Source organism: Phocoena sinus, chromosome 6, assembly GCF_008692025.1.
Source record: "Phocoena sinus isolate mPhoSin1 chromosome 6, mPhoSin1.pri, whole genome shotgun sequence".
Lineage (NCBI taxonomy): Eukaryota > Metazoa > Chordata > Mammalia > Artiodactyla > Phocoenidae > Phocoena > Phocoena sinus.
The window spans coordinates 100,355,130-100,816,605 of record NC_045768.1 but is presented as its reverse complement, the minus strand read 5'-3'; the positions used below and the strand labels follow the sequence as shown (position 1 = coordinate 100,816,605).

Here is a 461,476-nt window from a genome sequence, read left to right as displayed (position 1 = left end):
GGAGTGTGCTGTGTCCCAATTGGGAGCTCCTATGGCTAATTTACAAACATCGGGGAAAAGGTCTGGCCACCAGGTCAAGGAGCAGCAGTATGGCTAACAGACCATATTACATTTCCAGTTTGGGAAATTACCTGCCAGGTTAAATGCTGGGGCAGGTGAGGACTAAAATTACTCACAGTCAGTAGGGGTAACAAAGTTAAAGTTATAAATCTGATGATCGCAGAAGCTTGAGCTTGAGCGGGTTGCTGGTCTTTTGGGCTCGCCATTCCGATGTTGCAGATGCTGGTGCGGCCTTCACGTGTGAAGCGTGGATCCACGCAGCGATGCCATCTACTTTTATAGCCGTGGGGGTGGTGAGCAGGACGATGTATGGTTCTTTCCACCGAGGCTCTAGAGTCTGGGTTCGGTGCCGACGGACGTACACGGAATCTCCGACTTGGAAGGGATGAGCCTCTGCTGGTGTTCCTGGTCGGTAAGCCTCTGCCAGCTGGGACCACACCTCCTTTTGGACCAACTGGAGTCCCAACAGCCTAGCATATAAGTCAGTGTTATTATGGCAGTCAGGACTTAATTTCTCCCTTAGCGTAAAAAGAGGAGGTGGGGCCCCGTATAGTATTTCAAATGGAGTAAGATAATAGCGGGAGGGGGTATTTCTAGCCCGGAACAGGGCTAAGGGAAGGAACACCGTCCAATCTGTACCGCCAGTCTCTATGGACAATTTAGTTAGGGTCTCTTTTAGAGTTTTATTTATTCTCTCTACCTATCCTGAACTCTGGGGTCTATAGGCACAATGTAATTTCCAATCAGTCCCCAGGTATTTGGCCACACCCTGACTTACCTGGGCGACGAAGGCGGGACCATTATCTGATCCTATTACCTTTGGTGCCCCGAACCGGGGGAAAATTTTTTCTAAGATCTTTTTGGCCACCACAGTAGCTGTCTCCTTTTTCGTCGGGAAAGCTTCTACCCATCCTGAGAAGGTATCTATAAAAACTAGAAGATACCTGTTACCGTACCTTCCAGGGCGTATTTCAGTGAAGTCGACCTCCCAATAGGCTCCTGGGCGGTCTCCTCTGAGCCTTTTTCCGACCTCAAGTTTTCCTTTATGGGAGTTTACCTGTTGGCATGGAATGCACTCTCGTGCAATCTGCTCAGCTAATTTAGTTAGTCCAGGGGTATCATAACCTGTCTTGTGTAGTAGGGACACCATCTTTTTGGTTCCCAAGTGTGTCCATCTGTGAATCTGTTGTAGCATGGATTTTGCTTGTTGAGGAGATAATGTTTCTTTAGTTATGGCTGGGTAATTGTTCCCCTATCATTTGGTTTCCCAGGACTCTCATCTGATAGTTCTAGTATGATTTCCTGTAGAGCCACTTCTCGTGCCACCCTATCTACCAATTTGTTGCCTCTTGTCACCGGGGTATTGTCCTTCTGGTGTCCGGGGCAATGAATGATGCTGACTTTAGTGGGGAGCATGAGGGCAGCTAGCAGTGCCACTATTTCTTCTTTGTTTTTAATTTCTTTGCCCGCCGAGGTGAGCAACCCTCTTTGTTGGTAAATGGCCCCATGGACATGGGCGGTAGCAAATGCGTATCTACTGTCCGTATAGATGTTTACCTTTTTGTTTTCTGCTAGTTCCAATGCTCTAGTCATGGCGATTAGTTCAGCCCGTTGGGCCGATGTCCCTTGCGGTAATGCGGCTGCCCAGATGACCTCTTTCCCGTCTACCACGGCAGCTCCCGCCCGACGCTTACCTTCCTCTAGGAAACTGCTTCCGTCAGTAAACCAGGTAACGTCGGCGTTGGGGAGGGGCTGATCCATCAAGTCTGGTCTGCTACCGTGTGCTGCAGCCAGTACTTCCTGACAATCATGGATGACGGTAGTGCTTTCCAGGTCAGGGTCGGGTAGCAAGGTGGCCGGGTTGAGTCCTGTGGCTGAGGTAAACTTAATACGATCTGAGTTAACAGCAGGGCTTGGTAATGAGTCATCCTGGCATTTGTTAGCCATCTGTCGGGTGGCTGGCGAATTACACTTTCTAATGCATGGGGGGCTGTTATCGTTAGGTTCTGCCCCAAAGTCAGTTTGTCAGCATCTTTGACCAAAGCGGCCACCGCGGCGATTATTTTTAAACAGGCGGGCCATCCTGCTGCCACAGGATCCAATTTCTTTGATAGGTACGCAACCGGGCGATTCCAGGGGCCCAGTTTCTGAGTTAGTACTCCCTTTGCAATACCTTTATTCTCGGCCACGTACAGATGAAAAGGCTTAGTGATCCTTCCCCCGTTCCTTTTTTTAGGGCATTCTCTTGCCCAATGACCTTTTTCTTTACAGTAGGCACATTGGTCCTTGTCTAATGGCCGCCTTCTATCCGTTGTTCGCCCTTCCTGTCTATTTCCTGTCTCTACTGTTTCCTCCTCTGACTACAGTGGCCAGTATCTTACTCAAATGTCTTTCTTGCCTCTTATCTCATCTTACCTCACGAGCCTCTTGTTCCTTCTGCTTTCTTTCTTCTCTTTCTTCTTCTGTCTCCCTCTTATTATATACCTTATCTGCCTCTTTTACTAAGTCCTGAAGGGAGAAACCTTGTAGGCCATCCAGCCTTCGTAACTTCTTTCTAATATCAGGGGCCGCCTGGTCAATAAAGGCCATTGCTATGGTGGCCTTATGTTCCTCAGAGGTTGGATCATAAGGAGTGAATCGTCTAAAAGCCTCCATTAAGCGTTCTAGGAACACGGTTGGCGATTCCTGGGGCCCCTGAGTTACCTCTCTTACCTTAGCCAAATTCGTGGGGCGCCTGGCCGCTCCATGGAGACCCGCCACCAGAGCCTGGCGATACATTTTCAGGTGCTCCTTACCTTCCGGGGTATTAAAGTCCCAACTCGGCCTGACGAGTGGAAAACCCGGCATCAATCTCGTTAGGCAACTGGGTAGGTTGTCCATTGGCGGCTAACACATTCTTTTTAGCCTCCAGGAGAACCCGTTGCCTCTCCTCAGTTGTGAGGAGAGTCTGGAGGAGCTGTTGACAATCATCCCAGGTGGGTTGGTGGGAGAAGACAAGAGACTCTATTAAAGCAGTAAGAGCCTGTGGGTTTTTAGAGAAAGTAGGGTTATGCATCTTCCAATTATAAAGATCTGCAGAGGAAAAGGGCCAGTATTGAAGGGGTCTATTCCCGTGGTTATCGGGGGGGCCATATTCTCTAAGGGGTAAAGCAGTAGAATCTGGGGAAACAGCCCTCTGGCTTCTGGTGCCCGCCGAGGGACCCCCCCTTTCCGCCATAACAGGTGGCCCTACTGGTGCGGAGGGTTGTGAAGCTGGGGGTCCTAGGGGCGACATGGGATTTAGGGCCGGAGGATAAGGAGGTGGGGAATCTAGAAGAAGCAAATCAGACTGCAGGTCAGGATATATCGCCTTTGGCGGGTCCGGGGCAGCAGATGACTTTTCCGTGTCTGGGGTTTTCTTCAGGGCCAATATCTCCGATTGTGCTGGAGCGCATGCAGACGTGCCTGTTGAGGAAACAAAGGGCCGGACCCACGGAGGCGGGGAGAGAACTAGATCTTCCCAGACCAAGATATATGGTATCTGGTCTGGGTGTCCGTGGGGTCCTGTGTTAAAGACCCTAGACTTGACTAGCCCAACCTTATCTAACAAAAAAGATCCTTCGGGTGGCCACCCTGTCTGAAATGTAGGCCACTCAGAGGTACACAGCGTTTGCCATTTTCCTTTCCTTACTTCTACCGAAAGGTTGTGGGCCCTAGCCCTAACTTCGGTCCAGTGGCTTAGGGTAAGAGAAAGAGGAGTCGTCATAGTTTGTCCCGTTGTCGTCCGTCAAAAGAAAGATAATAGTATAGAAAAACAATAAAATTTCAAAAGACACACATTGATATTGCCGCCGCGAACTTAAACCCGAAACCAACTCAAATTCAGATGGCAGCTTATATAACCTGCCAGAACCAGCCGCCGCGAACTTAAACCCGAAACCAACTCAAATTCAGATGGCAGCTTATATAACCTGCCAGAACCAGATGAAGGGGAGACAAAATTTGTTTCTCCTTCCAGATGGACCACCAGGGCGTCCCCCGGGGCCCGTGGACACCAGCTTTCGGCACGTCTGCCTAGCCAGGAGTCCAATACAGATTCCACAGCAAGTCGGTTCGCACGGCTTTTTCCTAATGGCGGCTGGCAACAAACAAACGACAAACAAACAGACAATTGGGCTCGAGCCTACCTGATACCTCCGACTCCCGATGTTCTTGTGACCCGGGGGCGAGTGGGGATCCCGGACGAGCCCCCAAATGTTAGACCCCAAACGGTCTACGAGGGATTCCAACTCGCCCAAGAACCGCCAAGAGTCGAGAGCCGCTGCAACACGCAAGAGGTTTATTAGGAGCCGATGCACCGGGGTTCCCTGAACCTCACGCAGGAGGCCGATGGGGAACCCCTAAAAGCGGAATCACATACTTTTTATAGGTTTATTTACTCATAGGGCGGGTATATTTTCACAATGATTGGGTAAATGTGGTGACTTTTGAATTCATTGGCTTAGGAACTTTTGTCCCACCTTCTGGCCGTTATAGTTGTCTGTTCATTGTGGCGGTTAGGGCGTATACCTGTTACGGGCAACTGGAAAATTACCCGCTGTCTGGCAAGTCCCCGTCAACTGAAAAACTCCAAGAATTGGTTTCGATAGGGAGAAGGAGTGGCGCACGATAGGGAGAAGAATTGGTTTACGGGAACAAGTGAGGGGGTGGAAAGTCCCTAAAGGCCCCACAATACTGCTTTGAATTCTTTTGGATACAAACCCAGAAGTGGGACTGCTGGATCACATGGTAGTTATATTTTTAATTTAAAAAAAATTTATTATTTATTATTTTTGGCTGTGTTGGGTCTTCGTTTCTGTGCGAGGGCTTCCTCTAGTTGCGGCGAGCGGGGGCCACTCTCTTCATCGCGGTGTGCGGGCCCTTTCATTGTCGTGGCCTCTCGTTGCGGAGCACAGGCTCCAGGCGCGCAGGCTCAGTAGTTGTCGCTCACGCGCCTAGTTGCTCTTCCCAGACCAGGGCTCGAACCCGTGTCCCCTGCATTGGCAGGCAGATTCTCAACCACTATACCGCCAGGGAAGCCTCTATTTTTAATTTTTTGAGGAAACCTCATATTGTTTTTTGTAAGGGTTGTCCCATTTTGCAGTCTCACCAACAATGAGAAAGAGAGTCACCGTCAAGAACTTGGTAAATATCCATCTTATAAAAATGTTTATGCTTTTAGCACAGCTCTAGATAATCACAATTATGTATAATAATAATATTTGGGGTTATATATGGTGTCATGTAAATCATATTGCCTTTGGCTTCTTCTTTCAACATTCTTACTTTAAGAAAAATGGATATATCAGATGCTCTTTAATTTTTTAAGTATTTATAATTTTGCATTGTATGAATACATTAAAAATGATTTATCAGTTCCCTTGTTGGTGAACTTTTATAAATTATAATGTGACAGGGTAATCAGTTCCAGAGGAAAAGTTTTTCCTTTCAGAACTTTGAGTATTTATTCCATCGAATATGGCTTTTTTTTTTTTACTGTTTTTTTCAGATTATGCCATCAGTACACCCTTTCATGGTGGGCGATCAGTTTCCTTGCTAATTGTTTTTTTTTTAAGATCTCTTTTGTCTTTTGTGTTCTCCAGTTTCTTGAGGTGTGATTAGTTTCAGGTTAAAAAAATTTATCCTCCATGTGATCCATTTTGCTTCATTAACGGATAACACATTCTTCATCTCATCTAGAACATAATATTATCTTTTTCAAATGTTACTTCTACTCATCCTCTCCTGCCTCTACTTCTAGAACCCTGGATATATGTATATTAGACATCTTACATATTTCTCTATGTCTCATAAGCTTGGACGGCTATAACAAAATGCCATAGACCTGGTGGCTTGAAAAACAGACGGTAATTTCTTAACAGTTTCTGAAGGTTGGAAGGCCAAGATCAAGGTGCCATATTCAGTTCCTGGTGAGAGCTCTCTTCCTACTTTTCAGATGGTTGTCTTGCTGTGTCCTCACGTGGCAGAGGGAAAGACGGATCTCTCTTGTGTCTTTTCTTCTAAGGGCACTAAACCCATTATGAAAGCTCCATTCCCATGACCTAATTACCTCCCAAAGGCCCTATCCCCAAATACATTGAAGGTTAGGGCTTCAACATAAGAATTGGTGGGGGGGATACACGTCCATAGCATTCTGCCCCTGGTACCCAAAATTCGTGTCTTTATTGTATGCAAAACACATTCATTCTATCCAAACAGCCTCAAAAGCCTTAACTCATCCCAACATCAACTGTAAAATCTAAAGTCCAAAGTCTGATCTAAACACCATCTAAATCACATATGGGGGAGACTGGAGGTATTATTCATCCAGAGGCAAAATTTCTCTGTAGTTGTAAATCTGTGACCCAAACAAGTTAAGTGTTTCCAAATACGATGGTGGGACTGGCATATAATAGACATCCCTACTCCGAAAGGAAGAAATAGGAAAGAGGAAAGTCGTGACAGTTTCCAAGCAAGTCCAAAGCCTAGCAAGGCCGATCCCATTAGATCTTAAGGTACGAGAAAAATCCTCTTTGGTTTGAGGCTTTGCTCTCCAGGCCCACTGGGGTGGCAACATCATCCCCACAGCTCGGTGGGGCAGCCCCACTCCTTCAGCTTGGTGGGGTGCCACCCACACTGCAGCTCTCTGTAGGGCCTCCGCCTACACCATGACTCTCTGTGAGGGTGACAATCTCACACTTTGAAACTGAGGCCCCCTGGGCCTGTGGTGGGATTGACAGACCGATGACCTCGGAATCACCTTTGGGGTCCTTCCTCCCTTTTCTTCAAGAGGAGTACACAGGGCTTCCCTGGTGGCGCAGCGGTTGAGAGTCCGCCTGCCGATGCAGGGGATGCGGGTTCGTGGCCCAGTCCGGGAAGATCCCACGTGCCACGGAGCGGCTGGGCCCGTGAGCCATGGCCGCTGAGCCTGCGCGTCCAGAGCCTGTGCTCCGCAACGGGAGAGGCCACAACAGTGCGAGGCCCGCGTACCGCCAAAAAATAAAATGAGGAGTACACCATTCACAGCCGAATTGCTCTAGTCTCCCATTCTGTAGAATCCAAGAATTCTGACAGCCTTCCCTCATTCTGCCTGGCTGTCTCTGTCCCCTTTAGTTCAAACTGGCAGTGTCCCTGCTGGTTTAATCCTTCTCTATTCCTGGCCTCTTCTGAGAGGACAAATTCAATTAATAGCACACCTGCTACACCCTTCGAATTTTCTTCAGAACAACTTTCTCACTTTCAAATATGGATAGGCTGAGAAGTTTCCAAATCTCTAAGTTCTGATTTCAACATACGTTAGTATGTTGAATTTCATCATGCACTATAAAATATTCAATTTCAATGGTCAAGATTTACTAACATAAATCATTTTTACTGTTGAAGACAGAACATTCTTAACCGGAACTGGCACTGGTAATACAAGTGTATGATAGTGAATACAAGCCTAAGTAGTACAGTTTGGTGCCACTCCTTGATTTGGGTTAAGGTGCCAGCACTTCTGCCACCTTTGCTTTTGCACCATCAGTACCTATGTCAACACAATTGTTCCAGAGTAAATCATGAGATTAAAAAAGTTTCACCAACAGTTTGAACATTACAGCATCATGTTTGTGATCAAGCATGAAGATGGTCAACATTGTCTAGTGCTAGTACTAGACAAATTCAAGGAAAACAGCAAACCCAGTCATTTTTTGTTTCCTTTCCCATTTGAAAGCTGCAAGCAACATTTTTGGCCCTTTAAAGGACTCCTATGTCTCTGTTTAAAATATTCCATTCCTCTCTCTCTTTTTAAAAATTCATTCATTTTATTATTTGTTTTTAGGTGCGTTGGGTCCTTCGTTGCTGTGTGCAGGCTTTCTCTAGTTGCGGTGAGCAGGCTTCTCATTGCGGTGGCTTCTCTTGTTGCAGAGCACGGGCTCCAGGCACGCGGGCGTCAGTAGTCGTGGCACACGGGCTCAGTAGTCGTAGTTCATGGCTCTAGAGTGCAGGCTCAGTAATTGTGGAGCACGGGCTTAGTTGCTCGGTGGCATGTGGGATCTTCCCAGACCAGAGATCAAACCCATGTCCCCTGCATTGGCAGGCGGATTCCCAACCACTGTGCCACCAGGGAAGTCCCCAATTCCTCTCTCTTTAAACGTAAAGTGATTGGACTTAAAGCAGTGCTTAAAGTTACCGGTACTATAATCCTTGTTCAAAATTGCTATGTGGCACAAGCCATAATGCAGTGAATTGTTGACACCTCCAAATCCCAGGGAGGCCCCTGAGTGCTCTCTCAGGAGGAAATTGAGGTCAGGTGTATCTGATGGCCTGTGTGCTCTCTGTGCTCCTGGTGATGTGTGGGGGGCTCTCAGGTGAGTGCAGTGGGTAGGACTCATGGGCTCTTAGTCTTGGCTGGGAGAGACAGCCACTATCGGGTTTATTTTTCCACACTTGCCTCCTTTTGTGTTGCCTTTCTCCCAGTTGCATTTAGCCTGATTAGAGGGAAGGAGGAGATGTCGGTAGCTGGGCAGGTGGTTCTCCAGGAGCAAATGTCAGGGAACGCTGTGTGGGCAAGATCCCTAGGCCCTGTCCTGGCAATCTTGCTGTGCACTGAGCAGTCCAGATGAATCGGGTCCTTGACCAGAAGTCCATGGAACTTTTGGCAATCTGTGCAAAATTTGGGATCTGAGAATGGGCTCAGAAATTTCAGCAAGAATTTGGAGGTATCTTACCCTCGGGCTTTTAATAGCCCCTGGTTTTGAATGGCATGAAGCACCAGAGAGCCTTTGATCACATTCTATACAGCTGTCCTGTGTATGGCCCTCCAGCAGCAAACCTCCTCTGCTGTGACCTCAGGGCAGGCCCCATCCCCCTGCCACACCAGAGGCTCCTGCCCTGTGAAACATGAGGGTGTAATGCAGGCTGATTGTCAGTGCTTGGCTCCTGGCTTGCCTAACTCAAAGTATGGAGCATCTGTTCACCTTGTGCTGGTACCCTTCCCAGAATCAATGGGCTCACAGCTCAGACATTTATGCTGAGTCTAGGGGCAGCTGTGCCCTGAGAAGCCATGGCTTGTCACTTGGCCCAGGGAGCACCTCCTCAACGGACCACACTTTTCATATGGGCCTCCTGCTCTCGTGCCCTCTTGTTTTGCTCTGAGGCAGGTGGTTGTGATGGCCAGTACTGTGGGGTCTTGTGACCTCAGAGCAGACACTGGAGCTGACTGACCCCACAGAAGTGGACAAGGATGTGGCCTTGGGCGATGGGTCCCTTCTTGGGGTTCTGCCTCTCCTCCCTGACACCTGACCCTTGCTCTCAAAAGCTCACCTTGCTGTTGTAGTTGCCTCACCAGGGGGCAGTGACGGGCTTTGCCCTGCTAACCTATACCCTCGGGGTAGGTGGCCACACACCAGGTAGCCTGGCTTGTCACACACTGGGGAAATCCTACACTGGGGAAGTCAGGATTGTGCCTTGCTGGGCTTGGAACCCAGGTAGAAAGGTAGATGGTGTGGGTCTGAGGGACTGATGCCCCAGCCCCAGGACAGGTGACTTCTCCTGGGAGAGGTTGCCCACGGCCCCCTTTGGCCCCTCACCCCTGCAGAGGTGCTGATAGACGCCCCCTGCAGGCCACAGCCTCTGTGCATAGGATCTGCCCAGTATCACATGAGAAGCCGGGCCCCAGGAGCCTCGCTCTCTCTGAGAGCAGCTGGTCATCCCACACTGAGGGCGTATTCTCGGACAGAGGGCACATAGCTGACCTGCAACTGACATATGGACTCTTCCCTGGGCTTTACCCCTGAATTTACCTCCATTCTTGTCTCCTGTCTCACGGCCCCTGCTTTCCCCCAGACACCCAGAGATCTCCAGGCTTGGGTGGAGTATGGCATGTTGTCAAGCTCAGTGGTGTCCACCTCACCAGCCCACTGGAATCAAGCCCCAGGAAGCCTCCAAGAGAGCAAGACCAAGGACTTTAAGAAGACTAGGGTTAATGTTAAGGAGCATAGATTGTAAGATGAGGAATTTCACTAGTGTTTTTCAATCCGTAAGAAGAATGAAATAGAAATTTCAGAATTGAAACTTGCACAGACATCAAGAAATAATAGTTTACAGCCCTCATGAAATAATAGTTTAACAAGTGACACATTCACAGCATCAGAGAAAGGACCACGATCCACAGGGTGTGCAAAGGAGATGCCTGATCCCAGGAGCAGCAGCGAGGTAGGTGCTGGGCAACATTTTGTACGTAATATTCACCAAAGGGAACCTCGGCCAGTGATACCAGGGAAAGGCTATCATGGTGAAGGTGCACTCATCTCCAACGCCCTCACTTGAAATCAAAGTATTGGCTGAAGAAACAGACTTGACAGAGACTTTGGCCACCTGGCCTGGGTTCTCCCTCCAAAATGTCATGTTTCTCCAAGAACAGGGCACAATTTTCCAAAAGGAAAATTGAAAGGAGTCACAGTTTTCCGAATCATAGACTGCATATCTTAACGGTACAGCTATTACAAATTTGCACCTTTCTTTCAAGGGGATTGTTAAGTGGTGGGTAGGAAGAGATGTGTTCCCGGGCCCTCTGGCTTGCAGGTGACCCTCTTATCAGACAGGGCAATTCTGCCAATAATTCATCACTGCCCTTCATTCCTCAGGTGGTAGGGATACAAAGGGATTAAAAGGGGTGTGGGCAGAGGACAGCCCTCACTGACAGCACAGAGACATCACCTACTGTCTCAACTCCTCGGCCCATAGAGCCACCAAGGATGCCAGCTTTTTCTTTCACAGCAGCTGTTGATAGCACACCATCATCCAAGGTGTTCTTGAGCACCAACTTTGCACTACTCAGTATCATTATGGAGAAATCAAGGAAGGTCCATGGAAATACCTAAGGGTCTTCTTTTAGGGCAAACGAGCTTATTCTGCAATATGTGCTTCTTAGTTACTAGGGGTTCGAATGTCCTTCCTTTTATGAAACGATGTTGATAATGTTTGAAAATAAAAGGTTGGCAACCCCATGAGAAACTCTGCTTTACCTGAGTGGGGTTGGGGAGCAAGAGGGAGTAATGAAAATTATGGTTGTTGAAGTAGTGAGAGGACAGGGCTAACTTGTTCAAGACTGCCTCCCTGCAGGAGGAAGGCCAGACTTCCTCAAGACTTCATGGACACATAAAGCACCAGAGCCCAAAGTTTGGGTCCCTCTCCTGGACCCTGGATCCCTACTGGATCCCTGTGTGCTGGCCCAGAAAAGAGTGTGCAGTGGGGACCCACAAACGCCCCACTATTCCTGTGTCTGTGAACTTCCCCTGATAAACATGGCTCCAGCAGCCAGGGTTACATATTTTTTGGGAATTCACTTATGGTTACAGGTGCAAAAGTCTGAGAACTACTATGTAAAATTAATACTTCAAAACTTCACTTCAGTGATATTTGGAGGACCTCTATAAAGTAACTAAACAAACATAATGGCATTTTATTCCACTGTGTCCAAAGTCGAAGCTTTAAATTGTATAAAAAGGAGAGTGAGACGTACAGAGCCTCCAAACGTCTGGAAATTAAGATGCACACTTCTAAATAATCCCTGTTTTCACAAACAACAAATGCTGGAGAGCGTGTGGAGAAAGGGAACCCTCTTGCACTGTTGGTGGGAATGTGAATTGGTACAGCCACTATGGAGAACAGTATGGAGGTTCCTTAAAAAACTAAACATAGAATTACCGTACGACCCAGAAATCCCACTCCCGGGCACCAATATGTCTGCCATAATCGAGTTGTCTTCTGATGCTTGCTCTGTCCTTCAAACTGCTTTTTTATGTGTGTGTCTTTTTTTATGGCTTGCAGCTTTACGTCGGAAGCTGGACGTGGTGGACCGAGTGAAAGAAACTGAAGTAAATAGGCCTTGAGTGTGAGATTTTATATTTATCTGGCTGGCAGTTACTCTTCTTACTATTTGGCATAGCTATAGGTGTCAGAGGATAAAAGTTTTTCTCATACCCTCGTTTTGTCCCCCCTATTGTCTTTGGACTTCCCTAGAGACTTCTTAAATAAGGTCTAAGGTATGCGTTTCCTTTAGTTGTAATCCCCTCTTATATAGGAGCTCTATTAGAGGTGGTGGTGAGGTTTGTGGTGGGTAGGATATATTCTGTAGTCTATAATTAGGTCTCTGTGAGCCTGTGTCCATGGACCCCAGACCTTCACAAATGATTCTCTGTACCACTCCCTCCATGAGTTGAGACAGGAACGGTTGAGGGCGATGGAGTTGGGGATTACCCTTTTTCCACAGTCACTTAGGCTATTAAAACAACGCTATAGATTACGTTCTGTTTAAATCGTTTCTCTTGAGGCAGGCTTTTGTTAAGTAGAATAGAATGCTCAGAGCATATTTCAAATGGTTACATTCACCCTCCCCCCAACCCCTCCCCCCCCCCCCCCCCCCCCCCCCCCCCCCCCCCCCCCCCCCCCGACTAGAAGCAGGAAGGGATTTTCTCTGATCTGTGCTTTGAGAACCTAATAAGGCTGCTGAAGGAAAAATCATGAAAGTGTGGGGCCTCCCTGCAACTGGACTCCCCTGGAGTTTTAACTCTCAAGCTCATTTACGTCAAGCCTCCAGCACTTCATCAATGAAAATGTAAGTTCTCCTGCACCACTACTGACTCTGGCATCTAGCTTCCACTCCTGGGCTTCACTCAAGTAAGCTGTGACTCTGTGTGTCTGCCTGTTTCACTAATTTTCAAGGCAGTGGTTTGCCCTGTGACCTCAATTCCCTGAGGAGTCTAAGAAAAGTTGTTGACTTTTCAGTGTGTTCAAGTTTCCTTGTTTTGAGGATGGGAGTGATGACTTCCAAGCTCCTTATATCCCAGACCAGAAACTGGAACCCTCTAGTTGATTTTTGTTAGTTTCTTCTCACCTCTGTAGCTTGTCAGTGCTTGACTTTGGCAGTGAGTACCAGTAGCCCATGCCAGTGCACCATTTGGGAGGTCGGGAGTCCCTGATGACAGACCTTTCAAGTCCCTCTCTCTGCCAGTGACTTCAGTGATCCTCCAGGCCCTACTCCCAGGCTCCCTGGCTCCTCCTGTCCTCTGCTCAGCCCTTTCCCTCCACCTCTGCCTTAGTCTCCCTATTCAGAAGTGGGTCTCTGGGGCTTGCTCTGGGGGCAGGTCAGAGTAAGCCCTTTCCCACGTATCTGAGGAGAGGTCAGAGAGAGTAACAGGCAAAGGGCACACAGCCTGCAGGAGTAGGAAGAACAAAGATGTTCAAGTTCTCTCAAGAGAGATCAAGTTCTGAATTCTTGTTCCTACTACTTCCCACCTATGTCATCTCTGAAAAGCTACTTAACCCTACTAGGTTCAGTTTATCTTTGAAAAGCAGCCTAACCAGGATAACACTGAGACCTAGGTTGGTTTCAGTTCATGGGGAAACTGGCTAGGCTGGAGCTGAAATTAGGTCCATCTGTTGTGTGGATGGGCCCATCTGTGTTGGGATCCCTTGGTTAGAGGTGTGAGAACATCCAGGAGGGGCAGAGAATCACCTAACTCCAGCAATACGGTGTATGAAGGCGAGGACCCCAGGGCCCAGCCAGCCTGAGGTTGCTGTGCTTGGGAGGAAAATAGGAGCTTAGACCAGTGGGAGTGGCTACCAGTCCAGCTGAACTGCCTGAGCTCCCCTGATCCTGTGGAGAGTCACTGACAGCCAGGGGCCTGAGCAACCTTGCCCGAGACCCCATAGCCGAGTTGCCACCAAGGGAGGGAATATTTGTCTTCCCCCGTCCAGAGAACGCTGGGCTTTTAAGGGCTGATGCTGGTGGACACAGAGCTAGGTGTGGTGGTACCTCAGTGGTAGAGCTCCAGCCAGAGGGATGGCCAGAGGCAGGGAGTGAGGCAATGCCTAGACAGGTGTGGATGCTGGGAAGACACTTTCTGAGGCCTCCCAAGATCATCTTGGGAAGGGAGTTCCTGTGCAGGGTCCTGGCTCCAGCCAGTGGCATCCCAGTGTTTATGTGCCTACGAGTCCCTCTGTGCTCACCTGCAGTGAGGGTTCAGGATATTTGGGCAATGCCAGGTTTGGAAAGAACTTGCACTGAACCCTTTGAGTGGCATCTAGTCCATATTGGATATGTGCTAAATGGGAAATTTACCACATTATCATGGGTTCTGCAGGCTGGGGCGGGTGCATTGTGAGGCCTCCTGGGATCCCGCTGGCTGCACAAGGACTCTGTGTCAGGCATATTCATAGGAAGGATGACTAGAGCATTGCTTCAAGGCTTATTGCCAGGCCACTAAGTCCTCAGTCAGGTGGCTGAAGCCAGGTCCTGGGGTTAGTGCCAGACCACTGGCATGCAGAGCTCTGTCCTGGGGTCTGCTGCAGGGCCCAGGAATTCCAGAGCTGGTGTCATATCACTGGTGCAGGGGAGCTAGCTCCTGACACAGTTGGGTATGGGGTCTGGGGTGTCCTGAAGCTTGTGTTGGCCTGCTAGTGGGCAGGACTGGGTCCCAGCTGTTCCCAGGACAGACAGGGTCTTGCCTGCTGTGTACCGTCTGCAGGATTGTGGTTTTCTTGCATTTGGTGTCTGTCCCCTGGCGGGTGAGGCTATCCAGAGGCTAGTGAAGGCTTCCTGGAGGGCAGGGCCCCTGCCTGCCCACTGGTGGGTGGAGCTGGGTCTTGGCCCTCTGGTGGGCAGTGTCATGTCTGGAGGCACGCCTACAGGTGTCTGTGGGCTCAGGAAGTCTTTAGGCAGCTTGTCTGCTGATGGCTGGGGCTGTGTCCCAGCTCAGTTAGCTGTTTGGCCTGAAGGATCCCAGCACTGGTGCCTACAGGCTGTTGGGTGGGGCTGGCCACCCCCACCCAACTCATTAGCTCTTGGGGCTCATGAGCTAGAGGGAGGATCCCACAATGATGCCTATCAGCACCAGTGTCCAGCAGTAGGAGGAGCTTCTAAGTACAGCTGCTACCAGCGTCCATGTCCCCAGGGTGAGCTGCACCCATGCCCTGCCTCTCTGGGACGTGCTCTAAGACAAGCAAGTAGGTCTGGCCCAGGCTCCTATCAAATTACTACTTTTGCCCTAGGTCGCAGTGCATTTTATGAGATTTTATGTGTGCCCTTAAAGAGTGAAGTCTCTATTTCCCCCCAGTCCTTTGGGACACCCAAAATTAATGGCCCTGCATGCCTTGAAAGCCAAATGCTCTGGGTGCTCATCTTGCTGGTGCAGGTCCCCTGGGCTGAAGAGCCAGATGTGGGGCTCAGAACTCTCCTGGGGAAGAACCTCTGCAACAGAATTCTCCAGTTGTGGGTTGCCCACCCAGGAGTATGGGACATGATTACACTGTGAGTCTGCCCCCTCCAACCCATCTCATTGTGGTTCCTTCTTTTTGTCTTAGTTGCAGAAGATCTATTCTGGTAGGTTCCGATCTTTTCATCAACGGTTGTTTGCAAATAGTTGTCATTTTGGGTGCCTGTGAGAGAACACGAGCTCAGGGTCTTTCTTCTCTGCTATCTTGGTCAATCTCTATATTGCAATCTTGTTTTGAGAATAAAGGCTTGCAAGCTGGCTTCCCTTTGTGATTCTTCCTCTCCTCCATTTGCCCCTCCCAGCGCTTGGTGGGAGGTTTCCTCACTTGACTGCTCTGTCTAAATAAGGAAGACGCATGGCAGCACCCTCAGCGGAGGGATGGTAGACCACTTTCTCTTACTTTTTTTTTTTTTTTTTTTAAACATCTTTATTGGGGTATAATTGCTTTACAATGGTGTGTTAGTTTCTGATTCACAACAAAGTGAATCAGCTATACATATACATATGTTCCCATATGTCTTCCCTCTTGCGTCTCCCTCCCTCCCACTCTCCCCTTCCCACCCTTCCAGGCTGTCACAAAGCACCGAGCTAATATCCCTGTGCCTTGCGGCTGCTTCCCCCCAGCTATCTACCTTACTACGTTTGTTAGTGTGTATATGTCCATGACTCTCTCTCGCCCTGTCAAAACTCACCCTTCCCCCTCCCATATCCTTAAGTCCGTTCTCCAGTAGGTCTGCGTCTTTATTCCTATCTTACCCCTAGGTTCTTCATGACATTTTTTTCCCTTAAATTCCATATATATGTGTTAGCATACGGTATTTGTCTTTTCTTTCTGACTTACTTCACTCTGTATGACAGATTCTAGGTCTATCCATCTCATTACAAATAGCTCAATTTCATTTCTTTTTAAGGCTGAGTAATATTCCATTGTGTATATGTGCCACATCTTCTTTATCCATTCATCCGATGATGGGCGCTTAGGTTGTTTCCATGTCCTGGCTATTGTAAATAGAGCTGCAATGAACATTTTGGTACATGACTCTCTTTGAATTTTGGTTTTCTCAGGGTATATGCCAAGTAGTGGGATTGCTGGGTCATATGGTAATTCTATTTGTAGTTTTTTAAGGAACCTCCATACTGTTCTCCACAGTGGCTGAACCAATTCACATTCCCACCAGCAGTGCAAGAGTGTCCCCTTTTCTCCACACCCTCTCCAGCATTTATTGTTTCTTGATTTTTTGATGATGGCCATTCTGATGGTGTGAGATGATATCTCATTGTAGTTTTGATTTGCATTTCTCTAATGATTAATGATGTTGAGCATTCTTTCATGTGTTTGTTGGCATTCTGTATATCTTCTTTGGAGAAATGTCTATTTAGGTCTTCTGCCCATTTTTGGATGGGGTTGTTTGTATTTTTGTTATTGAGCTGCATGAGCTGCTTGTAAATTTTGGAGATTAATCCTTTGTCAGTTGCTTCATTTGCAAATGTTTTCTCCCATTCTGAGGGTTGTCTTTTGGTCTTGGTTATGGTTTCCTTTGCTGTGCAAAAGCTTTGAAGTTTCATTAGGTCCCATTTGTTTATTTTTGTTTTTATTTCCATTACTCTAGGAGGTGGGTCAGAAAGGATCTTGCTGTGATTTATGTCATAGAGTGTTCTTCCTATGTTTTCTTCTAAGAGTTTGATAGTTTCTGGCCTTACATTTAGGTCTTTAATCCATTTTGAGCTTATTTTTGTGTATGGTGTTAGGGAGTGATCTAATCTCATACTTTTACATGTACCTGTCCAGTTTTCCCAGCACCATTTATTGAAGAGGCTGTCCTTTCTCCACTGTACATTCCTGCCTCCTTTATCAAAGATAAGGTGTCCATATGTGCGTGGGTTTATCTCTGGGCTTTCTATCCTGTTCCACTGATCTATCTTTCTGTTTTTGTGCCAGTACCATACTGTCTTGATTACTGTTGCTTTGTAATATAGTCTGAAGTCAGGGAGCCTTATTCCTCCAGCTCCTTTTTTCGTTCTAAAGATTGCTTTGGCTATTCGGGGTCTTTTGTGTTTCCATACAAATTGCAAAATTTTTTGTTCTAGTTCTGTGAAAAATGCCAGTGGTAGTTTGATAGGGATTGCATTGAATCTGTAGATTGCTTTGGGTAGTAGAGTCATTTTCACAATGTTGATTCTTCCCATCCAAGAACATGGTATATCTCTCCATCTATTTGTATCATCTTTAATTTCTTTCATCAGTGTCTTATAATTTTCTGCATACAGGTCTTTCGTATCCTTAGGTAGGTTTATTCCTAGATATTTTATCTTTTTGTTGCAATGGTAAATGGGAGTGTTTTCTTGATTTCACTTTCAGATTTTTCATCATTAGTATATAGGAATGCCAGAGATTTCTGTGCATTAATTTTGTATCCTGCTACTTTACCAAATTCATTGATTAGCTCTAGTAGTTTTCTGGTAGCATCTTTAGGATTCTCTATGTATAGTATCATGTCATCTGCAAACAGTGACAGCTTTACTTCTTCTTTTCCAATTTGGATTCCTTTTATTTCCTTTTCTTCTCTGATTGCTGTGGCTAAAACTTCCAAAACTATGTTGAATAAGAGTGGTGAGAGTGGGCAACCTTGTCTTGTTCCTGATTTTAGTGGAAATGCTTTCAGTTTTTCACCATTGAGGATGATGTTTGCTGTGGGCTTGTCATATATGGCTTTTATTATGTTTAGGAAAGTTCCCTCTATGCCTACTTTCTGGAGGGTTTTTATCATAAATGGGTGTTGAATTTTGTCGAAAGCTTTCTCTGCATCTATTGAGATGATCATATGGTTTTTCTCCTTCAATTTGTTAATATAGTTTATCACATTGATAGATTTGCGTATATTGAAGAATCCTTGCATTCCTGGAATAAACCCCACTTGATCATGGTGTATGACCCTTTTAATGTGCTGTTGGATTCTGTTTGCTAGTATTTTGTTGAGGATTTTTGCATCTATGTTCATCAGTGATATTGGCCTGTAGTTTTCTTTCTTTGTGACATCCTTGTCTGGTTTTGGTATCAAGGTGATGGTGGCTTCGTAGAAGGAATTTGGGAGTGTTCCTCCCTCTGCTATATTTTGGAAGAGTTTGAGAAGGATAGGTGTTAGCTCTTCTCTAAACGTTTGATAGAATTCACCTGTGAAGCCATCTGGTCCTGGGCTTTTGTTTGTTGGAAGGTTTTTAATCACAGTTTCAATTTCAGTGCTTGTGATTGGTCTGTTAATATTTTCTATTTCTTCCTGATTCAGTCTTGGCAGGTTGTGCATTTCTAAAAATTTGTCCATTTCTTCCAGATTGTCCATTTTATTGGCATAGAGTTGCTTGTAGTAATCTCTCATGATTTTTTTATTTCTGCAGTGTCAGTTGTTACTTCTCCTTTTTCATTTCTAATTCTATTGATTTGAGTCTTCTCCCTTTTTTTCTTGATGAGTCTGGCTAGTGGTTTATCTATTTTGTTTATCTTCTCAAAGAACCAGCTTTTAGTTTTATTGATCTTTGCTATTGTTTCCTTCATTTCTTTTTCATTTATTTCTGATCTGATTTTTATGATTTCTTTCCTTCTGCTAGCTTTGGGGTTTTTTTGTTCTTCTTTCTCTAATTGCTTGAGGTGCAAGGTTAGGTTGTTTATTCGAGATGTTTCCTGCTTCTTAAGGTGGGCTTGTATTGCTATAAACTTCCCCCTTAGAACTGCTTTTGCTGCATCCCATAGGTTTTGGGTCGTTGTGTCTCCATTGTCATTTGTTTCTAGGTATTTTTTTATTTCCTCTTTGATTTCTTCAGTGATCACTTCATTATTAAGTAGTGTATTGTTTAGCCTCCATGTGTTTGTATTTTTTACAGATCTTTTCCTGTAATTGATATCTAGTCTCATGGCGTTGTGGTCGGAAAAGATACTTGATACAATTTCAGTTTTCTTAAATTTACCAAGGCTTGATTTGTGACCCAAGATATGATCTATCCTGGAGAATGTTCCATGAGCACTTGAGAAAAATGTGTATTCTGTTGTTTTTGGATGGAGTGTCCTATAAATATCAATTAAGTCCATCTTGTTTAATGTATCATTTAAAGCTTGTGTTTCCTTATTTATTTTCATTTTGGATGATCTGTCCATGGGTGAAAGTGGGGTGTTAAAGTCCCCTACTATGAATGTGTTACTGTTGATCTCCCCTTTTATGGTTGTTAGTATTTGCCTTATGTATTGAGGTGCTCCTATGTTGGGTGCATAAATATTTACAATTGTTATATCTTCTTCTTGGATCGATCCCTTGATCATTATGTAGTGTCCTTCTTCGTCCCTTTTAATAGTCCTTATTTTAAAGTCTATTTTGTCTGATATGAGAATTGCTACTCCAGCTTTCTTTTGGTTTCCATTTGCATGGAATATCTTTTTCCATCCCCTTACTTTCAGTCTGTATGTGTCTCTAGGTCTGAAGTGGGTCTCTTGTAGACAGCATATAGAAGGGTCTTGTTTTTGTATCCATTCAGCCAATCTGTGTCTTTTGGTGGGAGCATTTAGTCCATTTACATTTAAGGTAATTATTGATATGTATGTTCCTATTTCCATTTTATATATTGTTTTGGGTTCGCTACTATAGGTCATTTCCTTCTCTTGTGTTTCGTGTCTAGAGAAGTTCCTTTAGCATTTGTTGTAAAGCTGGTTTGGTGGTGCTGAACTCTCTCAGCTTTTGCTTGTCTGTAAAGGTTTTAATTTCTCCATCAAATGTGAATGAGATCCTTGCTGGGTAGAGTAGTCTTGGTTTCAGGCTATTCTCCTTCATCACTTTCAGTATGTCCTGCCACTCCCTTCTGGCTTGTAGGGTTTCTGCTGAGAGGTCCGCTGTTAACCTTATGGGGATTCCCTTGTGTGTTATTTGTTGTTTTTCCCTTGCTGCTTTTAATATGCTTTCTTTGTATTTAATTTTTGACAGTTTGATTAATATGTGTCTTGGCGTGTTTCTCCTTGTATTTATCCTGTATGGGACCCTCTGTGCTTCCTGGACTTGATTAACTATTTCCTTTCCCATATTAGGGAAGTTTTCAACTATAATCTCTTCAAATATTTTCTCAGTCCCTTTCTTTCTTTCTTCTTCTTCTGGAACCCCTATAATTCGAATGTTGGTGCGTTTCATGTTGTCCCAGAGGTCTCTGAGACTGTCCTCAGTTCTTTTCATTCTTTTTTCTTTATTCTGCTCTGCAGTAGTTATTTCCACTACTTTATCTTCCAGGTCACTTATCCGTTCTTCTGCCTCAGTTATTCTGCTATTGATCCTATCTAGAGTGATTTTAATTTCATTTATTGCATTGTTCATCGTTGCTTGTTTCATCTTTAGTTCTTGTAGGTCCTTGTTAACTGTTTCTTGCATTTTGTCCATTCTACTTCCAAGATTTCGGATCATCCTTACTATCATTATTCTGAATTCTTTTTCAGGTAGATTGCCTATTTCCTCTTCATTTGTTAGGTCTGGTGGGTTTTTATCTTGCTCCTTCATCTGCTGTGTGTTTTTCTGTCTTCTCATTTTGCTTATCTTACTGTGTTTGGGGTCTCCTTTTTGCAGGCTGCAGGTTCGTAGTTCCCGTTGTTTTTGATGTCTGTCTCCAGTGGCTAAGGTTGTTTCAGTGGGTTGTGTAGGCTTCCTGGTGGAGGGGACTAGTGCCTGTGTTGTGCTGGATGAGGCTGGATCTTGTCTCTCTAGTGGGCAGGTTCACGTCTGGTGGTGTGTTTTGGGGTGTCTGTGGCCTTATTATGATTTTAGGCAGCCTCTCTGCTAATGGGTGGGGTTGTGTTCCTGTTTTGCTAGTTGTTTGGCATAGGTTGTCCAGCACTGTGGCTTGCTGGTCGTTGAGTGAAGCTGGGTGCTGGTGTTAAGATGGAGGTCTCTGGGAGATTTCCGCTGTTTAATATTATGTGGAGCTGGGAGGTCTCTTGTTGACCAGTGACCTGAAGTTGGCTCTCCTACCTCAGAGGCAGAGCCCTGACTCCTGGCTGGAGCACCAAGAGCCTTTCATCCACACGGCTCAGAATAAAAGGGAGAAAAAGTAGAGAGAATTAGTAGAAGTATGAGGAAAGAAAGAAGGAAAGGAGGAAAGGAAGGAAGGAAGAAAGAAGCAAAGAAGGAAAGAAAGGGAGGGAGGGAGGGAGGGAGGAAGGAAGGAAGGAGGGAAAGAAGGAAAAAAGACAGAAAGAAATGATACAGTAAAAATAAAATAAAGTATAATATAGTTATTGAATTAAAAAATATTTAGAAAAAAAAAAAGGGACGGATAGAACCTTAGGACAAATGTTGGAAGCAAAGCTATACAGAGAAAATCTTACACAGAAGCATACACATACACCTTCACAAAAAGAGGTAAAGGGGGAAAAATCATAAATCCTGCTCCCTGAGACCACCTCCTCAATTTGGGGTGATTCGTTGTCTAAAGGAGGGAGGGAAGGAAGGAAAGAAAGAAAGAACGAAGGTAAAGTATAATAAAGTTATTACAATTAAACTTAATTATTAAGAAAAAGAATTTTTAAAAAAAAGTCATGGACGGATAGAGCCCTAGGACAAATGGTGGAAGCTAGAGTATACAGACTAGATGTCACACAGGAGCATACACGTACACCTTCACAAAAAGAGGAAAAGGGAAAAAAATCATAGATTTCGCTCCTAAATTCCACCTCTTCAATTTGGGATCATTCCTTGTCTATTCAGGTATTCCACAGATGCAGGGTATATCAAGTTGATTGTGGAGCTTTAATCCGCTGCTTCTGTGGCTGCTGGGAGAGATTTCCCTTTCTCTTCTTTGTTTTCACAGCTCACAGGAGCTCAGCTTTGGATTTGGCCCTGCCTCTGCGTGTAGGTCGCTGGAGGGCGTCTGTTTTTTCGCTCAGCCAGGACGGGGTTAAAGGAGCCGCTGATTCGGGGCCTCCGGCTCACTCAGGCCGGGGGTTGGGGGATGGGGGTAGGAGGGGCACTACGTGCGGGGCGGGCCTGCAGCTGCAGAGGCAGCGTGACGTTGCGGCAGAGGCCGGCGTGACGTTGCACCAGCCTGAGACCCGCCGTGCGTACTCCCGGGGAAGTTGTCCCTGGATCCCGGGAACTTGGCAGTGGCGGGCTGCACAGGCTCCGCGGAAGAGGGGTGTGGAGAGTGACCTGTGCTCGCACACAGGCCCCTTGGTGGCGGCAGCAGCAGCCTTAGCGTCTCCCGCCCGTCTCTGGGGTCCGCGGTTTTAGCCGCGGCTCGCGCCCGTCTCTGGGGTTTGCGCTTTCAGCCGCGGCTTGCGCCCGTCTCGGGGGCTCGCGCCCTCAGCCGCGGCTCGCGCCCGTCTCTGGGGTTTGCGCTTTCAGCCGCGGCTCGCGCCCGTCTCGGGGGCTCGCGCCCTCAGCCGCGGCTCGCGCCCGTCTCTGGGGTTCGCGCTTTTAGCTGCGGCTCGCGCCCGTCTCTGGAGTTCCTTTAAGCAGCGCTCTTAGACCCCTCTCCTCGCGCACCAGGAGACAAAGAGGGAAGAAAAAGTCTCTTGCCTCTTCGGCCGGTGCAGGCTTTTCCCCGAACTCCCTCCCGGCTAGTCGTGGTGCACTAACCCCTTCAGGCTATGTTCAAGCCGCCAACCCCAGTCCTCTCCCTGAGCTCCGTCCAAAACCAAAACCTTAGCCTCAGCTCGCAGCCCCGCCCGCCCCGGTGGGTGAGCAGCAAGCCTCTCGGGTTGGTGAGTGCTGGTCGGCACCGATCTTCTGTGCAGGAATCTCCCCGCTTTGCCCTCCGCACCCGTCGCTGTGCACTACTCCGCGGTCCCGAAACTCCCCCCTCTGCCTCCCGCAGTCTCCGCCCGCGGAGGGGCTTCCTAGTGTGTGGAAACTTTTCCTCCTTCACAGCTCCCTCCCACTGGTGCAGGTGCCGTCCTTATTCTTTTGTCTCTGTTTTTTCTTTTGCCCTACCCAGTTACGTGGGGAGTTTCTTGCCTTTTGGGAGGTCTGAGGTCTTCTGCCAGCCTTCAGTAGGAGTTCTGTAGGAGTTGTTCCACGTGTGGATGTATTTCTGGTGTATCCGTGGGGAGGAAGGCGATCTCCGCGTCTTACTCTTCCGCCATCTTCAAGGTCCCCCCCTCTTACTTTTAAAAATATTTTGTAACCACTTCAGCCCTCCTTCCGCCCCACCTATCTCTGTAGTATTCCAGTCGTGGCAAGATAATGTTATGGAAGTAGTAATTCTCAAGTTTTTGGTCTTTTCCATCTCAGAACTTTGTGTATCCAAGAGTGGTATGGCTGGGCCCAAACTAGAATTGGCTGAGTATTTAGACATGTTCAGGGCATGGTGTTCTAGTGGAGTTTGGTAGGGGTCCTACCTCGGTGGCCTTGGTGCTGCAGCCCTTTCCCTGTTCCTTCTAGAGCTCACACTTTGCTGCCCCTCCCTTCCCTGGAAGTCAGGCGTTTCCTGCCTTTGCTGTTCCATCTGTGGACACTGCATTCATCTTCAGAGGAGAAATAAATGAATTATTGCCAATCACGTTTCACCTCACTTGTTCCTTTCTTGGAGGACTTCCTTAAGTGCCCACCTAAAGTATTAGCCTTGTCAGTGTTTGTCATGTTTATTTATTTAAGGTAAGCTGAATGAGAGCATGAAGTTGTCTTTTTTGTTTTATATCCAGTCCAAATAGCACCTGACCCACGATAGGCACTTAATAAGTGTTTCATTAGTGGTTGGGTATCTTTTCATGCTCCTCTCCATTGGAAGTTCCCACCTTAGAAGAGTTTGTTGGAAATATCAAACAATACAAGAAAGGCCATTAGGTACAAAATATTCATGTGTTTATGAATTCATGACCAAATTAAATATGCAATTTTATATAAAAAGAGGCGTGTGTGTGTTTTCTCCCCCATCCTACTGTTCTCTGGAGCAGTGCTGAGTGACCCGGGTGCAGGGGTGTGTGTTCTTGCTGTGTGACCCGCTCCATCTTTCTCCCTTTTATGCCTCGGGCTCAAGCTCGCCCTGCATGGGTGTGTCTCCTGCTCTGACTCTGGATTTCCGGGCTCCAGGTTCCTGGGGGACTGGAATCCAGCCCCTCCTCCCTGCCCTTCCCCTGCGGGAGGGACCCCAGCCTGGCCCGGCTTCCCCACAGCCTCCGCAGGTGATGTCTCTGGGCCACACCTGGGCCTGTTGGGCTCCCTTGAGGTGCAGACCGGCTCTGACAGAGTTGGTGGGAAGGGGGGGTGGGGCCCTGCTTGCTGGGGTCATTCTGTGACCCCTCACCTGGGGCCTCCTGCAGCTCCTGGGCCACCTTCCCTTTCTGTCCCCGCTGGCCTTTCTGCATCCTCATCAGTGGGCCCCGTGGCTCAGCCCTGCAACCTCATGGAGCCCCAATTCCCTTGCCATTGGACTTCAGGCCCTGGCTCTCCCACCCACCTAGAGTTCCCGGGAGGCCCCCCGGCCCCTCCTCTGTCCCCCCCGCACAGTGAAGGTGCTGGGGCAGAGCTGCACCCCCCACCTTGGAGGCTCCCCTTCTGCCCCGCCCACTGCTCCTCAGGCTCGCCCCGAGCTCAGCGGCAAGGAGCTAACCGGCCACTAGAGGGCAGCACACGTCTGCTTTCCCAGCCCGCCACCTGGAGAAGGACTTGGAGGGGAGGCAGCCATGGCCTCCAAGTCTGGGGCTCCGACAACACGGGGCACAGTCACTCTAGACCCCCTTGACCTGCCACCTCCTGCTCCTTCTCCTGACGAGGACTTAATTTCAAATCCCTAGGTCTTGGCACCAAAAAATTGATGCAGAGTTTCCATTGTTTCTGGGTTTGCTCTATCCCAGACCTAAAGCCAGCCTCTTGGTGGTGGAGCCCACCCAGGGCCCTGGGACTGAAAACCAGTTCCTCTTCCTAAAGCATCTTTCTTAGACGAGGTGACTCCTGAGCTCTGAGGCCAGGAGCTCAGTCTCTCTGGCTCCACCTTCATCAGAGGGGCTCCACCTTCATCAGAGGGGCTCCGTCTTCTAAATCTACAAAGGGTGTGGGGAGTGAAATACGAATCAGGATTAGAAAATGTGGAGAGGGTCAGTTGCGACCCAGCTTTTCCCCAAAGCTACTGTCTTAATCCTCCAGTCTCCTCCCTCCTCTTCTCTGGACTGACCTTGGTTTCGCTCCTGTTCAATTCCCCCATTTTTTCTCCTTCCCTTTTATCACCAGCCAGCACTGAGTGAGGCCATGTGCTATGATCCTTCATTACAGGGTCTCCTATTCTCCATGTCAGTGCCTTTCTCCTGACCTTTGACCCCTACCACACCCCATCCCTCCACCACATTCATATGTTATGGAGTTACCTGATGAAGGTGAGGATAGCCCGATTCTCATGATGGGCGAACGCACGGCTCCAACGCCACAGAGATTCCTGGGCCCACCCTCCCCACCCCCGAAACCTCATCCCCAGCATGCTGAGGGTATGCAACGTGCTGCCCAGGGTCAACCAGCAGGGCCGGAGTGTCCTTGGTCACAGCCGGCGACACTGCTTTCCTGAAAAGCACTGGAGTCAATTCTACCGTCTCAACCATTGCCTCATCCACATGGGGAACCCTGTTTGGCTTTATAGAAATGTAAGCCATACAGGGACTTTTTCTGTCTTTCTTCCTTTGAGGGGATAGAGGCGACAATGTTTTTGTTGGTGGTGATTCTGTTCATTGTTGTTTGGGGTTTTTTGCTAAATTTACCCCACGAGAAGCCGTGCTAACCAGAGGCAGGGGGAGGAGCCCAAAGGAGCATGGGATTGCTGTACCCAGGCCCCCATCACTCCCTTCCTTCTCTCCCCCTGTTCCAGCTGTTTCCTTTCGTTTCCATCTCCAAATCTGAGCGGTGAAGGAGGGGGGAGAAAGAAGTTTCTCATTGCACCAAGAGGCGCTGCTTCTAGGCCTGCAGCTCTGAGCAACCTCTGCCACCCTTCTCAGGCCTGGATGCCCACAGCCCTGGAGGGATGCTGGCAGAGGGCCAGCCTTCCACTTGCGGCCTCTGGCAGCCGCACCCCAGGGGTGGAAACCTTGAGTTGGGTTCTGAAGGCTTAATTTCTACCCTGACTTCTCCAGTGAGGATTTGAGTAGGTTCCACGTGCAAATGCCCACAAAACATTTGCAACCCTCTAAGTCCACTGATGCAAACAGCCGATCAACAGAGGTAGGACCCTGCCTGCTCACGGCCTCTCACAAGGAGGAGGCTGCCTCCGCAGACCAAGACACATGGCCTCATGGCTGGGAGAGTTTCCCTTTGATTCTAGGGCTCTCCAACCCAGAGACCAGAGGCCACAGCCCTCAGCCCTTTCCCCGCTCCCCACCTCCCAGGAGCCGTCTCCTGCCCTGCTGAGGAATCGGGACCTCTCCCCGGGCGCCTGTTCCGACCCACGAGGCCTGGCTCCCTCCTCTCTCTGCTGAGCTATGCTGGCTGGTGAGAGCAGCTCCTCCCCGTAGGGTCCCGGTTATGTGAGTCCTTTGTCCCTGGAAGGTGGAGGGGGCGATGCAGAAGAGCAGAGGGGCAAGAACAAGTGGGGGCAACAGCAGCGGGGTCAGAAGAGGGTGGCAGCATCTCAGACCACAGCCGAGGAGGAAGATGGGGAGGACGAGGAGGTGGCTGAAGAGGCCGGCGAGGAAGGGCTGTTCCAGAACAGCCAGCGCCGCTTGGGCTGCCGTCTCAGGTGGAGATAGTCCTCCTTCTGACGCTCCTTCCGGGCCCGCTGGTAGTGGTCTTCCTCCTTCAGGTACCAGACAGGCGGCCACCGGTGCTTCTCAAAATACTCCTGGTTTTCTGGAGCAGAACGCAGTAGGGCTTGACGAGGAGGATGTCAGGAGAAGGGGTAAGAGGGACTCCCACCCCTGCCCTGCTGCCATGGGACCCACAGATGGCCTTCGGTCCTGCAAGGACCACATCCCTTCACAGAGCCCCCCTAAAGAGAGTCAGGTGCCCAGGGAGTGGGGCTGACGGTACGTGCCGGGGAAAGGCATTCCCACTTGTGTTATTCTTCAAAGACAGAGGGAAGATCTACGCAGGGCTTTAGTGTGTGCTGAGAATAAAGCAGGCTGAGGCAAAGGATGAGGGAGAAAGGGCAAGCAAAGCCGTCGGCAAGAAGATGCTCGGCTTGGCTGGGGCGACAGCAGAGGTGGCTGGCAGGGCTGAGGTTTCCAAGGCAAGTGGGGATGCGGGTGTTGCAGGAGGTCAGACGGGAGGGCAGGCTGGACTGAGGGGTTTGGACCTATTCTGGAAGGCCGGGGGAGCACCACGGGAGTTTGGAACCGGGGCAGTGATGCGATTGGAGCTGTGCTTTAGAAAGAAAATGCTAGAAGGGTGAAGAGGAGAGAATGGGGGTGGGAGAACTGGCAGCATAGAGCGAGAGGCTGCCAGCGGGGAGGGGGTCACAGCAGAGCGGAGGGCGCCCAGCGAAGACCTCAAGGCGGAGCGGCAGGAACTCGGGGAGGCCGGCGACACCTCTCCCTGGAGCCCATGTGCTTCCTGTGGGCCCCAGGACCTGAGACGTCAATTAAGCAGAGGCCAAGCTGCAGGGATCCCAGAGGATACCCAGACCTGTGCTGCCCAGGCTGTGACTTGTGCCCATTCCTAGGTTATGAAATTAATGTCATGGGTCATAAGTAGCATTAAAAACAACTGAGATATTTTTCTGTATGTGTCCTGGGTCACAAGGTAAAATGTACTGCTTACTGTGGAGTCTGATCCAAAAAGGTCTGAAAAATACCAACTCTAGTCTGACTGTACTTAGGAGGAACAGAAGCCCAGAGGGGCAAAGTGAGTTGCCCAAGGTCCCCGAGGGAGCCCTGCCCTCCACGCCGGCACTTTTCCCGGGCCCCCCCTCTGCCCGGCTGGATGCACCTCTGCAGGCTGCTCCCCACCCACAAGGTCAAGTTAGGCCCAAGGGTCTTTGGCAGTCTCCGGGTGCCCTGGGGTCAGGTCAGAGATTTGGACCCAAGCAGACGGAGGAGCACAGGTGCAGCCGGGGGTGCTCACCTGGGGACATGGCCTTCATGTCTCGTGGGAACTTGCGACACACGTTGTTGTAGTTGGTGCAGATGTGGTGGAGACACCAGTCAGCCAACTGATACGCGCAGTGGAACTGGGAACAGACGGGAGCGCATCTGTGCTGGGACCCCAGGGGCGGGGTCTGCACACAGACATCTACAGTTGCCTTCAGAGCCAAAGCTTTGGCACAGGTGGGCAAAGGCCCTGAAGTCATAAAGACTCGAGAGGCACCTCGAGAGGCAAGGCCACACAAGACCATAAGGGAATGACGCTGGATTTGCTCCTCGGCACTGTCACGACCACCACCTCACCTCCAACCTGTCCTCCTACCCACCACCTCCCAGCCCCTCCCCATTCGCTGCCAAATGGGCAGGCAGAGCCCAAAGCTGAGAATGTTGGAGAGATTCCTTCCCCTGCCACCCTACCTGAGCCAGTTCCAGGAACACAAGGACGTCCCCATCGATGTCTACCATCATCTGAGTTGCTTCCATCAGCCCGGTCACTGTGTATTGCTCTGTGACACACACACAGCCAGGAATGGGCTGAAGAACCACAGGAGTGGACAGGCACTTGCTTATTCCCCCTGGCAGGGGCCCATTGCAGGGCAAAGGGGTGAGTCCCAACAGGCCAGGAAATGCCACAGGAGATATAAGTCTGCTGCTACCAGTGAGGAAACTGGGATTAGTGCAAGACTTTCCAGGTGGAGTGGAGGTGGGAAGTGAAGGAGATCAGAATCACCTAAAAGGATTTTTCAAGCTACGTATGTTGCACCAAGTAGTTACATAGGTGGGGTGAAAGCCCCCACCCCCAGAGCAGCCACTGAAACTGATGGGAGAGGGTATTAAACCTCAGGTTTGCTGAGAACAATGAATCAGAACTAAGGATTAAACCAAGTTGTTCGTATTGATTTAAATTTTGTAACAAATTGTGTACTGACCTTGCATTTCATGTTAAAACGTTTCTATGGAAGAAGTAAACACTCTTAGTCCTGAATTTTAACTGTATCACTATAAACTCATAAAGTATTTTATCTTTAAAAACATATTTCCCAGCTCAGTCCATGGAAAAGACCTAGAAACAAGAGCCATCCCAATAGCAAAAGCATCTCTAATGTACAGATTGCAGCCTTGAAATCCCATTCCCAGCTACAAGAAACCAGGACTTCTTAGAGAAATGGCTGATTCCAGGTCTGGGGCAGGAAATGTACAAGAGGAACCTGGAACATCTTGTCATTCCTGATAATCAGAAAGCTCAGAGACTCTGCAGCCAACTTGAAGAGACTCCTACAGGCTAAGGGAGCAGTAGGGTATTTGAGCTTCCATAAAGCTAACTGCAGTTATTTGAAACCAACTGAGTATGTTCAAATCTGAGAGTTCATAAGCATACTTAATAATAAGAAACTAATTGTCACTCTCAAAGGATGATAGGGAAACAAATGTATCTTGAAAACTGGTAAATAAAAGAATCAAGCATTCACCTGCCTGCTTTACATGAACTATACCACTGGGTAAATGAACAGTAGGTGAGGGCAAGTTTCTCTCTTTTTAGAAGTATTCCAACAGATAAAGAAAAAAATGACTGAACTGGAATATTACCATTTCACAACACCTAATAAATTAATGGATCCAGGCAATGACATTCAATGGTTGCTAACGTCACGAAAAGAGAGAAAAGCAGACAATCTATGCTTCTTGATGAAAAAGAGAAACAATGTATGAAGTAGTCTTACCAAAAGAAAACTGAACTTGAATCCGATCTAGCCTCTAGATCCAATGGCCAGTTTACAGGAAAGATGGTGTACTATAGAAACGCAAGCAGTAAAAAAAATCTAGATTTCCTAGATCAGTGGGGTTTTTCCAACAAATTGCAAGGGAAAGTTTTTTTCATGGACAAGGTACTTATAGATTAAAAAAGAAAAAACTTAAAGGATATATAAAAAATAAAATCATGCTATAGTGTTGAAGGATATGCACATTTGGATGATAAAACTACGAGGAAGTGTAAGGAAGTGAGGCCATAAAAAAGAATAATAGGCAGAGTGGTTCCTCCTGGGGACGGGGGAAGGGCCCGTGGTTGGGAAGGACAGGTGAAGGGCTTCCGGTATGGCCGGCAAGGGTCCCTTTGCTTTGTAATACTTCATTAAGCTGACCATACGTTATGTGTATTTGTGTTATATTTAACATTAAAAAAAATTTAAGCTTGGGACTTCCCTGGTGGTGCAGTGGTTAAGACTCCACGCTTCCAATGCAGGGGGCCCGGGTTCGATCCCTGGTCAGGAAACTAGATCCCACACGCATGCTGCAGCTAAGAATTCACATGCCACTGCTAAGCCACAACTAAGGAGCCGGCAAGCCACAACTAAGGTGCCCACGTGCCATGACTAAGGAGCCCACCTGTCACAACTAAGACCCAGTGCAACCAAATAAATAAATAAATGTTAAAAAAAATTTTAAGCTTGAATTAATAACTTCATAGGAAGCATATATCACTAAACACAAAGCACCACTTATTACACCATACTTGGCATTTTCCACTGATCCTTGACAAGGTACATACACAACACATTTTTTAAATGTGTTTCTCGGCACGTATGGAGCATTTCACTGGAAAAGTCATTCAGTGTTATTTTCTATAAGCCTTTCCACGCAGCAGTGATTAACATTTTTCATCGCTACCTTGTGAAAATTACCCAAGTGTGCTTAACCAGTGGGGTCTATTTGACTTGTATCTGATCGCCTGCCATGATGAAACAAACTTAAACACCTTTAGATGTTTTTTTTCAAGTGGGTCATTTCTTTGTAGGTAGCCTTTCAAATGTTGAATCCCTCGGTCTAAGAGTTTGGACAGTTTTCTGTGCTCTGGGAAGGCCACAGCACTTTTTCATGGATGACCATGGATGACATATTGTTGCAGCTCTGACCTTTATTATTTATTTATGTATTTATTTATTTACAGACCACACTGTATGGCATGCAGGATCTTAGTTCCCCAACCAGGGATCGAACCCGTGCCCCCCTGCAGTGGAAGTGCAGAGTCCTAACCAACCACTGGTCCGCCAGGGAATTCTGCAGTTGTAAGCTTTAGAAGCCTCTCTCTCGCTCCCTGCCCTGAAGCCCTTGGTGTCCCCTGGACTCCCTCTGCAGAGGGAGTTGAGCTCCTGAATGTTAAGGCTCAGCTCTTCACATTTGGTTCTGATCAATGATTCCTCCCTTCTTCCTGGGACCAAGTCCCACCTTCCAATTCATTTCTCATCATGGGATCACTGCTTCCCTCATAGCTCAGTCCCAGCCTTGATCATCTGGCCCAGGGCCCCAGCAGCTCTCACACCGGGTCCTTCCCTGAACCTCAACTCAGTATCTGAGGCCCTGCTCTCTGCCCCCTAACCCGCCCAGGAATACTAACCTCGACATCAACACCAGTACAGGTAGCAACGCCGACACCAACGCAATGCAAATGTCGACTCCAACATCAGCAGACCCCAGACACCCCTCACCGGGATGGCGCCATCTCTCCTCCAGCCCTTGGACCCCGAGCTCCTGCACCTTGGTCTCCCTCCTGCCTCAGTCCCTGCTCCAACCCATCTCTGAGGTTGGTCCATCCTGAAAGCTGAGCTCAAGCTCTCAGGATCTACAAGGAATCAAGGAATTAGGAGCGGCAGGTCAATGTTTGCTGTCTATTTCTAGAGAAGAAAGGGAAAGTGAAGGTGGAAGAGAAGAAGGAGGAAGCGGGAAAGGAGATGAAGGAGAAGGAAAAGAAAGGAAGGAGGAAGGGAGAGATGAGGAACGTGTTCTTTTCTTTTTGACTTCTTAAGCTTGCTATGAGTGCAGCCAAGCTAATAAGAAACACCAGGCCCTGGCGGTCGCTGGAGCCCACTGTGCTGGCCAAGATGCCCTCTGGAGAGAGCCTATAAGGTGATCCCACCGAGCGCCCCCCTCACATGTTTCTTTACATCCATGTCCTCACCCAAACCCCAGTACGCACCGACGTATTTCACTTTATGTAAACGTATTCCCTGGGTGCTCGTGGCCTGTCCCCTAGGAGGAGACAGGTGAGAGAAGAAATCATGACTCCTGGGGGTCCCCGACTCCTCCTCCCGGGAGGCCCCGGAGCTTAGTTACCTGTGAGGGCGACCAAGTGTGGCAGGCAGAGGCGGTTGGCCAGGATGATGAGCTTCATGTCGTCCAGGTCGGGGCTGGAGGTGAACATGCCGGTGTACAGGTATTCCAGCACGGCCCTCATGCAGCTCTTGCTCGTGTAAGGAAACACCACCTGCGGGTGGGAAGGAATAGAGCAGGCTGCGGTGAGGTCCAGCTTTAGGGAAAGAGTAACTCAGTTCCGAGGAACTCAGAAGACTCTGGCCCACCTAACTGGGCTACTCCAAACAGGCAGCCACCCCTTCGTGGCCCCTGGACCTGCTCAGAAACCCCCTTCCCTAAAGGCTGGTCTCCCACAGCAACAGCCTGTGCTGAGCCCAGCTGCTGAGCACCTATGAGCAGGGCTCCAACAGCTTTTTTTTTTTTTTTTTTTTTTGCGGTACGCGGGCCTCTCACTGCTGTGGCCTCTCCCGTTGCGGAGCAGAGGCTCCGGATGCGCAGGCTCGGCAGCCATGGCTCACGGGCCCAGCCGCTCCGCGGCACGTGGGATCTTCCCGGACCGGGGCACGAACCTGTGTCCCCTGCATCGGCAGGCAGACTCTCAACCACTGCGCCACCAGGGAAGCCCTCCAACAGCTTTTAAAAGGACCTGGACTCTTGCTAGCATCCTTCCGGCTTGGAGGGTGTGTGAAGGAGTCCTTCTGGTTCCCTGCACCAGCCTCTCCCAGCCCTTCAGGGAGCGGTGCAAGTGGGATGCGAATTAGCAAAGCAGACATCAGCTGGTGTCTCCGGGCTGCTTGGAGCCGCTGCTCTGGGCCTCTGGGATCTCTTCAGAGCAGAACCAACACAAAAACTGCTTTCTCATCAGACGCCAGCCTGTCCAGGCTACGCTGGGGATCCGCTGGAGCTTTACAGCTGCTCCTGTGGTAGTGGTGGGCCCCGCGGCTTTGGAGGGTCCCCAGCCTCACACTTTTGCACATCCCAACCCAACTCACGCTTCAAGGAGCACAGACGACTCAAATCTGAACCCGTCCACTTCGCCTACCGGAAGGACGTCCTTCCCAGAAATTTTAGGAAATCCCTACTCTGTATCATAGGACGCTCTGCTGCACTGTTCTTCGTCTAGCTTTTCATTCAAGTGTTTGCTGAGCACTGACTAAGGGACCAGCGCTGACGAGGGTACTCAGCAGAAGTAAAAGACCTAGTCCCTACGCTCAAGAGAAACCACAAACCAGCTGGGGAAACGGGGTGTGGACCCTCAGAACTTGAAGCCACTGCACAAAGAAGGGCCTTGTTAATTGCAAGGCTGAGTGATGGACAGTCAGTGTTGCAGGACTTCAGAGAAGATGGAGAACGGGGCCATGGCCCGGGCTGCTCGGCTTGGCTGGGAGAATGGAAAGGCGAGAACAGACTCGAGACAACAGACTTAAGAGGCTATTTCTAAGGACACACTGATAGGCCCCTTCCAACTCTGTGTTTCCAGTCTAGGTGCCCAAGAAAGCAGCGGTATCAGTGAGAACAGGGGGTTGGAGTGGCCCTGATTAAGGGAAGGGTGATGGCATGAAGTGTTTCTTTCTAGTTTCTGTATTCTGACGCTTTGCAGTTTGGGGCCTTGCTGACCCTAGAGGGACTTCCCAGAGATAATGAAGGCCTCACCTGAGATCATGCCTTTCACATGCAAACCGAACAATCCAGAGCCCACACCCCCAGTTGTCGCCTTCATCTGCTCTCACACTCCAGGCCACTCTCCCCCTGCCCTAAGTACCCCAGGGCCAGGTACCAGATGACTCAGGACAGCCCCTATGCCCCAGAGCCTGATGAAATTATTCAAACTAGCCAACCCTAAGCCTGTTTACCGGGCTTCACCTCTTCCTTCCCAGGGAAGAGACAATAAAGGCTCCTGCCCACAGTCCCCCTTACTCCCTCTGCCACATGACCCAACCTGGTGCTTCCCTGCATGTCCCCAGATGCTGTGTGTGCCCCTCCCGTTGAGATCTGTGAGTATAACAATCTATCTTTTTAATGGCAGTTTTTTCCTGATCTGTTGGCTTCACCATACCTCAATTATAATAAAACCTACATTTAAAAGCAGTGATGGATTCAGTTTGGGACAGACTGAATATTTTTCTAGTTACTTCACGTGCGTCCGGGAGAAAGCAAGGTACAATGTATACAGCCAAGGAATCAGAAGTCTTGAGTTCAAGTCCTACCCTCTCCTTTCTACTTACAGAGCTTTGCATGAGTTCGCTTAACTTCTCAGGTCCTCACTTTCCTTACACGTAAAGTGGAAGGCTACGCTATAAGAGTCTCGTGTGAGACGATATAAGACAACGAATCGAAAGTGTCTTCTCAACTGTAGACTTAAGATGTTACCGTATTTCCCTAGCCTGGTATACTGGAAAGTCCTTGGCTGTGGGAACCATCTCATAAACTTCTCTCGGGCCCATCACTCAGTGACGTGCACACAGTCAAGGCTGAGGAAAGTACCATTAAGTGACAGATGCCTCAGATGGGAAGGGAGTAAGTCCCTCTCTTTCCCAACCATTCCCATCCTAGCCTTACCTCCCTGGTGGAACTCTCCACAAACGGCCCCCCAAACATGGCAGCCATCCAGTCACAGCTGGAGATCAACAGGGGCTTGTGGGCGCTGATGGTGCCATCATCCAGGATGAAGGTCACATCTGTCCGGGTGGAGAAGAGGCATCACGTGAGCACGTGGGGAAAGAACGTGGGACAACCAACCCCAAGGGTCAACAGTGCGCCCAGACAACCTGCTTCCTTCCGAGCCACAGGCTGTGAAGCACGACGTGACCACACTCTCAGGCTGGGGACGCTGGGCTTCAGGGGCAGAGCCACTGTATCTCCAGGACATCAGCAGCTGAGATGACTTAGAAAGCTACTTGGACCTCAGAAGGCTCCTGGAGGGAACTCCCCCGCCTTCTGGACATCAGCTCCTAAGCACGTCCCATACCTGAGAAGGTGCCTTTTGCCAAGCACTCCTTAACCCGGTTGGTCCGGCGGACGTGGAAGGCCTTGGTGATCTCCTGGTTCATGAAGGCCTCATTGTTGAGGATGTTGGCCACCATCATGCGCAGATCGAAGACCTCAAGCAGCTCAGCAATGTGGGCGATGTGCATAAGGTCCCGCTCATTCTCGTCCAGCTCCCCTGTGTACAGGTACTTGAGAACAGCCCGGAAGGGCCCCGGCTGGATGGAGCTGTCCATTTTCACCACCACCATCAGCCGGGATTTATAAGTCAGTGGATCCTCTGCCATCTCCTCCTGGATGCTCACAAAAGCTCGGCTCCAGGAAGATAGCACTCGACCCCTCCCAGGCAGGTACCCTGTCCCATTGCCCCGTAAGATCCCATCGCTAGTTGAAGCCCGGAGCCCAGCGGGCCCGGAGCCCCCACTCTCCTCCACGCTCTCGCACACGTCAAAGCTGGCTGCCCGAAGCAGGAAGTCCCGGCCGTGGTGGTGGTGGTGATGGTGGTGGTGTTGATCAGGGTGACCCCGGTGGTCCTCCGGGCAGGGGCCCCCTGACCCTGAGGGGCCCCCCAGATCCCCCTCACTCAGGTCCATGAGGAACAGGTCGTAGAACTTGGAGGAGGAAGTGGAGAGGTAGATCTTGTGGGCAAAGATGCGCACACGCTCCTGCAGCACCAGGATGACGTCCGCGCACAGCGGGTCCTCCAGGAGGTGGGCGGGGCACTCCTCGCTGCTGGAGGGGGGGTCGGGCACCACAATGATGGGGGGAGGCGGCTTGGGGGGCAGGAAGGGCGCCTGCAGCAGAGGCCGCTGCACATTGCGGAGGTGGGACTTCCAGAACTGCAGGTGCCGGCGGGAGATGAGCGCTGCACGGATGGCGTTGTCAAAGACGTCCTTGATGCCGAACTGGGCCACCACGCTGGTCTCGTAGTAGGGGATGCCCAGCTCCTTGGCCACCTCCCGACCCTTCTCCGGGGGAAGGATCTCATTGGGCTTGATGGGCCTGGCAGGTTCAAGAAGGGAAGCCAAATTCATGTTGGTGGTAGAGAGTGGAGGGCGGGGAGAGGTAGCTCTCCAGAGCCTGTCTGTTCTTCACCAGGCTGGAGGGTCTCTGCTCAGGATCTGTGTCCTAAGACCCATTCCTGCCCTGCTCATTTCCACTCCCCTTCTCCTCTGTCTCGCTAAATCCTACTAGACCTTCAAGGCTCACTTCCGATCGCCTCTTCTTCCAGGAAGCCCTCCATATCTATGCCAGGCCCTGGTGATCTCCCCAGCTCAAAACAGTGGTAGCGATAACCACCTGTCTGGCAATTAATATGCAACATTCCACGTTGGTTTTTAACATGTTCACCTATCAAGTTCACCTCCCAGCAAGATTATAAGCTCCTTTCACGCAAAAACTCCCTCTCCTTCTCTCTTCATGATGCGTGGCCCAGTATGGCCCACTCAGTGTAACAGATGGATAGCTGGATGGATAGATGGATGGATGGATGGATGGATGAATGAAAGAATGAGAACTCTTGTTGTCTCCCTACATGAGCTCGCTTCAGATGGAGGGAGAGATGTGAGGCTTAGTGGATTCCCTCAGGACTGAGCAGGAAGCCTGGAGACACGCCCCGCACCCCATCTGCCGCCTTCCCCTCCCTAGGCACCAGCACCCCCTACCTAGCCAAGGGTCTCCTGGCCCTATTGACAGCCTCCAGGTCGGCGTAGCGCAGGTCCAGCTGGCAGCCCACCAAGATGACAGGTGCTCGGGGGCAGAAGTGTTTGATTTCTGGGTACCACATGGTCTTGACATGGTGGAGGGAGTTGGGGTTGGCAATGGAGAAGCACAGAACCACCACATCGGATCTGGCGGTGGGAGAGTGAGGTTACAGGCAAAGAAAGCTAGTGGTAGGTTACCTGCCCCTGGAACGAGGGAGAACACACATACCCACCTGCACCCCCCTACACTACAGTCCCACGTCTGTCATATGGATCTGCTCACACGATCTTACCCAAAACATATAATAACAGAACCTCTAGTTTATGCACCCCTAACTTAGCATTTTAGAGCTTCCAAAGACTCTCGTTTTGACCTCATAGCTCTCTTGTGAGTTAGGAATGACCACTTTTTACCATCTCATCTGCGAAAACTCATCTCAGAACAGCGCTCCTAATTGCTCAGAGTCCCAGAGCCACTGCTTAACAGGGTAGGACTCAAACCAGGCGTCCTGGTGGCAAGCCACCCAGGCTGCCGCCCCCTCACGGGTCTGCCCGCGCTGCTTTCTCCACTCCTTCCTGCCAGGCTCAGTGTCACAGAGGCGCTTCGTACCTCGGGGAAAGCAGGGAAAAGCCATCCACTTGGCTCCCCGCAGGCAGCCGGGGGCCTTCCCTACCTCCCATAAGCAAAGCGACGGTCTTTGTGGTGATCTCCAAAGGTGTCCCAGAGGCGGAGGGACACGCTGACATCGTCCACCACGTCTCGGGAACGTTCCAGCACCTGTGGGGGCAGGGAGGGGGGCAGGAATCTAGGGCAACGGTTCTTGGAGGCCCTGCATGCCTGCTCACTCCTGAGGGTCCTGCAACGTGGGGGCTGGAGGGACAGCCAGTGCCTCCCAACGTGTGCCTTAAAACACCTTCAACCAGGTGCCATCTCTGCAGACTCACTAACAAGAGCTGGCCAGGAGGTGAGAGACTCTCAGAGGGCAGACCGTTAATGGCAGTGGACGGGATCTCGCAGGGAGCCTGCCCTTGTTCCCAACTGTACCTGCCAACTGGACACTTCCAAGCCTCTGATCTTTTGGTATCATTAGCCGGCAGCTTCTTCCCTACCGCCAGCTCTCATCTCTCCAAAGCACCACCCTTTCCCCCTTCAGGGCTCCCCATTATTGGGGGCTATGATTACCCAAGATGCTACGCCCCAGGCACCAGCTCAGCCGTGCAAAACACAAAGGGCCAAGGACCCCTCCCCTGGAGGGGGGCACTCCTCTCAGGCCTCCCTCCCAGGGCTCCTTGCTCTTCAGCTGCCTCCACCCGACCCCTAAGGGGCTTCCATGAGCTAGGCACAGGCCCCGTTTGGAGTGATCCCTGGGGAAGAAGCCCAGATGCGCGGCACCGGACGCCCAGCCTTACCTCCTGACACACCCGGTACTGGTCGATGGCCCAAACTGTGGGCACGTGGGTGGCTAGCAGCTGGTACTGGGTGAGGGTGGCATTGCAGGCCCGGGCACAGATGAGCCTGGTCTTGCCCACAGCGTTGTCCCCCACTACCACGCACTTGATGGTCTCTACGTTTGGCCTTTCATAATCCATGTCAGAATCCATTAATTGGGACCTGAGGGAGAGGAGAGAAGCGGTGAAGACAGCTATGCATGCCAGCCCCTGGAGGGCCGGGGCCAGCTGCTCTCCTTAGCCAGGGCTGCCCCCTCTCCAAGCATCTGAGCGGAGAGGAGGAGGAAGGAGCGGGCGGCTTTCTGGCCAAGAGCTCTGCAGGGGCCGAGGAGACGGGAGCCCCTTCAGGCTGAGAGGCGCAGCTCCACCAGGTGAACCTCTGGTCTCCCTCCTGTTGCCGCCATCCTCCGGTGGGGCTTCGGGATGGGGGGGATGCCTGAGAGAGATGCCAAGGCGGACTCTGCCCAGGGCCAGTCCCCACCCTCCCGGGAAGAGAAGTGTCTGCCTAGGAAGCTCAGTCATCATCCGCTCTCCTTCTCCAGCCGGCAGGGCTGTGGCAGCAGAACAACAAACCGCTGAGAGAAGCGGAGTCACGGCCGGGTCCCCACCCCTTCCCAGCATGCCCGAGGGCAGGGCCGCTTTAAAATTTAATGGACTTGTCAAAGCTGGGCAGCAGCTCTCCTGGCCTCCACCTTTGTCCCTCTCCCTCTCTGGTTGTGGATTTCCAAGCCCCAGCCTGCCCATGGCTATCCTTCAACCCCGGCCCCCTTTATGGAGATGCCGGAGTTCTTCAGCCCAGGCTCTTTGGGCTGACGGGGGGCTTCTGCATGCACCTGAGCAGTCCACAGGCCTCCCCTCTCCTCCTCTGGGTCTGTCCCGCTGCCTACGTGGCTCACTCAGCAGCAGGCCCCGTTTTGAGATGGCAGTGGGGGTAACTACGGGCCTGGGATGATACACCCCACGGCTAAGAGACCAATGGGCCTTCCCATCCCCTACCCAGGCCTACCCTCCAAGCATCCTGCATCCAGTTTCAGGGGAAGTGAGATACGCTCCTTTCCACACTTCTCCTTCCCGGGGAGGAGGATTCTCAGGCTGGAAGCCCCCAGACACTGGCAACCCTGGAAGGATGCTCGCTAACTTGACTGCATGGGTAATGGGGAAGCAGAGGGTCAGAAACTCGGGCCTGAATTTCTGGGCAAATATTTGCCTTAGTTTCCTTCTGTGTTGGGTAGAGAGCAAGTGTCTTGCCCACCCACAGAGAGGGATTGCTCAGATTAACAAACAGAAGTCCCTTCTGTAGTCGAAATGTCACGTCAGTGTTTAAAAAGCTGTCACTAGGAGGGGGCCCTCGGCTTGAAGGGGCTCTTGCTGGCAGCCTCCCAGTTGGCATCCACCTCCTGGAAGAGTGGAAGAGAGAGGGTAGGGGTAGATGCGGGCGTTATTCAGAAGCGTGGTTTTGCCAGGGTCATTGGGCTGCCCCTGCTCGCATTCCCTGTGCACCTGAAGTCAGCTGGGGGTTGGAGCAATTTGGAGGAATCCTTCCTAGGCCAAGGAAGGCTGAGCTCAGAGGAGTCCTGGAGGCTGCCCAGGCACCCTCACTGCTGAGCCATCCAGCCCAGGAGTCAGGCCACCATGCTGGGCTGTAACTGGATGCCAGCAGGCAGGAATGCAGACCTGAAATATCCAAGTAACGATGGCAACTGGGATTTGCTCGAGTAGATGCATCTCAGCCACCTAAGCAAAAAGTACAGCAAGGACTTTTCAATGAGACAAGCGCCTCCCCCTTGGAATTTTACAGGATCTAAACAACAAGGGGTCTCCGTGCAGGTTCCCCCCCACCCCCCGCCAGTCTCCAGCGCAACTGTCTGCCTCATTCCTTCTCCTTCCTCTGCCCCTGCTCGCCCTCCCCAGCAAGCAACCACCATTCTACCGAACACCTTGCCTCCCCGCTGCTCTCTCTCCTGAACTGAGGACCGGGAACCCCATGTTGACAGCTCCTGGTCTCAAGTCAGGTAGCGGGGAGGATGTGTTGGCGCTAGGAGGAATCTTCCGGGTTGTGGTTTCTGTTTTATCGACGGAAGAACAAAACAGATAGAATCCCAAATACAAATACATGCAGCTGTAGGAGAAAAAGAAAAACCTACTAGCCCACAGAACTTCTTTCTCAAATTCAGATTCCAGCAGCATGGAGGTGTGTAGGCAGAAGGGGGGATGAGGAGGTACTGAGCAGGTACATCGGTTCTTACATCCAGGAGCAGCTGGATGGCGAGGAGGACGTCAGAACACCAGCAGAGCAGTTCAGTGCTGGTCTGAGATCATCGAGTCTATGACTCAAACACTCAGGCACACCTTATGCACCTCTATGGTTAAGTAGGGGACAGCTAAGCAACAAGCAGGAGAGCGACACTGTGCTGTGAGTTTAGCCAGCAGACCTGCTGGGTGCAGCTCCAGCTGAGCAGCCCCTCCCCATTCGTTCCCCAGCTGCCCCTGACGCCTTCCCCTGCATGTCCTTTGACCTCCTCCTGATTTTTATCATTCTCACCCACTCCACCCCTGTGCCGGCTGCCTGACTGGCAAACTTCATTGTCAGATCTGGGAAAGGGCAAATCACTTCACTTGTCTGGGCCGCAATCTGCCCTTCCGGAAAATGGGTATGAGGGCTCCCGGAGAAAGTCTCCTGAATCTTGGTAAATCCATGCCAGGAGAGCCTGGGCCGAAAGGAGGTATTTGCCTTCTTATGTAATGTGGTATTATATAATGCTGGATTACATATCTATATGTGTAATTATATCTCTCTTTAAGATACACACTGGCCCAATTAAGCCAGCAGAACTCTTAGTCTAATCAGGCCTGTCTTTAAAAGGACCTGTACTGGAGATATGGTGCCATTGCCAACAGTAATGTAATTTTTGCTCAAGAATATTGCTACTTTACTGTATCACTGCTTATGTACAACGGCACAACCCACTCAGTAAGCTTCTCAACTTCCCCTTTCCTTCTAGCACTCTCTCCTTCAATGACTCTAGACTTTTCTGCACAATTGCCTCATCCCCATTCCTTCTGAGCCTCCTGGCCAACCTCCGTACGCTACGGCTTCCTCGCCACCCTGCCCTGGCTATCACGACCCCAGGCCACTCCTCTCCCTCAATGATTCCAGCGTCACGTAGGTGCTCCCTTCCCACCCCAACCCACAATCCCTGTTCCCTTCTCCAAAAACGGCCTCCTGCCCACTGCTCTCCCAGCTCTTTGAACTCAGGACAGGCCAAAATGAAAGGTGTGCTCAGATTAGCTGCAACACTCACGGGCTCCCCGTCCCACACCCACACACCTACACACACTCTTTGCAGAGCCCAGAAAAGCCCCTCTTTCCCTCCCACAGCTGATAGGAGGCTTGTTCATCTGTAGCTGCCCTAGTCTGGTTGTCAAGGAAACAACAGAATCTCCCTGGGAGCCTGCTTTGTCTCCTAGCAACCAATATCCCACATCCTGCATCTTACACAAAATACAAAATTTCTTGAAAATGAAGGTAAAAATCAAGGAGGATGTATACGATCAGGAAGAGAAAAGCAGAGAGGGTGGCCTTCCAATTAAAAGAGGCCGCTGACATTGTAACATGGGGGAAGGCAAAGAGATGAATTCCTCCACAGGCCCGATGGGCAGCGGGGCCCAAAGGGATCCTGAATGGTCATATTAACAAAAAATACAAGCCTAAACACAGAATAAGCCTCTTCAAACATCAACAAACAGCCCTAAGGATTTCTCCCAGTAGTTTGCCAGAACTCAGACGCACAGACTGCAATGGAGTGTGTTGAAAGAAACATCTCCAGAACAGCGAGCAAAATACATTCCATTGGTTTTTAACGGAAACATTTCCACCACCCTGGACCTTTTTTCCTGCACGCTGCTCTACACACACATACAAAATAAAAATTTTTTTACATTTTAAATGGGGAAGGGGGAAGGCCACGACACGCCACGGCAATCAAGTCATCTTCCCTTCCCTAGATAAACCAAGAAAATGTTAGTCCCCCGCCCGCTAAGACCCCAGCAGCCGAAGCTATAGCCCAGGCAAGAGCGGAAGCCCAAGGGAAGTCAGGAGGGGCGCAGACAGGGCCCGGGAGGACGCAGAGCGGGGAAGCGGCGCGTTTCCAGAGGCTGCTTGCAACCCAGCCATAACAGAAATTAATCATTTACTTACACCGCTACATGTGACGGGGTAATTTCTAGTGTAAGGAACACATCTCTTCCTGCTAAGCACGCTCATTTTAGTGAAATGGCTGGGGTCACTCCGCGCGTGCAAGTTAGGACGATGCCGGCGCCGTCGCGCTGCTGCCGCTCAGGTTCCGTACCCGGTTCGCGTTAGATCAAAAACTCTGACAGAGAAGCCCGAGCCGGACGGCGGGCAGGGAGCGGCCACGCGCACGGCACTGCAGCCATTGCCTCTTCCGGATCAGCATCTCCCCGCGCCCCCGGCGCCCCGTGTCATGGAGGCGCGCCGGAGCCGGGCAGCTGGCCGGCCGCTCCGACCTCCGCGACTGGGCCGCGCCGCCGCCAACGGTCCTCTGGCTGCGGAGGCTGGAGGCGGCGAGCAGGAGTGGGCTAGAGTGGCGAGGCCGCCACTGCTACGCGCCCGGGCCCGCTCCGAAGGCGCGGCCACGAAGACGCCTAGCGCCGCAGTCCCAGAGATCGCTCGCGACCTCCTTTTTTCATTCACAAAAAAGGGAAAGGGAAAAAAAAAAAGAAAGCAAGAAGGCAGGAAAAAAAGGTGCGGCAAAATCGTACCCAGGACGCCAGCCGTGACAGGTGCCGCCCATCTCGGCGCTCCGTTGGTGGAAAGGGGGCGGTGGGCGGGGAATGGGCGGAGAAATAAGGGGATTGGGCGTCTCGGAGGCCCCGCCCCTGCCCCGCCTCGCGACGCCGCTTGTTCCTTCTACTCTCCCCCCCACCTCCCCCGACTCTGGGAGGGGAGCGGCGTAGGGGGTCTCGGCTCGCCACCCGTGCTGGGGCAGCGTCCCTCTACCTGGCGAGGATCAAAACCGCACTGGACTCCCACGGGGTTCCCCCCTTTCCTCCGGGAGGCTGAGAAAGAACTCCTAGAGCATCCTAGTCCGCCCTGAAAGGGGTGCGAGTTAGGGAAGGGGAACTCGACATTTTTGCCTTGACCCTTACTTAGCCCCAGGCATCCACGGCTTCCCATCGGAAGAGGAAGACAGCGTTTCCTCTGCCGGCAGGGGCGTTCTTCTGGCATTTGAGGACCTTCCTCCCTCCATCATCACCCCTGCAGCTACAGCCTATGTCTCCAATTTCCATGCCCCTTAATGAGTTTCTGGGTGGGGCCCTGTACCATCTGCACCTGTTTCCCATCTAAGCCTTTTTACCGCCCCCCCCCCCCCCCCCCCCGCGTCCCTCTTCTCCAGCAGGCTCCGCTTCCATCCCACATTCATCCTGTTGCCACCTGGCGTTCACCAGTATCTTCTGCCCTCTGAAAGAAATGCCACGAAGACACTAGCCCTGGAGACATTACCTAAGGCACCTTTGGGCTCTCTGTCTCAAAATTCTGTAAAATAGATTACAAGGGATGACATCTGTAACGTGAGTGGTCCTCAAAGGAAGTTTCCATGTTCAAGACTAGTTTGATTATGAGGATCTTGACTGCTAGTAATTACAGTAGTCAGCTCAGTCTGGTTTTATCCATCTTGTCGATTACCTCTGGACAATTTTTAAAGCCCAGATTGACGTGCCTCCCCCTTAACCCCCTCCATCACACCTCCAACTTGCGCTCTGAGAATGCAAATCCACTTTAATACTAGTTTCTGCAACATATAATTGCCAAAAAATAAAGCCAAATAAAAAATGAATTTTGTATTGTCTGAAGCATGCTTCCCATCTATGAATGCATGTAATTGGAAGTTGCCCACCAAGGTGTTCATGCTTTCCGGCCTGGTCCACATTCAGTAAGTGCGTGATTGGTGAGGGATGCTTCCCCCACCTCCTTCTGAATCTACCTAGAGCTGGAAAAGAGATTAAGCATGATCGAGGGTGCTACTAGTTAGGATCCCCTCTTCATAAAACAGAGTAATGGTTTGAACACAAGCTTAGGAAAGAAACTCAACTGTGTACAGGTGTGCTCCTCCCACAGGTTTGGTGTTGAAGAGCCTCACCCCATCCTCTGTGCCAAGAGCACAGCATGAGATCTCTGCATGGGCACCACTGGGGGACCAGGGTGTCTGACATCCTGATCCCTCCACCCACTCCAGCGCGCCAGCCTGTTGGCTTCATGTTTCACACATGCCAGCAACAGGCAGAGCCCCAGTGCAGCACAGAGCAGGAAAAGAGAACTGACCTCTCCCCAAAGTCATGGGGCAACTATGCAGCTATGCGCCCTTTCTCTTTTTGGAGAAAGAGGCACCAGATCCCAGCTTTTTCTCCTCATCAGGGCAACTGAAGATTCTCAACTCGAGAGGCAGATCACTACCAAGACCCAGCCCTCAGCCTCTGCCCCAACTGTGGCCAATGCCAGGCCTTCTTCCCACCCAACCCTGGCCCTCAATTCACGCCTCCCAGCTACTCAAGACAGCCTCAAGATCTTGGCTCCCAGGCCAAGGATCTGGCTACCATGTTTGCTTCATCTTTGCCAGCCCTCCAATGGAAAACAGGGCCATTCCCTGAGGCTGGGTCCCTCGCCAGCAACCAAGGAGTTGTCAGTGGCCCGCTCTGAGCCCTCTGTCCCAGGCCCCAGCTCCCAGCCCTCAGCAGCCTCTCATAGCGCAGGCGGCCTGCCCCCCTCCCCCTCACCTTGCACCCGACCCACCCCAGCCCTGGGGCGTCCATTTTCCTCCCTTCAGATTACAGTCATTCCTTGGTATCTGCTAGGGATTGGTTTCAGGAACCCTCCGGGAATAACAAAATCCTCAAATGCTCAAGTCCCTTATATAAAATGGCAAAATACAATGAACATAGTTGGTGTTTCCTATTCTCAGGTTTCCATGCGGATGCAGAAACCTGTGAATACGAAGCACCAACTGTATACATATTTATTGGAAAAAAATCTGCCTGTAAGTGGACCCGCGCGGTGGAAACCCTTGTTGTTCAAGGGTCAACTGTATGTCTCAAGTCAGGCCTGGGTGGGAAGTTTTTCTAGAAAGGCTCCTGGCCTTTCCTCTCTGCCTCCTGCTTTCTTCTGTTACACGCACACCACACACACACACACACACACACACACACACACACACACCAGCCCTCTCTTCCCAGTTTCTGCAGCTTGGAACCATTCTGTGTTTCTTTGGAGCACTTCAGGATGGACTGTTGACTCCCCCATATCACTGGCTGGCTGGGTGTCCGCACTGCCTTTCTGCTGGTAGCCCAGGCAAGGACCTTCCTCGCCAGGCTTACTTGCCCTGAGGGGACAGTACCTGGCTGCAGCCTGAGGGGTTCTTTCCCTTCTAGTTTCCTGCCTCCCCAAAAATCTCTTCCCTTACCACAGTCCTCTTGTGACTCCTCCTGCCCAATGACATAAACCCCTTGAACTTGTCCCCCAAAGTCACCCCCTCCATCTATCCCCATAACCACCCTCCTCCAGGACATCAAGCGCTACCGTTTTCCTGAAGCCCGTGGGCAGGAAGGAGGCTGGTCTGGGGAGAGAACTCTCCATCGGGTTCTCAGGAATGCACCCATGCAGCAGGCTCTCAGCCAGTGCCACCAAGCCCTCCTCTCCCGGTGGCTCTGAAGGTCCCTCCCTGGTACCAGCCCAAGCTATGCAGACCCCTCCCACTGTGCCTTCCTCCAACCTGCATGCTCCATTTGCTTCCCAAGCAGCTTCAGCCCTTCAACTATTTGTGGGCTGCTAGCCTGTCTTCTCTTCGCCCCTCTCCTGGAACACTCGAGCCTCTGTGAAGCCCACCCCACAGGCCTTCTGACGTGGGCTGACCCTATCTCCAGCAGTGCATAGAGTCAGAGGCTTCTCAAGATGCAGAGCCCCTGCAGGGTGAAGGAGCCGAATCTGGAAGCCTGGAGTCTCTCAGCCTCCTTGCCCAGGGCTCGTGGGGAATTTCAGGTCTCTGCGAGGAGACAGGGATCTTCTGGGCCTTTGCTCAAGTGACTCCCTCAGCCTGAACACCCTTCCTCTTTCCACCCCCTTCACTTGGATAATGCTTACTCATCCTTCAAATCTCAGCCTAGATGTCACTTCCTCCAGGAAGTCTTCCATGAGTATCCCCTGCAAAGTCTAGGTTCCCTGCCCTTCCTCTACACTCCCCTAAGAATATCAGTCACCCTGCTGTATCATTGGGTCTCTCTGTCCCTCACAGTACTGAGGACGCTTTAAGGAAGGGATTATGCTTATTCAAAAGAGTACCATTCGTGCTGGTCTAGCGCCTGGCAACAGACACTCAAGAGGGCCTCAATAAATCCTGGACGCGTGGATGAATGTTTGGGGTACAGAACTTGATGGGGAAGGAGTTGACATCACACAGTGGCTACTCACATGCTGTCCAGAGAGGGCTTCCACAGGTTGTACTGGCCTTTTCTTCGGGCTGCCATTGCTCTGTGCTCCCTCCAGGCTCCCGGTTGGGCTGGATGGAAGGGAAGGGGGCGGGGCAGGGGAAGAGAGTGGGAGAAGGAATGAGCACACTGTGAGTAATGCAAAGAGGCACCACCAGGTCGATCGGCCCAAACAGAGGGTCCTACTCAAGGTAAGAGCATGGCTTCTGCTGTCCAGGCCCGATGGGCTGAGACACTCAGCCCCGGGGCCAAGAGAGAGGCCATCAAAGGGAGACAAGGGGCTCCTTGAGGGGCAAGAACTGGGGTCATGGGCCAGCCCATGCTGCAGGTGTCTGCACATTCTGAACTGGTTTGGTAATTTGGAAAGATCGGTCCACCGTCCATCAGGAGGCCTGGATTCCGTCCTCACGCAACTGTGTGACGTTGGACAATTCCCAGACCTCTCTGGGCCTCAGCTTTCTTATGTACAAGGGTTGGGTCAGGTGACCTTTGAGGTTCATTCCAGCACTGACATCTGATACGAGTTCCTAACATGGAAGGCCTATGTCTAATTGGCTCCCCTTTTCACTGGAGCAGCTCCCGACCCAAATTGGGACTCTAAAATGTCAGCTGATGGCTGCCAAGGCTGAGCACAGAAGGAAGCATTTTGGGCTGGAGGGTGGAGGGATTAGACACGTGGTAAGAGGCAGAGAGAGAACCTCATTCGGCCATCGTCCCCACTTTCAGCTTCCTTAAGTGGTCAGTCACAATTTGGGGACCAATTCAGCCACAGAAAATTTTAGAACTTCTGGAGAAATAGGGAATGATGAAGAAAGGGCTTGGAGAGGCCAGCCATAGACCTCTGGAAACAGATGGCACTGCGTCATTTCAGGGTAATGGAAGGGTATCTCTGTGACAACCCCCTAGGGGCAGGGTGGTGACAAGACAGAAGGAAGCCAAGGAAAGAGGAGTCCCCCCCAAGCCCAGTGAGGGCAGAGATGCGGACCACAGCAGCCCCAAGAGCCCAGAGTGAAGGAAACCAAAATAGAGGAGGAGCCGATCTCAGTTCTAGTAGCCGCTCCATCAGGAACTGGCTCTGTGACTTTGGTCAAGGAACTTCATCTCTCTGGTCTCCCACTGAGGATAACAGTACTCCTTGCCAGAAGTCAGAGGGTGGCTAGATGATTTTCTCATCTTCCCGGGCTGAGATCAGAGATTGTGTGGTCCCTTAAACTCTTCCTCCACTTCCGCCTTCTCTCCATCACAGACCTACGCTGGAACGGAGGACCAGTGCCATGTGTTCCTGGGCACCCCAGCGCTGCCTATGGAAAGCAGACAGCACAAAGGGCATTGGGGCGAGGATCGGGGGCGGGGGGGGGGCTGGAATTCTGACAGTCTGACCTACCAGGGTTGGAAAATTTCAGGCCCACCTTGGCCCAGCGCCTGGGGGGTAGCGGGGATCGGGGGGGCGGTCCTGAGAAAATGAACAAACCAGGTGAGTCAGTGAATTCTGCTTGAGATCCTCCAAGCCCAGCTCATCCTTGCAGCCTTCCTACAGCCACATTGTGGGGCTGCTGGCAGGGCTGCTTCCAGCAGGAACTGAAGAATCCATTCCCATTCAGGTCTGGCCAGGCTACTGCCAGCCCTTGCTAGCAGAGTTCTGAGCATGTAGACCCCTCTGCCCACCCACCCAAGCCCCTCTACCCTGGCTCTGCACAGCTGGCTGAGGCCTCCATGAAACAGATATTACAGCTTTGAAACAGCGCTTCGTTCAGTAGAGAAATTGGAGCACTTGTTGGCTTATGTCTTTAAAGAGCTGCAAGTACCATCACCACGAATGCCATGGGGGAAAGACGTGATCCACTCCGAGTCTCCCGGGATGTTCATTTCTCAGGACAGTGCACCGGAAGCCACTGCGAGGCCAGCTGGAAGCAGAAAGAAGCTAGATGGTGTTTCTTCTGCCCCGCTTTCTAGGCAGGAAAATGACAAGAGGGGGAAAAAATGTGTCCCCTAGCCAGTGCATCTGGGCCCAGGATCCTGAACTTCAGGCAGGCTGCAGAACTTCTGAGAGAGGGCAGGCCCATTCCCGGAGCCCGCAGAGCTGCAAGTGAGAAGCTCTGAGGAGGCCGATCACCCCAAAATAGACTTATTTTTTTTCACAACATTTTCATGAGGCATTGGCATCACTTGCAGCATGAAAAAAAAATAGCCTGAACTGTTAACAAATAAAATTATAAAAAGCCCCAACTGTTCCCCACAGGTTTCCATGTGGCTGCAGTGTTCGAGAGGGGGCAGGGAGGGGTCTAGGAGAGAGGGGCAGGGGAGGTGTGTGTCCAGGAGCCCCCAACCTCCTCTCTTCTGACCCGATTTTCTCCCTCGATAGCTGGTTGTGCTAGAGCTCACAGAGATAATAATTAGTGTCAGGGATGGGAAAGTTTTCTGTTGTCCCTCAGAAGTGGTCCACTGTGAGCATGTATTACTGTTTCCTGCTTCCAGATAAAGGAATGGAGCATCTTAAAAACGTAATCGCATGGCAATGAGGCTGGGTTAAATTTGGCTGCCCTACTCAGAGGACAGGGTTTGTTTAGTAAACACTTACAGGGCTCAGTGTTCCTGTCAAGGTCAGCTTAGCCTGAACAGACACCCCCTTGGGCATTGCTGCGTGTCAGTAGTCAGACCTGAGTTTGGGGTTGGAGCTGCTCTTGACCAGGTTAAAGGATTGTGCGGGGCTATCCAGGAAAGGACCTGGTCCTCCTCTGCACCCTGAGTTCCCTGAAGACCCACCCTGTACCCTTTGCCCTGGCCCTGGCGTCTTCCTTGTGCTTGGATTCCAACAACACAAGAAAGAGAACGGTGTGAAAGGCACTGGAGGTCAAAGCTGGATTCCCATGCCCTTGGGGTTCTCAGTAAAATCGGGTGTTGACCTGGAAGATCAACTCTGACCCTGCCTTTTTGTAACCAGAGACAGAGAATTCCCCAGCTCCCTGGAGCTCTGTCCCCACAAAGTCTGGGATCTGTCAAGGACCCACTCCATCCACATTTACAGACCACTTCTTTTCTGCTTCTCTCCCCTTCTCTCTCCTTCCCCCTCTTCTTTGTCTCCCCATCTGCTCCCCTCCCTCCCCACACCTCTTGGCAGAGATTTCTATAAGAATACACACACATGGCTCTGGCTTGGTCAAAGAGGAGGAGGGCAACTGGCCAGTGGACCACCAGGTATTACTGGACATTATTAAAATGCCATACGGGCATTATTCAACCCTGCACGGTCCTCTAGGGTGGGCGGCCAGGGAATGCTGACCAGAAGTTTCCTGAGGTGGTGACAGAGGTGAGGGACCAACCAGGCAATTGCATTGTCTCTGGGCTTCTCTGGACCCAAAAGCCCTCTCTTAGGCTCCAACCAGTCAGGGTTAGCAGCCAGCTACCCCGGGAAGTTGCAGCCCCTCCCAATATCATGGTTGAGAAGGGGCTCAATGGCTAAGAAGGGGGAAGGTGGGTGTGGAGAGTCCAATGTGACTTGTCCCAGCCAGAGCATTGCTCTGCAGGGCAGGGTCATTCCCGCGTACTGGACCCCCAGGGCAAGACATGGAGCGAGCTGGGGAGAAGGGTGGCAGACCAGGGCACAGTGGGGCTGACAGGAGGGCACAGAGGGTAAAGGACCGTGGTGCTCAGAGTTGGAGGCTTCCCAGAGAACAGGTCAGCCCATTACAGCCTGTGACACAGGCCCCTGGGCAGAGTGGCAGGGATGGTGGTTGCTGCTGTGTGGCCACTTGGAACCACAGTCCAGGCACTTCAGAGGCCACTGAACACGTGCCTCAGCTTTGGTAGTCTGGGGCTTACCACTTTCTCTGGCACGTTCAGCCCTGGTCACCCTACCTTTCTGCCAACCCATCCCTCTTCTTCCTCTGAGGGGAGGCCCACAGAAAGCTCTTGGGGAGCTGGAGCTCTGGGTAGAATCCTAGCCCCGAAAGAAGACCCTGCACCGCCATCTCCACGCTCTGACAGGGAACCCCTGGGGAGGCAGGGTGGCTTCAGCGGACCTCACTTACATCCTCCCCATCCGCCATTTGATACACACAGCACCGAGGGCTGGGGAGCCCTGGTGCTGGGGGGCATCAGTCAGAGCCCAGACCGCACTCTGCCTCTGCAGGGCCCGGGTGGTGGCCGTTTGGCAGGCAGAGGCCACGTGGGTCACCAACGGCCCTGCCAGGCTGAAGGCACAGGACCTGCCGTGCAACCCAAGTCCCATCACGTATCCTGGGTGTCTGGAAAAAAATGAGACCTGTTTGCTCATTCGTTCATGTAGCCTTTCTTTCATGCATGTTATAAGTGCCTATTAGGGCCAGACCCTGCTGGAGGTTGTGAGAATTATAAAATGATAGTGATGCCGTCCAGGGATTTAAGTTTAATTATAATGCTAATAATAATTTTTATTAATTAATTTATTTTTCAAATTTTATTTATTTATTTACTGGCTGCACCACGTGGCATGTGGGATCTTAGTTCCCCGATCAGGGATTGAACCTGTGTCCCCTGCAGTGGAAGCTCAGAGTCTTAACCACTGGACCACCAGGGAAATCCCAATAATAATTTATTGAGAGTTTATTACATGCCCACTATTGGGCTACAGGTACTACTTTATTTAAACTTCAAAACCATCCTGTAAGGAGGTACTATTAGTATCTCCACTGGGGAGATAAGGAAATTGAAGCTTCAGGAAGGGATGTGACTTGTTAGGGCAGTGCAGAGCGAGGATTCCAGTCTGGCAGCTGGCTCGGAGCCTCTGAGAGGAGACCGTACAGCCCCTGAGCCCCTTCCAACCTCATGCCCTGATTTTAGAGCATTAACATGTTCTTAATTCATTTAAAAATAACCCTCTTCCTCTTACAGATGAGAAAACTGAGGCCCAGAGCAGAAAACGGCCTGGGAAAGTCACCCAGGGAGTTTGTGGCCCCGCCAGGCTATTAGCCCCTGTACCATGCTTTAATCTCTGGGCTTCAGTTTCCTCCTGCGGGAGATCAGACAAGGTTGTTAGGTGATGTTCCCCCAGTTTTGAAATTCTGACTGTGTGATGTTATGATATTTTTAGGGAAACAGAAAGCACAGAAGCAGGAATGGACCAGCTGAAACTTGCCTCAAAGTCCCCCTCCAGCCCACACTTACCCCAGCTTGCCCCACAGGGAGTCAAGAATGTGGAAATGTTTTCGTGCCTCAAGGCATGGGTTTTTAACTCAGCTGATGGGATGTGTGTGTGCGTGTGTGTATATAATGTATATATATTAAATATAATCTCCGGCAGTGGAACTGACAGGTCTTAACAGCTAGAAATGAGGAAATATGCCCTAGTGTCCTAGAGATCTGATGACAAAGAGAAGACCTAAAATTACTGGACCTTAGAGCTTGGGGCAAAGGTTAACTGTAAACATGATAAGCTGGATCCTTAAATGGTGACCTCACATGGCCCCTCTCAGCCAAGCTGTGCTCACCTCCACTTTTGCCAAGGCCCATGGCCGCCCACCTGTGAGCTCCACACACCCTGGAGTCCCAAGAAGCCTTGGTCTCAGCCTGGTTCCCAAAACAAAAGGACTCCCTCACTCTGCTGCTCAAAGCTTTGCAAGGAAGTAACAACAGGCTGGCCTGGCATCTTGGCTGCCCTGGAAGGAATTCCTAGAGCAAGCCTGAGATTTCTTGGCCAGGTGTGACTAGAAAAAAAAGAACGAAATTGGGTGAGCCGGGAGTATGAGAGGGTGAAAAGTTGGGTTAGGGATGCGCTCAGTTTCTTTTTGGAGAAATGGATCCCACTACCTGAAAAATCAGGGAGCTCCCAGAGTGGGGAGGGGGTCATTAAGGGGCCACAAGGGCCTGGGGGGTAGGACTGAAGGAAAGGCCAGGCTCAGGGTAACTGGCAGAGTGGAGGCATCCCTGGTATGGGCAGCGGCTCTTCAGACTGCAGAAGGGCAGAAGATAGAGTAAGCCTGAGGGCCAGGGTGGCCCCAGAATCACAGGCTGTTACTGGGCTCCATCCTGGCCAGTGGCCGCTTTGATAGGTCAGGATGAAACAGGTTATTGCGGGAGCTTTCTTCCCCCACCTCCCCTTCCCTCCTGGCTAGGTTCACAGGGAGAAAGTGGGATCCAGGCCAGGTGCTTGCGCAGGGCACCTGTGGACACTCCTCCCGCCCCGCCCCCGCCCCCCCCCCCCCCCCCACCGCCCCGCTTCCTGCCCTGAGTCTGGCTGCCTCTGGTTGCTGGGCCACCGTCAGGGGGCTGCTGCACCTTGATGGGGAAGACACCTGATTCCTAACCGACCTGGCCCTCTTGCTGCCTTCACGCCTCCCTCCTTCCGAGAGATCACATTCTGAGAACCCCGCGTTGTACTGCGTGCTAGGAGTAACCAGGTGAGGACAGGTGAGCACAGGTGGGGACATGTGGGGCAGCCAGGGCTCGCTGCAGCTCCTGTCTTTTCCCCAGGCACAGAGAAAGGGCCCAGGGTGGTCTCGGGACAGGTGGGACATGAGTGATGGACTTACCTGCCGTCTCTCCTCTGGGGCCCGGCTGGCCTGTCACCATTCCCTGTCCGGAGGCAGTGTCCTGGGCCAGGTCAGTGGGAGGGAATGCATGAAGAAACAACCACAGGGATTTTTAGGGGCTGGGATCCAAAGACCAGCCTATGGGGAGCCAGGTGAAGGGCATGGTTACTGTATCCAGGGGTGGAACCAGCAGGCAGGCCTCCTGGTCAGTTCCTGCCCCACCCAGGGCTGTGCAGAGCTCAGAGATAAGCTACCTGTGTAGGAGTCCTATAACCCATCTTTGGGCAGGTGAGTATTCCTGCTGCCTCGCCCAGCCCCTGACCCCCAGGGCCCTGCTTTGCTCTGCCCTCAGGCTCTCATTGTGACTTCTGTCCTGGTCTCGCTTCCTCCCCAGTGACTCAAATTGCTTTGGAATTTCACCCACCAGCTTTTTTCTGACGCACATCCTGGGAGCCTGGCTTGGAGCCAAGGAACAACGCTGTTGCTCCAACCCCACCAGTGATTAATTTTGGCTCCCTGAGCTAAAGGCTATATAGAGTTGTGGTAAAGGAAGCCAGGCTGGAGAAGCAAGGGCGGGGACGCAGGGGGGGACCCGGGGTTTGGGGTGGGGCTGGACAGGAAGGCTTTCTTCCTGCTTCTGCTCACCTGCACGCAGGTGGAAAACAAACAGCAGAAAAGCTATTGGCTTGTCGTGATTAGACATACCTGGCTGACCAGCCAGGGAACTCAAGAAGATGCAGCAAGGAAGTTCAAAAACCTAGGCCGGCCTCTGTGCTTCTTGGATTTCTGGGTCTCGGTTTACCCTGTTGTGAGTCTTAAAGATTTGACAGCCCCTAATTTTAAATGCTAAGAACAACAGCTTGGTTACTTCTTTGATGAACCATCCATATCACTCCCAAAGGCTTGAACTCCGTTACCTCCCCATTTTGAATATTATGTAAGGGACTGCCCGTGGGTGGGATTGTGGAGAAGAAAAGGGAGTGTTGTCATGACAGTGCCCTGGGCTGGGAATTGAAGAGCTGGATTCATTTCCAGGTCAGCCATCACCCCGTTAAGTATCTCATCGGGGGAAAAGGGAGAGGATGCCCACGGTCCTGACAGTACTCACCTCCTGGGGTCTCTGATGTATGCCGCAGTGGCTGCTTGGCTTAGTGTGTCTCCCTCACCTCCCCCTCCTCCAGAAGGCAATTGCTTTTCCCATCCCCTCACCAGACTGCCCCTGACCTCTGATCTCCCCCAGCTTCCCAGGACTCACAGTCCCACCCTGTCCCTACCAGCAGCTCTGTTGAGAAAGAAAGGATTCTGTGGTCTGGCCCCCAAAATGAATTCAGGTCAAGAGGGTTGGCCTGTCCAGTGAAGGTGATGCCCAGAGGTCTGGCCAGTACGCTGTTCTCTGGTAGGGTAGGTCTCATGTGCAGGGGGCCCTAGGGAAGCGTGCTGTCAGCCTTCATCCCACCTCCTCCCTCTTAGCTACCCTCGAGGGGCCATGATCATTTGGGAAGATGCTGAGAAGTAAAGAGTGGGGATAAGGGAATGGGTCTGTGCCTCCATACCCATACCAATGATTATAATCAGGAAATATTTTCAAGTTAAATCACCTTTCATAAGGCAACAATATATCGTGACCAGATAGGTTTAAGAGTTTGGAATCCCGAGTCAAGACTGAGTTCATATCAAAGGAGTTCCACTTACAGGCTTTGGACATGCTGCATGTTTCCTTCTGTAGTTGTTACCTTTCTAAGTGATATGATATATGATATATTAAAGTGTTACACATATCCAAGCTATACAACACAAGGACCCAAACAACTGTGAACCCCTTACTCAATTTAAAAAGTATAACACAACCAATACACGGCATGGTTGAAGCTGCAAATGTGTAATTCCCCTTTACCACTGCCCGCCTCTCCAACAGAGGGACCCCTGATCTCCATTTCGTCTTTGTCATTTCCTTGATGACTTAAAAGTGTTTATGTCATATTGTGTGGGCATCCCTAAATAATATACTGTTTAGGTTTGCTTGTTTCAAAGTTTTGAGAAGTGTTGTTGTACTGTATGTACACCATCTTGTTGGACTTGTGTTTTTCTCAGCCTTATGTTACTAAGATACAGCCACACTGATGTGTGCAGCTGGGTTCCATCATTTTCACTGCAGTGTCATTTCCAGGGCTATAGCGTATTATTCTGCTGTCCAGTTTTTTGCTATTATGAAAACCGCTTCTTTGAATCTTCTTGAACTTGTTTTCAGGTGCACACATTCAAGCATTTCTCACCGGTAGATATGTAGAACTGGGATTGCTGGGTTACAGTGTACGCGCACGCTGAACTTGACAAGATCACAGCAAAGTGTTTTCCTAAGTGGCTGTAACACCAGCAGTGTAGGAGAGGTCTAGTTGCTCACATTCTCATCACCACTTGCCTTTTCAGACCTCAGCTTTGCCTCTTCTCTGTTGGATGCATGATGGTATCTCTGTGTTTCTCTGATTACTTACAAGGCTGAGTGGTTAGCTTCATATGTTTTGGTACATTTGTGTTTCTTCTTCTATGAGGTGCCCATTCATGTCCTTTGCCCATTCTTTGGACACCATCACGTTGTTATCATGAGTGATTTGTATGAGTTATTTATATATTCTGGAACTAATATTTTTTAGTAATATAAACATTATATATCATAAAACATTATATATTTTAATATAGAAAAAATATTTCTAACTTTTTCAGCTGTGTGTGTGACAAATGTTTTCTCCAGGGATATGTCTTGTGCTATGACTCTCTCTCTTCTTTTAAAATTAATTAATTTATTTTTGGCTGCGCTGGGTCTTTGTTGCTGCGCGCGGGCTTTCTCTAGTTGCGGCGAGCGGGGTCTACTCTTCGTTGCGGTGCGTGGGCTTCTCATTGCAGTGGCTTCTCTCGTTGCAGAGCACAGGCTCTAGGCACGCGGGCTTCAGTAGTTCTGGCTCGCAGGCTCTAGAGCGCAGGCTCAGTAGTTGTGGTGCAATGGCTTAGCTGCTCCGCGGCATGTGGCATCTTCCCGGACCAGGGCTCGAACCCGTTTCCCCTGCATTGGCAGGCGGATTCTTAACCACTGCGCCACCAGGGAAACCCTATGTCTCCCTTTATGGTGGCTTTTGATAAACATGCATTCTTAATTACATTGCAGTTGAAATGATCAAGTTTTATTTCCTGGCTAGTGTATGTTATGTCTTGATTAAGAAACCCTTTTCCTATCCTAAGGTAATAAATATAGTTTTCTGTATTTTTTTCTCAAACACATTAAGCTTCCTTTCCTGTTAAGATCTCTATCTGAGTTCATTTTTATCAATTAGGTTTTCTGCTTGTTTTCATTAAGAAAAAAATGAGCGTTTTATTTCTAAAATATTTCTCTGGTTCTATAATTAACAAGTGCTCATTAATAAATATTAATAATTGCAGAAAATGTGGAAAATATGGAAAATTAAAAGCCACTAAAATTTTCACTACCAATAGATATAGCTGTAAAAAATACATAGTATAACTCCAGGTATATGACATTACATTCCTTTTTATATCTTATTTTTTCTGATTATACAGGCTCATTTAGAAAGTAGAGAATAAAGGAAAATAGTGTGTATTTATGCTACCTTGAAAGTATTCAATGTGCCTCTCAACATTCCAGCTGGTTATTCAGAAGCAGAGTTCTCCACTGCTGAGAAAATTCCAGATCATGGTCATTACCCCCACCAGTGCAAAGACTTTCTAGCCTTTCCTTGGTCAGCAAGAGACTCATGTGCACCCCATGGAATAAGCATATTGTGAGGGGGACCCTCAGCAACCCAACATAATTTGAAACGGACCCAAGCAAATCCCACAAAAACAAATTGGATTATTGACTACTCTATGGAACCATCCAAAGTACATGAAATCAGTTATTTATTTATTTACATACTTATTCATTTATTTTTTAAATGCGGTACGCGGGCCTCTCACTGTTGTGGCCTCTCCCGTTGCGGAGCACAGGCTCCGGACGCGCAGGCCCAGCGGCCATGGCTCACGGGCCCAGCCGCTCCGCGGCATGTGGGATCTTCCCGGACCGGGGCACGAACCCGCGTCCCCTGCATCGGCAGGCGGACTCCCAGCCACTGCGCCACCAGGGAAGCCCCTTACTTATTTTTAATCTGTAATTTTTTTAAACATCTTTATTGGAGTATAATTGCTTTACAATGTGGTGTTAGTTTCTGCTGTATAACAGAAATCAGTTATTTAAATGATAACTAAGTCCTACCTCTACCAAAAACATTTTTTTTCCCTTAAGGTAGAAAATAAAAATAAAGGTAGAAAATAAAAAAATAAGGTAGAAAATAAAAACCAAATACTTTCCCCCCACATTTTACTCACGCTTTGCTATGGCCAAACTGTGAACCTCAGACTTTCAGCCCTTTTTTGGCGAAACTCTTTGAGCTCTATTTCACTGGATTGATGTAAAAGTAGGGTCCATATCGGTGCAAACATGCTACATGTCACCTTTATTCCCACTTAGGCATGTGGCCGGCAGAGCTAATCAACCAGATACCCACTATGAGGCTGGAAGCTACCTCACAATCCCCAAGTAAGACTGTCTGTATCAATGAGCTGGACTTGGCCCAAAAATCTGAAGTCTGGTTTGCTAGGTAGTTCCACCTTGCTACACTAGAAAGGCTTGAGAATGAGAGAGCAGAAAGAGGAAGCAGCAGACAGCTGGGAGGACAGCCGAGCCCTCCCTGGCAGGTGGAAAGGCCAGGGCACTGGGGGAGGAGTTCCGAACAGACATTGCCATCTCGCCTAGACACTGTCCTGGGCCTGCGTGATGGAAACAGTGGTGATGGCCTCAGGCCAGTAGCCTCTGAGTTTTCCTGCACGTGGGCTGGGTGGAACGGTGAGAGGACAGAGCTGGGAGCAGTGCAAGGCTTCTCTCTTCTAGTTCTGCTGCAGAAATGCCTGGGCAGGTCTCGATGCTTTAGCCTCTCCAGTGACAGACATCACCGTTTATAGATTGGGGCCTTTGAGATCCCGGCGGGGAGGCCAGGGGTTGGGGGCGTGGGGGGCGGGGTGCCAGCTGCACTGGAGTGTGAAGTGGTCCGGCTAGTGGGCTGAGTGGTGCTGCGGCAGCTAGAGCTCAGCTGACTGGGCTTGGGGCCAAGCCTGGGCCCTACACTCCCCTGCAGAAGCCAGCACTGCGCCGTAAGAACAGTCCAGCTGGAGTGGGCCCACTGCTCATTCTGCACCCCCTGGAGAGCAGGTGGGGTTGCTCCAGGGGCAGGAAGGAGGAGGAAGGGGCTGCAGACGGTACAGATGGTACCTCACTTCTGTCCCCTTTCACCCTTGACATCCCCTCCACACACCCCCACCCCGCTCCCACCCCAACGCGGCAGGAAGAACCTGTACCAGCTGGAGCTGTGAATTCCTGGCAGGGATGTGGCGGCCTGTTCACGCGAATCTGGTTGGCAGAAGGCTCTGCTCTCGAAACCAGCCTACTTGGAACCATCTCGAGGGGGCTGCCCTAGTGAGGAGAGCACCTCACGGCTCCAATGAAGCAAAGAAGAGTGAGGCTGGGGGAAGGGTGGCCACCACAGCTCGGGAGGCTGCCACGGCTGGGAACGAGCTGGGGGCAACTCCACCAGACTTGCCCCAAGCTCCCTATCTTTCTGTCAGTGACATAATTCAGCATAGGTCTGAAAATCATTGTCACCGCAAGCAGAGTTACAGAGCCGTTTCACTTTTACCCGCGGTTGAATCAACTCCAGCCGACATAATCATTTATGGAACTGGTTACTTACGGCAGACACTTTGCCAAGCACTGACAACTTGCTTTTGTGATAGAAAATGAGACTGTAAGGAAAAAATATATTCTGACAAGCAGACCTTTTGTATATACTGCAGTAGAATTCTGGAAAATACATTTATAAATCTCAGAGGAAAATCAGTAGGTGGTTTAGAACTGGAAAAATTGTGACCAAATTCTTTTGCTTTCATCTCGACAAACATAATGGATCACACTTGAAAGGAGCAGCTTAGAGCGATGCAGTGTTTTCTTTTGATCGGCTACGACTAAAAAAGAAAGTTAAATATAGGAAATTTGAGCAAATTAAAAAACATTGTTTTGGGGTCAGAGCTATGGAGTGAACTGAACTTAATGCAATCAAGTTGAAACACAAATTTGTAATTTGGAATTGCTAAAGTATTTGGGACATCACACAAAGCTGTTAGAAAATTCGCTTCCGTGGAATTTGGAGCACTAATTTTAAATATCCACAGAGTTTGTTTTTTAAAAAAACTTGGTGTTGGATTTTAGTCCAGACTTTCACTTTGAAGATGGCTAGGATAACAATCAAAATTGTCCTGATTAAATGAACTGACCCTTCTGTTTTTCAAAATGATTAAGGAATTTGACGATTAAATGAATTCTTATTTCTCTTCACACTGGTAAGATAAATACACATTTTTCAGTCTGTCCTCATAAATATTCTAGTGTACCAATCTAAAGGATTTTAATTTATTAGTAAATTCTTTTAGCAAATAAAAATAGGTAAAGAGCATACAAATATAATTCATTTCAAAAGGAAATAAATATGGAAGCAAACCTTTTTTTCCAAGGCTTATCCTCAGTTAGTTTTAAAAATTGAAAATTAGATCAATTTTAATTTATCAAATCAGTAAGGATTTTTTTAAAATGATAATACTCAACTCCATTTGCTTGGTGAAAGCATAAATTAGTAAAACAGTCCTGGAAAATAATCAGATGATACGTGTGAGGACCCACTCAAAGTCCAGGAGTTGGTATAAAGATTATTTTAAGCTGAAGGACATTTAAGATGCAACAGATGCAGAAAGAAGCCTCTTAGAGCTTCCCTTATCTGACTAAAAGCAGAAATTTCTAGGAACTAAGTCTGCCATAAATTACTTCTTCAGGGTGGACCTATTCCTCAAATAGATCAAATAAAACTTACCCCACATCCCTTTTCTGGGGAATTTGTATGAACCTGAAGGAAACAGAAATACATCTAATGAAATAAAATCTAGACTTTAAGGCAGGACGAGAAAAATTAAACATAAAATTCTCTTTCTGCGTCTGTTTGGGCCTCCTCCTTCCTCGATACGCCCTGTGCATCTGCTTTACACGTTAACCAGAGCTCCTCAAAGATGGGAGTGCCTGCTCAACCCTAATGATCTTTTTTGTTTTCTTTCTTCTGATGCTATCAATGTAACTTCTTAAAATGTAACTTTCCCAGCCCCGAAGCGGGTCATGATGACTTGCTGCTCGCTCGCCTTGTGCTTTGTACATGTTTACCTGGACTATGTATCCTTGGCCGCCTTTATGTAAAATACCAGTATATCATTTTGATGTATGATCCTTTGTCTCAAAAATGTATACGACTGTACCTTCGACTTCCAACAGGCAGAACAGTTCTTAGAGCTTTCTGAGAATCTGCTTCCTGGGTTCTAATCCTCAGTTTGGCTCTAATAAAATTCCCTTTTTATTCTTCTTGATAGTTAATTGAATTTTCATTGACACGCCTCATACCTGTATAGACAATATCATCACAAACTTCATCTCTTGTTTGTTCTGAAAATCCATTTATCTTACCCAAAGAAACCTATTTATTCTTCCCACAGAAGCATTTTACTCCCCCCAACCCTTTCCCCTACTAAGTAAGGTACATAAGCCTTTAACTCTAACCATTTAATGAGCCAGCTACTTCATTTGTTGGCTGTCATGTGTACCCAAATAAACATTTTCCCCCGTTAATCTGTCTTGTTGATTTAATTCACAGGCCTCAGTTACTAAACTTAAGAAGGTAGAGGAAAAGCTATATTTTTCCTCTCCTACATATACACTAAGTGAAAAGAATTCATATACTTCGATCCAAGAAAATTCTAAGCACAAAAGAAGTGAGGAAAAGATGTACATATAGGATGTTCACAATACTAGAAATGGGGAAAAAATGAAGAAAAAAATAAACTATCTTAGTCCATTCAGGCTGCTATAACAGATCATAAACTGGATGGCTTTTAAACAACAGAAAAATATTTCTCACAGTTCTGGAGGCTGGGACATCAAGGTGCTGGCATATTCAGTACCTGGTGACAGCCCATATCCTGGTTTATAGACAGCTGTCTTCTCCTTGTGTCCTCATGTGGTGAAAGGGGGAAAGGAGAGCTCTGGGGTCTCTTTTATAAGGCCACTAATCCCATTCATGGGGCCTTTACCCTCATGACCTAGTCACTGCCCAAAGGCCCCAACTTCACATACCATCACACTGGGGATTAGGTTTCAACATGAATTTGGGGGGAAGACAAACATTCAGTCTATTGCACTAAGTGCCCTACAATAGTGGAAGGTTTAAATAAATGATGCTGTATCCATAAGATGGAATGTGTGTAGCATGCTCTCTCTCTCTCTCTCTCACATGCGCGCACACACACACACACACACACACACACACACACACACACACAAGATACATGATTGTTTATCAGTATGATCTCAGTTAAGAGAAACTCATGCATGAGAAAAAGGATTGAAAGAAATATCACAAAATGTAAACTGTTTTTTTCTAGATGTTCAAATGAAGGGTCTTAAAATTTTCTTTCTGTACATTTTGATACCTTCCAGATTTTTAAAGTAAGTCTGTAATATCTTCTGATGGGGGATGGGGGGGAAGAGAAGCACAAAAGGTAATTATTTACCAAAATAGTAAACAAATTAACTTGCAAGGAAGAAAGGAAGGAAAGAAAGAAGGAAGGAAATGTTTTGCCAGGTCTTTTCTTTCACTTATAAAATGTCACTAAAGCAATAAGTTTGGGTGGATTATTTTCTTAAGGTACAATCAGTATTTTAATTGTTTTATTGCCTCCCATAGGTCAGTGATAAAAGAAAATGTAATGTAACTCAAGTTGAAACATAAAGTTTCAACTTGGTATGTTAAATAACTTGGTATAAAAGACTCATAAAGATATAAACATGTATTTATATACCATGACAATATACAAAAGATATAAGAAGTTAGGCAGTGAATTGCTTATTATAAATAGCTTTTAAACTTGCTTTTCAAAGATAAGAAAACATACAAGAAGTTAAGGAAAAGATATTTTCCATGACTTCAACATCAGATTGGCAATTCTTTTCAGTTCTTCTACCTCCATGTTATACATTTTTATATATTTTTTGTTTTTAATTTATCAATCATGAAAAATTTTACATTTTCTTATCTTTCTTCTAGCCTCATGTTGTAAGGTGTCCTTTATGTTTATAAACTTTTTAATTATAAATATTTGAAAACATACAGAAAAATTGGGGGAAAAAAGTGCAATGAATACTCATATTCTCATTACCTAGACTTAACAATTGTTAATAGTTTTCCTCTGTGCTTCTTCTTTTTTTTGGCTAAAACTTTTCAAAATAACTTGTAGGTGTCTTAACAAAAGTTTCCTAATATCATCTACTACCCAGTTGATATTCGTGTTTCCCAAATTGTCCCCAATATCTTTTTTTAAAATTTATTTATTTTATTATTTTATTTTTTGGCTGTGTTGGGTCTTCGTTGCTGTGCGTGGACTTTTCTCTAGTTGCGGTGAGCGTGGGCTACTCTTGTGTGGTGGCTTCTCTTTATGTAGAGCACGGGCTCTAGGCACGCAGGCTTCAGTAGTTGTGGCACACTGGCTCAGTAGTTGTGGCTCGCGGGCTCCAGAGCGCAGGCTCAGTTGTTGTGGCACACGGGCTTAGTTGCTCCACGGCATGTGGGATCTTCCCGGACCAGGGTTCGAACCCGTGTCCCCTGCATTGGCAGGCGGATTCTTAACCACTGCACCACCAGGGAAGCCCTACTCCCCAATATCTTTTATAGTTATTTTCTTACTCAGACCTTTTGAACAGTTGCCTAATATTACCATCACTAGATGAAATTAACCAATTCTTCTAAAGTTGACCTGCAATTATCAAGGAGCTTCTTTTTTTGCAAATTTGTTCTTTAAATGAGTGTTTATTGAGCACCTACCATGTTCCAGCAAAGTGCTGAGTGCTGGAATGACTGGGTGAAAGTCATTTTCCTGCCTTTGTGTAGCATATGGTCAGTGGACAAGGAGGCTTTTTTTCACCGGAACATTTCTAAACTAGTAGAAAGGGGGGATACTGAGTCAAATAGTGGGAGCTTGCATCTGGATATGTATATTGTTATTCCCTTCCCCCCACAAAATGTGTTCTACCCATCATGCTGTATCAACAGAAACAATGCTTTTGACATTTACCAACTGAAAATGACAATATCCCCTCTTTTGGAATTTCTCCCTTTTTAAAAAAATTGTTTTCCTTTTTGGTATTTCCCTGAGCAGAAAATGACATGGACTTTTCTTTATTCCTTGATGATCAAAGCAGATTATTCTTCCCAAGTCCCTCCTGGCTCTGCTTCCACCGTCCTTTCCTTTGATCCTTTGGTCCCAGTGTTCCCACCTCCAGAGCATTGCTGCCCCCAGGGCAGAGATGGCCTTTCACCTCTTGCTGGCTGCCTGCGACCGGCTAGGTTGTCTGCAGCCTGGCCTGCAGTGTCTCAATCTCATCCTGCAGAAAGTGTTTTACAGCTTCCATACCCCCCCACCCCAGGAGTCCCCTCAGGGTGAGGGGCAGCCAGGACTTGTTACACTGCAGGGAGTGGGAAGGACAGGAAACAAGGGAAGCAAAGGGGCCACCAAACTGGAAGGATCTCCTTAAGCTGGTTCCATCTTTTTCTGCTAACCCACTCTTCACCATACTCTCAAGAGCATCCCACATAGTACAGCGTGATGGCTGTACTTTGCTTTGCCCTGCTCTGCTCCTTCTCAGGGCTGTGTCCCTGCCTAGAATGCACTACCCATCCCCTCTTCCAACCAGCCCTCAAAGCCACTCCTCAAGGCCGAACTCAAGTTTTTAAAATCAGCTCTCACTTCTGCTCTTCGCTCACACTCAGCTCTCTCCATCCCTCTCACTCCTCAGTAACTCGCGCATCAACTCTCCCAGGGGAGCCCCCTCCCACTTCCCCAGGTGCTTCCAGCCAGCTCTGAGTCAGGTGTGAAGGCCAAACCCAATGTCTTGAGGGGAGCCCTCCACTAACTCGATTACAAGGGGTTGGAGCAGAAACCCTGCTGTCTGCTTCACACTACAAAGCCAGGACTCCTTTCCAGCAGTTTTGAGGGGATGCAACATTAGCATCTCCCAGCTGGCTGGACGTGCCCCCGTCAGGTCAGTGTCCATTGTGTCCTTCTAAGGTAGAAGCAGCGTGCAGCACGTGGCAAGGTGGACCAGGCAGCATCCCAGGGGCGGGGCTGATTTGGATGTGGGGGAGGCGTGAGGTTTTGCTTTGAGATTTTTGATTGTGACGTCTCAGTGGGACAATTGTTTGGAGATATTGGCTTGACTCCCAGGAGGCAGGAAGCACAGAGCTGTAGGTTTGGGGGTCAGCAGCTTGGGGCCCAGTTTTAGACCCTGGAATCAGACCTCTACTCCCAGGGAGACAATGAGAAGGGGCTCAAGGGAGAAAACGGTGATCCAAGAAATACCCCCATTGAAAAGGGGCAAATGGGGTGCTTAGTGGGTGAATCACTTCTCTTGTCATTTTGTCCATGGGCCCTCAAAGTGGTGGGAACTCTGAGTAATACTTGTTTGTGCTCAGTACCTGGGCCAGTGGCTCCCAGCAACCCTTTCTCTCCCCCTGCTGGTCATGTGATTTAATCATTAACTCAGGAAAGAGAATTCCCCATGGAGGCACTTGATGGCCAATGAAAACTCTACTAACTGCATTTCACAGGCCCAGGCTGGGACTCATCCTGGCCCGGCCTGGTAGATTCTAGGCCTGTAGGGAACCTAAATTCCTCCCTGACCAGTGCTGAGGTGACTCAGGTATTCTCTGTCAGCAGGGCCTCAGGGGGAGGCAAATCAGAATTGTGAAGTGGGATGGCGGCTTGGGCCTGCACTAGTTACAGGTAGGCTGTCCGAGTCTACAGCCTTCTGTAGCTTGCTGCCCTGGGGAGGCCCATGAGCCACTTGAGTCTCAGCTCCCAAACTATGGGCATCAGCTTGTCTGCTTCCCTCACCCGTGACACTAAAAAAGCACAAAGAGCAAGCAGGCCACCCTGCACCCCGCGACTTGCCTCTGCCTTGTGACTGTGCTTAATATAGGTCAAATGGAAACAGCTCCCAAAATAGACCTTCTCTGAGAAGCAGCTGCACTTGTGAAATGCTCCACAGAAAGGGAAAGGTGTGGGTGACAGGGGAGCTAGTTCTCCGCAGGTCTTATGTAACCTGGGCTTGAAAATTGGGGCCAAATATCTATGGAGAAAAAGCAGTCTGCCCCTGCCCCTGCCTCCCCTCCCTCCCACGCCCTCAGGCCCAGAAAGCAGCCCAGCTGTACATCCGCAAACTCGACAGGGGCTCTCCTGGACGGCAAGGTCACCCCGCAAAGCATCACTCTGGGAAGCTTGTCACGCATACCAAAGCGATCACAAGACTCCCACCAGGGGTGGGGAGGTGACTCCCCTGGGTGAGCTGGTGCAAGATGTGGGTCTCATCTGGCCCAAGCGGAGAGGTTTGGGAGGGACAGAGAGAGGTGGGGGGCTGCAGGGGCTGAGGAGAGCAGGACAAGAGTACTAGCCCAAGGGGGCACGTGCTGTCATAGGCTTGGAGCCAGAGGAAGTGCCCCTCGTCCTGCAGACGCAGCCTCTTCCCCTTTGTCTCCAGGAGCTGCCAGTGGACCCAGCTCACCCCATCAGGGCCTCTTCTTTTGCCATTTGGCCTCAGCCAGGAGGAGGGGTCTCTATGAGTAGAGAGCTCTCTAATTGTCTCCCCCATTGTTCATTTCCCCACTCACTCTGATGGCTTAGTGAGGGCTGCCTGTGACAGCAGGCAGGGAGAGGGTCAAGACTTCCTGAAGAAGTGACTTGAGAAGAGACAGGGGAACCACTAGGTGGCATCTCGGGGGGCTCCAAGGCGCTCCGGTCCTTTATGGCTCAGCAAGGAAAGAATTCAGAGAGAGGCAAAGTGATAGATAAGAAGTGATTTATTAATGGGAGGGAGACGCAAGAGGGAGGAGATATGGGGATATATGTATACATATAGCTGATTCACTTTGTTACACAGCAGAAACGAACACACCATTGTAAAGCAGTTGTACTCCAATAAAGACGTTTATTAAAAAAACCCAAAATAACCAAATTGGGCCACATGTTATAAGGTATTAGGTTCACCTACTGTGCTAAGTTGCAAAAAGAGAACTTATAAAAACAACAAATTCAACAAATTGTACCTTTAGTCCAAAAAAAAAAGTGATGTATTAGAATAGGATGCTCGTGAGGCTTACAAATGGGTGGGCGAGAGGGTGCCGTGCCCCGAGAACTTAGTGGGCTAGAGTTTTATAATCAGAGGAAAAGTGGGGAGGGGGAAAAGACCACCTTCCTCCTCATTCTTGAGTAGACGTCATGCTTCCATCATCAGCTCCTCCTCCAGATTGGGCAGGGGAGTTTTCTTGTCCCTACATGGTCAAGCCACGACTGTCATGGCACTGTGGAAAAATTATTTTAGGTTTCAGTACAATGAGGGTCTTTCACTTTGAGATGTCACCTTTCCATAAATTATTGTTTTTTAATGCGCGCAGAGAGCATGTCCTAGGGGTCATTAACTTACTGAGCTCACTGGGCAGGATGTGAATCTCACGCCACCATTGTTTTATTGTTTGGGGGCATATCTCATGCTTCTGCTGCATGGGTTTTGTTGCTAAGCAAGCCTGCTTGGTTCTGTGGTTAGGTGAACCTGCTTTCTTGAGTGATAATTAACTTACTGGAGTCTCCCATCCTTTTTCTTTGCTTACAATTCCCTAATGGGATTAACTATTTAATTACCTACTTTGTCCCTTTACTGTCCCTATCAATAAGAAATTGAAAAGGGGCTACCCAGGCAGGGGAAAGACGTGAGGAGTGTCAAGGTACAAATAAAATATGTGCAAAGGCCCAGAGGCAAGAGGAGAGCCTATCTCCATGAGAAACCACAACTACTGCAGAGTCACAGGAAGGCAAATTCAGAAACGCATGAGGGGGCACTTCCCTGGTGGTCCAATGGTTAAGACTCTGCACTTCCACTGCAGGGGCCTCAGGTTCGATCCCTGGTCAGGGAGCTAAGATCCTGCAAGTTGCACAGCGAGGCCAAAAGAAAAACAAAAACAAAAACCCCAGAAACACACAAAGGGAGACAAGGCTAATGGGGAAACAGAGGCCACACTGTGAAGGGCCCTGGGAGGAAGCTTGGACTTCGTCCTGACAGAATAGGGGACCGTGAAAGCAGGGGTTCTCTAACGTGGGAGCAAATTAGGAAAGTGGCTTGTTGGGTCTTGCCTCAGATCTACAAAATCAGGAACTCAGAGCTGGAGGTCTGCGATCTGTGGTTTAACAAGCCCTCCACACGATTCTGAGTCATGCTGAAGTTTGAGAACAGCGGAGCAAAAGCTGTGCAAGTTGATTTGTGCAAGTGGAGACAATGAGGAGAGGTTGCTCTTTCAGGAAGTTTGGCTGTGAAGAAAGGAGAGCAATGGATGAGGGTTAGTGGGGCTTAGAGAGTGTCTTAAGTCAGTTCCCTGGAAAACAGATGATGAGATGGAGGTCTGCAGGCAGGAAGTTTCTTGGGGAGTACTCCAGAGGGTGGGGGCTGAGTGAGGGAGCAGAGGGAGTGTTGAACTGTGATGCAGCGATCCAGGTATTGGCAGAGCCCTCCGGGAGCTGTGGAGCTAGGATGGCCCTTCCTAGATGTCCCAGAATCAAGTTAAGGGGGCTTGGCATTTTACCTCATGTATTAATCATGTCATTTTATTTTCTGTATTTTCTGTTGTTTTGACATCTGGAGCCTTGCTGATTCTGGAGAGACTGCCCCTCCCGGGACTAGCTAATTCTAGAGATAGAAAATGACTCCTCTGTGCGCATGACGTTCCTATGCAAATCAGACAATCCAGGGTCCATACCCCACAACCATCTCCTTTATCAAGATCTTACACCTGGGCCTCTATCCACCTGCCCTAATCATCTCAGGATCAGACACCAGAGCCATCCATATACCCTAGAGCCCATGAAAGTATCCAAACTGACCAATCCTAAACCTGTGTACATGTACATTGTCTCACCTTACCTTCCTCATGGAAACCATAATAAAGGTTCTCACATTTCCCCCTATTTTCCCCTCTCTCCCTCTGCCTCCTGACCAACTCTGGTGCTTCCCCATGTGGCCCTGCATGGTGTGCCATGTCTCCTGTTTCTAGGGATCTATGAGTATAAACCTATTCCTTCATGACAGTCATCTCCATGCCTGCATGTCTTACTATACCTGCTGAAAACAAATCCCAAGTACCCTTAAAATGCCCCAGCACCTACCAGCCATAGGCTGTGGCCTGCCCTGGAGAATGGGTGTCACCTTGGGCAAGGCAGCTCCCTGTGGCAATTCCCGGAGGGGCCTTGAGCTGCAAGCTGTCAGCAGCCAACACTCCTGGCAGCTGGAAGAATGAATGTCTCTGTGCAGAAAGGGGCATCCGGATTATGTATCACAGCATCCACTACAGAGGGATCTTTTAAAGATGGAAGAGGGGCTTCCCTGGTGGTACAATGGTTGAGAATCTACCTGCCAATGCAGGGAACATGGTTTAGATCCCTGGTCCGGGAAGATCCCTCATGCCACAGAGAAACTAAGCCCGTGCACCACAACTACTGAGCCTGCACTCTAGAGCCCACGTGCAACTACTGAGCCCGTGTGCTGCAGCTACTGAAACCTGCGTGCCTAGAGCCTGTGCTCTGCAACAGGAGAGGCCACCGCAATGAGAAGCCCACGCACCGCGATGAAGAGTAACCCCCACTCGCCGCAACTAGAGAGAGCCCGCGTGCAGCAATGAAGACCCAACACAGCCAAAAATAAATAAATAAAAATAAATAAATTTATAAAAACAAAAAAGATGGAATAGGCATAAGTATACTTAAGTGCTGGTAGGAAGAATCAAGTTGAAGGAGAGGGATTAAAGATACAGGAAAGGAACAACTGACGGGCTGAGTGAGGAGGAAGGGGGGAGGATTAAAATATAGTAAGAGGGATAAGTCTTTGACCTAGGGAGGGACACCTTTCCCATTATGTTGGGAGGAAAGTAGAGGAATTCAGGTAGTCCTTGTCTCATAGCTTCTGTTTTTGTTTTTTGGGGTTTTGTTTGCTTGTTTTCCTGTAAAATCAGTCTATGGGACTGATGAGTTTCATGAGGTTGAGAAACAGTTTTAGTGGGAGTGAAACAGGGGGGAAGGGGGCAGGGCACAACCTTTAAAACAATGACATGGCCCAAGGATACAACATAAAGTGATTAGAACCAAATAAGTACAAGATGGCGGACAAGTCAGACAAGCCGACTTCCACTAGATCTTGAGCCTCAGTATAGCTCATTGTAACACATCAGCATGCTAAATGACACACCCACAGGCTCCATGATGGTTCCAAGACTGACCCTAAAGGTCAAAGAGTGGGCAATGGCTCAATTTTTGGAAATCTCCCCCCCTTCCCAAAATAGCTGGAATATTCCTCCTACTGATTAGCCTATGAAATTGCCCACCCTTATAAAAACTGACAACCTGAAACCCTGGTGCCTTTCTCACCTTCTGAGATGGCCCACACTCTGTCTGTGGAGTGTTTCTAAATAAATCCACTTCTTACCTATCACTTTGTCTCTCACTGAATTCTTTCTGTGACAAGACATCAAGAACCTGAGCTTCATTAAGTCCTGAGACCAGGTGTGTGATCTCAGTTAAAAGACCTTGGGTTCAAGTCCCGATCTGGGTTGCACAGTTTCAGGAGGAGGTCAATGAATGAGAGAGCTGGAAGGATGGGGCTGAAAAGGAATGTGAGATTTCAGATAGCAGAAGTGGAGCAGTGTGCCCTGGGGAGAGGGTGGCAAAGACACAATGGATGCAAAGCTCTTAGGAGGTGAGGTAGTAAGGAACTAAGAAGCCATCATGTTGCATCACTCAGACTTGGGATGCTGAACTGACTTAGAGGATGTTAAGACCTGAGTAGAGAAGACAGTCAGCTGGGTTTCAGAGTCTTTGGGGAATGAAGAATTGTGATTAGGAGGTCAGCACATGGCCTCCATAGGGAAGCAGAGAGGGCAGTATGTCTTGGAAGCTGGAACAGAACCCTTAGAAGTCAGTCGTGATGCCCTGCAGAGCACTGACTTTCCCAACTCCTCCTGCATGTCTGTACTCTACTTATTTAAGCCATACTTTTGTCTGTCTTGCCTTGTTACTGAGCTGTTTCGCCTGCTCACTGCTCGAAAGCCAATACTCGAAAGACAAGTGTTGGTTGGAAAGGAGAGGTTGTTTTATTCAGGAGGTGGCAACCTGGGGAGAAGGTGGACTTGTGTCCAAAAACCAACTCCTGGGAATTCCTTGGCGGTCCAGCCATTAGGACTCCACGCTTCTACTGCAGGGGGCATGGGTTAGATCCCTGGTGAGGGAACTAAGATCCTGCAAGCACAGCCCAAACAAACAACTCCTAAGATTCTGCTCAACCATGCAAGTTTTTAAAGGGAGAATCATTTGGGGAGGGGATAAAAGTCTTCATTATCTTCCACTTTGTGCAGACTTTCTCTGATTGGTTCAAGGTGAGGTGACAGGGCAGTGTTCAGGAATCTTGGGCTCAGCCTGAAGTTACCATCCTCTACCTGCGTGGGGGCCTTAGTTCCTGCAAAAGACTTAACGGTATTGTTATGTATATTCCTTGAGGAGGAACCAGGACCCTGCTTTATCTCTGCACTATTGTTCCTTGAGTGCTTCTTTTTTGTTTCTGCATTCCTTCGTTTCCCTGATTAGCAACTGCTTGAAGCTGCCCTTTGGTACCTAGGGAAGGTCTCAGAGGTGAATGAAGCCAATTTTCTGCAAACAGGAAACAGGGAAGGTGAAAAAGAAATGTTAAAAAAAAAAAGAAACAGGGAATGTGGAAAGGATTTGTACCTGGGAGAGCCCCACAGGGTCCTGCTCAGTTTCATTTACATGACTATTACTGCAGGTTGTGAGGTCTGTTAGATAAGAATTGTGTTTCTCCTTTAAAGGGAATTTTAGAGAAAAGGATCTTGTGGAATCATAATGTGATTTTACACATTTGAATAAAATCTTCAGATGTACATATTAGGGCTGAGAATGTCAACCCCCATGAAGGACAGTGTGACCATTTAGGAAGATTCTTCTTATCTCTTCTCTCTCTTCTCTCCAACATATACCTATCTATTCTCCTCTCTCCCAAACTACTTACTGAATATCTTCTGGATTTATCACAGCAAAACATATGTTCACTTTATAACATTTTGAAGGAAAGAAAAATTAAGATGCAAACACAAAAAACTACAACACTTGGGCTTCCCTAGTGGCACAGTGGTTAAGAATCCGCCTGCCAGTGCAGAGGACATGGGTTCGAGCCCTGGTCCAGGAAGATCCCACATGCTGCAGAGCAACTAAGCCCATGCGCCACAACTACTGAGGCTGCGCTCTAGAGCCCATGAGCCACAACTACTGAGCCCAAGTGCCACAACTATTGCAGCCCGCATGCCTAGAGCCCATGCTCTGCAACAAGAGAAGCCACCACAGTGAGAAGCCTGCGCACAGCAACGAAGAGTAGCCCCCACTCGCCACAGCTAGAGAAAGCCCGCTCACCGCAACAAAGACCCAACACAGCCAAAATAAATAAAATAAAATAAAATTTAAAAACTACAACACTTGCCCCTAGCAATAACCACTTTTTAACTCTATAAACATACACATTCATAACCCAAAAGCAACCCCTGTAAATATTTTAACTTTTTTTTTTCCCATCCAAGCTTTTTACTTCGTCTTAAAGCCATAACTAACCTGAGAACATGGTATATCTCTCCATCTGTTTGTGTCATATTTGATGTCTTTAATCAGCGTTTTATACTTTTCTGAAGACAGGTCTTTTACCTCCTTAGGTAGGCTTATTTCTAAGTACTTTATTCTTTTTGTTGCAATGGTAAATGGTATTGTTTCCTTAATTTCTCTTTCTGATCTTTTGTTGTTAGTGTATAGGAATGCAAGACAGTTCTGTGCATTAATTTTGTATCCTGCAGCTTTACCAAATTCATTAATTAGCTCTAGTAGTTTTCTGGTGGCATCTTTAGGATTTCCTACGTATAGTATCATGTCATCTGCAAACAGTGACAGTTTTACTTCTTCTGTTCCAATTTGGATTCCTTTCATTTCTTTTTCTTCTCTGATTGCCATGGCTGGGACTTCCGAAACTATGTTGAATAATAGTGGTGAGAGTGGACATCCTTGTCTTGTTCCTGATCTTAGAGGAAATGCTTTCAGATTTTCACCATTGAGAATGATGTTTGCTGTGGGTTTGTCGTATATGGACTTTATTATGTTAAGGTAGGTTCTCTCCATACCCACTTTCTGGAGGGTTTTTATCATAAATGGTGTTGAATTTTGTCGAAAGCTTTTTCTGCACCTATTGAGATGCTCACATGGTTTTTATTCTTCAGTTTGTTAATATGGTGTGTCACACTGATTGATTTGCGTATATTGAAGAATCCTTGCATCCCTGGGATAAATCCCACTTGGTGATGGTGTATGATCCTTTTAATGTGTTGTTGGATTTCGTTTGCTAGTATTTTGTTGAGGATTTTTGCATCTATATTCATCAGTGATATTGGTCTGTAATTTTCTTTTTTTGTAGTATCTTTGTCTGGTTTTGGTATCAGGGTGATGGTGGCCTCATAGAATGAGTTTGGGAGTGTTCTTTCCTCTGCAATTTTTGGAAGAGTTTGAGAAGGATGGGTGTTAGCTCTTCTCTAAATGTTTGATAGAATTCACCTGTGAAGCCATCTGGTCCTGGCCTTTTGTTTGTTGGAAGATTTTTTTAAAATAAATTCATTTATGTATTTATTTTATTTTTGGCTGCATTGGGTCTTCATTGCTGCATGCGGGCTTTCTTTAGTTGGGTCAAGTGCGGGCTACTCTCCATTGACGTGCACGGGCTTCTCATGGCGGTGGCTTCTCTTGTTGCGGAGCACGGGCTCTAGGCACACGGGCTTCAGTAGTTGTGGCACGCAGGTTCAGCAGTTGTGTCTCACGGGCCATAGAGCGCAGGCTCAGTAGTTGTGGCACATGGGCTTAGTTGCTCCACAGCATGTGGGAATCTTCCCAGACCAGGGCTCAAACCCGTGTCCCCTCATTGGCAGGCAAGTTCTTAACTACTGCGCCACCAGGGAAGCCCTGTTGGAAGATTTTAAATCACATTTTCAATTTCATTACTTGTGATTGGTCTGTTCATATTTTCTATTTCTTCCTGGTTCAGCCTCGGAAGGTTATACCTTTCTAAGAATTTGTCCATTGCTTCCAAGTTGTCCATTTTATTGGCATAGAGTTGCTTGTAGTAGTCTCTTAGGATGCTCTGTATTTCTGCGGTGTCCGTTGTAACTTCTCCTTTTTCTTTTCTAATTTTGTTGATTTGAGTCCTCTCCCTGTTTTTCTTGATGAATCTGGCTAATGGTTTATCAATTTGGTTTATCTTCTCAAAGAACCCGCTTTTAGTTTTATTGATCTTTGCTATTGTTTTCTTTGTTTCCATTTCATTTATTTCTGCTCTAATCTTTATGATTTCTTTCCTTCTGCTAACTTTGGGTTTCATTTGTTCTTCTTTCTCTAGTTCCTTTAGGTGTAACGTTAGACTGTTTATTTGAGATATTTGAGGTAGGCTTGTATTGCTATAAACTTCCCCCTTAGAACTGCTTTTGCTGCGTCCCACAGGTTTTGGATCATCGTGTTTTTGTTGTAATTTGTCTCTAGGTATTTTGTGGTTTCCTCTTTGATTTCTTTGGTGATCTCTTGGTTATCTAGTAACATATTATTTAGCTTCCATGTGTTTGTGTCTTTTACAGGCTTTTTCCTTGTAATTGATTTCTAATCTCATAGAGTTGTGGTCAGAAAAGATGCTTTGATACGATTTCAATTTTCTTAAATTTACTGAGGCTTGATTTGTGACCCAAGATGTGATCTATCCTAGAGAATGTTCCATGCGCACTTGAGAAGAAAGTGTAATCTGCTGTTTTTGGATGGAATGTCTTATAAATATCAAGGAAATCTATCTGGTCTATTGTGTCACTTAAAGCTTGTGTTTCCTTATTAATTTTCTTTTGGATGATCTGTCCATTGGTGTAAGTGAGGTGTTAACGTCCCCCACTATTATTGGGTTACTGTCGATTTCTCCTTTCATGGTTGTTAGCACTTGCCTTATGTATTGGGGTGCTCCTACGTTGGGTGCATAAACATTTATAATTGTTATATCTTCTTCTTGGATTGATCCTTTGATCATTATGTAGTGCCTTCCTTATCTCTTGTAACAGTCTTTATTTTAAAGTCTATTTTATCTGATATGAGTATTGCTACTCCAGCTTTCTTTTTATTTCCATTTGCATGGAATATCTTTTTCCATTCCTTCACTTTCAGTCTGTATGTGTCCCTAGGTCTGAAGTGGGTCTCTTGTAGACAACATATATATAGGTCTTGTTTTTGTATCCATTCAGCGAGCCTGTGTCTTTTGGTTAGAGCATTTAATACATTCCCATTTAAGGTAATTATCGATATGTATGTTCCTATCACCATTTTCCTAATTGTTATGGGTTTATTTTTGTAGGTCCTTTTCTTCTCTTGTGTTTCCCACTTAGAGAAGTTCCTTTAGCATTTGTAGAGCTGGTTTGGTGGTGCTGAATTCTCTTAGCTTTTGCCTGTCTGCAAAGCTTTTGAATTCTCCGTCAAATCTGAATGAGATCCTTGCTTGGTAGAGTAATCTTGGTTGTAGGTTCTTCCCTTTCATTGCTTTAAATATATCATGCCACTCCCTCTGGCTTGTAGAGTTTCTGCTGAGAAATCAGCTGTTAATCTTATGGCAGTTCCCTTGTATGGTATTTGTCATATCTCCCTTGTTGCTTTCAATAATTTTTCTTTGTCTTTAATTTTTGTCAATTTGATTACTGTGTATCTTGGCGTGTTTCTCCTTGGGTTTATCCTGGCTGGGACTCTGCGCTTCCTGGACTTCGGTGGCTATTTCCTTTCCCATGTTAGGGAAGTTTTCGACTATAATCTCTTCAAACATTTTCTTGGGTCCTTTCTCTCTCTCTTCTCCTTCTGGGACCCCTATAATGCGAATGTTGTTGCATTTAATGTTGTCCCAGAGGTCTCTTAAGCTGTCTTCATTTCTTTTCATTGTTTTTTCTTTATTCTGTTCCATGGCAGTGAATTCCACCCTTCCGTCTTCCAGGTCACTTATCTGTTCTTCTGCCTCAGTTATTCTGCTATTGATTCCTTCAAGTGTATTTTTCATTTCAGTCATTGTATTGTTCATCTCTGTTTGTTTGTTCTTTAATTCTTCTAGGTCTTTTTTAAACATTTCTTGCATCTTCTCGATCTTTGCCGCCATTCTTTTTCCAAGGTCCTGGATCATCTTCACTATCATTATTCTGCATTCTTTTTCTCAAAGGTTGCCTATCTCCACTTCATTTAGTTGTTTTTCTGGGGTTTTATCTTGTTCCTTCATCTGGTACAAAGTCCTCTGCCTTTTCATTTTGTCTATCTTTCTGTGAATGTGGTTTTCCTTCCACAGGCTGCAGAATTGTAGTTCATCTTTCTTCTCGAAAATTTCTATTTTAATATTTCATTTTTTAATCCACCTGAAATTTGTTCTGGGTAAATTGTGGTGTTAAAATCCAGTTTTATTTTTACATATGGAAATTCAGTTATCCTGTTAGCACTTGTTGGAGAGTCTGCTCTTTCTCCATTGACTTCAAATGTCACTTCTGTCATGTAAGGAAGTTTGAATAAGCAAATAATGTTACTGAATGTCTGCCATGGAAAACTGCTTAGAGCACACTCTTGTAGGTTTTCTGAGATTCTGCCCCTTTCATGACTTGAGCTATTTTAAAACTCCATAAACTGTAGATAATGATGTAGATAACTAAAGGCAATGCTGAATAATTCTTGTCTATAAACATGTAAGTAAATTCTGTGTGATGGAGGCTCATTTGATTTCCCTTGCCCATTGCATGTTCATTTCAATATTCCTGATCAATCAATGTGTCTATTCTTCGGCTTGCCCTTGAACTGGTTATAAGGCCTTAACAATTCCCTCATTAATAATGATTTAGATAGAATTTTTAACATATGTTTGTATCTGTGTGGGAGTGATGATTTTCCCTTTTTTGAAAATTATCCTTTAGCAGTCATATATCTAGGACATCTAGCTTTAAGAAAACCCAAAGATAAACGATTGTTAGGTAGCAATTATTCACTTATATAAGCTCTTCCCACATGAGCAGTTACAATAGGATCCAATTCACAAGTGTTTAGACTCTTTCTTTAGGGGCACAGACCTGAGTACAGAGGCATGTTTTTTGCTTATAACAGTGTTCTGGGTGGCCAAGGGGAAAAAAACCAACCAGGATACATATTCTGATATGTCTCATCAGTATTATAAGGAAACTTTCCAACATTGAGATGGTGGTAGAATCAACACTGAGCATCTGGAATGAAGGTGCCTGACTCAACAAGGCAGAAGATATGAGCTTTCTAGAAGTTTCCATCCACCCATGCATTCCTCAACAAATATTCACTGAGTGCCCACAAGTGCTGGGCTCAGTGCTACATGCAATGAATCAAGAAGTAAAAAAAGTCTCTTCAGTCTGGTTGAAATGTATTTCCTAACTCCAAAGGTGGAACTCACCCCTCGGTCCCTACAAAGAAAGATGTGATGGGATCAGATATGAAGAAGTAAGAGGATATGAGAGATGTGACTTGGATCTGAGTACGTCAAAGAGCAAGTTGTAGTGCTGCCTCCTGTCCCAGCCCCAGGAGGGGCTGTACTGAGAACTTCCATCTCTCCCGCTGCAGGCAGGGGCACATGGTCCCAGCTGGTAGAGTAGGGCTGGTGTCCTTCTTGCCACCCTGTGCTCTCGAGGCCATCATCTGTGAGGGCTCCAGGGGATGTGGCCAACTGGCAGTCCTACCAAGGAAAACCTACTTCCAGGGCCCCTGTGGGAAGCCGTGGTGTCAACTGTTTACAGTCTAAGGACCACAGGCTCTACTAATTTAGGAAAAAATCTGGCGACCAAAGAAAGTCTCATTACTGAGTGGCATTTCCCTGGGGAACCCAAGCCCCTCAAAAGGTAGTTTTCCCAAGACCCCTGCCAATGCAAAGACATAGTAGCTCAAGGAATACGAACCCTACTTGAGAAGGCAGACATGTACAGATGAAAGTCAAACAGACATGTCAGCTTAAGTGATGTAGGTCTGGAGGAGCACTCAAGGAAAACTTGCAGCAGGAAACAGCCATGAGGTGGGCATTAAAGAGAGGTCAGATTTGAGAAGAGGGTAAAGGAGGACATTCCCAGGGCAGAAGAGAGTCACCAGAACAGGTGGGGAGTAAGCCAGAGGAGTCCCGGAGGCAGGCGGTGGTGGGGAACCTGATTGTTGGAGGATGTTATTTCTCACACACGAGCGTAGGGCCTGGAGTGAGTCTTCCCCTCCTGAGAAGGGGAGGTTGGAGTTGGCCCCCTGGAGCAGAGCTCCTTTCTTGGCCAACCAGGATATCCCCCGAAAGCCCCTCATTTCAGAAGCCTGTCCCTCTCACATGTGTCAAAAAATACACAGGCTGTGTGTGTGGATGGGCTGGGCCCCCAGCCAGCCTTTCAGGAAGGTGCCTTTCCTCCCATCAGACTGCTTTCCTCTCCTACAGGATAGACCAGGGAGGCCCCTGGAAGCCTGGTGGGGACGTTGAAAGTGGAACACAAAGTTTGGCAGAGGGATGAAGTCAGTGAAATCAAACACGGCCTTACTCACATGCTGTCTGGGGTCATCTGACAAACAGACAGAAACACCAAATCCCAGTTCTCAGGGTTGGAAAGGGTGGGTTAAGAGCATGTTGAGGGAAAGAGCAGAGGCCTAGAGTCAGCATGGCTGGCTTCAAATCCAGCCCACCATTTACCAGCTGTGTACCCTGGGCAAGGTTCTCATGCTATCTGTGCCTCAGTTTCCTTGTCTGAAAAATGGGGCTATCACTCCATACCTCATGAAGTCCCTGTGAGGATAAAAGGGGATAACACACAGAGAAAATGTAGAACAGCTGGCAAAGGCTCAGCAGAGGTAAGTTAATATTAATCCAGTGTGTTTTTGAATATTTGCAATCAGAATCATTTTTCTAAAGATATATATATTTTTTCAATATATTATCCAACTATATTATGTGTCAAATATATACTTACAATTTCCAGGAGAAAGGAGCATACCATACCACCTGGGGAAGCACCAAGGTTGACCGGGAAGCAGAACGCATAAGGGGAATGCATGGTCCAGAGCCTTTATCGTGCTTTCCATAGGAAGGAAGGGGTGAGGCAGGTTAAACAGCTGAACAAGCTTAGACTAGGTCGTTGGAATAACGTTGGCAGACTCTGTGGATGAGGTGGTCTCTTGTGGTCTGGTACCTGGCCCTGGGGTGATTTAGGGCAGGGAAAATACTAGCTTGGTGGGTGAGAGTTGGATAAAGGAGGTGGTTGGGGGTATAGATTGGAGGTTGGTCAGTTTGTATGTGAAAGATGTGCTTCAACGCGAGTTATTCACTCTCTCTAGGAATCAGCTAACTCTGGGAGGGGCATCCCTCCCCAAGACCCCCAAGCTGTCAAACCATCACAAAATGCCTAAAACAAAACACGTGATTAACATCTTCCTCTTTAACCTAGTCATGTTTCTATGGCCGAACTCAGCACACTGTTGTCAATTTTGTTGTTGCTGTTTGTTTTGATGTTTATTAACCTCCTTGCTCAGCTGTGAGTTCATGAAGATCAGGGTCTGAATCTTGTGCATCTTTGTACCTTCGGCATCTGTCAAGTGCCTGCCACCAGTCCATACAGCGATTCTTTGACCTGGCTGGTCACTAGAATCCCATGAGTAGCATCGATAAAAATATCGATGCCTACGCCTTACCCTCAGAGAGTCAAACTTAATTCATCTGGGGTGTATAAGTTTCCACTGACTCCTTGAATTTCCTGGGAGGAGTTTTCCAGAAAGAAACCCTGGCTGTGGACCCAGATGTGGTCATTTAAAACACAGCGGGAAACCCAGGTCCTTCAAGCCAGGGAATTGCCTGGATGTAGTTGCCCATTACAGGAGCGTTCACTGCCCATTTTGGTAGAACATTACCTGCCAGACACTGAGTTGGCAGGCCTGGCAGACTGTGGCCTTGAACCAGTGTTGTTGTTCTGCGGTTCCAGGCTGCACTCACTGTGGAAGGGGCCCTTGCTCCACCCCAAGCAAGGGTCCCAATCCCACCTCTCTGCTGTCCGTGTCCCTGAGCCTTTGGCTCTAAGCAGTCAGATGCTGTTTGTCTCTCTCAGGTACTGTGGTCTCTATGGTTTCCTTCCATCCCTCTGCACCTTTCTCTTTGTGTATCCCTAGTGCATCCCTAGTGCCTCTTCTGCCAGCTTTACAGTGTATCTTGAAAGGTAAGAGAATCATCTCTGTGATTTCCACTGTTTTCTGTAGAGTCCTTGGAAGGAGGAATGCCAGAAAGCCCACCCAGTCTTCTTTTCCTATTCTCTCCCACCCTACATATTAGCTCCTCCCTGGAACTCCTTGGAACTTTCTCCAACTGCCTCCCCAACGACCAACCACTGCCTCCTCTGCTGGCTACTCCAGGAGCCTTCCCTATACTCCCAATCCCTGAACACCGCCAGACCCTGATCGCCCTAAGGGCCCATACTCTAGGGCATCCTGGAGGGAGCTTGCTCCCCACCTTCTCCAGCCCAGAAACCTGCCAGGATTGCTCGCTTCCCTGCAGCCATCACCACCCAACAGCTCCCGCACTGCTCTGAGTAGGTGACAGTGCTCTTCTCCCCTATGTGGGGTATGAGGTGTGAGGTAGGGACTTTCCATAAGGACCTTCTAGAGCGACAGAGAGACAGAGAGAAGGGAGAGGCCTCAAGGATGAGAACTGTGGCCTGGAGAACTTAAGGGAATGCATGTTTAGGGTGGTATTTCTGTATGATTTGAAGCTGTTATTCAAGGAGTTTCTATGCTTGTCTCTGAGCATCCAACATTTATCTAACTCCTAGAAAGGACTCTTTGGTACATTTCTCACTCCCGGAGTTCTGGACTGGGAACTAGCATTACTAATGGGATTAGCATTACTGATTTAGTTCATTCAGGCCTTACTGAGGAAGTAAGTAACAGACTCAGAAAGTTTCCTTCCTTTGTGGGGTCCTGATTTCCTCTTCCATGGGAAGAAGGATCCCCATTTCCTCCCATCTTTAAACGTGGGAAGAATTGGAGATTGGAACTATTTGCGAAAGGAGGGGGCCAGGTAAATACGCAGCTCTGGTGGGCTCTAAGCTCACTTCTCACCTCCATGAGGAGAAACAAAATTTTCAACCTTCCAAGGGTACCATGGCAGCAAATGAACCTGAAAGATGCCACCATTTCATAGCACATCTGGGACCTTCCATTCTGTGGATGAAGTGATTCATTAATATGTACTCTATATGGCTAAAGAAATGAGCTTATTAGGTCAATGGTTAGTTGCTGAGACCAGCAGCCTGGGGCTCTTGGAAAGGAGAACTTGTGTCCCTGGAATGAAGTGGCCCAGGCCCCTAGCTTCCAGCCAGAGGTCTAGCAGGCCCTTGGATAAGAGGAGTGGTTGGGGCAGAGCCAGGGCTGGGTTTTTCTCACGGACACTCCATTAGTCCCCTCACTCTTGGGAAATGTAACTGCTAGAAAATACAGCTCTGGAGCTCTCCCTGCCACTGCCCCCAGGCCCTGCCCACTGTCACCACCAACAACTCCTATATCTTCAGCTTGATAAGTTAAAGATCGCTAATACAAAATGTGATGGAAGGAAAAGCAAGCATTCTTAAAATAACAAGAAAAAGATATACATTTTGATACTTTTGTTTGTTTGTTCTACCTGCCTTGGGTCTTTGTTGCTGAGCACAGGATTTTCTCTAGTTGCAGCGAGCAGGGGCTACTCTTCATTGCAGTGTGCAGGCTTCTCATTGGGTGGCTTCTCTTGTTGCAGAGCAGGGGCTCTAGGCGCGCGGGCTTCAGCAGTTGTGGCACTCGGGCTCAGTAGTTGTGGCTCGTGGGCTCTAGAGCACAGACTCAGTAGTGGTGGCGCACGGGCTTAGTTGCTCCGCGGCGTGTGGGATCTTCCCTGAGCAGGGCTCGAATCCATGTCTCCTGCATTGGCAGGCAGATTCTTAACCACTGCACCACCAGAGAAGCCCACATTTTGATACTTTTACGTTCCAAGACAATTTCCAAATTGGTCATCTGAAGTGAAAGGCGCATGAAAAGCAACAGATAGTATCTGATAGCTAAAAGATGGTCCAAGTGCATTTTGAGAGACTGTGGGGTTCTTTCCTGTTCTCCTAATATGAAGGACAGCAAAAGGTCAGAATAGTCTGTTTACAACGTATTGTTTTTAACTGTGTGTGCTTGTTTATTTCCAGCATCTACTATGTGCAAAGTACTGTGGGGAATGCAGAGATAATTGGGGCCCTCACAGGATGAAATATATGCACAGAGAACTAGAGTAGAAGGAAGATAGTGATGACTGCTATCAAGAAAGGAACAGGGGGGCTTCCCTGGTGGCGCAGTGGTTGGGAGTCCGCCTGCCGATGCAGGGGACACGGGTTCGTGCCCCGGTCTGGGAGGATCCCACATGCCGCGGAGCGGCTGGGCCCGTGAGCCATGGCCGCTGAGCCTGCGCGTCCGGAGCCTGTCCTCCGCAACGGGAGAGGCCACAACAGTGAGAGGCCCGCGTAACGCATAAAAAGAAAAAAAAAAAAAAAAAAAAGAGAGAAACTGCCCTGGTGCACAAGTGAGACCCAGATTAATAGAGGTGGAGGTGGGGCCTTCAGGAAGTCTATATCCACCCCGCCCTCCCTTATTCTCTTCCTTCTTTAAGTGGTAATTGAGCATCTGCTGTTTCCCAGGCACCGTGCTAGGTGCTAGACACAGCAATTCACAGGATACATATGGTCCCTCCCCCGTAAAATAGCAGACCAACACACGTAAATGGCAAATAAAAATGGTCTGATAGTACCATCATGGTGGAAGTATTGCAGACACTGGATGTAGATATGAGAGGATACCCAAGAAGTTTCCCCGAAGGAAGCAATGTTTAAATAACACCTGAAGGGTGAGCAAAAGTTAGCCATATGGATCACGGGGCAGGAGAGAATGGCACTCCTTGCAAAGAGAATAGCTTCTGCAAAGGCCTTAGGGTGGGGAGAGCATAGCTGACTGGGAGGATGGACAGCAGTCTACACAGGCTGATTACGTTGTCCATACAGTGAGGAAAATGGATTAGGTCAGTGTTTCAAAAGTGGGCTCTATAGAACACTAGGTCCTTGGATTTGTGTTTATGTGCACAGGCATGTGTGTGCACACACTTGTGTTAAAATATACGTAACAAACAATTTACCATTTTAACCATTTGAAGTGTACAATTCAGTGGCATTAATTAAATTTACAATGTTGTGCAACCATCACCACTATGTATTTCTAAAACATTTATTACAGAAAAGAAAATTTGTAACCATTAAGCAATAACTCCCCATTCTCATAGCCCCTGGAAATTATCATTTTGCTATGAATTTGATAACTCCAGGTACTTAGTATCGGTGGAATCCCACGGTATTTGTCTTTTTTGTCACTGGCTTATTCCACTTGGCAAAATGTCTTCAGGGTTCAACCATACTGTATCATATGTCAGAGTCTCCTTCCTTTTATGGCTGAATAATATTTCATTATATGTATACACCACATTTTGTTTATCTATTAACCTGTTGATTGATGCATGGGTCGTTTTCACTTTTTGACTGCAATGAACACTGGCATACAAGTATCTGTTTCAGTCCCTGCTTTAAATTCCTGTGTGTATATGTCCAGGAGTAGAATTGCTGAATCATAAGGTAGTTCTATGTTTAGCTTTTTAAGGAACGACTAAACTGTTTTCCACAGTGACTACACCATTTCCCATTCCTACCAGCAATGTGCAAGGGTTCCAATTTCTTCACATGCTCTCTAACACTTGTTATTTTCTCTGTGTGTTCGTGTATCTGTGTCTGTATGTGTTTAGCATACACATATGGGTATGAAGTGGTATCTCATTGTGGTTTTGATTTGCATTTCGCTAATGACTAGAGATGTTGAGCATTTTCTCATGTGTTTATTGGCCATTTGTATATCTTCTTTGGAGAAATATCTAATCAGGTATTTTGCACAGTTTTTAATTGTTTATTTTGCTGTTTTTGAGTTGTAGGAGTTCTTTCTGTATTCTGGTATTAAGCCTTATCAGACCTATGATTTGCAAATATTTTCTCTCATTCTGCAGTTGTCTTTTCACTGTCTTGATAGAATTCTTTGATGCTAGAAGTTTTTAATTTTGATGAAGTCCAATGTACTTATTTTTTACTATGTTGTCTGTGTTTTCGGTGCCATATCCAAGAAATTATTGACAAATCCAATATTATAAAGCTTTCCCCTATGTTTTCTTCTAACAGTTTCATAGTGTTAGCTCTTACATTTAGGTCTTCAATCCTTTTTGAGTTAATGTGTGTGTCTAGTGGATGGTAAGGGTTCAACATCATTCTTTTGCATGTGGCTATCCAGTTGTTTCAGCACCATTTACTGAAAAGACTGTCCTTTCCCCATGGTCTTGGCACCCTTGTGGAAAATCATCTCACCACATATGCAAGGGTTTATTCCTGGGCTCTCTGTTCTATTCCACTGGTCTATATATCTGTCTTTATGCCAGTTCCACTTTGTTTTGATTACCCCAGTTTTGTACTAACATTTGAAATCAGGAGCTGTGAATCCTCCAACTTTATTCTTCTTTTCAGTATCATTTTGGTTATTCAGGGTCCCTTGGGATTCCATATGCATTTTAGGATGGATTTTTCTATTTCTGTGAAAAATGTCATTGGTATTTTGATAGGGATTGCACTGAATCTACAGATCACTTTGGATAGTATGGACATCCTAACAACATTAAAGCTTCCAATCCATGAACACAGAATTTATTTCCATTAATTTGTGTCTTCTTTAATTTCTTTCAGTAACATTTTGTAATTTTCAGTGTACAAGTCTTTCTCCTCCTTGGTTAGGTTAATTCCTCAGTATTTCATCTTTCTGATGGTATTCTAAATGGATTTTTTTTCCTAATTTCTGTTTTGATTGTTTAATGTATAGAAATGAAACTGATTTTTGTGTGTTGAGCTCATATCCTGCAACTTTGCCGAATTCACTCTGAATCATTAGAGTTTTCTACATATAAAATTATGTCATCTGACCATAGAGATGATTTTCCTTCTTCCTTTTCAATTTTCCTTTTATTTCTTTTTTTTTCATTTAATTGTTCTGGCTAGAACTTCCAAGAGTATGTTGAATAGTAGTGGTAAAAGTGAGCATCCTTATCGTCATGGTCTGAAATGTGTTTTCCAAAAATTCATATATCAAAGCCCTAACCACATTCAGTACCTCAGAATGTGACTATATTTTGAGATAGATCCTTTAAAGAAGCGATTAAGATAAAATAAGACCATTAGGATAGGCCCTAATCCAATATGACTAACATCCTGTAAGAAGAGGAAATTTGAACACACAAAGCAACACAAGGGTTGCACACACACCGAGAAAAAACCATGTGAAGACACAGTGGGAAAGATAAATATTTGCAAGCCAAGAGGTCTCAGGAGAAACCACCTTTGCTGACGCCTTGATCTTAAACTTCCAACCCCCAGAACTATAACAAAATAAATTTCTATTTTTTAAGCGACCCAGTCTGTGATATTTTGCTATGGCATCTCTGGCAAGATAATACATTTGTTTTTGTTTGTTTAATATTTATATCTTTTTTTGGCTGCGTTGGATCTTTGTTGCTGCACGTGGGCTTTCTCTAGCTGTGGCGAGCAGGGGCTACTCTTCGTTGCAGTGTGTGGGCTTCTCATCGCGGTGGCTTCTCTTGTTGCGGAGCACAGGATCTAGGCAAGCAGGCTTCAGTAGTTGTGGCACACGGGCTCAGTAGTTGTGGCTCACGGCTTAGTTGCTCCGCGGCACGTGGGATCTTCCCGGATCAGGGCTCAAACCTGTGTCCCCTGCATTGGCAGGCAGATTCTTAACCACTGCGCCACCGGGGAAGCCCAATATATTTGTTTTGTTCCTGATCTTCAGGGAAAATTTTTCAGTCTTTCACCATTGAGTATGATGTTAGCTATGGGTATTTCATATATGGCCTTTATCATATTGAATGAGGATGTTTCCTTCTCTTCCTAGTTTGTTGAGTGTTTTTATCAAAAAAAGGTGTTGAATTTTATCAAATCCTTTTTCTGCATCAATTGAGATAATCATGTAGCTTTTCCCTTTATTCTGTTAATGTGATATTAACAGAATAAACACAATTACAGTGACTGATTGTGGTAGTACATTGATTGATGTTTGTATGTTGAACCATTCCTGCATTCCAGAAATCTCACTTGTTTATGTTGTATAATGCTTTTAATATGCTTCTGAATGCAATTTGCTAGGATTTTTACATCAGTATTCATAAAGAATATTGGTCCATAGTTCTCCTTTCTTAAAGTGTCTTTGGTTTTGGTATCAGGATAATGCTGGCCTCATAGAATGACTTAGGAAGTGCTCCCTCCACCTTAATTTTTTGGAAGAGTTTGTAGTGACATGTTTTTATTTCCTTCTCATTTCCTTTCGTGTATATCCTATAGATATATTTTGTGGTTACCATGGGAATTATATATAATGTCCTAAAGTTATAACAATCTAATTTGAATGAATACCAAATTAACTTCAATCACATACAAAAACTCTACTCCTGGGTAACTATACCCCCCACTTTGTGTTATTGATGTCACTAATTACATCTTTATATGTCTGTTCACTAACATATATCTATAATTACTTTTGTGTATTTGTCTTTTAAATCCTATACTTTTAAAAAGTGGAATTACAAAGAAAAATTGTAATAATACTGGCTTTTATGTTTGCCCATGTATTTACCCCTACTTGAGATCTTTATATCTTCGTCTTCTGTCTATTGTCCTTTCATTGCAACCTGAAGGACTCTTGTTAACCACTTCTTGCAGGGAAACTCTAGAGGTAATGGATTTCCTCAGTTTTTGTTTATCTAAGAATGTCTTAATTTCTCTCTCATTTTAAAGGACAGTTTTGCTGGATATAGAAATCTCAGTTGACAGTTTTTTCTTTAAATATATCATCCCAATGCCTTCTGGCCTCCAAGGTTTCTGCTGAGAAATCAGTTGATAATCTTATTGAGGATCGCTTGCGCATGACAAGTCCCTTCTCTTTTGCCGCTTTCAAAATCCTATTTTTGTCTTTCAACAGTTTGGTTATGCGTCTTAGTATGGATCTCTCTTAGTTTATCCTGCTTGAAGTTTTTTGAGCTTCTTGTATTTGTAGATTCATGGACTTCATTGAATTTAGGAAGTTTTTGGCCATTATTTCTTCAAACAATCTCTCTGGCCCTTCTCTCTCTTTCTCCTGGGACTCTCATCATGCATACATTGGTCTGTTTGATAGTGTCCCACAGTTCTTATGCTCTGTTTACATTTCTTCATTCTTTTTTCTTCCTGCTATTCAGACTCAATAATTTCTATTTTCCTATTTTCAAATTCACTGATTTTTTTCTCTCTGCTCAAAAATGCTACCAAACCCCACTAGTAAATTGATCATTTCAGTTATTTTTCAGCTCCAGAATTTGTTTTGTTCCAGTTTATAGTTTTTTATATTTTTGCTGATATTTTGATTTTGTTCATATATTATTGTCCTGATTTTCTGTAATTCTTTGTCCATATTTTCCTTTAGCTCTTTGAGTGTATTTAAGACAGTTATTTTAAACTCTCTGTCTAATATGTCTGATGTATGACCTTCCTCAGCAACAGTTTGTGTCAACCTACTTTATTCCTTTGAATGGGCTTTGTTTTCCTGTACCTTGTGATTTCTTTTGTTGTTGTTGTTGAAAACCGGGCATTTAAATGAAACAAGCACCTCTCCCAGTCTTTTAAGAGTGCCTATGTGCCAGAGAAGTCCTCACTGATTAGCTGGGTATGCTCTAGGTCTAGGGATCAGCCCAAGATGAAAACTTAAGGTCTTCTCAGGTCTTTTCTGAGCATGTGTCTTGCCTGGACCTGCATGTGGCTTTTTCAATTCCCCCACATATACAGCTGTTTTTGAATGTCTTAATTTCCCCAAGAGTCTCATCCTAGCTTCTGCTTGGGGCCTTAGATTGCCTTTTATGTGTACTCACCCATAATCTCTTGCCCCAGGTGTCTGTGGATCTGTAGTTTCCCTGCAGCTTTTGTGAACAATGCCCACTCCTCATCCCCTCTGAGATCTGAGTTAGGCAAAACAGAAACTAGTCCTTCAGACAATTCCTTGATAGGTTAGAATACTGCAATAAGGTCTGCTCTGCTCCCTCTGATTTGAGGGAGAAAACTTGTAACTGGGTTGCAGTCTCCTCCAAAGCAAGACTGAACTATGCCAAAGAGGGGGTGGGGCAAAGGCAAGTGAACACGTCATGAAATTTTCTACTACTTTGAAAGTAGCTTTTTCTTTTCTTTCTTTCTTTTTTTTTTTTTCCAAACTACTAATTTATCCCCCTCCATCCCCTTCGGTAACCATAAGTTTGTTTTCTATGTCTGTGAGTCTATTTCTGTTTTATAAATAAATTCATTTGTATCATTTTTTTAGATTCCACATATAGGTGATATCATATGATATTTGTCTTTATCTGGCTTACTTCACTTAGTATGTTAATCTCTAGGTCCATCCATGTTGCTGTAAATGGCATTATTTCATTCTTTTTTATGGCTAAGTAATATTCCATTGTGTATATATACCACATCTTCTTTATCCATTCATCTGTTGATGGACACTTAGGTTGCTTCCACATCTTGGCAATTGTCAATAGTGCTGCAATGAACATTGGGGTGCATGTATATTTTCAAATTATGTTTTTCTCCAGATATATGCTCAGGAGTGGGATTGTGGGATCATATGGTAGCTCTATTTTTAGTTTTTTAAGGAACCTCCATACTATTCTCCATAGTGGCTGTACCAATTTACATTCCTACCAAGAGTGTAGGAGGGTTCCTTTTTCTACACACCCTCCCTAGCATTTATTATTTGTAGATATTTTGATGATGGCCATTTGACCAGTGTGAGGTAATACCTCATTGTAGTTTTGATTTGCATTCCTCTAATAATTAGCAATGTTGAGCACCTTTTCATATGTTTTGTGTCCAACTGTATGTCTTCATTGGAGAAATGTCTGTTTAGATCTTCTGCCCATTTTTTGATTGGGTTGTTTGCTTCTTTTGATATTGAACTGTATGAGCTGTTTGTATATTTTGGAGATTAATCCCCTGTCGGTCGCATCATTTGCAAATATTTTCTCTCTTTCTGTAGATTATCTCTTTGCTTTGTTTATGGTTTCCTTTGTTGTGCAAAAGCTTTTAATTTTAATTAAGCCCCATTAAAAAATTTTTGTTTTTATTTCCATTACTCTAGGAGACAGATCCAAAAAGATATTGCTGTGATTTATGTCAGAGTGTTTTGCCTATGCTTTCCTCTAGGAGTTTTACAGTATCTGGTTTTATTTTTAGGTCTTTAATCCATTTTGAGTTTATTTTTGTGTATGGTGTTAGAGAATTCTAATTTCATTCTTTTACGTATAGCTGTCCAGTTTTCCCAGCACCACTTATTGAAGAGACTGTCTTTTCTCCATTATATATTCTTGCCTCCTTTGTTGTAGATTAATTGACCATAGGTGCATGGGTTTACTTCTGGGCTTTCTATCCTGTTCCACTGACCTATATTTCTGTTTTTGTGCCAGCACCATACTGTTTTGATGACTGTAGCTTTGTAATATAGTCTGAGGTCAGGGAGCCTGATTCCTCCAGCCCCGTTTTTCTTTCTCAAGATTGCTTTGGCTATTCAGGGTATTTGGTGTTTCCATACAAATTTAAAAGTTTTTTTATTCCAGTTCTGTGAAAAATGCCATTGGTAATTTGATAGGAATTGCACTGAATCTGTAGATTGCTTGGAGTAGTATAGTCATTTTCACAATATTGATTCTTCCAATCTAGGAACATGGTATATCTCTCCATCTGTTTATATCATCTTTAATTTCTTTCATTAGTGTCTTATAGTTTCTGCATACAAGTCTTTTGTCTCCCTAGGTAGGTTTATTCCTAGGTATTTTATTCTTTTTGTTGCAGTTGTAAGTAAATGGGAGTGTTTCCTTAATTTCTCCTTCAGATTTTTCATCATTAGTGTATAGGAATGCAAGAGATTTCTGTGCATTAATTTTGTATCCTGCAACTTTACCAAATTCATTGATTAGCTCTAGTGGTTTTCTGGTAGCATCTTTAGGATTCTCTCCATATAGTATCATGTCATCTGCACATAGTGACAGCTTTACTTCCTAGTCCATCATTTTGCATATGTTACCTGGATTGTTTTTATTTAGTTAGGTTTTTGTTTGTTTGTTTGTTTTGGCTGCTCCAGGTCTTAGTTGTGGCATGCAGGATCTTCGTTGAGACATGCAGAATCTTTAGTTGCAGCATGCAGACTTCTTCGTTGTGGCCTTCATACTTCTTAGTTGCAGCATGCATGCAGGATCTAGTTTCCGGACCAGAGATCAAACCCAGGCCCCCTGCATTGCAAGTGTGGAGTCTTATCCACTGGACCACCAGGAAAGTCCCTGAATTTTTCTTTTTAAACATTTATTTATTTACTATTTTATTTTTGGTTGCGTTGGGTCTTAGTTGTGGTACGCGGGATCTTGATTGAGGCATGTAGGATCGTTCTTTGTGGCACGCGGGCTTCTCTCTAGTTGCGGCGTGCAGGTTTTCTCTTCTCTAGTTGTGGCACGCAGGCTCCAGGGCATGTGGGCTCTGTAGTTGTGGCACACAGGGTGAGAGCACGTGGACTCTGTAGTTTGTGACACGTGGGCTCTCTCACTGAGGTGCGTGAGCTCAGTAGTTTAGGCATGTGGGCTTAGTTGCCCCACGGCATGTGGGACCTTAGTTCCCTGACCAGGGATCGAACCCACATCCCCTGCATTGTAAGGCGGATTCTTTACCACTGGACCCCCAGGGAAGTCCCCCTTGGATTGTTTTTTAAACAGCTTTATTGAGACATGTTACACATACTACACAATTCACCAAATTGTATGTATGTATAAGTTAAATGTGTATAATTTAATGGTTTTTAAAGTGTATAATTCAACAGTTTTTAGTGTATTTACAGATGTGTGCAACCATCACCACAGTCCACTTTAGAACACTTTCATCACCTCCAAAAGACACTTCATACCTTTTAGCTATCACCCCTATCTTCCCCATTAACCCACCCACCCACCCCCAGATTTAAGCTAATCAACTTTCTCTCCCTATATATTTCCCTACTCTGGATATTTCATATAAATGGAGCTATGCAACATGTAGTCTTTTGTGACTGGCTTCTTTCACTTAGCACAGTGTTTTTCCTCATCCCTTTGCACCAGGCTCTGTAGAAGGTGTAAGGTACCAAGAAGATAAGTGGGAGTGGGGAGCAGCAAGGGTGCACAGTGGAGCAGGTAGACCCTTGGACTGGTCCAAAATTGGAGTTACACTCAACAGCCACAACGTGAGGGTAAGGAGGTAGCAATATAGATGTTGGCAAGTGAATAGTAGAAATGAACGTTCCCAGGGCCCAGGCACCAACATAGATAAGGAGAAAGGAGAGTGGTTAAAAGATTGAAGTTTGGAATGAGATGGAAGACTAGATGCAGTGGGAGTAACAAAATGAGTGACTAGGAAGGAGAAGAGCTTGTCATCAGAATGGCTGCTTGAATTTAAGATTTTCGGCATGGAACGGTTTCAGTGATGACAGCGTCTAAGAAGTCGCCATGGGAAGAGAGTCTGGAGGTGTTGGAAGAGGTGACCCATAGATATAGATGTCACCCAGGGTCGATAGCAAGACTTGGAGCAGGAAACAAAGTCCCCATGCCAAGTAGCAATGTCTTCAGTGAACAAAGAGTGGTAGGAAGGCAGATGACACTGATTAGAAGTATTTCAGATGGAATAAGCCCCATGAAGTTTAGATTTTGACAAGAAGGCTGAGAGATCATGATCTAGAAGCACCAAAGGGGAGTGGGGGTGCTCATTGACCTTACCTCCCAAACCTGAGATACATGGAGAAGCAGCTTCTCAAGGGGACAGGGAGGCTCTGGTTATGGCAGGAGGTGGAGGTAAAGGGGTTTCAATGGGGAAAGCAAAGTCGTTTTGGCAAACGGTGTTGGAACAACTGGATAGCTACATGCAAAAGAATGAATTGGAACTTTACCTAACACCAGATGCAAAAAATAAGTCAATGGATCAACGATGTAAATGTAAGAGCCAAGACTGTAAAACTCCTAGAAGAAAACATAGGAGTTAAGTTTCATAACACTGGCTTTGGCAACGATTTGTTGCATATGACCCCAAAAGCATAGAGAACAAAAGAAAAAATAGATAAATTGGACTTCATCAAGTTTAAAAACTTTGTGTATCAAAGTACACTATAAAGAAAAGAAAAAGACAACCCACAGAATGGGAGAAAATATTTACAAATCAAATATCCAATGAGGGTCCACAGTTCTGACACCAGTTCTAATGTGTGAGTTGTTCCCCCACACCAAGCAATTCTCTGACACCATCTGGGTATCCTACAGTTCAACTCAATTCTGACGCTACTTACCTGAAGATAGCATCAGCTCTCACAGGTTAAAGGCTCAGTTCTACAAGACTTCGCCCCAACTTCTGGTGCCAATCAAAATCCAGGTTGTCACCTGAGCTTCTGACCTACAGGGTATAGGTTAGAGGTTCCAACGACCCCTTCTTGGGTTTAATTAATTTGCTAGGGCGGCTCACAAAACTCAGAGAAACATTTTACTTACTAGATTACAAGTTTACCACAAAAGGATATAACTCAGGAACAGCCTCAGATACAAGAGATGTGTAGTGTGAGGTATGCAGGAAGGGGCGTGGAGGTTCCATGCTCTCCGAGTGTGCCACTTTCCCCAAATCTCCACAAGTTTACCAACCTAGAAGCTCTCTGAATCCCATCCTTTTCGGTTTTCATGGAAGTTTCATAATATAGATATGATCGATTAAATTATTGGCCACTGGTGATTGATTCAATCTCCAGCCCCTCTCTCCTCCGTGGAGGTGAGGGGGTGGGAGGAACTGAAAGTTCTAACCCTCCAATCACGTGTTTGGTTCCCCTGGCAACCAGCTTAGGTGCTTTCCAAAAGTCGCCTCATTAACATAAACTCAGGGGCGGTTAAAAGGTGTTTGCTATAAATATCAAAACACTTTTATCAGTGTCTAACATCCAGAATATATAAAGAACCCATATTACACAATAAGAAGACAATCAATTTTTTAAATGGGCAAAGGATTTGAATGGACATTTCTCTAAAGAAGATATACAAATAGCCAAAAGTTCATGAAAAGATGTTCCACATCATTAATCATTATTAAAATGCAAATCAAAATGACATAAAATACCACTTCATGCTCACTAGGCTAGCTATAATTAAAAAAGAAACAATAAGCACTACTGAGGATGTGGAGAAATTAGAACCCTCACTGCTGGTAGGAATGTAAAATGTAACCAACACTTTGGAAAACAGACTGGCAGTTCCTCAAACTGTTAAACATGGAATTATCATATGACCCAACAATTCTACTCCTAGGCATAACCCAAGAGAATTGAAAATATAGGTTCACAAGCAAAACAAAGCAAAATGTACACAAACGTTTTTAAAGGCATCACTAGTAGTAGCCAAAAAGTGGAAACAACCCAAATGTCTATCAACTGAGTGGATAAATAAAATGTGGTATATCCATACAGTGGAAGATTATTCAGCCATAAAAAGAAATGAAGTACTGATACATGATACAACATGATGGACCTTAAAAACACTATGCTAAAGTGAAAGAAGCCAGTCACAAAAGAACACATATAGTATAATTCCATCTATATGAAATGTCCAGAATAAGCACATCTACAAAGATAGAAAGATTTAGTGGTTCCCAGGCTCTGGGGGAGGAAGGAATGGGCAGCAACTGCTAATGAGTTATTTGGGCTCCTTTGGGGTGATGAAAATGTTCTGGAATTAGTGTTGATGGTTGCACATCCTTTAGTAATTTTTATACTAAAACCCACTGAATTGTACACGTTAAAGGAGTGAATTTTATGGTATGTGAATTATATTTTAATTTTTTAAAAATGAGGATTGAAAGAAAAGAATGAGGGGGAATTTGGTCCCTGCAGTACAGCGATTCCTGAAGGCATAAATGGAAAGGTTGAGGAGAGAGGGAAAGCATGAGAGTCTGCGTCTGGGTAGAGAAAGGAGGTGACACTTGGGCAGTGATGGGGGGGGTGGTGTCAGGCACAGGAGGCCTGGAGGGATGGGAGGGGGGTAGAGTGTTCCAGGAGCACTGGTCCAGTAGATCCAGGTGTCTGGAAGGACCAGGACATCTCAGGAAGCCAACCGATTTGGCCTTATTGATGGTGTTGGGAGGTGGTCTCAGCCCAGGTGCCTGAAGGAAGAGAAGGCAGCTTCAGGGATGGGCACCGAGGGGTCAGGAGATGGTGCCTCTAGAGTGAAGCAATTGAGCAAAACAGGCTGGTGATGGAAATAGGGAGCTGTGCTCCCCAGGCTTGAATGTGGCTCTCCAATCTTGGACTCTGAGTTCAAAGCCAAGTCCTGTAACTCCCCAAGGAAAGGATCAGATTCAAAAACACCAAGACCGCTGCATTCTGTCAGATCTCTCCGTACAAAAACAAGCCAAAGAAAGTCAGATAAATAAGCAAAAGGGATCCAGGGCCCGAGGCCAACCTGAGTGGTTAGCTTCCTTCTGATATTTATAGAGTTAGGAGCTATCAAGTGAAATAAGGACGATCAGAAGCAGAAGTGGCAAGTTTGTCAGGCATTCAAACAAGAATTTATTTAGCATCTAGGCCCACCAGGGAAAGCTAGACACAGACTAGTACTGCGTCTGAGAAGCTTGTAGGCTGGGGGATGGGGAGACTATAAGCAAATCACTAAGTAAATAACTACAAAACTATTTTACAAACATATAAGAACAATAAGAAAAGGAGTAAATTGCTCTGATTCTGCATAACGGGAATCTAACGGAGTCTCGGTGTCAGAGCAAGTTTCTCTGAAGAAATGACCCTCCGGGATGCCCCAGGATGGACTGGGAAGTGAGGGCGGAGCATAGGAAGGCCCTGGGGCAGGAAATAGTTTGAGCACAGGCGGAGAGTAGAGAGACGTGGCTAGAGAGGCAGGAAGAGCCAGATCTTGCAGGGCATTGTGGGACACCTGGAGGATTCGGGGCTTTATTCCAAGAACAAAGGGCATAGAGGGGGAGTAAGTGGAGGCACAGTGGAGCTACAAGAGGGGGCAGTAGAGCAAAATGGTTAAGGAGCATGGAGTCAGCCAGTGAGGGTTCAAATCCCAGGTCGGCCAGTTACTACCCATGTGACCCAGGTCAGCTAACCTCTCTGTGCCTCAGTCTTCCCCTCTGTAAAATGGGATCATAATAGTACCTACCTCAGAAAATCATCTTCATGAGGATTCAGTACTAACAGCCTGGTGCTCACTGAGTAGGGAGGAATTGCTGACGTGAGTGGGCTCCACAGGAACAAGCCTGCACCGTGGACTGGCCCCCACCCCCCAACAGCCATTCGTCACTGGGGCTAAGAGCTGTTGGCACCCACGAAAGCCCTGGCATCTCTAGTGGCTGCCACTTTGAAGACAGGAGTCTCTTGGCCTTGGATGACCATTCTGGCACCGTCATCCTCTGGCTCCGGCTGTCCTGTGAACTCCATGAGGACAGGGACCATGGTCAGCCCATGCCCAGGGACCAGCACAGGGCTCAGCACATAGGAGGTGCTCCTACCTGCTGGTGAGATGGATTGTGTGGGAATGAATGAAGGGATGGATGGATCTGTGGAAGAATATTTACGCTATCCTTTAATGATTGAGCATTCTCTATGTGCCAGGCACCTTACTAAGTGCCTTACATAATTCATTTCATTTTATTTTCACAACCGTCTTGTGGGGAGGCTGCTAGGAGACACTCTCCAGTAGGGGAGATCTTGGGAAGGATCTATGGGGGAGCCCTAGTCATACTTCAGGGAGTCTGATTATTGAGAAATGTGTTTCATTTGTAACCTCAAGGAAAGGCTTTTTGCTGGAAGTTGGGATCCTGGAAGCAGGAATTCAAGCGGAAAGCAAACTCAGCTGAAAACAGTTTCTATAAAGATCGATCTGCGTAGGCTGCAGAGCTACGATCTCATCTTCCTTAGCCAAGCACAAGGGCAACGGGATCACTTGTTTTTGAAGGATGAATGTGGTGTGTTCTAGAGAGGCGTGGGGCCCTCCAGCCCTGTGGAGGAGCTCAGAGCAGAACCCAGGAGTCCTCAGTCCCCCCCAATCCATCCCCCCAAGGTGGGAGAACTGTCTTTGATCTCCCCCCATCGCGCCCACTCCCACCGGCTCTGGATCCAGTCAGAGCTCCACACACTCCTGCCTCCTGCTGGCCTGTTCCCTAGGGAACGCAGGCCGCCCTGCGGTCCCAGCCAACTGGTTCGGGGTGCACCCCCTCCTCCCAGCACGGCGCTGTGCACGCGGTCCCCTTCCCGAGCAGCCCTGCTGGCCTTCTTCTCCAGGGACTATTATTTTGGGAGAGTGCTGAGTTCAGCACCGTGGCAAGCTGTAGCGGGACGCGCCCTTCTGTCCTCAGCTGGCCCTGCGGAGCTGGCCCGGGGCCCAGCGGCCCTACCCCTCGTGCAGCAGCCCTTCCTACACAGGGTCACCGCGTCCAACCACGGCCACCGTCCGACAGTCCCAAGGTTGTCAAGACAGGTGGCAGAGGAGCTGTGGGCGGGAGAAGCAGAGCTGTGCAAGGGGCACAGCCCAGTCTCACTCCTGCTCCTAGAAAACCCAGCAAGTTGGGGCCCTCATCAGCACCCCCAGAAGCCGAAGCCGGGGGTCACCAGCCTCCCAGGGTTTGCCTTAAAGCCAAAGGAGCGGGCTGGCCCTCAGCCAACTGACCGCGCACGGGGCAACTTGGGTGTGTGTATGTGTGTGTGTGCAGGACGAGGGCCTCGCAGGAGGTTTGTATAAACCCTCCTGCTCTGCAGCCTGCTCTGTGCCCTGGCAGCAGGACACTGTGACGGCACGGCCCTGCTCTCATGGAGGCGGGGCCTCGGCCACGACTGTCAGTTGAGTCCAGCTGGGAGGAGGCCCAGGGCCGCCCAAGGTACTTGTGTCTGGTGGCGGATTAGCTGCCGGAGCCCAGGCTGCGCCCACCTTTCTCCCTGCTGAGCAGAGGGCTCTGTCCCACCAGGTGGGTCCCCGGGGTTGGGGGCTGCAGGGTGGGAAGGGCGCCCCCTGCAGAGGGCCAGCAGCACTACGGGCTCCTTCCATTCCAGGTGCCCAAGAGCTGGACCATGAGGCTGGCCGTGGCAGCCCTGCTCCTGGGCCTTACGATGGTGGCCACCGGAGACGAGGGGGACAAGGACCCGTGCGTGTACGAGGCCCTGACTGACAACGACGCTGTCCTCTGCAAGTAAGGCTGGGAGGCCCCCCTACCCCAGAGGGCAGAGGGAGGAGGGCTCCGGGAACCGAGGGCCACTGCCTCACAAGGCGGCCTCTGTGGACAGGCAGAGCATGAGTCAGCCCTGGGGCCACCTGGCTGGAGGACAACACCCAGGGAAGGACTCTGAGACAGGCCCGGGCCGTCCGTCCAGCGGCCCGGACCGCCGGGCCCCGGGCCAGCTCCGGAGGGCCGTCCGTCCAGGATCGGGAGGGCACACGGACCTGGCCGGCTCCCCTTGGGGCCTCCACACCGGAGGGGCCCTGTGGAGCTGGCCTCACCCTCCCGGCTGGGAGCCCAAGAGAGACCATCCCTGCCTACAGCCTTGAAGGCTCCTTCCCCCCAAAAAAGTGGCATTTTAAAGAAAAGTGGCATTTGACACACGGTGTGTGATGGTACCCTCCCTGTGAGAGGTAGTTGTTTGCTTTTCTCTAACAAGGCCCCAGGAATGTCAGGACAGGCAGGAGTGTGGCCACTGGACGTCGTTCAAAGAAGAGGCTGGGCGTGGGAGGCTGGCTGTGTCCCTTCCAACGGTGCAAGCTTCTCCCCCTCTGCGTCAGAGGTCAGCTCTCTCCTCACCCACTGTGGGTCAGAAAAGCCAGTCTTCATTGTCCTGGAGTCATGGGCCATCCTGAGGGCTGCCCAGGCCACGTTGCTGCCAACACCCTCTGCCAGCCTGGTGGCCGAGGACACTGGCATCCCACTGAGGTCATCAGAGGTCAGAGCGGGTCAAGGACTCTCACTTCTTACTCTGTCTCCTTGAGTACATTTGAATTCTTACAGACATGACTTTTAGAAAGAAAACCTTTTTAAGTTTATCTAACTTAAAAAGTTAGATAGGGCTTCCCTGGTGGCACAGTGGTTGAGAGTCCGCCTGCCGATGCAGGGGACACGGGTTCATGCCCCGGTCCAGGAAGATCCCACATGCCGCGGAGCGGCTGGGCCCGTGAGCCCTGGCCGCTGAGCCTGCACGTCCGGAGCCTGTGCTCCGCAACGGGAGAGGCCACAGCAGTGAGAGGCCTGCGTACCACAAAAAAAACCCAAAACGTTAGATAGTTGAATTTCCCCCCCCACAAAAAATAGACACTGATTTTGTTCCTATCAATACATTTTTTAACTCTGGTGAAACAGTCCTGGGTGCAGTTTTGTGTGGGGCAGGAGGGAACGGCTGCCCCTGCTATGTGGGCACCAATGCTCTGGGTGCTCTGCTGAGTGGGATCTTCCCAGGGGCGGACAGGCCTTTCCCTCTGGCAGGCAAGTCAAACCCCGCAAGCTGGGGATGACAGCAGGCCCAGGGCAAGGCCAGGCCGGGCTATGATCACAGCCCCATACAGGGCGCCTCTGTATGTTCACTGTGGAACACGTAGAACGTGATCACATGTGTACGCTCACTGGAGGAGACCAGCTTGCACCCCAGCTGCCCCAGGCTCGGCCCTGCAGACATCCACACACTCGCACCCTGGTGGCCTGTGTACTGTGGCACATGCGGGAGCTCTGGGGCACCTGCTACATGCCAGGAGTTCTGCTGGTGATTTTAAATCTTTGACTTATTTCATTGTTAACATAACCCACCAAGTAGGTGTTATCGTCTCCATTTTGAAGATGAGGAATCCCCAGAGATTAAATAACTTGCCCACAGTTCTCACACACCTGACAAGTGGCAGAGCTAGGATTCAACCCCCCTCATCTGGCTACACTCATGCTCTTTCCCCACCCACCTTTAGCTGCTGACCTTCATCCAGGGCCCAGATCATCTCAAGTAAAGGGGAGCTCTCTATCAGTCTATCTGGGCTGCTCTAACACAGTGCCACAGACTGGGTGGCTTATAAAGAACAGAAAATTATTTCCCAGCACTCTGGAGGTTGAGAAGTCCAAGATCGAGTTACCAGCAGATTCTGTGTCTGGTGAGAACCTGCTTCCTGACTCATAGATGGCCATCTTCTTGCTGTTTCCCACAGAGTGGAAGGGGTGAGAGAGCTCTCTGGAGACTCTTTTGTAAGGGTGCTAATCCCATTCATGAGGGTTCCACCCTCATGACCTAAGCACCTCCCAATGGCCCCACTTCCTAATTCCATCTCACTGGGGGCTGGGATTTCAACATAACGATTTTTCAGTCCATTGCAGGAGTCATTCTCAGGACTTCTTAGAAGACACCAGCAGATCCCCAGTTTGAGAAACATGGACTTACAGCACTAAGCCTGCATGCTAGGACGATGGCTTTTGATTGTAAATCATCATTGCACAAGGGAAGCTTTTGTTTGTAAAAGATCACCACTGAATGAGAACACATCAAGGACATATCAGACCCCAGAGGAGAGATCAGTATGCTGGAGCCCCCTCCCCAAGAGCCCTGCTCAACTCAGGCTTCTGACTCCACCAAGAGACTGCCCCCAGAAAAGCACCTCCTCTCACGGGTATTGTTAGAGTCTAATAGGGAATTCTTGAAGTTAGGACTCAATACCTAAAGATATTAATCTATAAGGGAGGAATTTTTTGTGCTGTGACAAGCAGTGGGGAAACATTGTTAAGAGAAGAGTTCTCCCAGAATAATACCTTACCCACTCCTGAGAAAGCCAGACTAGACTGACAAAAACTCGGAGAGTCAGAACCCCAGGCTCGGTCTCAGAAGTGAAAGAACCATAGTCGTCCAACCCGGACCCAATGGGTGAATCTACTCAACACCCCTCTCCCTGCTGCCTCCGCACTGGTGGCCTCAGTGGACTCTCCCAGGGACCAGGACCTGCCTCCCAAAGCCCTCTCTTCTGTGCTGAAAAGCTTCCCCCTCAGAGGGAACACCTTTATGTCAAGGCGGGGCTGCCTTTCTTTCCACCCCATTCTTCCTAGTTTTGCCCCCAGGCGCTGCATAGAACAAATCTACTCTCTGTCCCTCTGGAGGGTCCTTCAGCTGTTCGGACACAGATGTCACGCCCCCCCCCCCCCCCCCCGCCCCGCCTTCACCCGCTGCTCTTTCTTCTCTGGGCATCCACCTCCCATCCTTCAGTTCCTCCTTAGGGGCTTTGTTCTGGGCCCCCGCTTTGGAGAAGAGTCAGTTGGAGACAGACCCACACTGAGAACCATGCAGCAGAGGGTGGGGTGCCCCCCGAGCCCCCAGGCGCCTCTGTGAAGGCTGCCTTCCCTCCATGGGCCTTTTGGTCTCCCTCGCTTTGGGGCAGGTGGGATTCAGAGCTTTTTTCATACCTGATCTGGTTCTTACAATGCTGAAGGGACTTCTGTGACCATCCAGTCCCAGGGAAGTGCAGACAAGACTATGCAGCCCTTCTCTGTTGCCTACAGCACAATACCCCAAACCTAGCAGCAGCACACATTTATCGCCTCGGTTTCTCTGCGCGTGGCCCAGCTGGGCACCTCTGGCCCGGGCTCTCAGGAGGCTGCAGTCCAGCTGTTGGCTGGGGCTACAGTCTCATCTGAAGGATGTGATTTGCAGGCAACATGTGGGCTTCCATCCCTGGGCAGGCAGCGCTCCGTGGGTATGACGGGGACCTGGGGGGGGGGGACAGACCTCACTCCTGGTCCCCTGGCATGTGCCCTATTGAAGGCACTCTCTGGGGCTTTAGGCCCACTCGCCAAATGTCAACTCGGTGATTTTGCTTAACTGTTTTAACACTTGCAGCAGTTCTACTGGGATCAAAAGAGGAGACACTTTTGTTCCCTGGGGAAGGCCCCCTCTGGTCCTCAGTTTCCCTCCTCCCCACCCCTTGCCTCTCCCAGTTCCGGGCTGTGGGCTGAATCTCCATCTCTCTGCCAGTAGAGGGTCCCCTCTCTCAGCCTCGGATCTCCATAGCTGCAGTGGCAGGGAACTGTGGCAGAAACAACCCAAAAAGTCCTTAAAATGCTGCCGTGATGAGAAATGAAAATCCATCCTCTAAAACTTCTTTAGAAGCTATTAAAACGATGCCATTGGAAAGGCGCTACTGTAAACTTGCAAGGAGTTAAACTGGCTTCAGTGAATAGTCCCGCTTCAAGGGGCCTGAGTCCTGGCCTTGGGGGTGCCGGTCTGAGGAAGCATCCTGAGTCTGCAGACCTGGGCTACCTCTGCCCAAGGCAGGACCTCAGGATCCACTGGAAGGGATGGGGTGGTGGGAGGGGGAGTGTGGGACTCTCCAGAGGGAAGTGATCCCTGTACTTCTCCCGGGTCCTGACCTCGGGAGCTCCCCTCCAGATCTACTCCCCCAGTGACATTCTCAGGGGTCCCCTTCAGGCATCACCCCCAGCAGGAAACGTGGCCAGCTCCGGGTGACCACCGTGGAGCTGGTCTGCCATGCTGGGCTTTTGGAAAGGCTGAGTGAATCATCTTAACCAAATGACCCCAGGCCTTGGTGATAAAACGTGACAGTAGGATAGGGAAGAAGGGCAAGCAAAAAAAAAAACACAAAAAGTTGACACAGAGATGTTTTTCCTGTATCTGTTTGAAAGCCTGGCTTCCATCCCTGAGTTTCAAATACAAGTGAGCCCTTAAGTCTAACCCTGGTGAAGGTGTGGGATCAGCCTGCACGGCAAGCCCAGTTCTCAGGGCACTTGTGCAGTTCAGAGCTTCCCAGGGAGAAAGTAGATAAATGGATGCACACCACAGACTTAGTGACTAGATGTTTTACCCCATGAGAGATATTTGCATTTTGAAAGCACAGTGAATGGCAGATTGAGAGCCTAGGGTAGGGGCAATGCATCACCCAAAGAAGTGGGTTATTTAATTACTGGTGGGATTTGCAGGTATGGAGAGGGTCTTGATTATTTAGGGACCAGAGAAGTCTGTGCCCATGAAGAAGCCTGTGCTAACTTGCTAAACCTTTCTTTATGTAATAAGAACATTCCAGAAAAGCAATGTGAATATATTGTTCTTACACACCCAGTCCTACTTTAAAGACACTGACCAGGTTTGCCTCTGGATGTATATATTTTTTGAGAAGTAAACACTGACAGTGATGAATACTTTCTGACCCCTGATAACCTGCCAGGCTCTGTTGTAAACACGAATCGCCATTTTACTCCTCTTAGCGACCCTACAAATAGGTATTATTAGTGTCCCCATTTTACAGGTAGAGAAGCTGAGGCACAAGTGGTCAAGTAACTCTTAGGCTACAGAGGTCAGACTGAAGCCTTACGCACCCAGGGCTCCCCTAAGATCCTGACATGGGCCAACCACCTCCCTCTCTCCATAGGGGCCTTAAGGTTTTCTACCCAGAGTTGGGGAACCTCGGCTGCATGGTTGTTCCGGAATGCAACAACTACAGACAGAAGATCACCTACTGGACCGAGCCGATCGTCAAGTTCCCTGGGGCCTTGGACGTGAGTGAGCCAGCCTGGCTGGATGCGAGGGTCATGGGTCTCGAGTTCCCTCTGGGTTTGCTCATCTGGGTGACGTGAAGCCACGTGCAGAGCCAGCTGGGTTGGCTTTGGTGGTACCAGATGGCCGTTGCCATAAGCACGGGCCTTCTTTAGAGCAGCCCCGCCACCTTGGAGGAGGTTGAGGTGGGTAGGAGGGCTGCGGGCGGGAGCTTTGGTGGGGCTCAGGGGCCGCTCCGCCGGGGCCTCTCCCTCTCCTGGGCCCCCGAGCCTGGCTCCTCAGTCAACGTGGCGACCAGCCAGGGTGTGCTTTGGAGTCGGCAGAGAGAAGGAGGAGAGGGGGGCTTGTGGGGAGCTGCTTCTCAGGGTGCAGAGTGGCTGGGCTTTCAGAGTGATCTGGATGGGGAGGGACCTGGCTCTTAACGGGCAGCGCCTCTCACGTAGGTTAAACAAGCAGAGGTCAGTGCCCTTGACTCTCGGGCATTGCAATATGACAGTCGCTCAGAAGTTTGCCCCGAGGTGTAGGAAATAAAAAATAGAAACATTTTAAGAATTGTAAATAACTCTTCCTTTTGCTGGGAGATGATTGGCACCATCTTGTTCTGGAAGCTTCCCTTGGCTTGGGGATGCGATAAACCTGGGGAAGGGCGCTGGGGAGTGGGAAACGGGGCTGCAGCTGCTGGGAAAGCTGCTCCAGTGTCCTGGTCAATGTCTCTTTCTTCCTTGACTCTAGGCTGAGCCCCCAAAGTGTCAGGGGTGGAGGGTGACCCTCGCTTTGTCTGCGTGTTTTAGTCAGAGGTGCCAGTGTCAACCTAGGCACAAGGACTGTGATGTGTCCAGGACTCGGGCCACGAAGGCGTGGAGACAGAAGGGTCATGGTCTGGATGTGACCACATGGGCACTGCGGTCAGCTTTCTGGTCCCCTGTGTTCACCGTGGCAGGGAGAGTCCACAGAGGGCTCCTCCCTTCTGTTGGCCCAGCCTGGGGGCTGTCAACACAGGTATACCTAGATAACAGGCTCTAGGGTGGGGAGCTGCACAGACTACTAGGAAGCAGAGGGGAAGATTTTTCTTTCTTCTTTTTTTTTTTTTTCTCTGGCAGCACCTCAGGGCTTGCAGGATCTTGTTTCTCCGACCAGGGATCAACCCCGGGGCCCCAGCAGTGAGAGTGCTGAGTCCTAACCTCTGGACTGCCAGGGAATGCCCGAGATTTTTCTTTCTTTAACTGCCTTTCACTATCAGGGAACAAATAAGTGGCGATATGTCTCAATTTATGAGGCTGAGAACATGAAGAACATGAATAGCCTTTGACAGGCTATTGTGTTTGTCACCGTGACAAACATCCTTTCCTCTGGGAGGCTAAAAGCAAGCAAGTCATGAAGAGGCCTTCTGGGTGTCCTCTCCCTCAATCCTCCCAAGCCTGGCACACATGCACACGCATGCACATGCACGCGCACACACGCACACGTCAGCCCTCCCCACCGGAAACCCTTGGGCTGGGTCACACCCCTGGACAGGCAGGACAAGCAGAGGAAACGTAAGCCTCGGTGATTGTAACTCAGGACAGGAGCAGGGCAGGAGCCTAATCCTCTAGGGAAGAGTATAACGCTGTCCCATGGGACAAGACTCTCGCCTTCACCCTTAATTCACTTGTTCTTAAGGAGTGAAGAGTTTGGACCAAATACTTTCACGGTCCAATGACTGTCCCAAGAGGGAGTCTAAGCCGAGATCCATCCCATGTGATATTGCTACAGATGTCCACTAGATGGCAGTGTAGACTTTCCTGAGTACCTGGTGCCCTTAAGAGAGATGTTTAAAGCCAGTTTGGGAAGCTTTTGCATTTGATCCGGTCTAGTTGGTACTGATTGTCCTGGGGTATGGACACAAAACGCAGAGAAGATAGCACCCCCTCCAGATACTGAAATCTCCTATCCTGTCTCAGCTCAGAGGTGGGGCAGGGGAGAAAACCTGGAGATTTATGAAGGATGCAGAGCTGAGGTTAAGAAATCCAAGGAGGGCAGAGATTTCACAAAGGACGTCTTGGTCAGAGCGGTGGAAAGAAAGAAAAAGTCGTATTCTACTGCTATAGAACTAAAGTTTATGGAAATTTGCCCTTTGAGAAGGCAGGTTCAGCTAGAGTATCAAAAGCTTCCATTTATCGTGTGGTACTTACTTTATGTTGGAGACTATTCATGTGTCGTTTCATTTTATGTGCTCATCAAGTTAAGTATTTCTTTAGTCAAGACTGTTAGTAGCAAGTGACAAAAATCAACTCAAACTGGCTTGTGCCAAAAAAGAGGGAAGGTATTACTGGTTCACAAACTGAAAACTCCAGGGAATACTTCAGGCATGGCTGGATCCAGGTGCTCAAACAATGTCACCAGGAATCTATCTGTCCCTTTTCTCTACTTTTTTTCTGTGCTCGTTTTTTATGTAAATAGACTCTTTCCTTGTGGTGCCAAAGATGACCTCATCATCTTCAGAGTTATGTTTTACTAGTTTATTAACCCACTGGCAATAGATTGACCCCATCCAACCATTAAAGGTCCCAAGACTTGTCCTGTTTGGATTACATGACCATCCCTGACCCAAACAGTGATGCTGGGCAGCCCCACTTAGTCTACAAGGGCTGAGAGCAGAAGAGGATGGTTCCCCCAAAGGAGAATCAAGGTGCAGTTTATCAGAAGGGGGAAAAGATGTTGGGTAGGAAAAACAAGAGAAGGTGCAGGGCCCCTCAAAAGTGGGGGCGGGGGAGCCTGAGTCCTTAGTAACAGAGAAGAAAATGAAGGCATTTCCTCTGGGACAGGGCTTGATGGAAAAAGCAAGAGGTTGGTGACTGGCTATGTGGGGACAGTGCCTTGCTTCAAAGGGGATTAAAACAATGCCACCAAAGCAGCAGCTGCCAGTGGACATGCCCAGGGAGCCCCCCCACCGAGCAAGCCCCGAAGCCCTGGAAGGAGGGGCCCAGAGGTCAGGGGACAGCGTCTCTGTGCCCAGCAGGGGTCTTCCTGCCTGCACACCATTGCTCAGGCCACTTCCCCAGACTTGGACCCTGTACTCTGGGACACCCTGCCCCTACCAAGATGCTTCCTCCTCCAAGAAGCCTTCCCTGACTGCCTCCCTCTGGGTCCCACCCCCATCTCAGTCAGGTCTCTTCTTTCTCCAAGCGTTTTTCCCCGACTCTCCAAACCCAGTGTTTACTTGCCTCTGTCTCGTGTTGCTTATTCATATCTCCCATAGCGTCAACCAGTTTATAAGCTCTAGGAAAGCAAGACCATGTGTTGTATTTCTTTGAACCACCCACAGTCCCTACCAGCATCGCAGACCCCGTGTTGGCTGACTGGGTGGCCAGGTGGCCGAATGAATGAATGAAGGAGTGCACGAACGGCAGGTGGACGGACGCCTCCTGGAGGGGGAGCTCTGAGGTGTGTGAGCCCAGTGGTTTGCACCTTAAGCTGCTGGGTGTCCTGGCGCCTCTGCAGAACGCCGGGTCAGCACTAGTCTCTCCTCCGCCAGGGTGGATGGGGTCTGGGGTGGGTAGGAGGAAGCAGAGAGAGAAGAGGAAGTCAGGTGGACTCCCAAGAAGGCAAAATAGTGCAGGAAAATGTGGATGGTCCTGGTGCCGACAGCCGCTGAGGGCTGAGAGAGGTGCTGAGGTAAGAGGAAGCTCTTCTCCCCTGGTGCTGTGACAAACATTAAGAGGCAAACATCTCAAAACGCATCCCTTCTCAAGCCAGTGAAGACTGAAAGGCCCTCGAGAAGCTTCTTAACTGGGGCTTATTCTTCACCTTGAATTTAACCCGCTGGAATCCTTTTGAAGGGAAGAAATTGCTGTTACGTGGGGAACGTGCATTGCATTAGAAGGAAGGAACGCAGACCACAGCTGTCCTTCCTGCGGTCCCTCGGCTTTCCAGTCAGACTCGGCTCAGCCCTATTCTCCTCCCCAGAAAGCTGGTGACCCTGAGTGTCCTCCTCCCGGGCTGGGCAGGCACGTCCCCATGTCACCCTGGGCCTGCAGCATCTCTGTGGCTGCCTTTTGGGGACCACCTCCCTGCCCTTGGCAGCCCAAGGTAGAGACACAAGGCTGGGCACAAATCTTATAGAGCCCTGGAAATCTGGAGACGTCCACGTGTGGTAGAGTCACAGACGCTCCTCCATGAAAGAGACCTCGGAGCTCCCCGGCCCACCTCCCATCCTTCTTTTTACGCACAGAGAGAAAAATGGGAGCTGCTGCTGTCATGAAATAGTTAGCAGAGGCAGGACACAGGGTGCCGACACGCAGGGTAGTTCTGGTCAGAGCAGCCCCTGATGGGTGAGGCAGGCCCACCCGGCTCGTTCAGGAAAAGATGCCGAGAGGGAGCGTGCACACGCGCTGGGGCAGCTAAGTGCACTTGCTCCTGGGACAGCCACCGACACGCAATATGGTGCTGGGGATGTGAAATGATTCACTAACAAATGCTGATGGAACACACAGGCACCCTCTTAGTGCTGGAGATTCAAAGATAAAGGGCACCGTCACGGAGCTCCCAAGTCTAAGGTGGGGAGACAGACAGGTGGACAGATAGCAGGGACGCGGTGTCAGTGCTTCAGGACAGGAACCTCAGGGGTACCACGAGGGCCAGGAGCGGCCTCCAGGAGGGGGTGACCCCAAGCTGACCTGTGCTCGTGACTAGGCAGGGGATAGACAGGGGAGCAGGGCTGTCCAGGTGTGGGATGAGGCTCCAGAGAGGGCAGGACCACGCTCTGAGGGGCCACAGATGCTGGTTCGTGGGCCCTGGCGTGGAGTCTGAATTTTATTGTGAAGCCAGACTGGGGAAGGGGCGTCACCGTTCAATTTTTAGACTGGTGGATGTGATCAGATTAGCAATTCAGGAAGGTCACTTGGGTAGGTCACTGAGGTGCCGGTGGGAGGATGGAAGAAAGGTGAGGCTGGAGTCAGGGAGAGCACCTGCTGAAACAAGGGCGATGGCATGGACCGGGGCCTGAGCTTGAGGGTGTAAAGGAGGTCGAATCCATGGAGCTTGGTGACTGTGGAGGAACGGGGATTGCAGGGAAGGAGAGAGTTGGGATGACCCTTGGGTTTCTGCGGCAGGCAGGTGGGTGGCTAAGGGTTAAGCTGAGCATGTAATTCATCCACTGAAACGACGTTTCTGAGAGTGAACGGGGAGGTACTGTTAATAATCGGGACGAAGGGTGTGATTGGGAACTCTCCCTCATACTGGTGCTGTCCCCAAGCAAGGGACACAGGAGAAGGCCTGGATCTACAGGGACCACGGGCAGCGGCAGCAGCTTTGCATCTCTGAATCTGAGGCCCCTACGTGCACCCAGTACGCGGATCAACAGCCTGATGCTGGGAAGAAAAGGCAGGGCTGGAGGCCTAGCTTTGGCATCCAGGGGTTGGGGGTGGGGGGTGGATTCTTCAAGGTAGCCAGGCTCCTTGGGGAGAAGATACGGAGAGGCCAGAATCGGCCAGCCCACAGAGGTCGGGTCAGAGAGGCAAGGGAGAGGCTGCTGCAGGGCCGGGCTGGGGAAGAGCCGTCGGATTTGCCAAATTCCCTGGCGCTGCTCTCGAGCGAGGGGGAGAGGAGTTTCAGGACAGTGAGCCTGGGAAAAAGGTAAAGTCAGGACACGATAAGGAGTTTACTGGCGGGGGTTCACCAACGTGCTAGTGAGGCTTTAGGGAAGAACTGACGAGGTGTAACTGTAACCCAGTGCCTGGCAGTGGACAGGAGCATAATAAATGGTACAGGTTGTCATATGATAAGAGGCTGCTTTGTAGTCTGAAGGGCAAAAGACACAGAAGAAGGGTTTGGGCTTCTGGAGGCTCTGGAAGGAGCCAGTGCGGTGGTACCAGAGACGGGGGCTGACAGGTGGAGCCAGGCCAGGAAGGCAGGTGAGGAGAGCACCCCGCACCCAGGCAAGGACGCATACGTGGAAGAGAGCCCGCTCCCATGTCATTTTAACCTTCCTCCTCGGTCAAAGGCTGCTAAAATCACCCAGCTGTGTCCCACCCCAGCCCAGGCCAGTCCACCATCTGTTATGGGGGCACCTCCAGCCACAACAGGACCAGGTAGGAGAGGAGTGACGCTTATCACCACCTCTAGCCTTTGCAGACAGATTTTGAGGCCGTAGAGAAACTTCCCATCCAGGATTTCACACAGTCCTCCTAGCAACGTTGGGAGCTAGGCAAAGTAGGGATTATCCCCACAACTACAGGACGGGGGATGCTGCCCAAGGTCAAGGTCACGCTCACCCAAGCTGGGGAGTGGAAGAACCAGCCCTAGATGGCAGGTTTCCTGCCTTCCAGTTTCGCTGCTCTTTCACCTTCGAAATGTTGCCTCTCCAATTTACCCCAGCTCCTGGAGAATTGGCCCCGATGTCCAGACTCGGGGTGTCATGCATGTATCCGTTCCCTGGTGCAGATCCTGTCCCTCTACCGGACACTGTCACAGGAGCCAGGGACACACACAAAAACAAATCCCCACCCTGCCCACAAAGGGCCTCTCGTAATGGTGAGAACGCGAGTCGCTGTCATTGTTAAGAGGATGACGGGAGAAGCACTTGTGTGGCTAATGTTTTGCTCCCAGGTGCCTTCGTGAGGGAGCTTCCTGGCCTTGATGTTCAGTTCCAGTCCTCTGTATCCCCCGCCACCTTTCCTGTCGTTATACCCTCTGCTCCAGGGTTTACAGAACCTCTGGTCAGACCTTTCAATAAAGCCACCTGTTCCCAGTCTACAGGGATGTTCCTCAGAGCACAGGCAAAAAGGGCGTTTGTTCAGTAATTGTTCGGTGATGTCGGCTGAGAGCTTCCAGTCAAGTGCTGGGGAAATGGGTTCCAGATGTTTTTCAGATCAAATAATGTTTCTTTGAAAAAACTTTGTGGGCTCTTCCACCGAGGGGGCAGATGGGGCCTGAAAGGCAAGTCCAGTAGGTTTGCATCCTGGTTTAAAGAAAAAAGGTCATTCAGCCAGTGTGTGTTTTGGAGGGGTGGAGCGGGGGTTGCCGTATGATTGGGGTCTGTCCCCGGCGGTCTGCTGGGAACGTGAGCAGAGGCTTCTTGGATTTTAAGTAGCTGCCCGGCCTCTATCGGAGCCGTTTAGAGGGACAAACACTTGAACTTTGAATACTGCAGCGACTCCTTATTTTTTTTTTTTTAACAATTTTATTGATTGATTGATTGGCTGTGTTAGGTCTTCGTTGCGGTGTGCGGGCTTCTCATTGTGGTGGCTTCTCTTGTTGCGGAGCACGGGCTCTAGAGCACGCAGGCTTCAGTAGATACCGCGCGTGAGCTCAGTAGTTGTGGCTCGTGGGCTCTAGGGCGCAGGCTCAGTAGTTGTGGCTCATGGGCCCAGCCACTCCACGGCATACGGGATCTTCCCGGACCAGGGCACGAACCCGTGTCCCCTGCATTGGCAGGTGGATTCTTAACCACTGCGCCACCAGGGAAGCCCTGCAGCGACTTTTTGCCTCCTTTGGCTGGAGTTCTGGGAAAGCCTGTGAGGAATTTTAAATGAGTAATAATGTCCTTTATTGTTTGTTAACACTTGAGGACTTGGGGGTGAGGGGGGAGAGGAGGAGGTGGGGAGGGCCTCTGCTGGCAGAGCAGCTGCTGGGACAAGGTACCCACTGCAGTCTGAGCCCTCCTGGGGGCAAGGGCTGGGGTAGGGGCTGGGGGCCGGCGGGGCAGTTGTCATGCCTTCTGGACTTTGAGGGTCTCTCTCCATCACCAGGGAACTCCTGACGCCCCGCCAGCACGCAGCTTTTTTTAGAGCCCATCTGGCCGCTAACCATGACCACATGGGACTGGCAGAGTGAGCGTGGTTGTCTCTGCTTTACAGATGCAGAAACAACAGCTCAAGGGAAATTATATGTCTGTTTCATTTTTAATACTTTATTTTTTAGAGCAGTTTTAGGTTCACAGCAAAAGTGAGTGGAAATTACAGAGACTTCCCCCAGAAAGCCTCGCCTACTATCAACATCCCCCGTCAGAGTGGTACCTTTGTTACAACTGATGAACCTACGCTGATACATCATGATCACCCAACGTCCATAGTTTACATTAGGGTTCATTCTTGGTATTGGACATTCTATGGGTTGGACAAATGTATAACAACAAGTATCCACCATTACAGCATCATATAGAGTGTTTTCACTGCCCTAAAAATCCCCCACGCTCTGCCTTTTCATCCCACCCTCTTCCCTAACCCCTGGTAACCGCTGACCTTTTTATTGTCTGCCTATTCCAGAATGTCATATAGTTGGAATCACACAGTATGTAGGCTTTTGGGATTAATAGCCTAGGCTACCACCTGGGGCTCCAGTTCTAGCACCTTCTTCACCGTGCAAGGTTTGGTAACGCTGTCTATCTTTCCCCAAGCCAGTGGCCAGTTGTCCTGTGGCTTAGCTTCCCTCCTGGGAATTCTGCTTTTCTTAACTGGATGCTTAGGAGCGGACAGAACCCACCTACGCCTGCCCGTGGTGTCAATTTCAGCGTTCTCACCACTTGTTTTCTTGTCCGTCTCTCCAGCTACAAGGTAAACTCCCTGCGGGCAGAGACCTTTGTATGCTTGAGAGACAGGCAAGAAAATACAGGCAACTCCCTGGGCATGAGATTCATGCTCCGATGTGGAGCTAAGTGCAGGGTGCTGGGGGCAGGGTTGTCTCTCAGTAACAAGAATGTGTTACAATTTTCAAAGCCCCTTCCCTGTCCTGAAGGTCCTTATCTCTGATCAGTCCTGAGAGGTGGGCCAGGCAGGGGTCTCTGCCCACGGTGGGGAGCCCGAGGCCTCATCTGAGTATCATCACAACCTTGTGGACATCGGTTTGCTCTCACACACAGAGATGTTAAGTGATGAGACCAGAGCCCGGATGCTCTGGCCCCTGTACCGTGCTCTTTCCCGTGCCCCCTCCATCCCGATGGTCCCGAGTATACAGTCCGTCTTGACATTTACTGACCGTCTTCCACGCAGCCAGACTGTGTGCTGAGTGCTTTATGGACATTATCACACTAAAACCTTACAACTACCAGCACAGTGGGGATAATTACCTTCATTTTACAGGTCAGGAAACTGAGGCCCAGAAAGATTCCATAGCTCATGAGCAGCAGTCAGGATTTTAACCCAGGTCTGTGTGGGTTCCAAAGCTCGTACCCTGACCGTACCACAGCACCGCCACCTAAGTTGTAGAGGGCAACCTGCAGTGCACCCCAAATGGCCTGAGCTGTTTCCCGACTGCCAACAGGCTCCAGGTCCAGGAAGAAACCAGTTCCTAAACCAACACAGGGAAGAAGTGGGTTGCGGAGTTCCTCTTGTTCATCAGCCCTCATGGGCTGATGGAGACCCAGCAATGTCAAGTGACTTAGCAAAGGGACAGGTTGGGGGGTGGGGGCGTGCAGAAGTGTGAACAAATCAGGGCCCATTTCCTCCCCACCTGCAGGTCTGTACCACTAATCCAAGGTAGAGTCAGGAGAATCCATCGGACGTTCTAATTGCTGGCCACGTCGGGAATGCAGAGATCCTTGACGCGCCCTTAGAGGCAGGCGACGCCCGGAGGGCCAGGAGGGAGCAGGGCCAGGCCCGGCTGGTAGGCGTGGCTCTCCAGGCCCAGCTGGTTGGAAGGCGATGGCCTCCTCTACCTCCTGGAGCTGCAATTGCAAGAGCCGACACCAGGGGGAGATAGGCAACCGTCATCCTGCCCCGTCGGGGTGAGCGGGCTGGGTGGCCAGGGTCTCGGACACAGGAAGGCAATGGCCAGGGCTGTGGGACGGTGAAGACCTGCCTGGTAATGGAGAAACAGAGGGTCCCTGACTTGGGTTGAGTGTGCACGTCTCTGCACCCCTTGCTCACCTCTCCTTTGCCAGCTGGCTGTGGAAATGCCCTTCTATTCAAATACAAATATGCCTGGACTGGAATTCCTTACACTAGGGGCCATGAACTTGAAATGCCCTTAGGGGCCAGGCCCCTACTGAGGTGGGTGAAACAGCTGCTTAGAAGGCAAGGAGGAGGGCACAGGCAGACCTGCACGCAGAGAATGCCCCTCACATCCCACCTGGTAGTAAAAAGTTGTTTTAAATCGTGTTGGTGGCCCTCTGTTCATCCCGTTTTGCTGGCCTGCAGACTTGACCCGCGGAGTAGGAAGAGTCTGGCGGGACTGGAAGCTGCTGGGTGTGGGAGCTGACTCCCTGGTTCACAGATGCCCGGAGCCCCGAGGGCTGGTATGAGAAGCATCCAGGGCTCTGGCTTTGCACAGACCTTGTCTTACATCCTAGTTGATTGCTCATAACGCCGTGACCTTGAGCAAGTTACTTCTTCTCTCTGAGATTCCTTTTCCTCACCTTAAAATGGGTGTAAGATCCATTTCTGGTAATATGAGCGATCCGTCATCAATCCTAAGCTTCCCTATTTATTTATTTATTTATTTTTGGCTGCGTTGGGTCTTCGTTGCTGCGCACTGGCTTTCTCTAGTTGCGGCAAGCAGGGGCTACTCTTCGTTGTGGTGCTCTAGGCACACGGGCTTCAGTAGTTGTGGCTCGCGGGCTGTAGAGCACAGGCTCAGTAGTTGTGGCGCACGGGCTTAGTTGCTCTGTGGCATGTGGGATCTTCCTGGACCGGGGCTCGAACCCGTGTCCCCTGCATTGGCAGGCGGATTCTTCACCACTGTGCCACCAGGGAAGTCCCAATCCTAAACTTTCTTGGCCCATCAGCAGCATTTGGTCTGGCTGGTCTCCTCCTCCTCGTGGTTTCTGGAACCCACACACTCCAGATCTGCCTTCTCCATTTCTAGTTCTTCACTTCTCGGTCCCCTCTGCTGGGTTCTCCTCCCGCCAGCCTCTCCATGCAGGATACCCCAGGCCTCAGGGTTTGGTTTTCTTGTCATCTTTATCTACACTTTCCCCCTCTGTGGTCTCATCCAGTGTCATGACTGTAAAATGTCATCTGTATGTATGCTGTCCTACTCACATGGCCACTGGGGTGACTGATGGACATGCTCACAGGCAACACGTCCAACCCCAGTGCCCAGTCTCTACCCTCCCACAAACCCACACCATCTGCCGTCTTCCCCATCTCGGCGAAGCGCTGCCCCAGCCTCCCAGCTGTGTCGGCCAGACATCCTGGCGTCATCAGTGACTGCTTCTTCTCTCCCACCATACATCCAACCCACCAGGGAACGCTCTTGTCTTCACTTTCAGAATCTATCCGGTCGCCGACCACTTCTCTCCTCCACCGTTAACACCCTGGCCAGAGCCACCTCCTTCTACCTGGATTATTGCAACAGCCTCGTAACTGGTCTCCAACCCACCACACCTGCCCCAAATGCCCAGCGTACCCTCAACAGAGCAACCAGAGCGAGCCTTTACATCTCCAGTTCAGATCAGTTCACTCCTCTGCTCAAAATCCTTCCATTTCTCCTTAGGTCACCAGAGTGAGAGCCAAAGAGCTCACAGTGGCTTACAAGACCCCATATGACCTGGCCCATTGTCACCCCTCTGACCTCGATCCTGTCATTTTTGCTTTGCTCACTGGCTCCAGGCCTCCTGGCATCCCATCTGCCCCTTTTTTTTAAAATGAATTTATTTTTTTAATTTATTTAATTTTGGCTGCGTTGGGTCTTCATCGCTGCGCACAGGCTTTCTCTAGTTGCAGCGAGCGGGTGCTACTCTTCATTGCTGTGCTCAGGCTTCTCTTGTTGTGAAGCACGGGCTCTCGGTGCATGGGCTTCAGTAGTTGTGGCACACGGGCTCAGTAGTTGTGGCTTGCGGGCTTAGTTGCTCAGCGGCATGTGGGATCTTCCCGGACCAGGACTCAAACCTGTGCCCCCTGCCTTGGCAGGCGGATTCTTAACCACTGCGCCACCAGGAAAGCCCTTCCTTCTTGACCACAGCAGCTATGCTTGAGGGCCTCTGCATGGTGGTTCCCTCTGCTGGAGTCTGTCCTCCCCTCACATAGTCATGGGGCACATCCTCACCTCCTTCCAGCTCTGCTTAAATGTCATCTTCTCAAGGAGGCCTCCCCAACCCCGGCCCCGGCACCCCGAGCCTCCTTATCCCTCTCTACTTCTTTCCATCGTATTTATCACCTTCTAAGCTACACACAGTTTCCTTAGTTATTATGTTTATGTGTTTGTTTTGCCTATTCCTGCCTCCACCCCACAGCTGGATATAAGCTCCATGAGGGCAAGAATCTTTGGTTTATTTGCTGATGTATCCCAAGCACTAGAACAGTCTCTACCACATAGTAGACACTTAATAAATACTTGTTGAATGAAGATTATTGAATGATGATTACGAGAGAACACGTATGTAAAGGCTGTCGGTGCCAACGCAGGAAGCATTCAGTAAAGGATGATGGTGATGGTGGTGGTGGTAGTTATAATAATCTTCTCCAACGCCCAGGTGACTAGTGCATCCTGCAACGTGAAAGCTGAGGCAGGGCAGTGACTGGAAGACATGGGATACAAGGCAGAGGGTTGTGAGGTTTTTTAGGGGTTTAAGGAGAGATAACAGAGAGCAGGAGATGGGAGGGAAATATTTTATCCCTCGTTGGAAAGGAATAGACCACCATGGCTGGACACAGCGGTATGCAGAGACTAGACCCTAGTAAACCTGTGGAATGAATGAATAAATGCCTTGCCTTGTCGGCACATGCAGAGATGACTTCAGTAACTGGGCAAACAGCCTTGGCAAAAAGTTTTGGGCGCTGAATTGAAATAGGGACAATGGAAGGAAGGCAGTTATCTCCTGAGGCTGGACAGAGGGGGCGCTGTCTGCAGCAGCATCTTCCCAGATGGCGTCCGAAGTTAACCACCCTCTGCTTGGGATCACAGCATCCTGCCTGGTACTCACTGACTCTTGGGGCCCTTTGGGTGATTGGACTGAAGAGAAGGTCCACATCTCTGGGGAGCTGAAGTCCCAGGTTCCCTCTCCCCCACCCCCACCCCCACCCCCTGTACCTCTTCTTCATGCAAACCTGGTATTTGGTGAAATGCAATGCCAGCAAGACTGCCTTCAGTTCTTGCAAGTAGAGTGATGGTTAATTTCAGGTTTGGAATCTACTCCCTTGATTTCTAACGTGCTAAGGATGAAGCTGCTCGCCAGCTCTCCATGCATCTGGCACCCCCCCCCATCCTCCACCTCCCCATCTCAGATGGGAAACAAAGCCACGTGAGGTGTACCTTTTTCAGTGTGTAGTCGTGGAACAGCTATTTCCTCCTCCCTGTTCATTTCTTCCATTCACTAGCAAAAACCAAGACTCCATGGAAAGGTGCCTGCAAGGCTGAGATCTCCTGAAAGGCAGGAGCAGCAGGTCAATTCCTGCATCTCCCTGGCAACCATCTCTAACCTGGCCCTGCAGACTCCAGCCTCAGGACCATTAGACAAGAAAATGCGGAACCGCACCTGTGTAAGAAATCCAGGCGTTTTAGAGCAGTCAGTGTGAAATCAAAACCACAGAGCCATAAAATGGCTAGAAAAGCAACATACAGTTAAATATGTATCGGATTTCAGGTTAGAGAAGGTCTGCCTGGGCATAAAAATCTAAAGATAACGTCATAAAGGAAAAGAAGGATGGATGTGAGTTACAACAATATTTGAAACTTCTGCACTTTAAAAAATGCCATAAACAAAATAAAAATCCAACGACAAACTGAGAGAACATATGTGCCATAAATATGGTAAAGGATTACTATCTTTATGCATAAAGAGCTCTTATAAATCAATAAGAAGAAGATGAACACCGCATAGGAAAAGGAGGCAAAGGATGTTAATGGGTGATTATAGACAGAAGAAAGTTCATTAAAAATGTGAGAGGAGGGCTTCCCTGGTGGCGCAGTGGTTGAGAGTCCGCCTGCCGATGCAGGAGACGCGGGTTCGTGCCCCGGTCCGGGAGCATCCCACGTGCCACTGAGCGGCTGGGCCCGTTAGCCATGGCCGCTGAGCCCGCGCGTCTGGAGCCTGTGCTCCGCAACGGGAGAGGCCACAACAGTGAGAGGCCCGCGTACCGCAAAAAAAAAAAGTAATAGTAATAATTTTTTTTTAAAGTGAGGGGAAAGCTTAATTCCGTTTATAATTCAAAGAAATGTAATTTTTTAAAATGGTATAGACTTTATTTAAAACTTACCAAATTTGAACTTTGGATTTTTTTTTTTTTAAGGAGAGTATACATTACAGGAAGAAGTCCAACTTGCCCCAACATTTCTGGAGGGGATTTAATAATGCATATTAGAATTATTTACATCTTCATTGCGTTTGAACGATAATTTTAGTTCTATGAATTTATCCTAATCTGATTAATGAGACACACACAAATTGATGTAAAAGGATGTTCATTGTAGTGTTATTGAAAATAGTGAAAGAAAAAAGGAAAATCATCTAAAAAGCTCAACAATAGATTGGTTAAATAGAATATGTTCTATCCATATGAAAAAATACCATGTAGCTATTAAAAATCATGTTCTCAGGGAATATTTAAGGCTATTGGAAAGTCTTTCAATATGTTTTTAAGTGAAAGAAACCAAATGATAAAACAGTAATTTCACTATAGTCCCAATTTTCAAAAATTATATCTTTTTATGCATGCATGCAAAAAAAAAAAAAGAAAAAAAACTAGACGAATGAAGAATACATCAAAATGTTAACATTGGAGTGCTCCGAGTGGTGGGATTAAGGGTAATTTTTATTTTCTCCTTTACACTTGTCTGTAATTTCCGTATGTTCTCCAGTGAATGTGTATTACTGTAATGATAACGGAAACAGTGCTATTTGGGGAGAGGAAAGAAGTGAACGCTAAGAGGAAAAGGCTTCAGCTACCCAAATGGTCTGAGTGCTGGTTGCTGTGGAAACTGTAACTTTCAATTGCCCAACTTTTTGTGAATTACTTCCCTGCTCTGCAGGGTTAGTGCTAGGGCTGGATTCAGTGTTATCAGGGCAGGCGTGGGCATGCGTCCGGGGGGTGGGGTGGGGTGGGGTGGTAAAACTGAGGGGCGCTGCCTCAGGCAAAGGCCCACAGGAGGACCCGCGGGTTCATTCTGGCTCCTCTCCCCTTCCACGTATGGAGGGATCTTGTGTCCCCCGGGGGATGCCTGGGCACAAGCTGCCCCATGCACAGATCAGCTAGGGAACCAAGAAGAAGCCCACTGCTTCTCTGAAAGGGTTCCCCCAGTGCCTTGTGGAGTACTGATGGCTCTAATTAATCAGCCTTTCACCACTCCCAGCCTGGCACTTAAGGATGGGGTCCCAGCAGTGGCGTGGGGAGGTGGGGCAAACAGCTGATACAGCTGCGTCTCAGAGACAGTTCGCTGAAGTGAGGCATCTAAGCAAAATCCCAGCTCCAGTTTGAGCCTCGACCCTGTGCCGTCTTGCCTGCCTTCTCTTTACCCCCTGGAGAGCAATCCCTGCTCTGAAGGGGAGCCGGGGATGAAGCACTAGCCCCAGGGCCTTTCAGGAAGCTGCCCGGGGGGGCTGGGTACCCCGAGTGCAAAGGCACTTTCAGATGCCTATTCTCGGAACACGAATGTCTCGCTGCCATTTGTGAATCCTGCTCCGAGCTCTAGGGTGTGGAGAACTGGTTGATTTATAGATCGAGGCAGCCACAAGTTGGAATTTTAAAAAGCAATGTGTCCTTTGAGCAGGAGCCCGGGCTGGGGGCTTTGCAGGCTGTCGCTTTGTCCCAGGGACCAGATGGAACTTGTTTTTCTGTTCACTTGGGGGTTTAACCCTTCGTGCACTCCCTCCCGTACAGCCCCACTCAGGAGTCGCTGCCTTTGGGGCAAGGAGTCAGCTATGAGACAGAATCCACGCATCTGAGCCTCCAAGACATTTATTGGATATGCCCTCATCTTTTCAATCCCCTGCCTTGGCCGGATTATTTTGTTTTATTTAGCACAGTGACATGTGCCAGGCGCTGTTCTAAGCGCTTTAGAAATACTAACCCATTTACTTTTCACAATCATTATTATCCCAGTCTTACAGATGAGTAAACTGAGGCACAGATAGGTTAAGCAACTTGCCCAAGGTCACACAGCTGGTGAGTGACGAAGCTGGGATTTGAAGCCCAGCTGTCTGGTTCCCAAATTTGTGTGTTTCAGCACAAAATCATGGCTGCCTCTCAGATAGCGGGCAAATGGACTCTGCTCTTAACAGTTCGGAGTTCCTGGGGTGATTCTTCCCACTTAAGCTATGAGAATGTAAGGCACCATCAGCGTGAGATGAAATCCAAGTCCCAGGCGTTTGTGCCTGAGATATCACTGCCATCCTGGGTCTGTCTCACCTGATGCTCCTTCAGGCTCGTCACCTGATTCTCCCTATTGATGAGGTCCGTGCGGCGTAAAGAGAGAGGTCCAGTGTTCAATGCCCTCCTCCACTCCACCCGCAGCCTGTGTGAACCCAGTGGGATCCAGGGTCCCTGAGTTTGGAACTTCTGTTCTGCTGGAAAAACTTTGTGTCGTATATAGTTTTCCTCCAGCAGGGGTCCTGGGGTCTGCCTTTGGTCAAGTTCTCTTGCCTATTTATGGAGCAAAACCCACAGGGCTCTGCGAACATTTGTAAAATATTGGAACCCCAGGCAGGCAGACGGAACTGTTCCTTACCCTAGGGAAGTCAACACGGTTCTTTGTCCCTTCTGTACAGGGAAAGGTGTTGGACAGAGACCGGGGCTGTGACAGCGGTGGTCAGAATTGGGTGTCCACGGCACCCAGGCTGCACAGGGAGAGGCTGCAGCCTGGGGAGAGGGTAAGAAGGCATCAGGTGGGGCTTGTTACCTCCTCACCGAGGTCACGAGTGCCCGCGGGAACACTGTGTATCATGCCAGGGGACCCGGAGAACTTGGAGTGGTTTACTCAGGAAATGACGTGGGACTTGGAGTCATTTGAAAAAAATGGCACTGCAATGATACCATGCTGGAAGTGAGCTGTTCTTTCTAAGCTCACCTTCTGGATAATTGAACCTTGCCCGTTGACATACTCCAACTTCTTATTTTAATCGTTTTGTATGGCAGTCTCTCTAAAATAGATTACATACAACCCTGCCTTCTTAAACAATCTAACGAATAGAGCTTAACCTCGGTTAAATGATTCCATGTCATCCTTGTAAACATCTGTCACAGCCGGTGCCCTTGCTTCCTATGGCCGCTTCTTCAGTGTGGTAGCAGGAGTTGCTGAGTCATGTTGTAGCAGGGCTTCCGGGGACTTCTAGCGGCTAAGGCCACGCCCCTGTGGGCAGGTCCAGCCTGGCCCTGGGCGGAGGTAGCCCTGATGATAAGTCCTCTAAGACAGGGAATCAGAACCCTGGAGGCTGCCTCAGGGGCCCCCGGTGTTTTCTACCACTGTGCTTCTGACACCAAATGCGGGGTTTTAAACACACGGACAGCTAGCTCTCCGTCTCTCCAACATGGAGCCCTACAGTTCAACTCAGTTCTCAGCAAACTACCCAGACTTAGTATCGGACTCCACAGGTTAAGGGCTCAGTCCCACAAGACCATCCCCTACTTCAGACGTTCATCACGAGTATTGGTGCCAAGGGTACCCACACTTCTCTCCGACTCGGCTAAAGAATTACGGTCCCCACTACACATTCCCTTTCAAGTTCAATAATTTGCTAGGAGAGCTCACAGAACTCAGGAAAGCAGTTTTCCTACTATTACCAATTTATTATAAAGGATACAACTCAAGGAACAGCCCAATGGAAGAGATTCATAGAGCAAGGCATGGGGGCAGGGGTTACAGGGGGCATCCGTGGCCTCCTCCGGAGCAGCGCCCTCCCAGCACCTTAAAGTGCTCACCAACTCAGGAGTTCTCCAAATCCCATCACTTAGGGTTTTCATGGAGGTTTCATTACAAAGGCATGATTGATTAAGTCGTTGGACATTGGTGATTGACTCAATCTCCACCTCTCCCCTCCTTGGAGGTCTGGGGTTGGGGCTGAAAGTTCTAACCCTCTAATCATGCCTTTGGTCTTTCTGGGACCAGTCCCCATCCTGAAGTTATCTAGCATCTTCCCCCCCCTTCCCCCCCCAAACCAGTCACCTCATTAACACACAAAAGACATTCTTAATCACTCTGGAGATTCCAAGGGTCTTAGGAGCTCTGTGCCAGGAACCAAGGATAAAGACCAAATATATGTTTCCTATTATGGTACAGTTGTGTTTGACAGTGTAGGGAGTGGATGGGTGGTATTGCAGATGACTTTATATGAAGTTAGGCAAGACCAAGAGGGGACTCATCCCTCTCCAGGGGTCGCAAGCTGCTGATAAACATGACACACTCCCTCCAAGGGCACAGGCAACACCAAGAGGGCACAGAGAGTCAGTTAACTTCACAGCTGAAGGCCCTGAACCTAGGACTATGCTGGCACCTGGCAGGTGCCTGATCGATAGTTACTGATTGCATAATTGACAAGCAAATGGCTATTTTGCACCAGTCACCTGGTTTCACGTTAATGTCTTCATCAGCTTCCCTTTTGCTGTCCCTGAGTCTTCAGTGAATCTGTGATGCATTGCTCTTTTCACAGTGGTACTGAGAACAGAAGCTTCAGTTCTGTGTCTGCGCTCTGCCCTCACTGTAGAGGTGGAACGTGCCCAGAACAGGGGCTCAGAAAGAAGAACAAGAATCTTGAGGAACAGGAGTCTGAGATGCTTGTGGTCCAGCTGCCCTACCCAACACAGAGTTTCTTTTTTCTGGAGACAGTTCTGCCTTAGGAATATAGGTTTTTATTTTCATAAGGAAGGTAGACTTTTTTTTTTTTTTTTTTCTGGTAAGCAGGCCTCTCACTGTTGTGGCCTCTCCCGTTGCGGAGCACAGGCTCAGCGGCCATGGCTCACGGGTGCAGCCACTCCGCGGCATGTGGGATCTTCCCGGACCGGGGCACGAACCCGTGTCCCCTGCATCGGCAGGCGGACTCTCAACCACTGCGCCACCAGGGAAGCCCCAGACTTTTTTTTTTAGATCACTCACAAGTGATAGCTGTGGAGATCAAAGAAATTTGTAAGGTTATTTGTTTCTACACAAAACCACCCAACACTGCTAAAATTACTTTTAAAATTTATTTTCCTCCTGTCATCTGTTATTTCTTGCTCCTGTCAAAGATGATTGGTATCCTTATGTCCCTTCTGATCTGCAGCAGGATGGGAAAACTGATAACCAAACAGGTTAGAATTATTTCTGAACCAAGAGTAAACAGGCTCAAAGTGAGAATGTGAGTCAAGTGCCTGAGTTTTCGCCTACAAGCCCCGTGACATATATGAGATGCTTCTGGGTGTATTTTTTCGGAGCCGGGGGTGGGGGGAGGTGTTCAGGAAAGCAGCACAGGGGGGTCAGAGCATGAGCTCGAGGTCTAGAAAGACAGATGTGAGTTCAGATTCCAGTTCTGTATCCAACTACCTTCACTAGTTTCTCAACTTCTTAGCCTTACTTCCCTCATCTGTGAAAGCGGATGATAATATCTACTTTGAGAGGATTAAAGAGGAAAATGGTCAAAGGAACCAATTTGAGTGCAGAGAACTTTCCCACAGTAGGCGCTCGGCCTTCCCTTTCTGATGTTCTGCCGTGTTCTGGACACTTGGGGTTGTGGGAGAGGTGACTTCCCGAGAAGTTGTTTTTATTGTCTGTCACATTTAAAGAGCCTATTATACATTGTGTGTTCCTCATCCTTGTCTCATAACGGTCCCCTGGGCCTGGCACAACCTGTACCATGATCCCCAATTTGCAGATGAGAAAGCTGAAGCCGAGAGAAGTTAAGGATTTTGCCCAAGGTCACACGGGCAGGGGGGGATGGAGCCCCCACCAGAAGCCCGCTCTCCTGGCCTTCTGCTTTCTCTGTGCCTCACCCCTCCTGTTGTCACAGGTTCCCCCTCCACGTTCTTGACTTCCTCACGTGCAACGTTGGCTAATAAAACCTTCCTGGCCTTCCCTGCTGTCTCTCGGGGTCCAAGATGGTTTAGCTGTTGTCCCAGGCCCCAGGTGCTTCAAAAGATGTGGTGCCCATGAAAGCTCTTTGAAAAAAGTAAAAGCGGTACACATGTGAATTCTGCCATTTTTCTGCTATCTTTTAATCCCTTTCTAATGACATTGGGTAGGTGAAATGCCTGACAGCCCTCTTCCCTCCATCCCCTCTATCCCTTCCCCCAACCCCAGGGGACAAACAACCAGGAGTCAGAGCAGCTTTTCCAAGAGGACTGACGCTCCATAGAATCCACAGTCCCGGGGGCTGAGCATCAGGCCATACACAGCAGGGCACACCCAGAAAACCTTCCCGAGGAGGAAGCTAACAAGCACTTTTTTTTTTTTTTTTAACCACCTGTAAAAGCAAGTCTTCCTCATGCCTGGGCTTTTCAGAATTAATGGTTTTGAAGGCTCAGCCATCTCCTGTGAGCACTTCAGGCCCCTCAGACCAGGACATGAGCTGAGTGAGCCCTGCTCTGTCATCCCAGGGCCGAGACTCCCCAGGAAGGGGCTGGCTCTTGCCCAAAGGGGACGGGTTGGGCTGGGGACAGGTAAGGGTGGGGGATTGATGGCCAAATGCCCAGCAGCCGGTGGCTCTGTAGGTCTGCGTCCAGCTTGCTGAGGGCAGCTTTTCCCTCCAGAGAGCAGGGCGTGATAAGAGCTAACTGGTCAGGTGCAGTCCTAAGTTCTTCAAGTACCATCATCCTTTAATCTTCCCAGCAATGCTGTGAGGTGGGTGCTATTATCATCCCCATCTTCCAGATGAGGATACAGGTGTGTAGCTGGCCCCAGGTGCTGAGCTTCAGGGCTGGTCTTCAAGCCCACAGGTGATCTGGCCCCAGAGGCTATGTATTAACCACCACAATTCACTGATTGTCTAGGACAGTGGACTGTAATTCCAAGCCACATTCCCTCCAGGGGAAACATCCACTGGAGGGACTAGCAAAGTGAGACTTGGGTTCAGTTTCCCTGCCTCATCTAGTTTCCATGGTGAGGCCTGTCCCTCTCTGTCTTCCTCAGCTCCTCCACTCTGGAGGGTAAGGGAGCCTCCTCAGGGCTCAGCCCCTCAAAATTCACCCCTTTATTACCAGCAGGGCTCTCCAGCCTGCCCTGCCGTCCATCCTGGCTGCTGTATTTCAATCACAGATTTTCTCTTACAAGCAGTGTCTCATCTACCCCAGACCCTTGAGAAAGACTTAGTAACTCCAGAGGAGACAGAAAAGAGGCAAAGAGGACCTAACAGACATCCCAGGGGCCCACTCTTGCCTCCTCCTGGGAAGGCAGAGCATGAGGGAAACATCTGATTCTCTTGGGTAAGAACATCAATTTTTGTCTTTCAAAACTTACCCTAAACCACAGGTTATAGCACTTTGGTTGAGGTTCTTCATATTAGATTGAGCTGTTTGATGACTGGGAGGATACGTACCATTTTCTGAGATGGTGTCTTAGTCAGCTCAGGCTGCCATGACAAAATACCATAGACTGGGTGACCTGAACAACAGAAGTATATTCCCACAGTTCTGCAGGTTGGGAAGTCCAAGATCAAGGTGCTAGCCAGTTCAGTCTCTGGTGAGACTTTTCTTGTCTTTTCTTGTAGACAGCTGCTTTTTCTCTGTGTCCTCACATGGAGAAGAAGGAGAGAAGAGAGAGCAAGTTCTCTGGAGTCTCTTCTCATAAGGGCACAAATCCCATCATGAGGGGCCCACCCTCACGACCTCATCTAAACGTAATCACCTCCCAAAGGCCCTACTTCCAAATACCATCACATTGGGAATCAAGGGCTTCAACATATGGATTTGGGGTGGCCACAAACATTCAGTCCACAGCAAATTGGAAAGACTAAGGGAAGAGCATGTTTAGGGGATGGGTGCAAAACTCGGGCCATCTGATCTGAACATGCTGAGTTTGAGGCGTTATCAGACATCCGGGGAGAGATGTTGAGCGAGTTTTTATACAGAAGAGTTTGATGTTCAAAAGAGAGGTCCAGGGCTTCCCTGGTGGCGCAGTGGTTGAGAGTCCGCCTGCCGATGCAGGGGACACGGGTTCGTGGCCCGGTCCGGGAAGATCCCACATGCCGCGGAGCGGCTGGGCCCGTGAGCCTTGGCCGCTGAGCCTGCACGTCCGGAGCCTGTGCTCCGCAACAGGAGAGGCCACAACAGTGAGAGGCCCGCGTACTGCAAAAAAAAAAAAAAAAGGTCCAGGCTGGAGATAGAACTGGAGTTGAAACTTACGTCTCCAAACCACAGTTTTCTCAATTATAAAATGGGATGATGAGTAATACCCATCTCATAGGGTTTTTGTAAGGTTTGACGTAGAAAAACAAAATGCCTTGTGATGTTTCTATGCATGCTAAAACCAGAGAGCTAATTCTCGGAAGTTAAACGGCAGAGATGAGCCTGGCGAAAATTACGACATAGTTTGTCTTTGGTACCTCGGTCCTCCACGAATCGTGCCCTTCCCCTCATCTTTTTTCCCCCTTAGACATGTCAGCATCCTCTTTCTTCTCCAACCCACCCCCATCTATGTCTGTTCTTCTCAAACACATCACATCACAGTGTGGTGACTGATAGCAGCTTAAAATGTTATCTGCCTCAAGGGATTTTGCATGCTAAAAGGCTGAACCGGTCTTAAATTTAAAGAAGAAAGAGAAAGAAAAGGAGAAGGGTGGGGAGGGCTGTATTTTCTCAATTAGCGGAAAAATGTAGTCTTTACTCAGTATTAATTTTTTCCCCATACTTTTTATAGTCTTTCTTAAATCTTTTCCCTTCCCTATTAATGTCTACATTAAGCCTTTATAATATATGTATTTTTTAGTATATGTAGTATGCTTGATACTTGATTTAGCTATATATTTGTTTATACCTATCCGTGTATAAAGATTATCTATCTATCTATTGATCTATCATGTGTATATGGAGAGAGAGAAACAGAGAACCATCATATGCTATGCATCAATATAAGTTGAGAACTACTGAGCTAAAGAAAAGAGACACTAATGGTGGGGTTTTAGGCATCATATATCAGGCGGTGAGATGGATTGAGGCTTCTGACACCTCTGAAATTCTGTCCTGCCATAAACTGTCACTTCCTAAGTTCAGTGTAATTCTGGTTCTACCAATGAGCAAATTAGATTGGGAGAGTCTTAATCATTGCTGACCCTCAGCTTGAACAAGCAGAGAGAAGCCAAGGACAGGTAGACAAAATGAGAAATGAAATAGGTGATGTGGTTTTCTAGATATCCAGAACTGGAAAAATCTTACTGGACTAAATGTCAGGAAAGTTAATGTAGAAATGCATCTGATTCGGCCCCAAGAAACCCATGGAGAGAGGGGTGGAAGGAAACTGATCATTTGGATGATGAAGGGAGATCAGAAGAGACTCAACTTGGATGGAGGGTACTTGAACCCCAGTAATATCCCTGCTGAACATTGCAACCATCAGGTGTAAATAAGCCATTGGGGTGAGAATTCACAGGTAAGGAGAGGCAAAACTCCAAAAACAAGTACAGAATTCCTGGTTACTAATGGATGTTAGCCCTGACCCATGCATTGCTCTAGCTCAGACCTTCATTATACCACACTCAGGTTATGACTCAGCTCCCTGTCTCTTCTCCCAGATTAATACATCTTCCTCTGGGCTCCCACATTACTCTACATCCTAAGAGCATTTATCTCACTCCACATCAGGATGTGGTGTTTTGGAATCATGTCTCTTCTCCCCAACTACGTCACTAGCAACTTCCAGGGAGCTGTCTCACATCACACATCAGCCCTGCCCCAGGACCAAGGAAGCACCGGGTAGGCAGTAATTGGGAGCTCAGGCAAGCAGGATGGCATGAAGCAATCTGCCCATGGGAAGCAGGGTCCATGCCACTAGGCTGGGCTCGGGGCTAGGTCTCATCCCCTACGAGACAATCTTGCAAAAAGGCAGAACCTTCATCAAGGAAAACTAGATAGGTTACTGAAATGGACCTTAGGATGATCTTATCAGCAAATTGGACATAGCAGATGAAAGAATCAGTGAACTTGAAATAGATCAATAGAAATTATCTAAACACACATAAAGAGAGAAAAGAAGAGGCAGAGCAGAGCGTCCAAGAATTGTGGGACAATAGAAAATGCTCTAACGTACATGTAGTTGGGGTCCCAGAAGAAGAAAGGAACAGAACAGGGCAGAAGAAATATTTGAAGAGAGAATGGCCAATACATATTTTAAGTAATGAAAGGCAACAAACCGTAGATTCAAGAAGCTCACACAACTGTAATCAAGATTAAACAAACAAACAAAATACCAAACACCTAGACGTATCACGATCAAACTGCTAAACACCAAAGATAAAGAGAAATTCTCAAAATTCTGAAGACAGCCAAAGAAAAAAATAAGGCTGGCATTCCCCTCACCAAAGTATTTCTAAATACTCATGAAGGAAAGATGTTCTCAGGCGACAGAGTTAGGGAGTACACGAGGGGGGCAAATGTGTTAACCTATGCCAACATTTCTGTAGTTCTCTACGTATTTAGATTCTTTCCTTTATATTATGTCAAGGAACTCCTGTCACCTCAATCTCATTTAGTGTAGGATACCACTGAGTTCAGATGTCATCATATAACCCACTGAGCAAACAGAACCACCCCCGGATGATAGAGCTAACTTTGGATCTAGAATCCATATTGATCAATCTGGCCCAGTCTAAGATTATCTTCTTTTCTCTCTGATCTAGTATCTTTCCCACGTATATTTCTCAGATTTCTGGCAATAAATAGAAGAAAACAAATGACAATTATTTTTGTGCGGAAGTCTGCTGTTTCGGGATCAGACTTTGTACCTCTCCATGGGACATGCTGAAATCTGACTCTAGAATAGGTTGTGAGCAATGAGGGTTGTCAGTGTGAGCATCAAGAACAGGTATTCTGTCGCAAGGCAAGATCAGCCTTATCAGACAGAGAGAAGGGGTAGCTTCTGCTGGAAGGGGAGGTGCAGTGGGGTCTGAGGTTCAGCCATCTGAATCATGCATCCCACTTCAGAAGGTCCCAACCTTTCCCAGTCAGTGCTCTCTCCCATAAGAGACCTGAACTGAACTTAGGCTGTAATTCGGCAACCTGCAGGGTCAGTTTCCATTTCTGATCCCTATTTTGTTGGTCCTGAAGCTGCAGGCTACTTGAAGATAACCCACATCTCACTGATGTAGCACTCTGGGTTGTTGTTTTTTTCCCCCCCAAAGGTTCTTTCAGGTTAGTCATAAGTGTTCCCTGCTCTTCTGATTGTGCCTTGAGTCAAGAATTTAATCCCCAAGTTTGTTATTTTTTTCTTTAATCTCTCTACTTCAGGCAGAAGAAGCCATCTTACGCCACTGTCTTTATATTCATTAATGCCAACATAATCAACTAACATGCAACTCTGCCAAACTCTTATCTTTAACAGACATTTTATTCTAAGCAACCACATTTGACAATTAAGAATCTTTCACTACTGTAGATATCATGGGCTACCAGTGTCACATTTTACATTGGTAATCTCTTCCCCCATCTTCATCTCTGATTTTAAGCAATTTGCTATCATGTACTTTGGTGTCATTTATGTCATGTTGCTTTTGCTCGGAGTTTCTTTTACTGAGCTTCTTGGATCTGTGGGTTTATAGTTTGCATCAAATTTAGAAATTTTTCAACTATTATTTCTCCTAATATTTTTTTCTGCCTCCCTCCTGCTTTCAGGAACTCCAATTACATCTGTATTTCGCTACTTGAAGATGCCCCAGGGCTAACTGATGTGCCATTCTGGATTTTTTCCCCCAGCCTTTTTTAGTCTCTGTTTTTCATTTTGGATAGTTTCTATTGCTGTGTCTTTAAGCTCACTAATATGTTATTCAGTGTGGCTAAGCCTCTGTTAATTCCATTGAGTATATTTTTCATCTCAGACGTTGTACTTTTTTTTTAGCCCTTCCAAATCAATTTGGAGTTTAAAAAAAATATGTTCCATCAATTTGGAGTTTTAAAAAATATGTTCCATCTCTCTTGGGATATTTAAGCATCCCTACCTTCTTGAACGTATGGAATATAGTTATAATAATTTTTCATGTTTACTACTTCTATCTGTGTCATATCTGGGTCTGCTTCTATTGTTTGATTTTTGTCCTTGTTTTGCTTCTTTGCATGCCTGGTAATTTTTTTTTTAGGTGCTAGACATTGTAAATTTTTACTTTGTTGGGTATGAAATATTTTTTATATTCTTGTAATTATTCTTGAGTGTTGTTCTGGGGTGTAGCTGGGTTCACTGAAAATAGACTGATCCTTTTGAGGCTTGCTTTTAAGCTTTGTTAGTGGGGGACCAGAGCAGCCTTTTTCTAGGATTAATTTTGCTCTACTGCTGTGTATTCTACTACCCCATGAATTGTAAGGCTTCTTTTTTTTTTTTTTTTTTTTTTAATCTGGCTGGTGGGAATGCAAACTGTTCTTAGCCCTGTGTGAGCCCTGAAGATGTTCTTTTGGGAGTTCTTTGCTTGGACGTACATAGTTTCCTCACATCAGTACTCCACTGAAGACTCAAGGAGGACTCTCTGCAACTTCCAGAAATCTCTGCACAGCTCTCTCTCTCTCTGTGTCCTGTGAATTCTGGGCACCTTGACCTCCTTGGACCCCCAGCCCTATCTCTTCGATGCAGAATGACTGTCAGACTCCACCTGGGTTCCCCTTCCCTGCACTGCAGCCTGGAAACTCTGTTCAGGCCGTAAGCGGGGGTAATCGTAAGATTCTCCTCATTTGTTTTCCCTGTCTCACTGATCACTGTCCTGCACTGCCTGCTGTTCAAAGCCCGAAAACCACTGTTGCGCATATTTTGTTCCATTTTTTAGTTGTCTCAGGTGGTAGGGTAAATCTGGTTCCTGTTACGCCATCTTGGCTGGAAGCAGAAGACTTTTACCTGTCTTCAGACTAGACCAGACAGATGACCAACCCCAAATATGAGGGTCTACTGCCTGCAACCTCTTCTAGTTCCAAAACACTACATCAGTCAGTGCTGAGTTGTGGAAAACTGAAACCACACTCTAGCTATTTTAAGCAGGGAAGTACTTACTACAGGAAATTGGGTGCTTACAAAATTTTTAGATGGGCTGAGGAGTGGGCTCTAGTTTCAGCCTCCAAGAATGACTCCCCCAGGAATAAAACCACCGAGCTGGCCTACCAGGGGAGCTGCTTTTTCTGCCCCAGTGAGGAAGCTGGGGAATCAGGACGCTGTCTCTGGAACTGCTGACTTCAAAACACCACAGCCACTGCATCCAGGGGTCAGGGGGCTGTCTCCAGCTCCGAAGAGACGTTTAGCTCCCGTGAAGTCAGTGACTGGGCTTGAGAACAGTGAGTGTGGAGGTCTCTGTTGCTGCATCTCTCCCCTCATGAAGCTGCCATCCAAGACTGGAATTTTGCTGCAGAGAAACCCAAAAGTCTTCACAACTGCATCAGTCCAGGAAGTGGGAGACAGCCTCTGCCTCACCTTGTTGTGTGGGTGTATCTCATTGGTGGAATCAAATTTGCATCCAGAACCCCAACTGCAAGGGAGTCTGGGAAATGTAGTTTTTAACTTCCAGCCTCTGCAGTTCAGGATGGTCCACTTGCAGGAGGTTGCAGAGGGTGCCAAGTGACAATCACTGTGTAGTAAAGAAGAGCCTGATTCAGGAAGAGGATGAATGTGGGAAGTTAAACTGAAATGCACAGAACTATGATTTATCAGGACAAGGCTGGATTCTTTTTCCACCTTGTGTCCTTTAATAGTCTCCTTGCGTGGAGTTTATAATCTGGTACATCCTCCCTGTGATGATGAGAAAATCTCCTGTCTAGAGAGAGTGGGACTTTTGTTGACTGTGAAGAGACGTTCCAGAGATGCAGGAGGGCAGTGGGCCCTGTGCCTCCACCATGGGGTGGTCCCTAGGTCTTCAGCTGGTGACAGCACAAGCAGGGACCACCATGTACAGCCACATCCATCAGCCAAAGGAGTTAAGGAGACACTTTTATTGATAATTTCTTATCTCATCTCCAAGCAGTGACATTGGGAGTCAGCGACCTGATATAGGCACCAGGCTTGACTGAAAGGGACTGCAGAGGAAGAAAAGCAAATCTTGAGGGCAGGAGGCACACACCTCAGGTATTTTATTGCCGGGATGCTCCATTGTACAGAGCAGAGCCCTTATCCTGGGACTCATCAATAGTCTGGAGACCCTGGCTAGGTTTTGGGGAAGCCACAAACCCCCTAAATTATTTGCAAATTTACTTCTGCAAAGTGTTTTTTGGATTCCATATGTTTTAAAAATTCTCTTTAGGGTTCTATGATTTTAAATAGTTAAGAATCCCCTGAGGTGTGGGGATTTCTCTTCCGAGAATAAATTCTTTATTTCTCTTTCCTTTTTTATAGCCTTTTGCAAAGCCAACTGTCCCAGTGGTTTTTGAAATTATCTTTTTATTAATGGCACAAAGCTATATCATCATGCCCATTTTCAAGCTATGACAACGGAAGCCCAAGAAATTTGAGTTTGTTCTCATTCTAAGTTAAATTGGCAATTGAACCATCACTTAGCCTGAAATCTTCTGGGTCCCTCAGCCCTCACTTAACCCACAGAATCACGCTACCTGCCAACATACAGTCTCTAATTTGATCACCCACTGCCTGTCAAGACCAGTTTTAGAAGCAGAACGCAGGCTTCCCGCCCTGTGTTTTGTTTACCGTAGTCAGGGGAAACAAAAGGGTCACCTTTATATGCCAAGGACGTACAAAGGAAGGGAAGACTAGAATGAGTTATCTGAGTCAAGGAAGCCTTCTTGGGAGAGATGAGCCTTTAAACCACTTGATGTTTACTTGGTACCATCATATAGAAGAAGAAAGGGCAGAATATTCAAGATGAAGCTATGGAGCAAAGCTCAGGGGCTGAAGAGACAGAAGGAAAGTAACATTTCCTAAGTACCTACTGTATACCTTAATTTCATTTAATCACAATCCTAGGAGAAAGCTGAGATATTATTATCTCTAGTTCACTCATCAGGAAACTGAGGCTCAGAGAGGTAAGTAGCTTGTCCAGATTAATACATTTGTGAATCATGATAAAAATCAATCAAAACACCTGCCTGAAATGAAGGGGAAAAAAACCCCACAAAACTTCAGAAATTTAATCCAGAAAACGTAGGCCTGTTTCCATGTACTTATTTTATTCTTGTTAATGTTCCTGCCACTCTTTGGCAAAATGTAACCTCCTAAACTTTGGAACTTGAGATTGATATTTCGTTGCTATGGTCACAGCGATAGTAAAAATAATATGAAAAACATCTACATTAAAACATAACCTAGGACCCTTACCTTATACCATATACAAAAATTAATTCAAAATGGATCAAAACCTAAAACTAAGAGCCAAAGCTACAAAACTCTTAGAATAAAACAGGGGAAAGCTGGATTTAGGCAATGATTTCTCGCATATGACACCAATAGCACAGGCAACAAAAGAAAAAATAGATAAATTTGACTATATCAAAATGTTTCAATTGTCAAAGGATATAACCAACAGAGTAAAAAGGCAACTACAGAATGAGCAAATATTTGTAAATCATATATCTGATGAGGGATTAATATCCAGAACATATAAAGAACTCTTACAACTCAACAACACCAAAAAGAGTCCAATTTAAAAAATGAAAAAATGACTTGAATAGACATTTTCCCGAAGATACACAAATGGCCAGTAAGCACATGAAAAGATGCTCAACATCACTAATCATTAGGTAAATGCAAACGAAAACCGTGATGAGATGCCACCACATACCTGTTAGGATGGCTACTGTTTTTATAAAGGAAAAGCAAGGAAAATAACAAATGTCGGCAAGGACGTGAAGAAATTGAAAGCTGTGCACTGTCGGTGGGAATGTAAAATGATGCAGCTACTATAGAAAACAGTATGGAGGTTCCTCAAAATATTAAAAATAAAATTGCTGTATGATCCAGCAATTCTACTTTTGGTTAAATGTCCAAAACAATTGAAAGCAGGATATTGAAGAGGTATTTGTACACCCATGTGAGCAGTATAATTCAAAGTAGCCAAAAGGTAGAAATGACCCAAGTGTCCACTGACAGCTGAATAGATAAACAAAATGTGGTATTATCCATAAAATGGAATATTATTCAGTCTTAAAAAGGAAGGAAATTCTGACACATGAGACAACGTGGATGAACTTTGAGGACATAACGCTAAGGGACATGAACCAGTCACAGAATGACATATACTGTAGGATTCCACTTGTTTGAGGTCCCTAGAGTAGTGAAATTCGTAGAGACAGAAAGCAGAATGGTGGTTGCCAGGGGCTGGGTGATGGGAGAACAGGGAGTTGTTTCATGGACATGGAATTTCAGTTTTGCAAAATGAATTTCAGTTTTGCAATATGAAAAGCGTTCTGGAGATTGGTTGCATGACACCCAACCGCACAGCGCTGCTGAACTGTAGACTTCAAAATAGTTAAGATGGCAAATTTTATGTTACGTGTATTTCACCACAGTGTTTAAAATATATCACCAATACATGGCATTTAGAAATAATTCAGAAGATACATTACTTGGGAAATTATTTTTAACTACTTTAGCACTAAATAGGCTGATTTTTAACCTAATTAAGTGTGATTCTTAGTGCCTCTACTTTCTTGGTTTCTGAAGATATGAAAGAGGCTGTAATGTATGGCAGAAAGGTGGTGGAAAGACCCAGTTATAATCCCATCCTTGCCCCTGCTCAGCTGTGCGAGGCCGTCTCACCGATCTGGACTTCATTAAGGGCCTTAGTTGTCTCCCAGAGACTGCTCTCTAAATGACTCTAATGTTTTTCTCCATAACCCTGAAGTCTACATAAATTACATCCCATGGTACGCTAGAGGTAATACCATGCCTTAACCACGTTGCCATCCCCACACCCAGACTCCTCATTCCCCAAATAGCTGTGCTCTCTGGGCAGCAAATGACTCATGCCAGACCAAGAGACCATCTGAGTATTTCATGCATTTGCCACTTGGGTTTCATTGGCAGGTGAGGATGTGGGAGAAATCAGGTGAGGTTATCAGGGAAAGCAGGAGGAACCAGGCTCCAACCCTCTCAACCCAGCCTTCTGCGCTGGCTTCTCTCTACTGCAGGAGCTGACATGAGCCACTTACACTTTGTTTGTCTCGGTTGCCTCATAAGTACTCATTCATTCATTAGGCAAGTGCATTCTGAAGAAATACAAAAGGGAACTGGCCCTTTTTGAACGTCTGGCTGTGTCGAGCTCTTTATAGATGTTATCCCATTTAATAAGACGGGTAGAATTTGAGGAAGAACTTTATTCCCGGGACACCAGTGAGGAAGCTGAGGCTCAAGGAGGAAAAGTAATTTGCCGAAGATGAACCATGCTTGTCAGTAAGTGGTGGAATCGGAATTCAACCCGTTATCTACTTCCAAACTCCACGCGGTCCACCACACTGCACTGCTTCCTGTCATCTGCCAGGCTGTCTCCAAACATGAGTGGTGTCTAGGCACTCAGTGTCCAGTGGATGACGCACCGTGAGGTGGCGAGTAGAACCGCAGAGGTGTGCCCACTGTGTTCCAAAGCACAGAGGAGGGGAGCAGGGAGTTGGAAAGATAGAGCTAATGATACCTTTCCCATGTGAGGATTGGGGAATGGACCAGATTACTTCTTGGGGTCTTTTCCAGCTCCAAGATTTGTAACTCTATGCCTTGAAGATGCCTGAGGTCTAGAGAATTGCTACCCCAAGTGTGACCCATGAAATTAGCGGCATCAGCATCCCCTGGCAGCTTGTTAGAAATGCACAGTCTCGGGCCTCATCCAGCCCGACCAAATCGGAATCTACATCTTAGCAAAATTCCCAGACAAATTTCCCAGCGCTCGTTGCTACAGCTTCTCTGCTGGATGTTCTCTGGCCTTCCACCTTTCAGCCCCTGGATGTTCTACAGCACAGTCATTGCCGGGTTACCAGGCCAGGAGGCTGCCTCTTCTCCATCGCCATCTTCTCCCAGGGCCTTCTGTCTCCCTGCCTGTTGAGGCTGGTGAGTGCGGGCTCACATCTCCCCACTCCTCCCCAGGAGTGTGAAGTCTTCCAGGTAACATCTGGTGGTGCTCAGCTGCTTGCTCAGAGACCTCAATATTGCTTGGCTCAACCAAAAATAAATTGGAAGAGAAAATGGAACATTGCATCAATTTGGAGCAAGTTTATAAATTCTGCAGCTAAGCAATACCAATAGAAAATGATAGATCGCTGCAGAGCAGGACGTCCCTGCAGTGATGTATGGTCACATTAGCTGAAATACCGTATTACATGATTCTGCTTTATTACCAGTGTTGGTGGCAGACAGAAAAACAGATTACACTTGAGTTCAAATCGATAGGAACTTTATTTACTGGCCTTGTAAAAACATATTTCTGCACTTTATAAAAACATACGGTAGATGCTATTGATAGAGCTTGTCTGCTTGTTAAAAAGCAATTTGCCCAAAACGAGGCTTTTAAGCTGTAATTTACGGCATTACCATTTTTTTCAGGGTTCTGTTCGCCTGGCTGTGCTTTGATGACTTCCTTAGACTCCTCTTGCCTTTAATTTTCTCTCCACTTATCATCTCCCTAAACTCCAAGCTCCCCAGGGCCTCAGAGCAGGAAGGAGAAAGGAGCAGAGTCTTCTCTCAGTGGAGGCTGGGGTGTGTCCCCAAAGCCCACCCTCCTATCCTCAGCCCCCTTCTGTTGTTCTAGTTTTTGAGGGGGCTCCTGTGGGTTCAGATGGCCCGGCCTCCCCCTCCTGCTGTATCTCACTCCCATGGACCCTCCTTTCTCTCCTTCCGCCCTCTGAGAAAGGCACGTCTCTCTCCCAAGCCTTGATTTCAGTCATTCTGTGTGGTAGGAATATTACTTCCATGTTATAGCTGTGCAAACTCAGGCTCAAAGAGCTCAAACCCAGATCTTCTGACTCCAAGTCAAATCAAGTCTTTTTCTTTCTTTCTTTTTTTTTTGGCCGCACAGTGCGGCATGCGGGATCTTAGTTCCCCAACCAGGGATCAAACCCGTGCCCCCTGCAGTGGAAGCACGGAGCCCTAACCATTGGACTACCAGGGAATTCCCAAGTCAAGTCTTTTTTTTTTTTTTGCGGTACGCAGGCCTCTCACTGTTGTGGCCTCTCTCGTTGCGAAGCACAGGCTCCGGACGCGCAGGCTCAGTGGCCATGGCTCACGGGCCCAGCCGCTCCGCGGCACGTGGGATCTTCCCGGACCGGGGCATGAACCCGCGTCCCCTGCATCGGCAGGCAGACTCTCAACCACTGCGCCACCAGGGAAGCCCAATCAAGTCATTTTTGAGGCTGGAAGATGTGTGTGGCAGTAAGCAGGTGCTATGGGGATGTGGAAGAAGGCTAATGCATGAGCTGGGTTATCCAAGAGACTGTGATCCAGTTGGGGAGACAAAACAAAGCTACAGGCAGACCTCGGAGTTATTGGGTTTGGTTCCGGACCACCACAATAGAGCAAATATAGCAATCAAGCGAGTCACTCAAACTTTTTGGCTTCCCAGCGCATATAAGTTACATTTACTGTAATCTATTAAGTGTGCGATAGCATTATGTCTAAAAAAAATGTACATACCTTAATTTAAAAACACTTTATTGCTAAAACATGCTAACCACCATTGAGTGATATTGTAATCTTTTTGCCAGCGGAGGGTTTGAAGTATTTCAGTATTATCGAAATGTGATAGAGACACAAAGTGAGCAAAAGCTGTTGGACTGTGGCACCAACAGACTTGTTCGATGCAGGGTTGCCACAAATCTTCGATTTGTAATAAGCACCATTAACTGCAAAGTGCAACAAAGCAAAGCACAGTAAAATGAGATACGCCTGTACCTTCCGATACACGACGGGAGGCACTTATCAGTAGTTGAATTGAATAGTGACCGAGCTCGTGGGAGTTCGAGAAAGAGCGGCACAGGCAGGCAGAAGTCAGGGAAGCTTCCTGGAGGAGTGAGGACTTGAGCTCAGCCCTGAGGGATGGCCAGGGTTGGCCTCGCTCAGCCAGGGGAGGGGAGAGATGAGAGGGCTCCCTGCGGCGGGATGATCAAGGTGAAGGAATGTACGTCAGCAAAGCGGAGCCCAGCACGTTCCTGAAGGGAGAAGAGTAGCCCTGGCTGTGTGCCCGAGAGAAGTGAGACATTAGCCTGAGTGCATGGCAGCCCCTGACTCCCAGGAGAGAGCTGAGAGTAGATGGGGACAGCGAAACGGCGTTGTAGGTTCCCGGGTGCAGGACTAGCCCAGAAATAATGGCTTAGGGAGATTTATGCAACAGCGATGTGAGACCATGGTTGAAAATATGGAGACTCAGAGAACATGCCTGCAGCTGTGCCAATGGCCCTGCTCAAGCCGGCATAGCCCTGCTCAGAAGGGCACCAGCTGGGCTGGGTGGAGGTGGGCAGACCCGGGTGGGTGGCCGTCTCAGTGACAGGTCCCAGCCTTGGAGCCAGGGGCCTGAGACTGATGGTTCTTCCATAGCTCTTTTTTTTTTTTTTTTTTTTTTGCGGTACGCGGGCCTCTCACTGCTATGGCCTCTCCCGTTGAGGAGCACAGGCTCCGGACGCGCAGGCCCAGCAGCCATGGCTCACGGGCCCAGCCGCTCCGCGGCATGTGGGATCTTCCCGGACCGGGGCACGAACCCGCGTCCCCTGCATCGGCAGGCGGACTCTCAACCACCGCGCCACCAGGGAAGCCCCATAGCTCATTTTTTAAGAAGTATCAGTTGAAGATGTATTGCATGGGAGAGACAATTAAATGTAAAGAAGTAGAAAGCAATTAAACTTAGAGCACTAACTCCCTTTTCATTGTTGTCATCGTCATTATTATTAAATGTTTTGAGTCAGCCGGTGTATACAGGTCACTGTAAAAAGTGATTCTCGCACTCAGCTCTCCAACTCTGAAGCGACCACTGTCACCCATCTTTGTGTGTGTGTGTACCCTCCAGAGATACTTTACAGGCTGCTGACCTCTCCCCACCCCCTGCATCTTGGCCTTGACCTGAGACCCCGGACTTCACAAGTGCTGAATGCTTTGTACATGATTCCATTTAACCCTTACAATTCCATGAAGTGGGTATGGTTTCCAGCTGCATTTTAAAGATGAGAAAGTCTAGGCTCAGGAAATTTAAGAAAGCCTCAAGGTCCCCCAGCTACAAAGGATGATCAGAGGCCATGAAATTGAGAGCCAGATTCACATAGCTGTGGGCTGCATTAAGTGGTCTCCTGATAAGCAGCCTGGACGTAGGAGTTGTCTTTCGCCTGTTCCAGAAATGTGGCAACTTGCAGACAGAGAAGGGAGAAATGTAGCCAGATCACTGACTAGGAAACCCTTGACGATTCCTCACATCCAGGCAGTCAAGTGCCGTGTTGAAGCCCTCTGTGGGTGGCTGCCTCTGATCACGTCTATCTGTAAAGTGCAGCAGTAGACAGTGTAGCACTGAACAGAGGGTTGATTTGCACCAGAGGCAGGATTTGTCTAGTAAGGGTCTTATTACTGAAGAAATGGTTGATGAGTGAGTGAGTGAATGAATCGACAAATAAATGTAACTTCCCTCCTTAATCTACAATTCCATGTTGATTATGCTTAAAGATCACACAAGAGAGGTGAGCCTGACTCCTCAGAAGGGGTGGATGGATAAATCAGCTCTTTACCTAGTATGTGACTAGGAAACAGTAAAGCAGATTCTGGGAGTGACCCAAAAGCTGGCACAAAAGGCGATTCCCAAACGCAGGTGTTCCCACACTCTCGCACCCTGGCAGTGTGCCTGGGACACGGGACTGGCGTCCCCAGGACGGTCCTGGGGAACACCACTGAGGAGTATTCATTTGGATGTGTGGGTCCTGACTTCATTCAGAAAATCACTGGCGACCTTTGCCAGAGCAGCTTCAATAGCGGCAATACTACAGAAGCCAGAAAGCAGAGATAATTAGTGCCTATGGACTGTCCTTCTATGTCCTTCTCATCTCCTTTGCTTGAACAAAAAGGGAAGTGTCAGCATCCTGGAAGAACAGAGAGGGATCACAGTTGTGTCCTGACCTGGGGCTGGGGAGGTGGACGAACAGGGCCTGGCAGCTGGCATCGCTGAGCTTGGCACTCATCTCGTGGAAGAGATCAGTGCCAGCCTGGTTTTTGTGTTTGGTCTCAGATGAAAAGGGAGGGGGCTGGAGTCATCCAGACCTCAGTTCGATTTCTGGTTCAGCCCTGTACTATCTGTGTGACCCTGAACAAGTCATCCAAACTCACTAAGCCTCAGTTTCCTAATCTATAAAAAAGAGAAATCGCCTCACAGGATTGCTGGGAAGATTCAATGATTTGTATAAAGCACTCAGCATTGATAAGCTCTCAATAAATAGGGCTATTTTACTGACTAGCATCAAGCGAGGATGGTGCACGTTTTCTAGGACGAGGCGGTATCCGTTTTCACTGTTACGTCCATCTCTGCTCGCATTGCCCAATGCACCACCACGTGCAGAGATGTCACATTCCATTCTCACTTCCAAGAAGTGTACACTTCATCCGGGAGCGTGCAGCGAACTCTGCGCAGATGTAACCTGGTAATTATCTAACAGTAAATAAAAGCCCCTGTGACTCAGGACAAAGATAGCACTGCAGGGTGGGTGGGGCTTTCTGGAAGAGGTGAGCCTGGGTAAGACTTGCAAGAGCACAGAGAAAAGGGGAATGGGACGAGCCAGGACACAGAGGCAAAAATTCTCACTGGAGGACTCAGCAAGAGTAAGGAGAGGACCTTGGGAGAATATGATGATGGTATGGAATTGAACCGGTCACGTGAAGGCTGGGGATAAGTGAGAAGCGTGTTCAGAGGAGAAAAAAGGAAGGGGAACGTCCAAGTCAAGGGGACGGATGTCGGTCCTCCGAATGAACACCCCGCCTTCTCCCTTCCCCACCTCCTGGGGTCCTCAACAGTTGTGAACTGAGTGGATCTCATCAATTGGCCCTTCCGTGATTAACCTCCCTCCTAGATCCTGAGTCATAGTTTGCACTTACTTCCACCTATTAGCCAGTGCGCTCCCCCATCCCACTGGAATCTGAGAACACACGTCCTGACATTATAATAGGCTCCTCAGAGGAGGAAATGCCATCATCCGTGTTGGTGACAGCGGCTCCCAGTCCTGCCAGGTAGCTTTAGCAACGTCCTAGTCTTCCTTGTCTTGTTAATTAGGAGAGCCTATCTCACAGATTTGGGCAATGAATCTCAGCTAGCAGCTCTTCAGCCTTCATAACTACTTCTAACTAGGTGGTGGGACCAGGTGCATTTCGTATTCCGCCTAAAGAGGCCTTTGGGTTTGAGGTCTGTGTGTGACCCCTCTCCGCAGCGTGGGGGCAAGAGGAACTGCCCACGATGGGGAAACAGAGGGACATTCTCTGCAGCCTGTTCAACTGCCTCCAAACTTGCCCACTCTTCAGCCCCGGAGCCAAGATCGGTCTACTCGGTCCCCTTCCCTTCAAGGATGTGTGTCTAGGTGTCAGGGAGCCTTTGCACTTCAGCATAAATGCTTGTGAACACCCAAGCTGAGAACTGGTGAAATCAGCTGATGATGGAGTTTTCCCCCTCTTTTTATATTCCCCGTAAATAGTATACAGTAATCAAAGTTTAAGCCACCCGAGACGAAACAATTGCTTAACAATCATACAAGACAAAAATGATCCAACAAATGACAATGAGGCCCCGTGATATACAGAACAGATGCATTCAATGTACCATATTATAATGTGCTGATACAAGATTGACAGCACGATAATAGGAGTGAGCAGCAATTCAGCCTATAATTCCAAACCAAATGTGAGGCTGTCCACGGAACTCAAATCCTAGCAGGCTGCGAAATTAGAGGTAACACCGCGCAAGGTTCAAGACAACTCATTAGCAGGTTGGCAGAGTGTTTCAGGAGCAAATTTGTCTGTCGAAGGAACTAATTTTGTGCCATCTTCAGCTCAACTTTTTTTTTTTAAAGTGTTGCAGATACCATATTCCCTGGAGAGGAATGCAGGGGTGGGAGTCGGAGATCTGGTCGTAGCCCTTGGGGCACAGTGAGGTCGCGGTTGTCAGCTCTTGAGCGGCCAGTGTTGGGTGTAATCTGGATGTGTTGAGGGGTGTTCCGTGGAGCTGACAGCGGTGATGGTGACAAACACTGTTTAGATTAGTCTCAACGTGAAAGAGTGAAGGGATGCCTTGCTGGCTCTTGGGGGGCTGTTCCCACATCAGAAAGGGTTTGGATCAAGGATGTCATTAAGGATATGCTAAGGATCCTTCCAGGTCCCGAATCTCTAAACTTCTATATAAGTGTCATAATACCTGCTTTGTGCAAGTACCTCTACTCTTTGAAGGATGCCCAGGGTTTGTTTGAAGCAGGTGTGGTAAGACACACAGACACAGAAGTGACTGCCATAAGGGAAGAAGTTTTTATACTGACAGGTCCCTAGAAACTAGAGGCAGACCATGCAGGGGGACCCCATGGGGAAGCACCAGGGTCTCTCAGGGAGTGAGGGAGTGAGGGGAACTACAGGCAAAAGCCTTTATTGTAGTTTCCATGGGTAGGAAATAGGTGAAGTAGGGCAAGTAGGCTTAGGATTGGCTAGTTTGAATGACTTTATGGGCTCTGGGGTATAAGGGCTGTCCCCAGTTGATTGGTGCCTGACCCTGGGGTGATTAGGGAGGCGGATGGTGGCCCAGACAGTGAGAACCTGATGAAGGACTGGGGACATAAAGACTCTGGTTGGGGCTTCCCTGGTGGCGCAGTGGTTGAGAGTCCGCCTGCCGATGCAGGGGACACGGGTTCGTGCCCCGGTCCGGGAAGATCCCACATGCCGCGGAGCGGCTGGGCCCGTGAGCCATGGCCGCTGAGCCTGCGCGTCCGGAGCCTGTGCTCCTCAACGGGAGAGGCCACAGCAGTGAGAGGCCCGCTTACTGCAAAAAAAAAAAAAAAAACAAGACTCTGGATGGTCTGCTTAGCATATGAAAGGCATGCTCTGCTTATAAGAATTAGCTAGCCCTGGGAGGGGCAGTATCCACACCCCACCCCTGGCATCAGTGAGACCCCAAGACATCAAAGCATCAGAATACAGAATAAAAAGACATGATGGATGAACACACGTTCATAGCCACACACCATCAGCTGCCTTCTCTTTCCTGCCAGGCTGGGGCCTCCCCCATCCCTTGCCCCAGACCCCTAATGAAAACAGGGCATGGTGACATCACCATCTGCACGTGACAAAAAGCAGGTTGTGTCGGTATGTTACCCAACACCACCCCAGTCCGGGATCTGTGGGGTCAGGAAGGGAAGACTCCCACCCCCCTTTGACCAATGGAGCCATTGCCAAGCTCCTCCCCGTCTCTCCTCCCTCGGTGGGGGCGGGGATGCTGCCTGGGTGTGGACAGCACCAGCCACGTGACTGGGGCTGTCTTAGAGCGTGATTCAGAAATCCTACACGTCTCAATTCCACCAATAACGGGCTGCGTGGCCATGGCAAGTCTGCTTCACGTTTCTGGGTTTCAGTTTCCTTCCCTAAAGAGAAATAGGACCAATTCCAGTTCTAAATGCTTTGTTTCCCTGAAAAATTGGGGGAAAGGATGGGGAGAGGCAGCAGAAAAGCTAAGGAGATGGGTAGGGGTGTCTAATCCTCACGTAAAACCAGTGATGTGCGCAAGGACAGAGAAGCCCCCCACGCCCCCCAGCCCTCCTCCTTCATACATCCTATGGAGCTGACACTCTCCCAAGTGATGGTGACGATGATGACCATTAGAGTAACAGGAATTCAGCCCCTTCGGGGTGGCCGGGCTTTTACATTCACTACCTTATTTAATTCTTACAACAGCCCGAGGATGGAGCAGCCCCACTCAGCACCATTGTTCGGCTGGGGAAACTGAGGCTTAGAGAGGTTAAGTCAGTTGCTGGCTGTCACACAAGCAGGAAGTGAAGAGCCAGGTCTCAAGCCCAGAGACTCACTCCTAATCATTGCACTCTGCTGCCCCCTCTGCCGTGGGCAGGTTGGTCCAAAAAGGATTCAGTGGAGTGTATCCCAAGAAGCAATAGATATTCATTCCAGGAGGGAGAATGAACCCCCAAGGAAAGGCATTGCCCATGGGGAGAACTCTGTTTGGAACTTAAGGGGTTTCACTTTTTCTTTCACCAGCTATTTTGTGTCTTTTAGATGCCTGGCATGGCCCTAGGCACTGAGGATGCACAACCGTGAATGAGACAGGCCAGGCCCCTGACTCAGGGAGCTCTCAGCCTGGTGGAGGGAAGGGGGCAGACAAGAGGAAGTGAACGGGTAAATACAGTAGCCGTTAGAGGGTACCAGCCTGACAGGCTCCGGCCCTCCCTGTGTCAAGGCCTGCAGGATGGAAAGCTCCAGACACCAGAGAAGGCGCAAGGCCGCCGTCAGAGGGCAGAGGGTGACCGCTGCCGTCAGTGACCAGGTCAGCCTCCCTCAGGACTCAGGGAGCCAGCAATCGAGACCAAACAGGAGGAGCGCAGCCCAGCTGCCGGCCTAGCCGTACCCTCCCCCTCCGCTCCCTTCTCAGGCCCAAGTGTGGGAGCAGCTCTTCCGATTGGCGGCTAGACTTAAGCGCGTGCAGAAGTCAGAACAATATTTTCAGCTGCGGGAACAACAACAAAAATGATGTTTAGCAGCCCCTTTCATGCAAATGCATCGTGCCCATCTGAGTGAGGTAGAATTTCACCAAATTTTACGATGAAGTAAACATCCCAGAAAGTATTTGTTTTCTTCTCTGGGGGAGGATGAAGAGATTTTGGTAATGAAAACTCCCATGGATCACTGCTTAGATCTCAGAGATAATTGCACTACTGCTGCACATGTGTGTTGAATCGTGCAGTTTTGTTTTCACGGGGGTGTGTACCCCAAGGCCTGGAATCACACCTCCCCCGGCGTGTCCCCTGTCCTCTCCCACCAGCGTGGGGCGGCGTGAGGACTCTTGGGGGGCAGTCCTGGAGCCCCGAATTAGCTGCGTGGGATTGTGTATGGCGCTTAACCTCTCAGGACGTCATGTTTGTCTTCTGTCAGCTGAAGAGTAGGACCTCAATTATCTCAAGCTTCTTTCCACCTCTCCTGATTCTTCCTGGAGTTGACATTCCCCTCGAGAGCTGATCATGTTACCGAGTCCGAGCTCGTACTGCTCGCTGCATGGCAGGCCACTCAAGCAAGAGACGAGTTTTGGGGGGCAAAGGAACAGGGGCTTTATTTGGAAAGCCAGCAGACCAAGAAGATGGTGGAGTAGTGTCCCAAGGAACCATCTTATCCTTGTTAGAACTGAGGCTTCTTTTATACTAGAAGAGGAGAGGGTGTAGTCGGTTGATGCAAACTTCTTGGTGCCGGAATCCTTTGTTCTTGCAGCTATGTGGGTAGGTCCGGTCACCGTGTTCCTGTAAACCTCCAATAAGACAAATTGTTATTCTCTGTTCTGCAACTTTTTATCTCTATATGAATGGAAAAGTGTTACACCTTTAAAGGTCAGAGCCTTGAGAATGGGCGATCCTGCATATTTCAGGCTGTAGGCAACATTCTTGTAGCAAAAGCAGAAGAATCCAAAGGTTACAGTAAAAGACACAGATCCAGTATGGAGTCAGATTAGCTCTTCCTTATTACAATCATCTCTCCACATTGAGTTTTAATCTCATCTCTGCTACTGATTCACATGTCTGTGACACACTTATTGAGTGCCATGTGTGTGCCAGGCCCAGTGCTAGCCTTGGAAGCACAAGGATGCCTGAGGTCCACCCTGCCTCTGAGGGGCTCACAGTCTGGTGGGCTGGATGGCCCGGAAGAGGACACATCACAAGAAAATATGCTGTGTGCCTTTCCAGAGATTTGCACTCTCGTTGTGTGGCCGGCCTGCCCTGAGGTACCATCAGCTGTAGTGAGACCTCGTTGGAGCATTAGCTGTAGTAAAGCATTTCCCCTGGGGCAGGGCCTGAACTCTCCTTCTTCCCAAGAAATCAAGTACACAGAGGAGATACAGTGGATGGGCCCAGAGCCACACTCAGGAACAAGAACCATAATTTGTAGCTCTTGCCCTCACCTGTGGTTCTCTGATAAGAAATCAGATCAGCACCATTCTAAATGCTCCCTTATAGCCCCTGGGATCGGCCCTTGGTGGCTCGACTGTGACGACTACAGTTGAAGAGCGAGAAACCTTTGGAAGGGAGGGATGTTCTTCCCTCAGCGTCCAGCATGGCCCGGTTTGCTACTGTATTCCAGAAGCTCCGAGCCTCCTCTGATGAAGCCAGGGATGCAGCCCTGTTCGTTCTTGCACTCTGCTCAGGGCTGACCAGGAGTGAGGAGCCCCTGTACATGTCCCGGAAGCAGAAGGAAGGAGACCCTTTTCCCGGCTGGCTCCTGCTCCAGGAGCGCCACCAGGCTCTCCCGTGTACTTTGCGATCAGAACTGAGCAACCAGATGACTCAGAGCCTCCGCCGCCAGAGGCGGCAGCAGCAGCGAGCTCACTAATTTGGCGCGACAGGTAAACTGACAAGCAGAGAAGTGCAAAAGCTCCACCCAGAGACGGGAGGCTTCCGCAGTACCCCCGGTTCTGCCATGTCTCAGAGCCCTCTCCCTGAACATCTGCAGTTTGCATATGGCTTTGACCTGCCGTATAGGCTTGAAGTAGAGGCCCCCAAATCCCCTCTTACTACTGTATTCTCCAACCTTCCATGCCAGGGACTTAGCCCCTTCCTTCCTCGCCATCCTCACCCCATCTCTGCCTCACCCTCCCTAGGAGTTGCTGTGCAGTCAGCCTCCTATACCTGTGATGGATTCGCTGGCAAACGCCCAGCCCACAGTAGTGCAGTAGCCCTGGAGACCCCAAGAGGTCTTTCCCCAGCCAAGTCTCGTTTGGAGGGGAGTGTGGGAGGAGGTGGGGACAGTGGGAGGCCCTTTGACTGTACTCTGTTCTTCCCTGCCTCCCAGTTACTACCGAGCTTGTGACAGAGCCTCTGCACGTGCACCATGGATGGATGGATGGATGGATGGATAAATGTCCCCTCCGTAGTGGGATGGGGAAACTGTCCTCTCCCCCTGTATCTTTCTGCCTCTCCCCAGCTCCATGTGTTCCCCACAGCAGGTGTCTCTGAGGCAGTGTTTATGCAAGCGGCTCGTGTTCTGCAGAGTTACAAGAGCTGTTGTCAATTTGAGGAAAGCCCCCAGCTGCCCACGTGTGCGTTGGTCGTCCCTGACAAGTTCGTAACAGGACTGGAAGCAGGGTGGGTGGGCTTCCTGGACTTGAACCACTGGACTGGGGGCCTCCCTGCTGCCGCCCGCTGTGTGTCTGTCTGAAGCCTGTCGGGGCCTCGGGCTTCCCAGCTTGGTGTCCGGAGCCTGTGTCCCTCTCCCGTAGTAAGTGCGTCCTGGCTCTGGCTGGCCGCTCACGGGAGCACAGTACCTGGGGTGGGTTGGGTTACTTAAGTGAGGGCAGAGAAACCTGACTCTTGAAGGCATGACGGTCCCCAGGACGACCAACCCTCCAGCAGGCCCAGATGAGCTCTGCATCATCCCTCCGTGTTTAATTCCAAGTCAGGAAAAGCAGCTCTTCGATGATATGCTCATTATACACCAATAGTCCCTTTCTTCCCAAGTCGTCCCTGACCTGATCCATATGTCCACGGATAGGAAGGGAGTGAAAAGGGTTTTTGAGCCACCAAAACAGTTGAAATGGCTCAGAAACCTTATCCCTGAGGCTGAGGGGCTCAGTTTAAGGATTCCCACCCAGCACAGAGGTATCACAAAGACTTGTCACTTCTCGGCTGTTTTCTAATAGGAGAACCCGGTTTGCAGAGCAAAAAGTCCGAAACATCATGTTCATTTGATACGTGTAAAAGCAGAAAAAAACCCTTGAAAACCAAACCACCATGAAAAAGCTTCATGTTTCTGAAGGGCTTCTCTGTTCCAGACACATGCTACCAAATTTACACTTAGATCCTCACAAGGACTGTATAAAGGAGATACTCTTATTCATATTAACCCCATTTTAAAGATAGGAGAGGTTAAGTAACTGACCCAAGGTCACACAGTGGCTGAAGAGAGGATCATGGAAACTCGAAACTCGGAGACATTTTTTCCTACCCTTCACGTCACAGAAATTTGCTTACCTAGTTTGGTCAGCAAGAAAATGTATTGGCTTTGCCCTGGGGAAGCTGATGTCCCACCTGAGAAGTAGCTGAGGAAACAATTCCTAGCTCATTCATTAACTTCTACTTTACATACTTCAAGTACTGCTTATTTACACAACCCAGGTACTGTAAACACACACTCACCAGTGAAGCAGGGCTGTGGCGTGCCCCTGGGCTGTGAGCTGAGGTCCAGACGGATGTGTCACCACTGCACGGAAAACTTCCTCACTGGATAGTGACCTCCTTCCTGAGTTTCTGCGTTTTCAAGCGCTTCCAAGCAATCTCATACAAATCCTTTCCTGTAATGGGGTCTAAAGAGACCAATCCCCAGACGCCTAAGAAGGAGCTGGATGCCGTCTCTTCTGGGTAATGCATTCATTCCATCCTTCCACAAACCCTGGCTGAACTTCACCACGGACACGATGTACCTACCGGTGATGCAGAGAGTCCTAAGACGCCACCTCTGTCCTGGAGGAACTTGGCAGAAAGAGTCAGCAGACACATTACTGTAGTACGTATGGGATGCATAGGAGCTGCGTGATAATAAAAGAAGTGGCTGCACATTTGAGCTGACTCTTGAAAGCTGAGAAGACCAAGTCTAGAAAGGTCAGAAGGAGTGTTCCAGGTGGAGGGAAGAGTAAATGCAATGACAAGAAGATCTGGAAAGCCTGGGAGGTGTTTCGAAGCATAGCATGAGACTTAGCCCGTCTCAGGACAATGTGAATGGAGAGGAGCTGGCAAGGAAGTGGGGGGCCGGACCTGTGAGGCCCTTGAGGGCTGAACCCGGCCCCTGATTGCTGCCAGCTTCAGCCCTCTCAGACAGCAGAGGAGCAAGTCGCTGGGGTTCCAAGAACCGTGTTACGGGCAAGAAAGTTATGGGCAAGAAAGTGCAGAAGTTTGTAAACAATTAAACAAACAAAACCAAAGCCAGTCATCTCCTATTTGAGATTTTTAGTAAAATAATGTCCTATATGGTTTCCTGACGAGGGAAAGAAAGGGATGGAGTTAGCCTTCGTGGGCACAGAATTATGCATAATAGCCAGTGCCCTCTCTCAGGGCTTGAGAGAGCTTGAGAGTCACTTTGCACACGAGTCTCCCTGGTGCAAAGGCTGCGCGCACAGCTGGCTCCGAGGGATACATTCATTATTCCTCTAACAAGGTTGACTCACAAGGCGCAGAAGGGAAGCGATTTCAAGGTTGTGGGTATATAGCCTGAATGGGGAAGCAGGGTAGCAGCCCTAGACCCCCACCTAGAACGCCAAATGAGGAGGAAGACCGCCCAAACCTCCATTTCTTAAAGCCCCGATGAACAGCTGAAAATCACTTGCCCTGGAAAAAAAATAATAAATTCCCCATCATCATTTCAATGGCTCCTCGCACAAACACCAAAGAATCAGAAAAGCTGGTGCCTCGTGCGCTCCCAGAACCTGAGAAATGGTATCTTTCAGTTATCAGATTTTATTTCTTTGCAGCGTTACATTTTATACATATTTATTCATGTAGAACAGAAGCGCAGCGTTATTGAGGCTGGCGTGGGAGCGGAAGGAAAAGCTGTTATACATAAGAATGCACCGCATTTACATCGTCGCACTTTGCGACAATTGAACTATAGGCAAAGTTTTTTTTAACACTAAGAAGAAAACTCTGGCTCGCATTTAATTTGCTGATTTTTTTTTTTTTTTTCGTTCTTCCTCCTGCATTGTCCTATGCCACAGCAAGGTGAAATGGGGAGGGGTCGAGATCCTCGAAGATACAGAGGGTTGGGGGCTAGCAAGAGGTAGCTTTCACGGGGAGGGGTCAGGGATCCAGGGCATGTTTATAACTATTTCTTTTTTTTAACAGATGCAGTTAAGTGAACTGCAAATCTTCCAATTTAATAACTCATTCTCCCTGCATGGAGACGGAGGTATTATAATGTTGGATATCGCTCTTTGGGCTTTTGAGTGTCAGTGATGAATCCCCCATCTTCTAATGAAACACGTTTTCATAGTAATTGAAATAATAATTTTTTTTTTTGCCTCTTCATTTTCCCAGGGACTTATAAAGGGGCTTTTGACTTCTTTGCCTTCCCCTGTTCCGAGCTTATTTTCTTTTAATTGAAATTCCTTCAGCCCCTGAGATGCACAGGGTCCGTCTTTCTGGGATCTGTGTTCTGATGGCCTTTATGCTTCCCCCACAGTCACAGCCACAGGATGGGCTCCAATTCCAGCGAGTTAGGGGGCCTGAGACCTGGAATTCTGGGCTGGGTTTGGCCTTTCACCTCCATTTTCACCTGGGTTTGGCTTTTCACCTTAGCAAGCTGAGCATCCCCAGGGAGGGAAAAGCATGGTAACTGGGCAGTCGTGGGGACCCCAGAGAGGAGCAGGGAAGGGCCCCAACCTGACAAATCCTGAAGCTCACATATTAGGCCAACCCCTAAGTCTCCCCTAATACCCCCAAGGTCAACATCTGGGACTGCCCCTCCCCATTCTGCATGCACCTCTCAGGCTGCACGTGACCTCATCCCTGAGAATTAAAATAAATATCAGTGTGTTAAGAACTGTACCGCTTCCTCAAGAATAAAATTTGGGAGGGGGCAATGATGATGTTGCACTGAGTATAATATATTTAATCTGCAAGTTACTTTGAATGCTATACTGGGGGCTTCCCTGGTGGCACAGTGGTTGAGAGTCCGCCTGCCGATGCAGGGGACGCGGGTTCGTGCCCCGTTCTGGGAAGATCCCACATGCCGCGGAGCGGCTGGGCCCGTGAGCCATGGCCGCTGAGCCTGCGCGTCCAGAGCCTGTGCTCCGCAACGGGAGAGGCCACCACAGTGAGAGGCCCGTGTACTGCCAAAAAAAAAAAAAAAAGCTATACTGGTAAACTTAACTGGAATGGACAAATGTAACGTTGTCCCCTAAGACTTCTTTTCCTCTCATCCTTTCCTCCATGGCTGACACTGAAGAGAAAGAAATGCTTTGAACAATCGAGGTACAGCCTCTCTGGTAACTGTACCAGCTTCGGAAGATTTTCCTGGCCCTTTCTCTTCATACCCACCCAGGGAAAGATGATTTTGGTGGAACCTTGCTCGGTTGCAGCTGTAATTTAACTTTGCCTATAGGAATTCTCCCCTGTCTGTGTCTAGTCTTTCCTGATCTAGCAGAAAAGAACTTGGAAGTCAGGAATCAGGATTTGGAACCAGTCCTGGCCAGGAACTCAAAGTAGCCATTGAGTAAAAAAGGTCAGGGAGACTGATGGCCTTTGGAGGCAAATTCTTCCTTCATAGTCATGGAAATAATATGGTTTTGCCCCTTTGTTTTCCGAGGTACCTTATAAAAATAGGCTTTTGACTTCTTTCCCTTCCCCCATCCTATCGGAAAACTCACACGTGGTACCCTGCCATGTCCCAGGTAGCAGACTTCACCTGCTCCGTGCAAGTATATGGGCTGCAGCCAGCATACTCAGTACCTTTGTCCAAATTGCAGAAAGGAGTCCTGTCTTTGGGTCTGATCATCCCTAGGCCAGGAGGCATGGTTTGGCAAAGGGAGCAGGGGCTGAATGTTAACCCCTAGTTTAACCCTCCTCTTACCTGGGGGCCTCTGTGCAATGCATGCATTGCTTAACCCTGCTGGCAGTAGATGGTAGCTTTTGAGTTCGAAGAACCAGGTTCAAATCCCGACTCCACCATTTTCTAGCTATGTTACCTTGGGCAAGTAGCTTGATTTCATATGTAATAGTACCTGTATCGTAAGAATGCTATAAGAACTAATTGAGATAATACTTTGAATCTCTCAGTGCTAAATCTCCGGTGACTATTATTTTCCTGAGAAGCTTTTTTGGTTCTTTAGTACCCGTGAGAATCAGGAGTGAAAATAACATTTTTGTTTGTTTGTTTTTACAACAGGAAGGGGTGACAAAATGTTGGCCCAAGCCTGGATGTGAATTGCCCTTAGGACAGAAGTGCTGGACTAAGAGATCTGATCAGCTAAATACAGGAGGGGGCAAGAGAGGAGAGAAAACCAGTGGCTTGTTTGACCTTGGCTTCTCGACAGAGGCAGGACTTCTGCTCCTATTTCTGGGGTCACCTACCCCAGCTGTCCTTGCTTCTCCATGAGCATTTCAGTGGATTAAAGGGCCCTGCTTCCCCCAGGACTTTGGGCCTGGGGATGTGGGCAGCAACAGGAAGTCTCTTTCATGTCCCTGCCCTCGTTGCCTAGTTGAGTAGGAAGCAGACAAGTCCAGGGCATCTGTAGATCTAGCCTCTTCCTGGATGTCCCCCCAACACCCACACCTACGGCCATTCTTTCTTTTTTTTTTTTGCAGTACGCGGGCCTCTCACTGTTGCGGCCTCTCCCGTTGCGGAGCACAGGCTCCGGACGCGCAGGCTCAGCGGCCATGGCTCACGGGCCCAGCTGCTCCGCGGCATGTGGGATCTTCCCGGACCGGGGCACGAACCCGTGTCCCCTGCATTGGCAGGCAGATCTCAACCACTGCGCCACCAGGGAAGCCCCTAAGGCCATTCTTGATGCTGAGATTTTTGAGATGAGTGAGGGTTGTTCCAGAACAAAGCCCCTTCTCTGGCAAAGGCCAAGGGATTCTTTGGCAAGGTGAGAAGAAGCCTGCAGATCTACTGCTTGCAAAGACCTGTGGCCCACTCAATCTATTTTATTTTTTTCAGTAGACTTCATTTTTTAGAGTAATTTTAGGTTCAAGCAAAATTGAGTGGAAAGTGGAGAAAGTTACCATACACCCCATCTCCACACATGCGTTGCCTCCCCCCACATCAACATCCTGGACAAGAATGTTACATTTATTATAGTCAGTGAACCTACATGGAGATGTGGTTACCACCCAAAAAGCCCATAGTTCACATTAGGGTTCACCCTTGGTGTTGTACATTCTATGGGTCTGGACAAATGGATAATGACATATATCCATCATTACAGCATCATACAGAAGAGTTTCACTGCCCTAAAAATCCCCTGTGTTCCACTCATCTCTCCCTCCCTCCAGCCCCTGGAAACCACTCATTATTTTAGCTATCTCCATAGTTTTGCCTTTTCCAGAATGTCCCATTGGAATCATACAGTCTGTAGCCTTTTCGGATTGGCTTATTTCACTTAGTAATATACATTTATCTTTATCTATGATTAATATTCATGTCTTTTCATGGCTTCAGAGCTCATTTCTTTTCAGCACTGAATAATATCCCATTATCTGGATGTATCGCAATTTATCCATTTATCTGCTGAAGGATATCTTGGTTGTTTCCAAGTTTGGACAGTTATAAATACGGTTGCTATAGATATCTGTGTGCAGGTTTTTGTGCGGACATAAGGTTTCAACTCATTTGAGTAAATACCAAGGAGCACGACTGTTGGATTTTACCATAAGGGTATGTTTAATTTTATAAGAAACGGACACACTGTCTTCCAGAGTGGTTGTATCATTTTGCATTCCTACCGGCAACAAATGAGAGTTCCTGTTGCTCCACATCCTCTCCAGCATTTGATGACGCCAGTTTTCTAGACTGTGCCCATTCTAATAGGTATGTGGTAGCATCTCATCATTGTTTTAATTTTCAAATCCATAAGGATATGATGTGGCCTATTTTCCTATGCTTATTTGCCATGTGTATATCTTATTTGGTGAGGTGTCTGTTCAGGTCCGTTGCCCATTTTTGAATTAGGTTGTTTGTTTTCTTATGGTTGAGTTTTAACAGTTCTTTGTAGATTTTGGATACCAGTCCTTTAACGACGATGACTTTTGCAAAGATTTTCTCTCAGTCTGTGACTTGTCTTCCCATTCTCTTGACCCCATTCAATTCTGTTCCCTCTTCCTGCGTGTCCTGCAGACCCACAGCTTCTTATCTCCCTGTAAGAGCTGCCAAGCAGCCAGACCAGCTGTGGTACGTACATAAGCATATCATATAGCTTTCTAGAAGTAAGTACAATGTGAAAAAAAAAAAGAACAAGGGAGATTGGAGGTGTTTGCATGGGGGAGGTTTGCCATCTAAATAGGGTGGCAGGGTGGGCTCCACTGAGAAAGGGACATTTAAGTAAAGAAGATGCAAGAGGGCAGAGAGATCAGGCAGAGAGGCCAGCCAGTACAAAGGCCATGAGGCAGGAGTGCGCCTGATGTGTCTGAGGAATTCCAAGGATGTGGCGGAAGTGGAGTCGAGGAGCAATCAGAAGAGAAGTTTCTCATGGATTTGATGTGCGGGTGAGAGGAAGGAGAATCACAGATGACACCAAGATTTTTGACCTGAGCCATTGGAAGGACGTCATTAACTGAGACGGGGAAGAGCAAATTCCCAGGAGGTGGGGCGTGGGGACATAGATCAGGAATTCTGTTTCGGACATGCTGAGTTTGTGCTATTAGACATCTTGGTGGAGACATCTGGTAGGCTGTTGGATAGATGGGCTTGGAGTTCAGAAGAGTTTGTGTATAAGACTCTGGGCTGAGAGCTGTAACAGAAAGAATAAAACCCAGTTCCTCCACCCCTACCTTTGTCCAGGAATCACTGGGCACTCGGAGGGAGTGCGGGAGGGCAACGCATAAAACAGGCGCACCCCCCCCCCTTGAGGCTTGAAGGCAGGTGAACAAAATCCAAGCTACCCAAAATTACACTGAAGACAAATCAGATGAAAGACAGCCCCCAAACCTCTTGACTGCTCACTTCTAGGAAGTCGGCAAGAAGCGGAAACCAGGGTGGTGTTTTACCTTGCCTTGTACCAGCAACACAGACATGTCGATTTTTTTTGAAGATTATCACAAGGGCCCCTCCTGGCCCATTTGCCTTCCCATTCACCTACAAGGCACATAAAGGCAGAGAAGGAAGGCTGAGAGGGAGCCCAACAGCTGCAGGGGCAGTCGCTTCAGCTCTCCTGCTCCCTCGGCTCTGCCCCCAGCCAGATCAACCCCGGATCAGGCCAGGCCGGGCTGGGTCCTGCCGTCTGTGGCCCATGCATGCACAGAGCTAGCTGTTTAAAGGGAAGAGAACTGGGACTGTGGGTTCAACCCCACATTAGATCCATATTAGGCCAAATCCCTCATATCAGTAACCCAGGTCCCAGGGTTAACATGCCAGCTGTGGTCCTCACCCTGAAATAGTCAATCGCCCAAAGCAAGAGCTGTGTTTTCACATTAAACATCCCGGAGTCTCTCCTGCTCAAGTGGCAGATGGTGAATTTCATGCAATGACGTGAGCAAAGGCCCCTCTATTTCCAGCCTGGAACTCGGAATCTGCAGAGGAGCTGCATCTCTGCATCCTGTATGCTGAATGCTGCAGCTCTTGCTTGGAGGAGGGCCGGGGGGTCAGAATGTGTCTGAGAGGGCTGGGGCCAGGAGGGGGAAAGCAGTGAACTGGCCTTTGTCCCAGGTTCTCCAGCAGAGAAAGGGGAACCAGGGCACTTTGGGCAGCCTGGGCTGATGTGGAGGACAAGACCTGCCATCCACCACCCGAAAATCTAGTGCTTTATTTAATAAGCTGAGGCTGATATTAGAACTGGTGTGCCCAGGGACCTCAGAGGGATGGGCAGCATGGAGCAAGCGGGGAGGAGGTTACTGATGGAATGTCTTTGCGGGCTTGGATCTGAGTGAGAGTAAAACTGAGTTACGAAAGAGGGCCAGATTAATGAAAATGTGCATCGTTAACAACCCATCCTCAATGACTTCCGCCGAGCTCTTTGGCACCTTCTGACCCAAATACGTTGACCGAGTCTAACGTCCTACACCCAGCCTTCTCACCTCCGAAGACAGAAAAAGATATAGAACACAATATATAGAACACAGTAATAACCTTCAGGAATCTCAGCCAACTCCTGGACCGCTCTCTTAGATCCCCGAGGGAATTAACCCCTCAGGGAAGGTTTTAGGATAATATTAAGGGTTCGGAATTCTTTATTTGAGGGATTTGACAAGAAATTCAATTGAGGCCTCTCCTCCCACACTCTGGCCCCTCTTCACTCCTATCACACAGACAGACTTCCTTGCAGTTTCTTCAGCCAGCCTGTCCTCCTGCCATGCCTTTGAACCTCTGGGGTACATGGTCCTCTCCCCTGGGGTGCCCTTCCTAGGCTTCCCACTGGGCAAATGCAAACATCACCATCTTTTGGAAATTTTGCATTCAAGCTGTACTTTAGTACCATTTATTGCTTTTCTTTTCTTATAAAATTCATATTCAGTGCAGAAAATATGGAGCTTATTAAAAAAATGAAGAAAACAAAAATCACCCATCATTTTGACATATATTCTTCTGGTCTTTTTTTTTTTTTTCCCTGAGTGTTTATATATATTCTAACTGGGAGCGTCCTGTACATTCTGTTTTGTGATCTGCTTTTTTCCCCCTCACTTAAGGGTAGATAGTTAAGCAAAAAAAAAAAGGGGGGGCAGTTTAGTATAGTGGTTATGTGTGGGTGGGCTCTGGAGTCAGAATGTCTGGGTTCAAATCCTGGCTGCACAGCTACAGTCCTGAGACCTGAGCAAGTTACTGACTCTGTTTCCGTGTTTAGAACAGTGTGGTTTACACTGAATTTTAATCTATAATTTTGTTTTCTTGATTTTTCACTCAACTGTGAGTTCCTTGAGGTCAGAGAGTGACTCTCGTTGGTCTTTCTGTCTCCAGCATCTTGCTCCCACATAATAAGCATCCCCAGAATGTTAAATGCATGAAAGACCCCAAAGAAGAAGGCCTATGGGCTTCCCCGGTGGCGCGGTGGTTGAGAGTCCGCCTGCCGATGCAGGGGACGCGGGTTCGTGCCCCGATCCGGGAAGATCCCACATGCCGCGGAGCGCCTGGGCCCGTGAGCCATGGCCGCTGGGCCTGCGCGTCCTGAGCCGGTGCTCTGCAACGGGAGAGGCCACAACAGGGAGAGGCCCGCGTACCGTAAAAAATAAATAAATAAATAAAAAGAAGGCCTAGAACTAGGAGTCAGATGAAAGTTCCTGAAATAGAGAACCAAGCATTTGCGAGCTCGGCCTTGCAAATGCTCGGCCTTACCTCTCTTAGCTAAAGCTGGACAATACATTGTTTTCTGAGGCTCCTGCTTCATCATTTGTCAAATGGAGACGCCAGGGTGATTGTGAGACAAGCAGGACAACTTGGTGGACCTGCTCTGCAAACTGCAGAACTTTGCAAGTGAAGTTGTGAGCTCCTAATTTCACACGGCTCCTCTCCGGCTCTGAATGGGGACTGGGCACGGACCGATGTCCTCAGTTCTCGGTAAAGAAACAGCGAGCGGGGCGGGGTGGGGGGCAAACTGTGCGCGCTGCGGCTCAGGGCTTCTCGCCTCCCGAAGTCGGTCAGCGCGCGGGACCCCGGGCGCATCTCGGGGCACTGGCTCTGAGTCGGAGGAGTGGGTGTTGGGGCACCGGAACCAGGAGAGCCAGGGCTGCGCTGGCCACTGTGCAGGGTGCCCCGAATCCCGGCCCGGGTCCGAACCCGCCAGGCCCCTCTGGGTGCCGCCACCGTCGCTCGGGGCCCCCGTTGCTAGCCGCCCCCTCCTTTCCCCAGGACCCGTCCTTCCGACCACCAGATCCGGTTGGGGGGCGGAATCCTATTCCCCCTTCTCCGGGATCCGGGCGGGGAGGGGAGGGTGGTGGTGGCTAGAACTGAGTCTTCCTTTGCCTCCTACTCTCCGGCAGAATCCGATTCTTTTCTGAGCAGGATGGGGCGGGGGCGGGGGGCCGCGTGCGCGCCGGGCGGAGGGAATTCCTTCCCCGGCGGGCGCCGCAGCGCCTGCCCTTTTTTTAGCTCTTCCCCGGGGCTCCTTCTCGGCGCGACCGGGGGGTGGCGGCGCGCTCCGCCTCGCGGTGGGTGGACCGTCGCCCCCCACCCCCAATCCGCCCGCCCCGCACCCCTGCAGGCGCCAGGGCAGCGCGAGTGGAAATCGGACAGCGACGCGAGGGTCCCGCCGCCGCCGCGCCCGTGGGTGGGCAGCAGGGAGACTTGCTGGAGGAAGACCCGGGGTGATTCCCATCCACCCGCAGCTCTCCCAGGGCTGCCCTGAGCAAGGAGTTGTTTCGTCATTTTGAAAAGACACCTTCCCCCCGCCCCCTAGGCTGTTTCAGAAATGGCATTGAGTCAGACCTGAGTCACAGGAGATCGTGGGCCCCTCTCTCCCCTCCCTGGCGATTCTTTCTCGTCCAGCCCGTAGCCCCGCTCTCTACCCCACCCCACCCCCTCTACACCCCCGTCTGCGATGCGGCCCCAGACGCCGCGGCCCCGCCCGCTTCCTCCTCCTCCTCTTCCCCCTCCCCCTCCCCTCCCCTCCCCTCCTCCCCCTCCCCCTCCTCCTCCTCTGGGATACCTGCCCACCCGCCCCGTCACCCCGCCCCCTCCCGGTTACTGCAAAGGCAGCTCATCTGGGGACAGCAATCGCGTCCTCAGACTGTGAAAAGGCCACAGTCTGCCCCCTGCCTCCGGGCACGGCAGGCCACCTGCCCCTGACCTGCCCACGCAGGCGGCGCTGCTGGGGGTCAGGCTGAGCGGGTGCTCGGCGGTGGCCACAGTGTCTCCCGCGGTAGTTTACGGTAGCGCTGACCGCCCTCTAGGACTGGGTCAGCTTCTTCCACCTCTGGCTACCTGTGTTCTCACCCCTTCCAGCCTTTCCTGAGCTTCTGCCGGGAAGGGGCTACACAAGTCTATTTTTAGTTCTAACAAGCTGCCTGCCGGAGCAGCTTTCCATCTGCAGCTCTCAGAGCCCTTTACAAATGCTAATGAATGGAAGCTGCTGCTTCCAGAGTAACTTAGATTCCTCTTCCCCCCCCTTCCCCACCCCCACGCTTTCCTAGTGGGGAAACCGAGGCACGGAGTTAGGGTATGGAGGTGTGATCAAGCCGGGGTCAGAACCCCAAGTTTCCTACGGCCTGTTGGTGGTTCTGCCTTGGCCAGTCCCTTCTTTTACTTCACGCTCAGTGCCAGGTCCTGGATTAAGTTCAGGGGTCAGACAGTCCTTGACCTCAGTGAGCTGAGGTCGGGGGGAGAGGGGAGCGTAGAAGCCAATCATTAGAGTACAAATAGGTGGCCCCAGAGAGCTGTTTCTGCAGAGAGCGTTGTAGGAGCTCAGAAGTCTCATCCAGCGTGGCCGCCGGGGAGGAAGGGGGTTAGGGCAGTTAGTGGCTTATTTCATAATCAGGTGAGGCTTCCTGGAGGAGATGACCACCTGAGCTTAGTCTATAATTGAGAATTGGAGTTGATGGAGCAAAAAGGCAGGGGGCATTCTGGGAACAAAACACAGGGTGGAGAAAGAAACAGTTCAGAGTTGCTGGTGGTGGAAATGTTCCATGTGTCAGGCTGGGGAGGATCTTGGTGCAAGAAGGGAAAGGACCCGGTCAGATTGGAGAGTTTTTTTGTTTGTTCCGTTTGTTTGTTTTGTTTTGTTTGGGTCTTTGTTGCTGAGCAGGCTTTCTCTAGTTGTGGCAAGCAGGGACTACTCTTCGCTGCGGGGCGCAGGCTTCTATTGCGGTGGCTTCTCTTGCTGCGGAGCACGGGCTCTAGGCACGCGGGCTTCAGTAGTTGCAGCACACGGGCTCAGTAGTTGCAGCACGTGGGCCTTAGAGCACACGGGCTTCAGTAGTTTTGGTGCTCGGGCTTAGTTGCTACGGGGCATGTGGGATCTTCGCGGACCAGGGATCGAACCCGCGTCCCCTGTATTGGCAGGTGGATTGTTAACCACTGCGCCACCAGGGAAGTCCCAGATTAGAGTTTTAAATACAGCATTCTGGTGGCTGGGAGGAGGGCGAGCTTGACGGGATAAGAGTGGAAGCCAGGAGACCAATTAGAGGTGATGAAGACCTGGACCAGGTGCCGTGGAGAAGACAGGGTGCATTTGAGACATGTTTGACAATTACCTAACTGGAAATCCAGAGTGACACAATCTTTCTTCCTTCCTTCCTTCCTTCCTTCCTTCCTTCCTTCCTTCCTTCCTTCCTTCCTTCCTTCCTCTCTCTCTCTCTCTCTCTCTCTCTCTCTCTCTCTCTTTCTTTCTTTTCTTTCTCTCTCCCCCTCTGGCCCACTGTTAGGTTGGCAGGGCAAACATCTCCCTGGGAATTCAACGAGGTATCACCACCCAGGTGGCACCCTTCTCTTTTGAACTGGATGTCTGGAACCCCTGGAGGGCAGTACCTACCCTCTATCTCTGCCATGGCAACTAGCAGCACTGCAGACAGTCTCCCTTTCAATGCTGGTTCAATGAATGGTGCTTTGATCAGATAAGGGTAAACAAAAGGGGTGGGAAATTCTTCAACTGAAGGTAGGAAATATGCATGCAAGACCCTAACCACTGTTTATCAGAGTTAAAGCCCTGCGCTCACTTCCACAGAAAGCCAGCCCTTCCTCTAGGGCTTTCACCATGAATCAGAAAACACTGCCAACTGCTATGAATGCAGCTTCAGAAGCTGTAGGAAGTCTCCTTACCCGTTTCAGGGCCCTGCTTTGCAACCAGAAAATCATGGAGCACCTGAAATGCATTCCCGTTGGAGCAGACTGTGCAGAAGATGGGAGTATGTGTTGGCCCTGGGGATACACAGACAGGAGGGTGACACGGAGGGACTCACCCACATCAGCAGTTTTGTACATTGTGGTGGCAGGAATTCAAGGCAATAGGCCTTTGCTCATTTAATTCTCCATGTTGCCTGTGTTGTGCTGGAGATTCCTACTGCTGCCTTTCACAGCAAATAGCTTCCTTTGGTCTGTTGTGGCAATAAAGGTCTGCAACCTAGTTAAGAGCATGGGCCTTGGTCTAGGCTCAAATTCCATATCCTCTGCTCCTACGAGCTGTGTGCCCTTCGAGAAAGTTAAGTGACTCAACCTTTTGAAACCTCCTTTTCTCATCTGTAGATTGGGTGTATGTTAGAGATATTGTGAAGTCTGAAAGAGTTGATGCCTGTTTAAGCACTTAGAACAGTGTCTGGAACACGGTAAGCCCTCGGTAAATGTTAATTGTTATTAATATTACCAGAGTCCTCTGTCCTCTATTTGGTATGGCCATACTTCCAGCTCCTTTTACCAGCTGCTCAACCCATGCTGCTGTTCTGGAATCCCGTGAAGTCTTCCCTCCATCCCTTCATTCATTTTAAGTCCCTGGATACTTAACTATTGACACTGTGATTCCTGAATCACTCTTCTGGGGGCAAGAAAATAGACTTCATTTAGAAAAAAAGATCCATTTTTGATTGAAGATGAGATACTCTTGCAAAGACTGACTGAGGTATAGAATCATAGAATATGGAGCCGGAAGAGGTTTTGGAAGTACTAATTCAAGCTCACATTTTTCAGAGACGCAGCAAGATGGAGTTACTTGTGTAATCAGCGGCAGATGGACGGTGGGAACCCTGGCCTTCTGCTCCCAGTGCCTCCCGACCATCACTGCCGGCTTCCCTGGGCTCTTCTCTCGCCTGCACCTTCAGGCCATCTGAGTCCTCTTGGTCTTTGCTCTTCCCTCACTCATCTCTGCCTCTGGTCGAGCCTTCTCTTGTCTAGTCCAAAACCACACTAGTGGTCTGTCCCTGTATCAGTCAGGATTCAACTAGAGAAACAGAACCAGTAGGAAATATATAGCAGGGGGTTTATTGCAAGAAATTGGCTTATGTGATTGTGGAGACAGCTAAGCAAGTCCCATGCGTGGCATAGGCCGTCAGGAAGAGCAGGCAGGGAACTTGGGCAGGAATTGAGGCTGCAGTTCACAGGTGGAATTTCTTCTGGGAAAATTTAACTGATTGAATCAGGCCCACTCAGGTTATCTCTGATAATCTCCTTTACTTAAAGTCAACTGAGCAGAAGCAAGAAGAACTACAATCCTGCAGCCTGTGGAACAAAAACCACGTTCACAGAAAGACAACATGAAAAGGCAGAGGGCTATGTACAAGATGAAGGAACAAGATAAAACCCCAGAAAAACAACTAAATAGATTGGAGATAGGCAACCTTCCAGAAAAAGAATTCAGAATAACGATAGTGAAGATGATCCAGGACCTCAGAAATAGAATGGAGGCAAAGATCAAGAAGATGCAAGAAATGTTTAACAAAGAACTAGAAGAATTAAAGAACAAACAAACAGAGATGAACAATACAATGGCTGAAATGAAAAATACACTAGAAGGAATCAATTGCAGAATAACTGAGGCAGAAGAACAGATAAATGACCTGGAAGACAGAAGGGTGGAATTCACTGCCATGGAACAGAATAAAGAAAAAAGAATGAAAAGAAACGAAGACAGCCTAAGACACCTCTGGGACAACATTAAATGCAACAACATTCGCATTATAGGGGTCCCAGAAGGAGAAGAGAGAGAGAAAGGACCCAAGAACATATTTGAAGAGATTATTGATGAAAACTTCCCTAACATGGGAAAGGAAATAGCCACCCAAGTCCAGGAAGCACAGAGAGTCCCATACAGGATAAACCCAAGGAGAAACACGCCGAGACACATAGTAATCAAATTGGCAAAAATTAAAGACAAAGAAAAATTATTGAAAGCAGCAAGGGAAAAATGACAAATAACATACAAGGGAACTCCCATAAGGTTAACAGCTGATTTCTCAGCAGAAACTCTACGAGTCAGAAGTGAGTGGCATGATATACTTAAAGTGATGAAAGGGAAGAACCTACAACCAAGATTACTCGACCCAGCAAGGATCTCTTTCACATTTGATGGAGAAATCAAAAGCTGTACAGACAAGCAAAAGCTAAGAGAATTCAGCACCACCAAACCAGCTTTACAACAAATGTTAAAGGACCTTCTCTAACTGGGAAACACGAGAAGAAAAGGACCTACAAAAACAAACTCAAAACAATTAAGAAAATGGTAACAGGAACGTACATATCGATAATTACCTTAAATGTGAATGGATTCAATGCTCCAACCAAAACACAAAACACTTGTTGAATGGATACAAAACAAGATCCATATATATGCTGTCTAAAAGAGACCCACTTCAGACCTAGGGACACATACAGACTGAAAGTGAGGGGATGGAAAAAGATATTCCATGCAAATGGAAATCAAAAGAAAGCTGGAGTAGCAATACTCATATCAGATAAAATAGACTTTAAAATAAAGAATGTTACAAGAGGCAAGGAAGGACACGACATAATGATCAAGGGATCAATCCAAGAAGAAGATATAACAATTATAAATATATATGCACCCAACACAGGGCACCTCAATACATAAGGCAACTGCTAACAGCTCGAAAAGAGGAAATCGACAGTAACACAGTAATAGTGGGGGACTGTAACACCTCACTTACGCCAATGGACAGGTCATCCAAAATGAAAATAAATAAGGAAACAGAAGCTTTAAATGACACAATAGACCAGATAGATTTCATTGATATTTATAGGACATTCCATCCAGAAACAGCAGATTACACTTTCTTCTCAAGTGTGCATGGAACATTCTCCAGGATAGATCACATCTTGGGTCACAAATCAAGCCTCAGTAAATTTAAGAAGATTGAAATCATATCAAGCATCTTTTCTGACCACAACGCTATGAGATTAGAAATCATTACAGGGAAAAAAACGTAAAAAACACAAACACATGGAGGCTAAACACTACGTTACTAAATAACCAAGAGATCACTGAAGAAATCAAGGAGGAAATAAAAAAATACTTAGAAACAAATGACAATGAGAACACGACGATCCAAAACCAATGGGATGCAGCAAAAGCAGTTCTAAGAGGGAAGTTTATAGCTACACAAGCCTACCTCAAGAAACAAGAAAAATCTCAAATAACAGTCTAACGTTACACCTAAAGGAACTAGAGAAAGAAAAACAAACAAAACACAAAGTGAGCAGATGGAAAGAAATCCTGAAGACCAGAGCAGAAGTAAATGAAATAGAAACAAAGAAAACAATAGCAAAGATCAATAAAACTAAAAGCTGGTTCTCTGAGAAGATTAACAAAATTGATAAACCATTAGCCAGACTCATCAAGAAAAAGAGGGAGAGGACTCAAATCAACAAAGTTCGAAACAAAAAAGGAGAAGTTACAACAGACACTGCAGAAATACAAAGCATCCTAAGAGACTACTACATGCAATTCTATGCCAAAAAAATGGACAACCTAGAAGAAATGGACAAATTCTTAGAAAGGTGTAACCTTCCAAGACTGGACCAGGAAGAAATAGAAAATATGAACAGACCGATCACAAGTAATGAAATTGAAACTGCGACTAAAAATCTTCCAACAAACAAAAGTCCAGGACCAGATGGCTTCACAGGTGAATTCTATCAAACATTTAGAGAAGAGCTAACACCCATCCTCCTCAAACTCTTCTGAAAAACTGCAGAGGAAAGAACACTCCCAAACTCATTCTCTGAGGCCGCCATCACCCTGATACCAAAACCAGACAAAGATACTACAAAAAAAGAAAATTACAGACCAATACCACTGATGACTATAGATGCAGAACTCCTCAACAAAATACTAGCAAACAGAATCCAACAGCACATTAAAAGGATCATACACCATGATCCAGTGGGATTTTTCCCAGGGATGCAAGGATTCTTTAATATACACAAATCAATCAGTGTGATACACCATATTAACAAATGGAAGAATAAAAACCATATGATGATCTCAATAGATGCAGAAAAAGCTTTTGACAAAATTCAACACCGATTTATGATAAAAACTCTCCAGAAAGTGGGCATAGAGGGAACCTACCTCAACATAATAAAGGCCATATATGACGAACCCACAGCAAACATCATTCTCAATGGTGAAAATCTTAAAATGTGTATGGAGACAGAAAAGACCCCGAATAGCCAAAGCAGTCTTGAGGGAAAAAAACGGAGGTGGAGGAATCAGACTCCCTGACTTCACATTATACTACAAAGCTACAGTAATCAAAACAATAGGGTACTGGCACAAAAACAGAAACATAGACCAATGGAACAGGATAGAAAGCCCAGAGGTAAACCCACGCACCTATGGTCAACTAATCTATGACAAAGGAGGCAAGGATATACAGTAGAGAAAAGACAGTCTCCTCAATAAGTGGTGCTGGGAAAACTGGAGAGCTACATGTAAAAGAATGAAATTAGAACACTCCCTAACACCGTACACAAAATTAAACTCAAACTGGATTAGAGACATAAATGTAAGACCAGACACTATAAAACTCTTAGAGGAAAACATAAGAAGAGCACTCTTTGACATAAATCATAGCAAGATCTTTTTTATCCACCTTCTAGAGCAATGGAAATAAAAACAAAAATAAACAAATGGGACCTAATGAAACTTCAAAGCTTTTGCACAGCAAAGGAAACCATAAACAAGACAAAAAGACAACCCTCAGAATGGGAGAAAATATTTGCAAATGAATCATCGGACAAAGGATTAATCTCCAAAATATATAAACAGCTCATGCAGCCCAATAGTAAAAAAAACCAAACAACCCAATCCAAAAATGGGCAGAAGACCTAAATAGACATTTCTCCATAGAAGACATACAGATGGCCAAGAAGCACCTGAAAAGCTGCTCAACATCACTAATTATTAGAGAAATGCAAATCAAAACTGCAATGAGGTATCACCTCACACCAGTTAAAATGGGCATCATCAGAAAATCTACAAACAGCAAATGCTGGAGAGGGTGTGGAGAAAAGGGAACCCTCTTGCACTGTTGGTGGGAATGTAAGTTGATACAGCCACTATGGAGAACAGTATGGAGGTTCCTTAAGGAACTAAAAATAGTATTAACATATGACCCAGCAATCCCACTACTGGGCATATACCCTGAGAAAGCCATAATTCAAAAAGACACACGCACCCCAATGTTCATTGCAGCACTATTTACGATAGCCAGGTCATTGAAGCAACCTAAATGCCCATCGACAGACGAATGGACAAAGAAGATGTGGTACATATATACAATGGAACATTACTCAGCCATAAAAAGATGAAATTGGGTCTTTTGTAGAGTCATGGATGCATCTAGAGACTGTCATACAGAGTGAAGTCAGAAAGAGAAAAACAAATATCGTATATTAATGCATATATGTGGAACCTAGAAAATGGTACAGATGAACCGGTTTGCAGAGCAGAAATTGAGACACAGAAGTAGAGAACAAACATATGGACACCAAGGGGGAAAGCGGTGGGAGGTGTGGGTGGTGGTGTGATGAATTGGGTGACTGGGATTGACATGTATACACTGATGTGTATAAAACGGATGACTAATAAGAAAATGAATAAATAAATAAAGAGATTACCTGAGACCAGATTAGAGGAATGCAGGCCCTGCACAATAAAATAATTAAATAAATAAAATAAAGCCAACTGCTTATGGACATTAATCACAACTACAAAATACCTTCACAGCAACACCAATGTTTGACTGAATAACTGAATTCTGTAGCCTCGCCAAGTTGACACATAAAACTGACCACCACAGTCCCCTAGTGACCTTGCCATTTCTACTCCTTCTAGTCTGTCTAATATACTGCTGTTATATTCATCTTCCCAAAGCTCTGCCTTGCCCTCCTTTTTGAAGTTTTCCATGGTGGTCCACAGGTTACAAGAGAAAACCCAGCTTGCCAACTGTATCTCCCACTTAAACCTGTTTTAGTCAAACCTGTCTACTTGTCCTCTGAACAATAACCATCCCTTCCCTCGCCCAGTTGCTTCCCAACTGCCCAAGCCCCACCCCTCCCTTTAAGGCCACTCTGTTTGGTTCCTGCCCCAAAGCTCCCCTACCACCACTCATCATGCCCTTCATCACCACTGCAGCCCTTCCATCCATCCCTCCAGTTCCAGAGGCATCCGTTCTCTGCACCCCTCACTTGCTGCTTAGCTAAACAAGCAGGAGAGATTAATTCAGGATGCAGAATTGGTAGGGAGACGGGGAGAGGACCACTGCTCCTCCCTCCCCCCCAGACCAGCCAGTATGCTGTTCAAACCTAACACATTGCTCCTAAGATCTTATTGCTAAAGTGAAAGATGGGGTCCAGGTTATTATAAATGGCAACTGAAACAAATTTCTCTCCATTTCTTTTTGTTTCCCCTGTCCACCACCTCCACCCCACACCTTCCTGTCAAGAGAAGTTCTTAGTTCTTGATATCTCTTTATAATCAAGTTGACATCCGTTGGATTTAAGGAAATTCAGAATGCAAGACTCCGGACCAGCCAAAACAGAAAATAGGTCCGTGACATGAGAGAGCACCCCGTTTAATGTTTTAAGAGGTTCTTCAGTGGATTCTGCTAACTGTAATCTACATCAAATCTCTCTCTTTCTTTTTTTAATTGAAATACAGTTGACTTACAATGTTGTGTTAGTTTCAGGTGTACAGCAAACTGATTCAGTTATACATAGTACACATATATCTTTTTATCAGATTCTTTTCCCTTATAGGTTATTAGAAAATATTGAGTATAGTTCCCTGTGCTATATGGTAGGTCCTTGTTGGTTATCTGTTTTATATATAGTAGTGTCCAAACTGCTGATTTAGCTCTCCTTCCCACCTTTCCCCTTTGGGAAAGCTTGTTTTCTATGTCTGTTGGTCTATTTCTTTTCTGTAAATAAGTTCATTTGTATCTTTTTTTCTTTTTAGATTCCACATATAGTGATATCACATGATATTTGTCTTCGTCTGGTTTACTTCACTTAGTATGGTAGTCTCTAGGTCCATCCATGTTACTGCAAATGGCATTATTTCATTCTTTTTTATGGATGAGTAATATTCCATTGTATATATGTACCTCATCTTTATTTATCCATCCATCAGCCAGTCAATGGACACTTAGGTTGCTTCCATGTCTTGGCTGTTGTAAACGGTGCTGCAATGGACATTGGGGTGCATGTGTCTTTTCTAATTATAGCTTTCTCTGGATATATGCCCAGGAGTGGGATTGCTGGATCATATGGTAGCTCTATTTTTAGATTTTTAAGGGACCTCTATACTGTTCTTCATAGCGGCTCCACCATTTTACATTCCCACCAATAGTGTAGGAAGGTTCCTTTTTCTCCACACCCTCTCCAGCATTTATTATTTGTAGACTTTTTGATGATGACCATTCTGACCGGTGTGAGGTGATACCTCATCAAATCTTGCCAAAGCAAGATGTTCATACCAGCACAGTGTAGTGTGAAGAATTTGCCTGGCGTCTTCCCTGGTGGCTCAGTGGTTAAGAATCCTACTGCCAATGCAGGGGACACGGGTTCGATCCCTGGTCCGGGAAGATCCCACATGCCATGGAGCAACTAAGCCCGCGAGCCACAACTACTGAGCCCGCATGCCACAACTACTGAAACCCACGCTCCACAGCAAGAGAAGCCACCTCAATGAGAAGTCCACACACCGCAACAAAGAGTAGCCCCCACTTGCCGCAAGTCTGAAAGCCCATGCGCAGCAACAAAGACCCAACGCAGCCATAAATAAATAAATAAAGTTATTTTAAAAAAAAAAGGAATTTGCCTGCCTGGGTGTATAGGCAAAATTCCGGCAAATCTAATAATTTCCTTTGTAGATATAGGGTAAAGTATTTAGCCTCTCTGCGCCTCAGTTTCATCATTTGTACAATGGGCATAATAAAAGATATTTACTTATCCTATATAAAACCCACCTCTTGGGTTTATGGTGAGGATTCAGTTAGTCTGTGGAAAGCACTTAGAAAGCCCGACATGTCGAAAGAACTCTGTACATCTTAGCTACCGCTTTTATTAGCAAATGGGCAAATGGAGTCTCCACGTCTCTCTCTGCACATGCCGATATCAGCAGGCTAAGTTACTTTTATAAAGTGCCCAATCTCAACCCGTGGCCCTGCACCAGCATCAGGTAACAGACGTGGCAATGAGGTTGCACTGCCTTCTAGCTCATTGTGTCAGTCACTTAGAAGTCAAGAAGCCCTGCCCTCCAAGGGGTGCAAATTTAACTCTATTTGAACAAGTGTTTATTGGTCGTCTCCCGTGTTCAATATATTGCGCTGGGCCCTGGAGATGCTGAGATAAGATGTGGTCAGGTCCTCAGGAATTTACAAGGGAGATGACTAACGTGGAAACCGTCAAGAAGACCTCGAGGCAGCATGGCGTGTCAGGAACATGGACGGTCAGTGCTGTCACGGAGTCATTCCTGAGCAGCGTGTCAGGAGCTGAGCTTGAGGGAGGACGAGTGGGAGACTGCGGGTACTCATCTTCGCATCCCTGCCTTGCACAGTGCCTGCTACATAAACGATGCTCAGAAGATCTTTGTGAATGACTGGCTATAACCGAGAGTCTTGAGAAAAGCTTCATGAAGCAGGTACCTTGGGTTTTAAGCTTTGAAGACAGAGTCAGATTTTGAACAGGCAAAAGAGATGGGAATGGATGAACAAAATGTAGTATATACGTACCATGGAATATTATTCAGCCTTTCAAAGGAAAGACATTCTGACCCATGCTACAACATGGATGCAACTTGAGAACACCGTACCAGTCACAAAAAGACAAACACCGTAGGATTCCACTTATATAAGGTACCTAGAGTAGTCAAATTCATAGAGACAGAAAATAGAATGGTGGTTGTCAGCGGCTGAGGGGAATGGGAGTTGTTTCATGGGAAAAGAGTTTCATTTTTGCGAGACAAGTTTTGGGGCTGGGTTGCTTGTCTGTGTGAAGGTACTTATCACTGACGAACTGTCCACTTAAGAACGGTTAAGATGGCAAATTGTATATTATGAGTGTTCTAGCATGACTGATAAAAAGGAAAGCCAGGAAGACACCTGTAAGAACCAAGGTGTTAGGAAAGGTAGAGGCAGAAAGTGCAGGACGTGTTCAAGGGAGTACGATTGGCAGGAGATGAGGTCAGCTGGAGGCCAAATGTGCCTCAAATACCATGTCAAGGGGTATGGAGGTTAAAATTTTGACTTTGCTTTCATATGCCGCTGAGGTGAGTCTTCTAATATTCTCTTCAACCTTGACTACTATAGGATCATCCTGGGTACTCTGTGGGCCAGTGTACCAAGCCGTTATCCCAGTTCTACACCAACCCCACCTCTTCTGCTAAGCAGACCCCAAGGCCCACCTCACCTGGGCCAGAGGGGGCCCATGGCACCGGCGCCTCTGGGCAGTTCTTCTGCTGACTTTGGTTTGAACTGACCCTCGCAGGAGTGTTTAAGTTCCAGATGCCCTGATGGAAACTCAACGAGATCCCAGTCTGATTAGCCTGACTTCTTTCCAATTGAATATTCATAAGCTGCAAGCACCACTCTTGGCAAATCGCTAGCTCTGCATCAGAAGCCACTTGGATTTTCCCACCCCTGACTTCCTCCTGAGGTGCAGGCTCCGCGGGGGGGCGGGCGGGGGCGGGGAGTGGGATGGCCACGTGATCGGGTTACCTGGAGGCGCTGCCTTACTTTGCGTTATAGGCTGGGCTCTTTTAGGTCTAAGACAAAAGGCTTCCTTGTTGAAAGTAGAAATGAGTTGGTCTAGGACATTTTGGAGTTCAGTTTGTTGTAATGTTTGTGTTTGGGTGTCAAGGACACACGGGGCAATGCTGACTTCTAGATGGAGCTGTGACCCAGATGGCTTAAGACAGACCTCTCAATGTAGCTCTGTTTCTTATTTAACATAAGATTTTTAAGCTTGTTATCATCTCTAAGTCTCAGTTTCTTCATCTCAAAAATGAATGTAATAATCCCTTTCCTGCTTTCTAAGGCTATCCGGAAGATGAATGGATGACGTACTTTGAAATCTGAATGACAGGATGAACACATAATACTATGCATTCTCCAAGAGTGCTGGGACTAAACCTTTGCCAGTGAGGGGGTCTTGTGCATGCCTCTTATCCCTGTATTTACCAAATGGAAACAGAAGAAAATTCTTGTTCTGCGGTTGACAATAAGCCTTAACCTGAGTGGTCATTCATTGAAAGACAGGCTAATTCCCTTCTTGGGCCACAGTGCTAAAAACAGTTCAACTCCTTAGATGCCCTGGCTATTTTGCTGCTCACCAGCTGAGAAAGGAACTTAGTAAGAAGAAATGCAGGAATCTGGATGATTCCTTTCACCATTTCCTTACCCACACCATCCTGCTTTGACCAGCCGTGTCTGTCGGTTCACCTGAAGCTACAGCTTCTCCCTGGGACCCAGAGAGGAACCCTCCTTAGTTATAATAGCGGCAAGAGCAAAGAATGTCATAGGCCACCCTGGTCACCTCAAAGAATTCTACCACATGGGCCCCACGCTCTACAAAATAGTGGAGAAGATGCTTAGGGTAACAACTAAGAGCTTTCCCTGTCCTTGGTCCATTAAACATGGACTCTGCACCAGGCCATGGACAACCCCTATTTCAGGTAATTCTCATGGATAGCTCTCCTCCTGCACCCTCTCCATCAGGTCGTGTCCATCTCCATGGCTCACTGCTCCCTGACTCAACACACTGTCTTAAACATGTACAAAATGAGAGACTGAGAAAGCAGTGCATTAGGAATATTCAGTATTTGAGGTCAGTTACTGGCTTCTCAGTTTCATAACCCACTTCCACCTCCCTCTTTGATTCTAGACTCTGAATCCCACTAGAATCAACTCTAGAAGCTCCCCAACCTAGAGTTCAGATGAAAGATCCATCCCATCAGTCCTGGGTTCAAGGGCCCCACCAACCAGACCAGCCCCTGGCCCACCATCTCGGCTTCTAACTCAGCTTCTGCTATTTACTTGCTGTGAATCTTGCTCATTGCATGGAGGCCAAAATTCACCAAGCGTCAGCCTTTTACCCTTGGTGGTCCTTCAAAAACTTGGCTCTGGCCATAAGTGTTTCTGGGATGAGTGAGAGGCAAGAGGCAAAGAGAAGGGTATAGCTTTGGTATACGGTGGGAGCCCCGTGCGGTATGGAGGTTTCATCTATAAATTGGGAAGTCTTACTGAGAGCATTAGGGCATTAAACCAAAATGTGAGAGAGAGAGTGTGTGTGTGTGTGTGTGTGTGCACATACACCACTCAGTGTGCTTTATAAGTAGCCCAAATATTTACTATAAAATTTTGGACTAGCCACATTTTTAAGAAAGAAAGGAATGGAGGGAGGGAGGGAGGGAGGGAGGAAGGAAGAAAGAAAGAAAAAGGGAGGGAAATGCTCTTACTCTGGCACTAAAAGATGATTAGTAATGATATCTTGGTATAAATTCCTCCACATTTTTATATCTATAAATTGTATCTTACTTTATATACTGGTTTATAATTTTAATTTGTTCCACATAAGAGTGCATCTTTACATGTCATCAAACACTCACCTATCAATGTTAATGGCTGAATGACATTCCATGGGATTGTGACTTTACCAGACTTCATTTCACCAATTCTTCTTTTTGGGCATTGGGCTGTTTTGTGGGAATTTTTTTCCTTTCACTACCATAAATAATTTGGCATCAGGAAAACTCAGACCTAAATTTTTTACTGTATATAATTTTTATTTATTTATTTATTTATGACTGTGTTGGGTCTTCGCTGCTGCACGTGGGCTTTCTCTAGTTGTGGCCAGCGGGGGCTACTCTTCGTTGCGGTGCGCGGGCTTCTCATTGCGGTGGCTTCTCTTATTGTGGAACATGGGCTCTAGGCACGCGGGCTTCAGTGGTTATGGCACGTGGGCTCAGTAGTTGTGGCTCGCGGGCTCTCGAGTGCAGGCTCGGTACTTGTGGCTCATGGGCTTTGTTGCTCCGCGGCATGTGGGATCTTCCGGGACCAGGGCTCAAACCCGTGTCCCCTGCATTGGCAGGTGGATTCTCAACCACTATGCCACCAGGGAGATCCTTTCACTATATTTTTAATTCCTTAGGATAAAATCCTACAGGAGTAGTTAATAGGTTAAAGGGTAGTATTCTTCAAGGTTTTTGATATTCGTTGCCAAATTGACCCCAAGAAAGTTAACCAATTTCTACTCCCATACCTTCAACACTTTAACAACACTGGGTATCATAATTTGTTAAAATAATTACCAGACTGGTAGGTGAAAAACAGTATCTCCCTCTTTGATTGTGGAGTAAGTTGGATTTTTTGGATGTGCTTTTTGGTCATTTGTATTTATTTTGTGATTTTTCTGTCCACTGTTGCCCATTTTTCTATTGAGAGTTTTCTCTTATTGGTTGGTCAGAGCTTTTTAATACATTAAGGACATCATCCCCTTTGTCATACATGCTGCAAATATTTCCTTGGTCTTTTGTTTGCTTTTTACTCTACGGTGTTTTGTTTTCTCTTTTGATGAAGAGGGATTGTACGTTTTTGCATAGTCTAATCCATCACTGTTTTTCCTCTATGATTTCTATTTTCATGTTATTATTGGGAAGCCTTCCCACTCATTAGAGCATTCTTTCTCATTGATTTAACTCTGAATCCTTGGGACATAATACTTCAATCTATTTTATCTCCGGAATCCTGACCTTCAGGGATGTATTTTCTCCAAGACTCACAGGAGACTCACAGGGTGAAAGGGGGGAATATGGAAAATGTAAATCTGAACACAGACCTCACATCTGATAGAGTCTCCGAGGGCTGGGAAGGGACCTTATGGCTGTTCTAGTCTCCCGGTGACAATCTGACAAGTCCAGACTCTGCTTCAACATCCCTAGTTATGTCACCTGTGTATTTAACTTCTTGTCCAAATCTTTAGAAAAGGTCCCCGGGTTCAGAAGAATGTCAACATCCTTCCAAACGTCCCTCTCCCAGGAGCTTTCAGTGACACCAAACCAGGCGGCCTGTGCTCTGACACGTCCACCCTGCACAGGGCCAGAGGTCACCCCAGACAAGTGGGAGAGAGAATGGAGGGGTTGACCCATCACTGTGAGTATGGCGATGCTCCGTATCAGCTACGGAAACACTGACCACAAGGCTATGTGTGTGCTGTTCACATCTGGGTTGTGACACCCCTGCCGGCGTTTGAAAATGCCTTTCTTCCCTGTGTGTGTGTGTGCGTGTGTGTGTGTGTATGCACTCACTCGCGCACACAAGCTTGCGGACACACTTTCTAACTTCACTCTTCTACTGGTTAATCCTAAATGGGAAAAACTGTCTCTGTAATTTTGAAGAGGGGGATGGGGCAGTGGAGCAAATACAACCTTCAGTAGAAAAAGTAAGAAAAAGATGTTCACTGAGCATGTGCAGAGTCATTTTTCTTCTACATGCTTTATTAAATAATTATATGACATAATTACACGTTATAACGTCTTTACACATATTTATGGTAATTACGTCAATGCACATTTGATGTTCTGTAATTACAGTAAATGTACAACAATCCTGACAAATTGCTTGATCAAGAATTCAAATTCCCTACGTGAAGACCTGGGCGAAAAGACATTAACCCTTCTGCTTCCTGATTGCCCCAGGGCCTGGCTTTTCGTCTGCCTTTTCCTGACACTTTTGGGGTTATTTTTGTCCCTGGGTGTCCCCAAGGCACAGTTACATTGATTTCCACCAGGAATGTTCCTGAGATGGGTCCCTACAGCAACACCACTTATTTTTATCATAGTTTCCCCTACAACGCTGCTGTGTATGCTGTTCATGTAGGAGGAGTGTGTGCCGGGCCCTAATGGGGCCCCAGAGGCTGGTAGGTCATGAACGGGTATTGGTGAGCTCTCAGTGAAGAGAACTGTCCAGGGAGATGTGGGGAAATCCAGAGAAAGTTGCAGGTCAAGCTCCATCTCCTGTGGAACTGGAGCCTCATGGATGGCGTCAGCAGTGAGAATGAATACTGTGCCCTTACCTACGGGCAACTGTTAATTTCCAAGCCACTTTGTCATTCAGTAAACTCCTAATGGACCATGTTTAATTCTCTGGCACCTGGAATCATGCACTGGGACTTTTCCTATCGAGGCTCTGATACTACCGTCTACGTACAGCATTGCATGCATTAATTGTGCCAAATGGATAATTTTCTTCTCTTATATGAATATTTTTCATTGTCCAGTCATCCCTTGACTCTGGTGTTGCAGGTTTTGTGGTTCTTGCAAACTAGGACCCATGGCCAGTTTATCAAATACAGTCAGAGATTGGTGTATTGTCCCAGCCGAGGTGCTTCTCCCGTGATCTATTCATCTGTCTGTCCCAATCCCTCCTAAAGTCTGGAGGAAGTGTTTCTTTCCCTCTGCCCTGACAAAAATCATCCAGATAAGAGCCACCTGTGGATTCAAGCCATCATCCATTTAGCCCAGAGAAGGAGTGCTGGGCCCCTAGGAGGCAGTAGAAGAAACCAAGTGCAGGATTTGGACTCCAAATCCCCAAAGAGACATAACAATGGTTCACTATACTGGGTTTCCTCCGGTGGAAGAAATCTACTATGGGGCAAGTTGTAGACATGAAAGTATACCCAGGGCTAGCGGTGGGCGACCCTCTCTCTGCAGAGATGGGTACTTGCCTACCTACTTCAGGGACTGTGAGCTAATAGATGTTAGGGAGTTTGAAAAGTTAAAAACTTAATAAAAATCAGGAATTTGCAGTAAACTCTCTCCTGTGCCCAGCATTGGCCTCCCTTCGTGTGGAAACAGGAATAACCCTCCCTGTTTGCATCTGCCAATTTCATCCCATCTCTGTGACCCATAAAAACTATTTATCCCTATAACAGGTGGTCTTGAAGGGAAATTTCACTTGATCCCTACAGGTGCAAAAAAGAAATGTTACACTGGTTCAGGCCAGTGTGGGATAGGACTAAAATGAGGGCTGACTAATGACGCCTGTAAGTAGCCAACTTATTGACTAATATAACTCTTAGTCATGAAGTCGTCATAGTCCATACATACTGAAATCAAAGCAATTACAGATTTAAATGAAGCTGGAGTCCTTAGTGCGGAAAGTGCTTTAGCACAAGATGGGGGCTCAAGGTGAGCAATCCGTTACTCCCCCAGTAATGAAAGCGCCTGGCAGCCTGCAGGCTTCTGGGGATGGTAATTGCTGGGGGCTTAGGTGGGCATCTCACCACTCTAATGAGGCCCTATTCCTTTTTTGAGGCCTCACTCCGCTTTTCACATAGCGCCTCGACTGCCCAGGAACGCAGCACGTCTTAGCCTTCTGCATTTTTCAAAAACGTCACCATCATCTTTTTTTTTTTTTTTTTTGCGGTACGCAGGCCTCTCACTGTTGCAGCCTCTCCCGTTGCGGAGCACAGGCTCCGGACGCGCAGGCTCAGCGGCCATGGCTCACGGGCCCAGCTGCTCCGCGGCATGTGGGATCTTCCCGGACCGGGGCACGAACCCGTGTCCCCTGCATCAGCAGGCGGACTCTCAACCACTGCGCCACCAGGGAAGCCCCACCATCATCTTTTAGTCTATCTTTCTTTCCTCCTTCCTTCCTTCCTTCCTTCCTTTCATTGTTAATCATTTAGGATCTGGTAAATTTAGACCAGTGTCTCATCCATGTAATGAAACACGTGAGCGAGTGAAACGGAAACATGTAGCATTTTCTTTCTTTTTTTTCCTTTTAGTGAGGACTTTGCATGGCCAGGAACCATAATTCAGATTTTCTTCACACTCACAAAAGATTCTGCTGGAACCAAGTCTGTGTTGGGAAACAGATTTTTCTAGGCTCTTTCTGGTTGGCCATTGTGGTTGATGTGTTTCTAACTGCTGTTCATTTACCAACTACTAGAAAGGGTGGGCTCAGAGGGAAAGTGGACCAAGGTTTGCTCCTTTTTTTCTCCTTTAATAAATTTATTTATTTAGGGCTGCGTTGGGTCTTCGTTGCTGCACGCAGGCTTTCTCTAGTTGTGGTGAGCGGGGGCTACTCTTTGTTGCGGTGCATGGGTTTCTCATTGCGGTGGCCTCTCTTGTCGCAGAGCATGGGCTCTAGGCACACGGGCTCAGTAGTTGTGGCTCGCGTGCTCTAGAGCACAGGCTCAGTAGTTGTGGCGCACGGGCTTAGTTGCTCCGCGGCATGTGGGATCTTCCCGGACCAGGGCTCGAACCCGTGTCCCCTGCACTGGCAGGCGTATTCTTAACCACTGCGCCGCCAGGGAAGTCCCAAGGTTTGCTCCTTTATACATAGATTCAGAAAAGAAATCAGGAGGTTTGTGCTCTTTTGAAGGTCTTTGAAGGTGTGCAGGAGGGGACCCCACAGATGCGTTCGTGTAGTCAGGGCAAGGCCATTTCACAAAAGCAATTTCTTGCCTCAGAACAACAGGTAGAGGGAAAAGGGAGAAAGAAAGAAGCTCAGCTCTCCTACTTTCTAAGGGTTGATGCTTTGGAGGTGGAGGGCGGGAGTTTGAAATTAAGTATTCAGAAGAGAAATCAGCGAGAGGCAGCATCCCCAGCAAAAGACGTCCATTAAGTCTCAGTGATGGGGCTGCTGATAAAGTCTGTTTCAGCCTCCACCCCCCTCCCCTCCCTCACCTCATCCCCAGCAGCAGGTTTGGGAGTTCAATAACTCCTCCAGAGGGATGGTGCTCTATTCTCTCCAGGTCTGTATAAACCTCTGCTGCTGAGCTACCAACCGCGGTCCCTGGGGATTGAAAATTAATTTCTTTCCCTGCCCCACGCGGCTGATCCCAGCTGGCCCGTGGCTCAGCTAGGAGCTGGGGTCAGATGTGCGAGACCACCAGGTGCTTGGGGTAAATGATCAGGGCCTTGGGCCGAGAAGGCGTCTAACAATACGGAAATGGCATTTTCTGCTTAACTCAATTGCCGCTTGCCGGGCTGTCTCTCTGCACCAAGATTCAATTATCAGGGCGGACGCATGTTCCCCCTTCCCCCCCAGTCCTCGCCTGTGCTTCCTGGAGAGCTGTGTCTTGTCCTCTTTATCTGCAGCTATGGGTGATGGGATTCCATAGCTGCAGGCTGTCAGCTTCAGAGCTGACTCTGATGTGCACTGGGTGGCACCACGGAAGAGTACTGGAGTGTTCTAGCTGTGTGGCCTTGGGCAAGTCACTTAACCTTCCTGAGCCTCGGTTTCCTCCTCTGTACAACAATAAAGTTATACCAGATGATCTCTGGTCTCAGAGTCTAGTTCTAAAATCCCAAGGTGTCTATCTTAGGACATTTCACTGAAGGTCCCAAAGTACTTCCTTGACCAGGAGTGTCTTCAGTCTCAAAAATTAATTCAGAAGAAACTAGAATACAAAGCCATGAATAAAGGGCATTGCGGGACCCAGTAACAGGTGCAGCTGGAACTCAAGCCAGGTATTCGGGCTTCTAGCCCAGGGTCTTCTGCATCCCCTTCCTCAGGCAGCCCAGCGATCTCCGTGGAGTCCTGCATGTCAGGACTTACTAGAGGCTCCTTGCAGAACAGAACCTGGATGGGAAGGAGGAAGTAGAGACTATCACCCAGGGCACGATTCGCTTGGCACTGTCTCCTGGAGGCTGCCTTCCCAGGTCCCCAGCCTCTCGCTCTTCAGCTTGTGAAGCTTTTGATGGAAACCCGATCCAAGTGTTGCTGATTCAACGGTGTTTGCCCAAGAACTGTTGGATGCCCAAGATGCCTTCTGAGTCTGTTTTCTTTTTCCAACAAACCCGTTTCTTTTCCTGGAAGTGGGACATGGCATGAAGCCGGTGGAATCTGAACCCCAGTCTATTCCAACTCCTTTCTAAACTTGGATCCCATTGCAATGAGAGGATCTGGGAGCCCAGCAGAGAGGCCCCTTTCTCCTACCCCTCCCCAAGGGTCCTGGAGGCAGTGGCTCTCAGTAAGCACTGAATGCACACAGCAACCTTCCTGCCTATGAGCTAGGCACCACTCCGTACATGTTGTTCACGTCATCTTCAAACCACATTGGGAGGAGGGTGTTAGTGCCTCCGTTATACAAGTGGCAGACGCTACCTTCAGACCTAGGCCCATAGCCCATGCTCTTTCTAACATCTCACACACAGACACACACACACACAGGCATACACACACACACTTGCTGTGAAGATGTATGTGCTCATTTTTACACCAAGGAGAACCCCTCCTAGGTGGCACAGCTTTGAATCACTTTGTTGAAAAGTCCCGGGCCAGATCATAGCTGCTGCCTCATCATTGCTTATCTTCCTGGCTGTTTGAATACAACTTTCTTCTCTCGCTTCACAGATCTCCCAGCAGCCTGGCTCGCTCCAGGGAGGAGCCCTGGCTTTGTTCCTTTCCCAGTTCTTGCTCCAGTCCCTTCCCACTGCTGGCCAGTCCCCTCGTCCGTTAGTCTAATTTGAAACACTTAGCCAATAGGCTCTAGCGCCATCCCTCCCGCCCTGTAGAGTTGCCATCATTTTCTGTAGCTCCCATCCACCCTGACTCTAAACCAGGGGAGGCTTTGGAGGAAGAGCAGTGACCCCAGCTTTATCAATCACTGGCCCATGTCCTTGTGCCCACCGCTTATCCCTCCCAAGCCACAGATCTCTCTGTCTTCCAAGGGGGATAATAATACCTCTTCTCTCAAGGGTTTCTGGGGAATCCAGTGAGTCAGTATGCGTGGAGGGACTTGGTGAACAGCAAAGCACCAGGTCAGACCAAGTCCGTCTGCATCCGTTCCCCCCACCTTCTCTCCTTTCCATCCAGCCTTTATCAAAGGGTCACCCGTGCCACCTCCTTCTCAGAGTACACCCGGGTCCTCTCTCCCAGCCCCGCCCGCAGGCTGGGTGCATTCCACAACAACAGAAGACAGACTAAAGCCACAGACACGTGGACGTCCGGGGTTGGCTTCATGTGAAAGAAATCAGAAGCACTGGATTTTGACATCTTTTTTAAAAAAACTTTTTTTTTTTTTTTTGCATAAAAAGTAGATGTGAAGAGTGAAGAGTTGTAGTAACACCCCAGGCCAAGTCGCGCATTCAAGACAGCATGGCAGGTGACACGAGGGATGTCAGAGAGCGTGACAGCAGCAACAGGAATGTGAATAGCATAATGCCACACATCAGTGTCTCCGGCGGAGCCGGTGTGACTTGGCAGAGGGCACGGAAATACCATCTAGGTCAGAAGATGCCGGGAAGAGCCAGTGCATGAGCCTGAGCCCAGCAACACTCCGAGCTGCACACCTTTCACCCCATCTCACTGCCCTTTAACTGACCTCCCCCGCCCATGCGTTGGGATTCCCACCTTCATATCCACCCTGTGAAGCGCCTTCAGGGCTAGGACCATGTCTTCAAGGCCTTTGGTCTCCACCAGGCCCAAAACATGTCTGCGGGTAGGAGGCACAAAGCACCTCAACTAATCAATAGCCATAATCTTTGTTTACTCAGCGCCTCAGCTTCTCCGCTTGTGAAATGGGAGAATAATTCCAACCCTCTTCTAAAGCAAAAATGTAGTGTCCGTGGAGCATGTTGAAGCCGTCTATTAGGCCTGCCCTGCACTCCTCCTCATTTCTGATGATGATCTTACCCGCCCACTCCTGCCTGCAGTCACTGATGGGAATTCAGATGCTTGCTGCGGGCTTCCCTGGTGGTGCAGTGGTTGAGAGTCCGCCCGCCGATGCAGGGGACACGGGTTCGTGCCCCGGTCCGGGAAGATCCCACATGCCGCGGAGCGGCTGGGCCCGTGAGCCATGGCCGCTGAGCCTGCGCGTCCGGAGCCTGTGCTCCGCAACGGGAGAGGCCACAACAGTGAGAGGACCGCGTACCGCAAAAAAAAAAAAAAAGATTCTTGCTGCTTTCTAGATCTCTGCCCGTAGACTGTGTTAGGACAAAGGGAGTAGTGTATTTCTGACTCTGTGGAGTGACACTGGCTAAAGCTTCTGCAAAGAGACCAGAGATGAGGCAGGGCACTTTTGTCTTTAAAGGGAAATGATTCCACTTCCTCAGCCATCCTACCTTTCTGCCAAACCTCTTCTTGCTTGGTGACCCTCATTTTTTCTTGCCTAAAAACACAGCTGATGAAAGGAAATTTCTCTTTCCTCCCCACCTGCCATTGCTGCTACTCAAAATCCACTGTCTCCACCTTTGGGACCCCATCTCCTCCCTTCCACTTGTCTATTTTTCTCTGGCTACCAGGCGTTCGAGATCGATCTGTTCTCACGGCTCCAAGTGGAATTTGACTCTTTGCATGGAAACAGTCAGGAGAGCTGACAGCGCTGTCAGACAGTGAGCACAGCTCCTGACATCCGAGCATGGGAGTGAGTGCATGTACACACACACACACACACACACACACACACACACACACACACACACACACACGCTTCCCCACAGGATTCCCTCTCCAGCCCCCTCTGGCTGGTCCCACCTGCTTATCCTCCCCTGGTGCAGCCCACTCCACCAACATGGGGCCCGAATCCACTCCAGGCTAGCAGACAGCCCTCCTGCACCTTCCCCCTCCTCAGAAATCCAGGCCGGGGGGCCGGGAGAGCTGCACTCCAGGATAATGAGTTGAGAACTTCCAGCCCCTCGTCTCTCTCTGGCTGGTGACTGACACAAATGGAATTCATCTTTAATCATCTGTTAACTCACTGTCTATTAGAGCTCTTTAATAGCACCATAGATATTCTTAATGAAGCATGATTTAAGGTATTTACAGCACATGGACCGACAGACATCACTCACGGTGTGCAGGTAATGAGGCATAAAACGGCTTTTGAATTCCCCCCAAACGAAAAAGCGACAGAGAGAGAGAGAGAGAAAAAAAGAGCTTTAGCACTGGGGCAAAGAAGAAAAAATTAAAAGCCTTCTGTTGTAAAGCTTGTTTTAAAATGTTTAGGCATTTACAGTCATTTTAGCTCTTTTGAGGTGTTTGGCTCGCACAGTTTAGCAGTTACCCCCTCCGAGAGTTGCAGGCTCGGGTCCCGTCGGTCACCTCAGCCTCAGGCCTCTCTCCTGGCACATTTCAGGGGTCTGGGTGTGGTGCTCCAGGCTATGAGTTTTCCTCCATATGGAATGTAGGCCTTCATCTGGTTTGCCTGCCCTTAAGCCAGTGTTCCCTGACGGTGTTCCAGGCTATCACCCTATTGGAAGGAACAGTGGTAATATGGGTGGTGGCCATTCCCACAGGGAAGGGGACAGGGGCTGGGGGCACCGTCCCACGTAGTGGACAGGCTGCATGGGGCTGGTGCCTCTGCTCTTGCACTTACTTAAAAGTCTGGCCCGAGACTTTAGAAATAAAAGCAAAAATAAACAAATGGGACCTAATCAAACTTACACACAGCAAACTTACACAAACTTACACACACTTACACAAACTTACACACAGCAAAGGAAACCATAAACAAAACAAAAAGACAACCTATGGACCGGGAGAAAAGATTTGCAAACAATGCAACCGACAAGGGCTTAATTTCCAAAATATACAAACAGCTCATACAACTCAACAACAACAACAAAAACCCAATAAAAAAATGGGCAGAAGACCTAAGTAGACATTTCTCCAAAGAAGACATACAGATGGCCAATAGGCACGTGAGAAAGTGCTCAACATTGCTAATTATTAGAAAAATGCAAATCAAAACCACAATGAGGTACCACTTCACACCAGTCAAAATAACCATTATTAAAAACTATACAAATCATAAATGCTGGAGAGGGTGTGAGGAAAAGGGAACCCTCCTACACTGTTGGTGGGAATGTAAACTGGTGCAGCCACTATGGAAAACAGTATGGAGGTTCCTTTAAAAACTAAAAATAGAGCCACCATATGCCCAGCAATCCTGGGCATATATCCAGAGAAAACTCTAATTTGAAAAGATACATGTACCCCAGTGTGCATTGTAGCACTATTTGCAATAGCCAAGACATGGAAGCAACATAAATGTCCATCGACAGATGAATGGAGAAAGAAGAGGTGGTGTATATATACAATGGAATACTACTCAGCCATAAAAAAGAATGAAATAATGCTATTTGCAGCAACATGGATGGACCTAGAGATTATCATACTAAGTGAAGTAAGTCAGAAAGGAAAGGCAAACACTGTATGATATCACTTATATGTGGAACCTATAATATGATACAAATGAACTTATTTACAAAACAGAAAGACTCACAGACATAGAAAACAAATTTATGGTTACCAAAGGGGAAATGGGGGATAAATTAGGAGTTTGGGATTAGCAGATACAAACTACTATATATAAAATAGATAAAACAACAAGGTCCTACTGTATAGCCTAGGGAACTATATTCAATATTCTGTAATAAACCATAATGGAAAAGACGATGAAAAAGAATATATCTACATCTATATGTAACTGTGTCACTCTGCTGTACACCTGAAACTAGCACAGCATTGTAAATCAACTCTACTTCAATTTAAAGAACGAGTCAGGCCTGAGAGGAGCAGAGGACCTAGCCTATCACATCCAACCGTTCCTTTCACTGATGAAGGGACCCAGAATTATCCAGCTAGTTAGCGACCAAACCGGAACGAAAAACGAGGTCTCGTCTCCCTCGGGGATGGATGCTCCTCCCAGCACACAGCCACTGTGTGGCTGCCCCTGCAGACCTCATGAAACAGTAAGACAACGAGGATTTAAAGGGACCAGATAGATGGGGTGGGGCGGGGGACGTTTTCCCAAGGATGTGCCTTAAAGACAGAAATCTCCAAAGCAAAAGAGACCCCTTCAAGAATGGGTGTGTCCGGGTGTGACGGCATAGAAACTGCAAGCTCTGGCTTCCGGCTCTGAGCATCGCTTCCATACTGTGGGCCTTTGAACACGCTTCCCAGCCTCCCCCTTCCTTTCTCTCTGCCTCAGAGGGATGGGCCCAGCCCACCTTCCCTACAATCAAGGTACGAGGTAAAGAAAATACGTGACCTGGGGGATGGAGGTGAACATCACTCACAGGGATAGAAGCCATGTTACTTGCGTCTTGAGGCCCAGGTCACGAGATTCCCCTCTTCGTTTTGCCTCTGCTACTTTCTGTCGTCTCCCGCATGCGCAGTCTGTGTGCTTGGCCTGAGCCCGAGGCAAGGGCTGAGCTGGCACTACGTGTCCACGTCCTGTGCATCACGTCCCCTTGCTGCAGCTGACCGGTGGTGACCACTCGGGTTGCGGTAGATGCAGGCAGGGGACGGGTGCCCCCAGGCCCAGCGTGCTCCCCTCTCACGAGGAAGCAGAGTTGGGATGCTCTGGAATCAGAGCCACGCCTCCCATCTGGCTTTGGTGGGTGTAGAACAAGCCTCCCCGCCCCTCTAGCCTTCTCTCTAGGAAAGCAAGCTGTGAGAATCCCTGTGCGGGCTTCAGTTACCGCTGGCTCGGCAGCTAGTGGAGAAGGTGGGCCTGCGGTGGGGTGAGCACAGGACAGGATTTCCCAGGATGGGGTGGCGAGGATGCCCATGTTGGCTTGACTAAAGTTACCAGCTTCTCCTCCCGCGGAACCAATCTGCCTCCGTGCCTGCTGCCTCCTCCCGTGCCTCTGAGGAGCCGGTGAGCATGGGAGGGAGCCAGACACCTTGATCTGCATGTACGTGCAGGGGGGTGACAATCTGAGGACGTGGAGAAGAGAAAGGGGTGCCCAGTGCCCACCCAAGGGCAGGGTCCACTTAGGAGAAGGGCACTGAGCTCAGTTCAAAGGGCGTCCGTCCAGCATGTCTACCCCCCTGTCCCAGCCTCTGTGATCTGAGCAGGAAGCCTGTGCGCCAACACCATCATTCATTCCTTTTTTTCTTTTTAATATATTTATTTATTTTTGGCTGCGCTGGGTCTTGGTTGCTGCGCGCGGGCTTTCTCTAGTTGCGGGGAGCGGGGCTACTCTTCATTGCGGTGCGCGGGCTTCTCATCACGGTGGCTTCTCTTGCTGTGGAGCATGGGCTCTAGGCACAGGGGCTTCAGTGGTTGTGGCTCGTGGGCTCAGTAGTTGTGGCTCACGGGCTCTAGGCACACAGGCTTCAGTAGTTGTGGCTCGTGGGTTTAGTTGCTCCGAGGCATGTGGGATCTTCCCGGACCAGGGCTCGATCCCGTGTCCCCTACATTAGCTGGTGGATTCTTAACCACTGCGCCACCAGGGAAGTCCCACCACCATTCATTCTGTGTGGATTCGTGCACTCATTCCATGCCTGGCCAGACATGGTGCCAGGTCCTGAGGGTAACTGAGCTGCTTGCCCAGAGGAGCTCATAGTCTGGTCAGAAGACAGAGCCCTAAAGGAATGATGTTTCGTGATGGGTTGGGGGTGGTGGGAGCAGTAAGAGGTGCCTTCTGGGACGGGAGAGCAGAATGAGTCTGGCTGGAGTAACCATGATGTTTAGGACAGATTCTCACCCTTAAGGATGGCAAAGCGTTACCCCCATAGGCCACACAGTTGGATACAGAACAGAGCAGCCTTCTAATACATACAGACTCGCGGGATGGCAGCATGGGAGGAGGCCCTCCAGCTTCCCCCCATGCGATGGTGAGCTTACCCTTCTGCCCTACCCTACACCCACTCCCAAGCAGCCCGTTCCACATCTGCTCTGCACTGACTCTAGAAATTCCTCCTTGGGGCCACATTGAAATCTGTGCCTCTCTCCCTTCCACCTGCTTCTACCCTTCAAGTAAAAGAAGGCTCACGTGCGGGATTCGTGAAGACCAGACAGGGAGTAGAAGGCTGGTGGGCCCCAGGTGGTCCCGGGAACAGAATTCCCTCTGTGCTGCTGACCTCACCCCCGGTCATTCTGAGCCCTGCTGAGTCTCGGCCACATATGACTTTGATTCGCCATGACCCTGACTTCTACTGCCCGCTGCTAACGCACCCTGGTTCAGAGTACTGCAGAGGGTAGAATAGGATTGGCTCAGCCCAGCTTTTCTTGTGCCAGAGCATGCACTGGCTGGTTTATGGATTGCCTGCCCCAGGTCGCGTGTCTACTGTGGTCCAGTCAACTAAGGACCAAGGCTTGAGACCAGAGAAGGAATCAGGGTCAGGGTTCAGATACACTGGCCTCCCGCTGAAGGCAAGGGCAGCAGCCCTGCAAGGGGGTTAGGAGCACACCTCCAAAACCCCTCGGCTAGAAAGGACTTCTCTCTCTCTGAACACCCAGAGCCAGGATTATCCCGATCAGAGCTCATTTCCTAAACAGAACAGCAAAGAGGGAGCAGAATACATTCCCTGAAACAGGAGAAAAAAGCCTGCACAACTTCATTGGGATATTTGAAATTTTCTAACCAGGCAAAGCCTTGCGATTGGGGATTTCCTTGTGGCACGGCCTCATAACTTACAGTAACTTCCTTTCTCTCAGATGAAAAATGCCAGCTGATAGCTGCATAAGTGTCTGTGGGGAATTTCTGGGACCTCGTCTTGGTTTTTCTTCTGTAATTATTTCTGGGACAATGTGAGCACTAAAATTAATGATTTCCGTAGTATTTTTTTTTTTTTTTCTTTCCCAACCGTTCCAGCAAGGACTCTCTGCCAAGAACCGGCCCCTTTGTGCTTTCTAAGGAGGATCTGAGGCAACTTGCTCTGAAGATGGAGAAGCCGAGGGTCCCAGGAGTGAAGCGATTGTTAGAAATGTCACTTCAGTGTAGGGATAGGAGAGATGAGAGGCATGGAGAGGCACAGCCTGGCCTAGACACTCCTCTGTCTTATTGCTTTTTTCTTCCATAGTTTCAGCCTCACCCTTGACTCAGAATCCAGGCTCTTCTAGCTTCCCAGAGAACTCAGGAGTGGCCCTTGTCATAAGTGCGAGTCATTACTTAAGAATGTTTCCGAAAAATACAAATGTCTGGGAGGAAAGGAGAGTGCTGCCGTTCAATCCCAAAACACCTACTTGAGACCAGGCCTCAGGCCTTTTTTTTCCACTTTTCTAGATGATTCTGCTAAGGGATTGGCCATACAACAGGTCTTTGAGCAACATGAGACATGCCCCAGGCTCCCCTGGGCCTGATCGCTCCTGTTTTAGTCCCTGCCATTAAGAAATGCTTTTAGCGAAGCATGTGTGTGACACTTAGATGGAGCAACTAGTTGCCTAGGAAACTGTCCATTTTACACGTGTTCCACTTCCTGGTATCGTTTGGATCCAGCTGCCTCGATTGGCCTTCTTCCTTGACCTTCCTTTGACATCACCCCCCCACACACACATTGTTAGGCCGGCTGAATAGCTCCTAACAAGGACCAACGACATAGTTTCCGGGGCCCAGTGCAAAATGGAAACGCAGGACCCCTGGTTGAAAATTATTGAGAATTTCAAGATGGCAACAGCGCGTTAAACCATGCATGGCCCTTCTCAGTGCTGCATGGGTCACAGGCCCAGGGAGCTGGCCCTGCTCCTAATAGCAGTAAGAAGCGACCTGAACACGCTTCCTTTGGCTCTATAGGATTACTGGGATCCTGGCCTCGTGACAGAGCCACGCCCCTTCCACTTCATCATAATCGCTTTCCAAAGCACCACACACTCAACCCCCAGATTTTTAAGGCTCCCCGTGTTGACCCCTGAAAGGCAGGGCTCACATAATTGTAGGAACCAGGAATGACTTCTTGTAAACCATATTCAGTCTATTCAGAAGATAAGCGTAATATTTCTTACCTCCTTCAGCCCAGAAAGAACATCAGAATTGGCACCCTGGGTTGAAACGAACCGTACTCTGTCCAGCTGTGCATGCCGCCTCTGGCCACTGCACCCAGAGACTCTGAATGCTCCTCTCTGCCGTCAGGACTTAAGGATCTCCTCCTTAAGACACAATCTACCCAAGAAGCCATTGTGAATCGATAGCCCACAGGTTTCTCCAAACCTTTTAAAGAGCAATTTGTATTTTCAACCTGTCTCACCTCTTGGGTAACGAAGTAGATGAGTTTACCCCCCAGTGTGTAAGTTACCAGTTTCTTTTCTTTGTCAAGAGCTCTTGACAAAGAATTGCTTTCCATTTCAGGTGTCAAGAGTTCCCCCTAGGTCCGCCTTCAAGGATTTGGTGACCAAGAGTGTGTTTGGACATTTGTAGAGTCTTAGTCATTTGAAGCACTTCGCTCATTTTTTTAAATTAATTTTTATTAGAGTATAGTTGCTTTACCCCATTTAGGTCACCACAGAGCACTGAGTAGAGCTCCCTGTGCTACACAGTAGGTTCTCATTAGTTATCTATCTTATACATAGCATCATTAGTGTATATATGTCAGTCCCAATCTCCCAGTTCATCCCACCCACCCTTCCCACCTTGGTGTCCAAACGTTTGTTCTCTACGTCTGTGTCTCTATTTCTTGCAAATAAGATAATCTGTACCATTTTTCTAGATTCCACATATATGCGTTAATATATGATATTTGTTTTTCTCTTTTTGACTTATTTCACTCTGTATTTGTAGAGACATGGATGGACTTTGCTATTTCTTATCTTCTTCTCCTGCCCACTGCTGGCCCCTCTGGCTCCCGTTCCTTATATTGGACCATTCTAGTGGCCCCTTTCTGCAGCACTCAAAACTGAGGACAGCGCCCCCACATGGGCATAAGATGGTTCTACGCAAATGCACACACTAATTCATACAGATTTCCTTCTAGTTAAGACCGACCTTTGTTGTCCTTCTGGGTCACAGCGGTCTTTAGGGAACAGTCCGTAGCAACTATGATATCCTTTCCTGAGCTGTCCTCCCAGAAATACCCAGGATTTTTTCTGCCCAGGCCCTGGCCTGGCCTGGACTTGCCTGGGAACTCATCTGCCTGTATCTCTGCTCTCACGCAGCCTCCCAGGGTCAGCCTGGATTTGTCCCCATCTGGTGGTGTTTCCACCTGCCCAAGGATTTCCCGACCATCTGATTGCCTGGAGGTTTCGTTGCACACTTCCTCTCCCATACAATTCATATAAAGGTGTAGAATGTAGAATAAGAGGCCTAGAATTGAGCCCCCAAAGAATTTAATTTAGAAGTGAACGGAGAAGGAGATCATTTGTTGCTTTGTTTGTTGCTGTCTCTAAGCTGTTCCCTATCAATGACAAAATATTTAGCACCAAAGGTTTTTAATTTTGAAAGTACCTTGGGCTTCCCTGATGGCGCAGTGGTTAAGAATCTGCCTGCCAATGCCGGGGACACGGGTTCGAGCCCTGGTCCCGGAAGATTCCATGTGCCGTGGAGCAACTAAGCCCGTGCGCCACAACTACTGAGCCTGTGCTCTAGAGCCCGCAAGCCACAACTACTAAGCCCGAGTGCCACAACTACTGAAGCCCGCATGCCTAGAGCCCATGCACTGCAACAAGAGAAGCCACTGCAATGAGAAGCCCGTGCATCGTAAGGAAGAGTAGCCCCTGCTCGCTGCAACTAGAGAAAAGCCTGCGCACAGCAGCAAAGACCCAACGCAGCCAAAAAAATAAAAATTAATTAATTAATTTTAAAAAAAGTAACCTTGTCAAAAGCTTTTGAAAGACCAAATACAATTTTCCTTCCCACTAATTTATGTACCCCCTCAAAGAACTATAACAGACTAAGGAGGCATGATTGCACTCTACAGAAATCCTACTTCTTCCCTCTCAAAGGGCAGCAGAACAGACAGTTTAAGAGCCCCGGCTTTGGAATCATACAGAACTGGGTTTGATTTTCGCCTTTGCCACTTACTAATAATGTGCTCTCGGGCAAGTTACTCAAGTTCCCTATGCCTCAGTTTTCTCATCTTTAAACAGGAATTATAGAACTGACCTCGTATGCTGGCTGTGGAGTTAAATGAGGCAAGGGATCTGGAATGGTTGGCATATAATAGGGCTTCAATTAACGGTAACTATTATTTGTTTGATAATCTTTTATTACTGATTGCATCCATTTGTACATCCAGGGTTTACTTTTTATGGAAAGGCATTTACTTGGTGGTAAACTCCTTAGCTGTTGGCACCATTAGTTATATATGTTGTTCATGTATTCTGCCTGCTCATTACTGTACATTTCATGTATGTAGAGGACAGTAAGAGCCAGCCGTCAGTCCCTGGCCTGGAGGAGCTCATAAGATGATGGTGGAAACAAACACACCAAAAACTAATATAGTGTAGCTAGTTTTTAACACAGATAGTCTCTCAAGGAACTGATTCACATTCTTTCCAATCAAGTCTTTGGCCAAAGGAGGAGATGTGGATTTTTACAAGATAACGCTGAAAATTTGTCCATAAGAAGAAATAGCTTAAAATTCTTCCCTTTCAGATTTCTTAATATTCTCTTGTATTAAAAAAAACTATGTTCTTTTGGGACAACCTCCCCCCCCCACCCAGCCTATCAGGTCCCATTTCATCTACACCCGTGTATTTTGAAAAATCTTAAAGGCCTGCCAATCTCTGTGGTTCACTAGACCTAGTTTTAAAGTAGATCTACAACATCCTGGTCACTTCTGAGGGTAATCTGAGGTGGCAAAGAAAGGTAAAATCTATTCAATACCTGAAAAATATTTTATACTATCATCATCGTCACATGACGGTCCCTCTGAATCTCCACTCGAGCCTTTCCAGAATTTTTTTAAAAATCATTTTGTGGGTTTGGAGTATAGAGTCCACAAAAAAAAAAATTTTTTTTTTCCCCAACAAATGTCTTATTCGCAGCTGACCGGTCACATGTCCTGGGTTTCTTTCTAATGAAAACACTTCTTAGAATTTTAAGGAGACTTAGCGATCCCATGGCTATACTCCCTTAATCCATTTCCTTCTTTCTCCATCCAATTCACTCTTAAAAATCTCAGCGGTGCCTTCTCCTTGGCCATTCCAAGGGGGGCGGTGGTTGGGCAAGGGGGTCAGAGCACCATTTTCAGTTTCACAGGATGAGATGTGACACTCAGGGTTGGGCCCTCATGTGGACGAGCTAGGTAGTGGGAAGGAAGGCACCAGAACAAAGACCCATTGCATCGTGGTCCTCATAGACATGCTTGCTTAGCACCCCGGGAAAGAACGAAAACCCCACACACAACCTGGCAAACCAGAGTGCTTCAAATCCACAAATATTTGGTTTGTGCTTTTAATAGTTATTATATTTCACACACCACGTCTTAATTGTCCTTTGTAGTTTAACCCTCCATCAGAAGAATTCTTGACGTTTTGCAGTAACCCGTTCATTCTCCTGATAGCCCTTCAGGGAAGGAGGTCATGGAGATGATCCCCTCCCATTTGGTATGTGGAGAAACTGAGGCCCAGACAGAACAAGCCATGTAGCTCAAAAGCTCCACCTCCCCACCAGCGCTTCCACTCCAGCCTTTCCTCCAGGCCTTGATACCATCGAGCCCCCGTGCACAGGACACGCTGCACCATCAAAACGCCCCTGGCTCTAGATTCCTAGGGACCTCACCCCTTCCCAGCATCCCCTCGTTGGGTCGCCCGACCAAGGGGCCACTACCTCAACTGGGGCCAAATCCCTGGTGACCAACAGCACGTCCCAAAGGCTAAGCCACCAGCCCAGCCACTCACCCCCATCTGGCTGGGCTCTGTCACCCCGAACAAGTGTGAAAACGCCACCTTTGCAGGCCGGAATCCGCAAGAAATTGGAAACCTGCTGTTAGTTCCATTCCCACTCTCTTTTCATGTTTGCTGTTATTTTTTAACACTTTTTTTTTTTCTCATAAAAGCACTATCCTCTTCCCCAGAGCTTGCCTGTAGCAAAGGCATGGTCTGTACAACTGCAATTATTTCAGAGAACAGATGGAGAGAGGAGCAGAAAGTCTGTTAATAGTAATAGAAATGCTACATGTTAACCTGGACAGCACACGATGACAGTCCCATGACTACCCGTTCTGTTCCCACCAGCTGGGCCACCAAAGTAGGAATGAGATATTCACAAACACAGCCATCAGCCACGTAGCCACCTAAAGTTAGAACTCGAATTCCTTCACACCAGGGGCCTTGGCGACGGTGGCAGCCCAGGCCGAGAGCAGAGGAGGCCAAGCCCCAGCTCAGCACCAGGCCAAGCAGAACTGCCCCAACTCTGCTTCAAAGGCCCAGGCTTCCCGGGTCAGCCGAGGCCCAGGCCCAGGCCCAGCTTTCAGGCAAACGCTGAACTCTCCAACACTACCCAGGAGCCAAACTCACCAGCACTTTACTTGGGTCTCTTGGGAGGAAGCATTAAGTCTGAGTTGATCTTGACTTCCTGGGAGGCAGTGGGTAAGAGAGGGGCCTGGTTCCCCCAGGCCGAGGCCAGAAAGACAAAGGCAAAGCTCCAGAGCAAGCCACGCAGTGTCAGGGTCAGCAATACAAAGGGCTTGTCCATCTCTGGAAGCAGAAATCTCTTCCCTCTTCTAGAATGCAGAAAATAAACCAATGTCTTATCCTGACGGAGGAAATGGGTCACTTTACTTCAACAAATATTTCTTAAGCACCTACTGTGTGCAAGAAGACATACCAGGCACTTCAGGAACAACAAAGAAATCAGAGTCCCTACCTTCAAGAAAATCATATTCTTGTAAGAGAGACCAAGTGACTTCTGCCCACGTAAAACCAGATACACAGCAGACAGCGAGAAGTATTCCAGCAAAGGCACAAACAAAATACGCTATCAGGATTCAAATAGTAAGGACATCTGATCTGGTCTGAGGGGCTCGGGAGAAGTCTTCATAGAGAAGACGGGTAGTATTTAAGGTGTGTCTTGAGGAATGGGAAGGATTTTTCGATGGGCAGAGAGACCAGTACAAACAAAGCCACAAAAGTAGGGAAGCAGAATCACACTGGAGACCAGAAACGTGCCCAGTTTGCATGCCCCTATCAGGCCGCGGTGGGATCGGCTGGGCAGGCTGAGTGAGAGCAAGCTATCAAAGGCCTCTGCCAGGTTAGGAAGTTTGTACAATATGAAAGTCCTAAGTCCATGGGGAGCTGTTCCTCAGACAGTTGTGTGCTGGCCAGAGCCAACTCTGTCCACCTCTTTCCAACCCCTCATTCTGTGGCCTCACGTTGGCAGCTTGGATGGGCCACAGTGTGAATATCTACCCTGGAAATGGGCAAGTGCCGCACGCCAGGGCTTGTTTTTCTTTGGCTATTTGTTTGTTTGTTTTCCAGAGAACTGGTCTACCAAGTCCACACTGGATTTCTCTAATACGAGCCAGCCGCACATGAGTAGGAAGGGAGATAGAGAGGGAAGAAGGCCAGTTAAGAAACTGTTGAAATAGTTGAGGCAAGAGCTAGTTCAGACCTCACCCCAGGGTGTCAGAGAGTAGGAGGAAAAGTGAGCATGGGTTCTAGCGAGACCCTACGCTTGGAAATCAAAAAGAAGGGGGCACGGTCCGAGAGGGAAGAGTCGAAAGCTGATTCGTATGTTTCACTTGGTGGCTAACAAAATGGCAGAGCCATTCGCTGAAACAGGAGGAACTGGGGAGCAGGGTGGACGTGAATGTAGCTTTGGAGGTGGGGATAGCCCTCCGATAACTAATTCGATTAAAGAAACGAGCTGCACGCAGTATGTTGCTTACGAGCGCTCCTTTTCCTTTCCCTTCCTTCAGTTCCCTCCTCTCCCTCCCTCCTCTCCCTCCCATGCAGTACGGATAATATCCCAATTCATCACTCAACAGACAGTGATCTCTGCTGCCTGCTTAGCTGCGTGTGAGGCTTTGAAATTCATTAAATAAGTCCCTTAGCTTTATGAAGACAGAAAAGTGGCAGTCGACCAGAGTGGGGGCTTTGGGGAGTGGGTAGAGTACAGTGAATTCGCCAGGATTTGAACTCACCACTCGGCTCACCCGCATCCCCCCCCCCCCCCCCCGGCACACAGCCAGAATCCCAAGAGCCTCCCTTCCCCCAGCCATCTTGAGTGGGCAGATGCTGTGGAGGGACCGCCGTCCGCAGAGGACTGGGCAGCGCAGTGGCAGAAGGCACTTGATTCAGAGATGCCAGAACACGTTGCCAACAAGTACACCTTTGTGGTATGTGTGTTTTAAGTTACACAAGCGTCCAGAGACTTAGGCGTGGAGGAATCTGCAACACGCAAACAAATACCATATTCTTGTAAGAGTCAACGTCACGTCTGTCCCTCTTCCTCCAGACCTATGCCTGCCCTCTGTGCAGGGAGAAGAGGGTGGAATTGGGAGACAAGGGACATGGTTTTAAGTCCCAGAGAAGCCGTTCCGTTGCTTACAATGGCTGGCATTTATCGATCGCTTAACGTGTGCCAACCACTACTCTGAGCCATTTGACTCGCTTAATGCGAGTAACAATCTAAGAGAAAAGAACTCTGATTATTACGATCTCTCTTTTAGAGATGATAAACCTGAAGCCCAGAGAGTTTAGGCAACTTGCCCAAGGCCACACAGCAACTGAGTGGAATTCACATCACTAAAGCATTTTGCCTCAGACGGATCCACTTAATCCTTCTGAGCTTCAATTTTTCCATCTGTAGACTCAGAATGATAATCTCTATTTAGTAGATGTTCCCTGCAGTGGCCCCTTGTTCCCAGTAATGTGACTCTGGCCACAGCAAATTATGGCCTTAACAGACTTGGACCCATATCACCCGCAACCTCCAACCTGCACCCTCCACGTTTGGCCGTTGTAAATCATTCTTTCTTCTTCTCATCGACTACCGCCTTCTCTGTAAAGACTGACCTCCTCACCCCCATTCTGCACAGAAGTGTTTGGTCCCTGTCCTATGTTCCCATAGCCCTTTGTGTAAGTCTTTATCCCAGCGTGTCACAGTGTGCTGTAGTTGTTTACATGTCTGTCTCCCTTGTTATTTTGTGAACCATACAAGGGCATCTTTGTATAGACAGAGTGTGGGATGCAGCTCCAGGTAGCTGAACCAGTTGAAGAGACAGGGCTCTTTAGCCTGAACAAAAGGTCATTGTGAAGCTGTGATTGCCTTCAAATGTCTGAAGGGGGGCCATGTACAAGAAGGACAGGACTTGTTCTATGCAAGAAAGAAGAGGAACAGCTGTGAGTTTTAAGGGTAGTTTTGGGCTCCATGAGATGTAGCCCTTTCTAATATTTGAATGAGTCGCCTCCCCAGGGAGTGAGGGACACCCATCGCTGGGAGCGCCATGGAGACACTGGATGGTTGCTGGCTAGGTTTGCTTAGGGAAACTCGGTCCCTGCTTCCTCCAGCGTTCCAGGGTTCTGTAATCTGTCCCACTCCCAGATGAACTTAGTCCCTCTGGGAACACAAAAAGAGCGAGTGTTAGAGGGAAGCAATGTGCTGTCTCCGCATGCACTAGCGTCCCTGGCCAGACTTAGAGATGCGGACAGCCCAGCCTCTCTGCCTCCAGACAGCTGGTGACAGGCCGTTTGGAGGATGTCTTCTGGCCGTCAAGGTAACTGTTACTCCAGGGACCATTGGGAACAAACACTGAGGGCATTTGTTCACATAACGAAACCTGACCCACGGACATCGCTTCACAGTCTTAAAAATACTTTCACACTTTTAACTCATTTTATTTTTAGAGTAACCCTGTTGTGTGAGACGCATATTACTGCCATTTTGCAGATCAGTAAACTGCACCTTGGTGAGAGTAAATGACTTACCTCCAAACACACAGCCTATACAAGCAACAGCAGGGGCTCAAGTCCTAGATCTCTATCATTTACTTGAGTAATCTTTTCACAACATCAGGATGCCTTTCTGAAGATCAGCCTCTGACACTCACTTGCCAAAACCAGCACAGACAACTGATGTGTGTGTCAGGTAGGAATGTGTTTGGCTGCAAGGAAGAAAAATCTCTACCCTAGGAACAAAAAGGGATTATTTGTTTCAGGCAACAAGAAGTCTAGGGGCTGGCAATCGCAGGCAGATTCAGCAGCTCAAGGACCCAAGTTCTTGCCATCTCTCTGCCTCACCATCTTGAGCACACGGGCCTTCAACCTCATGCTTATCCCCTCTTGGTCACAGAATGGCTGCTACACATCCAACATCACATCTACATTCCAGGCAGAATGAAGGGGAACAGGGAAAGGGACAAAAGGCAACAAGGGTTTTCTCTGAGTAAGCCTTTGTCTTTTTTTCAGGAAGAGATCCCTTCCCGGGGACTTTCTCCTATCTCTTCTTGGCCAGAACATGGCCTCCCCTTAGTGCACGAGAGGCTGGGAAATCCAGTATTGTAGCTCCCCAGCCTCTAAAGTAGAGGAGAACAAGGAAGAAGGATAGCTGATCCACAGTGACTACACAACACCTCTGCCCAAATGTGTGAAAGCAAGGCATGAGCCCCAGCTCCCAGGTTGACATGCCTCTGTCCACCCAGCCCAGGAACTGTCTTTGTCGACAGCTGAAATGTGAGTCAGTCGTCAGGGATGAAAGGCTTTAGGCTCAAGGGGCAACACCCGGACTGCATCCTGGTGAGACTATCAGTCCTGGTGAGGAACAGCTGTTACACTCAACCTCCCCCAGGAAGAAGGCTCTTAACTAGATTTCCCATACAGAACTTTGTGGGGGAGGTTCAAACACAACCAACCCACTATAGGCTAAATTTGTACTCCAACCAACCTCATAATGAATAGTGGGAGAGGATGGTGACTTGTATTTGTGACTTCAGTTTCTCGATTCAGTGCTCAAGCCCCTTAATCTCCAGGGTCCCAGGCACGAGGGACCCCGGCCCAGATCGGGGGAAACCTGTCTTCTTTATGTAGAGGGCACATGATCTCCCCTGAGAGTACATTAAACAGGAGGAAAGAAACCTGGGTTTTAGTCAGTTGGCAGATTCAGTCAAGGACTTGGGGGAACCAGATTTTAGGATTGTGGTTCTCACCCCTAACTCTACACTTGTGTCACCTGGGAAACTTCCATGTCGACACTAAAGCTGGCTCCCCTCTCCAGACCCCTTAGGTCAAAGGCCCAGCCTTGGTAGCTTTGAAAAGCTCCCTTGGTGATTCTAGTATTCAGGCAGGGGTGAGAACTACTGCTTTGGAGAGGATGGCTCTCCACTCAACTTGACCGTGAAACTTAACCATATCAGGTCAGCCCAGTCCTTCATTCTGGGACAAGTGAGTGCTGTAGGCAACAAAAGACAGACATAATCATATTAGAACATGAGGGAAATGCAATGCTAGATACTCCCCAGGTTCCTGTAGTCTTCAAATGGTCTTGATGGATATCTGAGTCAGAAGGAGTCAAGGGCCCCGTTCTAAAACGTACCTGGGATTCATTTTAATTGCATGTGATAAGACACGCAGATGGAAATGATGATCACGAAAGAAGACGTTTATACTCACAGATCCCTAAAGACAGGAATCACAGCACACCACACGGGGCCACACGGGGAAGCACCAGGGTCTGTCAGAAGGCAGAAGGGGTGAGGAGAAAGCATGGGCGAGAATCCTTACTGTGATTTTTGTGGGAAAAAATAAAACATTGGCGAAGGAGGATAAGCAGGGTAGACAGGCTTGGGGTTGGCTAGTTTAAATAGTTCTGGTGGTCTCTGGAACACAGGAGCTGCCCCTGGTTGTCTGGAACCTGACCCCTGGGTGAGTAGGCCAGGAGGATAGTGGCTCAGCCCAATAAAAGAGATGGCGTAGGCTCCGGATTGGTAGGTTTGCACTTGAAGAGCACGGTCTCGGGTACGTGTTTGCTATCTCTGGGAACTGGTAGCCTCTCCAGAGACAGCAAGACCCCAGATGTCAAAGCATCAGAAAATAAAAGGTGTGATTAATATAGACCACATCTTCTCAGCACTTCTAGGACTCAGAACTGTCTACTGAAGTCCCATCATATTCTGTCCAAAGAATACTTTCACTCCTCCTCTCTGGGAAAGGCAGGCACACACAGAATGCTCAAAAGCAAGGTGGAGAGAGGGGGCCTCGGAGACCCCAGAGCACCCCTGCACGTCAGAAAGGCCCCTCTGCCCAGGCATCTCTGCATTACAGAGGGTGTGCCATGCTGACCCAACCCGCACGTGAGTCAGCCTAACAGCCCTCACTGGACATCACTGTGCCCACGCAGATCCGCCCCTCACCCCACCACCTGAGGAATTCTCTCTCTATAACCCGTCTCTAACCATGTCATCCCTACACCCCCATTCATGAACCTCCCTGACATATACAACATTGCCCATCTTCGTCGTCAACCTCGCTGGCCTCCTCCGCTGCCCCTCCAGTTCTCTGTCCCTTGGCCTTGGGAACTCTGAGGTCCAGACACAGAACAACTTGCTCCCTTTTGTGTCTCCATAGCTTTGTACACGCTGTTTCCTTTGCCTGGCATGGCCTTCCCTCCTGGGCAACCTTCCATTCATCAGGGCCCAGCTCAGAGGCAGCATCCTCTGTGAGGCTTTATTCAGCCACCCCCGGCAGAGTTAATCACCTCCTCAGGTTTGCTTCTGCAGCCTGGTTAGAGCCCAAAAGGTGCTTGGATTCTTTGCATATATGATAAGGGCTCAGTCAATTCTTGTGGAATGAATGAATGAATGAATGAACACGTGAACAACACCTGGGTCAGCTGCAATAATTGTTTTATTTACTCAGTCAAAAATATTTATCAAGTGTGTTCTCTGTGCCAGACACTGTAATCTGTGGGCGTATAGTGGGGAGCCAAAACAGACACAATCCCCGCTTTCAAGGAGGTCTTAATCTTGTGGGGGACACAGACGTTAATCAAAACTTACGCCAACCCACGTATAAATTGACTCTAAACTGAGATACGTATCTGAGGGAAGGAAATGTGAGCATGTTTAAGAAAGGAACTTAACCTAGAACAGGGGTGAGGGAACACTCCTCTGGAGGAGTCACCCTGAACTGAGTTCTGAGGTATGAATAAGAGTTCACCAGATTCAAGGGGGTTGGGCAGGAGTGGGGAAACTTATGCAAAGGCCGTGGGGTAGAAGGGAGCAGGGCAAACCTTAGAAACAGAAAGGCCCCTGAGAGTGGAGTAGAGGGCAAGGGCCATGTGTACAAGATGACAAGGTGAGGTGGGAAGGGACCAGATTATTCAAGGCCTTGTAAGACACACTAAGTACCCATGGAAAGCCAGGGAAGGATTTTAAGCAGCAGGATAACACAATCTCACCTGGGTTTTGAAAAAATTTTCTGGATCAGGGTGGAAAATTGATCAGGGAGTAAAAACAGATACGAGGAAGCTTGTTAGGAGGCTGTTACAGGAGACAAGACAAACAGTGGGGAGAAGGAGAGGTTAGGTGTAGATGCAGTTAGGGCTTGCAGGCTTTGAGGCAGACCTTGAAGAACTTGTCATACGATGGCTTCAGTTTCCTCTGCGAAGTTATCGCTGAAAAATTTACCTGCCAAGAGAGAGGGTTAGGGGGAGTGGAGGGGGGTTGGAGGTTTAAGGATACTGGGAAAGGTTTGAAATCTTGGAAAAACCATTACCAAGGGTGGCAGATCAAGTTGATGCCAGAAATACAGAGCAGTATTGAGGGCCCATAATGAAACTGGCGACCAAGATATATGGGGCCAATCTTCCCCGGGATATGACTTTCTCTTCGTGGGCTCACTGCTCACGTCATACACAGAAGTAGAGGAAAGTTGGGTTTACTCAGCTTTGGGGTCTTTTGAAGGAAATATGTTTAAATGATAGAGGGACAAGGGAGTTTACATTTTGACGATTTGAGACACAAGCAAAGACAGGAGAGAGCTGATGGGCTGGGAGAAGGGACATTTACCAATGGTCTGGAGGTCTCCTTGTGGTCAAAGATTAGTCGAGGTAGACAGAGTTGAAGAAGCAAGCTGAACAGAAGGGAGGTTGTGGCCAGAAATAGTGACATGGGGAGGTGGAGCAGTTGGAGGGGATGACAAGTTTCAAGGTGTGACTGTGGGAGTCGAGAGTTGAGATAAAGAAAGAGAAGCTTGCCTGAGATGCAAAGGTGCAGGTACGCGGGAGGCCACGGTGCTGGATGGGTGATCCACGTGTTCGCCGGAGTCCCCAGGGTGACGGCAGGACCTAGGGAAGAAAATATGGCTGTGATCAGGTGCCAGTGTCTTCGATGAATGAGCAGGAACCATCATGAGGTCATAGGTGACAGCAGCCAGGACGGAAGGAAGGGGTATGGTTGAGTGGCTTGAGCCACAGAGAGGATGTGGCAGCAGGGAGCTAGGGCATCTCTTGGGGTTTAAGGGCCATGAGAGAACACACATCAGCACTCGAGGCAGCTAAGGGGAAGGGACTCTTCAGGGGAGAGCCAGGCAAAGACAAGGAAGTAGACAGAGCAATTTATGGAGAGACAGAGGATGGAAGGGATGTGGCTTGTTATTTAGTGGTTTTCCAGAGAGCAGAGTAGAAGGGTTTGGAAATGGAAGTGGAGGAGGAATAGAGAACTGGCTCAGAGGAAAAGATAGAAGAGCATTTTGGCATGATGGTGTGGTGGAGGAGATGGCGGGGCGGGGGGCGGGGTGGTCTTTGACTGAGAAGATCTGGATGGGAGGCAGGGAGATTGGGGCTCAACGATTTCTCTGAAGGAGGCCAGTGGATCAGTGGACCAAGGGTCTGGGGGAGTTAGTGTCAGTGGTGCTCTCTGCTCACCTGGGTTGGTGGCTGTTCCTGAGGTTGACATTTCCCTACTGGAATAATCAGTGTCATGGTGAGATACAGTAAGAAGACAGCCCCATGTACAGATGATGGATGAGGGCAGAAGCCAGCGGTTCAAGGATGAGGCAAATCCAGCTCTGACCACCTTCTCTCCTTCCTTTCCACTCTCCCCACTGCTCACCTTTTCCCTAACTCCCAGTTGGGATACAACTATTAAAATTCCTTCTAGAATGGGGCTTCCCTGGTGGCGCAGTTGTTGAGAGTCCGCCTGCCGATGCAGGGGACGCGGGTTCGTGCCCCAGTCCGGGAAGATCCCACATGTCGTGGAGTGGCTGGGCCCGTGAGCCATGGCCGCTGAGCCTGCGCATCCGGAGCCTGTGCTCTGCAACGGGAGAGGCCACAAGAGTGAGAGGCCCGCGTACAGCAAAGAAAAATAAAAAATTCCTTCTAGAATAATAAGAAGATAAATTTTAAAGGGGCAAAATATTTATACAGACATTTCACCAAAGAAGATATGCAAATAGTCAATAAAGACATGAAAAGGTACTCAACATCACTAGTCATTAGGGAAATGTAAATGAAAAACTCAGTGAGTTTTTAATTTATATTTCATGCTTTGCACCTGCTAGAATGGCTACAATCAGACAGACAGATGATAACAAGTGCTGGTGAGGAGATGGAGAAATTGGGACCTTCATACACTGCTGGTGGGATTGCAAAATGGTGCAACCATTTTGGAAAACAGTTTGGCAGTTTTTAAAAGTATTAAACATAAATTTACCATATGTCCTAACGATTCCACTCTAGGTGTTTTCCCAAGAGAATTGAAAACAAATATTCACACAAAGACCTGTAGCAAGTGTCCATATCAGCATGATCCACAGTAGCCAAAAAGTAGAAACAACCCAAATGTCCATCACGTGGATGAACAAAAGCCATCCCAATGGCATACTATTTGACAATTAAAAGGGATGACATGCTGATGCATGCTACCTGGCTGAACCTCAAAAACGTTGTGCTGGGTGAAAGAAGCCAGGCACAGAAGACCTCATATTCTATGATTCCACTTATGTGAAATGTTCAGGGAAGGCAAAAAGGAGATTATAGAGACAGGAAGTAGATTAATGGTTGGCCGAAGCTGGGGGAGGGAACAGGAAGTGATTGCAAATGGCACAAGGATTGTTTTAGAGGTGACGAAAATGTTGTAAATTTAGATTATGGTGATGGCTACGCAACGCTGTTAATTTACTAAAAATTGTTGGAACGTATGCTTTAAAGGGGTGAAGTTTGTGGTATGGAAATTATACTTCAATATGGCTGTTTAAAAAACTTCACATGGACAAGCCCAGATCTAATTCTCCTTCTATGTTGCCGTCATTATGGCAAGGTACTGTGATCTGTTGACGTGGCTTCCCATACCTCGCTCATGCCCTGAGCTGCAGAGCCCAGGGCCCTGGTCCAGTACTTGCCCTGCACCTAACTGACCCGCAAAGGTGCAATGAGGATTCCACGAGCTCTCCCTACCAAAAAGGGCAAAGCCATCCTTCTTTACCTCTCAGCCAGCTAGAGAGAGACTAGAGACTAACTAAGATAATACTATATGATTACTACACATTTCACTTGATTTTATAATTTGTTTATTTTTAGCAGGTAATGTATTCACATGGCTCAAAAATCAAAATGAAAGAACAGGCACGTAGGAGAGATTTCCATCCCACCTCTGTCCCATCCACCCATAGCACCACCACCACCCACATCTTTTTTTTTTTTTTAAGTATCTCTCCAGAGTTTGTTTATGCAAATACAAACCAATGTGAAGACATAGCTTATTTTTTCTTTCATATGTAAAAGTAAGGTGCTAGATATATTGTTCTGCACCTTGCATTTTTCACTCATTTACCTTGGAGAGCTTTTCAGATCAGATCTGAGAGATCTTCATTTTTTTCACAGCTATAAAGTATTCCATTGTGAGTATGTATCAATGCTTATTAACCAATCCCCAACTGATGGACATTTGAGTTATTTCCAACTTTTGCTATCATAAACATGGCTGAAATGAATACCTTATACACAAGTCATTTCGTAAATATGCAGGTATCTTTAGGGGAAGAAATTACAGAAGTGGGATTGCTGAGTCAAAGGATAAATCGGCCCCATTATTGCATTCCCACAGCAATGTATGAAGCTTCCCCACCGCCTTGCCAGCAGAGCGTACTGTCAAGGTCTGGCATTTGCAGAATGCTTGATGAGGGCGTTGATTCTGTCCTGCTTTCTTCAAGCAGGATTACTTTCTTCTTTTTAATTTAAAATTTTATTTTTTTTGCGGTAGGAACATGAGATCTACCCTCTGAACAGATTTTAAAGTGTACAATACAATATCATTAGCTACAGGCACAAGGTTGTACAGCGGATCTCTAGGACTTATTCATCTTTTGTGATTCATGCTTTGTCCCTATTTAACAGAAACTCCCCATTTCCCCCTTCCCTCTGCCCCTGGCAACCACCGTTCTGCTCTCTGCTTCTGTGAGTTTGACTATTTTAGATGTCTCATATAAATTGAATCAGACAGTATTTGTCCTCCTGTTACTGGCTTATTTCACTTAGCATAATGTCCTCATGGTTCATTCATGTTGTTACAAATGACAGGATTTCCCTCTTTTTCGTGGCTGAATAATATTCCACTGTGTGTATAAACTACCCGGTCTTTATCCCTTCATACCTTGATGGACATTCAGGTTTGTTTCCACAGCCTGACTCTTGTGAATAATGCTGCACTGAACATGGGAGTGTGGATATCTCTTGGAGAACTTCCATGAAGTTCCCAAAATATCTATTAAGGATTTTGATTGGAATTGTGTTAAATCAACTAATTAATTAAAGGATTACTGACATATTTGCAAATGGTGGCTTTGACGTGTAAGAGCATAATATGTCTTTCTCCATCTCTTCAAGTTTTCTTTTTATGTACATCAGTAATGCTTTGGTTTCTTGGTGTAAGTCTTGGATTTTTCATCAAGTTTATGCCTAGATATTTTATATTTTTATTACAATGGTAAATGGGATTTTAAAAGTATATTTTCTGACTACTATTTGTCCGTAGGAAAGTACTGATTTTGTGTGCATTTCATAACAACTCACTTTATTGAATATTAGTCTAGTTGCTTCCAGCTGATTCTTTTGGTTTCTCATGTAGGCAATTATGTCATTTGGAAAACAATTAATTAAAAAACAGAAAGAGCATAGATGGTTTTTTTTTCTTCTTTTATAGTATTTACACTTTGTTTTTATTTTCTTGCTGCTTTGGCTGAAGCCAATTCTTGGTTGTATCAGGCAGTTTTTCTCTCTGGGAGTCTACTGGGATCACACACACTCGTGTGTGCACACACAAACACACACACACACACACATACACACGGGCTCCTTAGGATATGATCCTACTTTCCCCCTAATATTTTCATCTCTTTATCCTTCTCTTCTGAGTTCTTGGAGATTTCCTTGGGCTTTATCTTCAAATTCTCTGAGTTAATTTCCTATAGCGTTTAATATGTGGTTTGGGATTTTAACGTTCAGCAAACAGTAGTTTTATCTCTGAACTACTCATCTCTGGAAAGTAGCCAGTTCTCCCCCAATTGTCACAGTCAGTACGGCTTTAGGGTCCTCTTCCCTGATGGCTCTGTTATACTGAGGCCATCCCCACTCCTTCCTTGAACCCTTTTTCGTCTTGGTGTCCGTGACACTCTGCTCCCTGGTTCTCCTCCTAACTCTCTTCCCCTCAGTCTCTCCTCTCCCCACCACTCTTAGTTCCTGAGTTCAAAGGAACTAAGTTCCTTTTCAAAGTTCCACCCTAGCTGTTCTGTTCTCACTCCATAAGTTCTCCCCAACAATCTTATCCATCCCCATGCCCGCTACCCACATGCCAAGTCTTGAGAGAGCTCCAGGCTTCATAGCTCCATTTAGGGTACATCTCTGCCTACATGTTTCAACACCAAACTCACTGTCTCCCAGACTTTCTACTCATAATAGTCATAGTGCCATCATCCACCTAATTGCCCAAGATAGAATCTCATAGACCTCCCAGACCCCTCTCCCTCTCTCACCTGCCCTATTCAGTCACCTTCAAGCCCTCGTGATATCTCTTCAGAGTATCCCAATTTTCTTCTTTTCTTATTTTTACTCTGCTTTTAGTCTTTTACTCATCCTCACCATGTGCCTTCCCAAAGCACGCATTTCATCATGTCAGTTGTCTGTTCCAACAATTTCAGTGAGTCCTGTTGCAAAACAAATTCTCAACAACTTAGGACATGTGAGGTTTTCTATTATCTGGTCCCAGTAAACTTTCAGCTCTGTCACCCACCATTCCCTTATAGATGCACTCTGTCCCAGCACACCAAGTTTCTTGCCCTTCCCCAACCCCTCATGCCTTTGCCCAGACCCTTCCCTTTGCCAAGGGAGTCCTTTTCCTGACCCCTTACCAGCTCATCCTTCAAGATCAAGCTCAGATGACAACTCGGTGAAGCCTTCCTGGACTCCTGAGGTGGAGAGATTTAGGCTCCCTCCTCCATGCTCCCTTACTGCTTGATAAATGCTCCGCTACCCATGCCCTTCACATACTGTACTCCAGTTATGTCTGTGTCTCTCTCTCCCTCCAGAGCAAGAGGAATCCCAGGACCCTCCTTATTTATCTACTCACTTCTTACACTCTCACTCCCTTCTCTTCCATCATACTCGCCAGTCTGTCCATATTCAAGCTAAACCCAACGATGACTTATTCCCCATCTGCACTTGAACCGTCAAAAAGTGCATAACTGTGGAATGTAATATTACCCAGTAACCTTACTACATACCTCTGGTATACTCAATTTCTCACCTCCCCAAATGACTATTCCACACCTTGTCTGTCCCCAAACTTCCTATAATCCCTCTTCCCCTGATGACCTTGCCTCTAACTCATTGAGAAAATAGAAGTAATCGGAATCCAATTTCCTCATTCCTCACCACGTCTTCCAGCACCCTTGCATCTGAACCTGTATCCTCCGCCCCTGCCAAAGGCCAGGCCCTCCACTTTCGCTCTGGATCCTGTCTCCTCCCACCTTCCCAGAGTCTTGGCTCTTACAACGAACCCCTTTCTTCTCTCTGACATCTATACCTCCCTCCATACTGGATCACTTCCATCGGCTTGCAGACATTCTTGACTGCCATCCATCTCTTTAAAAATTTAAAAAGAAATAAATCTCTAGACTCTTCCTTCCCATCTAGTAACAGCCACTCTGCGTCTCAGCTGTCCTTCACACTATAATTCCTCTTTTATCTTCTTTTTTTTTTTTTTTTTTTGCGGTACGCGGGCCTCTCACTGTTGTGGCTTCTCCCGTCGCGGAGCACAGGCTCCGGACGTGCAGGCTCAGCGGCCATGGCTCACGGGCCCAGCCGCTCCGCGGCATGTGGGATCTTCCCGGACCGGGGCACGAACCCGTGTCCCCTGCATTGGCAGGCGGACTCTCACTGCGCCACCAGGGAAGCCCTATCATCTTTAATAACTATTTTCAGTTCCTCGCATCCCATCTCCTTGCCACCTATTCCAATCAAACATCAGTCCTTACTACTCCACTGACACTGGCCTTGCCAGGAAAACAAGGGATCTCCATGTTGTCAGATCACATTGTCACATCTGTGTCCTCATCTTGCTCCGCCTTTCAGCAGCATTCGACACAGCTGACCACTTCCTCCTCCTGGACACACTTTCTGTCTCGGCTTTCATGATACCTACGCTTCAGGTGGCTCCCCTGCCTCCCTGGCTACAGTCTCCTTTGCTAGATCCACCTCTCCTCTCCTCCTCTCCTCCTTAGCATGTTCTAGAGTTCACTCACGAGACCTCTTTTCTTCCCCATGTCTAATCTCTCCATGAATCATCTCATTATTCTATGGATTTAGGGGCCATCTTTGGTCCTTGGGAGTCAGTGACTCCAAATATAAATCCAGTCCTGATCTCTCCTCCAAACTCTTGACTCTGATACTTGCTTGTCTTTAAGAGGTGTTTCAAATGTAACATGTCCAAAATAGAACTCTCAACATCCCCCTTCAAACATTCTCCTTTCCAAGTCTTCTCCATGACATTAAATGGCACCATTCACCCAGTTGTTCTAGCCAAAACCCCGAGTCATCCTCGATTTCTCTTTCCCTACACCCTCCTCCCTGCCCTACAGTCCAGTCCATCAGCAAATCCCACTGATGCTCTCTAAAAATACTTCCCTGATCCATCTACTGGCTTTTCTATCTCCATTGCTACCATTCTAGGCCAAAATGCCATCATCCTGCCCTTTATCACTGCAATAGCCTCCTCTCTTGCCTCCTGCCGACCATTCACTCTCCACCCAGCCACCATGACAACTATTTAACAATGTAAATCAGAGCATATCACTCTCCTGGCTTAAAAACAAAAGCAAACAAACAAACAAAAAACCCTCCAGTAGTTCTGCATTGCACTTATAATAAAACCCCCTCCTCACCCAGGTCTGCAAAGCCTTCTGTGGCCGGGTCCCCACTCATCTCTCTAACCCTGCCCTGTCCCCTCCCCTTGCTTGCCTCTAGCCACATGGCATTCTTTCTGCTCCTCAAACCCTCACTCGTTCCCACCTGAAGGCCTTTGTAGCAGTTGTTTCCCCTTCTTGGGACACTTACTTCCTCCAACCCCATCCTATTTTATTTTAATCATAGAACTAATCCCAAGTTGGCACTTCCTTGGGTTTTGTTGTTGTTTGGGTTTTTTTGAATTTTATTTTATTTATTTTTTTATACAGCAGGTTCTTACTAGTCATCAATTTTATACACATCAGTGTATACATGTCAATCCCAATCGCCCAATTCATCACACCATCACCGCCTCCCCGCAGCTTTCCCCCAGTGGTGTCCATAGGTTTGTTCTCTACATCTGTGTCTCAACTTCTGCCCTGCAAACCGGTTCATCTGTACCATTTTTCTAGGTTCCACATACATGCGTTAATATACGATATTTGTTCTTCTCCTTCTGACTTACTTCACTCTGTATGACAGTCTCTAGGTCCATCCATGTCTCTACAAATGACCCAATTTCATTCTTTTTTATGGCTGAGTAATATTCCATTGTATATATGTACCACATCTTTATCCATTTATCTGTTGATGGACATTTAGGTTGCTTCCATGACCTGGCTATTGTAAATAGTGCTGCAATGAACATTGGGGTGCGTGTGTCTTTTTGAATTATGGTTTTCTCAGGGTATATGTCCAGTAGTGGGATTGCTGGATCATATGGTAATTCTATTTTTAGCTTTTTAACAAACCTCCATACTGTTCTCCACAGTGACTGTATCAATTTACACTCCCACCAACAGTGCAGGAGGGATCCTTTTTCTCCACACCCGCTCCAGCATTCGTTGTTTGTAGATTTGCTGCTGATGCCCATTCTAACTGGTGTGAGGTGATACCTCATTGTAGTTTTGATTTGCATTTCTCCAATAATTAGTGATGTTGAGCAGCTTTTCAGGTGCTTCTTTGCCATCTGTACGTCTTCTTTGGAGAAATGTGTATCTATGTCTTCAACCCATTTTTGGATTGGGGTGTTTGTTTTTTTAATATTGAGCTGCATGAGCTGTTATATATTTTGGAGATTAATCCTTTGTCCATTGATTCATTTGCAAATATATTCTCCCATTCTGAGGATTGTCTTTTCGTCTTGTTTATGGTTTCCTATGCTGTGCAAAAGCTCTGAAGTTTCATTAGGTCCCATTTGTTTACTTTTGTTTTTATTTCCATTACTCTAGGAGGGGGATCAAAAAAGATCTTGCTGTGATTTATGTCAAAGAGTGTTCTTCCTATGTTTTCCTCTAAGAGTTTTATAGTGTCCGGTCTTACATTTAGGTCTCGAATCCATTTTGAGTTTATTTTTGTGTACAGTGTTAGGGAGTGTTCTAATTTCATTCTTTTACATGTAGCTCTCCAGTTTTCCCAGCACCACTTATTGAGGAGACTGTCTTTTCTCTACTGTATATCCTTGCCTCCTTTGTCATAGATTAGTTGACCATAGGTGCGTGGGTTTATCTCTGGGCTTTCTATCTTGTTCCATTGATCTATGTTTCTGTTTTTGTGCCAGTACCCTATTGTTTTGATTACTGTAGCTTTGTAGTATAGTGTGAAGTCAGGGAGTCTGATTCCTCCAGCTCCATTTTTTTCCCTCAAGACTGCTTTGGCTATTCGGGGTCTTTTGTGTCTCCATACACATTTTAAGATTTTTTTGTTCTAGTTCCGTAAAAAATGCCATTGGTAATTTGATAGGAATTGCATTGAAACTGTAGATTGCTTTGGGTAGTATAGTCATTTTCACAATATTGATTCTTCCAATCCAAGAACATGGTATATCTCTCCATCTGTTGGTATCATCTTTAATTTCTTTCATCAGTGTCTTACAGTTTTCTGCATACAGGTCTTTTTTCTCCCTAGGTAGGTTTATTCCTAGGTATTTTATTCTTTTTGTTGCAATGGTAAATGGGAGTGTTTCCTTAATTTCTCTTTCAGATTTGTCATCATTAGTGTATAGGAATGCAAGAGCTTTCTGTGCATTAATTTTGTATCCTGCAACTTTACCAGATTCATTGATTAGCTCTAGTAGTTTTCTGGTGGCATCTTTAGGATTCTTCATGTATAGTATCATGTCATCTGCAAACAGTGACAATTTTACTTCTTCTTTTCCAAATTGTATTCCTTTTATTTCTTTTTCTTCTCTGATTGCCATGGCTAGGACTTCCAAAACTATGTTGAATAATAGTGGTGAGAGTGGACATCCTTGCCTTGTTCCTGATCTTAGAGGAAATGCTTTCAGTTTTTCACCATTGAGAATGATGTTTGCTGTGGGTTTGTCGTATATGGACTTTATTATGCTGAGGTAGGTTCCCTCTGTACCCACTTTCTGGAGAGTTTTTATCATAAATGGGTGTTGAATTTTGTCAAAAGCTTTTTCTGCATCTATTGAGATGAGCATATGGTTTTTATTCTTCAATTTGTTAATATGGTGTATCACATTGATTGATTTGCATATATTGAAGAATCCTTGTATCCCTGGGATAAATCCCTCTTGATCATGGTGTACGATCCCTTTAATGTGTTGTTGGATTCTGTTTGCTAGTACTTTGTTGAGGATTTTTGCATCTATATTCATCAGTGATATTGGTCTGTAATTTTCTTTTTTTGTAGTATCTTTGTCTGGTTTTGGTATCAGGGTGATGGTGGCCTCATAGAATGAGTTTGGGAGTGTTCCTTCCTCTGCAATTTTTGGGAAGAGTTTGAGAATGATGGGTGTTAGCTCTTCTCTAAATGTTTGATAGAATTCACCTGTGAAGCCATCTGGTCCTGTTCCAACAAACTTTTGTTTGTTGGAAGATTTTTAGTCACAGTTTTAATTTCATTACTTGTGATTGGTCTGTTCATATTTTCTATTTCTTCCTGGTCCAGTCTTGGAAGGTTATACCTTTCTAAGAATTTGTCCATTTCTTCCAGGTTGTCCATTTTATTGGCATAGAGTTGCTTCTATTAGTCTCTAAGGATGCTTTGTATTTCTGTGGTGTCTGTTGTAACTTCTCCTTTTTCATTTCTAATTTTATTGATTTGAGTCCTCTCCCTCTTTCTTGATGAGTCTGGCTAATGGTTTATCAATTTTGTTTATCTTTTCAAAGAACCAACTTTTAGTTTTATTCATCCTTGCTATTGTTTTCTTTGTTTCTATTTCATTTATTTCTGCTCTGATCTTCATGATTTCTTTCCTTCTGCTCACTTTGTGTTTTGATTGTTCTTCTTTCTCTAGTTCCTGTAGGTGTAGGGTTAGACTGGTTAGTTGAGATTTTACTTGTTTTTTGAGGTAGGCTTGTATAGCTATAAACTTCCCTCTCAGAACTGCTTTTGCTGCATACCATAGGTTTTGGATCGTTGGGTTTTCATTGTCATTTGACTCTAGGTATTTTTTAATTTCCTCTTTGATTTCTTCAGTGATCTCTTGGTTATTTAGTAACGTAGTGTTTAGCCTCCATGTGTTTGTGTTTTTTACGTTTTTTTCCCTGTAATTCATTTCTAATCTCATAACACTGTGGTCAGAAAAGATGCTTGATATGATTTCAATTTTCTTAAATTTACTGAGGCTTGATTTGTGGCCCAAGATGTGATCTATCCTGGAGAATGTTCCATGCACACTTGAGAAGAAAGTGTAATCTGCTGTTTTTGGATGAAATGTCCTATAAATATCAATGAAATCTATCTGGTCTATTGTGTCATTTAAAGCTTCTGTTTCCTTATTTATTTTCATTTTGGATGATCTGTGCATTGGTGTAAGTGAGGTGTTACAGTCCCCCACTATTACTGTGTTACTGTCGATTTCCTCTTTTCGAGCTGTTAGCAGTTGCCTTATGTATTGAGGTGCCCTGTGTTGGGTGCATATATATTTATAATTGTTATATCTTCTTCTTGGATTGATCCCTTGATCATTATGTCGTGTCCTTCCTTGCCTCTTGTAACATTCTTTATTTTAAAGTCTATTTTATCTGATATGAGTATTGCTACTCCAGCTTTCTTTTGATTTCCATTTGCATGGAATATCTTTTTCCATCCCCTCACTTTCAGTCTGTATGTGTCCCTAGGTCTGAATTGGGTCTCTTGTAGACAGCATATAGATGAGTCTTGTTTTTGTATCCATTCAGCAAGCCTGTGTCTTTTGGTTGGAGCATTGAATCCATTCACGTTTAAGGTAATTAGCAATATGTATGTTCCTATGACATTTTTCTTAATTGTTTTGGGTTTGTTTTGTAGGTCTTTTTCTTCTCTTGTGTTTCCCACTTAAAGAAGTTCCTTTAGCATTTGTTGTAGCACTGGTGTGGTGGTGCTGAATTCTCTTAGCTTTTGCTTGTTTGTACAGCTTTTGATTTCTCCATCAAATGTGAAAGAGATCCTTGCTGGGTCGAGTAATCTTGGTTGCAGGTTCTTCCCTTTCATCACTTTAAGTATATCATGCCACTCCCTTCTGGCTTGTAGAGTTTCTGCTGAGAAATCAGCTTTTAACCTTATGGGAGTTCCATTGTATGTTATTTGTCATCTTTCCCTTGCTGCTTTTAATAATTTTTCTTTGCCTTTAATTTTTGCCAATTTGATTACTATGTGTCTCGGTGTGTTTCTCCTTGGGTTTATCCTGTATGGGACTCTCTGTGCTTCCTGGACTTGGGTGGCTATTTCCTTTCCCATGTTAGGGAAGTTTTCGACTATAATCTCTTCAAATATTTTCTCGGGTCCTTTCTCTCTCTCTTCTCCTTCCGGGACCCCTATAATGCGAATGTTGTTGCATTTAATGTTGTCCCAGAGGTGTCTTAGGCTGTCTTCGTTTCTTTTCATTCTTTTTTCTTTATTCTGTTCCGTGGCAGTGAATTCCACCCTTCTGTCTTCCAGGTCACTTATCCGTTCTTCTGCCTCACTTATTCTGCTATTGATTCCTTCTAGTGTAAGTTTTCATTTCAGTTATTGTATTGTTCATCTCTGTTTCTTTGTTCTTTAATTCTTCTAGGTCTTTGTTAAACATTTCTTGCATCTTCTCGATCTTTGCCTCCATTCTTTTTCCGAGGTCCTGGATCATCTTCACACTCATTATTCTGAATTTTTTTCCTGGAAGGTTGCCTATCTCCACTTCATTTAGTTGTTTTTCTGTGGTTTTACCTTGTTCCTTCATCTGGTATATAGCCCTCTGCCTTTTCATCTTGTCTATCTTTCTGTGAATGTGGTTTTTGTTCCACAGGCTGCAGGATTGTAGCTCTTCTTGCTTATGCTCTTTTTTTTTCTTTCTTTTTAATCTGTGTCTCTTACCTAGAGTAAAATCTTCCTGAAAGTATGGGCCACACCTGCTTGTTCTCTGTTGGATTCCCAGCACCTAGAACAGTTTCTGGCACATAATAGGTGTTGAGTAAATGCTTATTGAAGAGATGAATGAATTGAGCATTCCTTGCAATCGGTACAGTTCCTGACACTGAGTAAGCTCTCCTGTATTTGCTGAGTTAATGGACAAGTCACTCCAACTACACTGTGAGCTTCCTGAGAGCAGAAGCCCTGTTTTAGGTTTCTTTGTTTCCTCCACAGCTCCTGGCATGATGTTACAGACTTCTAGGTGCCAAGTAAATTTGCTTGTTTGATTTATTCTTCTTTATAAAGGGAAAGCCAAGCTATTAAGCTGCCTACTTGATAGACTTCATTTCTCTGAGAATAAGCGTGTGACACAAGAGGAATGTCATGAGAACAGAGATGAATCGAGTAGGAAGCTTTAGGTGTTGGTCAGCCACTCTCAGCTGGAATTGAGGTAAAAGGAGAGTCTGCACCTTGTAGATTTCCTTTCCAAATTCTAGCCACGATGCTACACTTCTTTCTGGTAATGTGTTACAGGGTGCAACCTACATCCTGGTGATGGTGGATCCAGATGCCCCCAGCAGGTCTTCTCCCAAAGCTCGATTCTGGAGACACTGGCTGGTGACAGATATCAAGGTAAGCCGGCCGGAAGGCACTTTCTGATTCACTGGCGATTGGGGCTGGAGGATTATCATTCTGCACAGTTCTCAGCTCTCATTCAGGAGGGCTGGGGACTCTGATGAGCAAGGACTTCCGTGTCAGGTTTCCCCCAGCTCCCAGCTGTCACAGCCTCGCCCATGTTTTCTAATAATTTCAGAAAATGACCCAGGATCAGTGATACACAGGATCAGGATATCCTTATCTCAGGATAAGCGGGAAGAAAGCCCCCATTTGTAGCGTTTGCTGATTTCTGTAGTGTAAAGAAAGACTCCCACCATGGCCAATTTCAAGTTAACGATTTAATGAGTGAATGACAAATTTTCTGAAAATGTAGCAATTGGCTCAAGCACACCACTGCCAGGGGCCTGGATTTTGGGGGCACCAGGTGATTCTGTGTAGTCCAGGTGGCAGGGGTCTCTTGCAGCATCTCCTGCTGATGGGCCAAGGGGCACGGAGGAGGCATGGTGATCTCTTTTTCTTTGTACAGAAACAAGTGGCCTCCCCTCATTTTTGTCCTTTTGTCGTCAACCATAATGACGAAGGAGTCCGGCTCAGCATTTCCAGAGTAGGTCTGAGGGACGCAAATTTGGTGGCTTGTTAATGGGCATTAGGTGAAAAAACAAAAAGGCTCCATTGCCAGGCAAGTTTCAGGGACTCTGGGTTAAAATGTATGAATCCCATTCCTCACTGAAGGGCCTTTTAGAGCTTTTAGTATCCTAGTATGCATTATATAACATGCATTTATTTTCCAGTCTCACTTGACTGTTGGATCTTTTGTTCACAAGCATGTGGCAGTGCACTTTGGGAAAATCCATGCTAGCCTCAGGCATCCACGCACTTTGTGCCTAGAAAGCCTGCCGATGGCCTCTGCGTCACATGTGCAAAGGCGCCAACCCTGTAAGACAGTGGGAACCCAGACCTAGAAAGACTAGTTTTGGATCCAGGCTGGGCTGGTTCCCACCTCAATGATCTCCATCATGTCATGGAGTCTCTCTCGGTGTTTTGTCTTTATCTGTAAGGTGGGAACCGTGTTACCTCTGCTATGTGGTTGTCGTGATCATCCAGTTAGAGTGTCCTAAGAGCACTCTGTAAAACACAGCACATACCACAACTATAAGGACTTTGTGTTTTTCCTTCTAGAGCTACGGGGCAGAAGAAGGGGTACTGGTCTGAACTAGCTATTGACTCTCCTGGCAAGTCTGGGCTCTCACAACCACTGGAGTGGGGACGTGGTGGTGTGTGGCGGGTTACCCTGGCAAACAACCCCCTCCCAGTGACCATAAGCCCTTCATAGGATGCTCAGGGGAGCAGCCCGTTTTCAGGGATAACCCTGGCTACGGCCTAAGAAGGGGCTCCCTCCAGGGAGACTTGCGGCAGCAGCTTCTGGGACAGAGGCCGAGCCGGGCTGTTGAGGGAAAGTAGGGTCATTGCTCCATCACCCTTCCCTGGCCAAGCGCCCCTCTCGGCCTCATGGACAGCCTTGGAAACACCGTAAACATGCGAAAGGGAAGAGCTGGGGGAGAGACCTGACTTAGTGGAGGGAGGGGAGCTGAGAGCACAAAAGGGAAAGATACTGGATCCTGCCCCAAATTAGAGCACAGGCACAAGGTGGCCACAAGGGGGTGAAACTCTCAAGAAAAGAATACTGCTCTGGTCATCATATTTACAGTCTGCCCCCCTGCACAGGGCTGCCTGTAGGAAGGTTCTACTGGGCAATTCTGAGTCCTAATTTCAGAAACTGGAATGAAATGGAATGTGGATGGAATCATTTCAGAGTAGAAGGGGCCTTGGAGCCATGAGGCTTCCTCTCTTCCAAGCCTGAAGTCTCCCCTCCCCCAATACAGGCCAGGACAGTTCTCTCGCACAAGCCTTGTGGTGCCAACATGGGTTTAGCCCCAGCAGCCCAGCTTAGAAGCAGAGCAGGTGGCAGCTGGCAGCTGGCCGGCGAGACCACTAAGCCACAGAGCTTACCAGGGCCACCTGCCCGGGTGCAGCCCTCAGCTTTCCCGCTCAGGCTGGAGGAAGCTTGGGTTTCCGCCGTGTTTTCACCCACTTGCCCTGATGCAAGGGTCCAGCAGGAAGCAGCAGCTCTCCCCAACTATGCCCACTCGGCCTGCCCGCTGGCCCCCGCATTCTGCCAGCTGCACAGCCAGTAGAAAAACCAGGCCAGTGTAGGTCTCAGGCTGTGGACCACGGCCAAAGGAAGAGAGGGCTCTAACCAAACTCAGAAGCACCTCCTGTGTGTTGGTGATAGCTGTCAGTCCCCAACGTTAGAGCACGTTCGTATCTGCTGGCGAGCTTGTTAAAATGCAGATTCCTGGGCACCACTTGGGTCAGTCCGGAGAGAACAGGGCATCCGCATTCAACAGGCATCCAGGAGGGGTTTAGCAGCTGGAAGGAAGACAGCAGATTCAGAATGCCTGGGTAGCTGTTAATGTCACCTATCTGTGAAGCAGTTTGCACAATTTCCTTTTAATCCTTGCAATCACTTTGTGAACCAGGCATTATCCCCATTTTACAGATGGGGAAACAAAGCCTGGTGAGATCGAATGATGCAGTCTCTCAGCTAGGGGGTTGTAGAGGTGGGTCTTCAATCCAGGCGACCGAACTCCAAACCACCATCCCATGTGGTTAGGCTTCACACCACATCTCTCTCATCAACTCCACTGTGGCGAGGGGCATGTCATGGTGCCCTTTCTGTAAAATGGTATGCATAATCAGAAACAGAGCCACCGTCATCCCAGGGCTCTGTCCCTGGTTACCTTTAACAGGTTGATGCTTCCAGGGAACCTCCCCAGGGAATGCTGATAAATATCTTGGATCCCCCCCCCCCATAAAAGCAAACCCTACATATTACCATAACCCACAGCAGCAAGCGACCTCAGCGATAAGGCATGCCATGAAGTCACTGCAGATATAGAATGACAGTGGCCCTGCGATTCACAATGGCCACAGAGGCAAACTTGGTGGAACCTAGGCTGGCCGTGTTATTAGGGACTCAGGCCTAATTGGGTGGTGGGCTGCCCCACGGCCATGGGAGCCCCTCAGTAGGGACAGTTTCTGGACTGCCTGTCCAGGTTGAAACAGAGTATAAACCAGTCCTTAGGAATACGTGAAACATTTGCAGCCCCCAGTGAGAGACTGGTGGGGTCTAGGACAGAGTAGGGTAAAGCTCTAGTCCTTAACTAAAAACTAGGAACTAGAGAGAAGTCCATCAGGAGGGACCAGGCATTCATGGCACCCTTGTTCATGTCATTCAACAAGTGTGGATTGACCATTATTTGTTATGGCATAGTGTTTCAGGGTGAGGAAACTGGACCCAGATTTGTGGTTCGAATCTGAATCCACCAGTAGTAGCTTTGTGATTTGGGTTGGGTGGGGGTGGGTGGAGGGGAGTTGCTCAACCTGTGTCTCAGTGAGCTCGCTTGTAAAGTAGGAATCCCAATAGTCCCTGCCTCACACTGTTGTTATTGACGCTTAAACGAGTTTTCATAAGTAAAGTGTTTAGAACGGGACCCAGAACACATAGAAAGTTCTATGTAACTGTTTACTGTGATGTTATCATGATTGCTCAAAGTCAGACCCTGCACTAGCACTGGGGTTACAAACACAAACAAAATAGGGGGACTCCCTGCACTCTGAGGGTTTCTACTGTAGGAGGGTAGAGGAAGGAGGCTGCAGCATGCGGGTAGGGTTATGAGGGCACCAGGAGCTGCCTGGGGCCGGAACTCCCTATACCCGTGGGTTCTCATTCACTCAGGGAGAAGACTAGACTTTAGTCCCCAAACCTGGCCAGACCACGGCAGGCAGGGACTGATAAACAAAGCGTGCTGTCTTTCTGGGTCCCCTCTTTGATAATCTCTCATTGAGCGAAAGCGATTTCGAACAGAACGTTGACACATAACATCTTTCCTTCCCCCCAGTGCCACATCCCCAGCTTTTCCTTTAAGATGCTTTCAGTTCTAATTCAATCTAATTAATAATCTTCGTGCTAAAGCCTAATTAAGATATCAATTAATTTGCATCGTTCATTTCAGAAGAAATGCCTATTGGTGGTTCATCTTCTATTTGTCTCTGAAATTAGTGCTCAGGGCTTTTCATGCAGATATTTTCATTACGTTTTTTATTGTTAATGGGAATATTGAACACAGGAAGATGGTATATTAATACTTTCCACAAAGACTATCATGATTGGTGACAAAGAACACCAAGAACAATTAAGGAGACAAGGGTACCTTTTTTCTTCCAAAAAAGAAAATCTTCCTAGAAACCGTCAATGATTCTAAAATTTGTCCTGAATATCTTTTTTGTTTTAAGAAAGAAAAGGAAACGGCAAGTTCATATTTCCCTTTCATTCAGTGCCCTCAACCTTTGGCAGCTGTAAGTGCAAGCAATTCTGGGCTGAATTAAAAGGACCTTAAGGGCTCATTATTCTGTCTACTTTTCTATAACATTGGATTTTTCCATAATGAGAGGTGTTTTTTTAGAGGACCTCTTAGTATGTTCGGTGAATAAGATAAATGGGTAACCCAATAAACAGAGCTGGGATCATAGCCCCTTGCTTTCCAGCTAGGTGATTAGCACGTGTCAGGACTCTTGTGTTGGAATTATTGGTCCCACTGCTGAGAGATCTCAGGCAAGTTACCTGACCTCTCTGAAATCGTGGCTTCTTGTCTGTAAAACTGACACAAATCCTTGCTCTTCAGGATTGAGATGGGAAAAGGGAAATTACATATGCAGCAAGGAGAAGCCTCCCTAGAGAAAAGCACTATATAAAGGGGCAAATTTATCCTCGCTCCTAATCAATCGAGCAGCAGATCCAATAAACATTTAAATATAGGGCTTCCCTGGCGACGCAGTGGTTGAGAGTCCGCCTGCCGATGCAGGAGACACGGGTTCGTGCCCCGGTCCGGGAAGATCCCACATGCCGCGGAGCGGCTGGGCCCGTGAGCCATGGCCGCTGAGCCTGCGCATCCGGAGCCTGTGCTCCGCAACGGGAGAGGGCACGACAGTGAGAGGCCCGCGTACCGCAAAAAAAAAAAAAAAAAAAAAAAATTTAAATATATATATAATTATATAATCCGATTTTCTGTATGCTCCAAAACAAGAATAAACAGAAGAAGAATAAATAAGTAAACAGAGGAACAACGAACAGTCTTCATCAGGACCACATATTCAGATGAAGAGGTCAAACCAAGGAAATAGGATTAATTAATTCCTTTCTTTCTTTAGACCTGTATTTATAGTTTTGCTGCTACTATTTGTGCACATGCCCATGCACGCTTTGCCCTGCCCTGTGAGGGTCCGTTTTAAGTAATAAACACTTGCAACGCATGGCATATGCTCCCTAAGGGCATGTCGGTTTGGATCCAGGAGCCCTAAAGAGCGTTTGATGATGGGGACAATGCAGGGGCCCTGGTTATAAACCAGGTGTGTACGTGGACACCCAGATGAACTGAGGGAGGCTCCAGGCTCTGCCACTTCCAGTTGGGAATCTCTGAGCCTCAGTTTCTTCATCCTTAAAACGGGCATGATAATAATATCTATTTCCCAATGTTCGATGAGTTTAAGGGTCGTGGCACAGAACAGAAGAGTAGGGCCTTGGTCAGTGTGACTCTCTCTCCCACCGCCCCAACTCTGAGATCTGACCACAGCAGCAACTTATGATTTAGCAACTTTCCTTAGGCTGTTGGACTCACGTTTTGCAAAGTAAGAACTCTAGGCAACGCCCCAACACACAAACCATGTGGTAAAAGCAGCTCATCCTTTTTTATTATTACTTTAATTTTTATTTATTTATTTATTTTTTGCTGCGGCGGGTCTTAGTTGCGGCACGCAGGATCTTTCTTTCGTTGCGACACGCGGGCTTCTCTCTAGTTGTGGTGTGCCTAATTGTGAAACGCGCGGGCTCAGTAGTTGCGGTATGTGGGCTCAGTTGCCCCGTGGCATGTAGGACCTCAGTTCCCCGACCAGGGATAGAACCAGAGTCCCCTGCATTGCAAGACAGATTCTTAACCACTGGACCACCAGGGAAGTCCCAAAAGTAGCTCATCCTTTTGCCTCTGGAGTCTAGATGGATCCAGGCCTAGCCTGGAGGCACCAACCTGAGCCAGACTTACTTTGGTGGGGGAAGTAGTTGGGGGAAAGGGGGTCTGCCCCATCATTCAGCCTCTGGGAATTGCCCTGTGACCCCCTGGTCCAGATCAGGGTCCCCTGGAGTCACCCCAGACCACAGCCGGCACACAGGGCTGGGCTGCAAGTGCCAGTCAGGCCTCTGGTGTGTCTCCCACTGTCAGGATCCCAACGCTTCCCACCTTTATTTTTAACCCAACCCAGCACCCCTCACCATTTCCTTATCTCTCACTATCCCCACTTGGCTGTCATTGTCCCGCCACAGAGGTGCCTTCTCTCCCATTCAAAATAATTTAAATAAAATGTTGCTACAAAGTGGAATATTATCTTTTGATGAACGTTTTTAAAGCCCTTTAGGTTTCCGTGGTAATTTGCGGTGTAAAATTATTTGGCGATAAGAGCCAAATTAGCTCTCTGGATGCCGAGGTCGCTGTGTCCTGTTATCCATGTGAGCACTGTTTAAATATAATCAACCCTTAGACTAATGCAGCATAATTGTTCATTTGAAACAGCTTTTTTTACTCCATTCAATGAGTCATTAAAATATTCAAGGGATAATGCAGTGAATTGGAAATGAATTTATCATATTATCCCATACATACTCTAGTGCTTCAGGTAACTAAGGAGAAAGGGGGAGAGAGAACATGAATATTATGTGCACAGGCAGGAAGGGGGCCAGGCTATACAGGAATATGGGAAACAAAGCTTTTTAGGTGATTTATGGAAAGTATGTATAGAGAGACTGACCGGGAGGGGTGAAAAAAAAGGGAAATGCTGTTCTTTGAAGAGCCCTCTCTCTCCCTCTCTCTCTCTCCCTATCTCTCTCTCTCTCTCTCTCTCTCCCTCTCTCTGCACTCTGAGAATCTGTGCTTCACCACAGCTCCGCAGTTAACTTATTTTTATCAAATATGTTTATATCAGAAAGTCGTTATGGAAACCAATTCTGCCATCCAGGAGCATTCCTGGATCAGGCAGAAAACTCTTTCTTTCTCTCTCTCTCTCCCTTTCTCTCTGTCACACACACACACACACACACACAGACACTCCTACCCCTCATTCGCACGCACACACACCCGTAGATGCCCCAAAGCTGTAAGATGGCTGAGGCTGAGACCAGACATCCAGGCCCACCCCCTGCCCTGCCATGAGAAACCTGGGCTCGTCACCGTCCCCTGGGCCCCAGCCCCCCACCCTGAGCACATGTGCTGAGGCAGAGACAAAGGGCGCCAGTGGCAGCATATTCAACATGGTGGTTCTTCCTTGATCCTAGGAAGGTCCTGTGGGTGCACATGGCTTGTACCACACCTGGAATACTGTCTTTTGTTCTGGCCACAGTATTGTAAGAAAGGCAGCAAGCACCATGAGCAAAACAACCAGAAGGGTGAAGCTCTGCAGAAACCACAGCAGGAGAGCAGGGATGGCTGCCCTGTTGGAACCACCAAGGGAAGCAGTGAGAACCGACTTCCAGGATCCTTCAAAGGTTTCTTTTAAAATTGGAAGAAATCGAATTGGAAAACGGGGAGGTCCGGCTGTGCTCTACTGGGGAGAATTAGAACCAGTGTGTGTGAAATTTACATGGAAGTCAGTTTGGACTCCATATAAGAAAGAACTTTCTAAGATTTGGAACTGCCTAAGAACTGAGCATGTACTCCGCACTGGAGGGAGTACTTAGCACTGAAGGTACTTTGTCACGGGTGAGCCAGGAATGTCCCCCCGCCCCGAGTCCCCCCACACACGGGAGGTAGAGCAGATGACCTGTAAGATGTGCCCCTTGGTGTCTACAGTGTTTCCACCTGCCATATTTCCCCTCCTGGGTAGAGATACTCCTCTTAGAACTTATATCCTTATAACATGTTAACAGCAATAATGGTTAAAGAAGGAAGAATAAAAGGAAGGAGAAAAAGGAAAGGGAAGAGGGAGAGAGAAAAGAAGATAAAATATTTGCACACTTAGCATGTCGTGCTGGGCACTGTGCTTTCATGAATTTCTCATTTCATCCTCACAAAAGCCCAAAGAGGAAGGTCATCTAGACAAGAAAATTAACGCCTAGAGGGGTTAAGTGACTGTCCAGGACCCCACAGCTGGTGAGTGACTGACTGGGATTTGAACGCAGAGCCTGCACGCATTATCACGACACCACATTAGGTCTCTAGAGTTTAGGTAGGTTCCACCCGCTGCTACCCAGGCCTGGTCCCTGCGACAGCTTATGTCAGGGCCAGGTGTGGCTGCTAAGAGGCAGCGGTGCTGGTGTGAGCAGTGCGGTTTGAGGTTCCTGGCCCCCTACCTTTAACCTCCGCTGTTGGCCGTGCCCACCTCAGCCGTAGCACAGCTCTGACCCTGGGCCTTAGAGAATGGATCTGGGAGGCACCTTCTCCGACGTAACCGTGAGCAAATTATTCACCACTCTGAGTCTGTTCCCTCAACTGTTAAAGAGGATACTAGCCAAAAAAAAAAAAAAAGAATTTTATAAGCCACACAGGCATGTATGCAAAAACTACCATTTGTCCAAAAAAAAAGAGGACACTAGCATCAAACTCGCGGGAATGTTGTGAGGACACAATGAGTTCAAATGTGTAAAATACCCAGCACCTGGCACTTAGTAGGCGCTACCTACTTGCTGGTTCTCCACTCCTTCCACCTACTATCACCGTAAATCCTCCACAGGAAACTTAGGAAGTTGAGCCTTTGGCAGTAAAGAGCTTATGTCACTCCCAAGAGGTGGAAAAGGGCCTGGCTGGAGAATGAACTGTCCCCACGATTACCACTTAAAAGACCTTAAGGGAGAAGAGCCATCACAGGCAAAGGACTTAACCAGGAAGTGCTGGGACCGACTGTTTAACCTGAACTGTGGCTATTAAAAAATAATAATGTAAGACACACATGACAGATAGATGATAGATGCATGGATAGATAGATAGATAGATAGATAATTGGATGAATAAATGTTAGGTGGATTTAAAATGTGTTTTTCCTGCTCCCCAGTTGGAAAGACAGGGCTCACGTATAGGAAACAGAGAGTAGGACTCATGGGGGTTAGCATCAACTCAGCTGGGCCCTTTAGACTCAAATAGCTGTGAGAGTTCAGATCACTCTCCCCTTTACACTGAGGCAACTACTCCTCCTTCAAGGCTCAGCTCAAATGTCACCTCCACTGAAAAGCTCGCTCTGACGCCCCCAGACTGAGTTAGTCAGTCCCACCCTGGGCTCCTACCACACTCAGTCAAACCTCTGCTAGCGTCCTCGTCATATGAGTTTGTTATTATTTATGAGTCTCTTTTCCCTGTTAGACCATGAGTCCCTAGTGGGCAGACCTGTGTCATATCCTGAGCACTTAGCACAGTGCCCAGAACATAGAAGGCCCTCAGTCAATTTTGAATGAATCAATGAATGAAGGCATGAAGGAAAGAATGGATAAAAGAATGAAGGAAAGGATGGATGGATGGATGGATAGACAGTGGCTGGGCAAGTGAAGAGATGGCTGGATGGGGTGATATCGTACTGTGACGACTTCACAGTGGAGATAGGAGTTGTGCTGGGGCTTGAATTATGAGCAGGCCTGGAAAAGTCAAAGGATATAAGAGACTGCATTCCAGGAAGAGAACAGAATAACCAAAAGCTCAGACATTTGAATGGGGTAGAAAAAAAGAATCGTAAATATAGAATTAAAAGCCAAGATGGCTGAGCTAATTAAGGCCCTTAGCACCCCTCCCTAGATAGTTATTGCAGAAGACTTCTAATGGATCCCCCTCCTATAACCTCATCCCCCTACAAAAGTATCTTTCCTTCATGGGTGATGTTTCTAAAAGTGAAATAGGATCATGTTACTCCCCTAGTTGAAGCCTTCAGTGACTTCTCAGTGTCTCAGGACAGAGATAAATAAACAAGGCCCCACAGCAATGGTTATCAATCGCAGATGCATTCTTCCTTCCTTCCTTCCTTCCTTCCTTCCTTTCTTCCTCCCTCCCTCCCTCCCTTCCATCTTTCCTTTCCTTTCTCCTGGTGGGTTCTACCCTGCTCGAGGGTCACCTCTTCCGTGGAGCCTTCCCCCTTGCCCACCTTCTCTTCTCCCATGGTTCTTGGGACTTAACTCCATCCCAACCCTCTCTACTCTGTACCGTAGTCATTGATTTACTTCTCCGCTCCCCTCACTACACAAGGCACTCTTCTCTGGGAGGATCTGACTTTATAAACCTTTGATCTACAGTGCTTGAATGAAACCCATGGCCTAAGATGTGCTGAACACATGCTGAAGGAAGGAATGAATGAATGAATGAACAGAGGGTGGTCGGACTGATGCAGAAAAAGGGAATTTATAATCTTCAATGATCTAAAAGCCTCTACTTCTGTGATGGATCTAAGATTATATTAACTTTCTTAACTCTTGCATTATGGTTTGACGTTCTATTATTAGCTTAAAATTAGCTTAAAAGTTAATGAAAACTCCTCTCATCTTTTCCCTTCATGAACTCCTGCTAGGCCAAATCTTCCCCATTCTGTGCTTGTGCAACTGATTTGGAACCTAACTATAGAACTGGAGATTAACCCCTATTAAGTTTAATTTTTTTCAGTGCAGACCCATCCTTCCAAATTTGCCAAAATTAACTGTTTTATGTCACCCTTCATATTAGCAGTTCCTTGAAACTTTGGGCGCCCTACAGATTCAGTGAGCATGCTATCTATAAAGATACTGAACAAGGTGGAGCCTATGGGAGAATCCCACGGCATGTCACTAGGGACTGCCCTTGAGGTTGACACTAATTTATGAGTTAACGCTCTTCAGGAATGGTTTGTTGACTAAGCCACAAACCCACCAAACACCATAGTCATTGAAACCGTATTTGCCCACAAGGCTACCATGATTGACTTGGTCTAAAGCCTTGGTCGGTCAGGCTGGACTGTGCTTACTTAGCGCTTTCTCCTGGTCCACTGGACCACTGCATTCGTGAACGAAGAAATCTGAGTGGTCGGGGGTGACTTGTTTTCAGTGAGCCTATGCAGACTCCGTTCAGTGTTTCCTCTGTTGTCTCAGACCATCTGCTTATTAAATTGTTATGGAATTTTGATGTGGATTGATATTACACTCACCAACAGGAAACCACATTTTCCCTTCCTGTTTCTCAAAGTGACTCTGTGATCATAAATCTCAGCTCTTTCTGGACCTCGAAGGTGTCATTCATCTAGAGATCTTAACTCCTATAAAGCAACTAAGTGTTTGCAGGTTACAGAAAGGCTTCTTAGGGAGAGGGGCCCGAGCAAGTAATGGTCCATAGAGGCCTGAGACACACTGCATGCAGCTCAGCGGGAGCACCACGGGGGTGGTGTGGCAGGCAGAGCCAGAGCCTCAAAGGCCTTTAATAATACACTGACCAAGATGCAAACTAGTATACATAAGATGGATAAACAACAAGGTCCTACTGTAGAGCACACGGAACTATATGCCATATCCTGTGATAAACCATATGGAAAAGAATATGAAGAAGAATGTATATATATATACACACATATATGCATGTGTGTGTATAACTGAGTCACTTTGCTGTACAGCAGAAATTAACACGACTTTGTAAATCAACTATACTTCAATAAAATTTTTTAAATAAATGAATAAATAAATAGACCTATGTCCAGGTCTGGGCAGGGAGTTTGACACATGTGCTGTTGGAGGATTTTAAACAGGAGGATGAAAATGACTTTGTGGATTTTTTTTCTTTTTTTTGGTACGCGGGCCTCTCACTGCCGTGGCCTCTCCCGTTGCGGAGCACAGGCTCCGGAAGCGCAGGCTCAGCGGCCATGGCTCACGGGCCCAGCCGCTCCGCGGCATGTGGGATCCTCCCGGACCGGGGCACAAACCCGTGTCTCCTGCATCGGCAGGCGGACTCTCAACCACTGCGCCACCAGGGAAGCCCCGACTTTGTGTTTTTAATGGTCGCTCTGACTGCTGCATAGGGTGGTAGCAGGGTGACCACAAGAGGCCCTTTGTCCTTCGGGAGGGATAAGGGTGGCTTGCACCAAGGCGAGAGCAGTGGACCAGAGAGGACAGCTTCGGGTCTTTAGTGACCCTAAGAGCCAACAGGACTCACCGATGGATTGGAGGTGGAGGGTGAAGGGTGGTCCAAGGACGGCTCTTAGATCTGGGGCCTGAGCAAAGGGCAGCGCCTTCACTTAGATGGGGAACACTGGAGGGTGGGCAAGTTGGGGTGTGAGGGTGGAAATTTCAGGCTCCATCCTAGACCTGTTAATTCTGAGAGGCTCCTTAGATCTCCCAGTGGAGATTTCAAATAGGAGATTGAAATGAGTCTGGAAGTCGGGAGAGATGCTCAGAGAAGAGGCCTGACGTTGGGATATATCAGGGGGAATTGACATCCCTGGGTCTGAGAGGAGGGAGGCGACGCTCGAGAAGAAGCCATCTGCCAGGGGCTGGGCAAGAACTTGAGTGCGATGGTCTCTCAGATACTTCCTCCAGCTCTGAGCTGCTGGGCTTTTATAAGTGAGCCTGACACCAGCCTGCCTGGGGCAGAGCGTCACACTGGGAGGAGAGAGGAGAGCAGCAGCGAGGCAGGGGCTGTGGAGGGCTATGGAGGCTGTGAGGAGTCCGTCTATTAAGCAGGAGAACAGGCAACCCTTTGCAGAGAGTGTGGGACCAGGACTCTGAAGACTGGCGTGCTAGGTCACTTGCTGGCTGGGAGACGCTGCTCCAGGGTCTGCCCTTCCGTGGGTCTCTATTCTCCCACCTACAGAATGAGACGGTTAGATGGGGATAAAGAGCACCGGGGAGAGTCTATGATTCTTGATCCTCTAATCAGCAGTCCTCAAACTTTCTTTGCGCCAAAATGTTACTCACCCGCGCGACACACTCCCCTAGGCCTCCCGGCACTTAAAACAAGCTCCAAGTTCCTCGCAATTCCCCGTGTACTTGCCCTCCCGGTCAACAAAGCGTTTCGAGCACTGGAGAGAGTGAGATTGTTAGAGGGAGGACGCGGAAGCTGCTCCTGTTTATTTTGAAAGGTAAATCAGTCGCGGGAGCTTTGTCCTTAGCAAACCTACTTCCCTAGTGATTTACGCCCCGAGGTCGGCACCCGTGTCAGGTGGGTGTTGCAAACTTCAGCCATACACCTTAGGGAACCAGAGTGGGCCATTGGGCAGTGTGGCACCTGAACAGCTCTGGTCAGGGAGCATCAGCCAGCCCGTGGCAGGAGGCGTGCTGGGGGCGTCTGCAGGGATGCAGGCCCCAGAGTGAGCCACGGCCCCCAGTTGGGGCAGCGGGAGGGGAGGAAGGCCCGGCGCTTCCCAGGGCTCTCCTGCCAGCCTCGGCCCAGAAAGACACAGTGGCACTGGTATGGAGAGATCGGAGGCCAAGGCGGGAGGACAAAGCGAACCACTTCCCCGCAGTGGGCTCTGTTGCTTCCCAGACAGATGAAGGAAGGAAACCACAGTCCAGAGTCTTCAGGCAGAATCTGGGGCTCTGCTTGGGTGTGGGTGAGGGGCGGCCAGGAGGGACTTAAATAGGGTGCAAGACAGCGCCCAGAGCTCCTTGGGCTACTGGCTTGTCAAGCCCTTGGCTAAGAATTCGCTTTTTCCTTTCAAAGAGGGTGGAAGTCACTGTTTTCCTGTCTCAGTTGATGAACAGATTCTGGGTGGCAGGAGTCACCATAGAAACAGGTGCTATCTTAAGCCAATGAGCCTTATTAACCTTAAGAGTGGTGGAGTTTTCACAAGATTGCACATATAGGGTAGGAGGGAGAGCGGGGTTTGGCGGGGGGAGGGCCGACGTGGCCGGGGAGCCGTGCCGTGGCGGCTCTGGGTGTGGATGCGTGTGCTCGCGTGTGTGCATGCGTGTGGGGACATGTCTGCGTGTGCTTTTGCAAAACCGTTCCCCAGGGAGCGAGCTCATGTTCTATCTTTTCCCTAAGAAACGCACACGTCCCCCAAAGAAACCTCAGCCTCCTTGGGAACTGGCCTCCTGGTAGCAGAGGTCAGAGCCCTGCCTCCAACCCCTGACTCTCTCTCCCAGGGCTGCTTCCAGTCCTGGAAGAACAGATGCCTCCCTGGGGGCCCACCGCCAGTAAGCAGGGCCCTCTGCTGCAGGCGGCGGTGGTGGGAGCGGGGATCCTGCCACGGGGTGGACCTGGGTCCTTAAGGCTGCTCTGTATTTCTGAACCAATGACCCGCCTCCGTGAACCCCAATGTGTAAAAAGCAAAAAACACTTCACGGGGCTGATGAGAGGACCTGGGTTGACGTGGAGCATCTGCCCCAGCCCTCCCCCTGTGATGGGCCTCCTTTCTGGGGTGAGGAAGCGGGTATCTCCCCACAAGCACAGCCGTGACCTGACAAAGATTTTCCAAAGCCAAGGTTAATATTTCCCAGCATCATCTCACCATATAGGTTTCCACTCCTGCCTGCTGTGATGTTAGGACAAAGAACCTGCCCTCAGGGAGCCTCAGGGAGGCTACTACACCAGGAAGTAGCGAACTGGGTAGAGAGAAGAGCTACAGCTGCTCAAAGGGAGCGCGCAGGGAGGGGGCAGCTGAGGAGGGGTGGGCGGGTCTTTGAAGGCCAGGTAGGCCTGGGGTAGCAAGGAGGAAATGTCTAAGAAAACGGAGTGTATATTCACCCCTTGAGGCAGACTCAGACAAATTCTGGACTGTTCCTAAGTCGTGAAAGGTAAATAGGAAATCGGCACTCTCCCACAGGAGCTGGCAGTTGTGCACATTGGCTCCAAGAAGCTCGTCTGCTGCCCTCTGCAGCCCCACCTTGGGCAGGACACTCAGCCCACCCTAGTCTGGCTCCAGTTCCGGGGAGTCAACCTGAACCGCCATTCCAGGGGCTCTGAGGACCAGTCCTGTGAAGCCCCGCCACTTGTACCCTGAAGGCACAGCATGAGGGGACCTTTTATTTTCCTTTGCCCAGAGGAGTAAAGGGTCCCGGCACATGCCTGAAGCTGCGAAGGGGTTGGCAGCCTGGAGGAGGGACTGCTTCCTGCTTCATAGATTTCTAGATGTCCGGAGCCGGAAGGGCCCTCAGATGTACGTGGTCCTGCTCCTCCGTTTTACAGATGAAGAAGCTGAGGCCCAAAGTCATCTAAGCTCATTGGTGCAGAGCGTGAACCAAAATTGAGGAGTCCCAGCTTTTAACCCTACTGCTCTTTCCTGTCGCTGTCCCAAGCTTGCTGAATAAGCAAAGCCACCGCCTGGCATGTGCCTAAGTCCCTGGGTGATCAACCAAGTCCAGGGAAGGAGAAAGGGGACATTCATGCTGGGCTCCCAGCTCTCACGTCCTCTCTGTCTCAGAATCAAAGTTTGGCATTTTGTGAGCTTCACCTGGTCCCAGCCAAGGACTGCAATTTTAGTAGTTCCAGGAACGTTCTCCCAGTCTACCCATGCCTTCCTCCCAAATTTTCTTCCCCATCGGCCTTAGAGGCGCCTGAAATTCCTTCATAGCTGGGAAAGCGTCATACCGCAGTTGAAGGTGAGGCTGAAAGGGCTGCTTACTGGGACTGACGAGGCCCAAACTGTAAGTGGCAGTAAAAAAAAAAAAAAATACTGGAATTTGGCTGGGCCACACAGAGAAAAACAGAGCAGGAGGTCACTGGGCAGTGATGGAAAGTGAGGTCTGGGGAAGATGGAGCAGGAAAGGAGAGTCAGAGGAAAAGAGGGGGATCTGAACCTAGCTCTGTCTCCCCCCAAGGTCCACGCTCTTTCCTCTGCACCAGCTGCCCAAACATGATGTCTGTTCCCCTCCCTCGTGTTTGGGTTGTACCCAGGATATAGAAGTGACTGAGTAATGACTCGGAGAGATCAATACCATTAAAACAAGTTTTATTACTCACAATCCCCAAGAGAAGGGGGCATGTCTAGCCATGCAGGGTCACATGGGGAAGCACCAGTGTCAGTCAGGAGGCAGAAGGAGTGAGAGACAAGGATGGCCCAGGGCCTTTACTGTGGTTTCTGCAGGAAGGAATGGGTGAGGCAGGGTAGGCAAGTTTGAGCAATTTTAGGATTGGAGAGTTTGAATAATGGCTGTCAGCAGACTCTGGGCTATGGGGGTGGTCTCTAGTACCTGACCTTGGGGTGATTAGGACAAGGGAATATTGGCTTGGTGTGTGAAAGTTAGAAGAGCTGCTTGGGGGTATAGCCTCGGGGTTGACTGATTTGTAAATGAAAGGTGTATTTGCAGGTGAGTGATTTGCTATCTCTAGGAATTAGCTAGCCCTGGGAGGGGCAGTCTCTCCAAGGATTAGCAAGCCCTCAGGATGTCAAAGCATCAGAAAAATACAGAAAATAAGAGACATGATCAATACACCTGGAAACCCCCTTCTCTCCAAAAGCTACTCTTCTTTAAAAGTTCTGCTCAAAATCCACGTTGTTCAGCGTGCCTTCCTTGTGGCTCCAAGACCCTTCCCCTTCTCTGGCCGCCCACTTAGAATTTTGTGCCATGCAATTTAGCACTGGATTCCAGGCTGTCTTGTTTCCTAGTTGTCCCAGGGCACGTGCCCTGGCTTCCCAGCCTCCTGGGAAGACTCTGCTTGCCCTCTTCCTGCCCCAGTGCACATCTGGCCCTCTACCCAGAGCATGGCAGTTCTTCTTGGCATCAGCCCTTGCCAGCTACTCTCCCGGCCGGGGTACTTGCCTGACCACCTCACCTTTCATGTTGTCATCCCCTGGCCAGGCTGTCACACGACACTGCCTCGTCCCACCGACAGACGACGACAAGGCTCTCTTCCTCAGGTCCTCTAACCATATAGACCCTGCAGCCGTCTGCCGACAGGCTCCTCCAACACACACGCACCCTCCACTCACTGCCACTTCTGCTCGCCACCGACTCCCACCTCAAACCTCTTCTTGCCATCCCCCTACCCGAAGGATCCTCTCCCTTCTCCTCTCCCAAATCGAAGCCTCCTTAATTTCCAAACTCTGCTTAAAGCCCACTACATCACCTCTGAATCACACTGAACTCCTGTCACCTGGTTCACTGACTGAGCTGAACCATTCATCTCCCTGGACCTTGGTGCCATCCCAGGTAAAATGAACAGTTGGCCAGCATGGTGCCCTAGGCCCCTTTCAGCTCTAACCATCTGCGGTACCAACACTCTCCATTTCTCCTTAGGCAGCGTGTAGGCAAAGAATAGGGCTCTTATGCCTGGCATGTCCTCTCCACGGAGCCAGTGCAGAGCACGGCCCAGAGGAAGCCTCCTCAGCTGCTTTCTAATGACCAAACTGTCCATAGTTATAATAGCTAGAGAATTCCATTCAACTCAGCCGTGATTTACTGGACACGCCTTCTGAGTTCAGCTCTCTGCTGGGCATTGTGGAGACTCTCAAAGAATAGGATTAAATTCCTGCCCTCAGGGAACTCAAAACTCAACGGGGAAATGAATTACACATGTATACACATATACATGATGTTTGAGATTTGCCAAGGAAACTGGGTGCGTTTATAGGTTAAAGAGCCAACTTGAGTCACTGCTTTGAATCTTTACTTTGGATTTGCCAATGCTTCACTCTAAATATCTGACAGTGTGCCAATGTGAACCCATCAGAAATATTGAGTGTCCAACACGGTGTAGGCACTGTAGTGACCACCTTGGGCTCAGAGATCACACCTTTGGGATTTGGCCAATACGTTCCCAATTTTAAATATCCCCTCCTGATTGCCCTCTTAACCATAGGAATGCTCAGAAATTCTCACATTTCAGCATACAAACTACACCTCCCTAGTGTATCGATCATTCGTTTATTTCTTTATTTACTTTTGGCTGCGTTGGGTCTTCGTTGCTGTGCGCGGGCTCTCTCCAGTTGTGGCGAGTGGGGGCTCCTCTTTGTTGGTGTGCGCGGGCTTCTCATTGCGGTGGCCTCTCCCGTTGCGAAGCACAGGCTCTAGGCGCGCGGGCTTCAGTAGTTGTGGCACGTGGGCTCAGTAGTTGTGGCTCGCGGGCTGTAGAGCACAGGCTCAGTAGTCGTGGCGCACGGGCTTAGTTGCTTCGCGGCATGTGGGATCTTCCCGGACCAGGGCTCGAACCCATGTTCCCTGCATTGGCAGGCGGATTCCCAACCACTGCGCCACCAGGGAAGACCCGATCGCTAGTTCATTGATAAATAAACTGTCCAATAAATGTGAAGAATTTCAATCAAAATAGAACTTTCACAGGGAGGATGAAAGACTTTAATATATGGAGAGATATCAGAAGTTCATAAATCAGTATTTCCCAAATTAATTTTCACATGTGCTCCTTGTCGATTAAAAAAATGATTTTTATAGGAACTTGACAGTATGATTTTTATTGGAACTTAAGGTTACTTAAAGATATTAATACATGTTATAAAACTACAATTATTAAGAAGGATGGTACTGGTGAGAATATACACAGACATATCATTGGTACAGAGAGAAAGATCTGAAAAAGATTAAAATACTCAGTGTCTTATAAAGGAATCATTTAAAAACCAAGGGGGAAGAATTGATTCTTCCATGAATGTTATGGGGATGATTGGCTAATCATCTTCGGGGGGGCGGGGGCGGGAAATAACATTGAAGCTCTTTCTCATAATCAAAATAAATTCTAAATGGATTAAATATTTAAATGTTAATAATTAGACCATAAAAGAACCAAATATATATATACATTTGCTAGTATTTCTCTGATCTCAAGATAGGAAAAGACCTTTTAACATATATTTGCAAAGACAGAAGCGAACTAGTTGATCAATTTGACCACATAAAACCTTCAAACCTCCATAGATCAAAACCTCCTCAGGCAAAATGAAACACGATCAACACATTGGAAAAAATAGTGATATAGACAACAAAAGATTACTATCTTTAACATATGAGTCACTTAAAAATCAGTAAGATAATACTGCAATTGTATGTTACTCATGAGCTGTTGGAAGGAACAAAGGAAAAAAAGCAGTATAGAAAGTACTCAGGGTAATGCCTGACACACCCTCAACAAATGACATACACGCAATAAATGTTAACTGCTATTAATTTATTTTGTAATAAATAGAAAAGTGAGCAAAAAGACAGAAATAAGAAGTTCTTTAAAAAGAAACACAGAATAAACATATGAAAAATGAAGACCTACACTGGTAGTCAGAAATGCAAATGAAAACAAGAAAGTGTTGATACCACTCCCTCACCCACTGCAGCCATTATTTGGCAATGTTTGGGGTTTGTTTCTTTAAAAAAAAAAAAATGATAATAATAACACTGGAGTCCTCTCACATAGTGCTGATGGGAGTGTAAATTGTTAAAAAAAAAAAAAAACCTTTTGCAGGGTTATTTGGCAGTGTGTATCAAATATCACACACCTTTAAGATGTACATAGCCTATGACCCAGTAATCTCCTTCTAGAAATTTATACTAAGGAAGTTATAATGGATGTGAGGAGCAATTTATCCACACAGCAGTGTTGCTTATAATGGTGAAAAGTTAGAAACAATCTATTTGTCCCAAAGCAATGATGGGCAAATAAATTATGGTCTGTTGAATATTATGCAACCGTTAAAATGACCGAAGATCAGTGTGTAAGGACATCAATCAAATACTCGTGCCATATTGTCACACGACAAGGAGAAGAGAACTAAAAATAATTACATAGAGCACAATCTAAAATTTTCCAAAGAAATGGGAAAGGGTACACACCAAAATATCCATAGAAGTTAGTTAGGTCTGGGTAGTAGAGTTATGAGTGACCCTTATATTCTTTTTTGAGCTTAGCTCTTTTTCTAAATTTTCTGTAGTATGTATTTTTTTTTTTATAATCAGACGTTAAATGCTATTTTTAAAAAGTTAAATCACAGGGCAAGAGAATATGATCATCCCAGCTCTGGGGGAATATAAAGAGAATTAGGCAAGGTCCCTATTCCAAGGAGTCTGTGGCTTCTTTGGGGAGCATTTAAGCCTCATCTCTGATGCGGAGCCTGAGAACCTTCTTGCTCCCCCGCCAGGCCCCCCACTGCCTGCCCCCATGGTGCCCTGTGCACAACTCTGTCATACACCTGGCCCTCGTAATTACGCTTTGCTCTCCTGTCCTCCTACTAGGCTGGCAGGCTCTCACGGGCAAAGCTAGGGTCCTTCATTTGTGTGTCCCCCAGAGCACAGGGCCAGGCACTGAGTAGAGTTTCCCCACGTGTTCTTTGAAAGAGCAAAATAAGCTTAGAACAAAAAATGATAGCTATCAACATAAAGCAGAACGTAATAAGGGCTGGTGAATTGTACAGACAGTAGGATGTCATAAGAGGGACACTTTGGTTATGCCTGGGGTGAGCAGGGAAGGCTTCAGCGGGGGAGGAAGATGTTGAAAAACACCCACCAACAAGGATGGGATATGCGGGTCCCACCCACACTTCCTCGGGCACTTTTACCTACACCTTAAAACCACCCAAAAGTATTCTAGTGGGGCATGGCCCTTCAGCCCTGAGAAGTCACCTGTGCAGGGAATCCCAGTGCCACCCTCACTTGCTATTGTCCCACTCAAATGGACTGTCTCTCCTGTATTAAAAGGATACTGACCTACTGATATATCCCACCAGCTCACTTGACGGCTGTCGATACAGATTTCTGCACATTTGTTGGAAACCCTGTATTAAGACTCCAGTGGACGTTAGCCCCCAGAGGCAGGGGCTTCATCTAACTTGTTTATCACTTTACCCCCCAGGGCCTAGGACAGTGTTTAATGAGTAGGAAGTGCTAATTAAATGTTTGTTGAGTAAATTAAATATGATAGCTTAAATATTGGCATACAGGACTCTGTGCTGTATTACACATATATGTGATAAATACATACACACACACGCGCGCGTATATATATATATATATATATATATATATATATATATACTTCCGTAGCTGCCTTGTGAATATGCATTATGTGTTTGTACATCAGATAAGTAGAGAACCCTAAAACAAATGTGCACACGTGAGCACACACACGCATGCGCACACACATGCACAGAGAATTTGGGAAAATATCAAAAGGAGAAGCCCACAGCTTTCTCAGGAGTCAATTGCATCCTTTGAGATGAGGCTTCCAGTAAAATAGAAGTTGGATGGTGTCACAGATAAATTTGCCTTTCTAAAAGCTCCCAAATTAAAATTTGAGAGAGGCTTGAGCACGAAAACAGGATGGCAATGACTCGTTATGAATTTGCTTTATTTGCCTGGCTCAGAAATCCTCTCCGTACCATTTGGGTTGAGGAGGGAAAGCTGCAGAGGCGAAGTGACGAAGGCTCGCCTCTACCTGGCTGCCTCCGGCCTACTTCTCAGCCCCACCACCTAAGGCTCTCAGGGAGCCCATGGGAGTGCAGCCCCTTCCTCGCCCACCCCCACCACCCCCCCAAGAAGCCCGTGGAATTCAGCCTTCTCTGTGTGCTGGGGAGGCTGGTTGTCTGCCTGAAGGCAGTAGTTTAGGTTAATGGTGCCTGTGAAATTACCCAGCTTCTTCTGGGCCTCTGGCCAATCAAAGGGCGCTGACTGCACCCTCCCCAACTGCCCTCCTCCCCCGCCCCACCCAGTCAAAAAGTCACTGCTGTCATATTGTTCCAGCATCTTAAGCCCTGGGGGATCATTTCGTGTCCCAGTCACTCACAGATCCCAGCGCCTCCTGCTAAGGACTGTATTTAAGGGTAATGTAAACAGTTTGATCTTTAAAGTACCCTGGATGCATAATATCTATACATAGTTCCTGAATTTTTATTCTAAAAACAATTAGCCAAAAAGCCCTTTTTATATGATATTTGCAACTACACTGACAGTAACAGCAATTAAACCCCGTCTGTTGGCTGAGAAGGGAGCCAACTCTCCGTTTCTCCAGAAGCCTGTAAAATGTACAAATTCGGAGCTAGAAAACTCAGCCTTCAGAGGTAGCCACAGGACCCTTCAAGGTCAGGCCCCAGTCCAGCTTTTATCTCCCCCTCCACCCCACGTGAACCCATCATTCCAATCAGCCACAGCCACACTGTATTCCCAGTGTTTCTCCCACTGCTGAGCCTTTTCTGGGATGCTTTTCTTCCTCTTCCCTCTCTTAACCTGCTCGTCCATCCTTCAAGCCACCTCTCAGACACCCCCTGACTTACGAAGGCGCCCTGGTCCACCTCCTCTGATTCCTGTGTTTGCCCGTTACAAGGAGCTTCCACACGTCTGTGGGGCAGTCGGTTCCATGGGTCCCCGCTCCCCTCCAGACTGCAGTCTCCTTCAGGGCAAAAGAGCATCTGGCTCTGTGCCTGCGTGTGCGATGAGTAAATGAATGAGTGAATGAATGAATGAATCATCTAACAGCCTGCACAACTAAAGGCCGACAGAAAGAGGCTTCCAGATAGGTGGAGTGAAGGCTGTGCTTCCGGGGCTGAGCATCAGAGATGGGGGTGTGGAGCAGGGAAACTTTACTTGACTTCATCCGCAATGCTTACCCCTAAACATCGAGGTGCCTTTCACTGAGAGCTGTCTTAAATTTCCTCTTACGCTTTCCTGATAGGGGGAATGTTTCCAAGTTCTTAACTTTTATCCATTTTTTGCTTTTATTCGACAAATATTTTAAGCAGTTGCTCTGAGTCCCTCTATTCTAGGCACTCCGGTTGCATCAGTGCATGAAACTAAGATCCCTCTCTCCTCATGGAACTTACTTTCTAGAGGAGGGAGACAAACGAGCAGCAATGAGCTTAATAAATAAATGAAGGAGTTGGTGTATTAGAAGGTGTGAAATACTAGGGGCGGGAAATGCAGAACAGGATTGTGGGGTGAAGGGGGGATGCACAGTTTGCAGGATTAAATCTGTGCTCGGGGTGGGGATCTTTGAGTAGGTGAGATTTGAATGAAGACTTGGGGGAAGTGATGGAGCAAGGCCCGCAGAAATCTGGGAGGAGAACCCTCCAGGGAGAGGGACCGGGCAGTGCAAAGAGCCTGGGGCAGGTACACGCCTGCTGTGTCCAGGGAAGAGCTGAGAGGCCAGTGTGGCTGAAGGCGGTGGGCAGTGGGGTCGAGGCGGGGCGGGGGAGTGAGGATGCATGGGAGAGGAGTTCTGGGAGGTGAGGGAGCCAGGTAGGCAGGGCCTGGTTATGGGCTCAGGCTTGCTCTGTGTATGTCATGTACCAGGAGGCAATGAGTGGGTAGATGAGCAGAGGAAAAGCGTGTTTTGCTTGGGTTTGAGCAGGATCCCTCTGGCTGCTTCGGGCAAGGGGTAGGAGCAGGGAGACTTGTCAGGAGGCTATTGCAGTGGCCCAGGCAAGGGATGACAGAGTGGCCGTGGCGGTCAGCATAGGGCCAGAGAAGAAGCCAGGCCTGACCCCTCTGGCCTGCGTTAGAAAGACGGTGCGGTGTTACTGCATTAACGTGGACGACAGCGCGAGTGCAGCCGTCTCCCCCCAGTTCGGCTGGGTGACAATGAAATGCTGCAGTAGCCCAGACAGCCCTGCACCCCTCGAGCAGCCTTGAGCCATCCGGGCCCCAGGGTGTGCAGGGAATAGAGGAGTCCATGACCCCCCCCGCCCCAGAGTACGTAGAAATGCAGTCACCTCGTAGATCTCAGTGTGGGGTGGGGGTGGTCTCTGAGGGCCACATGCAGGCATCGACCGGAGGTTGTTCTAGACCTGGTCCCCCAACCCCATCCCCGACTAGTGACTGTCCTAGACCTTCCGCTAAGCTTGAACTTCTTCATCTGAAAAGTGAGGAGGTTGGGCCCCCTGACCTCTAGGGTGAATTCCACTTCTAAAGTTCTCTCATTTCAGAATATCTCCACTTCCTTGACTCCGTGACAACCTACTTTCCATCCTAATGACTTCAAAATTCACATGAACACCCGTGGTGTCTAACTCTTTCTGTTTGGTTTTTTTAGTTACATTATTCCAGATAATACTCTACTTGCTTGCCAAGAGAAGGAAAAAATGACATTAATTAAAGATTTGGTCTGTGTCCTAATCAAAAATTTAAAAAATGAATGTATCCTACTGTACATTCTGTAACGTAGCCTGCCTTTTTACTTAGCAATATATCATTAACATTTTCCCATGTCAACACATATTCTTCTAAACCATGATTTTTAGTGCAGAAGTAGTTTACCATATGGATGTACTATAATTTACTCAGCCGATTCCTTACTATTGGACATTAGGTTGTATCTTTTTTTCACAAACACTACAATGAACAAAGTTGTGAATACCCACTCTCTTTACTCACCTCGGCCGTGACTTTGTTAGAAGAAATTCTCAGGTCAGGGGTTTTACACGTTCGAAGGCTTTTTGGTAGATATTACTAAAACGCCATCCAGAATTTAGAATTTCTGTCAATTTGGAATCCATATACCATCATAGCATATGAACAAGCATAAGGAAAATCCAATTTGAGAGCTGAAAGAAGACCTAGGACTGCAATGATCCAGGCCCTTCCTCTTCCAGGTGAGGAAACTGAGGCCCAGGTTGCTGTGGGACTAGGTATGTGTCCCGAGCATCCCTGCAAGTGTGTGGGAGACTTTGAACCCAGCTGGGAAGTACTGGATGCTGGGTGTGCCCTACCCAGCCCTGCCAACCTCAGTCCTCACTGCCAGAGGCTCCCAGAGCCCCCCAGCTCCAGCTACGGCCACCCCACTTCTCACCTGCCTTTCCCAGCCACGCTGCTTCTCAGAGCAGGCTGTGTGTGCAATTCCTCCCTCTTCAGCACCGCCCCCCGCCCGTCTTTCCTGCGCTGAAATGGTTCCAGCTTTGACCCTCTCACTGCCGTATCTGACGGAGACTTGACAGTTCTCATCCCAGTGGCATCTCTGTCACCGGTAGATGACACCTACCATTTTGAAATGTGCCTCTACCATGATTTCCCTCCCAGATTCTCCCAGCCTCCCTTTCCCGTGAGGCTCTGCCAGGAGGAGCTCTTCCATTCCCACGGCTTCCAACACACCCCGTCACCTCTTCCTGAGTCCAGATCTGGGTGCCTATTACCTGTGTGTCTCTCTGGATGCTCTGCAAGCCCGCTCTCAATGCATTCAAGATGAAACTGAGCATCCTCCCCGCTCTACTCCGCCACCCTGCCCCGCCCCCTCCTCCTCTACAGCATCACAGCCACCCCAGAATCTTCCTAAGGGTGGGACCACTCCCCTATTTAACCCGTTGACTGGTAAACCCACACACCTTGGCATGGACAGTAGGGCCCTCCCTGACCTGCCCGGCCTCCTCTCCAAGCCTCACTTCTCAGCAGTCCTCCCACCCCGCCCCCGACTCCCACCCCAGCAGTAGCAGCCTTCCTGTGGTCCTCCCTAGAAGATCGTTTGGGTCTTCCCTTCCCAGCGCTCAGCTCAACCCCCTGATCTGCCTAGATCATCTTTTAAAGCTGAGCTTAAAAGCGTCACCCTGCGCAAGGCCTTCTTGTGCCAACCTTCTTTTTAAGCACCACTGAGGCCATCTCCTCTCGGAAACCACCATGGCCCAGACGTTCCTGCATCCGGGAACTTAGCACAGGGGTGCAAGCAGCAGCAGCAGCAAGAGTAGCAATAGTTTATTTTTCTGACTCAAGTGCTTGGGAGCAGACTCCATGTTTAATCCGCATCTCCAGTGTGTGCTTCTTTTTTTCTTTTTTTTTTTTTAATTAATTTGTTTTATTTTTGGCTGCATTGGGTCTTTGTGGCTGCACGTGGGCTTTCTCTAGTTTCGGCGAGCAGGGGCTACACTTTGTTACGGTGCCCACGGGCTTCTCATTGCGGTGGCTTCTCTTGTTGTGGAGCACGGGCTCTAGGAGCACGGGCTTCAGTAGTTGTGGCACGCAGACTCAGAAGTTGTGGCGCACGGGCTTAGTTGCAACCGCGGCATGTGGGATCTTCCCGGGCCAGGGATTGAACCCGTGTCCCCTGCATTGGCAGGCGGATTCTCAACCACTGCGCCACCAGGGAAGCCCTCCAGTGTGTGCTTCTTGATTGAATAGAAAGGGCAGAGAAGAGCAAATGTTAGTGTCACTAGTTAACGCCTCTTTGCCATCACCGGCCAACTGGGAATCTGTACAAAGCATAATTTCTGGCTGCAAGGAGAGGATATGAGTACTGTTGAAACAAAAGTGACCTAACAAAATGCTGGTATCCCCGCTTCGTCCACTTCTGCCAATTCCCAGACAGAGAACGTCTAGCAGGCAAGAGCGATTTGAGATTTTAAGACCCTGTGTAATTCTTGCCCTTCCGACCATGTCTGCAGTACAAACGCTGCATGCTAACTTAACTGACATATCTAGAAAAACAGACGCCAACTCGTCAAGTCCGCTCACTGGATTGCGTTCTTCTAGAATACTGCCCTTCTTCCTACCTGTGCAAATCCTGCACCCCTGCCAAGAGAGGCATCTGGGAAGTGTTCCTGGAGGGACCCACCTTGAATTAGAGGGATTAGAGGGACCAGCCCTCTTCCCTTCGCACGACTCCCAGGGCATTGGCCGTCCATTCTTCCCATTGGCTCTCTTTCCCACGCTGCCTGCCATGGAGCTATGTAAGGAGTGTGAATTCTGATGGGTAACCTTTGTTTAGTCAGTTGAAGATCTGACTGTTAGAGGGAAAGGAGAGAAAGAGATTGTTCCCTCTCTGCACCATCTAACTGCCGTGGCAACTTTTTTTTTTTTTTGCCGCACTACATGGCATATGGAACTTCTCCAACCGGGGATAGAGCAGTGGAAGTGCTGAGTCTTAACCACTGGACCACCAAGGAAGTCCTGCCGTGGCAACTTTTAAAAAGGCACAAATAGATGGGTTTTCAAGTTCAGAAATATATCTAGCCTTTTCCCATAGGTCCCAGCCTAATTCTAAGGAAAACATGCCCCAAATATTATAATGTACTAGAGCAGGGGTCCCCAGCCACCGGGCCACGGACCAGGACTGGTCGCTGCCTGTTAGGAACCGGGCCGCACAGCAGGAGGTGAGTGGCAGGCAAGTGAGCGAGGCTTCATCTGCGGCTCCCCATCGCTCGCGTTACCACCTGAGCCATCCCCCACCCCCAACCAACCCGTGGAAAACTTGTCTTCCATGAAACCAGCCCCTGGTGCCAAAAAGGTTGGGGACCGCTGTCCTAGAGTACGCTTTCCTTGGTGTCTCTAATCCAGATCCCTCCAGAATGGACGATTTAGCGGTTCTCTTGCTGGGAGACGAAAAGATGGGACGAAGCGAGTGGGAGGGAGAAAGGGAAGGAGAGCCAGGATTTATTCCGTTTCTGCTCTGTGCTGGGCACTTTCCGCACATCCGTTATCTCATTACATCCTCACTCAGCACTGTGAGATGAGCATCAGTGCTAATGGACACACGAGGAGACAGGCGTTTGGAGGAGTTAGTCCCCTTGTCCAGGGTCATGCAGGTGGTAAAGAGCAGAGCCGGAATTTAAGCTCAGCTCCAGGTCAACTTGGAGCAGCAGCGAGCCCAGGAAACTCCGCTCCACGTTCATCCATCCTGTCACTGCGTCCTCTACACACTCATCAAAGGCTTATCGGATGCCAGATAGAATTTGTAGACGTTATCTCCTGGGCCCCTCACTGGACCCTGTATGGTAGCTACTGTCCCCATTTTAAATGAGGAAGCAGGCTCAGAGAGGACACAGGACTTTCCCAGGTTACCCTGCCAGGACCACTGCCCGGCCCTGCCTCCCTAACCGGGCTTTCCTCTCGATCCCGTGCCCCGATACGTGGAGCCGCGTCCACGGTGGGGCATCACGCAGCAGACTGGTCCCAAACCAGACTGCACCTCGACACTCAACCACATCCTTGCCTTTACGGTCTCACCCCATCCTGGAGATTTGGCCTCCTCGGAAATACCTCATTGGAGGGTGCTCGGCATCTTGATATGGCTGTTCTGCTCTCCTGGGTGCTGGGCAGGAGGTGCTGAGGGAAGGTCTGGGTCAGGTTCCTAAAGGTGCCCCAGGAGGACAAGGAAAAATAACATGAGGACAGGGCAGCTCCCAATTCCATTGCCTAAGGCCTGGTAACCTTGGTGGTGGGCACCTGAGGGTCAACGGCTTTTTTCTCCAAAAAAGAGAGTAGTCAAGACATCATGGAATCTGGCCCTTGATCCTTGGAAGGAAATGCAGAGAGACATTCCCTGATTAAAGCTGACTCCATGGGGAGGCTGGGTCCCCATGGCTCTATGCTAAGCTGTTCTTTTGTCCCAAAGAAGAGCCAAACGGGGTGACGAAGTGTTCTGAGCACACCGGGGCCCTGAGGAAGCAGGCCCAGCCGCAGCTCAAACCTGCAGGGCCTGTTTGTGGCCGCCGGCAGGTGCCGCATGGCCTGCCTTGGCCCCCTGGCCTAGGCTGTGTCTCCAGCCCCCCAAAAAGGAAGCGGAGCCTCAGATGCGGCTCAGAGCACGTCTGATGGCCCTCCCCTCCCTCCCCCTGCCGTCCTCCTAGTGTCATCGCTATTGACAGAAGATTATGTAACCTCCAAGGAAAGGAGGTCTGGAGTTCTCCCCAAAGCGGCAAGTGAATCTGTTCTTGCTGCCGTCATTTTCTCAGCAGGAATCTGCTCTGTGCAGACTGGATTTAGGGGCTTTTCCTGGATGCTTCTGTTTCATTTAACATGCAAGGGCTAATAACTTGTCACAATTCAATAAGGCGGTGGTTACAAACACCCGGGTGGCTGCTTATTTAAATGCAGGTTTGTTAATTAGTTTCTCTTAACAAGGCGTGTGCTAAATCAGGCACCCGGCTGGCAGCCCCCAAGCCTGGCACGTCTCCCGGGATGCAAGGTTGGCTCCGGGGTCATGTCCGGTGGCTGCAGCAGGGCCAGGATTCAAGGCTAGGAGGCCCGTCCAGCCACCCCACTGCCTCAGTTTCCTTAAAAACAAGGCATCGATGACGAATCTTTAAAAACAGCTACAGGATAGCCACAGCCCGCCTCTTCCTGCCTGTCCTGGTCCTTTTTTCTGCCTTGGAGTCCTGAGCGCATTCTCCCCTGCAGGCACGTAGTTTGTCTTTACTCTTGTTGCCATCCTACCTGGTCCCCACCTCTTCCGCTGAGCCTTCCTTCACGTGTTCCGCAGCCCTCTATGGCATCCGTCTCCTCTTACACATGACTAGGTACTCAGTTCTGGTAGCGGGGTACCAGTGATGGGGACAGAAGAAAACCAGCAAAGCTGGAGTGCCTGCTGCACGCCAGGATCCAGGCAGGCACCTCACATGACCCATCTCTGTCATCCTCGCAGTGGCCTAGAGGTCTGGTGTCCTTGGCCTCCTGTGGTCCAGAGAGGTAGCCTTCCCAAGGTCACTCGGCAGTGAGAGTCTCTCTGGGCCTCGCCCTCCAGGCCTGGCTCCAAGACCTACACCCGCTCTGCTCCTGGCGCACACGAAGTGCTCAGACAACAGGCAGTGAAGTGAGTGCCCCTCGCCCCTACATCCTATTGATCTCTCCTCTGAGATCTCATGCAGCGCACTGACCCTGGTTGAATCCAGGAATCTGATTCCACCCAGAGCCTTCCGGCCTCTCCCGGGCACCCGACCACCAGCCACAGAAAGCTGAGAGAGCCTGCAGGAGCAGTGAGGCCTCCCTCTCGGAGGGCCCGGCCCCTCGTGCATCCCTCCAGGGCAGCTCCGGGCACCTTGGCCTGGTGAGGAAGCTGAGGCGGGGCCAAGGCCAGAAGGAGAGGGTGTAGAGACCCGAGGAGGCACTTCTGTAGACCCCTGCCGGTCCTGATCGGACTGCCGTGCCCATCTCTCCTTACAGGGAAAAGAGGGTTAAAAGCACAAAGAGAACTGCTAGATGTCATTCACTTAGTCTCAAGAAAGGACTGAGAAAAGATCTAAATATAGAAAGGGAATCAAAGTGAGGTCGGAACAGGGGAGACAGAGCCCTGAGAAGCCCCAGGTTGCCCAACCCGGCCCACATCCCTGGACCCAAACCTGGCGGCAAGCCTGGCTCAGCAGAGAGGCCGGATGTGTCTGGGCGTGAAACGCCCCTTCAGCGCCTCTGGCTGAGGTTGAACCTAGGGTCTGAGCGGGAAGGCTGGGGTCACCAGGGGAGCTTCCCGTGGTCCTGGCAGAGGCAAGCACCAGGATCCTGGAAAGCTGATCACTAGGTCACAGTCATTCAACACTGATCCTGAGACGTGCTGTGTTGTTCACTCTCAGACCCCCTAAGACAAGCTGCTTCCAAACCTGGGCCGGCCTCTGATAACAGGAAGGGCCCTTAACCCTTGGAAGATCATAGACCCCAGTCTGTTGAAAGTGCTGGGCCTCTCTCTAGAGAAATATGCGGGCAAGCAGGCACACATGTATATAATTTTGCAATCTCTGGCCGTTTACAGACCCCCCCCCCCACCCCGCTTGAAGGCTGTTTATGAATCCTAGGTTAAGAACTCATGCTTAAAGAAGCCCTAAGAGACTTTGTTAGGACTCCTGTGTGTGGGGATAAGATTTTCTGTATGTGATCCGAGGACCCCGTCGGACAGTTTGAAGCACTCTAAAACTCTCTGATGGATGGTTTGGACCCGACGGTTTGCACAATGCTTAGCATGGAGTGCGGTCTCTCCAGATTGGTGTTGAGTGAATGAGTGAAAGGTTCCTACATGCTGTGTGATTTGGTGCCATGCTGTTTTTATAATGTACACGATCGCCCTTCAGTGGTGGTATTGAACCCACTGGTCAGGGAGGGCTTCGTATCATCAGGACTGACATCGGGACTTTGAAAGGGGATGTAGGAGGGTGCTCTGGGCACCTCTGCCCAGTGTTTCCAGCTCCGACCCCGAGGACTCCCCACCTCACCCCGACTCCCACACCAAGTCTGTTTCCCAAGCAATTGGGCATCTCCATCCAGTCAAGGCTGACATGGGCAGTTTGGAGGGACCCAGAAGGGATGAAAGGAAGGACATGACATGCCAAATCCTCCCCTGCCCCAAGACATTGAGTGTGAGCTGGGCGCCCGGGCCCGCAGGCCCTGTTCTTAGGGCGCGGTGTCAGCCGTGGGTGTCCTGCGCCTCGCTGAGGTGGGCCCAGCTCTGCCACCTTCCCCCGCAAAGAGAGCAGTGAGGAGAGCCAGCCATGCCTAAAGTTCAACATGGCACCTCCAGAAACGAGCTGGGGGCCCTGAGCCTGAGGCAAACTCCAGGCCTGAAAATGTGAGGGTCTAGAACAGGGGCTGACAGGCAGGGCGTTTGGTCTCCCAGATTTCTCCGGGTGGCTGGGCCGCATGACAGTGCCAACGGAGGTGGGGAGTGGCTGCGTGGGAGGCCTGGGTACAGGGGGAGGGAACTCCTACCCCCGCCCAGGCCTTGGATCATTTGAAAGGCAAATGTGCCGGGTTGCCTAGGGAACGGAAGAAAAGGGACTTCCCTAGCACCGGTGACTAGTAAGGGATGGAGATGGGAGCTGTGATGCTGAGAAAATTGTTTCCAAAAAAAAAGTAAAAAGCCGTGACTAAGCAACCCTGGTTATGTAAAGCGATCCCTGAGGAAGTGCGGGGAAAAGCCTGGAACCCACCCCCGTGTCCCTCCTCCCCACTCCCAGCCTGGTTCCTGCTGCCTTGGGGAGTTTCCACCAGCCCCTGGCTCCTCCCCTTCTCCCCGGAACTCCCTACTCCTCCACAGGACCCAGGAGGAGCTGGCCCGGTCCTCAGATGGGGCTCTCGCTGCCAAGAGCAACCAAATGTGATGGGCGGGGCACGGAGGAGGGGATGCCTTCCCTGACCCGAAAGGGTCCATCCGCTTGGAGCTACTCTGGGACCTCTGCTCAGAACAGGGTACTCCGGGTCAGCCCAACAGGTGGCAAAGGATCATTTGCCTACCCAGAATCAGGGGCCGTTCCACTCTGAAGACAAGTGTTCCAGATTTGAGCCGCGACACATTGGTTGCTCACTGTGAACTTGGGCAAGTTGCCGAACCTCTTGGAGCTCCTTTCCTAGGCTGTACCTTGGAGCTAACATCTACCCCCAAAACCTTGTTGGGGCAATGAACTAAGACAACCCGTGTGCAGTTCCAGGCACAAGGCTGACGCGTGGCAGGCACTCGACATGTGTTAGTTTCCTTCCCCCTTAGCCAGGAACCCTAGAGACCCTCCTGTCCTCTTCTGGAAGGGAAAGTCTGCAGCTGGTCATTAGACTCACTGGGAATGCAAGCAGTCCAGCCATCCCTTCACTGCTTCTGTTCACTTTCCTCCAGCTGATGAAGGGCTGCTGATCCAGGCCCCTTCTCTGCCTGTGGGCATGTGGCAGGGTGAGCCTGTGCCTCCAGGCCTCACGTTTCCCACCCCGGGTATTCTCCCAGTTGCCAGGACCCTCCCTCTGGCTGCCTGGAGGGCATCCTCTCGAGAGCAGCCCAGGGGATCAGCGGGAACCTCAAAGCACCGATGAGATGTTATCACCCCCAAAATCCCCATCAGTGGTTTAGACAGAAATGCAGACGCCTCTGGCTCCCCCATTCTCCCTACTGTGCATCCTTGCGGGTAAAGCAGACCTAGTTGTTCCGGACAAACAGATTTCAAGGCATGAGCTACCATGGATCTCAAAAAGCTATGGAAAGGGTCTGGGGAACAAGAGCCTCTGTCACCAGTGAAAGTAACCAGGCCTGAGTGAAGAAGGAAAGGAATCCATCACCTGCCGAAGGATACCCGGGCAGCAACCCCACTTTTAACTACACCCAACAGACCTCTGTGCCGTCCGTCCCCTCTCTCAGAGGGCCATATGACCAATCGAAATTCCCAGGCTTGCCGTTTCCTCTCATGTGTCCTCCTTGGAAAATAAAAACAGCTAATCCCCTTCTGTATGCTTATATTTCATAAGCCCAAAATATGAAGAAAAACATCATTTAGGAATCGAGGCCTGAAACCTAACGTTTTCCCAGAAGTCTGAGGGGTTGGGAAAGCCCCTCATTCCTTTTGAAGCACTGTCCCCAGTGCTTCTATTGGATTGACCCTTAAATGGGTCCCCTGGGTCACGGGAACAGACTTGCCAGGCCTCTGGAGCAGCTAGGCTGAATCCACAGCAGAGGCCCAGGGAGAAAAGCAGAGACCCCTCAGCAGAGGCCGTGGTCGTCTCGGACCCCTTGTTGCCCTCCTTCCCTCTGCCCACTGGCAGGTCCTGTTCTGTTCTGCCCCACGCTGTCCTCACGACCAAGACCTGAGTTCAAACGCACCTTCTCCCAGGCCCAGCGAGGCCAATGTAGGTTTTCTTCTGGGATCCTAGTATCTCCTCCATTTGCTGTCGAATTTCAGCTGAATCTCTCCTCTCAGAGACCAGGCCTTCCTCGCCCTTCCCGTTGCTAAGTGCTGGGCCTGCGGAAGTAATCGATGGGTACTTGCCGGGCCAATGAACGTTCCCAGGGGTGGCCCTACCTCTGCCTCCTCTCGTGGAGAGGCCTCGAGGGTCCGGAGTGCAGCCCCAGCCATCACCCCTTGGGCTTTCAGTCCCCCTCAGATAACGGGGGGACTTGTGGCCTGTGCCCTAGATGATCTGCTAAGACCCTCGGGGCTCTTTGCGCAGCTCCTGAGACACCCAGGAAAAACACACAGGTCTTGCAGTCAGAGACATAGCTGCATGGAGCCGGGTCCCCTCTTAGCTGGGTGACCCGTGGCAGGTAAGTTCCTTATTCTCTGTGGCTCAGATTCTCCATCTGTACGTTGAGGCCAACACCAGCGACCTCAGGGTTGCGGGGAGAATGGGTGCCTGGGACATGTGAGGAGGGCCTCAGAAAATATTGGGTGGGTCCGAATACAGGGTACCATGGACCCCGCAGGGGTATAGTTCTCCTGCGGGGAGTCTGGGTCCCCATAGGTTTCCTTTCCTGGGATCGCGTGCGGGCAGCCAAGCAGCTGACTTGGTGAGGAAACCCCGGGCCCCGCCTTGCCCCTCCTCCCCCGCCCACCTTCCCACCACCTCCTCCCCAGAGGCTCATAATTGGTGTTTAGAGGATTAGTCACCGCGCCTCCCCACAGCCCGGGCCCCCCACGCAGGCAGGCTGGCTGAATGCTCCACTGGAGTTCCTCACACCCTCCGAGGATAGCCTGCCACGACATGACAGGGACGCAGAGCCACGCGCAGACCCCGACCCTGGAGCGGGGCCGATGATGGGCCGAGGATTTTGCTGCCCGCCCCCCGCCCCCCACGAGGCACCCTCCCCGTGACCTCAGCAGAGCAGGGAGACAAGGCTGGGAACCTGTCTCGGTGCCCAGCACCCCAATAGGACAGGGCTTCCAGAACCTTCTCTTGAGAGGCTTGCTGGAAGGGTCTCCACCCAGGCCTGTTCATCTCAGTAGAAAGGGCAGCCCCAGCCCAGCTCCATCAGCTGAGGCCTGTTTCCCCTCCCAGGATCACAGGAGAGAAATGGGGACAGCAGGAAGGCAGGGAGAAGCCGTCGGGGAGGGCAGCTCCTAGGAGTGCGGGGCCCTGGGTGGAGGCTGCAAGAGGCCCCCTACACCCGTGCTCCCGTGTTCCCCCACAACTGCCTCTAAGGAAGCCTGAGAGGGGGTCTCAGAGGCAACAGGGCCTGGGCTCACTGATTTGTCAGTCTGGGGCCTCTGGAGGCTCTTGGTCCGGGGGAGTGAGGTCACTTGTCGCCTTATCCGTGCTGAGCTGGGTGAGATAGACACTCACTGGAGAGCTTAGGTGAGCTGAGAGCAAGCCGGAGAGCCCAGGTCCAGAGGGGCACCAGCCTGGGGGGCGCAGGGGACAACCAGAGAGAGGGAGGGGGCTGCCCTGGGGGCGCCGCTGACTGAGGGGGCCGCCGCGGTGGGACTCTGTTTCCCCTCTGGGGGAACTGTCCCACCCTGAGCTAGGAGGGGATGGGGGCTGGCAGGAATCAGAGCGTGTTGGCCCTGGGAAGGGGAGCTGGGGCCTGCAATGAGGGATCCGGGCTGTGATTTCTCATTTAGGGCCTGGGGAAGCCAAGAAACCTTCTCCCACACACCCGCAGCCTCCCCAGCCTTCTCATCTAATTGGATTTCCTCGGCCTCCCACAAGGTTATCCTCAGCGCCAGGAAAATGCCTCACGGTTAGATTCTCCCCCCAACCCGCCCCCCCTCCCAAAAGGAAGTCTGGAGCTCAGAGCAGCTCTGCCATTCACAACATTTCTCCATGCGTGCCACAGTCACCGCCCTCAGCTGTGAGGGTGACAGGAGTGCCATGCAGGGAGGTAAGGAGGGGAGCCGGGAACCTCAGGGCAGGACCAGGGCAGGCTGGGAGCCAGGGGCTGAGCTGCCACCCGGAGACCCTGCCCATCTCCTTCAGGGCCCGCCTCTCCCCTGAGGGTCCAGGGGCTGCATCCCCACTGCCTCTCTGCCCCTCTTACACCCCAGGCCAAGCTGAAGTGTTCCCTTCTCAAGCAGTCCTCACAGCCTAGAGGAATCCCACCCATGCCCTCATCCTCCCCAGTTTAATCCCCGTCCCTTTGGGCTCGCCCCTCCCCAGAATCCACGACGCCATGACCACAGCTGTCCTGAGGGAGTTTCCCCTCAGCAACTTAGAGCTCCGTGTGTCCCCAGGTAGAGAGTTACCCCGAGGACAGGGCCACGCCCCGCACCTTCTCTCAGGCCCCTCCCAGGCTGGGCTCGGGGGAACACTTAAGTGATTGGTCAGGTGTGCTCTTCTGTACACAAAGGCCTAGACTTCTGCCCAGGGGGTCTGCTTAACGGCCCGAGTCTCAGGGAGCACAGAGAGGAGCTTCTTCCTACTAGATGTTTTCTCTTATCTACGAGTACCTATAGGCAAGTGTTGGTGCCATGTGGGATCCACGTGACACCTCATGTCATGTGTCACAGGTGCTCAACACAGGGAAGGCGCGATGTCGCTGCCCCTCCGCCTCGTGGTCCTCTCAGTGTGACTGATGTCCACGAGAAGAGCTGACCTGGGCCAAGCCTCTGGCCGTGCCTGCCTGTCCCCCAACACAGCCCGATGCAGAGTCTCCACCAAGCCCAGCAGGCCCTGCAGGGAGCAGACCCAAATGTTTTCTGGAAATGTCATCTTCAGTCCCAGGTCCAGAGAAAAGGGTCAGGCGGAGGTGCCATCCACTGCCCAAGCCACACCACACTCCCTTGTCCCAGTTCTGCCACCAGATGACTGTGGGGCTTGGGCGAGGCACTCACTTATCTGAGCCCCCAGTGCTTCCAAGGTTCTGTCTGGCGGCAAAAGGTTTGATTTATCCCATGGACACTCAAAAGTGCCTTTTGGGCTGAGTTTGCCCGACACTTTGGTCTTCACCTTCCTTGCCTTATACCTAATTTAAGGAAATAGTGTTTAAAAGACGAAACAAAACACATACTTACATGCAACCTGATTTTAACATTCTCCACGCAGACATACCTCTCCCTCCATGTTCTCTCCTTTTCTCCTCCTCTGATCCCCTCACCTCCTGGCCTCCCCTCCCCCTCTAGGCCTTTCCTGAAGCCACTCCGTCTCCCTTCCACTCTCTGTGGCAGGCAGGGAAGCAGAGGGGAGAGAGACGTGAGGGGCTGCAGCAGCCGGGGCAGCAGCCCGACCGTCCTCCTGTGCAAACCCAAGCTGTGCTCGTTTTGGTGTCGAACACGGAACTCTGAAAGAGCATCTTCAGGGCTGGAGAGGCAGGTCTTGTCCCCTCCATCGCATCCCATCCCATCCCGGGAAGCTCTCCCGGAGCAGCCACACCCCCTGCCATTCTGAAAGTGAGAGAAGAGCTGGCTGTGGGGAGTGGGGAGAGTGGGGGAGGAAGGCGGACGCAGCAGAGCGGAAGTGAAAGGGATGGAGAAGATCTGGGAGAACAGGAAGGAGGCATGCCTGCCCTGCTGAACTGCTTTCCCAGCCTCTCCCTCTGGCCCACAATGCTTGTCTGCACGGCTGCCTCCTTGGCAGTCCCCTCGCCTTCCCCGTCTTTCCACCCACGCCTGCACTCCCCCGGGACCCGTCTCCCCCACCCACCCGACCCAAGCCATGCCCCCCAAGCCGTTCTTCAGGTAGGCCTGGCTACTGAGGCCACGTGCCGGTCACCTCCCCAACCCGCAGGCCCCATTCGGGTACTCTGAAGAGTCAGCTGGCTGGGGTTACTTAACCACCGCCTTGGGCGCCTGGATCAGAAAAATGCCCTGCCAGCCCTTCTCCGTCTCCAGTTCCATAACCTGTTCCTAAGCTCGTCGCCAAGTGATGGTGTTTGAACCAGTTGGGAAGTAGATGGTGGGATCAGAGTTAGGGAGCAACCAGCATTTGCAGGTGGAGAGGGAAATAGCAACAAGAAAAGACGAGGAAAAATGCAGAGAAGACTGGACTGATGGAGAAAGCGGTGCGGGAGGATGGAGCGGCCGCCTAGCTGAAAGGCCAGTGGTTTGAAGGCCAAGGGCAAGGCGGCTGGCGTGCAGCTAGCCCAGCTGCTACTCAAAGAATCTCGGGTGGGGCACCCATGGAAAGCCCCCGAAAGCCACATTGTGTTGCTTTTGAAAGGGTGTATCTATCGGATTCAACTTGGATTGCTCATTGTATCTTAGAGAACTCTCATGTTTTCCTCCATCTATGAGTAAAAGGAAGGATGAAGGGATGGCAAGAGGTTTGCAATGGCTTCTGCAGGCCCAGGTAACTGCCCCCCCAAAACTCCTTGGGGTGATCCTTTCGCCCAACACGTGAGCCCCAGCTTCACTATTTCAGGATGCTGTTCAGAGAAACCACTGCCCGTGAGGCTTTCCAAGAGCTACTCTGCTGCAGGGGTGAAGAAGGGGAGAATCCAAGTGGTCCCTGGGCCCTGCAGAGGTGATGGCCTCTGCCCTGGGCAGCCCTGGCCACAGGCTCACCTGCTTCCCCAGTTGGAGGTACCCCCAGATGTATCTACGAACCCCTGTTGTTTTGGGGGTGAGCCCAGATGACCCCCGACATCCCCAGTGGGGACAGATGGGCTAGAGAAGCTCACTGCCAGCGCCTCCAGAAAGGGAAACCCCACCCCCCAAGAGCCTAGGAGTCAGGCACTCCTTCCTGCCCACTCAGAGATTCCGGAAGCCCTTCGAGTCTGGAGATCCCGCCTCCCCAACCTCTCTCTCGATTCCTCTGTCTGTCTCCTTCCCGCGACTCCTGTGAGTGCACAGGAGGGCTGAGGGAAGCCCCGTGTGCCTGTGATGAACGGAGCTAATTTCTGGTTTGCTGGTATGCCGCAGAGACGCTGCTGCCTCCGTTCCCCTCCTTCCCAGCAAACCCTCTCCCACACACAGACAAATAGGCTGCATATTTAATTGGAATTCCTCACACCTACAGGGTAAAGCCTTGTCAGTAGAAATAGAGCCCACAGCCAGCTGGCTTCCCCCATTCCACCCACCTTGTCTCTTAAAAAGAAATCCCCCCCCCATACGTGAACACCCACCCACGGGCCCTTGCACGTCCCTCCCAGCATGGTTGTAAAGGAAGGATTCGTTGGCAGTGACGCTCCTTTCCTGGGCTTCTACAGCTGGGCCCACCCGGCAGAGATCACCCAGAGGCTTCTCCCTGGCCGATGGGCCCTGGCCGTCTTCTCATCGCCCACCTTGGGAACCCCCTGGCCAAAGGTCTTGGGGCTCTGGAGTCCCTGAATGGTTCTGAGAGGCACTGGCTGCTTAGGTATCAGAGATCAGGTGATGCAGAGAAGGAAGGAGAGCCATAAAACCCTAGAACATTACCTAGAAGAGACCCAGCCAAACCTTGTTCTCCATTTCAAAGACACCGCTTTGCTTCTTTCTCTGTGGCTTCTCTCCCCAGACAGGGCGGAGGGTGGCACCCAGAGGCTGGCAGGACCAAGGAAGAGGGGGTCCAGGGGAGGAGAAGGGGAGAGACAGGAGTGTCCAGAAGGGCAGGGGACAGAGAAGGGGTGAAAGACCCCAAGGAGTCCTTACGGGTGAGAGTCAGCTTGCTTTATTTCCCAGATGGCGACAGAGAAAGGTAAAGGTGGAGACCACCTGGGGAGGCTGCGCTCCTCTGGATGGCCTCAGGGACGCCCAACCCAAGCTCTGTCCAGGAACCACATCCTGGTGGGGACAGATGGGCCAGAGAAGCTCACTGCCGGCGCCTCCAGAACACCGCCCGCCCCCCACCACCCCCACCGAACATTCCGGGTCAGCAGCTTCAGCCAGGTTTGCAGGGCCTCCTCTCCGTTGGTGACTTTTCTCCTGGCACCTACTCCCTGCGGGGCCTCCTTCCTCCCCTGGCACAGGGCCCCACCAGACCTGTGTGTCAGTGAGCAGACAGCTGCCTGTGCGGCTCTGAGGAGCGCTGTGACATCCTCTTTCTCCCCCACAAAATATCATCTCAGTTTGCCTGAAAGTTCACCATTAGTGACTCATTTCTTTGGGTTAAACATAGCCCTCCCTTTTTAAATGCAGCTGCTCGAGGAAAGGGTAACTCATTGAGTTCTTAACATCCTAGCGTGAATGGGGATACAGATGAGATCTAGGAGTTTTCGAGGAAGGAAGAGGAAGTGGGGAAGGAGACAAAGAGGAGGAAGGGAAGCTACTGAAAAGGAAGAAGAGGCCAAAGAAAGGACCAGCAAGAAGCACCTCTGTTCTACCTTGAGTGCCTTTTTCACAAGCCAGCCCCGTTCCAGAGTGAATTAAAGAAGCCCCTTTATTTAGGTAGAGTCCCCTGTGATTTACAAAGGACCTTCACGCCCACCCCCATTCGATCCTCACAGCTCTGTGAAGCCAGGACCAGGGAGGTTGTTGTACCCATTTTCCAGTTGAAGAGACTGAGGCTCTTGGACTTTGGAGGACTTACCATGTAGCCAGTGAGTGGAAGAGCTGGGACTCTCTACCTCCTTTGTACAGAAGCCCGTGAAGACACCCTCACCGGGACTTCCCTGGTGGTCCAGTGGTTAAGAATCCACCTTCCGATGCAGGGGACACAAGTTCAATCCCTGGTCTGGGAATTAAGATCCCACGTGCCGTGGGCTACTGAGCCCGCACGCGGCAGCTAAAGATCCCGTGTGCTGCAACTAAGACCCGATGCCGCCAAAAATAATTAATTAATTAATTAATTTTTTAAAAAAGATGCCCTCACCAAGCTCACCTCCTCCCTAATTCACCCACAGTCCTCTAGTCAGAAAGACCCCGGTAGAGGAACAAAAATGAAAATGGTGCCAGGAAGGGGTCAGGGGATGGAGGGGGGCAAACGCAAGATCCTCCACAGCGGGAGCAGGGAGCACATGGCATGCCCTAAAGCCCCCGCCCCGAACTGGAAAGGAGGAGGTGTGGATGGAGGGCGGAGGCCTCCACGCGCTCACTGGTGACAAGTCTGATGCCAACATCCGGGACATCCCACGCATCCTTCAGTTGGCAGCCTCTCTCCTCAGGCCTCCACGCCGGGGCCAGGAAGGCCTGCGAGGGCTTCGTTGGCCTTGGGTGTGAAGAGGAGGCTGGCTGTGGACACAGCAGGGTAGGCTGGACCCAGGAAGGTCCCCAGGGAGACAGGGAAGCAGGAAGAGACCCCAGAACCCCTGCCAAGAATCCCCACAGGCTTCCAGGTCCAGTTTTTCCTGTTCCCTCCTCTTCCTTTCCCCACTGTTCTGTCTTCAAGCTTTCCACCCTGCAGGAAGTGGTCGGTCCACCATATTGAAACTGTCCCCTGTGTCTCCCCCTTAAAGAGCCAGGTTAAATATGCTGTAATCAGAGTAATAATACACCTGGGCTGGTTCTCGAGGGAACTGCCTTTTGTACGGCAATAGGCAATAGGACGTTAATAGCAATTATTCTGCTTTGTAATCGGAGCTTTAAATACTAATTCAAACAGCCAGAGGAAAACCAATTAGTGCTAATTTATCTCTATGTGTTTTCCAGAGCTGGTGTCTGTCACACTGTGAAGAAATAGGTTGGTAATTATTACAGTTGGGTGGTAGATAGAAGTAATTATCAGATTCTTTCATTTTTCTTTGGGGAAAAAAAAAAGGGGGGGGTGGGGAGGGCCGAGATAGGTTCTGTAAGTCTTCGTTCCCTTGAAGTTTAAAGGGAGGACACACGCTGGCTCTGAGATCCCAGCCCTCAGCATCCCTACTGTACAGGTATCTCCAAGAGCTCGGTGGGCTCTGGTGGAGGTTGCCTTGAAGGCCTTAACAAGGAGCCTCCAGCTGATAGGCTCGTAGAAGTACTGCCCGCAACATTACAAGAAGCAGAGCATTTCTGGGGAAAGGTTGGTGAGCCCCCCACCCAAGCTGACCACAGGAGTAAGGGCACAGTGGGACCTGAGTCCCAGGCAGGCCTCTATGTCTCCAGCTGTGTGGCCTGGGTAGAGGCACTAAACCTCTCTGGACGTTGGTGTCCCCATTTGTAAAATGGACAGAATAATCCCTATCTCACAGGGCTGTTATAAGGATTCGATCAAATAAAAGAATGTTTATAATGACCCTAGAACCCAGTCATAACAGGTATGAGTTATTGAGTGCAAACCATTTGCCTGGGACTCTTCTAGATGATTTTGTGTATATTAATATTATCTCTAACCCTCCAAAGGCATGGGCGACCTCACTGTGTTAGTTTATTTCCCTGTTTCCTCTCCTGTCCATACCTTTCACCAGCTGTGCAACTCAGGAGAAGCTATTAATCTCACTAAGCCTCGGTTTCCTCATCTGTGTAACAGCGGTGATAATAGCACCTTCCTTGAAGATTAAAGGAAACAGTGATGTTAAAAGCTCTTAGCAGGTGCTCTATTGTCATTATCAATATTACATATTATCCTTTCATTGCATATAGTTTTGTTGTCATCTATACGAATCCTCTGTTGAAAGATACGGCACTTTGAGTACATTTTATTAACTGATCCACAAGGACTTATCAAATGTCCGATGCATACTCACTACCATAGCAAGCCTGCTCACACCATTTCAAAACATAAAGCTAGCACACCCTGAACGACAGAAGGTGGGAGAATAATGGCATTTGACAGAGCTTTACAGTTTATATCAACACAATGCCATCATGTATATGATTCCAATGCCTTTTCACAAGTCAGTGGGTTGAGAACTACTGAATCCCCATTTTACAGGCAGGAAAATGAATTTAAGTGATCTGCTCAAGAAAGTGGTAGAATCAGAACCCAAAGCCAGGCTTTTGACTGCTCAATCTACCTAGGCACTCACTAAATGCTTGTTGAAAGGAGAAGTGTGTTTCCACTAAACCATATCACCTAAGCTGCCAAAGGGGACCTCACACCCCTGTGTGAGGAGCAGGGCTGATCAAGGAGAGGTGAGACGGAGGCACGGAAATCTTCAGAGACGAGGTGGGCCGTGGCAGGGCTGGGCAGCTCCGCTCAGCCTAGACAAGGCTTCTGAACGTGTTGAATTAGTAGGCGACATTAAAAACTTGGGAGACTGCATTTAGCGACCTGGGTGAAGATCTGTCAACTCAGGCCATCTCCTGTTCTCACAGACCCCATCCCCTGCACAGAGGGGACATGCCTAGGCCCTACTGGCACGTGAAGTGTGACCCCTGGGCTGGGCCTCTGAGGACAGCAGTATGAGGTAGGGCAGGGGAGCAGGGGGTAGAGGGTGTAGGTTGGGCAAAGACCCCAGGAGGGGCCAAACACACAGTGTTTGAGAAGCACGGGCTAGACTGGCCCAGCAGGTCAGGAGCGTAAGTGCTGGGACCGGTTAGTAAGGTAGAATTGGCCCCCACACAGCAAAGGGCAGGTGTGACCAGGGCTAGTTATTCACTGCTCCCACAGAAGGGACAGGCGGGGACTTCAATGCAGCCTGCACCCTGCCCCCTAGCCACTCACCCAGGCCAGGAGCTGCCTCCACCCTGAGGAAGGGGAGCCTTCTTTCTCTTCACACAGAGGCGCCTGCCATATGCTCGTCAAGCTGTGGGCTTCCACCCAGAGGGACACCTGTTTCCTGCGGGCCAGTGGCTGCCCGAGGGTCAACGTGTTTCAAAGGCAGCGCTTGAGAAAGTGGTAGAGGTGGCAGGGTGGACAACGGGGGGTGGGGGCGGGGGCGCCGAGAGACTGAGGGGAGGAGAGCGTAGACGAGGTGATAGTGGCAGGAATGGGGAGACGTGAAAGAAAGGAAAGGGTGTATGTATGTAGGCAGGGACAAGGGACGAACTGGGCATGTATCAAAATATTAATAACAGCTTTGACTGGAGGGTTATGGGTAATTTTAATTGTCCTCTTTTTGGTTATGGGTATTTTCTAAGTTTTCTACGTTGTGCATAGTTCCCTTTTATACTAAGAAAAACAATGAAACTTAATTTTAAAAAAGGAAGGGACATACACTGGAGACGTTTTGAAGGAAGAACTGACAGAATTTGATAAGTGACAAGATAAGGGTGATAAAGGAGAAAGATGAATCAGAAATAACTCGGAGGTTTTGAGACTGAGTGATAGGGAAAATGACAGGGGGAGGGAAGCTGGGTGGGGGCTTAGAGAGCGGGGATGGGACCCGTTCAGGTGAGACAGTGGAGGGTGTTCATTCCTGCAGCAGGAAAGGAAGAGCTGCCCTGAGAGGGGCTGTGCTCACCAGGCCGCAGGGCAGCCTCGGAGTCAAGAGGCGAACTCGGGACACCCTTACCAAAGCTCCATCCAGAGCTGCAGGCAGACCTGTCTTTCTCGGCGGGGCGGGGAGTTTAAAAGAGAGGCACCCAGACAAGACCCTGAGGTAGACCCGCCCACGACCAGCAGGCCTTCCCAGCCTTGGAACTGGGCTGCTTGGTCCTGGAGGGGCCAGGACAAACTTAATGCATGACAGGGAGCAGGGCTGGGGAGTGGAGGATGTTAGGCCCAAGGCCCTGCCAGCGGAGGCTGCAGAAGACACAGCATGCTGGCAGGGAAGTCCCAGGGTCCCGGTGTCATGGGCGATGGCCGTGCGGGGATGGAAAGCGGGGAAACTCATCTCTGGAGGATACAGGAGGCATTCTCACATTGAGAAGGGTCGCCCTGAATCTTAGTTCCCAGCCAACCCCCTCACCCCCAATTGTCCACAAACACGTTGTTAATGCCTAGAAACCCATTCTGCTGCTCCTGGTTGACTGGTCTGCAGAGGCTTTGGACCTGCCAGAGCCTCGGAGACCAGCTGTCCCAGGCCACACAAACACCCAGGACAGGAAAAGGCTGTTCCCCCTTGCCTCTAGAACCATCTGCCTTGTATCTTCTGGTGACTCGGCCAAGGGTGGGTCTCCTGAGGCTCCGAGTGAAAAGTTTCATCCTGACTAGCGCCGTCCAGCAGGCCAGCAGCAAAGCCGCCGCCTCTTCCGTTGGGGTCACCCCTCTCCCCCTCCCCAGTCGGCCCTGTCCCCTGCACCCGCACTAGCCCTCCCAGCACCAGGGCCGCCTCACTGAACCACCATTGCCTTAAAAGACTCCACATTGACTAAGCCTGAGGCCCCACCGGAGGCTGCGTCACTGTTTCCTTGGCAACCGAAGGGGTGGGTGCAAAGTAGCACACAAAGCAAACAAAATGAGCTCCACATGGGTGGCTGGGAGAGTCACCTCAGCATCCTGGGGCCACCGATTGCAGTGGGTATCTGGGCGTCTGCCAGACTCCTCTCACTGAGGCTGCTCTGGGGGGCACCTGACAGCCCCCCAGATACCCTAGGCAAGGAGCACTTCACAACACGCCGTGGCCTCTGCTGGGAGCTGTCTTGCCAGAAGAAATGAGATTATCTGGTGAGGGTCCCGCGTCTCCACGCACTGGGCACTAATGAGGCTGAGACGTCAGCCCCGAAAAGTTGTCAGCCAGGAGGAGCGTAGAGCCACCAGGGAGAGCTCGTGGCCAGTCACTGCCTGCCTGAGACGGCCTGATGTGACCCCAGCGCTCCCTGGGTTCCTACTGTAAAGATCCTTCCAAGGTGCACTGTGGGAAAACCTTGACAGGTGTATGGCTGAGATTCCAAACTGCTTTTCAAAAAAAACTTTTTAATTAAGTTACAAATATATCCATCAAATACCCAGATATTAAGTGTAAAACTTCCATTGTCTTAGTCAGTTCAGGCTGTTATGACAGAATACCATAAAATGAGTGGCTTATAACATTTCTCACCGTCCTGGAGGCCGGAAGTCTGAGATCAGGGTACAGCACGGCAGGTTCTGGTGAGAGCCTTCTTCTGGGTTGCAGACAGCCGACTTCTCAGTGTATGCTTCCTTGGAGAGCGAGGAGGAGGAGGGGAAACAAGCTCTCTCTGACTCCCAAAAGGGCACTAATCCCACCATGAAGGCCCCACCCCCCTGACCTCATCTAATCCTAATTACTTCCCAAAGGCCCCACCTCCTAATACCATCATACTGGGGGTAGGGTTTCAACATACACATTTTAGGGGGACACAAACATTCTGTCCATTCACCATGTAACCACCACCAAGATCAAGACATGGAATATTTCCAGTGCCCCCAAATCCTCCCTCTTCCCAGTCAATATCCCCACCCCAAAGGCGACAGAGTTCTGACTAGCTGTCACGGTCCATGAGGCTTGCTGAGGCCTTCACGTAATAGAGCCACGTCGAGGGGGCACTCCTTTGCCCTTGCCTGGCTACAGGCATGGTGTTCTGTCCTGGGAGTCAACCACGTTGTTGCAGAAGAAGTCAGGGGCTCATAAAAAGAAACGAAACTGAGTTATTTGTCATGAGGTGGATAGACCTAGAGCCTGTCATACAGAATGAAGTAAGTCAGAAAGAGAAAAACAAATGCCGTATGCTAACACATATATATGGAATCTAAAAAACAAGAAAAAAATGGTTCTGAAGAACCTAGGGGCAGGACAGGAATAAAGATGCAGACATAGAGAATGGACTTGAGGACACCGGGAGGGGGAAGGGTAAGCTGGGACGAAGTGAGAGAATGGCATGGACATATATACACTACCAAATGTAAAATCGATAGCTGGTGGGAAGCAGCCACATGGCACAGGGAGATCAGCTCTGTGCTTTGTGACCACCTAGAGGGGTGGGATAGGTAGGGTGGGAGGGAGGGAGATGCAAGAGGGAGGGGATATGGGGATATATGTATACGTATAGCTGATTCACTTTGTTATACAGCAGAAACTAACACACCGTTGTAAAGCAATTATACTCCAATAAAGATGTTAAAAAATATAAATTAAAAAAAAAAGAAGAAGTCAGGGGCTCATTCTTTTCTCTCGCTGTGCAGCACGCCTAGTGCTTCTAAGTATCTCAAGGGTTTTCTCCAGGTCCCTGACCTGCAACTGTTATTTCTACCAGGGCACGTGTGGCCAGGGACACCCATGTGCAGGCACGCCCAGGTTGTGCCCCATCCCGGGTGCACCCTTTTCTACCCCACTCGAGAAGTCACGTAAGAATGAGAGTGGGTATGACCATATCATGCAACTAACCTTGAATTCCCTCTAAGGTAACCCCCCAAAGTGTGTTTGGGGGGGATTATTCGAAAACTGTGGCACTTTATTATTAGCAACACGTTTGTTTGTGATACATCTCACAACTGCTGGTACCATGCCAGCGCATCACAGCTCTTAGGCTGAGAGCTGCTAGTCTAAGTGGTGTGATTTCAGAAGTAAAGGAAGGCCATTTTCTGCCCCCAAAATATCTCTTTCCCCTCCCCCACTGCTTCTCCTGAAGTTTTGCGCAATCGATTTATTGTGCTGTATCAGACAGCGCCAGTGTCCTCTTTTGAAATGCAGGAACTCCTGAGGAGAGGGAATCCATTAACCCCACAGTACCTTACCTTAGTGTGACTTATGGGGGCACCGGAAAGACACGCATGCTGGGAGCTGGCGGCATGCCTGGCGCTGCGGGGGAACCTTTCCCACGCCTCCTCTCCCCATCCCCGCAAAGAGGTTGGGAGGATGGGATTCTTAGCCCCATTTTACAAATGAGAAAACTGAGGCTCGAGGAGATTAAATAACTAGCCTAAGGCCACATAACTCTTAGGTTGCAGAAGCAATCATTCAAGGCCAGTTTAGTCTCCTCCAAAGCTCAACTGGGTAGGTGGGAAGTACCAGGTATTTGTGAGCAAGGAGAGAGAAAGGCATAGAAAGGAGAAGGGACAGACGCTGTGCCGAGGATGAGGGTGACACCCAGGCCATAAATCAAAGTGCCAGAGGAAAGAGGGAGTTCCTTCGTATTGGATTTCATAGTCACCCAAGTGCTGCCGCCCCACAGCCAGCAGCAGGTGCACCATCAGGGCAGGCTGGCCACCATCGGCCCTGACACCTCCTCCGTGCTTGGTGACCGCCAAGGGATGTGTCACGGGCACCAGGTCACATCCCTACAGAGATGTGCACGGGCTTTCCTCCTGACTCAGAAGGGCCAGTTTCTTCAAACCCCTCTTGGGGTGCAGAAGAATGCCCATTTGGAAACTTCACGGAATGTTAACTCCCTGCCGAGCACCCTATATGCACTGTTTCAGTCTATACAGCAACCCCGTGACGTGGGTAGTCTGAGGCCCCATTTGTAGATGAGAAAGCCGGTGCATCGCCACAAGGCTGCAAACTCCATGAAGGCAGAGATCACATCTCTACAGGGTGTCACTCTACAGGCTAGCACCTACCACTATGCCTGGCATATTCTGGGTGCTTTTCTCCTCAGCACAGCATCTGCCCCTATTACCTCTGGGTCCCTCAGAGGTGTATGGCCAGGTCTTCCTGACCCTAAAGAGGACATCCTCATCACCAGATGAGGTACACTGCAACAGAGACCCAGCAGGAGGGTGAAGAAGGCCTAATTCTGGGAAAGGGAAGATGCCTGGGCTTCAAAAGGAAGAGTGTATATTGAAGGGGTCCATCAGGTTAGGCCCAGGAGCTGGCTGCCTGTATCTGTTGGTACAAGGCAAGAGCGCTTCCTCAAAAATAGCACCTGCACCAGCCCTAATTCCACCAGTATATGTTCACTCCCTCGGGTCTCAAGCACTGTGTTAGGCTGTGGGATAATAATGGATGAAACACGGTGGTGTCCTCAGGGTTTAGAAAAGGGGAGGTGCAAAGCCCACGATAGGCACAGGCTGTGAAGGGGGCCCTCCCGGCTGCAGGTCTGGCACCTGTAAGGCCCCAAGAACAGCGCCGGGCATGGAGCAATGGTTAGACACGCACGTGCTCACGTGCCGGGGCCGCGATCTTGCATGGGATCCTGAAGTAGACAGGGAGTCTTGCAGAACAGGTTGTAGCAGGCAAGTGACAGCATCACATGTATCTTCCATCGTGCTAACTTTGGCAGCATCAGTGATGGGAGGGATGGACGTGCGGGGTAGGCAGGGGGACTGACCGATGACGTCGTACCTTCTGGAGGATTCACATATCATCAGCTGGCACCCTCACGTAGCGGGGAATACCTCAGCCAAGAATAACCCTGGGTTTGAGGAGGGATGCTAGAAGAAGGCAGGAGTCAGCCCTGAGAAAAAGGCGTGTCCCTAAAAGTGGACAGACCCGAAGGCAGCCTCCTCCGCTTACCCAGGGTCAGGGGCTGTGGGCATGCATCTGTGGGGGGATGCACGTGCACGCACGCACGCGCGCACACACACACACACACACACACACACACACATGCCCACACATACACACACGTATTGGATTTAAGAATGAGGAGCTTTAGGGCTTCCCTGGTGGTGCAGTGGTTGGGAGTCTGCCTGCCAATGCAGGGGACACGGGTTGGAGCCCTGGTCTGGGAGGATCCCACGTGCCGCGGAACAACTAAGCCCGTGAGCCACAACTACTGAGCCTACACGTCTGGAGCCTGTGCTCCACAACGGGAGAGACCGTGACAGTGAGAGGCCCGCGCACCGCGATGAAGAGTGGCCCCCGCTCACCACAACTGGAGAAAGCCCTAGCACAGAAACGAAGACCCAACACAGCAAAAATAAATAAATAAATAAAAATAAAAAGAACGAGGAGCTTTAAAAAAAAAAAAAGAAACAACGCATACCTGGGTCCCATCCACCCATAGAATCCCAGTCTCTTGTGTTTGGATGATGGACACAAGGTGTGCCCTGGACTGAAGCTCAGATTTGCCACCATTTTTTTGTCATCCCTGGTGTATTCCTTTCAATGATTTCACATAAGGAAAATGGGCTGGAAAACAATTAAGTGAGGAACAGGCAAAGAAACCAGAGCATGTCCCCTGGGGAAGAGAAGATCTGAAGAGAAATTGTAAATTCTTCTGGTGTTTAAAATCCATGAGATCGGACTTCCCTGGGGGCGCAGTGGTTAAGAATCCACCTGCCAATGCAGGAGACACGGGTTCAATCCCTGGTCCGGGAAGATTCCACATGCCGCGGAGCAACGAAGCCCGTGCGCCGCAACTACTGAGCCTGCGCGCCAAAACTACGGAAGCCCCCGCGCCTAGAACCTGTGCTCCGCGACAAGAGAAGCCACCGCAATGAGAAACCCGTGCAGTGCAATGAAGAGTAGCCCCCGCTCCACGCAACTAGAGAAAGCCCACACGCAGCAACGAAGACCCAACACAGCCAAAACAAATGTAAAAAAAAAAAAAAAAAAAAAATCCATGAGATCGGGGAGCAAGTCTTTTCCACATCTCTCTCTTCTCTTGGCACTAAGTACCTGGCATGCAGGGGTCATCCAGTGACAGCTGAGCACTGAATGAATGAAATAGTTGAAAACAGTCACACAAGGGGCTTCCCTGGTGGCGCAGTGGTTGAGAGTCCACCTACCGATGCAGGGGACACGGGTTCGTGCCCCGGTCCGGGAAGATCCCACATGCCGCGGAACGGCTGGGCCCTTGAGCCATGGCCGCTGAGCCTGCGTGTCCGGAGCCTGTGCTCCACAACGGGAGAGGCCAGAACAGTGAGAGGCCCACATACCACAAAAAAAACAAAACAAAACAAACAAACAAAAAAAACAGTCACACAAGGAGAAAAGTTAATCTTGTTCCGTAGGGCCCCAGGCAGAGCTACAACCATGGCAGTTATGCTAGGGAGCCAGATGAACTTCTTAACAATAATAATAGCTAAGCTTGGTTAGTTTAGTAGGCTGGGCACTGCTTGACATGTATCATCTCCTGTCATCCTCACAAAACCTTATAGAGCAGGCACTTGTACTGTTCCCATTTTACAGAGGAAGAGGAAACGGAAGCAAAGAAATGTTAAGTCCCCTATCCAAGGTCCTAGAGCTGCGACATGGCTGTGGTGGATTTAAACCCAGACACTCTCGCTCCAGCGTGCACTGCTCTTAAACACTTACTTAACCATGAGAGCTGCACAGAGATGGTCTGACACCCTGGGAGAAGGTCGCCAACCCTCCATCCCCAGAGGAGCCAGAACCAAGAATGAACAAGTCATGGTTGGGGACGTCATGAAGGGGATTCAAGCAGCAACAGAAAGGTGGACTAGGTGACTTTCCAGACCTCTTCCAGCTCTCGGAGAAAAGAATTCTGTGTCTCAGTCCATTTGGGTTGTTATAACAACTGCCATAGGCTGAGTGGCTCAAAAGACAAACATTTATTTCTCCAAGTTCTAGAGGCTGGGAAATCCAAGATCAAGGTGCTGGAAGATCCAATGTCTGGACAGCCGCCTTGTATCCTCACATGGCCCCGAGAGAGCAGAGAGAGGAAGCAAACTCTCTCCTGGCACTTCTCATAAGGGCACTAATCCCAGCAGGAGGGGTCCACTCTCATGACCTAATCACTTCCCAAAAGGCCCCACCTCCAAATACCATCACATTGATACCATTAGGGTTTCAACATGTGACTTTGAGGGGAACACAAATATTCAGTCCGTAGCACTCTGTCATTTTATTCCTTTGCCCTGGGTCATTTGCGTGAGAGAAGAGTCATCTGGAGTTACTCTATCTGAAGTGGAAAGAGTACTAGCTTCGGAGTCAGGACCCCAGGTTCCAGCTTGAACTGCCGGCAGCTCTGTGCTCTGAAGTTCCTCAACTGTTAAAGATGGGAAATTTCTAACCCCTTCAAGTCCAAGATCCCACAGTTCTCTGATGTGATGTCGGGGGAGGAAAAGGAAGACCACAGTAGGGAAAGGGGACCCCACTTTGCTCCTTACACAAAAGCGATTCTATCTTTCTGGGACCCTGCCGTCACTTTTATCTTTAGAGGCGTGATGGTTAGAGGCCTGACTAAGAAGAAACCAGTCGGGTCAATATCAGGCCATCCATCCCCATGGAACTTGGCCTTCTTCTCCCTTCAGGACTGAGAACCTGACCATCTAGGGCATCTCAAAATTAATCTTGCTTTTTCTCAACAATGGGCAAGGCCTGATGTCAGAAATATCCAGAAAAACTGTTGGAGCAGAATTCTCGCCACATCTGCAGATAGGCATTTTGAAGGGCCACCCTGCATTTTTGCTGGACTGCTCCCTGCCTCATGGTTTTCCACCCCTCTGTTGCTTTTAGAGATGTATATTTATATACATATAAATATCTCTTTCCCTGAGGGACAATGAAGCTCAGCCACTGGGAGCTCAGTGTGATCCTGTAGGATTTGTTATGAAGGAATTTCACTGGGTCGGGGAGCAGAGACTGTGTATTCAGGACATTACCTGGTTAATAAAAAAATCGCACAGCTCCCAGAAACACACGAGATTTCCTTTCCTATTTTTTCCACTTTAAGGTAACAAAGGGGGGACTTCCCTGGTGGTCCAGTGGTTAAGACTCCGTGCTTCCACTGCTGGGGGCACGGGTTCGATCCCTGGTCAGGGAACTAAGATCCCGCATGCAGCGTCTCGCAGCCCGAAATAAATAAATAAATTAATTAAAAGCAAATAAATCCATTAATTAACCGAGGGTATGTCGTTTCCCCCATTTTTGCCAATTTAAGTTGCAATTATTCTTTTTTGAGACAATAAGCGAACTAACAGTAAGGGTTAAATAATTTGTTAAAGGGTCGTGGGGTAGAGAGGAGTTGGGGTTTGAAAAGAGGGTTGCGGGAACTGGAATCTGCCAGTAGCAGCAATAAATGCAGAGTTGTGCCTCAGGCATAATATATCAAAGAAAATATAATGCATCCAGCTTAAAACTAATGATTGCCGTATAATTAGATGAGAAGCATTGTGCTATAAATGTGTATTCTTTAGCGTGCTGTGATTTTACTGTAAAAAAAAGAGAGAGAGCGAGAAAGAAGGAGACAGAAAAACACAGAGCCCAGCAACATACTATAAAAAGAACCTTCTGTTGACTTCTCTACTGTTTAGTATTCCTTGGCTGTTCTCCCTTGGGAGTGTGTAATTAGTACTTTATGAAGAGTACATTTAAAGCAGTTTAATATTCACCTCATTCAATCTGAAACAATGTGATCCATGCTTAGACAAATCAGTGCTCCTTGCTGACATAACCTGTCAGAACATTACCTCTGAAAAGACCTTTCAGGAGGTTTGGATGTTAATTAGTTGTCTATCATGTATAAACAGAGCAGTGAGCAGAAGGGGCTCCGACAGGCCAGAGGGATACGTTGGGAAATGCATTTTGTATGAACGCGGCTTGCAGGGGGGTCTTCTCGCTCTCCCCCCATCCCCCCATCCCCCCTCCCCGGTGTCAGCAGCCACGCATGCTTTGGACCTCTTCCGGGCAAGAAAAGAGGTTTCCAGTGGCTTCAAGGGGCACCTCCAGCCCCCAGAGGGGACTGGGGATGCTAAAGGGGTCCCCCGTACACCACCCCTGCCCCCGACACCTGCTGGCGCCCCAGGAAAGGGCCACCTGCAAGTGTGGCAGGAAGCATGACCTCACAGGCCCACCTGGCTTGCTGGGAGGCTCCAGGCTTTGGGCCCCGGCTGGGTCCCACCTCCTGTGGGTGGAGAGAGCCGGGAAGAGATGAAAGTGTCCTGATGCCCATCTCCTTGCTCCCCCGAAAACTCTGCTCCTCCGGGCAGCCAGTCCGCTGTAAACAGAGCTGCATGGTACAAAAGAGGACTCCCCAACACGGGAATTCATGCAACTTCCCTCAACAGCCTGGCTTCTCAGAGGGCCGGCAAGGTTCAGAACGTACGGGGCACGGAGTCCAGACCCAGCCTCAGGACAATCCTTTGCCAAAGTGCATCCTGCAAAGGCACTGCCTTCGTGAGCTGTCTAGGGATTTGAACTAGCCGTCCTTTATCCTGGACTTAGAATGCCCTTGTGTGAAGCACTTCCTAGCATGTTGAAGGTGCTTACTAAGCAGCGTCAGGACATCCTTCTGTTGCTCTTGCCAGGCTCGTGATTCCAAGATGGCATGGCAGCTGGCAGCAGGAACCTCCTCCCCCCCGGGGTCAAGCAAGCCCCACCCACTCAGCTGTGTCCCCCACTTGTCTTCCTTTCCCGGCTCCCAGCACCCCACCTTCCTTTAGTGGGCCCAACCCCCACAGGCTCTGTATTCAACATTCTTTCCATGAGCCACCACTAAGTGCCTACCGTGTACACTGCGCTGTGCTACATTCTGCGGCAGCAAAGATACGTAAGTCGTGGCCTCAGCTCACGGGCCATTTACAGACCCATAAACTTATCATCACAGTTTGGGGTAATTATAACTAGTGTCAGAGAGGCAATATCATTTAGTGGTTAGGAGGGAGGGCACTGAGGTCATACTGCCTGGATTCAGACCCCAGCCTCACCTCGGGCAGGTTATTTAGCTGCTCTGAGCTTTCCCCCACCCCCAAATAGTATAACAATCAAAGTGCCTGAAGGCAGAACAGGGAGATACTAACTGTGCCTGGGTAGTCTTGGAAGGCTTCCTGGAGGAGGTGACATTTGAGCTATGTTTTAAAGGATTGAGTAGAAGTTTACCAGGTAAAGAAGTAACAGGATGGCTTTCTAGATACAGGAACAGTGAATTATACGTGGAAAGGGGCACAGAAATAAGCAGGGTGTTGGTGATAGGAAGACATGGCCCGCTGTGCACCGAGTCACACTGCTGAGTTCCAGCCCAGGAGGCTGGTCGCAGGTGACCCTCCAGAACCAGCCACGGGATGGCACAAGTACACAGAAGAGAGTGCTCCAGGTTCCACGGCTGGGTGATGATGGGGTTTCTCCAGCAGCCGAGGAACTAGTCCTTTTCACTGTATTTCTCAAAAAGAAGAATCGCCTCTCTTTTCGTGCCTAGCGCAGCCATGGCTCGCGGTCCCAAGAAACACCTGAAGCACACAGCAGCTCCAAAGCATTGGATGCTGGATAAACTGACTGGTGTGGTTTCTCCTCATCCATCTACCAGTCCCCACAAGCTCAGGGAATGTCTCAAGGAACAGACTTAAGTATGCCCTAACAGGAGATGAAGTAAAGAAGATATGCATGCAGCGTTCCATTAAGATTGATGGCAAGGTCCTCACTGATATAACCTACCCTGCTGGTTTTATGGATGTCATCAGCATTGACAAGACTGGAGAGAATTTTCTTCTGATCTATGACACCAAGGTTCGCTTTGCTGTTCATCATATTACACCTGAGGAGGCCAAGTATAAGTTGTGCAAAGTGAGAATGATCTTTGTGGAGACAAAAGGAATCCCTCATCTGGTGACCCACGATGCTCGCACCATCCGCTACCATGATCCCCTCATCAAGGTGAATGACACCATTCAAACTGATTTGGAGACTGGCAAGATTACTGATTTCATCAGATTTGACACTGGTAACCTGTGCACGGTGACTGGAGGTGCTAACCTGGGAAGAATTGGTGTGATCACTAACCGGGAGAGACATCCTGGTTCTTTTGATGTAGTTCATGTGAAAGATGCCAAAGGCAATAGCTTTGCCACCCGGCTCTCCAACATTTTCGTTATTGGCAAAGGTAACAAACCATGGATCTCTCTTCCTCGTGGAAAGGGTATCCACCTTACCATTGCTGAGGAGAGAGACAAGAGACTGACGGCAAACAGAGCAGTGGATAAAATGATCTCTAAGTGACATGATTGGAAAAGTCTTTGTACCTAAAGATAACTACCACATAATTTTAAAAAAAGAAAAGAAAGAAAGAAAGAAAAAGAATCAAGATCTCACACTCCCCTGACCTGAGTATCCACCCAAACCTGAACCCACGGGCAGAGCTAGGCTCCCAGGAGGCAGTGGAACATCAAAGAAAGCGGGACCATCCTCGCCCGGCTCCAGCCCCTGCAGCTGTGAGCCTTCCCCCACCCTTCCCGCCCCCAGCATTGCCTGGGCTCGCTGGCGGGATGGGGGGATGGGCATACAGCCCCCAACACCCGGGACACAAAAGTGCTCCGTACATGGTGGCTCTTATTATTAATGAAAAGAGCTTGCTCTGACCCACACTTTTTTCACAACTGCTTCCTTCTCTAGTTTTCACTTGACAACAAGCCAGGACTCAAGGGGACCAGGGAGTCGCCGGTGTCCTCTCGGCAAAGCCCTGGGTCCCCCTGGGCCTCAGGTCTGTGTGGGGCCTCTCGTAGCCCCACAGACTCCCAGACGCCACCTCCTGCCCAAGACAAAGCTGGTGGTGGGACAAAGGTCCCAACCCTACAACCAGCCCCTCGACGTAACCCCAGGTCTTCCTCTCCTCATGAAACCCTGGGCCTCTGCCTTCCGAGCAGGGCCTTGGTTGGTCACCTTGTAGAATACCCCAGACTCTGGGAGGGTGCTGTCCTCCCCACCACACAAAGGACGGGGTGAGCCGTAATGATACCACCCCGCATCTCTCAGGCACCTGCTGCGGTGTAGACGCTTTCTGTTGAGAACCCTCACCGCAGCCCTCTGAAGTAAGCAGGGACTATTACAGCCACGAGGCAGACAATTCACTAAGTCCCGGGGAGGTTGAAGAGCGATCCTAAGGCCCTCAGGCAGGCAGGCAGCAAAACTGGGGATCTAGGGCTTTTCTACTTCCAAACTTCCCCCGCCCCCAACTTTACACTAGGCCAGGCATAGCAAACTACAGCCCGCGGGCCAAATCGGCCTGTTTTTGTTAGACCTGTGAACTAAGAATGTTTCTTACATTTTTAAGGAGTTGTAAGAAAAGAAAGAAAGAAACAAAGAACATGTGACCGAAATCGCCTGTGGCCCACGAAACCTCAAATATTTACCAGGTGGGCCTTTGCAAAAAGTTTGCCAGCCCTGTCCTGGAGCCCATGGGGCCACCCAGGGAACACTTGATTCGGGACCAGACATTGGGTACCAGAGATCCAAGTGGAAAAGCCACAGTAGGGAAGACAGACGTTTGACCAGGACAATTGCTGTGTGACCCGCCGCTTCAAAGCCATTTTTAAAAAGGTCTTTAGTAGAGATGAGATCGGGTTGAAGGGAACACCAGTAATTTCTCTCTCTCTGCAGGCTTTATAGTTGATGAAATTTTTCACACACAATGTCTATTTCATGTAGTTAGTATCCTCACTTTTTCAGTGAAAAGTGGAAAAGCTGAGAGGGGAAATGACTGATTTATGGGTCCCTAGTGAATATCCTCTCCAGGTTCCATGACCTCAAAGCCACTGTTCTTTCCATCACACCAGGGCTGCATCTGAGCCCCAGGGCATCCGGGGAAGGGAAGCAGAGAGACGGTGCCGGGACTGGCCAGGAGGGGAGCTAGTGTGGTGACCACTAGTCCCAGCGCCTCTTTCTTGGCATACAGATTGCCTTTATATGCATCTCAGATTTCCTTTTTTTAACACAAGCCCAGCTATCTTGGAGCTGTTTCAGCCACTGAGTCAGCCCTTAAGAAAAGCACCCCAATTTGCTGTATCTCGGGGGTGATTCTAGCCCATACTCATCAAGCTAAATAACCGCCCTCAAGGTCAGGGATGCCTGATTTCCAGTCCCAGCTCTGCCGCCAGCCAGCTTTGTGACCTAGAACAGGCCAGCGTCCCTCTCTGTGCCTCCCTTTCCTCCCTGGGAAACGGAGTCTCCACCCCCTCCTTAGCCCACATGGGACTGTGGGAAAGTGAATGAGATCATGTCTGTGTGGGGCTTGGCGGAAGGAAGCAGCAGTACAAGGTAGTATTATTTTCTGGGTCTAGCTGGGCAGTTGCCATGAAGCTGCTGAGATGTACAAGTCTTTCAAAGGCCTCGGGAACCCATCCCAGGAATGCCATGGGAAGGCAGTGTATCAGAGCCAGCTTAGGCTCCCAAGCCACTGGGGAGTGAGTTCAAAGCCCAGCTCAGCCACTTACCAGCTTTGGCAAACCACCCAATTGCTTTCAGCCTCAGTTTCCCCACCTGTAAAATGGGAGTAATCCCAAGCACAGAGGGCTGCGTGGTTAAGGATTAAATAAACTAATCCTCAGCACTCATGTCTATGAGTACCGTGGGCCTTGTCAGGACACCTCTTTGTGTTTTTCCCTGAACTGTGTCCAAATAAGCACAAATGTCCTCCCTCCACGTTCCCCCTCAGGATGGCCTTCTGCAAGAGGGACGGGCTGGGCTTACCAAGCACCCCCTCTTAAAAAAGAAAAGTGAGAACCGAAGCAGTGAGCCCAGGCCTCTCCCGGCATCACCCAGGCAGCCTGTGACCTGGAGGGCCCGGGGTCCAAGGCCAGGGGACTGGGTGAGGGCAGGTGTTCCCTGGAGTCCTTTCCCCTTGAGAAGTGGTGGAGAAGGGCCCCGAGTTCTGGACCCAACAGTGCCAACTTTAGCAGCCAAAACCCTCCCGCCGGCCAGCCAGCCAAGGGCAGCAGGCCACAGCGCCCTTCACCCTCACCAGGTGCAAAATGAAGGGCCTCAGTGAGCCCCAGGCGTAAATGAACTGTCTCGGGGGCAGACATAAATGAACTGTCTTCCTGGCCTCTTTTTGGAGGGCAGGAAGGGACACAAAGTTGGGGGATTGGACGCCTACGGAGAAGGTCTCCGGTAGGCAGGAGTGCTGATGGAGCCGTGGTTGAGGTTGGTGGTGGCCCAGGCCAGCAAGGGAGCTGAGACATCCTTCCAGCAGAGGGTGTGAGAACCAGCCACGAACCAGCCGGGCCTCCTGCAGCTGACACCAAAGCTGCCAAGCCAATCTGGCCGAGACGGTCTGAATTAGTCACCAGTTTGGCAAGGAGTTAAATCAGTTACATAACAGCCTCCCTTGCTCTCCACTGGCTCTCCTGAGCTGGGCTCTCTCGGGATGAAGGGGCTGGGGTGGTGGTAGGGAGGTGACATTCTGGGAGCCGAGGGGCTGAGGTTCCCGCACCAGCCCTCCCCAGGCCCGCTCCAGCCCGGCAGGGCCAGAAGGAGGCGCCAGCTGTTCACCTCCTATCTGAGTCTTGGCCACCCTGCCTCCCAAACAATCTCTTGCTAGCCAATCCCTTGCTAGCCTTGCAACCCGAGGGCTCCAGGCTCTAAGCGTTAGCAGGGAAGATGCCCCAGACGAGGAGTTAAACTGTTTCTCAGCTCATGGCAGCTCAGAAGCACTTCAGAGCACTCCCAGGCCCACTTCTGCTTAATTTGTTATAAGACATCATTATCATTCACTATTTTCAATGAGCATTTAGCAAGCACCTTTGGTCGTGCCCTGTTCAAGGCATTGTAGCAGCTACAAATGTGAATAAGAAACAGATACACAGCGGCAAAAGTAGCTTGGAATTATAACACCTTTCCTCTGGAAAGGAGAGCACTTTCTCGTAAAGGAACTCAAAGCCACGGGCCCCATTTCCTGCTGAGGGTCAGATTTAATCCCTGCATGAGGGCTGGAGAAACCAGCCTTGACCAGAGAAATGCCCGAAACGGTGCAGGCTTCCTGTGGCCGGAGTTTCTTGCTGATTTACTCACCCACTGCTCTTGGCTGAATGAAGAACAATAAATGCTTAACAGTATTAATAATGGGTGACGGTGATGGTGGTGAGCATGACGACAAAAATAGCGCTAGAGAAGAGTACACGTGTCGCATTTGGGGCCCAAGCCCTTGGGACTTTAATCCTTCCTTTGTCCCTATTGGCACTTCTGTTACACCCACAAGGTAATAGAAAACAGGAGTAGAAGCTTGGGAAACATTTAAGAGTCATTCACGCAGACTTTCTGGCTTCAAGCGGGACTTGACTAACTCATCCAGGAAGAGTCACCTTTGCAGCAAGTGGGTGAACACAGGCGTCCACGAGTGGAGCAGTAGCTTTGTGGGCCCTTCCTTCCCCCCTCCAACCCAACCCCGCAAGCCTAAGTTAAGGGAAAGTCCCCAGCCCAGGCTCTGGGGGACAGTGATAATATCAAGGGCCACATTCCCTGCTCATCATTCTACCAGACATGTGACATTAGGAACTGGTAGAGATCTCAGAGATTCCCTAGTCCAGCCTTCATTGTTCAGATGAGAACACAGAGGCCCAGAGAGGAGAAATGACTCACCTGGGGCCACACAGTAGAGCTGGAACTCCAACTCCCATCTCCTTTTTTTTTTAAAGCTCATTTATTTATTTTTTGAATATTAATTAATTGATTGATTGATTGATTAATTAATTAATTATTGGCTTGCCGGATCTTAGTTGTGGCACACGGGATCTTTTAGTTGCGGCGTGCAGACTTCGTACTTGCGGCACACGGACTCTTAGTTGCAGCATGCGTGCGGTATCGAGTTCCCCGACCAGGGATCAAACCCGGGCCCCCTGCATTGGGAGCGTGGAGTCTTACCCACTGGACCACCGGGGAAGTCCCTCGCATCTCCTTTTATTACGCCGTGAGAACCGGGCAGAGAGAGGTGATGGAGGACAGATGCAGGGAAGCCATAAGCCTCCCCTACTCGTGGAGGTCCACGCGATTCATAATTCCTGCCTCTCTGGCTCTGTAGCAGGCAGGTAATAGCTTTGCACAGAGGGGGAAGCAGCTGCCCCAAGGACGACATGCAAGTGGCCGTGATGCCAAGTCAGTGTGTTTCTAGAACAATGAGCCTTTCCCCTGTGCTCAGCTCCCTAGAAAAGAGCTTAAAGAGGTAAACTACCCTTAGGCCCACAGGCAAATTCCTGATGAGAATCTGAAAGTTTCTATCTCCCAAAGATCTCCGAGTGTCTACTTGGGAAAAGCTTCCCCAGCAATATTTACAGCCAATTAGAGAAAATTAAAGCATTAAATGGGAAACCTGGTGTTGATTTAGGCCACGCAATCGCTCACTCATTAAGCAAACTTCTACAGCGTCTACTCTGTGAGGATTCAGTGATGAAGAAGATAGGGGCTCTGATCTTGGTACACCCGCGGGCTAGTAGGTGAGACAGAAGAAGGAGCAGTTACCTCGGGGACTTTAATTCCTGCAGTGTAAGACATTTGGGGAGCACAGCAGAGGCGAGGAGTTGGGTAGCTTCTCAGAGGAGACGCCGGACCCTGGGCTCTCAGGAGCCACCTGGAAGCCACAAGTCCACCCTGGGCAGATGCAATCTGATCCATTTGCTTTTAAGTTTCTCTTTGCCCTTCATCTCTTCCTCTCCCCCAGAGTTCAGACATTCTTTTTCTCATGGGAACATACCCCCTCAGCAACCCCTAGCTCCTGCCTCTGCCTTCAAACTTTCCTTTCCCACCGTTTTCCCCATTTGGGACCCAAACTGAGCCCACACCCTATTGATGAACGGGTAGACTTGGCATGGAGGTTGTGGGGAGGGGCCCCACTAGACTCACCCGGACAGATGTGCTCTGTCCCCCACACAGCTGTCTGGGCAGCCCATCTGCGCTCACTTCCTGCCTCCCAGCTCTAGCCCCTCACGCCTCCCACACAGGGGTGGGGAAGTCTGGTCCAAAAGCCAGTATTCAGCCCTCCTACCCACCCACCCACCAGCACACCAAAGCCAGTAGCCCAGGGCCCTGACTTCCACCCTCCACCCTCCTCCACAAGGAATGGTGGCCTGGAAAGGACTTCGGCAAGGGGGCCACTCTGGAGGGCTCTGTCTCGGGGTTCAACCTCAGGCTCTGGGCAGCTACGGGAGCTGCCCAGCTCTCTAGTTCTCCCAGCAACGTCTGTCCTTATGAAACACACTACAATATCACTGATCTGATTTCAGTATTTGGTCACAACTAGGGAGTCTGCTTCACTCTGGCCAGATGTCTCCGAAGGAAGGAAAAACTATTTTCAAGAAAAGGTTTTATGTGAGAAGGTGTCCCAGCTAAAAGTCTGCCCTTGCCGCGTTGACTCATTGTCAAGGTCCACGTGGTGCCCCCAGTTTCAATGCTGGGAGGCGGGAGGAAATGGGGAATCTCGCGAGGAATTGACTTCTCTGGAAACCTGTCTGCTTCTGGGGCGCTCTCAGTTGCCTCCTGGCCCCTGAGCAGGGCATGTGCATTCTTTGGGACTGCAAGGATAATTCAGGCAGCTCTGCGCCTCCCGTGAGCTGAAAATTTTTTAAGGGCAGGAACTACAGTCCCATAGCCCCCAGCCCCGGCTCTGTACATGGTAAGCACTCAATAAGAATATGCTGAACTGGGCTACACCCTGGCCACCTGCCTGCTTCAAACAGGAAAGCGGGGAATCTGATGAACCCTCTCAGTTTGCTCTTAGGAAACTCAAATTGGGCAATCAGTTAAAGGAGAGACATCGCCGTGATATGTCTCCATGATGGAGAATGGGGACGGGAGAGTGTTGGAGGACTGGGAAATTTGACTGTAAAATTAACAGGTATCTCCTACTCAACCCAGAGCCTTCTCATTAATACTGCGTCCTAATGCATTAGGAGTTAGGGAGAAAGATGATAAATTGTTCCCTTTTCCTAGAAACGGAAATGTCTTAGGAGTGTGTGCAAACCCCAGAATCCTACATCTCCTGAACAGTGGGATTGCCTGGATGGAAACCAGCTTCTCTAAGCAGAAACGAGCCCCCAGAACAAGGGCTGGTGCCAAGAACAAGAGCAAAGCGCTAACCCAGGCTTTCTTGTTGCAAGAAGGGATTGCCTTCCTGACCGCCATTTTTAAATGAGGGGAAATTCCAATTCGCCCCACTCTTCCCACCACATCCACAGACACACACAGCCTTTGTATATGACTTTAGGTGAGGGGCAGTGCTAGCCTTTCTGCCAGGCTGGAAACCCATTAACCATGGATGTTGATTCGGGTTTTTCACATTGTTCATTTACGCGTCCTCAAGGTGACCAGACAACTGTGGAGTTAGGTCACTTTATTTTCAAAGTGTTTTGCTCAGTATCTAAGAAAGAAAATTTCTTTCACAAAGACATTCATGTCACTATTTTTCCACTTTACAAATCTGGCCACCGTAACAATGGCAGAGACCCTGAAATTCAGGTCCCAGCCTGAAAACTCTGATCACCCGATAAGTCTGAGCTTAATGTAACAGAAAGAGAAGGTGGATGAGAGATGGCTGATGACAAGAGGGTTGGATGACAGCTGGGCAGAAAGGCAGGCTGATAAGACCGCAGCAGGCAAGGAACCCCATCCTCGTCCGGGGCCTTTGAAGCAGGCTGCTTGGCAAAAGGAGAAGCTCCTTTGTTTTAGGAATGGTAATTTATGCCCCTGTGCTTTCAAACGAGAGTAATCCAAAGTTTTCTTTAAGTACACACACACACACACACACACACACACACACGCACGTGCACGAACACACACACACACACACACACACACACACACACACACACACACCTTCCCCCTCCTCCTCCTCCAAGGCAAGGCTTCTTTCCACTAGCCCGGTGATTTGGGGCCTCTCTCCCTACTACAGGTTTAAGAGAAAGGGAAAATCCATATTCACCAATTCACCCAGATTATCCCACTAGTTCATCGTGCTAGGGAAGCCCCAGGACCGCACAGATGTTCCTGGGTATCAGACCCAAGGTCCACAAGGCAACTGGATCTTGGAGGGAAGGGACAGAGTTTCATTCCAACCACCTGCAAGAGTCAAAAATAGTCTTGTGGGCCCTCCGAGACCCCCAGAATAACAGCTTCCGTGGGCTTCTGAGTTGAGGACCCCAGCCCTTTGCTCTCCTAATCTAGGGACTTAGGTTTAGTGTAGCAACCCTCACCCACCCCAACTCTGTCCAGGAGCAGGAGGCTTGACCTTGGACCCCCTGCAACACGGATTCCCTGGGACAGATTTCACAAGCCAGCACTGAGTTTTACTACAAGTTTCAGACAAAGAAGGTGCGTCGGAGCCGAGAGCACGCTTCTGCCCGCTGCGTGGGTGTCAAGTTAAATACCTTCTTGTCAACACTTGAATGTGTCGAACATCACTCACATGGGCATTCTTTAAGAAACCTATTAACTTAATTACCCAGGCTTTTTTTTCTTTCTCCCTCTCCCCCCATCCATGCACCTCATATAAAAATTTGGCTTTCTTCTTCTCTGAGATACTTTTGAGGTAACTCCTCTCCCCTCGGTACAATACCTATACCTTGTTTATTTCTCTAACAGTCAGGGTGGCTGCCCTAGTTAGACTGACTCCTTGCCTCGGGTCCTGGTGCTGCAGGAAGCTAAGAGACAGCAAAGCGTGCCCCTAGCGATGGGGGAGTGTGGGTCCTCTGGCATCCTCTTTTCTAACTGCCGGACAGGAGTGGAAATCTAGAGGAGAGCAAGGAAGGGATAAACCAAGCTCCTACAGGGTCTGCCCCCTCCTTCCTCTAGAAAAGGAGAGAGGATTCACCCGGAGACACAGGTCAATCAACAGGCATTTATTAAACACCAGCCAGGTACCCAGAATGATCCACTTAGATCTTGGAAGAAGAGAAAATTCTGCCCGGGGTCAGTTTTACCAAATCCCAGCTGCATGCACATCCAAGCCCCTGGGAAAATGAAGGACTTCATTTGGTATAAGGTATCTCACACCGGGAATCAGGAGAACCGGGTTCCAGAGCCATGGTGCCTATAAGTGGTCCTGTGGATGCCGGGGCCCTGAATTGGTTCCTCAGTAAAAGGTAGAGGGTAGACCTCGCTAAGGGGTCTCTGAACTCCCTTCAGATCTCATCATCCACGGCTCATCTGTGCTTCCACGGCTGTCGGCAGCTACCCACCTACACGGGGAATCTGCTCAAAGAGAGCGAGGGAAAGGCAATGTCCAGACAGGCAAATGGCGACCATCTCAGAGAGTTGATCCATGTGCTGTGTCTGGGGGCCAGGCCCTGGATGGTGACTCCCCTGTCCAGGGAGGGAGGAGGTAGGGAGAGGCAGGGGCGGGGGCAGGTGTGGCTTTCAGTTCAAGCAGGGTCAGTGGAGGTCATGAGCCTGGGAAGGCAGCTGTGCTCCTAGGGCTGACATGACAGAGATCTTGCCCACAGATCTAAAGCAAGAAGAGCTACACAGAGGCCCAAGAGACGTGTGAGGGATGTACCCACCAGCCAGACCTCAGGCTCCCCTTCACTGCATTGTGGAGAGTCCGGGCTGCCAGCTATGATAAAGGAAGAACACAGCCCTCAGCTTTCCTGCCAAAACCATGCATAACCGAATAGCAATTTTCAGACCTTTTCAACTATGCCCATTCTCCTTCCAGAGAAGTGAAAGCAGAGCTCTGTGGGACACCCCTTTCTGTACCCTCACCTCAGAATGTCCTTTCCCTAGTTCCAACAGGGGCTCCCCCCACCCCAGACTCTCTGTGGACCACTGTGGGTCCACACAGCCAAGAGGCATGGGTGTGGTGAGTCCCCTGTGTGGAATTCCAGAGTTCGAAGGGACCCAACTGGTCGTCTGGTCCAGCTCCCTGCCTCCAGGCAGGTCTGCTGCTAAGTCGCTCACTTTCTGTGAAAGCTCCTGCATGTACAGTGACGGCAGAGAGAGAGGCCTGGTCTGCAGGCAGAGCCTCGCGGCTTCCCAGTCAGGAAGGGCTCTTTTCCCAGGAAGCCCTTGTGGGGAGCAGGGCTTGTGGGGAACTCCAGGACTACCTGACGCTGTTCCCACCCACCTCCCTGACTCGGGGCTGATAAAAGCCCGGTTACCTCTGATCCACACACACACACATCCTTTCTTCACTCACCCCCCAGCCACCCCTTCCATCTGTGTGCAGTTGGAGAGGGGGTGGGCCACTGGTGGAGGCTGAGGGTTTGACCCTAAGCACCCAAAGACTGGAAAATTAGGATCTCAAGCCCTCAGTGCCCTCTCCCCCAAGGCATCTAACATGCAGCTGCGCCCTGATGCAACTCTCCATCAGGGGGGTTCTGTGACCCAGGATCCCTGAGGCCTGGGCACACCTTCTGGGGCAGAAGAGAAGGCATCCCATTCTGTCCACACTCTGACCATGTCCCATCACTTACTGGCTGGTGGGCTTCTCTCCCTGCCCCCAGAGGGCTCCTCTCAGTGGTTCCTCCCGTCTCATAGGCTTGGAGCCTCCATCTCAACCAAGACGCCTAAGAACACCCTCTCTCGGGGCATCCCCCTTTATCTCCAAATGTGGGGGGGGGAAATCTGCGGTGGCAGAGGCTTGGAGGGAGGGCAAAGCAGCAAAGGCTAATTTATTTCCCTTCCACACCTCCCTACGCAGTGTGTGCACATGTGTGTGTGTGCGCGTGTGTGTGTGTGTGTGTGTGTGTGTGTGTCCGTCCAAGTTGTTGGAATTGACTAAGAGTCTAAGCATTGCATAAGCCAGGCCCTGGGTCCAGGTGAGACCCCCTCCCCTCCCCACCCCAGGCTGGGACACACCTCCCTCCAATGCCAGGCTCTGTGGGAGACCGCACGCAGCCTGGGTCTCCTGCTCACAAACTCACACATTCCCTAAGAAAACCCCTGGGGCCTCTGTGGAAAGCCTTTCTGGGGTACTTTTATGGCAAAAGAGGAAGTCTGGGGCATCATTGGAACACTCCGGGCCGAGGACTGGGCAGACGCCCAGCAGAAGTAGAGTCAGACCACAACCTTCCCCATCTAAGCAGCCTTCAACCGCTTTCCCGGTCTCAGGCTGTTCAGTTAGGTAGGATCCTCAGGGTCTCACTGCTGCGCCTCAACTGCACACATACGTGCATAGGTGACTCACACACACACACACACACACACACACACACACAGCGCCTGTCCTGCTGTTCACACTGACTCGCCCAGATCTGATCATAGCAGGCTCCGGCCCGGAGAAGCACTGAACTCAGCATTGCAAGGAAACCTTGAGGCTAGGGCAACTTCCTCAAGAAATTATTTTAATTATTTGACAGAAGAGTCCAGATCCAATGCCCAGGGTCACCCAGCTCCAAGCCCCCAGAACCCCGTGGCCTCTCACAGGTCGCAGATCAGGAAGCTGAGCACAGGAGGGAAGCTGGGTCCCACAGAGGTTTGGGGGAGAGGCAGGGCCTGGACAAGGAGCGGCACCTCCAGGCGGGTCCAGCACTACGTATCGTTTAGAGCTCTGATGTCCAGCTCAGTAGCTACCAGCCACATGTGCCGATTAAAATTAAACTTAATCAAAATTTTTTTTAATGTTTAAAAATTCAGTTCCTCACCAGCACGAGCCACATTTGAACTGTTCAATAGCCACATGTGGCTACCAGCTACTACATAAGACAGCACAGATCTAGAACATTTCCATCATCACAGAATGTTGTATTGGATGGATAGGGAGGAGGTAGACTAGGGGAGCCAATATGAAGAAATTGGTTTCCTGATAGAAGCTTGGGGTCCACGGAGGAAGGAGAGGAGGAGAAAGAGGAGAAGAGGGCAGAAGAGAAGGGTGAAGAGGAAGAGACTGGAGAGAAAAGAGAACAGAGGAGGAAGAAGCTGCAATAAGAGAGAAGGGGAGGAAAGCAAGGGAAATCCTGTGGTCGAGAGCTGACCAGCTACTCCTAATCTGGGAGACCGACACTCTCCCACACCCTGCTCCATAAAGGCCAGAGAACAGAATCACAGACCCTACGGTCAGGGGCCACAGATACGGCGTCTTGTGGTTCTCCATACCTGAAGAGCCCAACCTGTCCCCAAATGGATCAGCCCTTGTGACCAGGCCTCTCTCCATCCCGCATGGTGGCTTTCACACCTGGGCTCCTGGATTCACAGAGATATGGCGCAGCTCCTTCCATTGGCAGGGGGTGAGGGGCACATCTAACAGGGATGGCCCTGAGGCCCTTTCACAAATCACTGCAGCAAAAATGTTTCCTGGGAAAAAAGGAGGAAGCAAACAAGCGAACTGAATCTAATGAAATATAAATGCTTCTTCTGCCACAGGTTGGGTTCATTTTTCAAGCCAGGGGACAGCGCCTTGACTCAGTCCCATAGACATATAATCCATTCTGTCACTTTCTCCCACATTCTTCTAAGCAAGCATTTGAGAGGCAGCATTGAACTCGGTGAAAAGAATCACGTCTGAAATCAGCAATATCTGGGTTTAATCCCACTTCTGCCACCTAATGACCTGAACAAGTGGCTGCTCTCCCCCAGCCTCCATTTCCTTCCTTGAAGGGTCATTGGGATGATCAAGTGCACTGATGAATGTCGAATGCCTGGACCAGGCCTGCGCTGGGTGTGTGTCAGTCCCTCCCCTCCAGGCCCGGGTATGTACCTCTGCCACAGGAGCAGGAGACAGAGCAGCGGGGGGCCAAAACAAGATGCTCTGGAAGAACTCAGGGCCAGAGGAGATGCAGAAGAGCAAACAGCTGTGGGTCTAGCCTGGGGCGGGAGTGGGGGATGCTTCTGTACTACAGAGGGGAAACACTAGGAGAGAGCACTTGAGGAAGGCTTCATAGTGGAAAACAAGTGGAAACTAGACTGGAAAGATAAGGAGAAGCAGAGGAGGGCATTGAGACAGAAACTACAGAGCCAAGCTCACAGGGAACCTCAACTCTTATTAGTCAAGCCAAGGGCCTGAGGAGAGCTCTCAGCATCGCACTGGTAAATCCTCCAGCCACAGGGCTCCAGGCCCTCCCCAGTTCACCTGGCCACCCCTCATTCCTCCAGATCCTACCTCCACATCAGGTTGCCGATGCCTCTGCAGAACCTAAAGCTAGTGAACTGTTGACTCATCACAGCCCACGCCCCTCTCAGTGGCCTTACAGGGTCCCCTAAGTCAGGAGGACACCGGCAAAAGTGACCCGCTCCTGTCCAAAAAGTTTCCTGCCCCCAGGCCTGGGCGTGACCCAGGAGAGATTTAGGAAGATCTAGACTGGCCCTTCAGCCCAATCTGAGCATATTCAGGGTCACCCAAGAAATTCTGGCAAAGGGGAAAGAAATCATCTCTTCGCTCCAGAACTGATTTCCTGAACACAGCCCCCTTTGTTGTGAGGTACAGGCAAAGTAACCTTGGACTATGAGTCAGGAGGCTTAGATCATGGACCAGGACACCTGGATTCCATTCCCAGATCTGCAGCCAATCGGGACTATAACCTCGGGCAAGTCACTTAACCTCTTGGGAGCTTGTGTTCACCAACTGCAAATTGGGGATGATAAGCCTTGTCCTTTCTGCCTCCTTGGGGAGGAGGGTTAAATGATACCAGAGCATGAAAGTACCTGATAGGCCTCAAGAGAGGAGAGCGGCCACACACACGTATTGGACGGTGGTTGTTACTGCCTAATAACCACGACACCACCTCCGAGTGACTCACCTCACTTGTTTGCTCTCTAAGCCTTTCTAAAGGTGCCTTTCCTACCACGGTGCCTCCTGCCGAGAGGCCAGGTATCGGGTGGGGGATGCTTTTTCTGCTCTGCATTGTCAGGGGGCGACTGTCTCCAAGGGGAGGGCACCGAAAATGGGAGGTTGGTCAGGGGCCCAGGAACCTACATTCCTGGGATCCTCTGCCCTCCTCTGACCCCAATTATCTGCAGATGGCCTGGAGGCAGGGCTGGGCCAGCGCCCAGATGGGAACACTGAGGCTGCAGGCTGACTCAGAGTTTCTTGCCACTGGCAGACCTTGTCATGATGGCCTGTGGCTCCTCTCTAGTCTCTGACCGAAAGACCACAGTTAGGCAGTTCCGGAACTCTAGGGAAAGAAAATTGGCCTGTCCCTCCATCCTCCAGGGTGTGGGGACTCTGATTCTGCCCATCCCACCTGCCTCAGATGCTACCGGCCACCCAAGGTCCCCTGGCCACCACCAGGGGCTTCTCCATGACAAGTGTATTGGATTGTTTACTTCCACTACCCATTTTATCCCAAGTGAACTCACGTTCCCCTGACAGCTTTCTACAATCAAATGGGGTAGGGACGGGACTCAAAGAACAACTTGAGTCTCTCAATGAGCTAATCCTGGGAACACAGGGGCAAGTATCTCTTTAAAAATATTTCCTGCATGGCAGGTCACACCAGCCTGCAGCCACAACACCCAGGGCTGTGATCTCACCGAGCTCCAGGAAGCCAAACAGGGTCAGGCTTGGCTAGTCCCAAGCAGGGAGACCGCCCAAGCAGAACACAGGTGTTGCTGGTGAATCGTCAGGCAAGCCCCTCCCTCCCGGGGTCTAGCTCTTCTCAAGTGAAGGAGCTGACACTGGGATGATTTGTGAGCTCCTATTGGTATAGGTGTGGGGCAGAGGAAGGGGGCGTGGCACAGTCAGCCGCTGCTAGGTGCCCTTTCTCTGCAGCCACGTGTTACTGAGTGTCGACACTGTCCGTAAGAACCAGGGTGTATATGTTTCCTCCCTCCCCATCCCCTGCCCACTTCCTAAGGCTGGTCACTGTCAGGCATCTCCCTAGACTTCTCGGGGCGGTTTCAACCTGATAAGGGATGGAGGAGGAAAGGCAGCCTCCGAGGGGCTTCAGTAACCAGTGGGACCCCAACCCAAACAGCTGGGGGCTGTGGCTACCACGAGGCTCCAGACCTCAGCCCCCAGGACGGTCCCTTCTGGTTTGGGAACCAGTAAGGATAAAAGGGGTCCATTAAATGAAGGCAGTCATTAGTCTGTTTTATGAGCACACAGATATTCATTATACCCCAACCCCCGTCAGTAGAGGCTGCAGCAAAAGAGAGCTGGGGGGGGGGGGGCCCTTTTTTATTGCTGTAGATCCTGAGGGGGTTTCTCCCACAAAGGGAGCTCTGCTTCTGCTTCCCAGCAGGGGGTCCTGCCCAGGACAAGGTCAGTTGCCTCCACGCCCTGCCTGACTCTCACTCCCTTTCCTTCATCCTCAATCCTCCCTCCCCGCAGCCGCCAAGCAGCCCAAGGGGAGGGTCAAGCATCTCAAGGGGTAGGTGATAAGGGCCTGGGGCTTCTTGGGGATGAGGACGCCCTGGAAGGGCCCTGGCCTGGCAGCTGGGGTCCAGAAATATGGGCCTCCCCTTCCCCGCCAAGCACCACTGTCAGGTGGAGAGCTGATCCGTGCTTCTTCCAGGAAGCCCTCCCCGCCCCAGACTAGGCCCTCTGTAAATCCTCTTCTTAGCACTCATCTCACCTGTGATTTACCTCTTTCCTCTCGTGTCCCCGCCAGCCTGTAAGCCACCCTCTCACGGGCACAGCACTTGGCACCTAGCAGGAACTCAGTCAGTGTGGGCTACGTTGGCATTAGCCAGGAGCCAGGGCCGGTGAATTGGGGTAGAAAGAGGGACTTTCCCCTAGCCCCGATTCTTCTCTGCCTTCTCCCATAGCACAAATGATCTGACGGCCTGACCGCTTTCTCAAAGCCACAATCTGCAAGTAACTGAAAAACCATCCCCGTTGTCTAGACCGCACTCCCACTTACCTCCTAATTATTATCCCTTCACACAAATCCCACTGAGCAGCTGTCTGCCCCCTTCCTGAGGGTGTCACCCAGGGACGGCACCCAGCCAAGCCTGCTCCTCCAGAGCCAGCCCCTCACACAGGACAGGACGGCTGGTTCAGTAGGGCAGAGGGGGCGCGGGGGCTCACCCTCTCCCCCATCAGGGCCGGAAGCGCCCGTGGTAATAGGTTGGAGGCCACCCCGCTGGGGCAGGCCATCGAGGCTGAATGGAGCGTGGCCAGACCCCACAGAGAGGAGCGGGGCTGGAGCTGTCAGATTAGTCAGCGGCCGTTTGCTTTCATTGAAGGCCCCTCCCTCATGCACTGCAGCCTCGGATGCCAGGGCGATTAACTGCTCACAGCGAAAAGTTCCAGGGAGAAGTTTGTGTCGGCTCCTTGTGGCATAGCCTAGGGATTGGCCTGGCATCCCAGAACCCCAGACTCCCAGGGTGGAAGGCCTCTGAGGTCCTGCCACATGGGTTAGGGCTGGAAGGAGGCAGGCTGAGCCCCAGCCCCAGAAGGCTCCGGAGTCAGCAGCTGTGAAAACCCCTTAACCCCTCTTTGGGTTTTTTCTCTGCTGTCACCTCGTCCCCTTTCCTCCCATCTCCTCATAGCCCTGGGCACTGTCACCTGGAATTGCCGGGCCCTCCTCAAGTTTGTGCAAAGACCCATTTCAACACACTTTGAGACCGATGATGACTCCAATCGGGCCGGCAGCCAAGCACCACAACTGCCCCGGGCCCAGCTCTCCACCTGCCGGGGAGGAGGGTGGGTGCCGCTTCCAGAGGCAGCCAGGGTCCTCTGCACAAACCTCCCCATTGGCCTCTGGGGCTCAGCTGAGTGGCCCTAAACAGGTGACACCCACTGAAGGTACAGCGTAGTGACCCAATTCACTTGGCCTTGCCAGAGAGGACCGTAGATCCCCCTTCCTCTCCCTGGGATTATGTCAGTTTCCAAGCATTCCAGAGACGGATGGGACCAGATGTGAGGCCAGGGTGGAGTGGAGTTTACTGACCTCACTCTCTGTTGTTTTCTCACTGTGATTGCCAAGCTCCCCAGATTGGCATCTGCCTGCCGGGCACTGTAAAAGGTGACACAACAGAATGAGAGCAAGCCCTGGTCCCAGCTGACAACTGCTCGGCCCCAGTGGGCCATGTTCACTGCTCCCTTGGCCTTGACACAGGCAGGCAGGCCCACCGCGCCACCCATGGCGTGGCCAAGGAAGACGAGGGCAGCCTGGCAGCTGGTCGGGGATGGCAAGTTTGCACGGGCATCTGTGAAGAAAGAAAGCTGAGGGAGGCACGTGACTGCAGCCCTCCTGCTGGGACCAGACCCCCCCCTCCCCCCGAGGAGACCCCGACCTGCCACCTGCACCTCTCACACACCCTCCTCTGGTCCTCAGACTGCAAGAAAGAGCAAGGCTCTCTTACCTCCTCCTTCCCCAGAGATTTCTAAACACCTGGGCGGGGGGTGGGGGGGGGTGGGGGGGTGGAGGGACTACCCTGGTGTTCCTGTGATTAGGACTCCGTGCTCTCCCTCCGTGCACTGCCAAGGGTCCAGGGGGGTTCAAGCCCTGGTTGGGGAACTAAGATCCCACAAGCCGTACGGAGCGGCCCCAAAATAATAATAATAAATAAATAAACACCTGGGGAATAAACATTCCCCCTCCTCAAATAGAGTCGGGAGTGGGGAGCATCATGGGGGGAAGGAAGCACCAGTGGGTGTGTATCCAACACCCCGTGGAGCACCCAGCAAACAGCGCACCCAGATGTGGCTACATGGGTCCCCCTCCAGCAGGAGGGGCTGCCTTGCCTAAGGCCAGAGACTCAAAGGCTCAGAAAAGTGAGTGACACCACCAAGACTCACGGACTGGGCCTGCTTTTCGTGGCTCCAAGCAGGGGTGCAGGGAAGAAGGGTGCACACCAGGCCTCATGTCTCCCGGTCCCGGCCGGGGCCCCAACCACTCCCCACCTCCTGCGATCGCCCAGGAGCCCAACCAGTCTGAACAATCTGACTTGAGAGCTGGGGCCATCTCAGCACCTAAAGGTCAGCCAGGTGCTGCCCAGGGAAGGGTGATCCCACGGGGGCTCCCGAGCCTGGGAGAGACCTGAAATGGGATAGTTTCAGGGACAAGAGTTCAGGTGGCTCCCACCGGTGCTGCCACCGCAGTTCTGATGAGGAGTTCCCCAACCAGGGCTTGAACCCCCTGGACCCTTGGCAGTGCACGGTGGCAGAGCCCAGTCCAGAGACCCCAGGGCGCTGAGAGCAGGATGCTGCCGCAGCGCTTCTCAGACTTTACGGTGCGTGCGCGTCACCGCAAGTTCTTGTTAAAAGAAAGATTCTGATTCACATTACGTCTGAGGCGGAACCCGAGATTTGCATTTCTAACAAGTTCTCACGTGATGCTTCTGCGGCTTTGAGTAGCAAGGGGCTAGAGGTCTGGGGCCAAGTTCACTGTCAGTCCCTCCGTAAAGAGCAAGATGTGATTTGAATGAGACTTAAGACTGTTTCTGCTTATCACCCTTTCTAAGGAGCACGGGGGTTTCACGGAGCCTCCAAATCTTCCCAGCATCTTCCCTTGCTCAGAAGTCCTGATCCCCAGGCTTCCTTCCAGAAAGTCCCTCGCTCCTTCCTTCCTTCTTCCCTCCCTTCCTTCATTCCATTTCACAAGGCAGCCCCAGGCCTGGGCCCTTTTGGTGGGGAAGCAGGGAGAGGCCCCAAAGTACAGATTATGCCTTGGAGCCAAGTATGGAACAAAACATAGGACAAAGGAGGGAGACAAAGCAGAGAACAGAGCCCAGGAGCCTGACAGAGGACCTGCCAGCCTCTGGGGCCTGGATTCTCTAGGACAGCCAGCATCTCATAGACGGTACACGGGGAGGACAGAGTAGCCCAGAGACAGTTGGCCATTTCCTGGTGGGCGATAGAGGGCAGGATGGTATGGGAGGGGTGGATGGAGTCTTAGGCAAAAAGAGAGGAGATGGAAGGACCAGGCGGGCCAGGGTCCAGAGGAGACTGCTGAGCCAGGCACCCTGAGAAGCCTCCTTGGCTGTCGGTGAAGGTGGTCCCCACACTGTGAGCCTGGGGGAGCCCCCATGTAGCTCTCACGAGCACCCTGGGATCGTTCCAGATGCCAGCACTCCCTGACCACTCACAAACCCTGGGGTACTACTCCCCAGGCCAGGGAGGGGCTAGGGGGCTGCTGGGCCCCCTCTGTCCAGCTGGAGTTGGGGAGCAGAGATCTCGGTAGATCACCTCCTCCCAGTTTATTGGTCCTCCCCAGCTCCTCCTGGCCTCTTCTGGGGTTGCAGCCACCCAGCCAGAAAGACTAGATGCTGGAGATGAGAGATGCAAGGCGATAAGAGTGGGCCTGAGGAGGTAGCCCTGCAGCTCCCTCCCCTCTGGCTGGGCTGCAGTCTCTCAAGCCCTGTTTGTTTTGGGGATTCGTGGGCAGTGTTTCCTAATTGTTTTGCTGCTCCAGGGAGAGAGGGCAGGTCAGCCTGCAGCGTCCTACCACAGCAGAGGCAGGAGGGCAGGAGGGCAGGGACAGGGACACCTCCACTCCTAGCCGACCTCCTCTCCTGCCAGGGCTCCCCTTCCTTCCTGCATCCCCAGCCCTTTGGGGCTCACACTCCGGAGGGTGGACAGAGAACAGCTCAATTCTTACTCGCAGCCCTCAGTCCTACTCAGCCATCTCTTTGTCCTGGTCTTCTGCCTGGAGATTCCCACACCCACTTCTCCTAATCCCACGGTCCACGCTTTAGCCTTGCCCTGGCCCCCTTCCCCAGTGCCCTGCAGCCGGCAGCTCCCTTCATGCTCCGCCCCTGACATACCCACCAATGAAAGGCTGCCTGCGAGAGGGAGTGTGTGTGAGCACGTGTGTGTATGAGTGCCTGTGCAAGCGTGCACACGTGAGTGTATGTGGATGCATGTTACGCGTATACACATGAGCGTGTGAGCATGTATGTGTATGTGAGTGCATGTTGTATGAGCGTGTGTGTGTGTGCGTGTGAACACGTGTGTGAGCGTGCCTGTAAGTGTGTTGTGTGTATATGTGCGTTGCATAAGTGTGCGAGGTGGAGGGCCCTGTGTGTGTGACCGTGTATATGTGAACGTGTGTGAGCGTGTATGTGTGAAAGCGTGGGGGGGGCATGTGTGCATACGTGTGTAGGTGGAGAGGTGTATGTGAGTGTGCATTGACTAAGCGTGTTGTGTGTGTAGTGAGAGCGTGTGTGTGACTGTGTGGACGTGTGAGCGCGTCTGAGCGTGTGGAGGCTGTGCGTGAACGTGTGCGTGACTGTGGACATGTATCTATGTGAGCATGTGAGGGCATGTGTGAGTTGAGGGGTGTGCGATCATGTATCTGTAAGTGTGCGCGTGAGTGCACGTGTGTGTGTGAGCGTGTGTGCATACATGGGGGGTGCTGGGAGTGTGTGGATGTATGTGGCTGTGAGCACGTGTGAGCCTGAGTGAGCGTGACTCGCTGTTTCCCCTCCCCTGGCTCTCACCCCTCCCCCCGCCCCCCTTCTCAGCCCCGCCCTGCCCTAGAGGGAACCGAAGACCTCTAGTCTCTCTCCCTCCTGCTCCCACCAGGGCTCAGCCCCGCCCCAGCTCCAGCTTCTCCTGTCTCACCCCACCCCACGCTGCTCCGCTCCTTCACACCAGTTTTGGAAAAGTCATGCCACTGCTTTGCTTCCCTTGCTCCCATCAGCAAGCACTTTCTGGCCAGTTTCCCACCTGACAGCCGAGCCAGCAGCATCCTACTTCCTCCCTCATCCTGGATCCTCTGTCGGACCCCTGTGGCTCGACCCCCATCCCAGCCCCAGCCTCCTGTCCCTCCTCCGGGGGCCCTCGTCTCTGTCGGCGAGTGGGTGTGTGTCTCCACGGGGTGGGGGAGAGAAAGGAGCAAGAGAAGGAAGGAGGCCAGGCGCAGACGGTGTCATTAGGAGATACTAATGCCCCTCATCAAGGCATATTAATAAACATTATGTGCCACGCGCTCTGCGCACCCTGGCTGAGTGCAGGCCCAGCAGGACGGGCCCCACGTTTACAGCTGAGTAACTGCCGAGCCCACGGCACAGCCATTAGCCTCATGAGGTTGACCCTGCCAGGAGGCTTCCTGGGCCCGTCACAGCTCGCGGGATGGGTTCTGAGGGCGGACTGACGGAGGCTGGGGGCAGTGTCCCCCCACTAGCCTGGGCAGCAGTGGCCTCACGCCTCTCCTTCCTCGCTGAGCCCGGGGAAGGGAACCATCATGACCCTTACCCGCAGATGGCACCGTGGGACTTCAGACTATCCCATTTCCTAATTTCATCTTCATGAGTCTGTGAGGAAACCAGGGCAGGTATCATTATCACAGCCACTTTCCAGGTATGGAAACTGAGACGCTGGGAGATAGTGTCATTCTCAAAGTCGTGCAGCTAATTGGTAATGACATTGGACTGAAGCCCAGGTCGCCCTTTGGAACGGCTGTGTTAACAGCTCAGTCACGGATCCAGTGGGGCTGCTTTTAACCAGATGGCAACATTTCCCTGGTTCTTGCAGCGCCAGAAGCCAGACCACGAAGCTCAGCTCCCTCAGCAGGACCAAGGGTCTTCATCCTCCCACTGGTGGTGCTGGCGGCAGGGGTGGGTGTCCTGAGTGTCACCGCACCTTAGTGGGAAATGGGCTGCGAGGCGGGGAGCGGAGTGATCTAACTTGCGTAAAGGTGCTGGCGGAGGGCTTCCCTGGTGGCGCAGTGGTTGAGACTCCGCCTGCCGATGCAGGGGACACTGGTTCGTTCCCCGGTCCGGGAAAACCCCACATGCCGCGGAGCGGCTGGGCCCGTGAGCCGTAGCCGCTGAGCCTGCGCGTCCGGAGCCTGTGCTCCGCAACGGGAGAGGCCACAACAGTGAGAGGCCCGCATACTGCAAAAGAAAAAAAAAAAAAGGTGCTGGTGGATTGCTTGCCACGTTGTAGGCGCCCCACAAGAGGTGGTTCCCCTTTCTTTATGTACTGACCACTATGTCAATATTAAATTATTGAACCCTGAGGAGGTTTGAGCAGGCGGAAGGCTGAATGTATTTGTTTTTGAGCATTGCAGTCCTGTGCTGTCGCAGGGTGCAAAACTGGCTACTCACTGTGACAACCACAATGGTGTTTAAAATTACATAAGGTATTATCTGTGTGTGTGTGTGTGTGTGTGTGTGTGTGTGTGTGTGTTGAAGAACATGAGAACTAGTGTTTTAATAAGATCGCTATCCAAAATAGTTAAGATGAAAGGAGTTGGGGAGCTAAAAATATAAGATCCAGGAGATCAGGGAAATGTTCTTATGAAAATATCCAATTCCCTATGTGATTCCAGGTAAATGAGCCGTTCCGGCAACCTGTTGTTGGTCCTGAAAGCTTCAGCGTTCGTTCCGTGTGTCTGGAAATGGCAGCCTTTAGCCTAAGCTGACACTGATGTATAATAGTTATATTTAGCTATCACCTCATGATATTTGCTCTCAATCTATCTTAATATTTCTTGGCTATTTCTAAGTGGGACAAGTTTAATAAGACCATATGTTGTGTTCTTTATTCCTTTTTTCCTTTCCACCCTCTTCCTAACCCCACCTAGATGCTACGTCCTGAGAATGGGTGACCTGTGACAGGCCAGGGTCAAAGAGGGGTGGGTCCACCATCTCCTGAGGTCCAACCCAGTCTCTGAGCTTCAGCTACTGGGAGTAACTAAGGCACGTTTCCCCAAGCAGATGGGAGTCCGGCCAACGCAGACCCCAGAAGGGACCAGGGGCTCAAAGCTGACACCTGCGTGACGAGGAGCTTTGGGACCCAGATGCAAAGAAGGGAGCCCTGGTGTTCCCAGGGCAGCTATCTCTATGCAGAATGATCCAGGGGATTCTTTTTCTTTCCAGTTATTTTCTTCTGTGTTTTAAATTTTTTCTACAATGAACATGCTATCCTTTAATGATCTAAAACTGAAAAAGTTACGGTTTGTAAAAGGGATGGGTTGGGGTTCAGGGGTCCCAGGCGCACCTGTTCTGAGTGAGGCCATGGTCGCAGGGTTCAGCTCCATCCAGCCCTGACCTGCCACATATGGGCAGTGTCCCAAAGCTGACCCCACCCAGATTTGTGCTTGACCGGAGAGGCAGCTGACCAACCCCCTTTGATGATGCTCCTGGGATACAGTTGCTGAGCATTTGGAAGACAGAAAGAGTCTTGCCTGGGGTCTGTGGGCCCAAAGTTTGGTTTGCTGATGGCTGCAATTCTCAGAAATCAGAAGCGCTGCCTGCCATTCAAGCCTAACCCCAGCCTACATCTCCAGCCTCAACTCGAGCTTCTTCCAGAGCCCAGCCTCAACTCGAGCTTCTTCCAGAGCCACCTGTTCTTGTCACACCTTGTTGACATATTTATAGATTGTTTATGCAGTTTCCTCAAGGTAAACTGCCCCTCCCCTCCCTATCCTGTCCACCGGAAAACTCTTACATACCCTTCAAAGCCCGGATCGAGTACAGCCCCCTTTCAGTAGCTTTCCCTGATTACTACTCCCAAGCAATTACAATTTCCTTCCTTTCTGCTCCTTCAACATTTCCTATAGACTGCAATTATTTAGACCTATAATACAGTTATTTCTTTATTGATGTATCTGCCCCACTATACCATGAGTTCCTCAATACCATAAAATGTGTCTTAATTCATATTTCTTATTTTCAATTTCACAGGGGTTCTCATTAAGTGATTCATTTATCTACCCATCTCCCCAGCCATCATGCCTCAGGGCTAACCCTATGCTAGATACTGTCACATACACACAGGTGCAAGACACGGTGGCTTATCTGGGAACCACTCATATCTCCATATGGCCTGGAACAAAGGGCTTAGACAACCTGTACTTGTTAGACCACAAGCAACCTTGACCCTGGCCTTGGGAAATCTTGCCTCTTCACCCAGTGTTATGGAGAGTGGTGAAGCTCCTCCCATCTGGGTAACTACTTACGCCAAGAAGCAGACCAGCAACACCCCGCCTCACCCCAACTCATTTTGGCATCTGGAGACCCAGGGAAGTAACTGACTCCAGATCTGAAGCCAAACTAGGAATCAAAACCCAAGGGTCCTGTTGCCAGTTGGTGCCAAATACCAGGATCTCCCGGCCATCCATTGGTGTCTTCTAAAGATGGTGCAGTCCATCTTTAGAAAACGCCACGCAGTCCACCACCCATGAAGGTGCCAGGAGGAGACTGTCAGGTCTTTGATGTTGACACTTCTTGAGGGAAACCAGTGCACTAAGTAATTGGCCATCCTACACCCTGGAGTCTGGGAGCACTTAGCTCCCAGAAGGGCTCATGTCTGTGCCTCCTTCTCACCACTTCCCACGGATTCCACTCCACCCGCCTTGGTGGCCGGCCCCCCGTTTTCCCAGCCCCAGGGCAAAAAAGCAAGCCATAGTTTTAATTGATCGCAGCCTTTCCCTTGGGGCAGGCACAGTCTCCGGGGCTGGGTCCTCTCCAGGTGGGTGTTAGGCGGCCCGGCAGCCGCAGCCCCTGGAGATCTCAGAGCCCAGGAGCTGTCAGTGCCTTCCACTTACTTACCCCTTGTGCACTGCAAAATCCACAGATTGCTGGGTAGCACTTTCCAATCTTGTGCCTTTTCCTAGATCCTTTGCCACTTGGCAGCTTGCAGGCAGCTGTGTAAAACAGCAGGGAGCTCTCTCGTTTGGTGCCAGTGTCAGAGAGCCTGGAACTCTGTCCTATTTTCCCCATTTTCCCCCCAGTTTTGCTCGCTGTTTTGCTCATTTCTCCCTCTGCTCTTCCTCGTCTCCATTACACCCTTCTGCGTCTCACATTTCCAGTTCAGGACTCTCCCGATGCCCCCCACCCCACCCACCCAGAGATCAAAAAGTACAACTTCCCACTCTGGCTGAGGTTTGAAGCCAGGCGGGAGAAGTGATTACATCCTCCCGCCCAGATGGAAAGAGGTGGATGAAGAGATTAAATCATCTCCCTAACACTCAAGGAAATGTGCTGCTAACCCTCTCCTCGAGGGGTCAGCAAGCCCGAGTACCTGGGGCCTTCACGTAAGCCCAGGTGGGCGGGCAGTTGCCTGGAGGTAACTGAAGGGAAGTGAAGAAACTGGGCCAGCCTCCCAGCCAGGCCCAGTGCTGAGCCAGGCCCCTTCCCCACCCTCCAGACCTCACAATCCAAGTCTTACCTAAGGGGTTCCCCAGCCCGGGGGAGGGACATCTCTGGACCCTTCATTCTCAGGGAATGTAGCTATCTGGCTGTCCCCAAGGGGACAAGAAACGAAAGATCGAGGTGACTTTCATCTAGTTGGCTCATCTGTTTGTGGTTTTCCAAGGGCTTAATATATCAGGGACCAATTCTGTCAGGGAACTCTAGGGTCTGGCCCGGGAGGGCAGAAGGATCCAGGTCCAGACAGCAGCAGTGAGGTCTCATCAGAAGAGGCCAGGACCAAGAGTCAGCTGCCTAGGACACCTTGGACAAAGCCTTTACTCATCTCTCCATTCATCCCACAGGTGTTTATTGGATCCTTACTGTCTTAGCTTGGGGTCCCCCAGAAGCAGAGCCTGAGACAAGGATATCAGTACAAGTAGTTTACTTAAAAGGGGACACAAGAGAGCACCAGTAAGGCAGTGGGTAAGACAGGAAAAGGAAGGCACCCAAGGAAGGTTCATGAGCAAACAAGTTTCACTGGATGTACCTGGAGCACTTACGCACCAGTTCCCATCAGCCATTGGTTAAGAGCTGCTGCCAGGGAACATTAACGCCCCAGCACACCTGTCCTAATGCACAGGGGGTGAAGTGAGCTCGGGACACCAGTGCTGGCCCTGGGACCAGGAGAAGCAGATTGAAAGTGGAGCCGGTGAGCCAGGGGATGGGCCAGGGCATGGATAACATCTACTACCCCTACTATGTGCAAAGCATCCTAAGGGCTACAAAGATGGAGAGGATATAGTCCCTGACCTTGAGAAGCTGAAGCTTCTCTGGGTTTCTCTCCAGTCAAATGGGGAGACCGATCTCTGCCCATCCCACGCAAGGGCTGCTGTGAGATCTATTGGTTGGACAGTGCCCTGGAGAATAAACCCTGAAAGCTCATTACAAATGTAGGAAGGGGGGGTCGGGGAGGCAGCTCCCAGCTTCCAGCACTGTGCTCTTTACATGCTCTGAGACAAGCCACTCAGAACAACTCTGGTGCGACAGTCTGCACCGCCCTGGTCCAAGAATGGAGTTGCTGTGATTCTCTGTTGAACCTCAGCTTTTCTTAAGCATCTCATGTGCCAGTTCCAAACTAGCTTAACAAGACCCAATGGGTTCTTTTTTATAAATATATTAATTTATTTATTTTATTTTTGGCTGTGTTCGTCTTCGTTGCTGCGTGCGGGCTTTCTCTAGTTGCGGTGAGCGGGGGTTACTCTTCCTTGCGGTGCGCGAGCTTCTCACTGCCGTGGCCTCTCTTGCTGCAGAACACAGGCCCTAGGCGCATGGGCTTCAGTAGTTGCAGCACGTGGACTCAGTAGTTGCAGCACGTGGACTCAGTAGTTGCAGCTCGCGGGCTCTAGAGCGCAGGCTCAGTAGCTGTGGTGCGTGGGCTTAGCTGCTCCGCGGCATGTGGGATCTTCCTGGACCAGGGCTCGAACCCGTGTCCCCTGCATTGGCAGGCAGATTCTTAACCACTACACCACCAGGGAAGCCAGCAATGGGTTCTTGAGGTGGGAGAGAGCTGGAAAAGAAATCTCGTGTTCTATAAACCAGGAAGTTCCTGCCAAGGGTCCATAGAGTTGACATTCTTCTCCACAATTAGAATAATTTGTGCTAATTCCCATGCCAGGAAGTCCTGGACACACACATGCACGTGTACATACACGGATGCACACACGGACGCACACATCGGGCACCAACTTCTAAGAAAAAGGAGAGACTGTCTTATATCCTGAGCATTTAAGGGTCTGATTGGGCAATTTTGTGCCCCTTCCTCCCCTCTCCTTGCTAAGAGGGTGATGGGTATCGGGCTCCCCATTTCCAGAGGATGCTGATAAGGAAAGGAGATGCTTTCCCAAGGCCACCGAGTCCCTGTGTCTTAGAAGGGCCCAGGACATCCTCCCAAAACACACTGACCAAACACCTCCAGTGCTTCTGTCCTGATTCCTGAAAAACCCATCCTGGGCTTCTCAGTGGTCTTGAGGATTAGAAATCCAACTATTTTTATACCGTTTGTCATTTAGGTCATTATTTCCTTTTTTAAATCAGCATTTAGACAAGTTGCTTTTGAAGACGTCCACCTGTCTTAGCTACAGTAAGGGAAAGGAAGTTTTTTCTGTGCCTGGTGCCCAAGACGAGCAGCTTACCTGGGGGCTGGGGAGGGGGTGGAGGTGAGGCAGCCCCTCCCCTCCTGAGGCTCTCCTGCTAAAGCTCTGCTCTGCTCAGACTTGACAGGTATGGGGTCTGGTCCTCAAATGCTGGGCTCATAGCCACCCTCAGGGCACTTCCCTCAGCCCAGTCCCCCTGGGAAGTGCTCTGAACGATAGATTTCCCCCTCTTGCCTTCAAAATGTCCCTGAATCTCTCCCGTCCCCAGAGGCTTCCAGTTTTCTAAGGTGACTTCAGGCTACATGCGACACACCAAGCCACGAAGATGTTTTAGGAGACCTCACGTTTTCACATGGGGTGAGGGGAAAGGTAGGCCACTTCCACAGCAGCCCCAGACCTCTGGGTAATATCTGTGTACGTTAATAATGGTCTCCCCCAGAACGCCTCCTAGAGGAGGGATGGGATGGTCATGATGTCCTAGAAGAGGCACAGGTCAGCACTGCAGGTCCAAGGTCGAAGGGCCTGGGGGCCCCTCCTCCTGGAACATTCTGGGATTCTCCCACTCACTGCTCGTAAGTCTCTGGACAAGTCGTCTGACCTTGGGGACTCAACTTTCTCACCCTTTGGCTTTAGTTTCCTGAGTCCCCCACCAGGTATTGATTCTGCGGTAGAAATTTTAGGCCCCCAAGGACAGACCAAGGAGGGAAGATTTATGGCCCAGAGGGAGCTTCGTCAATATTCAGCCCAACGCGGGTACGTACCAGCCGTGCTGACCACACTCAGGGAGCCCTTCTACGGCCTGGGCCTTCCCCAGAGCCTTCCCTCCGTGCTCTTCCTTCCAGCAAGGACCAGCACCTGTCCATGGGACACGCTCCGGAGAGACCCTAAAGGCTCTCAAAGCCATCAGTGCCCTCTGCTCGGGGCCCAGCGGCAGCTGTCTCAGCTGAGCTCAGGGGCAGCGGGCAGGGGAAGGCAGGCAGGCAGGGCCGCCAGCTCTACCGACGAGTCCAAGGCTTTGCGTGTGTCTTTGCCAAGCTGGCCCCAGTCGGGGAGAAAAGACTCCCGAGTGAAAGGGAGGGACGGAGAGCCTCCCCACCCTGACCAAGGCTGCCATCAGACTTTCCACACTGCTCTGACCTCAGGGGCCCAGGGCCCATCCGCACCCTCAAACCCTCCCTGCGCTCACACCAGGAGAGAGGCCTCTTTATCACTCTGGGTGGGACCTGAGCCTGTGGGGAATTGAAAAGAAACAGGCAGCTTAGGTTGCTATTGTTTTGTTTAAACAAACCGCTGGCCGGGATGACTTGGAAAGGAATGAGAGGGAGGCTGGGAGCGCAGAGGAGGCCCGGCCGGGCTGGGCTGGGCTTCACAGACCTATTTGGGGAGAGTGGCTGCGAGGCCTAGGGCCCTCCCCGCCTCTCCTGGGAGAGAAGGGTATCCAGGGGAGGGGCCTCCGCACCCCCCCCCGCCCCGTCCTGGCACCCCAGTGCCCCCTGGCCACACCCCGGCCTGATACTGAGGGGAAGGGGGCTGTGCTGGGAAGGCCAGGCAGAGGGAGCGTGCTCTGCTGCGTCTGACGGGCTCCTGGATGCTCCTGAGCAGGGGGAGGGAAGGGGCAGGGATGTCAAAGGATGTGAAGGAAACAGAGGGAGGGGGGCTCAAAGTGGGGGGGGGGTCCGTCCTTCTGCAGTCTCCTGCCCCTCCTCCGACCAAAGGTAACCTAGATGGACACAGAGGAGCCTGGGGGAGAGGGACGTTCTGGAAAAAAAGGCCCGAAGGGGGCTTCCCTGGTGGCGCAGTGGTTGAGAGTCTGCCTGCCGATGCAGGGGACACGGGTTCGTGCCCCGGTCCGGGAGGATCCCACATGCCGCGGAGCGGCTGGGCCCGTGAGCCATGGCCGCTGAGCCTGCGCGTCTGGAGCCTGTGCTCTGCAACGGGAGAGGCCACAACAGTGAGAGGCCCGCATACCGCAAAAAAAAAAAAAAAAAAAAAAGGCCCAAAGTGAGAAGAGCCGGAGGGCAGGCTGCAGCCTAAAGGGGAGAATGGTGGGGGAGGGGCTTACATTTGGTAAAAAGTCAAGCACACCAGGGTTTGGGTCACACAGGTGACTCAGAATCTCCACAGAGAACTGAGAAGAAACCTCATGCTCCCCCACCCCCATCGCCCCCCATCTCCACCCTTAACACCTCTCTCGAGGGGAAGGAACAGGGGCTGCACCACAAGGGCTCGGTGTAAAGGTGGCCAGGGCACACTTAGGTGTTGGCAGAATCAGTGAAGAGCCATGCTAATCACCATCATTAAGGCTATGAAACCCCACACCGAGGGGCCGCAGGACTCCCTGGCATGGCACCCTGAGCTGTGGCACAAAACCAGGGCCCCAGCTCCAGTGCCTTTCATCTGAGCATCTCTGGGTCCTGCACAAACAGTAATTAGCACCCGTGTCCCCCCGCCCACACCCCGGGATCACCTCATGATCCCACAGACACTGAGCAGAGGGGAGAAGGGAGGGAAGGGGGAGGAAGAGAAAGAGGGAAACTGAAGCTGTCCCACCGGCCCAGGGTGCTGGGCTGAGTCCGGTCGAGGCTGGGGGAAGTAGCTGCCTCCGAATCAGGGAGTCCGGCCTCCTCCGGCCCTTCCTTGCCCTTCTGGCTGCTCAGGCAGCCGTTGGCCAAGTATTCTGAAGGCCCCAAAGAGAACCCGAGAGGATGGGCAAGCAGTGAGGATGGTCAGCCCCGCCCTAGATCTCACCAGACCCCACAGGCCCCAGAGGTGCGTCCTGAGCCCAGCCTGGGGGCACAGATGGTGAGAGTGGGGCAGCCCTTCTGGAAGGGTCCTGTCAGGCTCTCCAGAGATCAGGGGTCCATCCCTCGCCACCAGGCCACCCTCAGCAATGTTTGCACCTGTCCTCTCTCCCCAGACACGCAAGGTACCATACCAAACCCCACGGCCCGTTCTGGCAGCATCCCCCAGGACAGCCAGACAGCTTCCTCCTCTTCCAGCCTACTCCCTCCGAGAGAAAGAACTCAGCAGGGCCCACCTGGACTAAGTGTGATGGCATGGCCTCCTGCTGCCCCAGGAGTAACCCTCGCCTGTGCCTGTCTCTTATTTTCAGGGCGCTGACGTGAAGAAAGGGAAGATTCAGGGCCAGGAGTTATCACGTGAGTAAGACCCTCCAGCGCCCCTTCCCCCCAGCCAGGGCAGTGAGGGTGATCACAAGAATCACAGCGATACAACTTTATGTGGACGCTTCACAGTGTGCAAAGCGCTCAGCCAATAGTTTACTTGGACGTTCTGATCTTATCTTCACAACTGCCTTTTAAGGTCGCTGCCATCAATATCTCCATTTTAAAGAGAAGGAAACTGAGGCACAGAAGCACCTGCCCCATGTCACACAACCAGTAAGGAATGGAGCCCACAGTAACCTGCAGGGCTCCGCTGGGAGAGAACCCAGAACTAGAACCGCCCCCCACTCCATGGGATTGGCAGGTAGCTCTCTTTCCCCTGCCCCAGTCCCACCGTGTGGCTGCGAGTGGCTGCGTGGACCTCCCTTTTCTCTGATGCCCTCCTCTTCCCACCCCCATTCTCACCATCAGCTCCCCACCTCCCCTCCCCCTGGGATCCCGCCAGCAAGGGCATGCCCTCCACTCAACTTGAAGGGGATGCTCAGGTGGTGAGCTGGCCTCTGGCAAAGGGTTGAGCAAGAAAAGCCAACCGAGCCTCATGGTTCTGTAAAGCAACGCAGACTCGGGCACCAGATGGGCCTGGATTCAAAGCCCAGCTCCACCACTGACCGTCGGCCTGACCTCACCTCTCAGAGCCTCAGTTTCCTCATCCAGAAAATGGCCGTGACACCCACCTTACCAAGTTGTGGTGAAGATTAGGGAGATGTCACAGGGAAAGCACTTAGCCAGGACCTGGTCCTGAGACGTGGCTCAGCAAGTGTGTCCCCCTTCCCTTTCTCCTCATCCCTACTTCTGGAGGGAGACCTCTTCAGGAAAGCCCTAGTACGACGGGGTTGCGTCTCTATCTCCCCCGAGGATAAATTCTCAGCTGCAGAGAACCACACGCTGGTTGGCAGTGTTTGTAAAAAAGCATCAGTTTACCCACATGTACACACACGCTGACAGAGACCCTCCAAAACAGCCTCAGTTCCCATGCCCGTCGGCTCCGCCAACACCTGCACCCGCCCCAGCGGAGACCCCAATTCACACAAATTCACATGGCTCCTGGCACACCCTGTGCTGTTCTCATTCTGCGGGCGTGCACGCACACACACACACACACACACACACACACACATACATCAGCTCTGCAATGCAAAAACCCAGGGAGAAATGAGTAGTCAGGAATTCCCCTGGCTGTGGGCACTCCGGAGGCCCCAGTGGCCAGCAGTGCACCATGAGGAACGCTACCACAGCTCTGAGCAGCAAGTGTTTCTTGTCTAACGATCAGGAGAGGGAGGGGGCCACAGTGTACCGGTACTCCCTCCCCCCAACATTCTCCTTGCAAACACTTCATCCCCACCCACCCCCAGGAAGATGCTTGGCTCCTTGGAAAGGGAGATGAAGGGAGCAAAGCGGAGGGGGGGGCGGTGGAGGAAGAGGCCCACGCTCGGCCTGCAAAACCCCAAGGCTCTGCATAGACTTGGGGGAAGGATGAGAGATGTCCCCACCCCGCATCGCCCCGAAAAAGAGTACCTCCCGCACAAAGAGCGAAAGGAAGGGAGATAGGCATTCTCCTCCGGAAGAGCCTGCGTCAGCTCCCGGTGCCCCGAGCACCCAGATCCTACAGCTTCCATGATCAAACCTTTGAACCGAGTCCCACCCACCCCCGTAACCACTTCCAGATCCTCCGGATCCAGCCAAGAAATTGGCTTCTTTGGGGATTGAGTTCATAAGGAAATGCTGAAAAAATAAATAAAAATCCCCTGCCAAAAACACTCGCAGAGGAAGATGAGTTTCTCTTGAGGGAGGACATCCATCAGGACAGACTAAAGCAAAAAGAGGACAACGCCAACACCCGCTGGCCCAGAAAGGCCCAAGAGCCCGGCCAGCACCTAAGACCTTCAACCAGCCCACACTTCCTCCTCCCGCCACCCCAGATAATGTGCTTCTTAAATGAAGTTGCTGAAGATGAGATCCTGCCAAAGATAAATCCTAGTGGTTTGCAGTGGGTGGGACCCCAGGAGGGGTCCATGAAAAGGACCAAGAATGATTCTCTTTCCCCCTGCCCAGAATAGCCAGGAACCCCTGGGTACGGTGGGATGCGGAGCGGTGGGCTCCATTTTTCTGGATACCCTGGATACCCATGAGGGTGCTCTCTCATTTTTTCTACCCACAGCCTACCAGCCTCCTTCCCCACCAGCACAAAGTGGCTTCCATCGCTACCAGTTCTTCGTCTACCTTCAGGAAGGAAAGACCATCTCTCTCCTTCCTAAAGAAAACAAAACTCGAGGTAAGGCCTTCCCATCCTTCAAAGCCAGGATGAATTCTGGGGTGGAAGTGAATGCTTCGTGCATTCATGGGGAAGTCAGGACCTTGACCATACCCATGAGCCTTGGAGGTGGAGTCAAAGGGTGGTGTTTCTTGAGAATAAACGAGGATGAGTGTCTTCAAAGAGATGTTGGCATCAGATATGGTCTCCCCCTAGAAGCAAGTTCCATCGTCCTAGATGGTGGCTTCAGCGGGGTGGGTGGATCTATAAGGCAGAGTCCTAAAGGGAGTAACTGGAGCCTAAGAGAGAAGCATCTCCCCCAGTAGTTTCTTTTTTTTTTTTTTAAATTACTTAACTTATTTTTGGTTGCATTGGGTCTTCTTGTTGCGAGCGGGCTTTCTCTAGTTGCGCAAGCGGGGGCTACTCTTCATTGCAGAGCGAGGGTTTCTCATTGCGGTGGCTCCTCTTGTTGCGGAGCACGGGCTCTAGGCGCACAGGCTTCACTAGTTGTGGTACGCGGGCTCAGTAGTTGTGGCGTGAGGACCTAGCTGCTCTGTGGCATGTGGGATCTTACCAGACCAGGGCTCGAACCCGTGTCCCCTGCATTGGCAGGCGGATTCTTAACCACTGCACCACCAGGGAAGCCCTCCCCCAGTAGTTTCAAATGGCACGTGCAGGCAGCTACCCCATACCACTTCTGCAGGTAATTGTACCCTATAGTTGAGTCTGATCTGGGCAAGAGGGCATGGAATGCCACCCTGCCGGTCTGTCTTCATTGGTCGTTAATTGCTCTGTGCCATCTCAGTGGTGGAGTGAAAACTTCCCCGGCCATGCCCCCTCCATTGGCTTCTCTGAACAGCCCTCCCGGCACTCTTCAGAGGACCCATTTCCCATACTTCCCAATGGCTAACTCAGGCTGCTTGGCCTTGGTCCTCCTACCACCAGAGCTGGGGAGCTGTGGAGCCCAGGACACCTGGCTCCTGCAATGCCGATGCCACAGGTGACTCACCTGACCCCGTGTGGGTCCCCTCTCTGAGCCTTAGGTTTCTCTTCAAGAAAGTGGGAAACGTAGTAATCCCTGTGCACTCTATGACCCACCCCACCTCCCTCCCCGCAGATAAGGGAAGGAAGGGAATGCGGAATGCACAAATGCCAACTTGGGAGCACAAAGGGCACATCCCGCAGGCTGACAGGAGGGTGGGTGGGTGTCATCAGCCATTTCCTCTTACCCAGTGACCCTAACCAACCTCCACCCACTGGGAAGCCGGAGAAGGTACTGTTACAAGCCTACTGCCCCAGGCCCCGGAGGAGAGGAGGGGAGCATGGAGCCCTTCAGATGTGCTGAGCAGGGGCCACCAATCACAGGGGGCTCTGGACTGCCCTAGAAGCGGAGTTGGTGCAACATTTCCACTGCCGAACCTTTCCCCAGGTGCCCCCCAGCACCTTGCCAATCTGTAAATCTGTTTAAATAGCTCTGCCAAAGACACCCTTTCAAGTCTGGATACAAAGAGAGAAAGGAAAGAAAAACGTATCTTGCCCAGGCAAAGATCAATTTCTCCAGTTCCCTGGGTCCCCGTCTCATCATGAAGCCCCTTCCGACAGTCCAAGCACTGTGATCTCGGGGGGCTGGAAACTAACACCTCAGCCCACGATGCTTCCCCACACGTGTGGGAGTCGCATAAACTAGGGCAGTACCTCCGATCACCATGTTAAATGTCAGGGTCACAACAGTCCCCTGAAGGCGCCTCCACAGGACCTTGTGCTCCCCGAGGGCGGGATGGAGGGGGAAGGAGCGTTAGGTGATGCCTGGAGGAGCAGTGAAAGGGGCAGAGGAGGAAAAGGGGTGTGTGCACCAGAAACCTTTTCCACCCCTGCCATGGCTCGTCCCGAGCCATGGGTGCTTCTCCTATATCAACAGCAGGCAGGGAAGCTGGAAACCCATCGGGCCTGAAACTCATTATTAGTCCCCGTGGATCTTCGCCCAAACTACAGTTTGTCGTGCCCGCCCATGGCCACCCCCCTTCCATCTACGTGAAAACTTAGGAACCGGACTTGACCCCGGGCAGAGTCCCTTTGGCTTCCACGCTGTTTCATTTGCTGCCAGAAATGGAGATGATAAAATTATTCTCACGGATGAAAGCTCTGGCCGGGGTTCCAGCCATACCATGTGACACCCTCCACGCACCCCATACTAAGGGCTTTGGAGAGAACACAATCCAGGGCACAGGGAAAGCTCCCTGCCTTCAAGGGGCTTACAATCTCCTTTGGAAACACTTAAATAATGATTAAGCACTTAATTGTGTTTCTGGCTGTACGGACAACTGGAGATCACGTGGACTTAGGGACAGTCCTGTCCCTTCCCAGGATCCCTTTCCCTCCAGGATGACACACCCTCTTCAGCCAGGAAGAGTGAAAGGTATTTTACTGCAAGGTGACGATATGTTGATTTCCAGTCTCTAGCTAGTGATTTGACTTTTAAGCAAGTCAGCTAATGTCTCTGGGCCTCAGGTTCCTCTGAGGGGTTGGATCTAGATGATCTACAAATCCATATGATCCTGAGGCTACTTGGAGGAGGCCGGGCGTGGGCCAGGAAGAGAGTGAAGGAAAGAGGGAGCTCTGGGCTGGGGAAACTGCAGAGGCAAAGATAGTTTTAAAAAGTGAGAAGGAGGCCCCCTGTGATGGTTATGAAAGGAGAAAGTGGGAGAAGGCTGTGGAGGATCTCAGAAGCTCGGCACAACTGTGACTTTGGTGGGTGCCCTGGAGAGCTGCTGGAGATTGCTCGCGGGAGAAGTAACATGCAAAAGCCACTCTTTAGAGATGATGGTGCTGGAGTGGTAGGCAGGATGGGCCAGAGCGAGAGGACAGGAGGCCTCCAGAGGCCTAGAGACGTGCGGTGTGGATGAACCCAAGGGGCGACTGTCACAGCAGAAGCAGCCTATGCACAGTGGCGGAATTCCAAAGGCCTTGGCGGTCTCTGAAGCACCTGCATGGTGCTGGGGGGTCTCCAGTTGCGCCAGGCTGGACCAGCACTCAGGAGGCCAGGATGAGGAGCCCTGAAAAGAAATGTGGACCCTGGGGCTTACTTTGACCTAGTTTTCTTTTTTTTTTTTTTTTTTTTTGCGGTACACGGGCCTCTCACTGTTGTGGCCCCTCCTGTTGCGGAGCACAGGCTCCGGACACGCAGGCTCAGCGGCCATGGCTCACGGGCCCAGCCGCTCCGCGGCATGTGGGATCTTCCCGGACCGGGTCACGGACCCGTGTCCCCTGCATCGGTAGGTGGACTCTCAACCACTGCGCCACCAGGAAAGCCCTGATCTAGTTTTCTTTCCATGGAGGGAGGTGGGGAGTCCCAGGGTATGCGTGCCATAGCCAGCCTTGGTTAGGTGACTCCTGGATGAACGAGCAGGAACAACGTCCGGAGGTTGCAGGCGAGAGGTCAGTATGCAGGAGCCCAGCTAGAAGGGCACCCATGGAGGGTGGTTAGCTTCACCCAGTCCTGTGGGGTTGCCTCTCTCTCTGGGACTTAGTCGTGTATGACCAGTTTAGGATGAGAAGGGAGCATGAGATTATTCTCAATGAACTTGTATGACTGTGTTGGGGGTCGGGGTGGGGGAGGTGGAATTCCTCAGAACCGGGAACTGAAACCCTCTCCAGGATTCCTCTTTGTTCTGTGACCCCAGGATGACATACAAGGGGTCAGCAAATGGAAGATCTTGACATTCAAACTCTCACCATGTGACCTTGGACAAGCCACCTCACATCTCTGGGCCTCAATTTCTCCATCATCAAGACTAGGAGTTGGACTACTTGGTCTACCAGTGAATGACCCTGAACAGATTTGCTCCCAGCTCACCGAACTCTCCCACCTTCGAGTTCTGCCAGACGAATCAGGGTGTGACTCACCCTACCAACCCCACACGCTTTTGAGTAGAGGTCTTCGATCAGATACGGGGCCACTGGGACCGCAGCAGGGACCTTGGAAGCAGATTTGGAGCTACCTTGCTCCTAGTTTATAAAATCCTGCCTTTCAAATCCACAGCTCCTTCCTCCCCATGCCGTTTTCCCCACCGCGCTTGGCATGCTTCACCAATGCCCTCTGCGTTCATTCAGATGACGCTAAGTGTCAAGTATGTGTGAGGCCCCATTCTAGGTGCTATGGGTTCAGAAATATATCCCTGCTGCCATGGATGTATCGAGTCACCTGGTGTAGCTCTGCAGATACTAGGAGCTCACAGAGAGAGTGGAGGGAGATAGTCACATAGCTTAAGCATGACCACATCCCGAATGGGGGAGAACACTGAAGCCGACAGAACCTGAACTGGTGCCCTCTGACAAGGGCTGGCCCAGTTTCACTATTTGTCCCAAAGGCGACACTTCACCTTCCCAAATTTGGAGCTGTGGCATTATCTCGGGCCTGTAATACACTGGACTTGCACCCTCGACCTCCAAGTTAACTCCCCTCCCCCACACCCAATCCCCCGACTCGCACCCTCCACACCCAAAGCCTAGAATCAGGCCTCTGGGCTCATCTGGGATTCACGATGGTTTCTCTACACATCTTCCTCACAGCAGCCTTGGATTTGTCCTCCAGACTTCCAGGTTCTAGAGGAACCAGCCGAATGCTTTGAGGGGCCATGTCTGAAGAGGGCCCACACTCACTGCGTTGGTTCACACCCTTCTGGACCACAGGCTGCCAGGATGCCCACTGACTCCTGTTTCTTCATTCACGTCAACCTGCCCACCTTCTCACTTAACAGTTGATTTGCTTCTGCCGGCCGACCCGGGGAAGAACGTTTTCCCCCTTCCCCCAAACCGGGACCACCTTCCCACCTTCAGGACACCAGTCCGTGGCGCCTTTCAAAACTACGCCACAGGGCCACCTTCTCTTAGTCGGTGACCCTACCCTGCCATCTCCTGCTCCTCTCACAGGCTCACAAAACACCCTGTTGTACGCCCTCAGTCACCTGCTTTTCTCTCTTCTGTATTTCTTTACATTTTTCTCTTGCCTGGTTCCCGCTTCCACCATGAGACTAGAGAGATTCCTTGAGGGAAGAGCTCACCTCTATCTTTTCTCTTGTTGTTTTTTAGTATTTATTTTTATTTTTTTGGCTGTGTCGAGTGTTAGTTGTGGCACGTGGACTCTTTCATTGCGGCACGTAGGCTCTTCGTTGCGGCGCGGGGGCTTCTCTCTAGTTGTGGCACGCGGGCTCCCTGACCAGGGATCGAACCCGCGTCCCCTGCCCTGGAAGGTGGATTCTTTACCACTGGACCACCAGGGAAGTCCCCGAGCTCACCTCTGGTCTTACGTTCCCTTTTTTGCCACCTGTTTCTGGGCTCAGCCCACTGTGGACTTTATTTTTTTTTAAGATTTTTTTGATGCGGACCATTTTTAAAGTCTTTATTGAATTTGTTACAATATTGCTTCTGTTTTGTTTTCTGGTTTTTTGGCCCCGAGGCATGTGGGATCTTAGCTCCCCGACCAGGGATCGAACCTGCACCCCCTGCACTAGAAGGCGATGTCTTAACCACTGAACCGCCAGGGAAGTCCCCACTGTGGACTTTGAATCAATGAGTGTTTGTATAGGGGACACACCCACGTGTGCCCATTCAAACACACACACACAGATCTGCATATTCTCACACCCCACATTCACAAACACACCTCACGGTCAAGTTCCTTTAACACCTGCATAGGCAGCCGCTTCTGTGAGCACCGTGCCCGCAAATGACGATTTCAGGGTCCACACCCTCCCTGTCCCAACGCCGAGCCAGCGGGGCCGCGCACGCCCAGCCTCTCCGCCAGCCTGCCCTGTCCCTCCTGGACCTGCCCCTTGCCCGACTGTATGGGGTGGGCAGCACAGCGGCCACTGTTCCCCAGGGCAAAGGAGGAGACCGGAGCCCAGAACAGTGAGTGGCTTGGCTGACCGAGGGTCTGCAGTTAATAGCAAGTTCACTTCCTTCTGCTTTCCGGGGCAAGGCTCTTTGCAGCCATTCACCCACAATCCCTCTCCCCCAACCCCGACCACCAGACCTCTGGGCCCTGGTGTGGGGACGGAGAGGGAGCAAAGCCGTTCCGCTGCCTTGGGTGGCCTCGGCGATGCACCCACACACCCCTCCCCTGGAGGAGGGCTGTGGCCCAGAGCCGCATGGGGGCCACGAGTCCCGGGAGCTGTGGCCTGTGCCATGCCTCACCTCAGCGCCTCGCCCAGGGGGGTCACGAGCCCGCGTCACGCTCCTCAAGGGTGAGCCAGGGGAATCCCCTCCGTGCCACAGCTCAATCCAGAAGCCTCTCCAAGGCCGTGAGTGAGCCCAGAACCGTGCCACAGAGCCAGGGGAGCTAACAGGCCACGCCAGGCTCGGTCCCGCCTCCATAGGCTGGCCTCGGGGACCTGCAGAGGGACTGCTCCTGGCAGAATGGGATGGGGCGGGGGGTGGGCAGAGAAGGATCCCTGGGCTCCAGACCAGGCAGCGAGAATCTGCCCCCCAGCACCACAGGCAGCTGAACTGAACAGCTTCTGGGCGAGCCACCCACCCACAGGGGTCAGAGAGGAGGGACAGGCGGAGACTTGCCATGCAGTGGGGTTGAAGTCCTTCTTGTGGCATCTAAAGGCCTGCGGGGCACCGTGGGTGATTGAGATAAGGGGCGCCGTGGGGAAATGTTTGAAAGCACGGGCCGAGGGCATGAAGGCAGCCGAGCTCCAAGCAGCGTCAACAGTAGGAGGCATCACGCGGAGGGACCGAGGCTGGGAGAAATCCACCAGGCCTGGGGGCAGTGAGGGGAGATACAGTGCAGGCCAGGCAGCGGGAAGGGGGCCCCGCTTGGAGACCAGCCCAACCCAAACGCACACAACACACACAGACACAAACACACGCAGCCCACTGCCAAACAGCCCCTCTCCCGCCCCCCATGACCTCCCATGGTGGTTCACCTGGCCAGGGCCCAGGAGCCCCCGGGGCCCAGCCCCTGAGTCACCGTGTGGGCTTGTGTCAGGCAGCCTTCTTCTGCCTCTGAAGGGCCCCACCCACCTGGCAGAGCGGGTAGGACTGGGGGCCTGGCAGCGGCCCAGATGGGGGCAGCGGTCAGACAGGCACCCTGGCTAGGAGCCGCCTGCCATCTCCACAGGCCCCAGGCAGCCCTCTTCCAGAACATGCCCCAGTCGAGCCCAACATCAACTGCCCAAATCCGTATTGAACAGATCATCGGGAAACCACAGAAAATCCCCAAATTTCACCTGCAACTCCAGCCAGCCATCACCACCACCAAATGCTGGAATTGATAACTGGGGGCTAAATGGACCGTTGTGAGTCTCCGCTCTTCTCGCTCCCTTCCCCACCCCTGCCCCCAGCCACAGGGCGGAGGGAGGAGGCCTGGGTGATCCACTTACTGGATAGTTAGGAATTGCACTTCCGCTCTCCAGCTCTCCTGGGTTCTCCTCTCCAGAGGAGCCGGGGGTAACCCCTCCACCTTGGAAAATCCCCCTGGCATCCCCCACCAACCTCACTCCCACCAAAGTCAAAGTGGTCCCCTCAGCCCCAAGCCTCTCAAGCCAGCGGGATCAGCCCCTCAGCAAATATTCTCCAGAAGTAATTGGATGTGATGGAACCAGGGCTTTTCAGCTCCTGAGTGGAAGTCTCTGGATGTCATTTAATGGCACAAAAAATAAAAGGCTCGGGCCTCCCGCGCACCACCACCAGGACATCATTAATATCAGCAGAAAGGCATCAGCACTCCCATCGCCGCAGCCAGCCCCACGAAGCGCCGGACAAATTACAGACCTGAGCCGGGCGCTCAGTGCGACGCTTATTAGGCTGCTGTTCAATTTTTATCTTTTCTTCAGGGCCACTGTCCCCTGCCAGGAAGCACTTGTGTCCCTGCACAGGGGGAGGGCTGGGGGAGGGCAGGGGGAGGCCAGGGGGAGGCCAGGGAAGAGCGTGGCTGCCTTGGTTAGACACAACTCCCGGCCTGGGGTGACAGGGCGGCTCCAGGCCAGGTGCAGGGCACCGTGAGTCCCAGCAGAGGCTGAGGGGGCCCATCCGAAGGCTTAGAACCCCACCCCTTGTTCCCAGCCCACCCAAATGGGGGCCTCCCTCCCAGCGAGAGGGGGACGCTTGAGGGCCCACCAAGGACCAGATGACAAGTCAGGTGGGAGCAAGGACACGAGGGAACGCTGTCCTGTGCTGTTGGAAGTCTTAAGAGCGGGACTGCTGGAGAGACTCCAGGACCACTGCTGGGTTAGGACCTCGTCTGCCAGGGCTGCTCGCTGTGCTGCTGGCTGAGGCCACCCTGCGAAGGCCTAGCTTCTTATTAGTCCATTGTTAACTGTCCTATATTATAAACTCGTAGCGGGCAGGAGTGGCGCCTGGATAAAGCCACCCTTCCCCATGCCTGGCAGACCCCGGAAGCAGCTGTCAGTGTTGGGGGGCCTGGATCCCAGGGTCTGAGATTTCCCTCCAGCTCAGAGCTTCTGAATTCTAGCTCTGGTGCTGTCTACCCAGCTCTCCCGAATCCTGGGGTGGCTGAGGGTTGCTAGACTGGGTGTAGCATCCCCTTCTCAGTCTCTTGGATGCCTCTTAACCCTGATAGGCCCGATGGGGTTGGTCTAGCCCATGTGATGAGCCCCTCCCAAGCAGTGGTAAGCCAGCCCCACAGATCTGGGAGGCCGGGGGTGAAGAGATGAACTGTTCAGGAGCTGCCCCAGGGCCATTCCTGAACATTCCAGCCTTGCAGTCCCCAGGACTCAAACTCAGAGGATGAGTCTCTATGAAGCCCCCCTCCCAGTTGTTGATGACAGGGGTCATTCACCCCCTCCCAGTGTCTCGTAGAGATCAGGCTCAGAATACCCCCTCCCCACGGCTTTAGATGAGGTGACCTAACTTTCCCTGCTCCCCGCCTCCGGGCCCAGGTCTGGAACATCTCTAACCTCTAACATCTTCCCCATCAGTACCGACCAGTAAGTGAGCAAATGGCCTCTGCGTATGGTTTAGCTGGATGGAAGCAGCACCCCCTAGGGTTGTGCAGGGACCCACCTGCACATCATATGCGGTAACCCCGCCCTGAAGAGCCCAGGCCTCTGTGTTCCAGCCACTGGCTCAGGAGACACCCTCCTCCTTCCTCCCTGTGGCCAGAGGCCTCCTGCCACAGAGGCCTTTGAAGTGTATTCACCACCCCTGCCCTCATCCCAGGAAGAGCCCATCCAGGGTGGGTCGAGGGTACAAGGGGAGTGGCCCGAGCACAGGCAGCAGTGCCGCCCTCTTCCTGCATGGCAGCAGCCCCCTGCGGCTCAGGGACCCGAGCAGTGCCATACAGGATGGGGCTTTCCACAGAAAGCGGTGACCGCAAAAGCCACAGCCTCCAAACTCCTCATCTCTCCCCACACAGCCCTGAGGGCCTGACTCACCCCTCTTCCTTCTAGAACTTGCACAGGGTCAGTTCCTCTTGCCCTCTGTGGCAGGAAACGGAGGTGCAAGGAGTCACAGCCAAGCCAGGGGAGGAGGCCGCAGAGGCTAGCAGCCAGGCGGCACTTGGGCCCCCTCTCCTGAGCGATGGGGCGGGTTTGTGGGGCTGCCCAATAAGCCCAAGGACCCCAGCGTTGTTGGAAATGGGACCCGGAAGGAACTGCAAGGCCCCCCCGCCCCCGGGCACTCCTAGCTCAATCAAGAGAGCAGACTGCTGGGAGAGGGGAGCGAGGTCTCCCTGGGTGCAGGGGATTTCTTTCCGTCAACTTGCTCTGATCTCGTGATGAGTTTCAATTCCCTCCCTGCCACCAGGTTCCTTCCTGCCCTGCTCCGTGGGGAAGGCCCCCTTGTCCCCGTGCCCGCCATGCACCAGTTCACCCATGACCTTTTCCCTGGCATGCAGGCACACACGCATATATACAAGCACGCACACACGTCCGCACACACACACACACACACACACACACACACACACACACACACTTTCTCAGGGTCGTGTTACTACAATTCTTTTCCAGCCCGCTGGGTGCCCTGGGTGCAAAGGCCACAGCCAGGCGAGTACCTGCTCCCTCCTTTCTCCCTCCCTCCCTCCGTCCCACCCTAGTGGAAAATCCCCAGCATTGGGTCCTACAGCCCAGCAGCAGCCCATCCCATGCAGCCCTTCCCCCAAGAGAACTCCCGAAGCACCTATCTTCTAGGCCCTCAAAGGCCCAATTTGAATGCACAACCACATTCACAATTACAGCCAGATAAGACCTGAGGGATACCCGTAGAGGTCCTCTCCCCCATCCGTGCCCCTGAGAAGCTTCCACACCGGAACCTGGTCTGGTTTCCCAAACCCTGGGCCTCAGGCACCCTCAGCACCACCATCCCGTCTGTGCACTAGGAAGAAATATAGTCTCCCCTTGTGAGGATTAAGTGAATATGTGTGGATTTCCTAGAACTGTGCCTGGCACGTAGGAAGAACTACATCAGTGTTATTGCTATTATTATTATCACTGTTTTGTTTCTTTGGTTTAAAAATTGTCCTCTCCTTGAGACCATCTTTGAAATGCAAACAGCTGGGGGGGTGGGGGGGTGGCAGGTAGAGGGGACTCGCCTTCTTCATTGCTAAAAATGGAGGTGGGTGTAGACCAAGGACCACAGGTGGGTAAAGGGGCGGCTCAGGGAGGAATCTAGGCTGCCAGCCCCTCACTTCCTGCTCTCCGTGTGTTAGAGATTACTGTTCTCCATTGGTTCAGGCTATATCAGCCACTGTCTAGCCCTACTCCAGGCAGGCTCTACCCCTAGTACTGCCTCCAGCCAGGGAAGGCTGCTAGATTTTAGGGGGAAAAAAACCCAGGGGGCGGGCAGTGATGGTGATAAATAAATAAATAAATACAGGATGTCCAATTCAATTTGCTAGTATAAGTATGGCCCAGGCAATATGTGGGACATACTTACACTAACAGAGTATTCGTTGCGCCTCTGAAATTCAAGTTGAACTGGGCAACCTGTATTTTATCTGGCAACCATCCACCGAGGGTGCCTGAGGCCCAGGGTTTGGGAAACAAGAGCATGGGAATATGCCTCTGACCACCTCCCTCAGCCTCTCCCCCTTGCCTGGGGCCTCGCTCTCCTTGCCCTGCTGCTAGGTCTGTTCACACTTGTCCCAGAAGCTGCACCTCCCCCTGTGCCCCTGTGTTCTCTCCCCCTGGGGAGGCCCCCTCTGACCTGGGCACCCAATGGACTTCCCCAGGGTCCGGGCCGGGAATGTCTCGCCCACACTCCGCTCCCCTCCGGGATCCAGGTCTTCAAGGCAGGGAGAAGCAGCCTGGCCCTATGCCCTGCCTCTCACCTCTGCCACAGCCAGGGAAGGAACCCTGTTGCACGAGGTCTCCTGGGACTCCGGGGTAGGTAGCCGGGCTTCTGGGGAGGAGATTGGAAGAACAGCATAGACGCTTCTGCCAAGCTCAGCCCCGGCAACTGGGCTGACCAGGTATGAAGAAAAGAAGCATTCAGGCCTCAGTCAGGAGATCCTGCAGGAAAAGAGGGGTGGGTGGAGAAAATGGGCAGCCAACCTGACTGGGCATTTCCTGTCTGCGTACGAGTGAGAAGGCAGAGTTCTGCCAAATAAAGTCCTGGAGAAACCGACCAAAGGCCATCCCCGTTGTCCTCCAGGAAGCGTCCTTCCCAGACGCTGCTAACATCCAGAGACTGCCCCTGCAGCCAGGAGCCAGAGGGCACCCCTCAGACCAGTGACCACGGCCGCCTCCTCCTCTCTCCGCTCCCCACAGCTGGCCTCCCTCTCAGGCCCCTTCCAGCTCTGAAGTCCACGGTTCTCTCTCACTACTTCCCTGTGGTCTGTTTATCCTTCCAGGCTCTTGGAATATGGACAGATTTCTGAGCCGCTTCCACCTGGGCGAACCTGAAGCCAGCACCCAGTTCGTGACCCAGAATTACCAGGACATGCTACATCACCAGGCTCCGGGAGGAAGCAGTGAGCCCAAGGACAAACCTGAACCGAGATAACTGCCCACCAGACCTCAGGCTTCACGTTGCAGGTGTGTGTATGGTACTCACCACCCGTGGTCTGTGTATGGAACCCACTCCGGGTATGAGACCCTTTCTCTTCCGAATAAAAAAAAAAAAATCATCCAGGGCTTAATGGTTGGATGTTCTGTTTCCAAACCTGTCCTCCCTCTAAAACCAAGAGGAGGAAATCAATTGATGTTCAGCACTGGGGCCTGGGGCATTCCTGTAAATGCAAGTGGTGGTGGGGCGAAGGGGGGTGGGAAGGATGGACAGGCGGGCGGGGGGGATCTCTAGCCCTGAATGATCACTGAAGCACCGTGTGACCTTGAGCAAGTCACTTATCCTCTCTAAAATTCTGCTTCCTCAGGTGTGAAATTGAGGAAGAAGAGGCAGGGGGTGGTTGGTTTATCACCATGGTCCTTTCTAGCTCTGACATTCATTTAACAAACATCGTCAGCACCTGGTATGTGCCTGACCGCCTGCCAGGTGCTGGGGTGACATGTATGACCAGGGCAGGCCCAACAGGAGGCTTGCTTCTTGGAGCTTCCAGACTACTACAGGAGGGCAAACTTTATCAGATGACCACAAGCAAATTCCAGCAAATGTGGCAAGTGTTCTAAGATGTAAAGGCGACGAGCTTTGTGATGGGGGGTGGGGGGTGGTAAAGGCTCAAAAAGCCCTCTTCTTGGACTTCCCTGGTGGCTCAGGGGTTAAGAATCCACCTGCCAATACAGGGGACACGCGTTCGAGCCCTGGTCTGGGAAGATCCCACATGCCGCGGAGCAACTAAGCCCGTGCACCACAACTACTGAGCCTGTGCTCTAGAGCCCGCGAGCCACAACTACTGAAGCTCCTGCGCCTAGAGCCCGTGCTCCACAACAAGAGAAGCCACAGCAATGAGAAGCCCGCTCGCCACAACTAGAGAAAGCCCGCACGCAGCAACGAAGACCCAGGGCAGTCAAAAATAAATAAATAAAAAATAAAAATAAATAAAAGAAAGCTGCCTGCTGACTTAAAAAACAAAAGCTCTCTTCTTCCTGAGGAAGTGATGTTTAACTTCAAGGCTGAGAAGTGGGGTAGGGGTTAATGATGAGTGGGGACAGGGGACAAAGAGGAGAAATGACACCTCCAAGCCCCCGTGGCTGATGGGGGCAATGAAAGGCCAAAATCATGGCCACCTGGACAGATAGACAAAGACCAGAACAAGCCAGGCCTTGGAGCCATGTTCACGTTTTGGACTCCACCCTGAAAGCGCTGGGGAATCGTGGAATAAGTAGACTGGAGGGGAGAGGGGGCGTTATCTGATTTATGCTTTTAGAAAGCTGTGAAGAAACACCTTGGTGTCTGCAAGGAAGGGATTTTCAGCGTCTTGACTGCCCCTGGACGTTCTCTGAAGGTCTCTTGGCTTTCCCACCCAAAACCCCCTTGGAGGCACCTCTCTGCTATGGTCTCATTCATAGGCTAAACTCCCCTACCCTCAACTCCAGTCCCCTCAGCCCCACCCCTACCCCCTCAACGAGCCCCTCTGCTCAGTTTCCCTCCGAGAGTTAATTACTCCCCACCTCCTTGGCTAGAAAACAGCAAGATGGGTGACTCATGCATGCAAAGTGCCTGAGATCCCCAGATGAAAGGGGCAGGACGCACCTGGGCCCAGGGTTATTACCTTCCTAGAGGCATGCCCCGCATTAGCTGGAAGGCAAGGGGCCCAGGCCAACCCCTCAGCCCAGCCCAGCACACTCTTGACTAGTGGGAAGATTTTAGTGACGGGCATCTGAAGAACACCAGGAGGTGGGAGATGGAGTTTGTGATGGGAGGGGATTGGATGGTGCAGCCGCCCCGCTACTGCCCCACACCGATAGATTCAGCTCCCCGCCCAGGTGATGGACAGCAAGTTCTTGTGCTATAGAAGGGTCTTTGACACCAGTCCAGGCAGCAGGAACTCCCTACTCCCTTCTACGCCACCAGGCAGGCTTGTCGGCAGAGCTACAAGAAGAAGCAAAGGAAGTGTCCCTTTGCAGTGTCATGGAAGGCAGCCCTGGAAGGGACTCTCTGAGTGTGTGTGAACCTCCCTCTCTCTGGGCCCTTCTCCCCGCAGCACCCACCCCACCGGGCCCGGAGTGTAATTGGCAGCTCCGGTCGGTGCCCAAGGCCAGCATAAATAGCAGGTCAGCTTCCTAGAGCAGCCCCAAATCGAGACACATCCTCCTCTCTTCTGCTTTTAATTCCTTGTGGCTAGCATGTTTATTTTGGGTGAGGAAAAAAAATCGGATGTTTATCCTTCGAGGAAATTATCGGCTTGCTTTCCTTCCCTCTCCCCCCCTCCTTCCTTTCTTTTCCCCTGGTGTTTTGGGCTTTTAGTTCAGCTGCCAGAGAGACCCCCACCCTCCTGGCCTCCAAACTTGAAAAAAGAACAAAACTAGCCCGGGCTCTAGGCTGAAGCCAGCCCTGTCAGACGTCCCTGGAAGCCACAGAGAAGGAGCTCCCCGTGGCCGGGAGGGGAAGCCTGGAGGCCAGGAGACCTTGGGGAAGGCCCCCTGAGTCAGCTGTCTGCCTGCAGAAGGCTTTGGGCCTCGTGCCCCTTTTCTTTCACTGCCTCCTCCAGGAGGAAACAAAATGAGCATGTAGATTGCTTCGAGACTGCTAACAAAGCAGCTAAAAAAGGGAGTGTCAGTGAGCCCTTTACAGGGATGAAGAGAATTGATAGAATTATCATCATCATCATCATTGTCACATACCATTTGTTGAGTGCTACCTGCACACCAGGCACCGTGCCAAATGCCTGACATGTGGCATCTCAGTTAGTGCCTTCCTGCCCAGCTTTACCGCCTACCGGGCCCTTCATACATATCCTCCCATCCGATCGTCACAACCGTCGAATAATGTAGGTGTCATGATTCTCATCTTATAGATGAGGAAACTGACATTCCGATAAGTTAATCTGAAGATAAGATAAGAACCTTATCCCTGTTCTGTAACTAGTAATGGTAGAATCTGGAGTTAACTCAAGCCTTCCCTCTCTCAGTACTCACAGGTAAAGGGTACTCTAATTTTACTCTCCGGGTTACATAAAATAAAGGCCAGACCTTCTATTTATTCAGAAGCCAGGTAGGCCAAGAAGGAAGGCTGGAGGTTCCAAAAGAACTTAAAGGGAGTCTCCCCCACGTGTCTTCCCTGAACCCAGCTTCAGCTATTCTAGACCAAGTATGATTTGTGGGGAGGGCCAGCTCCTGGACACTCACAGCAGTGGCCTGGCCCAGCTCAAGGCCATTACCACCCAACTCAACCTGCTCAAGGCAAATACCCCAACAGTTTACCACCCTCAATCCTTTGAATCCCCCCTCTCCCTCCCAGAACCTTGCCTGTGTAATAATTGCTAAAAAAAGAGATGGAAAAGGATATATAGGAAGACTTCCTGGTGATGATGGTGGTGGTGGTGATGGTGATAAAGATGGTGATGGTGGTGGTGGTGGAGATGATGGTGATGGTGGTGGTGATGGTGATGATGATGATGGTGGTGGTGATGATGGTGATGGTGATGATGGTGATGGTGATGATGATGATGGTGGTGATGGTGATGATGATGGTGATGGTGGGTTCAAGTGTTAGGCCTGAGCGCCCATGGGATAAGAAGAAAGCTGGCTAGATGCACGAGGTGGTAAGATTTTTTTTTAATTTATTTAATTAATTTATTTATTTTTGGCTGCATTGGGTCTTCATTGCTGCCTGCGGGCTTTCTCTACTTGCGGCGAGCAGGGGGCTACTCTTTGTTGCAGAGCACGGGCTCTAGGCGTGCGGGCTTCAGTAGTTGTGGCACAGGGGCTTAGTTGCTCCACGGCATGTGGGATCCTTCCGGACCAGGGATCAAACCCGTGTCCCCTGCATTGACAGGCAGATTCTTAACCACTGCACCACCAGGGAAGCCCCAAGAGGTGGTAAAATTTAAAAAGCACAACTTTTCTTACTTAGCACACCTAAGATCACAGAGTCTCTACCACTTGATAGCTCTTTGACTGCAGGCAACTTACTCAACTGTTCTGGACCTGTGTTTCAACTGCAAAAACAAAACAGCATAATGGGGGGGAAAATGTAAATAAGTGCCTTCCTTAAAGATCTGTTGCAACGGTTAAATGAGATGGCATGGAAGGCACCCGGCACAGTGCCTGGTGTGCAGGCTGTTCAGTACGTGTGTGTTTTCCTCTCCTTCCCTGCCTGCACCTCACCTGCTCTGCTCCCCAGCTCGGCTGGAGCAAGCAGTGAGGCCGAGGGTAATGGGAGCACTCACCCTCCCCAGACAAGAGTCCTTCCCAAGAGACCCATCCGAGTGTCAGCAGCCCCAGAGAAAGGGCCACCTGCCAAGGGAGCCTCTAGCCCCAGCCCGGCATGCTCCACCCAAGCTCAGCAAAAAACTGGGTGGCTTGGATCAGGAAAGACAACCCAGTTCCTTAGCAACTAACAAGCACTTCCCTGTAAAGACAAAGACCCTTCACTCAGAATGCCCCCTTCCCCCACTCCTCTCCAGGTATCTGATCTGTTTTCAGGAGTGGGGCTATGGGCTGCCCACCACCTCCAGGAGGTCTGAGGGCCTTTAGCCCCACCCTCCCGGCTGTCCTGATATTACCTGCAATTACCCCATAGCACCTTTCATCCTGGCACTAATTAACTTTCCCATTACCCCCAGGAGCTGCTGGGAGACACAAGAGGTGCACACACATACACACCTGCATGCACACACATACACAAATCCCCATAGTTCCCCTGCAGAGACCCTCGCTCCATTTTAGAGACCAGGAAACTAAGGTTAGAGAAAGAAGAAAATTCCTTGAGGGTTCTCATCTGCCTCCTGGGTACTTGGAAGGAGAAATAGGAGCTGAAGACGCTGGCTTGGGGAGAGGAGGGGACAGGGTCCCTGGCAGTCCTTGGGGGATGAGGGACCAGGAAGGAGAAAAACCTTTGGCGAGGACGGATGAAAACCATGCCAGGACTGAGGTCTTGGGTCTGAGTACCACCTTGGTACCACCAAATGCAAGCCACCTCGCTTAACACAGAGAGGGCATTTCAGAGAGAAAAAAAGGAAATATTTCAGTCGAAAAGTCGAAAGGAAGAGAAACAGTCAGAAAGAGAAGGAAATAGGAAAGAAGGACACAGCCAGCTGGTCTGATGTAGCTGGAAGAACCACTGACCAGGAGTCAAGACCTGATTTTAGCACCAGGGCTACCATTCACTGCTGTGTGACCCTGGGCATGTCAGCTGCTGTCTCTGGGCCTCAGCTTTCTCATCTATAAAATAGTTTGGGTTGGGTGCTCTCAGAGGCCCCCTCCAGCTGAATGTTCTACAGTTCTATATGGTTATTTGGGGGCATGGTAGAGAAACCATTCAGGGATCCTAGTAGAGGGAGAACGGAGGGGCACATGGGCACTCAGGCACAGAGGGTAGAAATATGACTCGAGAACCTCCTGACCTGCCCTGAATGAGGGCAGGACACAGAAGCACCCTCTTTATTCCTCAGGAGCTGGAGTCCGCCCCACTGGCATAAGTCAGCTGTGCAGGAAGCAGAGGGCTCAAAGGAGAGAGGCTGAGCCTGTCAGAAAGGCAGGTGTAGCAGGGCCCTAGTGCAACTTTCATTTCCAGTCTCGTGAAGTAAGCAGACAGTGGGCTCAGGGGGCTTCCTTTAGGGCCTGGGCAGAAGAGCAAGCCTAGGTAGTGCCGGAAAGGAGTCCAAACACCTCCACCCACACTCACGCTCACACACAGCCACACAAACTCAGACGTCCCACGCTCACACTCACATACTCACACACTTGCGCACTCATTCACTCACACGCACATAGACACAGCTGGATGTGTATACTCAAGCCACCACAAGGCAACAGGTTCCTTCTCTCCTTGCTGTGGCTGTGAAGCCAGCGCCCAGTCAGCTCTTCCCCAGTATTGATGGAGGCTCACCTGAGTGCTAAGAATTGAAAGGACTACAAAAGAAACCTAGAAGGTCTCTACTCACCCCCACCTCCCCAGGGAGGAAGCTGAATTCGCCCATGAGAGCGCTGGTCACCCCTGTCCAGAGCTCGCCTGGCTTCCTTCCCCCATACCCCAAGAACCAGACCCTGCCGCTTCACACGTATACAAACGTGTGCACGCACACTTACACACACCTCTGCTATACGCATCCTGCACGCATACTGTAAATACACCAGCCCACACAAAATCACACGGTGTACGCACCCGCTAGACACTGCAGGGTTTCACCTCTGCCGGGCTCTTTCTAGACATCCATGCAAGCTGCATGGGTGTGCATTGTCCAGCCCAGGCGGTGGCAAACGTCGGATTTGCATGCACACACAGTGTCCATGGATGCACGCCCACTTCATTCACAACCCACAGCACAGCGGCCTGCCAGTGACACGGGCACACCATCCTTTCGATTAAACTGAGGACCAGACCAGCCCTAACCCCACAACTCTCACTTTGCAGACTCCTGACGCAGCAAGTGGATTTGTGGCGGCGGCGGTGGAGGTTTTGTGTGTGTGTGTGTGTGTGTGTGTGTGTGTGTACGTGCGTGCGTGTGTGCACAGTACATGCAGTTTGGGGAGTGTTGGAGAGGGGTGAGGAGGAGGTTCTGGCAGAGGGTGGGAAGCAGGCCTTCCCCTGAAGTCCACAAGGAAGGCACTCAGACACACCCTCCTCCCAGGAGCCCTACCTCTGGGCTCTCGCCTGCTGCCAGGCCAGGGAAAGGAGAAGCTAAAAATGTGGCCAGTCTGACTTGCTAAATTGGTCTTCGGTGGAGAAGGGGAAACGCGTCAGTTCCCTGGGGAAGTGGCCGAGCCCAGGGTGGCCACAGGCCCCCGGGCTTCTACTCCGATGGAAAAAAAAGTTGCTCAAATAGATCTGACGCTTTGTTTTCGAACCCAAAATACCCTGTGGCGGCTGCCGGAAGTGTGACCGCGGGAGGGAAGTGGGGCAAAAGGGAAGGTTAGCTCGAGTTTCCACTGCAGCAACTTTTTCTTTCATTTGGGGTCTAGAAAGCTCTCCTGCCCATCCAAGAGAGGGTTTGTGTGAGAGGCAGTGCAGCTCTGGGATTCGGGGCTGGGGTAGCCACAGCCATAGTCACCCTTGGCCCGCTGACACCTCTTCCCCAGAGGCCTCTGAAGAGTCCTCAGGCACTGTCAGAGTTTTCTCTCAGGCCACCTGGTGGCAGGCAGGAAAACCCGTCTAGGGAAGAGGGGCTGTTCCAGGGGCAAGGGGCCAAGTCACAGGTGACTTTGCCTTCAGAGGCCCGACTTTCCTTAGTGAACCGTGATGTAATTTTTTTGACGAAGATCTTATTTACATAAAAATTTTCAAAGAGCATCCAATAAATTAGCTGGACTAACAGCACAGACCCACATCTTCTGATTCAGTACTTTAGTCAGTGGCACTAACGCTAGCTCCAAATGCAAGGATTGGGGAAGAATGACTACCTACAACAGGATCTCAACGTGCACTCCCCATCACTCTCTCTCCCCTTATCCTCATTTCTTTTTTCTCATATCACTTACCACCACCTCGTAGGTATCTTCTTATTGCCCACCCTCACCCCGAACCCTCATTAGGTCTTGAGTCTCCCCACAGACTCTTTTCGTCACAGCTGTATTTCCAGTGCCAGACACACAGTAGGTGCACAAGTGATAACTATCAAATGTTAAAGACAATCAGGTGCAGGGGCAGTCAGCAAACAGTTCTCTTGCCTCATGAGGACTTGTTAATTCAAAAATGCTGAGTCCTGCGATACCCCAGACACTAGCGCTAGGTGGGGATGGAGTGGGTTGAGAGGAGGCCGTATCGTGGGAATACGATGCAAAATCAGAAGTGGCTCCTGCCCTTCTAGAACTTGGGGCAGGAGGATGGGAGGCAGGCATCCATCAAAGGATTACACAGATAAATGTAAAAAGGTAGGTAGGACCATGGCAAACTAAGAGTGGTGTTTGGTGCATCACCTGGACCAGGGGTATCAGAGGAAAGCCTCTTCCGGTTGGGTGGTGACTGAACTGAAGGAGGAATGCCCTCAGGGACATCGTGGTCCAGAGAAAAAGTCACGCTAGATGCAGGATGGTGTTGGGGCCGCGCAGATGGTTCGAACTGGTGGCCGGGGAGGCAGAGCGACGCCGCCCACGGCCGGGGCCTGCGGACCCCGGCTGCAGTTAGAGACGGCTGCGCGCCCTCGGTCCCTGGGTGATATTTACGGACTCTTAATGACGGCAGGGTAATCACCTTAATGAAAAACTCCCTCAGGGCGATGAGGAAACCGGGAGGCATTTCGGAGGCGACGGTGACTCAGGCTGAGTGTGCCGCGCGCGGCCTGGCCACTGGACACGAAGGACTAGCGAGTCCCCTCCCCTGCTCCGCGCGCCCCTCCAGCGCCGCCCCCGGAGCGCGGGGAGCCGAGGCCCCGGCAGGCTCTCCGTCGGCCAAGCCACGGGCAAAACCGATGGCCCACTGCCACGCTCGGCAGGCCCGCGGCTGAGACTTCTTTCTCTGCTCCGGTGCGGGTCTCCGGCGCCCCTCCTCACTCACGACCTCGGCTCCCCAGCTGCCTGGCTTTGGGAGGGGGCTGCGCTCTGGAGTGCTCACGGCACCCCTGCAGACGCCGGGCTCTGCTGGCCTTTGCATCCACTCTCCTAACGGCCCTTCCTCCGCCAGTGCCTCAGTTTCCCCAACTGAGCAGCAACAGCTCAAGATTCTCCACACCACCTCCACCCTGCCCCCGGGTGGCGGGAGCATTAATTACAGCTTGTTCCTGGCTTTGAAGATGAAAAATGCCAAGGATCATTGCCACTCAATTAACGGGGCTATTACCACTTAAGTTTATGCCTGATGAATCCTACCCCACCCCCAACTTGGGGTCCATGTTGCCTTGGACTCCCCGAGTCCTGCTTTCTCCTGGAGTTCACACCTGGAGTTAGCCCCCTTTCCTGCTCCTGCGTCCCGAACCGGACCTGGTAGAGCATCTGGCACATTCATTCTCCCACAAATACTGACAGAGCACCCACTATCCCCTCCATAAGCCAGGTTCTAGCTGGGGATACAGCAGTGCGGGTCCAGACCCAGGCCATTGCCTTCCTGGAGCCTACATTCTAGTAGATGCCCAAATGTCTGCTGGCATCTTGCAGATCCAGCCTCAGTGCTATCTCCCTTCTCTCCCTCTAGGATTCCTCACTCATCCACAAACAAACCATAATCAGGCCAGAGAAGTCCTGGAAGGACAGTGCTAATGGGCTCTAGGTAGTTTCAGAGATGAAAATAAATAAATTTAACATGAAAATGAGGGGGGAAAGCACAGCTCCTTACACTGAATACCTCCTGCCCTTGTCTCCCCCTTCCCTCCCCTCCCCTCTTCATACCTCCCCTCCTCACTTATGGGTCTTAGCCCATCCTCAAGGCCTTGATCAACACCACCCCTCCCAATCAGGCTTTCGCCTGTCCCTGAACATGTCCTCTTGCAAGTCCTTCCCCCTCTGAACTTCCTGCCTGCACTTCCTTTCAGAACTGATCATGTCTTGTGTGTGATGGCTTCTACCTCAGCCTCATTCCTCACTTCCCTTTAAATCACCTGCTCCCTGACAGACCGCAGGATCCCAGCCTCAAGTCTGATTCCCTCCACAGGAAGTGCGCCCTGGATGTTTGTCTCATTGAAACAAGAGAGCTAAGTTCCAGACCCAGGAGCCTCCCCCTCCACCCCAGTGGGGAATGAATTTTGGTGGACAAGGGGCCCCCCATCCTGTATAGTGGGCGCTGGGTGGTAGAAATGCAAGGACAAAGTGGGAAGGTCGCAGTCTATCCTGCACTCCTCAAATCGGCCATGTTTCAGAATTACCCATGTGGACACTTGGGTCAACAACCTCTTATGGAGCACCTGCTGGGGACAGGCAGGGGGAGTGCTGGGGAGACTGAGGAATAAGGCTCAGTCCCTGTCCCCAGGGAGCTCAGATACCATCTCTTGTCATCCAATAACTTTCTTGGTGATCTGGGGCCAAATAATTCTGAATAGCCCAAATAATTCTGCAAAAAGAGAAAGAAGGGGGGGAGAGAGAGAAATCTATCATGTCCCTTCTCCTTTGCCCATCTGCCCTGAGCCCTGGCAGAAAAGCTCATGCCATCAGTCAGGCTGATGGGCAGACTTCCACTGGGTTCCAGCTGGCCTGTACTGTTCAGCCTCAGAGTGACGGGATGGGCCAAGGGCAGTGTTTGTTAGTTCTTTACTCCAGTCGTTGTAAAGAGTCTCATTTTCTAGCAGAGCTATGGCATAACAAAAGTCAGGAAGCCCTGCCTAGGCCATCTGGTGAAAGAGGATGCTGACAGTACTGAGGACCTCGAATTAGGGGCCCAAAAGAGTCATTAACTGCTTTTCCCCACATCCCAGGTTTTTGGACTGCATAGAACAGCAAAGAAGAAGCCAAAGGTCGGCCCCCAACTGCTCACCTTGGTGGACGATGCGAAGGGCCCGCTTGTTTTAGGCTGAGGAGGGTCCTGAGACTGGGAGCTAAGAGACACAAGGATCTAGAGACCACAGCTCTCTCTGACTCCCCAAAGGTTTTCCTTCCAGGGCAGGGAGGAGAGGAACCTGCCAGCCTCTTGGATCCTCGACCTGTCCCATGGGTGAAGCCTGTAGCCAGCAGGAGGCTGGCTGCGTGGGGAGCAGTGGGGGGAAATCCGCTCTCCTCTCTGCTCTCACCGCTCTCTCCCTCCTTTTCTCTCTCTCACTCCCTCTTTGCTCCCCCTGACTGCCTCCCCAACGGCCCCCCACACTCACACCTTTTCTGGTTCATTTCAGATGACAAAGTTCCTCTTTCCAAAAAGCTTCGTCCCCCAAGAGTTTTCTCTGCAGAGACACCATCCCTCCCAGCTGAGAAGGGGCTGTCCCACAGTGGGCCCCAGGGGCCATGACAGGCCCCCTGAGCACATGACTCCACTTACCCTCCAAGCACCGCTGAACTAAGACAGCAAAGTTCCCATTACAAGCCCTCATGCCCTGACCCATCCCTTCTCCTCCTCAAGGGTCCCAGGAGCCCAAACTTGACTGGGAACACTAACACGTCTCCTCCCAACCTTTTCCGCAATAGAATCCAAAATTCATGGATCAAAGGAGCTGGGAGGAATTTAGTGGTAGGTTATCCACTCCAGCCCCACCAGAAGCCCAGGAACCAGAGGGTGGCCCAAAGTTACACAGATAATTAATGGTGGAACCCAGAAGTCCTGATTCCCAGGCCAGGGCCTGTTCTTCCCATTTACCCGTACAGCACACTTTTTCCAAGTCTTGTCTTCTATCTAAGACCTGCCTTCTCTCCCTGCCCCAGCCCAGCCCAGCCCTGAACTCTCAACCTCTGGACCCCCATGGCAGTTACTCACTGCCTTGGACTTGTGTCTGAGGAGGGGTCTCCACCTCACTGGCCAGCAAACATTACTTTGTAACAAGACTTTCTCCCTTTGGTCACCAGGTTCTCCCTGAAATTGCTTGAAGAGTAATCCAAAACACCCGGATTCAACATGATTATAATGAGTTCGTTGGAATGTAGGCACAAACAGATGTTTCAAATGGAAGTGTGTGACTGGCTTGGCGAGGAGCCTGTGACCTCTGTGACAACTGAGGGCAGTGGGACCTTTGCTCAGAGTGGCACAGATGCTACTCCACCTACCGGGAGCCCTGGCAGAAATGCTGCTCCTCCCTGACGTCCCTGTGAGCTGTACCCCCTCCCCTCCCCTGGGCAGGGGCTCCTCTCCTACCTGAATGCTGGGTCCCAGGGGTGCTGGGAAGCAGATCCAGCTAGTCTTTCTTCTATTCATTGCCTTCTCCACAGTTTTTATACCTCTCCTTCCTCTTACGCACACCTGCCATCTCCTTTCTTTTCCCTAACAGCCAGAATGGGGACAAAGGCTGAAATTAAGAGCAGCAGCTTTGGAGTCACAAGGCCCTGAGTTCAAATCTCAGCTCAGCCACTTCCTGGCCAAGGGTCCTCCAACTAACTACTCAGACTCTTTCCAACACCTTAGATCTTTCATTTAAAGCAGACAAACAGGGCTTCCCTGGTGGCGCAGTGGTTAAGAGTCCGCCTCCCAATGCGGGGGACACGGGTTCGAGCCCTGGTCCGGGAAGATCCCACATGCCGCGGAGCAACTAAGCCCGTGTGCCACAACTAATGAGCCTGCGCTCTAGAGCCTGCAAGCCACAACTACTGAGCCCTCGTGCCACATCTACTGAAGTCCACACACCTAGAGCCTGTGCTCCGCAGCAAGAGAAGCCACCGCAGTGAGAAGCCCGTGCACCGCAACCAAGAGTAGCCCCCGCTCACCGCAGCAAGAGAAAGCCCGTGCGCAGCAACAAAGACCCAACGCAGCCAAACATAAATAAATAAATTTTTAAAAATTAAAAAAATTAAAAAAAAAACTATTGGAGGGCAGCCCTAAAAGCTTCCTCACAGGATTGTTGTAAAAAATGAAGAAGATGGGGCTTCCCTGGTGGCGCAGTGGTTGAGAGTCCGCCTGCCGATGCAGGGGACACCGGTTCGTGCCCCTGTCCGGGAAGATCCCACATGCTGCGGAGCGGCTGGGCCCGTGAGCCATGGCCGCTGAGCCTGTGCGTCCGGAGCCTGTGCTCCACAACGGGAGAGGCCACAACAGTGAGAGGCCCGCATACAGCAAAAAAAAAAAAATGAAGAAGATGTATCTCCACAGGCCCCAATCTTTTGTGGGCACAGAAGGTCGGCGAGCCCGAAGCCTCCAGCAGTCCCCAAACAATGCTCTTAACTGTGACCACCACCCCCAAAGTTGTCGTGGCTGTCAAATTCCTTCCACGAGCTTCTAGGCCAAACCCACCCCACCTCAGAGTTGTCTGTCATTACCGAAGGAATGGCAATGACCTCTAGAATGCCAGGGAGAGCTGGCCAGAGAGATTCCACCAACGACCTGTCCGTCTCCTGTGGGACACCCAAAATGGAAAGCAACTGAAAGCCCTTGAGGGAGCTATCATTCAGGAGCAATCCCACCAGGGTGGGCCCTCTACATGGGTGCTCGGTGTGACTTGAGGAACCCCAGATGCTCTCTGCACCCCAAAACTCCTACTCCTTGTCACTGGGCCTCACATCCCACCATTAGACCTCAGCCCACCAGCATATATGAGTTCCTACCATTTTCCAGGCACCATGCTTAATGGTAGGCTTAATTCCTTTAGGTTATATATGACCCTCTTCTAAGCATTTTCTGTTAAAAAGGCAAATACCCGCTGAGATGGGTAATGCATTAAGTCGCCAGCACCCCAGTTTGAACTAATTGGGGGCTTCTTGCTTGTAAGACAGCAGAGAAGGACTGGATATCTTTAGCAAAAGGGAGCTCAAGTTCAGAGGGCAGAGGTGACTAAGGAGCAAGACGGAGCACTAACCTGGTCTTTTTCTGTGGTGGGTTTGTAGGGCACGTCCCCTCCTTCCTCTACCCTTTCACCCAAACAAACACACCCATTGCCCCCAGAGGTAAGCAGCGGGGGCTGGGCAGCCTTGGCTCTGCTGCAAAGGGGCGGGGCCTGCCCTTCACCATCTCCAGGGTAAGGACGCCCTGAACCAGTGCCTACTCACTCTCCAACAAGTCCAGGGCCTGCAGTTCAGGTAATCTCACCCGAGCCCGCCAGTAAAAGTGAGGCCTCACCCTCAGCCCCTGTTCAGGAGGGAGAGAGGAAAGAAAGAGGGAGGGAAGGAAAAAAGCTTTTTTCTATGCTGAATTCAAGACTTGGCCAGCAGAAGGGAGAATGCTGTTAGTCTGCAAGGGGCCACTCCAAATCCCCCACCCCTACTCTATACCCAGGGTTGTCCCCACCCGCCACGGAACCCTGGCCTCCATCTGCCACCATCATCCAGGTTGACAGGGGACACCTGTGTGGGCTGCAACCCGACCAGCAACCAGGCAGTGAGAACCTATGCTTGTAGAGGCAGGCCTTCCCCAGCATGGCTCCTTCCAGGGCAGAGGAGGGGAGGAAGGGCACCTGAGTCCCCCACCCCATCTTGGAGCCATAGCCACCCTCCATAAAAAGTCTAGAATGATGCTCCAGAGTGTTAAAGAGCAACTGAGTGACTTCTTGGTATCCTACTTTATGTCACCACCAGCTATTGAGGACCCTCTGTTCTCACACAGTGGGGACAATTCCTTCACCATCTCTATGATGACATAGTGCCCAGCAGGTACCCGGCACACAAATAGGACTTCCTGTATATGATCACACTGATGTGGGATGCAGTGTCATACCTGGCCCTTTTTACTCCCTATACCAACTGCACTCACTCCTAAGACACACAAGGGGAAAGGGCTTTTCAGTCACATGGTAGGGCTGGGGAAAATATAGTTTACCAATAATAATTGCCATTTACTGAGTGCTGGCTAGGGGTCTGGCAAAAGTACTCCATGAGGATTATCAAAGGGATAGGTACTATTATTATCCCAATTTACAGACAAGAAAACTGAGGCCAAGAAAGAGATTCAGAAATTTGCCCAATATCACACTGAAGTTTGAATGAATACTTGTTTGAATTGAAGGCTCCCGTTCTAGGTCATGGACAAGTAGGAAGGAGGGGGCAGACATCTTGCCCAAAAAGACTCCTATCCATTCTCACCAATAGGCATAAAGGCTTGGAGCAGGCCTGCAAAACCCTGCTACTTGTTCTGCTTGGATGCAACAGGTCCAGCTCTCCTAAAAGTGTTTGCAGGTCATCTCTGGAATGGCTACACTCCTCCGTGGTCTTTGGGGCCCTGGAAGCTTTCAAGGATCCGAAATGTTCCCACTGCCTCTGCCTTTCCTAATGTAGGCCCCTATCAAACAGGACTGGGGCTTGCAGCTCCTCAATCTCCTCCTCTCCGGGAAGAGGTCTCAACAGGTGGGAGGGGGGTGCATCACGGTAGGGTCCTCCAGAGTTGAGCTGGGCAGCCGGGAGGGCTCTCACTTCCTCCCCGCCACCCCCGCAGGCTGAGCTGTGCCTCGCGCTGGGAAACATGGGCACTGCAGTCACTACTGGGGCCTGCGGCTCGCCTAAAGGCCTTGGACCTCGCGGCGTCTCTTGGTCCTGGGCCGGAATCCGCAGAGACCCTCCGGGTGCACTCGCAGCAGGAAGCGCCGCGGAGAGGCCAGGACTGGGACTGGAGCGGCCGAAGCTCTCTGGTGGCCGCGGCTCCCCGCCTCTCCCCGCCTCCCCCCAGCTGCCAAGCTCCAAGGCCAGAGGCCGGAGCCGCTGGCTAATTTTTCACGCCCCCCAGACCGCCTCCCTAGGTGACGCTACAGCCTGTGCGGTTCCTTTAAAGGCTGCGGGTTCCGTTCTTCTTTCCTTTTCCACTGGATGCCAAAATATGCAAATCCGGGGACCGGAATCAGCAGCCAAATAGAGAAGGAGAAGGGGCGCGGCCGGCGCGTCACCGGATCCGCTCCTTGTATGGCTCTTCCCGGCTTGGCCCGCCGCCCCGCGACCCTCCCTGCAGCCGCCAGGGCCCCTCCCGCGCCCAGCCTGGCTCACACTGCCGCCCACGCCCCCGGGCCGGCCAATCGCCCCCCCTTGGGAGGGAGCCGGGGGCGGGAGGCGCTGCATGCCCTGATTCCGGCCGGAGCTGGGGACCGCTGCAGAGCGCTCCCTCCCCGCGCCGCGCGGGCGGAGGAGAGCCCAGGGGCGCAGAGCCTCCCCGGTATAGGTGTGGGTAGCCTGGCGGGAGCGGCAGCAGGGGCGGGGGAGAGGGGGCCCGCGGCGGCGGGAATCCCTCCTTTCCTAAGAACCAGAGGAGATCCGGGGGAGGCCGGGCCCTCCCACCCCTAGTCCTCCACCGAGTGAAGTGGAGGGGAGGAGAGAGAGGTTGTCATCCACCCCCACGACGATGTGCAGCTCGGGAGTTCCTCCCACACGTCCCCGGCCCGCGTGGCCCTCCCACGGAGTGAGGCCCGGGGATCCTCTCCTCCTCCTTGTCAATACTCCCACTACCCCTGAGAAATGCACGTTCCCCCAACCCCGACTCCCCAGCGAGGAACGCGGGATCCACCGCGCCCACACGGCCAACGAGGAGGGACTCCTCCCACGCTGAGCCGGTGTGATCCGGGGTCGCTCCCCCACGCCCCCCTCCTCTCCTTTCCCTCTCCCGCGGCCCGGCCGCGCGCGCTCCGAAAACAGGCCTCGGGGAACATAGCCGCCCCCGGGATCTGCCGCCTCTCTGGGAGGTGACAGCGCTCGGGGTCGGCAAACAGGCAGCCCTTGACTGCAGGGCGCCGGCAGTCAGCAATGGGGACAGCCCTGTGGAAGGCGAGGGGGAGGGTAGAGAGCAGGGGAGGTCGCCGTGGTGGCTCAGAGACTGTGGTTCGGCAGGCTGCTGCCGCAACTCAGTGGCGGGCCCTTCGCAGGCAGCAACAGACAGCGACTGCGCCTGGGCCTGCTGGGCCCTCCTGCCATCCCGTGGCCAAAGGGGTGCTTTGGAACCATTAGGGAATTTATGGAGGCTTTGGTGCACGTGTTCCCTATCCCCTCAACTTCATTCCTTCTCCTTCACCACCAAAACTGCACATCCTCGACCCCCAAGGTGAGGAGTTCTCTCCTCCCGCGCGGCCGCTATGCAGCTACGAAATCTCCCAGCCACTGCGCTCAGCCGGGTGTCAGTACAGGGTCAGGGGCCCAGGGAGCAGCAGGGCTGTGGGCGGCGCATCGGAGGGACGGCGGCACAAAAGTTCCCGGGATACTGGACCAGAGATCCCTGACCCTCTGGAATCCTCCTCAGAGGGACTTTGTCCCAGTGCCAGGCAGGATCCTGTACGCGAGAAGAGCGGCCGGGGCAGGGTCGGAGCGCACACCTTCCGGGTTCCCCAGAAGTTCCCAGGCTGCAAAGGGACCCCGCCGAGTGTTTTCAATTCTCTTTCTTCCTGCTGGGGGGCTGTTAGAGGCCACTTGCGAACGACCCCACCCCACGGCGCCCTGTCCTACAAGCGCGCTCTCCTAGTGCAGACATCAAATAAACACACAAGCGATTATTGCTCTTTCCCCCCCGCGCTGCGTGCTTTACGCCGCACGTTCAGTTACACCCCTCTTTCCTCTCTCCTCTCGAATTTTCTTTCCTTCTTCTCTTCTGTTTCTCTCTTTCTCTCTCTCTTTTTTTTAAGATCCGCGAGCGGTGCGGGCGCCGCACGTTGGCTGCGGCCCGCTTCCTGCTTTCTAATGTTCCATTGTGAGGAGCTTCCATTGTGACGTCGCGCCCCTTCGGCTGGGCTTTGTCTGTCCATATATGGGCAGCTACGTCACGGAGCTTTCCCGGGGCTCAGATAAATAGGCTGGTGGAGTTCCCTGGCTGGGAGCTTTTGGGCAGCAGTGAGCTTGCTAGGAAGCTGCGGGGCTGGTGGTGGTGGTAGCAGCGGCAGCAGCAGCGGCAGAGGCGGCGGCGGCGGCAGTGGCGGCGGTGGCGGCGGTGGCGGTGGCGGATCGGGGGGCGGGGGGGCCGCGGGCGCGCGTCTGTTTGTGATATCAATACTGAGGCCGCGTGCGACCCCCTTGGGCCGAGATCCCCCCCAGCCCAGCACCCACCCACCCACCCCGCACACGCCCCCCCCCCCCCACGCCACGACCCAGCCTCTTACGGCACCAGCTGAGGCACCCAAGAGGATTACCCTCCTTTGCCCTCTCTCCCACCCACCCCCCAAAAAGAGAAGATCCCCTCCCCAGGCCCACCCCTTCCCCTCTTCCCTCCCCCCTCCTCCCGAACTTTCCCTCTCGCATGCTTTTCCCCTGCACCACGGATCGCCTCTCCGATGCCGCTTGCCTGGAAGCTGCGTTAAGAGCGAGCGGCGGCGGTGGCGGCGGCGGCGGCGGCGGCAGCTCGGGAGTGCTATGACCGGCAAACTCGCCGAGAAGCTGCCGGTGACCATGAGCAGTTTGCTAAACCAACTGCCTGACAATCTGTACCCCGAGGAGATCCCCAGCGCGCTCAACCTCTTTTCTGGCAGCAGCGACTCGGTAGCCCATTACAATCAGATGGCTACAGGTAAGGGCGGCGGGGAGGCGGCGAGGAAGGAAAGGGAGAGAGGAAGAGGAGGAGGGAACGAGCTAGCGATGATGGATGGATGGATGGATGGATGGATGGATGGATGGATGGATGGATAGATGGATGGATGGATGGAGATATGGGGGGCGCGCTGGGAATTTTCCGGGGGGCGAGTTGCTTTTCCCACCCACTCCTCCCGCCCTCCCCGATCGGGAAGGCTCGGTTGGCGACGCCACGGTAGAGGCTTCGGTTCTCCCGGGTGGGGGCAGCCGCCGACCGAAGGGAGGTAGGTGCAAGCGGCTCTGGGGTTCTCCACTTAGGGGGCGCGATCGCCGGGCTGCGCGCAAGGCGTAATGCTGTCGCCCCCTTTCCCAGGAGGAGCCCAACGTCCCTTTTCACCCGCGCTCTCCCCGCTTACTCCCTCAGCCTCCCACCCGGGATGGAGCCATGTGCGGCGTGGAGTCCCCGCGGTGGGAGAGGTACTGCGACGCTGCCTTTCCAGGGCTTTCAGCAAAGCCGTGGGGGTGTGGGGACGGCGGGGAGGGGAGAAGGTGGGGGCCCACCCGCGCGGGGGCTGCCACAGGGGACGATCCCCGGACCGAGGAGCTTGGGAAGAGCGGCCACTCCCGCCATGGAGACACCGGCCGGTTTTCCGCCGCCCTCCACTCTCGCTAAGCTGAGGCTGGGCTTTCCCCCTCCAGCAAAAGCCGAAAGCTCCTTCAGGCCCGGAGGAGGCTGGGGCTGGGGGAGGCGGCGGGAGAGCTCCCTTTGCGGACAGCACCCCTCTACGCGCCGCGGACAAAGCGTCGGAGCACTCCGGGTCAGCTCCCCGGGCGCAGTGCGCACCGGGGGCTTCGTCGGGGCAGGAGAGGCGCGGGGTCCGGCGCGGACAGCGCTAGGGGAAGAGGCCGAGTTGTGTGCGCTGGAGAGCGAGAGCCCGGCGTGCTTCGGGTCTGAAACTACCTGTAGCTGCAGCTACCTGCCCGCCCCACCTCGGGAATAACAATGCTTCTCGCGCTCGCGCCTGTGTGTGTGTGTGTGTGTGTGTGTGTGTGTGTGTGTGTGTGTGTGGTACGGGAGTGTGTGTGTACGGCGTGTGCGGTGTGTGTGCAGCAGCCACTCCACACCCCGATCAGTAGTATTTTCCTGTATCCAGGTTGCGCCCGGGAGCGCGGCACCGCCCGCTTTGCGCCTGGCGCAGCCTACCCCATACGCTGCGCACTCCACCCGGCCGCACCTCCACACCTGGGCAAGGACCTGGGCGCCCCTGCCGGGGAGCCGACTCGGCTTCACTCACCCCTCCCCTCTCTCCCCCGCTCTCCGCAGAGAATGTGATGGACATCGGTCTGACCAACGAGAAGCCCAACCCGGAACTCTCTTATTCGGGCTCCTTCCAGCCAGCCCCTGGCAACAAGACCGTGACCTACTTGGGAAAGTTCGCCTTTGACTCCCCTTCCAACTGGTGCCAGGACAACATCATTAGCCTCATGAGCGCCGGCATCTTGGGGGTGCCCCCGGCCTCTGGGGCACTCAGCACGCAAACCTCCACAGCCAGCATGGTGCAGCCGCCGCAGGGGGAAGTGGAGGCCATGTATCCGGCGCTGCCCCCCTATTCTAACTGCAGTGATCTCTACTCGGAGCCTGTGTCTTTCCACGATCCCCAGGGCAACCCCGGGCTCGCCTATTCCCCCCAGGATTACCAATCGGCCAAACCGGCCTTGGACAGCAATCTCTTCCCCATGATTCCTGACTACAACCTATACCACCACCCCAACGACATGGGCTCCATTCCGGAGCACAAGCCCTTCCAGGGCATGGACCCCATCCGGGTCAACCCGCCCCCTATTACCCCCCTGGAGACCATCAAGGCATTCAAAGACAAGCAGATCCACCCGGGCTTTGGCAGCCTGCCCCAGCCGCCGCTCACGCTCAAGCCCATCCGGCCCCGCAAGTACCCCAACCGACCCAGCAAGACCCCGCTACACGAGCGGCCCCACGCGTGCCCGGCGGAGGGCTGCGACCGCCGTTTCAGCCGCTCGGACGAGCTGACCCGGCATCTGCGCATCCACACGGGCCACAAGCCCTTCCAGTGCCGGATCTGCATGCGGAGCTTCAGCCGCAGCGACCACCTTACCACTCACATCCGCACGCATACGGGCGAGAAGCCCTTTGCCTGCGAATTCTGCGGGCGCAAGTTTGCGCGCAGCGACGAGCGCAAGCGCCACGCCAAAATCCACCTCAAGCAAAAGGAGAAGAAGGCGGAGAAGGGGGGTGCGCCTTCTGCGTCCTCGGCGGCCCCGGTGTCCCTGGCCCCTGTGGTCACCACCTGCGCCTGAGGCTCGGGCCCCCAGATCACACTTTTCCCCTTCAGTGTCTCCCGGCTGCTGGCCTGAATGCAGCCGGAAAGCTAGCCACGGAGGCGCAGGGGCCGCGCCCTGGCCTCTCCATGGACGTAAGGCCCCTTGTTTCCCTTCGCTGTCCCCCGTTTCCACCCTTTCACACCGGCCAACGGTCGGGGGCCAGGGCAGGAGGCGCCTTCCCCTTGCTGCCCCCCATTAGCCAAGGCGTGGGGGCGGAAAGGTGGCGTCTAGCCCGCTTTGTTCAGTTGGGATCGTCTTGATCCAGGGGCCGCCGGGCCGGGCCAAGGACCTGCGGGGGACTGAAGGCTGGGCCCGCCCAAGCCTCGCTGGACCCAAGCACCTCACGGTTCCCCCTACGTCTCCCTCGGTTCCCCATCGAAGACCCGAGAGGGGGAGGGGGTAAGGAGCGCACCAAAGCGCAGAGCTTGCTGCCCGCCGCACGCACGCGCGCCTGCGTGCGGGGATGCGCGCGAGTGTGCGTGCTCGCGTGTGTATGTGTGCGTGTGTGTTTCTGTGTGTGTGTGTGTGTGTGTGCGCGCGCGCGCGCGCGCTCGTACGTGTGTGTGCGAGACTCTTGAGCTGAACTGGGCTATGTCCACCCCAAACTCTTCCCCACCTCGGGTCCCCAGGCCGCTGGGGGCCTGCACGTGGCGGGACGAGACGGTCTTCCATCTGCTCCGAAATAATGTTTCTTACAGAAATGCCTCGGGTGCCGCCGCCGCGGTGCTGCTACCGCCGCTTAGGGTTTGGCCCCTCAGAATCCCTCCTTTTCCGAGCGCTTCCCTCTCAAGGCCTCAGGGCAGTTTGATCTTCGGGGAGAAGCAGCAGCCATCACTGAACCTGCCTTTAAAACAAATGTGTTTCCTCGGCCCCAGAGATTTTTAAATCTCTGTTCCTGAGTTTGCCCTCTGCCCTTTTTCCCCCTCCTCTCCCTTCTCCCCTCTAAGCCTTTTCCCATCTCTTTCCAAATCTTTTTCCAAAAAGGCAGGCCTCAACCAACCACCCCATTTTGCCATCTTTTTGTTCTCTCACTCACATACCCATTTCTCTTCCCACGATTAATGGGAATGCACCCTTTTTTTTCCTCTCTCTCTGTCATCACCAACACAACAGGTAGAATTCAAATTTATGAATATGGTGTGTGTGTGTGTGTATGTATATATGTGTGTCTACACACACACACATATATACATTTATATATAACATGCACACAATATGTATTCCTAGTAAAATAAAATCTCTAAGGCACTTGGCTATCCAGTGCAGTGCACCGGAATAAAGAGAATTTGTAGGCATTTACAGCTTTAAATGATTTATTTTTTATGAAAAATTTAACTGATGAGATTATATCTACATGTGTGTATGTGTGTGTGAGTATGTATATATGCATCCATACACACACATATACACACATCTCTGTCCAAATTTTCCTCAAAGCTATGGGGATGTTTGCATTAATCCATGTTGATGAATGAGGCACATCTTCTCCATACCCCAGTCTCACCTTCTCCCCGCCCTACCTCACCTCTTCTCAGGCACCCCCTCTCCCCAGCCTCCTCCACACAGGGGTGACTCTTTGGAAGTGGAGTAGTAGGGAAGGTTACTCTCTGACACAGCTTCCAGTGCAGTCTTGCCTGAATGTACTGTTCCCTGTTAGCGTTATTTCTCCTGTGGTCAGTAAGCTGCCCAGAGAGAAGGAACAAAGGTCTGGAGTTTACAGAATGTCTGTTTTTAAAGTCACTTTATGCATTTCCCACTCTATTTTTTTTTTTAAAGAAAAAAGCACCGGTTTTTTTGGTGGCGGATAGATAATACTAAAGGAGTCTAGCGAAAGGGGGGAAAAAAATCAAAGAGCAGGGGACTTGTGGACTTCCAGGTACTTGGACTTTTTGTAGAAGGAGAGAGAAGTGGATGAAGTTTGCCGCGAGGGCCCATATTTTTTCAGCTGAAGGGTAAAATCTTTCTTTGCAGAGACAGTATTTTGCTGAATACTTTTTATAATGTGATGATTATTAAAAACAAAAATTTTGGTCACTTCAAAGCTGGAAGGAGGAATCAGATATCCTTTAATATTTTTTCCTTACTCCTTCTGGTATATGCATGTCACTGCATGATAACTCTGAGTTTTCCTTTGTTTTAATAAAACTGTTCTCAGACATTTAAGCTAAACTAAGAGAAAAATAGCTTTGTTGCCAAAAGGTTGTGCTATCCAGATTTTTTATATGTCTGCATGTTTTAAGAAAAAAACAGCAAAAGAAAATGCACTCTAACTTATGTGAACTGAGAGAAAAAAATCAGGTTTTAAACAGGAAAACCTATGGGGAATGATATTTTTTGAAAGACTTTTGTATAAAGTTGAGTACTTAGAAAAAGACAAACCAGATGTAATATATTTTGTGGATGTTTTTATTTCTTGGATTTATAGTACCTTATACTAAGGTTAAAAAAATATGCTTGTTATCGTGAAAAGGTGAAATTCTTCACCAACATTTCATTTGCTCCTTTGTCACATTGTTATGCCAATAAAATATAGTTAATGAAAACAGCATTTTTAAAACCTGAAATATTGAAATGGTGTAATGTTGTACCATTTGCACTGTGAGCAAATGCTAATACAGTAAATATATTGTGTTTGCTGACAATCAGCCGGCCTATAAATCTCCTTATTTTATTTCTTGTTTTCATAGCATAAAGTTTTGGTTTGGCCTGTTTTTTGTCTTGTTTTGTTTCTGGCTGGTGGTTGGTTTGATAGGTTCTTACGCCTGGTTTTTGTGGTTCTTGCTCTGAAACCCCTCACCGTGGAAACATGGAGTCTGGTGTTCTTAGAAGTTGGTTAGGATTTCGTGTGGGTTCTGGCGTTTCAAACTCAATGTTGAGTGTTTACTCTGGTTCTCAGAGAATTCTACTGTGGTTCTAGGGATTCTCCTCTACCCTTCTGGGAGCCTCAAACTGCAAGAGAGATTAGGTGAACAGATTAGATAAGCTCATGGGAGCCAGGGCTGATGACTGGAACCTTCTAGAATCTTCCTCTCTGGTTTCCAATGGGTATTTGAGAGTAGAAGGGAGGGGATCTCCTGGCTTATGAACTATTTCTCTGGTGGCTTCAGGGAGCACCAGAATAGGACCTGCGGTGCTCTCTGCGGCCACACTGAGTACTACTCTGACTAGAGCTTTTGAAGCCTGAGAAACAGATGGAGATTTGAGAGGGGGTTCTTCACTGTTGGCAAGATAACCAGAAAGATTGAAAGCTTTTTGGTGGTCAGATAATTGGGAAAAATCAGGTTTAAAAGCATTACAACGCAGTCGCACTTGGACAGGATACTCCAGGCCTCATTATTTGTAGCTGCCTCTCCTAGCTCTTATGAGCTACCCAAGGATCCGATGCTTAGAAGAGAAGAAAGAACACAGGAGTTTGGAGAAATACAGGGAATGTCTTATAGAGCAGTAATCCCTCCCATCTTACAACTTCTATCACCCATAGAAGTGATGCTTCCCTACCCTATGAGCTTTCTTCTCCAGAACCTTCCCTTTCCTTAACTGATTTGATTTGCCAGCCCTAGAGCTTTCTCCGTTTCTCTTGAAGAGATATGTACCCTCCACTTCCTTCCCGTGTCCACATCTCCATCCTGCTCCCTTCACCTTATTTCCCATCACTTTTAGAATCCTTTATCATTGGGAGGCTTGTTCTAGAACAGTCTTTGGACAGATCAATCCTCTCTCTCCTGCCTGCCCTCTTGCTTGGGTTTCTCAGCCATGCGTTTTGCATATTATCTGCCTCAGCAACATTTAGGGGCTTGGTGTCTGATACAGAGCTATGTCAATGTAGCATGACATTATGAATGGGGGACAGTGTCTCAACGCCTGGGGTGCCATTCAGGCCAGCCATACAGTGACAGAACTATACCGTGGTGTTCCTGCTCAGAAACTGCTCTTATCACCGCCCCCCCCACCCCCACCCCACCCCCACCCCACCCCTGCATCCTGCCCTCCATGTAGGCCCAACACAGTGAAAAATGTGGGTGGTATTTCTGGTTGGCTATAGTTACTAAGACGTTGAAGGCAGACCTGGGTGGAGGAGGTGGGCTCTGGCCTTAGAAAAGAATGTTTGTTTGTTTTTTTTTTTAGAAAAGAATGTTTTTGAAGTAAGAGATCAATAACAAGAACGCAATATGCAGTCTTAAATTTTCTCACCCACACAGTTCTAGGTCACTGGCTGCCATCTTGAATTCCCTTCTCTCACCTCATGAAACTTCGAAACTTCCAAGCTGCAACTTTGTGTACAGCCACAAAGAGGTATCCTTCTTTTTTAACAGAGGGAATCCAAGATGGCCGAAAAGTCCTAATGATGGAGCATATAATCCATCTCTTTGCTAAACTGGATGAATCTTTCCAGATTTCTATGTGTTTTTCAAGTGAACGTCGTCAGAGGAAGAGAGCTTACTGGGTGTCGTCACGGTTAGCATTCAGCCCCACCCGCACCTTCTCCGATCAAGCCAGGCCTTCAGAGCGATACTTTCGTCAACAGTGTACTATACGGCATGATTAATAAACTCACTTCCCATTGGTGCATATTGCTCAACCCATCCTTGTTCAACCACTGGGTTACTTGGCAATATGGCAGCCTGCCTGGCTGGCACCAGCCCTGTGTGGTGTAATCTCTGATTCACACCTTGTAGCTAGATAAGGCTGCCCCAGATAGCATCACACCAGCAACCCAACCTGCCTGGGTTTTGTAAATATGGGGAGAGGAGGTTCAACCCTGAAACTTAGGGGTGAAGTGGGGGTATGGTAGAGGAAAGGCCTGGATGGGGCTATCATGAGAAGGAATCAAGGGAGGCTTTGCAAAGAAGAGGCCTAGGAACAAAATCAGGCACAAAAGTGTGGAAACCCTAAGTTGTTTGGGGATGAATGAAAGGATGCCCTCCCCCCATGCACATACCCCTCCAGAGTGGCCTACGGAAGGTGATGACTCTTTGCAAAATTGTACTCAGTTAAATGGAATTGGGTACAAATGAGAAGATACTTTGTGAGAACTGGGGGCAAGGAGTAGCTTACTTATATTTTTATATGGTGGTGGTTGTGGTGGTGGTGGTGAGGTGGTGAGTGAGTGTGTATGTGTGTGTGTGTGTGTGTGTGTATGTGTGTGTGTATGTATTATTCACAAGTATATTAAAAGGAATAGGAAGATGGATTCCGGTGAATGTAGGCAGTAGCTATGGCCAATCGTTACTGATCCCCTTTTGCTAGTCCAGAATTTGCTTGCCATAGATGAGGGGGCTGTGAGCTGCCTTTTCCCAGCCTTGATCAGCTCCCCTTGTGTCCTGGAATAATAAACCCAGGGAAAGTAGGAGACCTCTGTGTGGCCCAAAGACTAGAAATCATACTGGCAGAAACCTTAACGACTAGGGGAAAATGACTTTCTAAAAGGTGCCATGGGGTTTTAAAAATAGGTCAGAATCCTAAATCTATCTCAAGTGGTTCTTTTTAGAAAACCCACTCTTTGTGTGGAGAGGAATGAGGTCTCCAGAAGAAGGGGGAAGATCTGAGTGATGCTTGGAACCCCTTGGTCACAGCAGTCCCTGGGACAGCCCTGAGGACATGATCACTCCCCCATCAGTCATCTAAGAAGGCCTGGAACATGTCTGGCCTCATCAGCTTCTCCCAGCATCCCGGGTCTTGAAATTTCACCACTCCTTTTGCTTGAAGTTTACCATCCATGCCACCTCTAATATTTTCCACGATGATCATTTTCGCAACCCTCTACAAGAACAGAGGTGGGCCAGGGTTGGGGGCAGTGTCACGGGGCTTTCCCCAACTGGTGCTAAAGTCTCTGACGTGTCCATGCCCAAGCAGGAAGGGACCAGGCCCCGACTCTCCTGCCTGGGATCCTCATTCCCCATCTTCATCACGACTGCTTCATCTGGGCTCTGGAATTGGGGCCGTCCCTGCCGCTGCCCCTGCTGGCTACCAGGGGCACAGCGCTCCTCTGCCCACTGACCTGGGCATGAAAAACCTATGTCTTCCTTTCTGGCAAACACACAGATGGCTAGAAGAAAGGTTTCCGAGCAATCTTACTAAGGAGGTAATACAAACAGATCATGGACGCAAAGCCGCAAACAAGAATGAGAGAATACAAGGTTCTAGACGGTGCTGGCTACTTAAAAGGACATGGGGCTGGTTTACTGAGATCCTGCTCGGCTCTCAAGGTCTCTGGATGAAGGACGAACAAGGCAATCTCTGGGCCTTGGAATGCCTTTCCTGGACCTCAGGCACCCCACTCTGCTCCTACAGTCTCCTCCTTTACCCATTCCTGGGGGCCTCCAGGACTCTGCAAGCCTCCATTTCCATCATCACTCCAGTGATGTTCTCTCGTTCGCATGGAACGTGATCGCTAGACCTTCAGGTGGCTCTCCCCATGAGGCCTGCCCAGGGCCTGCAGCCGTCTCTACCTTGGACCTTTCACAGTAGCATCATGACCCGACCAAAAACAGAAGCTCTTTTCTAATCCAGCCAACAGCAGACTTGAGTCCCCTCTGGGGTCACCCACTGAGTTCCCAGTGAGAGGCTCAGGAATGCTTCCATCTCTCAGCTCCCTGGAGGAAAAGAGATGTCTTAAAGCCCCTGAGGCTGGAGACAGCCCAGCCCTCCATGGGGGAAGTTACCCTTGTCTGTGGCCCTGCGTTCTCTGGGGTGGTTCATGCCAGGGCTTGACCACTTACCCAGAATGCATCAGGTCCCTGTCTCCACCAAAGGGAGGGAGATTAGTGACCAGAACAGAACTGGGCCTTCAGGAACGTTGGCTTCTTCTCAACGACAGGCTGCAAGAGCTCTGGCGCTTTTACTCCTGAGGGATTTTCCCCTCCAGGTGCCCAAAGTTCTTCCATTCTTCCTTGTTCCCTTCTCCCCACTACTTAGGAAGGTCAGGCCATCTGAGCAGGAAAGCAGAAAATTTTCCAGTTCCTGCATGACCCTAGGGTACTAAGGAAAGCTTCCTTGGGGGCACTTGTTACTTACTCAGGTCTCTGTCCTGAAAATTGAGAGGCAGTTTGATAACCCAGCAGCTACTCCAGCTTTTCCTTTGGGGCCTTTAACCTGCTTTGGAATCACCACCTCCATCCTAGATCTGAATCCCACCTCTTGCCACTTTCTTGCATTGTGACTGTCAACACGTTTCTTAGTCTCTCTGGATGTCACTTTCCTCCCGTCTGATCATTACTCTTGTGGGGTTCAAAAGAAGTGATGTGTATGGTGCCCGATTCAGTGTGGGTGCTCCATAAACCTTACTCATCTTCCTTGTCCCTTGCCCCTGCCCCCTTTCCCCATCCTCCAAGCCCAGATGTGAGAAAGTGGGCTCTGGCTCCACCAGGGATGGGTACACCGATTCAAAGACGGCCAGAGGAACTTGCAGTCCTCACGACCACTCCCAACCCCAGCCATCCACTGGACACCTGTATTCCGAAAATGGATCCTCTCCATCTCCAATCTGACCAGAGGACGCAAGTCCTGTCCCTTCTTGGCCACAGCTGCTGCTCGTTGTTGCCATTTCTTGACCTGGTTCCTGACCCCTTCCCAGGTCCTTTTGTCTCTCTCACTTAGATGGGTGGGTGTAACACCTTCCTGATCCAGTAGCATCTGCAAAGGTAATTCATGTGTCATTGAGCTATTGCCTGCTTCCTGATCCTTACCAGGGATGTCCAGTGGAGGATCCCATAAGAAGGTGCCGATTCCTTCATTTATTTAATAAATATTTATGGAAGGATATAGCCGTCAACAACAACAAAAATCCCTCCATTCTCAAAGATTCTCTTCTCCAGGGCAGAAACAGGGAAAAAACAAACAAGCAAATACATAATATGTCAGACTGTGATCTATATCGCAGAGAAGAATGCAGCAGAGGAAGAAGGAGTACTGGTGAGCAGGTTACCATACATTACAGGGCGGTCCGGGACAGCCTCACGGGGAAGGGGCCTCTGTGCACAGAGGCAGGAGGTGATGCAGCTGGCCACACAGGGGCCTCTGGGCAAGAGCACTCTGGGCAGAGGGGATGGAGAGTGTAAAGGTCCTGGTGATGGTGTTCTTGGGCTAGTCAAGGAATCACGTGGAGCCAGAGTGTCTGGAAAGGAGTGAGGCAAGGGGTCAGCCATAGGAAGAAGTCAGAGAGGTAGCGTGGGACCAGATCACAGAGAAAGCAAACACAATCTGAAGACTCATGGTCAGGGAGAGCCCCCCCCCCCCCAACCTGCCACCGAGCCCCTGGGGAGAGCCACGACCTGTACCTGGGTGTCCTCTCCCTCTGTCCAGGCTGCCTCTCCTTTCAGCCTTCAAATCCCCCTTCCCCTGCTTGGCTTCTTCATCTCCCTGACTGCAGTCTTCTTAAACTTTCTTCCACGTCCTCTCAGAGGCCACCAATGCCTCCTAAGCTCCAGCTTGTCCACAGAGAGACGGACTGCCTCCCTTGAGAACCAAAGCCTGCGAACCCTTTCTCTTCCCGTTGCCATCTGCCTTGGTACCAAGTTCCTAATAAGATGGATGACCCTTCCTGCTGCCCGACCTGAAAGTGCGAATCTCCCGTGGCCTCTTCTCTCAGAAACTGCCCCTGCAAAGGCAGCTCCCTCCTTCTGTGGCTGCACTGGCCATGTCTCCTGCCTTCAAAGAGCTGGTGGATGGCCACGTTCCTCTGATAGGATCATATTCTTACCCCAGCCCTGAACGTGTAAGATGGGGCATTCCTGAAATCACTTCATCCACAATCTTCCCATCCACAAGCTCCAGCTCCCTGGATTGCTGCAAATCTTAGTCTTGGAGCGTCATTTCTATACACTTGTCTGAGCAGTTTCATTCTGGAGGAGAAAAATGTCTTCCCCTTTCCTTTTCTTTGGTCTTCCACTTCGTGTCTTTCCAAAAGCCCCCATCAGTGTCTGTCTTTCCGTGGCAATTTGGCATCATCCAGAGCTTCTTTGCATCTATTCATTTATCCATTAATTTAGCAAAACTGTATTAAAGCAGGTCCAGTGCCTGCCCCAGGGAGGGGAGGGAAGCGGCAGGCAGTACAAAGACAAACATGCACAGGACACTGTCCCTACCCTCGAGGCTTCCATTCTGTCAAGGGAGAGGCAGAAGCATAAACAGACTATTTCAATACATGAGGCCTGGTTTCATGTGATGGTGGTCCCCGATAGTAAGGCACCTAAATCAGAGTCTAGTGGGAGGCGGGGGAGGTAAGGGTGGGTTGAGGGAAACTTCCTGAGGGATCTTAGAAAGTCCTCTCCCAGGTCCCACAATAATAAGGAAACCTCAAAGGTACTGAGAACTTACTACCTGCCAAGTGCCGTGCTAAGGTCTCTTGTGAATTATCCCATTGGACTCTAGGTAGAGTGGATCTACCTGGGATGCTCACCTGATGGCCTGTAGGGCTGCTCACTCTCTTGTCCTTTTCCCCAAAGAGGAAGAGAAAATTCCAGTGGCCCACAGGCCCCAGGAAACAACATAGCAGCTTGGAATCTCTGGAGCAGGCCCAGCTGGCTCGGTGGAGGTTGTCCAACCCAGATGACACTTCCCTGTGTTACATCCTGGTCGCTACTTCTTGCTCGGTCTGTGCAGAGCATCCCTCCTGCTGGCCTCCCCGCCTGCTCCTCCGCCCAGAACCTGAGATGGTAAGCTGGGAGTAAAGACCGCCCCACACCCTCTTTCTTTTGGGCACTTAGAGTTCAGCTTCCACAATTCCAGACATGGGCAGACCTCTGCCTTCCCCCTTCTCAGCCTACCCACCTGCTTCTCCTTTGCTGCTGTTGGAAGAGCTCAGGCTCTCAGCCAAAAGACCAAAGGCGTAGCTTCAGCCCTAGCATTGCCTTTCCCTCTGTGTTAGACCATAGGTCAATCTTGGAACTTGGCTGAGCCTCTGTTCTCCCATCTGTACAATGGAGTTCATGCCCCTACTCTCCACAGGGCTGTTGAGCAGATGTGCTGCTATGTAAAATTGTGAAAAAGAGCTATTCTGTCCCAGAAACCTGAAGAAGACTGTTGAGGGATGCTTTTCTCCTTTGACAGGTGAATATTCCAGGCAGATGTTCCCGGCAGAGCTAGGAGCTAGGTCTGAGCTCTTCCTACTAGATCAGGTGAGGGAACCACACAGGGTCCAGATGGCTCAGAGGTGACAAGCTCAGGAATGGTCCCTGCTTCACAGAAACTTCTGGGTCTTGGGGCGCTGAAATCTACATCCAATGAGAATCTATATCGTCAAACAACTGTACACCTCTGGGCTCCACTGCATCAGGAGTCAGGCGATCTGGCTGTCGGTCTTGGCTCTGAGATTAGGACAAAATTGTATGATGCTTGCAAAGTCACTGTCCCCCTCTGGGTCTTAAAGTCCTAGCAGGAAAGTGAGTGGTGCTAGTGGTAGATCCATACAGCACCCCCAGCTCTGATGTTCTGGGACCAGCACACAGTACACACAAGACCCACCTCTTCACCTCCCCACAGCGGGGCTGAGCCAGAGCCTACAGCGGCAGGACGGCAGGACGCGGGAGAGACCTCTGCTCCTGACCTCCTGGGCCTGAGTTTAATGATCCTGCTTCCTGCTGCTCAGACTTTCCGGCCTCTCTCCAGCCCCACTGGCTCCCTGGGCCCTCTGCTCCCTGACTATAGTTCCTTCTGGCCTGTGTCTGTGGTGGGGGAATGTTCTGCGGCTGTGATTGTTTGGGGAATGTGCTTTTTAACCCTTTCTCTCCCTTATTTGCCTGCAAAGTGCGTAGACACTGGCATTTAGTGAGGTCCCCTGGTTTGGGGTCCCATTCAATCCAAATGCTCTCAGAGTGGCCTGAGGGGCGTGGATGGTCAGCCTCCCGCCCATGGACTGGAAGGCCCCAGAGGGTGGCCGGCTCCTGGCGGGAGCCACTGCCCCGCTGAGGGAGCTGCAGGGCCTGGAGGGCTCAGAAGCTCTGCCTCTGGGTCTCCACCCTGAAGACGCATACTGCTGGGAGTCCTCCATTTTTGGATTTTAGCCCCAAACCCACCACCTGAGCCTCTACCTCTCCTACCGGGAAAGGCCTCTCAGGAGGTTCTGGAACCTCATTCCTTCTTTCCAACCCCAAAGCCCAAAGCCCAAAGCCCACCCTCCTCCTAACAGGCTGCCCGGAACCAGCAGCGCCTCCCAGCCGGCACACCCTCTCTCCCTTATCTAAACATCACCTATTTATTCCACCCCTCACCCCACTGGAGCATCTGCTGGGTTTCCCAACCACCCCTGGGTCAAGCCTGTGTCGGATGGGTTGAGTCATTACCTCCACCTCCTCCCCAACTCTCCCAGGTCCCAGGGCTTGGTCTGGTTTAGCAGGCTGGGAGGGACGAGGCATTCCTCCCACGCAAGGAGAATCCAAGGCCCTACGGGCCTCCTGGGACTGGGATTTTCCTGATGTTCAGCCTACCTTTGTCTTCCCTGGAACAATACCTGGTGGGTCCCCCTATGTCAGCACCATAGACCCCTCCATCACCCATTTGACCACCCAACAGATCGCCTGAGTTTGCTTCCTGCCCAGCTCTCCCCTGCAGCGCCTCCTCTGAGTACTCACAGAAACTTGGACGCAGCAACTAACCTCTCTGGACCTCAGATGACACATCTCTGAAACGGGGATAATAGTACCTCGCCTGCCTCAGGCAGGATCCTGGGCCACCGATTTCCCAATGTCCTCTTCCGGTTCTCTTAGGTCTGCTTATTCTCAGCTCTTTCTCGCCCCTACTCTGAGAACAGCACCTCATCTGCACCCACTTGGGATTCTTAGCTCGCTTCTTCCCCATCCTTGGCACACCAGCCTTCTCCCAGCAGCTCTGTCCTTGGCTCCCACCTCTCTCCCATCCACATCCCCCTACCCTTGAGTCTCTCCAGACTTTCTTATAGGAATCTCCAAACAAATCCAAGAACAGGCCTCCAGACACCACCCCATCCCACGCCGCCACCAGAGGTTCAGGTCACCACTTCCCTCTGCACTCCCCCCGCATCGTCCAGGGAACCCCAGAGGTTACAGAGCAAAGCCCAGTTTCCCTCTGGGGACCAGAAGATGGGCTCTGGCCTCTGTTCATGCAGCATTTTGGAGCTGGCGGGGCCCTCAGCGGTCCCTTCTGTGTGCAGCCCGGTGGCGGCAGGGCGGGGGAGGGGGGTGTGCGGCGGGGGCGGGGGGCTCCCCTCTCTGTACGCGCCCTGCACACACGCTCACAGCGGCCTCACTCAATTCTCCCGCAAGCAGTCTCTCCTGCCCTCCCTCCCCCTCTCGATTTCTCTTTCTGCGCTGTGCTCCTAGAACACACCCTCCCAGCCCACCGATCCTACACATGCCACTGCGCTTTACAAGCATCGGCTCCAGAATTTCCCAGTTCTCCACTCGCTCCTCCACCCCACCCCTCTAACTCCTCCACCCCCAAAAGGGTGGGCCCCTGGCTGCCCACAAGACAGACATGCCTCAGCTTCCCCCAGCCTGCCTTTATCAGAAGAGTCTTTGCAGGCTCCTCCCTAAGCCCCTCACCTCCCTTTCCCCCTGAACGAAAGCAGCTCAAGGTCCCCGGCAGCCCTGGCAGCCCCTCCCTGGCATCTGGTGAAAGGACAAGAAAGAAGAACTGTAGGTTCTTTTTCCCCAAGACTCCTAGATTTTGCACCAAAATGCAGGGTGTGCTCCTGTTTGCATCTTTTTTTTTTTTTTGTTTCCTTTCTGAAAATAACCATGAAACTATCATTTCCTCCCACTGCCTTTTCCCTATCTTATTTGGATTAGCAGAGTTGCTGGGAGAGGTGCTTTGGAGCCACTGACAGCCTCCTTCTCTGACCTGCGCCTGGAGGACTCACAGGTGGCCCTCAAGCAGGTGCTGCCAGATGGGTACTGGGTCCCACAGGTTGGAAGGAAGGCGTGCAGACGCTGGGCACGGTGGGTCCACGAGAACACCCCCACCAAAAAAAAAAAAAAACCAGCAACAATCAAGGGCTTCTGGGAAACCAGGTTCTGCCTGGCCTTGTCCCCAGAGTGGCATATATTGGGAAGAACTCTGCCCTGGTTTTCCCCTCAGCTGTAGCTCCTGGGTGTGGGGGAAGGACTGGCAGCTCAGCCCCCTCCCGGGCCGACAGGAAGGGAGGCTGCAATGGTTGCAGACTCTCAAAGTCTGTGTGCAGGGAGGGGGTGGGGGGAGATAAACACAGAGGAATCTATACTTACACAAGAAGGAAAATGGGGTACATGCTGGGGAATATATTGCTCTTTTTCTATTTTATTTTCATGCTCCTCCCATTCAGCCATTCTGGGCACCCATGCTGCTGCATCCAGCAAGCCTCTAAAGATGCCACATCCAGGGCTGGGGGCGGTGGATCCGAGAGGCCCCCAAAGGAAGCTGCGGCTCACTGCACCCAAGTGCCTTCAGGGTCCAGCCACCTGACTTTCCCTTGACTTGCTTGAGAAACTGGGTTCTCCCTCCACCCCCATCCTGCTCAGCCCTCGCTGTGGAGAGCTGCTGGCCCCGCAGGTCTTAAGCCCTCTGTGACACCTCAGAGAGGTCCAGAGGCAGCGGCTTGGGCAGAGGGAGGGCAGTTAGACACGGAGGGGCAAGGAGCCTCTTCTTGCAGGGCGCCCCGTGGCCCCGGCTCCTGGAACCTCAGCCTCTGAGGCCTGCGGCCACCTGGCTTTACCTCTGGTTGTAGATCACCCTGAGGGAGGGTCCATGGGGCCCGGGAAGTTGCAGTCCCATGTGAGGCAAGGGATGGCTGGAGGAGGGTCTAAGACCTGTACTGCACACAGACCTTGGCCTGGCCCTGTGGGGTTTGGGGAATCTGTGCTCCCGACCCCCTCCTCGCACTCACTTAGCCTCCCTTCCTTTCCCTGTGTGCCTTCTTTGGGGGTCCTTTGCTGATCAATCCGGAGGTGCCGCGGGTCAAGGCTGGAGGTGGGCAGCTGGTCTGGCCTCAGTGGCACCACTGGCTCCTCCTATGCTGTGAGACCCTCTCTACATCCCCGCTCAGGCTGGGTACCACCTTCTCGGGCGACCCGATTTACCCTCAGGAAGGCTGGAGTAGTGGGGTCTGCTCCATCTAATTCCTCTGGGTCGGCCTGCAGCAGCGGGGACCTCATTCTTTTCCTTGATGGCCCTCGCCTGCCCCCAAAGGCAGAAGCCTTGACGTGGTGAGCTCCTCCCCCACCCCACAGTCCTTCCAAATACATCCATCCCATATGCACCCTCTCAATCCTGCCCCTTCTTCCCCAGCGGGACCCTTCTCCTCCCCCACTCCTGTGCCAGGCTGAGCTGCTATTTGGGGCTCTGGACGGCCCTGCGGTATAATCAGTGCCCAGGGATAATTGCCACCTGCCATGCCGGTGTCTGGGGGCTGTCTCGGCCACAGCAGCAGGGGGTGGACGCCGGCAGCCAGGCCTGGAGCGAGGTCAGGCTAGGGCAACCCTCCCCATCCCCCCAGATCTGCTCTTCGCCACCTACAGAACCTGCAAGGATTCCCCACGAAAGCCATGCTCTCCTGGGGGCTGTGCCCACCTGGGAGGTCCTGTGGCTACAGCTGGGAATGGGCGGCCATCCCAGCCAGGGGACAAAAATCTGGAGGCCACTCTATCACCCACAATCATCTCAAAGCCTGTCCCCCCTATACTGTCCCCCGTGGGTACCCTCCTGCCGCTGAAAGCTGACCGCTGGACAGCACCACGGCTGGAGCACGGGCTTTGCAGCTAGGACTTCAGTTTGACGTTCAGCAGGAGCTTTCCCGGGGTCAAGCCCTCCAAGCCTCATTGTCCCCCTTCAGGGAGGAGGCAAACGAGATGACATGTGAGAGTAGGTCTCCCATAAATGCCAGCTCCCTGACCTTTTGATACTTTCTTTCCTACTCCGAGGCAGTTTACACAGCCTGGGTTTAAAACACCTGGCGTTCTCACTTGGCCAACTCTACGACGTTGGGCAATCCATTCAGCCTCGGTTTCCTCATCAATAAAAAGGAGATAATCAGAGGAGCTTCCTCATGAAGTTACTGTGAAAAAGACATGATCTAATACATGCTAAATGCTTAACGCAGTGCCAGTAAGTGTCAATGGTAGTTACTATTATGGGAAACTTCAGAGGGCAGAGAAGGGAGCTTGGGAGCATCCAGCGGCCAGTTGTAAGACGCTCAGGGGAGCAAAGCCTGAAGAGACAGGCCAGAGCTGATGGAACTAACTACACAGCAACCCTGGCACCTGGACATCCCCTATTGCACTGATGGCCCTGGGGGCTGAGGGTGATTTCTCCCAGGCCTTCTCCCTCTTTTAACCCCGTTTGCTCTAAGGTGGTGCCATATATGCTTTTTGAGATCAGTGAACACCAGACACCTGTGGATGTTTTATTTTTAAAAGAGAATCACGGGTTTCCCTGGTGGCACAGTGGTTAAGAATTCGCCTGTCAATGCAGGGGACACGGGTTTGAGCCCTGGTCCGGGAAGATCCCATGTGCTGCGGAGCAACTAAGCCCATTCGCCACAACTACTGAGCCTGTGCTCTAGAGCCCGAGAGCCACAACTGTGGAGCCCGCAAGCCTAGAGCCCGTGCTCCGCAACAAGAGAAGCCACCGCAGTGAGAAGCCCGTGCACTGCAACGAAGAGTAGCCTCCCTCGCCGCAACTAGAGAAAGCCCGTGTGCAGCAACGAAGACCCAACGCAGCCAAAAATAAATCTAAAAAAAAATAAAAGAGAATCAGCAGTAGCAAAATCAAGATGAAGTACTTTGATCTTGAGAGATGGAAAAATAAAATTTCTTTTGTCTTTACTGTTAGAGTCCAATGCTAATTTGTCCTGACCCTTGGAACTCTTCACATAGATATCCATGAGTGGCCTATTAGGGCCACTCAGAGCAGTGACTTCTTCCTAGGGTGGAACAACACCGTTGGGGAGAATGGGCTGCAGGGCTGGGTAGAGAAAACAGGATTCACAGGGCCAGCCAGTCCCTGACACAGCCCAGCGCCATCCCTCCCTCTTTCTCTTCCCTAACCAGGCACAGAGCGCCCATCTCTGGCACCCTGGCCAACAGGCCAGACCGGGAGAGCGCCTTAGCTCTCCTGCCTCACCAGCACCACAGCAGGCGCAAAGGCCACTTTGGATAGAAAGATGAGGCCAAAGTACTAGATACTGCCCCCGTGAGGATGGAGAAGAAAAGAGAATGGTGAAGTGTGGAGCGTGGAAAGTGGGTGCCATCCCCACCTGCAGGAACTTCTCAACCCCAATCTGAGCCCTGAGGATGCCAGCCCTAAGGCATTTCTTAGCCCCACCATGGCCTGGGTACCAGCCTCACATCACAGCCATGATGACTCTCCCTCATCCTTTTCAGCCATCAGCGCCCCACCTCAGGAGCCACACCTTCAGGGACTTCCTCTGACTTCCCCTTGGTGGACCCACCTGGAGGAACAGGCCACCCAAAGCCAACTTGGACTGCGGGAGCAGTGGGCTCAGTGTTCCTCCCGTGAGTTCTCTTTCCAGTGGACGCCTCCCACTGTGGGGCAGGTCGTCAGGGGGCTGCCCAGGCTTGACAGAGCATACTTGGACTGATGCCTGGGGCATATGTTGTCCAGGGGGGATTGTTTTCCCTGCTGGTGTGCTCTCTCTCTCTCCCTCACTCGCGTCTCCTCCCTGGCTTCTGTGAGCTAATCAGGGAGCAGGAGGGGGAGGAGGGGGATGCTGCTTGCCTTCCCCGTTATCTGCAGCGATCCACGGTGACTAATGCTCCCAGTTGGTAAAAAGGCAGTGTAATCAAAACACTTTTTTTTTTTAGTCCTTAAAGTTAGTCATTCTCCCAGAGTGGAGGAAAAAAAAGCCCACAGCAGGCACCATGAAATGCAAGCTGAGAGACTCGCGCTGCGGATGGAACTAAAGCATTGGCCATGGCAGCTCCCTGTGGGTCTGAGGCTCAGTCCCTCCTCCTCTGGGCCCCTTGGCTAGCCTTCCTCCGCACCCTCATTTGTTCTTGCTTTCCTCGATAGATATCTGGGCTGTCTGATCCCTGAAGGACTCCCATGCCAAGCTGGGATCTGCCCTTTCCTCTCACCCTGCGAGGTGCTGCCACCTGCTGGTCCTGAGTGCTCCAAACTGGAGGAAGCCTATAAAAGCTCCCAGGCCGGGGCTGAGTGCCAGATCTTTTGTTAGTTAGGTGTGTGGTCACATGCTGCCCCCTCCCTTCACCCCAACCCGGCCATGGGCCAGGTTGCCCATGTTGGATTCTCCATTTTGCTACTTATTATTAGCTTCATGCTAATAATAATAACAGTACCTACCTCGTAGAGTCATTGTAAAGATTAAACAGGAACCGCTTAGAATACTGCCTGCCACATCGTGAGTGCTCAATGCACTCATAAAAATAATAACAACAAAATAACAAACTGGAATGTATACCATCACATTGCCCTTACTCATCCATGGCAGACATTGCTAATCAATCACAGAATTTCCCCATCAGTAGAAGATTCCCCAGAATCCTTTGCACAGCACTCCAGCACTCCCTAGATTTCTGTGTGGGGAAGCTGGGAGAGGAAGTATATGACAAGCTCAGAGCTGAGGGTCAATGGGGAGCAGCTGCTTACCAATTACGGCGTGAAAAGCTCCAAAGAGAAGTCGGGGTCTGATGGCAGAGCTGGTAGTTCTTCAACTCCTTTCCCCCTGGTAAATAGCTTTGTCTCCTAAAGTAGATCTCTGCCACCTGAACGCTCATTAAACTTCCGGCTTAGGCTTCTGGGGAGAAAGCAGTAGTCACCAGGCTTGAAACCAGGAGCATCTACCTTTACCCAAAGCTCCTCCACTCTCTGCTTCCACTTAGAAACTGAATTTGCTTGTATTCTATTCCACCACCACCACCACCACCCCCACTGAAGGGCCAGGGTCAACCTGTATTGTGCTGTCCTTTGGTTACAGAAGAGAAAGACACAGCTCCCAGCCCTGGGTCTAGAGACCCTGCCCCTGAGTTTTCCCCAACGGTGGGAGGGTGTTTGTGCTTCCTCACGCTCAGCTCCCCAGGAGTCAATACATGGCATGCCACACTCACGGAGGGAAGCCTGTGGGTCCACAGGATAGCAGGATGCCTGCCTCAGCCCAGCAGGCCTCGAGCTGAACCAATGAGCCACGGGTAAGGAGACGGAGCTCAGCTCAGGGCAGGCACTCTCCTTACAGACTCCCAGGAAGCCAGCACTCTTCCTAGTCCCCTCAAAAGTCCTGCTGGCTACATGAAAGGTTTGGGGTTGAAAGTAAGCAGCACAGCCTTAGTAGGGCCTCAGTCTGAATCCTTCCATCCCAGAAGGTACATGTTTGGCTTCATTCCAAGACATCCATGATTCCTCAGACCAGCTCACTTCTCTGGGTTTGCCTCTCTGTTTGGGCCCCATCTCACATGCCTTCCCCGTTCTCCTGTTTCCTGAGGGCCTCTGGAGTCAACAAGAGAGTTGACTTGGATTCTCAAACTATTGGAGACTTTGGTGATGTGATCCATCTACTCATCTTTTAAATGAGGGGACCAAGGCCCAGAAAGGAGATGGGACTCGTCAGCTGTAGGGTTAAAGAAGTAGAGCCCAGTACTCCTCCAGATTCTTAATCTGGAACTCATCATTCTTGCCCTACAGGATGTGGTTCCCACCCCACAGCCCTCAAACAGAATTGCCCTGGGTTACGGCAGTTGCCTAGGTTGATACTTGGAAATTCTTTAGTACTGTGGGGCAATAACTAGGGGAGACAGAGTAGGGGGAAAGGAGGAAGCAGGTGGGGAAGACATCCACACGCACTGAAATTCCAGGAGCCTCATAAACACACTGCACCCTCCGTCCATTTATCACACCCTGTGCAAAGCAGCAAGGACTGTCCTTCCCTTTGCCCACACTCTCTGCCCCAGCTGCCCTTTGGTGACTTCTCTTCTTCCTCTTTACTCTTCAAGGCTGCTCTAGTGCTCATTGTGGCCTGTTCCCTGAGGAGCAACAATGGTGATGAAGCTGATCTGTGTGATGTGCTTGGGGGCCCACTCAAGAATGGAAATAGAAAATATAAATGAGAGACTACCTCCCCTGGACAATTTTCTGAGCTCCCCTATTCCCCCTGGCCAAGCCCTCCACCCTGCCCTGGGAGGTCAGAACAAACTATACATTTCTTTGCCCTAGTTCATCAGCTTAACTACTCCCCAAGCATCCCTTATAACACTAAAGCCCACTTGAAGCAGAATTCTTAGAGAGAAGGCCCTTGGGTGTCCAGCAGTTACCAGCAGCCTCACTGCCTGCTGCTCTCTCTTCTAAGGCAGGGAGATTTGGGAGCGTGAGGAAGCCAACTTGGCCCGGAACAGCTTAGGAGGGATTTTGGAAGACCCACGGCAAGTGAGCTGCTTGCCTGGAACTCAGTCCTCTTCTCAGCCACCGTAGGTTCCCTCTGCCTGGACTCTCCCCAGCCCTCCCCTCAGACTCACCGGGCCAGCCTGATTTGCCTTCAGGATGTGGCTTACCCATTGGCTCCTCCCAGAAGCCTTCACTAAAACTCCATGTGCAGTTGGGAGTGGGGGGGGGGGGCGTCTTACAGGCTGCCACAGCACTTTCTTTCCCATCATATATTATTACTTTGCTGCCTGTTTATCTCTCTCTCCAGGTAAGTAGCCCTGGGAGGGCATAAGGGCAGGATCCGTACTGCTTTTTCATGGCTGTATCCTTGAAGTTAGCTCAGTGTCTGGCACACTGTAGGAGCCCAATGAATACGTGTTAAATGAATGAGCATAAAAATGGAACCATTCACATCATTTGGGTTCTGTAGTGCCGAGCACAGAGGGAAGACTGGAAGACTGGGAGCAACCCTTACTCTTTGTCCTCTTTTGTTGAGTAAATCCAGAGAACATTCCAACCTGAAAAGCACTATTCTATTTTCTATTCAGAGCCCTGTGCCATTTTGGAGGAGCGAAGAGATCCATTTGTTTCTTTGCAACAGGTAACTATGTACCGGGTACAAAATTTAAAAGATACAGAAGACCGTACAGTGAATGTAAGTCTCCCTCACACCCACTCCTTCATCGCTCCTTTCCCCCCTGCCCCCGCTAGACAATTAATTACTGCTACTGTCCCTGGATGAGAAATCTCCTTACAAACTGAAAAACTAAGGCAATCCCCGGTTAAGCAACACGTGTAGTCCGTGGAGGAGAATTTTACCAAGTCAGCGTTTAAGGTACAAAACGCACCCAGGGGTCCTCATGCCCCCGCCACAGGCTAAATCCTCTGAAGCCCTAAGCCTAGGCGCGAGGGTCGCGGGCCAGGGCAACTCCGCGAAAGCCAGCGGCAGCGGAAGGGTTAATGCGTCTGGCCCCGTCCTCCCGGCCCGCCTCTTCCGGGCAGAGGGGGGCGGGGCTCACGTCACTTCCTGGAGACTGGCTGAATCCGGAAGCGATCCCCCAGGACCGAGTTGCAGCTGAGGACCCCGGCGGCAGGGCCAGGTTCGGGACCATGAGCTGGTGAGTGGGGCCCAGGCGGCGGGGGCAGCTGGAGCCTCTGGCCTGCAATGCGCTTTGCCCTGCGTCCGTCCGACTTGAGTCCCTTGGCTCGCGCTGCCCGCGGACCCTTTGCCCCGGAGCAGGGCCCAGTTGGCCCCAGCCCTTGGGGTCGTTCAAGGGGCCTTCCTCTGGTGCTTTCCTGGAGGCTCCAGCTCTCGGCAGGCCTCACCGGGAGGTGGGGCGGGCGATCCCTTTAGAGTGGGATCCCGCGTCTCTTTGCTGACTCTGTACCAAGGTGCTGGTCCCGTCCGTCTTCTCTCAGCTGCGTGAAGTGAGGGACGCCCCTGTTACCTCCTTAACTAAGTATCCGTTGAGAAATATCCACTTCTCTCTCCCCCGTGGGCATCTCTCCACCACTGCCAGGTGGCCCTCACTCTGGCCGTCTGAGCCCAGCTCATGGATCAAAACCCCTAGCTTTCAGACGAGTAGCCTTTGCTCCACTTAGTCTTCAAGAGACAAAACTTGCTTCTTTTTCGGAAGGAGCCAGAATTACACACCACCCGCACTCCCATTATGGGATTGGACTAATTTTTTTCCAGGGCCTTACACACTCTTTGCTTTCCCTGTTAAATTAACATAAGTAAGCTTAAATGTTATGGGAACTATCAAGCCATGAGAAAAGAAGCCAGGGAGCCTCAGACGAGTAGTCACAACTCCAGAGCTGGCACGTGCGTTGCTATAGAACTGTATGATACTTGGCTCATAGTAGACACTTGATAGTGTTCAATGGTTGATTTCTTTTGTAAGACTCAATTTGCCCAAAGGACCTTACTTTCAGGCTTGAGGGCCTGTATATCCACAACCCAAACCTCAGGGCATCCAACTAAAGTGTGCTTGTATGAATACATTGACCCCCGGAGATGTACAAGATGAATCAGTCCTTTTGGAATCCAAGTTACGTTGGCATAGCGTACATGTTTGCCGCTCTCTCCTCAGAGTCTAGCCTGTTGCTTTACGAAAAGTGCACATTAGCTAGTTATGAACGAGTGAAGATGGTAGAATATTCTTTAGGAAGGCTCTTGCAGCCTCACATTTGGCCATCAATGGAGACTAAGCTCTGGCCACAGACAACTGATGTCATTCAGTGTCCGGGACAGCCCTGTAGTGTAAAATGTAAGCCATTTCTGTCCCCTCCTCCCCCCAGCTTCTTAGACGAAGATTGACCGACAGATGTCAGACAGTCAGCACCAGCGCGTGGGGGTCAGCCCCGAGCAACCTCCTAACAAGCCCCAGCAGGAGCTGCTCCTTTTCCCTCCACCTTTGCTCCAGGAGGCCGATAGGGGGCTGGAGCCTTAAAAAGCTAACTTTCGCGTCTTGTTATAACCTAGTTAGTGATGGGCATAGTGGCAATCCTTCAATTCCCCTTCCTAGAGGGATTACTTCCTTAAAGGATCAACCTGGGTTCCTTTACTTTGTGATGTAGATGACTTCTTGCCTGCTGCATGTTGAATCTTTGGAGTTCTCTTACCTAATGTCTCCAAAAGCGGACAGTACAGGTGCTTTACATTGCCTAGACTGGCATTTACAATTCTTAAGAATGAATCGATCTTTCCTTCACAAATCAGGAGAAGAGTAGAGCAGAGGCCACTAAAGGTAGAGTCGTCTCTGGGTGATCTGAGACGCATTGTTTCCACCTGTCTTACAGAAATCCTTTTTCTGAAAAACTAGTAGCCTATTTCAGGCTGGAGAGAATTGAAATTGACAAGTAACTGCCCAGCCAAAGCTGAGATTTTGTCCAGTAGAATTAATTTAACAATACACACACATCTTGGCACCTCCTTGGACTGAGGGTCACAACCAAAAGGGTGGCTTTGTCCCTCAAAGCTGAGGTTCCTTTCTCTTCCTCCTTAGAGGGCTTCTACGTCATCTCTTGCGTGGCCCCTGACCCTCTCTCCCTGAGAGGGGAATAGCACCAGCGCCTGGGCACACAATTGCACTCAGTTCCTGGCTCAATGGCTGGCAAGGGGACCAGGGCTGGGTCCTTCTGATTCACTCCTGGAGTGGTTTTCCTGCTCCCAGAATGAATCCATCCATTCATCCGAGATTGGAATTTTCAGTGGGGGAAGAGACCAGAGTGACGTAGAGCCGTCATGGGAGGCTGATGCCCAAGGTCAAGTTCACCAAGCACATGGGATATGCCAGCCATCGTCGAATAAGGCCTAGGGGTACGCGGCCCATGGTCCCCAGAGGGTAACCATTGTTCTGGGCTAGGCTGGACTTTCAAAATGTCACAGTGAGAAATGTCCAATATTGGTGCCCTTTGCACACTGTGGACTTTGCATGAAGAGTGAGAAGTCTTTGTTCTCTGCTTCCTCAGTGCATGCAGCCCGCCCACCGCCTGTTTGTTTAGTGGGCACTTGCTGCCTTCCTGTACCATCTACTCATCCATCCGTCCACTGATCTGCTTTTCAGCAAGGTGGCCCAGTGGTGGGCTCTGCTCAGAGGAAGGCATTTGATGTTTACATCTCAGATCACTGATCCACCTCTTGGCCCCAAGCCAAGTGCTGCTTTCTTACCCTTCCTCCTCCGTGTCACCACCCCCCCCGTGTGTGTGTGTGTGTGTGTGTGTGTGTGTGTGTGTGTGTCTTTATTATGGTGTGGAGGGAGAATTAAATGGAATTAACGATAGTGACCTTAATCTTGCTTAGCTGTCTCCAGGACCCATAGCCTCCCTTGGAACTACACACCTTCATGGTGATCTTAGGCTTCAATGACGAGGAAAAAGGAGCACTGCTGCAGGAAATCGTCCTATACCTAGAGGTTCGGGAGTCTGACTCAGAAGGACGGAAATTAAAGTCAGTGCAGGTACATTTGGTAGGAGCTGGAGTGCTGAGTTCAGGCTCTGGTTCCCTCATTCGCAGTGTGGCCTGGTTAGGCATCTGATCTTCCTCTGTCTTGTTTTCTCCAATTATAACATGGAATGGATAAGCTCAGCTGATACTTTGTCACCCAGACCTGTTGTGAAAAGAAAGGAAACCCTGGGCCTCCCTGGTGGCGCAGTGGTTGAGAGTCCGCCTGCCGCTGCGGGGGACACGGGTTCGTGCCTCGGTCCGGGAAGATCCCACATGCCGCGGAGCGGCTGGGCCCGTGAGCCGTGGCCGCTGAGCCTGCGCGTCCGGAGCCTGTGCTCCGCAACGGGAGAGGCCACGACAGTGAGAGGCCCGCGTACAGCAAAAAAAAAAAAAAAAAAAAAAAAGAATGGAAACCCTGCGGATGCTATTTTGTTTTCTGACTCTTCTGGGCTCTTCTGCCCCTTAAATATTGGTATTCCTCAGGGAACATCTTTTTTTTTTTTTCCTGTTCTCACCATGTATACTCTCCCCATCATCTTTAGGATAAAGGCCTAACTCTGGGCCATGGCTTATAAGGCCCTTCTGGATCTGGCTGTCCCCCTTCACTCCTGTGTCCAAGCTTTTCCTGGTCTCTCGTGCCCCTGCTCCTCTGTACGTGCCATTCCCCTGCCCAAAATGCCCTTTACTCCCCTCACCTCCCCACCCGCCATCCCCCAGGCCAACATCCACTCATCCTTAAAGAGTCAGGGCAGGCTTCAGCTCCTCTGAGGGTTTTCCCTGAACGGCCCCCCACACCCTGCCAAGCTGAGTGGGGTGCCCCTCCTCTGACCACCATTAGCATCTGTACTTGAATTCTTGGCTTACTTTTCAGTCAGCCCACTAGTCCATGAGCTGTTGAAAGCAGAGGCTGTCTCTTGGTCACCACTGTATCCCTAGCGCTGTTCCTGGCAATCAGTAAATGTTTACTGAATGTATGAATGAGGACTTTCTTCCCATTTACTGACTTGCCTTCACTCAGGAAAAAATTTAAGATAAAAATGTGCAAAAGCTACTGGTCACTTCCTGAAGTGAAGAGCCTCTAAGCGTGCTATTGTTAACATGAAGAAGTGGCTTCCGAGGCTCTCTGAGGCTGTCTCTGTTCTCTGCCCTCCCCTCCCCACCCTTCCCCCACCCAAACTCCTTTATTCTCGAGCTCCTTGGTGCTTCTCTTGTAGTACTCCCACGCTATCCACGTATCACAAACGTGCGCCTCTCTCCCACATAAAGTCCGTGAGAGCAGGATCTACAGCTTCTCCATCTGTGTGTACACATACTGTCTTGCACATAGTGGGTACCTAATCGGTAATTGTCAAATGAAGTGGATGGAATGTAAAGAAGGACGGTAAACTGCTGGATCAGAGGGAACCATCCATGCAATTGCAAACATTTTCTCGGTGGAGTCTCTTTTCCCTCTAGCATCACCAGTGCTATCTTACATTCATATAGTGCTTTTAACTTTGCACAGTACTTTCCCATCCATTCTCTGATATCATCCCCACATCTACCCTTTGAAGTTTGCAGTTCAGGTCTGATTATCTCCCTTTGACAACTTATCCGAATTCACTCCCCTGGCAGAACTGGAACTGAAACCTGCATCTCTTGAGTATTCCCTGTGCTTAAACAGGAACATTAGGAAAGTGGAAGACCATTCCCAAGCTGATTGGATCCCAAAGGAAGGTGTCTGACTTTGCTAGGCCGTATTGACACCACCAGGTTGGTAGTGAATTACAGGAAGTGACCCGTTTTCACAGGTAAAGTGATAGAGGAAGTCCTGTGTCCTGCAGACCTCCAGGTATTCTGGACCATCTCAGCTTCTTCCTATTCTGGGGCCTCCCTGCATGGGGCAGCCTTATCACTTGCTTCTGTGACTTTGGACAGACCAGGCTCTCCCCAAGCTTCTTCCTCCTGTGTAAAGAGCATAGTAATGCCTAGAAGACAGGGACCCCATGAGGAGCCCATGAGATTCTATATTCAACATTGTTTGGGGAACAAATGTAAAACTCTTCTTTCAGCCTTTCGTAACAAGGGGGGAAGGGACCTTTTCCCGATTTTGGAGTAGTTGGAAAGAGTCAAGTACCTTGAGTCCCACAGCTTCACAGTCAAAGGTGTTTTCTTGTATATTATACTTTTAAGTAAATGTGCTGAGGTAGCTTTCAAATTGGCAGTTAAACTATTAAAGTTGTTTTCCAAAAACCATTATTCTGGTGGCTAATCTATTAAGTAGAGCCCAGTATAGTTTGTTGCACACAGATAGTGCTCAATGAATGTTTGTTGATTTAATGCATATCGAACAGTTTTTAACGACAAGGGCCTGTGCTAAACACTGGGAGACCTTCAAAATGCTTTAAGAATCCATCCTTGTCTTCGGCCGGTGTATGGAAAGTGCCAGAGGTTCACAAGAATGAGAGCAGATCACTAAACGTCCCTGTGGCAGCATCAAGAAAGACTCCAAGCAGAGGATGTGATTTTAACTGAACCTTGACGTAGCAAGCGTGTCCGGTTGCAGTGGGGAACAGGAGAGGGGTGTGCAGTTCATAAGAATGGTGTGGAAAAGGTGTGTGGAGACAGAATGCGTGAAGAGTGTTGGGGGCAGGCAGTCAGGAGGCCAGCTTGGGTTTAGTAAATAGTGATTTCGGTAGAAGCTTCATTGATGAAAGCTGGCACTCTGGTTGGGGCCATATTGTAAGCACTTTCAGTGCCATGCTGAGGAATTGAAATTGAGCCTAGTCTTCTGAAAAATGAAGGTTTTTGAGCAGGGAAGTGGCAGGGCAAAAGCAATGATTTTTGTCAGGTTAATTTGGCAGTGGTTTGCAGGATAACTCAGAAAAGAGAAAGAATGGAGTTGGGGGCGGGGTACCTTGGACAGTGGCTTCCGAAGTTTTTTGACCACAGCTTGCAGTCAGAAATGCCTTTGATATCAACAGACACGCACATACACACAGACACACACACACACACACACACACACGAAATAAGTTTCACATTGTATGTGTACAATGCACTCAGATATTTTTTACTATGTTTTATTTTGGTTTTTAAAGAATGACCCACTTCAGTTGATTTCATGAGTAATTTTGATAGATGTTTACAATGGAATGATGTGTAGCAGTGTAAATGATCGGTGAGGGATGGGTGTTCTACACACCCCGGTTTGAAAAACACTTTTCTAGGAGTTTATTACAAATATTCAGACTAGAAGCTTATACCTGTGACTCCAGCCAGGTAAAGATAGTGTTCTTTATTTGGTTGTTTGTCATTGGTTATAAATAAGGAATACAGAAGGGGCGGCTGTAAAGAACGCTGGCTGGTTCTGCATAAGAACTTATTGCATAGATTTGAAAGCCGCCAACCACTTTATATAGAAAAGAAAACCCAGGTAGACAAAAGCCTAAATCAAGATGTTCCATTGGGCTTCCCTGGTGGCGCAGTGGTTGAGAGTCCGCCTGCCGATGCAGGGGACACGGGTTCGTGCCCCGGTCTGGGAAGGTCCCACATGCCGCAGAGCGGCTGGGCCCGTGAGCCATGGCCACTGAGCCTGCGTGTCCGGAGCCTGTGCTCCGCAACAGGAGGGGCCACAACAGTGAGAGGCCCGCGTACAGCAAAAAAAAAAAAAAAAAGATGTTCCATTTATTAGTAATCAGGGAGAGCAGATTAAACCAACATTGAGAAATGAAATGTCATTTCACAGCCATCAGACTGGCAAAAATGGGCAATTCAGTCTGGCAATGCCAAGTATCTGAGGATGAGGAGCGGTGGGGACTGGCATCCGCTGAGTGGGGTGGCGGGGTGGGGAACTGGTGCAACCACTGGAAGATTTTGTAGTGCCTCACACAGCCAAAGACGGGCCTGCCCCTCACCCAGAGAAACTTCTGCACCTGTGCAGCAGGAGACCTGAGCAGAAATGTCCGCTACTTCATTGTTTATACATGTCTAGCCTCTGAAGAATGGGAAAATAAAACATGGTGTCATTACATAGTGAAATACGCAGTGTCAAAATGAATGAAGTGAGCCATGTGTATCAGCAGGGGCAAATCTCAGAAACATAAGGCCCAACATAAAAGGCTAGTTTGGAAATGATACATTCAATATTGTACTATTTGTATAAAGTTTAGATCTGTAAAACAACACTATGTTGTGCTTATGGATTCAAACTGATGAAGCAAAAGTATAGGATTAATAAACACTGAATTCAGGGTAGTGGTTACCTCAGGGATAACAGGAGGGAGGGAAGGAAGGAAATGGGATCAGGCTGGAACACTCACGGAGCTTCAGCAGTATCTGTGCTGGTGTGCTGCTTGAAGAATAAGACCCGAAGCAAGTACGGCTCAGTGTTAGAATTTGACAATGCTAGGTGGTGGGTACATGAGTATTTATTATATGTGCTCTGCTCTGTAATTTTCTGAGTGTTTCCAATATTTCTGTAACTGTCGTCATGCCTAGCCTGACCAGTATCATGGCTAAGGCTGACCTCATAGCAGGAGAATTATTGCCTCCTGTGGCCAAAAGCTGGGGATGACCGAGGCAGGCGGGCCTAGAAGTGGGTTTCCATCCCAGCCCTCCTTCTGCTTCTAGGGGCCAAACCTTCAACAGAGAAGAGGAAACGGTGGAGTGAAAGCTCTTTTTAAGATTCCTGGTTGGTAAGGGACAAGTGAGAATGAGATTAGAGCTAGTGCCTCAGCTGGTCTGGTGTGTCTCAGAGTGTCTGCCCTCAGCCACTGTGAACCCATCAGAGTGGAATCAGGCCCTAGGAGGCTTCTCTCTGGCTTGTTCAGTAGGCAGGACAAGGCTTTCACCTCCAAATGTCTTCTGATTCCCTATTATAAAATGGGAAAACTGAGTTTCTACTTCTTCTTATCTTAGCAGGTTAGAATGAGAATAGGTAGTAACTTGTCTGTCAAATATTAGGAGTCTCTTAAAGAGCTGCCAAAAAAAAAATTCCAAACCACCTCCCTGAATTGCCTTCCTTCCTCTCTTTTCTTGACCTTTGGATGCTCCATCAGCCTCCAAACTTGTGTCACAAATCCTTTTACTACTCACGAGGAAGTCACCACTCAATTTTAAGCAAATATATTAACTTGGACCTGGTAGTGGTGATTATGGCAGGGACTACTGCATGCTCCCCAAACAGAAAACAACCATTTCAGGTTTCCTGACCATACTTACCTCTGTGTAATTTTGTGCAAGTTCCCCATCTGGGCCTCAGTTTGATCATCATCATCAAAATACCACCACCATCATCTTTACGACAGATACTCCCAGGCTGCTTACTGTAGGCTGGGAACTATTTTAAAGATTAAACTCACTTAGCTTTCACAGCAACCCTGTAAAATAGGTATATTATGATCCTACTTTATAGACAGGGAAACTGAGACACAGGAAAATTAGGTAAGTTATCCAAGTCTCAGAGCTGGCAGCTGGCAGAGCCAGATCTTGAGCCCAGGCAGCCTGGCTCCACAGTCCACCCCCTCATCCAGTGCGCCGTCTCTTGGGTGAAATATGGGAGGGCAGCACTTTGAATGAGCTGACATATCGGAAGCACCTAGCGCAGACACTGGCAATAGTAGATGCTCAATAAATGATCGCTTTAATTGGATGATCTCACTCAACATTCTGTGATTCATTCTGTCTTTCCTTTTCAGCGGTCAGCCCGGGGAGCATGGGGAAGGAGGGATCACAGCTGAACTGGGCCATTGTTCTGGTCAAGTAACAAATCAGCCAGGTCACAGAGTCGTGCCTTTTATTTTTACACACACACATAACCTCCTCGGACTGGTGGCAAGCGAGAGTGGTGTTGTCTGTCCTCTGGTTCGGAATCCAGCTAATTTAGGGGAAGGACTGAGGTGGGGCTGGAGAGGCTATGGTCATAGGCACTGGAAATGGATCCTTCACAGCTCAGGCCATTTCCCCTTCTGATGAGGCTCTCACGTCCTTGCTTGGGCTGAACTTTCCTTGGCCCCGGGCATTGTGGCCAGCTGGCCCTTCAGAGAGGATGGCATCCAACAAGCAGCTGCTCCGCCAGAGCCAGCTGACTCTCCATAAACCCTGCCCTGGCCCCGGCCCACTGTTTTCTCTCTCCAATTGTCAAGGTGGTGGTAGCCTTGGTGGGGCCTCAGACCCGAGAAGGCAGCGACCGGAGGATAGAGTGACAGAAGGATGGGGGAGGAGGGGCTTGTCCTTCCAGCCTGCAGAAGCTGCTGCCTTTCGCCCACCTTCCTGCTCTTGCCGAGACAGTGACTCAGGCCCAGACCACTCCCCGGAGAGCCAGGATTTCAGCCACTATCTGCTGCCTCCTACTCTTTGCTCAGCCCTCCCTTCGTTCTCACCTCCCTCCCCTCCCCCCATGCCCCACCCCCAAAACTGTGATCTTTGCCCAGCTGGAGATATCGGGATGATACACGGTTGGGTTGACTGAATCATTCCAGGGTTCTCTCCACCCCCGGGCAAGGCCTCGGCCCATTCAGGCTCAGTAGAAACAAATTCTGGAGGCCCGGTGAAGGCCAGGGAGGAGGGGGTAGGTTTTAGCTTCTTTAAGCTGTTCTTGGTAATGGAGTGGAGGACTCTCCAAAGAAGGTGGGGCTCGGGGGATCTGCTGGGGTGACCAGGGGATCCCCACCCAGCTGCCATCCGGGCCTGCCTCTCGTCTCTGCCTCTGCAGTGGAGGGGGTGGGGAAACAAAAGATTGAGAAACCTAGCAAATCGAAAATGCACAAGAGCTGGTTTTGTAAATAGACATTACCCAAGAGCAGGAGTTTTTGGGGAGAGGTTTTCCTGAGACAGACAGAATTAGCCAACTGGCACCATGCTGCTAATAGAGACATTTACTGTTTGAAAAAGTATATTTGTAGCTTTGGAGAACATCCTGTTGACTTTTCTTTATTGTGAAAGAAAATAGAACCCGTTTTCTTCCCCCCTTTCCCTCTGTACACACAGAACTTTTTTTTTCTTTTTTGAGGTGGGGCATGTTGGGGGTTGGAGAAGGGTAGGGCTGAGAGAAATGTTTTCTCCATTTTGTTGCCGAGACCAAAATATCCCTCCTCCTGCCCTCTGGTGCTCATATTTATGGAATGGCAAGCAGAACAAAGTAAAGAATCCTACTCCAGGGGCCGGGAGCTCACAGCCTTCATGATGGTTTCCAGAACGTAGAGATTCTCTGGGGAGCAAGCCCAGTCTCCTCTCTGGATCTCTGCATACCCGCCCGATTCCAGGGGGAGAGCCCTGAGGAAAGCTGTGAGAAGGAGGAGGAACAAAAGTCTGGAAGCCCGGTGAGCGCCCCCTGCCCCAGAGCCCCAGCCGTGCCAGGACAGCTCTGCTCTGAGATGCTCTGATACTGTCAGTCTTGCCGCACACTTTCCAAAGCAGTTGCTTCTCCTGAGGACGTCCCTGGGTTCCTGCGGGGGCCTAGACCACGGGATGAAATCAAGAGGTCAAGGAGAAGAAGAGGCAGAAGAGTCAGTTGACGTGCAGTTGCTTTGCTCTTTCGTCTCACCATCTTTCACGTCAGTGGCAGAGAATCCGATCCCTCCATCAGGGCACCTGCCCCAGTTTTCTGGCTCTTTCGCTGGCAGAGTGGAGTACGTTTGCTATTTGGCAGCCTGAGAATAAACCCAGGAGACTCTTCTCCTTTCATATTTCCTCTCAGGCTCTTGAAAATGTTTTCCCTTGACCCATACTCTGATAACTTCGCCAGGCTTTACTGCCAGTGCCAAAGGCCAGCTCTGTTCTCTCCGTCTCCACTGAATTTACTTTCCCTTGACCCAGGCAGTTACTTGTAGCTGGTGATGCCTTTTTAGGTTTTATTTTACTCAGGTAAGGATTGAGAGACCAAGGACAATGAGATTACCTTTCTTTGTTCTTTATAGAGCCTGATCTAAGAGTAGCTTTTTTCAGGAACCCTAAATTAGAGTATGGTATTTGATAGGGCCCCTGGGCCAATAGGCTCAGTTTACTCATTCATTTAATCATTCATTCCCTGCTTACTATGTGTATGAAGCCAGACTATAAGCTCCATGAGATCATAGAATGAGTCTGCCGTATTCATCCTGATATCCCTAGAACCTCGTGTAGTGCTAGGCATGAAGGAGGCCCCTAATACATATTTACTGACTGTTCCTTCAGTAAAAGGTTGAGAATAGCACTGTGCCTAGTACAGCACTTGGCAGGAGTTGCAGAGAAGCATAACGTTGAGTCCCTACCCTTGAGGTGCTTTTGTGTCATAATCAGAAAGCAAGATGTATGCACGTCAAAGTTAATTAACCTGTACCTTTAACCGAGCAGAGCTCACTTCAGTAATGGAAGGATGGCTCAGTCTTAGGACATGTATTCACACAGTTCGTCACAGCACTAGGTCATAGGAGAACCAACTGGTCCACCAAATGCACGCTGAAAAGGCATTGATATAATTCAAAAATCCAGTCTTTGTATCTTTCAGTAAACTAGAAACAGAAAAATATTTCCTTACTATTAGCCTCCTAAATAAACCAGGAGCCCTCTTCGTATTTTATAGTGAAAGATCAAACTCGAAGTATTCTTACTAAAGTTAAAAACATTTTTCTGTAATTTTTAGCCAATGCCGTAATACAAGACAAAAATAGGTATTAAATATTGGGGAAGAAGAGGGAAATTTTACAATTATTTTTAAATGGTATCACTGTCTACTTGGAAAACCCAATTAGTTCTTTTTTTTTTTCCCAGCCAAATTTCTTGGGCTGTGTAGGTTAGGTGTATAGCTGTGGTGATTGGTTGTGGGGTAAATATTTAACACCCACTAGCTTTCCTGTGTACTAGGAAGATGAAATGAAAAAGAGAATCCATTTATAGTATAACCAAATATATAAAATTCCATGGAATGTACCTAAGACATGTGTAGGGCAAAAAAATTCACACATAAGTGTTACTTTTGGATGTTAATATTTAACTAAACAAATGTAGAGGACCTATGTGAAAAAGACTCTTAAGACTAAAGGGCATAATAAAAAGACTTGAATGGAGAGACGTGTTTTGGCCCTGAATGAGCAAACCTAATATTTATAAAGATGTAGGTTCTTCAAAAGTTAATCATAAATATAATATATTTTCAGTAAGTAATATCTTGACTTGGAAGGGGAAACACAGCAGATGATTTTGAATTTCATCTTAAATATGAAAACAAAATTAAAATAGCCAAATTACCTGAAAAAGAAATGTAATGAGAATGGATTTGCTTACTAGGTATCGATCTGTTTTAAACCTAAATAATTAAATTTGTGTTATTGGCAAAAGAGTAGACAGATCTATGATATAGAGCGGAAGTATTTAATGCTGATAAAATGATTTTTCAAAGATAGATTTTTCTTTAATTCGTTCATTTATTTATTTTTGCTGCATTGGGTCTTTGTTGCTGCAAGCCGGCTTTCTCTAGTTGCAGCACGCAGGCTTCTCACTGCAGTGGCTTCTCTTGTTGCGGAGCACAGGCTCTAGGCGGGTGGGCTTCAGTAGCTGTGGCTCGCAGGCTCAGTAGTTGTGGCGCACAGGCTTAGTTGCTCTGTGGCATGTGGGATCTTCCCGGACCAGGGCTCAAACCCATGTCCCCTGCATTGGCAGGCAGATTCTTAACCACTGCGCCACCAGGGAAGTCCCAAAGATGGATTATTTTTTAAATCATGTTAAAACAACTGGTTAGCCATACACTCAAACTCTACATGGAGTAAAGATTTAAATATAAGAGACAAACCACTAAAATTCATATGGAAATTCAAGGGACACAGAACAGCCAAAACAATCTTGACAAAGAAGAACAAAGTTGGAGGGCTCACACTTCCCAATCTCAAAACTTACTACAAAGCAACAGTAACTAAGACAATGTGGTACTAGCAATAAAGATAGATATGTAGATCAATGGAATAGAATTGAGAATCCAAAAATAAACCTTTATACTGATGGTCAGTTGATTTTTAACAAGGATGCCAGTTCAATGGAGAAGGAATAGTCTTTTCAACAGACGGTACTGGGATAACTGGATAGTCACATGCAAAAGAATGAAGTAGGATCCTTACCTACACCATCTTAAAAAATTAGAAAACACAAAAGGCCACATGTTATATAATTCCATTTATATGAAATGTCCAGAACAGGCAAATCCATGGAGACCGAAAGTGTCTTTGTACCACACTACAAAATGGTGAATGACTGCTAACAGGTACAGGGTTTCCTTTTGGGTGATGAAGATGTTCTCAAATTAGCTAATGGTGGGAATTCCCTGGCAGTCCAGTGGTTAGGACTCCGCTCTTTCACTGCCAAGGGAGCAGGTTTGATCCCTGGTCGAGGAACTAAGATCCAGCAAGCCACGCAGTGTGGCCAAAAAACATAAAATTAGTTGTAGTGATGGTTGCACAACTCTGTGAATAGAGCAAAAACACCAAATTGTTTGAAAGGATGAATGTTATGGTGTGTGAATTACATCTCATAAAGTTGTTACTTAAAATGAGTAAATAGAGCAGTTTCTGAGCAAAGGTGACAAATTGTGGGATTTGTGCAGGAGATGAAACCAGCCGTATATAATAATATAATACATATACATCTGTAATGTATAACACATTATACATTCCAATGTATAATAATGTACATCTATTTTATCTCCCTCGGAAATCCCACACAAAGCACAGTGAGGTGATTTTTTTTAAGTCGTAAACCTACCAATTCAGGGAGAATAGAACAGACATTGATGACATTTGGGGATTGGAATGCAGTTACATGGGGTAACTGACTTGGCAGTTCCCAGAAGGCCAGGTGGTGAACTGGCATTTAGGAAAACCAAGAACTTACATCACAGAATCCTCAAAGGTTCAGGAACTGGTGACACTAGGTACCTCTAGAAGTGGGCTGAAGCCGAACACTCAGATCAGGGGGATTGGTTGAAAGCTGCTCATGAATAAGTTGAGACTCCTACCATCTCCTCCCCAACGCCATTTCACTGGGCACTGTCCCCACCTCACCCTAGCAGAAGAACGAAGGGGCCCCACCCCTGGAGAGTGTGAAGCAGGGAGTTTCTCCACAAGGGCACACAGAGGTGGATTTACTGTGTGAAACTAATGAAGCTTAAGCCTCAGGGCCCCTCGCTTACATGCACCTTGTCCAGGGCCCGAGAAGGAACCCTAGCCATGTGTTCAGATGATCCTGTGTTTCTGTAAACTTCAAAAATGTATTTATACTGCACGCAGCTAAGAATATCTCTGCCTTCCTTTCCTCCTTTTTTTAAAATTAATTATTTATTGGAGTATAGTTGATTTACAATGTTGTGTTAGTTTCTGCTGTACAGCAAAGTGAATCAGCTACACGTATCCACTCTTTTTTAGATTCTATTCCCATATAGCTCATTACAGAGTATTGAGTAGAGTTCCCTGTGCTATACAATAGGTTCTTATTAGTTACCTGTTTTATATATAGTAGTGTGTATATGTCAATCGCAGTCTCCCAATTTATCCCTCCCCCCCCTTTTTCCCCTTGGTAACCATACGGGTGTTTTCTACATCTGTGACTCAATTTCTGAATTTCTGTTTTGTAAATAGGTTCATTTGTAGCATTTTTTTAGATTCCACATATAAGCGATATCATATGACATTTGTCTTTCGCTGTCTGACTACACTCAGTATGACAATCTCTAGGTCCTTCTTTTTCTTCTTTATACTACCCTTCATGTCAGGCAGCTTTGGAGTAGCCTAGACCCTTTTTGGGATGGGACAGGATTGGAGGGGGTTGTTGAATTGGGAGTATGCTGTTTTGACTTCAGTTTGTAAAGACATTTTTGAAAAACATAAAACAAGTGAGAAATTAGAGTCCTGAGTTGGAAGCGCACAAAGGAAACCTTTTTTGATCATCTTCAAATGTATTTTATAGCTAAGAGAAAAATTGGGTAAAAGTAGAACGCAAAACAAAAGTGACAAAGGTGAGAATGAAATCAATAGATATTACTCTGAAATCATGTAAAGTGTAACAAAACATTGTCACATTGTACCAAAAGCTAGTAATTCATTAAGAGAGTAAGATCAGTTTTAGATAGAAGTGATGATTATCTGATGACCTAGTTAATGAAGAGGAGGAGCAAATCATATGAACCTATTGCTAAAACATTTAAATTTCTAGTGGATTTAACATGAAAGACATAACAAAGATAACATAAAACTCATACCCTCCTACTAGGACCTCAGTGACAGACCAGTTACTCTCATTAATTCAGAGAGCATTTAAGATTAGTCATTGTACAAGAAAATTTGAAATGTGGCCTGAAATTTTACAGTTTATTTATGAGAGAAACATGAGATTTTCCTAAATTTTACAACAGTCCTAAAGTTTACATTATATTTATATGTTACCAGTAAGCTGGAAAAAAAAAGCTTTTCTAAACTGTCAGTAATAGAAAACAAATTTCAATCAACGCTCCTAGAGAAAAGGCTGAATTATTTGTCTTTTCTCTCTAAGGAAATGATTTATCAACTCTGTGTCACATGAAGAGGCAATCATAGACTATGCAGCCAAAAAAATGTGGAGAAATAAATATAAAGGTGTGTCAGGCAGATGATTAATAAAAATATTAGGTTATTCTTGATTTTCTGATGTTCATGTTATTTGTCAGCTTTTATAGCTTGTAATTTACAATGCTCTTTTCTCTGTTTAAATAAACATTCACTTTCAGGCCTATTTTTGTATTTGCAGTTTTGTAATCTCTTTTTTTTAAAGGGCATGCAAAATTGTGTAAGCTTCAGGCCCACAAAACCCAGATCCGCTTCAAGCACAGGTGAGGGCAGGACTTCATAGGAGGATGAAGTGGATGAATGCATGTGGAGTGCTGACACATCCTCTTACACACACACCCACTTTCATACACACACACACACACACACACACACACACACACAGCCTCTTCTACTCCGCTCCCAGAACAGTGAGCTGGGCCTTTCTTCCCAGTCCAAGACAGTGGAAGAATCTTCTCTAGGGAATTTTACCTCCCTTGGAGAAAAGAGTACAAACTGGCATCAAGGATCCCCCACAAAACTTCTCAGCCAGATCATCCTACACAATAGACAGACATTATTCATGTACTTACAGCTTCTAGTCAGCGTTTTGGTCCCCAGTCATATATTGGAGAAGACAACCAAGAATTACCACTCATCCAAGGGACATGTTTAACATGAAAAATGGAGACTAAAACAAACACAAAAAGCAACTTGAAGGGAAACTGAGACTGTAAAGGAAGAAGAAACTTTTTTCAAAGCTATCATTAAGATTTTCAGATAAGGCATCCAAGAAATAAAAACAGGGTACCATTTAAAAAAATAAAGGGACATCCTGAAAATTAAGAAGAGCTGTTGGAAATTAAAAACATGGCAGCAGAAATGAAAAACTCTTTAGAAATATTAAAAGATAAGGAAACATTGAAAAATAGAGAAATTAGAGGACCAGCCAAAGAGGGTCAGCATCAGAATTATAATAATTTCAGAAATAAGAAACAGAGAAAATGGGTGTGGGGGGAGTGGTCAGTAGCAACAAAGTTTCCTTTAATCCCAGAACTAAAGATTATAAATTGCCAACTCGAAAGAGTCCTGTGTATCCCCCAGCACAATGGATAAAAACAGACCCCAAGGTACATCGTTGTGAAATTTTGCAACACGGGAGACGTACATCTGACCCTCGAAGCTGGCATGAAGAAGATAAAAAACAGGTCACATACAAAGGTTGGGAGTCAGATTGGCTTCAGACTTCACCACCACAGCGGCACTGGGAAATGAGAAGCCAGTGAAACAGTGCCTTTGAGATTCTGGAAGAAATCATGTCCAGCCTATAATTCTATACCCAGTCAAAACTAACTCGTGTGAGGATAGGATAAAAGGGGTTTGGGTTGCGCAGTCTCAAAACTGATCTCCCTCACACTTTTTATCCACCCGGATGAGGAGTAAACCAAGAAAGGAGAAGACACGGAATCCAGGTGGAAAAGATCCTAGGAGAGAGGTGGAAGGAATCCCTGTGAGGGTGGTGACAGGGGAGCCCAGAGTGGAGGCAGCCCGTCCAGACCCGAGCAGGTCCAAGGCTCCAGTAGAGACTGCTTCAGGAAGGGAAAATGATAGGACACCTGATACGCATGAAAGTGTTGAGAGTAGATTTAGACAACTGAGAGAGGATTAGGGATAAACATCTAGAAGATGAAGCATATGAAAGAAAAGGAAAAATTATTTTTAGGGAAACTTGTGCAGTGTTCTTAGTTCTGTATTGCTGTGGAACAGATTACCCCACAAATTAGTGCCTCCCAACAATAATACCAGTTTCTGATTGTCAGGAATTTGGGAGCGGCTCGGCTGGGGGTTTTGGCTTGGGAACTCCACAGTCTCCTGAAGGTTTGGCTGAAGCTGAACAGTCTGCTGGCTGCCACATGCAGGAAGGAAAACAAACCATGTTCTGTTCCTAATAGTGTATTTCGCCTTGCTCTTACCAGATCACAGTATACCTCTATTGAGAAGGCAGAGTTACAAATGTGCCTTTGGGTAATAGGGGTGAAGACCCAAAAGAGGTGTGTGTTTTTGTTTAGTTAAATCTTCCTCTTCCAAGATAAAAAGTCAACAGCTAGGGCCTAAAACCTAATCATCACAGGGTGGTAATGCACGCATTTTTATTTAGAGATGCAAAGGTACATATCAAAAACAAAACAAAAGCCGCCACGTTAGAAGTGCTCACCACAGGCGATTGAGTTTAGGGGAGCCTAGAACCTAATGTTTTACTTAGCAGACATTGTTGCCTTGTTAAACTGTGCACGTGTATAACTTTGATAAGAGCAAAACTTAGATTAGCAGAAGGAAATCAGAAAAGTAGAAAGTAGGTCCAGGTGAACTTTTTCTGTGTTGGAGTGGAAGAGGCAGGTCTTTCTCAGTATGACACCAAAAGAAGAAATCATAAAGGAAAGAGACAGATTTGGGCAGTTTCACTTCATACAAATTAAAAGCCTCTGTACATTAAACACACACACGTACAAAATGGAAAGGTAAACGTTAAGACAGGAAAAAAATCCTGGGACTGGTGGTAAATGATTTCAATCCTTTAAAAAATGTAAACTGTTTCAGTCTGTCTCGGGCAATTTGGCAAGCGAATCAAAGCCTTGAACACGCATGTATCCTTTGACCCAGCAATTCCAATAGTAAGAATTTATCCTATGTGACTAATCCTTGATATGCCCAAAGATTTAGCCGTTGGTTTTTGTTTATATTAGAAGAAAAACTTGAGGCAGTTGAAATGATAATGTAAGCCATGTGGGTTACAAAAAGAAAACTAGTGACACAGTTGATTAATGAAATACTAGGTAGCTCTTAAAGGTCAGGCTGAGGAAAACTTGTGTATTGGCATATAAAAACACTCCTGATATATGTTTCCTTTATTTTTTTAAAAGTTGTGTAAATATGCATATGCTATACACACTGAAATTTGGGGTATTACTTTTTCTCTGGGATTTTGTGTATTTGTATCTGTGTGTGTGTGTTTGTCCTTTGTGGTTTTCCAAGTTTTTGACAACTGATCAGGTGTTATTTTTATAGTCAAGGAAAAGAACTTAAGGGATTTTTTTCCTTCAGTTTATTTGAGAGATATGGAAAGTGCAAAAAAGAAAACAGTAATCATATTCTCACCACCCAGAATTAACTACTAACATTTGGCATATCTGCTTCAGGTTTTTTTCTTTCTGAAAATGTTTAAAATATAATTAACACCAAAACATTAACCTTGGTTATCTTTTCAATATGAGACGGAGGGCTATTTGGGGTTTTTTTCTTTTCCTTCTTTTCCTTCTCTTTGTCTCTCCCTCTCTTCTCTCTCTTTTAGGCTTTCTGTACTTCTCAAGTTTTCTCTGATGAGCATGTTTTACTTTTTAAAGAGATGAACTATAATCAACTGTAAAAGGTAGAATATTTTTAAATGCCTAATAAAGTCGTAGACATCTTGAAGAAGGTAAGCAAGGTTTGGGAGTCAGAACAGCTTTGATGAAGCCAGGAGAAGGGAAAGGTTCCCTCTGGGTGGGGTGGCCGTATGTCCCAGTTGCCCTGGACAGTCCAAGTTTTATGCCTTTTGTCCTGATGAAATTATTAATGACATGTTGGCACTGAAACATGGACCTCCACTTTGGGACAGGAAGTTGTTTATAAGGCGTCTAGATTTGGGGGATAAATGAACAGCCACTTGGCTGAATCAGAGCAGTTGTACTGGGTGAATGGGAAGGGAAACTAAAAGGCGGGGTGAGACCATATTCTAGAGGCACAGTGACTGCTGGTTTAGGAAGTTCCTCGACCAGTTCTAGGGCTGGCTCAGGAAATGTACAGGGTGAGCCTGGAGCAGTTCATAGTCCAGAAAACAAGGAAGTACTAAACAAAACACACACACGCACGCGCACACACACACACACACACGCACGCACACACACTGATGTGGGTATGTCAGAAAGACACAGGAGTCAACTGAAGGAGCTCCCAGTGGCCAAAGCTGGAACAGTTTGAGCAACAGAATAAAGTAGGATTGGATTATAACCCATATAAAATAAATATCGATACATTTATACTGCTATAAGTGACTGAATAAATAAATAGAGAACAGAAATCTCCCATGCAGAATCCCAAATAACTTATGCCAATACTCTGCCCGCAAAAAGGTGGAGTATTACTTCTCATTTCTTAAGTGTGGGCTGTGCCCAGTGGCTTCCTTCCAAAGGTGGGGGGAGTCGTGGGGGGGAGGGGGAGGGACCATGTATCGGAGAATCCGGGGAAAGGCTGCTTCAGCCCAGTGACGGAGACTCACATCAGCAGTAGGAAGTCCGGTTGATAGCTCGAACCCTCAGTACCAGTACGATGTGGCAAGAATGGCACTTCACTCCTTCCCTCCAGAACCTGTAACGCCAGTCTAGTCGTGGGAAAAAGAGCAGACAAGTCCCAGTTGAGGGACATTTCTATAGAGCACCTGACCAGCACTCCTTAAAACTGTCAGGGTCATCAAAAACAGGGAAAGTCTGAGAAAATATCAGGAGGAGTCTGAGGAGACAATGACTAAATGGAATGCGGCAACCTGGCTGGGGTCCTGGAACTTAAAGGGGACGTTAGGTGGAAACTAAGGGAATCTGAACAAAGTGTAGACTTTAATATTTCAGGATTGGTTTGCTAATTGTGACAGATATGCCATACGAATATAAGATGTTGATAATAAGGGAAACTGGGTGTGGGATATATGGAGTTAGGTACTGTCTTTACAATTGTTCTTTAAATCTAAAACTTTTCTAATCAAATGTTACTTTTTTTTTTTTTTTTTTAAGGCATTCTTCAGGCAGGGAGATGGCTTTTGAAGAGGTGAGGTGAAAACGAATCAGAATCGTATGATAAAGTTATAGGTGATTGTCCGTAGCTGCAGTGAGATTACAGAGGCCTGGTTCCTTCTACACAGTTCACACGGCCTCTCATTTGTGCAGAAGCACCCAGTTCAGCACCAGCCCCCTCCTGATAACACGGTCCTCTTTCATTTCCAGGCTTTTAACAATGAACCCTTTCTAAATTCCATAGTATTTTAAGATTAGGTATTTTGACCAGATGATTTTTTCCCTAGTTCCTTCAGACACATATGACATATCTGTGTGAAAGAGTATTGAACTGTGAGTAGTAGAGAGAAAACTGGACAAGAAATCACAACCCTGATTGTTTGTTCTCGGTCCTGTTGCTGAATGACCCTGGGCTAGTCACTGAACCCCTCCAGATCTGCTTCCGCATCTCCAAAATGAGAGGGTTGAACTGGAAACATTTCTATGGTAACTTGCAGCTCTAAAAATACTGTGACTCTAAATTAAGATTTAGAGGGAGGCTGTGGCACCACAAATAATGGAATCTGAGTTCCTCATTCCTTTGTAGCTAGTCTGTAGTACTAGACGCCACGTTAGAGTCGCTTTGAGGACCACTCCGAGGGCTCTTTAGAATGCGCATTCTGCCCCCCATGTTCTTGGAATGGAGATTCAGTTTAGAATTCAAGTTTTAGGTAAGCTGAAAGGGCTACGTAGTCCAGCTCCTTTGTTTTATAGTTTGTTTAAGAAACTAGTCAGAGGCAGAGACCAGGGTTTCTTTTTTTTTTTTGCAGTACGCGGGCCTCTCACCTCTGTGGCCTCTCCCGTTGCAGAGCACAGGCTCCGGACGCGCAGGCCCAGCGGCCACGGCTCACGGGCCCAGCCGCTCCGCGGCATGTGGGATCTTCCCGGACCGGGGCACGAACCCACGTCCCCTGCATTGGCAGGCGGACTCTCAACTACTGCGCCACCAGGGAAGCCCAAGACCAGGGTTTCTGATTCCTGGTCCAGAGCCTTTTATATGGCAACATGCTTCACACAGAGCAGGATCGGTCTTTTTGCAGTGCCACCAGGGCCTCATTTGCACTGTCACCAAAATGGTCCTTGCGGGCAGTCGCTCACTGTCCAAAACCATTGTGTCAGTCAACTCAAGTCCCTGATTTGGGCAGAAGTAACTGTTGTGGGGGGAGAGGACTAAGGCTCTCCTGTCCCCTTAACCTTTCTTCTTCAGGTCTGAGAGAGGGAAATGGCAATTTCATTTTTTCTTTCCTTTTCAATTCCACAGCTTACCTTCCCTTCGTAATTACATAGCCAGAGATTATTTGTTTACAGAAGCCACGTGAATCAGCCAGCCCCCAAAGGGTTAACGCTCCTAAATTACGGGGCTGGATTAACAATAAACAGGATGTCCTCCAGAAATTAAATTTAAACTGCTGTGACTCAGGCTGGCCCATCCTCTCAACCAGCTCGTTGTCTGGGATTATTATCGGTGGTTAATTATACCACTGGGCTTAGCAGCAGTGTTGGTCAGTATGGGCCAAGAGAAGCCAGGCTTGGGGAGAGGGGGGTGTGGAGGGAGGGGCCTGGTGGAGGGGGTGGGGGGGAAGGAGTGGGAGCGGGAGGTTTGAATGGAAGGGACCCCTGGTCCTGAGCACTGGAAGGAGAGCAGTGAGAGTGGGGTCCAACCTGCACCCTCAGGGCTCTTCCCTGAGCTGATCCCAGCCAGGGATGCTTAACTCACTCCTACCTTGGTGGGAGAAGCCTGCGTTTCTGTAGCTGTGGGGATGCCCTGTGGCTTCTTTAATTCTCAGAACTGTAGGATGGGAGAATTTTCAGCGCTTGAAGGAAGCTTCTAGATTACCCAGTTTAACCCTCTTGTTTCAGAGTAGGAAATTAAGTCCCGGCGCAGTCATTTCCTGGCGTCCTGCTCCTCAGGGGTGGAGGCGGGGTTAGCGCTCAGGGTTTCACTCCTGGACCATGACCTTCCTTCCATTATGCCACGCCTTCTTCCATTTCCAAGTGGGGAACCTGAGGTGCAGAGCTTCCCAGCAAGTTCAGGGCAGACTTGAACTGGATTCAGATTCTTCTCCAAGCTAGCTTTCTTTAGATGTTGTCAGTTCTCACGGGAAATAACCCAGCCTGACTGGTCCTCAGTGCTCCTACAATTCGTCATCTCTCCCCAGCCCCACAAGAAGCCCTCCACAGTCTGTCTCTCTATAGAGAAGTGGGGAAGCACCTGCTACTGATGATAGTGGGCTTTGCGGTGTTTTTTAAAGGCATGTTTTCAAGGATGATAGCTGTCCAGGTGAGCCTGCAACCTCTGACTTCGCAGCTCCTCAGGACACAAGGTTTGTAGTGACTGTTACTAGTACAGTATCTCACCTTTCCTGCCTTCACCTCTGCAATGTATGTAGACATTGCAGAGAAAGATGCCCTGGGGCACCTCCATCTGATTCTGTCCACGGGAGACCGTTCTCCTGGAGCCCAGCCTGGTTGCTGATGGTCCTAGACCCGCAGGCACGTGGTACGAGTCCCGGGAGTGAGGCACTCCTTCCAGGGGGGAAGTGGCCGTACCTCATCAAGTCTTTTCAGCCACATCCTTCCCCACTTCTCCTAACCTTCCTCTTTGACTCTTTGTCTTACAGGATTCCTTTCAAGATTGGGCAGCCCAAGAAACAGATTGTCCCCAAAACAGTGAGTAACCAATTCTTTCACTCCGAGACTCACGTGGCCTTTGTGTAGAACCGGAGCTTTGACTCAGTGAATGGTGGTGCTGGGAAGGCGGAACCCAGGCCTTACTATTCCCAGTTGTGCTGCTCTAGAACCTCACACAGGCGAGGGCTTATAGGGCCCTCCTATCCTGGGACACTTTCCTCCCTCAGGTCAGCCTGGGCCCCTCCCCTTCCTTGGGCAGGTGGAAGAGGTGGGTTACAAAGTGAGGACAGACACCCTGCTTCTGAACGGCCCAGCACTGGGGTCTAGCGTGACAGTCTGCACTTTCCTGAAAGGGTTCCTGAGACATAGGCTCCCGCCAAGGACACGTCCCAGGCCTCTATCTCCCGCCCCCTCAGGCTGCGTAAAAGGCCAGAAAGCCTCCCTGGGATGTCCAGGTCCCCTTCACTCTGCTGCTACATCCATTCTTAGCCAGGACCCGGAGCCACTCACTGGGAGGGCATGATTGAATCCTACCCCTTTGTAAGTCCACAGTTATTGTCTCTATTTTATTGCCACAACGGAAGAGGAGGAGAATCTAGATTCTCAGAAAGTTAGAACTGTGGGACTTCCCTAGCAGTCCAATTGTTAGGACTCCACTCTTTCCACCGCAGGGGGCCCAGGTTCGATCCCTTGTTGGGGAACTAAGGTCCTGCAAGCTACGCAGTGTGGCCAAAAAAAAAAAAACACTGGAAGCCCTTAGAGATCATCCAGTCCAACCTTCTGAGTTTTCCTGATGAGGAAACCAAGGCCCATGGAGTTTTTGTGACTTTCTAAGAATTACGTTTCATAAACCTAATTCTGATGGAGCTGGAATTAGAACTCAAGTTTGAGGCTCCGTTTCGTACACTTTCCATAGCTTCACGTGAGCTCACTCGGGCTGTGAAGATCTCCTGAGGTTTTGGAATCTAGTCAAGAATGGCCTCTCCACAGGACTTCACTGGTAGCACAGGGGTTAAGAATCTGCCTGCCAATGCAGGGGACACGGGTTCGAGCCCTGGTCCGGAAGATCCCACATGCCACGGAGCAACTAAGCCCAGGTGCCACAACTACTGAGCCTGCGCGCCTAGAGCCCGTGCTCCGCAACAAGAGGCCACTGCAATGAGCAGCCCATGCACTGCAACGAAGAGTGGCCCCCGCCTGCCGCAACTAGAGAAAGCCCGCGTGCAGCAACAAAGACCCAACGCGGCCAAAAATTAATTAATTAATTTGAGAAAAAGGAATGGCCTCTCCAACCCCTCACCCACCAATGTGGGTGAGGCTCTTGAGGGTTTAGCGTGAGAGACTATATCTGTAAGGTTAGCACTGTCAGCCTGCTGGAGGCCCTGGACTGTCATCCCAGCCGCTTATAAGACAGTTCTTGTCTTATAACCTTGGCCCTCCTCAGCTCCGGACTCTGAACTGGGTTTGGCTGGAGGGGAAGTGCAGCACGCATCTGAGCACTGGCTCCATCTTTGGGAAATCCAAAGTTAGGTCACTTAAAAGGAAATGGGCCCATGTTAAAAGGGCCCTCCCTTTTTTTCAAGCAAAGGCAGGCCAAGGACAGACTCAGAGTATACCTCCCATGCAGAGGCTGAGCAGCTGTGGAGGCGCTCAGCTGAAGCACGAAGAATCTGGGCGTGCTCCAGCCAGCTACAGGAAGTGGGAAGGTGTGGCTTTGAGTCTCCAGAGTTTAATCCGGGGCAGATCCGAAAGGGAAGTGGTTTCGAGAAGGGTCTTTTATTCCCAGCACTCACTACCCAAAACCAACAAACAAACAAAAATTCCTCCTAACACCCCAACCTTGATGGAAATAGCCTTTGTTCTCCATGGAAAAGTATAGGGTAGCATGCAGTTTCTAGCTTCCTTGCCAGAATTTGTTGTTGGAAAGATCTCTAGGTCTTTTACTCTAAGGGGTGGCCGGGACTCCCCGGAGGAAGGGCAGATGGACAATCTCAGTACCTGTGGATGGGCCCGTGGCCTCCCTCTTCCCTTCCTGGCATCCGCCGTGTTTGGGATGGAATTGTAGCCCTCTAACACCTGGCATCAGCTCCTCCAGACAGACTGGGCATCAAGAACTGGTTATGAAACTGGATTTGGAAGGTTCCCTGCCTGGATTCCCATCCTGGCCCTGCCACGTGTTGTCCGTGACCTTTAGCAAGTTCCTTACCCTCCCTGAGCCCTCATTTTCTCCTTTGTGAAGTGAGGATGATACTAGCTCCTATGTCATTGATGTAAGTATTAGGCATCTTACGTGAGGTAATGCATATGAAGCACTTAGCACAGTGCCTGGCACGTAGTGAGCCCTCAGTAAATATTAACTGCATTATGAGACGATAGCTGATTTGACTCTTAATAAACCACCAAGGACCCAGCCTGTCCCAAGCAGCTGGATTCCCCAGTACAATGAAATGGTAGGCTGGGCCTTTGATCTCTCACGAGGAATAGAGTCCTGTGCTTCCTCAACTCCCCAGAGGCACTGAAGTCTATGTAGCAAGACCCTACCTCTTCGGAGTCTCCCTACCCTCCCCCGCACAAGCCCCCTCCTGGCCCCCAAACAGGCCAAGACTGTACAGTTGTCTCAGCATCTCTGGCAGCTGCCCCCGAACATGGGTGACGCGCTCTGTTTTTCCTGTCCAGGCACTCTCGGGGAGGGGAGCAGATGTGGCTGTCTGGGTTATTGGAAGTCGTGGCACCCCTGTCATGGGAAGAAAAGCTCATGTTATCTTCAGGGAGTTTCAGGAGGTTTTTGGCTCAAGGCACCCAACCATCAGACACAAGGAAAGCATTGTGCGTTTGCCCTCCCCATTCTGCTGTGCCCAGGTTATTAACACAGATTCCAGTATTGTCAATGCTTTGGCTGGAAGGGCGTGTTCTCTGCAGGGGCTGACCACTGGGGCTGAAATGGAAGGACAAACACTCCCCCACTTTCCAGTCCTAACCTTCTGCTTAGTCCCCTCCCGCTGCCCCAGCTCATGAAGGAGCTGGAGCATCTTGGTACGGCAAAGAGATGCTGCACCTCCCTCTGCAACCGGCATGATGGAAGCCTTCACACATTGAAGCAAGGGTTTCCCTGGGTCTCGCACACACCTAGATTCCCAGCGAGGCAGGCGCTCTGGAAGGTCAAGGCAGATGGGAGTCCCTGCAGGTCGCGCCTTCACCTGAGAAGGGTTTTCAAGTGCAAAGTGGAGGGACCCTTTGTAACAAACCAAAGGCAGGCCGCTCTCCACCCTGAGCCGCCCTGGAAGAGGAGCTTCTTAGAAGGCACAGGGCTTGCTCTGCCTCAGACCCAATCTGGCTCTGCTTAGCCCCGGGATTAGAGCCTGGCCCTGCCTGCTGGCCTCCCTCTTCCCTTCACCATGAGTGTGAGTGGGTGGGAACTCAGCCCACTATTCACTTAACAACCACCAAGCTCCTGCCGTGTGGCAGCCTGACCTAGGCCCTGGGGACAAGCTGTGAGCAGCGCGGCCCCTCCTGCAACCCTGAGCCTCCGAGAATGCAGGGGTTGCTGAGGCAGTCTCGGTGCTTGACCCTCCCTGCACTGACCTCGCCAGCCTGACCCAGCCCACCCTGACCTGCCGACAGTCGTGCACATGTGTTTACACTTGCATTGTTGACCGGGGTCCAGTTGCCTTTTTGGCAAAGGCATCAAGCGTCCAGAGATGTTCAGATCTTTTGTATTTGGCTCCTTCCCTCTGCACGGATATACCTTGGAATGAGACTCCAGTGTGTCCCTTGATCCCCTCAGCCGTTGTCTGAGGGCCTAGAATCCCGGTGCTGTGCCTCTCAGATCTTTCCCCTGGGGAGGAGAGAGACCTCAGGAGCAGTGAGCTGTGGAAGCAACGCCAGCTGGCTACCGACAAAAGAGGTGAAGCGTTCTTGACCTTCTCTTAGGCTGTCAGATGGCATTGAGCTGGGAGAGCAGAAGACTCAAGCTCCCACCCCGACACACTTCTCCACTTCCAGCGTGAGACCCTGAGTTTCTCCTCAGCCAGTTGGACACCTGCGGTCCTTCTCTGTGCGAGTTCCAGCAGTGGCAGCCCGGGAGACCAGGTGTTCCCTGACATCCCACACAGCACGCTGGGGATTGCGCAAGAGAGCGAGGGGGGCCTGGCCCTCGCCTCCCTTCTCGCCCACCCACCCCCAGGGTACCTGCTCTCTGCTCTTGGTCTTCAGGAGAGCTGGACCCTGGCCAGGGCATCCTTAATTTCAACTTCATCTTTTTGGCAGAAAAAATACTTGTGCAACGTAAAGACTCAGCTCAGCTGTCACATCCTACAAAGTAAGAAAGGAGACGTGTCCAGTGGAGGGAGGCCCCTCTGTGGCCCGAGGCACAGGGCCCAGGCTTTACCCCACCTGCCAGCTGACTGAGTGCTCTGTGCCAGAGGGTCACAGACCAGTCTGCTTCCTCAGACCCCCGGTCCTCTCACCACCCCAGTGGAGGGGAGCAGGGAGACCCCGTGTGTAAGCCGGGCGCTGTGCTCTGTGCTCTACACATACTGCTCGTTAATCCTCCAAACAAGCCAGCAAGGCTGATGCTGTCAGCCCACTGCCTTGTCAGCCACCTGAAATTCCCATGGGCTGAGACCAAGTGAAACTATCCCATTTTATTAGAAAAGAAACCGAGGCTCAAAATGTTGGAAATGTTTCTAAAGCTCCTCATCTAGTATCAGAGTTCATATCTTCTGTCTGCTTGCTCCCCTCCACCGCCTTCCCCCGGGCGCTGTTGAAAAAAGGACTAGACTAACTTCAGTGCGGACTCCAAAGGGCAGGGCGAGGCCCATTTACTCCAGAACAAATCTCCCATCCACGGTCACACCAGCAGCTGTTCGGACCTTCAGCTAAGACTCTGATTCCTGTCCAGCTACAAATCCCCCGGCTTAGGTAGCACTTTAAACTTTTATCAGACACATGCACTTTAGCGGGAGTGAATTATGAATTTTTTCTTGAGAGAATCTTTTGGTGGGTCATACAAAAGGTGATGATGAAAATGTTGGGTTCCCAGATGGAGAAAAAGTGGGTCTGTTGAAAAGAGAGGAAAAGACTGTAGGGCAGGAGGCTAGGGCACCAGTGATTGATTGATTGATTGATTTCGCTGCACCACGTGGCTTTGGGATCTTAGTTCTGGGACCGGGGATTGAACCTGGGCCCTTGTCTGTTAGAATGCGGAGTCCTAACCACTGGACTGACAGGGAATTCCCAGTGGATGAGTTTTACTTCACAACTTTGTAGAAGGTCCCAGATGTTAGGATCATAATGTAAGGGGAAGACCATGTGTTTCTGCTTCTGAGTTTTACAGTTCAAATGAGGAAGGCGAGCCTTCTCCATGCAAGAGAGCCCCATTGTCAAGCCCTGAGGTCGGATGCTAAGTAGGGCCTCTGCGTCAGGCCTCACTGGGCCCTTCCTTGCCCTCCATGGGGCTCCCCACGGCCCCCCGTCACGTGTGTGTTTGTTCTTTTGATTTCCCGACCAGGGCCCGTGTCTGTTTTGGTTTTTTTTTATTATTTTTTTTTGGCTGCGTTGGGTCTTCATTGCTGCGCGCAGGCTTTCTCTAGTTGCGGCGAGCGGGGGCTACTCTTCGTTGTGGTGCATGTGCTCCTCATTGTGGTGGCTTCTCTTGTTGTGGAGCACAGGCTCTAAGTGTGCAGGCTTCAGTAGTTGTGGCACGCGGGCTCAGTAGTGGTGGCTCACGGGCTTAGTTGCTTCGAGGCACTTGGGATCTTCCCGGACCAGGGCTCAAACTCGTGTCCCCTGCATTGGCAGGTGGACTCTCAACGACTACACCCCCAGGGAAGCCCCCGTGTCTGTTTTATTCACCAGTATATCCCTGGCACCTGGCAGAATGCACTACACTTAATTGGTGTTCAATAAATGTTTGTGGGATTAATGAATGCAGTTTAAAAAAAAAGAAAAAAGGCCTGGATTAGGAGTCTGAATTCTAGCCCTGCTTTGCCACACACTAGCTCTGTGTCCTGATGTAAATCACTTCCCCGCTCTGGGTGGCATTCTCATTTATCTCGTGAAATAATTGGCCTGAATAATGTTCTGACAGTCTACGACTGTCAAATTTACCTTAATCCAAACATGGAGCATGAGGCCAACGGGGTTTTAGAATTCTGACTCCTGGTGAGGCACAGCGGGGCTTTGACGATCACTGCAAATCCACACTCCTTCACCTCCAGCCTGTGATAGCCAGGATTTACGGATCTCCCTGGCGGGAGTCTCGGGGCAGCCGCCAGGAAGGTGCTCTCATAGGTCATGGCTTTAGTTCATCAGCCAGAGCTTTTCCCCCTTAGGTAGAATGACAATAGAGGGCGCAGGCCTGGGAGCCAGGCTGCCTGGCCCGTGTTCAGACCCCAGGCCTGCCGCTTACTAGTGGTGTGACCTTGCTCAGGTGACTCCCTCTCTGTCCCGGTGACCTCAGTGCGGTGAGGGCTGTCAGCGCACCTGCCTGCCAGGTGAGTGATGGAGGAGAAGCCGGTCACGGGAGCGTGTGGTGCCTCAACAAGGCATGCAGGGAGCTGTTCGGCCTCCTTGGAAGAAGACAAAGCAGAGGCGGGGGCTCCGTCCTCCTATCGGCCCTCAGACATCAGGACTCCGCAGACCACTCTCCTGCGACCGTTGCCTGGGCCCCACTTTACAGATGGGGAGATTCAGGCTGTAGAAGTGCAAGTGACTTTCCTGGCTTCACCTGCCCTGTAGGCCGAAGAACTGGGGTCAGGGCGCATACCCACTCGGTCTAAATATCAGGGAAATCTGATGACTCATCCAGAATTTAGAGAGCCTTGCCTGAGTCGATAATCATATCTGTGATGGCTGCATCCCAGCGCACAGAGCGGGGATACCTGGTCTTTCTTGATCCACCCTGAACGCAGCAGGTTCTGGACCTGTGAGGAAACCAGGACCGGGAGGGGAGGGGAGCCGTTCCCGCCCCAGAGCTGCTGAGCGGCAGGGACAGGACCGGACTCCAACCCGCCCGCTTTCCTCCGCGCCCTGCCTCTTCCCCGATGATGAGTTTGCATCACACTCTGAGCCCCTTACCCAGACCCCGCAGGGGAGGGGAGGGAGCACAGCCCAGCCTCGCTCCCTGAGGTGGGAACAGAGCCAGCCGGGATCCGCTGGTACCTGCCTGGCTGGCCCGTCTGGGAGGGGCGTCCTGTGACCTAAGTCACACACTTAATTAATTTGGGAACACAGGGCTTCTGTCATGAACGGTGTGCTGGTGCTTGTGTGGACTGGATGGTGGTGTTTTCTGCAGAAGCGGGTGCGGGGAGGGCGTGGAGGGAGTTTCGTAGGTGACAGATTTTCTCCAGCCTGCTGTCATTCCTCCAGTGATTGAGTTGTCGCTTCCCTTACAGGTGGAAAGAGACTTTGAAAGGGAGTATGGAAAACTCCAGCAGTGAGTGTCAACCCCCAGGAGGGAGGGCAGGGAGGGGGCTGCTCCAAGAAGGAAGAGAGCCTTCTGCCTGGGCTGCCTCGTCCACTCACCCTGGGAGCCAAGGGCAGCTTAGTTCACCACCTGCCAGAAATTCTCCCCCCTGGGTGGTGGCTCTGTGACAGTCGTCGACTCGTAGCCTTTGGGTGCCTCGCGCCAAGCCCGCAGTGGCCCTTCAGTCAGTGGGGACATCCGCGCAGAGCAGGCCCTCCCTTCTCCTGGCAGGCGACCTGAGTGTCGCTTGGGGCTTGGCTCAGGGGGACGGGCAGAACGGGGGCAGAAGCAGGTGGGTGATGCCAGGTCCCCAGGCCCGTGCCCCTGCCTTGCAGGCTGGAGGAGCAGACCAAGCGGCTGCAGAAGGACATGAAGAAGAGCACGGACGCCGACCTGGGTAGGCGGCCCGTCCCCCGTGCCCGGCCTGGACGGGGGAGGGGCAGAGGTGGACACCCTCCTCACTCAGTCCCTTTGGGGCTGGCTTAGAAGGAAGTGCCCTTAGTAGGCGCCCCGCAGATGTCCCTGAGAAGTGGCTTGAGGTCACCCTTCACTTAGCAGATCACCACTCCCTGCTTTCCCTGGGGCGGCAGCAGCCACCACTGGCAGGTGGAGGGCAGCTCCCGTGGTCTGCGCCCCAGAGCCTCCGGCCAGTGCTCCTCCAGAGGATGGGGGGCGGGGGGGGGTGTCTGGCCATGACCGCCCCTGCTTCTGACCCCGGCGTCTCCAGACTGTGTGTGTAGCAAGCCACGGGTCTGATTTTCAGTCTGTCCGTTATTTGAATGTAGTTAGCTCTGAGTTGCCTGGATTCCATCTTTCGTTGTGGCTCCCGCTGTCTTTCTAGTAGGGAAATGCTGTGGCCTGTGCTTCTTTTCCTTCCTGCTTTTCCACACAGCTGCACTCTCAGAGTGTGAACGGAAAGGACAGAACGTCAGGGATCTATGAACTGGAGTCTAGCTGTAGAGAGTGTAGGTTTTTAACAAAGAAATCAGGACAAATGGGTGACCCCTGGCACCTAGGATTTCTGGCTGCTTCTGTCCCGAGTCAGACGTGGAGTCTGGGCAGCAGAAGCCCTCCTGAAACAGTGGTGCCCTCACCCACCCCAAAGCCTGCATCCCCCAGTCCAGGCCAGAGAGCCTCACACACTGTTGGCTGGGGCATCGGAGTCAGTGAGGGCCTGCTGCAGTGTGGGTCGCCCGGCCCACCCCGAGACTCTCTGATTCATCAGGTCTGGGTGAGGCTTAGGGACCCCACTTTGAGAACCACTGCTCCACACGGTTGGGAGGAATCAAATTACACCTTTCCTGGTCTTGGAAACTCCTGAGCTGCTGCCTGGACAGGATCTCACATCCAAAGCTGTGGGTCCAAAATAAGACCAAGCAGGCGTGACCAGACCCTGCCAGGTCCTCGTCGACCCCTGTGCTCCCAGGTTGTGTCAGGGCTCTAGAGACCCACGTGCGGTCCAGGACTCCTGGGCTCCCTAAGGTACGAAGCCCGCCAGCCTCCCGGTTTGTGCTGGGCTGACCATGCCCCTCCCCTGTCCCTGTAGAGGTAGAACAAGGGATGTGAGCTGCTCCAGAGGACAGTGGAGGCCACGGCACCCTGCTGTGTTCACACAGGCCGGTGATGCCTCGGGGCGGGGCTCCCAGACAAAGGGCCACCCCGCAGACTCTCGCCGTTCATTGACTTCAGATGGTTCTAGCAAAGAGACATCAACTTGAAGATGTGGAGGCGTTAGGAAAGAAAAGGAAAATTGGGAAGAAAGTCTTCCCTCCCAACCCCTGACTTTTGGGGGGTTTTCCCTCAACTATTAAAAAAAATTAGGGGAAGAAATTTTTCAAAAACATTTCCAGTTTTGTCCTTGTTTTCTATCTTTTAATTACGCAGTCTGTGACCGTTTCATAACCCAAATGACACGTGAGTTTGCTCCTAAGCCTACAAAGTCACTTTACTTTTTAAGAGGGGTTTTGCCTCCGTTGCTTCAACATCTCTGGGAAGTTCACATTTCTAGTCTTCTCTCATATTTTGCCCTTTTGCTAGGGGACTGCAGCACACCCCCAGATTCAAGAGAAATCAAGGTGTATAACAGTAGTGTGCTCTGGTTTCATTGGCAGCATTTTTTTTTTCTTCACGGTTTATGCAATAATGGTGTGTCTTACAGTTAATAGCATCTTAAATTTAATGACATAAAATAAGAAATAAATCAAAAACACGTTTTCCCGTGAGCCCCTGGAACTGGTACAGACACTGTGGGGCAAGCAAGGCCCTTCTCCAGCCTTTCCTGCCCCTCTAGGATTTCGTTTGCTGGTAATGGAGGCCTGAAAACTCTCACGGGACCAAGAACTCCAAAGCTGCCAACAGGTTGCCTCGCCATACCGAATCCGGCCTAGTTTTGTCAATAAAGTTTTATTGGAACACACCCATTCTTTGGGTGTCATCTATGGCAAAGTTGAGTTATTGAAAGCCTAAAATCTTATCTCTAGCTGTACAGTAGGTTTGCCTCTCTGGTGTAGATACCATGCTACTCTTTCTGTGAGGGAGCCCCAAACCAAGCTTCACATCCAAACCGCCTGGAGATTTTTTTTTTTTTAATGCATATTCCTGGATTCCAGGCTTACTGAAATAAATCTTTGGAGCTAGAAATACGTATTTCTTACAGCTTCCCGCCCAAATGATTCTGTTATAATCCAGAGTTTGGAAAGTAAGTCATTGCAACAGGTAAATCTGCTCAAAAGAATTACCCAGAGCAGTATCAGGAATGCACATTACACCATAAGGACTGGTGTCTTGTGCCTCTGGGGTACTGTGTAGTTTATGGCCTGTGGCCATGGATGGAGGTCGTCCGGATGCAGGCCTCTGGCCCCAAGGATGACAGGGAGTCCTGAGGACAAGACCTTGAAGCATGCCCTGTCATTGGTTCACTGAGCTTTGACTTCTTACAGCCATGTCCAAGTCCGCTGTGAAGATATCCTTGGACTTGCTCTCCAATCCCCTCTGCGAGCAAGACCAGGACTTTCTGAACATGGTGACAGCCCTGGACACGGCCATGAAGCGGATGGATGCCTTCAACCAGGAAAAGGTGACTGGGGTCTTGGTCTCCCCCTCCTCGAGGCTTCTTTCTGGGTGGAGTGCTGCATGGAGTCCTTATCGGGGCTTGGTCTCCTCTCTGGACACCTGAGTGTCCCAGCCCTGTGAGCTCTCCCCTGGCCACCCTGCCCCCGCACCGGCTGCTTCCCGTAGCTCCCACTAGCTCACATCACTCACATGGGGCCACGAGGGAGACTCAGGCCGGCTCTGCCCACCCACGCCTGTAGCCCCTCAGACTTGCCCGCCCAGCCTCCTCACTGAGCAAGGCCATCGTCGGCTTCACAGAATGAGAACTGACCCGGGACAAGGCCGGTGCGCCTTGTCACCCTTCAGGGTCCCCGGTTGTCATCTCTGCCTCACTCTAGCGGCAGTTAGGGGTGTCTCCCTGCCTGGGGCTCTCGGGGTACCCCTGTCCTGCTCTCTTTCTCTTCTCAGGAACTTGGAGGCTCCCCCTTTTGGGAAGAGTCTGGCTTCCCCCCAGTATTTTTTGTTTGTTTTCTTTTTTTTAATTTTGGCTGCGTCGGGTCTTCGTTGCTGTGCACGGACTTTCTCTAGTTGTGGAGAGCGGGGGGCCACTCTTTGTTGCGGTGCGCGGGCTTCTCATTGCAGTGGCTTCTCTTGTTGTGGAGCACGGGCTCTAGACACGTGGGCCTCAGTCGTTGTGGCATGCGAGCTCAGTAGTTGTGGCTTGCAAGCTCTAGAGCACAGGCTCAGTAATTGTGGAGCATGGGCTTAGTTGCTCCGCGGCATGTGGGATCTTCCTGGGCCAGGGCTCAAACCCGTGTCCCCTGCATTGGTGGGCAGATTCTTAACCCCTGCACCACCAGGGAAGCCCTGGCTTCCCCCCAATTTTGACGCCATCGGGTTTTTCTTTTGACAGGTGAACCAGATACAAAAGACTGTGATTGAACCCTTAAAAAAGTGAGTAAAGGTCATCGGGGGGACCACAGGCCTGAGGGCAGTTACTGGAAAGGCAGGTCAACCAGCCACTTGGGGACCGAATATTGTTTCTGGCAGCCTGTCCCCAGACTCACACGGGGTGGACAGGAACCTCCAGGGGACACCAGAGCTCCCTGATCTGTGGCCCTGGGGTTGACACTCCCGGTAGCTCCAGAGCACCTGCCTGGCCAGGCACGCTCAGTGGTGGCAGGGCCTGTCTGATCCTCCACAGTGGCCGGCCGGCGCTCCTGTGGTCATTCTGCCATTGTCCCTTTGTTCCTGACCGAGAACCAGTGGGACCAGAGCTTGTGGAGTTAAGCTAGCAGAGATCTTGGCCGGGCCTCCACGGAGATGAGTGAGGCCTTTCATCTCGCTCAGCCGGGTTGGGAGAAGCAGCTGCTTGCCGCACGTGGCTTTTGAAGCGGTGGGGGTGGGGGTGGGGGGGTGGCTGCACACGGGAAAGGGTGCTGCAGTGGGGTCCCGCCTGGGAAGGTCCCCCGATTCATGACCTGCCAGGGTCAGAAATTCTTCTGTGAGACTCATCTTCTGTCCAGCAGGCTCTGGTCAGTGATCAGACAGGCCTATTCCCCGGGTCCCCTAGGGGGGCGGCGCTGGGCGGGAGACAGGCAGGAACGTTGCCTTGAAGCTCCCAAATCACTTCATCTTCCTCCCTGGCCTCTCCCAGCTCGGCTCCGGCCTAGAGAGGCTCCCGCTCCAGCCCAGCAGCTGCACTTTATTACCTCTTCTGTGGTGGTCCCTGGCAGGTGCCTCACCAGGGCCTGGGTAATGAGGCTGTGCTAATTACCATGAGGCCTGGGTCAGGGCCCGGAGGGTGATGGAGAGAGCAGGTTTTGATCCTCTGACCCCTGGCGTTCAGGTTGTTGAGCTCTTGTTCCCTGTTCAGGTCCAAGGGGTGGGGTTAGGCAAAGCTCTTTCTAAGCTGGGCTGTCTGGAGGCTTAGCCGTGGAGGGCAGGCAGAACCTGGCCCTCAGGGATTCCTCCCCGCTCCTGCCCCGGGCCCCTGTCCCCAGCCCCTGCTCGGCCCCAGGTCACAGGGTCATGTGAGGAGCAGGGTGCTGGGCAGGCCAGTAGCTCAGGAGGGAGCGTCGGAAAGAGCTCCGCTGCTTGTAGCTCTGTGACCCCGTTTCCAGGCCTGAGGGTTCAGAACTGGGTGGGAAGGACCCCTGGCCGAGCTGACCGTGCCCACGGGGGTCCCAGGGGCTGCCACGGAGGCTGCCGTGCACACCCATGGCTGGCAGAGCTAGGCAGGGGACACCGGCCCAGAGAACTGGGGACTGACTTCCGCCTTGATTTCACCGCCGCCAAGGCGGGCCTGAAATCTGATGCCTGGCTTCTGGAGCCAAATGGAGAGAAATCGCGGCTGCTTCCCACCACTCCAGCCGCGCACCACCTGCCAGGAAGGTGGGTGAGTGGCCGAGGGGGTGGCCACCATCTCCACAGCAGATCCGCTGACCTCTGCCCAAGCCCCCCAGGCCTGCCTGCCTGCCCGCCCAGCTGGCTTCTTTGTATCCCGTGGCCGACATGCGATCTCCCCCAACCACATAAACCCGGCACTGCCTGTTGCCGCCTCTTGCCAGGAGAGAAGCTCCCAGGGACCCCAGCACCGGAAACAGGAAGCTGCAGCTTTCCTGTCCTCTGATGAGGAACATCGCCACATGGCCACCCCGCCGCCCCCGGCCTCCCCCCAGGGGGCTCGGCCTCTAATCCCCTAGTCTCCAGGCCGTGTTCACAGGGTGGGATGGGGATGCTTTCAATTTCCCTTTCCTGGTGGGTGGAAGATCCCGGCTGTGTGGGCACAGATTGAGGAATGGCAGGCATGCCCCACCTCCCAGCCAGCCTCCCTCCCTCCCCCTTTCCCTCCGCCTCTTGATGCCTCTTCACCCCAGCTTACCCTGAGGAGCCATTTGCTGCCCCACCTTAGGCCAGGCAAGAAATGGGCAGAGCTTCAGGAGCGCCTGGGGTAGGCCCAGCCCTGTCCTCCCTTCTCTGCGATTCAAACTTTAGGAGCTTAGAATGTAGCGCAGAAGCCATGCGGCATCCCCCGAGAAACGGACCAGAATGATAACTGCCGAGGCGGGGCAGTGCAGTGGAGTGGGGAGAGCCCTGGACAGGACAGGCCTGTTCCTCCAAGTCTCTTCCCCTTCTGCGGAAGCAGGAACGGAGCTGAACTCTCAAAATGGCAGAGCCGGGCACTCCCCTGAGCGGAGAGGGAGGTATCGTGGGCTGGAGTGGTGCTGTATGTGGAGGGCAGAGTCCTTCCTGGGGTCCTAGCCCAGGGACTCCCATGTGCCCCTCACCACTAATTATCAGGGGGACGCCGGGCACTGAGCAGAGAGGTTCTGGGCCCGCAGACTTGCTCCTTCGTGGCAGCCCCATAAAAGTGCAGACTTGGTGCCCCAGGGAGAGCTGGATCACCCCATCCTTCTCAGGTCAAGTCAGCAGGTACCCTGTCAGGTCCCAGGGACATGTCTGGAAGGGGCCCGGGCTCTGGGGACCAGCCTATGCTTGTCCTTGCCTCCCTGCAGCTTCCCTGCCCTGACGAGAAGGTAGGGGCAGCACTAAACACCCCACACGAGGAGGGGTGTCTGCTGCCAGGAGCCCCTTTCCCCGAACAGCACCCTGGTGTTTATACCCCCCGGCACGTGGAGCTGGCAGAGTTCTTCCTGTTACTTCTAAGCGGAAAACGAGGCGGTGTGGCCTCAGTGGGGCAGTGACCTGAGCCAGGGATTAAAGTTCGGTCCCCACCCCCCCCTTTGGTCAGCTACCTCCGATTACACTGTCTGATCTCCCCTGCCTGACCTTAGCTTCCCTGCTTTACTGTGAGAAGGGCGTGACACCTACCCGGGCGGTCCGAGGCCCAGGGCCCAAGGAGTCGCGTCCCTCGGCAGCGGCGGACATCAAGCTGAGCCCTCCGCGGCCTCTGGGTTCAGCTAAGGGTGCTGTCTGCCGTGGGAGGTGGAAGTCAGCGTGCTGACCAAAGTTTCCCTCGGGCCTCACAGAGCAGCCGCTTCCTCCCCCCAGAGGATATGTGGCCTTGCTTCCGGAAGGCTGAAGGTAGTGTCCTGTGGACGCACCCATCCCCTGAGGTTGCCTGGAAATCAGTCAGCCCTGGATCCACGCCTTCTCCCCCTCGGCTCAGGACCTGCCCTGAGGCTGGATTTCTACATCCTCTGTAGGCCAGCCCAGTCCCAGCATGTAGTCAGCCCTGCCGTTGTGTCCGACCCTGGCCCTGGAGATAAAGCCCAGTGGACTTTCTGGGGGGAAGAGGGTTGTGAGCACTGGTCCAAGTGCTGCCGGGGTCAGAGTATTGAGAGCTGCTTGACCACCCGCGGATAACGCCCGTGCTGCACATTCCTTCCTTACTCGTGCCGCCGTCCTCCCCGAGGACGTGGGGTGCAGGGGGAGGGGGCGTGGCGGCTTCCCAGGCCCAGGTGCCCCCACTCCCCTGAGCCACGTGCCTCTCCGCCGGCGAGGGAGAGGGGCTCACCTGGCATCCGAGACCCCGTCGTAGCGCTGCCTGAGGCAAAAGCAGTGAAGTGAGTCGAGCTCCCCCAGAGGGTCTCAGCCGTCCCAGGCGTGTTCAGCCCTACCCCAGGGGGACCTTGTGTCCTGGACGTGGCTGGTCCAGTTTGCAGAGCACCAAGTAGGCCTGCGTCTTCTGCCCAGCAGAGCAGTCATTCAGGTGTTGATTTGATTGCAGTGTATAGGGGCCTGCGACTGAGGATTCGGAGAGGATTCGGAAAAGCGTGGGTGGTCTGGCCCACGTTAGCATCTCCAGCTACGTGGTGAGCCCATTACGGACACCCAGAGAGTGAGAAGAATCCGCGTTAGTGGCCTTTCTATCTGTTTCATCAGACTGCTGCCTGGGCCTATAGCTTTGTTTGGGGCATTATGCGTCCGTCAAGTGTCTGTCCTCTGTTCTCTGGCAGAGGTATCCATTACTCTTATGTCACGTGGACTCTTGATTTGTCGAGGCTTTTTCCTGCCCCATCTTTCATCTTCTCTGAGTTGCTCTGGGAAGAACTGACTCTGCTTCTGGTCCCAGGTCTCCCTCTGTGTGCTTCGCAACCCCCCCCCCGAATAGCCACTGCGCCGTCACCTCGGCTTGAGGCCGGGGCTCCACCGGCCACTCGGGCTCCCAGCTGCGAGGTAGACGCTCCAGCCCCTCAGGCTTTGTGTTCAAGGAAGCTGCCCCATCTCCTCTCCAGTTCTGCTTGCAGGCTGGCCTGGCCTCCTCCCACACTCGTTAGTCAAGGAGAATGCAGCATTCCTGCCTGGAATGCGGTCCTGCCCTGGGTCCACCCCAAGACTGTGTTGCCCTTCCCAGTCAAAGAGGATCCTAGTCACAAAGATTATGCCCACGGTGCCAAAAATACCAGAGCCTCTGCTGCTGCTCTTGCTGAACAGCCACCCTAGCACTGCCCTGTGGTTCTTGTAGTCCTGGTGGGGCAGGAAGAGCTCCTGCAGTCGTTTTCCTCAAACCTTTGGTTTGACAGTTTGGCCGTTTCAACAGTAGAACATGAGGATTCCTGTTTTTCCGGCAGAGTTGGTAGAAAAGGCTGGGAGTAGCTTGTCGTCATTTAATAGGAGTAGAGTCGATTTACAAGGTTGTCTTAGTTTCGGGTGTACAGCAAAGTGATTCCGTTTTTCATATATAGTTGTAGATATACATGTATATATAATGTATATATACAGGCGTGTCTACGTGCATATGTATATGTGTATGTGTGGATATATATGTATTTTTCAGATTCTTTTCTGTTATAGATGATTATATACTGAATATCGTTCCCTGTGCTCTATAGTAGGACCTTGTTGTTCATCTGTTTTATATATAGCAGTGTGTATCTGTTAATCCCAAACTCCTAATTTATCATTTATCCCTCCCCCGCTCCTTTCCCCTTTGGTGACCACAAGTTTGTTTTCTATGTCTGTGAGTCTGTTTCTGTTTTGTAAATAAGTTCATTTGTGTCATATTCTAGATTCTACATATAAGCGATATCATATACTTGTCTTTCTTTGTCTGGCTTACTTCGCTTAGTGTCATAATCTCTAGGTCCATCCATCTTGCTGCAGATGGCATCATTTCACTGGTTGTTAACGGCTGCGTAATAAGGGAGTAGATTTCGGTTGCAGGTCTGTCACCTGCTGTTGGCAGCGTGAGGTGGTAGGGAGGTGCCAGAGGGAGAGCTGGGACACTTGAGTTATCTGCTGGACCGTCACTACCTAATTGTGACCTTGGACAAGTCTTGTCATCTCCCTGGTCTCAGTTTTTTCACTTCTTTGATGGAAGATGTTGGACAGAAGCTTGATCTCCCAGCTTTTCTGATAGCAGCCCTCAGAGCAGCTGCCCTTGGCCTAGCTCCCGGAGCACCCCTGGGTCCGGGCCCACTCCCAAGGGGTGCTGCCTCCATCTGCTCAGATGGCTTCCTGAGCTCTGTCCACCCCTGTTCCTTCGTGATTGTCCAGAGAGCTCTCCTGGCTCTGCTAGCTCATCTGTCTTTTGTTTCTTCTGAGATGCCTGATGCTAATTAATAGAACCTGAATCTTTTTGTACCAGGTCAAAAAAATAGAAAAGACTCCAAGGAGTCTTCAGCTCCTCCATGCTGTAGCACAGGTCTCTGAAATGTGGGGTGGGGGCTAAAGGGCAGTGGCAGCATCAGTGGTACCATGCATTCATGACCTGCTGAGTCTTACCCAGGTCGGTGGAGTGGCCCTTACCCTGTCTTCCTTGCCCTGGCCTTACCCCAAGGCGACATTCTCAGCCTGTGCCCCACCAAGGCCAGGGCCCCATCTATCTCGTTCACAGCAAGATCCCCAAGACCTAGAACAGAGTCTGGCGCTTGGTAGGCGCTCGATACATATTTTTGAATGAGCGATGAGCTGCCAGCCTGCAGCTCCAAGAACAGGCCCGTCTCCAACCCACTGTGTCCGGCAGGTTTGGCAGTGTCTTCCCGAGCCTCAACATGGCGGTGAAACGGCGAGAGCAGGCCTTGCAGGACTACAGGAGGTTGCAGGCCAAGGTGGAGAAGTACGAGGAGAAGGAGAAGACAGGGCCGGTGCTGGCCAAACTCCACCAGGTACCGGGGAGAAGGGGCTGGGGCTGGGGCTGGACAGGGGGCCACGTGGTTCCTCCTTCACCCAGGGACAGGAGGCCAAGTTCCTCCTTCACCCAGGGACCAAGACACCAGATGTCCTGACTCCCCCCACCACCACCATACACACACAGCACCTCCACCACCCCCCGTGCCCCACTCAGGAAGCTGGATGAGCCAGCAAGAGCTGTGCCACCCAGGGTCTTGCTCCTCAGGCCCGAGAAGAGCTTCGGCCCGTGCGGGATGACTTTGAGGCCAAGAACAAGCAGCTCCTGGATGAGATGCCGCGGTTCTACAACAGCCGACTGGACTACTTCCAGCCCAGCTTTGAGTCCCTGATCCGAGCACAGGTGAGGCCGCTGCCACCCCGCATGATGGCCCAACACTTCTTCCCTCGGGAGGCAGTCGCGGGCTTTGGAGACCCATCTCATGCCAGCCCCGCCCTGCTCCCCACACCGGAAGCGGGGCTCAGCCACTCTCTGCCCCCAGCCCTGCCCCCGAGGGAGGAATGCAGGGCGCCCCCGGTTGTTGGCTGGAACTCCCGTTTCGGTCTCTCCGTTGCTCTTTGGTTAATCCCAACTTTCGCACGAGGTCCCTTGTCGTCCAAGAGTTCTTCGCTGAAGTTCTCTCTCTCCACGAGCAGCAAGAGGAAACCAGGCCGCACCTCCAGCGCCTCACCCTGATGGGCAGGTCGCTTGCCTGGTGGGCCCAGGTCAGGGACAGGGGCCACAGGTGAAGGCCTTTTTCCGAGGACCCTGCACCCCCTCCCCTCCCTAGTTAGTCCTTCTCTTTTGGTGGAAGACTAGGGGGTGTCTTGACTTTTAGCAACCCTTGGAGGGGTCCCTAAACCCCGGCGAGAGCCATGCGCAGGGGCCCCACCTGGGCGCCAGGCCGTGGTGCATCTTCCAGCGGAAAGGCAGGCCCGCTCGGGTTGGGCGCGGGTGGACGTGCACCATGGTAGCACCGGGCCCGAGACCCCATGCCTCCTGCTACTCAGGGGTGTAAAGACAAAGTGTGGCTCCTGCCCTCCTTCCCCCTCCCCCACGTCCTTCAAGCCCTTAGCAGGGAGTATTCTCCCCATCTGTAAAAGAGAAAAGGTTGAGGTGCCAAAACCAAGAGGTCTTCTCCACGTGGGAAACACCCCCCGCCTCCCGCCCGCCAGGTGACTGCAGGCGCTCAGCACTCTGCCACCTTCCCCACCAGGTGACAAAGCTGAAGGCTCAACATGTCCCCGTCTGCCTCCAGCCCGCCTCGGCGCTGGGCCTGAGTGTCTGGCGCCCTCCAGTGGGCACTCTCGTTCTTACACAGTCCACAATCACAGATACCCAGGAAAAGCCTGGTTCCTGCCTCCCAGCCTGTGTCTTCAGAGAACACCAAACCCCATGGGAATCATGGGATCCGGACACTTGGGATCAGGACCCCTGAGCAGGATTAATGTTGGATCCGGAACTTGCTAGTGACCGTGTCCTTAGGGGCTCAGGGAAAATGAGGCAGAGAGCTACGTGCATAGGGACGTGGAAGGTTCCCACGCTTGCCCCAGAGCACAGCCCCTGGAGGTGCGGGCTTCCTTTCAGCAGCTTCGCCCTGGGCCGGGGACGGTGTGTTTCAGGAGACCTGTGACTCCCCTGTCCTGTGCCGCTGCTCCCGGACCCGCAGTCACCTGCCCTGCCCCCTCCACCCTGTTGCTCACAGGAGACAGCTCCAGGCTGCCCAGGTTGGGAGCCAGGGATACCCTGTATGTAACCAGGCAGCAGGGTGGCGGAGGGATGTTTACTGCCTCGTCAGCGCCAGCCTCCCCCTCCCGCGGCTGCTGCTGCCATTAGTCACTGGAGAAGTGAGCATTCCTAGTGACTCAGCCTGCGCAGTGCGGCTCAGGGCAGGGAGCTGGGGTGGGGGTGGGGGGGGCATCCCGCTCCCCGCTCCAGCACTAGCCCGGGCCCTGTCCCCTCAGGTGACAACCCTGTTTGGAGACCTTGATTTAGCTCCCCCTCGGCCCAGCTGTGCGAGTGTGGAAGACATGGCCTGGCCTGGCCAGTAATGGCACTCCAGGTTGCTAGAGAAGGAGAGTTCCTTCTGCCCAGAGACAACTCGGGGCTGGAGGTGGTAACACGTAGGGGTGTTTGAGTGGTGTGGCACACTTTCTTGAAAGTACGTGACTTCATTTGGTTGTGAGGTGGAGACTGAGGCAGAAATGGTCCCTGCCCTCCTCCCCTGGGCCTGCTCAGCTCTCAGCCATCTAGGGCTGCCCATGGGTTCCCCCATTCCTCGGCCTGCCCCCGCCTGGTTCCTGTGCGCCTCTCCCATCCCGCCTCTGGTGCCTGTGCAGAGGGAAACGCGGAAGTGAGCCTGGCCTCTGGGCCCTGCTTTCCTGGCTCTGCAGCTAAGGCAGTGATTGGCCGTGGGATGAGCTGGGAAGGGACGGAGGCTAGAACCGTGTCCCCTCTCTCACCTTTACTTCTGAGGCTGGCCCAGGGCTTTGGGAGCTGCTGTGCCCTCTCCCATGGATGAGAGCTTCTCCTAGCTTCTGTAAAGCAGTTAGCCCCTGGTCACAGGGCCTGACTCACTGGCGCCCCCAGGACCCGCCGAGGACCCACCCACACCCCCCAGCCCTTCCCCCTCAGCTGCCTGGAGAGCTCGGATCCAGGCAGAGCACCACCACCCCCCCCACCCCTACCCCCGCCTCACCAAGGACCCGTCGCTCCCTCTGCCACCCAGGCAGTGGGCAGTGAATGTTCCTGAAGGACCCGGGGCTGTGGTTGCCACGCAGCTCAAGGGGAGGGGCGGTGGTGGAGGGAGAGTGGAGTCGAGACCTGCGCTCCGCTTCCCACAGGCTCCGGCCCTCCGCCCACCCACCCGCCGTGCCCCGGTGGGGGGGCTGGTACCCTGGAGCCCCCCCACCGCCCACCTCCTCCCGTTCCCACCCCAGGTCGTGTACTACTCGGAAATGCACAAGATTTTCGGAGACCTGACCCAGCAGCTTGCCCAGCCCGGCCGTCCTGATGAGCAGCGGGAGCGGGAGAACGAGGCCAGACTGAGCGAGCTCAGAGCCCTCTCCATCGTGGCCGATGACTGAGCCCGGCCCTCAGAAGTCTCTGAAACACGAGTCGGCCTCTCTAGCTTACGCTTCACGAGCTCAGGCTCGGGCATCAGGGAGCAAAGGGCCCTTGCCTGGGAGAAGGATGGGGATACCGGCAGCTCCCGCTGCACCACCCCAGCCCTTGGGAATGAGCCTGGAACCAGGAGCCCCGAGCAGGCTCTCACCTCCCCACTCGTAGCAAGAACCCACCGACAGGTAAGCAGTGTAAACTGTCTTTTAGTCCCTAAAGAACCGTCCAAAGTGCATCCTGGCCTAGGGCCAGAGCCTGGGCTCTTGTCTGCTCCCTTGAAGTCTTAGCCTGGCTCGCACGGTTGGGATCACGTCTACCTCCAAAAGGGCCACCCTGGGGAGTCACCCACCCTTGCTGCCTTTTCACCTCAGACTCGCCTGTTCTGGGAGAGGCCTCGACACTGCCCTGGGCAATGTGAAAGCCACGGTCTCCCAGCCGCAACAGGCCCCTCACCCCAGCCTCTCGGCAAGACAGCGGCCGGCTCTGCCCACTTCTAGACTTTGGGTCAACTGCAGGGCAGAGCCCCAAGTCTTGCAGCTTCCCTAGGAAGCTGGGACTCGACGCGTGTCAACAGCCTACCCCACAAAATGTCACAGACCGAGTCACAGGCCTCAGAGCAACAACAGTGGGTTTATGTCTCACCTCATTATTTGGGATTTTATTTTTCCAAGTAAAAAGTTTTCAATAAAATGTCCGTATATCGTTGTGCCGTAACTAAAAAGAGAGGAGGGGAGGAGCCACCCCAAGTCCTTCCCAGACCCCGCGGCAGCCCCTCTCCTGGGCAGCAGAGCCCAGAGCTGCACGCGGCCCCTCCCCGCCCCACCCTCCGGAGGTGACACCTGCATCGAGCAGAGGCTGCGCTGAGGGTTGGGAGGAGGGCGGAGCGCAGGCAGACCTAGAAGAGGAGCGAGGGGAGAGTTACGGAGGACACTTAGCTTGTTTTGACTTTGGTTTATTTAAAAAACAAAAAGCCAAAAAAAAACCAAAACAGAACACTTTATATACAAAGTCAAACTGAAACCACGGATTATGGAAAGAGGCGAGACTTATGGGGAACAGGGAAAAGGCTGGGCCAGGGCCAATACCACATTCTGAACATGGGGAGCCAGGGAAAAGAGGTGCTGGTTTCTTCTGGCAAGTCTGGGGTGGCTGGAACAGTGTTCACTGCCAAACACTGCCCAACGCTAAACGCTCGCTAGCACTGACTGACTCTGTTCCTGCGATGGCCACGGGAGACCCTTCCCCCCAGAACCTGCTCCTGAAACCTGGCAGGATTTGTGCCATCCGGAGGAAGGGGCTCTTACCCCCAGCCAGCTTCCGCGTCTGTTTCTTCGGTTTATTGGCATCAGACCTAACAACAGACTCAAAAAGCCTTTTCCTCCCGTCTTATTCTAAACTGGAAGAGGACAGGAGAAAGCACAAGACGAAAGGGCCCCAGGAGGAATCCCAAGGTAGAGGGCAAAATGACATTCGAGGGGTGCAGAAGATGTTGGATTTAGTTGCAAGTGGAACCGGCTTCCTCACTCATCCGTCCCACACGGCACAGACAGACCCCACCCTGACGGCCTGAGCTCCTCTACAGAGGCCGAGCACAGGGGTCAGCCACCCCTGCCTATGGCTCCCAGGTCCTGCTCCAGCTTCTTTCTAGAACCAAAAGGGCTCTAACTTCAGCAGGCTCCATCGCTGACCTCACAGGATGGCAGCTCCTGCACCAGGCCCCTCAGTTGCTAGGCGCTGGCTCCTCCTTCTCTACCCAGCTGTCTGCCTGTTTGAAACAGATGTCACGAGAATCGGACTCACTCAGAGGAAGGGCCGAGATCCGAGGACTACTGAGCACTTCCTCCTGGGAGAGTCCAGGGTGCCAGCTGCTGACTGATCGATTCCATAAGAAACTGGTGCATGGAGGCGGAAGCAAGGCAAACCTGGGCCCGGCCCCGTGCCGGCTGCCCTGACCCAGCCTCCCCGCCCGGCGGCCGGCTCTCCCAGGAGGCTCACCTTTTCAACCATCCGCTGCACCTCAAGCTGCAGGGGGGTCAGGCGCCTTCGGAACTCCTGTAGCAGCCGCTGAAGCTGGTGCTTCTGTCGCTCCGCCGTCCGGGCCGTCTCCTCAGCCTCAGCCAGCCGGGTTCTCAGCTCCTGCATCTCTGCGGCCAGCGTCTTATTCGTCACTTCAGTGGCTGAGAAGCGGTTATGGCTCTCCTCTGGCGGGGGAAGACAGGAAAGACTGCCAAGCTAAGGAGGGGAGTGTAGGGCCAGAGGCCTGGAGGCTGAGGGGCGGGCCTCCCGCTCGGCTCCTTGCGTCTGCGCCCGGCCGCAACAGGTCCCCGCGCCAGCAGCCACTCACCCAGCTTCAGCTCCAGTGTGTGAATCTTGTTCTCCAGGTAGAGCCGCCCGCTGTCCTGCTGCTCCGCACGCTGCAGCAGGTTCCCCACGTTGATGAGGCTGCCGTTGTGGGACACCAGGCCCTTGTGCTCCACAGGGGCAGCGCCCGGCTTGGCACTCTTCCCAGGAGGAGGTAGCAGGTCCAGGTTTCCTAGAAGGGCCGTGAAAAGACTCAGGGACGGTCCCGGGACAAAGCAGCCTGCTCCGCTGTCCCCAGAAGGCCGCAGAGCACAGTACGCACCGAAGAGCACCTCCTCAGGGAGCCCCCCATCCGGGCCCTCCGGGCGGCTGTACTGAAGGCTCCGATACTGGCAGATGTTCTGGGCCACCACCCTGCTGACCAGCTGTTTGGCCTGTAGGAAGCACACACCCAAGATGCCCACGGATGAGAAGGTGCAAGTCCCCCCACAATGACGTGCAAGAACCTAGAACCACAGCATCCCGAGCCTCGGGCGAGGCATCTCAGAGAGGCCTAGGGCGGGGCGTGAGAAGGGCGGGGCGTGAGAAGGGCGGGGCGTGAGAAGGGCGGGGCGTGAGAAGGGCGGGGCGTGAGAAGGGCGGGGCGTGAGAAGGGCGGGGCGTGAGAAGGGCGGGGCGTGAGAAGGGCGGGGCGTGAGAAGGCACCTGCTCTGCGCTGAGCCGGAGCCCAAGGGTAAGCAGGATCCTCTCCAAGTCTCGCCGATGCAAGTAGCCACACCAGTTGGCATCAAAGAAGACAAAAGCAAGAAGACAGTCCAGAGGGAGCACAGGAGAGGGGTCCAGCTCCTTGGGCTAAAAGAGAAACAAGGATGAACAGGATTTACAAACAGGTCCCCTGATGCTAAATCACCCAGGACGAAGCCCTTATAAAATCAAGCCGCCTGATATTTAAAATGGATAACCAACAAGGACCTACTGTAGAGCACAGGGAACTCTGCTCAGTGTTACGCGGCAGCCTGGATGGGAGGGGAGTTTGGGGGAGAATGGATACATGTACATGTATAGCTGAGTTTCTTTGCTGTGCACCTGAAACTACCACAACATTGTTAATTGGCTATACTCCAACATAAAAAGCAAAGTTTAAAAAAAAACAAAAAAAATCAAGCAGCTTGGCTGACACACTCAACACCCTTCCAGTTAGAGACCGGACCCTGGGCCAGGCAAGTCCCTTGGCCTGTAACCAAAGGCCTCTTTGGGGCATTTTCGCCCCAGGGGCTGTCACACACAGAGGAATCTTGGGTGCTCCCAGGTCAGACAGCTCGCTCAGATCCGCCCTGATGGAGATACCGAAGTGCTCTCCTGGATCCTACGAGCATGCCATCCCATAAGCCAAGAACCACCTTTCGTCTTTCGTCTATCAGAAGATGCCAGAGGTCATTTAGGAAAAGCACCCCTTTCCCAGGAGTGAGTCAGAGGCCTTGCTAAGCTTCCCTGTCACTGAGACCCAGAGAGGCACAGAGGTCTCACCATGTCCTGAAGGGATGAGAACTCCATCTCTGACTGATTCGAGGCAACCGACCGGACCTCGGAATCCTCCAGCTTGGCTCCTGCTACAGAAAGCCAGAGATGAACGTGGAGCTGGGAGCACACAGGCCCGGACTGGCTCCGCACACAGCCAGGACGGGAGCCACAGAGCCAGGAAGCCGCCACCCGGGCAGGCGCCAGACATACCGAACTCCTCCTCCCCATCGTCCCTCAGCAGCAGCAGTTCGGGGTCCAGGGCCATCTCGCAGAGGTCCTCGGACACCTCGCCCCGGGGTTTCTCCTCTTCCTCTCCCCCAGAAGATGGGGGTTTGGGCAAAAGCCCGTCTTCCTTCTAGGAGAAGCAGACCAAGATGATGAGAGGAACTGCCCCTGTGACTACCAACAATAACAACGGTTAACATCTGTGCGTCAGCCGCGTTCAGGCACAGCGCCGAAGGCGCATACGCGACGTCTCATTTAACACACTTCGTTACATGGGGGTCACAGAGCAGACCAGGGCGAGTTCCAGATACCTGGGATTCTCCTCAAGAGTCAATCTCAGTCCCGTGAGAAATTTGTTTACTTGACAGTATTTAGGCAAGAAGAAGACCCATGTGCTTTAGAAACGTTTAAGAAAATGCAGTGTTCTAGTTAATCGTCAGGTAATCGAAACACCTGTACCCATCAAAGCATTCCTATTAATGGAGACTTCCATGCTGCCGTGTCAGCCACGCTTCCCTTCACTGCTCCAGGCCCACCTCCCTTCTCCCAGGTACACCAACCACCTCCGGGCTGTGTGGCCACGTGGGAGAGTCAGGCGCCCCGCACCCGAGTCACACCAGGGTCACAGAGCGCGTGTGCGCAGTGAGCGAGGGGTGATGAGAGGAGAGCCCTAAAGCACTCGGAGCAGCGCTGGTGCCACGCAGCCCCAGTTGTGTTCAGCATTACCATGTGCAGCCCCAGTGCCCGTGCACAGGGGCAGAGGTACTCACCGGCGGGGCATCTGACTCGGCAGCTGTGCCCTCACTCTGTACCTCATCCTTGGACTCCTTGGCCTCCTCCTTGACCGCTTCTTCCTCCTTGGCCGCCTCCTCCTTCTCAGGTTCAGGTGCGGCCACGACCTTTTCGGGAAGGCTCAGCAGCATCTTATAAATCCTATAGCCAAAATCCCTCTGCAGCATCTCCAGAAACAGCTCAGCCAACACCATCACCTGGTGGAAGAGGCACGGGTCACGAGCATCAAAACACGGGGTGTTCCAAACCCCACCATCCTATACGCCCTGCCCCACAGGCCCCAGACTCCTACACCTACCTCAAAAGAGATCCTTTCTTTTGGCCTCCGGTCCTCCACGATACTATGGATGGACAGGTTTACACAGCTGGGGCGTGCCATGACAGCGGGTTCTAGAGGGGGTGGAGGGGCCTCTGGGAGATCGGTGTCCATTTCCTGCTGTGCAGTGACCTCCGGATTCTCTGCATTCTGTTTAGAGGTGTCTGCTGCCTGCTCTGATGCATCAGCTGCCTGTTCTGTAGGCTCTGTTTCCTGTGACGAGAAGTCAAGAGCTATGACCACCTGGGTCCAGGGGTTAGGGCCCAGGGCCCCTACTTTCCCCACGTGTTCGTAAGGCTCAGCCTCACCACTGCCACCTCCTGGGGCGGGGGAGCTGCCTCTGCAGCTTTCTGCTGGCACAGGGCCTCCCACTCTTCCAAAGTAGGCATGATGGTCCAGATGTCCGGCAGGTACACCACCACGGTCTGGAGCCGCCTCGGGGGTCCCAGCTGCAGGTACTGGAACTCAGCAAAGCGCCACCTGCTCACAGCAGAAGGAAAGATGCAGAACTGACCCATGACGTTCGTGAGGGCTTCAGTTTCCGATCAGCACTTAATGAGCACATACTGTGTGCCAAATTCTGACAGTGCAGAAATAAAAGATATAGACCAAGTCCTCAAGAAATGGTTAGTCAGTGGGGAGAGACAAGTAAGCGGACAGTTACTATCCGAGGTGCCATGGCAACAAGAAGGAGCACGGAATGTGGCTGTGGGGCCACATCTGACGAGCCTTGGAGGGTCAGCTGGCCTTCGACACACTTACACACCCCTCACCGCGCTCACGACCACTGCGAGGGCTGGAGGGGAGTGGGTGATGAGCAGGGACTAGGGAACAGACGGGAACTAACAGGTCAGAAAGGCCCAGCAGAAGCCTGGCTCCCTGCCGGGTCTCGCCACTCACTGGGCAGCCACAGACAACAGCTCGGGCAGCCACTCACCACTTGGTGCAGGCACTCAAGTCGATGCCGGTCTGGGCTTGCGCACAGCGGATGGCAGTGCGGACGAGCACCTGCGGGTCGCCCTTGGGGTCGAGGCCATCCAGAGAAGGAGACCACTCGCCCCCCACCAACACTACCTCCTCTTCTTTCTGGCCCAGCAAAAACTGCAAAAAGAGACCAGGGCTAAGAAACGAAAAACCAATCATGTGGGTCTCCCACAGGGAGGCAACCTGCCACCAGTGGGGAACAAAGGGTCCGCCACACTGGGGGCGGGAGGGGTATCTCTACCCATGAATGTGAACCCCACACAATTCTGATAAGAAAGAACATCTCTCAGCCATGCTGTCCTCCTGGTAAAACGACTGGAATCTCAGCCCCGAAACCCCGTTTCTATGAGTTCCCGAGCAGGAGCGGAGCTGACAGGAACTGAACACCGTCAATGAGTGAGTCTTGCCTCCTGGGCTCCAGCTCTTACTTTAATTTGCTTCAGAGGATGTTCTGGCGTCTCCCTTGGCTCGGTCATGTCATCCACGAAGAGCATGCAACAACGATACAACTCCTCCAACCCCGGGGAAGAGAGCAGCAGTACCTGGTAGGGACAGCATAAAGGAGACACCCGAGAGCTTTCTCAGCCTCCAACAACGGGATAAAGAGGCAGGACCCCAGCCAACTCACCTTGGAACTGTAAGCAGGGTCACTGTCTGTGGACGTGGGCTCAGCACCAGCGTCTGGAGCTGGCTCCTTCTCAGAAGATGCCTGGATGCGGCTTGGATGATGGAGGGAAAAGGGCTGGCTCAGAGGGAAGGCCGACAGCCAGCTCAGGTGCACAGCCAGAAAATCTGCGGGAACCAGCAGGGTGCGGTAGCGGCGCTGGAGTTCTAAGAAGTCACAGGTGGAGCTATGGGAAGAAAGCAAGGGAGTCCAGATGGAGCCAAGACTAAATTATTTTTTAAAATGGAACCATAAAAGACTTGAAAGAAAAAGGGAGCAGATTATTTTATAATCTGAGAAAAGAAGAGCTTTCTAAGTAAGACACTTCTGAAAAAATAAAAATGGATCAGACTTGACCACTAAAATGTCACAACCTCTAGTGGCAAAATAAAGTCAACCTGGGAAAGGAAAACAAAAAAAGACATCTGCAATATGTGACAGAGAAAGGGTCACTGTCTTAATATAAAAGGAACCCACAAGTCACTAAGAAAGTTCACAAGTCTAAGAGAAAACTGGAAAAACGACAGCAACAGATAACTTAGAAAAAGAAATGAGACTTACGAGCTCATGAAAACATGCTCAATCTCACTCATAATTAAATTCAAATCAGGGTATCACTTTTCACCTATCAGACTGACAAAGATCACAAAGCTGGATAACACAGTGTTGGCAAAGGCTGGGGGTGCAAGAACCTCACACCTCGTGTGAGAACGTAAACCGATACCGCCTCTGTGAGCGGCCTGGCAATACCTGTCAAGGCTGACAGACCTGTGAGCCAGCTACTCCATTTCTAGGAATTGAGCACAACAAAATGCTTGCACCTGTCCACGCAGATGTCTAGAGAAGGACGTTTATTATTACAACAACGTTTAGGATAATTGAAGACTAAACATGGAGAACTGGTTAAATAAATTCTGGTCCATTCATTTAGTAGAATGCTGTGCAGTTACTAAGAAGAATGAGATCAGTCTCATCAACTTTAACGTAGAACAAACTCCAAGACAAGTGGAAAAGCAAAGTACTGAACGGTACGTACAATAGGTTTCCAGCTGTGTTTTAGGAAAAAACCACAGCTGTGTGTGTGTGTGGCTAACTGTTAGCAGTCATGTTCTGACCACATGAGGAGGCTCTATATTCACGCCTCCAGTGGTGATGATGTGGGGACCAGTATCTCATCAGATTAACCTTGGGAGGCAGGTGGGTCAGCATGGAGAAAAACAAGCCCTGCCTGGGCCTGGAGAGAGGAAGCGGTGACAGGGAAAGAGCAGTGGCAGCCCTCCTTCCCTGCCATCTTGAGGAGGTGGTGCCAGGAGGCTGCCCTCACCTCAGCTCGGACTTAGGTGGACTTGGCTCTGGGGCCTTATCTCTAATACAGCAGCTGGAGCCCTGCATCTCCCCTGCTAGACGGAATCTGGAATTGCTCATCCACCTCTCAGTCAGTGAGTTTCTACGTGTGCGGAGTAAGCTTGTGGGCCAGTGTCCTCATACATGCTGTAGCACTTAAAAAATAATTCAGAGCTTCCCTGGGAAACCAGTCCCACGGTTCCTATGACCCACAGTTTCTACCTGACTTACAACTGGTATTGGGCACCTGGATTTTGATTGATAAGCCTTAATTATAGCCTGGCATAACAATTTCTGGTGATCAAATCATAAAGTTCTATCAAGGGCACCCATGTCAGTGGTGCTATGCTGGTCAGAACTTGAGATTTTGAAGTAAAAAATCTGTCACATTAAAAAACAAAAGTGAAACAAAAAGGTCATGAGCGCACGCGCGCACACACACACACACACACACACACACACTCACTCTTACTCCCAGACTATATCTCACTTACACAAGAAACTGTTAACAGCTACAAGTCTCAGCCCCCACCCCAGCCTCACCACTCACCTGTCCACAGTGTAGGGAGTGAGATGGACTCGGTAAGGAGGCAGGTCATGCCTTGGTTTCTTAGCACCCCAAGGCTCTCCACCAGCCCGCTGTTTGCGTTTCTTGGAGTCATAGTCATCGCTGGAGGTTGATCCATTACCAGAAGGAAGAGACCACACTGTTACATATAGATTCAGTACATACTGGCCTAAAAAGAACTGGAAACCATCTGAATCCCCAACTTTAAAAATAAAGAAGCCATGCTAACAGTCATATAAGAGTGTTACAAAAGACATTAAGATATTTAAATGCTTTTAATAACACAGAAAACCATTCATGTTAAACAAAAAGAATTATATGGAACACTATATATACAATAGTGCCTCAAATGTGCCCAAAAAAAGCTTTAAAAAGAAATATTAATGGTGGATACCTCTGACAGATAAAGGTGATGAATAATTTTCTTATATTTAATATAATTTTTTGAAATGAGAAGAAGAATTTAACTGATTTTTATTTTTTTTACTAAGATATATATACATATGGCACCATGCTACGGGTTCTGTCAAGTTTCATTAAAAGAGACAGTTCTGGGGCTTCCGTGGTGGCACAGTGGCTGAGAGTCCGCCTGCCGATGCAGGGGACTGGGGACGGGGACGGACGGGTTTGTGCCCTGGTCTGGGAGGATCCCACATGCCAGGGAACGGCTGGGCCCGTGCGCCATGGCCGCTGAGCCTGTGCTCCGCAACGGGAGAGGCCACAACAGTGAAAGGCCCGCGTACCGCAAAAAAAAAAAAAAAAAAGACAGTTCTGGTAAAAACCCTTAACACTACACATTAGAGTCATAAAAATACTGAAACCCTTTGATCCAGTAATTTCACTCTTAAAAATTTATCCCAAGGAAGTTAATTCAGAAGAAGAAAAAAGGTTATATATAGTAGAAGAAATTCAAGCTGAGTAAGAAAACCACGTGTGGCACTTCCCTGGTGGCGCCGTGGTTGAGAATCCTCCTGCCAACGCAGGGGACACGGCTTCGAGCCCTGGTCCGGGAAGATCCCACATGCCACAGAGCAACTAAGCCCGTCTGCCACAACTACTGAGCCTGCGCTCTAGAGCCCGCATGCCACAACTACTGAAGCCCCTGTGCCTAGAGCCCGTGCTCTGCAACACGAGAAGCCACCACAATGAGAAGTCCGCGCACCGCAATGAGGAGTAGCCCCCGCTCGCCACAACTAGAGAAAGCTCGCACGCAGCAACGAAGACCCAACACAGCCAAAAATCAAATAAATAAATTTATAAAAAAAAAAAACCATGTGTGTATCTAGCAATCCTGAATTTTCATAGTAAATAAGTACAGTAATCATACAGCCATTAAAACAATTATGAGGGTTACAGCGCAAGACGGAACAGATGTTCGATAAGAACGTATAAAAAAATCTGAACTCAGATTTAAATTATAAAAAGTATGCATATATATAGACAAAGACTAGAAAAGAACATGGGGGGAAAAGTAGCAGAAAGTAAATTTGCTTTTCAAAATTATTTTCTAAAAGTCTTTAAGAATGGTTACCTTGGGGATGGGGGGGAAGATAAGGGTAAGAGATCAAGAGGTACCAACTACTATGTACAAAATAAGTAAGATACAAAGGTGTAACACACAGCACAGGGAACATAGCCAACATTTTATAACTTTAAATGGAGTACAACTGCTATGTTGTACACCTGGAACTAATACAATATTGTAAATTAACTATACTTTAATTTAAAAGTTTTTAAATGGTTACCTTTAAAGGGAAAGAGGGAATGATATATTTTTATAGTATTTTTAACTTTATATAATAGCATGCACTACTTTATACATTTTTGTAATAAATCACTTATTATATTATCACTATGTTACAGGGGCAATAAAAAAAATAATAGAAGAGAAAAAACCTTTAGACCATCATAAAACGCCAGACTGATAAGGGGAAAAAAACCCCATGTCTCACAAGGGAAATAAAATCAATTGTCAATTCTTCGTGCTGAGGTAATGCCAAGTTGATTATATTTACCAGAAGGTGTCTACTCTTTCCCTTTAGGCCTGCCTGGGTTGTTTCCCTAGTCATTATACCCCTGAGTAACAAACTTGATTATATTTAACACAAAGTTTTTCTTCTTTTCTCATATTTCTGCCTGGGTAATTTCCTTGCTCATAGCATCTCCCTCCAGAAGCTGCCTTCTAATCTTGCGCTTGTGGGATGTCAGCACTCCTGTGTCTCTAACAGAAGAACTGTTCCAGTCATTTTGACAACTCTCTTCGGCTCACCCATGACTGAAGTGAACTCTTCAGTAAATGCTGTCAACCTCAAGTTAAAGTGGACGTTCCACTGAATCCTGTAAACTCAGCGAGCAGTTTTCGCCCCTTATTGTGAATTGCCAGGAACAGGTCATAAGGCATGACTAGTGGAAGCCATCTCCGTAACCTCAGCCGGATACTGAGATGGTATATCCAGCTGGGTAGCCCTGTCCAAAAACCGCAGTAGTTCAGCATTAGCAATCCAAAGGAGACACTGTTTCCTGCCTCCCAAAACCTGAAGTTCAAAATAAAACCTGGTTTCCAGTCAAACGCTAACATGGGCGACTCCATTATAAATTGTTGTTCCCCCTCAGGGTGACCTCATTCCTACTGCCCCCTTTGCAGAATGAGTCTGCAGATTCTCACTCCTGACTGATGGTAATATCTCCCTCCCAATGGTCACGTCTCCTTTCTCGAGAAGCCATGACACTGAAGCATTACGGCCAAAGTAACAGAACATAGGTCTTGCACGGGGCTTGGCATGTCCAGGACAATCAAATGCAACTGGCTGTATAGAAAGGCTGAATGTGAACCTAAAGCAGGAAGTCAATAGCAGCCACTGATTTCCACCCAGGCTACGTTATCCCTGAGGGCACCTGCTGTGATTCTGAATGAAGCCTTTAATAAACTCATGGAATGTGAGAGGTGGAAAGTCCTTGTAAATTTGGAAGACCAAGAAGATGGGTGTATGCAAGACGTATACCAGTAACTTGAGAATGAAAGAGTGTTTCAAGCAGAGACACAGTGGAAAACAATCCTACACAATCAAAGCCTTCCCGCCTCCTTAGTGTTCACGTGACCTATCCCGAGGGAACAAACAGTGGCTTCAGCACAGAGACTAGCTAAATCACTTTGCCTAAACTTTTTCTCTGAGGAACTCCGTGCTCCTTTTACATGTTCTCAGTGGACTGCATTCTCAGCCCTTACCATGTAATAATCTACTGGCCTCTGGGATAGGGGGCTGTTTCCTTCTCGGAACAGTTCTTATTTCAGAAGAGAACCAGAACATGAGAACACCTTCTAGAGTGATGGAAATGTCCTATATCTTAATAGGGGTGAGAGTTACACAGGATTTTCCATTCGTCAAAACTGTCCATCTAAGATTTGTGCACATCAACCTAAATAAATTCTACCTTAAAAAAAAAATCAAGTACGAGGCAGGGAGTAGATGAAAAAGAATGGCAGACACTGATACTCGTTTAAGCTGGGTGACGGGTATGTGAAGGTTCATCATCCTTTTTTACTTACTATGCTTATACTTGAAATTTTTCATAATAAAATTTAAAATGAAGACGGACAGAACTAGAACAAGTCTAAAAAGCAAACTAGTCTAGAGCGTAAGCCCTAGGGATATAAACAAAAGCTTTTAGGGAGAGAGTAAGGCAGGATAAGGAACACGGGAGCCAGAGAGAACAGGAAGTATGCTCCTCCTGGCAGCCCCCAACGCTCAGATGATACAGGACGGCCTGGGATGCCCCAAAGGCCCAAATCCACCACGCCTGCTCCACAAAAGGCCGTGTCTGCATATCCACGGCACAGACCTGGATTTCTGGGCAGAGTGCAACACACACAGTCTACCACACCACTGAACTGTACAGTGTATTTAAAGAAACACATTTTAAACTAAGAATTAAATTATGCACTGGAGGAAACTAAAAGACAAAACAAATGCACAAACATAAAAAAACCAGAAACAGACTCACAGGTATAGAGAACATACTGGTGGTCACTAGAGGGGAGGAAGTTGGGGGAATGGGCAAAATAGGTGAAGAGGTATTAAGACGTACAAACTTCCAGTTACAAAACAAGTCATGGGGATGTAACATACAGCACAGAGGATACACTCAATAATATAGTAATAGCTTTGTATGGTGACAGATGGTACTACCTATTGCGGTGATCACCTCGTAATATATAAAAATAGCCAATCTACTGGTATAATATTGTAGATTATGCTTCAATTTAAAAAATACACTGCAGAGTTTACTTTTTTTGGACAATTACTATCTTCTTGAGAGTTTTGATTCTTGGTGTCTCAACCTTATGCACAAGAAATAAAAAGGAAAATTATACATTAAAAAATTCAATATGATACTTTGAAAAATGAATTACACCAAATCCCTACTTGCTGAACCAGCTTATGAAGTTCCGATATTTGTATATACATCTCAATGTATCAGCCTATTTCAGGGTAAAGGGACTAGGATCTAGCTGTTGAAAGAGAATGTTAGTGTCAACAGGTGAAAAAAAAAAAAAAAGGGACATTCTCTTAGAGGCGAATAAAATAAAACACCTTTCCTTTCTTCCTTGATCATCCTCTTACCTTCGGCCCGGATCCAATCGTCCATGAGGGCCCCGAGCAGGAAATCTGTTCAGGTGGCTCAGATGAAGCGTATGGGATGTTTGGAAGAGACTCAGAGCTGCAGAAAGGAAATGGCTGGTGACTCAAAACCCCCTAAATATTTGCCCAACAATCCTGTACCTTTCTTCCAGCGCGTGAAATATCCACGTCTATTCTGAGAGCAGCAACCTAACAGTTACAAGTCCATTCATCCCAAGTACCCCATAAAGCCACACGCCCAATATCCATGCCACTGGTACTCACGCTTCTGAGGAAAGAGTGGGGGAATCCGGTGAGGCTGGAAGATCAGCTGGGGCTGAGCTCCCAGAATCCCTTGCTTCTGGCCCAGGGCTGCCACATGTAGAAGGGGAGGTGCTGGGGACTTCAGTAGGGGCTGCAAGACAGCAACCAGGAAATTCAGGGCATCCCATAGCCGACCTGCTCACTACCTTGGAAAGATGCAGCCCCAACCCCTTGACCAAAGTAAGGTTCCCTCCCACGCCTTTCCAATAAACATGCCAAGGAGAGATGAATACCTGGTTGGAGAGCGTTTGCACCTTGACAGCATTCCAGGGCACTGCCTGGCCTGGGTTGTATGCAGCCTTCACCAGCACCTTCTCACCCAGCTGGGGCAGCCGGCCCTTCACCACACTGCCAGCACACAAGCCAGGAGACCCAGTCAGGAGAGAAACCCTGGCCAAGCCACCCTGACTGTCCCTATGAGGCCCTTGCCATCAAGATTTCTCACACCTTGCATAACAACAGCAAAGCAATGGCATTATAGGGGACCCACCAGCATGGTGACAGAACTGAATCCAATAAGCATTTCCAGAAGGGGATCAGCCTCAAGCCTACCTTAGCTGAAAAAAGACCTCTTCATCCACCACCCCAAAGTAGTCATGCAAACTGGTAACAATGCCAGTGAAGACCCGCTGCTTCTCTCCACCCTGTAAGAGAAGAGTGCAGTTTGAAGGTAATAGGGAGCATTTGTCCATGCTCTGCCATTAGCATCTCATCTTCATCCACCCCGCCCCACCCTCAGCTCAATCAGAGTACTGCACGGATTCCCATGGAAGGAAGCATACATACAGAAGGAAGCATGTGTACAGTGGACACAATCAATCTACTGGGGGGAGTCATATTGATTCTTGGGTCATAAGCTTCTTCTAAGATTTCCAGTTCTTTAATTCCAAGAAGCACCCTAGAGATCTCCCTAGAGCCAGAACCTAGGACTCCCCAGTCACAGATGTCTAGTCGCCTCTGGACTGGCCAAGGACAGGAGTGTCAGGAAGGATGAACACTGTGATGTAAGAATGAAAGCATCGGGCAACCATGCATGCTGGGGTAGTCCCGAGGGCCGAAACTCACTAGATAGGATGCCCAACCTACCTGAAGGTGCCTGGCATTTTGGGACAGGTCTGTGGCCACAGGAGGAGTGAGCAAACCAGGAGGAGGACCCAAAAGAGATGTTGAAGCTGCGCCTATTGGAACACAGAAGCAATCCAGAAACTGCACCTACCATCTTAAGCACAAGTTCAGCTACAGGAAACGGTAAACCCAAAGAGCAAAGTGGATCCAAGCATGTCCCACACAGGGTTTCGCCGACAACTACCGTGGTCATGCTTTTTCCTAAGAATAGTCAGCAGCAAATTGCACTCCACCAGGGAAACCCCAAAAGCCACATTTTGAAAGAGTAACTCCAAAACACACACTTCCCAGTACTAGGCCAGGTAGAGATAAAGGTGTTCACCTGAGAAGTTGCGCCCCCCTGGTAGTGGGTTGATCCGCTGGCGCTTAAACTGGGACATTGGGAATGCTGTCCTCTTTCAGGGTCTTGGGGAAAAACCTTCAATCAGAAAAGAAATAAATTAACAGCCCATAGGGAAATTTTCCATCTACCCCAAAAAAGGAACTAAGGATCTTAAGGAAAATGGAGAGATGGATACTGAGAAGGAAAGGAGGAGACGGATAGTGAGAATATGAAAAGGAGCAGGAAATGGAGAAATTACAATGTTCCAGTCAGCCCTCACAATAATCTAGTGGTGGGTGATACTGTTATGCTCTTTCAACGAAAAGGAAACTGAAGCTCGGAGGGACTGAGACTTGCCCGAGGCCACATAACCAGGTAGGTACAAAACTAGGACTCACACCCAGATCTCCCGACAACTTAGAGCTCCTCTCACTATGCCACGCCACCCTCAGATAGCTGGGGAGAGTGGAGGGTTGGAAAGAGCCCCGATGACATTCATTCATTCAATGCATCCGCCAAAGAGTTCCACGCAAGGCCCGGAAAAATGGAGGAGACTGCTGCCGGAGAGGAGATGGTGTGGGCCCTCTCCCCGGAAGCCCGGCCCGTTGTTCCCCGGACGGGCGGGTGGGAAGACAGCTCCGTGGCCCGGCCGAACGCGAATCCGGCTGCGCGCCCGCCCTCTTGCTCCCGCGCTCCCCGGCCCTCGGCTCCCGCCTCATCAGCCGCCGGCGCCGAGTCTCCCGGGGCGGGCCGCGGCCAGGCCACCGTGGGAGGACGAAGGCGCGCGGCTTCTCCTCCTCCCGCCCGCCCCCAGGGCCGAGACCGTTGCCAGGGAGACGGAACTTGCAGGCCGAAGGGGGGCTCGGCCCGTTCCGCGCCCGGTTCATCTTCGAGGCCCGGCCCTCGCAGCCCCTCGGCCAGGGGAGGGGCGAAGAGGCAGAGGGGCGGCGGAAGGCCCCGCAACCCACCTGCGGGCCAGGGCCGCGACACCGGGGGGACAAAGACACCCGGAACCACCACAGCCGCTGCTGCTGCCGCCACCGGAAGCGCCTCTCCGGAAGCGCGACCACTGGTCGGAAGCTGCCTCTCTCCCGGATATGGTCCCTCCCTCCTCTCCACTGACCTGTCCCTTCCCCCACCCCGGCCTGCCATCCCGCTCCAACTGTGGAGCGGAAGTGCGCTTTCCCCGATCGGATGCGCGTTAGGAAGCCGCGCCTCAGTGGTGTCCTCTCTTACGTGTCCCATTAGAAAAGCAGGCTTCGGAGAATTGGTTCCTGGCCCCAAGACTGCTGGAGCTGGAGCCCCAAACCTAAGGGAGCACCTACCTATGCCTCATTCTGGCAGATCCCAAGACCGCAGCAGCAAGAGAACCAGCTGACTGGAGGAAGAGGAGGAGAACCATCTGACCTCCTCCTGACTGGAGGAGGAGGATGCATGATCAGTGGCCATTTCCAGAAGACATCCCTGTGTCTGATTCAACCATCCCTAGCCCTACCCTTCCGTTGGCGGCACACCCCTCCCCACACACCTCCTGCGTACCTGCAGGAGACTAAACTTTCCCCCTTTCTCAATTAACAAAGAGCTAGGAACCTAATAGGCTATATAGTAAGATAAACCTCCACAATATTTAGGTATACATTTACAAAGAGTTCTCACAATCATTTCCTTTAGTCCTCACATCAACCCTTGGGGGATAAGGAGGTCAGGAATTAGTGTCCTAATTCTCAGCTATGAAACCTGAGAGACTTCAATGAAATGACTTGCTCAAAGCCTTGCCGCTAATCACTGGCCATTTTAGTCCCCATTAGCAATCCCAGTTCCCCCTTACCCTCTGACCTTCCCATCACCCTGCAGTCTAGCCTCCCTCCAACACCCTTTCCTATTCATTTAACATTCACCAAGCACTTTGAGACAGTTTAATCTCACTTTACCCTCAAAACAAGCTTGTGAGGTAGGTAGGACAGGCATCATTATACCATTTGGGAGATTAAGTGGGAAGCTATGGCTCAGAAAAGTTAAGGGATTTTTGTCAAGGTCTAAAAGCTAGTATGGGCCTCTGGTTTCAGCTGTGACGTGGAAAGGCTAGTAAGGAGTAAAGCAGCTGAGAATAGACCTTGAAGATTACTCTGCGGTTCCCCACGTTGTCCTTGACTCCCATCCCTGGTACAGTCTTCAGGCAAGATTCAATGCAGAGGCAGCCAAGAGAGCACCCTTCTCTGTCCTGGGGCTGCCCGTGCAAGTATGAGGAGGAAGGGAGGACGCCAGATCAGTAACTGTCCGCTCAGGACTGAAGGTCAAGTCCATCGTCTGCAGTTACCTCACCCTGAAGACTGACGCTTTGAGTGCATGATTCCAGAGAGATGGTTGGATCCAGCCAGTTCACAACACTGATAGTCCCCAGCGACACTCTGGGCCCCAACAGATCACCAAGCCAAACACACTCCATGGACACCAGATGAATCAGTAAGTTCACATTGCCTAGGCCCAGGGATTTCTGGCAACCAGGGAGGAGCCCGAGAGCTGCTGCACCTTGGGGCCTCTCGGGGACCCAGGGTCCCTTGGCTGCTCAGAGGAGAAAGACTCGGCCCTTGCCTCAGAGAGAAAACTGAGGGTCAACAGCTTTTCCTGGCAGTGCCCAGAAGCAGCAACAGGGCAGAGGGCGAGGAAGAAGACTTCACTGCACTCCCCCCAGCTGGGGTTACATCCCTGCACCAGGAAGTCTCAGCATACAGTAAGGTTTTTTGCTCGTTGCTTCTTAACCACTAATGATGGCATAAAGGTCTTCCGGAGGGTTTGGCCTGGAGGCCTTTCAGGGAGGTCCCTTGATGCAATCCTGTGGAGAAAGAAAGGAGGCACTAGGCTAGGAGGAAGAAACAAAGGTAACGATGGTCCCAGAGTTGACCAAGCATTGTGGGAGGCCTGGGGATATTGACAGGGATAATCCCCCCGTGACCACCCTGAAGGCGCCAGAATTACTCAGTATAGACCCCTACCCCCCAACCCCCGGCATCCACTGTGGCATGCTGTGTGCCCTACCTTGCTTTCCTGGGGAAACCCAGGGAGGTGACCTAAGTTTCAGCTTTGAGGGGTGAGGGCTTGCTGGGCTTATATGAGGATTTCCCATCTTTTGGTCCTGGCTCTGCCACCGTGTGGCCTCGGGAAAATGACTTCCGTCCCCAGCCCAGTCCTCAGCCTCCTCGTCCATAAACGGGGTGCTTTAACCACTTTCTGTTTCTTCCAGCACCCTCTCCAAGACTACGTGTCTCAAATTTTGCAGGGACGAAGATAACAACTGGCAGCGCAATCTTGGCATCCTAGCTCATCAGCCTCCTCCCTCTGCCCTGGACTGGGCCACAGGACTCACCTGGGGGCAGAGCCATCAGGAGGGGCAGCGGCTTCAGCAGGTCGAGGGCTCCTCCACCGGATCCGGTTGAGCAGGACCTTGACCTTGTTCCAGTGGGAGAGATCCCGCTGAGCAGAGGGTGAGAGGGTCACCCAGGGCCCCTCCCCCAAACGTACCCCTGACCAAGCTCCCAGAGATAGCTGTCAGCACAGCCAGGACAGATCACCTGTTCCAAACAGGAATCCTCTCGTTTTCTAGCACACATCCCAACCACCCCCGACCTCCACCGCATCCTGTCACCTGCCCCCACGTACATCCCTCACCTACCCTGTGCCCCTGGGAGGATGGAAAGGTGTGAGCTGGCTCTGCCAGGGCCTCTGACAGCCTGGAAGGGCTGGCGCTGGGCACCCCTACCTTTGGGGGTGAAGCTGTGCTTGCTCCTTCGGAAAGAGAATCCAGTTACCCAAGGCCAGGAACAGGAAGGCACTCATCAAGCCCAGAGCTCAGGGGGTCTGCCTATGGGGACCTGGGCAGGCAAGATACAGACAGAGACACAACTGCGCCTCACCTGTCTCCTCTGTCTGGCTGAGCCGCTCCCACCGCCCGTGTACCTCACTGCCCGGGGCGTGAGAGGGTGGAGGTGAAGGCGCCAGGGCCGGCTCCTCCTCTTTACGATCCTGTGCACAGGAGAGATGGGCTTTCAGGGCCTGGCTAGAGGGCTGAGGCTGTTCTGAAGGGAGTCCTGGTTCCAGGGGTCCCCCCCATCCTCTGCATCCCCCACTCACCTGCCTGCCCGCTGGCCCGACTGCCCACAGCTCACTCACCCCAGGGGCCCTCTGAGTCTGCAGCTGCAGGCAGAGCTGCTGCAGCCTCGCCATCTGCTCCAGCACCAGGCACAGGTGTTCCAGGTAGCGAAGACCCTGCCCTGGGAGGCAGGCCCAGGCTTCAGGCCCCAAGCCCCCCACCTGTGGGACGTAGTGAGGTAGGGGAGAATTCTGAACTCAACCAGACTCGCACCCTAAGGGGCCAGCAGATGGGGGCAGGATGAGTGAGAGGAGGGACGCACACCCAGCTGGCCTCCCAGTGCCCAGCCAGGCAAAGTGCCGGGCAGGCCCCGGACCTGCCCACCTCCACACAGCTGGGGGCGGGGTGAGGCAAGACATTCTCACACAACACATCCATGAGGCGTAAGGGAGAAGAAGTTGGGGGGCGGAGGCATCTCCATCCCACGCCTGAGAGTTGGCACTCACCACCTCTGCTTCTTCCAGGCCTGCCTCTAGGACACTCTCTGCCTTGGTGGCCTCCTGTCCTCCTGCTCCAAAAAGGGGCATTTCATACTCAGAGTTGCTTGGCGGCTTTGGGGAGCGGTAATGTGACAAGCTGGCAGAGGAAGTCGGGAGCTGGCGGGACCGCTCCAGCACCTGCTCCAGCTTACGGCTGGCTAGAAGCCGGCTTAGGCGGGCAGGAGGCTCCATGGCACCCAGGGCCAGGGGCTCAGCGTTCTGCATGGGCTCAGAGTTCAGAGAGTCTTGAGAAAGGCCCGGTGAGGTGGCTAGGGACCTGTCCCCAACCACCATCTCCACTCCTGAGTCCTGGGAGGCCAGTTGGAGAAGCGGCACCTGCCTCCCAGGTGCTCTCAGCCGGCCATGCCCCTTGCAGGAGTCTGCCGACCACCCCGGAGCGGCATCCGGGATCCGTCTGTAGGTGCTGGTGACTCCAGGCACTACACAACCACGTGCCAGGTCCTCGCCAGCCCCATCTGCAAGGAGAATCAGTCATCAGGCTGGGCAGGCTGCCCCAACACCCCCGGTATTCCTGGCAGCTGGAGACATTCCCTGAGGAGTGTCCTGGGCCAGAGGGGACAGGAGGAGACTGGTTGGCCACAGCCCCGCCCAGATCTCTCTCCAACCCTGGCTGGGAGATGTTAGAATGGGGTTCCCTTTACAAAAGTAATTGTTAGTGATATCTGCCTTGGAGGGGGGAGCACTTTTTCTTCCAGGGAGCCCTGTGCTCCCAGCCCCTGAGCTTGGCCTAAGACCTCTGAGCCATAACTGGGGAGTGGTAGCCTCTTCAAGTGCTCCCCATGGGGAAGTATGACTGTGCCCTAGCCTCAGGGAGAGGGGAAAGGGCGCAAAGAGGGAAGCCTGGGCCCAAACTGGCATCAGGATGCAAAAGGAAGTCCATCCTGGAATTCCTGGGGGGAGATGGGTAGTAAAAATAACAATCGCTATAACCATTTTGGACTTTTGTTCTTTTAAGTGAGAAACAGAAGGTTTTGGAGAGTTGAAAAGGAAAAACTTAAACGGAAGAAAGGGAACCAGGCGGGCAGGAGGAGAAACAGCGTGATCGCCCATTCACTGTCCTCTCCCACAGCTCTCCTGGCCTGTGCCAGGCTCTCCTGCGATCTGGGTGCCCCGACTGTAAGGATGCAGAAACGGAGGCTGGAGACGATGGAGGGCCGCCTTCGTCTCCCTGCCCGCCACGCGGGAGAGCTGGAACGGGATGCCAAACCAGGCCCCTCTGGGCAAGGAAGTCGACCAGGAAGTCCACCCCTGCGCGGCTCCTTTGGAAAGGGGTCCGCCGCCGCGGAGAGAGCTTTTCGCAACTGCGGGCTGGAGCAGGGGCCGGTCAGAGGAGGATCCAGACCGGGAATTAGAGGGAAGTGGACTCGGAGGAAAGGGGATGGAGGTGGCGGTCGGTTTAACGCCAGAAGCCAGAGGGTCTCCAACGGGCAAGGCGCGATCCCCCGGCCCTTCCTAAGGGAAGCGGCGAGGAGGGCGCAGCGAGGTCGGGCGGGCTGTGCCCGGTGGGGCGGGGAGCGCAGACAGGGGCCCGGGCACGGGAGTCGGCTCCAGGCCAAAGGTCCCGGCCGGCCCCGGGGTGGGCGACTCACCCCGGCCGCCCAGCGGCTCCACGGCGAAGACGCGCCGCCGGCCCAGCATGGCCCCAATCCCGGCCCCGACACGGCGCCCCGGCCGTGGCCGCTGCAGCCGGACGGAGCGATCCCGGCCGGCGTCCCCGCGCCGCTGTCGGGTGCGCGTCCGGACCTGGCTGGGCGAGGCCCCCGGACACTCCCAGCGGGGATGGGGGAGGGACGGCGGGAGGGGTGCGCAGGTGTGCGGGCGCTCGGAGAGGGGCCGCGGGGGCGGGGCCTGGTCCCACCCCCCCGCCCCCAGTGCCGGCGGGGCGCGGGCCCCGATCTGCCGTCCTTCGGGCCCCGGGCGGCCCCGCACTGCCGACCCCGGACGTGGAGCAGGGAGCCCTGCCCGGAGACGCCGTCTGGTTCGTGGCGCGGGGTCACCCCGCCCTCGGTTTCCAAGCGGGGTCTGTCTTCCTGCCGCCGAAATGAACCCGGGCGGGGATGAGGGGCGGCGGCGACCGGACGCGAGCGCGGAAGGAAATGGAGCCGCACGTGCAGGCGGAGGGAAGAGAGAGGACCTGGACACCGGCGTACCCGCGCTCCCGGCTGTGTGCCTTGGGGCAAGTCACTCAGCCACTCAGAAACCTGGCGCGATCAAAGGGGGAAGTGACTCCCGACACAGGAAGATCCTTTCCAACAACTGCAGAGCGCCTTGGGTTCTGGGCTAGATCTGAACCCCCTCCTCGTCCCACATCTCTTCCTCACCCGGGTACCCTAAAGCTGGGGGCTGGCGCGGGGGGAGGGGGCTTCAGGATCCGGGGAAGTGAAACAGCGGGGACAGGAGGGCAAGCCTGAGGTGCTGGAAGTGTAAATGCTCTCCGGTCTCCGCCCCCGAACTCTTTGGGTCCGTGGGATTCCACCCCCCAACCACCCTGACAGGGGGCCGGCAGCCCAGGCAGACACTGACAGTGAGACAGCCTGGTGACCAGATGGGATGGTGGCCTCTAAGGAAACCTCAGCCTCCTGAGGAAGGCGACCACCAGGCTGGAAAACTCCCAGTAGGACCTAAATTCCCTGGAGGGAGATAAGGGAGCTGGCGGACGTGCAAACTTGCACCTGAGCCTCTGGGGGAGGGGCCGGAGCTGGAAGTGGTTATTGACTGGGAGGGAGAAGACAGTCTGCCCACCTCCAACTCCCTCCTTCCCTTCTGCCAGCACCCTACGCAGGAGCCGTCAGCAATCAGAGTCACGAACTACAGCATTCTAACTTCTGGGAAACAGGCCTACAGCTAAGCCCGGGGAAGAATGAGAGCCTCTCTTAACACCTTGATTTTTCAGGCCAACCTCTTCCCTGCTAGCTGCGGGTTCTCTGGGTTGCCGCCTCCCAACCCTATCCTCCTGGAAAGCACTGCCCCCCCCCGCCCCCCCGCCTTCCTCTTTCCCAGGTACAGAGAGGGAAACCTGGGCCTGGGGGAACTGCTTTACCCAAGTCCAACAGCCCGTGAAGATCCCACGCCAGGCCTCCCTGGGGAGGAGAGGAGGAGGGCTGGCCATCAGGTGGCTTCCTCCCTCCAAAGTCAGAGGATGGGGAGGTAAAGTGAGGGACCCTTTGCCAGATCTTGTCCTGAATTTGGAGAATGTAGGGCCAGATTCCAAGCAGTCTCCGTGGTGACTCTGGGGCAGGAATGCATCTGGAGCAGGAAGCCCAGCCAGCAGGAATGCAGTGTCTCAGCACGAGGCTCTGTGTGGGCTCAAACCACACACAGAACACACACACACACACACACACACACACACACACACACACACACACACACACACACGGCACACTCCCCTCCAGGCCATTCTCCCCTCTCCATGCAGCTGGGATCCCTCGCAGTTGAGGGCCAACATGTTGCCTTCCCATCCGCCTTCTGCTGCCCTGACTGTGGCAGGCCCAGGCCAGGAGCTGGGCCAGGCCTTCACTGCCCGGAGGGCTGTTTCTCCTTCACCCCATCTTCTACCAGAGGAGAATCATCTCCCTCTGAGTGATGCTTCAAGGAATGGGAGGGGCAGCACAGCCACCCGCTCGCTGCCCAGCTGAGGGGTGAGCAGCTACCGTGAGTTCCTGAGACACATGGTAGCCCAGCAGAGTCATCCTTCAGGCTGAGGCCAGGGATGCTCGATGCCTCCCAGCCTCCATGGGGAAATCCCAGCTTCAGGAAGCATGTTTCCTGCCAGCTCAGCGCTGAGCTAGGCCCTGTGCGAGAAAGGGCAAAGCCAAGAGCCTAGGGCAGCTCCTGCCAGATTAGAGATGGCTGGAAGCTGTGGTGACCTCCCTTATGGCCTGGAAGGGAAGGGCAAGCGCACCCCAGGGCAAACCAGAAACCCAGGAGTCAGGCTCCTGGCTCATCCTTTGCACCCTCCCCTTACTGCTAGGAGCTCTTAGACACAGCAACTTAGCCTCCCTGTCGTTGCTTTCTTCATCTACACAACAAGCATGACAACAGTACCTACTTCAGAATGGTGAGGACTGGAGTTTAAAGCACTTTAGAATTATCTATTGGTGTCACTTTGGGAAAGTCGTTTTCTCATCTCTAATAGAAGCCTGTATCAGACACTCTCTCAGGTCGCTTCTAGCTCGAATCTGTCATCATTTCTGAAGTTATTCCCCAAAATGAAGAAAAAGTAAAAAGGGCACAGCACTGGACAAATAACGGCCGCATGTTTGGGCGGTGCCCCCTCCCCACCCCAGCACGTCTGGGTCAAAGGGGGTGGGTGTACACAGCTGGGCAGAGGCCAAAGGCCTCCCCCAACCTTCTCTGCTGACAAATGAGATGGACTAATAACTCCGTCTTCCGAAGAAGTTCACCCCCAAGCTCGGGCTAGTTGTGTGGCTGCAGAGAGCTCTGATGCTGAAACCCTCTGGCCCCGGGGAGGAGAGCTGGCTGACACAGAGAGGTGGATTTTAGCTTGAACCCCCGTCCACTCTTCGAAAGGCATTCAACAACTCACTGGCCTACCCATTTCCCATAGGCCTCCACTCCCCCTTGGTCCTCCATTCCTTAGAGCACTGCTAGCCCAGCATGGTTTGTTACAGGCGAAGATATGACCATATTAAGATTCTAACACACCCTTTTCCAACCTGTCACTTACCTGCTGAAAATTTTTCAGTGTCCCCAGAGCCGCAAGGAGAAATTCAAACCATATCTTGCAACATTCAAGGCTCCCATCTTCCTTTCCAATCTTATCTCAGTGTCGCTTTCAGCCGCTGCCCTAAACTGATATGCCACTGGCACTCAGCCCCTCACTCTGCATTTCTCTCCTCCATCTGTCTGTGTCCTTTCTTCCTCTCACACCCACGGCCCCTGCTCTGAACTCTCAGGGCGCTCCTGTCTGTTCCACACGAGTTCTTTACACTCACTACCATGTAACATTATTTCATTCATGCCATCTCAGTCGCTGCCACTTGACTATTATCTTTAGCAAAGCCAGAAAAGTGCTCTATCTCTGTACTCCCACTGCGCCAGGACCTGAGAATTTACAGAGTGAATCCCCTTTTCTGAGCATTCTCCCCGCCAAGGGCTACACCTGACACTAGGTGGCGCCAAGGAGCCCATCCCACTTGGGACCAGACAGCTCTGGCCTGACAACTCCTGAGCCGCAGACAGCCTTGATCTTTCCTATGAAAATAAAGACAGCCATCCAGGCAAAAGGTGAGACAATTATAGCAAGGTGTAAATTACATCAAGGTGCCTGGGGAGGCAATACTACACAGTCTCTGCCAAGATTCCTTCCCAAAAGAGCCAGATAGCACAAAGCACCCTCTGAAGCCCAGCTTTGATCTTTTCCCTCAGGCTGAGTGGACGATAAGGTAGGTCTAGAGCACACAGCAGCACCCATGCACCTTTCTGAAGTGTCCTCTGGAATTAGGACTGGGAGTGATGGGTGAATCAAGCCAAAAATCTGGCAGAGGACCACTGTCCCCGTGCCTAGCGGCAGCTTTCAAATCAACCACCAGCGAAGCCAGCTGGGGCTCCCAGGGAAGGGGCAGGCAGACCAACCCTGGCTTGGAGGGTGTTGGTCCTCAGGGTAGGGGCGCTGCAGGGTTGTCCCTCCCAGGGAAAGCTAACTCACAGCCCTGTCCAAGGTTACTCCTGGGATAAGCTTTCTCAAACGGGTGCAGACAGAATCAGGCAAGCACAGGAGGTTCTTTAGATGTTGCCCCCTCTCTGGCCCACCGAGCTCCCCTGGGTGCGTCAGCAGGGCAAGCAGCCTCCATACCAAGTAAAGCAAGGGGCACAGAGCACCAGCGCAGATACTGTCTCACGGAGACGGGCCTGGGCAGGAGTCTCAGGGCCTGCTTCCTGTTTGCTGCTGGCCCTCTAGCATCCCTTCCCCTCTCGGGCTCCCAGTGAGAAACTCATTCCTCTACCAGGGATCATCCCAATAAAACACACATCTTTAAAAGAGGGTGCAGGAAGAGCACAACCCTCCACTAGCAGGAGTGGGTGTCTTCAGTCGGGAGTGTCACGTGCTGAAGCATCTGGTAGGGTGGAGGTTTGAGGGAGGCGGAAATAAGAGGGGAGAAAAATTGTATGTAGGAAGACTCTCCACCCAGTGGTAGGGAGAAGCTCATCCCCAGGGGCTGGGGCAGGGAAGGAGAGAAAAGAGGGGCACCTACTTTATTTTGTCCACGTACAGTATATATTTATAGAGCTCGTATGTTGAAAACTTTACACAGTGAATACCTGTAGCCTCTGGCCCAGCCCTCTCCTTCCAGATACTTCTCTCCATGTCCCAGCCTGCTGAACCCCTGGTACACAAAGGTGTCCAAGGCAGCACCCACTTCGCACTTTGACACAGAGCCTGTCCAGCAGGGGGACGCGAGGGTATCCAGCAGAGGCCTGGGAAGGTGAGGCTGCCCTCACCCACAGCACAGGCAGGTCCTAGCCTCTGGCCTCACTCAGCGAGGAGGAAGGGGCCTCACCAGCCCCCATCGCCTTTCCAGGCCAACTTGATATTGGCGCGGCCCGGGTGCGGAGGTGCCTACAGAGTGGAGGGCGGTCTGAGAGCACAGCCGGGCGCTCAGGCCTGGGAGTTGATGGTGCGCGGTGCGGAGTAGCGCTGGCGGGCGTGCTTCTCGCAGTACAGCTCGTCCCCCACCCAGAAGTGCCCTCGCATCTTCAGGTTCAGCCCACAGTCAGCGCAGGTGTAGCAGCCCGGATGGCGGTACCGCCCCTCCTGGATACGCACGGCCTGGTTCCTGCGGGGTGGGGGTGGGGGGGGGCAGGCACAGGGAGGAGAGAGCCATTAGCCTAGGGGGGAGGAGAGAGGGGAGAACACCAAGCACGAAGCCACCATTCCCATTCTCAGGGAACCTAGTTTCCAGCCCAGAGTCAGGACCCGGTGAGGTCCCAAAATCTCAGTCACTTGACTCCCCAGGCCTGCCCTCAGGAGTCTCCGTTCAACAAACCCCCAGCCCACATCCCCGAAACCCGATTTTTAAAAAGTCATTCCTCCCACACACAAAGGCAGACAAGCACCATCCTGAATCTTGTGGATTGTTAATAGAGCGGTGATTCTCAAAATGCGGTCCCAGTGCCAGGACCCACAGCATCACATCACCTGGCGATGAATTGGAAATGCAAGCTCTGGGGCTAGGGACCTCCCGAAGAGGAAACTCTGGGGGTGTGGGCCCGAAATCCCTCAGAGGTCCAGCTGCTGATCTTTGAGAAACACCGTATAGGACCCCTTCCTTGGGCCGGCACAGCAGTGCTGGGCAGTGTCGCGTTCTGCACATGACACACGGAGGCCCATGGAGGCTAGGGATTTGCCTGAAATGAGTCATCTGGCCCTCACCACTGTGCACGGAAGAAATTTATCGGGGGGGGGGGGGGGGCAGGGTTCAATTTTCCAGAGAATGTGGCCGCCTTGTAATGAGAAAAATGGGCCTACCTCTGGAAAACGCATCCCCTTCCAAAGAGGGGGAGGAGGAAGTAACAGCAAGAGTTTCCAGGAGGAGGCACCTCATCCAGAGGCAGATCTGCAGAGGCTTTGAGATGGTTGGAGAGAAATCGAAAGCAGTAGCATTTCTTCCTCCTCCAGGGAGGCAGGGAAAGAAACCGAGGAAGAGGAGAGACAGCAGGGAAGAGCCAGTGCAGGCACCCTAAGAGGGCTGAAGTGACCCCTGAGCCCATCACAGATCCACTGTAGCAATGCTCCCCGCAGGGTCCCTGGCTAGTGGAGCCATGCAGGCCCCTCCTGAGAGCGTCCTGGCCCCTGGCCCCCGCCCTGCGGGGTGTGCCCTGCCCCCCAGGCCGCCAGCACTCACGCGATGCTGGCGCTGCACTTCTCACACGTGTGGAGCTTGGGTGGGATGGCCAGGGCCCTGGAAGTGGGCCGGGAGGACTGGGGGTTCAGCGAGCTGGGCAGGAAGGCGGGTGTGCCACCTGTGGGGGGTGGGGGATGAGGGTGGGGAGGACAGACAGACACATCAGAGCTCGCCCACGGCAGTGCCATCAGGCTGTATTTTTGATGCCCGCTCCACCTCCTCCAACACAGCTCCAAAGAGACCCTTGTCAAAGGTGCACTTACAAGCGGACCTCTAAAGTAAGCCTGGGCATGAGAGGGGGTCATGGGGGAAGGAAGTGATCACCCCAGATCCTTGGCTGAGGTTGGTCAAGGGCAGGGAGCAAGCTAAGGCAGCCTGAGCAGTGTCTGCTTGGTGTCTAACACGTCAGGCCAAGCAGGCATTTCCTCTCTCCTGACCCAGTGATGATGATACCAAGAGATGATAATAATAGATAATAACAGCACCACAGCACCTCTGTACAGTTTCCAAGGGGCCTTCACGTGCATCATTGTGCCTGAGCCTTGGAACTGCACTAAGATGAAGCACGGATGTTATCAGGTGTGGTCCCCATCTGTAGCCGAGGACCCCGTGACTCCAGGGGCGAAGTCACCATCTGTCTGCGCTGCCCTCCCCCCACCCTTCCGCCTCTCCCCGCGCCCCCTCCCAGGGCCTGCCGAGGCCTCAGGGTACTGATGGACAAGCTCTGCTCCAAACCTTCTCACCTTGTCTCCGAAACATCAGAGTTGGAACCAGCCCCGAGGTACCAGTGATTGTGCCAGTCAAATACTTCTGACTGTCCCATCCTTTCTCTCCCTGATACCACTGCCCAGGCCAGGCCCTCCTCATCTCTCCCCTGGACCATGGCAGTGCCCCCCTCACCCCCTACTCCCCATGCACCCACACGAACTCCTGAGGCACGGTCCACTTCTTGGGCAGCTGGGCAGCCAGTCTTCCCAATAAACAGAGTTCCTGGCGGGGCAGACGTGGGTCCTGACCGCCTTCGATCTCCACACAGCACATGACTGGTCCATCAGACAACTCGGCAACTTCTCGAATGAGCAACTGGACGGCTGGCAGAAGCCTGTATCTCTGTTGCTCACTTCGGCACCTCACACACCCCCTGGCGTTATTTAACAGGTCCTCCTGGGTTGGGACGCTCCTCAGGCCTGGCACGCGAGGCCTCACAGCCAGGACTTAACCTTCGTGGCCACCGTCCACGCAGCCAGGCCCCAGTGTCCTGTCAGTCCCACCCCAGAGCCCTGCGGCTCCAGCCTCCACATTCCACACTGCTCCCGGCCACCGTCTTAAGGCCATTTGTGAAAGTCCTGATCTTTCTTCAAGGGCCCAGTCAGATTCTTCTTCCTCCATGAAGCCGTCCTCGGAGACCCAGTACACACCGCCCACATTTATCGTTCCCTTGGCACTTCCCCTGATCCCAGCCAGCACCTCTGGGTTGCACCCCAGTAACTCCTACCAGACCGTAAGCTCCTGTAGTGCAGGGGCTGTGGCTTCTACGAGTCAGAGCCCACTCCCATGATGAGCACTTAACAAATACTGATTTAATAACATGTCCAGTCGGGGGTCCAGCGTGTCCTGGGGGAACATCCCTCTCCTACCCGAGCCCCCCAGGGGCTCACCTCTCTCCTCAGCCTCTAGGGCTTCCTGCAAGAGCCGAAAAGAGCTGGACTGCCGGGGGGCCACCCGTGCCTCGCGATTTTCCTGCAGCATTTTGAAGACTTCTGAGTCCTCTCTCAGGAGGTGGCTTTCCCCTTCCGAGGCCACGCTGCAGGGATGGGAAGGAGGCAGCCAGGAGTGAGGGCCCCGTTCCCAGGGGTTGGGATGAGCATGAGTGTCCCGGGGGGGGGGGGGGGTAAAAGGGATTCTGGGGGCCAGAGGAAAGTGGACGGGGGTTAGGGAGGGGGGACCCCCCCATCGCTCTCTGGGAAGCCTGTCTCCTGCCCCTCCCAGGCCCTCCAAGATCCCACCCCACCCTCCAGAACTCACTGGTACCTGAGCCTGGGGCTGGAGGAACGGGGACCTGGGGAAGGCGGCGGCGGCAGAACCAGCACAGCCGAGTCGCCAGCACGGCCCAGGCCGGCCTGCGGGAAGGAGCGGCACCAGGGGAGGAGGAGTCAGCGGCCGGGCCTGGGGCCAGCACACCCATCTGGGCAGCCGAACCCAGCTGTTCCCCAGGCCCACCACCAGGGGGCCCCCGGCCCTCGTTGACCAGTAGCCCCACCCAACCAGCTCGCAGAACCGGGGGTCAGCAGCCGCCCGCAACGGCTCCTGCTGAGTCCCCGAGGGGAGGGAGGCCAGCGCCCAGCTCTAGAAGGGTGAGCCTGCTGCCCTAAGGGGACTGGGCAAGGGGCAGGATGAAGATGAGCGTGAGGGGCCACCATGGCTGTTCCTCTGCCATCTCACACGATGTGTTTGCAAAGATGCACACTGGAGCCTGGCAGGCAGAATGAGGAGAGAGAAAGTAAGCTGACCCTTTTGCAATGAGGAACGGGAAACATAAAGGGCCAAGACCCCTCTTGGAGTCAGGGCTCAGGCCGCACAAAAGTCCTGTCTCCTACACCCTCTGGTCCTTCCTCTGAAATGGCCAGGGTCTGGGCTTACCAGCCTCTCCCGGCTGCCCTGGAAGGTCTGGTCCTGCCCCACAGAGCCTTGGGGAGCCAGGTCCCCACAGCAGAGCCCCCTGCTCGATGTGTGCTGTCCCTCTTGGGCTCCTACACCTGTTCTCTACCTGGAAATCTTGCCTTCAGTCTCCCTGTTTTCCGGCCTGCACTCTGCACCCTCCCCTACTCTGCTCCCTCTCCGTGGCCAGCCCCAATGGAAAGGACAGCCTCAGAGACGACCAGGCCAGCCAAGGTGCACCGGCTGAGGGCATGGTCTCCTGGAAAGGAAAATGCCCTCGATTTTAAAGTTCAAAGTTGCGGATGAATTATGGGGTCAAGTGGAAAAGCTGCATGACTTCTTAACCTGAAAACAGAAACTTCACAGAGCTAAAAAAAACAGCCCTAGGGACTTCCCTGGCAGTCCAGTGGTTGGGACTCCGTGCTTCCACTGCAGAGGGCAAGGGTTCGATCCCTGGTTGGGGAAGTAAGATCCCACATGCCATAAATAAATTTAAAATGTGGGGTTTTTTTGGTTTGGGGTTTTTTTTTTTTGTTTTTTTTTTTGCAGTACACGGGCCTCTCACTGTTGTGGCCTCTCCGGTTGTGGAGCACAGGCTCCGGACGTGCAGGCTCAGCGGCCATGGCTCAAGGGCCCAGCCGCTCCGCGGCATGTGGGATCTTCCCGGACCGGGGCACGAACCTGTGTCCCCTGCATCGGCAGGCGGACTCTCAACCACTGCGCCACCAGGGAAGCCCTAAAAAATGTTTTAAAAAAAAATTTTTTTTTTAATTAAAAACAAAAAGCCCTTAGACCCTCACCCCACTGGCCCTCTTGCACTAGCCTGCATTCTTCTTCTGTTCTTGGGCTTCTACAGGTAAGGGAATTAAGGGTCAGAAAGCAAAGTGGCCAATCCAAGCCACCTGGGAAGTGGGAGCCAGGGCTGGGAGTCCACGCCTAGGCTCCTGGGTGCCCAGCTGCTTCCATGCGGTCAACTCAGGAAGGACAACTGGCACCAGGTACTCAAGAATGATGTCCCATCTCGCTGTCCTAGACAGGCCAGCGTGTGCCCTGCACAGGGGCACCGGCCAGCCGGGAGGGAGGGCTGAAATCCACCCTGACTCCCTTCTCAGGCCAGGTCCTCATGCCGGCCAGAGGGACAGGGGTTGTTTTCACTTTACGTCTGCTCACCCAAGTGTGTGCCTCTCCAGAGGGGGCAACTTCCGGTTTCTGTGAGGTCTGTTGATGTTCTTCGCCCTGGGCCCAGCACAGCCTCAGCCCGCTCAGGAGCCAGCAGCAAGGCCATGGCCACAAGAGCCTGGGGCAGGGGCACCTCATCTGTAGTCACCTCTGCCACCTTTCTCCTGCCAGAGCACCTCACCCCGGTGGAGGGGAGCCCAACGCCCTTAGTTGGAGTAGCTTCACCTTTCCTCTCCCCACCTCCCTCACAGTCACCTGTAGGTGACACCTGCCTTCACAGAAGCGACCTTTCATCTCTAGATCTAGAAAAGCTGCTCACCTGTCCATCAAGAGCTGTCTCCAGCCATCCCCTCTCAAAATGTGTTGGGGGGATGTTAATAAGCGATTGGCAGGGGGATCCCCGAAGAAATTCTGCAGTTAAGTAAGTTCAGGAAATTAAACATCTTTCTTCCTCACAGGCAGGACTTTTCAGAGCCTTTAAGGTGCTCAAGTGCACCGTGACTCCCAAGAGGGAGCTGTGGGACCCGGTGACTCCCACCCCGTCTGACCACAGCCTCATTTGTAGAACAGAATGCAAGCTTCACGGGGTTAGGAATTTCTCTGTTTTTCCACCTATGCATCCCCAAAGCCTAGAAGGGTGCCTGACACAAAGCAGCTGCTCCACAAATAGTTGCTGAAAGAATGACCAGGGGCCTCAGGGTGAAAGAAGGGAATTCAGAGCGTCGGGTCTGACTCTGAGGCCCAGAGAGTGGAAGGATGCCTTGTCCAAAGTGACACAGTAGAGGTGGGACTAACCCAGGTCTCCCTGCCACCCAGCTCAGGGCTCCCCTTCACACCACATGGGTGGCCCTCAAATCTGTGCGTACATCAGATCCCTGAGGGCTCCTCAGAACAGGGATGGGTGCCCTCGCCCCGCCCCTCACCCCTGTGTCCGATCCAGTAAGTCTAGGCTGGGGCCTGAGAACTTGCATTTCTAACAATTTCCAAGGTGCTGCTGCTGGTTTAAGAGCCACTCCCTGTCCCACCCGCCTCTCCCCTTTGCCCCGGTTTTGAGGAAGGAGGATAGGGTGGACCAAGCTCATTCCCAGCTGATCTCAGCCCGGAGCTCTCTGGAGAAGGCCCCCAGGCCCCAACACGCCAGGTCTTGCTTGTACCGTGGAGTTCCCACCTCCCCAGCTCATCGTTCTCTAATCCGAAACCTACCCCATCCTGCCTCTGACATCCAGCAAAATTCCTGACAAAGCTTTCTCAGGCCACCCCAGCCCACACTCAGCTGTCCCCTCCCAGAATGCCTCCTGCTTTTATAATTAAGATCATACTGCTTAGTGCTTAATTTCCCCAAAATTGTTTTGCATGTTTATCTTATTTCTGCCACTGCATTTTTAATTCTTTAAAGACGGGATCTCATTGAATACATACATCTCTATGCCCACGACTCCTGGAGGGTCACTGGGCAGGCCAACAGAGGGTCACCAGGGAGCCACTACTATGCAGCCCCCAGAGGACCCTGTTCTTTCCTTCTCCAGAGCCCCCAGTTTCTAGCACCCTCCCCCAGTCATCTCCAAAGGCTCTGCTTTCTGGAATGCAGAATCTACCCGAGGTAGGATTCCAGCAGCTGGGCCTCATCCCCTTCACCCCAAAGGCTGGACATGCCCCCACTAACTCTGCCTCCAGCAGCTGTGGTCCAGGACTCTTGGCCGCCTCACTCCTCACCTCCCCACCCCCGCCCTTAGAGAGGAGACATACCACCAAGGCGGTATTGGGCTGCCACTAGTGGACAGTGGGACCTGGCAGGGTGTCCAGGGGAAAAGGGCAGGGGAGGGGGGCAGACAGAGAGTAAGCCAAGTGCAACTGGAGTCGGAACCACAGGCCAGCTGGTGGTTCTCTGGTGGTTCTCGGGGGCTGAGTCAGAGGAAGAAGAGGGGGAATGGGTGATGGGAGCTGGGGGCGGGCATGGGGCTTGGAATGGGGAGGAATGTGTTCAAGAGATACAGCCAAAGGGAATCATCCCAACAACAGCAGCTAAACTATTTCGGTCCCAGCCCAAGAGAAACACTTGAGAAGGGAGGAAGCCAGCAGGAAGGGGGGAGGCCGTGGCGGGTCTGAATGTAAGAGGTAGAAGGACACCTGGGCCTGGACGGGTAGGGCCGGTGCAGTGAGTGTGACCCTCACCGGAGCTCTGGCCTCCCGGCTCCAGAGAGGAGCGTGCCTATTACCAGGAGACCGTGGTGCTGGCCGCCTAGGTGGGACCAGCCACATGCAGCCCCACGGGCACCACTAGCAACCAGCCAGGACAGGAGGCTCTCTCCTCCCCTCAGGTATCCTCACCTTTCGGCTTCCGGGGCGGCCCCTGTAGGACAAGTGGTCAGCAGTAGTGGGTTCCGGGGAGTACGCCAGGCTCTGGAAACTGAAATGGGGAAATGAACAGTGTGTGCCGGGGGCCCCGCCACCAGGCTGCCCCGGGAGACAGAGGTGACCCTAGGGCCCCCTAAACCCAGCTACAGAGACTTTGAGAGGCCGGCTTGGACCTGGTGGCCAGGGGGCCCGCCCGCTGCACTCACCTGTGGCTGGTCACCACCTCTCCCGCGGGGGCCTGGGGGCTGGCCGGGGGCAGGGTGGAGAAGGGGCTGCCTGGCCGGGGGCTGAGGGAGGCCTGGCTGGAGCAGGAAGACCGCAGGGAGGACTGGCTGTCGGTGTGTGTCCTCCTGGAGCCCTGCGGAGAGAGGGGCCTGGAAGGACAGGGCCGGGAAGAGCAGGGAAGGGGGCCCCCCATCACTTCAGGGTGTGGGGCTCCCAGCAGGAAGCACCGTCCTACCTGGAAGCGAGTGGCCAGCACTTCGGGGGAGCTTTCCCCGTTGGTCTGCCCGGGAGAGGCAACCTGAGGCCTGAAGAGAGGACAGAGGGAGACAGAGTGTCACCGGGTTCTCAAGATTAGGAACATGTCCAAAACATTTGGACATCGGGTAGCCAACTTTTAACTTTGTCAAATTCACAACAAACAACTGTCCTCAACGACCACCATCATTTCTTAAAAGAAAGGACAATTTAGCACCAAAAAGTAGAAAGGACATCATTTCAGCAAAAAGTTCAATAAATTCAAAATTTCTTTAAGAGCTCCTCACATCATCACCCCTCCCCCTGCCTCGCCTTTACTTTTCCTTTTCTAGTCTTTTTTTTTTTTTTGGTGGGGGGAGCATTTCATCCGGACTTTGTCACTGGTCAGCATCAGTTTGTAGATTGATTTGGACTGCTGATTGCACATAAATGATCCTTTATCTTTCACCCCTGGAGAAACTGAAGCCCAGAGAGGGAAAGTGAGTTGCCCAAATTCCTAAAGGCTAACAATGGCTGGGCCAGCTGCCCCCTCTGCCCAGGGGCCTGTCCCCCATCAGCTCCGCCTTTGAGAGGATCCCTCCCTGTGATTTCCAAAGTCTTCCCCCCTCACCCCACCCCCTGTAAACCAGAGGGTAGAGCCAGCCCCGCTTCCTGCCACAAAGGCAGCTGAAGGACCTAGAGAACAAGGCGGCCCAGCTCCCCTGATAATCACCAAGGCTCCCCCTCCTCAACTCCCCAGGGACCGCCCCACCCCCACCCCACCCCACCGCCTCCTCCAAAGCCCTGCCCAGTGGAACCTGGCTGAAGTCTCGAACAGGAGGTGACTGGAGGGCTGGGAGCTGCTGAGGGTGAGGGATGAGCCCACCACGTCCCACTACACGGTTTCTGGATGTCTGACTGCCTCCAGAGAGGTCAGCAGGAACCTCAGTCACCACACGCCACACCAGCCACAGCCTCAGCCTCCCTCCCCGGGGAGAATTTAGGGCCAGAGCAGGGGAGCTTGGGCCCTGGCTCCGCCCAGAGCACTGCTTCCTGCCTGGGGCTTTGAGCGCTGGAGAGGTCTCCCGGGGGTGGGTTACTGGGGGAGGTTAGGAAGGGTTTGGGCAAAAGAAAGAAGAGACGGGGAGCCTTGACCTGCCCAGCGTGGAACTGGAGGCCTGGGGGTCCTCGGCCAGGCCCACCTCTCTGATGGAGCTGGGTCCCTCTTGGAGGGACCCGAGAGGAAGTGATGGTGTCAGCAGCTCCCTGCCCCTCCCCCGCCCCACTTTGCAGCTTCTTGTAGATTTTGGTCCCCTTCCCAGATGCCATGAGCTATTCTCTACCCTCCTCCTCTGGGTCCCACTCCTGTAAACACTCATGAGCCAGACTGGTACAAAATAGTCACTGAAGGGGCCGGGGCCGTGAGAGCGTCACAGGAGACGGGAGCCAGGTTCTGCAGTGACGTAGGGCGGCAGGGGCAAGGAGAGGGCACGGAGCAGAGGTACCTGACTCAGGTTCAAGGCCCGCCCAGAGGGCTCTCCTGGCTGGGGAATCTCCCAGCATTCCTGCCCCGTGACTCACTGGGATGCCCCACCCCCAGGGAGCCACCTGCTCCCACCCACACCCCCAGGCTGAAGTCCTAGGAACCTGGGAATCTGCCTTCACCAGCAGGGCCCAGAGAGGCAACTTGGGGAGCAACGGAGTGGTTCTATGGGGAGTGAGCCCCCAAACTCCTCACCACCCCAGGATCTGAGCAAAGGTTCTCCCCCCCACCCCTTGGAGGCAGGGGCCCGGCAGACCCAGCCTAAGGCCCACCTTTCTCCTCTTCAACCGACTTCACGCCCACTCCCTGTACCCTGCACACCTGGGAACCAGTCAAACCCAGGTGTCCAGGTGGCTGATGCCAGCCTGCTCTGCCTGTGAGTGCACGCCCGGCTGGGCACAGGGACACCCCTCAGCCCACCCTGCTGCAGCCCCAGAGCTTGGGACCTTCTCACGGATGAGCCATGAGGGCCCAGGAAGGCCAGGTTGGAGCTGAGAGCAAGGGGTGAGGGCGGCCACTGTGCAGTGGGCTGGCAGAAGGCAGAAGAGTGCCGGCAGGCCCAGCAGAGGTGGAGGACCTACCGGTCCAGCTGCAGCCTCAGCGGCGAGGGGCTCTGGCGGATCTTGCTCTGGGCCTCAGCATGGAGCATGCTTTTCGCACTCTCACCATTGATGGCCACAATAATGTCACCAGGCCGGAGGTCGGCAGCTTCGGCCTTGCCCTCCTCAGTTACCTGTAGGGGGTGAGGAGCAGGTAGTCTGAGGTGACACTCAGGTAGGTAGGGATGGAGAAGAAGGGATTTCCTTGTCCTGCCCAAGAAACACAGAAGCTGGTGTTAACCAGGCTGGCCTGCATCTCCCTTTAATATCTCTCTCCCTGCCTGCCGGTGTCCACCCAGCCCATCAGCCAATCCCCTCCAAAAGCTGGAGTGGCAGCCCCCTGCCGCCCACCTCAGCGCTGGCCTTCTAACGGGGCTCCCCGAAGAACGTGTAATGGCAGAATTTCAGGAACTGTGCTTGGAAATACTTCTGGATAGAGAGCCCTGCCCATGCAAATCAAATCATGGCTGCACGCAGGCCCTCTGCGTGAACACTCCCTGGCCTGGGCCTGGGTCAGGGGAAAACTGTCAAGAGCTTGGGGCTCCTGTTCTAATAATCACCCAGAATGGCTGCCAGCACGTATGGGGTTAGTGGCCAAGGAGAAAAGAGAAGGCCTTGCGTTGGGCCCAGCTCCCTTTCACTCTCTAGAAGCCTGTTTCTGAAGTGGCCACCACATCCGCATGGCAACGGGGCCCCAGCCCTGCCCACGCCAACAATCCCAGAAGCAGGCCTCTGGCTTCAAAACAGAAAAAGAAAGGTGTCTGTGAGGACCAAGTGGACGCGGCAGACTCTGACTTTGGGGGTACCTCCCCGTCTCCTGGAACTAGCCCTTACCCTGGTCACCACGATAGGCGTGTGGAAATCCCTGCCGCCGGAGATGCGGAAGCCCCAGGGTGCGGGTCCCACCAAGTCCACCGTCAGCGCCATACCTGAGGGAGAGAGGTTGGAGAGATGGAGCCTGCCCCTCACCCCACAAGGGACTCTGTGAGGTGGCAGAAGCGGGTGACAGGTCCCCGGAGGAGCCAGTCAGGGGCTGGCGGTGGGTGGAGGTGGGTAGAGGAAGTGACTAACCTCTCCCGCGTGCCCCAGTTCCACTTCCCCCCCACCCTGGGAAGTCAGGACTCCTGAGTTCCCCCTTTGCCCCGTCTTCGGCAGAGCGGCGGGGTGCTACACAGGGGCTTGCTGAGAACAGGCAGGCGGGCGGGCGGGGCTGGCAGGTGGTAGATGTCAGCATTTCCTCCCTCTCCCCTTCTCCACCATCAGGGTGAAGTCCCCCTAGTGCTTGTTTCCGGTCCCCAAAACCGACAGCACAAGGGACTTCCTCCCCACTCTGGGGGAGGGCAGCGCTCGGGGAACAGAGGTGACAGCACAGAAAGGGGTGGTACCACCACGTACTCTCGAGTACTTGGCTGGGGACGGGGCAGCTTGCCCACGTGAGGCCAGGGTCTTCAGAGGGGCCTCCTGGCTGCCTGCCGCGCCCCTGGCCGTGTGGTCCAGGTAGGCAAGACTGGGCTTCCCACCTCCGCCAGCGGTCTGCTGCCCTCCCAGCAGCTCCGGCAAGAAGGACGGGCTTATCTGCCAAGAAGGGCACACCCACCACCGGGCGCTGGCCAAAAGGGCGAGCTGACTGATGCTGCCCGCAAGCTGGGGCCCCAGGCCTCCCACCCACTGCCCCTCCACTGGGCAAGGGAGTGTCCCTGTAGACCAGACCCATGTAGGATTTCCTGACCCTCTAGCTCTGGAGTCAGGAGCCAACCCAGGCAGGAAGCTGCAGTGCCAGGCTGGGCCACCGCCCTACCCAGCGCCCACCCTGAGGCCGCCCCTGGGGAGGCCCACAGACTACAAACGCTGCCCGAGTCTATCAGGCACACTGTGGCCACTTCCCGCGTCTAGGAGCCTGGGGAGAGGGCGCCTGGGCGGACGGGGCTGTCTGCCCTCTTCCCGGCCCTCCGGCTTCCCCTTTTGCCCAGGCCCAGCCTCTGTCCCTCCCGCAGGCCCCAGGTCGGCGCTGGCGGCTAGCAGATGCCTTGGATTCCCAGACCTTTGAGCCGGCCAGTGGACTCCGCTCCGGGGACCGCGGGGAGGTGCCCAGACCGTCGGCCCGGCTTGCCCACTTCTGGCTCCTTCTGAGCTCCGAGACCAAAGTACCCGCGCACGCCGGGGGCTGGAGGAGGAGCACCCGGGACGGGAAAGCCCAGCTAGCGGGGGGCGCCGACCGCAGGCGAGGCTGCGGGGAGCGGCCGTGCGCGGAGGAGAGGTCCGGGAGCCGAGCCGGCCGCGGGCGCGCAGAGCTGCGAGGGCGCCGGGGCCGGGGAGGTCGCCGGCCGTGCGGACCGCACGCAGGTGGGCGCGCTCACCCGGCTCCCGCTCACCTGTCGGGCTGGGCGGCCGGGCCGGGGAACGAAGGGAAGGAAGGAGGGAGGCGAGGAGACGCCGCCGTTCCCGCCGCAGCCGTCTGCCCGACTCTGGGGAGAGCCCGCCCGGGACTCCGGGACCTGCCTCCGCCCATGTGATCCCAGGGCCGCCCCTGCCGCCGCCCCTGGCCAGGGAGGCCGCCTCCTCCGCGCAGCTCAGCCCCGGCGCTGCCACCTGGCCCGCGCCCGCTAGGGCCCCGGGGCTACTCTCCCGAGAGCCCACTAGAGGGCGTCCTCCCCGGGGTGTCCCCATCCTCTCGAGGTCAGGGGAGGTGACCTGGTGACGGGTCCGGAGTCCCACTTCGCAGACAGCTGAGCCTGCTGATCCCCGAAGCTCGCCCAGGCCGCCTGCGCGCCCCCTCCTTCAAAGGGGCTCTGGGCTCCCCCAACCCCAGTCCAGGGCCGGGGAGGGGGAGGGGGAGGGCAGGCTGGGGCTGTCTGCGGTCGGCCCGCCCGGCTCCTCCGCCCACTCCAAGCTCCGAGGCTGGCGCAGATGCAGCCCCGCCACCCATAAATCCCAACCCAGAGGCCGCCCCTCCGCCTTCCTGCCTGGCCAGCGCGCTCGCGGGGCGGTGGCCGCGGACTGCTGCGGCGCTTTGGATGCGCAGAGCTTCCCTGCTTGAGATGCGCCGTAAGCCTGCTCCACTCAGGGTGACATGCCAGGCCCAGGAAGAGATGAAGAGAGACTCCGGCTGGAAGTGACCGGGCCCCCTCCTGGGCTACACACGTCCCTTGCGGGCTGATGCCTGTTCCGTTCCTGGCTGCCCTCCCCTCACCCTTTCGGCTGCCCTGCCTGCGGCCTGCCGCTACCAACAACCACCAATGGCCCTGATCCCCCTTGCCCCCAGCCCTCTGCCAACCACCTGGATCCCCGGCTCTAGGGATCAGGAGAGGACAGCCAAGGAGAGGCCCCAGGTGTCAACTCAGAACCATCTGGCAAATGGTTCCCCCAGAGCCAAACCTGGCAACCCTCACCCTGGGGACCTCAGGGCCCACCAGAGCCGGCTTCTCCCATCTCCCTCTGGTTTCCACTTCACTCTCTGTCAGGCTGGCCTGTTTTCAGGGGAGGCCACCTGGAGGCACAGCTGTAACTTGCCTGCCTCAGGTGTGCGTCATTCCCTCTGAGTTCTGTCTGCAAGGTGTGCCCTCACCATCCCTCTCGCCTACCTATGCCCTGGACCAGCCTGCCTCCAATGCAGCTACGTCCGCTGTCCTCGGTGTGTGTAAGCCACACCCTCTGTCCTCGGTGTGTGTAAGCCACTCTCCCACTAAGAAGTTCCAGAGGCCTCCTGGTGTGGCCTCTTCGCCTGATGCACCTGTTCTGCCTCCCCAACTAGACTGGAAGTCCCTGAGGGAACAGGAAGCTGCAGGTAGGGCAGGCACCACTGCCCGGGGTGGGGGGGGGGCTGCCTCTAATGCCAGGTCTGCCTCTTCCCAGCTGTGTGACCTCGGACAGTTTCCTCAGCCCCTCTGGGTCTCAGTTTCCCCTGTGTAAACTGGGGATGATGCACAGCTTACCCTCCCGTTGTCCACACTGCCCTCCTTTTAAAGCTGCCCATTCCTCAGAGGGCAGGGTGGGTTTTGTTTGGCGTGTTGCTCCATTCCTGGAGTGTTCCATAATATTTTGTTGAAGGGATATTGTTTGAATGATCAAATGGATTAATTTCCCTTTCCTCGCCGCCCATCCCCATCCTGCCAGTTTGTAACAGGGACTCAGTTTTGCACCCCTTTCTGCTCAGACTTCGCCTTGGAGAGTCTCTAGAAAGATCTGCAGGCTCATCGGCAGGATTTCTGCTCTGTGGGTTGTGCAGTCACAAAACTCACAGCAAAGACAAAGTCAGCCGACCCCAGGGCATGTCCCTGTGGGACAGAAGGGCATACGGTTCTGCCCTTAGCAACTCTGTGGCCAAGTGACTCACCTCACTGGGATGAGCATCCCCGGCGACCTAAGGTCCCTTCTGGCTCTGATCCCCCCCTCCGCCCCTCCCACCTCATGCCAAGTCAAAGCAGAGAAGGGGTCATGTACAGGCAGGGCATAGGGTTGATTTGCTGCAGAGGCCCCAGGGCCCCACCAAAGAGAGGGTGTGGAATTGGTTTCTGCCCTGAGGAAAGGAAGTCTCAACCCTGAGGTCCTTTTTGAGGGCATCAGGCAACTTGAAGAAGCTGAGATGGGGGATCAGGAACAGGCTAGCAGGTTCATGAGGAATGGTCACTTCCATGGCCTGGGCTGGGCCTGCCAACCTAGCAACAGACCATGGTGGGGACTGGGGTGGATGGAGAAGTGAAAAGCAGGTCTTGTTCTTCAACCTGCTGTTTAACCAGCAGTGGAGCCTGGGCCGCACCCAGGCACGAGGAGCCTGCCAGGGACCTGCCACAGCCCTGTCATTCACAGGCCCCTCCCACTTGTCCTGATAGAATTAGCCACCATCGCCTCTTTCCGCCCACCTGGGGCGCGGGTGCCCTAGGTGACAGGCCTAGATGACAGGATTGCCAGGAAGAATGTAAGAGAGGCCCAGCCCGGGGCCGCCCCAGGGACCTCACGCGTGACCTTTCTTCTCCAGGGCCTCTGGACAAGGACTGCGCGGGCATTTGGTAGACTGTGCAGAGAGGCAGCAATAGTCATCAGATCTGACTTCAGGTCTATAATGATGTGACCCAGACAATTTCTCTGCCTCAGTCTCTCCTCCTGTAAAATGGACTCATAACCTGCCTGTTGGGATGCTTACATCAGATAACATGTGGGTAACACCGTATGCCCCGCTCATCTCCCAGCAGTGGCCAAGGAATGGAGCTCTTCTTCCCGATTAGAGCGGCCAGGCCCAGACAATGCCCCTACAGGAACCACCAAGCCCCAGAAGAGTCGCCTTGGCTAGCTGTGCCCTACCACTCCCAGCTTCCTGCCATCGATTGCTCAAAAACCCGAGCCCAGAAAAAGAAAGTCAACAAACACACTAGAACTTCGGTGTGGAAATGGAGCACACAGAAGGAAAACATTAGGAGCAGAACAAACAGGAATGTCATTTAGTTCAGCAACCCCATGGCAGCTCCAGAACCAAACAGCCCGCAAACAAGGCCACATTCAGCTCCCATCTCTGGTTTCTCCCCACAGTCAGGCCTTGCCCTCATCCCTGTGACGTTAGTTCTCTCAGCACTGCTTGCCAGACAGCTGCCCAACCCTTGGGGCTGCCCAATCGTGCCTGACACCTGAGATCTTGAGAGATAATAACGGTTCTTTTGCAGCCTCCCATTAAACACACACACACACACCACACACACACACTCACTCACTCACTCATTCACACATCCCACCTGATTCCCTACATTATAAAGAATTCCCATAACCCTAAGCAGGTGGAGCCCTCTCCCACCACAAAGGAAAAGGACAGGAAGGCAAGGTCCCTGATAGCCAGATTTATTTTACATTCTCTTCCACAGGGGACTTGGGGGTTGGGGGCCGCTGGGCAGGCAGGAGGACAGCACACATCAGTCCCCCTGGAATGCATCTGGGACAGGACAGTCCTCGGAGGCCCCACCCTTCCTGGGCGCTACAGCAGCAGGAGGATAAGCAGGACCCAGGTCCAGGGCTCGGCAGCCTGTGGGAAGAGGGAGCCTTCGGGCAAGACCTCTTGCCAGGCCTCGAATGCTAAGGAAGTGCTGCGTCCATCCTCCATCTCACTCCCAGGCCCAGCTGGAGGCAGGAAGACAAAGGGGATGGCAGGCAAGCTGGAGTGAAAGGGGAGGAATCCCTTCCAGGCGAAGACGGCCTTTGGTCTCTATTAGGTTAGGAAGCTGGTCCTTGTTAGAGGAACCCCATGGGGGTGAAGCTGGGAGCGGGCCCCTGTTAGAGGAAACGCCATAGCAGGGTGGGGTGGCGGACGCGGGGGTCTGGTCTCAATAAGGCCTGGAAATAGTCTCCACTTCAAAGCAGACCTCTATATTTGGGGAGTGGGGTAGGGGAGGAAATAAAAGGGCTGTTAGAGGAATGCCTGTGAATTGTGGGTGGGAATCAGTCCAGGGGGCTTCGAGGGAGGTTCCGTGGGAAAGGCTGCTGAGGTTGTCTGCAGATGCCAGGGGCTCAGGTCCTGGGGGAGGAGGATGGGGGGGCGTCCTCTCTCCCGCCCATAAGTGCTCTGCTCCCCATCCCATCCTGGCTGGGCTCCGAGTTGCCATGGAGACCACTCACACCGGGGCTACATAATTTCCAGGGAATGTCCCAAATTTCTGGGTCCTCCGGGAGACACCTGAAATAGGAAAGACAGAAAGAGCATTCCCCACGTTTTACAAGAGGAATGGGGTTGGGGGAAGTGAGAGCCCTGCCCTCTGCTGGCAGTGCCCAGAACTGCAAGTGGAGTCCCGGTCCCAGGGAGGATTTGTTTTTTCTCGCTCCTGCCCCCTAGAGGCAGAAGCTTAGACGGGACAAGCCACACTTCATGATTTCCATAATGATGGACGAAATCTGAGCACTCAACAACTGTGTACAGCTCTGCACACAGCACTGAATAACCCCACCCGTCCTTGGGAAAGCAAGGACACAGGAAGATGAATCACAGAACTTAAGCTGGGAGGAATCTCACTGGTCTAGTATGACACCCTAATTTTAGAGATGGGGCAGGTAAGGCCACATGAATTCCCCCAAAGCACTCAGCTGCTTAGAGGCAAAGGAGGGACTAAAATCCAGGCCTCTGTCTGCTACAACCCCAAAGAAACCTGTGTGCTGGGGTAGAGGAGGGGAAATGCTAGAAGACACAGGAATATAAAATGAAATTAAAGTCCTGGACCTCCCCTTCCCGGCAGGCAACCATTCCATCCTCTCTTCTGAGCAGCCCAGGCCCATCTTGCCCACAGACCTTGCTGATACTCCTCCCCTGCCCGGAGTGCCTCCCCTCTCCCCTCTCCTCTCTCCTCCTCAAATCCTTCCCCTGTTCCCCTACTTCCTCCAGAAAGCCTTCCCTGACCTGCACTGTCCAAAATGATACCCACTAGCCACATGTGGCTGCCAAGCACTTGAGATGTGCCAGTGTGACTGAGAAACCGAACATTCTAAACCTTTCCTCTAAAAGCACTTGTGGGGCTTCCCTGGTGGCGCAGTGGTTGAGAGTCCGCCTGCCGATGCAGGGGACGCAGGTTCGCGCCCTGGTCCGGGTAGATCCCACATGCCGCGGAGCGGCTGGGCCCGTGAGCCATGGCCGCTGAGCCTGTGCGTCCGGAGCCTGTGCTCCGCAACGGGAGAGGCCACAACAGTGAGAGGCCCGCGTACCGCAAAAAATTAAAAAAAATTAAAAAATAATAAACAAAAGCACTTGTGGCTTATTCCACGAAAGTGGTGCTTTTTCCTCTTGTCTTTATTAGGAGTTGTAAAAAAAAAATGCAAAAGTAGACGTGTACAGAGTAAAATGAGAATGTGTCCCGAAGCCCACCCACCCAAGTAACGACTGGTAACAAGGTGGTGCTTCAGTATCACTGGTGTGTCCGAAGCTTAGTCAGCAATGAGGTGCTGGGATTCAGATGAGAAAGGGGGGTGCTGCCAGGTCAAGGGGCCACCCCTCCTTAGGCAGCCAGCCCTCCAACCTCTCAGGCCCTGCAGCCTGCTGAGTGGGAGCTTCCCCAGGATGTTCACTGCTCTCTGAGGACAGCCTCATCCTCTGAAGCTGAGGCCTGGACAGGGCCTGCCCACTCTGGGAAAAAGCCTGCTGGGTTGGTCACCTTGAACCAGGCCAAGGCCAACCTGAGGCTTCCTACTTTAGTCCTTTGCCTGAGCTGCCCCTGGGCCAGCCCCAAGAGCCGGGATCTTTCTCCTCTCTCTCCTCTTGGGGGTGGGAGGAGGTAGCTGCTAGCTGGGGGTGGGGATACACAGGTGTGAGACTTGCTCCTTTCCATCGGGGGCTTAGTGTCTCAGGAGATAGGACCCTTCCCCTGCAAGGACTGCTCCAGAGACAGAGGTGTATGATGGAAGGAACAGGGGCCTGGGGGTTGGGAACCGTGCTGCCCTGAGTCCAGCTGGCTTCGCCAATGATTCTGAGCTGGTCTGTTTTCCTCCCAGGCCTCACCCCTCTTCAGGGAATGAAGGCAGGCAACAGAAGTGCTGGCTTTGGGGAAGCAGCCAGTGCCCGGCCGGAAGGGTGGGGGATGGTCAGTCCGTGAACCTTTGCTGAACCAGCACTGGCCGCCAGTAGCAGCCACCCCAATCCCTCCAGGGACCCTGAGATACCCTTTCTGAACTGCCCTCAGCCCATCCCCCACAGGACCTGGAGATACCCCTTCTGGCCTGTCCCCCAACGCATCCCCCTAGCACCCTGAGATACACCTGGCCCCAGCCCACATACCTACAAACCAGCCGTCGTCACACTGCTGCATGACATCCACCCAATCCCCCTCCCGCAGCTCCAGCTCATCCTCATTCTGGGGCCTGTACTGGTACATCGCCCGGTACCTGCAGGAAACATCGCCATGGCAACCACCAGAGCCCTCACCCCTTCCCCAGACCAGGCCTGGAGTGTCTTAAAACCAAGGTAGCCACATCCTCTGAATTTCCCAGCGTCTCTACATGCTCCCATTAGCCCCTGGCCCAGTTCCAGGCATGGCGACTGTGTCTGGCTTTAGTGCATTCTTCCCCAGGCCTGCTCCCTGCTCTCCAAGCCCTAATCACCCAAACCCCACCTCCTCTGAGTCCCCAGTGCCTTCAAATCTGTCCTACCACTTCCCACACTTTGCGCACACACGCGCTGACCTCAGGGCTGGAAACGCAGTGAGGAGATGGAGGTCAGGGGACCCAGTGTGGGAGGCTTGCTTTAAGGCCCAGGGCTGGCAGGGACAGGTCAGGAACACCGCAGACAAGCACCTTCCTGCCCCCGCACCCCCCGACCCCACCAAAATCACCCGTAAGCACTGTAAGGACAAGCACTCTTTAGTAGGAATTTACCAACTCCATCCTGGGATGGGGGGAAGAGCAGGTTAGGGGGTCCGTGTGCTCAACACTCCCTGCGGGGCAGCCCCTCCACCCTGACCAAGCACCCCAGACAGTACTCACAGGGTCCAGTGTATCTGAGTGGTGTTGGGGGACGAGGTCCCCAGCTCCAGGGGACGGCTGGAGCCTCCAGGATGGGACAGAGCTGACCCAAGGGTGCTGAGACTCTGGGGTCCACAGGAAGGCAGGCAGACACATGCAAGCATGAAGGAGGAGAAGTGAACAGGCCTGCCCACCTCACCAGGAGCAGCTTCCCACGATGCCTCATCTTATCTCGCAATCCCCACAGCACAGGGAGATCTGTCTGACTGTTTCACTTCACAAGTGCTGGGAAGTTGGGCCCAGGTAGGGTAGATGGCTGATTTGAACACGTGCACGGACAAAGCCGGGAGCAGGAGAAGTCCTATGCGCTGGCTCTGTCTGCCCATAACAGTTTGCTGAGTGAGTGGATGAACCCAGGAGCAGATGCACTTGTCTGTGAGCTATGTCAGCACGAGGACCAATGGCTATCACATTTACCCATCAGCTACTACCTACCAACTACCCTCTGCACCTCTGCAGTGGGGATTACTATCCCCATTCTACAGGCGAGGAAACCCAGAACCAGAGAGGGCAAGCCATCTGCCCAAGGTCACACAGCAGGTGAATGGCAGACCCCCAACTCATGGCACACCCTGTCCCAGAGGCTGATATAGGGAAATCCCAAGAGTGGATTCTGGAAGGTCAGGAGGTTGGTGCTGCCTTTGGGTCCTACCTAGAAACTCCTGCCTCCCTGGGCTGCAGCTCAAGGACAGAACCAAGGGTCTGAGGTCCTCAAGGCCAGGATGGGGCTGCAACACAAGGTTCTGCCCAGTCACCCCACTAGTCTGTCCTGAGCAGTCTGGGAGGGATTCCGAAGCACAGACCATCACAGGAATGGGAGATACAGTGCGCAAAGCAGGGCTCAGCTCTCCGGTCTAAGGCAGGTCACCTTACCTGGGTCTGGGGTCTGGGCTCCTGGGTAGGGAAGGAGAAGCCAGTGCGGCGGGGGGAGGTCCGGCCCCCCCAGTCGGTGGGGTCAAATGGGCTGCGCGGCATTAATGGGGAGCTGGGGTGATGGGCCAGGCGGGCAGTGGTCAGGCGGGGAGATGCAGGGAGCTGGGGGCTGTCGTCGCAGACGCGAAGCCGGGGCTCCCGGGTCACTTGCACGTAGCTGGCAGGGAAGATGCCCTGGCGCCCGGTGCCTGAGATGCGGCCCTCGTACCAGTGCTCGTTCACCTTGCGGATCAGGCAGATGTGCTCCCCCTGGTCGCAGAGAGGGAGTTAGTACCTGCAGGGCCCTCCCGGGTGCCACGTACCAGAGGTAGCCTACGTGGAACAGTGTTATTTAAACCTAACACCTTGCACGAAGGGATCAGGTTCAGAGTGTGTCAGCAGGTTATACAGAGGTCACACAGCTCAATGCCAGGCTGGTAAGAAGCACTGGGCAGGCATTAGCCACCCCTGCCATGACTGGGTCCTTCCCTGCCTCCGCCCTGGGTTATCCGGTCACCACTGCATAAAGAAACAAACTCTCTGAGGGCAGCTGCTGCGTCCTCAAGCCCCCATGCTGACTAGTGTTAGTGGGGCTGCCCTGGGAAGGATGGTCTCTGGCCTCCACCTGCCCCCACCTCTCTCCATCCAGCCACCTCCTTCCCCCTCTCCCCCTGGGCCAGCTCTTCTGGGGAAACATTCGCTGGTGGCAGTCATGGCCTCTGCCCCCAAAACCAGCCAAGGGAGACCAGTTCCCTGCTTTCCAGGACATTTTTCAAGCTTTCTGAACCATGATCTATAGTAAAAAAATATGTCGTAACAACAATCTAGTACACACACAAACATATATACGTAACTGTCTAAAAGTCTGTAAAACATCTTTCTACATGCAAGGCATTCTAAGATTTCCATTCTATTAAATATGCTGAGGTAATTCCCTGGCAGTCCAGTGGTTAGAACTCGATGCTCTCACTGCCATGGGCCCAGGTTCGATCCCTGGTTGGGGAACTATGAGGATCCCGCCACCAGAGAAAAAAAAAAAAAAAAAGCTGACTGTGATCCTCACAGCCTATCAAACTGCAATTTGAACAAAGCACAACTACTCTAGAAGTTTTGAACATTTAAAAAATGGGCAAAATTAAGTGAAATATATCCAAAGAGACTGAGGAAAAAAATCTGAAATACTACTGAAGATGGGCACACCCGATTTTTTAAAAAATGTTTTTACTGCACATACTTACCTGTGTCTTCACCTGCCCCTGCCCTGCACCCACACTCCCTGCCTGGCCGCACCTTTCGGAAGGAAAGCTCCACCTCCAGATCCCCCTTGAAGTTGTACTGGGCCACGGCTTCTCCATACTCCAGCACCTGGTAGGTCGGAGGCTTGATGGGCTTGGGGATCTCATCTGCAGGCAGCACCTGTGGGAAGACAGGGCACGAGAAAGAGTCACCTTGGGCATCAACTGGGCACAGACCTGGGGCTCCTGGGAGGGTGAGGCAATATGGGCAAGATCTGTCCCCAGCCCAGAGAGGAGACAGACACCAGACACAAGACTGAGGGTGGCCAGGGGTGAGCACAGGCAAGGGGGTGGTCGGTCCCAGAATGCTCCTGGAGGAAGAATTTCCGTCAGAGGTATGTGGAGTGGGCATTATTAGAGTGGACAACAGCAGTGCAAATAGGAGACAGTTTAAATTGGAGCGCAGAAGGACATGAGGAGTTCCAAGGAGCAGGGAACTCCTGGTTACCTAAAAATGAGGATCTACCATTTCACTGCTGCTGAGAACCAAGTGTCCCTCCTCCTCCTCCTCCTCCCCTTCTACCCCACCAGGTGCCCTGAGTCCCCACACCCTACCCAGGAAACCAAGACACTAATAAACTAGTTCCTACTAATATGTAAATGATTGATGACATAGAATACTATATATACTTTGTGGAACTTCAGGATCAGGGACATCGTTCTGAGGATACGGGAGGTCTATTGATGCCTATGAGATGAAGAGCCTGAATTAGATGACCCAATCCATGAGTCAAAAAGGAAGCCACGGGGCTTCCCCGGTGGCGCAGTGGTTGAGAGTCCGCCTGCCGATGCAGGGGACACGGGTTTGTGCCCTGGTCCGGGAAGATCCCACATGCCGCGGAACAACTAAGCCAGTGTGCCACAACTACAGAGCCTGTGCTTTAGGGCCCATGTGCCACAACTACTGGAGCCCGTGCTCCGCAACAAGAGAAGCCACTGCAATGAAGACGGAATGCAGCCAAAAATAAATAAATTTTTTTTAAAAAAGGATAATCAGAAAACATTATGAACAACTTTATGCCAATAAATTAGATAATTTAAAATTCCTTAAGAGATGCAAATACCCGAGATAACCTGTAGCCCTATATTTATCAAATCCAGAACCTGTCTCTGGATTCAGATTCTAGATCTTCTACTTAACGACTTGTCTCTGAACCTTAGCAAGTGCATCTGCAAAATGGGGATGATTTATCACTTTCCCACGTTAATGAGGGGAACAAGGGAAGTAATAACACGTGAAGAAGGTGATGCAAGTATATGTGATTTGTGAACTGTCACACGATTCGTACTCTTGCCAGTTGCAATTAGAATTCTTCCCAAAGATAGCTTGAGAGAGGTGGATTCTGAGTGGTGAAAGTGGGGGAGGCCGACAGGGCTGGTGGCCTCTGGTACAGGAACTGAGTTGTTTGGTTCTTCCCCCCTGGGCTGGGCTCCACCTTTAGCCCTCATTTAACAAACATTTCCTGAGAGCATGAATGAGGCTGAGACTTGGCCCCTGCCCGGAGCTCACAGTTTTACGTCTTAGGAAACTTGCCATTTGTGAGGGAACAGCCAGCTCCAGAGAGAGGGGCCCTGGATGGTTAAAGGGGTCTCCACTCTCTGCAAACCCATCCGCCCGCCCAACCAGGCCCCTGCTTGTTGTTGCCCTGCTCACCTCCACGTAATTAGCAGGGAAGATGCCCAGCCGGCCGTGATGCTCCCCCTCCAGCCAGTTCTTGTCCACCTCCTTGTGGATGTAGACAATGTCACCCTTCTTTAGAGTCAGCTCCCTGAAGGCCAGAGCAAGGACATCTAGCAACCTGAGGTCCTCCAGGTCCTCCTTCCCTTCGGACCCTGCGCAGCGCACCCAGAGTCCCCTCCACCCTCTGGGGGGCCCACTGCAGCTCTGTCCTCCCAGAGACTGCCCCAGAGGAAAGGGGAGGGAAGGTGAAGGGCACTTACTTAGGGGACTGTGCCTGGAAGTCAAACTTGAGCCGGGCGGCCTTCCTCTGGGCAGGGGGAGAGGACAGAGGGACTGACCTCAGTCAAGCAGCTGGCAGGTCGGGAAGAGCAGCCACCGGGACCCACCCCAGGCCCTCCTTGCACCCTGACCCTAACGCTCCCACCCCCCTTACCTTCTTCTCTTCCTTCCTGGCTGGGCTGCCCCCTGGTTCAGAGGCACTAGGGTCTGTGGAGAAGCACTACCTCAGCTTGGGAAGGCCATGTCTGGGGGGCAGGGTTGGGATGGGGTTCTGCTCCCCCTCCCCGCCCAGGACAGGAACCAGTGGAAGCAGGGGGCTCCATGACCTTCCTGCCACCTCCCCCGGGGCCCCAGCATATCTGGTGCCTGGTGGTGGTGGTGGGCGTCTGCCTGGGTGACAACAAGAGCAAGGTCTGGTTCTTACCTCGGGTTGAGGAAGGGTAGTCGAAGTCCCTCCGACCTAGGAACGGGCTTCCTCCGTCCGCCATCCTGTGGGCGCTCAGGGAGGAACCCTGGTAAAGTGCATTCGGGGAACTGGAGCTCCAGGCGAAGGCCGGGCTGCGCGGGGGCACACGAGTGAGCCACCTGTCTGGAGCTTCACAGCCTACTCGGCTCACCCCTGACCACCCAGATGTCCCACCCACCCCCTTCTCCCATCTCCCGCCGCCTCCTCCCAAGGCGTCTCCCAGGTCCCGAGCTCTCAGCAGGATGTCCTACTTCCCGAGCGGTAAAGGCCTGGAAAGGGTGCGGCCCGGGGTGGGGAGGCGGGAGTGCGCGGCAGGATCCCCTCGCCGCCACTACCCGAGTCCCGAGCTGGGGGTAGGCTTCCCTCTGCGGGCCAGGGACGGCCCCCCTGGCGGCGAGCGGTGGATCGGGCCCCCGCCGGCCACTTTCCGCGCTCCGGGCCCCTCCTCCCGCCGTCAGTGTCCCGGGCTCGCCCCCTCCCCGCGCCACGTCCCCGCCGGCGGCCCTCCCGCCCCGCCCTGCTCCGCCGCCACTCACCGCGCGGGGGGCCGCGGCTCCCGGGACCGTCGGGGCGCCTGCGAGCTCTGTGCGGGAGACGGGCGCGGTCAGGGCCCGGGACGCCGGTGCCCGACACAGCCGAGGCCGCCGCCTCCGGAAAAGTTTGCGGCTCGTAGGAGAGCGGGAGGGGGAGGAGAGGGGCGGGAGGGGGAGGGGTCCTAGAGTCGCCTGCGCGGGCGGCGGGCTGGGAACTGGAGGAGCGAGGAGCCGGGGGAGGAACCGCGGGTGCGGAAGGGGGAGGGGAGGCCGGGATATCGGGGCCTGGTTGGGGTTGGGGTCCCAGCGGGCTGAGGTCTAGGGGGCGGGTCGAGGCGGGGGACCCCTCCGGGTCCCGTACGGCAGGCTGCCGTGGAGTTGGGCTGGGAGGGTTCTTAGGGATCACTAGGAACAGTGAACGCCCTGCATTTTAGGAAGGAGAGAGCAAACAGGGATGAAGTCTCCCAAGGTCGCGAGTGCAGCTGGAGGCGACGCCTCTCGTCGGCCTGCGCCTCCCACCCAAGCCCGGCAGCCGCGGCTCCGGGTTTCTATGTGCCCCCCCTCCCCGGGAGGGGGCTGGGAGGCCGCTACCTTGGGGGATGGCTGCCCGGTCTCAATGGCACGCAGGTCCTTGTCCAGCTCGGCGCTCAGCTTGGCCAGCTCTCTCTCCAGCAGGACCTGGCGGCGGGTTATGGGGGGAGACTTGGACAGCGGGGAGGGGCGGGGGGCAGTGCACCGTGGGGGGCACTGGTCAAAGGTCAGATGTGCGAAGCCCAGTGGGCAGCGGGACAAAGCACACGGTGCTTGGGTAAAGGGCAGGCTCAGGGCACAGGGCCAGGCCAGGCTGCCTACCTTTGGGCCTGCCAGGAGGTGCGTCTCAGGGTGTCAGGGGGGCCCTGCCCCCTGACCAAGCTCACCCATCCCCTACTCCCATAGTAATACTTTAGTACTTCCTGATGTGCCTCAGTACCATTTTCTGTTGTATTACTTCTCTGTTCAAGAGCCTACAGGACTCCCTACTTCCTCGCCCATCAAGTCTTCTACGGCCTTCCACAGCCTGGCTTCACGCTACACAACCTGCTTTCCCTCCCACTGCCCGTCCAGCCGGCTGAGTGTTACACACACACACACACACACACACACACACACACACGTCCCTCCAGCCTTTGCCTGTGTCTCCCCCATCCTGAGCCCCTCTCTCTGCCTGTCCTCCAAGCTCCACCTCCAAGAACATTTCCTGACAATTCCAGTCCACACTAATCACTCCCTTCTCAGCTCCTGCTTTGATCAACAGTTTTCAACACACATTTACTGAGCGCCTACTGTACGCCAGGCACTGTCCTGGGTGCTGGGGGTATAGAGGTAAACCGTATGGGACTGGAGAGGGTCAGAGCTTTGGGTCCGTGGCCTTTGCCCATGGTCACTGGGACCAACACCACCCATAATCTCCCTCGTTGTTCCCCCACCATGCGGTCTCCCCTCCTGCCCACCCGCCCGCAACACTCACCTCGATGGGCTGGGGAGGCTTCTCAACAGGGTCATCTACCAGTGGTTTCTTGGGCTAAGAGTGGGACGAGTGAGTCAGAGGGGGTGAACTCGCTCCCCAAACGCACTAGCTGAGGGTACATCCTATTCTAGAGAACCAGGCCTACACTCACCTTCTTCCCAGTCTCTAGTTCTTGCAGAAACTGGTTCCAGGATTCTTCCGTCCAGACATTGTCTGCTTTCTCTCGGTGCCTGGACACCTGCATAGGGGTGGGTAGGCATCAGCTTGAGTAGAGAGGTACTGGGACACTGGCCAGGCTCAGAAAGCAGGCTTTCAGGCCACTGTCCCACCCCATCAGTGCCCTCCTAAGAATTCTGGGCTCTTCTGGCTGCACAGGCCCCAAGCTATTATCTGTGCTGTTGCAGCCGAGGGCCTGGCCAAAGAGTGTGGTGGTGGGAGAAGTGGGGAGGCGGGGGACGGGGGTGGGGGATGGAGGGGACGGGGAGGGCGGTGGGGGGATGCTGGGCGAGCTACCTGATTTGGGGTCTGGTGCAGGGAGGAGGATGCGCCAGCATTGCAATTGAAGGTGTTTCTAAGGAACTCTTCGGAGATATCCCAGCTTCTTCTAAAAAGAGGGAAGGACATCTCTTCAGGTTCCTTTTAGGGAAACTGAGGCATGCGTGAGCACACAATCCTGGGGAGGGAGCTGCACCCCCTCCCCACCTGCCTCCGGGCTGTGGAAGCAGTATTAAATAGTAAAACGTTATAAGCTCTGAGTTCGAATCCCAGCTGGCCCCACCACTTAGCTGTGTCATCTTTTGGCAAGTTAATGAATTCTCAGAGTTTCTGATTCAACACCTATAATATGAGAATGATTCCCACCTTCGTAAGGGTGTGGTAAAGCTTAGGTGGGGGAACATAATGTGAGACACCCAGGAGAAGGGCTGACACACACATCTGCTCCAGGAGTGGCCAGTCCCTTTCCTGCTGGCCTTGGAATACCCCGCATTTGTGTTCCATCTGGCCCCGTGACTGTGGGTATGTATGTTTGGGCAGCTTCGATGAAGCTAATCGCCATGACTAAGTGCCCTGCACCAATGCCCAACGGTGTGGGACTATGTCTTAGCCCCAGGAAAACCCAGGACGGGGCAAAGAGCCTGCAGGCCTGACCCTGGAGCTCTGGGCAAGTTACTTCTGATCCGTGGGCCTCAGTTCCCTGAGGTGCTGGATCAGTGATGTCATCTGTCACATTTGCCTTAGTTCCCCTCCAGGGCTTCCTTCTTGGCTGGCTGAAATGTTCCAGCCTCTGCTGCGTTTGAATGTTTCCACCAAGTAGAACCGTTGTACCAAGCTTATCAAATGATGGAATGTCTGACGGGAGGGTCAGTATTTGTTGGCTGTAACTATGACTCCATTCTCTATTTTAGAAAGAACATCAGTCATAACACTGATAATGAGAATGGAATACATTGTTCCTAATTTAAGGAAGCTCTAGTCATAACTAAGCCTGTATAATTATAATGTTTGTGGAGACTTGCAATGTACCTTGATCTTCACGACCACCCTCTGATGCCCACTTAACAGATGGGGCTAGTGGGGCGTAGACTGGTTACCTCGGTCAAGGTCACATGGCTAGTGGCCGCACACCGCCTTTAATCCAGAACTCTGGGTCCAAATCTTGAGCAAATCCTAGTCTCTACCTTATCGATGATGCCAAGAGCCACAGCCCAGTTAAGACCACGCTGATGCGGTCACCCCCTCCCCATAAAGGAATCAGAAACTCATTGATTACACTGTGACAGACAAGGTCCTGATTCTTAAGCTTGGGCTGAGCTCCTCCAGGGCCCTGCAGCCCGGGCTGGGCTCAGGTGGTTTGCACAGAGAAAAGGAACTCCGTCCTTGACCTATCTGGAGGGTTCCTCTCTCTGCGGCATCTGGGAGAAAGCTTGGGATCCTCTGTGCCCCTTGTTTTCTTCCAGGCTTCAGAGTGGATGGCCACAGGTCCCAGGTCCACGCCTAGTCATGGGCTGCCCCGCTCTCCACCCCATATGATGAGTGGATCTTTGGGGTGATGAGTTCCTGCTGCCAACCACAAAGGCATCACAGGCGGTCCTGACCGGGAATGGCGCAAAGTCCATCCCTGCCCGCCATTCCCCTTTGGCTCTGGCGGGGAGGGGAGCATCTGGAGCCGTGGGGACCCTAAGAAGGGGCAGAGCCATGGAGGGGAGCCAGCCGCCCTGCTCCAAGACTGTGCCAGCTGTGGCCACCAGGGGGCGCCAATCCCCACAAGGAAGCCAGAGCCCCTCTGCAGCTCCTCCCCACGTTGGCTCACCCGCTCAGAGACGACGTCTGGCCTGGCCTGGCAGCAGGTCTTTGCTGGGGCCCTGGATGCCTTGAGTCCGCTGAGGTGGCACAGGAAGAAGCCACTGAAAGTGGGAGAAAACAAGCAGGGGTGGTGGGAGGTGAGAGCTGGGGTTATGGGCGCCTGGGTGACCCCTTGAAGGTTCTGGCCCACACCCACCCGTGCTCCTGGATGGCTGGCGGGAATGGGGGTGATAGTCTGGACTACGAAATATGGGTTTGGGGCCAAGAGCTTTACATTCTTTACTGAACCTTCCAAACATCTCTGGGGTGTTCCCGTTTTACACGTGAGGAAAGAGAAGCCCAGAGAAATCACGGCCAGGGCTAGGCATCCGCTGGACAGTGAAGCGGAGGCTCTTAATTACCATCTACCAGCGCATTTGGAACTCGTGGAAATGGGCTATACAAACTTCTCAAGCTGAGCTCAGCCAACTGGGGAGCCCCAAAGCCAGGTGTGGCTGCAGGGAGGGGCAGATGCAGGCGCCGGGCTGGGGTGGGACACCCGCACCCCCTCACCTTTGGGTGCTTCCTTGAAGGTCCGGTCCAGCTGCAGGTCTGTGGGAGCAGAAAGGACCAGGTCAGGGCTGGGGCAACAAGCGAGGATGCGGAGCCCCATGAGGCTGCCCCAGAGGCTCCCAGCACCCCTCCTGCCTAGAGCAGGGGCCAAGGGGCTGAGTCAGAGCCTGAAGAATGTCCCGAGGGAGGGAAGGAATTAGGTTTCTGGGAGGGCTTGAAATGCCTCTGGCCGACTTAGGGCCTGAGTGAGCCAACAGGGGCAGTGGCCTCGCCCAAACCCTCCTGCCCCTCCCTCCCGGCGTTCCCACACACACCCTCTCCCTGACCTTTGCAGACCTGCCCTCACCAGGTCAGTTTGGGGAATCCCACTTCCCCTTCGCCCTCTTTCCCTTTCTGCACCCTCTTCTAAACACCTGTCCTGCCCCCTTTGCCCAGACCCACTCCTCAAGGTGCTCAGGACTTTCTGGGGCCTCCTAGGAAGAGCTACTGACCAGGCAACCCACTTGATCCCCTTGGCACGCAGACACACGACCACAGTTCTGACCTTAAACGCAAACCAAAATGCCCCTCTCCGGATCCCACACCTTCCTCCAGCTCCCGGAGTTTTCTGCTTTCCTTTGCAGCAAACTGCTGGCCGTAGGGAACTCAGTGTCTCCAGTTCCCCTTCCCGATAAGGAGGCTTTCAGCCTGAGCCACCCTCATCAAGTACCCCAGTGACCTCCGCCTTACCAGACCAAAGGGCAGTCCCGCTTGACCATCAACAGCATCTGTCACAGTGGATCACTTCCTCCTTTTGAAATTCCTTTTCACTTGGCTTCAGGGAGACCACTCTGGTTTTCCTCCTGCCTCCCCCCGGGCTGCCCCTTCCCAGGCTGCATAGCTGATGCCTGCCCATCTCTCAAACCAAGTGCTTCAGGGCTCAGTTCCTGGGCCTCTGTCTCTCTGTCTCCCTGGGTGATCTGGTCTAGTCTTCTACCTTAAAGATCACTGTCTATTCCAGGGACTCATAACCTTAGCTGCACATCGGAGTTACTTGGGGGAACCTTTAAATCAAAATCTCTTTGAGTGGGTCCCGGGTATTAACACCTGCAGCTTAAGCCTCGCCTCTGAACTGCAGACTTGTATATCAGTTGCCACTCTGGGTGAACCTTATCGAAAACTGAACGCCCCTTAGGCCTGCACCTCTCGCAGCCTCCCCTGTGTGTACATGCATTTACAAAGGTCAACTCCATCGACTCACTCAGGTTTAAGGTCATCCCTGACTCACCTCTTTCAATCCATCAGCAAATTCCCATGACTCTGTCTCCGGAATCCCACCAGGCCCGCTGCTACTGCCCTGGTCCGAGACTCTTTAGCCTGGATTCAAGCCAGGCCTCCTGACTGGTCCCCCACCTCCGCCCAGCCCCACCTCTTCCCCGCCTGGCAGCCAGAGGGAGCCTCTTCAGCCATCACTTGTCAGAGCCTGTCACTCACTCTTCTGCTCAGAGCCTCTGGGTGGCTCCTCAGTTCTCACAGAGTAAAAGCCAAAGGCTCTGGGCGACCAGATCCCAGCACCTCTGTGATCCATCTCCTGTCACGTGCCCCTCTCACTGTGGTCCAGCCCCTCCCTGCGGCTCCAGAACATGCCCGGCCTGCTCTGCCTCTGGGTGTCTGGTGCTCCCAAAGCGGCAACGCTCCTCCCCCAGCCCTGCAGGCCAACTCCTTCACACCCTTAGCTCTCCGCTCAGATGCCACTTCTCAGGGGCCTTTCCCGACTAGCCTGCGTGAGGTGGTAGCCTCCCTGCACTGGGCAATCCCCCGGCTTTTTTTCCCTAGCCCCTCCCACCACCTGCCATGTTAAATACTTATCTGTTTATTCTGTGACCCCCGCCCACCCCCGCCTTAAGCTTCGCTGGGCAGAGACATTCTCTTTTGCTCCCTGTTTTGTCCTCAGCACCTAGAACAGTGCTCAGCACACAGCAAGTGCTCAACAGTTGGTTAAGGGACTGACTGAACAAATGTGTGACCTCACGGCTTCCCAGGTCCTCAGAGGACACTGGGAACAGTGTCTGGTCATTGTACCCCGAGTACAGAGAGGAGAATGGCGGCTCCTTCCTTTGGCCTGTTTTAGCAACCACTCAACACAGAGCCTGGGGTGGGTGGAGAGACTTCCCTGGGCAGGTAAGTTCCCTTTTCTACCCCTTACTCCCCAAGCCCCAGGGGTCCGAGCCCACGTAGGCAGAGAGAGGGCTCTGGAAGGGTGTCTCACCCGGCATTTTCCGGTGAATCTGCTGGAACATTCTCCGGTACCAGTCCCTGGGGCTGTCAACACTCTGGGATGAGAGAAGGCAAAGTCAGGCTACCCTCCCAATATCAAACCACAGAAGTTTTCTCCTCCCTGAGTCCTTTCTCTGGCCACCCTTGAAGCCCCAGCGGGTGGGCTGTGGTGACATCTTTAACAACCATAACTTCGTGTAGCGTGTTACGTTTGAACAAGATATATGGAAGGATCTCCACCAGTGATGGTCCCTAAGCTGTGAGATTTGGGGTAGTTTACATTTTTTTCCTCTTAGCTTTTCTGTATTCCTGATGATTCCACACAGAACATGTGTTTCTATGTAATGAAAAATAAATGCAACAGTATCGGTGGGGGGATGGGGTGGGAATGGTATTTCACATCCTCTGCCTTACCTGTGACGCTAAAGAACCCTGGGAGGCAGAAGGGCATGTTACCTACTTGAGTTTCACTTGAGGGTGAGGAGGTGGAGAACTAGAGGAGGCGACTGGCTCAGGACAGGCCTGGGGGTGGAGGAAGGGCAGGTCCCCCGCGCCTGGACCCCACCCCCGGATCCTCCCACGCCTGCCACCCCTTGAGGCCTTCTCAATCAGGACTCTCCCGTTCATCCCTTCAGCAGGTAACTTACTCAGCACCCGTTTCACGAGTGCCGTGCCAGGTCCTGGGGCCGTGAAAATGGGGTTCAACCCTTACACTAGTGGCGCTCTACCACTGAGAACCTGGTGGGCAGTCTAGAACCCCCCCCAAAAAAAACCACTGTGCAACTCAGACATGCAAGAGTGCCTGTAATTTTATGGGGCTCATGATCCCCCAAACCCATCATGGTTGAACCCCTGCTTTAGTCTGGCACGGCTTGGGTACAGCCTTTGTTGTCAGAGGTGGAGCTCAACGTGGGTCCCTGGGCCCCATCGATCAGTGGCCCCAACCCTGGACTCACAGATCGGGGTGCAATAGGCATGCCGCTCTCATCCACAGGCCCGATTCCCTCATACTTGACCCAGCGCTTGTTCAGACGTTTGCTATCCTTGGTCCACGTGGCTGACCAGTTCTGGGGATGCTGGGAGGCAGGGGTCTTCTGGTTCCCAGAAGGCCGGCTCCCAGGACCTGGCCAGGTCTGATACCAGGCAGGGTCTGTGGGGCATGTACAGGGGGAGCTTTAGCAAAGGGCAGGGGTCCCACCTGGGCTTGTTTGTCCCTTAGCTCCTCAGAACGCTGACCCCTGTGGGTTCAAAAGCTTCAACATCTCCTTGTCTGTCTGAGTTGACGACACAGATTGTCCAAATGTCCCCATCCCCAGCAGGACCACAGGCCTCTGTTTATTTTTTAGTAGTTAAAGTGAATGAAAATGGATTTTATCTTGAGAAATCTGTGCCCGTCCCCACTCCACCCTGCTTCGCTGGGGATGTCCTCAAAGTTTTCAGAACGAGAGCCAGGATCGTCACTTAGCAGAGGATGCTGGGGGGAGACAATCCAGGTGAGGAGGCAGCGGGCTGTGGCAGAAAAGGCCCTGGGGCTGGGGGCAAAGACTGAAACCAGACCTGGGCTCTGCCGCCTACCGGCTGTGTGACCATGGGCACAGCAATCAACCTCTCAGTGCCTGTTTCCACTTCTGTAAAATGAGGGTAGTCGTGGCAGAGATGCAGGGAGGGCTAGTGTGTGTGACTGTATTCAGGACAGTGCCTGACACACAGTCAACGGGCAAGGGACAGAAACTCATTCACCAGAACTTTCAGCCCCCAGGTGTGAAAACGCAAGGGCTTCAGGGCAGGATGGACGAGGGTTTGAATCTCGGTTCAGCCTCTGTGACTGAACATCCCTGAGACTCAGGTTCTTCAACGGGGAAGATGTTGATAATCACACCTTACCTTGTCAGGATATCAAGGGATGACGTGAGATGAGGCCTGTAAAGTGCCTTTACAGTGTCACAGAATTCTCTACGTGCTTAACAGCTATTTGTTAAATGAACGAACTACTTGACACAGGGCCTGCCTCAAGGGAATGCTCAGTAAAGGTTGCCACCCTCCTCAGGAGAGGGGCCCTTGGGGTGGGCCTGCACCCAGGAGGCCCCAGGATCTCCCAGACCCCGTGGCCCAGGCGGGGCTGACTCACAGGATCCCAGGAGCTGGCAGGCTCCCAGAGCTGCTTCTCCGGCCTTCTGCTGGGCCAACGAGTACAGACCGGAGCAGACCTTAGGGGGCCTGTCTTGAGTTCAGCCCCCTCCCCTTCTATAGGCAACACACGCTCGCATTCCTTCACCCTCCATCCCCAGTCCAAGCTATCTCCTGGCCATCTGGAGGTCCGCCGGGCCCCTAAGGCTATGTCCCCTGCACGGGGCCTTCCCCTGGCACTGGGTGGGGCAGGCAGGGGAAGGGATGTGTCAGCCGGGTCTCTCCCACAGCAGTTTCCCTCTCACAGGCCAGCAGGCTCACACGGGAGGGGCAGTTCGCTGAGCTAACTGGCCCCAGGCCCTCGAGAGGCCTCCATCCACCTCCTGCCCCTCCAGCCTGACCCAGGGTGGGGCCATAAGGCAGGGCCCAGGAAGCTCTGACCCCCACCTCCACGGTGCTCCTGGAGCACGTTTTCCTGAGCAGACCCACCTGGGTGCCTGGAAGCATCTCTCCTTGGTGGGAAGTACCCATTGCACACGGTCCTGGGCGCAGGGTCATGGAACTGGAAATTAAGGGTGTTGGAGCCACCATTCCGGATCACGGGCACCTGTGGGGAGGGGCCAGGAGCAGTAGGCAGCTCAGGCCCAGAGGGCTCTGCAGAGGGGTGGGAGGGACGGCTACTAGGGCACAGCCATACCCCATGGGGACGGCTTGACCCTCTCCAGGAAACCAGCGAGGCTCTCTAGAGCGATCACCCACCTCCTTCCCTCCCTCCATCCCTTTAATCCTCCCTCTGCTCCCCAACCTGTCCTGAGAGCCCCCCACCAACTACAGGCCCCCAGTAACCCTCTCCCTCGCTGTTTCACTCACCCGTGTCCCCCGGGGGGATGACCCTACATGGGCGCGGAGGTGGCTGGGGATGAAGTCATCCAGGCTGAGCGCAGCTGGGAGGCTGCGGGCTGAGGCCTGCATGCTTGGGTCAAGGCGGGGGGACCCCGGGGGTACCAGCTGCTCCTCTGCGTGTCCTCTGTGGGGAAGGGAGGGGGAAGGGAGAGCCCTGCTGGATCCAGGCTGCCCGTGCCCTCTGGGCCCGACCTCGGGGTCGGGCCAGCTGGGTGGGAGCTCACGGACCCGGGAGAAAGGCCAGTGCGGGCACCCGCCTGCAGGCTGCCCGGGCCGGCTCCCAGAGGCACAATGGACCGCTTGTTAGGCCGCGGGCAGGAGCTCCGGGTGGGAGTGGGGGAGGGGAGGCCGGGCCGGGAGGAGGGGAGGCTGGCCGGGAGTGCGCCTGCTGGCCAGCCTCTCTGGGGCTCTCAGTGCACAGCGGGGCCCTCTCCCCCGGAGCGAAGGCAGAGGGAACTGGGGCAGCTGGCAGGGAAGGGCCTGGGCACTGGGACTTTGTTTCAGTTCCCTCTGCCACCCCCAGGCCCTGTGTGGGCATCTGCTTGTCAGCGGGCACAAGGGGCTACTCAGGCGGGTGGGGGGGGGGGGGGCGGAGAGGCCCCGGGCCACGGTGAGGCCATCCGCGCACTGCCCAACAGGGCCAAGGTTCCGGGGAGGCGGAGCGCGCCGAGCATTTCCAGGCCGCGGGAGCCATTCCTTCTGAGCTCAGTGGAGTATCAGCTCTCTCTTCTTTGGCCTCTTTGCTCGGGCTGAAGCCTCAGAGGGCTCAGGGTGCCCGTGAGGGGTGGGGCGGGAGCAGAGCAGCGGGGGAGCAGGAAGGTGGACCTGCTCACGCGCAGGCGGTGCTGAGTGTCACGCACACGCACACGCACAGATGTGCGCACACGACCCTCTTTCTCCTACACCTCCAGGCTGTTTTTTGAACAGAGGGTCTTCCTGGGAGTACCATGCCTGACTGGTCAGCTGGGTTCTTCTGCCCCGGGCAAAGGTTAGGTCAGGGGAGAGGGCTCCCAGCAGCCGGGAGAGGAGCCGGTGGGGCTTTTCCACCAGAGAGCTCAGCTGTCCCGCCTCACCTGTCCTATTGGACATGGCCAGAGGCTGAGCCAACCTCTGCCACCTTCCGGCGCTGGACCAATTCTGGCACTTTTGTTCAGAGTTAAGGCTTGCGCGTGCCTGTGTGGTGTGGGGACTCACAGGAGGGCGGCGAGGGCCTTGTGAGGTGCTGTGTGTGCAGGGTGGAGTGTAAACACAGTGCTCCGAATGTGACTTGCGCAGGGGGTACCATGGGGGGGTGATGTGAGCAGCATGGGTGTTGTGGGTACAGAGGGGGGTCAGCTGAATAGTAGGCGGGGGGTGTGCCGTGGAGGTGTGTGTGTGCCGTGGAGGTGTGTGTGTGCAGTGAAGGTGTGTGTGTGTAGTGGGGTGTGTGTGTGCAATGGGGGTGTGTGCAGTGCGGGTGTGTGTGCAGTGGGTGTGTGTGTGCAGTGGGGGGCTCATATGAGCAGCACAAGTGTTGTGGAGGCCAGAGGGGATGAAGGTGCAATGGGGGCTGTGATTACTGCTGTACGAAGTTCCTGCTCAGCCATGGTGAGGGGGCGGTGCTGCAGGGTACCACTAGGCTGGGGGCAGCTCCCTGACTCTAGTCTGAGTGGGGATTCCCTCTGACATTCGAAAAGACCTGCTGGGACCCAGCTTTTCCGGGCCCACCTCTGGCTGTGAGGGGAGTAGAGGGCTGAGGCTGGAGGAGGGGCCTCTCACCAGCTGGATCCAATTAGGACTCCTACCAAAACCGAAACAGGCAGACACACCCCTGTTCCTGCTGCTCTCCCTCCCTCTGCGGGGGAAATTGAGGCGGGGGAGAGCGGGAGATCCGAGGGCTGGGGCAGGCTGGTTCCTAGCCGCAACACCTCCCCCGCCAGCTGACCACCGGAGGCCAAGTTGCGAGGTCAGCACTGGCAGTCCTGCCCATCAGCTGACCCAGCCTGCTTTCCTCTCCCTGCGGCCCACCCTGCTGTGTTCACTGAGAAGGGCCCTCCAGTAAGGAAGGGGCGGGCAGGAGCTCTGCCCACACCACCTGATTTTCCAGGGTCTGCTGATCCTTGGTGGCCCAGCCTGACCCTCCCCAACACAGCTCCCGGGGGCGCACGTCTCAGGATATGCAGGGGTGGGTGGGGAAGGGTGGGCTGAGTTTTCCTCCTGGCGGCTGCACCAGGAGACGATAAGGAGGACTTCTCGCAGGGAAGATGGAGGCACGGGGGTCAATGGGTCCAGCATCTGGCAGAGGACAGGGGTGCCAGGAAATTCCTGGGGTCCTCCCAGGATTCAGGCAGCCTTTCACCCCGGCAGCCAGCTCCAAAGGGCTAGAAGTGGTGAAGTAGCCCTGCTGTAGCTGGCAGACGCCTTCCTCCCTCTAAGTACTGCCCTGACCTTGGGGGCCTGGCCCTAGGCGCATTCTGGGGTATTTTCCAGCTACAAGTCCACGTGGACAAGGACAGGTTTTCTCGAATTTCACCTTATCTGGATTGAGGGGGGGACTTCTCACCTCTCTCCTCCCCGGAGTTTGGGACCAGGACCCCGGGGGGAGGGGCTCCTTGCCTTCCCCTCGTGTTGGATGCGGGTCCCTCCTCGACTGCGCCCCCCCGCCGCGTCTCCTCTCCACCGCCTCTCCTTCCCGGCACCTACCTTCCCAGGCGAGCAGGTGGCGGGGACTGAGGACGCCCGAGAAGACAGGAGCATCTCTGCGCGGCTCCTGCCTGGCGCAGCCGCGACGGGCCCTCGGGGAGGGAGGGCGGGCAGGGAGTCCGGGCTGTGCCGTCCGCCCTCGTGACCGGGTCAGGACAGGCTCCGCTAGGCCGGCCCCAGAGGAGGAAGAGGGCAATCGACGGAGCCGGAGTTGGGGGAGGGGGGCGAGGGCCCGCGCTGGGAGGAAGGACCGTGAGAGGCGCGCGCGCGGCGTAATGTGTCTCCCTGCGATCTGGTCCGTGGGCCGGCCTGGAGTGGAGGGCGGGGGCTCGGGCCGGCCGGCCCGGGGCGGGTGAGTGCTCCCCGTCGGGGCGCGGGCGGGCGGGCGGGCAGCGAGGACGGCGTGGGCCCTGCCGGGGGCCGGGCCGGCCGCGAGGCGGCGCCGGGAGGAACCGCCCAGGGTCCCCGGGGAGCTCGCTCCGGTTTCCCAGCTGCTTCCCCGGCCCCCACCGCAGGGCGGGGGCCAGCGAGCGCCACTCAGAGTTTCCAGCGACATTTCCAGCGGGTGGGAAGGGAGCCGCTGCACGGCGGAGCCAGGACAGAGGGCAGGAATGATTAAAGAACCGGGGTGAGCCAGCAACTGATACGGAGCCGGCGGCCTCGGAAACGGGACCGGGATGCAGACAGGCTGGGGCCGAGATAAAGGCGCCGCACAGGCAGAGTGGCCTAGCGGGCCGAGTTTAGGCTCTGCCGCCTCTCTGCCCACTTGCGGAGAGAGTTTGTGATTGCGTGAGCGCGCGTCCGGGCGAGTGCCAACACATACACATGCGCGCATGCACTGGCAAACGGGCGGATGCTCACACACGTGCAAGGCCCGCGGAGGACAGCGCGGGAGGAAATCGGCCTAAAACAGCGACTCGCTGGGCGTGCCGCGCCCCTGAAGAGGACGAGGGCGGGGTCCCTTTGGCGGGGATGGGGTTACCAGGGTCTTGGTGTTCCCATACACCGTCCTTGTTTTGATCTTGCTGCTTTTCCGCTGTTCCTGCTGCTCTGACAACGGGTCCCAAGAGCCCGCGCGCGCCAGTTGGCTCCCAACCCCTCTGGCCATCCCATCTTCCCCTTCTCCCCCCAGCCTCTGTGCCGGCATAGGGCCTGTTACAGCGAGGGTACTTAATGAATGCTTAACTGCTAGTGGACAGACTCTGGGGTATCACTTCTTAGCCCCTGGCTTGGCTCTGGGACCCCAAGCCCACCAGATAGCAAATACCTGCTGGACAATCTCAGATCTATTTTGGGAGTGATCAATTATAGATTATGAAAATATGAAAATGTTTATCGCAGACCTACTGGGAGTTAGATTGGCGCCCTAAGGTCACCATGCACTTCAGAGTGTTTCCCAAGCACATCATTCAACTCAAAAGTTGAGAAGAAAGGGAATGGAGAAAGATGAAACCGTATTTTTAAATCCCTACCATCACTGATGCTATCAGCTATATCTTTTCCCAGTTCAGGTAAAAGAGCTATCCGGGTTGTGGGGAACCAGCTTGAAACAGTCTCACATGTGAAAAGCGGAAGGAGAGGCTTAGGTTGAGAAGAGGCTTGAGAGAGAGAGGCATGCCACCTAGCTTCCAGTGTCTGCAGGGCTGTCAGTGTGGCAACAGACTGGCTGCACCAGCAGACTGGCTGCATTCTCCAAAGCAGATCCAAGGTCTCCAAGAAAGAGATTTCAGAGGTTCCAAGTCGGCCACTTGTGGGGCATCTTCATAAAGGCAACTGTTGCACTGAATAAGGGAACTGAACCAGATCCCCCTTTAAGGCCCCTTCCAAGAATCTCTGATTCACCAGGAAAGCTGAAGGGATGGGTAGCCCCTGCCCACAGAAGTCAGCTTCAGAAAGGAGGGAGGAGATCTGGGACTACCTGAGGGCAGGCAGCAGTGCATCTCCCCTCTCCTAAAGCTTGGATACCTGCCCACCCTTAGGCGCCATCCTCTTCCCTCCCTCAGGGACAAAGTATGTGCCTGCCTCCCCCGTCACCAGTTTTTTTCCCCACCTGTCAGGATCCTTGCGATTAAGGGCCACATCTCTTTCTTGTTCTTCCTTTTCTCCAAAGATGGTGAAGCTGACGATCTTCCAACTCCAGGAATCCCGGCCATACCCCCTCTCACCAGCAGTGAGCTTCTCTTATTCTCTAGGGCTCTGACCTGGACTCCAAGATAAATATTTAATGTAGAGGGTGCAGCTGAGCCGACAAAGGTCCCAACTTCCTGTTTCTCACAAGGGGAGGTGGCAGCCATGGGCGAAGAGCTGGGGACTGGCTACCAGCCTCATCGCTATGGGGATGGGGAGTCCGGTAAACAGCTTTGTAGGAGGAGGTGTGGTAGGCCCCGCTGGAGCCTTCCTCCTAAGCTGCTTTGACTTCTTCCTGTCCGCTTAGGCCCTGCTGGGCTCATCACCTTCTCTCTCAGGTCAGAACCTGCTTTGCCCTGGCACCGCTGGAAATAACTCTCCCTCTCAAGAGTCACAGGCTGTGTGCTTGGACCAAGGAGGAGCTCTAACAGGATCCCTCCAACACACAGCCTCACAGGAGACAGGATGAGAGACTGGTGGGAGCACAGAGCCTAAGCCTCCTTTTCTGCCCATGTTTAGGGAGAAGAATCCCTCCTCTTTGAAAAGTGGGAGATTAAAGGAAAAAGAGGAGTGAAATCCAGAGATTCAGCCAAAAACCAGGTGTCTGATTTCTCTGCTCCTCCCCCCCAGCCTCAGCTCTGCTTGCGGCTGGCCTGACCGGGCAGAGAGCTGGCATGGCTTAGGGAGAAGCTGAAGATAGGGAAGGCCGTGCTAGGTGACCTAGCTGTTGTCAACAACAGAGCAGATTCCTTTCATCCCAATGCACTATCTCCTCTGGCCAACTCGCTTATCGCCTGACAGGGACCTCTGTTCCTGTGAGTCTTCCCCATCTCTGGCACGGTCTTTTGTCAGGGGACTGCCTCTGCCTTCTCAGGGCCACCTGAGCCATAGTAAACACTGTTACATAACCGCTGTGTTTTTTCTAGCTATCTGATCCTGGTCGCAGCGGGCCCTACCCTCACCCTGCTCCTTGAGGCCGCCACCTTTTGTTCCACGGATTATCCCCCAGTGGCCCCCGTGTCAACTCAGGTCCGTCCACGCCCACCACACTACAGGATGATTAGCCAAGAGACTACCAATAGATGTGGTGGCTCTTCATACGGAGGGGGAGAGGAGTGCTGGCTCTTCATACAGGAATGTGGGTCGCTCTGAACACCAGCCTCCGTCACCAAGAGGAAGGATGAATGGAAAG

At 51.1% G+C, this 461,476-nt stretch overlaps 8 protein-coding genes, 1 non-coding gene and 1 pseudogene across 43 annotated transcripts; 5 read left to right on the top strand and 5 right to left on the bottom strand.

Annotated features, from left to right (window-relative positions):
* Positions 1-25,988: 25,988 nt before the first annotated feature.
* RHOBTB2 (Rho related BTB domain containing 2) lies at positions 25,989-53,661 on the bottom strand. Its single transcript, XM_032634897.1, has 13 exons — positions 53,588-53,661; positions 48,887-48,985; positions 48,466-48,534; positions 47,065-47,152; positions 38,544-38,745; positions 37,808-37,911; positions 37,095-37,280; positions 35,414-36,432; positions 35,005-35,123; positions 32,467-32,617; positions 28,774-28,862; positions 28,337-28,442; positions 25,989-27,124 (listed from the first exon to the last, which is right to left on the bottom strand). Exons 2-13 carry the CDS (start codon positions 48,945-48,947, stop codon positions 26,907-26,909), a joined length of 2,412 nt encoding a protein of 803 aa, XP_032490788.1. The 5' UTR covers positions 48,948-48,985; positions 53,588-53,661; the 3' UTR covers positions 25,989-26,906.
* PEBP4 (phosphatidylethanolamine binding protein 4) lies at positions 53,284-311,168 on the top strand. Of its 4 annotated transcripts, XM_032634902.1 has the most exons (8): positions 53,284-53,465; positions 97,202-97,338; positions 102,543-102,669; positions 211,290-211,388; positions 296,093-296,138; positions 298,321-298,434; positions 310,229-310,412; positions 311,118-311,168. In XM_032634902.1, the coding sequence occupies exons 2-7, from the start codon at positions 97,220-97,222 to the stop codon at positions 310,378-310,380; spliced, it is 657 nt and encodes a 218-aa protein (XP_032490793.1). In that variant the 5' UTR covers positions 53,284-53,465; positions 97,202-97,219; the 3' UTR covers positions 310,381-310,412; positions 311,118-311,168. The 4 variants fall into 4 exon arrangements, with proteins under 4 accessions (XP_032490793.1, XP_032490791.1, XP_032490790.1 ...); XM_032634900.1 differs by lacking the exon at positions 311,118-311,168 and having other exon boundaries at positions 53,284-53,455; positions 310,229-310,516; XM_032634899.1 differs by lacking the exon at positions 311,118-311,168 and having other exon boundaries at positions 310,229-310,516.
* On the top strand, positions 67,665-67,737 carry TRNAG-UCC. Its single transcript has one exon. It is a non-coding gene; the product is annotated as a tRNA-Gly (tRNA).
* LOC116755515 lies at positions 265,375-266,164 on the top strand (annotated as a pseudogene).
* Positions 311,169-328,094: 16,926 nt separating the features above from the next.
* EGR3 (early growth response 3) lies at positions 328,095-333,391 on the top strand. Its single transcript, XM_032633923.1, has 2 exons — positions 328,095-328,392; positions 329,719-333,391. Exons 1-2 carry the CDS (start codon positions 328,239-328,241, stop codon positions 330,726-330,728), a joined length of 1,164 nt encoding a protein of 387 aa, XP_032489814.1. The 5' UTR covers positions 328,095-328,238; the 3' UTR covers positions 330,729-333,391.
* A 17,716-nt stretch (positions 333,392-351,107) lies between these two features.
* On the top strand, positions 351,108-396,252 carry BIN3 (bridging integrator 3). Of its 3 annotated transcripts, XR_004350251.1 has the most exons (10): positions 351,108-351,208; positions 374,047-374,095; positions 381,451-381,491; positions 381,857-381,918; positions 384,461-384,597; positions 385,486-385,526; positions 391,504-391,645; positions 391,876-392,010; positions 394,587-394,952; positions 395,139-396,252. XR_004350251.1 is itself a non-coding variant. In XM_032634168.1 (9 exons), the coding sequence occupies exons 1-9, from the start codon at positions 351,201-351,203 to the stop codon at positions 394,731-394,733; spliced, it is 762 nt and encodes a 253-aa protein (XP_032490059.1). In that variant the 5' UTR covers positions 351,108-351,200; the 3' UTR covers positions 394,734-396,252. The 3 variants fall into 3 exon arrangements, 2 of the variants coding, with proteins under 2 accessions (XP_032490059.1, XP_032490060.1); XM_032634168.1 differs by having other exon boundaries at positions 394,587-396,252; XM_032634169.1 differs by lacking the exon at positions 351,108-351,208 and adding an exon at positions 371,398-371,420 and having other exon boundaries at positions 394,587-396,252.
* On the bottom strand, positions 395,704-411,027 carry CCAR2 (cell cycle and apoptosis regulator 2). Of its 10 annotated transcripts, none has more exons than XM_032634165.1 (21): positions 410,841-411,023; positions 409,873-409,968; positions 409,512-409,603; positions 408,978-409,069; positions 408,659-408,773; positions 408,387-408,516; positions 408,105-408,201; positions 403,465-403,584; positions 401,535-401,757; positions 401,335-401,448; positions 400,860-401,023; positions 400,231-400,402; positions 399,905-400,135; positions 399,585-399,803; positions 398,800-398,944; positions 398,596-398,675; positions 397,774-397,920; positions 397,391-397,502; positions 397,112-397,300; positions 396,763-396,968; positions 395,704-396,532 (listed from the first exon to the last, which is right to left on the bottom strand). In XM_032634165.1, the coding sequence occupies exons 2-21, from the start codon at positions 409,928-409,930 to the stop codon at positions 396,488-396,490; spliced, it is 2,751 nt and encodes a 916-aa protein (XP_032490056.1). In that variant the 5' UTR covers positions 409,931-409,968; positions 410,841-411,023; the 3' UTR covers positions 395,704-396,487. The 10 variants fall into 10 exon arrangements, with proteins under 10 accessions (XP_032490056.1, XP_032490055.1, XP_032490053.1 ...); XM_032634164.1 differs by having other exon boundaries at positions 398,596-398,678; positions 398,800-398,941; XM_032634162.1 differs by having other exon boundaries at positions 398,596-398,678; positions 410,841-411,022.
* A 747-nt stretch (positions 411,028-411,774) lies between these two features.
* Positions 411,775-417,415, bottom strand: C6H8orf58 (chromosome 6 C8orf58 homolog). 11 transcript variants are annotated; one of them, XM_032636234.1, is made up of 7 exons: positions 416,109-417,415; positions 414,466-414,974; positions 414,040-414,180; positions 413,784-413,892; positions 413,543-413,655; positions 413,237-413,343; positions 411,775-412,705 (listed from the first exon to the last, which is right to left on the bottom strand). In XM_032636234.1, exons 1-7 carry the CDS (start codon positions 416,155-416,157, stop codon positions 412,594-412,596), a joined length of 1,140 nt encoding a protein of 379 aa, XP_032492125.1. In that variant the 5' UTR covers positions 416,158-417,415; the 3' UTR covers positions 411,775-412,593. The 11 variants fall into 11 exon arrangements, with proteins under 11 accessions (XP_032492125.1, XP_032492126.1, XP_032492130.1 ...); XM_032636235.1 differs by having other exon boundaries at positions 413,237-413,319; XM_032636239.1 differs by having other exon boundaries at positions 413,630-413,655; positions 414,040-414,140.
* Positions 417,416-420,710: 3,295 nt separating this feature from the next.
* Positions 420,711-433,947, bottom strand: PDLIM2 (PDZ and LIM domain 2). 7 transcript variants are annotated; one of them, XM_032635515.1, is made up of 11 exons: positions 433,553-433,947; positions 432,576-432,755; positions 432,015-432,109; positions 431,163-431,314; positions 429,040-429,109; positions 428,786-428,937; positions 428,553-428,631; positions 424,413-424,507; positions 424,046-424,191; positions 422,388-422,505; positions 420,711-421,319 (listed from the first exon to the last, which is right to left on the bottom strand). In XM_032635515.1, exons 1-11 carry the CDS (start codon positions 433,845-433,847, stop codon positions 421,142-421,144), a joined length of 1,560 nt encoding a protein of 519 aa, XP_032491406.1. In that variant the 5' UTR covers positions 433,848-433,947; the 3' UTR covers positions 420,711-421,141. The 7 variants fall into 7 exon arrangements, with proteins under 7 accessions (XP_032491406.1, XP_032491413.1, XP_032491408.1 ...); XM_032635522.1 differs by lacking the exon at positions 433,553-433,947 and adding an exon at positions 433,222-433,359; XM_032635516.1 differs by having other exon boundaries at positions 420,715-421,319; positions 424,419-424,507; positions 433,553-433,937.
* A 3,043-nt stretch (positions 433,948-436,990) lies between these two features.
* Positions 436,991-458,479, bottom strand: SORBS3 (sorbin and SH3 domain containing 3). Of its 5 annotated transcripts, none has more exons than XM_032634923.1 (21): positions 458,158-458,477; positions 455,443-455,599; positions 455,062-455,179; positions 453,402-453,595; positions 452,438-452,501; positions 450,190-450,228; positions 449,645-449,738; positions 447,847-447,937; positions 447,485-447,571; positions 447,334-447,387; positions 446,418-446,504; positions 445,830-445,876; positions 445,252-445,385; positions 444,982-445,034; positions 444,809-444,855; positions 444,522-444,636; positions 442,863-442,988; positions 441,534-441,842; positions 440,622-440,725; positions 439,918-440,024; positions 436,991-437,835 (listed from the first exon to the last, which is right to left on the bottom strand). In XM_032634923.1, exons 2-21 carry the CDS (start codon positions 455,542-455,544, stop codon positions 437,774-437,776), a joined length of 2,034 nt encoding a protein of 677 aa, XP_032490814.1. In that variant the 5' UTR covers positions 455,545-455,599; positions 458,158-458,477; the 3' UTR covers positions 436,991-437,773. The 5 variants fall into 5 exon arrangements, with proteins under 5 accessions (XP_032490814.1, XP_032490816.1, XP_032490815.1 ...); XM_032634925.1 differs by having other exon boundaries at positions 455,062-455,134; XM_032634924.1 differs by lacking the exon at positions 439,918-440,024 and having other exon boundaries at positions 458,158-458,479.
* Positions 458,480-461,476: the final 2,997 nt, after the last annotated feature.

Bases quoted from the DNA above. Each gene is read 5' to 3' on its own strand.
- PEBP4 (XM_032634902.1), top strand. From the start codon at position 97,220: ATGAGGCTGGCCGTGGCAGCCCTGCTCCTGGGCCTTACGATGGTGGCC. The intron at 211,389-296,092 runs GTAAGCCGGCCG...TCTTATTTTCAG, and splicing joins GGCTGGTGACAGATATCAAG to GGCGCTGACGTGAAGAAAGG. The intron at 296,139-298,320 runs GTGAGTAAGACC...TTCTACCCACAG, and splicing joins TCAGGGCCAGGAGTTATCAC to CCTACCAGCCTCCTTCCCCA.
- CCAR2 (XM_032634158.1), bottom strand. From the start codon at position 409,930: ATGTCCCAGTTTAAGCGCCAGCGGATCAACCCACTACCAGGGGGGCGC. The intron at 403,585-408,104 runs GTAAGAGGATGA...ATCAACCTCCAG, and splicing joins CGATTGGATCCGGGCCGAAG to CGATGACTATGACTCCAAGA. The intron at 399,804-399,904 runs GTAGGTGTAGGA...CTCTTCCACCAG, and splicing joins AAGAAAGGATCTCTTTTGAG to GTGATGGTGTTGGCTGAGCT.
- SORBS3 (XM_032634923.1), bottom strand. From the start codon at position 455,544: ATGCAGGCCTCAGCCCGCAGCCTCCCAGCTGCGCTCAGCCTGGATGAC. The intron at 447,388-447,484 runs GTGAGTGTAGGC...TCCCACTCTTAG, and splicing joins AACTAGAGACTGGGAAGAAG to CCCAAGAAACCACTGGTAGA. The intron at 446,505-447,333 runs GTGAGTGTTGCG...ACCCGCCGCCAG, and splicing joins AGCCTCCCCAGCCCATCGAG to GTCCTGCTGGAGAGAGAGCT.
- EGR3 (XM_032633923.1), top strand. From the start codon at position 328,239: ATGACCGGCAAACTCGCCGAGAAGCTGCCGGTGACCATGAGCAGTTTG. The intron at 328,393-329,718 runs GTAAGGGCGGCG...CGCTCTCCGCAG, and splicing joins TTACAATCAGATGGCTACAG to AGAATGTGATGGACATCGGT.
- PDLIM2 (XM_032635515.1), bottom strand. From the start codon at position 433,847: ATGGGGACACCCCGGGGAGGACGCCCTCTAGTGGGCTCTCGGGAGAGT. The intron at 424,192-424,412 runs GTGAGTTCTGGA...CCATCCCTGCAG, and splicing joins AGCCCCAGGCTCAGGTACCA to CGTGGCCTCGGAAGGGGAAA. The intron at 421,320-422,387 runs GTGAGTGCTGGC...CCCACCCCGCAG, and splicing joins AAGTGCAGCGCCAGCATCGC to GAACCAGGCCGTGCGTATCC.
- BIN3 (XM_032634168.1), top strand. The intron at 385,527-391,503 runs GTGAGTAAAGGT...TGTGTCCGGCAG, and splicing joins GTGATTGAACCCTTAAAAAA to GTTTGGCAGTGTCTTCCCGA. The intron at 391,646-391,875 runs GTACCGGGGAGA...CTTGCTCCTCAG, and splicing joins TGCTGGCCAAACTCCACCAG to GCCCGAGAAGAGCTTCGGCC.
- C6H8orf58 (XM_032636230.1), bottom strand. From the start codon at position 416,157: ATGCTGGGCCGGCGGCGCGTCTTCGCCGTGGAGCCGCTGGGCGGCCGG. The intron at 414,181-414,465 runs GTGAGTGCCAAC...TACGTCCCACAG, and splicing joins GCCTGGAAGAAGCAGAGGTG to GTGGGGGGCTTGGGGCCTGA. The intron at 413,656-413,783 runs GTGAGGCGCAGT...CTCTTTCCGAAG, and splicing joins CAGCCAGACAGAGGAGACAG to GAGCAAGCACAGCTTCACCC.
- RHOBTB2 (XM_032634897.1), bottom strand. From the start codon at position 48,947: ATGAACATCCCGGGAGACTCGGAGTGGATCACGTCTTTCCCCCATGGC. The intron at 37,912-38,543 runs GTAAGGCTGGGC...CTGCCCCCACAG, and splicing joins AGTACCGGGTGTGTCAGGAG to GTGCTGGAACGTTCCCGAGA. The intron at 32,618-35,004 runs GTAAGGCTAGGA...TCCCACCCGCAG, and splicing joins TGGAGAGTTCCACCAGGGAG to GTGGTGTTTCCTTACACGAG.